This window comes from Malaclemys terrapin, chromosome 4 (assembly GCF_027887155.1).
Source record: "Malaclemys terrapin pileata isolate rMalTer1 chromosome 4, rMalTer1.hap1, whole genome shotgun sequence".
Lineage (NCBI taxonomy): Eukaryota > Metazoa > Chordata > Testudines > Emydidae > Malaclemys > Malaclemys terrapin.
The window spans coordinates 129,421,674-129,998,389 of record NC_071508.1 but is presented as its reverse complement, the minus strand read 5'-3'; the positions used below and the strand labels follow the sequence as shown (position 1 = coordinate 129,998,389).

The following is a 576,716-nucleotide window of genomic DNA, read 5'->3' as shown; positions in this document are numbered from 1 at the left end:
GAAGAATAATACCTTATGCCCTTCATATCTTTTCTTTTTGTTGATTCTGTATGGTCGTTGGGTAGAAAACAATGCCATGTAGTTTCCATTTGTTTGAGCAACAAATGCAGGTTCTCTAGGGTGCAGAGTCAGACTCGGACAGGTATAACGCTCCTAAAAAATAGTTGAGAAGATTGACATTCCTATATTTTTGTTGCCTGAAATACAGACTTGTTCAAATTAATCAGGCAGTCTTTTGTAGATCTAACATATCTGAATGATTAGAAGATGGGTGAGAACTGACATATTTTAGATATGTAACCATGAAGAAATTTAAAAGAAATCCATGCCCAATTTGCTCAACACACTCTCCTGAAAGTTCACATGGGGCAAATATTAAATCTGGTATCTACTCTAATTAGCTGGGCTGAGCAGGAGCTGGGCAAATGCATAGGGAAGGAATATTCCCTTTCACCCCTTTAAAAAGGCAGTTTCAGCCCAAAAGCACTCAAACAGCTTCTGGGGTCCTAAGAAGACTAAAGGTTCCATGTAGCAATGGGTCCTCTAGTCCTACTCCCCACCCCCTTCCATAGTCCCTGTTTAACTCCCTAAACCCTGGCTACCCTTACAGTTCTGTTGCCAGAGAATCTTCTCTGATTACAGAGGCAGGGACAGGATTTACCCCCTAGTACGAAATACCTCTTTACTGCTATTTGTATCATGAAGAAACCAGTTTGCTAATTACAACTGATCTTTCTAATCCTAGTAAGGTCAGAAGTCACAAATGATGTCACTTTTCAATAGGACTATTTTCAGTTCAAAATGTTCAGCTGTAGGAAGAGATGGATACTTTTGGATCCACAATAGCCTTAGGCCAGTGTTTAGAATTGTGAATGATGGTAACTTCATGAGCCAAATCCAAAGCAAAGTGAGAAAAAGGGCTTCCTCCAATTTCAGAAGAAATCCAAAGTCACATGGGCAGGTTTAGATCCAGGGATTCAAATACAAACTTCCCAAACTTTCACAAACTTAGTGAAATTCTAAGGGGGAGGGCAATTGGAATAGAGGTTCTGGTTTTAGCTCATCTCTAGTTCTAATGTACAACTTTATGTTTCAATATAAATCACAGTTTATGCGCAGTAAAAACATCTGAGATTATTGCTTTGGGCAAAAGGAATGCTATGCTCTTTCAAATGTTGGACAGCAAAAAGATAAATAAAAGCTTAAAGGTAAATTTATAAATGAGAAATGATGAAGCATTACCAGCAAGTAGAAGTGGGACAACAGAAAAAAGATTGGGGGGTTGAGGGCTTGTCTACATGGAGATTTAGCGCATGACAAGCCAGGGTATCAATCTACAGTGATTGCTGCACACCAACTGGCCATGTGAACCCTCCTACCACATACTAAAAGTTCCGCAGTTCTGCACTATGGGACTTTCAGTGCACAGTAGCAGGATCCACACAACCAGTTAGTGTATGGCAACCAGGTGCACTATCAATTTAAACCCGCAGAAAGAACAGGAGTACTTGTGGCACCTTAGAGACTAACAAATTTATTAGAGCATAAGCTTTCGTGGACTGCATATGCATCCGAAGAAGTGGGCTGTAGTCCACGAAAGCTTATGCTCTAATAAATTTGTTAGTCTCTAAGGTGCCACAAGTACTCCTGTTCTTTCTGCGGATACAGACTAACACGGCTGCTACTCTGAAATTTAAACCTGGTTTACCACACACATAGACAAACCCTCAGTTAGGTAAAGAGTATTAGACAGAGGAAACACAAAAGAAAGGCACAGAGAGAAAAACTTAAACAATCTTGGGAAATGATAGTAAAACAGGCTAGAACAGGCAGAAAAGATGTAGGAGTGAAAAATGAGAACCCTCCGTTTCCAGTCAAATTTGGGGGGAAGTTTGATCGAAAAGGGTTCAGCTATTTTGCAGAAGAAAGTAAATTAAAAATACATAGTTTGGGCTATTTAATGTGTATTCATGAGTAGTGAGATGATGGGTTTCTCATCTGCATTCTAGCATAGTAGTAAAGTCCAGACACTCCCATCTTAAAGGTTAGAAATTGAATATTACAAAACTAAGAGTACTTATTTCCCAAAATCACTATCAATTTTTTGTTAGTAACATATTAAAGAGTGAAGTAACTGCCCCATTCAGTGATGCTCTATTTCCAAAAGAATTGTCTTGTTTAAACTGCTCAGTACACTGAATATGACTGCTTTGCAGTTTGTTTATTCACTGAAGCGTTTTCTTTCCAGAGCAAATGACTTAACATGCTGTCAAACTGCATACCCAGGACGTGTGCTGCTCCAAAATTGAACGAAGACATAATTGTGGAAGTTAGAGATAGAAGTGTCTTACTAGAACATCCACTCCATCTTGTTGCCAGTACAGTTCTTTCCAGTAAAAACGTAGAACTACCTGAACCCAATTCACTCATGCATTCTTCAACTTACATGAGCGATTAGGCTAGGATTTTCAAAGGAGCCTAAGGGAGCAAGGACTAACTCACTAAGTGTCCTGTGAAGCTGCCAGCCTTTCTTGACAATTCAGCATGTAAATGACTTAGTTGGTTGGACTGCTACATATTGCAAGGAATATTGCACCTGTGTTTGCTAAAGTAATTTTTTTGCCAGCACCATTTTGCCTCTGCTATTATCCTTTGCTATGTATTTACATGCATATACCATGCTATTGCTCAAACATTTTATTGATAAAATCCTTCACCTGTGATCACCCCAAATACATCACTTCTGCTGTCCTGGGAAAGGTACTGGAGAGGGAAACGTGATACCATAACAAATACTTTGATACACAGTTGGCAGGACACACCGACATTTCTACCTGTGTACCTACCTAAACTTAGCTCAAAAGTCAGTGAATAGGCAGTGAAACGGAAATACTTTTCCAAGGAGGGCACTCACAGTTCTCTAGGTCACTTCACAATTATAGTTACAGAGAATAAGACAGGGCTGCTAAAATAGAAAAACAGCTCTTGCTTTTTAGTAAGTAGCAGTTTACACATCACAGTAACATTATAATGGCTTACTTCAAATCATACAGAAGTACTGTGATTTAATATAAGCTGCACTCATCCCTTCTTCCAGCAAAATTGATTAATAACTCACAGCAGTTTAGGAAAAATCAAAAGCTTTTTACTCTGCTCACAATGTAATATACTAAATCAGCATTCAAATAATAATAAGTGTTAACCCTACATGAAAAATCTGATTGGAAATTTTTGCAGCACTGTGGAAATCCCATGCAATGATCGTACGGTCAGCTGAGTCCCGGCTTACTGCATCCGTGCTTGTAAGAAATTCTTTTCCTTCAGGAAGGAAGAGGACATCCAAGGTCTGTTGTACTGCTGCTTTGTAGACTTTTATCACCTATGAAACAAGAACACCCATTATGTTGGGATAGATTATATTTCACAATGTAAATGAGGTCATTTGGAGTGGTGACAAGTGTATCATCATAACAAACTCATGTATTTCATTAAAACAGTGGTCCCCAAACTGTAGGGCACGCCCCCCATGGGGGGGGGGGGGCATTGAGGAATTTTGGGGGGGTACACAGTGGGGCCTGGGCCAGCCCCCCATGAGGGCAGGGTGGGAGCACCACCCAGCCTCACTCTGCCCCCAGCCATAACTCCACTCCATCCCCTGCTCCACCACCAGCCCAGCTCTGCCCTCATTCCCTCTCCACCCCCAGGCCAGCTCCACCTGTAGCCCCACCTCCACCCCATCTCCAATTCTGCCCCCAGCTCCGCCTTCAGCATAAGCAACTCTGTTGAGGAAGCCTTGGCTGTGCAATAATGGAGGGGAAGCATGGACAGATTCCATTACTGGTAGTGGGGGGGCAGGACAGGAAAAGTTTGTGCACCATTGCATTAAAGCCACATTAAGCATATTTTTTAATATAGATAAATGATAATAGAGTAGCACACTGGTATTTTTAAATGAGGCAGTATTACATCTATTTTATCAAAGAAGCATTGTTATAACGTCACACAATATTTATTTAATAACACACAACGGGAAATTAAACAATATATAAAAGGAAATATTACTTCACTATTTTCTTCTTATAAACTTCTATCCAACACCTTAAGAAATTAGCCTCTTTGTCATGGCAACAAGGATACAGGAACACTTGTTAGCACCACTTAATGCACCACTTCTAAATTAACGTTAAATTCCATATCATTAGCTACTGCATCAAAGAGTATTCAGGAGCTGGAGCTGTGGAATCCAACACAAGTCCAGAGGGCCAAGAACCTCTCAAAGCTGGCCCAACCACTCCCTCTTCCAAGAAGCAGTGTCTGTGACTCCACCTACCAACTGCCATATATGGTGGTCAGGGAGTTCACAGCTGGCATAGAAGGAAACAGCGCCTTCCAAGGAACAGGTTTAACTGCTCCCCAAATAAGTGATTTCTGTGGAGACTGATGAGTCCTATGGAGGCAGTGAGGCTGACAGCTGTTAAGAGAAGGAAATAACCCATTGGGATAAAAATACTCTGGGACCCCTACTTCCACCCTTCTCCCTTTTGATTCCCTAGGACCAACTGTTGTGAAGGTCAGTCAGTTCAGTGCAGAGCCAGCATACATGGAAGTGAACAGCTCCCATGACCTTTAGTGCATCTTGACATAGGCCCATGATTTGATCCACAGTATTAAAACAGGAATTATTCTCAATCCATTGGTGGGACATATACTGGTGTCTACCTCACACCAATAATACTGTGTATATATGTAGCTAAATTGTTTTAAATATGTTACATGTGCCCAAAGGCTGCTGCTGCTGCTATGAGAGTGTAATGAATTTCTACACAAGGAAACATCATGGATTGTGTGATCAGAGCACTATTTTGTACTGAAACCGACAGAAAAAACGATTTAAAAAATCCAGTACAACATTATTATTTCCAGAGTTCCTGGATATGGTGCATGAGAGACCTAATTTAAATGAAAATGGATTTATGAGGAACAAAGGGATACCTTTTAAATTGCTCTTGGGAATTTTATGTGCAACTCTGAGGGCAGTGCATTGAAGATTTACCTTAAGCCTTTAACCTCCACTAGTCTCATGCTACTATTCCTTGCTCCTTCCTGAAAGGTATGTGGTAGGCTCTAGATGAATAGTCTCATTGCTTTGGAGTAAGACTTTCACCCAAAGGTCCTCAATCCAATAGCACAGCAGTGTGAAGACTACTTACTTCATAGCAATAAAGGAAATACCTGTATCTTTCAGAACTGCAGCAACTGAACTGAAAAGTAAAGTATATCTTTAAAAAAAAATAATTACAACACTGATTATGTTCTGTGAGGAAAGAAATATATCAAGAGCCATGCTATGCATCTGTGGGATATGGAATTGATTTTCCATTTACAGAAAGATTGTTTTTTCTCACTCCAAGACAAAATATATATCAAAGAAGCCCAATAGTTAGTTATTGCATAATTTTGTTAATCTTCAAATTTGTCAGCGTGGCTTGGCTATCTGGAAACAATTTCTGACAGTAATGACAATCAGTGGGATAGTTTGCCTATGAGGTAGTTAAGGCAAACTCATTAGAGGTGCTCCAGCAGAAATGAGAAGCACAGTAAAGGTATCTAAAAACCTGCCTCCAGCTGCAGGGAAGGTTTGTAGAGTCAGAAACCTACAAAAAACTCCATTACAATGCACTACTCCTATATGACACCTCTCTCTCGCTTTTTCATACCATTACAATGCACTGGTATGAAAAGCAAGAGAGGTGGTATATGGAATTAGCCATCGAGTGTGAAACATTTGGACTCTATGGGACCACAAGTTTGAATCCAGGCAGGGTCTCCTCAACCCCTTCTCCTTCTGGGGCTAAATTGAACACTGTTGTCTAGGCTCTTTCATTGAGGTCTAGGTCTGCTCTTTCTTGACCTTAAAGATATGTGGTACTGTTCACAAGGGTTTGCCCCTGTGTCTTTGCCCAAAATTTCCCTCATTCACTCTTGAACTGGTTGGCTGATTGAAACGAACAATATAAATGTAAATGTATAATTTAAAAACTGAAAAACATAATGTAGAACCCTTCGTGCTAATACTAGGAGTTGGACTAGATGGCCCAGGGAGGCTCCTTCCAATCCTATCAGCTGTGAAAATCTGCTACGACCCATTAACCATATTTATGGCTTATTAAAAACAATTTCAAGAACTACTCTAGAATAATATTAAGGGGCTGACTCATAAAACCAGGGAAATTCAGAATGAAGGATGGAATGGGTCTCAAAACAAAGGATGTATCTTATTTCATTCTTAAATAATCCCACTAAACCTCTGAGTTAAGGATACAGTTAGAAATAAAACAACTAAAGCAATGAAATCCAGATTTTGAGTAAGATCCTTATCATCATCTTAACTTTGAATATTTTTGTAATAATAGACAGCGAAACTACTGCCCTGGCTGCTCAGAGAATGATGCCCCAATTGAAAATTTAGAATGACAGCAGTGATTCAACAAGGACAAGTGCAGAGTCCTGCACTTAGGATGGAAGAATCCCATTCACTGTTACAGACTAGGGACCGAATGGCTAGGAAGCAGTTCTGCAGAAAAGGACGTAGGGGGTACAGTGGACGAGAAGCTGGATATGAGTCAACAGTATGTCCTTGTTGCCAAGAAGGCTAATGGCATTTTGGGCTGTATAAGTAAGGGCACTGCCAGCAGATGGAGGGACGTGATCATTCCCCTCTATTCGACATTCGTGAGGCCTCATCTGGAGTACTGCGTCCAGTTTTGGGCCCCACACTACAAGAAGGATGTGGAAAAATTGGAAAGAGTCCAGCGGAGGGCAACAAAAATGATTAGGGGGCACATGAGTTATGAGGAGAGGCTGAGGGAACTGGGATTGTTTAGTCTGCAGAAGAGAAGAATTAGGGGGATTTGATAGCTGCTTTCAACTACCTGAAAGGGGGTTCCAAAGAGGATGGATCTAGACTGTTCTCAGTGATACCTGATGACAGAACAAGGAGTAATGGTCTCAAGTTGCAGTGGGGGAGGTTTAGGTTGGATATTAGGAAAAACTTTTTCACTAGGAGAGTGGTGAAGCACTGGAATGGGTTACCTAAGGAGGTGGTGGAATCTCCTTCCTTAGAGGTTTTTAAGGTCAGGCTTGACAAAGCCTTGGCTGGGATGATTTAGTTGGGAATTGGTCCTGCTTTGAGCAGGGGGTTGGACTAGATGACCTCCTAAGGTCTCTTCCAACCCTGATATTCTATGATTCTATGACTCAACTGATTAGCTCCTGTATTGCTCCCAGACAGTGTAGGTCAACCAACACACATGCTCGGTTTCCTTTGATATTGAACATCTAAAAACAAGGATTTAAAAATGTTCGAAAATAATGTGATGAGTATCAGTCAAGTCCTCCAACTAAACCATCTCTGACCACATTTTAAACAAACTAGTGAAAATCAAGTATACATAGAATAAAACTGCCTCCACCAGAAAAACTATGAGACTGCCTGGATACTTGTCATCTCATTACATACAGATATGTGAGCAGTTACTCCAGTTTTTCATATGCTTTGCCTGTCTCATCAGTTTGGAAATGTAATGCTTGCACTCAGTTGTAGACCCTTGCTCATGCAGGTAGTGCCCACACATGGTAATAAAATCAACAAGATGTAAGCCTGAAGTCTGCAAAATTTACATAATTTTCAGCAATCCGCTTGCCTTTTTAGATGGCAAAAAAGTAAATGTGTTCCCTTCATACTTAAATTCCTAGGAATCCTGCACAATAGAAAAAGCAATTAGACTTTTTAAAACCCAAAGTGATAATTGTATATATAGCCTTTGCTTTATAATTCTGTGAAAACCATGCATGGATAACTCTGTACAGTGTTACAAAGGAAGGTAAACCGTTAGGAATAAAAAAAAAAATCAGAACTCCTATATACTATAGCTGTCTTTTGAATGAGAAATGATAAAATATAAGGAATCTCAAGGGCTTGCAGCAAAACTGAGAATGATTTAAACTAAGGGAAAATCACGTAACAAAAAAAATCAAGTGGCTATTAATGCAAAAGGGGCGCTCTAACATCCAGATAGAACAGGAAATGGAAGAGATGGTTACCTAGCAACAGGAATCATTAAAAAGGAGTCAAATTCTAACCATGACAGTTGGAAAGATCAGAGGATGGAGATGCACAAAACAGAGACATGGAAGGAGAGAGGCTGCACAGGGACAAAGGCTAACTCAGTAGAGAAGGGGACAATGAGTGAAAATCTTTAATAGCAATCCAAAGAGGTAGTTTTCTATATTTTTAAAAGGCTTAAACTCAAATACATTATTTGGGTCCTCAGCAACATGATGTTTGTTTCAAGCCTTAGTAATGTACATATATACATATTTACACAGAACATAGGTACGGCATGCTCCAGGGGTGCCACATGGAATTTTCTTTACATACATTTTGGGACTCATACAGTAAGATAGCATCACTTTAATGATGAGAAAGGTCAAAAAGTGGGGAAATAATTAAAATGGACATATTTGGAAATCTAGGCAAAAATCAGTTTATACCCCATTAATTAATTGTTAATCAGTTTTTACATGTTCACTGGTGAATGTTAAAAATAGATGCATCTCTGTGTTGCTTAATGACAAATGCAGTTTGATAGCTCCTGTTTTACACGGCTCTTCAAACTGGATTTGTGAAATCAAATCTCTTGCTACAAAGCTAACTTCTTCTCCAGCACTGTAATCTTCTTGGGTATCTGCTTCAGAAAGAAATAGAGCAACTGCCATGTTGCTTTTGTCTGTCAATTTATTCTTAAGTGTACACACATTTGCTATTTAACCCCTTTATCTTTTAATTTCTATTCTATATAAAATGATCCACAAAAGCACTACATTGTGTATCAGCTATGATTGATAAAACATATATAATGGAAAGCTACGAAAGGAAAGAGATGAAAAATTAAGGTATCTAACAATACATACCCGCTCTCTTCCCAGAGACACACATCTCACCACTAAAACAATCACCATAAACCATGTACCACATCCTTAACTGTGCCCTGCTAAAGTTGTCTTTATTTCAGCTCCCTTTCCCCACACTTGCCACGCTACTGCTGCAAACAGACCAGATTTCCCCCTCCTCTCCACACTGTTCTGGAAAATCACACTCACTCATCTTTGGGAACAAATGCTATGCACTAGCAAAATCCATTCCCCATTAACTCTATCCCACTCCTGTAAACTCCCCCCACATGCCCTACACTCGAGACAGGGATTAGTTGGCATAAGAGCAGGCTACATTGCTTTACATCAGCTGGGAGCTTTTCTATGGCAGGGGAATTCTTGGTTGGACAGTCAGGGACAGGTTCAACCATCTTAAATGGCTTGAACAATAGTGGCCAGAAAAGGGGGAGGCAATCTGGATTTACATCTCACTGAGCAACATGTTAGTGCCTCACATCAAAACAATTTCGCTTACTAACACAGAGAAAGGACATTACCCTCTTCACCCAGATTAAAAAATATCAAGCCAAAAAGTGAAATTATGTAATATAGGATATAGTAATATACAAAATATGCATGTAATTTTTTATAATCTAGACTACAAATCCAAAAAATTTAATAAAAAGCTGCTTTTTTACTTTAAGAAGTGTAGTTCAATCCCTAGAACCAATGAAGTAATATTTTGGTTTGTAATTGGGATCAAGGTATATATACTTTTCAATTTCACTTTGCAAAGATCTTTTGCAAAAGTAAATAACTGCAATATCATTGCTATAATAAGAACTGATAATTAAACTTTTGTTCTAATTTAGACCATTAATTTATGACATGCTCAAGGATGCCAGTTTAGGCAAAATGTCAGTTAGCCTACCCTGCTATCTGTCATTTGTTAATGAAGGCTTTTGCTGCTTTTCCATTTGCAGGTTTATTATACACAAGCTTTTGAAAACGTACAGTCCACTAGCACAGTCTCAACATATCCGGACAAAAGAGACCTGCTTTCAAAGATACTCATAATGGCTTCTGACGTCAACAAAATTCAACATAATGATGAAACTCCTTTACTAAGGCAGAGTTCAGGGCTGCAGGCATTCTTCAAGAACAGTAATTTAAGCAAATGAAAGCAGTTTCAAATAAATTCTAATGATATTGGTGATAGGAATAGTATTTAGTAAGGCTGAATTTAAGAGACTTATTTTTGTATTGATGGTCCATAGGATTTCTTTGTATGAAGTATATGCAGTGTATGATATATAGTGATATTTGAGTTTTTTAAAAGCCCAAGCCTCAAGTAAAGTGAACTGCATGCCCCACACCTTGGCCCCAGAGTGGCCACCCCACAGGATATGTGCATTTCACATTCATAAAGTCCCATTACTCAGGATTTATGGAAGCGATGAGGAAGAAGAATGGTTCTGTGATTAAGTCATTGTTCTTACGAGAGATCTGGGTTCAAATCCTAGCACTACCACAGCCTCCTTGTGTGGCCTTGGATGAGTCACTTAATGATTAATCTCTCTGTTCCTCAGTCCCCCTCTTGTAAAAAGGGAAATTAGTTTTTTCAACTCTTTGTTTTGTCCATTAAGACTGTAAGCAGTTTGGGGCAATGACTGTCTTTTACTAAGTGTATGTATAGTGCTCAGTACAATATGGCACTAATCTCAGTTGAGACTTCTAGATGCTACACTCATACAAACAAGAAACTGCATTTCAGCATAAAAGAAAGTTAATTTGCACAGTATGGGCGAGTTTGTGTCAAATGATTAAGTATAAATGAAATGCTACCTCCGCACATTTTAAATGATATATTCTCATAATGTGAAATGTTTCATTTCAATCATATGCTATATCAACATTAAATTTTCCTATGTTTTGGTGTGACTGCAAAATCCTATTTGCCTTATTAACCTTTCATCACATTTAAGACCAGAATGGAGCACTTTATAAGAGCAAATGAACAAATGAGAAATCCACTTATGTTCCTGTTCTCAATCTAACGGCAATTTTAATTACTGAAACAGATGGTAATGTCATGGACAGAAAGGTCAGAAACTCTATAGCTTTATCTTCCACAAAAATATGTTCCTTTGGGTTAGAATACTGTACCATAAACCCAGGATGGGTTTTCCTGTATGCCATTGAAGATACATTATTTTCTCTTTTCTGTTCTGATCAGGCACTCCTTGCTGCTGTTCTTAATTTTCTTCTGTTTTGAAAGACAAAACCTTGACTACTGAGGCATGTTAAAAAATGTGCAGATATTGATAAAATGTTGAATGCTTAATCTGACATTCACAGTGAAATGTTTGTAGGTTACTGAGAAAAAGAAAAAATTGACAAACTTCAAGTTGATTGAGACACTATAAAGATCCTGAAATGGCATTTTTTAAGCATTTTCTTTGGAAAGAATAATGAAACTGGTGGAGAAAGAATATTTTTATTTCCCTGTTTGATGCATTACAGAATGCTGTAACCTTTGGAGGACCCATTAAGCAATATTTCATTACGCATTTTTACAAGTTATATCTTAAGGTGTTAATAACTAAGGGCTTGTCTACACAAGGAGTTATTCAGGAACAGCTATTGAATAACTCCATATGTAGACAAGCCCTAAGATTCTGATCCCGCAAGCTACTCCACCATATTTGCCCTCCCTATTCCTAGTAAACAGTTCAGTGCTGTGCATACACCTTTTGTACCCAATATATACATGTATTTTCATATGCAGAAAGGATCACTGTGTACATTAAGACACTTATACACAAATACTATTATGGATTAGCAAATGCCCCTGCTCCATCTTCCTTTGACTATCTTACCCACAGAATCAATAAGGATTTATATCACTGAAAGAGGAATAATCTTTGTTTCCCCCCCACCCCCAAAGTATCACATAAATAAAAGTAAGTACAAACATCACCACCAGTTTATACAGGCTCCTAACTACACACTTCTTAAAATGAATATGGTTCATCATAAAGCAATTGTACTAGAATGTTTCCAAGGAAACTGCACTGCATTTGCACGTTATAAATGTATTAGCTTTTAACAGTCCTTTAATGAGATTCAAACACTGAGAACTGTAATAACCATATGCTATGAATAATCTCTCTCTCTTGCACATATAGCTATAGATGATTTGACTTAAGCTTCAAAAGTGTAACTATGTATTATTTTATAGAAGCAAAGACTAAAGAAATGAAAAAGAAAAGATCTATTGTTATTCCGTCCATTCCTGTGCAAATGCAGAATTGTTCCCATTGTTCCATAGATTTTCTAGTGTTGTGTTCAGTCTAGTTTTAAAAGTCCCAAACATTACTGCTTTCGCCATCTCTCTAGGGAGACTATTCTACAGCCTAGAACATTTCACCATCAGGAAGAGTTTTTTGGTTATATATTTCAGCCTAAATATTCCCTCTGAATTTCATCCCATTAACGCTAGCTATGCTCCTATATACTGTAAGAACATGAGGATATATACATTATACAAAATGCAGGGCGAGATTATGACTAGTGCTTATGTGGCCATGCAGGGAAGCAGGACTGATAAAGGATTCCACCTTTCGGCTGGAGTTGTGGGAGCATGAAGACTGTATACCAGATATCACCCAGTTACTCCCAGAGGAATGTAAGTAGACAGAGCCAAGGCGCTAACCCACATTCACAGGCTATGTGTACACTTAAGGCAGCATATAGAGTACAGACACTACACGCCACCTAGCATAGGTATAAAGAGCAGTGCAGATGGTGAAGCATGGCTTAGGCAAGTAGAGTAAAGGGATGACATAACCTTTACGCTATGTACCCTGCATGGCTCTCTACACGCCCCAAGCAGTGTAGTGTCCCCACTGCTTCCCCGCTGCTCAGGACTGGCTCTAACTTTTTTGCCACCTCAGGCAAAAAAGAAGAGCACCGCCCCGCCGTACCCCGCCCCGCCGAAATCCCTGCCCCCCCCAGCACCACGGCACCTGAAGCCCTGCCCCCTCCAAGCACCGCGCCCCCCCCCTCTGAGCGACGCGCCGTGCAAAGCCCCTGCCCCCTCCAAGCGCCGTGCTGCCCGAAGCCCCACCCCCCGAGCGCCACGCAAGCCACCGCCCCCCCAGTGCCGCGCCGCCCGAAGCCCTGCCCCCTCCAAGTGTCATGCCGCCCAAAGCCCCCGCCCCCCCTCTGAGCGCCGCACCCCCGCCCCCCCTCTGAGCGACACGCCGTGCCAAGCCCCTGCCCCCCCTCCGAGCGCCCTGCCGCCGAACCTAAATAAATAAATAAAAATCATAGCGCCGCCCCGCTCCAAGGTGCCACCCCAAGCATGTGCTTGGTCGGCTGGTGCCTGGAGCCGGCCCTGCTGCTGCTGGAGCCATTCCTCTCTGCCCCCCCACACTGCCACAGCCTTTCACTGCAATGCATAGCTACATACCACAGTGTAAATTCAGGCTGCTTTTCATTGCAGTGTGTTGATACATGTACCTTATATGCCACCACAAGTGTGGACAATAGGGTTGCCAACTCTGTCTGAAGCTGTTCTGGGAGACTTTTTTTCCTAACATGACAATGTCATTTTCTTAAAATATCCTATTAAAATCTCCTGGATTTCTTTCAATAGTCACCAGGAGATGGATGCTGATTCTGGGAGACTCTAGGCCAATCCTGGAGGGTTGGCAACCCTAGTGGACAAGGCCACACTCTAGGCAGCAGAGTTGGTTGGCATCATTAGGGGGAAATATGCTACACCTTTTAAATGAATGTAACAAATTATTTCACCTCCTATGGAGCCAGGGAGCTCTGAAAGGACTCTGACTTTCTGCCCCCTGGGATGGTGCACTGATGCACCATCGTAATTAGGGAGCCAATGCAAGCTATCCCACAATTGTTAAGTTATTCAACTGACTTATTAACTATAGCAGGTGTCTCACAAATTCACTGAATTTCAGTTTGCTTAAGAGAACTTCAGAATTCTTATAAACGTGCCACTGTTACGCTTCCCGGAGTACCCTGGGTTGTGAGGTACCTCACTATCACTTTCCTTAGCATAAGGAAGCCTTGTCTGTGTCTGCCATGGGTCAGCTTCCCAACTCCTCCGGCCATTGGCAACAGAAGCCTACACAGGCCTTGCTCTCTCTCTCTACAGGCTAGTGATAGGCACACTCCAACCCCTGAGCCCTCCGACCGTCTCCCTGGAGCGTCCAGCCCCAATCCACTGGACACTCACTGCTTCAAAAGCGGCAATACACCCCAGTTTACCAGTTTCACCTCAGATCACCATTCCGCTTGACACATAGCACTTAAATGCAAAAAACTAAACATTTATTTAACAAACTATAGAGATTCAAGTGATAAGAAGTCGAATTGTTGGAAACAAAAGGTTACGTATACAATAAAATCATAACACTCAATCTAGAAACTCAACTTACTTAACTTGATACTTTCATGTCTTATAGAGCAATGCTCACCCAAAGTCCTTCCAGTGTTTTACAGCCAAGCTTAGCTGGGATGTTCTGTTCATGAGACAAGTCACACTGTCAGCTTGCCTCATCAATGAAATATCCTGGATGTCTGTTTGCAATGCCAGATATATCAGAACAAGCTATTGTCCTTATGAGTAAACAGGGCGCCCCCCTGCTGGTTGTTTTTTTTTTTTTTTCCTGTGTACCTCTCTGTAGATTTTGCAATCTCTTAATCAGCATCTGGCTCAGTATGCAAATTGGCATACATTGTGAGGCACACAATACACAATGGCCATACAGGAAGATAAAAATTTCTTAGAATTTAAAGATAAGGAAAAAATTACAGAAAACAAAATAAAGAGACGAGGTAGATGCAAAATATCTTTTACTGGACCAACTTCTGTTGGTAAGTGAGACAAGTCTCTCTCCCCAACAGAAGTTGGTCCAATAAAAGATATTATCTCACCCACCTTGTCTTTCTAATATCCTCGGACCAACACAGCTACAACTACACTGCAGAAAACAAAATACAGTTATTTGATAATGCTTACGAAGATTAAACAAATACACTTACACTTACTTAGGCCCTGTGAAGTTCTTGGAGTGTTGTTTAGGAATTACTTTTTGGGACTAAGAAGTGACTTCCTGACTCTACAACAAGTGTGTAGCTTTTCCTTGGAGGTGGGTAAGGATTTTCCTACCTGACATCATATAAAAGTTATTGTTACTTATCAAGTGAAACCAATGTGTGTAAATAAATTCCTCAACTCAGTCTGACAGTTCACAATGGCTGGTCTCTTGAGATACGTAGAAACTTCAGCTCAGTTGAAAGTAGTATTAGTTGAAAGTGGTATTACAGCTCTAGTCTTGTTCTGATATTATCACTGTGTTCCCTGAGGACCCTAAGAGAAAAAGATTTAACCCAGCTGTGAGAAGTCTGCTGTTGACAATAAAAGGGGCCCTTGGAGCCGAGCCAAAGTATCCAGGTCTCACTCCCTTATTCTATCCAGGTGTTTCCTGCCTGTGAAATGGATCAGTGATGATATCAAGTTTTAGTCAGTGTAAATAGGTGGACCACTGAACATCGAGTATGCTTCCTGCCAGGAGATGAGGCAATCCCACTGGCATGAGAGTTTGGCTTCTTGAATAACCTTTTCATAGCCAAGTAAAGAAACAGGAAGACTAGTGGTTTTATATTTTAAACTCTTTTTGAATTACTGTGTGTTTGGGGGTGGGGGGTTTCAGGCCCTTCTGTTCTGGCAGCTTCAGCTCTGAGGTCTTTGCAAAGCTCCCGTGGGGCCTGTGACAGAATGTTCACCCCACGCTAGCCCAAAAAGGGTTAGTCTGCCTTAGAAGTGGTTAAGTAACCTGACTGGCCACACCTGAAGGAGGATTAGGCTGTTGATTTGAGGGTCCTGAGCTGGAACCTGGAATAATGGGCAGGCCTGGGTTCCCCTACTAGCCACTGGGGAAGTGGCACAATCTAGGCAGTGAATTGGAAGACTGCCAGAGACAGTTTGAACAGAAAGACTCTGATACCCCAGGAAGGGAAAAACTATAGTGACCTGGTTGGACGGCCAAGCAATGAAGAGGGAGTGTCCCACTCCTGAGTCAGGAAGAGAAGGCACTGCCACTCCTGGGGTGTCAGATGGGTCTCACAGTGAAAGAGAGACGAAAAGGGGTGTCAGACCAGGCAGAGCAATTCCCCAGACAGAGCCACAAGGAGGCATACCAGAAGTGAGCAGAGAACCCCGTGACTGGGCCCTTTCATTCAGTGTGGTGTAGTCTCCTTGGCTGACAAAACACAGCTCTGTGTTCCTTCTGACATGGCAGCTCATTTTAAAAATTGCATTTTGAAATGTTCTCGTCTCCGTGTGAAGTCTTTATATGCTCTCCGATGGTTTTATAACCTTATTTAATCAGCCCATTATACAGCAATATAAAGTCATTTGAATAATCGGTGCTACACAGACAAAGCTTGGTTCAACACCAGCAGAATGAAATAGCTGTATATTAAATCTCTAACTTATGCATTAGTACCCCTTAGTTCTTTCTTCACTATATGAGCTTAGATAACTAGCTTGTGCACTTCTGAGGGGTGTGTGTGTATAAGTTACTATTAATCAAGCCGTTAACAAGCTGCTGCCTACAGCCATGCAGTTCTCTATGAAACACTGGTTGGCTTTACATTGAAGATTTTCACTTTATGTTGGCTTTAAAACATTAACTAAATGCCAGATTTTGCCAGCCTTACTCATGTTGAGTAATACCTTACTCTACACTCAAAATCAATAGGATGTCTTTTAGAGAAAGGCACTACTCAGCATACGCAAGAGCAGCAAAATCTGTCCTTCAATGTTTCGTATGGTTTTTGATACAGCATAGATTTGACATTTTTGTTTCTAGTTAGCCAACTTGCTATCTATTGCTCCAGGTTTCAGTGTGTGAAAGACTGCAACAAACCTCCCATTATATATCACTACTTCTAAGACTTAAAATTCCTCTTTTGGTATATATTAATTCTTGGACAGTTAATTAATAATAAATCATATTTACAGCTATTCTCACAAAAAACAATCCCTTTGTCACATTTATTATACATCTATTTAGCTAATATTTTCCTCATAAATTGCTCTTCTTTGAACACCCTCCACTGTGTCAGTATTCTTCCTGTAATATGTTCCCGAGCTCAACACAAAATTCCAGGTGCAGGAGTCAGATAAATTTCAGGTTGTGTAAAGAACATTAAAAATATGATGACTATTTGGCCCTGGAAATGTAAGTTTAAGATGTGCAAATGGAAAAGCCAGCACATTAAACACTAACAGTACACTCTGAAGAATGACCACTTAAACTGAGCTTCCAATGTATAATATGTGTACTCTAGACTACAAGTACTACAGTGACGTAGCTGCAGTTACAATGCTGTAGCGCTGTAGTGTAGACACTTACTACAGCGAAAGAAGAGGTTTTCCTGTTGCTGTCATAAAACTACCTCTCTGAGAGGCAGTGGCTAGGTTGACAGAAGAATTCTTCTCGGAAAGGCTTTCAGGGATGTAATGAAGAAAACATTAAAAAAAAATTCATTTCTTCATCCACACAGCCATCAGCTGCTCCTTGAAGCTGAATGACAATTTGAAACACTTGAAGATACAATTTGAGGCAAAATAGGCAAAGCTGCAGCAAATTTGTAAGACCAAGAATACCATGGAAAGATCTTATAATGAATGAAGATGAAAACACTACACATATCTGCAGGACCTTTGCATCATAATTGTAACTAGGTGGGAAGAGGTCCCAGCCACTTATTTTATTTTAAGAGTAAATGGAACATATTATAGTAGAACAAAAAGTGAAATACTGGACAAGACACTTTATCCAATCTTGAATATGATCATAAGAGTACAAGACAGAAAAGAAAATGAGAGTATGGTTACTGTCTCACATGAATAATAAAGAAGCTAATATATGTGAAAAGGAATCTGTATTGAAATATCAAATGTTATGGGGCAGGATGCATTAAATATTAATAATTCGTGTTTAATCAACACATTGTTTTATGGCAAACTGACACTTTGAAAAGTAACTGGAGGCTTTGCAACAATGATACTTATATTTGTATTTATTAGACATTCGATATTATGCTACAAGTGGAAGCTCATAGCTAAGGCTATAATTTAGTCATGGGTTCTTTAGTAAAAGTCCGTGACCTGTCTGTGACCTGTACTAAATATCCCTGATTAAATTCTAGCTGGAAGGCAGGGGGGTGTGCTGCTCTGGAGGGACGCTGCTGGGGGAAAAGGCCCAGGGGCCAGTGGCACTAGCTGCCAGGAGCCACCAAGCAGTGGCTACTCCGGCCACCCCCCAGGGCCGCCCATCTGCCATTGCTCCCACTGCCCTGGGACCGCTGCTCAGGCAGTCCCTGGAGCCAGCCACACCGGCCACTGCTCAGGGGGTCCCCGGGGCCAGCTGCCTGAAGCTGTCCAAGCACCAGCCAGTGCAGCTGTCCCTGGGGCCACTTCAGCAGCACCGGTGAGGCTGGCTGTGGAGCCGCCCAAGCGGCTGGCTGCGGAGTTGCTCCAGCAGCGGCCAGTGTGGCTGTCCCTGGGGCCAGCTCTTGGGCGGCCCTGGGGTCAGCCACACTGGCCGCGGCAGAAGTCATGGAGGTTGCAGAAAGTCACGGAATCCGCAACTTCCACAATCTCCATGACAGACACGGAGCCCTATTAATTGTCAATCAAAACACAGAACTCGTCCCTGATTTTTCCTCTCTCAGACTGCTCAGGCAGATAAAAGTTTCTGATGTCACCATTCAGTTGTGACTATCCACATATCACCCAGTACATACATTCTTCCCTAATTCAAAACACTACATTTTAAAATCAATAGGAAAGAGAAGAAACTATGATGGTCCACTTTGGAACTATTGCATGGATAGGACTGTAAACTACAGATTGCTGTTTTTTAATCAGTGACAATAAACATAAAGCTTAGGTTTTAAAACAAACATTCCAACAGGAAGCTCAATATCCATTTCCGCGCCACTCCTTACACATTCAACACTGATTAACTGCTGCATGTTCCAAGTTAAAATTAGATATTTTTAACAAATTGCTTATTCGGGTGGTTTCCTGACTGAAGAACTTCCACACATATCTAATTATGTCTCCGAGAACAAAGCAGATAATCATATCTGAAAACGGTGCCTGTTAGGAGCAGGTGTAGACAAGTTTCTTTGTCCTGGTGTGCCTCTGAGCCTAAAACCTGAACACCAATTTTTAAAATGCTTTACAACAGTTAATTTCCCTTTTTTACAATAAACTAACCATTTCTAGGAACTGGATTACTGCCTGTTAACATGGTGGGAAAGTAGTATTATCTCTTAATTACAGTGAGACTACTAAAAAAAGGTGTGCACAAAATCTCTCACAATTATTGTGATTTGCCTTGGGATCAGTCTATGAAGATTACCAATCCTTAGTTCTTCATTGTTCCACGTTACTTAAAATAGCTTTTAAACATGAAACTCCAGTTTTGGGAAAGAAAAAATATGGTCAGCTAATGACACAGAAATACATCATTCAGCTATTGTGAACTTCACGGCATCCTGTACTGTGGGCCGTAAAATGTGCTGCCTGTTAGGAGATCAGCCACTAGTGTGACCAAAGGACTTCAGAACTTGTACTTAGAAACATCACAGTGGGAATATTCTCAGCCTCCAAAGAAAAGCTCATACCTGTACTGCAATGCTCTTGAGCACTCTTGGGTTGTAAGGTGGAATTCAAATGAGAACAGGCAGTGGTCCAGATGCACAGGAACACCTCCTGACCCCACTTGATGATGTCTCACACATTGAGTCCATGTATGGAAGAGTTAAAAGAGCCCCATTGGTTGGGTAGGTAGTGAAAACATAAATATTGCCTGAATCCCACAACAGAGACATCAGAATATAAATTTCAAATGACAGAAAAACTCAACTATTGATCCGTTAGTAATTTACGGTGGTTAATTAAAAATAAATTGTATATATATAAGTAAGAAAAATCAGGTTAACTATAAATAGTTCCCCTAACAGTGTTGCAAAGAGAGTAAAAAAGGTATCATTTAACTTCCAAATGGAGAGTCACTAGAGGTGGGCGAAAGGGACTATATCCCTTTCGTGCTGTACAGAAATGTCAACTTCGGGTACATCCTAAATCCTAGGTGAGACTTGAATGACAATATGACACAGAAAATAGTGTTACGAACTTCATCAAAGATACTGACAAGAATATAGATTTTTGTAAATAATCTCACAACTCAAGAGAAAACAAAACAATTAAAAAAACTTAATAGTTATTACAAGCTATGTTGGAAGCCTTTTCCTACCCATCCACCAATGGTTACTAGTGAAAATGCATTACTCATTAATTTCTGACAGTTCAGCCTTCACACAGTCACTGTATTGTATAGTTCTCAGAACAAAAAAAAACTTTTTTAAAGAAATGCTTTTTAAACATATGTTTTTGCTATAGACAGAGCACGAACACGGACTTATTGTTCCCTTTTAACATACAGCAAGAATGAGTGACAAAAACATGTTCTTATTTTCCAATTATCCCCTCCCCCTCCAAAGCAGTCCTATTAGCTACCCACACTCCCCACCCTTCAGAATGCATCTATATCAGACAAGTTAAAATAATCTGGCGAACAAGAAATGAATCAGATATCTGTTACCTTACAATTCCTTATATCCCAGGCTTTAACTTCTGGGCTGAATCCTCCACAAATAAAAATATTAGGCTCAGAAAGGTGAAACTTCAGTGTGCTGATCCTAAATTCATTTTTGCTGCTAAATACCTGTGTCCCTAAAATACAAAAAAAAAAAGAACAGGGTTAAAATTTGAACATGAATAATACTTTCATTAGACAGAATACTGAATTTTTATGTAGCAAATAAATATTAAAATAAAATGTAGGTTGCCAAAAGTCAATACGTAAATGGTAGCATAAACATGTGGGAGTGTAAAAAATCTGGAATTGAATTAACTTTATTCCATTTAAGTGAAATTCATCCTACTCCTGGCCTGCTACACCATTTGCTGGGCAGTGCCCTTGCACAGACAAGAACAGGGCAGAGTGGATATGCAGAGAGACTTCTGGGTCACTTGCACACTGTGGGTGGGGGTTCCACAATAGTCCCAGTTAGGATGGCATGCAGGAGTTACATATGCAGATCCCATGGATGGGTATTCCTGTGCAGAGGAGCTGTGCTTGTTATTCCAGCAGCTAGAGAAGGGGCTGCATTGAAACCCTGTGGCCTGCATGTATGTTGCAGGGAGTGGAATTCCATCCGATCAGCCACATACCTTTCCTCTTGGATTTTGCTTGCTTGGATTTTGTGGAGGAGGGGTGAATTTTGCCCTTACAACAGAAAATAATTTGCATACCCTCATTCTAAGGCAATATCTGTTCCCATGGATACGCTGTTCTCTAAATTTAATTGTGTATGGTAATCTTCAAAGGATCCTGTGGCTTAATAGTAATTGGCTTGCAAACAGCACTTCCAAATTATATAATTCATAAATTAATACCACAGGAAATTCAGCTACATGAATGTGTAGGATTTATCTCCAGTTCATTGCTGTTATACTTATCAAATTCATGATAATGTACATTCACTGCAATACTATTCTGAAATAGCAACATATCTTAAGCTAAATGCATTTAAGTTTTCACAATTTCACATTTTATATTCTATTGTATTACACATGGTATCTACATTCAAGAATATATAACGACCACATACATCGAGAATATATTAGATGGTGTGCACTAACATAAGAACACAAGAATGGCCATACTGGGTCAGAACTATGGTCCATTCAGCCCAGCATCCTGTCCTATGAGAGTGCCTGGTATTAGATACAACAGGGCAATTATCAAGTGATCCATCTACTGCTGTCCAGTCCCAGCTACTAGCAGTCAGAGTTTTAGGGACACCCAGAGAATGGAGTTGTGTCCCTGACCATCTTGGCTAATAGCCAAGCTATCCTCCATGAACCTATCTAATTCTTTTTTGAACCCAGGTATACTTTTGGTCTTCACAGCATCTCCTAGCAATGAGTTCCACAGGTTGACTCTGCATTATATAAAGAAGTTTCATTGGGTGATCCCTGGAACTTGTGTTACATGAAGGAATAAATAACACTTCCTTATTCACTTTCTCCACACCATTCACGATTTTATAGACCTCTATCATATCCCCCCTTAGTTGTCTCTCTTTCTAAGCTGAACAGTCCTAGTCTTTTTACTCTCTCCTCATATAGAAGCTGTTCCATACCCCCAATCATTTTTGTTGCCCTTCTCTATACTTTCTCCTATTCTAATATATCTTTTTTGAGATGGGGTGACCAGAACTTCACCCAGTATTCAAGGTGTGGGCATACCATGGATTTATATATTGACATTATGGTATTTTCCATCCTCTTATCTATCCCTTTTCTAATGATTCCGAACATTCTGGTAGCTTTTTTGACCGCTGCTGCTCATTGAGCAGATGTTTCCATGATGACTACAAGATCTCTTTCTTGAGCAGTAACAGCTAATTTAGATCCCATCATTGTGTATGTACAGTTGGGTTTATGTCTTCCAATGTGCATTACACTGAATTTCATCTGCCATTTTGTTGCCCAGTCACCCAGTTTTGTGAGATCTCTTTGTAACTCTTCATAGTCAACTTTGGCTTTAACTATACTGAGTAGTTTTGTATTGTCTGTAAACTTTGCCACTTCACTGTTTTCACACTTTTCCAGATCACTGAGTAAGTCAAGGGCCCCTGTGCACCTTAAAATATGATGAGGGCACCTTAAAAATGTGCATCTCACCAGTTGTACAGCAAATCAGACTTTCAGGCCAATTAGCTTTAATAATGTGCAAAAAGAACAGGAGTACTTGTGGCACCACTCCTGTTCTTTTTGCGGATACAGACTAACACGGCTGCTACTCTGAAACCTTTAATAATGTGCGATTTTTTGTTCTATAAAAATTCATGATGTGAACACTTTTTTGCTATTAGGTTGAAAGTAAAAATGTAATAAATTTTCACACTACTTTCTTCACTCTGAGCTGATCTGGTTGGTTTTGACATAGGAATTGATCCTGACTCGATTAACCAATCTTACATGGTAAGGAGGTTTTACAAGAAGCCATTCTGAGTCACTTTCTCAGAAAGAATGAGATTTCATTATGCATGCTCACTCAGAGCCAGAGCAGAAAAGCAGAAAAAAATCAGAACAATACAAAACAAAATGTACTGCTCCCTGCTGAAGCTGGGGGGGTTGGATGGTTGCTTATTGTTGCCTGATAGATTGTCAATCTAAAATGTTTAAGGGCTCCTGTAAACACTGACAGTGAGAGCATCCATCCAACAAAGGTCTTTTTTTTTTTAAAAAGAAAGAATGGGTGGTTAGCAGGCCAGCAGTCCTTCCTTCCAAAGTTACATGCCACCCGTAGTGGCTTTTCCTCCTGGAAACCTGCAATTTCCCTAAGGACAGGAGAAGGAAGAGAGGAGATACTCATAAGTAAGGAGGACAAAGGCAGTACCAACGTAACAGGAGATTACTCTCATCTAGGCCACCATCTTGATCTAATAGCTGCTACATCCCTCAGCTTGATCTTCTACCTTGGAAGGATCTTGATTAGTATGGGATCTTGAGTGCAGAACCTTCCAACACATGGGAAGCAAAATAGCTAGCTAACAACTCCGGTTAAATGTGCTGAATAACAGTGGATCATTGTTACCATAACAAATACACAGTGATTTAATAATCAGATATCTAAAATGTTGTCCGATATAAAGGACAAAGCAAATTATTATGCAACACAAAAAGGAAAATAAGAAATTTTTCTCAAGTGATTAAAAAGTGGGAAAAGTTGAATATGAACTTTTTTGTTAAATAAGAGGAAGCCTGCAAAATATTCACTTTATTAAGTTATTTTTAAAACAAGAAACTAAAACAAAAAGAGTTGGGGTTTTTTATTTAATTCTGTTCCATTTTATATGCAAATTTGTGTACTTTTTGCATAAATACAATAGGCAACTTAACTTTTGTTTTTGGAACATTTAACTCTAATTTTAAGAATAGGTTTTCCATTTGTGGTCAGTTATTTTATGACCTCTAGCAACATCTTGTTAATTATATTTTAGAAGACTATGAAAATATAAAAAGAAGATATATAATATTACAATGAAGGTTTCACATCTCATACCCAAAATGAGCAACTTCAGGCAGAAAAAAGATATATAGTTCATTTCCATTCTTCCCAAGTCCCACTTTTATTAATAAAATAATACACTACTTATATGGAGAAAAGTTGTCCTTTGTTAAACTAAATGCAGAAGGGTTTTTTTAATCTCCTTTGTTGATCCCTAACAAAGATATTTTGTCATTTGTTTCTTAGCTGAACTGAGACACAATTTCTGGTAATGTTCTCTTCCACAGAGAAAACCTACATTCTTCTTTGAGATAAGGGCAAGCTTTATTGAGAATATTTCATCTACCTATACTAAACAGTTCAAAAGTACAATTATTATAATCTTTTTATGACAAAGCAAATGCAGAGTTAGGAAGTCTCCTGCCTTTTTTAAAATAAAAGAAATCTGAGCTGTTATTAAGATGAAGTTTCTTAGATTTAATAAGCAGCAAAATGGCTGTATGTAAAATTCAAAGGGATTCTGCTTCTGAATAAAATGAAATGTAAAGTGTTTTTGTTCAAATATACTTTGAAGTGCAACAGTGGGGAAGATGGGGGAATATTCTGGAATATAGAAGTATTTCTTCCCAACTTTTCTTGTTCAAAATTGAGAGCATTAAAAATGAACTACCAATTTTCCTGCAAGAAATGAAATGTCTACACAGTAAGTAAAAGTAGGCTTTTGCAATAAGGAAATTGTTTCCTCATGTTATATACTGTCACATTGAGACCATGCAATGAATGTGTGTATAAAACTGCCTAGTGAAAGCTTAAAATATCTGTAGTATGTATTTCTGATTTTCCCAATTGATTATACTCTTTTGGGGACTGGAAGGCTCAGGGCATTGGTAAAATGATACAAATGCTTCTAGGTCTCTAATTCAAATCCAGAAAAGAATAGCAGTGACTGAAAGTTGATGCAGCCTGATGATTCTTTGACAAGCTATGTGAAATATGTTCATAGAAAGGCAGTGGTGTAGTCCTACACTGCACTGTCCTCCTGCCAGCCTGGCCCTCTAGCCCTGCCTCCACGCTGTTCTAACTCTACCTCCACACTGCTTCGTATTCACATTAAAAAACAAACACTCCATCACAACTGGCACCCTTCTGGTAGTCTCATCAGAGGAGCCAACAACGGAATAAACCAAGGAAACAAAACTGGCTTCTCTTCCCTAGGGGATCTTCCATGTCAAGGCTGAAGCACGCTAGAAGCTTGTAAGGGAAAAGCTTGCACCACTAAGATTTGCAGGAAAAGGATTTTAGTCTCCAAAACTGTTAAATATTTAACTATTGCTAAAACCAAAAAGTCTTAAAAAGTACTTCTGGGCAAAATATTGGTTGATTCTATTCGAATGCAACAATGAAAACTTGAATTATAATAAACAATAGTGTCCAGAATTTCCAATGAGCTCAGCTCCCATTTTAACAACAAAATAAATGGTCTCATCTAATTTTATGCTTCACTACAAGCTACGGTAGATAGGGTTTCCGCTTAAATTACTGGAATGGAACTGACCTAATTCACATCTTCTTAGACTGCCAAGATCCTCCTTCATGTCTGTAGATCTTAGTCTCAATCTCCATCTGACTTTTTTTCTGTGTCTAGACAGTACCCTTCCCCATTCCCTGTAGGAAACTAAGTCCAATTATTATATTGCTCAATAGTTTATGGGCCAGATTTATAGATTCATAGATTATAAAGTCAGAAGGGATCCCTCTGATCACCTAGTCTGACCTGCTGTATAGCCCAAGCTATAGGACTTCCCTGAATTGATTAAAAAATTTCCAGTGATGGAGAATCCACCACAAAACCTTGGTTGTTGTTCTAATGGTTAATTACCCTCACAGTTTAAAAAATTGTGTCTTATTTCTAGTATGAATTTGTTTAGCTTCAACTTCCGGCCATTGGATTGGATTGTACTTTTGTCTGCCTGCAGAGCCCTTCATTATCAATTTTTTGTTCCCTATGCAGCTCTTTTAGACTGTGATCAAGTCATCTATTCGCCTTCTCTCTCTCTGTTAGACTCAAGGAGCTCTATCGGTTTAGCTTATCACTATAAGGAATATTTTCCTTCTCATGACTCCTCTCCGAACCTTTTCCAATTAATCAACATTCTTCTTGAATTGTGCACACCAGAACTGGACGCAGTATTCCAGCAGTGGTTGCACCAGTGCCACATACAGAGGCAATAGGTGTGAAGTCTCCTAGTGTTTCAAACTGCATTCTCCCAGTCAGTTACAGCATCCAGCAGGCCCTATCCAGGAAAAAACAAAAATCATAGCAGTTCAATTGTTTGGCCTATTAGATGCATTCAATCTCAATGGATTGTAATCCCTGGCCTCATGGCTAGTCTCCCTTGGAGGAAAGGGTGGTGAAATTCTCTGATTCCCTTGATTAATCTAACATGCAATCTTAGAAATCAAGCACATAGATCACATATTGGATAGAGATCAAAAGATGCAATTAATACAGACACTTATGGTCAGATATCAACATAGCCTGACATCTCTCTCTTAAAATGTGTTAGATTTCTGTTTACTCAAATATTTGTCATCTGGGAGTTAAGGAATTTACTGTCCTCCAAAAAATTATTTTTAAAGTATATTTCTCTATATTTTCATACCCAGCTATTAAAGTGATGAATTCTCCTCCAAGCTTCCAATACCCAAGTCCCAGACCTCCTGAAGTCTGAGGAATGGTCAGGACACATCAGTCTGAGAAGCTCAGGTTCTTCAATTAATACTTTCAAATTCACATTATTTTCCTCTCATTCACACTACACAGTTTGTGCCAGCTATGAAGTGACAGTCAATCAAATCTCTCTCTTTGAAAGGCCAGCAAGCAATACTTTGGAGAGGACAACTTTATTATACATATTTCAGTCCACTGTCAGGGAACAGAACAGCAGAAGAGGATGGAACTAGGAAAATAAAAAGACTGCAGGTGAAGGAAGAGGAAAAACACCATTGCTCAGAAGGGGAGACAAGCTTGATAATTGGTTATTACACCCTGACCTTCAAAAAAGCTAGTTTATCAATGGGCTGCTAGGGATGAGTAACCAGATTACATATAATATGAATATGCCTGAACATCAATCCAACCCCGGATCAAAGCCAAATATGAACCTTTCTAACATTTACGTGAGTACCTCCATGTCTCAGTTTCCAAGGTAACTGCACCTGTGACCCCTTCATGGCCTCTTTCAGGGCACCCCACTTAAAGTTTCAGGTCTAGCCATTACCTTTCTTGGGGCAAAGTCCCATGACCTTATCTCTCCAGACTGGGAATTTAAGCTGCAATTTCTCCTGTAATTCACTTTGATCACTTCAGCAGGTCTGACTTTAGTTCAGCACCTACAGAAGGATTGCCAGATTTTTCAAAAACCACAAGCTGAAATGGGTTTCAAAAGCAGCCCTAAATTCTGAAAACAAGTACCCAACCAGCAGTGAGTGCTGAGGACATAATTACACACACACACACAAACACACACACACACCCAGCATCCTCTCCCACAATCATCACCACACTCCCCACATAAGGACGGCCATACTGGATCAGACCAAAGGTCCATCTTGCCCAGTATCCTGTCTTCCAACAGTGGCCAATGCCAGGTGCCCAAGAGGGAATGAACAGGTAATAATCAATTGATCCATTCCCTGTCACTCATTCCCAGCTTCTGGAAAAGAGATATTCAATGATCTAAAAATCAAAAAAGAGTCCTACAAAAAGTGGAAACTAGGTCAACTTACAGAGGACGAATATAAACAAATAACACAAGTATGTAAGGACAAAATTAGAAAGGCCAAGGCACAAAATGAGATCAAACTAGCTAAAGACATAAAGGGTAACAAGAAAACATTCTACAAATACATTAGAAGCAAGAGGAAGATCAAGGACAGGGTACACCCGTTACTCAATGAGAGGGGAAAAATAATAATAGAAAATGTGGAAATGGCGGAGCTGTTTAATGACTTCTTTGTTTCGGTTTTCACCAAGAAGGCTGGTTGTGATTGGACGTCTAACGTAGTGAATACCAGTGAAAATGAGGTAGGATCAAAAGAGGCTAAAATAGGGAAAGAACAAGTTTAATTTGTCCAAGTAATGTTTGATGTCTTCAAGTCAGCAGGGCCTAATGGAATGCATCCTAGAATACTCAAGGAGCTGACTGAGGAGATATCTGAGCCATTAGCGATATCTTTGAGAAGTCACAGAAGACGGGAGTGATTCCAGAGGACTGGAAAAGGGCAAATATAGTGCCCATCTATAAAAAGAAAAATAAGGACAACCCAGGAAATTACAGACCAGTCAGCTTAACTTCTGTACCCGGAAAGATAATGGAGCAAATAATTAAGCAATCAATTTGCAAACATCTAGAAGATAATAAGATGATAAGTAACAGTCAGCATGGATTTGTCAAAAACAAATTGTGTCAAACCAACCTGATAGCTTTCTTTGACAGGGTAACGACTTATGGATGGGGGGAAAGTGGTAGATGTGGTATGTTTTCATAGAATCATAGAATATCAGGGATGGAAGGGACTTCAAGAGGTCATCTAGTCCAATCCCCTGCTCAAAGCAGGACCAATTCCCAACTAAATCATCCCAGCCAGGCTTTGTCAAGCCGGGCCTTAAAAACCTCCAAGGAAGGAGACTCCACCACCTCTCTAGGTAACGCATTCCAGTGCTTCACCACCCTCCTAGTGAAATAGTGTTTCCTAATATCCAACCTGGACCTCCCCCACTGCAACTTGAGACCATTGCTCCTTGTTCTGTCATCTGCCACCACTGAAAACAGCCGAGCTCCATCCTCTTTGGAACCCCCCTTCAGGTAGTTGAAGGCTGCTATCAAATCCCCCCTCATTCTTCTCTTCTGGAGACTAAACAATCCCAGTTCCCTCAGCCTCTCCTCATAAGTCATGTGCTCCAGACCCCTAATCATTTTTGTTGCCCTCCGCTGGACTCTTTCCAATTTTTCCACAGTTTTGATTTTAGTAAAGCTTTTGATACTGTTTCACATGACCTTCTCATAAATAAATTAGAGAAACGCAACCTAGATGGAGCTACTATAAGGTGGGTGCAAAACTGGTTGGAAAAGCATTCCCAGAGAGTAGTTATCAGTGGTTCACAGTCATGCTGGAAGGGCATAATGAGTACGGTCCTGCAGGGATCAGTTCTAGGTCTGTTTCTGTTCATACCTTCATCAATGATTAGATAATGGCATACAGAGTACACTTCTAAAGTTTGCGGATGATACCAAGCTGGGAGGGGTTGCAAGTGCTTTGGAGGATAGTGTGGGGAAATAGAACTGGGGGCCCTTCCTTTTAATAACCTGAGTAACACCGAAGGCCCAAATTCAGACCCCCTGACAGAGGCTCGGTACAGGACTAAGCTGTACAATTCCCTGCCAAACTCGGTCAAGGGTCATGACCAGAGGAAGGAGGGGGGAGGAAGTAACAGTGGTAAAGGCCTCCGCAACCTAATAACCGCAAGTTTATGAAATATAATAACCGCTTGTATGAAGAAATTGGTTTTGCAAATGCCAACTTCTCCTGTGATTCCAGCTATTTGCAAAATTAGCCAATCATGTATCCTCTTTGAGCGTCCTATGTTAACCCCCTTGTGCCCATAACCGTAAAGCCCCGGAAAATAATATGTACCCTGATGAAAAATACACCTAAACTGGTGCCAAGTACCACCCCTGAGGAAAAACCACCAAGCGCCCCTATACCCAAATAAAACACCCAATTCTTGGAAAATAATGAGGAAGGTGCCGGGGAAGGGGGGACTGACCCCAACCCCAATTTCTTAACTCATGACGTATTGTTTGTACTTTGCTTGTGGTTTAATGAAATAAAAGCTGCCTGAGAGCGGTCCTAGGGGTGTCAGTCTTCGGACTGCACCCCAGTGCACTGGTATGTATGTCAATAAACTGGCCTCAGGCTTGAGTCTGTAAACTAAAATCAATGCGTGGGTATCTTTGACCACGACAATAGGATTAAAATTCAAAACGATTTGGACAAACTGGTGAAATGGTCTGAAGTAAATAGGATTAAATTCAATAAGGACAAATGCAAAGTACTCCACTTAGGAAGGAACAATCAGTTGCACACATACAAAATGGGAAATGACTGCCTAGGAAGGAGTACTGTGGAAAGGGATCTGGGGGTCATAGTGGACCACAAGCTAAATATGAGTCAACAGTGTAATGCTGTTGCAAAAAAAGCAAACATCATTCTGGGATGTATTAGCAGGAATGTTGTAAGCAAGACACGAGAAGTAATTCTTCCTCTCTACTCCACTCTGATTAGGCCTCAACTGGAGTACGGTGTCCAGGTCTGAGCGCCACATTTCAGGAAGGATGTGGACAAATTGGAGAAAGTCCAAAGAAGAGCAACAAAAATGATTAACGGTCTAGAAAACATGACCTGTGAGGGAAGATTGAAAAAACTGGGTTTGTTTAGTCTGGAAAAGAGAAGATTGAGAGGGGACATGATAACAGTTTTCAAGTACGTAAAAGGTTGTTACACGAGGAAGGAGACAAAAATGTTTTTCTTAACCTCTGAGGATAGGACAAGAAGCAATGGGCTTAAATGGCAGCAAGGGAGGTTTAGGTTGGACATTAGAATAAAATTCCTAACAGTCAGGGTGGTTAAGCACTGAATAAATTGCCTAAGGAGACTGTGGAATCTCCATCATTGGAGACTTTTAAGAGCAGGTTAGACAAACACCTGTCAGGAATGGTCTAGATAATTAGTCCAGTCCCCACGAGTGCAGGGGACTGGACTAGATGACTTCTCGAGGTCCCTTTGAGTTCTATGATTCTATGAGGGTGTACCATGGATTTATATAGTTGCAATATGATATTTTGTGTCTTATCTATCCCTTTCTTGACTCCCAACATTTTGTTTGCTTTTCTGAGTGCCGCTGCACATTGAGTAGATGTTGTCAGAGAACCATCTACAATGACACCAAGATCTCTTTCTTGAGTGATAACAGTTAATTTAGACCCCATCATTTTATATGTATAGTTGGGATTGTGTTTTCCAATGTGCATTACTTTGCATTTATCAACATTGAATTTCATCTGCCATTTTGCTGCCCAGTCACCGAGTTTTGAGAGATCCTTTTGTAGCAGTTTGGAGTCTGCCTGGGGCTTAACTATCTTGAGTAGTTTTGTATCATCTGCAAATTTTGCCACCTCACTGTTTACCCCTTTTTCCAGCTCATTTACGAATATGTTGAATAGGACATCTTTACGGGAAAGGGGATGTTTCCTTGGGGTAGCAATATCATTGACTCTAAAAGCCCTTACTGAACCTGAAAGAGAGAGAAATATTTTGCTCTTTAAATAACCACACAGACCCAATCAGTGACATTCATACATTTTTTTTAAAGTGAGGGGGAGGGCCAATCATATGCCTTCGCTCACATAAAAAAAAAAATCATTGCAGTATATTGACTGTCCGGCAGAAGTGAGTACCGAGTTAGAGAGCAGCAGGGGCAGGGAGTTGTTCCTCAGTCACACTGGGCACGGGGATGGCTGGATCGGACTTGATTGGAGGACAATAAAAAAAAATAATCCAGAGAAAAAGCAACCTATTAGAATTAAGCACCAAAACCCATAGGCAGCAACTTGTGGGTTGTTTTTTTTAAAGGCTTAAAAAATGTGAGTTCAAAGTCACTTCTCTTTGGCTAACTGCACTTCTCTCAAGGGTAATGACAGGGTTAACCTGCTACCAGCTAGACAAACAAAATACTAATTATTCAAAACAAATGCATTACAGAGAAAATATATCTTGAAAACAGTAAACAGCTTACATGTATGCCTATCTTACCAGATATCACCCATCCAGTGGTGCTGGAACTAAGGGTTCTGGGGGTGCTGCCACAACCCCTGCCTTGAAGTAGTAATAACAAACACCAAATACAGGGTTTTGATCAGCAGCACCCCCACTATAAAAATCGTTCCAGCACCTTTGCAGCCATCAATCCACATCATGACCCTGGAAGGTTTCAAAGTATTTCAGGTCCTCTTGCAGGGCCTGTCCTTCTGGGTCACAGTCTCATGTCAGATGTTCCATCAGGTGAGAGTAACCTCCTTCCCTATACACGGGTGGTCACTTTATATCATTTTCAGTTCTTTCTTTGTCAGGCCTATTGAACCAGGTCCAACTAATACATGCAGTTTCCCCCGGGGGATGAGGCTTCTCCAGATTTGTAACCTGCCTAGGGATTTGCATTAATTACCTTCCCCACCCTCAATGATTTTAGATTCTGCAGAAAACCCTGTAACTCCTTTGTGGAGCCAGAATACAATGTCTAGCGCATGAAGATACATATAACATTTATAAAGTTGATACAATAGTCTCTGAATACTTCATGTGTCCATAATATCTGACACACTCCTTCGATACCAGCGGCGGCTCCAGGCACCAGAGCTCCAAGAATGTGCCTGGGGCGGCAAGCCGCGGGGGGCACCCTGCCGGTCCCTGCGAGGGCGGCAGTCAGGCAGCCTTCGGCGGCATGCCTGCGGGAGGTCTGCCGGTCCTGCGGATTCAGCGGCAATTCGGCGGCAAGTACGCCGAAGCCGCAGGACCGGTGGACGTCCCACAGGCAGGCCGCCGAAGGCAGCCTGCCTGCCGTGCTTGGGGCGGCAAAAAAGCTAGAGCCACCCCTGTTCGCTACCCACTCGAATTAGTTACTACAATCACAGGGTCAAGCAACTGGAGCATGTTGCTACCTCTGAATTCCCAAGTGTGTGTAATATTTGTAATTTGTCAAGGCTGGTAGGCCATTCAACCTTCTCAAATAAAGTTAAGAAGAGAGGCACTGGAAGGCAGAGGTGATGAGTAGGCCAATGGCAAGCTGAGACTACTACTTATCATTGAAAACTTGCTCATTTTCATATTGCCTCATCCCTGTTATACTGCCACTCCCTGTCCACATTAATCTGTTTCCTCCACCGGCTGCATCTTGTTATAATCCTAGACTCTAAAATCTCTAGGACAGGGACTGCCCTCTAGTTGTTTGTACAGCTTTTAGCACAGTGATCTTTGACCCCAGATTGAGGACTATACAGGCTACTTTAATAAAAATAATTACAAAGGAAGGTCAGAGTAACCTGAATTTGATGGGTGAGCTGTGAGGAGCTGTTGAAGGATGGAGGAGTTGGATTGATTACAGTAGCCAAATTCTCTTCTTGAGCCAGTGCAGGGATGTGGGGAGATGTGCGAAGTTAGGAAACTATCGAGGAGAGTTACAGGTGCTTTAAATTACTGCTCTGAAGGACATAGGCTCATGGACACGGAAGGAAACTCCAGTCATAGAAACAAATGATACTTCCTGCTGTATCAGACATACCCTAGTACTGTATTAAGATCGGGGGTGCAACGTTGTTATTTATTGAGTTAAAACCTCCACCTACCACAAAAGCAACGTGTAAACCCACGCAGAAGCTGTTGGCTGAGTACTGTTTTGGGTCAGTGTGTGTGAGGAGGGAAGGCAGAACAGAAAAACTGGGGGGGAGGGGAGAGAGAGAGCCTAAAGGAACAGCTGAAAGCACAGTGGCCGACCCTGGAGAAACCTAAAAAAAGGTTTTGGGGCCAAAAAAGCAGGCTGAAAAGGGTGCTCTTAGTGCTGGGAGCAAAAGAAGCTGTTTTCTGCTGTTTGATACCTTCTGCATTTAGAGACATAGGATTTTGTACATTCTTTATAAATAAACAGAACAGCATCAAAGAAAATACTGAACTCCAGAATTTCTACTTCCAACTAGAACATAGCCAGGGCACTGAAACATTGATTAGTCACTTGGGTCAAAAAGGGGCAACAATATTGGAAAAAATATGGATTCAGACCTTAGTTGTACCAAGGAATCAGAGGTAGCTCTAAGCCATCTTTACAACTCTCCTGACACAATAGATGCTTGTTTGCAGCAACCTTGTAAGAGCAACTGCTGCTTATAAGCAACATTGCCCCTGGGAACACTTTCCCTGCTGTAAATTGTCGACACTCCCCATAACAGCAACAGCCACTTAGGAGCAACATAGGCCTGGTCTACACTGTGGGGGGGCGGGAGAGGGGAGAAATCGATCTAAGTTACGCAACTTCAGCTACGTGAATAGCGTAGCTGAAGTTGACGTACTTAGATCTACTTACCACAGTGTCTTCACTGCGGTAGGTCGACTGCTGACGCTCCCCCATCAACTCTGCCTATGCGTCTTGCTCTGGTGGAGTACCGGAGTCGACAGGAGAGTGCTTGGCCGTTGATTTATCACGTCTTCACTAGATGCAATAAATCGACCCCCGCTGGATCGATCGCTCCGGAGGTAAGTGTAGACATGCCCTTAGTAAAATTGCTACTCATATATTGCTACTAATGAGCATCCACTTACTTGGCAAGACTGGGAGCCATAGTGGACCCCAGCATAATTTAGAGAACTCTAAGTTGTGCTGGGTTAGAGTGATCCCCTAAGGACTGCCCCATGGGCTGAGAATGAAGCATTGCATGGTGCTTGCCACCTCTACTTATCCCACCCCACCTCTTCAACCAACAGGGATGGGGAGAAGGTGGCATAAAGCTAGCTATTAACCATCTGAGGATTCCATAAGAATGGCCATAACTGGGTCAGACCAATGGTCTATCTAACCCAACATCCTGTCTTCCAGCAGTCGCCAATGCCAGATGCTTCAGAGGGAATTAACAGAACAGGGCAATCATTGAGTGATCCATCCCGTCATCCACTCCCAGCTTCTGGCAATAAGTGGCCAGGGACACCCAGAGCATGGGGTTGCATTCCTGACCATCTTGGCTAGTAGCCACTGATGGAACTATCCTCCATGAACTTACCTAATTCTTTTTTGAACCCATTATAATTCTGTCCTTTGCAACATCCTCTGGTATATGAGTTCCACAGATTGCCTGTGTGTTGTGTGAAGAAGTACCTCCTTTTGTTTGTTTTAATCCTATTGCCGATTAATTTCATTGGGTGACCCCTAGTTGTTGTGTCATGTGAAGGAGTAAATAACACTTCCTTATGCACTTTCTCCACATCATTCGTGATTTTATAGACCTCTATCATATCCTCCCTTAGTCATCTTTTTTCCTAGCTGAATAGTCCCAGACTTTACAATCTCTCCTCATATGGAAGCTGTTCCATAACCTTAATTGATTTTGTTGCCTCTCTTTGTACCCTTTTCAACTCTAATATATCTTTTTTTTGAGATGGGGTGACCAGAACTGCATGCAATATTCAAGGTGTGGACATACCATGGATTTATGTATTGGCATTATGATATCTACTGTTTTATTATATATCCCTTTCCTAATGGTTCCTAACATTCTGTTAGCTTTTTTGACTGCCACTTCCCATTGAGCAGATGTTTTCAGAGAACTATCCACAATGACTCCAAGATTTCTTTCATGCTAATTTAGATCCCATCATTTTGTATGTATAGTTGGGATTATGTTTTCCAATGTGCATTACTTTGCATTTATCAACATTAAAGATCATCTGCTATTTTGTTGCCCAGCCACCCAGTTTTGTGAGATGTCTTTGTAACTCTTCACAGTCTATTTTGGATTTAACTACCATGAGTAATTTTGTATTTTCTGCCAATTTTGCCACCTCACTATTTACCAGATCATTGCCCCTACAGCTGTAAGTGCCCTTTGCACTGTTAGAATGTTACAGGAGGTATATGGTAAGGGACAAGGATTTAGGACATTGAACTACTGGAAGAACCATTTTCAGATTAAATGTAAAACTGACCCAACTACAGTAACTCCTCACTTAAAGTCATCCCGGTTAACATTGTTTCATTGTTACGTTGCTGATCAATTAGGGAACATGCTTGTTTAAAGTTGTGCAATGCTCTCTTCTAATGTCATTTGACAGCCGCCTGCTTTGTATACTGCTTGCAGGAAGAGCAGCCCATTGCAGCTAGCTGCTGGGGGCTTGGAACCAGGGTGGACTGGCAGCCCCCCATCAGCTCCCTGCTCCCCTAAGTTCCCTGTACAGCAGCTGCCCAGCAGGCTAGCAATTGCAGATATCCCTCCCCCCACTGCCATGTGCTGCTCCTGCCCTCTGCCTTGGAGCTGCTCCCCAAGACTCCTGCTTGCTGTGCTGGGGGGAGGGAAGGAAGAGGGGGGCTGTCAGGGTGTCCCCCTCCCCCATGCTCCTGCATCCCGCTTACCTAGGGTTACCATACGTCCTCTTTTTCCCAGACATGTCCGGCTTTTCGGCAGTCAAATCCCCGTCCGGGGGGAATTGCCAAAAAGCCGAACATGTCCGGGAAAATGGTGGCTCTGCTCCTCCCCAACTCTTCGGCTCTGTTTAAGAGCCGGGCTGCCCGAGCGCTACCGGCTTCAGGCAGCCCCCGTGCCTCCAGACCCTGCGCCCCCAGCCGGGCACTTCCCCTCCCGGGCTCGCATTTTTCAGGAACATAACTACAACGTTAAGCGAGGAGTTACTGTACTTGTATTCATTAAAGATCCCATGACACTATTTGCTAGAGTATGGGTGTGATACCATGCTGAATTCCAACCAAGCTAATTACATTCTGACCTAACTAAATATTCAGTGTAGTTATTCTTTTCCTTTCCTAAACCAATTTATAGTGTTACTGATGCTACTAAAATTGTATTCCATTATAGAGCTATACCTGATATGTGCTCTCTATTTTACATCGTATTTTATGAACAATATTCATGCTTTTTGATATCAGGAATACTTTCTGAGCAGCCATTTCCCCCCTGATTTCGATCCTATTATAGTCAAGCTTTTATACTTCATCCATCACCACAACAGTGCAATTATATTTTTTGCTATCCATGCTCCCTCACATTAGATTTGGCTTTGGTTTTTGCTAGTCTTGTTGCAGTTTATTTTTCTTTGTCACACTACAGACACCTCAAGCTTACTGTACCTTTTTGAGATGTACATCATGGTGCTATTTTGTGAACACTTTAAATCAGTGGCTCTCAACCTTTCCAGACTATTGTAGCCCTTTCAGGAGTCTGATTTGTCTTGTGTACCCCCAAGTTTCACTTCACTTTAAAAGTGCATGCTTACAAAATCAGAAATAAAAATACAAAAGTGTCACTCACAGCACACTATTATTGAAAAATTGCTTACTTTCTAATTTTTACCATGTAATTTTAAAATAAATCAATTAGAACATAAATATTGTACTTACATTTCAGTGTATATTATATAGAGAAGTATCAACAAGTCATTGTCTATATGAAATTTTAGTTTGCACTGACTTTGCTAGTGCATTTTATATACCCAGTTGTAAAACTAGGCATATATCTAGATGAGTTGACGTACCCCTGGAAGACCTCTGCATACCCCCAAGGGTACATGTACCCCTGGTTGAGAACCACTGCTTTGAATCATCAGAAATTTCCATGCATGCCCATCCAGCATCACAAAGGGCCATCACTTCTGTTACTTATAGCTTTTGATTTTTGTTCAAATATCCCATACCAATACTTCATATGACAGTCAGTCTATATGTTCACCTAAGTCCATTACCCAATAATGGATATACAGGTCTGTCGCATCTTATGCTGGGGTTACGTTCCGCAGTCAGCGCATAAAGCGAAAATAGCATATAGTCAAAATTACATTGAGTGTAATGGCGGGTGGAATCGCCCGCACTACAGGTACAGTATTAAAATTGTTATTTTTCTCTTCTTTTTTTGCCGACTGTGTAAAGCTGAAATCGTGCATGTTAAATGCGCGTAAGATGCGACAGACCTGTAGTGTTAATTGACAGGGAACTATATTGACAGACCCATGTTCAACATATTAACTGTTCAAAACTCACAATAGAAACAGCTAAGAAAGATCATCATAAATGTAATTTGCTGTCAGTCCAGCACTCTAGAAGTAACCATTGATATATTTTCTATGCAAACATTTTATCCACTTTTGTTTACAATTATTAAGCTACTAGTAACATTAAATACACAGTAACATTTTTCCAGGGCCAGATTTAGTGAGGTGCTATTTCTTACTAGCTCTGCAGAGCTCTCCCATCTCACACTGACTTCAATGGGAGTTAAGGTAACTTCACCCTTTAGTTAATAAACCAAAAATTAAAGCTGCTTGTGACATAAAACAGAAAATGCATTTGTTCCAGTGAATGTATATATTCATTGTATTTAAGTTCCTGTTGTCTGTATAACAAAGATTCAGTCCATTCTGAGGCTGTAGGGAACATGAGACTTTTTGATAATTGTAGATCTTTGTTCCTACAAAGATGATGTTTTTCTGAATGGTGAGTTTTGATATCTATTCAGTGAGGCCAAGATTTCACCCAAAATGTTTACTGTATCAATATGCCAGCAGGATCAAATCTTGCTAAACGATTTTACCATAGATATAACTTATTGCTAGAATTAATTTAGCATTAGTTTTTCCGTATTTTGTCCCTTTATTATTGTTGGTTACTTCACCATTATATCCGTATTTTTACAACCCTGTAAAATACAGCCTCATAGTGGGGGGCTTTGTTCTATTATTTTTAAACGAAAACTACAAATTAAAAAGTAGCATTGATGACACAAGACAACTTTTAATTTGCATCAGTTATGATTGATGATTGTCACTCTTTGCACAGAGGACTTTGCAGGCCTCTAGCATGATTCTTAAACATGGTTTGTCCTGGCCAGACACGACAAAATATCCCATTCTCCCATGTGCTGCAGCCCATTTATGCTGTTCTATCTATCTATTTCATAGAACTGGAAGGAACCTTGAAAGGTCATCAAGTCCAGTCCCCTGCCTTCACTAGCAGGATCAATTTTTTGCTCCGGGGGACGGGGCTGCTTTACCTCATTATCTCCGAATTCATGTTACCGCAAGTGGTTCCTCTGTGCCCGCGTTACTTGCTGTGGCCCTCCCCGGGGCCCCCCGCCCCAGCTCACCTCCGTTCCACCTCCTCCCATGAGTGCACCGCAGCTCTGCTTCTCTCCCCTCCCTCCCAGGCTTGCCGCACCAGCAAGCCTGGGAGGGAGGGAGAAGCGGAGCTGCAGCTCGCTTGTGGGAGGAGGCGGAGGCAGAGCGGAGATGAGCTGGGGCAGGGGAGCCACAGCAAGTAACGCGGGCGCAGAGGAACCGTTCCCCGCTCCAGCTCGCCTCCGCTCCGCCGCCGCCTCCTCCTCCTCCCATGAGCACGCCACTCAGCTCCGCTTCTCCTCCCTCCCTGGCTTGCCACGCCAAACAGCTGATTGGCGCGGCAAGCCTGGGAGGGAGGGGACAGAAGCGGAGCTGCGGTGTGCTCGTGGGAGGAGGCGGAACGGAGGTGAGCTGGGGTGGGCGGGGGCCCTGGAGAGGGCCGCAGCAAGTAATGGGAGGTGCAGAGGAACCGCTCCCCACTCCAGCTCATCTCCGCCTCCTCCCCTGAGCGCGCCTCCACCGCTCCGCTTCTCCCCCCCCCCTTCCAGGCTTACCACGCCAATCCTGGAAGGGAGGGAGAAGTGGAGCGGCGCGCTCAGGGAGGAGGCAGAGCGGAGGTGAGCTGGGGCGGGGAGCGGTTCCTCTCCCTACCCCGATGTAACGCAGTCTCACCTATAACACGGTGAGATTTTTTGGCTCCCGAGGACTGCGTTATACCAGGGTAGAGGTGTATTGGATATATTGTATAGGTTTTTCCAGTTGAGGAGCTGCACACCCTTCAGAATAATTCCATGTTAATAAATAATATTTTCATCCTTTTTCTTCTCAAAGCACTTTACACACTTTGTAAACAAAACCAACGAAAGGTGGTCACATCTCAAGTGGAGGGTGACAGATAAACAGTATTCAGCATGTTACTACTCAACAATGGCTGGGAGGAATTTTTTTTCCTCAAGGACACTTAAACAAAACCCTACTACTGAAAATCTTGTGGCTTCATTCTCAAAGGCGCTGAGTACTTTTTCAAAAATCAAGCCACTGTTTCTTGAGGTATCATCTGAAAGATTCCTACACAGTAAACTGCATACTATTCGATCTTCATAATAAAGTTGGAGAGCTACATCATCCCTGCTGGGATTATCACCTGTGACTTCTAAAACTGACTCTCTCACAAATAAAAAATAAATAATAATAAACTATTTCAGCAGGACCACCAAGACAAGAAATCAAACCTATGTCCCCCAATTGGCAGTGCAAAGTATTACTACTGAGGGACTCTACACAGCTTTATAAAATAAAACAAGTAAAAAAAAAAACCATCAAATTTTAAAAACTACTTGAAGTAATCTACAGTTTCCTTTAAAGCTAGATGTAATCTTAGTAGCACAAACCAGGGTATTAAGTGACCCAATGTACTTTTGAGGGAGGTGCATATAAAATTCATGAGCTGTAATGTAATTGCTATGCTAGGCAATTTGAAGTGCACTTAGTAAAATGCTCCTGAACATCCTGGAGCAATGTCTCTGCCATAATATGAAGGACTGAATGGTATCCATGGCATGCAAATAATGTTATCTTTGCTAGAATTCTCCATATGTGATTGCCGCAGTCCTTTCGTGACTTGTGCTAATATATAAATATTCACTAATATATGTATATATATAGCTATGCATAAACACACAGATATAGAAATGTAAAGAAAACAGTATTAGCCTACTAAAATTTGCTGAGCATATGAATTACATCTAAAAATAATGGCCAGTAGTTTAAAAAGTGTATGAGGAGTAAATAACAAGTGATATATAGGAGCAGGCATATACTTTCTGCAAAGTTGTTTTAAAACTTTACTGCTAACTTTCTGGAAACATAATCTTTGATGCAGTCATAGAATATGTGGCTATATCTATGTAAATTATGGATGAACTCAACTGTTAAGGGGAAGAACAAAAAATAGATAGCAGCAAGGAATGATTGAATAACCGGAACATTTTCTCTAACAAATACAGTTTGAACACACACAACTGAGTTTTTAGCATGTGCAAAACCTCAGATGTGAAAAGCAGCAGATAATTTCAGAAACAAATTTTAAAACTGTGAAATACAGTATCTCCATAACTAATAAACTCTCGTGCTTTGGGGAAACAAGTACTATCCTCATTCTCGCCATAAAGGTACACAATAGGCACATATCAATCCCCAAGTGTTTGGAGCATTCCCTGTAGAGTCTAGCCGTTAATCCATTGACCACTCACAGACTTACCTGGCCTGCTGTTCCCAAAGGAACAGTAAACACCAGCTTATTAGTTATATGTTAGAACAAAGTTCTACTAAACACACAGATATATGTATAGTGAAAACAAGAATAAGTTTATTATCAAAGACCAGAGATTCAAGTGATAGTGAGTAAGAATACTGGAAATCAATGGTTATGTATAAATCAAAATCATAACATGATTTATAGAGACTTAACTAACATGTTATCCTCCAGTCTAAAGAAACATATCTCACCCAAGTTGTCTCCAGCATTTTCAACCAAGCCTGGCTGAGACCCCTCTTTCATGAAGCAACTTGCTGTCCATTTACTTCCTGGGTGAAGGATGACAAGGTGTCTTCCTTGTCCCCCAAATATACCAGAACAAACTTTTGATGTGTTCCTCAAGATAGGGTTCCACCCTCCTCCACTGTTTACCTCTTCCTGTTAGTTTCCTTCTTAAGTTCCTGCCAGCTCTTCATTAGCATTTGGTTGCCCATTATGAACCAGACAATACTCAATTTATATATATAGACAAACATCTTGAGTCTTGAAAAGAAAAAGCCTTTTCACCTTTCCTGATGACCAGCTCCCCAGCTGCACATGTTAAGAGCATAATTTTCAGTGTATATATGCATAACACTTTATATAATATCTAATTTCACAATTATACTGATATCCAGAGTGACACTGGCTTTTATTAGAGATCTCACATGACATTCTTTGGAGAACTAGAATATAAATACTAGACCCAGGGATTCTTCTAACCTCTAATCTTTAAAACCACTGCCTGTTGGCATTAAGAGGTCCCACAGTCACAGACAGGTTATTCTAGTATTGTTTATTACAGGTATTCTAACACTTTCCTTTGAAGCATTTGATACCATCCGTTTTCAGTGACAGGACAATCAGCTAGCTGGAGCAAAAGAAAGAAAGAAAAAACATAGAAAGGAGAAGAAAGAGAGAGAGTTCTGCAATTCTGCAAGTGTTACATAGTTTTTATAGCCAGCCCCAAACTGAGTAGCAGCAGAGGTCCATGAAGAAAATAACACACATACACATGGTAATTACTGTGCTTTTATGTACATGGATATCAAATAAACCAAGGCACACACAGCTAGTTAAATGTTTCTGTTGCTTTCTGCATGCATTTAACCAATTTTTGCACCCATTTGTGGAGAATGTACATGCAACTGCATACATGCATATATTTTTGCATCCAGTAGAGGGCATCAGCTTTTTAAAATCTGACCCTAAATTTGCCCATAGTAACATACTACTCCAGTACTGAATTGTGAAATTACCATAAAAGTTTACTTTAGCAACTTTTAGAGATAAAGGTTCTGCATTTGGTAAAGTTATTTGTCTGGGAGGGACATTACAGGATTGTCAACATATTTTTGTGGGTTCTCCATAATCAATAATTGTTTGCCCCATCTCAAAATATTTTTTAAACATCAAATTTGTGTTTCAATAAACTAAAGAATATAATTAATTGCTTTCATTATAAATAGACTAATTTAGATGTCCTTCTAAAGAAGAACTTTGTACTAAATATGAATGCATAGAATTTGGTAGAATGAAGAGAGAAAGAAAAGAAGAATGAGGGGGGATTTGATAGCTGCTGTCAACTACCTGAAAGGGGATTCCAAAAAGGTTGGATCTAGATTGTTCTCAGTGGTAGCAGAGGACAGAATAAGGAGTAATGGTCTCAAGTTGCAGTGGGGGAGATTTAGGTGGGATATTAGGAAAAACTTTATCACTAGGAGGGTGGTGAAGCACTGGAATTGGTTACCTAGGGAGGTGGTGGAATCTCCTTCCTTAGAGGTTTTTAAGGTCAGGCTTAGATGGGATGATTTAGTTGGGGATTGGTCCTGCTTTGAGCAGGGGGTTGGACTAGATGACCTCCTGAGGTCCCTTCCAACCCTGATATTCTATGATTCTATTATTTGAATTTTATATAAAAATTTATAACATTGATTCATTAGATTTTAGGAACACTGAAGTTTTCAAGAAAAGAGCTATAAAAATAAAGGGTAAAAGGATATTAGACCTAAGGAAAAAATAAATAAAATATTTTTAAAAAATCCAAAGAATCAATATAACTTTAATGTACTGTATTTTTTTTAAGCTAGGTCTCTTCTACAGCTTTAAAAAGGATTCTACATGATAAAAGTAATTTGGGGCTATTATACTCCCTTTCTCCAAATCAAGGGTCAGCAACCTGCAGAACGTGGGCTGATTTTTGGTGGCACGCTGAGCCAGCCGGGGTCCTGGCCGCCGGCCCCTTGCCAGCCCGCTGCCAGCCTGGATGGATGGAGCCCAGGCCGGCAGTGGGCTGAGTGGGGCCAGCGGCCAGGACCCTGGCTGGCAGGGGCCGGCAGACAGAACCCCAGAGTGGCAGCGTGATGAGCCGCTCAGCCCACTGCCGGTCTGGGGTTCCGTCTGCTGCCCGCACTGCCGGTCTGGCACGCAAAACCTTTTACTGGCATGCGAAACCTTAAATTAATGAAGACTTGGCACACCATTTCTCAAAGGTTGCCAATCCCTGCTCTAAATAAACATAGCAATTTACACAAAAAAACTGTACTGAAAATGAGGACAAAAGAGATTAGACTTCAGTAAACATAGCCAGAAAAAAGTCGAACGATAAGGACAAAGTGCACAGGGAACAGAGTTTAGGGCTAAGCTACTAATTGCAGATGGCATTATTATTTATATGGCACCCCAGGTGTGCATTCACTATATTTAAATGTAGTGACAGTGAGTTCAGCCTAGCAAGGAAAGATAAGACCAAAAGTCCAAAAAAGAATGAGTCACTTTTATGAAGATATAACTGTAACATCTATCTGAAGTTCATAGAATCATAGAATATCAGGGTTGGAAGGGACCTCAAGAGGTCATCTAGTCCAACCCCCTGCTCAAAGCAGGACCAATTCCCAACTAAATCATCCCAGCCATGGCTTTGTCAAGCCGGGCCTTAAAAACCTCCAAGGAAGGAGACTCCACTACCTCCCTAGGTAACGCATTCCAGTGCTTCACCACCCTCCTAGTGAAATAGTGTTTCCTAATATCCAACCTGGACCTTCGCCACTGCAACTTGAGACCACTGCTCCTTGTTCTGTCATCTGCCACCACTGAGAACAGCCGAGCTCCATCCTCTTTGGAACACCCTTCAGGTAGTTGAAGGCTGCTATCAAATCCCCCCTCATTCTTCTCTTCTGGAGACTCAACTAGGGTTACCATATTTTGTGCCTCCAAATGGAGGACACTCCACGGGGCCCCGGCCCCGCCCCCGCCCCAACTCCGCCCCCTCCCCAAAGTCTCCGCCCCCTCCCCTGCTTCCCGCGAACATTTAATTCGCGGGAAGCCTGAAGCAGGTAAGGGGAGGGGTGGGGGGAGGAGATGCGGCCCAGGCTGGCCCCCCCGGCGGCTCCAGCCTGGGTCGGCTCGGGCCCTGGGGGTGCCGGCCCCGGCCGACCACCCCCGGCCCGCCCAGCACTGCCGGCCCCCGGCGGCCCGGCGCACCCCCCGGCCCCGCGACCCCGGACCGGCTCCCGGCCCGGCCCCCCGGCTCCCGGCCCCGCGGCCCAGCGCACCCCCCTGGCTCCCGGCCCCGCGGCCCAGCGCGCCCCCCGGCTCCCGGCCCCGCGGCCCAGCGCGCCCCCCGGCTCCCGGCCCCGCGGCCCAGCGTGCCCCGCAACCCCAGACCGGCTCCCGGACCGGCTCCCGGCCCCGCGGCCCAGCGCACCCCCCGGCGGCCCGGACCCCGGCCCGGCACCGCGCCCCCGGCTCCCCGCCCGGCCCCGCGCCCAGCCCGGCCCGGCACTGCGCCCCTGGACCCCGGCCCGGCACCGCGCGCCCGGCCCAGCTCCCGGCCCGGCACCATGCCCCCGGCCCCGCGACCCCGGCCCCGCACCGGCCCCGGCCGAGCCCTCCCTCCCTCCCGATTTTCCCGGACATGCCCGGCTTTTGGGGATTTTCCCCCGGACGGGGATTTGAGCCCCCAAAAGCCGGACATGTCCGGGAAAATCCGGACGTATGGTAACCCTAGACTCAACAATCCCAGCAGAGGGTCCTGTGGCACCTTTAAGACTAACAGAAAGGTGCCACAGGACCCTCTGTTGCTTTTTACAGATTCAGACTAACACGGCTACCCTTCTGATACTAAACAATCCCAGTTCCCTCAGCCTCTCCTCATAAGTCATGTGCTCCAGACCCCTAATCATTTTTGTTGCCCTCCACTGGATTCTTTCCAATTTTTCCACATCCTTCTTGTAGTGTGGGGCCCAAAACTGGACACAGTATTCCAGATGAGGCCTCACCAATGTCGAATAAAGGGGAACGATCATGTTCCTCGATCTGCTGGCAATGCCCCTACTTATACAGCCCAAAATGCCGTTAGCCTTCTTGGCAACAAGAGCACACTATTGACTCATATCCAGCTTCTCGTCCACTGTGACCCCTAGGTCCTTTTCCGCAGAACTGCGACTTAGCCATTCGGTCCCTAGTCTGTAGCAGTGCATGGGATTCTTCCATCCTAAGTGCAGGACTCTGCACTTGTCCTTGTTGAACCTCATCAGGTTTTTTTTGGCCCAATCCTCTAATTTGTCTAGGTCCCTCTGTATCCGATCCCTACCCTCTAGTGTATCTACCACGCCTCCCAGTTTAGTGTTAAGTTAATCAAAGATGAAATCATCTCAGCAGTAATGAAGAGTAGGGAGAGGTAAATGGCTCAGTGAACTAATGCAGATTTGATTCTAGTAACTGGCTTCATATTTTCAAATGGAAATGAGGCTTTTTATATCAACCTGATTTGGATTCCATCTGCAAACTACTTGCCCTGTTTCTCTGAAAGAGTTACTGAAAATGTAGGCGAGAAAGAGGGTAACTTTACAAGTTCCAGGAAAACTAGAAGTTTGGGCTGGATGTGCATGGAAGAGGTCATATTACCTGTATTGTTATGGAGGTTTATTAGTCACTTTGGACCTGGTATTTTCAGAAGTTCTGAGTACCGACACTACAGGTCAACAGGAGCTACCCTCCTCTTAAAATGAGGCCATTAAAAGATACCAGAGATGCATAAATCTTAACAGATTAAACATATACTATTTCCACTTAGCATACTGAGCTCTAAATCAGCTTATTTGCCACTCATGCTGCCACAGTCCAAAATGCTGGCAATATTTTATTATTCAAGTTACCCTTAGAGGCAAAGGAAATACTAAAAATAATTAATCCAAGAAAGAATGCTATTTAAATGTTGATTCATGGTAGTTCTGTAAGTCAAGCAGCCAGAAGACATAAAATATTATTATATAATCTTAGAATTATATCTCTTAGGAATTTGTATTGACATTTTATAACGCACAGATTTCATCCATATTGATTTAGAACATTGGAATAAATGTACTTTTTGTCCAATTCCCATTAGCAATAGCAGTCATTGTATGCATAACTTCCTGAGTATTACACCGGAATTTAAGCTCATTAGGTTCAGTCAGAGTTAGTTTCAAATTAGAACGAAAATGAAAATAATGCTGAAATGTGACGGGGGGGAGGGGAGAAGACGACATAATAAAGTCTATTTGAAATGAAAACGGTACATTAACTCCACAGAATGCCATCCAGGCAAACTCATTTATACTAGTGTGAAGCTTGAATACTCAAGAAACGTCACTATTCCAGTGCTAGTTATGCGTTTTACAGTCTCAGCATACAGCAACCCTCTTATAGCCATGACTGAATTTAAAATCACATGGCATGACAAATCTCGGGAAATCGATTCCTACAGTAGGGAAAGGAACTTTCTCTTTAATTATTTGTATGACCAGTTTTCCCAGTCTTGGGCAGCTTCCTAATTCATTAGAAGAGGACCGTTTCATGCTTAATCTGCAGCCACTCTGCTCTCCAAAAGACATCAGACCTCACTTTACAAGGTGATTTTTAATTTTACATCAGGAAAAAAACCTACTAGACAGATGCTATTTTATAAATATAACCTTTTTAAATATAAAATTATATGCTCATAAAATAAATTACTTTGTAAAACAGTTAAATATATTTCAATGTAGATTAAATGGCCAAGATTTATTCAAGTGTATCTCTTCAGCTGGCAAGATGCTATCTTATGCCCCAAACCTGCAATTCCATTGACACAGTTGGATGCCTGTGCTCATGCAGAGCCCACTGAAGTCAACGGGGCTCCATTAAAGTGCAAGGATCAGCTGCATAGATGTCATTACAGGACTGATGAAATAATGTACTAAACAAAGAATGTGGGGAGATCTGGAAGACTCACAAAATATGCCCTTCCAATTGTTGTAGCAGCCTGGGGAAAAAATGGCATTTTAGCAACCAGACCAATGAGGTAACAAAAATGAAGTCCAATCTCAAGTTCATGACTCTACAAATCACTTTTTAATGGGTTTTGGCCAAAATTTTCAAATTTTCAGTCCTAAAGTTAGGAATCTATATCCGTAATTAGGCACCTTTTGAGCAAAGCACATTATCTACTTAATTAACTTTAAGCACCTGCTTAAGTCCATCCCTACTTAGCAAGCCACTTAAGCATATGCTCAATCACATGTGTAAGTCTCACTGATGTCAACTTTAAAGTTAAGCATATGCTTAATGCTCTGCTGAATAAGCATGGACTCATATACTTTATTTCAGTGCTTTGTTGAAACGGAGTCCTAACTACATGAAATAATAGGCTCTAGGTGTTCAATACCTCTGAAAATTAGCACACCTATTTAAGTGTCTTAAACGTGGATATAATTGACTACATTAAAGTACCCATATGAATTTTGGCCTTGATATTTTGAGATTTAACCTCATTTATGGGAGAATAGGGCTAATAGTCTCATGCCACACTATCCAGGCTGAAGTTGGAAAATAGTGTTAAAAAATGTAACTTTAAATTACATTTACCTGTTTCAACGTCTGTTAAATGAAGCATAGAATCAAAGCCTCCACTGAGAATTCTTCTTCCACACAAAGACCACTGAGCAGTTCGAACAGCACAACTGTGACAGGAGTACGTTTTTAAACAACAGCCTGTATCTACAGCATTCCATATCTTAAAAAGAAACACAATGACAATTCTAAATATAAATTTTAAAACATCAGTAATTAAATTATTCAACCTGCTGATAAAGAATTAGAACAAATCAATTAGCCCAGCTGAGAAAGCTTCATATGGTTTAACAGATTTGATTTTGCTATGAGGATGGGATTAAAGTAAAACTGCACTCCCTTAAATTATGAAAATATTTTTAGAGATCATAGAAATGTAGGGTTGGAAGAGACCTCGAAATCAGCTAGTCCAGTCCACTGTGCTGAGGCAGGACCAAGTAAACCTAGACCATCCCTGACATGTTTGTCCAACCTGTTTTTAAAAACCTCCAATTATGGGCATTCCCCAAACACCCAAAAGCCTATTTCATAACTTAACTACCTTTATAGTTGGAAAGTTTTTCCTAATATCCAACCTAAATCTCCCTTGCTGCAGATTAGGCTCATTACTTCTTGTGCTGGACATGGAGAACAACCATCCTCTTAATAACAACCCTTAACAGATTTGAAATGAACATGCCCAGTTTTTTTAACCTTTCCTCATAGGTCAGGTTCCCTAACCCTTTTATCATTTTTGTTGCTCGCCTCTGGACTCTGTCCAAGTTGTCCACATTTTCCTTAAAGTGTGACACAGAAACACAGTACTCCAGCTGAGACCTCATCAATATCGAGTAGAGTGGTACAATTACCTCCCGTGTCTTACATACAACATTTCTGTTAATAAATCCCAGAATTATATTAGCACCACATTGACGACTCATATTCAATTTGTGATCCACTAGAACCCCCAAATTCCTTTCACCAATTCTACTACCTAGCCAGTTATTCCCCATTTTGTAGTTGTGTATTTGATTTTTCCTCTTAAGTGTAGTGTTTTATACTTATCTTTACTGAATTTCATCTTGTTGAATTCAGACAAATTTTCCAATTTGTTAAGGTCATTTTGAATGCTAATCCTATCCACCAAAATGCTTGCAACCCATCCCAACTTGGTGTCATCTGCAAATTTTATAAACAGATTCTCAACTCATTATCCAAGTCAATAATGAAAATATTAAATAGTATCGGACCCAGGACTGACCCCTGTGGGACCCCACTAAATAAATACACACTCCCAGTTTGATAGCAAGCCATTGATAACTACTCTTTGAATATGAACAGGCGTACTTGTGGCACCTTACAGACTAACAAATTTATTTGAGCATAAGCCCACGAAAGCTTATGCTCAAATAAATTTGTTAGTCTCTAAGGTGCCACAAGTACTCCTGTTCTTTTTGCGGATACAGACTAACACGGTTGCTACTCTGAAATCTTTGAATATGGTCTTTCAACCAGTTGTGCACCCCCTTTATAGTAATTTCACCTAAATCGCATTTCCCTAGTTTGCTTATAAGAATGTGACATGGGACGGTGTCAAAAGCCTTATTAGCAAAAGAATAAAGACAATAAGAATTTTTGTGACAGGCATAATTTCCTGAGAATTCATAAACTGTTCTCAGTGGCAGCTCTTATCAGACCTTCCCACTGCCATTCTCTCGTCTCCTTCCATGGTGAGAAACAACCCCAACAACTCCTGTTTGTTCCCTCTTGTTTCTCTCCTACATACTTCACCTGTAATCAACCCCATTTGGTAGTGAACAGGAACCCTGGCAGACTACAGATCTGAGATCTGCCTATATGTTGGCTAGGCCTGATTCTTCAATCTTGCAAATACTAATTTCAGGCAGCATTTTGCCACTCTCAAACTTTGCTTAAGAACTAGATATGAATATTGTCATAGAGACTTGGGTAGGGTTCTCTAAAGTGCTCAGCACTGGCCTAATTCTAGCTTCAATTGAAGCAAAGTTAGGCCAATCTGAGCACTTCTGAAAATCCCACCTCTACTGATTACCTTAAATCTTTAAAGCATTAGGAAAAACAAAAGAGTATTCAATCTTTAACTTTTCTGGAATGTTGTATTCTAGTTCACATTTTAAAAACAAAAACAATAACAATTATTTGATAAAGGAAAAAGTAATGATTTTCTGAATCAAAGTAGCTGTCACAAGGTATTTATAGCAACTATTAACTATTTTTAATTATTATTTGGGTTATCAAATATGCAGTACACCTCATTAATCAAAAACACACACTCTATATGCAGAGTTTATCATATATTATGACAATCAAAATTTATCAAATTATATGTGAAAAATAATATCTAGCAAATTCAGATTTGAGATTAGGTTAACCATTGATTTTTTTTATTATTAATATCTTGCTGCAAACAACACTAGTTTATTCAATCTGACTATATCACTTATTGCTATATCTATTATTTGTCTCAGGCAAAACAATTTTTTCCAATTATTTGGCTTCCAGCCAAATATTACAATTAGCTGCTAAGTGAACCCCAATGTGTTTTCACTGCCAGTATTAGTAGTGCAAGAAGATCAAGGTTTTAATGGTGCTAGATAACAATTTTATTGTACTTACAGTTGAAAATTGAAAACCAGATGGTATATGGCTTAAAGTTATAACAGAAATACTAACAATCTTTGTGGTTTGTCACTATATTTCCATCATACTAAGGCCTTGTACTACAGTCAGCTTTTGTCGATAAAACAGTGGAGGCGTACACACTGAAATGCTCCTCCTGCCGATATAATATATGCTATGCCAACATAATAAAATCACCTCAACAAGAGGCATAGGGCTTATTTCAGTATAGTTAGGGTGACGTGTCTGTGTAGACACTGGGGTCCTTACATCAGCTGTTGGCTGTTATCCATTGGAGCCATGAAATTGTCAAGAAAGCTGGCTCCCAGGTCCTGAGCCAGGTTGCTTAGAGGTCTCCGCTCCAAGCCAGGCTGCCACCCAGGCTCCTGGCTTCGGCTGCTGCCTGGGCTCCCAACTCCTGAGGTCCTGAGTCTCCTGAGGTCCCGGCTTCCTGCCAGGAGCATGGCAGCCGACTGGACTCCAGGTGTGGATCTTCGTGACGGAGGAGAGAAGCCCTGGGTGGCTTTCCCCCCCCCCCACTCCTAGCTCCCCCACACAGCCCCTCTTCAGTAAGTGGAAGAACTCCTGGTGAGGACATGCACCACCAACAGAACTAGGGTAGTGTGAACATGTGGCGGCTGTAACTCGAGCTAAAACAGGTTGATTTAAGATTGTAGTGTAGACAGCCTAAATCTTGCTGCATATTTCAAACAAAAGTTTCCTGTAAGCTCACCAAAGACAGTGTTTATTCTTTCTATCCTAATTAACTACTCATTTTTAAAGCCTTGATCTGTATTATTATTTATATCATGGTTGAAATGTGCTAGGCAATTTACAGAACATAGAAAAGACACAGTCCCTGCTTCCAAGAGCTTATCTAAGAAACACAAGGGCCAAATTCTGCCCTCATTTGCAGCCAAGTAACTCCACTGAATTCAATTATTAATTAGTAAGATACAGTTGATTATGGTTCTATATTTAAAACAATTAAATGTGTATTAAAGGCAAAATGAATGCTGTCAATGTCAACACGTGACTGGTTGTCTTTTCCATTGTAATAACAGCATAGATCAGGAACACTAAGCTGTAAGAAGAAAACAGCAAAAGAAAAATATTTTGTATTTATTTTTACCTCCATCATCATTTTTTTCTTTTTACTGGACTAGATAGGGTTATATCTGGGAAGGATTTGTTGATAGCTTTATCTGTATAACAGACCACTCTTCACAGACAAGATTCTGTCTTATGACACGGCTTCGAAGTATCCCCATAACACGTACTGAATATCATTTTACTCTGATAAGCAACCAATTCTTGTTAGTTCCTTCACTGGTCATTTAAGCAGGCTTCACAAAGTTGTATCCTAACTATTCTACTCTAACTATGAGCAGGGAAATCAAGAAAAAAATATTAAAATACTTTTGGAAATAAGGTTCTATCATCTTTTAATGACTTTTAACAATCATTTCAGACATTACTATATAAAAAAAGGAGTTAATTATGTCCAGGAGCTATTTTAGCATGAGGAAGCTACTGAATGAATCAAGATGAAAGGAAAAACCGGTGGTAAATGCTTCAAAAAAATTTCCCTACCATGTTTTAATGATTAAATATGAAAAAGCAATTTCCCCAAGAAAGGAAAAATAAAACAAGCTTTAACAGCATTGCATGGTTTTGGTTTAAGAATAGAACATCTGTATAATAGAGAAAAATGTGTAACAGATCGTGCTTTATGTTCTTCTCCATTTTATGGAAGGGAGCAAACATTTTGCACCTGTGGATGTAAACCATTAGAGACTGAGTGGAAGGGAAAAGTCACTAAATGGCATCCTTTCCATTTCCACCCTATAAGTGTCCATCAATTGCTTTCAACTATATAATGTTTGATGTGGAACATGTGTCTTTTAGGGGTGAGGTGGCCAGTTACGAGAAGTGGAGTTGGAATGCAGTTGCTCTGGAGGCATGACCCTATGCAAATTAACCTGATTCTGCAGAAGATGTTGCTGTTAGTTAATGCTAATAGGTTCAGCATCTACTGTGGCTTCACACCCTACTTTAGGAGACACTCGAAAAATGTAGCGATCGCACAATAAAAGCAAAGCAACACAATAAATGCAAGGCTACACAATAAAAGTTGTCAATATTATGTGCAGGGCAATGATCAGGGGCTCAGAAAGGGACATTCCATGTCAAACAAAATTCCTTAAGGTTTGCTCCAGAGTTTCCTACAAATCTCTGGCCTACGTGGTTTTGGCTAGACACAGCTCAGTGATATAGACACAGCTCTCTGCCCTGCTGTGGGAAGGATAGCATGCTGCATTTTTTCCAAAAGAACTCACCAGTTTTAAATGTAAGTATGCCTTTGCCTGTGGAAGACGAAAAATATGGCCTATTGTTTACAAGACTCTGAGGCTACCAAAGAGACCAGTGATATCACAGGGAGCCCCTAAAACACCAGTTATAATGATGTAGTCATACATATGAAAAACAATACTAAGATAAGCCATTGACTGAGAAGGACATCAAGGAACAAGCTTGGTGTTCAAGAGTCAAGGCAAGATTGTCCAAGGAAACTAGTTGTGCACTTTCCATGCGAATAGTAAACTATTCAGAGGTTGAAAGTCATGCATGACCAACTGTGATAGAATGGGATATATCTGAGTTAAATTATTAACTCTATCTTGTTCTCTGTATGAAGTGTTGGATACTGTGACTGCACAAGTCTGGATATGTCCAAATACAACCTATCAAATTGCATTCTGGACAGCTGTCCTACCTGGGAAAGGTGCTTGACACCTCGTTGAAGGACTATCACCAAGAAACCATCAACTTTGATTGGGATGGGATGGTTATTGAGAGATAATGAGAAAATGGACTTTCTACTAAACAGCCCATATTGGGGGCTAGGGTAAGCATGCCTGGAAGGGGGTTGCAGCTTCCCCATGAAGCACATGGCAGAGAAAGAGAAGCTTAATTAAAGAACAGGGTTCTGCTTTGTACAGAGGGATCAACCCTCGCCACACATAAGACTTGCAGGAGGGTGTTAGCAGGAGGTAGTCTGACTATCCTGAAAAGTTGACAAACATTAGATTCACAAGAAGGGGTGAGATCAGACCAGGGAAATCTGTGTCTCAGGCAGGCTGTCCTTACCCATACGCAGCTGCGTAGGGCACCAGGAAATTTGGGACACCAAAATTTCCTGGTGCCCTACGTAGCTGTGTGCCACTCCAGCGCCTGCTCCACCTCTTCGCCATGTCCCCTGCCCCTGCTCTGCCCCTTCCCACCCCTGCTCTGCCCCAGCCCCGCCCCCATTCCATCCCTTCCCCAAAGTCCCCACCCCTGCTCCTCCCTAGCCCCGCCCCCACTTCACTCCTTCCCCTGAGGACTGCAGCAGGGGTCAGGCCTGCACTCACCAGGCAGCGGTAAGCGGAGCAACCCAGCCCCAGCCCGCTCTGTGCCGCCAGCTCCCAGTCATGCCACCGGTGAGTGCTGGGGGGCAGTTTCCCCCTTCCCCCGAAGCTCCAAGGGTCACTCCACTTCCCGCCGCCCTGCGAGTGCGGAGTCGGGCCTGCCCTGCACTCACCGGGTGGCAGGAAGTGGAGTGACCCAGTCCCAACCCACTCCGCTGGCTCCTTTTAGGGGTAAAGTTTCTTTGGTTACGAAATTCCTTTGCTAAGGCTGTGTTCCTTCCTTTCCCACTATGTTTTCTTCAAAGGGGCTTAACTAGAAGTTTGGAGTGCCCACAGCTTAGCTGGAGCTCTGGGGGAGTGTGTGTGCTAGGGACCGGTAGGACTCTGGGGGTCTCAGACACTGATTTTGGGGTCTAGAATGGCAGTGACACCCAAGGAAGGGCATCAGAGCCAGGTCTGAGCCTGGGAGTCTGTCCTAGAGTCTCAGAGCTAGAAACAGTGACTAAACTCTACCCAGATTCAGTCGGCTTGGAAGCATGTGGGACCTGATTGGGTCCACTGAGAAAAGACTGGTTTCAGAGTGGTAGCCGTGTTAGTCTGTATCAGCAAAAAGAACGAGGAGTACTTGTGGTACCTTAGAGACTAACAAATGTATTTGAGCATAAGCTTTCATGGGCTAAAACCTGGTGACCATATAGGGAGGTACAGGGCAAGGATGTAACACAAACCACTGATTTTCAATGCCAGGAGACAGAACATTCTTGGTGGCAGGTCCAAAACTGTGGAATGAATTCTCCCACAATGAAGGGCCATCACAAACCATAGCACTTACTGCTCCAGTGCAAGGTGCATTTCATTAATATCAATACACAGTATTTTTTTAAAAAAACTATCAAAACAAGACACTCCAATGAATGCATGGGGAGAGGATGAGAGAACAAACATGACATGACAGATGTTAGTCGTGTTGTTTAATACACTGCTGGAAGGCACTAAGATACTACAATGATGAGCACAGCATAAGAACCTATACAGAACAGAATTGAGGCAAGGGGATAGAACAAAGCATAATTCATAAATATCCAAAAGTGAAGCTCTTTGGAGATGCATTACATGAATTCATGTCGAAAACTTTCAATCTGAATCTGCATTTTTCAGGTAAAAGGTTTTGGGAGAAAAGTTTTATCTGGCTATATATGGAGCATGAATTTACATATTAAATCTATAAAAAGAACAACAATCGGGGGCATATAAGGACTTCATTAAAAATATAGACTGAGATATTCATACTCCTTGATACATCTATATTAATACCTATTTAGCCTTATGGGATTCCAGGCAATCATGCAAATCTCAGATATAAAGTTGGAAAGAATTTATCTTTATTCCTTTTACCTAGACATAGAAAGCTATTTTTAAAGTAGGTGTCACAAGCCACATTCTTTCAAAACTCTAAATCTTTTAACATGCTCAGCATTATCACTGGATGAAACACAAAAACATCTTTGCATTTTTCTTTTCTTTTTACTTAGTTCGCTCTTTTATCCCATGACAGTGGATTGGATTTTCAATTGCTTAGCAAACAAGTTAAACTCACACACTTCAATGTGCTACTTCGAAAATATTACTTTAAAATGTGACAGTACATGATTTCAATTATGAACAATAATCTTTTTATCCCTTCCGTTCATAAAGTTTGTTTATTCGTTTTTTTTTTTTTTTCTCAAGAAAGAATATGGCTCTCTTTTTAATCCTGTGGCATTGTTCCTACCTCTGTGGTTATAATGAAATGTTGACACAACAGTAAAAAAAACACCTCTTCTCAGGCATTTAAAGAAATATACTGTTTTAGTTCTTTCAATCAAGAAACCAAACTTGTCTACAGATTAGTCTGTAATAACTCAATATTTTGAGGCAGCACAATGCCAAGATTCAGATGAAATTCAAAAAATGTTTCTACTTGAATGAACTGAACTTTTAGTTTTTGGAATTTTTCCAGTCCAGTAAGTTTATACCATATTTCTGCCATTGCCAATCAGTTTTACTGTACATATGCATTCCCCAAATTTAAAACTATGATTTCTGGGCCAGTATGGTGCCAGTAGAATTTCTTTAGTTTTACATTGCCTGATCCTCTCTGTTGCTCTCTATTAGCATAGGTGCTGGAACTAGGGATACTGGTGGTTGCTGCCGCACACCCTGGCTTGAAATTGTTTCCATTATATACAGGTTTACAATTTGGTTCAATGGCTCTCAGCACCCCCACTATACAAATTGTTCCAACACCCCGGTCTATTAGGCTTTGTCTACACTACGCACCTTTTAGCGACACTACTGTGCCGCTACAGCCGTGCTGCAAAAAGGCACGCAGCATAGCCGCTGTTTGTCAGCAAGAGAGAGCTCTCCCATCAAGAAAAAACTTCCACCCCCAACAGGCAGCGGTAGCGAGAGTGCTCCTGCCGACAAAGCACTGTTCACACCGGCGCTTGTTGTCGGCAAAACTTTTGCCTTTTGGAGGGGTGGGGTTGGGGTCAGACCTCTGAACGACAAAACATTTGCCAGTGTAGACACTATTATCCTCTTCAAATACAATAAAAAAGAGAATCTGACAGATATAACTAAAAGTACCGTACTGGTACCACAATGGCCCAAGTCATGGTTTTTCCATCTAGAGGATTTGGCCAGAATACAGTTCTGGATCTGGATCCAACTTTCATTTTGTAATATGGAAAATTATTTCATACCATCAACAACTCAAAGCATCGGACTGTGTGGCACACCAGCTATTACATATGCTGCTGAAGGATCACTCCAGCCCATTAAGAATTTAAGGTAGGTTTAAGTAAGAGGTAGGGTTTTTTTATTTGTTAGGCACAGGAATTGTATACAAAACAATGGAATAAACTGCCCCAGACCCATAGGTTTGTCTATTTAGGATGAAGTTGTGCCTTTAAGAAACATTTTGTGTTGAGGTGATATGGAGCTGCGCTAACTAAGCAAGCACTTGGATAAATATTGTTCCTTAGGGAAATGCATCTATCTTCAGATGGTACAATCTGCTCCCTCCAAGGCACGTTTAGGCTGCCTTGCAGACCAGTGCAAGAAGGAATGGTCATGACCCTCTCCTCCTCTTCATTCCCTAGGGGCAACTCAGAGGGAGGGAAGACCATGTATTCTTATTATAGTAACTTTTAGTCTTGTTGTCAGCTTTCTTATCAGCACATCGAAATAAAGGCAGCATTAGTATCTATCTTAAGTATTTTTACCATATATTGGCAATCACTGTAGTATCTAGGCACTGAATTACATAAATGGCTTATGATAGTTTTATAAATAGTGCATAATTTCTTCAAATAAATGTAGTGATAGGTTTAAAGACAGTCATGAGTTATAGTGATAAGCTTAAAGACGGTTTAAAGCCTCTAACACGGTCATACTGTATTAGCATACATTATTATTTTATGGTAATGCGGGACACCTTGCAGCAATGTCATGATAAAAAGGAATTCTGATTGTCCTAATTGGAAAGAAAATCAACTTAATGCACATGGATTTTGGTGATCTACAAATGTTGACAATATCCTTATAAATGTAAATTAGTATCTTATAAATACTGAGTATCTTACTAATACTGAGACAACTGAAATGTTTGTTTGAAAAACAGATGCTATTTATATCAAGCAGTTTTTCCCAACACTGCTCTCTTTCTATTCCCAAGAATGGGAATTTAGACTTAGAACTCATTGATACATTAATTAAATCAATACAAAATTTATGGAGATTGTAAATGATGCCATTACAAGCTACTGTGAAGTAACCATTTCAATGTAAATCCTGGGGGATCCCATTAAGATGTCATTAAAGGACCATTATGAAGTATAATTTCAACAGTAAACTATTTTCATTATAAGTCATATTATCATTTTAAAAACAAACAAAATGGAACACAAAAGCTACATTAAAATGATTGAATCACAAATTATCGCAAAAGCAAGGTTATTCTACATTAAGACGACCACAGCACCTCATCTTCACCCTTTCACAGACATTTTTAATTTGGGTACATCAGGTTAATCAACTAGAGTTCCTATTTAGACACCTATATTTAAGTGGCCTGATTTTCAGAGGTTCTGTGCACCCACCAGTGTCATTAATGCGAAGGGGAGTTGTGGGTGTCCCATACCTCCGAAAATAAGAGTTTTTATGTTAGATGCCCAAATAGAAACTTAGGTGACTAATTCTAGGCATCCAAGTTTGAAAATGTTGGCTTTTATGTTTAGATAATGCAGTATAAATGGCCCACTATATCACTTCCTTCTACAGATGGCCAAATATTCCTTACACTAATCAGCTTTGCTTGAGTGAATATGTGCTAAGTATTATTACTTGTAAAGAACAACCAGGTACGTGTAATATTTACCATTGCTGAGATCACTGCCTATAATTCTGACCAGTACTGTCCCACTGTTTCCTTGTATTTCCCTGTTTGTCTAACTTGTGTCTTTTGTCCTATAGATTTTAAGCTCTTTGGGGGAAGAAATTGTCTTTTTGTTCTGTGTTTGTACAGTACCTAACTGTAATGCAGTTCTGGTCCATGACTGGGGCTTCTAGCCACTACAAAAATACAAATAAAGAATAATTAAGACTAATACTTTATATTTATTTAGCACGTTTCATCTAAAAAGCTCAAAGTGACTTACAAGTATTATCCCCAGTTACTGATGGAGAAATTTAAGCACCGAGATATTAAATGATTTGTCCATGACCACACGGTGGAGAAGTCAGGAATACAAGGTAGATTCCCAGCCCCATATGCTAACCAGTAGAACACAGTGACTTCCCAAAAATAACACTCATGAGCCCATGCAACTATAATGCATGGGAATCATGGCAAACCTTTGTTTGAAAGCTCCAGTGTGGACCACTATGTTGGTCACTGGTGCAGTAGCAATGCAACATAGGGTCAAGCTGGTAGCATTGAGGAAGCAATGAGTTTAGTCTTCAAAAGGCCTCTCTAGCAACCCCTCTTCCAAATCAAAGGAGAAATACTGATGGGCTCTAAAGGGAGCTGGTTCCAACTTCCCTTCACTGGAGCCTTTCCGACCAACTGCAGGTTGAACAGGGGAGAATTGCACAGGACCCACTGACTCCAAAATATATTTTAATTCTATATAAATCATCCTTAAAATGAAGGACAGTAAAACAATTTACAGCAAAAAAGAGTCCATAGTAGACTGAAGAGTAAAAGAAAGTTTTAAGATGTGATTAAAAGTGAGGAAGTGATTCAGTGGTCTGGATGGAAGAGATCCAGACAAAGGGTACAGCAGAAGTGAAAGTGTGACTCCATGGGGGAAAAGAATCGAGTCAGCCAAGATTTATAAGGGCCAAAGAAAGCAAGCAAATAGATGGAATATAAGAAAAGGAAGGATGTGTCAATATATCACTTTCTTGCTTATTACACATTCATTGATACTTCATCTGTGAAAGTCATGTTCTTCCCTTTAATCTAGGATATATATCCTCTAGAAAACGCAGTGCAGAGGGGTATATTCTCCCCTCATTGTGTGCTTACAACTCTTATCAATGTAAATGGAAGCTGGAAATGAGATCTGAAAGATTCCTAACTCTGATGATATTTCAACCATTGTCTGGGGTACAGGGTATGCAATATTCAGGCTTGGGCCAGCAACAGTTTTAAAGACTGATATCTCTCAATCCTGAAGATTTAGAAATGAGAGCCTATTATGTACAGAAAAAGTTCCCAACAGTGAAATAACATTTAGTCTGAAATTTCTGACCTGGATCACAGAACATAAAAGCATTATTTGACTTTGGGAAGCTGATCACTCACGTCAGCACATTTTACAGAAAAGGGTCAGAGTGCTGACAGCATTAGCTTTTAGCACATAGAACAAGTATAACTTAAATAACCCAGGAACAATATTATTAAAAAATAATTGAAAAACAAGACCTTCTGAAAGTCCACGGTGCAAGACCTATGGATGTCACAGGAACACCAGCAGATTTCAGTTAAGTTACTGATTATTCAGTTTCTCTCCAAACAATACAAAGGTCATAACTATTTAATGTAACATCTTTTTCTATACATTTGTGTTAATTCATTTGCATGTAATGTATGTAACCTTGCACCCGATTTCATATTCTCTGCATTGTCTGAAAATACTCTTGCATGAATTGACATGTTTTAATGCACACTTCCTACAATAGATTGATACTCAACTTTCTACCTGGGCATATTTCTCTTTCCGGGGGTTGGCAACTTATTAAATCTTTCTTCAGAAGGCAAGTATTACTTCAACATGGAAGTGTAAACTGGTTTGAATTTTAACAAAATGTATGAATAAATGTTTTTGTCACACTGTCTGGATTGGTTCACAACTGTGAGTGCCTACCTCAGGGTAGACTGTCAGAAAACATGGCAAAGACACCCCAAACTGGTGCTGTGTTCTATAATTATATTTCACCAGGCCAGTAAGAAATGTGAACTCCTGGATCACTATAACGGTCTTACCATGGAGTCACAGACAGTCCTCTTAGACTCTCCAGTCTATCTTGACACTCAGACAACCTGAACTTTGTGATAAAAGGTCACTTAAACCAAAAATCACACCACATCAGGTTGCTTTCAGTCCCCAGAGACAAGTCACTTACCCCAGATCAACTGCTACTCCAGATCCTACACCAAAGACAACGCTGGCAGACAATTCTATAGTAAACTAACTAAAGGTATATTAGCTAAGAAAACGAAATGAGAGTTATTAAGAGGTTAAAGCAAGTAAAATATATGTACAGATGAGCCATAGTTTGTAATTGCAAATGGTGGCGGTCATGTAATAAACTGCCAGTTTTCCAAAAACCTTTTCAGGGTTCCCAGATTATCTCTGGAGATTTCCGCTTCATATCTGGTCACTTCCCTGTAAGAGTCCAACCTGTCTAGAGATCCAGGATCTTTCCTTGAATCCATGCTTACAGCTTCTTCTCACAGAAAACAAGCTGACAGTGTCACTACCCACGTGGGCTTTTCCTTTGATGATGGTAAGTGACGAATGCACTTTGAGTCTTTGAGCACTTTTCTGCTAAAGTTCTTCATTTGCATTCCACAAGGCTTCTTTTACATTTGAAGGGTTATTTAGTTACAGGGTTATACACAATGTAAATTTATTACATTATAACAGGAGACAGATAAGTGAAAACAATTCAAATAACATCCCATTCGTTTTCATGAAGTTTAAACTAGGGCTGTCAATTAATCACAGTTAATGTATGCGATAAACACAAAACAAATTAACTAGATTAAAAAATTGTTGCGATTAATTACGGTTTTAATCGCACTGTTAAACAATAGTAGAATACCAATTTAAATTTATTATAAATATTTTTGATGTTTTTCTACATTTTCAAATATATTGATTTCAATTACAATACAGAATACAAAGTGTACAATGCTCACTTTATAGTATAATTTTTATTACAGATATTTGCACTATAAAAAAGATAAACAAAAGAAATAGTATTTTTCAATTCATGTCGTACAAGTCCACTCAGTCCTACTTCTTGTTCAGCCAATCGCTAAGAAAAACAAGTTTGTTTACATTAATGGGAGATAATGATGCCCACTTCTTATTTACAATGTCACTTGAAAGTCAGAGCAGGAATTTGCATAGCACTGTTGTAGTCAGTATTGCAAGGTATTTACATGCCAGATATGCTAAACATTTGTATGCCCCTTCATGCTTCGACTTGTAGGTGCTAAAGTTTTACATTGTTTTGTTTTTTAGTGCAGTTATGTTGAAAAAAATATTCTATAATTGTAAGTTGCACTTTCATGATAAAGAGATTGCACTAACATAATTGTATGAGGTGAATTGAAAAATACTATTTCTTTTAACTTTTTTACAATGCAAATCTTTGTAATCAAAAATAAAGTGAGCACTGTACACTTTGTATTCTGTGTTGTAATTGAAATCAGTATATTTGAAAAGGAAGAAAAACATGCAAAATTATTTATAATAAATTTAAATTGGTATTCTATTATTAACAGTGCAATTAAAACTGCAATTAATTGCGACTATTTATTATCTCACGATTACTTGTGATTAAATTTTTAATCGTTTGACAGCCCGTGTTAAAATGCCAAATACACTCTTATACATTTAACAATTGCTTTGATCTATACTACCATACAAGTGAATTGGCCTGGGGCTCTTGCATGAGCTGGCACCTGGTCTGCCAACATAACAGTTTTTGAAAACACAATCAGGAGATATGCGAGGTGAGAGAGATTGGTACAACATCATCCATTATTGTACACTCTTTAGAAAAATATGTGGACACCAGCCAATGTGTTTTTGCAAGATTACTTTTGAAAACGTGTGTTCTGGCAGACACAGCCTAAATGAGAAACTACAGTATATGTGGTTTGCTCTCCTTTTTCTTATACAATCAGCAAATCTCACAATACATTGAAGAACAAAACTTAAATATAATAGGGGATGAGAGGCCAACAGCAAAAGCGAACATATAGCTAGGATCATTAAACTAAAGTTCAGTCCTTCATGTACAAAGCAGGAAAAGAAGTTATGCATAAAATTAAAACCCTGCATTTCATTAGAACCTAAAAACACAAGAATGGCCATACTGGATCAGACCTATGGTCAAACTAGCCCAGTATCCTGACTTCCAATAACAGCCAGGGCCAGATGCTTCAGAGGGAATGAACAGAACAGGGAAATTATCGAGTAATCCATCCCATCGTCCAGTTCCAGTCTCAAGAAGTCAGAGGTTTAGGGACACCTAGAGTATGGGGTTGTGTCCCTGACCATCTTGGCTAATAGCCATTGATGGACCTATCCTCCATGAACTTATCTAATTCTTTTTTTAACCCAGTTATACTTTTAGCCTTCACAACATCCCCTGGTAATGAGTTCCACAGGTTGACTCTACTTTTTGTGAAAAAGTACTTCCTTGTATTTGTTTAAACCTGCCCATTATTCATTTCATTGAGTGACTGCTGGTTCATGTGTTATGTGAAGGGGTAAATAGCACTTCCTTATTCATTTTCCACACACCATTCATTTTTATAGATCTCTATCACATCCCCCCACAATCATCTCTTTTCTAAAATGAACAGTCTCAGAGTTTTAAATCTTTCTTTATATGGAAGCTGTTCCACACCCCCTAATCACTGGACTTTTCCAATTCTAATATATCTTTTTAAGATGGGAGCAACCAAAACTGCGCACAGGATTCAAGGTGTGGGCACACTATGAATTTATAAAGTGGCATTATGATTTTTTTTATCTTATTATCCATTCTCTTCCTCGTGGTTCCCAACATTCTGGTAGTTTTTTTTTGATTGCCACTGCACATTGAGCTGATGTTTTCAGAGAACGATCCAAGAAGACTTCAAGATCTCTTTCTTGTGTGGTAACAGCTAATTTAGACTCCATGTTGTATGTATAATTGGTATTATGTTTTCCAATGTGCATTACTTTGCATTTATCAACACTAAATTTTATCTGCCATTTTCTAGCCCAATCACCCAGTTTAGTGAGATCCCTTTGTAACTTTTTGCAGTGTGCTTTGGACTTAACTATCTTGAGTAATTTTATATCATCTGCAAACTTTGCCACCGCATTGTTTACCCTTTTTCAAGATCATTTATATGTTGAATAGCACAGGTCCCAATAGAGATCCTTGGGGGACTCCACTATTTACCTCTCTCCACTGTGAAAACTGACCATTTATTCCTAACTTTTGTTTCCTATCTTTTAACTAGTTACTGATCCATGGGAAGACCTTCTCTATTCATCCCATGACTGCCTACTTTGCTTAGGAGTCTTTGGTGAGGGGCCTTGTGAAAGGCTTTTTGAAAGTCTAAGTACACTATATCCACTGATCACGCTGGACAAAATGTCTGTTGACCCCCTCAGAGAATTCTAATAGATTGGTGAGGCATGATTTCTCTTTACAAAAGCCTTGTTGACTCTTCCCCAACATATTGTGTTCATCTGTGTGTCTGATCATTCTGTTCTTCACTATACTTTCAACTAATCTGCCCAGTACTGATGTTGGACTTACTAGATTGTAATTGCCAGGATCACTTCTGGAGCCTTTTAAAAAAAATCAGTGTTACATTACTATCCACCAGTTATCTGGTACAGAGGCTGATTTAAGTGATAGGCTACATACCACAGATAGTAATGCTACAAATTTATATCTGAGTTCCTTCAGAAATCTTGGATGAATACCATCTGGTCCTGGTAAAACCAACAAGATGTTTAACAAAAAATCCCAGAGCTCCTTTTATTAAATATATATTACTTTAAATTTGATTTTGAGGGAAGCTAATTACAAAGCATTTTGTTTCAATTAGGGGCTGGAATGGAAGTATTCTGCAGATGGCAATGCAGCTGTATTTTTATCTAAAAATCTTTATGAAAAAAATCTGTGGGCCTTTTAGGAGTCCTAAAACAGTTGACTTCTCATATATGTTTGTTTTTCAGTCCAATGTCCTGGGATTCTAGTTCGCAAATCCACTTTTATCTCAACAACTAATAATGTGAGATGAATATTTTACAGACCTGGACTGGGTTGACAGGCAGTGTGGCATTATCTGGTGGGCCAGTTCCTGGAATGAGCCGCAGGGCCTATCAGCCAGTTGTTCCTCTTGCAGCTCCAGCACAGCAAAGTGACCGGAGAGCTGTACAGCTCCCTCTGTCTATGCTACTGTTACATCTGTTAGGAGTGAGCTGCATGCAGTGTTCACTCTGCATGGGCATCTGTATGTTGTGACACTGCCGCAGTATCTCATGATGCTGCAAAAGTCAGCATCTATCATTACAGGTGGACTCAAACTGCAACATCACAACATAAATAGTTTGTTGCACAAGACACATATAGGCAGAAATCCTAATACTACAAGTAGAAGGCTAAAACCTGAAAGAGGAAACTATTAATTACAAGAGGATTTTGGAGGGACCATAACCACAGATTCTTTATTTTAAAAAATAAAACAACACAATTGAAGCATTAGAGAACTTGATCTTTTCGGTTCCATTGTTCTTAAATAAAATGTTTATATTAATTCCCACCCTGCAACCATGCATTACTGACCTATGGTGTTCCAATATAGAGCTTTCAACATAACTGTAAACTGTCAGATACTACGGGCTTTACTGGAACTGAGAAGACATCCAATTCCAAGCACTATTTGTCATTATTTGGGCCATTTTTTCTAAATCAAAGAAAATTGTAGAAATTTATACTTTATAACAGCTGCCTTCAAAAATAACTCCTGATAAAATTTAAGTCTTCAAAAGTCACTTTATTTTTTTCTTTTGAAATATGTTATTCCTCCACAAATTAAACAAAATGTATTATAGAACTGCTGTAATACATCTTGAGCTATGTGATTATTACTGCACTAGTCTTCACCTACACAGAATTACAGATGAAGATACTCAAAGTAAATTCTCATGTCCAAAATCTTTTTCTACTAAAGAATCTTAATATCAGTTGGAAAAAATATTAACTGTTCAAATATAGGAATTATAGAGAAACGCAGCAGTCTGGATGAGTACAGAATATCCAAGAGAACGGAGCTCTTTTTGTACATTTTCAGAAATGTGTATAGTTTCTTCTGAGCCCTGCATAGGTGAACTCACAACTGAGATTAACAGTCAGAGAAATATGAAAAAATAGTCTGAATACATAAAGTACACCTCTATCTCAATATAACGCTGACCTCGGGAGCCAAAAAATCTTACCGCGCTATAGGTGAAACCGCGTTATAGCGAACGTCCTTTGATAAACCGGAGTGTGCAGCCCCGCCTCTCCGGAGCACTGCTTTACCGCGTTATATCCAAATTCGTATTATATCGGGTCGCGTTATATCAGGGTAGAGGTGTATCAGTTTTCATGAAAATCTAGGCAGGAAAGTTTCTCAGGTACAGGATGGAATTTTTGGAGGAGCGGGGAGAGGAGAGGGAGAGACCCAATCCCAGATTAGCCTATAGTCCTACTCTACCTGATTCGGAACAGATTCTCCCACAACCCAAATGAGTGCCTTAATTACTGGGTGATTGGCTTTTCTGTGGTGCGTGGTTCTCTCTCTCTCTCTCCATTTTTTCCTCAAAAAATTTCCACAGGTTTCATTTTTGTTCTGCATTGGACCAAAAACAAATTTTGAAAACTCAAAATTTTTCATGAAACTGAATTGTTTTCCAGCCAGCCCTTTATGTTTCTATTCCAAACTACACTAAGAAAGGCCCTGATGCTACAAACACTTAGACACATGCATCGATTTAAGCGTACATGTAGATCCAGTGAAATTAGTGGAACTGCTTAAATTAAGCATGTGCATATGTGTTTGCAGGATTAGAGACAATGTTTTTTACAAAATGAAAGTGCTTCACTACATCTTAAAATAACGTATAAATACACACAAAGAAAGCTGAGTTTCTACACAAGTAAAAAGGGTTCCATATGAAACTAGACATGATAATATTATTCAAGGACAATAATTTAATTGTTTTTCATATACATTTTTTAAAATGTGAATGGTGTTTTTGAAGAATGTATGTTGACCTTCCACGACTGCTAAATGTCTATGGCTGAATTTTTGGGTTATTTTTTATTTAAAATTTATAAGTTCAAAAAATGGAGATATTAAACCTTGAAAGTCTTCCTTTAAAACATTTTTGTAGAGACAAATGATCAAACATAAATATGCTGACTCAGCAAAATATTGCTATGACATTCACTTGAGGAATAAAACCCATTTACTGATTCACTATTCTTTACTGTAGCTTGTAAAAAACAAAAAATAAAAATAGAGCTCTGAACCACCATGTGCAGCAGGGACCCTGGAACTCTGAGCCGCCAGCCCCAGAGCTCCAAGCCACTGGCCTCCAGGCCTGTCAGCCACCGCTGGAACCCCCTTCCCCCTCCCCGCCCTGGGGCTCAGGATCTAATCCTTCAAAGTCTTGGGCTTCAGTCATTCCCCCGTCAACTCCCCCCCACCCTTTATTTTTAATTAAAGTTACAGACAGGTCGCACCGTGGGGTTCTGTGATTTTTTGTTTATTGCCTATGACCTGTCCATGACTTTTACTAAAAATAAGTGTGACAAAATCTTAACCTTAACAGTTACATAGGAACTAAATTCTTCATGCCTTCAGGGCTAAAATCAACACAGCACTCGATGCTGGAGATTTGGCATCAAATAAAAAATTGCTTTATGAGATAAGTTTCAGAGTAGCAGCCGTGTTAATCTGTATCCGCAAAAAGAACAGGAGTACTTGTGGCACCTTAGAGACTAACACATTTATTTGAGCATAAGCTTTCGTGGGCTACAGCCCACTTCTTCGGAGTTGCAGAAGTGGGCTGTAGCCAACGAAAGCTTATGCTCAAATAAATTTGTTAGTCTCTAAGGTGCCACAAGTACTCCTGTTCTTTTTATGAGATAAGATATTGATAAGTCCTGAGCCCCTAACAATTAAGAGTTACCACCTGGTGAGCAATAACAGAATTGGAAATGTAATATCACCTGGCACATAATGGTATTACTCATGTGAGCAAAACTGTACATGTGTTGGTGTGTCTGCAGGATTAGGCACTACATTTTTACAAGGCTCGATGTGCATACTTGCACACAACATCTGTTGAAGCCAACTGGCAAGTTCTTTGGGACAGGGACTGTCATTTACTATGTTTAAATAGTGGTTACTACAACAGGGCAATATCCTGCTTGACCTCTAGATGCTACTAAAATATAAATTTTTAAATAAAATAATTTGTGCACACATCTGGGGCAGAATTTGGTTCAATGTTTCTCACAGCAGCATGACATTTACAGAGCAGATGGTCCTAGAATTTCAAAAGCATTACTTCGTCCTAATTGAGTTCACGTTATTTTATGGCTTTGGAACAGCAATATTTAATTTTAAAAGTCAAACAATGTTGCAACTATTTTGAGCTAGTTTTTGTGCATTTGAAAACCACCAATCATCAAAGGATTTTGCAAAACAGTAAAACCTTCTGGACCAGATTTTAGGGAGTGCCCACACTCACAATTCAAGGCAGATTTTCATAAAACTTCAACTCGCCTTTATGCACCGAAATGGAGTTGGTCAGAGTTCAAAAGTGGTCACTGAAAACAATGGAAGATCCTGGCTACTAAGCATTTTGATACATCTGGCCACATATTCAGACACCTAAATGGAAGTTGTTGGTTGCTGAGCACTTTTGAAAAAATCTAGTCCTTTTGATGTAAAGAAGAAATTAATAAAACAGAGTTCTATTCAGTGTCAGTCCATTTATAGTTTCATAAAAAACAAAAATTAGACATACAAAAGCCCTATTTGTCCTTCTACGCCACTCTTTCTAATACAGAATTGTTTCCTACACTATAAACTCCTGTGCTTTTTCAAGCCCATTTTTCAAATTACTTGAAGGAAATGAGGCCTTCCACCACTCTCTTTGAAGACTGACAAAACTCACTGTTTGGAAGCTCTTCCCGATACAATACTTAGCACTTCTGCTGTGCTTTTCATCTACTAAATTGAAGACTATTCCACAATCTGATTGATCTAATGATTCCAATTTCCTATTACTCATCTTAAATTTCATTGCTCATTCCCATAGTTATAACCTCTTGTATCATCCTAAACAATGCTCTCTCTCCTTGATGTTATACTTTCAAATACCTATCTATAGTTACTATTGCTCCCATTAATTGCAATTGTACTAAGCATACATAATTAGTTCTATTCATCTTCAGTCTCGCCAATCATTTAATAATTTTTCTTGCTCCCCTCTGAATTTATTTTTTCCAATTCCCAAACATTATTAATTTAATCATGCATTTCATGTGCTGCAGATATAATCTGAGCTAAAAGGTTTACTGTAAATGTTAGTCAATTCATATATTTAAAAAGATAAGCTGATTATGAAAACATAAATTGTACAGGGAATGTATTGTTGCTAAGACTTCAATGGAAATTACTTGTTCATGCAGGTAATGCAGAACCCCTCCTCCCCTCCCAAGGCGGAAAGAACAGCCAGACTGTATATTTCAGTCCAATTAACAATTTTTTAGCTTAAGGCTTACGGTTAGTTATTTTAAACCTTTTCCAACCTTTTTTTTTTTTTTTGGGCGGGGTGGGGGGGGAGGCAACAACTAAATCATATAGGCCTAGACTTGATCTATTATGGACTTTTTTGTGGCACTCAACACTATAGTTTTATTTGAGCATGTCACATATATTAATTTATCCACAATATCCAAGAGCAACAAGGAAGTATTATCCTTATTTTACAAAAGGGTAAACCTGAGGCAACAAAAGGTTAGTGACCTGGGTGATGCAGGAAGCGTCTTGTAGAATCAGGTAGAAAACACTGACCTTCAACTCACAAGACAATGCCTTAACCAAAATACCATAATGGTCCTATATCAGTGTACAGAGCACAGGAGGGAAAGAGTACAAGAAACCTTTCCCATTGCCCTGTGCAAGAAGCGAGCCATAATCTTGACCTTATGTTCCTTTAGCTCAGGGACACTGGATCTCCTGTGATGGCAGCATCATTAAAACCCCCAAAAGAGAGTAGGTGTGATGGAATCATTGTCCTGTGCAGGTGAGCTGCCTTCTTGAAGCTGAGGAGCATCTCAGTGGCCACATTCCCCCAGAGTTCCAGCTGGGAAATATGCCTCCACAACAGCACTTTGAGTTGTATCCACAATTTAGCTCAGACCTCCCAGCCCTAGAGGTTGAGTATAAAATTTCTAGTGGCTTGACTCTGAATGAGTGAATGTCTCAAAGCTGCTGAAGTAGCTGTGCTACTTGAATTTTACACGAGAAAATAGTTATAAACTATGGGATTTAGCCATTAAAAGTGTTGGCTATCTGAAAGAGAGAAGGCAAAGTAAAATGTTACGATTTATTAACTATTGTGATTATCTGTGCAAGGAAACCAAAGATGAAATGCTCAGAGACTAAGCAACAGAAGCACTTTAATAATGGGTTAAAAATTCTAGATTTTAAATGACTAAATTTGTACATGCAAAAAATGTTTTGCTCAGTGGGTAAGAAATTCCAGAAACATAACCACTGCCTTTAGTAATTATTGTTAATTAACTAGCAATGTGGCTCTATTTCCAAATGTGACATTTAAAGCACATAATGTGACTGTGCATATTCACAAAGATAATTACATTCATCTGCTGCAAGGCCTTGATTCCAGCATATCTGAAAACACCTCTTAAACTATCATTAGACCTGTAATCAAGTATTTTGTTGCTTTGTAAAATGAGATGCCTTTGCTTACCTGCTCTTATAGAGATATGTATAGAAGCTTACGTGAGAAGTTTCAGCAACGAAATTCCCCTTAATGCCAAAGGTAACTGTGTAGAGAGACTCCTACTCATTGAATAGAGAAAACGGTCCTTAATTTTTCTGATTGCTCCTGTTCAATTCCACCTCTTCCAGCAGCCCCCACTGGCCTGGAACGGCGAACCGCGGCCAGTGGGAGCTGCGATCGGCCTAACCTGCGGACGCTGCAGGTAAACAAACCGGCCCGGCCCGCCAGCAGATTTCCCTGACGGGCTGCATGCCAAAGGTTGCCAATCCTTGCTATAGACAATGTGGTAGGCATAAGTCAGGGGCTGGGAAAACTGGTTATACGCTCATTATGAACATTGCTCTTTCATTCTTGATCTCTTGCAGGGTTTTCAAACTTGAAAGTTGGCAAAAAGATAACCCTGGGGACATAGCAACAAGACAACATCAAAAGCCTTTACATTTTCACCTTTTTGTCTTTTAAAGAATGTTTTCTCTGGAAATTAAGAGACTCATCACTGGAACAACTTATGCACTGAATAGAAGATGGCAGACTGATATGTTTAAGCTCCATTTGGTAGGTCCTAAGGTGCATCTGCTGAGCCAGCTATATCGTACTCTGATCAGAAAAACATAAGAATGGCCACACTGGTCATCTAGCTTAGTATTGTGTCTTCCACTGAGTCCCAGTTTCTGGTAGTTAAGAGGTTTAAGGACACCTGGACCTAGGGTTGCGTCTCTGACCATCTTAGCTAATAGTCATTGATGGGCCTATCCTCCAGGAACTTACCTAATTCTTTTTTGAACCCAGTTATACTTTGGCCTTCACAACATCCCCTGGCAATGAGTTCCACAGGTTGACTGCTTTGTGTGAAAAAGTACTTCCTTATGTTTGTTTTAAACCTGCTGCCTATTAATTTTATTGGGTGACCCCTGGTTCTTGTGGTATGTGAAAAGGTAAATAACACTTCCTTAGTTACTTTCTTCACACCATTAATTATTTTATAGACCTTTATCAAAACATATCTCCCCTCAGGCATCTCTTTTCTAAGATGAACAGTCACAGTCTAATTATAATTGTTCCCTTCTCTGTACTTTTTCCAATTCTAATATATCTTTTCTGAGATGGGGCAACGAGAACTGCATGTACTAGTCATGCTGTGGGCATACCATGAATATCTATAGGGGCATTAAGATATTTTCTGCTTATTATCTCTCCCCTTCTGAATGGTTCCTATCATTCTGGTAGCTTTTTGACTGCCGCCGCACATTGAGCAAATGTTCTCAGAGAACACTCCAAGATCTCTTTCTTGAGTGGTAACACTCATTTAGATTCCATCATGTTGTATGTATAGTTGGGATTATGTTCACCAATGTGCATTACTTTGCATTTATTAACACAATTGCATCTGCGATTTCCTTGTCCAGTAATCCAGCTTTGTGAGATCCCTTTGTAATTCTTGACAGTCAGTTTTGGACTTAATCTTGAGTAATTTTGTATCATCTACAAACTTTGCCACCTCGCTGTTTACCTCTTTTTCCAGATCATTTATGAATATGTTGAACAGCATTGGTCCCTATAAAGATTCTCATGAGACCTCATTATTTACTTCTCTCCACTGCGAAAACTGACCATTTATTCCTACACTTTGTTCCCTATCTTTTTACCAATGATCCATAAGACAACCTTCTCTCTTACCCCATGACTGCCTACTTTACTTAAGAGCTTGTGGCTTGGGACCCTGTCAAAGACTTCCTGAAATTCCGAGTACACTATATCAACTGGATCACCCATGCTTGTTGATCCCATTCAAGAATTCTAATAGATTGGTGAGGCATGATTTCCTTTTACAAAAGCTGTTGACTCTTCCCCAACATATCGTTTTCATCTGTGTGTCTGATCATTCTGTTCTTTTCTATAGTTTCAGCCAATTTGCCTGGTACTGAAGTTAGATCTACCAGCCTGTGGACCCTTTTTTAAAAACAGCATGACATTAGCTATCCACCAGTCATGTGGTACAGAGGCTGATTTAAGTGATAGGCTACATACCACAGTTAGCAGTTCTTCAATTTCATATTTGAGTTCCTTTAGCTTCCTTGGCACCTAGGGTTTTTGTGGTTCTAAACCAGTGGTTCTCAACCTGTGGCCCGCGGCCCACTTGCGGCCCAATCAGCACAGAGCTGCAGCCCCTGTGACATCCTCCTGGCCATACAGGTAGTATTGGACACGGCCCATATAACATATTGTAAAAAGATTGAGAACCACTGCTCCAGACAATAGGCATTTGGCTTTTTGAAGAGAACGCATGACGTGATGCTTCCTGTCCTGTTTACATAGATCATGGACATAGTGTTGTACCTCATAAATGTACACGTTATTCATTTAGGATGTTTATAACCTGAAGAACAAAGCAGCATAGGAAATATAATATTGTATCAAGCCAGTGGGCCACTGAGTCCAGTATCCTCTCTCTAACAGTGGCCAGAATACTTTAGGACAAGAAATAAAGAGAGTCCTCCACGGAAGTTTAATTAGTTCCTGTGACAAAGTCAGACTTGACAGTTCTGAAAAGGTTATAGAATATCTTTTGTAAAATAATTAAAGCCCTTTTTCCTATAAACTGAAAGAGGTTACCTCAAGTTAATTATGGACAATTAAAGGCAGCCTGTGACCTTTAAAAATCTCTTCCAGGAGACAGAGGAGGGATGGGAAGAAAGCTGCTGGTGGTCAGTGTACAGCAAAGGGAAAAGTCTTCTCCTCGGTAAAGAACTGTTTTTTCTATAAGGGAAGCCTTTTGTTTATTTCTATTTGGGGAGGGAACCTTGGTTCCCATCAAAGCCAGTCCCAGAGTGCCCTCAATCCTCATTGAGTAGTTGGTAATATTATTGGATATGCACCTTGAAGGAGGTATTCACACCTTGCAGAATCTAGCCACTAACTACTACCAAAAGTAGTCTACTCAGTACTTTATGCAGAGCATAGTTGCAATCTTAGCATCTATGTTCTGCTTCCTAAAGAATATACACCTCTACCCCAATATAACGCTGTCCTTGGGAGCCAAAAAATCTTACCGCATTATATCAAACTTGCTTTGATCCGCCAGAGCACACAGCCCCGCCCCCCTGGAGCGCTGCTTTACCACGTTATATCCGAATTTGTGATATATCGGGTCGCGTTATATCGGGGTAGAGGTGTAGTCTTAGCCATTTTCAAGTGGAAGAACAACTATATATATTGCCTTAGTTTTCTCCTTTTGTTTTCATGGGATGGGGGGAAAGGTGCTATCTAATTATGCGTACTATATATAGCAGCTTTTTAGCTTTGGTGGCACACTGGATATTGAATAGTACTTTTGCAGGTCAGTATATTGTGCTTGTAGAATAGCACCATGGCTAGTGACTCTGCCAGCTCACCAGTGGGCTCTACCTCAAATACCTCCACTGATCACAGCTGACATAGCACTGCTGTTGGTGTATTGCAGCACTCTCTCTATTCATTGTGTGTTATTACCTGTTTTTATTGTTAAACTTAATAAAGAAATAAGAACAAACAAAAAACAAAAACGGATAAGAATTGTTTTAGACCTCTTATTCCTGGATCTTACTATCCACTGAGGGAGTCTGCAAAAGGGTTGAAGAAATCTATGGAAAAGCTCTGCCAATCCAGCTATCACACGAGTGGCAGCTGTACCAAAGCATTATATGCTGCACCTGCTTGCAATGTGTTTAGCTATTATCAGCATATATACAGTAACTCAGGGAGTAATACACTGGTACAATACAGTTCTAAATATACCTAATGGCAATTAACTTTATTGCTCTAAATTAAGACTTCCTGCTGTGGTGAAAGAATGATTATGGTTAAATCCCCCTATCTGGGGATTCCTTGTCACCCACAATGTTAGATCCTGGAAATGCCACTGGTTGACTCTTTAAAAAAACATAACCAGTGTGTCCTAATGGCCCAAATTAATTTGAAATATCACTTAAACATGGGAGACAGGGTAGTCTAGTGATTAAAGCTATGGTCTTGAGCCAGGAGTCCTGTGCTTTATTTATAATTTTGCTACTCACTCACTGTGTGACCCTGAGCAAATAGCAGATCTGTGCATCAATATTCACTCTTTCATTAAACTGGGAATACTACTGCTTATTTGTCTCACAAGAGTGTTGACAGGCTTAATTGTTCGTAAAGGCCTTAGGTGAAAGGCACTATATAAACTCTACAGTATATAGACCCAATCCAATTGAAGTTAATGACTACTAACTCCACACACATGTCCTTCCCCTTCAATATATATATTTTACTTATTCCCCCACCCCATATCGAAATCAGACTGCCCATTAAGATGAATGAACAAGATCTCATTTTTACAAACTATAGGATTACTATATGTCCCTGTTTTCAGGCCTGTCCCTTGTTCCTATTAAAGGAAACTGTTTTGTCCTTTTTTCTGAAAATCTTGGCAGACTGGACTCCTCACGTAGCTCACAGCCAGCTGAGCTGGTGAATCTGACAGTAGACTGACTGAGCACAGCTAGATTTCAGGGACCATCTCCAGGTTTGTCATAGATCCTAGGCAGTACAGTAAGCAATGAGCCTAGAAACAGCTCAACTGCACCAATTCCATATGCTGGTGGCAAATGAACCATGCTGGATACTTCTGCTAACCTTCCTTGTGCCACAGGCAAGCACAGGATCAAATTAAGTTTTTCCAATGACAACAGTCTGTATTACTGTGGCAAGACTTTGTACTGTAGCTTCTTTTTCAACTCCTACTCAAAGTCAGAATGAATAGGCATTTTCTCTATCATAGTAGCAAGGAAACTAAATAATCTATGATCTTTAGAAAAAATCAGGAACAAGATTTCAACTCTAATGCTTGGTTTGTATTCCGAAGGCTAACTTCACAAGGGGCTAGAATTTTTTTAAATGAATGTGGAAATTTTTCATTGCATTTCTTGTTCCCCTAAATTAGGGGGACCCGCAGACAACAGCTCTCCAAAGCCTCAAAGGCTAGCTCTGCCTTAATGACATTTAAACATATTTTTGTGTGATAATACTGCTTACACTAAAGTTGATACAAAGAAACCAATGTTAACTAAAGATCTTCACTATATTCCCATAGACTCTGATCTTCACTATGTAGTTATTTTATGCTCTGCTCGAAACAAAATCTGCTTCTAATAAAAAATAAGTAAGTACATGAACACATTAGAAAGAATAGAAATGTAATGCAAATTTGTTTCTGTTACTAACACTGGGATAGAAATAATCTCTCTTTTTCTATGGAATCTAAAAAAGTAGAGCAAAGCTTCTCACAGATTTGGGTTTCCTTGACAACATCACTGACAAAGAGAGGTAAAGAAACAAGTGGAAAATACAATGCACCTTTCTTAGCAGATTTTATAAATGTGCATATATATACACACACGTGTGTGTGTGTGTGTGTGTGTGTACACTGCATATCCATGAAGCTATGCTCCTGAAAAAGAATACTAATTTAATTTTATTTAAATTCTTTATACTATAAATAAATTTAAAAAGCCTTTGGACATTTTTCAACTGTTGTAAAAGATTTTAAGTAAGGCATTCTTGAAATGTATTACTTTACATTCGGAAGAGAAAAAAAGTGACCGACTTTTCTGTAACTGTTGTTCAAGATGTGCTGCTTATGCCCATTTTACATTAGGTGTGTGCTCATCCTCGTGATCAGTTATCAGAATTTTTTTTCCCCCTCAATGGCATCCACTGGGGTTGCTCGAGCTCCCTCTGCTGGCCAGGCCACTGCATGCTGGAAAAAGAGGGCAGGGCCAACCCCCCTCAGTTCCTTTGTACTGTATAGATGCAGATAGAGAGGGGAAGGTGGGCAGGTTATGGAATGGACATGTACAACAGATCTCGAAGAACAACCGTTACAGAAAGGTAAGTAACTTTTTTAATTCTTCAACTTTTAATTCTTACACACAAGCAAAACATGCAAGGACATGGGTTTGGAATCTACTTGAATAGTGATTATAACACAACCCGTCCAAAGCTAGCATTATCTCTAGAAATGGCATAATGTGAAGCAAAAGCATGTACTGATGACCAAGACAAATTTAAGGTGCTACACTTAGGGAAGAAAAAATAAATGCATAAATACAGAATGGAGCACTGCTGAGAAGGATCTGGGAGTTGTGGTGGATCACAACCTCAACATGAGTAAATAATGTGACGCTGTTGCAGAAAAAGCAAATTCAATTTTGGGTTGCATTAACAGAGACACAGCATGCAAGTCACAGTAGGTGAACAGTACCGCTCTACTCAGAGCTGGTTAGGCCTCGGAGTATTGTGTCCAATTTTGGTCACCACTGCATAGAAAGGATGTAGAGAAACTGGAAAATCCAGAAGCAAGTGACAAAGATGATCAAAAGGATGGAATGCAAGCCATATGTGCAAAGGCTGAAGGATGTTTAGTTTGGAAAAATTGAGATTAAGGGGGGGGCCATGATAGTGGTCTTCAAATACTTGAAAGGCTGCCATAAAAAAGACAGAGAAACATTGTTCTCTCTTGCTACAGAGGGCAAGACTAGAGACAATGGGTTCAAACTACAGCATAGCAGATTTAGACTAAATCTGAGGAAAAGCTTCCTAACTGTAAAAACAGAAGGACAATTAAACAAACTGCCTAGGGAAGTTATGGAAGCTCCTTCACTGGAGGTTTCAAAAAGAGGCTGTATAGCCATCTGTCTTGGGTGGTTAGACAAAACAAACCCTGCATCTTGGCAAGTGGTTAAACTAGATGACCCTTGTGGTTCCTTCTAACCCTATAGTTCTATGATTTTACATTGCTGCTTTCCAAATACCCATAATAGATACATACACCAAGAAGGCCAGTAAGATTGCTTGCACTCTAATAGAATGCACCAGTGGTGGCGGAGTACCTTCAGCTAACTGATAGCATAACCAATGCACAATAAGATCCAGGACAAGATGCGCTAAGTGGAGACTGAGTAGCCCTTAATCCCATCCGCAACTGCAATGAACAACTGTGTGAAGGCTCTAAAGTGCTAAGTAAAGTCCAGGTAGAAAGCCAAAGCCCTTCTCACATCCAATGAATGAAGCCTCTTCTCGTCTCTATGTGCATGGGGCAAGCAGATTGCCTGGTTGACATGGAATTAGAGACTACCTGGAGAGAAATTTTGAGTGAAGACAGAAACTTTACCCTGGGTGAAACCAGTCCACTTGGGGAGTTTTCCAGCACAGGGAGAAGGATGCCTGATGTCCTTGTCTCTCCTGTTCATTAGCAGCTGCCGCCACCAAGGAATCTGGGGAAGGGTGGAAATACAAATACTCATATCCTTTAGAAGGGACATAATACCTCCTCTCCGCTCGCTTTGCTGCGGGAGGTAAGAAGAATGGTGTCTGCAATAGTGCTTTGACTGGCTCCATGGTGGCTTCATTGATCAGCAGCTCCACCCAGGCAGGGGCTGCCAATACCAAAATGTCCACCAACTTGTGGAATCTTTCATTCAACTCCTCTGCTTGAATATTTAGAACAGAAGCCACCCTTCTCAATAGGTCTTGGTGAGCCCTGTGGTCTTCTGACAGTGGTGAATCACTTAGTGTCCCCATTTCTTCATCTGGAGACAAGGAAGAGGATGCCACAGGATTCTAGGCAGGTGGCTGCTCCATGATGTGTGGTGGGGAAGCTGTCTGAGATGCAGCTGGGTGTTTGGTACTAATGTCAGTACCAGCTAGTGCGGAATGATGTCCTCTGTGCCAGTAACCTCACAGAGGTCTTGATGAGATGGAATGAGGCGGCTTGCGAGGAAGACCAAGTGTGGTAAAGAACACCCCACAGTATCCAGAAAGGCTACTGATAACCCAACCTTGACTGGGCCATTGTCCTTTGAAGGTAGGAGCAGGCCAGTGTTGAGACTGTTGCACTGCCCACATCTGCCAAGTGTCTGTCTAAGGGTACGACTTCTGTCTTGGATAGGACACAGACAAACATACCTCTGAGTCAGAGGATGAAGAGTATGAACCATCAGACATGCGGGAGGGAGCGGGTAGACGGGAACAGCGCACAAAGCCAGTCGGTACCAGGGACAAGTACCTCAAGTCCAGGAAAGGAGGCACCAGAGAAATCATCAGAGGCTTGCACTTAGACTGCATTGACCTTTGAATAGGCTTGATAGGTAACAGTACAGTGATGTCCTGACATGGTGAGATAGGAGCTGCATGCAATGGTACTCAATGCAAACTTCCTTGCACTGCCGGAGATACTGGTACTGAGAGGGTAAGCAGGTCTCTCGGGGATGTGTATACCCCCAGGGAGGATGTACACAGCAGTGGCTGATAGGTCTGCCTCGGAGGCTTTTCTGGAGATGCCTTCAATGGACCTGGCACAGGTTCTGGAGGCAGCGAACTCCTCTTTTTAGCTGGAACTTGCTCCACTGAGAGACTTTCTCCAGCATATTTCTTGGAGTGTCTGTCTGTCTCTACCAGGCTTAGGTACCGACCTGGCCAAGCATGGTCCAAGCCTGAGAAAGCTCTAAGCCTTTTCTTCAGCACTGATGAGTTGGACCAAGAAGGCACAGACATTTCTGGTGTGCTCTGCACCAAAGCCAAAATACTCAGGATGCTTTCCGCATGAGATGATTCTGGCAGAGGCCAAAGTGCTGCCTCCATGAATAAACACTTGAATCTCACCATTCTATTCCTCTTTGTGGATGACACAAAGCTGGGAGGTATTGCCAAGGTCAGTAATAAAAAGTGGGGGATTTAAATACCTTACAGATGTGGCATTTGTCACTGATATGAGATCCTCCCAAGCATTTTAAACTGGTCGGGTGTGAGTCACTGAGCATGGGTTTACTGCAGGACTTAAATCCTGGTTAGCATGGCATACTTTCAATACTGAGCCCACTACCAAGGAACACAAATTTTAGCCGAAAGGACCTAGGATAATTAGCCTATCTACCTTAACTAACTAGAAACAACAACAGATATACTTTATACAAGGAATCATGGAAACACACTAACTTCTGTAAGATCGCTCTGACAATTGTCACTGGCAGTATGAAGTAACTTGGGGGGAGGCTTGGGGGGCAGCCCCACTCTCTTATGCCAACATGCAGTGGTTTATGCCAGCAGAGGGAGCTCAATCTGCCCCAATGGGTACTGCTGAGGGAAAAAGTTCTCCGATAACTGTTCGCAAGGGCAAGCACATACCAACAGTAAACTGGACATATGCAAGCACTCGGGACTGTGTTATTTTTTCAAAGCTTAAAAGTCATTACACTTTCTAAGATGCTCTTATTTAAGTCTCCAGAACAAGGGGAAAAAAAAAAACAATATACTTCCTTCCCCTGGACTGTTCTGCCAATCTGCCCCAGAGGAAAATTCCTTCCCGACCCCAAATATGGCGATCAGCTAAACCCTGAGCATGTGGGCAAGACTCACCAGCCAGACACCCAGGAAAGAATTCTCTGCAGTAACTCAGATCCCACCCCATCTAACATCCCATCACAGACCATTGGGCATATTTACCACTAATAGTCAAAGATCAATTAATTGCCAAAATTAGGCTATCCCATCATACCATCCCCTCCATAAACTTATCAAGCTTCATCTTGAAGCCAGACAGGTCTTTTGCCCCCACTTCTCCCCTTGGAAGGCTGTTCCAGAACTTCATTCCTCTGATGGTTAGAAACCTTTGTCTAATTTTAAGTCTAAACTTTCTGATGGCCAGTTTATATCCATTTGTTCTTGTGTCCACATTGGTACTGAGCTTAAATAATTCCTCTCCCTCCCTGGTATTTATCCCTCTGATATATTTAGAGAGAGCACTTATATCTCCTCTAAGCCTTCTTATGATTAGGCTACACAAGCCAAGTTCTTTGAGTCGCCTTTCATAAGACAGGTTTTCCATTCCTCGGATCATCCTAGTAGCCCTTCTCTGTACCTGTTCCATGTTTAAGAAGGATGAATTCAAACTGGAAGACCAGAACTGCACACAGTATTCCAGATATACAGTGCCTTGTATAACGGTACTAACACCTCTTTATCTCTAATGGAAATACCTCGCCTGATGCACCCTAGACCGCATTAGCTTTTTTCACGGCCAGATCACATTGGCAGCTCATAGTCATCCTGTGATCAACCAATACGCCGAGATCCTTCTCCTCCTCTGTTACTTCCAACTGATGTGTCCCCAGCTTATAACAAAAATTCTTGTTACTAATCCCTAAATGCATGACCTTCCAATTTTCACTATTAAATTTCATCCTATTACTATTACTCCAGTTTACAAGGTCATCCAGATTTTCCTGTGTGATATCCCGGTCCTTCTCTGTATTGGCAATACTTGCCAGCTTTGTCTCATCCGCAAACTTTATTAGCACATTCCCACTTTTTGTGCCAAGGGCAGTAATAAAAAGATTAAATAAGATTGGTCCCAAAACTAATCCCGGAGGAACTCCACTAATAACCTCCCTCCAGCCTGACAGTTCACCTTTCCGTATGACCCATTGTAGTCTCCCCTTTAACCAGTTCCTTATCCACCTTTCAATTTTCATATTGATCTCCATCTTTTCCAATTTAGCTAATAATTCCCCATGTGGAACTGTACCAAATGCCTTGCTGACATCGAGGTAAATTAGATCCACTGCGTTTCCTTTGTCTAACAAATCTGTTACCTTCTCAAAGAAGGAGATCAGGTTAGTCTGGCACGATCTACCTTTTGTAAAACCATGTTGTATTTTGGCCCAATTACCATTGACTTCAATCTCCTTCAAAATTTTTTCCAAGATCTTGCATATTACAGATGTCAAACTAACAGGCCTGTAGTTACCCGGATCATGTTTTTTCCCTTTCTTAAAAATAGGAACTGTGTTAGCAATTCTCCAGTCATATGGTACAACCCTTGAGTTTACAGATTCATTAAAAATTCTTGGTAATGGTCTTGCAATTTCATGTGCCAGTTACTTTAATATTCTTGGATGAAGATTATCTGGCCCCCCCGATTTAGTCCCATTATGCTGTTCGAGTTTGGCTTCTACCTCAGATGTGGTAATATCTACCTCCATATCCTCATTCCCATTTGTCATCCTGCCATTATCCCTAAGCTCCTCATTAGCCTCATTAAAGACTGAGGCAAAGTATTTGTTTAGATATTGGGCCATGCCTAAATTATCCTTAACCTCCACTCCACCCTCAGTGTTTAGCAGTCCCACTTCTTTCTTTGTTTTCTTCTTATTTATATGGCTATAAAACCTTTTACTATTGGTTTTAATTTCCTTTGCAAGGTCCAACTCTTTTGGCCTTTCTCACTTTACCCCTACATATTCTGACATCAATAAGGCAGCTTTCCTTGCTGATCCCTCCCATCTTCCACTCCTTGTAGGCTTTCTGCTTTTTCTTAATCACCTGTCTGAGATGCTTGTTCATGCAGCTTGGTCTACAACTCCTGCCTATGAATTTTCCCCCCTTTCTTGGGATGCAGGCTTCTGATAGTTTCTGCAACTTTGACTTGAAGTAATTCCAGGCCTCCTCCGCCTTTATATCCACAAGTTCTTCAGTCCAATCCAGTTCCCTAACTAATTTTCTTAATTTTTTTAAGTTAACCCTTTTGAAATCAAAAACCCTAGTCACAGATCTATTTTTGTTTATCCTTCCATTTAGTTTGAACTGAATTAGCTCATGATCGCTCGAACCAAGGTTGTCCCCTACAACCATTTTTAATATGAGGTCTTCACTACTTACCAAAACAAAATCTAAAATGGCATCCCCTCTTGTTGGTTAAGCAACTACTTTGGTGAAGGAATCCATCAGCTATCGCATCCAGGAAAATCTGAGCCCTTTTATTATTACTAGCACTTGTCTTCCAGTCTATATCTGGGAAGTTAAAGTCTCCCATGATCACACAATTCCCATTAGGATTTACTTCATTAAAAACATTAAAAAGAGGTCTCTATCTATATCAAAATCAGATCCCGGTGGTCTATAGCACACCCCAAGCACTATCCCAGGGGAGGCTCTAGTAGCTTTCTTCACCAATGTGATTTTTGCCCAAACAGACTCTGTCTTATCCATTCCATCACTCATTTCTTTACAGTCTACCTCATCATTGATATACAATGCTACTCCACCACCTTTGCCTTTATTTCTGTCTTTCCAAAACAGCACATACCCTTCAACACCTGTACTCCAGTCATGACTACTATTCCACCATGTTTCTGTTATCCCTATAATATCTGGTTTCACTTCCTGCACCAGTAACTCTAGTTCCTCCATTTTGTTACCTAGGCTCCTCGCACTGGTGTACAAACATCTTAATTTTTGCTGTTTGGCTTCGCTCACATTCTTTACCCGATTAGGCACAGACATTCTACCGCCAGTATCACCTATTAGACTATGTCCATTTTCCTACCCACGGCTGTATCCTGTCTTACTTTGTTTCCATCCCTCTCAATGTTAAAATCTGCCATGTAGATTACCTGGACCTCTCCCAACCATCTCCCCCAAATTCCTAGTTTAAAGCTCTCTTAATCAGTTGTGCCAGCCTCCATCCTAGAAGTCTATTTCCCTCCCTACTCAGGTGAAGTCCATCCCGAGAGAACAGTGCTCTGTCCATGAATGCCTCCCAGTGGCCATACATCCCAAAGCCCTCCTTATTATAGCACTGCCTGAGCCATCTGTTGATCATCATAATCTTGTCACACTTTTGTTGCCCTTCTCTAGGAACAGGCAGAATCCCATTGACGATCACCTGAGCCTCGATTTCCTTAAGCGTCTTCCCCAGCCTGGCATAGTCTCCCTTGATACCAGCGAGAATCTAGCCGTATCATTTGTTCCCACATCAAGGACAATCAGTGGATTCTTTCCCACTCCCGTCAGGATCCTCTTCAGTCCACATTCCCTATCTTAGCACCTGGCAGACAACACACCCTTGTGTTCTCTACATCAGCTCTGGTTACAGGCCTATCTATTCTTCTCAGTAAGGATTCCCCAATCATGTAGGGGTACTCATATCCAGCTTCTCGTCCACTGTAATCCCCAGGCCCTTTTCTACAGAACTGCTGTTTAGCCTGTCATTCCCCAGCCCGTAGCGGTGCATGGGATTCTTCCTTCCTAAGTGCAGAACTCTGCACTTGTCCTTGTTGAACCTCATCAGATTTCTTTTGGCACAATTCTCCAATTTGTCTAGGTCACTCTAGACCCTATCCCTACTCTCCAGCATATCTACATCTTCCCCCAGCTTAGTGTCATCTGTGAACTTGCTAAGGGTGTAATTAATCCCATCATCCAGATCATTAATAAAGATGTTGAACAAAAATGGCCCCAGGACCGACGCCTGGGGCACTCCGCTTGATACTGGCTGCCAACTAGACATCGAGCCGTTGATCACTACCCGTTCAGCCCGACAATCTAGCCAGCTTTCTATCCACCTTATAGTCCATTCATCCAATCTATACTTTAACTTGCTGGCAAGAATACTGTGGGAAACCGTATCAAAAGCTTTGCTAAAGTCAAGATATATCACATCCACCACTATGCCCATATCCACAGAGCCAGTTATCTCATCATAGAAGGCAATCAGGTTGGTCAGGCATGACTTGCCCTTGGTGAATCCATGTTGACTGTTCCTGATCACCACCTTCTCCTCCATGAAAGCCTGAAAGGTTTTTGCAAAAACTAAAATTTTCCTCTCCTTTCTTTTCAGATCTTGTCAATTTTGATTTTCCTGAAAGAGTCTATAAATGACTGAAGAACTAGTGGGTTTATGACATCACAGATACCAAGGATGTGACATCTGATAAATTAAGAGGGGGAATTATTTTTATACACACTGTTCAATAAGATTTTTTTTGTGTTTCTGTTAACACTCATTTAACTGAGACATCTTGCACACAGCTGGAGGAAAAGCTCTTTCTTCTAGGAAAAGCTTAATACCATCATCCCCTCAAGCAAGTCTGAGATGCAAAGGATGAGAGGGCTCCCAGGGAGACCTCCAATGAAACAAGGAAGATCAAACTTGATATTTTTAATATTTCCAAAGAAAGAAAAACTAGCAAGAAAAAATCTTTAAACCACATACACACTTATTTTCATAACTTTATTATGAATATCATAAAGAAAAAAAAGCATAAATCCAGGTTTTTGGCCCTACCACTCATTTCAGGCCACCTTTAAGAGTATCTCACAGGTATTCCTTTGCATGGATGATGTAGTGAATGTTCTTTGGTATATGAAGTGAAGAATATATTTTTACTCTGTCACATTATTTTCTTGCAATTCTTCACTTCCTAGCTCTTTTATGGGGAGAAAGAGGAAGCACTTCATCAGTGCCCTATGATCCTTTTAAAAAAACAGAAGTACTTGTGGCACCTTAGAGACTAACAAATTTATTTGAGCATAAGCTTTCGTGGGCGACAGCTCACTTCATCGGATGCATAGAATGGAACATACAGAAAGAAGATATTTATACGTACAGAGAACATGAAAAGGTGGGAGTAGCCATATCAATTGTAAGAGTCCAATCAATTGAGATGAGCTATCATCAGCAGGAGAGAGAAAAAAAACCTTTGAAGTGATAATCGAGATGACCCATAGAAAGTATGAGGATATTTTAACATGGGGAAATAGATTCAATTCCTGTAATGACCCAACCATTCCCAGTCTCTGTTCAAACCTAAGTTAATTGTATCTAATTTGTATATTAATTCAAGTTCAGCAGTCTCTCTTTGGAGTCTGTTTTTGAAGTTTTTTTGTTGCAAAATTGCCACCTTCAAGTCTGTCACTGAGTGGTTAGAGAGGTAGAAGTGTTCTCCCACTGGTTTTTGAATGTTATGATTCCTGATGTCAGATTTGTGGTCCATTTATTCTTTTGCGTAGAGACTGTCCATCATCTCAAGCATTGGCACCCTAACAGCAGGATTGTCTGGCTACGTGGACTCTCTCCTCAGGCCCTACGCTACCAGCACTCCTAGCTATCTTCGAGACACCACTGACTTCCTGAGGAAACTACAATCCATCAGTGATCTTCCAGAAAACACCATCCTGGCCACTATGGATGTAGGCTACTCACACCTTTTCATGTTCTCTGCATGTATAAATATCTTCTTTCTGTGTGTTCCATTCTATGCATCCGATGAAGTGGGCTGTAGCCCACGAAAGCTTATGCTCAAATAAATTTGTTAGTCTCTAAGGTGCCACAAGTACTCCTGTTCTTTTTGCGGATACAGACTAACACGGCTGCTACTCTGAAACCTATGATCCTTTTGTGACAGCTATGCCATCAAAAATGGGCCATGAAGCAGCCATACAGCTTCCCAAGGAATATCCCATGTATAGGGATGTTGCTCTACAAACCCCCAGGTGCCCCAATTTTGGAGGCATTACAGAGATGTATCAAGACAGACGAGGATTTCATCACAACAGGGTTGTAAGATGTTAGCATATTCCTAAGCCAGAGAAGGTGCACTGCTTCCCCCCTTGGTCTTTTGTGCTGGGCTGCGTACTGGAACATAGATGAATTTGGCCCCTAGAGTCTAAAACAGCACATGTGTAATATTTGAGCCTTTAAAAAAAGGAATAATGACCTATAACGGAAAGGTCAGGCTGATGCTATTCATAATCAAGGAAACAAACTCATTTCAAAAAGGACCACTTAGAGGAAGAAGAACTTGCCTATTACTTAAATCAGGATAAATACTATGCAAGTCATCTCCAGTCAAGGAATCATAGAAAGTGGAGCAAGGCATTACAAGGATTTCTGTTTCCTTGACAACAGCATTGCCAGAAACAACTGAGAAAATAATTAAAAAATAAATCTTTGTAAGAAAAATCTCAAATAGATTTAAGCAATAACATACGATAGCAGTACGCTGCAGACACCTGTACATTCCAAGTACTTCTGTGACAAGTGGGCCAAAGCCAAGCACCTTCACCACCCAAGAACTACACTTTGCTGACATATGTATTGGCTTTTATAAAATTACTTTTATAAGAACTGACCTATATTATTATCTGGATACCAGTAAAGTCAGAAGTTTTGGTTGTCAAATAAATTCCTTCCTACGCAATGTTCATTTTATATATAGTATAATGAGTATTCAAAAGACTATTTCCCATTTAACAGATTTTAAAATGGCAAAATTTCAAATATATGGACAATATCAGCATTTTCAGTGGTTGGCAAATATGTATTAATACACATTTCTACAAATTAACCTGAATATTACTGTGCCTGTATATTAGTAATTAGCAAGTTAAAAAAAACTAAATAAAAAAATTGATCTATAGGATTCAAGACTGACTACTCTGAACTAGTAAAGTCGACTTCTCTTTAAAGTGTCCTGTCCTTGGCCTTTCTTGCATCCTTACATGCATGGTCATTCCATGAATGTCTAGGTATACTTAGTCCTGCTTCAGCATGGGAAGATAAACAAAAAGATCTCATGAGGTCCCTTTCAGCCTCCGACATGCTGCTTTATTTAACAAAGTGTAATGTACTAATCACTAAATTTTGACAGCCTGTGTGTCAACTCTGAGTGCCATGCAGCAAAATATTTTTATTACCCAAGTAATTACATTCACAAGACCCTTGTAATGCCATCTCTCAGCATAGGCAGCATTCCCCTCCCCTAACAATAGGAATGTAGAGCACTGATATCACAGAGTTGTTCCTACCCTTCTGTTAACAATGCACTACAGGAGGGAAAGAAATAAGGACAGTACTGAGATGCACTTTAATCGGTGCTGAGACGAGTGTGGTAGAACTTGATTTAGAAAGGGGAAGAAATTTGTTCCCCTTCTTAAAAAAAAAAAAAAAAAAAAAAAAGATGTAGGGATACAGAAGACCATTGTTTGTTTGTTTTTACTTTTAGGGATTTTTTTTTTTTTTTAAAGAGCTTGACACTTGTGGGAAAATATTATAGAATTTATGGAGATGAAACCACTAGGGTTCTACAAAAAACACACTAAAAACCTACAGAATTCAGTACAGAATTATGTCTATTCTTTAGGTTTCTTTAATCATCCATCAGAATTCTACAGCACAGCTATCAATCTTTTTTACATTGATTACGGCTTCCCCATAAGGGCAGTTTTCCAAAGAAGAGATTTAAATCCCCACCCTCATGTGTGTTTAATTCTGCTACCCTTACATATGTTGAGCTTCTACTCAGGCAAGTAGCAGGCTCATTGATATTTAAATAGGATTACTTATTGAAGTGCTACTCAGCATTAGGAAGAGATGAAGCCTGCCTCTCTATCACTTGTAAAATTATTCTGAAAGTCTGCTTGCCTGCTACTAGCCTCCCTTTTCCCCACTAGCCTCCCATGCTACTCTGTTATGATGGTAAGGAGATGGTGCTATTTTCACAAGACCAGTAAAACAACACTCCATCAGACACACATCTAATAACAGCATCAGGACTGGTTTTCTACTGGCCCCCTGATGATCACAGAAAAGTAGCACTCAAAGAGGACCTCAGTATGTCATCTAGTTCAGCCCCCTGCAGTGAGGCAGGACGAAGTATTATCTCGACCATCTCTGACAGGTTTTTGTCTAATCTCTTCTTAAAAACCTCCAGTGATGGAGATTCAAAAACTCTCTAGGTAATTTGTTCCAGTGCTTAACTACCCTGACAGCTAGTTTTTCTTAATGTCTAACCTAAATCTCCCTTGCTGCAATTTAAGCCCATTGCTTCTTGTCCTATCCTCAGTGATTAAGGAGAACAATTTATCACCCTCTTCTTTATAACAACCTTTTACACAGTCTTCTCTTCTCCAGACTAAACAATCCCAATTTTTTCAATCTTTCTTCATAGATCATGTTTTCTAGATCTTGTATCATTTTTGTTGCTCTCCCAAAGTGTGGTCTTCAGAACTGCACACATTACCCCAGCTGAGGCCTTATCAGTGCTGAGTAAAGTGGGAGAATTACTTCTCATCTTGCTTACAACACTCCTTCTAATACATCCCAGGAGTGTTGTAAGCAAGACATGATGGATGCAACTTCTTGTTATTTTAGAAATGTGGTATTAAAAATTTACCTTCACAGAGCACAAGGTTGTTGTTTTTTTAGAGTTTTCACATTTACCGTAATAGAAATTTTCTGAGAAAAGGCACATCAAGCATCCATCTTAGAAATATTCTGGCAGCATTTAAAGGAATACTGACAAGACTGTTGGATTTTAAAATGAATCTGCCCCAGGAGACTGGAAGTAGACAGCACAGAGGATTGGCAATGTGATACAGAGGCTCTCACCACTATATCACCAGTTTGAATCTAGCCCAGATCACTAGTGACAAGGTCATACCAATTAACAGCTGTCCATGGACTTATGTGAAATGAGTTGGCAGTCTCAGTTCATTACCTAGTAAACATACATCCATGTCACAAACATATACTCAGATTTATCACCTATATTGACTATTTCATCAGAGACACCAAGCACCGAATTGGCTTCAAGACTGAAATAACTTTAGAAGTGATCCCTAGGACAGGGTGAAATCATAGCATTGAGGAAATTCACATTGCTATTGTCCATGCTACACTCATTATATAGATGAAGAGAAGACTTCAGTTACCTGCGGACGGGGCAGGTAAACAAACCAGCCTGGCCCGCCAGGGGCTTTCCCTACACAAGCAGTGTCCCAAGTTTGGGAAACACTGTCCTACAGGAAGAAACTTCTAGAGATATATGCCCTAGTCTGCTATTTTTGCTCTCCAGTGTTGACAGATAAGGAAAAACAAAGTTTTGAAAATCGGAACACAAATATGGCTTTATATAGTACTTGATGTACTGCAGGCTGTGAAACCTGTACATTAAATCTGGATAGTACAAATAATACGATGTTTTTAATATAGAACCTCTGATCCAGTGATTTCCAAGTGCTTTGCAAATATGAAACCTCACAGTACTTTAGAAGGTTAGCATTATTACACCAGTTCTACAAATAGGTAAACATAGATATGAAGAGTTTAAGTTACTTGTCCAGAGTCACACAGCATCTGAAAAGAAAAGAAAAGACCCAACTCCAAGTCACCAGTTCTAACAAGATTATACACATATAAAATGTGATTGATTTCTGAGAGTTATGGAAAGTCATCAGAAATTAACAGAAATAAAGTCAGTTTATCATATATTCTGTTATTGTTTCACCAGTTTATTTAGTGTATATTTTGAATGGCTTATGTATTGGAGCGTACAGTTCTTGTACTCCTTAGGCTCAGTTCCATATGCAGAGAAATGGGAGAAACCGAAAGGGAATAGTTGTGTTTTGCAACAACTGGAACACGGCTGCTGTCACTGCCAACACTATGAAGTGGAACAGGCTAAATTGATGGAAATGAGAAACAAAGGCCAAAGACTTACAATCAAGGATAGCAAAGACATTAACTTTTAACAATTTAATTTTGTTGATTGAACTATTTTTAAGGAAATACAGAATGTGGGAATATTGGGTTTGTGTGTGTGTGTGTCTGTTTGTTCAACACTTGTTCCAGAAAAAACGTCAGTACAGCATGAGAAACTACCAAAAATGTACCTACTCTTCAATGGTGCTCCATGGTTACGACATTTTCCTACTAACAGACACTGAAGTTTTGGAATTAGAAGCATTTTCAGTACACCTGTTAAAATGGCTCTCTTTCAAGGAACAATTTCCATCTACCCTGGCACCTAAAATAGAGACAATGGCCAAGATTTTCAAAAGTGACTAGTGATTTCGCATTCCATGATTATTGGCTGTTCAACTTGAATCACCTTAATGGGGCCTAATTTTCAGAATATGCTGAGCGTCTGCCCTTTGAAAATCAGGCCTCTTAAAAGCTCTCAAGTTGGACCTCAAAAATGGAGGCATCAAAAATTACTACTCGGTTTTGAAAATCTCAACCACTTTAACTAGGCTTAGAGGATTAAAGCAAAAATACATGGCATTAATATTAAATATATCACACATTCCTAGAATTTACATAAAGCAGCAATTCAACATGAGGGATGTATCAGAATGTTAACATTATCTAAAGAGGAAAAGAAAGGGAGATTTCATACTATAGCAGTTCAGGCAGACAATCCCCACATCCCTGATCCCATACACATACTCCCCAAATTGGACTGAATGAATTGCTTTACAAACTTAGCTGGTTTACTGGAGGTGAAAGTGTTCTGTACTACTATGGGAAAAACTCCCAACACTCCTTCCCCCACCCTGAGATAAACCTCCTGCCCCATCTCTACCCCCATGAATTAGAAATACAGAATTATAAGAACAGCACATGAGCCTGCAGGAAGAATGTGACTCTGACAATCAGGACTGGCTCCTCTAGCCAATTAAGAGAAAACAGTTGTGGACTTTAAAGGAATCGTATCCTTATCATAGCAGTGCAGTAACTCCACCTAAGGTTGAGATGGGACTTCAATACAATCTCATTTTTTAGTCAGACAGAACTTAGACATTAAATTTTGGAATATTACCCTTCTGTTCTAAAATTTGGAATATTTGGACTCATACTAAGAGCAAATTTTTTCCACCCAACTTTATACAGCATAAAACCAAAACAGTAAGTTACAGGGGCTGGCATAAGTATTTACACAATATCATTAATCAAAAGCATTGTTAGCTGCCATATGAAGTTAGTGTATCAATATCACAAATACCATGGTCACATTGAGAATGGTGTCCTAAAATACAAGTGATACACATCCCAATAATCTGGTAGTTATGCAATGCATCTATGCTGATTAAATGGTCTTCCTGATTCATTTCAATCTATTTCTCTTTCCCTCATCACTTTAGTGTTACTAAAGTATGGGCCGTAAGTCCTTTTAAGACATTTATCAGCACTCCCTGCCATTATAAAAGCAGCATGCAATAGCCATTCTTAATTGAAATGCTCCAGAGTGGGGAAATGAGTATACTGATTAAGTTATTTGTAATATACACATTAAAATCACTTTCCTTTGTGAAGTTCTAACCTGCTTCCAGTTCTCTATGAAGGTTTATTAGACTATGTCTAAACTTATGGTAGCGTGTAGAGTACAGGCACTACACATATAGCTACACACTGCAGCGAAAGTCAGGCTGCATCCACTCTTGCACTACAGTGTGTAGCTACATGCTGCAGTGAAAGGTTTGGGCAACCAGGAGGCAGCAGGAAAAGATTCCAGCAGCCAGGGCCGGCTCCAGGCACCAGCTTGGCAAGCTGGTGCTTGGGGCGGCCACTCCGGACAGGGGCGGCAGGTCCAGTTATTCGGCGGCAATTCGGTGGACGTTCCCTCACTCCCGCTAGGAGCGAAGGACCTTCTGCCAAATTGCCGCTGCAGATCGCGATCGCTGCCTTTTTGTGTGTGTGTGTGTGTGTATGTGTGTGTGTGTGTGTGTGTGTCTGCTTGGGGCGGCCAAAACCCTGGAGCCGGCCCTGCCAGCAGCTCCCCACTGCCTGAGACTTTCTGGACTGCCTCCCCCAATGGCAGAGGCTTTCCCACTGCTGAAGCTTTTCACTGTGGTGGGGAAAGGCTCCAGCAGTGTGGCGGCAGCAGAACACTACACAGCTAAAAGCAGCAGGATAGACTTGGGCACATGAAGAGCTTTGTAAAGTATATACCCTGGGGGTTCAGGCATGTAGGCCGGGTCTCACCATCTATGCTGCTATTTATATCAGTGCTAGGTGGGCGTGCAGTATCTGTACTTTACATGACACCATAAATATAGAGGTAACCTTAGACATTTTATTTTTCCTGGAGCTCTTTCTCCCGCCAAAGTGTTTCATGCTTGATCTAGAAAAATGAACAAAAGATTTTTGATTTTGCCTTTTCACATATAAATTGGAGGCAACATTCAAATTTTCTCTTCTTTCACAGAACATTAATTCATGTTTTACTCTTTAAGGTGCTGACTAGCCCCACCTATTGGTAGAAATGATTACAAAAAGGGAACTACTGTATAACCATGAAGTTGTACTGTAATTATCAATGACTGCTTACTACTGAATAAAAGAAAGCAAACACATGTTTACCCACACCAACTACTTTTAATGAAAAACATCCCTTGTTAAATATTCAAAATGTTTATACATTACCCAAAACAGTTCCTCTCTCTGATGCTTTGTTATTTTGTTGTGAGATGCCAATTGAAAACTGCCCTCCTGAACTTTACAAATTTTGTAGTAGGTTCTAACATTGATTTGTAAGGGTGACCTGGATAAGGGCACCATGCATGGCACTTAAATTGGAACAGCATGACATGTGGGCTGTGCTTTGTTCCTGATTAAAGACAGAATGCATATCACATTCCACACATTACTTCAAAAGTAGTAAGTTCCATGTGCATATTATAGGAATATATTCCTATGTGGAATATAATACACAGGACACTTTATTCAATTTTTTTTTCTTCCCATATAAAGCCTGATCTAAAATTTGGAAGTACTATACATGTCTTTTTTTCCTAATAAAATAGATCATTTCCCAAAGCAGCCAAGTAGAACGTTCTTAGTTTGTGATGAAAAACAATTTAAGAAAGTCAGAGTCTTCAAGCGTACATGAAACAAAAAAACAAAACAAAAAAATCAAAGATGTAAAATTGTTTAATTTAGGAAATAATGCAGCAAAGTTATGTGGCTGCAGATTCTCACAAGATACGAAGTTGAAATAGTAGTAGTATTTTATGATTGTATCCCTATTTTCATTTATTCTTTTTAAAAAACCTTCTAAACTATGCGGTATCAGCCATGATCAATCTGATCTGCACAGGCAGGACCCCATGCTAACATGAAGCCTTACTGACTTCAATGGGACAATGCAAACATCAGGATCTGGCTGCGTTGATCAGATTGCATGACTGAAGCCTATGGGTTTAATCCTACACATATTTACTATTAGACAAATTGTCTACTTAGTACCATGAATACTCCCATTGAAAGGACTGAGTCCGCATTGCTAGGATTCAAATCTGTGGTTCTAAGAAGGCTAAATGTTTCAAACCTGAAGCTCAGATTAATAAATCATCCATTCTGGTTGTCTATTCTTCATGTTACATACTCACTGTATCTCCTCTAACAGATCTCAAATGCCTGTTCATATTCACATGCAACCTTTTCATAAGCACTTTACATACTTCTTGATACTTCATAGTTTCAAAGAAAAGTGGCACTGTGAGAAAAATCCACATTTTATAACATAAATCACTATTTTCAATCGCATACTTTTCCAAAAAACTTGTATCTGGAAAAAAAGAAATTCCTTAAAACTTAAGCTGTTCACCATTACCTTATTTCCTAAACTACAAAGTACTCTTTCCACAATGATTGGAGATTCATGGGCCTGTGACAATGAAGCCTTAATACAATTAGTCTCAGATCCCTATAATGCCCATATTTAATCTAACTGTGCCCCCTACTGGCTTGAAGGATGCATACAAGAAAGTATGCAAGTGCTAAAGATGTTACAGATCATAGGGTTGCCAACGATCCGGTTTTCAGCTGGCCTGACCAGTGTTTTTACTCCTTTGCTGATTAAAACATTTAATATGCTGCGGACAGGGGTAGGGCAGTTCCCACCTGGGACATGTTAGAGTGCTCTACAATTCACACCCTGGTAGTCTGGGACTGTGGCACCATGTTAGGATAAGATAGGAAAATGAGAAAACAACATAAAAATACACATATGCCACATGTGTGTGTAAAATGGATTTCAAACATTTTAGTAATAGTTAGCTATAGTTGACACGGGGACACTTTATTGCTAGGGAAATGGCCTGTTTCTGCTGGTGGGGTGGTGTCGGTGGCCAGGCTTTCAACACCTCAGAGGTGGAAACCCTAACACCCTATTAAAAATCTGCATTTACTTTTGAGGAATAACTATGAAATACTTTTTCAGTTATTTTTAATATTAAAGATTGCTGTATGTCTAACAGATTTTTTTAAAATATTTAATATCTAAAATATTTCAGAAGTCTTTCACAACTGGAGTTTTTCTCTTTTAATATTTCATTTGAGAATTATTCTATAATGAACATTTTAATTTTCTTCTCTGGGGCAGGTTTATTTTCAATATTTATAACCTCTTCATAATGTCTTAATTTTATTTTGCATTTGTTATTGCAGAGCTACTAAGAACACCATTTTTTACATTATTGGTCATTAAACGGGTTGTGCAGTGTGGCCCCAATTCAGGAAAGCACCTGAGTACATGATTAAGTCCATCCCTATTCAGTAAAACACTTTTGCACATTTTTTTAAAACATTTAAACATTTTTAATATTCTGTTCTGCATAGTAATTTTATTTCTGCCAAATAATTATTTTGATAATATTTAGCCTGGTATGTTTAAAGGTGCTCAAAGGAGTATGTGGCCATTTTGTACTGAATTTCAATTGGATTTGGACACCTAACTCCCTTAAACTCATTTGAAAATCCCAGCTTAGTGTTTTAAGATTGCTCCCGGTGAAAGATGATTCTGGATTTTTTGTTTGTTTTCTCCATCTGCAGAACTTTAGCCTTTCTTTCTATTAAAAGGACAAGATGGATAACATGACAGATATTGTTAAGACCTTATATTAATAACAATCTTACATGGCTATAACAACTTTCATCCCAAAGTGCTTTACCAAACTTTATATGTACATAATGCATTTTACCCATAATTGAAATGCAACTCTGGGGCAGTATTCAACCACTAAGTACACGGCACAACAGTTAAGGACAAGAGTTCTAATTTAGACCTGTTGAAGTCACTGGAGCTGAAACTGGTTTTATCAGATCTGACTTTAAACTGAAGTGAAGAATACTATGTCCATTTGAAACTGATCAGCATCTCCAGCGTCACAATGACTCATCCCCACTCATACTGGGGCACTGATTTAGTGCTAACTTTACCAAAATAACCAGCAGCACTTCCTGAACCCCTCCGAGGTTTCGAGGTTTCCATTAGAAGTCTTGTCCTTCAAGTACTAACAAGGGCTGACCCTGTTTAGAGTGTTAAAGCTGACTTGCAAAGGGGGGAGGGGGGAGGCATATTGGCTTGTGGCCTCCATTTCATCTTATATAAAGAAGACACAAAAGGATTTTGACAAAAAGACATTTTCAAATTAGAAATTCAAATTTTGTATGCTTGGAAGACTGTGGTGACTAGACAACTAGTGAAATTATTACATCATCAGAGACTCAAAACTGAGCAACTGAAAGGAGAAGCAATTTTTAGGCAGATTGTTTAAAGCTCTCTTTATTTTTGTAAACACCAATGCCTAATGGGCATTTAGAAGAAAACATTTCTTTCTCAAAGATTCAAGACTCCCACGGCTTCACTGAAGGTTTGAGAACTCACAATGCATATCTCATGACATGCCAGAGTCCTCCAGAAAAACTAGGGAAAACCAGACTTGTCATGATGCTTTTAAGACAAAAAACAAGGACAATATAAAAACAAAAAGAAACCCAATGTTTTCAGACCTCCTTTTTGGTTAAGAAAGTAGCTAAAAAGGTCAAAATCCCAATTTTAATAAATCCTATGTAAGTAACTTAACTCTAATGAAAGTAGAACCTCAAATGAAATGGAAATGCAAACTCAGTTTTGGAGTTCCTTTCCTGATTTAGCTTACTAGAAATATGCTAGATAACAGAGTCAGCACTTCCTGTTTTACAATATTCTTCTTTTCAAATGATCCATTACAAAATATTGGCATTTCTTCTTCATTTTGTAAAAGTAACTCACCAAAAACAAGGGCTTGTATTTTAATAGGAACAGTTTTAGAATAACAGTACATGCTACATTACATTGTATGCTCTCTCTCTAGAAGTTTATTTCTCCCATCAAAAATACATTCCTGTGCAAATCCAACCCAGAAGAACATTATCTGAACCCAAAGCCCTGGAAACATTACACTATCACAAGCTAAGAATCATACTAAGAATCAGCTAAGAATCATAAGGAGTGGAATTCCATGACTTCTAGTCTTGCTGGTATCCCTTGTAAGAGTGTTTGAAAATAACAAATATCCACTCAGGATTGCTGTTTAACAGAACTCTATTTCAAGCTGGACTGGACTAAAGGGGGAGTTCTGCATACAAACAATTAATGTGACTGACCAGGGAAAGCATCTAGTGAAAAAGCAGATCACAGGAACAGTGTTCAATGTAGCTGATGTCTCAACACCTCTCACAGAGTCAGAGACCAAGAGCTGTGAAGCATCCCAGTCAGTGAAAGAACTTGGGGTTGACTTGATAGGAGCAGCTATATTAAAACAGCTGCTCTTATAGTATGCTAATGTGTTTTTCAGAAACAATGAAGAGCTTGGGAGATATGAACAGGTGAAACGTCAGATTGAGTTTAAACCAGGCAGCAGTGAAAGAGAAGCTAAATCACTTGCTGGAGCATGGCCTGATAGAACAATCAACATCACTTTGGACATCCCCAATTGTTATTGTGAAAAAGCTCAATGGAGACTTGAGGAGACATTAGAATCATAGGACCATAGGGTTAGAAAGGACTGCAAGGTTTATCTAATCTAAACCCCTGCCACGATAGAGAATTTGTTGTGTCTAAACCAGAGGTGGAGAAACTACAGCCCACGGGCCACATCCGGCCCAAGGGACCATCCTGCCTGGCCCTGGAGCTCCTGGCCGGGGAGACTAGCCCCCGGCCCCTCCCCTGCTGTCCCACTCACCCGCAGCCACGTCACCACACGGGCAGCGCGGCTGGCTCCAGCCGGACGGTGGGGCTGTGAGCTTCTGCTGATCTGAACAGCATGATCAGGGGACAGGGGAGGGTTGGATAAGGGGCAGAGGGTCCCGGGGGGGCAGCAGTCAGGGGACTAGGAGCAGGGAGAGGTTTGACAGGCGTGGGAATCCTGGGGGGGCCTGTCAGGGGCAGGGTGTGGATAGGGGTCGGTGGGTGGGGGGGACAGTCAGGGGACAGGGAGCGCGGGGGTTGGATAGGTCGGGGGCTCTGAGTGAGGCAGTCAGGGGGCGGGGGCCAGGCTGTTTGGGGAGGCACAGCCTTTCCTACCTGACCCACCATACAGTTTCGCACCCTGATGTGGCCCTCGGGGACAAAAATTTTCCCCACCCCTGGTCTAAACCATCCAAGACAGATGGTTATCCAGACTCTTTTTGAAAACCTCCAGGGAAGGAGCTTCCAGGACTTCTGAAGGCAGTCTGTACCATTGTTCTACTGTTCTTAAAATTAGGAAGTTTTTCCTGAGATGTAATCTATGTCTGCTATGCTATAGTTTGAACCCATTGCCCTCTGTGGCAAGAGAGAACAACTTATCTCATAGAACTGGAAGGGACCTTGAAATGTCATCAAGTCCAGTCCCCTGCCTTCACTAGCAGGACCAATTTTTTTGCCCCAGATCCCTAAATGGCCCCCTCAAGGATTGAACTCACAACCCTGGGTTTAGCAGGCCAATGCAGCCTTTCAAGTATTTGAAGACTGCTTTCATGTCCTCCCCTTAATCTCTTCTTTTCCAAATGAAACATACCCAGTTCCTTCAGCCTTTGCTCATATGGCCTGCATTCCATCCCTTTGATCATCTTTGTCACTCACTTCTGGATCCTTTCAGTTTCTCTACATCCTTTCTATACATTGATGACCAAAACTGGATACAGCATGCCAGCTGAGGCCTAACCAGCACCGAGCACAGCAGTACTCTCACCTCCCAGGACTTGCATGCTGTGCCTCTGTTAATGAAGCCCAAAACTGCTTTGGTTTTTTGCAACAGCATCACACTGTTGACTCATGTTGAGGTTGTGATCCACCACAACTCCCAGATCCTTCTCAATGGTGCTGCTTCCAAGCCAATTATCCCCCGTTCTGTATTTATGCATTTGGTTTTTTCTTCCCTAGCACCTTACACTTGTCTTTGAATTTCTGTTTGTCATCTATAGCGCAGTTCTCCAATTTATCAAGATCTGTTTGAATTTTAGCTCTATCCTCCAAAGTGTTTGCAACCCCCACCAGCTTTGTGTCATCTGCAAATTTGATCAATATGCTCTCTATTCTTACATAGAGGTCATTCATAAAGATGTTAAACAACACTGGGTCCAGAATAGATCCCTGTGGAACCCCACTTGAGACCGCCTTCCAATCTGACATCATTCCATTAATAGTTACTCGTTGCTTGTGGTTGTTTAACCAATTATGTAACTGACCCTGCATTTCTCCAGTCTACTTATCAAAATGTCAGGTGGGACGGTGTCAAAAGCCTTGCTAAAAGTCCAGGTATATTATGTCCATCACCTGCCTCCTATCCACCAAACCAGTTACCCTGCCAAAGAAGGAAATCAAGCAGGTTTGGCATGATTTGTTCTTAGTAAATCCATGCTGGCTGCTAGTGATTACCCCTTAATCCTCCAGGTATTTGCAAATTGAATGTTTTATACATTACTCTAGTAACTTCCCAGGTATCGAGGTCAGGCTGACTGGTCTATAGTTCCCAGCTTCTCCTTTTCCCCATTTTTAAAGATGGGTGCTATGTTAGCCCTTTTCCAGTCTTCCAGAACCTCTCCTGTCATCCACAAGTTTGTAAATATTATTGCCAGTGGCGCCGAGATTTCTTCAGCTAATTCCTTCAGTACCCTCAGGTGAATAACATCAGGCCCTGCTGACTTGAATTCAATCAAGTTAGTCCTCTGACATGTTCTTTACTTATCCTGATCTGAATCCCTTTCCCTTTATTGTCTTTGGTAACTTCACTAGTTGTCTGGTCACACTATTTTTTGTGAATAGACTAACGCAAAGAAGGCATTGAGCAGCTCTGCCTTCCTATCATCTTCTGTTACCAGCTCACCTTCTCCATTGAGCAGTGGACCCACACCATCCCTGATCTTTCTTTTTTTTTTTTTTTGTCTGACATATTTATTGAACCATTTTCTTGTTGTTGCCAACATTTAAGCAGTAACTCATTCTTTACCTTGGCTTTCCTGATTTTGTTCCTACATGCTCGCTCTATTCTCATGTATACTTCCTTGGTGACATGCTCCTCCTTCCATTTCCTGTATGTATCCCTTTTGGTTTTTAGATAGCTAAAATGCATCTTGTGCAGCCACATTGGCCACTTGTGGCTCTTCTTATCTTTCCTCTGCATTGGAACTAAGAACTTGCAGGACATACTATGTTTTACTGTAATAGTCTTCCAACAGATATCAGGGAAGTTAAAATCCCCAATAATACTAGCTCATGTGTGTTAACAAAATTAGCTATCTGCTTGTAGAATGCATCTTCCACTGCCTTTTCTTGATTTGGCGATCTATAATAGACCCCCACCATAACATTGTTACCATTCTTTTCTTTTTTTGTCCTCACCCAGAGACTCTCAGTAGGTTTGCCACTCACTTCCTCTTGGACCTCAGAGCAAGCATATACATTATTGACATACAACGCAACACCACCTCCTTTTTCCCCATACCTGTCCTTCCAGAACATGTGATATCCCTCAATGCTGGTACTCCAATCATGGGAGTCGTCCCACATAGTCTCTGTATTGCCAATTAAGTCATAATTTTCTTCATATACCATGAGATCCAGTTCATCCTGCTTGTTCCCCATACTCCTTGCATTGGCATACAGGCATCAAAGACACTTTACAGACTGCCCTGTTTTTCTTCTTGCCTCTTTAATGCAATTGTGGTTTCCAGTCCCTTCTCCAGAATTTAGCCCCTTCCCCTTGTCTTCATTACTTAGCCTGGATGCGCATTGGCCGGATTTTTGTCACCATCCCCCATAAGACCTAGTTTAAAGCTTTCCTTATCAGGTTAGCCAGAAAATGGCCAAAGATGGTCTTCCCAGTATTTGATGGAGAGAACCCAAACCAGCACAGTAATGCTCCTTCCTGGAACATCAGCTTATTGTCGAAGAAGCCAAAACCCTCTCGCCGACACCATCTGACTACAGGATATTTAATTCACAGATGGTAGCTAACTTGAACTCATATCCCGGATAAAATGTCAGGTGCAAAATATTTTATGGTTTCCATTTGGTATCTGGATACCATCTTAAAGAGACTCCTGAAGAGCAATGGAAAAAACTGTCTTGGTGACACTCTGTGGATGATTTACTTTACTTAGATTACTTCATTTGTTTCCAAAAAACATTGGAGAAAAATCTGGTAGGAGTGGAAAAGATTCTAAATCTTTTTAAGGAGTCAGGGTTTAAACCTACAGGAAGCATGTGTCAATTTAAGATTCACATCACCTTCACTGGACATACAGTCAGTAATGATGAGTTGGAACCCCAGCTCCAGAAACTGAATGTTATAAAGGACTGAAGGGCTCCTACAAACCTGGAGGAGGTACTGCAGTTTGTAAGCCTCTATGGAGTCTACAGGAAATTTGTCCCAAATTTCACAGAGCAGGTAGCATCATTACACCAGCTAAGAGTGACTTTGTCCTGACAGAGAAACCACAAAATCTTTTGAGTCACTGAAGGAAGGACTTCTAAACCATACCGTGCTTAAATTCTCAGATCCACCCTATCTATTCACAGTAACCTGTTATGTCTCAAAAGATGCAAAACCTGGATTTGCACTTGAACAAACTGATGAACTCAGCAGGCACAGACCAGCTTCTGGAAGTCACAAATTGAATAAAAAGGAAACCAAGTATTCAGCTGCAAAACTGGAGCATCTGGATACTGTGGAGGCCCTAAGGGCCTTTGTCCATATTTACTAGGTACAGAATTCACAGCATACACAGACCACAGTGCCCTGCAATTCTCCTGGAAGCACAACCTGGAAGGATGCTCAGGAAGACAGATTCATAGAATATCATAAACCTGGAAACCAAAATCTAGTTACAGATGTTTTCAGCCAGTTGAGGGCAATGAGAGTACATGTAGACTGGTCTTGTAAAGATATCTGGCAAGAACTGAAGAGTCTTCATGATAACCAAGCAACTGGCCACCTGGGGTACCCAAGAGATTTTTTTGGCTGGGCATGGCTGCAGATGTTAAGGACTAGGTACTTTCCTGACTTACCTGTAAAGCACCAGAAAGGAGAGGCAGAACTCCTTTAGAGGAAATGCTCCATCCTAGTAAGGCCTGGGAGTTCACACAGGTTGACCTGAAAGGCCCACAGGCAGAAACACCAGCTGGAGATTAGTATTTTATTTTCTGATAGCACATGACATCTCCTCAAACTATGTGGTGCACAGTCTCTGAGAGATTTATTGGAACACTGAAAGTAACTCCAGCACACACAGGCAGGACTTAAACTCCTTCTAGATCATCTCCTCTCTCCCAAAGACAACAACATAATAGTTTAAAATTGTCCTGTTTTGCTAAGTTACAGATACAGCATCACCTATTGGTGAAGTGCCACTTGCACTGATCATTACGACCAGTTAAATAATTGCAAGGTTAATACAAGGCGGCAATTTCTAATGTGAATCATACGAAAGCGATAGTCCCTCTTGTGGGAAGATATTCAATTTCGTTAGTGAAAGTAAAAACAAGACATCACATTGACTAAACTAAACATGAAGTATTCAACTACTAATTTTGAGAAATTAGCAGAGAAATGAGAAGCATGGCACTGTGGGGAGTCTTACACCAGAACCTCATAATTCTTGGCAAGGTCATTACAGTAAACATGTAAAGTGCTTTAATTATAAGGTTCTTGTGAGCAATGGTTTATAATCAATACAGTGAGACAGGCTTTTTACAAAAGGAAAAGAAATCATTGTTATAACAGGCCACAATAGCTGAGGGCCAAATTGATAGTTTCATATCGGTGTGGTTTTTTAAAAAATAGAATTAAAAACAACAAAAAATAAAAAAAAATTTCAGAAATTCAAAGATCAATTGTAAAACTATTTTTTAATTAAGTGTTTTTTGTTTCATTGCCCTTATCATTGAACCTTTTGAGTCATTCACCAATTGTTTTGTCTTTATGAAAACAGAACAGTCAAAGCATTGTGAAGCATTTACATTTATTTCAGATTTATTGAGCAATCCAAAATTTCTCCAAAGATAGTTAGAAATATTACATCTGTACTGTTCTAGTATGTGTTTCAGTGGTAGAAAATTATTAATAAGCACTTAATGTAACTGGATACCATGCAAATCTTCAACTGGACACGGGAATCTCAACCATAAATTGTGCTCCTTGTATACAATCACACGAATTAGCAATGGAAAATTCCTTCTATAATCATGCATTCCTTCTCACTGTCCATGCAGGATTGTTTCCTGAAGTATATTTTATATTGTTCTGCCCACTCTATTAATGCTCTCAATAGATGGCACTTCTACTACTTTCCTGGAAGACGATTCAACATCTCACTGTCTGGAAGTCATTGGGTTATCCTCAGTTTGATTGCTGTTCATAGATTTTAAGGCCATAAGGGACCTAGATCATCTAGACTGACCTCCTGTGCATCACCCATTTGCACCCGAGAACTTGTGTTGAACTAAAGCATAACTTCCAGAAAGTCATCCAGTCTTGACCTGAAGACATCAAGAGAGGAAAATCCACCAATTCCCTTGGTAGAGTAACCATTGGAACAATCACCCTCAGTTAAAAAAAAACCAAAAACTGTGCCTAATTTCTGACATAAATTTATCTGACTTCAGCTTCCTGCTGCTGGTTTTTGTTATGCCTTTCTCCGCTAAACTGAAAAGCCCTTCAGTACACAGGATTTTCTCCCCATGAAAGTTCCCAACAAATATGAAATATCCTTCATGCCGCAGAGTTGTAGGTTTTTGGTTTTTAAACCAAAAATGTGTGTGTGAGAGGCAGGTATCTGGCACCTTTTAACCAGACAGCTCAGGGCAAGTGGAGCTCTTCAGTCCAGGAAGCCAGCCTACCCAGGAAAAGGAAAATTCTGATTTCAAACAGAACAGGAGTACTTGTGGCACCTTAGAGATTAACAAATTTATTAGAGCTTATGCTTATGCTCTTATGCTTATTAGAGCTTATGCTCTAATAAATTTGTTAGTCTCTAAGGTGCCACAAGTACTCCTGTTCTGTTTGAGGATACAGACTAACACGGCTGCTACTCTGAAATCTGATTTCAAACGTCCATCCCTGGGTCAAATGAAGCTTGATATTGGGCAGCTGCAATACCACCTGCTGATGGTCCACCAAATCTACCACAACAATGTGGGAAGAGAGCGGGCATGTACTTAGTTCCACTGGAGAAAGGCCCTCTCACTGTGGTGTATGTCAGGAATACCAAGCGATACACTATACTTTTTTTGGCGCAAGGTAATTATGTTGGTGCAAGCAGTTTCATATTTTGGGAGAGTTGCCAAAGAGCCATAGTAAATACTGGTTGTAAAAAGGGGTGAGGGTAAGACTGGAATGTATGCTTCTCAATCACTGTACTTCTCAGGGACTACTGCTAATGATGGGAGGGCATCTCAGCATCATGCTAGAAGTTTGCACACCTCAAGCCTGGCAGCCCCGGGCCAATAGGATTTCTGGTGGCCAGAGTCTGAGCTATCCTCTAGGATCAGGGGGACTAGTGGTCAGAGCAAAAAGCCAGGTGAAAGGCAGTGACCTGAACAGCCAGAATTTATATATATTTATATATATTATAAATGTAACAACACCAGACGTATCCAGTTTGACTTGTAAAGGAAGTAGCTGATATGATGGAAAGGAAAGGAGAGGTACAGATGTTCTGTGCCTATAGGAAACATGATGGCCAAGGAATGCAGCAAAAGAGTTGAGCTTAGATTGTAAACTCTTCTATGTAAGTGACAAAATGGGGATAATGGAGTTTGGGTGGAAGTGAGAGGAGAACTGAGGAAGTTGGTGATTGATGTTTTTAGAGAAGTGACAGACTGATGGCTGTACGAATCCAGCAGAATGCTCTGTTTGTGTATGCATCTCAATAAGGACATGACAAAGAGTTTACACCAAGACTTGCAGGCACCGTCAGACACAGCAGTGTCAAGGGAGCTGTTAGTGCTGGGTGATATGAATGCACACACAGGCAAAATCCCGAGGGATATGAAATGTGCTTAGGAAATTTAAACCTCAGCCCCATAAATGAGGAAAAGAAAGCATTACTAGACTTGTATTGCACACCAATGGATGGTAGCCAATACATGCTTTCAAAAGAGGATATAAGTCATTGGATCACATACATTACTGGCTGAACAAAAGCCAGATTGACATGATGTTGGCAAAGAAATCTCAGTGGACTCAAGTTATCGACTGCAAAGTGATAACTAAGAAGATGGTAGCACCGCAGCAAAAGCCTCTTGTGGCAAAGATTGTGGTAGACTATTGGACAAGAAGGGAATTAAGCTCAAAAGAAACAAGATTAAAAGTATGGGAAGTCAAGGGGAAGTGCAGCAAAGAAGTTTGTGTAAGTAGTAGAGGACAAGTACCTGGAAACAGATCTGGCATCGACTGAAGAGGAGTGGAACTACCTCAAAATAACGTGGATTGCGGCTGCAGAAAAGGTTTATGGACAATGAAGATGGGGAAAACCAAAGGAGAGAGAATAGTGGTGGTGGACTGATGAAGTGCAGGTAGCAATCCAAAACAAGAAATGGCACCTAAAGAAAAAGAAATTAATCCGAGTGCAAATAAAAGAATGCAAAGCGAGCTGCCAAATGGGCAGTGAGGAAGGCAAAAGAGAATGCCCTAGATGACCTGTACACTGAGTTTGTGAACCACCTACAGCTGGCTGGCAAAAAGATGTACAGCACTGCAAAAAATAAGATGCATAGGGAAGGAGGTTGGTATTGCAACATGATTTGTAAATGATGACATGGGGAGGCTATCAACACCTGAACAAGTGAAGGAGAGGAGGAAACAATACTTTCAGAGTCTCTTAAATGAGGCAAAATCCCAGTTGGCAGAGTTGCCAACATGTGATCCTAATGTGGTGCTGGAGTCTGACATAACAGAGAAGGAGGTGAGAAACAGTACCAAAAAAAATGAAGAATAGTAAAGCACAAAGTCCTGATGAAGTGACAGCGGATGTGGTGGAAGTCTTGAGCAAGAGAGGTATAAAATTGAGGGGCAGAATAGTTAAAGTTAATATTATTAATATTAAATAGTTAATAGCAAGACAAAAGAATCCCCGAATATTGGTGCAAGTCTATCTTGGTCCCAATATATAAGGAGGGAAGCATCCATGAACGTGGAAACTATCCAGTGATAAAGTTACTATATCATGGGATGAAGATACTGGAATGCATCATGGATGCTCAGATTAGGAGAATGGTGGAACCGCTCCTCGAACAAGAATACTTTGACATTAGGAAAGGGTGAAGAACCAAAGATGCCATGTGTGTAATTTGGCAAGTGATACAGAAGCAGCTAGAGTAACAACAGGATATGTGGGGGCCTTTATAGACCTAGAAAAGGTATAAAATAAAGAGGCTAGAAGGATGCTCATGTAAGTGCTAAGGAAATATGGAGTTTCTGAGGATTTAATAACTCTGGTGAATGCACTATACAGATTGCCTAAAACAGTGTTCCGAACATGTTTTGGAACGACAAGCCCTCTGAAGTGAAAGTTGGACTGCATCAGGGATTGGACCTCAGTCCGCTGCAGTTTACCATACAGATGGACTACATCACCAGGAAGATACCAATGGGAAAAGGTGGGGAGCTACTATATGTAGATGACATAGCAAAAAGGGTGTCCTCAAAAGAAGACCTAAGGGAAATAGTAAACCAGTGGTAAGACCTGCTAAGCAGGTATGGGATGCAAATGAGCATGACTAAGACTGAGATCATGAGGGTCAGTAGAGGTGCCACAGGGAAACTGGCTACAGAGATTAATGGAGTGTAGCTAAACCAGAATGACCAGTTTAAATACCTTGGCAGCTGGGTTACAGACAACAGTGACCTTAAATGTGAGATGAATTCCAGACTGGGGAGCACTGAAAGAATGTGGAATATCATCTCAGGTGTCATGCATGATAAGTATATGTCACTGAGAATGAAATCCCATCGGTATAACACAATGGAGCGCACCACAATGCTGTATGGTGTGGAAGCATGGGTCGTAAAGAAATGGCAGGTCCAACGCCTACAGGTGTTCAAGATGCAATGTCTTTGAACTATAAAGATTTCTAAATTAAAGCATTAGGATGAAGACAAAGTCCATGATGTGGCCGACAAAATCCAGGATGTGTGACTTCGCTGGTTTGGGCACATACAGAGGATGAATGAAGAGAAAGCTGGTGAGGACAGCATGGCAAGAGAGGTTAGTAGGAAAGAGACTTAGAGGAAAGCCAAGGAACCTATGGATGGATTGCATCAAAGAAGATAATAAGGAGGTGGACTTTAGTGCTTTCTTAGACCGTTGAAGATGGTAGATGCCCATACAACAGCCCAACCCCAGACAACAGAATAAGAGGAAAAAGATGGTTTATATACACTGTAATCAAGTCACCTCTCACATCTTCTTTTGATCAATTAAACAGATTGAGCTCTTAAAGTCTCTCAGTGTTAGGCATTTTCTCCAGCTCTCAAATCATTTTGGGGCTCTGTGACAGAGGGCTGGGCAACAGCATCTGAGTCAGGACTCTGCTCACTGCAACTCTAATTACATACTCCAGAACAGACCTCATTAAAAAGAGCTGGGCCTAACTGATGGGCTGAGGAGAACTAAGCTGCTAATTAGGCCACTAGGCAGATTATACAAAATGCATAGGAAGGAAGTGGGAAGAGGAGGAAGCAGAAAGAGACAGACTGCTCTTCTCTGCTTGCCTCAGGAGCAGAGGGCTCCCTAGGACAGTAGGGGTGAGGCTATATGGGGTATAAGGGTAGTGGAAACTAATATTGTAAATAAACTGCACTGGGTGTTTTGCCAGCAAAAAGGTCTTTGAGGTGTTTGTAGACTTTAGCAGAGTCAGGAGCAAGCAGGCCCTGCCACAGGCTATTTTCTGACCACTCTCCAATTTTTCAACATCCTTTTAAAATGTGGACACCCAGAACTAGACTCTTACTCTCCTGTTTATACATCTAAGGATCACATTAGCCCTTTTACCAACAGCATGACACTGGAACTCACACTGAGTTACTTGTCCCCTAGAACAATAAAACCTTTTCAGAGTCTCTGCTTTCCAAGATATAGTCCCCCATCCTGGTATGAACTGTATTCCTTGTTCCATGATGAATGACTTTGCATTTGGATGTACTTAAACAGATTTTGTTTCAATGCACCCAAACTTACCAAGCCATCTAAATTGCTCTGTATGACTGCCCTGTCCCCACCATTAACCACTCCACTAATCTTTGTCATCCACAAATTTTATCAGCAGTTATTTTATACTTATTTTCAGATAATTGATGAAAAACACTGAATAGCACTGGGCCTACTGCCAGTCTCTTCGGACCCCCACTAGACTACACCCATTCAGTGATGATTCCCCATTGACAATTACTTTTTGAGATCTATCAGTTAGTCAGTTTAATGTGTGCTCAATTGATATTGTATAATGCTAATTTTTTAATCACAGTGTAGTGCGGAACTAAACAAAATGCCTTACAAAAGTTTAAGTGTAGACTTTGCAGTTACAAAATTAGATTAATAAAGATAATCTCAAGACCTATTTTCCATAAAATCAAGTTGCCTGGCATCAATTATATTCCTATCCAGGGCCGTCCCTAGGGAGTTGCGGGTCCAGGGACAAATCAGCCCCCGCCAGCTTGGGGGCCCTGCACTGCATCGGTGGCTGGGCTGGCGGGATGGATCCAGCCTGGTTCTGGGCCACCTGCTGCTGCTGGCAGTTGCCGGCACCTACCGTGGGGCTATTGTTAGCAATAGTGCCATGGCGCCTCAGGGCTCCAGACAGGGAATTCACTGCACCAAAATGCAGACAGCTGAGCGGGGCGCTGTCTCCGCTAACTACCAACAAGATGGCGGGCCCTGCGGAAGTGATGGATTCGTCTTCCTGCAATGGCGCTGGAACATTTTTAATAGTGGGGGTACTGAAAGCCAGCCCCCTTACCCCATTTCCCCCTCCCCACCAGAGCCGAGACCCCAGGCATGCAGAGCCGGGAGCCCGGTGGTGTTGCAGCACCCCCCGAGCCCCTAGTTCCCATGCCTATGTCTTCTGGGACCAGCTGCACCGGCCAATCGCACCAGTCCGTGGGACCCGGAGCAGTTGCCCTGATTTTCCCTACCCAAGGGACGGCTCTGTTCCTATCATTTAATTCTTTATCCACTGAATCCCATCTCAGCTCTTCCGTTATTTTGCCCAGGAATGCTGTCAGTTTAACAGGACTATAGTTACCTGGGTCATCTGGCTTGCCCTTTTTTAATATTGGCACAACATTAATACTCCTCCAGTCTTCTGGAATTTCCCCAGTATCCCAAGATCTATTAAAAATGAACATCAGAGGACCAGAAATCTCAGCAAATTCTTTTTGGACTGTTGGGTGCAAGTTATCTGAACATGCGGATTGAAAAATATTTATCTCTAGCAGATGTTGTCTAACATCTCCTCAGCTACTAATGTCACATCCTCATATGATACAAGTACACCTCTACCTCGATATAACGCGACCGGATATAACACAAATTCGGCTATAACGCGGTAAAGCAGTGCTCCGGGGGGGCGGGGCTGCGCACTCCGGTGGATCAAATCAAGTTCAATATAACGCAGTTTCACCTATAACGTGGTAAGATTTTTTAGCTCCCGAGGACAGCGTTATATCGAGGTAGAGGTGTACATCATTCTGCTCCTTTCCAAATACAGAACAGAAATCTTTATTGAACATCTCAGCCTTTTACGCATCATTATTAATAATTTTACCACCTCCAACTACTAATGGGCTTATACAATTGCTAGGATTTCTTTTGTTCCTAATATACTTAACCTCCTTATTGTCCTAAACCCTTATCTGCCATGGATGTTTTGCTGCTTAACTTCAATTAGCAATTTTCTGCCTTCATGACTTCTAATTTCTATTGATTGCTATTTCCCCCTTTTTCCTTTTGTTATATATTGCTTTTTCATTTCTAATCCTTTTTGCTCCACTACTAAACCAGATGGTATTTTAACTAAAAAGTTGTCCTCTTTCTTGATTATATTCTGATAGTCAACCTAAAATATTTCCTTCTTTATTTTATCTAATTTCTCTCACTTATATCCCACTGTGCCATACTAAATACTTCCTCTCCATCCTATGTGTTTATATTGTTTGTAAACAGTCATGTTCCTCACTTAACAGTCATATAGCCAATCTAAGGGTCTGTCCATGCACATCCAACCGCAGGAGTGGAAACTTGAACCATGATCTCACAAATAGTTCTGCATGGGTAGACCCCTGACACCATGTGTAGCCCAACTAAAATCAGTGTGACTCCGTTTGGGTACTGGGGTTCAACCGCACAGAGAAGTTTGTAGGATCAAAGCCTTATGCTGAATGCTCTTCAGAGCAAACATAGTCTCTTCCTATGTGTTTGTACTGCTAGTATGATGGGAGTCCCATCCAGACTAGGGTCTTTGGGTGATAGCTCAATGCAAACCATAAAAACAATACGAATAATTAACTGCTGAAAATACAGTGATCTAGTTGAAAATCCCCCCCACAGTAATATGTACTTGAGTATCATATTTTATGTGAGGGTTTCAAAGAGCTTTACAAATCTCAAAGCCTCACAACACCTTCACGAGATGGGGGAGAATTTTTATACTCATTTTATAGACTAGTAAACTCCAACTTACAACATTTAAGTGACTTTCACTTGACACTGTGAATCCATATCAGAGTTGAAAATAAAAGCTGGGGTAACCTATTGTTTTCCCTCCCAACTAGTAAGAACAAGCAACTTCCATTTAAGGAATCCCAACTCCAAGTCCTTTCTAATCATTAAACATTTCCTTCCTTAAACATGTAAGAATTAAATAATAATAATAATAATAATCTATATCCACCCCAGTATTTTTTTTAAATCTCTTTGTGATATTCTCTAGAATACACAGTCATAAGAACAGAAATACTGGGTCAGACCAAAGGCATCTTATCTTCCAACAGTGGCCAAGTGCTTCAGAGGGAATGAACAGAACAGGTAAACATCAAGTGATCCATCCCCTTTCGCCCATTCCCAGCTTCTGGCAACAGTCCTTCATTAATATACTTGAGGATTTAGATGTATTCCTCTACCACAGATATATATATATTGAAAATTACAATAAAAAAAGATTAAAAATCAAATATAAGAGCAATAGAATTCATACAAAATCTGTTCCTTATGTCATACCAAGAGCTACAGGCAGACTTGTATCTGGCTTCTTCAATTAAAAAACAAAAATGATCGTGTGTCTAATATAGAAGCACTGTTCTATAAATTCTAATAAAATTAGTAGGAAGTCCTACAAGCACCATAATCATAGTATATAGATTTTTAAAGTAGCTTATGTTCAATAGCTTAATTGATTTAGAAATATGAATTCTAAATCATCTCCACAAGCTTTTATTTTGGTAATAAGCAAAGGGACGAATCATAGACTCATAGAATCATCGGACTGGAAGAGACCTTCAGAGGTCTTCTAGTCCAGTCCCTTGCACTCAAGATAGGACTAAGTATTATCTAGACCATCCCTGACAGGTGATTGTCTAACCTGTTCTTAAAAACCTCCAATGATGGAGATTCCACAACCTCCCTGCAATTAGGGTTACCATATTTAAAAAATAAAAAAAGAGGACACTCCATGGGGCCCTGGCCCCGCTCCTTTCCCACCCCGGCCCCGCCCCAACTCCGCCCCTTCCCCAAAGTCCCCGCCCTAACTCCGCCCCCTCCCCTGAGCGCCCTGCATTCCCCCTCCTCCCTCCCAGCCACGCGAAAAGGGCTGCCCGAGCGCTACCAGCTTCACGGTTTGCCGGGCAGCCCCCAGACCCTGCGCCCCCGGCCGGCGCTTCCCCAGTGCAGCTGGAGCCTGGGAGGGGAAGCGCCCATCCGGGGGCGCAGGGTCTGGAGGCTGCCCAGCAAACCATGAAGCCGGTAGCGCTCAGGCTTCGGGCAGCCCCCATGCCTTCGGACCCTGCGCCCCTGGCCAGGCACTTCCCCTCCCGGGCTCCGGCGGCTGCTGTGCTCCCTGAACTCCTGGGCTCTGTAAACGCTGAGCTGCCCAAGCACTACCGGCTTCGGGCAGCCCCCATGCCTCTGGACCCTGTGCCCCCAGAGCCCAGGAGGCGAAGTGCCCGGCTGGCGGCTCAGGGTCCGGAGGCATGGGGGCTGCCCGAAGCCGGTAGCGCTCGGCTCTTACAGAGCCCAAGAGTCAGGGAGCACAGCAGACCCCAGCGCCCGCTCTAAGGTAAGCCAGGGAGTATTTTTCCCAGATATGTTCAGCTTTTTGGAAATTCCCCCCGGACGGGGGTTTGATTACCAAAAAGCCGGACATGTCCGGGAAAAACCGGACGTATGGTAAGCTACCTGCAATCCTTAATTACCCACTGGAAAAATGGGACTATGTGCTGAGAAGGCTTGCCATATTGGGGCCTACAAGAGGCTCTCGTCCTGCAAAGGATCTGATCAAGGTCTTAATAGGTACTACATGCATGGGATCAATTATCAAATACAGGCAGACTAAAAAGGCTGAGTGAGGCTTTCAGAAAGTAATAACCATTCCCATCTGTTTTACTATTTAAAGTGAGTGATACGTAATACAAACCATTCCACCATGTAAGTACATTACCTTGAAAGTTTTATCCATGGAAGTGGAAAGAAGCATATGGCTCCATCCTTGTACAGGACACCACTGGACTTTATTAACTGGACCACTGTGTTTGGACATCTGAAACACCAAGTTCCTTGGGATTTCAGTTGATTTGTTCTTAGACCCTAAATATGGCTTAATAAATTCAGAAACCTCTGTGGAAATTTGCTCTCCTGGTGTTGCACAACTCTCTCTCTGTTCTTCGGATTCTTTTTTTTCATACACTTTAGAAGTTTTTTCTTGTCGAAGTCTTTTAGGGATATATGGTCTAATTCCCTTTATGGTAACAATCTTGTCCTGATGTACTCTCTTCTGAGAGAAACTTCCATTTCCAGAAAGTGTTTCAGCCTGGTTAGAATATTCTTTCCAGGGATAAACAGCTGCCAAATCCCGGTTATTAGCCTGTACCTTATATGCAGGAGCACCTTCACAAATAATGCTTGTGCCAGTACTGGCAGTATTCTCAACAGTCTGCATTTTGTATGTAGATTTTGTGCCTAATCCACCGGGTGCAAAATACTGAATAGGATTTATAGCAGAACTTGCAAGTGGTTCTCTGCTAGAAAGATTGAGATTTTCAGCCTTTCCAGTCTCTGTGTCAGAATCTGAATCATCATAAGCAACCAATGATGAATTCATCCTGGTCAGATATGGCAAAGTCCAATAATCTCTGTGCTGAAATCCTCCGAAATGATGAATATCTGCAATTAAAGGAATCAATAATTCAGAAGACATTTCACTATAAAATATTTAAGGTTCTAATCACTTAAAAACATATTTTTTGCAAATATAAATATGCACTTGTATGCATATTTACCCACACAATTTAATCTTTAATTCAACACACCTATACTTGCACTTCTAGAGCATCTTTCATCTCGGGATCTCTAAGCACTTTATAAACATTAGTTACATTTTGCATAGATAACAAGCTGCATTCCACAAAACTGATGCAAAGGATTACAACAAAGAAAGCACAGACTTACCCATGCAGTTATGATAGCACACTTTTAACCTGACCTGCCACCAGGTCTATCCTGACAGGATAATAAGAATTATGCTGTAGCTTGGAGATGTGTAACTTTATGCAGAGAAACAACTACAAATGGAGCCAATATGACAGAGTCTTTCTTCCACCACACTGGTACTGTAAAAGAGCATGAATGTGGCCCAAGTGACAGAAGAAAAAAGAAGCAGCCACAGAATTACTAAATGGATCACAGAATAGGTTAAAAATGCAATCTGTAAATCTAACCACACCCATGTGTTAAATTCAGCATCATCTTCCGTTTTACATAAAAAGCTTAGTTAAGTCATAATGAAATCACTGAGCATGTTGATATCTCTAGAAAATTGAAGCATACATGGCTCAAGATATTTATGATGCTATTATCGAGTGTCCATTTGAAACAAAATAATTGTAAAAAGCAACAGAGAGCAGTAGCGTAGCTAGGGGCGTTCAGGTGAAGCGGCCGCTTCCCCTGGCCACATTCCCCAAAAGTGGCGCCTTTTTAATTTTCATACTTACTCGGCGCCACTTCTGGGTCCTTCTGCTTCCGGGACTCACTCAGCGCCGCTTCCGGGTCCTTCCGCTGTCTCCTCCCTCTTGCTACTGACTTCCTCAACAACAAAAGAAGTCTCCTCCCCCGACTGGAACTTGTCCATCTTTCCTCCAGCTCGGACCACAGCCGCTCACGCCGCCAGCCTGTAGCGAACACCCCGTCCCGTCCCCGTCCTCTGATAACTCCTCCACCATTATCAGGGGATGGGGCGTTCGCTACAGGCTGGCGGCGTGAGCAGCTGCGGTCCGAGCCAGAGGAAAGATGGACGAGTTCCAGTCGGGGGAGGAGACTTCTTTTGTTGTTGATGAAGTGAGTAGCAACAGCAGCGGTGCACTGATCCCCCGCCCACCTGGGCACCGCCCCCTTCCCCCCCCCCCACACCTCCTCGGCTTCTTCCGGGTTTTTCTTTTCCTTTTTTTGCGGGCTGGCCTGCTGGCTCCCGCCTCCCGGCGCTCCGGGCGGCCGGCGGAACGGGGCCACGGGCTGGCTCCCGCCTCTCCGGGTGGCCGCAAACGGGGCCGCAGGCTGGCCTGCTGGCTCCTGGCGCTCTGGACGGCCGGCGGAACGGGGCCGCGGGACTCTGGCCCCAAGAGCGTGGCTGGGGATCTCGGTGCCCCAGACAGCACTCCGGATGGGGAAGCGGGGCGGCACTGCACATGCACCCGCTCCGTCTTTCGGCGGCATTTCGGCACATGCGCAGGGCCACCAAAATGCCACCGAAGGACCGGTGCCTTTTTTCTCCGCCACTCCTCCTCGGCTGCAACCCTGGCTACGCCACTAACAGAGAGTCCTGTGGCACCTTTAAGACTAACAGATGTATTGGAGCATAAGCTTTCGTGGGTGAATACCCAGTTCGTCAGACGCATGTAATGGAAATTTCCAGAGGCAGGTATAAATATGCAGGCAAGAATCAGTCTGGAGATAACGAGATAACAATAAACAATAAAATAATTGTAATTTTGTGTCATAAGAACGGCCCTACGGGGTCCGACCAAAGGTCCATCTAGCCCAGTATCTTCCGACAGTGGCCAGTGCCAGGTGCCCCAGAGGGAATGCGCAGAACAGGGAATCATCAGGTGATCCATCCCCTGTCGTCCATTCCCAACTTCTGGCAAACACATCCCTGCCCATCCTGGCTAATAGCCATTGATGGACCTATCCTCCATGAATTTATCTAGCTCTTTTTTGAACCCTGATATGGTCTTGGCCTTCACAACATCCTCTGGCAAAGAGATCCACAGGTTGACTGTGCGTTACATGAAGAAATACTTCCTTTTATTTGTTTTAAACCTGCTGCCTACTAATTTCATTTGGTGACGCCTAGTTCTTGTGTTATGAGAAGAAGTAAACAATACTTCTATCTACTTTCTCTACACCACTCATGATTTTATAGACCTCTATCATATCTTCCCTTAGTCGCCTCTTCTCCAAGCTGAAAAGTCCCATACGGAAGCCATTCCATACCCCTAATCATTTTTGTTGCCCTTTTCTGAACCTTTTCCAATTCCAATAGATCTTTTTTGAGATGGGGCGACCACATCTGCACACAGTATTCAAGATGTAAGTGTACCATGGATTTATATAGAGGCAATATGATATTTTCTGTCCTATTATCAATCCCTTTCTTGATTATTCCCAGTATTCTGTTCGCTTTTTTGACTGCCGCTACACATTGAGTGGATGTTTTCAGAGAACTATCCACAATGACTCTGAGATCTCTTTCTTGAGCGATAACAGCTAATTATTTTATATGTATAGTTGCGATTATGCTTTCCAATGTGTATTACTTTGCAATTATCAACATTAAATTTCATCTGCGATTTTGTTGCCCAGTCACCCAGTTTTGAGAGATCCTTTTGTTGCTCTTTGCAATCTGCCTGGTCTTAACTATCTTGAGTAATTTTGTATCATCTGCAAATTTTGCCACCTCACTGTTTACTTCTTTTTCCAGATCATTTATGAAAATGTTGAATAGGACTGGTCCCAGAAGAGACCCGTGGGGGACACCACTATTTACCTCTCTCAATTCTGAAAACTGATCATTTATACCTACCCTTTGTTTCCTAGCTTTTAACCAGTTACCAATCCATGAGAGCACCTTCCCTCTTATCCCATGGCAACTTACTTAGATTTTCAGAAAGCCTTGGACAAGGTCCCTCACCAAAGGCTTTTAAGCAAAGTACACTATAGTCACTGGATCCCCTTTGTCCAAATGCTTGTTTACCCCCTCAAAGGATTCTAGTAGATTGGTGAGGCCTGATTTCCCTTTACTAAAACCATGTTGACTCTTCTCCAATAAATTATGTTCATCTGTGTGTCTGACAATTTTGTTCTTTATTATAGTTTCAACCAGTTTGCCCGGTACTAAAATCAGGTTCACAGGCCTGGAATTGCCAGGATTACCTCGGGAACCCTTTTTTAAAAATTGGCGTCACATTAGCTATCCTCCAGTCATCTGGTACAGAAGCTGATTTAAATGATAAGTTACAGACTACAGTTAGTAGTTCTGCAATTTCACATTTGAGTTCCTTCAGAACTCTTGGGTGAATATCATCTGGTTATGGTAACTTATTGCTATTTAGTTTATCAATTCGTTCCAAAACCTCCTCTAATGATACCTCAATCTGGGATAGTTCCTCAGATCTGTCACCTAAAAAGAATCGCTCAGGTTTGGAAATCTCCCTCACATCCTCAGCCGTGAAGACTGTAGTTTGAAATAAAAAGTTTCTTTTAGACACTTACATCTAGTATGAATGGTGACATTTTATCCAGAATAATTAAGGATAAAATTTTGTCACGGAGGTCACAGAAGTCATAGATTCTATGACTTTCAGAGACCCCATGACATTTTCTGCTTCAGCCTCATGTCCCGGGGCAGGGGCCACTGCCAGCCCCAGATCTCCCAGCCGCCAGCGGAAGGAGCCCCAGAGCTGTTAACTGTCACTGCTGCCAGCAGAGGCCCCAGCGCTATTGTCTCTCCCCCCCCAGCAGTCAAACCCATCCCCCTTATTCTTAGGAAAAGTCACAGACGTGTCATGGGCTTCCATGAATTTTTGTTCATTGCCTCCGAATTGTCTGCGACTTTTACTAAAAATAACTGTGACAAAATCCATCTGTGTATTGACACCAGGGATATGCATAGCACTTCACATATATTTGAAGATATGGTCCATGTTCCTTGCAACTTTAGGCCCTTATCCTGCAAACCCTTACATACATGCTTAACTTTATTACTCTGCCAAGTCATATTGAAAAAAAAGTGGAAATGGAACTACTCACAGTAGTAGAGTTAAGCACATACCTAAGTATTTGCAGAATCAGTACCTTATATCCCAGTCCTGCAAACACTTATGCATGTGAGTAGTCCATTAGAATTCAATGTGACTACTTAGTCCTATGAGTAACTTTATGCATCTAAATGTTTGCAGGTTCCAGACCTTAGTATAAATCAGCAGTTTTCTAACTTTTTGAGCTGAGTTCCCTCCCCGCCCCCCGAGTTTCAATTTTTGGTAGTACCCCCCCAATCCAGATAAAAATAGACATAATACCTGCCCCTCCCCTCTCAATTTTCTGAGTGGGGGAAGGCACGTGCGACCATCTCTGAAAGTGGAGCCAGCACTGGGTGCGGAGGGTGCTGGGAGCGCAAATCGGCGCAGCTGCCGCAGATGTTGACACTGACCCACAGACTGGGGGCCTACTGAGGTGAGAGGGGGGAGCCCCATCTGGTGTCACTGCCAAACACTCCTCTGTTCCCCTAGGGGAACACACCTCGCAGTTTGAAAACCTCTGGTATTAAATAGAACAAGTCTCTAATATGCACATTTTATTCCAAGCAACAAGAGATTTACATTGTAGGTTGTGCTTCTATTTTACAATAGGATCCTCAAGCACAAACCCTTACTCCTGAGCAGGGTCCCACTAAAGCAAACAAGGCTCTATCCAGAACTACAGGTTGATTCTTTCAAATCCCTTTGCAGGAGAGTGACCTAAATATTTAGCAGAAATTTGAAAAAGCAGCATAGAGCTAAGTATAAAAATCATTAAATTCTCCCTCTAGAGGGCAACCCATGTCTTTATCCGAAGTTTATCAGAGTATAAAACAGTGGGACTATTTCATAAACAACAAAAACGGATAGCTCAGTGGTTTGAGCATTGGCCTGCTAAACCCAGGGTTGTAAATTCAATCCTTGAGGGGGCTCCTTAGGGAGCTAGGGCAAAATTAGTACTCGGTCCTGCTAGTGAAGGAAGGGGGCTGGACTCGATGACCTTTCAAGGTCCCTTCCAGTTCTAGGAGCTAGGAATATCTCTGTACAAATTGGGATATGGGGCATACACAAAAGGCCAATAACACACATAGTTAGCGACAAGCACTTAATATGTTTGCACATTCTCAGCTTTGATAATTAGGCCCTTCAAAATCTCAGTGCACATTTTAACTAGATAAAATCTCCCCTTGTTCAACTCACCCCAGCCCATAAAAAAGAAAGGCACCTTAGAATCAGAATGACAGTATTAGACACCAGACAGATTAAAACCATCCAGAATGCTCTTCTTCTGAAAGTGCTTAGGGTGGTAGGAGGTATGAATGTTTTTTTTAATTAAATATTTCAGTTAAAGACAAAAAGCAAAATCCTTCATCTCCCCCAACCTCACTTCCCCCAAGCTCACACTGAGATAACATAAATAGTTTCTTAAATGTCAACTACCCGGAATGTTTGTGAACGGGGGGAACCTCCACTTCACTGCAACCTGGGGTCAGCCTCCCAGTGCCTGAGGCCGTGGACAATTCAGTCTATGGGCGCAGCCTCCCCTCAGCCCCCCCGGAGACACGGGGCAGCTCGGTCCGGGGGCAGCCTCCCCTCAGCCCCCCCGGAAACACGGGGCAGCTCGGTCCGGGCGCGGCCTCCCCTCAGCCCCCCCGGAGACACGGGACAGCTCGGTCCGGGGGCGGCCTCCCCTCAGCCCCCCGGAGACACGGGACAGCTCGGTCCGGGGGCGGCCTCCCCTCAGCCCCCCCGGAGACACGGGGCAGCTCGGTCCGGGGGCAGCCTCCCCTCAGCCCCCCGGAGACACGGGACAGCTCGGTCCGGGGGCGGCCTCCCCTCAGCCCCCCGGAGACACGGGGCAGCTCGGTCCGGGGGCGGCCTCCCCTCAGCCCCCCGGAGACACGGGGCAGCTCGGTCCGGGGGCAGCCTGACCCTGCAGCTCCTCCTACAGAGGAGGCCCCTCCTGCGGCCTGGCGAGGGTGGGCCCCACGTGCCCCACCTACGCGGGGAACCCACGTCAGTTACCTGAAGGGAAGAAACCCACCAGGCCCTTTCCCAGGAACACACTCCAAAGCAGCCAGCGGCGGGTCCCTCCCGCAAAGCGAGCCGGGTGGAAACTGGGGCTACTCTGCTAACAGCCCAGCGCGCGGCCGGGGCCACGTGTAAATCCCCCACAGGCCACCCCAGCGCGGTAGTCAAGCGCCCGCAACGACAGACTCCGCATCTGGTCTGGGGAAACGCGCCCGGCCGCCCTGCTTGCGCGGGTAGCGAATGGTTCCGGCCCGGGTGCGCGTTTCCGACCGGGCAGGGTTGAGCAACGCGCCGTGCCGGTTCTGGTCTGGTGCCCGGCGCTGACGGTGGCAGAAGCGCTGAGAAGGGGAGACGGCCACGCCAGGGTAAGGGGACAGGGGCCTGGCCGCGCTCGGGGGGCGGCGGCGGGGTGGCCTTTGGGCGGGAGAGCTCTAGTGTGGGTTCACTCCTGTGGGCGCTCGGGATGTTCATCCATCCGCATCGCCCTGGGGCCTGGGAGAGTAACGCCTCAGAGCGGAGGCCCGCCACTTCCTTCGGTGCGGTCCCCGGCAGGGGAGACATCGGCCTCCATGGCCGCTACAGCCACAGGGGGACCTGGGGGACTGCTCTGGTCCCTGCGCAGTGCGCTGCCACCAGCGGTCGGAGCTGGCCAGCGTTGGCACAGGCTGCCTGGACACGCTGTAGAGCAGTGGTTCTCAACCTTCCCAGACTACCGTAACCCTTTCCGGAGCTGGATTTGTCTTGTGGACTCCTCGAGTTTCACCTCATTTAAAAACTTGCAAAATCAGACCCAAAAATACAAAGTGTCACAGCACACTATTACTGAAAAATCGCTTACTGTTTTATTTTGTCCATATGAAATTTTAGTTTGTACTGACTTCGGTAGTGCTTTGTAAAACTAGGCAAATATCTAGATGAGCTGATGTACCCTGTGGAAGATCTCTGTGTACCCCCGGTTGAGAATGAGAGCTCTATAGGCTGTCACCAGCTGTACAGAGACGGGGGCAGGTGATAGCTTTTATTGGCCCAACTTTTGATGGTGAGAGAGACAAGCTTTCGAGATTACTCTTATTCAAGTCTCTGTGTGAGCTGGAAAGGTTGTCTCTGTCACCAACAGGAGTTGGTCCAATAAAAGAGATTACCTTGTCACTCGAATATCCTGGGACTAACACAGCTGCAATAGCTCTGCATACACAGCTGTACAGTGCAGACATTCTGAAAATATCTGCTCAATGTGCAGTGGCATTCAAAAAAGCTAACGTTAGGAACCATTAGGAAAGGGATAGTTAATACGAAATCTGATAATGCGTCCATATAAATCCATGGTACATCCAGAAAAGATATACTAGCATTGGAAAAGGTGCTAAAAGGGGTAATAAATATTATTGGGGGTATGAAACGGCTTCTATGAGAAGAGAGATTAAAAAGAGTTACAATGTTCAGTTTAGAAAATTGATTAAGGGAGGATATAATAGAGGTCTATAAAATCACAAATGGTGTGGAGAAAGTGAATAGGGAAGTGTCATTTACCCTTCAACATAACACAAGAACTAGGGCTCACCCAATGAAATTAGTAGGGAGCACATTTAAAATAAACAAAAAGAAGTACTTCTTCACACCGTGCAGAGTCAATTTGTGGAACTCATTGCCAGGGATGAAGGCCAAAAGTGTAACTGGGTTAAAAAGAATTAGATAAATGCATGGAGGATAGGTCCATCGGTGACTATTAACAAAGGTGGTCAGAGGTGAAACCCCATGCTCCAGGTGTCCATAAATTTCCAACTGCCAGAAGCTGGAACTGGATGACAGGAGGATGGCTCACTTGAAATTGCTCTGTTTTGTTAATTCCATCTGAAACATCTGGCACTGGTCACTGTCACAGACAGGATACTGAGCTAAATGGACCATTGATCTGACCCCGTATGGCTGTTCTTGTGTTCTGTTCATCGGAGTATAGATAGCAACTGAAGAGGATCAGTCAAACAAAAAAGAGTCCCATTCAGTTACATCACATGAAGACACACAACTAAAATATTGACAAATTTTATAAGTATTTGTATACAAATGCAAGAAGTTTGAATACTAAGATGGGTGAACTTGAGAGTGTCTGGTATTAAATAAGGATGTTGATATAATAGGCATCACAGAAACTTGGTGGAACAATACTAATCAATGAGACACTTAATATCAGGGTACAAAAGATATAGGAATGACAAAGTAGGTTGCGGTGGTGGAGAAGTTGTGCTATATGTGGGGGGAAAAAAAGCATAGAGTCCAATATAGTAAAATCTTAAATGAATCAAACAATACCATAGCATCTCTATGGCTAGAAATTCCATGCTTTTGAATAATAAGAGTACAGCAGCAGGAATATACTACCAACCACCTGATCAGGATGGTGATGGTGACTGAGAGAGATTAGAGGGGCTACAAAAACAGAAAACACAATAATAATGAGGGAATTCAACTATCCCCATATTGACTGGAAAAATGTCCCCTTAGGATGGGATGCAGAGATAAAATTTCTGGACACTATTAATGACTGCTTCTTGGAGCAGCTAGTCCTGGAACCCACAAGGGGAGAGGCCATTCTTGACTTAGTCCTAAGTAGTGTACAGATTCTGATCCACTCAGGAATAGCAACCATAAAGTAATTTAATTTTACATCCTCGTAGGGGGCAATATTCCAAAGAAACGCACCACAGTAGCATTTAACATCAAAAAGGAGAACTACACAAAATGAGGAAGCTAGTTAAAAGGAAATTAAAAGGAACAGTCACAAGAGTGAAATGCCTGCAAGCTGCATGGAAACTTTTAAAAAACATGATAGTAGAAGCTGCAAACGATATGTAAATTCAAAATTAAAAAAACAATAAGAGGTCCAGAAAACTCCCATGTTGGCTAAACAACAGAGCAAAAGAGGTGGTTAAAGAGAAAAAGGCATATTTTAAAAATTGGAAGTCAAATCCTGCTAAGGAAAATAGTAAGGAACTTAAAGTCAAGTCAAATGTAAAAGTATAATTAGGCAGGCCAAAAAAGAATTAGAAGAGCAACTAGTAAAAGATTCAAAAATTAAAAGCAAGCATTTTTTCAAATATATCAGAAGCAGGAAGCCTGCCAAAGAATAAGTGGGGAAACTGGATGATTGAGGTGCTAAAGGAGCACTCAAGGAAGACAAGGCCATTGCAGAGTAGTTAAATGAATTATTTCCATTGGTCTTCAATGCAGATGATGTGAGGGAGATTCCCACACCTGAGCCGTTCATTTTAGGTGACAAATCTGAGAAACTGTCCCATATTTGAGGTGTCAGTAAAAGAGGTTTTGGAACAGATTGATAAATTAAACAGTAATAAATCAGCAGGACCAGATGTTCTGAAGGAAATCAAATATGAAATCACAGAACTACTAAGAACATAAGAATGGCCATACTGGGTTAGACCAAAGGTCCATCCAGCCCAGTATCCAGTCTGCCGACACTGGCCAATGCCAGGTGCCCCAGAGGGAGTGAACCTTTCAGGTAATGATCAAGTGATCTCTCTCCAGCCATCCATCTACTAACTGTGGTATGTAACCTGTCACTTAAATCAGCCTCTGTACTGGTGGATAGCTAATGTGGACATGGGTGATCTAGTAGGTATAGAGTACTTGGACTTTCAGAAAGACTTTCACAAGGTATCTCACCAAAGGCTCTTAAGCAAAGTAAGCGGTCATAGGATAAGAGGGAAGGTCCTCTCATGGATCAGTGACTGCTTAAAAGATAGGAAACAAAGGGTAGGAATAAATGGTCAGTTTTCACAGTGGAGAGAGGTGAATAGTGGAGTCCCCCAAGGACCTGTACTGGGACTAATGCTGTTCAACATATTCATAGATGATCTGTGAATAGGGGTAAAACAGTGAGGTGACAGTTTGCAGACAATACAAAATTACTCAAGATAGTTGAGTCCAAAGCTGACTATAAAGAGTTACAAAGGGATCTCACTAAACTGAGTGACTGGGCTAGAAAATGGCAGACAAAATTCACTGTTGATAATTGCAAGTCGTGCACATTGGAAAACATTGTCCCAACTACACATACAAAATGATGGGGTATAAATTAGCTGCTACCACTCAACAAAGAGATCTTGGAGTCATTGTGGATAGTTCTTTGAAAACATCTGTTCAATTTGCAGCAGCAGTCAAAAAAGTTAATGTTAGGAACCATTAAGAAAGGGATAGATGATAAGACAGAAAATATCATTTTGCCACTATAAAAATCCATGGTACGCCCACACCTTAAATACTGCATGCAGTTCCAGTCACCCCATCTCAAAGAAGATTTATTAAGGAAGTACTTCTTCAGACAACGCATAGTCAATCTGTGGAACTCATTGCCATTGGATGTTGTGAAGGCCAAAAGTATAACTGTTCAAAAAAGAATTACATACGTTCACTGAGGATAGGTCCATCAATGGCTATTAGCCAAGATGGTCAGGGATGCAACTCCATGCTCTGGGTGTCCCTAGGCCTCTGATTGCTAGAGGCTGGGACTGGATGACAGGGGATGGATCACTCAATAAGTTGCCCTGTTTTGTTCACTGCCTCTGAAGTATCTGGCACAGGCCACTGTCAGAGACAGGATGCTGGGCTAACTGGACCATTGGTCTTACCAGGTATGACCATTCTTATGCTGTTATGTATGTCTGTGTAGACGCCTGTACAATGCGGACATGGACAGTATGTCCATGTAGAAGACAGTCTATAGAGTATGTCATCACTTGCACAGATAGACATCTTCTGTATGTCCGTCTATATTCTATATATAGTTATAGTTATGTTCTATATGTCTATGTAGGTTGGCAACTTTGTTGTTGGCAACATTTGTTGTTGGCAACTTCACCCTTTGTTTGGAAAGTGCTTGTGTGAAAGAAAAGGCAATCTGGCTTTACCAAGCTCTGGTAGAGCATGTAGTATTGTATTGTTTTGAGCAGTTTTGCAGACTAGATTGTGCAAATATAGGGAGAGAATAAAAGGTTGATTGTTGTAGATGCTTTCTTAAAAATTTTATTAAGATGATGTTAAAAAAAAATAGTGAACAGAGTTTGAGCATAGAGGTTTCTGGTTATCTGGGAATAACATACAGATAATAGAGGGTGCAAAATTTGGTTTAAGATAAGGTGGCATGAGGAATACATAATCTGCAATATCCTCGATTGGGGGTAAAAGGTTCATGGGTCAAAGTACAGACATTGAGATATGAGGGTATGAAGTTCATAAAGTGGCTATGTTTGGGTGTGGATTATAATGAGTGGATTATAATGAGTGGATATGATGATGAGGATGGATTGACCCTCATTTGGTGAGATTTAATGTTTAGGGAGTTTATGGTTCCAGTTCATATGATCCAACGGAGAAGGTCACTTGGTCCCTTTCTTGTAGTGGGAGAACGATGTCACTCTGTCTCACACCTCCTGGTACTGTCGGTGGCCGGTGATGTGCTCAATGTAGATGTCCCTGGACCATCGGATGGCGTCTGAGACCATGAGGCGCCGCATGAGACGTGCGTAACGTCGACCGATCCCGCAGGTCTGCAGCACACGCTTGTTGCAGGGGTCCCAGGCGCCCAGGGCTCTGACAATCAGGGCGTCCATCTGCACCTCATAGCCCTTCGCTCTCAGGGTGTCAGCCAGGGGGGCGTACTTTTCCAGCTTACGAGCTCGGGCTTCACAAAATGCCGGAGTCCTGTTCTCAAAGGAGACCGTGACGTCGACGAGGATGATCTTTTTCTGGACGTCGTTGGTGACGACCACGTGAGGTCGTAGCTGGCTGTCGGTACCGGCGATGTGCAGTTCACGGAGATCTCCCCCAGGCGTGAACCGCCTGGCTTTCACCAGGCGGTTCTGGATGGCGTGGCGCAGCTGTCAGGCTCTGGAGTGGAGTTTGCAGCTGCACAGGCCGTGGGGCAGGGTTTCATTTGGGTAGCCGCACTTCCTGCAACGCTTGTCTCGGTTCCCGTGGCGGATGGCTCCGTTGAGCGGGACGCAGTTGAGCCGGGCACGGTGGATGAATCGCCAGTCGGCGAAATGGGTGAAGTCGCCCCCGGCGAGGAAGTGGTTGCTGGCGTCCCACTTGCTGGTCAACTCAAAGGCTTTACCCTGGTCCGGTTTACGCTTCAGGGTTTCCACGTACAGCAAGTGGATGGCGGCCTTCTGAGTCCTCTCCAGCAAGCCCCTGGCCGTCGGGGTAACCTTCCGGGTGCCACCTGATGTGCATATTATTTTCCTGAAAACATTCCTAGTTATGGGTATCAGGATGTTTTGAATGTTCTTAGTCACAAAACAAATTCCTATCCTACGCTCTGTTTTGGGACTGTTTATTATTCTTAACACTAGAAATGATTCAAAAGAATGTGTCAGATCAAAATATGAGATAAATCCTGTTCTTTCTTATTAATAATTCAACATAATAGTTCTCCTCAACTTCAGAGCTCAGTGAAGAATGCTGTCCATCTTTGTGGTGGTGGTGTCCTGAATCTCCATTCCATCAACACAGCTGGATGCCATACTCCACTTCATCCTGAGCTCAGGCAACTAGATTTTAGCTTTGGAGAGTTACTCTTTGCAATCTGCAGTCCTCACTGCCTGCATCTTTCACTGCACTGACTGCATTGCCTTTACTTCCCCCAAAAATTCAACCTTCCTTATGCAATGTTCGTTATGTTCTAAACCAGTGGTTCCCAAACTTGTTCCGCCGCTTGTGCAGGGAAAGCCCCTGGTGGGCTGGGCCAGTTTGTGTACTGGCCGCGTCCGCAGGTTCAGCCAATCGCGGCTCCCAGTGGCCATGATTCGCTGCTCTGGGCCAATGGGAGCTGCTGGAAGCGGCATGGGCCGAGGGACATACTGGCCGCCACTTCCAGCAGCTCCCATTGGCCTGGAGCAGCGAACTGCGGCCACTGGGAGCCGTGATCGGCCGAACCTGCGGACGCGGCAGGTAAATAAACTGGCCCGGCCCGCCAGGGGCTTTCCCTGCACAAGCGGCAGAACAAGTTTGGGAACCAATGTTCTAAACAAACACTTTGCCTCCGTCTTTAATGAGGCTAATGAAGAGCTTAGGGATAATGGTAGGATGACAAATGGGAATGAGGATATGGAGGTAGATATTACCACATCCAAGGTAGAAGCCAAACTCGAACAGCTTAATGGGACTAAATTGTGGGGCCCAGATAATCTTCATCCAAGAATATTAAAGGAACTGACACATGAAATTGCAAGACCATTACCAAGAATTTTTAATTAATCTGTAAACTCAGGGGTTGTACCGTATGACTGGAGAATTGCTAACATAGTTCCTATTTTTAAGAAAGGGAAAAAACGTGATCCGGTAACTACAGGCCTGTTAGTTTGACATCTGTAGTATGCAAAGTCTTGGAAAAAATTTTGAAGGAGATTGAAGTCAATGGTAATTGGGCCAAAATACAACATGGTTTTACAAAAGGTAGATCGTGCCAGACTAACCTGATCTCCTTCTTTGAGAAGGTAACAGATTTCTTAGACAAAGGAAATGCAGTGGATCTAATTTACCTCAATTTCAGCAAGGCATTTGGTACAGTTCCACATGGGGAATTATTAGCTAAATTGGAAAAGATGGAGATCAATATGAAAATTAAAAGGTGGATAAGGAACTGGTTAAAGGGGAGACTACAACGGGTCATACTTAAAGGTGAACTGTCAGGCTGGAGGGAGGTTACTAGTGGAGTTCCTCAGGGATCAGTTTTGGGACCAATCTTATTTAATCTTTTTATTACTGCCCTTGGCACAAAAAGTGGGAATGTGCTAATAAAGTTTGTGGATGAGACAAAGCTGGCAAGTATTGCCAATACAGAGAAGGATCGGGATATCACACAGGAAGATCTGGATGACCTTGTAAACTGGAGTAATAGTAATAGGATGAAATTTAATAGTGAAAATTGCAAAGTCATGCATTTAGGGATTAATAACAAGAATTTTTGTTATAAGCTGGGGACACATCAGTTGGAAGTAACAGAGAAGGACCTTGGCGTATTGGTTGATCACAGGATGACTATGAGCTGCCAATGTGATATGGCCGTGAAAAAAGCTAATGCGGTCTAGGGTGCATCAGGTGAGGTATTTCCAGTAGAGATAAAGAGGTGTTAGTACCGTTATACAAGGCACTGGTGACACCTCATCTGGAATACTGTGTGCAGTTCTGGTCTCTCATGTTTAAGAAGGATGAATTCAAATTGGAACAGGTACAGCGAAGGGCTACTAGGATGATCCGAGGAATGGAAAACCTGTTTTATGAAAGGAGACTCAAAGAGCTTGGCTTGTTTAGTCTAACCAAAAGAAGGCTGAGAGGAGATATGAGTGCTCTCTATAAATATATCAGAGGGATAAATACCAGGGAGGGAGAGGAATTATTTAAGCTCAGTACCAATGTGTACACAAGAACAAATGGATATAAACTGTCCATCAGGAAGTTTAGACTTGAAATTAGATGAAGGTTTCTAACCATCAGAGGAATGAAGTTCTGGAACAGCCTTCCAAGGGGAGCACTGGGAGCAAAAGACATATCTGGCTTCAATACTAAGCTCGATAAGTTTATGGAGGGGATGGTATGATGGGATAGTCTAATTTTGGCAATTAATTGATCTTTGACTATTAGCAGTAAATATGCCCAATGGCCTGTGATGTGATGTTAGATGGGGTGGGATCTAAGTTACTACAGAGAATTCTTGCCTCGGTGTCTGGATGGTGAGTCTTGCCTACATGTTTTAGGTTTAGCTGATTGCCATATTTGGGGTCGGGAAGGAATTTTTCTCAAGGGCTGATTGGCAGAGGCCCTGGGGGGGTTTCGCCTTCCTCTGCAGCATGGGGCACGGGTCACTTGCTGGAGGATTCTCTGCACCTTGAAGTCTTTAAACCACGATTTGAGGACTTCAGTAGCTCAGACATAGGTTAGGGGTTTGTTACAGGAGTGGGTGGGTGAGATTCTGTGGCCTGCGTTGTGCAGGAGGTCAGACTAGATGATCATAATGGTCCCATCTGACCTTAAAGTCTATGATTCTATTATTCAATTCTGCTATGCTGAATAGCATAACACTACCTTAGTCCTCTTTCAAGAGTCATCCGATTTTACTTTCCTCAGACGGGAGTGGTCTTCTCTAGTGTACTGCTGAAGCCCATCAGCTTCACACTTTCATTTCAGCCTTTCAGGATGGAGAAGTGCTGCAAATAGGGAGGTAAATACAATAATTAAATTAGATCAAACTATGCATCCATGTTAATGTTGCACACAAAAAACTGATGTTTAACTTCATACATTGTAAAATTTGAAGCCAGATAATAAAACCTTGGTAGCCCCACATAAAGATGCTGTGTTAACCTTCATAAAAGACTATATAAAACCCTTTTATTGGATTTGTGGGTTTAATAATTTCATTTCCTTATCCAACCAAACAATTTTTTTTGCCTCGAAGAAACAAGGAAAATATTAGACTCCAAAATAGAATATGAAAATGAGTTATGTAGGAGTCTATAAAAGAATTTCCCTTTATGGAAGAAACACTGTTAAATGTTAAATCAGTCATAACATAATTAAATGAAATAAGGCTAAATGGCATGTTATTTAAATAACATCTTATTAAAGGGTTACTGAACTAAGCAATCAAAACTAGTGACCATTCAAACTGCATGTACCCTTAATCAGGACAGTTTTATTTAAAATAAGAATTTGATATAGTAGTGGGCTGATAGGAGGATAACATTAGCTGTAGTTGGTGCTCAGCTGTTCCATAACCTGGAAATATTGCAGCTGGTTAAGGAACAGAACCTTGATGGTTAGCTACATTTTAGTTAACCATGGCAACTCCTCGTTATGTTTCCCGAGCAGGCAAAAGGCTAGTAGTATGGTGACAGTCTAAATGTATATTTTGTAAACAAGTTGTGATCAGACTTTTGCAGGATGTAGACTTTGTAGTGTTGAACAGCTAGTGTGAATACTGTGGGCTTGTTTTTGGAACTCTGGAACAGTGAAACCAAGTGGGTCATTTTTTGTAACTTTCTCTTAGGATTAATTAAAGTTAGGTCTTGTAAATCCATTTCTAATTATGCATCATATATAGAATTCTGTCAATAAACTGTTTAGGAATCTGTTTTTTAAGAGTTCTTGAATAGTTAGATGCATTTTAGGATCAATCTTCAAAGCAAATTTGCCCCTCAGTTGCATCAGGGATAATCTTCTAGTCCCTGATCCTGCAACTTGTTCTATGCAGATAGACCTGTATGCCCACGTGTCCCTTTGAAGTGAGTGAGATGCCAAGTGGGCTCCTGGGCCTTAATCTGATAAGGGATACTTAAGGTGTGAGGTGCATCTTTCAAACTGACCACTGATGGTAGCTGTACTGTTATAAGACTAATTTAGTCTTCAATTTGTTGTGTATCCATCACATATGAATGAAGTGCATTTCAAAACAAGCATTCTCTGCTAGAGATCCCTCTCTGTGGCTTGCACTCATGCTGTGTTCATCACAGATGTATGATAGGTCTTTGGGACAATCACAGCTCACCCAGTAAGGTTGCTTTCTCTGAATTATGACATCCCCTCCTCTTCCAACGCACTAATCTTTTTTCTTTGTCGATATGGAGAACTTGTTGTAAATGTAAACATGTTTTTTTTAATCTTCTATTCTTCTGTATCAAATGACAAAATTAAATAAATCCTTGATTGGTGCCTGAATACTAGTATAACCAATGTGCTTGCATTTTTACGCATAACCACCATTACTATTTTAAAAGCGATTCGCATTATATTTTCTGGGAATGGGTGACAGGGGATAGATCACTTGATGATTACCTGTTCCGTTCATTTCCTCTGGAGCACCTGGCATTGGCCACTGTCAGAAGACAGGGTACTGGGCTAGATGGACCTTTAGCCTGACCCAGTATGGCCGTTCTTATGACCTTAACCTATTTTTTGCTTGAGCTTCTGCTTATTGTATTCCTTTCTGATTATTAACAATTCTTTCAGGATCACATAGGGAAAGCTCTATCCCCATAACCCAACCATGTTTTCATTATAATTGGGCTAATGGATAACAGGTTGCCACATTTCTTAGTCATAAGTGCAAACCCTTTATTAGAATAAGCAATCCTGCAGCACCTGTAAAAAGGTTACTCTAATTAAACTGTCTTTAAAGACTAAAACCTGAAAGAGGAGGAAGAAATTCCAGTAGTAGAAGGTAGTGTCAGGATCTGGGGACTGGAACCTGGGTCTGCAGAACCTGGGGTATTGGATATTCCCAGAGTGCCACATGCAGAGGCAAAGCCAGGGAGCACTGTGGAGTGTAGGTACTGCAGGAAGAACCGTCCAAGAGACCAGAGTGACAGTATCCCATGGCCCTCTGATTGGTCTTGTGCCCCTGCTTAACCTCAGGGGTTGGCCCAATAAGTTGTCTGGGCAACCACACAGACTTTGGCCTGCTGCAATACCAGATTTCGCCTCATCTCCTGATCTCCAGTCTCCGACTCCTGACTGACCCAGATTCCTGCCTCTTGATTCTAATCTGGTGCTATCTCTGAAGCTATTCCGGGAGATTTTTTTCCCCCCAACATGACATAATGTCATTTTCTTAAAATATCCTATTAAAATCTCCTGGATTGCTTTCAATAGTCACCGGGAGATCAATGCCTATTCTGGGAGACTCCAGGCCAATCCTAGAGGGCTGGCAACCCTACCTGGTGGGCAGACCTCAGCCCAGCTGTGACTGCTAGGCCAGACCACCTATGGCCCAGTCCCTTACAGGTGGTCCTTTAGACAGAGAACATATAAAACCAAGTGGGAGTTAAGAATTTAATGTATAACCAGTACAACGTGAACTTCTGTTTTGCAAATTGTTAAAGCACCTTCATTGTACTTTTGTGGACTGCCGCTAAATAAGGGGGGAAATAAATATTAAAAGGGACAAAGAACAGATTTAGAAGAAAAAGAAAACTAAAACCTTACCTGATACATGATGAGATCAAGATGTGTTTCATTGTTTTTTGTTTGTTTGTTTTTAAGATTGTGTGTGTTGATGGGAGAATTATAACATACATTGAAACATAAAATGAGCCAGCATAGTTTAGTTAGTGCACGTACGTAGATTTAAAGGAACAGTATTTATGAATCAACCTGTGATTTTATTTCCTCCAGAGCAGTGCCCATCTTCTAGTTCAAACGTCTAAACTCCTGCTATGAAACGATTTCATTGTGCTATGTATCTTTGGTTTCTGAAGAACAGTGCTGAAAAAATGGACTCTCCAAACATATTGCTTACTATGGGTGAAATGAAATAGTATTATTTCAGATGGGTTTGAACAGAAGTCTTTAAAATTACAATAAAATAAAACATATGACCTGGTTATCTCTTTACAGTTCTCCTTCTCCAGTCTGTTGCTGCAGCTATTTTGAATCTGCTGGATAAAATACTTTATATTGTGAATAAAAGGGATAATTTACACTCCTGAAAAAATGGCAGACGTTGAGAACTGTGACTCTTACCCTTCAAGTCCACTTGAGCTGTTTGAAAGAGTGACTGCACAAGGAGAAAAAGTCAGATCACTGAAAGCAGGGAAAGCATCAACGGTAATTTTATTTCATTTGTTGAACTCTTTCCATTTTGCACCTTAGTTCTCTCTTAACACATTGAACAGTTTTGTGGCTTGAGATGCTATTTTATATTCCAGTAATAAAATAATATTTTGTTTTAAAAATGTTTTGTTGTCCATAATACAAACTTTGGAATTATTAATATTACCTCATTCAAAATGACCTAAGTTGTTTTTCCTGGAGCAGGAACTGGGAGGCACTAGGCTTAGGGTCTAATTCTGCCACTGACTTGCTACGTTGCCTTTCTTAAATCAATTAGTCTTGTTGCATTTCAGTTTTCTTACCTTTAAAATGTAGATAGTAATACTGACCTTTCTAAACTATTTTGAGATCCTTGGATGCAAAGCACTGTATAAAAGTATTACCATACCTATTAGGAAATGTGGTTTTCAGTGTATGTGCACTGAGGGCCAACTCCTAGTCTTGTGGAAGTCATTTGGCAATTTTCTGTTAACTTAAGTGGGATCAGCATTTGGCTCTAAATATCTGATCCTGTCATCAGTCTGTGTGTAAATAGAATTAATTTCAGTAGGTGATGTACTTTGGGGTCTGAAGATTTGTTTTTCAAGTGAAACTTGGATAAGAAATCTTAGCAATGGGGAGTGTGTGCATGCATGAGCTGTTACAATAACATTAAATTATATAGAACATAAAATAACTATGTGAGGTGTAAAGAACTAAAAAATGTTAAATATAACTACTACAGGAGTATTTCTAGAGTAACTAATAATTTTATAGCACCTTCTATCTAAGCATATCTACAAACTTTATACTTAAATGAATTAAACCTCACCACTTCCCTGTGAGGCAGGTAAATATCTTTGTCCCTGTTTTACAAATGGAAAAGTGAGGCACAGAGAGTGCCTTGAGTGACTTGCCCAAGTTTACACAATAAATTCTTACGATTTGTGTACAGAGAATGTTAAGAAACTGTCCCACCTGCCACTTCCTTTTCTTTTATCGTGGACATTGAGCCTGCTTAACTTGAAGCACATGAGTAGCCCCATTGAAGTCAATGCATGTGTGTTAGTGTTTGGAGAAGGAAGGCCGTACTAACACACTTTGTCTGAAGCACATTCCATCTTAAAATTGTTTTTCTTTTGTTCAGGATGAAATTGATGCAGCAGTGAAGCTGTTATTGTCATTAAAAGTGACTTATAAAACAGCAACAGGACAAGATTACAAGGCTGGTTCTCCTCCAGTCAATTTCTCACCAGTAAGCAATAATGGTCCAACTACTACACAGGATGAGGATTTTGTAGACCCTTGGACAGTGCAGACATCCAATGCGAAAGGCGTAGACTACGACAAACTTATAGGTATTCTACTCTCTCATTTTAAAAAGCACCATTAGCAAAATGTAACATCTGTAAGATGAGTCTGATTACTCTAATGACTGTAAATATAGCAAATGTTTTACTATATTTTCTCATTTTGAAATAGAGCCTATGTTGCCAGGATGTTTCACTTGTGTCACTTTGATATTGTCACTTACAAGAACCTATTAATGTAGAATATCATAGGGAGAGGTGGTAGGGATCAGTTTCCATTATACTATGTTTTTTCATGCTAGTGTCTTTCTGAAGCATTCGTTTTTTGGACTGAAAACATCCAGGGATTGGTCTCCACTTTGTCAATTTCTGTTTTTAAAATTTGAGCAAAATCTTTCCCATTCATATATTTAATTTCTTTAACACAAGTGCTGTGGTACGTGTTATTTTCCTATTAGAACAATGTAATTATAAAGTGTTTTGAAGAGGTTGCCCTGTTTTGTAATAACTTTCAGAACATGTGGAATGTGCTGTGGCCATGCCTGAGTGTCTTACCTGCCCTCAGTTGACCCCCAACTAGATTCTTGGGACTTGGACAGAGAGGGGCCCATGTAGAATTGTTACTGTGGCTCTGAAATGAGGTCATCATGCTGTTGCATTGTCTGGGTATGTCTACGTTACCTGCCAGATCGGCGGACAGCGATCGATCCAGCGGGGGTCAATTTATCGCGTCTAGTTTAGACGCAATAAATCGATCCCCGAGCGCTCTCCCGTCAACTCCTGTACTCCACTGCCACGAGAGGCGCAGGTGGAGTCGACAGGGGAGTAGCAGCAGTCGACTCACCGCGGTGAAGACACCATGGTAAGTCGATCTAAGTACGTCGACTTCAGCTACGTTATTCACATAGCTGAAGTTGTGTAACTTAGATCGATTTCTTCCTCCCCTTCGTCTCCCACCTCCCCCACCCCCTGTCCCCAGTGTAGACCAGGCCTCAGAGAGTACATGAGCTACGGCCAGGTTAAGTACTGTTGGAATTGAAGGAATGCAGCCCATGTAAAGAATGTGCATCTAATTGAAAGCATTTTACTTTTTATTGTTACGATTTGTAAGATAAGAATAATTGAAAGAGGTTAGAGAAAAAAATATTTATTTATTTTGTGTGTAGTCAAGTTAGTTTCCCTGTTTGTGTGGGTCTGTCACATAGCAACATGAGAGAGAAAAACATTTTAAATAGGAAAATGGGGTTGTGGAAAAACAAAGTCATCTGGGGGCACCCAAGGGTACATGCAATACCTGAAAAGGCTTTTAACTTGCTTTTTGAAACTGATGTTGATGGTGTCCATTTAACATTTTGCATCTCCTTACTTTTTTAACTGTGCAACCTTAACATTGCATTAACCCAGCATTTGTGTGTTAATCATAGAATCTAGAGATTGAAAGACCTTTTATGTCATCTGGTCTGTCTCTAGGTGGTGGTTTTATATTATTTAGCACTTTGCCTGGTCAAGGAGAGGAAACAGAGAAGTGAGGAGGATAAGAGATCTCTACTGTCATAATCCCTTGATGATTTATGGCTATCAGTTAACTGAAATAACAATGAGTGGCATTGAATATATTGTAAATGAGTGATACTAAAGAACAATGGGGCTTAGTATTAGAACAATGTAGCAATGTAGTTAGCTTGCGTTGCTTGGGCTACTTATTGTATACCTACACACTCGTTGATTTTTGGCCTGTCATACTGTAATTGTAGATTGGGAGGGAGTGATTTCCTTTAAGTTTCTTGGAAACGGTGTGGGCTTTTCTTCATGAGAATACTGAGCGCTCCATGAAAAGAAGGTAGTTTGTCAGCAGTACATATTAACTTCCTGCTACTCCTTTCTATACAAATCTTAATGTCCAAGATTCTAATAACAAGCAGTTTCCCTCTTTAGGGCAGAGTGAATTTCTGGTGCTATTTCAAAAGTCTATTGTGACTGGTTGGACCCCCCCTTCCGGGGTGCCACCTGATGTGCTAGGGTCCCACTGAGCCCACCTGGCCCACCAGCCAGGGTCCCTCCCCCCCCCCGTGCTGCTGTGTCAGGTTTTCAAGCCTCCTTCTAGTACACACACAGGTAGGAACACACCCAGCTGTAAAATCACACAGTCTGTGATCAGCTGTCTGTGGAAGGACTCAACTAGGGGATTGCCCAGCACTCCTGTGCCCATACCCTCTGGAGTGCAAACCCAAAATTATATTGTTTTAAGCTCATGAAAATCGCCCCCTCCCTCAGTGTGGAGGAAGATATGCACTGCTTTTTGCCCTGCCCCCTCAGTTATGAATTGCACAAACTGGGTTTTAGAAAACAAAACAAGTTTATTAACTACAAAGGAAACAGAACAAAGCAGACTACTGAGCAAAATAAACAAACATGCAACCTAAGCTTAATTCACTAAAGAAACTGGTTACAAATAGTAATTTCTCACCCTAAATATTGTTTTAGGCAGGTTGCAGAGTTTCTACTACTTAGAGTTCCAGGTATTTCTCTTAACTGGCTAGACCCCTGTCTCAGCCTGGTCCCAGTCCTTTCTCCCCAGATCAGTCTTGGATGTTTACAGCAGTTTTCCTGGGTGGGGATTCAGTGAAGAACCAGTGACCTTGATTAACTCACTCTCCAGCCTTAAATAGAATCTTTTATTTCCCTGTTTGATCTCCATCCCCCTTCTTCAGTGGAAAAGTACCAGCAGTGTCCAAGGTGGTATTTCGTACATCATCAGATGACCTTGCAGTGTTAAAGCAACCATGAGACAAGGTTTATTTGTAACATCCACAGGAGGGAACTCCAGGAAGATGGGAGATCACCATCTTCAAAGACCCATTGTCTTTCCTAATGGCCCATTCAGGTTGATTGCATACTGTCTGGTAAGCGTTCCCCAAGTACACACACAGTTGTAATTGTTACATAGTCGGGTACAGAAATGATACATGCATACAAATTGGATAATTACATTCAGTAAATTATAACCTTTTCAATGATACCTCACATGACCCATCTTGCATGAAACATATCTTAGTTATGCCATATTAATATCATAACAATATTTCTATGAAGAATATAGGGGCATAATGTCACATCTATAAAATAATAATTATAATATATGGAGATATCCTATCTCCTAGAACTGGAAGGGACCCCAAAAGGTCATTGAGTCCAGCCCTCTGCCTTCACTAGCAGGACCAAGTACTGATTTTGCCCCAGATCCCTAAGTGGCCCCCTCAAGGATTGCGCTCACAATCCTGGGTTTAGCAGGCCAATGCTCAAACCACTCCCCCCTAGCACTATTGGAGATAGCCACCAGTCCCGTCATAGAAAGGTAGGGCTGCAAGGGACCTGGAGTAGTAACCTTGTCCTTCCCCTGCACTCTGAAGCAGCACCAAGTAAACTTTAGAGTGACCATCCCTGACAGATGTTTGTCCAACATGTTCTTAAAAACCTCCACTGACAGGAATTCCACAACTTCTTTCCTTGGAAGCCTATTCCAGGGCTTAACTATCCTTAAGATTTAGAAATTCTTCTTGATAGTTAACCTAAATCTTCATTGCCCCAGATAAAGTCAAGTGTGGAGAACAATTGGGGTCTATCCTCTTTATAATAGCCCTTAATATATGTGAAGATTTTTATCAGGTCCCCCCTTAGTTGTCTTTTCTCAGGAGTAAATCTATTCTGTTTTTTTAATCTTTCCTCATTGGTCAGGTTTTCTATGTCTTTGATCATTTTTGTTGCTCTCCTCTGGACTCTCTCCAGTTTATCCACATGCTTGGTAAATTGTGACACCCAAAACTGGACACAATACTCATGTTTACTTTAGACAGAAGAAACCAAAGTGCCAAGAAATAAGGTATAATTCAGTGGAATATCCTTTTTCTCACATAGTTGTCTTGAACATGCACAGACCTGCATAGCCAAACTGTAGAAACTACATGCAGGTTTCAAGGGCACTTACTAGGAAGGAATGAAGATTTTCTTCACTGAAGCACCTTGCAGGAAAGCTTCTGTAGGATTTGTAGTTTAAGGAGGGGAGAACTGTGATGGATGAGCAGGTGCTATATATTAATCTATGAATACTGATATGTAATAATGTCATGAACGCTGTAAGTAATCTGGTCAGTGAGGTAAAGTTACTGTATAAACACGGCGAGTTATTAGACTTTCCTATATGAATGCATTGATCTAACTTAATAAGAGCACTATGGGAGGAGACAGGAAAACCGCACATTAGATCTTGATAAACAGCCTCCAGCACAGTCTTGCAAGAAAATGGGGCTCGCTGTTAGCTTCAAGGAACCTGTATAGTGTCCTCAGTAAATTGTTTTGGCAAAAATGAGGTGCCTGGAAATCAAAAGAACGAAAAACAGCTAAAAGCCCTTCTCAGGGAGCGAAGAGGCAGTCAGTTATCAGAAGCTGTCTAGGGTTGGCACAGAGAGAGACTGCAGGGGGAGTCAGAAAAAGTTGGGCCTTTCTAGATCCAGGGAATGGTAAACTTTAGGGAACACCTAATATGTTTACAGTCTTATCTGACTGTTTTTAAGATCTGTTTTCTTTGAAACACTTTTGTTCTAAATAAATACTTGGCTTAAAGGAGGCTTCTTGGTCACTGTATTAATCATTATCACTGCTTCCAGAGGGAAGAGAACTGTGGGAACTGAGGATAAGTCAGGCCTGCTGAGATAATCATGGTTAGTACCAAGGATTGCAACCAAGGACCTAGTCTTAAAGTAGGAGAATCACACAACTCCACGTGGTGGCTAGAGGTCTGAGACCTAGGAGAGGGTGCACTTGATGTGACCAGGAGAGGTGAGCGGTGCATTCGCCTGCTAACAGTGACAAGAACGAGCAGATGTTTGTATGCTTTACAAGCTACTTAGTTAACCACTACCCAGATTCTTTTTGATCAATGCTTCTGATTTTATATTTCTTTGCCATTGTGCCTAAGCAATATGTTGTGTTTAAATCCATGAGTGGGTTTTAGCTAGCAGTGTATATAATTTGTTGTGCATTTGTTCTTTCAGTTCGATTTGGAAGCAGTAAAATTGATAAAGAGCTAATCAATCGAATAGAGAGAGTTACTGGAAAAACACCTCACCACTTTCTGCGCAGAGGCATCTTTTTTTCTCATAGGTGGGTGAGGTTTTCTTTTTGATCCTCTGGTAATACCCAGAGACAAGTAAACACAAAAATGTATGGATCAGGATACATGCAATTTCCATTAATCTCAGCAAGAGCAGCCTGTGTCCAACAGAGAGCCATATTCTACTCTTATTTACACCAAATCAAAAACCCAGAATAAAGTGCTTGAAATTAATGAAGTTATTCCTGGTTTACAATTTCATCACTGGGAAGCAAAACCTGGCTCCCAAAAAGTAGGGGAAGTTTGGGGAAAAAATGCATGGGGAACCCTTGCTGTTTCATCCTCCTACTCATTCAGCCTTGTATTATGAGAGAAGGCACTTTCTGTGTATGGACTTGTGATTGAATAAATGAATAACATGGAAGATATCAAGTGGAAATACAGTTGTTAAGAGTATGAGTACTCTTTCATCTCACTGATTTAACAAAAGACAGTTTCTTTTGAAATGTGAAGTCTAGGGAGAAATCCTAGAAATTCTGAAGTGTCATAGGTCCTCTTGAAGTTAGGTACTAAAAAGTTAAAAGCTTTCTAAAAAGTAAATTGCATTTTTATTTTAGCATGATTCATGGCCATGATAGGAGTTGATTTTTAAATTATCTTACCTATGCAAAAACTGTTTGCATCCATTTTAGTCATTAAGGAAAATGTGAGCGAGGTCAAAAATGTGCATTTTTTTAAAATTAGACCATGTTAAGTAATCGGGGGGGGGAGGGTGCAGGTTTTGGTTCAAAAGCTGCCAGTATCAAAGTGTCTGATTCAGCGGTTCCCCATGCACTGGCTTCTCATTGACTTCAGTGAGAGTTCCACATATGTAGCAACAACAGAACTGGGTTCAGGAGGAGTATTCTAAACTATCTGGAGAACTAAATCTGCTTGGGCGCCAGCATAACTTTGAAAGAAAGTTTTGTATGGTTGTAGGAAATGAGAGGGGTGGGGAAGGAGTTGGGTTTTTGTTGTGCTGTGTTTTGTTTTGTTTGTTGGTAGGGGAAAAGTTATCATTCCAAGAGTGAACATTTTCAAGTGTTGAATACAGTATAATTTCCAAACATGGCCATACGCTTAGGCCCCAATTCTGTATTGGGATCTGTTGGCATAGACCTCCATGCTCATGCAGAGTCCCTATTGACTTCAATGAGACTCAGCATGGACACATGGGTCCATCATTTGATCTCAATAGACATTTGGGGCCTTAATTTGTTATCATACAGTGCATATACAGGGCCTACATTTTTCTATTACATAATTCTGTTTTGCCTTTTTTTTAACTAAATCTTTTAAATGTGCTCAACCAATACCTTCTCTTTTTAAAATAACTTTTATGAAGTGTACTATATATGAAGACTTTTTAAAGTTACTATATTTGGTTTGTGAATACATTTTGCATTCGAAAGTTTTCACTTTTCTGTTCAAAATTTTTACTGTAGCTTGCCAGCTGTTCCTTGTAGAGCTAATTTATTTACCTACATTGGTCGTCTTTGGTTAAATTCTATAAGTCACACCATGTTTCCTCTGTTTTATTTTCTAGAGATATGAACCAAATTCTTGATGCATATGAAAATAAGAAGCCCTTTTACCTTTATACAGGTAGAGGCCCCTCCTCAGAGGCAATGCATGTTGGTCATCTTATCCCATTTATTTTCACAAAGTAAGTAGCTTCTGCCTCTAAGTTGCTAGTTTATTATTAAACAAATATTTGGTTCTCATCTGAAATATTGAACAGTATTTAGAGCTATAAAAACTGTACATCATACCCACTATCTATGTTACTTCAGCTGCATATAAAATTAAATGCAAAAATCTTGTTAATGAAACTCTTACAGTGGCCTGGTTAAAGCAAGTCTATTGCTGTCCCTTCACCACTGTTACCTCTCCCACATGGCACATACACATTCTTCTCCATTCTTCTTTTTCTTGTTAAATAGGTATCAAAGAGGCAAAAAGTACAGTATGGTCACTAACATAGCATCAGAAACCTTGAGTCTGATTCTCCACTCCTCTGGGTAACCATTTACATCTGTGGCACATGCATGTAAAACACTAGTCCTGAGGCGAGCGACTGAAGAACTCTGATTTGGTAGAATTTTCCATCCATTTTAGATAAGCATATGTACAAAGCAGTGGAGAATCAAGCCCCTTAACTTTATTACTGCCTGAAGTCATTTAAATATTTTGGCTGTGCAACCCATTTGCTTTAACTTGTGCTACAAAATAAAATATTTTTATTTCTATTAGGTGGCTGCAAGAAGTATTTAACGTTCCCTTGGTTATACAGTTGACTGATGATGAGAAATACCTGTGGAAAGATCTGACAATTGAGAAAGCTTATGAATATGCTATAGAAAATGCAAAGGACATCATAGCCTGTGGTTTTGACATCAATAAAACCTTTATCTTTTCTGATCTTGACTACTTGGGGTAAGGTTATAAGAATTCGTAAAACCTCATGATCAAAAGCTTTCAAATAATCTCTGTGATCTTGCAACAGCCAGCAATATAAACACATTGCTATGTATCTAGATCTGAAATCTTCCAGGCAATTTTTGCACTACTTAACACAATACCTTATTGTCCGTGTTTCTAATATATTCTTTGCAATGTATGAACATGTGTGTATTTATAACAACATAAAATATACATCATATTTTATATATTTAATATAAGTATGTAATAAAGAGAATATTATAAAAATAACTGAGAGTACATAGGCCTGGTAACGTCAAGACTGAAGCTTCATTTGTTTAGGATGCTATCAAAACCTCAGATGTCTTTATAGTCTCATGTCATAGCTTTTTTGGGCTGCGTTCTTTTTCTGTTTGGGATAAACAAGTTACTTTCATGTTGATCTATGACTGTAATAGAACTTAAATGGTTCACATTTTAACTTCCAGTAAGGGTGAGCTGCTAATACAAATCCACAAGGAAAAGAAGCAGCCATCATGGTTGCCTGCTTCAAAGGAAGAAACCCCCATAGAAGAGATTGAAACTTTAGAAGTCATGGTCCTGATTCTCCTCTCACTTAAACTGGTGAGAATAAGGAACTTCCATGGAGACCTTGGGACAAGGGAGTATGCTGTAGAGCCAGCACTTCCCTTTTTTGTCCCCCATGGTGTTGGCTCTCACCTCATTAAAGAGGAGAGGAAAACACTGTGCATAATTTGCTCGTACGGGACCCATCCTGCAAATCTTCCTTACCTGAGTAGCTCATACCCATGTGAAAAGGATCCCATTGACTTCAGTGGGACTAGCCATGTGAATAAAAATACTCACTAGAGTATTATTACGAAACCTTTTTTCTATGTAGAGTTTGCAGGAAATAAAACAAGTTTTGAAACAAGGGGCAAAGGAATATATTGTAATAATGGAGCAACTTTAGCTGCTTGCAGAGCCTTTTTTTTTTTTTTATTTATATTTTAAAACTTGTTTTTATAAAACAGAAGAACAAAAATACATATATAGGATCAATGCTTGGAGAGATCCAGGCCAGTTTGGGAGCCTCCAAGTCATAAGACCTCAGGTATTTTATATTGATTTAACATTTTAATGGCAGTAGAAATGGCATCTAGTTATGAGGAAGAACAAAGCAGCTGAGAAGTTCCAAACTCTCCAATCTCAGATTAATTAACAAGATTTTGAAATATCTCTAATAAATTAGTTCATTTCCTCCTGCCTGCCAATTTCAAAAAAATGTATAAGGAGGGATTTTCAAAGCACTCAACTTTGGCCTAGCTCTGCTCCTATTGGTGTTAATGGTACTCCCATTGACTTCAATGGGAGCGGAGTTAGACCAACACCAACTGCATCTGAAAATTCCACCCATACCATATGTACAGACACACTCATGTTGTACAAACATATTGGAGTATATTTGGAGACCTATTTTAGCCTTGAACAGAAATAGCAGCAATCTCTGCTGAGTGGCAGTTGCTGGAGCTGCAGTATTTCTATATATTCTCATGCATCTGCAGCTATTGAGAAATGTTCCCAAGGGTGTAAGGTTATAGCTGAGTGTCCGTTAATCTTCTTTCCAGGGAAAGTGAATTAAAAATTCATAAAGCTTTATCATCAAAGAACAGGTATATTTTGCTTGTAGTGCATTTTGTAAGCTTGTATACTTACTACATTTAAGGGGAAAAATCATACACTCTCAAGAAATTTAGAGTAAATGTTGAAAAGTTTAACATCAAGGCCATATCTATACTACCACTTACGTCGGCAAAAGTTATGCTGCTTAGGGACGTGAAAAAACCACACCCCGAGCAACATAAGTTTTGCCAGCATAAGTGGTATTGTGCACAGCACTATATCGGCAGGAGAACTTCTCCCGTCAACGTAGCTACCACCGCTCATTGAGGTGGATTTATTATGTCGACGGGAGAGTGGCTACACAAGTAATTTTACAGCAGTGCAGCTGCATTGGCACAGCTGTGCCGCTGTGAGCTCACTAGCGAAGTCATGGCCTAACTCTGCCTCCTTGTGCCTATGCATGTAAAATATGGGCTCTCTTCTTAGAATTATTTATAAATACAGCACAAATTTGAATTTCTTACACAAACTTATACACAACAAAGTATGTAATTTTCAAGTGAAACCTGAGGTTTTATGTCTTAATGAGACTTGAAAATCAAGCCAACTTTTAATAAAATTAATTCAGATTATTCAATATAATTACACCTCTACCCCGATATGACACGACCCGATATAACACGAATTTGGATCTAACGCGGTAAAGCAGCGCTCCGGGGGGGCAGGGCTGCGCACTCTAGCAGATCAAAGCAAGTTCGATATAACGCAGTTTCACATATAACGCGGTAAGATTTTTTTGGCTCCCGAGGACAGAGTTATATAGGGGTAGAGGTGTAATATAAAATGTATATAATTAATATAAAATTATTCAGAAGATATATAGATCTTCCAGAAGAGAAGAAGAATGTACTCTTGTATGCTTAGGGAAAGAGTGTCAGTTAGGTGTTCAGATACCATGATAATGACCGACATTTAAAAACTATGATAGTTCAGGGAGGGCTTGGTGACTTGAGGACTGTGTTGGAGGTTTTCACTAGCCTTACCTCCTCCTGTTTCTTTTTTGTTTGTTTCTTTTTTTTTTCATGTAGCAAAAAGAACTTCCAAGCCTGTTCTCGTGAAGAAGGGTTTCTCTGGGTATCTTGCTGCAGTGTCTCATGGAAGTTGTAGTTCAGGTGCGTCAAGCTCCTTTTCCCTATTGGCCAGCCTGACTTGGGATCTCCCATGATACAACACAGTCTTCCTCTTGAAGAGGGAGGAGATGCATCATAGAAGTCCCTGGCCAGGGTGCATCATAGGAGCTTTAGTCTGCCAGGAATCCCAGCCCAGGGAGGAGAACAAGGACAGGATGCATCTGAACCTCAATTCCCATGAGGCACCTCACTAGTATTTCCAAATCAAAATATATTGATTTTTCAGGCATTTGGGGTTTGTTTGTTTTGTTTTGTTTTTACAAAAAAATTAAAATTTTCTACAGAAAGCAAACACTTAATTTTGTTAAAAACCCAATTTTCCATTGAAAACCAGTTTTGGCTGAACATTTTTGACCAGCCCTACTGACCACTTGTATGTAAGCTTGCGAAGAAAAGAATATAAACTTCCAAAATTATTTAAACTTGGTTTTTTAAAAATTATGTTCTAAATGTATTAATAAATACTAGGAAGCAGTGCTTCTAAGGTGGTCTGCCAATCTACCCATGTTGTATAGATGTTATTACAGAAATGTAGTCTACCCTCTTTGACACTAAATTATCTCCCTTTGACTCCCTCCCCCGTTTTTTACAGGATGAGTTCAGGATTCTACAAGAATGTTGTAAAGGTTCAGAAGCATGTTACATTTAACCAAGTGAAGGGAATCTTTGGCTTTACAGACAGTGATTGCATTGGTAAGAGCATGAATATGAGTTACTGGAAAGGACTGCTGTTTGCACTTTGTGTGATACCAAAGGCACCTTGATTGTGTAAACAGACTCGCACCTGCTGCTTATTGGAAAAACTGAGAGGAGAAGCACAAATATTAATGTTTTGAACTGCTCACGTAGGACGTAGTCCTGGAGTCCTTACTCAGGCAAAACACCTTTAGCTATCACTGTAAGTTTTCCCAGTGTAAGGGCTGCTGTTTATGGCCTTGATGGCAATGAAGTATGAAATACAGGAGTTGTTGATGTGCATGCAATGTCCACAGTGCAGAGAGTAATTCTTTGTGTAATTTACTGCTACAACTAATACTTAATAACAACACTTCTATTGCACTTTCTACCTTAAATGCATTTTTTTTTTTTAGGATAAATTCTAGGTATACTATCAATATTTTTCAGATGGGAAAATAAAATCCTAAAGACCTTATTTTCAGAGATGCTGAGCAGCCACAGCTTCTGTTGACACGGTTGTAGGTCCTTAACACCCCTCACAATAAGGCTCAAAATGCTTTGGGGCTCAAATATGAGATCAGAACTCAGGAGTTCCTGGCTCCCAGCCTTGTTCTTGAATTACTAGGTCAGGCCTCTCTTGTAGCTTCTCAGAATATGTTGTTACATTCTGGGATGCGATTCCCACATATTGGCTGGGATCTGGATAGAAAAAAACATGTTTGTTACAAACAGCCACTGTTATTTATGCTTTGTGAGGACATTGAGCACTCTTTTCCAGTTTGGGGAAATCTACCATTGCCCTTCTTTGATTTGGGCCATGAATCTCATGGGGGATGGGCAAGGAGGTCATACACCCCATCTCCTGTGCCTCTCCTGAAGAGGGCAAAAGGCATCTTTGGAAAAGTCTGAAGCATGAGATTCGATGATAGTTACTGTCTTAATGTAGAATGAGCATATTGATGGCAGTGCAGAGCTTTCTGTTCTCCCCATGGCCTGTGAAAGAAGGGAATGAACAGGGCGATTTCACAGATTTCAAAGCCAGAAGGGGCCAGCCTAACGCCTCATCCTCACACAGGCTGCAGAATTGCTCACAGAAGGTGGATTAAAACATACCTTTTAGAAAGACAGCTGTTCTCATCTTGCTGAACCAAATAATTCACTTTTCTATGTGGTGATAGACTAAATACATCTCTATAATACAGTTCTTAATTATCTTACTGTAGTGTTAAAGATGCGTGTGTTGGATGTAATTGAACTGGAAAGGGGGAAATAAAAATGTTCTAAAATGTGTTCTTTTCTAGGAAAGATCAGTTTTCCTGCTATCCAAGCTGCTCCATCCTTTAGCTCATCATTTCCACAAATCTTCAAGGACAAGAAGGACATTCAGTGTCTTATCCCATGTGCCATTGATCAGGTTAGAAATTATTGTATTTTATTTTGGGATTTTTAAAATGCACCCATCAGACTTTTGTTAAGTGACTAAAAAAATAGAAAACATCCTTCTCACAGGCAATCTCCTCAGGCAGAAGCCTGAGGATATTGTTAGGTCTTATACTGTGTCCTGATAGGAATAATACAGGCTGTCTCAGCCCAGTAGGGACTTTACTAATTTCATACTGATTCCCATTAAGTCTTGAACCTGTCATGATATCAGACTAGTCCCTAGTGTGCAAGTGTACATGAATGTACAATGGCCACATGTGGCTCTTACAGATCTCAAAGCACTACAAAGTCAGTATCATTATCCCTGTTTTACAGATGGGAAAACTGAGCTACAGGAAAGAGAAGTGACTTCCCCAAGATCACCTAGCATGTCAGTGGCAGAGCCTGGAATAGAACTTATGTCTCCTGAGTTGTAGTCTGGTGGTCTTTCCACTAGACCACACTATATATTACTCATGGGTGGGAATTCCACAGCACTGCACATGTGCAGAATTCATGTCCCCCTGCAGATTTCTTTGCTTCCCTGCAGAAAAATGCCTTCTGATGGGGAAGCAAAGGGAATCCACAAGAATGATCATGCCCCCCCAACTGCTCCTCCCCAGCAGCATGGGCATGTCAGTTCGGGTGCCCGGGGCAGCCAGCGGAGATGTAAATCACCCCTGGGGCTGGGCTGGTATGCGTGCATGGGGAGATGTCAATCACGCCGGGAGGGGGGAGAGGGGGTATATGCGGGGGAACAAGAGAGGCTCTGTCCCTCTTGCTTGCTATTACAGCATGCCCGGCGTGGGTGGCAAGGCTTCAGGATGTTTCTGAGGAGGTAGGCATGGGACAGGCTCAGTCCCCTCAGGCAGAGCAGAATGTAGCAGACTGCGTAAAAGTTTTAAGGCTCCTTTACATTGCCAGAGTGGGCTAAAGGACAGAATGACCTTATAAATGCTTATAGTCTAAATTTAGAACTGGTCTAAATTTTTGGACTGAAAAATGTTCCAATCAAAATATGCTCTATGAACTGTTTACTCCTGACCTTTCTGGAGATGGTTAGTAGCCAATATAAATTGTGAGTTTGATACCCCAGCACTCACTTGCTCCTCAGTTGCCTATGATGTAATACTGAGTGCATATATTTGTTGACTAATAACTAGAAATAAAGAGTCAAACCTAGCTACATTACCATTAGACAAAAGAGGTTTCGGGATATCCTCCAATGCTCCCCATTCCCGTTCTCCATCCATTGTAGTTTAGTTTAAATAAATTACCAAAATAATTGAAACTGGCATGATTATATTGTGTTATTTTGACAAATAAAATATGCAGAATTTTAAAATATTGTGTGCAGAATTTAAAAAAATTTGGTGCAGAATTCCCCCAGAAGTGATATACATGTACAGGCATCATGGTTGTCTCTGCCCATGCCTTCAGCACCAAAAGCATAGGCTTCCCTGAGCCACTTAGCCATAAGGCTCTCGTAGGGCTTGTCTACATGACACGACAATGTGTACTAGAAGGGTCTGATTTCTAAAATGCACTAATGTACTGAGCATGAACTGGCCTGTGTTCACCCTACTTGCATGCACTAAAAGCTCCCTAGTGCGCACAAACATAGTGTTGTGCGCGCTGGGTCAACTCGGTCCAGTTAGTGCACAGCATTCATGCATTCCAGAAAAAACACCCCTTTGGTGCACATGGCTGTGCCATGTAGACAAGCCCATAGTCATTGGAGACAGCTGCTAGAAGATGATTACATGCACCAAGCTATTGCATTTACATCCTGTGACCGGGGCCCCAGGGGGCCACACTGTGATTGCTCAATTAGGGCAAACTGCAAAGTATAGGGCAGACAGTCCCCAAAACTGGTGGTTATTCTATACTTAGATTCACCAAACCAGCAACAAAACAGCTTCTACAATACAAAAACACAGTTCCTGTAAAGCAACCCAGCCTGAAACTCCCACCCAGACAGCCAAGTCAAATATGAGGAGGATTACTGAAAATCTTGTGGCATCATATAAAAAGTTTTACTAATCCAAAGAATGAGACACATTACCCACCAGGTTAATGAATATTTCAGATCTTACCCAAATACACGCTTACAGACAATTTTATTAACTAAACTAAGATTTATTTAAAAAGAAAAGAGAGAGTATTGGTTAAAAGAGCATTACATATACAGGTATGAATTCTTAGGTCAGTTTCTAGTGTAGATCGTGAGCTTTAGAGTTGCAAAGAGTCCTTTCCAGAATCAGTTCATCAGGTTATAGTCCAATGTCCAATATCAGAGTGATCTAGAATGGAACTGGAGACCTCAGTCTTGTGACTCAAACTTCCCCTGATGAAGCTTAAGCAGATCTGAGATGAAACGGTCAGGGCCCAAGAGTTTTTGTAGATCCCTTGACAGCAGGTGTTCCTTGGGTGAAGAATGGTGTCTTTTAAGTAACCGCCTATTGCCTAAGCACCACCAGTAATTAACTACATAGATTAATATAAGGTAATTACCCATCTTCAGCCATTTACAGGTAGTTTACTACAAACTTCAAAGAGAAATAAGTACGATGATATTACTACATTCACAGCTTATTTGTCTCCTTTTGCTCTCCAAATCAACAGAATACAGCGAAAGACAGGAACCATTTCTTTACATTGTCAACTTCTAACAATATATATGTAAACACACAAAAAATACAAACATTATTTCCTAATATGTCTCTAAAGTTTGAATCTGGGTCAATTAGCCTGCTAGTTGTGCAAGCCTTTCTGGCCCTGTGTCACACATCCACATTGTAAAACCACTGCTATTGGTTCCCTTGTTGAAAGTCTTGTTAGAGATCAAGAAACTAACAGGCATGAAGGCAGCACTACCTACTCCATCCTGGAGGAGGTTTCTCTAATTTACAAGCTGTGTATGTTGCCAGGGTACTTTTGATAAGAAGCTTACACTGCTCTTGCCCAGAATTTAAGAGTCCTGTTGATAAATGGCAGACTTCTGTCTCCTGGGCAGTCAAACTTCATTTTCATAAGTGCCAAGTACACAGTTTCTTCTTAAATAAACTGCACAGTTTGTTATGAAAGGATGGGCTCTAAAAAGAAACTGGAGATATCAGAAGGGATTTTTCAAAGGGGATTGGAAATGGGCTATGAGACATTTTGTCACTGGTTGGAACCTGAACCAGATGAGTTGTAATCAAACAGTTCTGAACTATGTATATTCAATTTTATTCAAGGCTTTTATTGGTGGTTGTTCTAGGATCCTTATTTTAGAATGACAAGGGATGTAGCTCCGAGGATTGGATATCTTAAACCAGCCTTATTGCATTCGATCTTCTTCCCAGCGCTGCAAGGAGCACAGACAAAAATGAGTGCTAGTGACCCCAACTCCTCCATCTTCCTCACTGACACACCCAAGCAGATCAAGACAAAGGTAAGAACCTACACAATATGAAAATATATACAGTACTATATTCAGTGGAGTAATTTGCTTGAGTGTTACAATAAGCCCTCCTTTTTTGTTTTGTTTTGTTGACCATTTTTTTAAACATATCCACATCCTTTTTCCTTTTGTAATTTATTCTAATGTACCTTTGGAGATCGACCAAGTGAGACAAACATAACTAACCTAGTCTGATATTTTGCCCTGTCAGCTATACTACCAGAATAATATTTAATGTACTAAACATCCTGTTTGTTCACCTGGTGTCTGCAGAGCTTTGCCATGACAATAAGTCTGTCAGTGTCCTGTCTCTACAAATACACAGCAGGTTTCTGTAATTTTAAAGACTGGCAACCTGTGATGTAAATCAAACGAAGAGCTCTTGTTCTCTGTTGACTACTCCATGGCACCAAATACCACCGTGTTACACAGTGACAGTTGCTAGGCAGGCGAAGCTTTCACTGCGGCTCAGTGGATCTGCTGCTACCATGCACTTCTCCAGCTAATTAGTCTGCGAACAGAAATATTACATTAACCTTCTCTTTGGTTTTAAAAAGAGTATCTATCTCCTCTCCAGTACATCCCCATAACTACTCTTAATCCTAAAGAAAATCAGGCATTCATAATTACTAGACTAAATTAGACTAGGTTTGTTGCATGTGACATAGTGCTCTGTGGAATTTGCAATAAGAATGAGTCATCTTTAGAATATTCTGAAAAAGTTACAAAGTTAGACAAGAGGAACCCTGACTTTTAGGCATACGATACCCTTGATTTAGGGGTTGAGTATCTACAAGTAGGTAAACCTCCTTGTACATAGAAAGTTAAGTGTTCAGAAAAGGCGTGTTCAGCCCATGTATTGATTGGTGGAGGTCACTGTAGGTCAAAGCAGGGGAAAGATTTGTTGTAGCTTCTAGCTGGTTAGGCAGCATTCCTAATATGTTTGACAAACTGTCACAGAATGTAGCAGCTAAGATCTTTGGCATGGTTTTTTTTCTGTGAACAATTAGTGTCCTGCATATGAACTGCTAGGTGTGTCTTGAGGAAGCAGTATTTGTTTAAGAATTATAATTACGACTTCAGCATTGTGTCCTCTTGCATTTGTGTTTGAAGAATTCCACAATTATGCAGAGTTTTGTTTTAAGTAGGTAGATTAACTCTTCTATTTTATTGGGGGAGGAAAAAAACTAATCCCTGGCTTTAAAATAGTGATATTCATTTAAATACAATATTGGTAGTTTACCTCCAGTCTCTTGGAGGATATCAAATATACTCTAGGGGCAATCCAAGGTATTGTAAGCCAATAAATCCTATTTCTGCACCCAGTAAACTGGTTGAAACAATAATTAAAGGTAGAATTATAAACACCAGATTACAATATGATAGGCATTTCTTCTACAAAAGAAAATTATGGCTTAGAATAGAATTTTTTAAACATGTCAGTAAAATTTTGTATAAAGGAAAACTAATTAATATTCATTTAAACTTTCAAAGGCCTTTGAAAAAGTCCATTCCAAGAGGCAATTAAGAAGTCATGGAGAGAAAGGCAAAGTACTGTCTGTTGATCAAAAACTGGCTAAGAGACAAAACAGAGTAGGCAAATGGCAAATTTCCATCATGGCAAAATATTAACAGCAGGATACCACAAGATTCTGTACTAGAACTGATTTTTAATAACTTTATTAATGATCTGGAAAAGGGTATTAGCAGTGAGGTGGTAAAACTTGCAGATGGAACAAGCTAATTAGGTTAGTCAAGACTGGAAGACTGAGAAGCTTGAGAGGGACCTAACCAAGCTGGGTGAATGGGCAACACTGTGGTACATGAAATTCATTGCTGATGCATATAAAGCATAATAATCTCAACTACTTGTACCTCTAACTGGATTTTAAATTAACTTCATCAGCTCAGGAAAAAGACCATCATTGTGGACAGCTCAATGAAACCCTATGCTCAATGTGCAGAAGCAGTCAAAAAAACAAACGATGTTTGCACGCTTAAGGAATGAGGGCAAGAATTATATACACTATATCAGTATATGTAACAATGGTATGCCCTCAGCTGGAATTCTGCTTTCAGTACTAGTCATCCCTTCTCAGCAAGTATATTGCACAATTAGATGAGATTCAGAGATTGGAAACATGAACGATTCAGAGCATGAGAAAATTCTCATTTGAAGAGTCAAAAGACTGGAATTGTTTGCCTTACTGTGGAGGTGCAGAGGAGTGGAGACTTGATAAAGTATATAAAATAATGAGTGTTCTAGAAAAGGCACATTGTGAGCTGCTGTTCAGGCTGTCTCATACACAAGAACAAGGGGACGGTCGATGAAATTGGAAGGTGGCAAATTCAAAATTGATTTTAAAAAAATGTTTACATTTTCAGACAATGAATAATTAGCCCATGAAACTCATTGCCCCAAGATATCATTTAAGATCCAGCTCTTAGCAAGATTCAAATAATGACTAAGAATTCCGAGTTATAGCAAATACAGTAAATCCCAAACAGGATTTTGTCTGTAAACAGAAGAAAATGAAAAAGGGCAAATAGCAAAAATGAAGGTGCTGGACACTATCTCTTTCCAGCCTTGGCCATTGTTATCTTCAGCTCCTGTCTTCTCCGTCTCTTGTCGCTCTTGATACTTGCTAAATCCTACCAGTTTTATTCTCTCTCTAACCTCCCTAAAATCTGTCCGCTCCACTCCATTCTCCTTCAAAGTTAATTTCTCAGTGAGGTGAATATAGGATATACCTAACAGTGTTGCTTTTGTTTGTATGAAGATAGTTTTGTGCAATAATAATAATAATAATACATAGCCTTCCTTACAAATAGTGACAACTGCCGCAGAAAGGACTAGGTGTTCTTAATGAAAATCTGGGTAAATTCTTGATGCGACTTAATTAGACCTAAGGGACCAGTTTATGGGTTGATTGTGTGTATCATCATCTTGTCCTGCTGCTCACAGCTTGTCACTCCCCTAGTCATGTCCTCCCATTACCTTCTGCATCAGAATCAGGCTACTTCCCTCGCCTTTAAGGCTCTGCACAAATCTGCTCCTGCTTGCAGCTCAACTAGTCTTTGAGGTAGATTTTTTTTTTTTTTTTTGTATGTATGTAATGTTGATAAAAGTGCTTATGGCCCTTCCATATCAACTGTTTATAGTGTAATCCCCATTTGACAGAAGTTATACCATCAAATAATTATGTTGTTCTAGATCAACAAGCATGCCTTCTCTGGAGGTAAAGATACTATTGAAGAACACAGGAAGTATGGGGGTAACTGTGAGGTTGATGTCTCTTACATGTATCTCACCTTCTTCCTTGAAGATGATGACAAACTTGAAAAAATGAAGCAGGTAAGGAGCCAACTTAAAGATCATTACTATTCGTCTTTTCATGAGGAGGAACCCGGCTACAATCAAGACCTCCTATTTGAACCTCCTCATGGAAGATATCCAGGGTATAATGCTATATCCTCCCTTTTTATGGGTTTCTCTATCCTAGTTCAACCCTGCAAATGATCAAGATTTGTGTGTGATGGTTGTGGCATTCTCTCCACACGTGTATCACTTTCTTTTTTTTTTTTAAAAGTGGGAAACGACAAACCCCATATATTTTCATGGGGTCTTGTGTAGGAGGATCTCTTCCCTCCCTCTACCCCTTTTTAAACGATGCTACTTTGTTTGGCTTTTTTTATATGTTTTCATAAAGTTTTAAGAATATTGTGCATATTAACCCTACTTACGTAGTGTGCAATGTCTCTAAACCCTTTGTAGCTTATAAAGCTAGTAACAAGTTTATTTCAGATGCTGATAGTCCTTATGGACGAACACAACTTTTGACATGTTTATATTTATATTAGGGCTGTCGATTAATCGCAGTTAACTCACATGATTAACTCAAAAAAATTAACTGCGATTAAAAAATTAATCGCACTGTTAAACAATAGAATACCAATTGAAATGTATTAAATACTTTTGGATGTTTTTCTACATTTTCAAATATATTGATTTCTATTACAACACATAATACAAAGTGTAAAGTGCTCACTTTATACTATTTTTATTACAAATATTTGCACTGTAAAAATGAAAAACAAAAGAAATTGTATTTTTCAATTCACCTCATACAAGTACTCTGTCTCTATCGTGAAAGTGTAACTTACAAATGTAGATTTTTATTTTTTTGTTACATAACTGCACACAAAAACAAATCAATGTAAAACCTACAAAGTCCACTCAGTCCTACTTCTTGTTCAGCCAATTGCTAGACAAACAAGTTTACAGGAGATACTGCTGTCTGCTTCTTATATACAATGTCACCTGAAAGTGAGAACAGGTGTTCACATGGCACTTTTGTGGCCAGTGTTGCAAGGTATTTACGTGCCAGATATGCTAAACTTTTGTATGCCCCTTCATGCTTTAGCCACCATTCCGGAGGACATGCTTCCATGCTGATGATGTTGGTTAAAAAAATAATGCGTTAATTAAATTTGTGACTGAACTCCTTGGGGGAGAATTGTATGTCCCCTGCTCTGTTTTACCCACATTCTGCCATATATTTCATGTTTTAGCAGTCTCTGATGATCACCCAGCACATGTCGTTTGATTTACGAACACTGTCACTGCAGATTTGACAAAATGCAAAGAAGGTACCAACGTGAGATTTCTAAAAATAGCTACAGCACTTGATCCAAGGTTTAAGAATCTGTAGTGCTGTCCAAAATCTGAGAGGGATGAGGTGTGGAGCATGCTTTCAGAAGTCTTAAAAGAGCAACACTCGGATGCGGAAACTACAGAACCCGAACAACCAAAAAAGAATATCAACCTTCTGCTGGTGGCATCTGACTCAGATGATGAAAATGAACATGCATTGGTCCACTCTGCTTTGGATCGTTATCGAGCAGAACCCATCATCAGCATGGATGCATATCCTCTGGAATGGTGGTTGAAGCATGAAGGGACATATGAATCTTTAGCACATCTGGCATGTAAATATCTTGCGACACCAGTTACAACAGTGCCATGCAAATGCCTGTTCTTTCTTTCAGGTGACATTGTAAACAAGAAGTGGGCAGCATTATCTTCTACAAATGTAACCGAACTTATTTGTCTGAGCGATTGGCTGAAGTAGGACTGAGTGGACGTGTAGGCTCTAAAGTTTTATATTGTTTTATTTTTGAATACAGTTATTTTTTTGTACATAATTTGACATTTTAAGTTCAACTTTCATGATAAAGAGATTGCACTACTGTACTTATATTAGGTGAATTGAAAATACTATTTCTTTTGTTTTTTACAGTGCAAATATTTGTAATCAAAAATAAATATAAAGTGAGCACCATACATTTTGTATTCTGTGTTATAATTGAAATCAATATATTTGAAAATTTAGAAAACATCCAAAAATATTTAAATCAATGGTATTCTATTATTGTTTAACAGTGCGGTTAATTGCACGGTTAATTTTATTTACTCGCTTGACAGCCCTAATTTATGTACAATGAAGTTCACACTAAAGACCTCACTAGTATAAGTAGTTTCCCTCTAAAACCTACCTCGCAAGAACTCCTCATCCTGGGATTGGTGGCAGGGCCCACTCACCCCTCTAGCTGTAAGGATCATTGATGGGTCTAAGCAGCGCATGTGTTCTTTGGAAAGCAGTACTTTCACTCACTACTGAAAGCAACTATACCAAGACTAATTTGTTGACTTTCCCCACTCAGAATAGCTGTAAGAAAGTCTAGGAGCTACCAGTTTCTCTTTAGCTCTCCCCACACAACTTTCCCTGAACAGGGAAGGAAGCAGAGTTGAAGAAGTCGTTGATCCCCTGGGAATACTGCAGCCAAGTCCTTGTGTGTTCCAGGAGCACAGTGGGACACGCTGTCCGAGTGGTTGTCTGAAAATCTCCTAGTATTGCATCAGCAACAGCACAGCTCTCCCAGTGCTAGTGCACATGTAGACCTTTTGCCAGGATTTTTGCCACCATGCTGTCTCAGAGCAAGGTTAGAAAACATGATGGCAAAAATACTTCAGCCAGCCTAGCACTAATAGAACTGCACCAGTTGTAGTGAGATAGTGGGAGGCTTTCAAAAAATGGTCATTGTAGCTGCAGCTTCCTAGCTGAGTGAAACATCATTAAAAGATTAAAAGTCCACTGAAATGCATTGGAATAATTACATTTTGTCCTTAAGGAGTGTAGTCATTGGGTGTTGGCAACAGCTGCAGCTTGAACAGATACCAAGAAATGGCTTAAGGGAAGATGAGACCAAACTCTTCATTACCACTTCAAAACCAGCGCTGAGCGCCCCTAAGCCACAGCCGCAGTTTCTAACACAGGAACAGTTTGGTCCTGTTTACATTTGCAGCTAAGCCATTTAGCAGCGGTGCAGTTGAATGAACTGCCAGCAAAGCATATGTTTCCTAGTGTGGACAGAGACTTTCAGTGCCATTCAGTATAAACAGGATCCACTATCCATGTATAGATTCTCTATTAAACCCTGTGAAAGAAAAATAATGGTTTGTATATGCTGTTGTGAAATACAAGATGGCTACTAATACTTTTTTTTTAAACTGATATCCTTGGGAGGAAAAAATGGTTTCCTGTGGCGAATACAGTAAAAGCTGTTTTATCCAGCACTTCACCAACCAGAAAGCTCTATAAACCAGCATTTCTCATCTTCATTGAAATTCAGGTTTATAGTCCGGTTGGCACGGGGCCGACGGGGTTGGGGCGCGAGCTCTGGGGGGGTGGGGTTAGGTATGGGGCTGGGGGTTGTGGCGTGGGAGGGAGTATGGGGCGCGGGAGTGCAGGTGCAGGAGGGGGCTTGGGGCAGCAGGTTGGGGCGCGGGAGGAGGTGCGGGGTGCCAGATCTCCCCTCAAGCGGTGACCTGTCCCAGCTGCTCCTAGACAGAGGCGTGGCAGGCAGCTCTGTGCACTGCCCCCCTCCCCCCCCGAGCACTAGCTCCACAGCTCCCATTGGCTGGGAACCACAACCAATGGGAGCTGTGGGGGCAGCGCCTGCAAGCAGAGGCAGCACGCAGATCCGCCTTCCACACCTCTGCCTAGGAGGAGCCGGGACGGGTCGCCACTTGCAGGAAGACACTTGATGTGAGCGCCCCCCGGATCCAGCACCCTGCACCCTCTCCCATGCTCCAACCCGCTGCACTGAGCCCTCTCCTGCATCCAAACTCCCTCCCAGAGCCCGCACCCCACACCCTCTCTCGCGCCTCAGCCCCCAGCCCCTTCTGCACCCAAATTCCCTCCCAGAGCCCATGCTCCTCACCCTCTTCTGCACCCAAACTCCCTCCCTCTTAGTTAACCGGCATTTTTCACTTACTGACACTCCCCTCCATTCCCCCAACATGCTGGATAAAACAGCTTTTACTGTAACTGGATTTTCAAGTTAAAACTCTGCTCACTTAGTTTACTCACAGAAGCATGTTAAATAAAAAAACTTGCTGTACTGTGTTGCTAAACCCTTTAAAAATCAGTGAGTGATGTTGCAGATTACACTACCAGTGTGATATCAGGTGATCTTCTGACGTACATAATTTTAATATACATGCAAATCTTTATTTGCCAGTTGTGCTTTTAAAGAGATTCTGCTCAACATTGAGGCTCTTTTCCATATTACCGGAGTAGTTTTTAACAACTGACACTTTCTTGGCAGGCTTACACAAGCGGAGCACTGCTCACAGGAGAGCTAAAGAAGGTGCTTATTGAAACACTACAGCCCTTGGTAGCAGCTCATCAGCAGAGACGCAAACAGATCACAGATGAAATGGTGAAACAATTTATGACTCCACGGAAACTGGCATTCGATTTTTAATGATGTAGATGTAATTTATCAATAGGTAGGAAATAGACTGAATTTGTTTTCTGTTGTGTGTCATCACTCCTTAATTATGCAAAGGCTGCAATCAGTGCTTTATAAATGTTGCTCTTAACAAGTTATTTGCAGTGTACGATCAGTGACTATTTGGAAGAATTGTTAAGACATTATTCATATATGTATTTAAAAAAACCAAAACTTGTTAGGTGAGGTATCAATTTCATTGTAACACAAATGATAGCTGCCAGATTCTTTGGCGAACCATGTTAGTTAGCAGAGGACCCTATTACTGTACTTAAGTTGAAAATACTAAAATATAATAATAAAATTTCTATTGTAATGCCAAAGTCTAACTTGTTCTAGATATGCTAGTAAGAGTCCATAGCTCAAAAAGAAATGAAGTTCTTAGTAGATCCAACTTTTTTTATCCTGTGTTTCTCAGCTTAATGGACTGGGTTATAATGGTGGCTGCTCAGGGACATATTGCACATACGCAGTAGGTGAGTTTTTCAGGGTACATTGTACAGGAATATGTTCCCTATGTTAAATGGATATGGAGTATACGCATCTCTGTTGCTAAAGCAGAGAACTGGGAGTCATGCTGACTCTGCCACAGCCTTTTGGCAAGTCACAGAACCTTCTCTCCCTTCATTTCCACATCTGTAACAGTGGAGTGATAATACTGACCTCCCCAGACACTGGGCCAAGTTCACTAATGCTTGTAAAGTTTTTATCCTCAGATGGAACACACTATAGAAATGCAAATTACTTTTTCATTACCGGGATCTAAAATGCCTCAGATTATGCTGAGAAACCCCTTATGACTGAGGTATTCCTTTTAAGTTGTTCATTTGTTAGAAAATCTACTTCCTTGAAATACCCCATAAAATATTTCCATGTCCAATTTCTTTAAGCAACAGACCCTTACAATCTTTAGTGCAATACATGCAATAGCAATACAAACAATCAACTGACATTTTTTGATAGTGCTGAAAACAGTATTCATTAGACTGGATCTAAAGTATAACAATTTATGTGTATTTATAACTCAGACCTGTCTGGATGATAGAATTGGAAATACAGTTGAGCACTGAAAACAGAGTTATATTGTAATATTTGACGGTCATTTAAAATGAAATGAAAGTAGCTAGGACTGTTTGTAAGATTCCATCCATTAGAGGTTGATTCAGTAAACTATGTATGTGGTATGAAAGGTGATAGGTAGTTTGAACCCCCTGAAAAAGCAATTTGTCAGGACTTCCATACTGTAGAACCTGGACACATGCATACCAAAGTCTGTGGTGTTTGTACAATGAACAGTGCCCTAGTAGTCCTTTACCTATATAAAGGTACACTCCCAACTTTTTTCATACCTTACTAGATAGAGGGTGTGACATTCTGTACCTTGGGGGAGCAGCCTGTAACCCCCCCATATTCCTCATCTGTATATAATTATATAATTTACATATAAAGCATGCCTTGTAAGGTATCAGGGGAAAGGTTATGATCTGCTGAAAGTCATTTCTCTGTCCACATATGTATATTATGAATGCATGTGAAGTTATGAGAGTTGTGTTGTATGGTTGTCACTAAAACATGCTGTAAATTGGGGAATCAGCCAGATATTAGCTCTCCAGAGGCAACAACAAGGAAAGTAACTGACAACCCGCCCGAGCGTTGAACAACCCATCAACAGCCATTGTCCAGCAAGGGAGCTACAATTCAATGACTCACCTGCATGAGGCCACACCAAGGGGATTGCTCAACTTTGCCTGGAGACTCAGCAATGCCCCCCAGGCATGCCTGGACTTATGTTCTACAAGCACATGGACTGAGGGTATAAAACTGAACCCAGGGGGCCCAGGCTTGGCCTTTCTCTTTCACCCACCTATGCTGCAAGCAACAAGGACACTCTGAAGACTCCAACTGAGGGGACTGGCCCAGATTTCAAGGGTGAAATCTATATATTATGGACAGCAATATCCAGTGGGGTGAGAAAAACTGCTTAATCTAAATGTTGCCCAATCTAATAGGGTTGAGAGTTTAGACTGGGGGGTAATATTTTCTTTTCTTTTGGTAACTAACTCTGACTTTTTGCCTATCACTTAATAGCACTTAAAATCTATCTTTTGTAGTCAGTAAACTACTTTTACTGTTTACCTTTACCAGTGAGTTTGTGGCAAATCTGCTCAGGTTTGCAAAGGCTGGTGTATATTCACTTTCCATTGATGAAGTAGTGAACCAATTAATAAATTTGCACTGCTCGTCTTGAGCAGTGCAAGATGATATTTTCCTGAGGTACAGTACTAGGAGCTGGGGGGATTCGGCTCTGGTGCCTTTCTCTGTCTGGTTCATGAGTGTCTCTGGGAGCATTCATGCAATCTAGCTGGGTGTGGGGTCTCCACATGCGGTTGTGCTGAGTGATAACAGCACCTGGAGGGGTTTGTTGCTGGTCACTAGCCAGGCATTGTGAGAGACAGCCCAGGCTGAAGAGAGTTCAGGGGGCACAGCGGTCCCACAGCCCCAGGCTGCACCTCAGGGATCCCATCACAGAGGTTTATTGTGGGAAAGGAGGGAGATGTTTAATGGGTTAACTTAAAGTCTGATCCAAAGCCCACTGCAGTCAATGGAAGCTCTTCCATTAAGTTCAATAGGTCAGGCCCTTAATGCATGAGAACATGAAGGACTAATACAGTAGTCCTGCTTAGAGCTAGCAGACAATGCACAATTTCTCCCTTCCCATCCTCAAAATTCTGCCAATGCACTCGGGTCCTGCGGTCTCACAATTTGGCACAACTGGCAGCTGCTGCTCAGGAGTATGTTGAGTGGTTTTTTAGTATGATGTGGACATGCGTCCACCTGGGACCAGGAGGTAACTATGAAACTTGTTAAAGTTGGGATCTTGCTACCACTTGTTTAAACTTCATTATTTATGTGCTGAAAACTACCGCTCACCCCTGACCTGATCTTGGGAGGTTTATGCCTAAAATCAAACTATAATCTATATGTTAGGAAAAGTTAAGAAGCTTAAAGATGTTGAAAATAAAAATAAATAAAGCTGTAATGCAAGTAGGGGAAATCAAATGTGTAAGTATTTGTAACAGACTTTTCTAAAAGTATGAGGTGTAATCAGTTAGCATCAAGCCTAAATAATTAACCTAAGTGCTTGATTTAGGGTTATAAGAGTTAGCAAAACAGGCTACAAAACAAAGTGCTTAGTTTTTTCTCCTAAAATATGGTGGCCTGATGTCACAGATAAAAATCTCACTGGGTTTAGTACACTGAAGTCAACTTTACCAACAGCTACCCATTTATATAGGCCATCACATCACCATAGTATCCGAGCACCTCCAAGTATTTAAAAATTAAAATAATTTCTATCTATCGTCCTTCCCAGCCTGTAGGCAAACTAACTTGATTTCCATCCTGTCATACTTGAAGAGGGTATGGCCCCTGTATTAGAAAGGTGAAACACTATGTCTCCGTATGTGAGAAGTTAACTGTTTGATTAATGTGGACTTTTTAATGGTGACCTTTCTAGTTTCCCACAATCCAACTTTAACCCTGTTTGATCCACACTCTCAATATTGTAGAGTATTATGGGATTATGGATATTTTTCTCATTTCTTTGAAGAACTTCCAATGCAAATTTCTTGTGTTTGTGCAGATTTCCCAAGCAGTGCAGCACTATATGTCCTAATTTGTTTCAATAAACTTGCATTACTACAGGAGAAAGGGGAACAGAGTGTGCAATTCTGTAACTTTTAACTCAGATGTACAGAATTATTTTGTATTTAAGCTGGCGAGCACTAGAAGAATGTGAAAACAGAATGAATTAAACATGTTTGCTGATATAACGCTTTAATAAAGTACTGCAGTGATTGCTTACAAAAAGTATGTTTCTGAAAACTGAAGTTTACATATAGCAACAGCATGATTAATATTTCCCAATGGAGACTGACAAACTCAAATTTCCACGGGAAAATGTCACTCAACAAATCCCAGAGGTTGGGGAGAACAGAGTCTTCAGAAGCCTCAGTGAAATCCTTGAGAGCTTTTGTCAGATAATGATCAGCTGAAAACTTTACCTTGACTTACTGGTATTTTGTTCATCTCCGTATAATAAAAATATGGATTGAGTTGACATAAGTCTGTGTTTAATTTCTTCATTTCCGCTCCCGGTACTTAATGAGGGCATCTACTTTCATTTCACACTTTTCTTTTAGCCCCTTTCCCTGTTCTTGTGAAGATTGGATCAGTCACTCGCAGATACTGCTTGTCCAAAGTCTGCAAGGCCTGAAGTTGCCCCCAAGTTTGGTTCCTCTGTAGTTTCTGTGAATTAAGGATTCCCCCAAGAGGTTCTGTTCACCGCGTACTGCCAGGTGGTCCTGAGCTCAGAGTCAGTCTCCAGCGCCCCATAACAGGGCAGTAAAGCTGGAGAGTTATCTACAGATGAACTATATGGGGGAAGTTAAGGTTATGAAAGCTATTGCTGCAGTGTCTCAGAAGGTTTGGCATGACAAGAGGAACTCAAAAAATGGAAATATGGCTCTCTAGAATGAAGGGTGGCTGAGAATGACAAATACTCCTTGTGACTAGCCTCGCTAAATTGCCTCACTTCTTAGTGTGATGCATCCTGGAAACCACATGGCAATAGTTGAGAACATTGCCTCAGAAACAGGAAGTAAATGGCAAGACAAAAATATACGCAGCAGACTGGCCCCTCTGCCGCAACACTGCTTTAAGTGTAAGGCCATTAACTTCACATTATAAAAGAGACTTGTTTACACAGAAAGCCGCAGTTTCTGGCAAAATATGTTTGGTAATCAGCATGGCAAATGTGTTGTCTTCCTTGTGCTGACTGGCCTTCAGCCTGGATAATTTATCAGAAGAAATAGTTCTCTGATAATTAAAGTTACAATTAATAGCTCATGGTCAAGGCAACGTTAAGCAAAACAGAACAGTCAGTTCCTGGATCCCAGCATTCACACATCAAAAACACTTTGCTTGGTATATTTGCAATTTACCTGTATCTGTGGTACATACACAGTGTACAGTGTTAGACTTACAGCAAAAGTGGGCTTGTTTGTTTTATTAATCACGCATGTGGAGTGAAGACCAGTTTTTATTTTGCTAGGCAACAGCGAGGGGAGAGGGCGAGAGGAGAGACACTCAGCGTCCAGGGCCCCTGTTGGCCAGGGGAGGACAGCAGGGTGCCTGCTGGCAGGAGGGGCAGTGTCTGAGAGCAAGGAGGGGGGGGCAGAGTCAAATGATTGGCAAGTGCAACCTCAGGAAGAATAACTAGCTGGACCAATAGGAAGGGAGATGACTGCCCCAGGAGCCCTGGAGGGGGGAGGAGCTACGTTGGAGCAGTCTGGAGCCAGACACAAAAAGGACAGGATTGGCAGTGTGAGGAGCTGGTGCGTCCCGGGCCTGTATGCAGGGTTCCCCCTGAGAACTGGTCTCTGGATGCAAAATCCCTCAGCTTGGCCCTTTCTTCGAGGCAACTCCCAGTTTAGAGGGCTTTGCTGGGAAAAATCCTGCCTATTAACCTGTGGAGGGGCTTACCGCCTTATCCCAAGTGAGAGGCTGTTGGGCTGCACTAAGCCAAGTCAGTCAAGTTGCTAATTGCTGCTCAGACAATATTGTGGTCAAGGGCCCCTACAAAGTGCGCACACCAACGGGACACTAATTTTACATTTGCTATATCAGATCACATGACTGGGGAAATTGACGGATAATATCAGTGTGGGCACCGGTGACCCTGAGAGTAGTGTTTTACCCTGTGATATTTACTTCCTGTTTAATATAGTTACTGTGTTTGTATGTTTGTGTTATTTCTTGGGAGTTGGCAAGTAAGTGGGGGTTACCTATAGTTAGAATTTTACTTCCAAGCTGCCCTGGTGACCCTGCCCTGCCACGAAGGAGCAAGAGGAGTGGAGGCACCGCCAAATAAATTCATATGGGAATACAGAAGTTACACCCTACTGAGCTGAGGCAGGATCCAGAAAAACCCACGCCTGTCCGTCAAAGCCTGTAAAGATATTTCCGCTAAAACAGGTAACCAAGTGGAGAGAGGTGCTACACAAGTTAGATCAAGTTTATTCAAAAGTAGGAGACAACTTGACAAGACAACTAAATGGACACAATGTAGTAGTCATCAGCCACTTCTCTCCAATTCTGCATTTCACTCCCCCATAAGTCTACTGATTTCACCCAAGACCTCTGTTGGTGGACTGTTGTTTGAGTGTTCTGTTATATGAAAAGTCTTCTCAAAGGAAGCAGCCACCTTAGAACCGAGTGATGTAACATGCTTTTACTTCATAAGATGTTCTGCAACTCTCATTACGCCTTCGTATGTTACAAACACCACCATGTTCACTGGAAAAGCCCGAATGCAGTTTAATCCAAGTCCTTTGAAAAGAACTCTTATTCCTTCTTCTTTCACGCTGACTCGGATGCAGTGTATGAGTCCTCTGTACTTGCGCTGGCCCAAGTTATCTACTTGCAGCCGTGATTTAATTACATCCATAGGAGTAGCTACGGCCCACCCAAACACTCCAGCAGAGCCACCAGAAATAAGCACAGTCAGTATGTCTGCAAAAAGAGAACCAATAGTAGTAGTTAACCAGAGTGTGGTAATGATAGCGCGGTAAGCATTTCCAGAGAGACTTTTTCCAGCTACTTGTTCAAATATAACACTGTGAACAGTTTTAGGAGAAGAGGAAAAACTGCAGAAAGAGACTGTTTTACTAAAAATTAGTTTTGTACAGCGTGACATCCTCACAACAGTCCAAATCAGAAGAACTCCACTGATGTCAATAGAATTACAACCATATAAATGAGATCAGAGTTTCTTCATGCAGACTTTCCACTGACTTCAGCTAGAGTTCTAGCAACCTCAGCCAGTCCACTGGATTTATCTTGCCATATCAGATCATTCTAGGCTGTCTAGGGGGTTATATTTTTCCCATCACTACAGTATGCAAGTCCATTTATACTGTATAACCATTCAAACAGCACTGTTGATACACCATCAAGTTTCAGATGCTGCCTCCAGTTGTGACCAGTGCTTGACCTGATGCTGAAATAAAGTGAAACGACTCTACAATGAACCTGACCATTTATGCAATTTGGGAAGGAGAAAAAGGAATTCCTTCCTGCCCAAAGACAAAGTTGTGTTCTTAACAAAACTGTGCCTTGTAACTTCTTACTCTAGATAGCAAGCCTACTATCCTGTATTGCCTGTAGTTGTAAATTCGGCAGGATATCTAGCACATGTATATTATATATAGTTCCAATGTTTCCAATATTTTAAATGTGCTACCTTTTAATTTCACAGCATATTCATTTTTTCATGTAGCAGCAAGTCAGATAGCTCGGGGCACCTTACCTAGTTTAAGGTAGTATTTGGTTTTGGGCTGGATGAATGGACTGTAAGGTGGATAGAAAGCTGTCTAGATCGTCGGGCTCAAAGGGTAGTGATCAATGGCTCCATGTCTAGTTGGCAGACGGTTTCAAGCGGAGTGCCCCAAGGGTTGGTCCTGGGGCTGGTTTTGTTTAATATCTTTATTAATGATCTGGAGGATGGTGTGGACTGCACTCTCAGCAAGTTTGCAGATGACACTAAACTATAGTTAAGACTGACCTGGAGCCTGCCACTCCAAGGTGTTCAGTGCCTCTGCAGCTGGAGTCCACCACCTGTTTCCAATTGCTTATATAACTGTCTCACCAAGAATAATCTTCTTTGCTGAAACTTCTCACAGATTGGCTTAGCCCAGAGGGGGGAGGCATTTTGTAGTCATCTTGGGGTTATTTGCCTCCTAGGAAACTTAAGACATTTTTTGTTTCTGTGTCTGGGATAGTTCAAAGGCCTTTGTTTTCAAACTTCAGCCTGGGCATGTAGCACATGCAGTGCTGCGGGCTGTAGAATGCTTGTTTTGTCTCATTTGCTGGAATTCCTCCCCATCGCTATCTGAAGAGGAGGTGCATGGCTTGAGAACTAAGCATTCCGAGTGTACGGAAGAGATTGCTACACTTGGAATAATTACAGTCTAATGAAGTTGATCTGATTGCACAATCCAAGCAGAATTGAGTGCGACACAACCCAGATAGGAGATTGCTTAAGGAAGACTCACAGCCTGCAAGAAGTTGTGGATATGATGCACTAGCTGGCCCTCCTCTCTCTAAAACCCCAAGCCTTAAAGGGACTGAGGACCTGCCACTCTCTCTGATTGAATTAAATCCTTTGTTAAAGGGTTTATTCAAATGAGGCCACTTGGCACTCCTTAGTACAGAACCAGTACCCCATGTATTACTGCAGGATACTGTGCTACCATAAATTGGATGGTTCCAATCCCTAGCAGTCATTAAAAACTGCATAGCACATCATCTAAGAGTAGGGGTGTTATCCCCAACATGTTTAGTCAAATTTTAGTTCCATTCTTCTTATGGTAAATATTTAGAAAAACTGGACGTGCACAAGTCCATGAGGCTGGATGTGCTGCATCCGAGGGTGCTAAAGGAGTTGGCGGATGAGATTGCAGAGCCATTAGCCATTATTTTTGAAAACGCATGGCGATCGGGGGAGGTCCCAGATGACTGGAAAAAGGCTAATGTAGTGCCCATCTTTAAAAAAGGGAAGAAGGAGGATCCGGGGAACTACAGGCCAGTCAGCCTCACCTCAGTCCCTGGAAAAATCATGGAGCAGGTCCTCAAGGAATCAATTATGAAACACTTAGAGGAGAGGAAAGTGATCAGGAACAGTCAGCATAGATTCACCAAGGGCAAGTCGTGCCTAACTAACCTAATTGCCTTGTATGATGAGATAACTGGCTCTGTGGATGAGGGGAAAGCAGTGGATGTGTTATTCCTTGACTTTAGCAAAGCTTTTGATACGGTCTCCCACAGTATTCTTGCCGCCAAGTTAAAGACGTATGGGCTGGATGAATGGACTGTAAGGTGGATAGAAAGCTGGCTAGATCATCGGGCTCAAAGGGTAGTGATCAATGGCTCCATGTCTAGTTGGCAGACGGTTTCAAGCGGAGTGCCCCAAGGGTTGGTCCTGGGGCTGGTTTTGTTTAATATCTTTATTAATGATCTGGAGGATGGTGTGGACTGCACTCTCAGCAAGTTTGCAGATGACACTAAACTAGGAGGCGTGGTAGATACACTAGAGGGTAGGGATCGGATACAGAGGGACCTAGACAAATTAGAGGATTGGGCCAAAAAAAACCTGAGGAGGTTCAACAAGGACAAGTGCAAAGTCCTGCACTTAGGACGGAAGAATCCCATGCACTGCTACAGACTAGGGACCGAATGGCTAGGTCGCAGTTCTGCAGAAAAGAACCTAGGGATCACAGTAGACGAGAAGCTGGATATGAGTCAACAGTGTGCTCTTGTTGCCAAGAAGGCTAACGGCATTTTGGGCTGTATAAGTAGGGACATTGCCAGCAGATCGAAGAACGTGATCGTTCCCCTTTATTCGACATTGGTGAGGCCTCATCTGGAATACTGTGTCCAGTTTTGGGCCCCACACTACAAGAAGGATGTGGAAAAATTGGAAAGAGTCCAGCGGAGGGCAACAAAAATGATTAGGGATCTGGAGCACATGACTTATGAGGAGAGGCTGAGGGAACTGGGATTGTTTAGTCTCCAGAAGAGAAGAATGAGGGGGGATTTGATAGCAGCCTTCAACTACCTGAAGGGGGGTTCCAAAGAGGATGGAGCTCGGCTGTTCTCCATGGTGGCAGATGACAGAACAAGGAGCAATGGTCTCAAGTTGCAGTGGGGGAGGTCCAGGTTGGATATTAGGAAACACTATTTCACTAGGAGGGTGGTGAAGCACTGGAATGTGTTACCTAGGGAGGTGGTGGAGTCTCCTTCCTTGGAGGTTTTTAAGGCCCGGCTTGACAAAGCCCTGGCTGGGATGATTTAGTTGGGAATTGGTCCTGCTTTGAGCAGGGGGTTGGACTAGATGACCTCTTGAGGTCCCTTCCAACCCTGATATTCTATGATTCTATGAAATAGCCTCCACATCTTCAAATAAATATGACAATCTTTGCTTCTTATCCTAAATGACTCTAATTAGATTGTTTTGCATTTTTAAATCTGTGTCCTGTTTCATCCCAGACGTAGCTGCATTTATTCTTAAGCAATGTGATTCCTATTGACTGGGAAGCCTGTTTTGGGTAACCACTACATGTCACTTATTCAAGGAATCCCACAGTACTTTACTTAGCTTGCAGGGTCTAATTAAAGGGTGATCAAAACTATACTGAAAGACTTGTTGATACTTTAAAATAGTCACCTCATACAGATTTCACTATATATAGTTTGTACATTCGGTAAGTAAATCATTTTGGGAGCCGCTTGGATGAATGGTACTATATAAATGCAATAATTGTAAGCTTTGTGGTTGAAAACCAATGCACAACAGGAGATAGGTAAAAAGAATGTATACTCAAAATATGCCTCCCCTGTTAATGCAATATAAACGAACCTATTTTTGTAAGCAATCCTGAACTGTTTTCTCCACATACCTGGTTTATTTTTTCCAGCTGGAGTAAACCAATCACACAGGATATTATAGGTTAGGAAATATGTTGCAAATGAGTGGCAGTCCCTGCACAGTAATGCAGAACAACCTTTGTATAGACCCCCCAAACCTTCCTCCTTTGCTATCATCCTCAGACAATGCACAGGTCCTTGATACTTTGGCTTGGAGAGGTGAGAAGCTGTAACTGAGTAATGTGATTGCTTCTGAGTTTGCATTCGAACTTTAGCTGTTTCGGTAGGCGATATTAGCACCACCTGGAAAATTAAAAGAACGTATAACTTTTAAACTTCCACGGTGTTTGGATTAACATCATTATCCTTCTTGAGCCAATGAATCAATCACACTTGACTTTTCTAGGCAACAGTAGCAGTTTTACAGCCTAAAGCTAGCCAAGCCCATCCTTCTCCAATTCAAGTGGGCACGCTCTAAATCATCATAGAGCAACTGCAAGACTAAAGTTTGGAGCTGCCTAAGCATGAGTTAGGAGCACACAATGTAATGAGAGGCAGGCAAAAGTGGTGCACTGGGGCATAGCGCAGTATTGAAGAATAGGAACAAGCAGTCAGGCCATTAGGGAAGAAAGGAGGGAATCCTAAGCTAACAGTACATTATACGAGTCCTAGTATATGTGTCAGTGGGCTGGAACCACTGTCATAAACAATGCTAGAAATTAAACTGAGATGAGAAATCTTTGCTATTTGATTTCCCTGACTTAAGCTGGCATTAAGTTGCTCTATACAATGTGATCTGCTATGAAAAATTATCTACTGAATGGTCCACTACATGGGGCAAGAAAACATATACATGTAATTTGTGATGTGTTTTTTAAATACTTTGTTTTTATTTTAGAAAAGAAGATTAATGTCAGACACCCAGCAAGACTGAGCCAAACCAAACCAGCATGTGGGCACAACAGAGGAAGAGTAGAACTTCTTTTTTTTTTTTTTTTTAATTCTGTTGCAAGATTCCAAAGGGTTATTATAAACAGTGGGGTTCCAATGACCTTCATATAAGGACTGAACAAAAGCTATTCACTATCTTTCCAGCCTCACATATATAGAACTGGGACCTTTCTTTGTGGTCTTTTTTGTGATTTACCTACCCGAACAGCACCAGTAGCACATCCAGCAACAGAAATATCCACCTTTGATGGCTTCACGTCTGAAGTGCCATATCTTAATCTGCAGATGTTATAAAGGAAGTTTCTGTATGCCCCAAATGAAAAAGAAGAAACAAGCGACACTGTGGAGACTGACAGTGACATGCCTTTGTAAAATCCCCATGCCTAGTTTGAAAGAGAGAGAGAAAGAATCGATTAGAAAGGAAATAGCTTGTACTTATGCAAATGCCCTATCCAGTCTGCTCTAATACGCAATCCATTCGCTGTAGAGTCACCCTCAGCCTGCAGTTAGCTTTCTTAACAATTTAACAATAAAATAAAACAACCTAAATCTTCTCCCCAAGGCTGGCTGTTTGTACAGTCAGGTTCTCTTTGATTACTTCTGAGATCTCTCCTCCCTTCTATCTAGAGTGGAATTGATGGGCTTCTTGCAATATGAATCAGCATGACACACTTAGCAGCTCAGCACCTGCTAACAAGTGGGTACACAGGATCATTGTTCCGGTTGTTACACTCGCTTTTATGATAAATGTAATGTATTAAACTAGATGTACTTAGTATCAGAGGGGTAACCGTGTTAGTCTGGATCTATAAAAAGCGACAAAGAGTCCTGTGGCACCTTATAGACTAACAGAAGTATTGGAGTATAAACTTTCAAGGGTGAATACCCACTTCATCAGACGCATGTACTTACTTTCTCTGCTTTGTATGTTTCTCGAATGCAGTGCCAAATTCCATTATAGCTCCTCTCCGTCTGAATTCTCACCTGTAAGCAAAGGACATCATATTCAGAAAATATTAACGAATACATTAATGCCACACCGTTTTATTTGCAGCAGAATCTTGTTCTCAAGCAGACAGCAGATACTATCAGATATTAATTATAGAACGCTTTTGTATAAAGAATTTGAAAGAAAAATTTACAGCATTCAGTTATATCACTGATTTACCAAATGGAGAAGACCAGGCAAGAGCAAAAAGTTAAGTTTTAGAAGTAAAGTTAAAACAAATACCTTTACTGTATCCAGTGGATAACCCACAGCAACACTTAAGCCACCTGAAACAGATATTTTATTAAACAAGGTTAAGAATGTACATAATTACAGGACCAATTTCCTAATGCAAAGGAAGTCATTAAATGAATTTCAGTGAAAGTCAGTTCCAGAAAGACAAGTTATGTTTGATACCATATCTCTAATTTGTAGGTAACCAGAAAGTTTAAGTCAAAGATCAAGATGCAAAAAAAGAGAGGCTGAGACAAATTAAAAGAAAGCTTTGGAATGGCAAAGGGAACATCCCAGAGGTAACAGCAGCATAGTGCAAGCCAGGATTGTAAACGAAAAAGTAACAAATGTTGCTAGAAATATGCTATGCACAGTGCTAATGTCATGGGCTGCGGGCTGCCATGTTGACACTGGACTTTAGTTGTGTCGGGAGTTTTAACAGGAGATGTCAAGGAAATAGTTGATCGTTTCCTAGTCCCCTGTCTTTTTGCATGTCCTTTCTCTTCTTAGAGTGTAAGCTTTCTGGAGCAAGACCAAGCCTTCCTACGCAGGACACTGTGGCTTCCGCTCCCTTGGCAACACGTAGGCCTCTAGATGTTACTGAATGACCCCTACTGGAGCCTCTAGATGCTACTGTACCAGAAGTAGTAAGTAATAAAGAATGAAGCCACTCAGATATTAACTGAGGTTTACAGGCTACAGGTTCCAGCCAGCAAGACTCCATCTTGATCTAAGCGGAGGTAGCCAGTGATTTCATTCTATGACTTCATAGGGCAAAGTTGGAACACATTATGGGCAGTCTTCAAGAGCCACATATGAAGCCCCAGACTAAACTACTCAATGGGAGTTAAAGGCACCCAGCACCTTCCACGAGCCCATAAAGCAATAGTGTGTTTTACATGTGCAGTGAACAGATACACGACAGTGCAAAGAAAGATGAACAAAAACAAAGGACTAATGCTTAACCAGGAAACAGCCCTTGAAAAGGAGCCAAGCTGATTTTAGAACTGTGATGTGATGCAATGTCAGGGCAGTAACACTGTGTACAACATACAGCACAAGCCCAATGGCTGCTTTGCAAATCAGCGTGGCAGAGCTGACCTTAGGCTAAACTGCCCTTGCTGTTTCAGCTTTGGCAAGCTTCAAGTGTCACCCCACTGTGACAGTGCTGAGGAGGACTCATGATGGGGTATGCACAAAGTCAGGCTGGTCAACAGAGCTTGTCTGGATACCAGCTGACCTTTATTACCATGGTGTGACAGCAAAGACATCGCTTTTAACATTCAACAGGGATTTGTCTGCCCCAAATATAGAAACCCAGGAACATTTCTAGAGCTTAAAATAATCACTAGAGATGGAAGCTCAATCATTCTAGGAGGAAAAGTTGCTGTCACAATTTGGGCGGGTGGGCAGAGACAAGACACATAGTTTTCATGTAGGTTTCTTTACTTAACAAAAACAAATAGAATTTCATTACTGCCATTATGTCCACCATATTTCTCAGCCAATGGTTCTAAATGTCTCACTCCTCTGTTGATTGACACTACATCAATGCAAAGTATTTTTTGACGTTACAGCCGACTGACTAGCTAACTTCTGGTTAATACATGAACTGCACGTGACCTCAAAGGAAATCCGTCTCAGTGACAATGGAGCCATTTCAATGGAACATTGATAGTGGCCAGTCCTTTTGTTTTGAAAACAGATTTAGTTGTCTTAATGTATTGTATAAGCCCTTTCAGGGAGCTGGGAAATTACACTGATCTGTTTCATGGAGGTTCACCAGTTAAGAGGAATTTGTAATTCAGCTCATTTACAAAGTTAGCGTTGGGTGGTGTAGTCATTGCACAAGCCACATTTCACCTGAAATAACAAGGCCATCTTGCAGGGCAGGCACCAGCCCTCCAAGCATGTGCTTGGGGCAGCACCTGGAGGGGGTGGTGTTCACCCGGGGATAGCGGGGCCGCTGCCAGGCTGGCCGCCCTCCCTGGGCTCCGGCCGGCCGGGGAGATCAGGGCTGCGGCCAGGCTCGCCGCCCTCCCCCCGGTGCTCCGGCCGGCCAGGAAGAGCGGGACCGCCCTCCCCCGGCGCTCTGGCCGGCCGGGGAGAACGGGGCCACAGCCAGGCTCACCACCCTCCCCCCAGCGCTCCAGCCGCTGGGGAGAGCGGAGCCGCGGCGGGCTCGCCACCCTCCCCTGCCGCGCTCCCCACTGGGGGGCAGCGGGAGGCTTTTTTGCCTTGGGCGGCAAAACAGCCAGAGCCGGCCCTGCCATCTTGGTAACTGAGTAGCACTGCTACATGGTGAAGTACACTGTATTTGCTTGAGTGAGTCACCAAGGTCCCAACAGCTAATCCTGTAGTGCATGGCACCTTAGACAATCCTGGACAAGATTTACATGATCCTTGCTCACTTACCAAAAAAAACAAACAAACCCTTTATTTTAATTTCTGTGCATGGTGCATGGTCCACCCAGCCTCTCCATCAAATCTGTGCAGTAGGAAAGCTCAATAGGCAGTAACAAATAGGTCAGAAAACAACTTTTTATATGTAAAGTACATTGTGGGAAGGGGAAGGACTATCTAGAAAAGAAAAATACACAGGCAAAAGATGGAGTTTAAAAAAAGAGGAGCGTATTCAGTCTAGCTAGTGGAGCGTGCAGAGAATGAAAACATGCCCCATCCAGCCTGGCTCTCCTGCTCACTGACAGATCCTCCAGCCTAAGCCTCTTGCAAATGTACCCAGGGCAGATCACTAAATTGGGGAGGAGGGTTTCCTGGAAAGCAAGGGCATAGCAGCGAGTAAGTTACTGTGCCCTTCTGCTGTGCAGATCTCACCCACACCCAGTGTTCCCTCCGTGCATGAGCATGTCCTCAAACGAGGACAGGATTTGGCTTTACGTGAGTTGCAAGCTTCTCAGTGGTTTAAGGTGGCACTTTTGGCTCTTGGAAGACCTTTTAAGAAAGGGCTCTTTTGTGCATGGCAGAGCTAAAAACGTAGTCTTCTGGCTGCCCCTACTGCGTTCAAGAAGGAAGAACTCCCTGCTACTTTGTGATACATGCTTGGCTCACAGGCAGGGACCAGTGCATTCCTTCCTTCCTTTTGGATTTGGGTTAATACTGGGTGTATTTAGTATCTTGATAGGGATTAATCAGCCTTGTCACACATTAAAATAGGCAGAATGCAAAAACAGACACATAGGCCCTCTTACAGGGCTGTTACTGTCACCTGTCCCTCTGGATAAAACAGCTTGAGAGACTGAGAGAGGAAGTGGCCTGCAAATGAGCTAGGGATATACAAGAGACAGCTCTGTTTAACTCCACCTCCATCCCACAGCAGTCCCTCATGCTGTTCCAAGGCCATGGAACATTCATAAACTCTCTGCTGTTTCGCTCCTCTGAGTAACAGCAGCAATGGCAAATAAATTGTGAATTAGGCTGAAGTTTAGGTACACATTGTGTTGATCCCTGACTCCTTCTGCCCTGGGCTAGAATAAGACATAGATACTATTAGCCTGAGAGCTCTTGGCGTTCTGTAATTACATCAGAATCTAGGCTTTCATTTAAAAAAAAAAGTATTTTCTAGCCCTCAGGGTTGGGAAGAAAAGCTTGAAAATGTGCCCTGACATATAACCAATGCAGTGATATCTACCTGAGTCTGCAGACAGCCTTAACAATAAACAATAGATACCTCTGAGCGGGGCTGTGACCTGCCCGAAGCGTCTCAGTGAGGTGTTCTCTCCACAACCCATTGCCAGACCTGGTTCAAGGTTTGTGTTTGTTTGCACAAAAAGGGTAGAAGGAAATGTCGGGAGGGAGAGGGTTGTTTGTTTTGGTTTGGTTTGTTCAACATTTTCTACCTTTTTCATCGCACAAAGAAATAATCCAAAATGAAATTTCTCAAAACTAAACAAAAAAGTTCTTGCAAACTTTGTGTGTTCTCCCCGCACCCCAATTTTGTTTTGTTTTTATTACTTTCCCTCCCCCGCCTTCCTAATGGAAAAAAAGGGGAGGAATATGAGAGAAAGTAGGGGGAAAACAAATACTTTCACTTTTTAATTCATTTAATAGGAAACGGAGAGGCAGAGGAAGTTTAAAAATCAGGAAAAAGTGTTACCACAGTGGTAACAGTGTTTTGGGGTTGTTTGTTAAAAAAAATCTCACTGAGCAAAACTTTGACCAGCCTGGCTCACTGCTCTGAGGGCCCCACCAACACCACCTCCACCAGGGGCCACATAGGGCAGGAGAAGAGTACAGCGAACCCGGCCGATACACCCCACTTCCTAAAGTCATTACTGTAGGGCCCTGCTGCTACCCCGTTTTTCTCTCCAGGAAGGAGAGAGTCACTGCTTCTCTTGCTCTTCCTGAGAAGGGGTCCAGGCAGCCATCCCTTCCTCCACCATCCCAAGTGTGCAGCAGGAGAGGGGACACCATGAAGGGGGCCATAGAAGGCCCTATTTCTTCATGTGCCTAGGGCCCTTGGTTGATGTCATGTCCGACAGGTCCCATTTTGAGCTGAGCTCCATCACGGAGGCGACGTGGGAGCGGGAGGCTGCCCCACCACTGCACCCCAGTATTGACAACCCCAATTCCTGTGCCCAGGAGCCGCCCTGTTGTCACAGGAGGTGAGGAGAGAGTGGAAATGCCTGCATTGCTGGGCTCTTTCTGCTTCCTCCCTTCCTGAGAGAATGGTGTCAGCTGGAGGCAGGGAGGGGGATCTACTTCTGCCCCAGGAGGCCAGCAAATGGGGAAAGGAGTCAGTAAAGGGATTCACCACATCCCTGGGCAGGGTTGAAATCTGAGCAAGGCCGGGAGCTTTTCCTCAATGCCAGACTGACTGCTGCTCTGGCTAGACTCCCCTGACTGGGGAAGACGTCAGAGGAGTTAGCCACACGGATACCCCTCCTTGGCATTTTTCACTTTGGCTCCTCTCTGCACCACGAGCCCCAAAGTCTACCAAATTCCAGGTGTGCTTTTTAGTCTCCTGAGAAGGGACTAAGCACCCAAGGCATGAAGCTTTTACACATCAGAGGTGTCCAGTCAGGTTTATCAAAGGCTGTGGAAAGCTGCAATGCTGTGAACTCCGTCACTTTATATAAATAGCCCTGGACAGTGATAGCATGAGCTGGCTGTACTGTTTACACAGCAGAACCAAACAAGAGCAGCTCTGTATAGAACACATAAGGGAGGCAGAACCTATAGAAAGACTCTGTTCAATAAAGTGGTGCCTGGCTCCTGTAGGTTGGATAGAAAATAAACAGTGAAATCAAGTTAAGGACCTATCTGGGTTTTAATAATACCTAGCTCTTATATAGAGCTTTTCATCAGTAGATCTCGAAGCACTTTACAAAGGAGACCAGTATCACTATGCTCATTTTACATATGGGGAAACGGAGTCACAGAGCAGTGAAGTGACTTGCCTAATGTCACCCAGTGGCTAAGCCAGGTATAGAACCCAGGTCTTCTGAGTCCCTGTCTTTGTGCCCAATTTGGCTGGGATTTTTTTTTTTTTTTTGGATGTACACAGTTATCACAGCAACTTGTGTTCCCCTGCGCCACCAGTTCCTGATATGTAACATAGCCAGGGGTCCTGTGAGGATATGGATCGAGAAGAAGCAAACTGTGCAGTTGATCTTCAACGAAAAAATAACATAGAGGAAGACAAATTATATTAACACAACTGACTGCAATAGCTATACGTGAAATCCTGGCCTTGCTAGCACAAGGCACAGGGAGAAGCCACCACCCTAGCTCATGCGTGCTGGGGCAGGAAGATAAGCTCTGAAGACCTCCTTATGGCTGCTCTGCAAAGGAGCAGTAGAGCACAGAAATTGCTATACCAGGTCAGACCCCTGGTTCATCTGATCCAGTGTATTGTCCCCTTAATGGACAATTATAGAATAACCTGCCCATAAGGGAAGTTTTTCTAACCCTGCGCAGCGTGTGGTTGGTTTATAAAGCACTAGCTATTGATGGTAGCAGTTGGCAGTGGAGCCAGGACATGTCCACAGCTGACTGGTCACACTTCCCTGAAGGCTACAGAGCAATGCCGGACATACCTTGCCTTCTGCCTAAGAGAACACTAGGTCTCTATGCTTCAGGCAGAAAAGAGCCCTTTCGGTCATCTCCACCCTGGCCTGGGCACCCTGCACTATGCAGGCCAGAAAGCAGAGGTGGACCCAGTTATATATGAAGGAAGGGATAAGCTTTCTAGCACCTCCAGCCCATGTCCTGATTACTGAAGATCTTTCTGAGCAGTGGACATGTTTACATTGGTGTCATGTTGCCAACATGTGGTGTCACAAGCGCAGGCACTGTGCATCCTCTGATTTCTCTCAGGCACATCTCATACTGTGTCACTGTGCACTCAAACCGTCCCTTGATTCTGAGCTAGTTCGATACACTCCGAAGCAACAGCAGTGGGAGGAGCTGTGCAGTAGGTTGTGTGTGCGTGCACGTGCACGTGTGAGGAACTGCACAACAGTTCTGGGCATGTTTGTGCTTGTAGATAACTTATCACCTTGAATATTTTCACCATAGACATCAGCCAGGATTTTAAGGGGGCTGTGCCTCTTTGCTATTCTCCAGTAGGAGCCAGGCTTTTCCAAAAAGCGAAAACACATCAAGGTCTTAGGAGTGCAGTTAATTAAACAGAAACCCTGTGTTGCCATTTTAGTTGTTTGATGCAAATCATCTGGGTTTGCAACATATTTGGAAATGTGAAAATACACAAGATGAGCCTGCTTCAACTCTCTAACATTTGTCAGAATCAAACATAAGCCATACACCAACTCCAAGGCTCAGAGAAAGTCAGCCACAAATGTCTGTTCTCCAAGAAATCTTTGATCTGGAAAACACCCCTCAAAGAGATAATGGCATCTCCCACATGGTAATGATTGGCATTGGGCCAGTCCCTGACGTCCTTGCACAGACAAAATTTCCACTGACTTACATTCAAATTCTCTAGGTACTGGACAAAATATCTCAGAGGAGCTTGCTTTCTATAGGCATTGCACATCATAGAAAAGCAGCCAGTTTGCCTTAGGTAGCAGCTAGGAGGATTCTGTATTCATAGCAATGTGGTGCATTTAAAATAAGCAAAAGTATTTCTGATTACAACCCCAGAGGGATGTCCCTCTCCCCTGATGCATCTGAGTAGAGCAGGATCCAACAAGTACTGAGTGCCTCCCATTCCCATTCCCAAAAATGCACTTACTGCACAGCTGCTGCCCAATGTGGCAGTCAGTACCAAAGTTTAAAGAATCTCTTTCATAGCCTTGCCCCAACTTCTCATTGTCAACCATATCCCTCCAGTTCCCAGGCTCCCAAAACTCCCACACAGTCTGAGATGACTGAGTACAGAGAAGGGAAGGGAACCAGAATGAAGGGACGAAATCCATCTCTCCTGCTCCTGCAGTCATTCTGGATCCCACAAGGCTCACTATACCTCCCAATTATTACATAAAGGGAGAGTTAAGTATGTTCTCCTATTTAAATCTCTACATGGACAATGAGCCTCTCCTGAACTGACCAGCAAAGGGCTGCCAAAGTTCAGAGGATCTGGAAGCCTGGTTGGAATTGTTTGTAGCATGTCTCAGCCATATGCCAAATTTGTCTGACCCTCTCTAGCAAAGATGACACTGCATTTCTCCAGTTCTGATCAATCTTAGCCATTTAATGCTTTTCTCTTTCAAAATCTCCCAGGTAATTAGACCATACTCTTTGCTGATCACTTGCCAAATTTCACTGTTTAAAACAAAACTAACTTTCATATGTACAAGAACCCCGAAAAAATCTAAAACTAAGCGGTACCTTTTTTAAAAATTGGAAAATATTTGCTCCCAGATCAACTTCTGCTATGCAACAAGTCTGTGTAGAATTAACCCATGAAACTGCAAATAAAGATCAACCTAAGGTTATCCAAATGTCACTCCTCCAAACCTCCTTGTTAACTGAAACAGTCATTTCTCTGCACTATTAATTGTACTGGAAATGACCTCAGTTCTTCCTACTCTGACTGCCTAGGATATCAGATAACTGAGGCTGTACCATACCAGCAGTGTCTGCCAGTATCTGCATTCAATTTGTTCCATCTTATTGTCTCCTGCTGCCACGTGTGGGTTTTCATGTTGTTTTGCTTAATACTTTTGGAATTAGACCTGGCGTTGCAGAGCAATAACCTTAGCTAACCTATGTTTAACTATATTAATTTAACAGCTCTGTACGTTTGCTGATTCTTTAAAGTAACAATACTTTTTAAAAAAAGAGATTTCTCAATAAATCACGGAAAGACCCTCAACTATAGCATTGCCATTTGTGGCATTAGGATCTGCCTTTAAATTAATAGGAAACACAGCTTTCATCATACACCATTTTACTTATTTATTTACCTCCAATGGCTCCAGCAATGAAATCCATCTGCACAGAGTCTGCTGCTTTGACTGGCCTAATCAAACGTTGGGATTGTAGAGGAGGCAAAGAGGAAAATTCAGCCTTTCCGTGCACAAGCCAACTTAAGTCCTTTGGAAATGATATAGTTCATAATATATTAAAGCTAACCCTGCTAACTCCACCTTCCTCCAGAGGTTATGTACTCTGGGGAAACTTGATGAACTATGCATGTGCAGGGAGAGACAAAGATTGAATTGGTTCCAAGAATATTGTGAATAAATAATCCCATGAAGAAATGAACCAGAACATTGACCTGAAACTTCTATTCCAGTGCCTTTTACCCTGCAAATCCCTGGGTGCCCGGCCTTATAAAACAACAATGATGTAGAACATGGAGCAGCCACATCATCCCTGTTGTATTAATTAACTGCAGGAGATGGTCTTTTCCATAACTCGCCCAGGTACATTCACACACACACACAGAGGAGTGGAGAGTCCCCCACAAGCACTATTTCAAAGTAGACTCCCTTCCCAATCAAAGGCAAAGCATGCCACCCCCTCTTACCTTGCCATTCACCCTGACCTTCCTACTTACGGTCCTGGTTCTTCAGCCTTGCACAGCACTCAACTCATCCTTGCCAAGTCTTAAAAGCAGAGGTGGATACAGTTATATATGAAGGGATTGGCCATGGCTGAGTGGTGCTCATAAACACCAGGAAACTCAACCTCTGAACAGGGGAGCACTCTGGAGCTCCAGGAGGTGACCTCTCGCGTGGGAGCTCTATGGGAGAAGGAATGGGAAGGAGGCCCTTCCAGGGAAGCAGTTCCTGAGCTCCACAGGTGCCAACCTCCCACCCACAAACCTGCCCACCCTGTTGGGGAGCAGGGAGCCCCATCTGCAGGACAACTTTTTGAAGGTTGGCCATGCAGAACACATGTCCTTCCTCTCCCTGCAAGGGTGCTCTTACTTCCCACAGCATTCATAGGGTAGCATTCTGCAGCACCTCTAGTCAGTTACTGCACAGGGGGCTACAAAAAGCCTCAGTCTAGTGGGCACTCTGGGAGGGCACAGAAAAAAACAACAGTCGAGGATGGGATTAGAGTAAACTGTATGTGTTTATACGTTCGGCTGGGGGTGGCGGGGAATGCTGCAGCTGAGGGGGCTCTGGAGAAGAGCTTTCCTGCTCACTGCAGTGGTCATGACTCTAGCGGGGCACCAACTGTGTCAGACCCGAAGCGCTAAAGGAGCTCCGCAGTCAGCATGTATTCTCCTGCAGGAACAGTGTTTTTGACAGTGCCATTTTGGCATATCCACATGCAGTTGGAACTCAATAATGCCCTGATTAGCAGGTCGTTTTGTGTGTGTGAGTAAAAATGTGCCCCTTTTTGCCCCACCAAAAAAATTCAAAATAATTTTTTCCAGCCAGCTCTAATGTCCAGCTCTGTTGTTGGAAACTGGTGCTTTGAGTTAATTTGTGCGCATGTGCACACGCACAGCACTACATCACAGCATCCAATTCTGGTGTCCACAATGCAAAAAGGCTGTTGATAAACTGGAGCGGGTTCAGAGAAGAACTATGATAATTAAAGAATTGGAAAACCTGCCTTATAGTGATAGACTAAAGGAACTCAATATATTTAGCTTAACAAAGCAAAGTCTAAGGGGTGACTCGATCACAGACCATAAGCACCTATAGTGGGCTCTTCAGTCTAGCAGACAAAGCAAGGCATAACAAGATCCAATGACTGGAAGCTGAAGCTAGACCTAATTCAAAGAGGAAATAAAGCACAGTTTTTTAACGGTGAGGGTAATTAACTATCGGAACAGTTTACCAAGGGGTGTGGTAGATTCTCCATCACTGGCAATTTTAAAATCAAGACTGGATGCTTTTCTAAAAATTATGCTCTAGCTCAAACAGGGATTAATTCAGAGAAGTTCTATGGGCAGTATTATGCAGGTCGAACTAGATGATTACAGTGGTCTCGTCTGGACTTATAAACTATGCATCTGCAGATCATAGGATGGGGTTTAGAGGATCAGTGGTTTAGAGGATCAGCAACTACAACACTGGTAGATCCAGACCACGTTGGGGAGAAACTGATTAAGTTTGCATTGGTTTGGGTGGATCTGTGCTAAGGAACTTGGGTCAACCTCATTCCAAGTATAATTCATCAAAAGTCAGTGGAGTTACATTAGAGATAAATGTGGCTCCTTATCACAAGGTTGCAATCAGCTTGTAACCAGTGCTTGTAAAATATCCTATCATTTATAAGCACAGGGCATTGCAAGTGCATTGAAGCTTAAGGCATTCCAATCAGTGTTATTTTGGAGACCTTTTCACGTAGGCTAGGACCACAATGTAAACTGTGCTGTGATCTCACTCCCTGTTGACCCTCAGCTTAGTACACTCCACAACATCTCCACCAAATATGCCTGTTTTGTCTGTTCTCTGCTTCCCAAATCACATCCCTTATGATTGGTCTGTCCAGAGAGACTGGTGCATTGACATTTCCATATGTAAAACTTATGCTTGAATTTAGGCTAGCCGGCTAAGAGATCTGTTACACAATGTTTGACCACAGGCAACCTCACCAGAGCAGGACCAATTGTGCATGTCCATCAAAAGGAATTCCCTATGGGGAAAGTGATAGGGAGCAGTCCAAGTGATACCACAGGAATTTTAAATGAGACGTCAGTGGAGGTTTTAATGGGGGATGTCTTCTTATTGCAAAAGCATATTGTAACATGATCTCAAAAACCTCAGAGATTTGGTACGATTGGCTGTCGAGTAACCAGAAAGGTCACCACAGGGGTGGATTCTGTGATTAATGAGGAAACAGGAGAAGCAACAGAGGCCACCCTCTGCATATCCACTATTCCTCCTATCACTTCACTGCTCTGCTCAGACCGGGGCTAGGAGGAACCATCTCTAGGACTCTAGAGTGTCGGTTGCCCATCCTCCATTCCTTTGCCTTTCTGCTGAAAGGGCCAGCGCAGGTGGCAATGCTGGTGGGTTCTACTGTGACAGGCACACCTGTCCAGTAGGAACTGGATTGAGACCACCAGTTCTTTTCATATAGGCCCCTGAGCCATCAGGTAACAGGAACTGCCAGTCGTTTCCTATCTCGACAACATTCATGTTTATGACTTAGAGGGGGTTAGTTTTGTATCTCATTTCTGATCCCGAGTCATCTAGTCCTCCAAACCAACAAACATAACCCAAATTAAACCTGGACTGTTTTGGCTGATCAAATAGACTGTATCAAAGGTAACAACACTGATATCAGCTGCTTAATCAGGAAAAACACTGGAGCTTTGCTCCAGTGCCCCTTCTGAACTAGAAAATGCAAACTGAATTTTACCATCAGTTCATTGTTTATCAATGTTGACACTTTCAATATTTTCTGGGGTTTGGGTTGGTTTGTTTTCCAATTATTTTAATTTGGGGGGAGAGAGAGGAGTGGCTTTAATATAGGTGGGTGCTGGTGCCAGTAATTTTTCTGTGCTCAGACACTGTGGGGCCAAGGGAACTAATCTCTGAAAATTTAGCCATAGCTAGCAAAGTTCAGTGAGATAAGAGAAGCCAACACTAAACATTGTCAATGTAAACGGTTCAATAAGGTTAGTTGGGAGTGGAAAAGTAACAGACCATGAATGGATGGTGACTGTTCTGTGCTGTACATGGAAGACTGACCTCAGGCCTACAGAAGGGGTAAGGGGAAACCAAAGTGGGAGGGGGTCAGCTCATGTTTCGCACAGTAGAACTACACCAGTTCTGATGCCCAGGTGGCATCCATATCTGTGGAGGAGTGGGCTGGATTTCCTCTGAATGAGCATGGAAATCAAAGTCCTGATTCTGCAAAGTACTTAAGCATGTGCTGTGTCAACATGTACTTATGGGCTTTGTTGGATCAAGACCTGAATCACACATTTCTAGCAGAGATTACACCAGGTCACATAGGGTTGCCAACACTCTATTTCAAAAATAAGGGACTGTTTTCTTAGCATCCCTATTATCAATAAATAAATAAATGAATAAATAAATAAATATTCACCTACATTTGCCAGGGGTATTTCTTGATGCTTTTTGCAGCACTCAACTACTCCCGATCTTGCTGTACAGAAATGAAAAAATAAGGGACTGTTGGCAACCCAGCCCGAAGGGATAATTGCACTGCCCTCCCTCTGGCATACCTGGTTCACTGGTAAGCTGAGGGCTTTAGTCCCCAGTGCTGTGGCCCTCATCCTTTTCACAAGCACCAAATTCACTTCAAAGAACATAGTTCGGATGAATATACTTATCAATGTCCCCTTGTAGAATTATAGCATCATAGGTTACAGCAAGTGGGGAGTGGATGGGAACTAAAGATTATTCAAAGGATTTATATCAAATTTTAATTTTTGTTAAGATGGGCCATTATTTTCCAACCTGAAAAGAACTTTTACTCCACAATATAGTATCATGTGAGTACAGCATGAACGCAAAGAGAAAAGTAAAATATTACCTAGGGAAGTAGCAATGTAACTGCTACACACGTGCTGAGTTATTCAGTAGCCATCCCTTGTTATATTTAGTAACCCTACATGATTTATTAACAGTGCTTCACCCACAGTCCATGTGATTAATCAAACATTTCCAAGTATGGCAAAGGGTATCTTCATTTGCATTCCTTCCATCATTCTTTCGCAAGCAGCTGCCTGGGGCAAGTGAAAAAATCCACTCTATTCCTGCTATCAAAGAGCTCTCACTTACCTCCTGCCACCATTTTGAAAGCAGTATCAGCATCTAGAAATACCAAAGAGAGAGAGAATATTATCTAATGGAATTTTCTGACTCACAGATATAAAGTCATCAATATTAGGTCTAACAAATATGTCACCCTTGAATTGTACAAGCCTAATCAAGGATTTTTACCTTTATTAACTGTGAATAGAGATGGTCAAAATGTGATTTTTCCCTCTCAGGAAAACAGAAGAACATAAAACATAAGAACGGCCACACTGGGTCAGACCAATGGTCCATCTAGCCCAGTATCCTGTCTTCCGACAGGTGCCCCAGAGGGAATGAACGGAACAGGTTATCATCAAGTGATCCATCCCCTGTCACCCATTCCCAGCTTCTGGCAAACAGAGGCTAGGGACACCATCCCTGTCCATCCTGGCTAATAGCCATTGATGGACCTATCCGCCATGAATTTATCAAGTTCTTTTTTGACCCCTGTTATAGTCTTGGCCTTCACAACATCCTCTGGCAAAGAAAAATATTGAAGCTGTTCTCATTTCACAGGGTGAAAAATGGGCCTTTTTGTCATGATATTTTTGCAATCATTTTCATCAAAATGTTTATTGAAACTAGGGCTAGAACAAATGAAAGAATGTTGATAACCATTTTGATAGTGGTTTTCTATCATCATTTTGAGAAAACAAATATCATGAGAAAAGAACATTTTTATAAAGTCGTCAATTTTCCACCAAAAAAAAAAAAAATTCAGTTAAGAAAAAAAGCCATTTTTAGAGAAAATTACTTTAGTGTTTGAAAAATGTCAACAAGTTCTGTGAATGGCTACCCAACAAGAAGCTCTTTCTGGGGGACAGACTGCAGATATTTGTACTGGCATAGCTATATCAAAGCTTGCCGGTGCAAACTCCAAGTGTATACACACTGAACTGGTGTAAACTGGAGCTGCAACAGTGCAGCTTATTCTTGAATCATATAGATTCTAAGGCCAGAAGGGACCATTAGGATCAAGATGACTGGTGCCTCCCCATACTGGAATGTGACTGCCCCTCCCCTTGGTTGCCAGGGACAGGGGCTGAGCATGCCAGGTGGGTGACAGGGGGCTCCGGCTCGCTCAACTCCTGTCCCCAGCAGCAGAGCCCTGGCAGGGAGCGGGCCGCTGCTGCCTTCCAACAAGGCTCTCTCAGGCAGAAGTGGCTCCATCCCGCTCCCTGCCCGGCTGCCAGGGAGAGCGGCTGAATGTGAGGGAGGAGAGGTGCAGGGAGAGAAGGACAGAGCTCCTCTCCTTCCCCACTCCCGGCAGGCCAATCGGGTGCACTTGACCCTGCATGCCTCCCCTACACATCGCCTCTGATTAGGATCGTCTACTCTGACCTCCGGTATAACAGAGGCCGTAGGACTTCCCCAAATTAATTTCTAGAGCAGAGCTTTTAGAAAAGAGAAGGTTACTCATCCTGTGCAGTAACTGAGGTTCTTCAGGTGTGTTTCTCAATGGGTGCTCCACTGTAGGTGCGGCAGCACCCCCTGCACCTGGGATCGGAGATCAGCAGCAGCAGTGGCCATCAGACTGCACATGCGCACCTCCCCCATCTCACGTCATGAGCAGGACATATATATATAGTGCTTGGCAGGCTGACCACCCCACCCACCCCCAGTTTCTTCCTGCCGCAGAGTTTATGTTTCAGCTCCGAAGCAGAGGGGAGGAGGACAGGTAGTAGAGCACCCATAGGGACACACATCTAAAAGAACCTCAGTTACTGCACAGGGTGAGTAACCTTCTCTTCTTCGAATGAGGGCCCTATGAGTGCTCGACTGTAGGTGACTAGGAAGCAGTGCCCCTAATAGGAAGGCTGGGCCTTCGGAGCAGCATTTACTGCCAATGATAGGACAGCATGCCCTAGGATAGTATCTGCTGTGGTATAATGATGGGCAAAAGTGCCCACTCATGTCCATGTGGCCAGTTTGTAAATGTCAGCAGTAAGGACATTATTGAGAAAAGCAATGGAGGTGGTAAGTGGAATGTGCTCTAGTTCCAGGAGGAGATTGTCCATTGTGTAGGTGGTAGGATAGATGTATACACTGCAAGATCCACTTGGAAAGGCATTGCTTAGAGATGGCTACGCCCTGGATCTTTCGGCCATTGAAAGGAGTAAGTGTGGCAATTTTCAGAAAGGTAGAAAGCTAATGCTCATCTGACATCCTAGTGTGCAGCGCTGCCTCCTGTTGGTTGCTATGAGGCTTTGGAAAGAAGCAAGTCAGGTAGATAGATTGATTAAGATGGAAAGAGGATGGTACTTTGGGTAAAAAATTTGGGGTGTGGACATAACATAACTTTGTCTTTATAAAAAAGTGTATACGGGGGGTATGCCATAAGTGCTCCAATTTCATCAGCCCACTGGACACAGGTAATAGCAACAAGAAATGCTGTTTTCATAGATAAGTGAAATAGGAGCACATTGCCATTGGTTCAAACACAAGACAAGGCCAGAGTCCCTGGCCAGGGTTGAATCTTGTATGTGAGGGTAAAGATTTTGGAGACCCTCCAGGAAACTTTTTGTGAGTGGGTGTATGAAGACAAAGTGGCTGTCTATGTGGCAATGGATGGTTGTGATGGCAGCCAAATGCCCACAGATGGAGCTAGTGGATAATCCCAATTGTTTAAGGTGTAAAATATAGTCCAGGATAAGTAGTAATGGAGCACTCATTGCGTTGACATGATGGGAGACGCACCAGCATTGGAATCTAGTCCATTTTTGGACGTTAGTGCATCTAGTCATGTCACGTCTGCTATTCAAGGGTACCTGTTTAACTGCTTCCAAACAGGTTATTTCCGAATCCCAGAATCATAAAGGAACCAGGCTTTCAGGTGGAGCAATTGTGGATCGTGATGGAGGATACGACCCGCATCCTGTGAAAGGAGTCACGGACTCAGATGGCAAGAGATCGGAGGGCACATCGTCATGTGAAGGAGGTAAGTATACCAGATGTGTTGTGGCCATGTCCGAGCTATAAGGATGACAAGGGCTCAGTGCTTGTGTATCTTGTGGAGCACTTGAAAGAGCAGGGGGAAGGGAGGGAAGGCATAGAGTAGTGGCGCATCCCATGTGATGAGGAATGTGTCTCCCAGAGATCCATGTCTGAGTCCCACCCTGGAGCAGAATTGAGGGCAGTGGGCATTTTGCGGTGTGGCAAAAAGATCTATGGTGAGGAATCCCCAGCGGTGGAAGATAAACTGAAGGATTTGCATATCCAGTTCCCACTCATGATTGTGGAAGAATCTCCTGCTCAATGAGTCTGCAGTGTTGTTTCCTGGTGTCCAGGGACGTATGTGGCTGAGATGGTAATGTCGTGTTGGATACACCAGTTCCATAATTTCAGTGCATCCAAAAAAAGTGGGACTTCACTCCTCCTTGTCTGTTGATATAAAACATGCAGATGATTTGTCCATCCGTCATGACTCTGATGGTCCAATGTGAGATCAGTGGGAGAAAATGTTGGCAGGCATTGCGGAGAGATCATAGCTCTAGAAGGTTGATGTGTAGGGTGGGTTCAGCTAAGGACCATCTGCCCTGCACTGTATGAGTGTGAAGGTGCACTCCCCAACCGATTAAGGAGGCTTTGGTTGTTAGAATCATGGTCGGCGGGTGCTGGTTGAAGGAAAGGAATCCCTACACAGACGTTCTTGGGCTGTGTCCACCATAATAGCGAGTCCTTTATCTTGGCACAGATAAGAGTTTGTGCAGTCTGTGTCTGTGAGGGACATATATTGTACGTAGCCCCACCTGAAGACACCACATGTGTAACCGTATAACCATAAGTCATCAGCAGCAGTAGGAGGCAGAGAATGAGAGCCTCATCAGGGGAAGAAGAGGAGAAATGTAATGGAGCTTCTTCCTCCTGTTCTTCCTCTTCATCTGTTACCAGGGGAGGCCTGGTCTCTGGTGGAAGAGAAATTGGTGGAGAAGGCAAAGGTGTAAGTCTCGGGATTTTGCACCGGGGTGGCTTCCTGAACTGGGCTCTGTACCTGGTCCAGGGGAATCGGCATGGCCAATGTGGAGGGAGCGGAACGTTTGGGGTTGCATCCACAGTGGTCCATACCAGGGTTCTGGTCCAGGAGTGGATTGTGAATAGTGAGGACATGTAGAGGAAGTCGTTTGCACCTGTCTTGAACAAGAGGGTGTGATGGAACACTCCTCCTCCTCTTCTTCCTCCTTGTCACTGGGGAAAGGGGTTGTGGTCCTCAAAGAGAAAAGGGAAGAATGTCATGAGCCCAGAGAGGAGGGTGGAAGTGGTGGGAGGTCATGTTTGAGCAGTGGTGACTCAGGCACGTCAGATACAAGTAGCTCTTTAGGGTATCTGAACTCCAGGGGAGGAGGTAGGAACATCATCTGCACGGGTGCATGAATCGGTGCAGAGGAAGAGATACAGTCTCTTGAGCAGCCAGCAGGTGGAGCTGAAGATTTGCTCGGTGCCGACAGCTTCATCAGTGCCAACAGTTTTGTTGGTACCTTAGGGCCCAAAGTTGGTCTTTCTTGGTCTCCAGAGCTGAGAGATGGTGTCAAGGGCTGTAGGTCTGCCCAGTTAGGGTCTTTAGACTGTTGTTTTGTTCCTGTACTAGAGCTATTCAAACAGGCCCTGGAGCTATGTCCCATGTCCAATGATGTCGAGGTGACTGACCTCGCAGGGGATGGTGTTCTAGCAGGCAGTGCCTCAGGGAGTGATGAGGGAGCCCATTTCTTCTCGTCAAAGCAGGAAAGTCACATATGGGGAGAGTCCAGGCCCTGGTCTGATGCTGGATACAGTTATTTCTCCATGAAGAGAAGTTGTAACCAAATGTCCCGGTCTTTTCTAACTCTGGCAGTCAAGTCATGGCAGTGGGAACACTTTTGTGAGACATGTCCTTCTGCTAGACAGCGAATATACTGTGGGTAGCCATCTGTTATCGGGAAGGTGAGTTAGCAAGAGACGCACCTCTTAATCCGGGCATAAGAGTGAGAAAAAAGCTTCCCAATCGGGAAGGGTGGGAAGCCAGGAAACGAAAACCTAACCTATGAAGTAGTGAGTAGGGTAAAGCAAAACAAAATTTTTAACACAGAGGAAAGAAGAAGGAGGAAGTACTAACTACCCTAAAACTAACAGTAAAGGCTCTATCTAGTCAAAAAGGAGAAGTGGGCTCTGCTGCAGATTCTATGTCAGACCAAAGGCTGTAGAGAAGGAACTGGGGGCCAGTCGGACTACACAATGCTATATATATATGTCCCCTTCACGTCTTGAGATGGGAGAGGTGCACATGTGTGGTTCGATGGGCACTGCTACTAAAGATCTCTGATCGCAGGCACAGGGGCGCTGCCGCACCTACAGTGGAGGATCCATGGGGACATCACTTAAAGAAGAAACATCCAATCTTGATTTAAAAATTGTCAGTGATGGAGAATCCATCACAACTCTTGGGAAAGTGTTCCCGTGGTTAATTATTCTCACTGTTAAAAATGTACACCTTATTTCCAGTCTGAATTTGTCTAGCTTCAACTTCCAGCCATTGGATCGTGTTATACTTTTCTCTGCTACATTGAAGAGCCCATTATTAAATATTTATTCCCCCTGTAGATACTTCTTTAATTGTGGACACTAAAACGGGACACAGTATTACTGCAGTGGTCATACTAGTGCCAAATACAGAGATAAAATGCAAATACAGAGATAAAACAGGGGATGCTCCTACTGGAGCATCCCCTGTTTATGCATTACCAGATCACATTAGCTCTTTTGTTTGCAGAGTCACACTGGGAGCTTATGTTCAGCTGATTATCCAGCATGACTCCCACATTTTTTTCAGAGACACTGCTTCCCAGGATAGAGTCCCCTGTCCTGTAAGTATGGCATACATTATTTGTTCTTAGATGTATACCTTTACATTTAGCAATATTGAAACACGTACTGTTTCCTTGCATCCAGTTTACCAAGCAATCCAGATCTCTCTGTATCAGTGATCTGTCCTTTTTCTTATTTACCCCTTCCTCAGTTTTGGGGTCATCTGCAAACTTTATTAGTGATTATTTTAAGTTTTCTTCCAGGTCATTGATAAAAATGTTAAATAGTAGAGGGCCAAGAACCACTCCCTGCATGACCCCACTGGAGATTCCCCATTTACAGTTATATTTTGAGACCTATCACTTAGCCAGTTTATAATCCACTTAATGTGTGCCATGTTAATTTTATGCCATTCTAGTTTTTTGATCAAAATGTCATGCAGTATAAGTCAAATGCCTTACAAAAGTGTAAGTATATTGTGTCAACACTATTGCCTTTATCAGCCAAACTTGTAATCTCACCACAAAGAAAAAAGAGATCAGGTTAGTTTGACAAGATCCATTTTCCAAAAACCCATGTTGATTTGCATTAATTACATCATTCTTCTTTAATTCTTTATTAATTGAGTCCCATATCAGCCACTCCATTATCTTGCCCGGGATCGATGTCAGACTGACAGGCCTATAATCACCTGGGTCATCCCGTTTACCCTTTTTAAATACTGGCACAATATTAATTTTTTTCCAATCTTCTTGAACTTCCACAGTGGACAGAGACCTATTGAAAATCAACATTAACAATCCAGCAAGCTCCTCAGCCAGCTCTTGTAAAACTCTTGGATGTAATTTATCTGGACCTGCTGATTTAAAAATGTGTAACTTTAATTGCTTCTGTTTAACATCCCCCAGAGATACTAGTGGAATGGAAAGCATGTTATCATCACCATATGGTGGGACTATATAATCTGTTTTTTCCCAAATATGGTATAGAAATATTTATTGAACACTTCTGCCTTTTCTGCATTATTAATAAGAATTATACCATTTCTATCTAATGGACCAATATTACTGTTAGGATTCTTTTTGTTCCTAATATATTTTTAAAAACATTTCCTTATTGCCCTTTAGTCTGCTGGGCATAGAGTTGTATCCCTTGGCTTCCCTTATCAATTTTCTACAATTCCTAACTTCTGATTTATATTCATTACTATTAACTTTCCCTTTCTTCCATTTGTTACATATTATTTATTTGTATTTATTTATTTTTACAGCTACCTTCACTTCTCCTCTAAACCAGTCAGGTTTTTAACCAGCATGGCCTTCTTCCTTGATTGTGGCTTTTGGGCATGTAGTATGGTTTTCTTAATGATTCCCAATTATCATTCACATTTTTCTGTTTAAATTTTTCCTCCCAGCTGATTTGGCTCATAATTGTTTTTGCTTTGTGATATATATATATATATATATATGACTGCTCTGGACTTTATTCTGCTTGCACATAATAAATGTGAACAAGTCAGACTTGTACCTAAGCTACCATTAATTTTTAGTTCTATGATCAGTCCCTCTTTATCTGTCAAGACAAGCTGTAATACAGAATTCCCCTGTGTTGGCTGCAAAATGTTTTAAGTTAGAAAATTGTCATCTATTATGTTTAGAAATTCCAAGTATGTTTTAGTATTGGCCACATGAAACCTCCATAGCATAGATCACTCAAATTGAAGTCCCCCATGATCACATACCCTTTTTTCCCACCCCACACTTTGTAGATAGGTGCATCCTGTTTCCTAGTGGGATTTCATGGGCTGTAGAACATGCCAACTAGTACCCCATCTTGTGCCTTATCTTAGCACATTGATCTACAAGCATTCAAGATCACTTTCTTCAGAGTTACTGGTGACTTGGAAACAGACAATGCCATTTCTGACAGAGTGCCAGTCCCTCTGCCCCTTTTCCACATGTGCCTTTCTAAATAGGTTATAATAATTGCTTTTAACATTCCATTGTGTGAATCATCCCACCAGATTTCAGTAACACTAAGTTAATCAAATGGATACAGTGTAGCTATACTGCCACAGATACCCAATATAAATAGGTCCCAAAGGAGAAAAAGGTCATGATCCAATGACTCAGCCTCTCCCAGGGGTCATAACAAAAATTTCCGAAGCATGGAGTCATTGTAAGACCTGAGCTCCCTCTCACGCACACACAGTCCTCTTGGTCATATTCTCTGTTCTTTGGGGCTTCAAATAGTTATGAGTCTGAGGCATCATCCCATTAGAAACATCTCAGAAATCCAGCCCCTCCCTGCCCTACACTATAAAATAAACAAACACAGAAGTTTCAAAATTGTGGGACGATTTTCAAGCTTGTCCTGCAGTTGATCAAACTTTAAAAACTTCATTCCATACATGGTATGTAAAGACTATGTACTAAGGATAGCTACGATTGTTCCTTATGATTCTGGCAGAGGAGAGGAGCAGCTCAAGTCTATGCAATGAATAGCTGTAGTGCTCAAACACCTTCAGTTCTGATGTTAATCCTGCCTGTCTACCACAGGCGCCGACTTTGTGATTTCCTCAAGGGTGCTGGATCTGCCCTAGGCCTCACCCGCACTCCACCCCTTCCCCCAAACTCCCACCCCGCCTCTTCCCGCCCCTGCTCTGCCCACACCCTGACTCTTCCCACCCTTGCTCCACCCCTGCCCTGCCTCTTCTCACCCCATTCCGCTCCCTCCCCCACCTCTTTCTGCCCCCACTCCTTCCCCACAGTGCCTCCTGCATGCCGCTGAACAGCTGATTGTGGAGAGTGGGCAGTGCTAGGAGGGAGGGGGAGGAGCCGATCATCAGGGGCCACCAGCGGGCGGGAGGCGCTGGGGGTGGGGGGAGCTGATCCATGGGGCTTCCAGTGGGTGCTGAGCACCCACTACTTTTTTTCCATGGGTGCTCCAGCCCCGGAGCACCCACGGAGTCGGCGCCTATGCTGTCTACTGATTTAGTAAAATTCTGTTCAGTGAAATCTGACACACGGAATTTATATGCTGAGCCTGCTCTAGGGAGATTATTTCATTAGAAACAACAACTCATTTTACAGTAAATTCCATCAGTCAATTTTTTTTAAAGTGTTTTGCTTGGAAGAGGTGGGTTTTAAGGAGGAGAGGGCAAGGTGATAGAATTTACAAAGCCAACAGTGGGAAAAAGAGACACAGGCCCCAATCCTGCATTGGATATGAAAGATAGACTGCTGCACTAATTTCAACAGTGTGAGCGTGTGGGTGCAGCACACCATGCATATGGATAATAATGCAGTATCAGAGGCCAAAGACAGCAGTATGGTGAGAAGATTAGGAAGAGCATATAGAGCAATAGGAAAAGGGGTGAGAATAAAGAGACACTAGAGCAGCTGGAGGTTGGGCAGGATAATGTAGATGGGTGAGAGGCACTTGAGTGCACCAGGTTCTTCCAGGAGTGAAGAACCCCACGCCCAGGACACTATACCAGCACCATTCCCCCCTGCAAAGAGAAAGAACATCAGGCATGTTTTAGTCTCTGATCTCTCTCTGCTTTATCTGCTGGGTCTTCAAGGCCAGCTTCACTGGGAAAACTTTCCCATGTCCCGTTTTCTATGGCCTTTGTGTCTGATAAAATCAGATGCATACACAGACCAGTTTAATTTTTGTCTACTTTATTTTGGAAGATCCTTGATTAAAGAGACATATCAGACAACAAGCCCAGTAGTATGTCATTATGCTGTTTGCAAGTTGCAGAACAGGAGAGAGTTACAGCAATGCTATAAAGTTGGCAAGGCCAGGCCCACCGACCGCAGGGAGGGGAAGGGGGCAATTGCCCAGGGGCCCGGGCGATTTAAAAGAAGGACCCCGGCTGCCACCGCTGCTGTGGTAAAGGCAGCAGTGGCCAGGAGCCCGATGCCCTTTTAGATTGCCCGAGCAGGCCGCAGGGCTCCTAGGTGCATGCAGGGTGGTACCAGCAGCGGCAGAGGCCGCCGGGCAGGCAAGTGGAAGCCCCATTGACCATAGGCACCGACTGCGTGGTTGCTCCGGGGCTGGGACACCCACAGGGAAAAATTAGCAGGTGGTCTGCACCCATCGACAGCCAAGCTCCCTCTGCCCCTCCCGCCTCCTCCTACCTCCCCCAAGTGCGTCACATCCCTGCTCCTCCCCCTCCCTCCCAGTGCTTCCCGCCCCCCCCCCGCCGCTGCCTAACAGCTGTTTGGCGGCAATTAGGACTTTCCGGGAGGGAGGGGGAGAAGCAGGGACGCAGCGCACTCAGGGGAGGAGGCGGAGAAGAGGCGGGGCAGGGGCGGGGACTATGGGGAAGGGGTGGAATGGGGGCAGGGCGAGGGCGGGGCAGGGGTGGGAAGAAGCGGTGCAGGGGCGGGGGCAGAGGCGGGTCGACCACCACTGGGCAGAGGGTAAGTCGACGCCTATGCCATTGAGTGTTCCACCCTGGGGCCCAGAATTGCTGTCAGCAAGCTTGGGCAAGGCCTAAAACTTGGCCTGGAGCTGGATGGATGGACTGGGGGTGGAATCTCTTTACTAAATCCATGCAATGGTTTTTCAAAACAAAAAGCTTAATTTCTCCTTTAATTAAGTAATAAAAACCAACAAACATAATAAGGTAGGAGCCCAGATATTGACAATCCAGCCCTACAATGACAAACCTATGAGCCTGTATGCCAGGACAAACAAAGAAAAAGATGACTCTCTGCTCTATTAACATCAGTTTTACCCTGATGTTATGCCACTGATTTCACACTTCAAGGGGAGGAAGCATGGTGATAGAAAGTTTCAAGAGATGAGGGGATCTGTTCCTAGCTCCAGCACAGACTTCTTGGGTGACTTAGAGCAAGTCACTTAACCTCTGTGTGCCTCAATTGTCCACCTGTTAAAATGGGGGTGACAGATTCATTCTCGCAGCAGCCAATAATGTTTGTGAAACACATTCAGATCTTCAGATGGAAGGTGGTATGGGAGTACAGAGTATTATAGAGAAACAGCAAGAAAAGGTATTTTAAAAAATATGAAAATGCCTTGCTTATGTCATTTGCATGGTTTATTTCAAACTTCCTTCAAATCCTGCTACCATTTTTAATCTCGGCATCTGTTGTACTGAGATTTAAAAAACAGAAGGGAAATGGATGCTGGAGCACCTCAATTAACTCTTTCTAAGGAGTCTTGATTTTATGTTACTGACACTTTGAAAGGGAGTGAAGTATCAGAGGGGTAGCCGTGTTAGTCTGAATCTGTAAAAAGCAACAGAGGGTCCTGTGGCACCTTTGAGACTAACAGAAGTACTGGGAGCATAAGCTTTCGTGGGTAAGAACCTCACTTCTTGCATCTGAAGAAGTGAGGTTCTTACCCACGAAAGCTTATGCTCCCAGTACTTCTGTTAGTCTCAAAGGTGCCACAGGACCCTCTGTTGCTTTTTGAAAGGGAGTGATGGCTGCCTTGCAGAGAAGGACCGTCAGGATCATTATCTGATAGTACAATAATTGGGCAGTTTTCCAGCATTTCTACACTCCGTGGGAAGCATACGCCTGGTCTAGTGATCTGAGCACAGGATTTGGGAGGCAAGAATTTTTACATTCTACTTTGACACTGACTCCCTCTGGCCAAGACCTTCACCCTTGTGGCTCAGTTTCCCCATCTGGTGAGGATACATACTGTATCTGCCTTTCAGGATGTCAATATAGTGCCCTCGCCCCCAGGTGAGCAACTGGGATAGAATCCAGGATGTTCAGCTCCAAACTCAGGCTTTCCCTACCAGCTGAGCTAAAAAAGCAGCAGCTCCATTAGCAGGTAGCAAAGATGCTCTTTTAATGCTTTAACCCCATTGTTTTCCCCTTCTAGTCACTCCAATAACTCTCTGTCTCCTCCTGCAGCATACTCAAACTCAAATGATTCTGTGTACCTGCTCCGCCCACTGAAAAATCTCCTGAGCTCATGCCTGAAATCAGATAATTCTGATGACTATACCTGACTGTCTTCGCACTTTAACTGTTGGTGTGTTAACCATCAACTTGAGATCCCCTTGAAGCTTTGTGACAAAGTGGGAATTTTTTGTAATTTTTTATTAATCTTATGTGTGGCTCAGTTTCCCCCATGCTTTGCAATGCTACCTGGGAGAGGTGGGGAGGGAAGGATTAAGTTTGCTCTCAGAGCAGGCTAAGAGACCTAGGAGTGTGTTTCACCACACTGTCTGGGTGGAATGAATAGAGTCATTAAGAAGCTGGCCGAGGCCCACCCATACGGAAAATCCGAGAAGACAGTGGAAAAACCAGTCACCAAGTCACTGATACCTAGCAACTAAAGACCCAGCGGGAGAAGGATTTACCCACCTCTCAGCAGGGACTGGGTGGTGTGAGGTGAGGAGGGGGGATAAACATGGGCTGTGGAAGAAGTTTGGGCTCTCTCTCTCACCTGGGAACTGACTAGGGAGGAAGTCAGAGAGAGACACACAGAGCCTGAAAATGGAGTTCACCACAGCTTGGCTGGTGAACTGCTCTGGAGCTGACCCGAATGGACTATGTTTTAATCTTTATTGCTTTATGCTAACCTGAGGACTATGCTATGCTCCAGTTGATCAATAAACCTGACTGTTTTGAAAACGCTGCTTGAGTGTCTGACTCTCCATAAACCAGCTCTCCATAGTAACCGAACAACCAGCGCACAGGTCTAGAAGCTGGTGATCTCTCTTGAGGCTGTAGGCGGTGCTGCAGCTTCGCACTTTCCCATTCTCCGGATTATTCGAATTTTTTATTACCTGAGCTGGCCTCGGTCCCAATTAGATCGGCTAAACAGCGTTCTGCTGTGTGTGTGTGTGTGTATTATATATATATATTGGGGGGGGAGGGTGTGTGTGTGTGTGTGTGTGTGTGTGTGTGTGTGTGTGTATTCTGCTCCCATTCATGTCAATGGGAAAAATTCCCAGTAACTTTAAAAGCACAGATTCAAACCCTTATTGAGTACGTGTGCACACACATATTCAATGCACACGCACACATATTCAATAAGGGTTTGAGCCTGTGCTTTTTAAAGTTACTGGGAATTTTTCCCATTGACGTGAATGGGATCAGAATTAAGCCCTATGATTTTTTCTGGTTTTAAGATAAAATTGGAAGCCGAGATGAACCCCCGACATGATGCTGTCTTTATGAAACCTGACACATGAAACAGTCAAAGATACTGACTTACACCTTTTATGTATGTAAGTAACTCTTAAATGCTAAACATTGCTAGATGGTAATCCCACTTCCTGTTTTCATGGTGTGTTGCTTAATTAATGATGACTAAGGCTACGATTTAGTCATGGGTATTTTGTTACACTATTTTGAACCAGAATCTCTATACACTGACTGTGTCCCTCCTGGTTTCTGTTCTTCCTCCCCCTTATGTCACAGGCAGTAAACAAAAAATTCATGGCAAATGGCCTGTCCATGACTTGTACTACATACCCCTGACTAAATCTTGGGGACAGGGGAAGGGGACACATTCATTCCTATATGTTAATCATTTGGACTTGACCAGAATGAAGAATCTGTATTGATGTCACATCAGCAAATAAAAAGAGGGATTTTGAACCAGAATTTCTATACACTGACTATGTCCCTCCAGGTTTCTGTTCTTTTCCCCTTATTCACTCTATTTTTTTTCCTTTTCCTGTCTTCTTCCCTTTGTTTTTCAGCTTTCCCCTTAACATTAACTCCCTTCTGTTCTCCTCCACTCTCTTCATTTCCCCCTCCATTTGCCACTTTCCATCCTTCCCTATACATTCCCATCTGGGCTCACATTCTCCTAAGTCACTCCTTCCAATCCCACTATGGAGTGCCAGAAGGGGAGTGGGAATTGAAGGTCGATTTGTTGCCCTTGGGGTGGCGGGGAAGCAGCATCTCCTCTTCTATTTCCCCCCTCCTTAGTCATCAACAAGGAAGCTCTTTCTTCCCCTCTTCCCTAGAGGGAAGACATAACTGATGAGGGAACAGGATCTTTAAGCAAGGAGACTTTCTGCCCCTCCCTCCCATCAGGTGGTATTACTGTTACTGCTCTACCTACAGGATGGGCTGGGAACCACAGAAATTTCCCAGACGCACCAGCTCCTTCCACTTCAATTCTTACCTGCTGTGTCCTCATTCCTAGCCAGAGAAAGCTACTACTGCCTATCTACACGCTGGTCCCAGTTTGTTATAGATTATGTTTGGAACTGGTTTAGCAGAATGGAGACGAACATGTTCAGGTTAGGCCTGAATAAAGACTGGGAGTGGTTGGGTCATTACAAAACCTAAACCTAATTTCCCCAATACTAATTTTCCCCTACTGTTACTCACACCTTCTTGTCAACTGTTGAAATGAGCCAATCTCATTACCACTTCAAAAGTTATTTTTCTTCCCTTGGTATCCTGCTGTTAATTGAATTGTCTCGTTAGACTGACCTCTCACTTGGTAAGACAACTCACATCTTTTCATGTATTTATACCTGCTCCTATATTTTCCACTCCATGCATCTGATGAAGTGGGTTCTAGCCCACGAAAGCTTATGCCCAAATACATGTGTTAGTCTCTAAGGTGCCACAGGACTCTTTGTTGCTGTTTACTCTGAAACATGTTCAACAAGTGTTATTCCTTCAGCTGAATAACTATAAAGAACCTGAAAGATACAAGAATTAGCACATCCCTTTTGATTCACACTCCATTGCACCCTTACGCTTCACCAAACAGAGGGGGTGTATGGGAAGGGGAATGAGATATACCAGCATAGGCCCTTTTAAATCGTATAACTGCATCTGCATTGGTGGTTTGAAGAAAGGCTTTCCCCAGCCATAATTCAGAGATGAATCAGCTTTTCTCAGCCATAGTCAAACAGAACAGTTTGAACCAATATTAACACAGGATAAGATTAGGTTTTGTTTCAGCATGAGACTATACCCATATATGGCGTTGCCTGTTTTACACAGTAAGGCTACAGACTAAACCGGTTTCACTACAATATCACTCTTCCTACCAATCACCTTTCACCTTTTTTCCATGCTGTTTTATACCCCACCCCCACGAGAGACTCAGGGCAAGGTCCAAATACCCAGGGTCCATCTTAAAACAAAGATCACTGGCTTATGTCCACACCCAGAATTTCTGGGCTCCCTAAATACTTTCCCTGGGTTATCTTAACAGGCAATACTTCCCTTCCCACAAGCACTGTGTGTGTATGAAACAAGGAAAACTTTTAGGGAGAAAAAGAAACAGGATCCGTTTGGGAAAACACAGCAGCACTATCTATATGAAGGGAACAAAAATACTGCCACACAGTAACTTGGGCAGTAGCCCATTACCTGAGATCAGTACCTGCTAGAGTGAACATCCTATACTAGACACATGTCCCTTTATCACATCACTTCTCTCTTCCCCAACTGCTAAACCCTACTCACAGTTTGATGTCAATGAGTAGCATAGTCCCAGAGTTCTCAGGTGCATTCAAGCAAGCCTGTCTCCAGTCCTTTGGGAAGTGCTGCCCGTTCCTATCCTGAGGCTCCACCAGCTAAACTAGCTATGGGGAATTCAACTTAATTTAGAGGCTGGATAGGAGGGGGCCTCACCGGAGTTCATTCAGCTCTGCTGCCATCCTCCGTGGCTTCAGCCATGCACCCTGTTGATGAGCCATCGCTCAGTCAGTTTCCAAGAGCCATTCCTGCCTCATCTCCCATTGAAGAATCCACCTAATGGCACAGAATCTTGGGGGAAGGGAGGGGAGAGAAAGGAAAGAAGACAGATAGGGGACGCATACAGGATCTTTCCACAGAGTTTTTGCTACCAGAGATGCATTTTGTGCTACAAGGTGTTGTCAGTTGGCGTGTGTATGTTTTCTCTCTGTGTGCTGTCTCAGCTCTGTGCAGCTATGCCTAGCAGATCATGACAGCACTACCCAGAAAGACCACAGACTCAGATCAGTGGCAAAGGCGCTTGGCCAGGTTTATAGTCGATGAATTGTGGTACTAGCTTGCTGGCTCCTTGTCTACAAATACGCTAACACATGTATGCTTCTCACAATGGTACCAGCTCAGTCAGCATCAGGGCTTTTTGCTGCCCCCTCGGCTGGAGAAAGGTACCCCTCCTCTGATTTTTTTTTTATATATATTGATACAAACAAGTTATGTATTACATTTCTGATGTGGTTAACTACCAACCCTACACCTCGTACCTGATGGATCCAACAAAAACATCTCTATCCATCATCCTGTCCTCCCATCCTTGTCTTCCTCGGGGTTGGAGTGCTCTTGTACCATCTCCCAGAGTTGTGTTTATGCCATAACTTTATGTTGGGGTTTACTTGTTGTGACATACCCCTGGGGAACAACCTGGGACTGTGGGACCACTGTGCTCCCTTAACTCTCCTCTCTGGGCTCTCCCTTACAATGTCATGCTAGTTACAAGCAGCAAACCCCACCCGGTGCTGTGATCTCTCAGTCAACATGCAGAGACACATCCAGCTAATTGGCATGAATACTCTGTAAGCCACTTAGGAACTATACATAAGAGAGACACCAGCAAATACCCCCAGCTCCAAGCCTTGCACCCCAGAAATGTACCATCTTGCACTGCTCAAGACCTTCTTTTGAACAATGCAAGCTCATTAATTAGTTTGCCACTTCATCAAAGGATAGTGAACATGTCCGGCCTTTATAATCTCAGCAGATTCCCCAAGCACTTTAGACAAACTCACTGGTAAGGATAAAACATTAAAATAAGTTTATTAACTAAAGAAAGATAGATTTTAAGTGATTATAATTGTTAGGCATAGAGGTCAAAGTTGGTTGCATAAGAAATAAAAATAAAATCACAATCTAAATTCTAAACTTTATAAGACTAAGCAAGATTTGAATCAAACATCTTTTCTCACCCCACTGGATGTTGCAGGTGGCAAAGGCTGAATTCTTTGCTCAGCCAGGAATCTCCTCAGTTCAAAGTCTTTTCTTCCAAACATTCTTGTTGCCTTCAGAGTAGGTGGGGGAGGAGAGAGGCCAGGAGCTGATGTCACAGACTCCAGTTTATACATTCCAATCCATGTGCATGGAAAGATATTGTTTCAAACAAGTCAGGGATCACATGTTCTGTGTCCCCTGCTGAGTCACTGGGTTAAGCAATCCACATTGTCTACGTGCCTTGGGAAGGTCCCAATGGGAGAATGGATTCTCCTTAATGGGCCATCAACAGATGGCCAGCTAGTTCTGTTGTAAATCTATCTTGAGGGTGTTGGCTTTGTTGCCATCGAAAGGCTAGCTATGGGCGGCTCCCAGACTCAACATATTTCAGTAACACACACATAGCAAAGTTTCATAATTTCAGATACAATAGTAACACATATAATTCAACAGGATAGTAATGTTCAACAGATCATGACTAAGGCTAAGATTTTGTCACAGTTATTTTTAGTAACAGTCATGGACAGGTCACAGGAAATAAACAAAAATTCACGGAGCCCATGACCTCCGTGACTTTACTAAAAGTAACGGGGGGGGGGGGGGAAGAGGGGGAGGCAGGGCTAGGTAAGGGGGAAGAATGGAGTCCCATGGGGAGGGACTGACAGACCGAGACCCCCACCATGGCAGGGGGGTGCAGCCCTGGCTCCAGTGGCAGAGGCCCCCCTGGGGTGTACAGCCCTGCTCCAGATCAAGCCTGGGATGCCATGGGCCAGCAGTCATGCCAGCTGTTGGGAGGGAAGCGGTGGAGGGGAAGGTGCTTGTAAAGGCAACACCAGGGAAAGTCCCAGTGATCATCCACCGCTTCCTGCTGCGGTGGGGCTGGCAGCTGCGCCGCAGGGCTGGGTTGCACGGCCCAGCTGCAGCCCCTGGCGGAAGGTGGCCCCGGCTGCAGCCCTGCCAACCCCAGGACCGCGGGGCTAGGGCACACGGCCCTTGCTGCAGCCCCGCACCTCCCAAGCCCGGGACGCCACGCGGCTGGGGTGCATGGCCCCGGCGGAAGTCGCTGGGTAGGGGCTGCAGGGTCCTCCTGGTTCCAGCTCCAGTTGCAGTGCAGCGGCACACAGTCCCGCCTCCGTCTCCTGAAGCCCTAGAAGTCATGGAGGTCGGGTAAAGTCACGGAATCCGTGACTGCTGTGACCTCCACGACTAAATCGCAGCCTTACTCATGACTTCTCAAATTATACCTCACAAGGCATATTTTGTACAAAACATACCATGATCATATCACAGTGGTGAATGTGGGGGTTCCAGGGTGCTATTTTGAGGTACAGAGTGTCACCCCTATGTTAGCCTTCTGGAACCTGTTTATATTAATATCCAGTACCTAGTACTTCTTAGGAGTGCCTGTGTTTTTGCAACGCTAGCTGTGTTTTTGCCAAGTTCATGTACCGGACAGTGAACTTGTAAGCAAGCATCTGCTTTATGACAGGGTCTGATTTTGGTTCATAGCCTGGTTCTTGCTGACTCAGGCATCAGACCTTGCACCAGACCCGGTGCTCCAGGCTCCCTTCCTTCTATTACACAAGATAGGAGCCCTTCCCCTTATTTCAGTTCAATTCCACTACCCAACCAGTTCTGAGCTGTGTATCTTTATGGTGACTCCTCAAGTGTCACTGAAAGAATTCTTATTCAGAGGAAGCTTTCTGTAGCCATACTTTCCCTCCTGTTCATCAACAGATGGCAGAGAGCAACTTCCCCGTTGGAGTTTCTGTCCACCTGGAATTATAGCTTTATACGGATGAAACAGCGATGTGGCCATTCTTCCCCTGTCCACAAACAAATGGGAACAGAGAGCACCTTACCTCTAGAGCTTCAGAGCACAGGGAATAATACATCAATAGAGCAGATTTCATGGGCAAATGGTTCTTCTGTTAAATGAAAGAAAGATTATATATAACAAGTATTACATGTAAACAGCTGTATGTTTGTTATCAACAGCAGACTACAGGTCCAGTTGAAACTGAGAAATTCCTACAGTTATACTAGGAATTGAGGTTATTTACACTCTAGTGCGTTGCTAATTCCTGTAGACAACAATAGCATAGAAAACACTTTCCTTTTCAGTGATCACTACCAGATAGCTGTAGTGTACACAATAGCACCATCTTCTATCTGTCTTAGGCCTGGTCTACACTACGACTTTAATTCGGATTTATCAGCTTTAATTCGAATTAACCCTGTAACCGTCCACACAACGACGCCATTTAATTCGATGTAAAGGGCCCTTTAAATCGATTTCTGTACGCTCGTTGGGGTGGAGGAGTAGCGCCAAAATCGATTTTAGCAATTCGAATTAGGGTTAGTGTGGCCGCAATTCGATGGTATTGGCCTCCGGGAGCTATCCCACAGTGCATCATTGTGACCGCTCTGGACAGCAATCCGAACTCGGATGCACTGGCCAGGTAGACAGGAAAAGCCCCGCGAACATTTGAACTTCATTTCCTGTTTGCCCAGCGTGGAGAGCACAGGTGACCACAGATACCTCATCAGCACAGGTAACCATGCAGGCTGATAATCGAAAAAGAGCACCAGCATGGACCGTGAGGGAGGTACTGGATCTGATCGCTGTATGGGGAGAGGATTCAGTGCTTGCAGAACTTCGTTCTAAAAGACGAAATGCAAAAACTTTTGAAAAAATTTCCAAGGGCATGATGGAGAGAGGCCACAATAGGGACTCTGAGCAGTGCCGCGTGAAGGTCAAGGAGCTCAGACAAGCCTATCAAAAAACAAAGGAGGCAAACGGTCGCTCCGGGTCAGAGCCGCGGACATGCCGCTACTACGCCGAGCTGCATGCAATTCTAGGGGGGGCTGCCACCACTACCCCACCTTTGTTCGTGGATTCTGGGTCGGGGATAGTCTCGACGCCTGAGGATTCTGCCGATGGGGTAGAGGAGGAGGAGGAGGAGGAGGATGAGCTTGCAGAGAGCACACAGCACTCCATTCTCCCCAACAGCCAGGATCTTTTTATCACCCTGACTGAAGTACCCTCCCAAGCCTCCCAAGCCAGTACCCAAGACTCTGACCCCATGGAAGGGACCTCAGGTGAGTTTACCTTTTAAAATATAAAACTTGTTTTAAAAGCAAACGGTTTTTAATGATTACTTTGCCTGACTTTGCATTCGCGGTCAGTTCAGCTACTGGAAAAGTCTGTAGCTACTGGAAAAGTCTGTTAACGTGTATGGGGATGGAGCGGAAATCCTCCAGGGACATCTCCATGAAGCTCTCCTGGAGATACTCCGAAAGCCTTGCCAGAAGGTTTCTGGGCAGTGCATCCTTATTCCCTCCTCCATGGTAGGACACTTGACCACGCCATGCTTGCAGCAAGTAATCTGGTATCATTGCCTGACAAAGCCTGGCAGCGTATGGTCCCGGTGTTTGCTGGCATTCAAGCAACATCCGTTCTTTATCTTGTTGTGTAATCCTCAGGAGAGAGTGATATCACTCCTGGTAACCTGGTTGAAATACGGGAACTTAATTAAGGGGACAGAGGTGGCCGTTCCTACTGGGCTGTTTGCCTGTGGCAGAAAATAAATCCTTCCCTGCAGTTAGCCAAGCGCAGATGGGAAATTGGCCCTGAAGTTTTCCGCGTTTGGCTAGCAGGGATCTTCCCTGTTACCAGCCACGCGGTGGGGGGAGGGTACCGTGATCATCCCAGAGAATTCATGGCGAGAGGGGGGTCGGCGGCGGGGGGGGGGTAGTTTGGTGCCTGCAGGGATCTTCCCTGATACCAGCCACGCGGTGGGGGGAAGGGTACCGTGATCATCCCAGAGAATTCATGGCGGGGGGGGGGGGTTAGTTTGTTTTCTGGTGCTGCTGAATGTTAATAGAAAAACCGCAGCACTCTACTTGCCTGAAGGGGCCCAGACAAGCCCCCCCACACTGCCCCCCCCCAACTGGCTGAGATTGGCCAGGCTTCTGCAGCACTCTACAGGCTATGCTTGGTATGTGGGAAAGGAGGGTGCAGAAGCTGTAAAACAATGGCTTACCATGGCCGCATGCAAGCCGAATTCTGTTGCCCAGACCTGTGATCTCTAGCAGCAAAGCCACAAGCACTCAGCATTAAGAGGCAAAATGCGACCTTGCACAGAAATCACATGTGCTATGTAATGTGAACAGTGTTGGTCACCGTGAAAGAGTATAAGCATTGTTCTGCAAAATGTAGCTTTTAAAACAATTCTCTCTTTTTTCCCCTCCCTACAGCAGCTGCAAATTCCTCAAGCCTCCCTCCTCCATCCCGAAGGTTATCACAGATAAGGCGTCGTAAGAAGAAGACGCGGGAGGACATGTTTTCTGAAATTATGCAATCCAGCAGGAGTGACAGAGCTCATCTGAATGAGTGGAAGGAAACAGTTTCAAAGTATAGGAAAGAAGTCAGTGAACGTGAAGAGAGGAGGGACCAACGTGAGGAGAGGAGGGACCAACGTGAGGAGAGGAGAGACGATCGAGATGAGAGATGGCGGCAGGAAGACCAGAGGATGAAGGATGCAACGCTGGGGCTGCTCCGGCGTCTGGTGGAGGTTCAGGAACGGCTGCTGGAAAACAGACTGCCGCTTCAGCCCCTGTTCCACCCTCCCCCCTCCCCATGTTCCGTATCCTCCTCACCCAGACGTGTAAGAACGCGGGGGGGGAGGCTCCGTACACCTTCCCATTCCACCCCAGTAGACAGCCCAAGCAAAAGGCTGTCATTTTTTTAACCTTTTCTTTGTGGCTTTTTCCTTCCCAGCAATCCTCCTCCCAAATACCACCCGGGTTCCCTCCCTCTTTTTCTAATCTATTAATAAAGAATAAATGATTTTTAAATGATAGTGACTTTATTTGGTTTGAAAGAAAGATGGGGGAAGGGGCAGGGTGGGTTCCTTACAGAAAATCAGTCAGTAAAGGGGGAGGGTTTTCATGAAGGAGAAACAAACAGATATTTCACACGGTAGCCTGGCCAGCCATGAAACTAGTTTTCAAAGCTTCTCTGATGCACAGCGCTTCATGGTGTGATCTTCTAATCGCCCTGGTGTCTGGCTGCGCGTAATCAGCAGCCAGGCGATTTGCCTCAGCCTCCCACCCCGCCATAAAGGTCTCCCCCTTACTTTCACAGAGATTGTGGAGCACACAGCAAGCAGAAATAACAATGGGGAGATTTCTTTGGCTGAGGTCAGAGCGAGTCAATAATGAACGCCAGCGACCTTTTAAACGGCCAAATGCACATTCTACCACCATTCTGCACTTGCTTAGCCTGTAGTTAAACAGCTCCTGACTCCTGTCCAGGCTGCCTGTGTATGGCTTCATAAGCCATGGCATTAAGGGGTAGGCTGGGTCCCCAAGAATAACTATGGGCATTTCAACATCCCCAACGGTTATTTTCTGGTCCGGAAAGTAAGTCCCTTGCTGCAGCCCTTTAAACAGAGTAGTGTTCCTGAAGACGCGAGCGTCATGAACCCTTCCCGCCCAGCCCGCGTTGATGTTGGTGAAACGTCCCTTGTGATCCACAAGTGCTTGCAGCACCATTGAAAAGTACCCCTTGCGGTTTATGTACTCGGTGGCTTGGTGCTCCGGTGCCAAGATAGGGATATGGGTTCCGTCTATTGCCCCACCACAGTTAGGGAATCCCATTGCAGCAAAACCATCCACTATAGCCTGCACATTTCCCAGAGTCACTAACTTTCGTAGCAGCACCTGAGTGATTGCTTTGGCTACTTGCATCACAGCAGCCCCCACAGTAGATTTGCCCACTCCAAATTGATTCCCGACTGACCGGTAGCTGTCTGGCGTTGCAAGCTTCCACAGGGCTATCGCCACACGCTTCTCAACTGTGAGGGCTGCTCTCATCTTGGTATTCTGGCGTTTCAGGGCAGGAGACAGCAAGTCACAAAGTTCCATGAAAGTGCCCTTACGCATGCGAAAGTTCCGCAGCCACTGGGAATCGTCCCAGACCTGCAACACTATGCGGTCCCACCAGTCTGTGCTTGTTTCCCTTGCCCAGAATCGGCGTTCCATGGATAGAATCTGCCCCATTAACAACATGATCTCCAAAGCACCGGGGCCTGTGGTTTCACTGAATTCTGTGTCCGTGTCCGTGTCCATGTCCTCATCATGCTTGTCGCTGCGCTGCCGCCGCCGCTGCCTCCTCGCCTCGTTTTTCTGGTCCTGGCTGAGCATAAACTCCACGAGAACGCGCGAGGTGTTTGCAATATTCATGAGTGCTGTCTTGACCTCAGCGGGCTCCATGCTTGCCGTGGTATGGAGTCTGCAGTGTTCACCCACCCAGGAAAAAAGGCGCGAAAATGGTTGTCTGCCGTCCGTTGCTTTCATGCAGGGAGGGAGGGAGGGAGGAAGTGAGGCTGTACCCAGAACCACCTGCGACGATGTTTTTTGTCCCATCAGGCACTGGGATCTTAACCCACAATCCCAATGGGCGCGGGAGACTGCGGGAACTATGGGATAGCTATGGAATTGCTACCCACAGTGCAACGGTGCAGAAATCGACGCTAGCCCCGGTACTTGGACGCACACCACCGAATTACTGTGCTAGTGTGGCCGCACTCATTTCGACTTTATACAACCTGTTTCTCAAATCCGAATTATCTAAATTCGGATTAATCCCGTAGTGTAGACATACCCTTAGTACTTAAATTCCCCACTTTCCATGGTATCTTTACACCTTGTTAATGTTTATCCACACAAAACCCCAGTAAGATAGGGAAACAGATAGGATATAGAAAAAGGGTAACATTTTCAGGACCCTAAATCTCATTTTCAAACATGACTAAGGGCTTGTAATGAGCTCTAAATGGGTGTGATTTCTAAAACATACTATGATTGGTTGGCATAGGCTTCTCCGGTGCACTTGAACGTAGTGCAGTTTAAAACAGTACTACATTAAAGAAACACACTAAGGAACTTTTAGTGTGCACCAGCAGAATCGACAAGAACCAACTGATGTGCAACATATTAGTGTGCTTTAGAAATTACCCCTCCATACAGCACATTTTAACCTAAGTCACTTCTATGTAAAATTTCCAGAAGTGCCTAAGTGACTTGACAAGGGCCACACAGGAACTCTAAGACAGAGGATGGAATTGAACCAGGTCTCAATAGTGCCCTTACCTGTAATTGCCTTGTTAAATAGCTATAAAAACAAGGGAAGGGAAGACTGGGATGAACAATATAGGCAGGAAACCTGACCCAGGAACCTATCCTTGCAACAAAGCTCGATGCCAACTCTGTCCACATATCTATTCAAGTAACATCATCATAGGACCTAATCACATCAGCCATGCCATCAGGGGCTTGTTCACCTGTACATCTACCAATGTGATATATGCCATCATGTGCCAGCAATGCCCCTCTGCCATGTACATTGGCCAAACCGGACAGTCTCTACGCAAAAGAATTAATGGACACAAATCTGACATCAGGAATCATAACATTCAAAAACCAGTGGGAGAACACTTTAACCTGACTGGTCACTCAATGACAGACCTGCGGGTGGCAATTTTGCAACAGAAAAGCTTCAAAAACAGATTCCAACGAGAAATTGCTGAGCTTGAATTGATATGCAAACTAGATACAATTAACTTAGGCTTGAATAGAGACTGGGAATGGCTGAGCCATTACAAACATTGAATTTATCTCCCCATGTAAGTATTCTCACACTTCTTATCAAACTGTCTGTACTGGGCTTTTTTCTCTTACTTATTTGGCCTCTCAAAGACAACTCCCACCTTTTCATGCTCTCTGTATGTGTATATCTATATCTCTTCAATATATGTTCCATTCTATGCATCCATGAAAGCCTATGCTCAAATAAATTTGTTAGTCTCTGAGGTGCCACAAGTACTCCTGTTCTTTTTAAGATAGCCAGGCATCAATTTAAAAAAAAAAAAACTCACATTTTGTCTAAAGCTGCACTACCGCATGAACAGACCCCCCCCCCCCATTGACTTCATCGAGGCTCTTCTCTGGCCCCATTTGCAAGTTAAGAGTCCACATTTTGAGGAAGAGGGTAACTGAATACTGACTGTTAGCAGATTTAAAAAAAAATCTGTGCCATCTTAACAGGATTCAGTCTTGTGCAAACATCACTGTGCAGAACTCGAGAGAAATCCTCCTTCTCGACCCAGAAAATCTATATTGACTGGAACCCTAGGAATCTGAATAGGAAACATTTTATAAAAGTGAAAGGAGTGCCACAGAGGCAATTCACAACAGCATATTGCTAATACTGATATATACCTTAGACAAGGGCTGCATAGTGTTTTATAAAGACACACAAATCACATCCTTCATGGTCTCAGACACGAAAATAATCTATTAACGGTTCCAGAGAATCAATGATTCTGCATTAGGCCTAGTCTACACCATTTTTTCTTTAGGGGTGTGATTTTATACAAATCCAGTTAAACTGGTACAGCCCATGTCTAGTGCAGACATGGTGAATGTGATACAAGTATAACAGCATCCCCACTAGGGGGCCGTCCTGCTTTAGCTGTATCAGTTCCTAAACCAATACAAGAGACTTTTAAAAAGTGTGAACCAGTACCAGCCCATAGGTTGTCTAATACCCGCCTCCGTCTGACTCTCCGCTCAATTCGGAGTGGTCATCAGCAAACTGCGTAAGGCTTGAGAACCGCTGCTTCAGCCGACTCAAGAGCAGGCGGGGGGAAGGAGCAGTTGCTGCATTATCATAAGAACTACCAGCCTGAAAAAGCCTTTTGTCGGCCCGGCCTGCATCTGACGGGGCCGGTTCCCGGCTGGCATCTTGCAGGGCCGCGATAGGCTCTGCCCCAGGGCGGCACGCCGGGCCCCAGCCCAGAGAGAAGAGAGCACAAGGCACCCCCCAGCCTCTCGGCTTCTTTGTCTCCACGACTTCCACCCTCCTCCCCAAGCGCTTCAGCCGCCCCCGAGGAGCCGCCAATCGGCAACCAGGCAGAGGGCTCAGCCGGAGGGGTGTTGTCTCGCCCGCTGCCGCTGATTGGAGGCTTCCCCTTCCCCATAAGGCTCTGTCTCCCCCCGCCTCGCACTAGCGGCATCAGAAATAGAAAGGGCGAGAGCGGAGCAGGGTGCGCTGTGCAAGGTGGAACGTGTGCCGGGCGCTGCTGCCATCGCTACCCGGGGGAGGCCTCGTGAGTCCTTGATCTCGACCGATCCCGAGCCGCCGACCCCCGCATCCAGCCCCTGCAATCCCGAGGAAGCCGCCGGAGCAGCAGCGGTGGTGCCCCCGTGCAGCGAGGGGGGAGCAGCAGCAGCACGCACCGGGCCTACAGCAAGGGGCCGCGGAGAGCAGGATGGCGCTGGATTTCCTAGCGGGATGCGTTGGCGGTAAGAGAGGAGCGAGGCTCCCCCGGCGCTGGGGCTCCGCGCGAGTGCCTGGGGATTGCTGCAGTGATCCGGTTACATAAGCGGCTGCCAGCAGCGAGGGGTGGGAGCCGAGCCAGGGCGCTGGGGGCGCACAGCGAAGGGACCATGCGCTGGGGCAGCATGTCCGGCCCCGGGGCGCAGAGCAGGGGCCGCTTTGGAGGCGCACTGACGGTGGGGGATGCACAGGAGATGGGGGTGGGTCAGACTCTCCCCGTGCCGGGGCGGCTGGGGAGAAGGAGTCCAAGCGCTGGCGGGTCCTTCCCCGCCCTGCGGGCTGCTGGCGTGGCAGCTTCGCTCTGCCAGCGCCGGGAGCTTGACGCCTCCGCTCGCTCCGCGCGCCCTGAATGGCTCCGGCTCTTTGTAGGGGCCGGGCTGGGCCCATTGTCTCAGCCCGCGGTTGGAGGCTGGAGCGTGCGCGGAGCTGGTGCAGGAGCAGGGGGTGAGTCAGCGCCCAGGAGTCGGGTTTCTTCGCGGAAACGCGATTTCTGCTGCGTCCGGGGCCGCCAAGAGCAAAGGGGGAGCTCGAACAATAAGCCGCATCTCTGTCCCCTCCCCCCGAACTGAGCATCATACCCTTCTCCACAGCTGCTCCCCAACCCAGTCACCTCCTTTGGCGCACGTCGTGAGTCTCCTCACCTCCCTTTCCCCCCAGAACAGCCACCATTTCCGCCCTCCCTCCCAGCCACCCCACAACCTGCAAACCCCGATGCTGAACGTGCCCCTGCTCGGGGCTTCCGGTTCCTTGTGCGCAATACACAGCCCGTGTAGCTCTTACACTAACTTCCACTGCCTGCCCACACGTACAAAGCACACAGAGGGGACTCTCATTCCTGCTAATCACATTGATGGGAAACGTGCCTAGATGCGGCATTAGCTGCTTTCTTAAGCTTAAGTACTTCCCGTAGCAGGGGATGCCAGGGCAGGTGGGAAGGCCCTGCAAGGGGGTAGGGTATGGCACCCGCTTGACAATCTGTACTTGTGTTTCTTCCGCAATTGTGCGTAGCCTGTAACTTCTGTGTAGGCAAGCAATTCCCTGCCTCTGGCAATAGCTGTGAACTCCAGAGAGCAAGAGATCTTATCTCTGTTAGAAAGAATAGAGGCTTTTTCCATTAACAAGTCAAGACTAAGGATCAGTGGGCCATCTGAATAAAACAATGCAAGTGTAACCTTTAGCTTTCTCCCTTGGAAGAGATGTTAAATGGTTAGCTGACTGATGGCAGTAAAACCTTTACATAGAAGGTAGAGATGGGAGGGGAAAACACTATTGGAATCCACTGCTCTGTAAATGAAGTATATAGTCATCAGGGTGGATTTCAGGAAGACTCAATATAAATCATAGATTTCTACATAAAAGTGCATTCTTGTTGGTTGTTATAACCTTAATACATATTCTTCACAACTCTAGGGCCTGCTGCCATTATAGGTTTTCCCTTCTAGTGAGAGAATGGTATGGTAGATCTCAAATCAATGAAGGCTACACTCAGGATATGTCTACACTACCCACCGGATTGGCTGGCAGCGATCCAGTGGGGATTGATTTATTGCATCTAGTCTAGACGCAATAAATTGACACACACACACACACACCCCGCCCTCTCCCATTGACTCCTGTGCTCCAGCGCCACGAGAGGCGCAGGCAGAGTCGACACAGTGAAGACACCACGGTAAGTCGATCTAAGTTCGTCGACTTCCGTAGCTGAAGTTGCGTAACTTAGATCGATTTTTTTTCCCTCTCTCCCCCCCCCCCCCCCCCCCGCCCCCAGACCAGGGCTCAGAAAGATCTCAAGACTTCTGGAATATGCTGCTCAATCAGTTTCACTTTTGTTTCTACTATCTGCCCCTCCCTTCTCACATTTATCTCCAGAACACTTCTCCTTGTCCAGATCTATTCCGCCCCCAACAATCTTCTATTCATTGAACTTTTTGAAACTTTGCACTTCTAGAGAGAGGGAAGGGATTAAAATCTCTGTACACAAATTTGCAGAGGGACAGTAGGGTTGAGGTCTGTTATTTCTCACCTCTGTATATTTATTTATTTTATTTAAAAACATTTTTGCTGTTAACAAGCATGTTATCTGTGGAGACACAAATCCACAGTTTGAGAACTGCAAAACTAAGCATCTCTGATGGTATCTTCTAGACTTAGCACTGAGTCCCATTGGGTAGATAGATTATTTAGGTTAATCTTTCTATACAGAAGCCCCTGGAACCCCATAAGATTGGGTCCCTAATCTGTGAATTATTGGAACTCGCTTTAAAAAACTTTTTTCTTAAACATTACATGAATATATTGTTTCATACTTTAGAATTTATAATCTCTATTCCATGATGAGAGAGGTTTTTTTCCTCAAAAGGCATTTTATCAAAAAATCTGATTTAAATAAAAAAAATTGATTTTTTATCCATCCTTATAGTTGTGCTGTAGGGGATGTGCTAGATCTTTAACTCCATACATCAGAATTTCATAGAGGATTTAAATATAGTAACTCCTCACTTAACGTTGTAGTTATGTTCCTGAAAAATGTGACTTTAAGCGAATCCAATTTCCCCATAAGAATTAATGTAAAGGGGGCGGGGGGTTAGGTTCCAGGGAAACTTCTTTCACCAGAACTGGTACACAGTGATGATGATTGTGAAGCTTGGTTGAGGTGAAGGAGTCAGAGGGTGGGATATTTCCCAGGGAATGCCTTACTGCTAAATGATGAATTAGCAATTGGCTGAGCCCTCAAGGGTTAACTCTCACACTCTACAAGGCAGCAGGAATGGAGGGAGGGGAGACAGCATTGCAGACAGAGACTGTGTGTGTGTGTTGCACATTTCCCCTTTAAGTACGCTGACCCACTCTTAAGTACGCTGCCTTGTTAATTAGATCAGCTTGCTGAGACTGCAGCTGCTGCTAGCAAGCTCCCCCTGTCCTGAGCCCTGTCCTATGTCCCCCCGCTCTATGGAAGATGGGGTAAGCGGGGTGCAGGAGCAGGGGGGAGGGGGATACCCTGACATTAGCCCCTCCCTTCCTCCCTGCACAACAAGCAGGAGTCTTGGGGAGCAGCTCCAAGGCAGAGGGCAGGAGCAGCACATGGTAGTGTGGGGAGGGACAGCTCAACTGCCAGCAATTGCTAGCCTGCTGGGCAGCTGCTGCACAGGGAACTTAGGGGAGCCGAGAGCTGATAGGGGGGCTGCCGGTCCACCCTGGTTCCAAGCCCCCCACCAGCTAGCTGCAGCAGGCTGCTCTTCCTGCAAGTAATGGACAAAGCAGGCGGCTGCCAAACGACTTAGAAGGGAGCATTGCACAACTTTAAATGAGAATGTTCCTTAATTGATCAGCAACGAAACAACGTTAACTGGGATGACTTTAAGTGAGGAGTTACTGTACTTACGGTTAGATTCGCAAAAGGACTTAAACACCGAACTCCCACAATAAGGCCCCAGTGGGGAGTTCTCTCTCCTTGCTTCTTACTAAAACAGCATAGGCATGTAACACCAAGAGAGGGCATGCAGCTGAGAATCCCAAACAAAGGGAGGTGCCTTGCTGCAGCCTAGAGTTGGGCGCTTATCTCCAAGAAAGGGGCAGAGCTTATCACAGGGCACTTGGCTTCATCTTGGCCCTTAGCTAGGTTAGGTAAGGAGCCACCTAGTATGCTGGCTTTTCATGACTCCTATTCTTAGGCACCAGTTTCTCCCAATTCATTGCATAAGAAGCCTAGGTGCCAAGATCAGGCTTTGTGAATCCCAGTGACTTTTTAGGCACCTGAGAGTTAGGCATGGCAACACTCACTGTCACCACGCCCACGTTCCTTTATCCATCTAGGCCTTAGTAACTGGGGCCAGGTCTCCACTCAGAAGTTAAGCTTATCCATATAGATAAGGCTAGGTCAATGGAAGAATTCTTCTGTCAACCTAGCAAAGGCTTCTCAGGGAGGTGGATTAACTACACTGAAGGGAGAACACTTTGCATCACTGCAGTGAGTGTCTACATTGAAGGGCTAGAATGGCACAGCTGCTCTGCAGTAGCAGATCACGTGTAGGCAAGCCCTTAGTGTAATTAAACAATGTCTAATGGTACATGGATGAGTAACGGTAAAGCCACCAATCATCATTAAAGAACTGTTGTCACTGAGGTTTTTTTTATACTTCATTACCCGAAGACTTTCTTTACAGGCTTCAAAATAGTAGGCAAAGAACCTTACGCCTAGTCCTAACTATGCCATAGTGAGATGATCTCTTCACTCCATTCAGTTAGGACTCGAGCAAATTCTATCAGGAGTACTGTGTTGGGACACTGCTTTCCACCACATCTGGAAAGACTGTTAGCCTATTCCTACAAGAAGCCTTGTTTGTCTCAGTTTTGCTCCTATCCAGTAAAGATCATATATACCTGACAATGATTTCCACTTCAAGGAAATCTGTCACTTCTACATGGACATGCCTGTGATACCACAATACTTGCCTACTGGGGATGACGACGTCCATAGATTTTAAGGCCAGAAGGGATCATTAGATAATCTAGTCTGACTGCCTGAATAACACACCACAGAATTTCACCCTTTCTTTAGCCCAGTGACTTGTTTGACTAAAGCATATTTTCCAGAAAGCTATCTAGTCTTAATTTGAAAACATCAAGAGACGGAGAATCCACCGCTTCCCTTGGTAATTTGTTCCATGTGTGGCCTGCCTGTAACAAAAGTGCACCTTGAGTTACACCTAGAGTTACCAGCTCATTCTAGGACTACTGTAGTGTTGGATTGCTGTAAGGGAAAAAATGCTAGATTGTACAACCATAAAACTGCCATTTATCTTGTTGCAGGTGCTGCTGGGGTGCTAGTAGGACATCCATTCGACACTGTTAAGGTGGGTTGATTTTGAACAGGTTTAACTTCCACACTCTAGGCAGAAAGTAGTGCAAAAGTATTTACAAGGGGAAAAAATATAAACACCGGCATTTCAGAAGCTTAAGCCTGATGGTCCAAAACTTGAAGCAATCCTTTTCAAGTATTCTTCTAGACTTGCTGAAGCCCCAGATCTTTAAAAGCAAATGAAAACCATTTGAATGTAAGATTCAAACCAGTAACAGGACAGAGTTTAAACTTAAGAATTTAGATCCAGGCTTGCTTCCCTGCAGCTGTTTATCACTGACATCTAAAACTGCCTGTACCCTCTCTTGTAATTTAATCTTATTTTGTTATGGGCTGGAATTTTTCTTTTTTTTTTTTAGTTTTCCTATTCACTCTGAAAGCATTGTTATATTGGCCAATAGTTATATCATTAGTGAACAAAAGCAATTAACTGCATGAAGCAGCAGTTTCGCAATTTGACACACTGCTTTGGGCTTCTTTCCTTGAAGAGGAAAAAGAATCTTTTTACCTTTCCTAGCCAGAATTAATTTTTCCTTTGAGATGCTAATGATTATCAGCTGTACGTATTGTATGCAGATAGACTGAGATTTAGGATTCAAGTAGCTAGAAATAGAAGGCATATTAGATAGAAGGGTAGTATTTTCAGAATTGGCTATGTCTCTTGGAAAGTCAATGAGGCTTAGGCTCCTAAGTGTCTAAGTCAAAATGGGATATAGGCACTTTGAGAGTTTTACTCCGTCTAGTCACCTGTAAAGGCAGAATATAGTCTCCCAATAGAAGATGTACCCAGTAATAAATTAATATACTGTACTTGATAACTTTCTCCTCTACAGAGCATGCCATCTCACATTATGCTTATTAAGTTCAGCACAAAGCTGGATATCTAAATGCAATAAATGAGGGAAATATCTGAAGACTACTAAGGGTGTGCATCGCCCTATTACATATTTTAGCCACATGGTTTATTATTGAAAAGACTATCTACTGGGTATTAAGTTCCTATCAGTCCAATGCAAACTGTTTATACTTCAGGATATGTTAACCTTCGCTATTAAACAGTTCGGCTACATTTCACTAAATGCATTCTCATTGATTGTATTACTTGGATTTGCAACTATTTTTAGAGTTGGTGCAGAGGAAAAGTACTAGGGCCCCACACCTGCAAAGATTTAATCCTGCTTAAATGTATGGCTTGTGTCTAGTTTGATTGACTAAAGTGGAACTACTAAAATACATGCTTAACTTCAGGTTTTGGGAGATGTTTAACTCAATGGAACTACTGGGAGGATATAAAAAGCAAGTGCTTAAGTCTGAAGGATTGATACTCTAGTGCTGAATGTTCTAATAGTTGTAATTTTTTTAAATTAAGCATTATTTAATGTGCAGTGAGAGCTGGATTGGCTGTAGACTAACTGTTCAATGGAGTATTGTCAATTTCTGTAATTGTGTTAATAGTTGTTGCTTTATTAAATCCAGGGTAACTTATTTTCGTACTGGTAGAAGGGAATAGTACTTTCCTGCTTTTTCCATACTGGAGAATAAAATACTAACCAGTATTTGTATAATCAGCCAGTATAATCACTATTAAAGTATGGGGAAAACTAAGAATTTGTAACCGGTCTTTAAAAAGAGAGAACCGTTTATAAAATGCTGTATCTTGTGTGTTCTCTTAAGATTAACTCTACAGGACTGATGGCTAATTGGATTGGTGGTGGGTTTTTTTTTTATTTTTTTTTTTAACTATACTAAAGTGTTAATACACTAATTTTAAAAATGAGGAAGCTGCATTAATAGAGCCAGAATTCTGCTTCCTCCTCAACCTTTAAACCTTTTTGCCAGCAATCATGCTTCATAAGGGCAAAAACATGGGGGAGAGGGAAGGTGGGATGGAGGGGAGGAGGGGAGATGGCGGAAACACATAGGATAAAGAATTAATTTCTAAAATCATGCTAAAACCAATCAAACAGATTTTGAGTCTAATCTCAAAAGCGGCAAACTCCCTTTCCCTGGTTTGTTGATGTAATGTGTAAAATTGCTTTGTTGCTTTTAACTGCCTTTACTTTCTGAGCTAGGGGCTGTCTTCATTAACAGCAAAAGTGTTACTTTGTTGTAGATGACAGATAAGCCTCATCACTGGAGAGTTACCTAGTAAGTATAGACCAGGTGAACACTTCTGTTTCTCTCAGTCTTAATTTATTCCAAAATGTATGATTAGTTCAAACAGACAACCTTATATAGTTCTCCCTCCCACCCTTTTTTTTTTTTTTTTTTTTAGTTTTTAAACTGATGTGTCCCATTACTAGTGTTCTGAATTGGAGGGAGTGGGGTATGAGAATCCCTTTTTAATGGGAACATTTTTAAGTCTATAGATGTTCTTCTGAAACTTTCTGGTGTGCATTTCTCACCATGTGCTTAAGGTTGTGCACAAAGTGGTTGTGAAACTGGATCTTGGGCACACTTTCAATTGATCTGTTTCATCCACTTCTTAAATTTGAAATGCATACGTTTAGTTTAGACATATCTAAAATGCACCAAACTTGTGCACACTTAATATTTGCTTTTTTTTTTTTTTTTTTTTTTTTGCTGCTCACTCTTTGATATCTTAAAACAAATTCAGTAATTGTAAAGTGAAGTTACTTTTGGGCCTGCCTGTTTAAATCACCATGAATTGTCAGATGCAGGAAGGAGGAAGATAAGAATTTATCAGTAGATTAATGATATAGTATAATTTTGTAATAAAACCCACCTCTGCGCAGACTCTCATAAGCCAAATTGCATAGCATAAAAGCATCAAACTTCTTTTAATATTTTGAGCAGAAAATAATGTGGCAGTGAGCCATGGATAAATTGCATTTATGAAACATTTACCTCCACTGTGCCAGTTAACACATCTCTGTCCTGACTAGTTCTGACATTGACAATTGACATGTCTTCAAACAGCTGCCATTTAAAAAGCAAACTAAATCCCTCCCATCATATCTAGATTTGGTGTTTTTATGCCCAATTATACTGGCCTAAGGTTTGAGAGATAGTATTCAGTCCTGTCCAAGTGATAGGTTCAAGGTCCAATATTTCAGTTAGGACTAGAAACTGAAGCTTTATTCCAAAGATTCCAATGTGGATACAGAGCACACTTTTGGCATCTTTTATGTGCAAACACTTGCATATAGAAAAGTTATTGGGCAATGAAAGGTCTTAAACTTAAGTTATTTCCTTTACTTCCAAGGCCTATACAGTTTGGGACTCATTGTAAACAAGGTAACTTGGCTTTACAGCCAGGGGATATGAAAAATAGTACCAATAAAATTAAACTGCTCTTTTATTCATGGTAGCGTAGTATTAAATTTATTGGCATTGCTCAGAATGAGCGTCATAGCACACTTAACGGCTCTGCTACTTGTAACAATCCCAAATTAAGGCTGATAAATCCTTCACACCACACTATCACGTATTCAGTAATCTGTAGGAAATTAAGAGGCTATGATCTCTTTAAATCACATTGTAAACTTAGTTTAGTGTGGTTTGTAACCGGTTTAATATCTCACTCTGTACTGCAATATTTTAACAAGGTCTCTTCCCTGGAGTGAGTTGTCTTGCCATATGGCAGGCTAAAAAAGGTGCTCTTCTGCTTAGATAGTTCAAACCATCTTTTGCTTTTAAAAAGTGACCCTTGACATTTAGTTTGCCTATTACATGATCTAGTTCTTACTTTGAGGAAAATACTAATGATATTTAACTTTGAAAGTAAATTTTACTGTCTCTTTAAAAGTGAAAACTAAATATGAAACTTGAACAAAAAACAAACAAAACTGGCCAAAATCCTTTCCTGACCCACATGTTGCCTTCACTATCATAGATATTCTGCTGTTGCTGTATGCATGGGTCTTCCATTGACACCGGTGGGAGCTTTAAGCAGATAGGGAGAACAGTTACTGGGGTCAAGAATCCATCATGCAAATTGGAGAACTACGGTATCTAGAATTAAAACTTCTTTTAAAAAGCATGTTTTGCTTTGAAATTGCAGCATATTGGATGGCTAATAGGTATTCCCTCGCAAAAATGCTCACAACCCTGCACTCTGATAAACAAAGACAAAGTTCTAGCTTTATCATTCTAGCCAGAATCAATGTTAATTACTGGAATATGGCTTTTTACATGTGTGTATCTGAGTTTAAAAATGTTTATAAAGTGCAGGAGACAAATTGGGGAGGGGGGGTCAAATTGAAGTCTTAAAGGAGTGGCCTATAAATACATGAGAATACAGGGCCTTCCTCCCACGCCCTATCCCTTCTCATAGATTCTAGGACTGGAAGGGACCTCGAGAGGTCATGGAGTCCAGTCCCCTGCCCACATGGCCCAAATACTGTCTAGACCATCCCATATAGACATTTATCTAACCTACTCTTAAATATCTCCAGAGATGGAGATTCCACAACCTCCCTAGGCAATTTATTCCAGTGTTTAATCACCCTGACAGTTAGGAACTTTTTCCTAATGTCCAACCTAGACCTCCCTTGCTGCAGTTTAAACCCATTGCTTCTGGCTCTATCCTTAGAGGCTAAGGTGAACAAGTTTTCTCCCTCCTCCTTATGACACCCTTTTAAATACCTGAAAACTGCTATTATGTCCCCTCTCAGTCTTCTCTTTTCCAGACTAAACAAACCCAATTCTTTCAGCCTTCCTTCATAGGTCATGTTCTCAAGACCTTTAATCATTCTTGTTGCTCTTCTCTGGACCCTTTCCAATTTCTCCACATCTTTTTTAAAATGCGGTGCCCAGAACTGGACACAATACTCCAGCTGAGGCCTAACCAGAGCAGAGTAGAGCGGAAGAATGACTTCTCGTGTCTTGCTCACAACACACCTGTTAATACATCCCAGAATCATGTTTGCTTTTTTTGCAACAGCATCATACTGTTGACTCATATTTAGCTTGTGGTCCACTATAAACCCTAGATCCCTTTCTGCCGTACTCCTTCCTAGACAGTCTCCACACACAATTACAGTGGCATCTTTCTGACCAAAAATATACTGTTTCAGTCTAGAAAAACTATGGGTAAAGTGCATGTTGCATAGGGAGTATATATAAATCACAGTAAATAAAGATCACTTGGAGCACTGTAGCTTAGAAATATGCTTTATAAAGCTTATTGAACACTTAAGTTAGCATTCTGCCTTTAAATCCTGGGTCTACTTTTCTTTTTTATTTTGAAAGAGCCTTGTGATTTTTTTTATTTTTTTGGGGGGTGCCCAATTTGAGACACCTTAGCAGTCCCGATTTTTCAAAAAGTGCTGAGCACCTGTGAGAAAAATCAGACCTCATTAAGGTGACTTAAGTTGGGCATCCACAAACACTAGCCATTTTTTTGAAAATCTTGGTCCGGACATTCTAAAATTGTTCATTTGAGGACTGATAGTATGTCACTGGCCACATTTCATGCTTAGTTTGTAGATCAATTATAAAAATTCTCCATTACATCCCAAAGCGTTGACAAATATCATTAACATCTAGGTTAAGAAAGCTTTGGTTTTTAGCGTGGGTGAAACCTATTGCCAGTTTTCACCCTATTGCACTTTCAAAATGGCTAAATATTTCCCATTTTTTATAAAAAGGATTTAGTTTAATGAACGCTCTCCCCCCACACTCCTCCAGGTTTAATCATCATCTCAAAAGCAATCAACTCTGAACATCTCTTTAAAATGATTTTACATTGCCATTTATGGCATTCTGATATCTTTACTGTGTGCTTTGTGTAGACACTACTATAATATATCTCCATATATAGGTACCAAGCACTAGTGTACCAGTTACATCAATATTACCATACAAATAACTTCTTCTCACTAAACTTCTTGTAGGTGCGCCTTCAAGTACAAAGTGTAGAGAAACCTCTCTACCGTGGGACCTACCATTGCTTTCAATCTATCATAAAGCATGAATCAGTAAGTAGCCAATTGCTGTTTTATAAAAGGATAAATAAATGTATTTAATGTGATTAGAAAAACTATGAAATGGTAGTGTTTTACACTGATCTTAATTGAGCTCCAAATGGTGAAACTCACATTTCATCAGGACAGGTTTGTTATCTCTGGATCTTCCAAACAGTTAAGAATTTGCACCAAATCTTTTCAAACCTGGTTGTCAAAGCACTGGAATGACCTGTAATCTAGATGTCAAATGCATAAACAAGATCCAATGGTTGGAAATTGAAGTCAACAAAGTTAACGCTTTGGAAATAAGATGCAATTTTTAAAAAAGGGAATTAACAATTGAACATCTTAAATCTCTGTGGAGGGTTCATCACTTGGAGCAATGGTCCCCAAACTGTAAGGCATGCCCCCTAGGGGAGCATGGAGGAAGTTCAGGGAGGCATGCGGTGGGTCCCGGGTCAGACCCCACAGTGTGGTGGGGAGGGAGCACTGCAGCTCTGCTCCACCCCCAGATGTAGCTACTCTGTTGAGCCAGCTGCAGTAACAGAGGGGATTTAGACAGATTCCATTACTAGTGGGAGGGGAGGGGAGTGACAGGAAAAGTTGGGCACCACTGACTCAAAGTCTTTAAACAAAGACTGAATGTCTTTTTGAAAGATGCTCTAATTCATCCACAAGTTATTGGGCTGGATACAAAAATAGCTGAGTGAAATCTGTGGTATGTATAATACAGGAAATCAGACTATATGATCATAATTGTCCTTGCGACATAGTTATGAGAACTTTAAACATTTAACTAGCAATATTCTTATGCTGAAAGATGCTTTTTGGAGTTCTAGCTGTTGATCTAATTATTGCTTAACGCAGACAGACAATGTTGTACTCCTCTACCCTGATATAACGCAACCCGATAGAACACTAATTCGGATAAAACGCGGTAAAGCAGTGCTCGAGGGGGGGAGGGCTGCACACTCGGGTGGATCAAAGCAAGTTCAATATAACGTGGTTTCACCTATAACGTGGTAACATTTTTGGGGGTGCTCCCGAGGACAGCGTTGTATCGAGGTAGAGGAGTACTTTGTAGGGAATCTCTGCCACCAGCCACCTTGTTGAGAAGTTGGAGCAACAGTTGTACAAGAGCTGAAGAGAAGCTTATTTTCTATGCAGTCTTAGAAAATAATTAACACTATTCTTAAATAGCATTTTGTTTTTAATTTATTTTCTAGGCATTTGGACTTTATAAAGGTATTGGGTCACCAATGATGGGACTTACCTTCATTAATGCACTTGTGTTTGGCGTTCAGGGAAACACAATCCGTGCTCTCGGAAAAGACACTCCTTTAAACCAGTTTCTTGCAGGTTCGGCAGCAGGAGCCATTCAGTGTGTGATCTGCTGCCCTATGGAGTTAGCTAAGACAAGAATGCAACTTCAGGGAACAGGTGAATACAGTCTAAAGTCAAAGAATTACAAGAATTCTCTAGATTGCTTAGTTAAAATCTACCAAAAGGAAGGTTTGAGAGGCATCAACAGGGGCATGGTTTCCACATTCCTAAGAGAGACACCGAGCTTTGGCTTTTACTTCCTGACATACGACTCTTTGACCAGATACCTAGGCTGTGAAGTGGAGGACAGTTACATCATCCCCAAATTGCTGTTGGCTGGAGGCATGTCAGGAATTGTATCCTGGCTGTCTACCTATCCTGTGGATGTGATCAAGTCCCGGCTTCAGGCAGATGGAGTCAGAGGAGTTGTTCAATACAATGGAATTCTGGACTGTGTTAGAAAAAGTTACCGTGAGGAAGGTTGGAGGGTGTTTACAAGGGGTCTTACTTCTACACTTCTCCGAGCTTTCCCCGTCAATGCAGCTACTTTTGCCACTGTCACAGTGTTTCTTATGTATATGAGGTCGGAAGAGAATCTACATGAATGTGAGGCAGGTCCAGCAATCCAGCAGCCTTCAAGCTTGTGAATTCATTGTTCAGTGATCTGACACATCTGTTACATGTTTATTTTCTGGAGTTCATTTTACGGGGCTTATTTTTGTAAACACTTTATCTATAGAAATTGTGTAAATAAATTCTATCTGTATAAAGGCTGTTACTTAGGATTTCATCTCATCACTTCTATAAGCAGCTTATTGCCTTTTATAATGATCAAAATGTGTTAATCCAGGCAATGTAGCGATCTGACTTTAAAAACATACTGTACAGACACTGCTGCTCTATCACTATGTATGGTCTGGAGAATCTTGTAATACCAGAAACCAGGTTTTCTTCCAATCATGTTTTGAATGACCAAGAGGATCATATTGTTTGAATACAAAAAATGCTCTTTTGTATTTGACTGGGACACCTGTAGCCTTTATTAGAAGTCATGGTTTACTATGCTGGAGATGTTACAGAGAACTCTTAAATGTTTAAGGCATGGAGTAGCCTTCAGCTAGCCACATCTTTCTCCTTGGCTTTTGTAAATTTGAGTTTAGTTATTTAAGTAACTTCTCTCACTTCCTTCTATACACAGATGTATTGTTTCATTGTGCTTAAAAGGAGCATTTGAACCCCACCTACATTTGTTTCTTTAAATTGCAGAGTTAAGGAGACTCTAGGCAAGTGAGGTTGATGGCATGATTTGCTTTTATTTTCAACTTTATTCATTTTTGTGTGTGTGCATGGAATGTGTTAACTAGCTTTAGTGCAAGCAGCTTTCGTTCTTCTGGAGAGGTTTATGTAATTGCATGCCACCGCTCACCATTCTCCAAACAGGCAATATGGCAGTCAGTGATGTGTAATACGAAGTCCTTTCTTAGTTACTGCTCAAATTGTTAAACTGGGGGGTCATCACTTATATAAAAAAAAAAAAGTATAGTGGTGAAAATACACAGAGGTGGAGGTTCCATATGCCACTGTGGAATAATGGATAAGGGTGTAATGCTGAAATGCCTAAGAGAGGGGATTAGGGTTTGGTATTACATTAAGTTCTTGTACTACACTGTCCTGACTTTGTGTATTTGGTTACAGTGCATTGGATAAAGTCATACTGAAAAGGGTTCTGGAGAACCTTTTGTAACATTCACCAGCTGTTATATTTATAGCAGTGTGCCCAAAAGGGATTATTTTAATGGCTTTAAACAAAATTATCCAATACTTTGGATAAGAACCACGATTGCTTGGCACAAACAGATAAAGGGGAAGCATGTTAAATGTATCAAGCTTGCTCGGTGAGATAGTGGATGTTGAACATGTTACACTTCTGCTTGGGACAGGTGCAATATGTGTTTACACTTTTTAAAAAACTTTCAGTTCATAGCATTTTGTACTTTAACAAAATATGCTGGAGAAACCTGTAAAACTGGTATGTCTCTATATACCTTGGAGGTATGTTGGATGTTTTGGTGCCTACTTGCACTGAGATTCAAACTGAATGTGAAACATGTCTGCTAAGATGTATATGCACAACAATTCAGAGCAAAGACAATTACACCTTTGTACAGTATTCTGTATTTACTGTAATATAAACTTAAGGAATAAAATTTTTAAAAATTTTGACTTCAGTCCTCTGCTCTTTTTATAAATAGAAGTGACCCTGTGTTAACACTTCTGTATTTAAACACCCTTTTGACTTGACTAATATACCTAGCTTCCAAAAGGATTGAAAGACGCACATTTTCTTTGCCTAAAGGAATTTATTTTCTACACATACTCCTGATAGCAAAAGGTATAGCAATGGGCTATTTTCAGCATGAGTGTAAAAGCTGAACTAAACTGATCTCTTTAAAACAGCAATGCTTTAAGGTAGGTTTCAAGCTGCTTACTAATAATGCTTTTTCTTTCTTTATGGCCAGAAGAATAGGATGACCAGACATCCTGAAATTAAGGGCTTTGTCTTCTATATATCCAGCTACACTGTCTGTCTGTCTCTCTCTCTTCCTCTCCCCCCCCCCCCCCCATTGATTTTTTCACTTTTGCTAACTAGCTGCCCAACAGAAGTGTGACTGGGTACATAGTACCTCTTACACAACAGCTCTGGGCCTACTGTGTTATTTTATTGATGACTTCCTTATTGTTAGAATTATGCAGGCTTGCTGATCAGCAGAGTTAAGTTCTGACTGCAGATTCAATTAGTGGTATTGATGCTTGAGCCAGAAATAATAAGTTTGCTTTCCAGATTCATGTGTGACTGTGCATGGCTTGTTGCTTTTTTGTGGGGAAGCTTTTCCAGTAAAGTGAAGCAAACTCATGGAAGAAACACTGAGAACTCAGTAATGCCACTTTCAGAAGTATGATTGTGCTTTTAAAAGGGATGTATAGTTAGATCATGCTGTTACTGGGATTCCTCCCAACACTTACTTGTATAATATTTAAAATGCCTCAGCATGGCTTCTTTACATTCCAGCTAAAGGAAAAATAGATCTGGTTACAGGCTAAAAACCTGACTGACTACATGCTGCACTTCATGGAAATTAAAAAGGAATGATGTTGTAGGATAAGAAATTCACTTGGGATGAGCAGGCTTCTGATGTGTTATGCGACCTATAAAAGGAACATGATCACTCCATTGCTGGTAGGAATTAGATCTCCATGACTGTTCACATTTCCTTATATTTAGTGATGCTCGGCAAAAGGAGGCTCACTTTTGGCTTGGCAGAATTCATCTGTGGTTGGCACTTTCCCCAGCCACATAGAAGACCAGTACTGAAAAGGAACAGTTAGCAACCAGTTTGACTAGAATTGCTCCTTCTTTTCCTTTACTGTTCTAGGAACCAGCCATGATCTTGCAACCATTGCCCAGGCTGCCATACTGCTTCAGTTATCACAGCAGTGGCACCTTGGAAGAACTGCAGGGAGGAAGCAAGAGGCATGGAATGAGTTCATGCAGCCTCCTCAGAGCAGGAGAACTTCCTTCCCAGAGGAAGGAGGGTTGTGACTGTAGAAGGGGTTATATATAGCCACACTTTGAAGGGACAGCACACCACTCTGCTCAAACCACACACTTGCAAAGTCCGCTAGGAATAAAAACTGAAATAAAACTCAACCCTCCCCCCAAAGTTTAATACTGCTACTACCATGGTGGCAAAGGCAGCCATCTTGCTCCAATATTGTAAGTGAGCTCCACAGAAGAGGCTGTAAGCCAGTTGCCAATTCATCTTGCATGCCAGTTAACTGACAGACAAGGTGGATGAGGTAATACCTTATTATTGTGCCAATTTCTGTTGGTGAGAGAGCTGTTTTCAAACTTGCACAGCTTTTCTTCAGCTCTGTGGAAGTTCAAAAGCTTGTCTCTCACCAGCTGAAATTTGTCCAATACAAGGTGGCTGAGGTAATATCTTTTTATCTCAAATATCCTGGGACTATCAGGGTTACAACAATGGCAGTTATTTGACACACATTTGTGCTGCTGCTAACTATTAAAGCAAGTTAGGCAACAGCTTAAATCCTCTCATTGGGATTCAGTGTTTGTGTCTCAGATGATTTCATTTTCCTGTAAGATGTTCAAATACCAAGCAGTAAATCAGGATTATCAGACAATTGGGCACACATCTCAGCTATAGCATGCTGTATGCCTTTATCCAGCTGAGATGGAGGAGACATGCACCAGCAGTTAACAGCAAGTCAATTCAGGGTCTATATCAGAATATAGCTCATTGCTCTCAAATTATGTTTAAAAAAACCTAAACAGTTCTTGGAATTGTTGGAGGGAGCATGTTCAGCTATCTCTTCTATTTTTATTAGCTTTCCCTTGTAGCCTTGTGTAACAAAATGGGTGAGAGGGAGGACAGAGAAATTCCATTTAAACTAGGGTTTAGGTTTCGGCCCCTAAAGCAAATACCACAACCTACCTCTTATAAAGTTTCAGCTGTAGCTCTCAAAGTGCTTTACAGAGGAGATAAGTAGCATTAGCACCTCACCTACCCTCTTTATTTAGAAAGAAATGGATCAATTTAAGCAGGAGTTTAGAGTACAGCCCTGAACAGGAAACTGAATTAAAAGGAAACTCTATGCTCTTATTGCATGGGAAGGCAACTGTTGGAATTATTTCCTTTCTTTCACCCATTTAACAATGTGCAGATAGCAAGACCCAGTGGTGGACATCAAAAAGACCAAGCAGGCCCCCTCAGAACATTGTTATAGACACAGGTGTGCTCTCAACTCCCATTTTTACTTACTTCGCAAAATACAGTGGAACATTTAATGTCTTATGACTTATTGTTGGAATACTTTTTAAAAGGAAATACAAATGTCAGACCTTATTCCTTGCAAAGGCAGCTTTTAGAAGAGGTAGACGAGAACACAGGTGTTGGGGCAGTACTTTCTAACATTTCTTCTTCAAAAGTTTCTCTATCTCAGTAAAATCTCTCAAACTGGGTTTCTGGGTATACTGCTGTGTAGACTGGTAGCCTTAGATGAAAGCTGCTCTAAAAGACTTCACATCATACTGCAGGCTTATAGGTAGGTAATTATCCCTGTTTTACAGAGGGAAGGGGAGAAGCAGAGACCATTTCACTTCTGTGTCAAGATCCCACTGCAGTCAAACAGCAGTAGAAATAAAACCCAGGAATCACCTCCCAGTCCTCTCCAACCCCCAGAGAACAGTTCCTTGATACTATTGTTTTGATGGAATACAGCAGCAGCAATCTACAATTAATGCAAGGGACAAAGACAATAACCTAAAGTGATGGTGGGACTAAGACAGGTCTGACCAGAGACCTCAACAGATTTTGTATCTTTTAAACCAGTTTAATTTGAAATTGTACATAACACTGATAGAACCCTAAAGTACTATTTTTCACAAAGCATTTGAGGTGAGCTGTGGAAAGTCCTATACTGTTTGAAGTCTACTCACCAGATTTCATCAAAATATGGATTCACTACTGCTCTATAGCCATTATCTCATCTTTAAGATTGTACTCTTACAGGTATTTTGTACAGCTCATGTTGAAAATACAAGAAGATAAATTCATACATATGCATGAAAATAAAAGTAGTGTGTACTTAATACAAAAGTGGTGTTCACCTAATACAAGTAAGGTAACAGACTGGGCAGAACCAGGAAGGGATTCCTTTTATAGTAAAAATGATTGAGGATAGTACAACTAGTACAAGACTGGTTTTCAACATAGTACATATCCTCCTCTAAGATAAATATTTATAACCATGCATAGGTCAGCACTTACTGCCATGGTGGTATTGTGCCATATGCAAGGGCTGGGTTATGAACACTAAATAGATGGGTTTTAAGTTTCCCATTCTATCCCATACTAAGTTTCACATCAGTATATCACACAGTTAAGTTTGGTGAACTAGTATTGCAAAGTCATCTTATTTCAATCTAGTTTGGGACCAGAAGTGGAGATGGAGAGTTCTCTATAAGTAGCCAACCTAATCTCCCCAACCCCGTTTGGAAAACTTGTCTGTTCTTAAGTTCAGGACAATGCACAATATGTTACATCTAAACCTAAATCTGCACTAGAATGTCAGAGTGGCCAAATAATTGAGGGACACATTAGCCAGAAATATTATAGGTATGCAGATACTATTTAAATTCTCCAGGAATAGAAAACAAAATATGGGTGAACTGAAGCAAGTGACAGTTCTTTAGTTCTAAGCTCCATTAAACACTTCCACGTAAGGCCAAATTTTATACATTAATTCTCCCCCTTCACTTTCCCCCTTTAAAGTTAACTCTATTGAATAGGCCTAAAACAAACTTCATGAGCACATCATTGTGCCCATCACCCCTAGGGTCAAAGAGCTCACTGTGCCAGCACAGACTGTCCCAGAGAGTTCAGGGAGCACTTGTTTTCCTCAGCAATAACAGTTTAATCCCAGATGCAGTTAAACAATCTAGTGTTTAAGAAACAGAAATGCACAACAGCCAAAGGGAAACCAGTTAGGGGACAACTACAAAAAGCCTTACTAGCAGTCAGGGGATCAGTTTGTAACCTCTTCAGGGCAAGGATTGGCTCTTACTATATATTTGTACAGCACCTAGCACAAAAGGGGCTCTGGGCAATCCTGGTGACAAATTAAATATTAATTTATGCAACTGGGCCAGTCCTAAGAATTGGACACTTCCTGGCATGTGCCCATGGTCTTTTCTTTACCTAGAAAGTGTGGCAAAAAAGGGGATTAACAATTTCTAGATAGTATCTATGTGGCAAGCCTCAAGCTGACCAAATAAATTTAACTACACTCATATAGTGTAGCCCCCAAGGAGATTACCTAGATTCCTGGGGCTCTGTCTGCTGGCAGCTCAGGGAGCGGGAGCCAAGGCAAACTCAGAGTCTGTTCCTCCCAGGGAGTTCAGGAAAGGGGAGAAGCCATTTTGGAGTCAGTGTGGAGCCAGCCAGGGCAAGAGCAGGACTGGGCGTGTAGGGAGTTAGTAAGTCCCAGGCCTGCTTGCAGAGTTCCCCCTGAGAACTAGGGACCTGAAAACAAGATCCCCCAGCTGGGTTTTTCCTTTTCCACTGGTGATTCCCAGTTTGTAGAGTTTTGCTGGGAAACTTCCCCAGCCAGGCTGAGTTAGCCCTCCAGCTTCCTCAAGGAGACCAGTCACCACATGGTCAGCTCTGCTCTGGCTGCTAGTCCAGGGCTGCTGTCTGCTCTGTGTGTGTGTCCAGACACTGGGCTAGGAGACTACAGTTTGGATTTTAGTATACCTTGAGCCCTGCACCCCTTTGTGGTGAGGGGAAATCCTGGGACCAAAGCAGCCTGATTCTTGCCTGAAGAAGATCCCTGCCAGCAGAGATCAGCCCCTCTGCAGTGACTGAGGAGTCCAGAGTCATCTCTGAACCTGAGAATCATTCATTTTATTAAAGTTAATGTTAAAAAAATTATATAATACATCGGTTGAGAAAAGAGTGTCTGTACATCTGCATATAGTGCTTAGATTATCCACAAATACAAAGTTTGTTTTAAAGTCATAAGATACATAGTGCATAATCAGTTTAGATATTTAGCATCCATGCATTCAGGTACATTACTCATGAAAAAAGTTATACAGAGAGTTTGTAGCAGAAAGCAAAATATATCAATGAGTGAAAATTGTCCCCCAGTAATTGAGAATTTAGGATAGGTTTTCCATTTAGAGAAAAAACAGTCCATCGGGAAAGTATTTGAGTTACTTTCCCAACTGCACTTCTCATTGGCATGCCAGCTCATTCCTCCTGATATTGCCAATGTCCGGTGATGTGTTCTATGGAGATGTCCCTCGACCACCTGATGGCGTCCGACACCATGAGTTGCTGCATCAGCCGAGCGTAGCGTTGACCAACTCCACATTCTCTCAGCACTCATTCATTACCGGGGTCTCATGCGCCCATGGCTCCAACGATCAGTGCGTGAGTTTGGACCTTGTTGCCCGTAGCTATCAGGGTGTCGGCCAGAGGGGTATATTTCTCCAGCTTTTGAGATCGGGCGTCATGGAAAGCCGGGGTCCTGTTTTCAAAGGGCACTGTGACTTTAATATTACTTTTTCAGTTGAGCAATTGCTAACATTGACACAGGGAAGTGGAGAGAAGGCTGGCTGTGGGATTGCGAATTGTTTATGAGACACTGAAAATACTGAAATGTAATCCTCCAATAAGAAAATGCTTGATAAACTGCATGTAGTAAGACTGCAGTCTCATGAAACTGAAATTCACACATTTCGACATTTTAGATCCTTAGCCTCAGGGCCTTAATCTGTACTGCTTTACAGAACGCCTTTTTGTTAAAGGGCTGGACAGTGGCTTGTGACAGGGTGGCAGTATTTGCCCCCCACTAGTAAGCATCGATAATGCTGGGAAAGAGTTAAGTGGGTCCTGATGACTCATTGGGTCCTGTCTAGATTCTAAAAAGGGGTCGTGTATTTAGTAAACATTAGCTAACATGTTAACCAAATAAGTTAAACACTTGTCTACACTATGTGTTAATCACACCACTTAACAAGTGTTGTTAGCTAACATGTTTGGTAAACACACACCTCATTCTTCTAGATATAGAGGCAGGAAGCCTCAATGGTATGCAAGGGAGATGGGAGTGGCTTAGTCTCTAGGTGAGATTTTTGCAGGAGTTTTAGGAGAGCCAAGCCTGGGGAAAATGCTTGAGGTGATTTTTTTTTTTTTAAATCCATACATGTTTTTGTTAATAAAGCCAATGCCCATCAAGCGGAGGACCTAGAAGCTTTCTGTCCCCTAACCCTGTGGGCAGGGGCAGAGACAAGCTGGGGCACAGCCCCCTTCCCCCAATCAGCAGGGGCACAGAACTCCTCCAGCCCTGGGGCTGCAGGGGGAGAGTGAGCTCCTCAGGCCCTGGAGGGGAGCTGACAGCTCCTTCAACCCTGGAGTGAGGGACACCTGTCCCCCAATTTTCATACCGGAGGTCTGCTCACAGTGCACGCTTAAGCATGACCTGTTAGCTGCAGCGCTGGGCAGCCAAATCCTTTCCTCCAGGAGCCAGTGTTTTCTGGAGCTCACCAACCCCACCCCTTCTCTGCCTCCACCAATCAGCAGCTGACATGAGAGAGACACAGACAATCATCCTAACCAATAGTAGTGGGGCAGTGAGCAGAGCCTCTGGGTGTGGGGCAGACAAAGAAGGGATCAGTTGAGGGGAAGGTGGTGGGGGGAGCAGAGTACCCCATGGCAGGGGTAGGTAGGAGGGAGAAGCACAAGTGCACCAATGGGGCCCCAGATGGGGAGTGAGCTCCTCAGACCCCAGGGGAGTACAGAATGTGCTCCCCCAAAGGGGTCATTTTTATTTCTGCACACCCCTGCCCTGTGCAATAGGAGAACGTCTCCGTTTGTGACCTTTACTCCGCTTAGAGGGATGACAAGCGGAAGGAGGCAGCCTAAGAGTCAGGAGAGGAACATCTATGCTCTTCCGCTCAGGGGTCTCTAAGATGGCTGCTGAAAAGACAGGCCAGAAGCGTGTTCTAAAATAGTTTCCTGGCTGCAGCACATGAGCTCCTGACACCAAAATGGCTGCCGTGACCTCGCTACAAAAGGAGGAAGGGGCAGAGGCAGGAAACTGATTTCTCTGTGCCGCCAACAGTTTGGGACTCCTAAGAAACTGAGGGGGTGTCCTGGCCACAGCATACCCGCTGGCAGGAAGAGAGGGGGTCCTAAAAAACACACGTATTGCCCCATCATGATGCTTTGGCAGATGGAAGGAAGGAAGGTGACTGGGGCCCTAGTGTTTTACCACAAGCTGGTTCTGTTGATTGGAGCCTCTTTCGTGCACCTTCCTGGGATGCAATACCCAGCAATGGGGGCCTGGTCTGCATCAGTGGCTATGGATGGCACCCTGTTCTCCCGCTCTTCCTTGAGCAGCTTGACTTACTGGGTCCCTTGTTTGCTGGCAGCTGCCAAGGTGCAGTCCTAGGGGGCAGGCTGCTACTTTTGGCTGTGCTACGGCCTACATTCTAGCTGTGATAGGACCAAGGTTGAGGGAGCGAAAGGAACATTTTTCTCCTTTGATGCATTTGGCCAAGAGTGTTGAGCACAAGGTACAGACCTGGCCTTCCCCTTCTTTTATACTTTCTCAGCCATTATCAGGGCTAATTGGAGGGGATCACTTGATTTAAGCCCTCACAATTGCGCAGAGCTCTGTGAGGTAATTTTAACAGACGTTAAAAAACCAGTAACCCCCACGGAAAAGAGGAGATCACTTGATTTAAGCCCTCACAATTGCGCAGAGCTCTGTGAGGTAATTTTAACAGACCTTAAAAAACCAGTAACCCCCACGCAAAAGAGGAGTGCTGAGTTAAAAAAAACTCAAAAAAAAAGTCACAAAATTAACCAGGTTATGCACAGAGGACCTGACTCTTAAGTCTGCTGCGCCTTTGGAGGCAGAGAAAATTCTGGAGGAGCTCTTCAGTGCGAGGAGTTATCTGGTGAGCTAGCCCAGCCAACCAAAACACCTGCCTCTTACAGCATAAAGACTGAAGATCCCATCACTATTGAATTTATGGACCCATCCCCCAGCACGAGAACCTCCTTGTTTGGCCAGTACTAGGGAGTACAAGAGCCGCAACCGGTTAGAGGGAAATGGAGAGACTTCTTGTGCCCTCTCTTCCCCTACTTTAGCACCTGTGAGGGGCTAATCACAACCTAGGAGAGAATGCATCATCTGTGAATGGAATTTTAAGAAATATTCATGATTCACAAAAAGAAGAACAGGAGTACTTGTGGCACCTTAGAGACTAACAAATTTATTAGAGCATAAGCTTTCGTGGACTACAGCCCACTTCTTCGGATGCATATAGAATGGAACATATATTGAGGAGATATATATACACACATACAGAGAGCATAAACAGGTGGGAGTTGTCTTACTAACTCTGAGAGGCCAATTAATTAAGAGAAAAAAAAAAAAAAAAAAAAAACAAAAAACAAAAAAAACTTTTGAAGTGATAATCAAGCTAGCCGAGTACAGACAGTGTGATAAGAAGTGTGAGAATACTTACAAGGGGAGATAGTCAACGTTTGTAATGGCTCAGCCATTCCCAGTCCTTATTCAAACCGGAGTTAATTGTGTCTAGTTTGCATATCAATTCTAGCTCTGCAGTCTCTCTTTGGAGTCTGTTTTTGAAGTTTTTCTGTTGTAATATAGCCACCCGCAGGTCTGTCACTGAATGACCAGACAGGTTAAAGTGTTCTCCCACTGGTTTTTGAGTATTTTGATTCCTGATGTCAGATTTGTGTCCATTAATTCTTTTGCGTAGAGACTGTCCGGTTTGGCCAATGTACATGGCAGAGGGGCATTGCTGGCACATGATGGCATAGATCACATTGGTAGATGGATCAGCCATACCATCAGGGGCTCGTTCACCTGCACATCTACCAATGTGATCTATGCCATCATGTGCCAGCAATGCCCCTCTGCCATGTACATTGGCCAAACCGGACAGTCTCTACGCAAAAGAATTAATGGACACAAATCTGACATCAGGAATCAAAATACTCAAAAACCAGTGGGAGAACACTTTAACCTGTCTGGTCATTCAGTGACAGACCTGCGGGTGGCTATATTACAACAGAAAAACTTCAAAAACAGACTCCAAAGAGAGACTGCAGAGCTAGAATTGATATGCAAACTAGACACAATTAACTCCGGTTTGAATAAGGACTGGGAATGGCTGAGCCATTACAAACGTTGACTATCTCCCCTTGTAAGTATTCTCACACTTCTTATCACACTGTCTGTACTCGGCTAGCTTGATTATCACTTCAAAAGTTTTTTTTGTTTTTTGTTTTTTTTTTTTTTTTTTTTTTTCTCTTAATTAATTGGCCTCTCAGAGTTAGTAAGACAACTCCCACCTGTTTATGCTCTCTGTATGTGTGTATATATATCTCCTCAATATATGTTCCATTCTATATGCATCCGAAGAAGTGGGCTGTAGTCCACGAAAGCTTATGCTCTAATAAATTTGTTAGTCTCTAAGGTGCCACAAGTACTCCTGTTCTTCTTTTTGCGGATACAGACTAACACGGCTGTTACTCTGAAACTTGTCATGATTCACACTGTCTTCAGCACCTAGAAATTCAGGTGGTGTGATTTGTAAGTAGATTAGCTAAGACTTCAGTCTCAAAGTCAAATTATGAGAGACACAAGGTGGGTGGGATAATATCTTATTGGACCAACTTCTGTCGATGAAAGAAGTTTGTGAGACAAGCTTTTGAGCTTACAGAGAAAGAGCTGGCCTATTATACCCGCCACCTAGGCACAGCAGTGAGTCTGAACCCAGAACAACTGACTCTAGCTTGCACTATGGGGCTAAAAATAGCACTGTAGACGTTCCCACATGGTCACAGAGCCTGAGCTCCTGCCCAAGCGGGAATGTCAACACTGCCACTATTAGCCTCATAGCATGAGCCCAAGTCAGTTAACCTGGGCTCTGAGACTCGCTGCTGTGTGGACCCTGGGTTGGTTCATTCCCTTCTGATTCCCCTTAAAAGGCCACTGTGACAGTGCCCACAGTCCACACAGCTTAACTTCTAATCAGGCCTTGTTTCCAGCTCTCTCTCTAAATAATGGGGCTTAATTGCTCCTTCCATTTAGCCTGAAAGAAGGGTGTGTAGCACACCCATGGGATTTAACCAGGTCTGTGATTGTCTAGATCAAAGACCTGCTTGATGACTGTCAACATCTTCCAGCATAACAATATAATAAACATATATGCCACTTTACAGAACAAAGATGTGGTCCTTGCCTAGAAGAGATGACATATTTTGCAGTAAGGCACTAAACTATATTAATGTATCCATAACTAACAGCAAAAGGTATGGAACATCAATTTTTGAGACATCGAATGCCTAATTGTACATTGTTGTAAGCAGTATTCTTGTAGCCATGTCGGTCTCCAATATCCTGAGAGACAAGGTGGGTGGGGTAATATCTTATTGGACCAACTTCTGTTGGTGAGAGAGACCACCTTTTGAGCTTACACAGAGCTCTTTCTCTGTAAGCTCAAAAGCTTGTCTCACAAACTTCTCTCTCATCAATATATTTGAAAATGTAGAAAACATCCAAAATTATTTAAATAACTGGTATTGTTATTCTTTAACAATGCAATTAATCATGATTTTTTTTTTTTTTTTTTTTTTTTTTTTTAATTCCTTGACAGCCCTACTAGGAACAGGACTAAGTTTGAAACTGAGTCATGTTTTAAGGGGTTTTTTAGTCCCTTTCTCAGATATTATACAAGATATTACTCTCCATATATGGGGTGCAATACCTCAATTATATAGCACTCCCAAAAGTTCTATGATAAGCCTCTACCTAGACCAAGTGGACTACCCTATAATCTCACCACCTTAAAAAAAAAAATACTCTCTCTAGTGACCTATACAGGAAATATCTAGTAATTTGCCACTGAGAAAGCTGCCTGTAAGTTTCCACCTGAGGAAGACTGATAGAGAACATCCACAAGTAAGCTTCATAGTGTGTTTGAAGACCTAAAGAGTTCATATCTATTATTAGACACCACTTAAGGAAGAGAGAGGTCAAAATAAGCTTCCTTACCTTAATTTTATTTTCTCCAAATGGGAACTGCTGCTCAGTCAGGCCAGTACCAATGGGCTATTCACCTTCATAGCACGTTTTGGAAATATATGTGACATCCCTCTTGTCTTTTGGCCCCTCAAGTGTGCTGCCATCCCCCATTTTGGCATAATTGAGGTAATGGAGACTTAACCCAGGCACAATGCCATAGCTGAGGAGACTAAGAACTGTGCTAGAAAACTATTCCCAGAAAGATAAAGTTGTCCAATCAGGAGAAAGAGAAACTTTTTCTAATAAACTAAAATACCTACCAGACTGTTCTCTCCCCCTGGCCATCCAGTTCCAAACAAGGAATGTTATTCACATGCCCTTTCAAAACTGAGGGACTTGACCCATTAGATTAATCCCCTTGGGAAGGAAAAAAGGGGGAGGGATTGGCTCTCTTTAAAAACAACAAAAATTCAGGATTATTAAAGTATCCTGTTTTTCCAGGAATTGCAGGAGCACTTGCACCTGAGCTAGAATCCACAATTTTAGGGACTGATGTAGCTTCCTTTTCTAGATGGCTAGTCCTTTGAAAGCTATGTTTCTTGATGTTTGGATTTGCCCCCACTTTAGGCAGAGTCACCTTTCAAAAAGTCTTACACTACACACCGCATCACTAGAGGATCACATACATTTAGGCTCCTTGTAAGAGTAATTCCTAAGGGGTAGCTTGGATTCAAGCCCCGATATGCTTGTCTCCCTTAAAGATTTGACTGCTGTGGGGGTGGGGAGAAAGTCCAGGACAGACTGGGGCCAATGTCCACTGGGAAGAAGCAGTATCACCAACAGACTGCTTGTATGACCACTCTAACACATAGAACACAGCATCCTCAGGGACCACAACTTATTGGGACAGAATAAGCTAGGTCAAAACTAGGTGGTTGAAGAGGGGCCCTGGCAGGGAGAAATAAATAGCTCTTTGTCATTGTTCTGTTATAAAACCACATTCACCATGTTAGGATTGAAGGGGGTGGAAAACAGATTTGTCAGGCGTTGTCTACACTACAAGGGAAATTCGATCCAAGCTACACTATTCACGTAACTCAAATCAACGTAGCTTGGGGTCCACACTACATGATGTTGACGGGAGACACTCTCCCATTGACTCCCGTACTCTTCTCAAACCGGTGGAGTACAGGAGACAGGAGAGCAATCTGCAGTCGATTTAGTGACTTCACTAGACCCACTAAATCAACCACCGATGCATCGATTACTGCTCATTGATCCCCCAGTAAGTGTAGATAAGCCCTCTGGGTCTTTTCTTTCAGACAGAAGGGCTCTCTAAATGGAAAGAATGCTGGTGTGAAGTTCCTCCTCTGAGCATGAGGCAAACAGAGCAATTATTGTGACTAACAGTGGGGTTCCCCCTACACCATATGAATTTGCTGATGTTCCGGAGGCAGACAGTGAAAATGGTAGAAAGCTTTTGCAAATTAGCCGGGGCTTTTTTAAAACTATTTTGAGCCCAAAGACATGCAAGCTTTGGGAACCAGAGTCCTAACCCACACACAAGCATAACTAAAGTTCCCCCGCTTCTCTCTGCTGACTATGTGACTGTTAGTTGGAATACAGGGTGTGAAAGAATAACTGGGCTATGAAACGAGCATGATGCATAGGGCACAGACACTAAAGCCCTCCCTGAAACTCCCTGGCAATTACAAATGGTTGCAGTGTGGGGCCCCAGAAAAGTTTCTCTCCTCTTACCTCAACTTGCTTGCAGGCTTGGTGGCATGATGCAGGTTCTTGTGGTAGCAGACAGACAGTGTTGGTTTCCCAAGGTTGACTTCCTCCTGCTTGCAATATCCTCAGATTCCACAATGGGAGCTGCTGAATCAGTGAAGTGAGGAGCTTTAAGAATAAGATGTGCCAATTATATTTTTAAAAGCTATTCAAAGAAGTGAATTTATTTTAATAGCTTCTATAATTAAGATTTATTCAATTTGATTATAGGAATTCCTAATTGTTCACCACCAGAGCTATGTAAGCACAACTGTGAGAAACCTCTTTTTGGTAACAAGAGTCAGCATCTACTCAGGGGATCCAATACTCCGACGAAGCTGCTCAATGGATCTCCGGTTTCTCATACACAGTATATACACTGGCTGACAATGCTGATTTGTGTTTCTAGATAACAAAACAGACCAATACAGAATACAATTAAATAACCTGGCCTCAAATGGCATTCTTGTTCTAATGGCAAAACTAGTTAAAGATGAAGTGCAATACATGCTTCATCCTAAGCCAGCCTCAAAACACAAAAACAAAAAACAAAAACCACACCCACATTGAACAAAATAGATACCACTTCCCACAGAATGGGGAGGGATGAATGGGGGATGGGGGGAGAAAAAGAGGAATATATACTGTATATATTCATTCATTAGCCCGTTCGTTTATAAGCCGACCCCCCAAAATGGATAGGTAAAAATAGCAAAAAAAAAACTGTATGACCCTTTCATAAGCCCACCCTATATTTCAGGAGTTGGAAAACTTTGGCTCCCGGCCTGTCAGGGTAAGCCGCTGGCAGGTTGGAACGTTTTGTTTACTTGGGAGTGTCTGCAGGCATGGAGCCCCTCAGCTCCCTGTGGCCGCAGTTCGCCGTTCCCAGCCAATGGGAGTTGCGACAAGTGGCACTTCCCGCAGCTCCCATTGTCTGGGAACGGCGAACCACGGCCACAGGGAGCTGAGGGGCTCCATGCCTGCAGACACTCCCAAGTAAACAAAAACTACAATGTTTTAGATCAGGGATCGGAAATCTTTGGCTTGCTGCCCGCCAGGGTAAGCACCCTGGCGGGCCGGGCTGGTTTCTTTACCTGCCGTGTCGGCAGGTTCAGCTGATCGCAGCTCCCAGTGGCTGCGGTTCACTGCTCAAGGCCAATGGGGGCGGCAGGAAGCGGTGGCCAGCGTGCCAAAGGTTGCCGATCCCTGTATTAGATATTCAATTCAATGATTCCATACAGTTTAAAATCATCACATTTTGGTGTAGACCCATTTATAAGCCGACCCCGCTCTCTGATGCGTTACTTTTTTACCAAAAATATTCAGCTTATGAACAAGTATATACGGTACCTTCTTTAGTGGAGATGCTCAGAGGCCATGCATTCTGATTTAAAATACAGATAAAATTTGCTTAGATAACACTAGACTAAGTTGTTTTTCTCCCCTTTCAAAAACAAAATGCCACATTTATGCAACTACAATGATGATCAGTTCCTGTAAAGTTGCTAATAGAAGTTTACTATGAACTATTTGCCACTGCCTCCCAAAAATGTAGCCATGTGCGGGGAAAAAAAACAAAAAAACCCAAACTAGTATTGCCTTAGATAGTCCAATGCACATTTTTAAATTACCCAACCACACTACTATCTTCTACCCCTAAAAAGCCTCTGAAGCCAGAGATGCAGGGTCTATTTTAGGAATAAAATTGAATTAGTTGTAGATGAAAATCCTTCCTTGCTATTTGTAAAATGGCCTGTGTGTTGTGCAAGCACTTAACATTACTAGTTGAAACCAAAGTCCAACAACTTGAAAAAAGTTTTGCTACCTAATTTGTATCTTGTAAAGTTTGATGGATTATAGTCTTGTAACAGATGCAGAGAGGGATATCTACAAACATTTTACTATCACTGTTTAGAACAACGTTAAACCTTTTTTGGGACATTCTTTTAAAACAATACCTATGCATTTTTTGTGCATATTCCTGTGTTTGTCACTCTTTCACTGTTTACTACAGTACACAGATTACTCAACGTTTGTAACAAAATGTTAGAAATCACTTCTGATTAGACCATCAAAAGAATATTGTGTACGTTAAAACTTATTGGGAATTTTCATGGTCTTTGTTCCTTGCTCCAAACATGGATCCCCGTTACTGCACCTGGTCCAAAATTGAAGGCTAGCCCAATCAAACAACAAAGGGTTCTCTCAATATTCCGGTGTCACCATTGACCCCACCCACCTTTACCTTGACTAAGCAAAGAAGCAGGCACCCACACACGTCCACTCCACCCGCCCCTTACCTTGATTAAAGAGAGAAGCACAATTTAGACATGGTGTTGTTCCACTGATTGGCTGGCTGTGGGTGCTGAAAAAACTGTTTCCAACTCCATTATTCCAGTTAATAGGAGTCCAAATCATTCCCAAACCCAGGATTACTGTCATCAATTCTGACTAAAATTACCACCTTCGGTATATTATATTTTGCCACAGATGTATTACTTAATCAAAAATCATTGTAATTGAATGCAAAGTAAAGGAAACTTGAGTTTTATTTAAGCTTCCAATTTCTGGGAGGTTCAAGAACTATAATTATTCTGGACAAAAAAAGAAAATAGACTGTGCTTACAGATCATCTTCTGCCATACTCTTTCTTTAGGACCACTGTTTTATTGTTGTCCTTTCTATTACATGGGATGTACATATTATCAGGTGTTAATAAAAGGTCAGTGCCTGTACAATACATTCTACAACTGAGCACCACTTTCCGTAACTGAACAGGCAAAGAGAAATTACACTGAACATCAGCATCTGGCAGTATTTTTCCAAAAAAAGTGACTAAAATGGGTTTAAATTGATTAACACTATTAAATCACATCTAATATTTGATACTACATGATTTCATTACAGCTATACGATACAATTATACAAAAATGTGTTAACATCAAAGAATACAACCAAAATTAAGATAGCAAACAAAACCTATATAACTTTTTTCTTTACAGGAAAATACTTTTGAAGTATGCATGTAACTGCCCATTCTTTTAAAGAAAATCTACTGCAAGCAAAGTTATCAACCTCCAGAAAAATCACACATAGCATTACTAAGCATATCCCCAAAAAGTGTACAATATGCACACTTGGAAAATACAAAATTAAAAAAATTGTAAGCAACAGGTGAGCTTCATATTTATAAGAATGTGAAAAGAAGTCCAATTTTAGCACTGTTGTATAAAGAATTGTCTCTTTTTGATGCAAGTTCATCAATTGTCCCCTCCTGTTGGGAGCACACTTTACAAAACACCGTGTTCTTGAAACTGGATTACAGAGCAAGGTAGAGCATCTTAGTAACGTCATCTTAAAGTTTTTATTTATTTATTTACTACTTTATCAAAACATGTCCTTTAGGTGGGTAGGGTTCTTTTTTTAAAATTCTTTCCTAGAAACAATATACAAAGGGGAGGCATATTTATTCCCATACTCCTGTAAGATGCTTTGAGAGTTCAAGAGCTTTCTTCTCGCTTACTTTCACTGGTTGTTTTTGGCCTTAGCGTGTGTTAAGATGTGAGATTTCAGGTTAGTTGATTGAGCGAACTTCTTATTACAGCCGTCAAACGGGCACACATAGGGCCTGTCGCCAGTGTGAATTCGCACATGTGTGCGTAAATTGAAGTCCAGTGAAAATCGCTTTCCACATCCTTCAAACGTGCACTGTTGAAAGGAAAGGTCATAGATTAAAAACATTCTCAACAGGAGCAACAGACACTTGGTAAATCAGCAAAAGTTTCTTGCTTGAGTTACTGGATTCTCTTTACAAATATTAGGTCCTGATCCTGCAGTCCATTTTCCCTGAAAACTCCCAGTAGAACCAGTGAGAGCTTTGCCTGAGAAATAATTGCAGGTCTTTGCATATCAACATTGCATTCATTACATCTTATTTAACATACGAAGCTGATTTTTTTAGTGAAAGCCTAAAGAGAAAACTGATGGCTGGTATTTTTCTCAAATAGTTGCAATGTACACAGTACACTACTGTGAAGAAAAATTCTGAAGAAAGCAAAGCTCCAAGCTTGCAAAAAGTAAGCACTTTCTCTACACACTCCCTCTTTTACTCCTGGGGGAATTCTGCACCACTGCGCAGTGCAGAATTTTGCAGAAATTAACATTGTGCATGCAGAATTTCCTTTCCCCCCCACAGAAATGGGCTACAGTGCCTGCTAGCTGCCACTGGACCCAGCAAAGCACAGCTCACACACAGACACTGCTGGGGAATGGAGAGGGAGCTAGAGAGTTCCTGGCAGCTACAGTTCCTAGCATGCCTTGAGGGAAGGAGAGGGCAGCACTCAGGAAACTCCATGCAAGCCTGGGACTAAGCATCAGGCGGTTTCTCCCTGGGCTCTGGGAGTGAGTGTCTGGGTTGGGTGGGCCCCACGGCTGGGATGGGAGGGGGTGAGGGCGAGAGAAGAGGGATTGTGGATGTCTGGTCCCCTGGCTGGGTTCGGGGGGGCAGAGCAGAGAAACAGGAACTGGGTTGTCACGGGGGTTTCTTTAACTCTCAGTTAAAGAAGCAGCCCTCAGCTTTAGAATTTGGTACTCCCCCTTCCCTCCTGTTCCAAAAAGCAGCTAGACTCCATTCTACTGCAGGGACTCAGACTAAAATTCCCACCATGTTTTTGGGAAGAGAAGGGCACAGCACAATATGGGTTATTTGTGGGTCAGATGGGCTACTGTTCAGATAAGATATTTATTTATGAGTTGTTGCCATGCAGGGGAGAGATGAGAAGTTAACTCATGCCTTATACAATTGTTCTTAATGTACATAAAGAGCCACAAGAGCCTGGATCAGAGTGTTTTTTTTGCTACAAATAAAAGCAGATAAATGTATGAATAAGAACTCCACAGCCACAGGAATATTTATTTCTAGGGGGGGAAAAAAAAAAAAAAAAAAAAAAAAAACTCCACAACTTACTGAATTCAAGGCATTATCTTCTATGAAAACTATATTAAATGTAATGGCTTTTTTAAAACCAGAAGCAGTGGTAGGTTCGGAGGTTTTCTGTATTAAAGAATCTCATTTTTAGAATATCAGTGTGTCCTGTGACAGATTACTTTCTTGAAGGAACTAAACAAATGAAAGTAAGATACCTTAACTGAACTGATGTGCATCAGTTATTTCTGCATGTTGTATAAGTCAGAGTCTACAGTAATTTTTGAATGATATTTACCATATGAAGAAAGCTGGGGACCTCTGGTGGCAGGAGCTCAAGCGTCTCCTACATTGTCGTAGCATCAGAGGATATTCAGTGAGTAGAGTTCATGGCTTTAATTTTAAGTTGATTAACACTCAACTTGAAAGCTAAGCATTCTGATTAGCCAATGATGCATCAAACAGCACAAGGGGGAAAAAAGTGTCTGCTGACAACATGGGGGACATTAAAAAAAGGAGAGAGAATGAAACAGTTTCTCCCCCCACGGGGAGTATCCGCACTGCAGATTTTAACAAAGATATTCAGGCAGTTTACAAATGTGTTACAAAAACAGCCTCTAAAGAAAACAAAAATCCACACAATTAATATATTGTGATCCAGCTTTGCAGTCTTAATCTGCCAAGCTACATAGTATGACTCTTAATAGTGGACGACATTCCATTTACACAGCCTAATGAGCATAACCTGAGGCCTTGTTTACACTGGTAAAATACATCATGTTGAAAAAGAGGAAGCAATGAGAGTTTCCTCAAATATGGTATTCAAAGTCTAATTTTCTTGCAAGTTTTCCAAAAATCTTAAAGTAGGCTAGAATGATAGTTACATTTAAATGTGCTGATGTGTGTGCTACAATGCACTCCACTTCCAAAATATACCTGGAAATAAACAATCATAATTCTGTCTAAGCATTAATCATTAGCGAACAGAGAACTTATTCTAACTTCTCCAAGGATCTGATCCAAAGCCCTCTAAAGTCAATGGAAAGGCAGATATTAGTATCAGACTTTGGATCATGTCTTGATTTTGCATGTCAAGTCACCACGTGCAATTTTATTTTGAGACAAGCTGCTTCCTTGCCTCAACTGGCCGGGAAGCCAGGTAAGCACAGTCTCTCTTGCACCCCACCCCACCCTCTCTTTTTTTTTTTTTTTTTTTTTTTTTTAAATAAATTAAAACTGGAATACTCCACATGTCTCGAAAGTGGCCATACCTGAAAGGGCTTCTCTCCAGTATGAACTAGCTGATGTCGCTTTAGTTTGGAACTCTCCACAAAGGCTTTGCCACATTCTGCACATACGTGTACTCTAGGACCATGAGTGTGCAGATGCTTCCTCATAGCAGAATTGTCCCTGAACATTTTTGTGCAGCCCTTAAAGAGAATAAAAAAAACTTAGTAAATACATAAACAAGTTCCGATAATAAAATGTCTAGCATTTTAGTAGATGAAAGTTTAGTTACCCACCCCTTCCTCCCTCCCCCTTTTCCCTGGAAAAATACCTTAAAATAGAAGCTGGCCCTGAAAAGACACTCCCTCACATGGATACATATTTTGCTTTGACTTAGGAGGTTAAAAATGAAACACTTTTACAGTAAAATTAATCCCAAACTCTTACTATGGACAGCCAGTAAATATCAATTTAAGAAGTGTGTGTGTGTGGGGGGGTGGGGGGGGAAATCCAACTCCTCTACTCACCCATACAACATTAGTGTACTACATGCAGTCAAGTTTTATTAACACACACTGCATCTTCCCCAGAAGATTATATGCTATTAACAAAGCACAGATGAACAAACTGAACAAAATTTATGGTAGTCCAAGGGCTAGCAAAAGGTAAAATGATGGTAGTCCACCGCTACCTTTGGTGGGCCCCATATTCTTTGTGCAAGTGATGTCTGGCTCTGTCCATCTCCTACTGTCCCTCTTTCTTCTTTCTTTGTCTGTTTCCCGTTCCTGACAGAGAAAGAAGCAAGAGGGTCTCCAAGACACAGCAGCTACAGAAGAAATCTATTCCATAATGCACTGAGAGCAGAATGAATCTGATGAATTGACTAGAATTACAAAGGTAACAGCTGTGTGGTTTCTAGGGAGGGGAAAAATAGATCTGGTGCTGCTGGGTCATGAAGCCTGAAGACCAACACCTGGTAGCTGCATCACAGGAAGGCAGAATACAGATTTCACTCCTGAGCAACAAGACTCTATAACCTCAAGTAATGGGAACTCACCCCCGCTTCTTGAAGATCCCGCCTCTGCAGATTCACTTATTTTTTTGAATATTGCATTTGCAGAGAGACTAAAGACAGACAAAATTAGGCTGAAGTCCTACCTAGACATAACGGTTCTTGATTGAGCTATTCCCTTTCTGCACCCCTAATCTATGAATTTCCCATTCTATCTTTACTGGTTGCTGAGATTTGGAAAATAGAAAATTATGATCATTTTTACAGAATCCTGTTGTCCCAGATATCATTTGTTCAAAATTCATGCTACCTTTAAAATTCCCAACTCTTTCACCATACATTTCTTCTATCCCCTTCCTCACTGATCGACTGTGCTCCATTCCTTCTTTGTTTGCCTGCTGCTTCTGCCATCCCCTAGACATCCTTTTTTAATGGAAGGTTTTCCAATCCCCTTACCAACTTTAAATACCACTAAACACCAACCAATAGACAGACGAGGGACAGAAGTTAATTACTTATAAATATTACCAACTAGCTTTTTCATCAGATCTCAAAGGATTTACCAAAAGTGGTCTATACCCTCCCCATTTTACAGATGGGGAAACAGAGGCAGAGGGGTGAAGTGACGTGCCCAAGGTCACCCAGCAGGCCAGTTACAGAACTAGGAGTAGAGCCAGTGTCTCTTGAATCCCTCCCCTAACACTACCAGGCAGCCTCACTTTCTATACTGCTGAGCAAGCCCAGACTCTGTAATCATTCTGAAAAAGCACCTCTTTACAAATCTAGTCTACAAAAGGACGACGACTAGCTACAATGTTAATAATCTAGAGGCTTCATATTTCATACATAAGCCATTACATCAGAAATAACAAGCCAAATGGATTATGAAAAAGTCCCCTAATACCTCTTTGGCTAACTACCATACATAGGGCCCTATGAAATCCGCATTAATGAGAACATGGACAGAATCAAAACATTAATGCGGAATTCTGCTCTCCCCAGCATTTGGACCGCAGGGGCAGGCAGGTTAAGAGTCAAGCCTTCTGATCTGCTGTGCACAGCCGGCCTAGGGGTTGGGGTGTCTCCTTCCCCCCGCTGGTGTACTCAGTCTCCACTGAGCCACATGGGAGAACAGGGGGGCACCTGTCTGTACACCAGCCTCTGGCTCAGGAGTGATTGCTACAGCTGCCGTCTAAACAAGTGTTCAGGCTGGTGAGTTGCTCTGCTTAAAGAGAGACTGTGCCGAGACTCCCCCAACACAGTTTTGTGGACTTCTTGTGTTACTGTTCAGCAATGTCAGTTTGGTCATATTACCAAATGCTACTTTAAAAAGCAATTTAAAATGTATTACTTTTAGCTTATACTGTATATCTGCCAGATGTTTTGTTTAGACTGTAGAATGATTATATTTTTTTCTGGTAAAAATCAATTTTTCCCATTGCAATCCAATTCTGAACATTTTAATACATTTACAGTAAGGCTACTTAATTGTTGCCAATGTATCAAACAATTTTGATGTAAAAGACCATAAAGGTGGAATTATTTTAAAAATGGAAAAAAACCACAAAATTAAAATAAATCCAAAAATCCATAATAAAACTGATTTCATAGGGCCCTACATACACAGAAGATCCAACCAGATGACTTTTAGTCACTCATACCAAAAAAATTACCTCTACTATCCAGCATAAAGGATGGGGCAATGAATTTGTGGGATCAAAACTGCATTTCATGGTAAAGACAGACACACTTCTTACAAATTCAACCCAGCTAAATTAACTGAGCTACCAGGGCTTCCCGGTTGAATAAACGTAAGATGGGAATACAGATGAACTCAGCTGTCAAAGGTCCCTCAAAGGATGTCAGAAACTTTCATAAATTCTTAAGTTTTGTTAATGAGTTTCAGATCCCATATGAATTTTGAAGTGTACATGAAAATAACTCAGAACTTGTAGTACCATACAACTACATGGAGTACAAGTTTGAAAACCGCAACTGATTGAGTGATCCACCTTCCAATCTGCAAATGTGTAGGCTTCCTCTTTGGGAGTTACTTCTGCCAAAATGGCAATAACTGTATCTGAATAGGTCTTAAATTCTGAAAAACCAAGGAGCCACCACTTCTAAATAAAAAAAGTTTTCCCCACAGGCTTCACAATCCCTTTGACTAACAGGCTTCAAGATTTCCTTGTCTTTATTCAAAAGCTAAACTTCACAAATGGGTGGCATGAAAAAAAACTATTTATATTGATTTTAAAATCCCAACTACTCAGGGGAAAGGAGAAGGGAAGTCTTAAGAGGTATTTCTTGGTTACACAGAAGTAACAAAGTTGTCCTAAGAGTTACCTCTACACCAGTGGTTCCCAAACTTTAACAACCTGTGAACCCCTTTCACTAAAATGTCAAGTCTCACGAACCCCCTCCTAAAAATGAATATTTCCAGGGATTTTCTCCTTTACCCGAGTATAAATTATAAAAGCAGTGATCTTGGAAATATAAAATTTGTTTTTATTACATGCTTATTACACACTATTAATTATGAATTATTATTTATAATTACACTATTATTATTACATTATGAAAATGGCAACACTCTTCCAAGATCTCACTTCCATAGCTTGTATCACTTTGAATAAGCCTGTTATAAGACAAAGCTCCTATGTTTCATCAAGGAGTATCAGATTTGAAACAGCATGAAGGTATTTAAGAAGCCAACTCAAAGAGTTCCTCCTACATAAGCATTCAGGTCTTGAGTAGTCCAGGCAAACAACGCATGATACAACAAAGCTTAAATTTGTTCTTCATAATAATTTTAAAAACAATACTACCTGCCTATTTAATTTTAAAAACAGCAAAAAATATCCACCTTCCTTTTCCATTTCTTATAAGGAGTCTTGAAGTTTAAATCTCCTCGGTATGATAGATATACTTGCTTTGATCTGCTTAGCTCTTGGAAGTCCAAGGGCTTCAGGCTGCTGGCCCCGTGCTGTCTGAAGTCCCTAGGAACAGCTCTGTCCGCCATTAGGGAATTTTTTCCTGAGAACCCCCTGTAACATTTCGTGAACCCCCAGGGGTTCACGAACCCCAGTTTGGGAACCACTGCTCTACACTGATAAAGGAACTTTTGGGGAATGGAAGAGAAGCAATAAGGAAGCATTACTTTTCTTCTCCCACTTAACGTAGACAATATAATGGTTTATCAGAAGTATAAAGTTGTAAAGAACAAACATCTCTCCTCAGAGGAAGAATAATTTAACTCTGGGTCTCCAAGTATAACTTTAAGGAAAGGTGAACCTACATCCTGAAAAATACAGAGCCCCTGAATAGGAGCTCAATGTTCCCAGAGTAGATGCTTGGGCTCAAGGCTAGTAAGGAACAAATCGGTCTATGTTCCTGATCTGTAATGTGCACTATTAAATATCTGCATAGGCAAGTATTCTTAGGCTTACCCTAACTAGAAACCAAGCCCCACAACCTATAATGACTTCATATCAAGGCTGGGTACACCTAGATCTCAGGAATACACTTTGGATAGTTTTCAGAACAGGTTCATGCCATCAAATAAGTATTCTAAATTACCATGGACAAGATATTGCAACAACAGTGTATGGTAGCTACCAAAAGACAACTTACAGAAGTGCTAACCATAAGAGAAGGGACCAGAGTGCTCTCCTTTATTTAAGTAGTGACCGCAGAAAAGATCTGATGATTAAATTGTCTAGGGCAGTGGTTCTCAACCAGGGGTACACGTACATCTGGGGATACTCAGAGGTCTTCCGGGAGTTCATCAACTCATCTAGATATTTGCTTAGTTTTACAACAGGCTACATAAAAAGCACTAGTGAAGTCAGTACAAACTAAAATTTCATAGACAACGATTTGTTTATACTGCTTTGTATACTATACACTGAAATGTAAGTACAATATTAATATTCCAACTGATTTTATATGGTAAAAATGAGAAAGTAAGCAATTTTTCAGTAATAGAGTGCTGTGACACTTGTATTTTTGTGTCTCATTTTGTACCTTTTTAAGTGAGGTGAAACTTGGGGAGTACACAAGACAAATCAAACTCTTGAAAGTGGTACAGTAGTCTGGAAAGGTTGAGCCACTGGTATAGGGGTTTATCTACATTGCAGCTGGGAGCCAGCCGTACAGCTTGGACAGAGACTTGTGCTAGAGGGGCCCACACTAATGTGATAGAAATAGCTGTGTGGACATTGTGGCACTGACAGAGGCTCACACTAGCCAGACAAGCTTGGCGCCAGGGTGGGCTTGAGCTACTCCTGGGGGAATTATGTGCACAATATTTTAAAATTCTGCAGATTTTGTCAAAAACACCACTATATAATCATGCCAGTTTGAATTATTTGGTAATTTATTTCAAAATACATGTCAAAAATTCCTCCACGAGTAGAGTGTTAAAGAAACCCCTACGACAACCCAGTTCTTCTGCACCCTTCCCTCCCAGAGCCGAGCCAGGGGGACAGACACTCACACTCCCCCTCTCCCCCCCACACACACTTCCCCTTTCCAGGCCCCCCCCCCCTCCCCACTCCCCCGAGACCAGAGGGAGAAAAACAGCCTGATGCTGGGTCCAAGACTTGCATGCTGCCACCTCCTTCCTTCAGGGCATGCTGACAACTGCAGCTATTGGGAACCCTCCAGTTCCCTCCTCTTCCCCCTAGCCTTGTGCTGGGTCCAGTGGCCTCTAGTGGCGGCCAACATCTCTGCAGTTCATTTCTATGAGGAAAAAGGGAAATTCTGCGTGCACAACATTAATTTCTGAAAATGTCTGCACTGTGCAGTGGCACAGAATTCCCCTAAGAGAAGCTTGATCTCAGGTACCTAGCCTGAGCCTCTGCCAGTGCCACAATGCCCACGCAGCTATTTCTAGCACAAATCTGCGTACCTGAGCTGGGAGGCTAGTTCCCAGCTGCAACATACACATATCCTTGATCTTTACTGAATGAAGTTCTCCAATGAGCCTCCAAGTTCTCAATATCATGAGCCCAGGTGTGAGACAAAAGCAGTACAGAAATTTAAAGGAATATAGTTCGGGTGGAGTCTAGAGGATTAATGAGGATTTCATGTAATCAGACGGAAAATTACATTACAGGGACAAAGGGTCTTGCCACACTCCTATGATCACCTTACAAGGTTCCCTTTTGTGTTAGGACATTCACAGTTTGTAGGGAGAGTTGAGGAAATCTTTTAGCATCTGGAAAGCACCTAAAGAGGCAACTGTATTTAAAGTAATAGGCCTCTATATTTAGCTTTAATACAAATATTCAGCTTAATCCTTCCCTAACAGAAAAAAAGTGAGCCACCCAAAATTCAGTTCCACAAGTGACTGACCACTGAAATGCTTTAAGTTCTGAGAGTTTCACTTACTTTGTGAGGACATGCTATCGTTCTTGGAGCATCATCTTCTTTAATTTTTCGTGGCTTCATTCTTACAAAAACAAAAGAAAACACTGGTAAGTGTGCAGAAGCAACCTTCCTAAAACTCAGAGTCCTATGGCACCTTTAAGACTAACAGATGTATTGGAGCATAAGCTTTCGTGGGTGAAAGCCCACTTCATCGGAAACTGTTTGCTTTACTATTAAAAAAAAATTCTGCAAGTTACATACACATCGACTGCACTTGGAGTTTAATGTTGTAGGGAGGATATAGATATATATAAAAATACAGTAACAGTATATTTTTGCATTTTGGAAAAGCAGTTTAGTCCATACAACACAAACTTTAAAATCTGAAGATCTTTACATAAAGATCTTTCAGATACAGAACACTGTACATTTAAAGTAAGGCTGTCAATTAATCGCCGTTAACAAGCGACTAACAAAACTAGATTAAAAATAGTTGCTATTAATCGCAGTTTTAAATGCAATGTTAAACAGAATACCGATTTAAATTTATTATAAATATTTTTGGATTTTTTTCTACATTTCCAAATATCCTGATTTCAATTACAACATGAACACGAAGTGTACAATGCTCTATTTTTTATTACAAATATTTGCACTGTAAGAAAGATAAAAAGAAACAGTATGAGGTGAATTGAAAAAATACAAGTACTGTAGTGTAATCTCTATAGTGAAAGTGCAGAGCTGTGGAGAGAGCACAGGACCTGTACTGATAGAGAGATGTTTCCACTAGGAATCCAAAAAGTTTCTTGTGGGTCGGATGAATGGATATCTGAAAATAGGCATCTTGCAGATTGAGAACCACAAAACAGTCTTGAGGGATCTAATGAGGGAACTATAGAGGTCAGAGTCACCATTCTGAACTTGAAACAGTGGATGAAGGGACCACTGAGATTATCTAGCCTGACCATCTGATAACAGGCCACAGAACTTCCCCAACATCATTCCTAGCGCTTATCTTTTAGAAAAACATACAATCATGATTTTAAAAATTGCCAGTGATGGAGAATCCACCACAATTTTTGAGATTGTTAAAAATTTACACCTTCTTTCCAGTCTGAATTGTCTAGCATCAACTTCCAGCCATTAGATCATGTTATACTTTTCTCTGCTAGATTGAAGAGGCCAATATTAAATATTTGTCCCCTTAGATATAGATTTGGGAGACTCCTGCCACTTTGATCTCTCTTGGACCACAGCTTCCAGAAACAACTTTGATACTGAGTGGGAATAAAAGTACTCCAAGTTCTTTGGAAGGGATGTGGAATCTCCTGTCAGCCCCCTTGGATGTGGCCAAAATGGAAGCTAGCACGTCGCAGGTCTTTTGTGGGCTGATCCTCATTTATAAGCAAGACGAGCCTGCCAGCAATGGAAGTGTGTAAAATGTGCAGGAGTTTGAAAGGTTTCTCCTGCACCACTTCCAGAGGTGTATCTCGAGTCTCTGCCATAGATCTGATGAGGTCCTGGAATGCCTTGAAGTCATCAGCTAAAGACAACGTTAATTTACTGCTTCATTCTTCCCCTTGTAGCATTCATCACTTTCCTCCTGATACTTTGAGGCTCTAAGGCTGCACTAGTTGACTTGACTTGTTAGTTTATACTGCCTCTTTGGGCAGCAGTATCTAATCCACAAGGAGGCAGATTACTCAGGCTTGCATGAATACAGCTGCACTCCCATGGGTGTCCAGTCAAGCCAGAGCCGATATGAGTATGGATACTGGATTGAGGGACACATGGGGGTGTGTGCGTGTAAAATCAGGAAGGATATTCCCTATGAGCCCTAGGTCATATACTGCTGTCGATTACAGATCCATTTCTGACTTGCATTGTACAACCCAAAAGTAATGGAAGGAGTCGTCCCTATTGTGCCCCAGTAGGGATGCAGACAAGGAATACATGGCTTCCAAGACAGGGGTCATCCTGTCAGGAGTGCCCTGGGTCTGTTATGCTCTCCCTAAGTGGGCAGTGGGTTAATTCAGTACCAGAGATATCTTCTTGACCTGCTATACCAACAACTTGGTAGCTGATGCTTTTCCTTCTTCTGGTATATGGCTTCTGATGACACAAACAATGAATTAGATTCTAGCATGGGTATGAGATGTAGCCACTCTAAGTGCATCCACCCACCATCAATATGATAAAGAGGGCATTCTTTAACCAAGTAGCACACAGTTCTTGAGCTCCACAGGAGCAGGACAGGAAGCTCAGGAAGACCCAATGATAAAGATGCAAGTAAAACGGACTGTGACCATAATACATCCCATTGTAACAAAGAAGGATCTTTTGGTTCATATGGTTATTCTGAAGGTCTTGAGAGAGCTTATCCTGAGAGCCTAGGAAACATAGATCTGAGTTGTCTAACTGCCAAGAAATACACCACTGCTCCAAAATATAGTCCTGCACTACCTGTTGCCACTGTTCCTTAGAAAGGTTGTCTGATGGGGTCAACTATTTCAGAAAACACTTTAGCAAGTGTTTCTGATATGGATTTTATGAAGTAAGCTGTCTTGATAGTTGGCTGCGCACAGTAATGCGTCCAGGTCCTTGCCTTATGCCCAATTACTGGGGAAGCAATGCCAACTAGGATTGGAATGTTGGAAGCTGGAGTTGTCTGGGTTGTACCATTGATGATATGCAGGACCGAATTGATCACAGATTGTCATTGTCACAATGACAGCTGGAGCCCTAAGATGCTTCACAGCATTAAGCAGGTGCAATCATTAGGGAACTGGTAGCTGTCCATAAGGTAGCAACACTAATGCCCATGGATTTTGCAAGTCTTCTTGATGTGTTGATGAATGGACAGAGCAGTCAAGCTTTACTGCCAAATGTAGGGTATGGCTCAAAAACACTGTCTTGAGTGCATTTATGTCACCACTTCAAAAAGTACTTGGCCAACGTGGATTAGTCATCACCAACTTCAAGCTCTCAAAGAGAGGAGACTGTGGTACTGGGCACACAGATTGGGGGAAAAAAAAAAAAACATCATCACCGGGGTACTGACCCAGTAAGTATCAATCCACTGGACACTCAGGAACACATTTGTGAGGTTACCTGAACAGGAGCCCTGAGTGATAAAGGATTGGTTCCAACAGAGATGCAATCCATAGCTTTAGTGGTTATTGCCAAAACTCTCTTAAAAGTCAGTACCAAGGTGCCAAAGGGACCCCTCTCAGGCTGTTGACTGCTCTTTGATTGTTGAGCTAGAAATGAATCAGACTTATGGGTCAAGGCAAAAGACTTAAGGTATCTATACCTTGGGTCAGCTCTGGAGCACTGCTTCTTCCGAGCCCTCAGAAGCTGGAATGAAGGCAGATGACCACGCCTCTTGGTTGATGAAGCTCAAGAGCTTGGCATGGACTCTGGGCTCACCAGGGAACTCATGCACAGGGAATGACCAGGCAAATGAGGTCTAGCTGTGTCCAAGGGGGCTTGCCTTGAGTGCTTCAAGAGGAACAATTTTAAGTGAGATCCTCAAACTTTTGAGTCCACTTGAAAATGAGCAACATTCAGTACACCACTTAGGAATGTTTGCTCAAACTAAATGGGCACCTAGAGTGTATGACTAAGTGGCACTGAAGCTTCACATTAAGACAGGTTTTACACCATGAAGATTTTGCTTCTATTATTCTTCTAGAGTCCCTGAGGTGGTAGTCTAGCCTAAGAAACAGAACATGCATAAAATAAGGAATCTATATGTGCACGGATTGCACTGGGGCAATAAGACTAACCATCAACACTAAAAACAGCATAGTGCTCAGAGAAGTAGGCAGGCCACTGCTGCGGGTGGTAAGAAGAACTGAGGTTGGGCCTGCTCTGCCCTTTAGGCCCTAAGAAGGGGTGTAAGGACATCTAGGGCACAGACATGTCCCCATCAGACATTGCTGGCCAAAAGAACCTGACCTTGTGTACCTAGAGCATGTGTTCACCAGGAGTGGAATCCTAGTAGACAATTGCTACTGCAAGAAGAACTTAAACTTTATATTTAATTTATTAGAAAAAGGAGATTTGGGTCTTTAAGAAGTCATTTTTAAATTTTGCACCACGAGAGTGGTACAAAGCTGCCCTAATACAATCTATGATCTTTAAAGAGTTTTTAATCCTGGTGTTCTAGTTAGTGTTTTAGCACAGTTGGGTCACAGTAAGGTAGAGCGAGTTGCAATAAAATGGAATAAGAATTTCTCCTTCAATTCAAGGCTCTGGAAAACGCAATTATTTCTGTTGCAAGTAGAGAAAACAATTCATGTTTTGCACTGTGAAGGCCACATTCTCACACAGTTGAGCAGAACAAGGTACCTTATTTTGAAGAGAATGTACAATTGCGCCATTTTTGTGAGGGAAAAACCCCACTCAAGCATAACAATCACAAATGTCTTTAAGGCTATTAACCTAGGAGACTTAGGGCAGGTTTACACTTAAAACTGCATCAGCACAGCTGCACCAATGCAGCTGTGCCACTGTAGCGCTTTCATGAAGACTCTACATCAATGGGAGAGAATTCTCCTGTTAGCGAAGTTAGTCCACCTCCACGAGAAGCAGTAGCTATGTGGTCAAGAGAAGCGCTCCCGCTGACATAGCGCTATCTACAATGGCGCTTAGGTCGCTATAAGTACATCACTCAGAGGTGTGAAAAATTCACACCCCTGATCAATGTAATTGTAGCAAAGTAATTCTGTAGTGTAGGCCTGCCCTCATTCCAGGGATGGAGTGCCCAGAGCACTTCAGTTGGTGGCAGAAGTTGACATGACCAATGGCTAAAATAGTTCCCCCTCCTTTGCTCTATCAATTCTGGGAGATGGGGTCAACTGCAAGGAGAGTTGCCACTACTGGCCCTCATTCAATGAGTGCACTAGGGAGGCGTGAAGGGGATGCAGGAGAGGAAGAGGATTACTGCTTGGACAGCATGCAGAAGTGGAGAAAAGTGTGAATGAAAGAACAGAGGGGCCAAAAGGAAAAAAGGGAGAAGCTAAACAAGGAAGAACGTTATGACTAAGACTCAGGGCTGTGGCAACTTCCCACCCGTTATATTTTCCCCTTTTTCTTTCTTCACATTTTACTTCCTCTTTCTTAGTTTGTACTTTTGTTGTTTCTAAGCAGTTCAGCCACAAACAGTGCTTAGAAAAAAAAAATCAGAGGCCAACTTTTAAAAAGTAAGTTTAAGTAAATGTATTTATTTTTTTAAAGAAAAGGGAAAAATAAGCCACCACTGTTCGTAACTGCCAGAATTACAGCTACTGTGTACTTCCACTAGGTTCTAGTACCAATCATGGAATTTTTATACTTCAACGTAAGTTTCGCTTAACACCAAATTTAGAAAATGCTCCATTTTAGTCTTTCGTTTAAAGGGATTCTCACCATCCCATGCAAAGACATAAAATCTATAGGAGTGTATCTATTAAATAGTAGACCATTTAAAGAGCTTAAAATCATTCACATTTTAAATTTTAAATCCCCAAACACAATTGTTGGCCTGTAATAAGCAAACTGAAAAGAAAAAAAAAAAAATCAGTCACTGTTTGAGGTATATAGTTATTTATATTTTCTGGTCCTGTTTAACACAAATAATGCCAGCACTCTTCATAAACCCTGTATAAAGATTTGGAAGTGACAAGGACAACTAAAGTTTATGCATCCATTCATGTCAGAATATGCCTTAACTGGCTAGTACTACCCAACAGATCACACTATTCTGATGTAACTTGTTATATACATCTCTACTCCGATATAATGCGGTCCCATATAACGTGAATTTGGATATAACGCAGTAAAGCAGCGCTCCAGGAGATGGGGCTGCTTTACCTAGTTATATCCAAATTCGTGTTACAGTAAGCGATTCCTCTGCGCCTGCGTTACTTGCTATGGTTCCCCCCCGCCCCAGCTCACCTCTGCCTCCTCCCATAAGTGCACCGCAGCTCTGCTTCTCCTCCCTCCCAGGCTTGCCGCGCCGAACAGCTAATTGGCACGGCAAACCTGGGAGGGGGCGAAGCGGAGGTGAGCTGGGGCAGGGGGGCTGCAGCAAGTAAGGAGGGGGTGCAGAGGAACTGTGCCCCGCCCCAGCTCACCTCTGCCTCCTCCCCTGAGCATGCCACCACTGCTCTGCTTCTTCCCCTTCCCTCCCCCCGGCTTGCCGGGCCAAAAAGCTGATTGGTGCAGTAAGCCTGGAAGAGAGGGAGAAGTGGAGCGGCGGCGGCGGCGCGCTCAGGGAGGAGGCAGAGCAGAGGTGAGCTGGGGCGGGGAGCGGTTCCTCTCCCTACCCTGATGTAACACTGTCTCACCTATAACACGGTGAGATTTTTCGGCTCCCGAGGACCGCGTTATATCGGGGTAGAGGTGTACAATATTTTCAGCTATTTTAGAAATTATGAACTATTTGCAGGAACTAGTACAGCTATGCCTGAAAGGTTTAAACAAGGGTCCAATATTCCAGCTCCATACATCAGAGACAAAGGAAGAACCATCACCACCACCACAAGCTATAGGGCAAATGCCTTTTAAGGGACCATCTGGCTACTCGCTGTAACAGCAACACATGCTCTCAACAGAGATTAGATTTTGAGAGAGAGAGTGTGAGAGAAATGGCATCTTTAAAAAAAGTGATAGGAGAATGCCCTAAATACTGGAAGTTTGTCTGAAGTGGACTACTAAACATGACTGCAAACCCAACATAAAGGCTTGAGTAGCAGAATGTATTACAGATAAGCATGAAAAAAAATTCTGCTACGTTACCCAAGGGCACCTATAGTGTAAACTGACCCACAGCTGCCTGTGGGTTTGGAAATGAACCTTAGAACTTCGTTCTTGAGGATCAATAAGATGCCTCAATAGTGAGCTTGGTAAGGTGATTTCTACAAATCACTACTGCACATCCTCCTATCAATTTAAGGAACGGAGGCAACCACAGCAGCCCTACATAACATTGTCTAGCCCGTTTTCCCATTTCCCCTTTAAGTTTGTACACAGTAACAAGGAAGAGAAAACGCATTTTTAAAGCTAGTAAAATATGACTGGATTGTTAAACCATGAAAACTGCCAATGGGACTGGGGTAGATTTGGTACCATAAATTACTTCATCAATTCTTTAAACTGACTGGATTTCAAGTTCACTGTTACTTTCAAAGTATTACTAGATGAGTAAAATTTTAGAACTCCTTAAGTCACTATAACTGAGAAACCACACACTAAATATGACCATTTGCTACTGTAGCAAAAACAAGCCGCCAAGCCCTTAATATGCCCTAATCAATTGTCAAATTTCAATTATCTCACTTTTTATTCTCTCCCTGTTCCGTACTCACAGTTCCCTTTCCTTGTACTTGAGTATCTTAATCAAGGTAAAAACTGAATCAGTAGTAAACTTTAACCAAGGGAAAATTAGAGCTTGATCCTGCATCATTCAAGTTGATTTCCGCCCCCACCCTCCATTGACCCAAACACAAACAGGACTAAACAGCAATGTATGGGCATCAGAAGATTAGAACTTATTTACTGTGCCATCCACCATAGTTTTATAAAACTGAATTATACACATTGTCACTAGTTCTCTCTAAAACTGGCCCTATAAACTTTATAGCACAACTGCAAAGGCGGTAACAAAAAGAAGGGATTTCTTGAAAGTGATGCTCTACTGACTGAAAACCTCTAAGCGTTCACTGTTTTAGGAAGGTTTTGTCCATCCTATTCTTCATATACAAACACAATCATACCAGCAGGCGGTGACATGATTGGGTTTTCCTGAATGTGATGAACACATAATGGTTGGTAATTCAAGTTTGAGGCTTGTCAATTTTGACAGCATTCCTAAGGTGTTCAGATACCACAGGAATGGCTCCAGTATAAAAACAGATGGAATAACTGTAAAAAACATAAGTGACTTCAAGGAAAATCTGAATAGCAATTGTGTGCTCAAAAACTTAATTTACCTGTTGATTTATAATGATACTTGCTAAAAATTCTAGGATAGCAAAAAAAAAAAATAATTTGAAAACATTATCAATATTTGCTTAGAAGTCTCTTTCTCTGTAAGGTAACACATGCAGTACATTATTATTTTTTAGTAAAAAGACCCAACAGAAGCCAAGTGCCAGTTAAAGCTAAAAACCTCAAAACTAACCTTGACAGACAATTCATCAGTAAGAGAACAGTTTGAGTAGTCAGACAAGCCACAGCATAGCAACATCCAGTATTTGCAGGAATAATTCACATTAAAAAAAAATTTAGAAGAGCATTAAATAGATTCTGTAGCAGGTAACCACACTCCGTTATAAAGTAGCACAACAAAACCAAACATTTAAATTCATTTTAAAACAAATGAACACCTAGATACTAGCCTGATGGATGCAACCCACAGCAATATGTATATGCGGGATAGCATACAGAACTAAACTTGCTTTGACAAAAATTCTAGATAATGCTGACATAAGTTAAGATCAAAGCAAGTGTTTTTCTTGTAATGTAATCTTATTTTTTGAAATTAGTTTATTAAGACCGATAGCAAATGTAGGAGTATATACACCAATACTTCATAAGTTGTTATGAAATATTATAAGCCACACAGATGAAACCACCTATAGTTAATGTTCAGGCTGAAGTTTTTCATGTCTGCTGCAGGCTGACTTACTGGAATTTTTTTCCCAATAAATAAATAAATAAATCCCACAGTTGAAACATTGCCTAGTCTTAAAAAAAAATGTTTTGCCTAAGAATTTGGCAAGCAGATATTATATTGAAGGGGGTTTATTTACAGTATCGGGAAGACTGACAAGCAGCTTTAAAAATATGGTGCCATAGTGGCCAGTTATATACATTTTATTAATTTATTTGCATTTATTTTGTATTTATAGGGGCAAACATTGTTATAAAGAAAAAACTTTTAACAAAGATAACAGTAGGAACAATACATACTTATAGACCCATTTTGATTACATCAGTTATTTGTGACTACTTTCGGGGCGAAGATCCGGAGTGGGGAGGGGTAGGGATGAGTGCTTATAGAAAGCTGGGGGCTTTGAGGGTGGTCAGTTCATCAGTAAGAAAGAACAATGCTAACTATATCCTTGATTTTTAACAGTTTTTTTGTTTTGTTTTTTTTTTCCTGGCTGAATTTTAACTCCTTCCTGACACTAGCATCAGGACAGGGAAAATATATATTTTTGCCCATATTAAAATTTTTTTACCACCATTTGAGACGCTCCAATACCTCCACACTTTGACTATCATATTTCAAGTCCATGCTCCAATCCTGTCAGCAATGTACCTTTTGCTATCCTTGTGAAAGCCTGCACAAATTTGGCCAACATATAAGAATTTGGGAGGGAGGGAGGGGGAGAAATTGCAGTTTTCATATTTTCGGTAAAGGCTGGTAGAAGCTGGCAGCCTTACAATCAGATTTTATATGCACTGAGCATACTCTATTGCCACACAGTTCCTACAGGCCAGCTGAACGGCACATGGGGCATGCTCAAAATTTGAGGATGATGCACCATGGAGACAAACGTTTTTCCCCCACAGTTGTTCCTCCCAGCTGCTGGGGAGCCACTTTGATACCAGAAACAACAGCAGGAAGACTGTATACGGTTTTCTCAGTGCTACTCTGCTAGCACCTAAGCAACATAAGGGGATGACAACAGCAGAGGTAGACTATGGAAGGGGAACAGAAGCAGAGGGAGCAGAGACAGAAGGGTCTATGTACACTCCCCACCAAAACCTGGAATGGAACCCAGTATTCCCCTGCGGTCTAGCAAACAGCTGTGAATCCCACTGGCAGAAGTTACAGTAGAAACTCAGAGTTATAAACACCTTGGGAACAGAGATTGTTCGTAACTGAACAAAACGTTACGGTTCTTTCAAAAGTTTACAATTGAAATTGACTTAATGCAACTTTGAAGCTTTACTATGCAGAAGAAAAATGCTGCTTTCCATTTTTTTTTTTTAGTAGTTTACGTTTAACAGTACTGTACTTGCTTTTTTTTTTTTTTTGATGGTCTCTGCTGCTGCCTGGTTGTGTACTTCCAGTTCCAAATGAGGTATGTGGTTGACTGGTCAGTTCGTGACGCTGGTGTTTGTAACTTTGAGGTTCTATTGTACATCTCTTCCCCTTCTAGTGGCTGGCCCATACAGAGGTAACAGCTGACTACTGCTACTAATTTCGCTCTTGTCTCAAGTAGTAGAAATCTGGGCTGTGGATCTAATGTTCCCCAAGCCTTGCCGACAAATCATGTGGTACCATACCACATGGGCTAATATTTCAGTTTTAAAAACAAGATTACTCAAATGCTCAAAGTTTAGGAAATGCCAGAATTAAGGATGCCTACACACTCAACCAGTGAGTGATCATGTAATTAGATGCTGTATCATAATGCATATGCACAATGGGCCAAGTTAAGATTGTACAGGCAACCTGAACTGATGTTTCCTAAACTTTTAAAAGTGCTGACTATGCAACTTTTACCATTTTTTTTTTTTACGTTAAGGTTTTTTGCGATAAACAATACAAAAGATATTTTCCATTACTAAGGAAAAAAAAGGATCAGATTGGTTTTGTACAGTTTCTCAACTGTTGAAAACTAAATTTGATATAGTGGAGCAAGTTGTAGAACCCACAAACATTGATGGGGTTGAGGTGGTCAAGAATGAAAATAAAATTAATAACGATCTTCATACTGAGCACTACTGGCCTGTTCTTATTGTACTGGACAACTTTTGAGTGCAGCACGTTTGATTTGTCAAATTTAACAAGGAAGTAGCCACCTCTCACTCAAATGCATTTTTAGTCCCGGGTAATCTTTCAAAACAGCAATAGTAAGGACATGTGTAAAGCTGTAACTTCTCAAGGTATCTGATTCCTGTCTGCCACAAAAACTAAAGAGTAAAAAAATTATCTGGCATTGATAAAAATCAAATATTTAAAAAAAGACTACAGCATTTGGGAAATGGAAACAAAATATTGAGAATACTGTGTTATAAAGACCCAAGTTCCTGTTACTTTTAACTGCTTGTTTCACAGGCTCTTTACGTGAAGTAATATAGGTCACAATGGAACAGCAAAAGTAATTTGACAAATAGTATTCATGTTTTTGAAGGTTTTATTTAAGAAAACAATGGAATGATAGTCATTTTAGATTTAACAGATGCTCTTTTGTGACTTACCTAGCAAATTCAGCTAGCTGCTTGGGGTCTGAAAGGTCAATGCCAGGTATTCCTCCAGGAGGAAGTTTCTTTCCTGTCATGTACTCTGAGTAATCAGGTGGAGAGTTCTCGCCAATGATCTGTTCTTCCACCACTGTTTCATGGTCAATGTCTTTTTTATCATCTGAAATAGATAAAATTACCCTGGATGTTTACATATATTAAATCACACACCATGAATACTATCTTTAGGCATCTTGCATGGCCAATATTTCAATGCAAATTAGCTATTGCTACAAGTAAAATTCTAAAGTTCTCCAACCAATCTCAGTGCACTTCTAGATGCCCATGCTACTTGTAAGGAGTTAACAGGAATCAGCTCCACAAGTTATAAAAAACCACAATACACATTTTCTGAGGCACGGTGAACATATGCACACACTTTTTAATTAGATGTGTATACAGATCTAGTAAAGTACAAGTTATGGGGTATAACTAGGAAAATCCTAGAGATGAAGCATACATTTAACTGGTGGATCTCGGAATGTGCAAAAGTATTTTTTTTTTTAAAAAAGGAAACAGGTATGCCACAATACTCAAATGTCTGGTGACCTAGGTAAAAGCACATTGCACCTCCACAGATCACCTTTGAAGGCAAAATACTGAAGAAGATGTGGTGGAGGATTTTAGTAGCCAGAGCCAATAGATATGTAGATGATCATGGAAGACAAAAAACACATCTACCTCCCTATTCCTGACCTGTTTCCCTGCAGCAAACCCCAATTTGTCTAGCGTAGGACTAGTCTACACCTAAAACTTAGGTCAACCTAGCTACATTGCTCAGGGCTATGAAAAGTTTTGCACCATGTGTAACCTGTTTAGGTTGACCCTATCCCCACAGTAGCTGCAGCTAGATCAACAGAAGACTTCCTCCATCAACCTAGTTATTGCCTCTCAGAGAGGTAGATTATATACAGCTATGGAAAAACCCCTTCCATCAATATAGGAAGCGCCTACGCCATGGGTTCTCAAACTTCATTGCATCAGGACCCTCTTCTGACAACAAAGGTACTATATGACACAGGGGGGTGGGAGGCAGGGAGCCCAAGCCCTGTTGCCTGGGGTGAGGGTGGAGCTCAGGCTTCAGCTTCAGCCCTGAGTCCCAGCAAGTCTAATGCTGGCCTTGGCGACCCCATTAAAATGGGGTCCTGAACGACTTTGGGGTCCCAACCCACAGTTTGAGAACTGCTGGACTATGCTGTGCTGCTGTAGTGTAAACATGGCCTAAACGGGATATCTTTACTGTCTACTTTGGCATCAGTCCTGCCAACTCTAGGGTTTTTTCCTATAAACTACAGTTTTCAGACCTTCATACAGGTACTACAAGGAAAATGCATGGATCAGTGGAGACAACTCTGTTGGCTGCCTTCCTAATCACACAACATGAGAGCAAAGGATAGCCAATGAAATCTCCTGCACATGCTGAGGGGCTTCCTCTTCCAGCATGGACATCAAACTGTGCTCCCACTTCCCTATACCACTGTGTAAACAAAGGACAGGGATCACTCAGACCTTTGATCAGAAAGCTGATTAGGGAGTATTCCTCTCTACCAGCTCTGCAGGTCCTCCTTTCAATTCCCTGTTCCCACCAGGCCTGGGAGCAGGGAGGAGTCCCTGGTGCTGCTGCTCCTCAACACCCACCCCCAAGCCTGCTGAAGTGGTGAAGATACTGGTTTCTCTCTACTGATGTTTTAATGCCCCTGATCCAGCAGGGGGAGCTGGCTAATAGCTCTCTTCAGTGTGGGGAGGCCTTAGGAAGTATTCACCTCAGAGTGTTTCGCTGCTGGGAGAAAGACTCAGAGAGCCATCTCTCCTTCTCCCATCCATAAGGAGCCTTCCAAAAACAAAGTGAGGATCAGAGTAATGAAACATCAGGTATGATGTTAGCAGGTATGGGGCAGCTTTACTCTGTTCATAGTGCGTCTACCACAGCTCACAGTGGCTATGTCTACACTACTGTGGTAAGTCGACCTACACTACGCAACTCCAGCCACATCAATAACGTAGCTGGAGTCGACATACCTTAGGTCGAGTTACTGTGGGGTCTACACTGTGGGGGGTTGATGGGAGAAAATCTCCCGTCGACTTACCTTACTCTTCGGATACGTCCAGACTACCCGCCGTATCAGCAGGTAGCGATCGATTTATCGGGGATCAATACATCGCGTCTCATTAAGACGCGATATATCAATCCCCGAATGCGCTCCCCGTCGACTCCAGAACTCCACCGGAGCGAGTGGCGGTAGAGGAGTCGACAGGGAAGCCACGGCCGTCGATTCCACACCATGAGGACGGGAGGTAAGTCAGAATAAGATATGTCGACTTCAGCTACGGTATCCCCGTAACTAAAGTTACGTATCTTACACAGACACCCCCCCTCACCCCCACCCCAGTGTAGACCAGGCCTTCTTGTTGGGGGTAGAGTACAGGAGTCGACTGGAGAGCGACCTTCAGTCTATTTGGTGGGTCTTTATTAGACCGGCTAAAATCGACCGCCAGTGACTCGATCTCAGAGCATCAATTCCTGCTATAGTGTAGACCTGCCCACTATGTATAGTGTTAGAAATAACCTCCTTGCTAGTATAATCCTACTTCCACTGCCCTGCTTATTTAGGGTAGCTTTGTCAAGCCACTTTTGTCCCATGAGTGAGCTCCAGAGCCACACCAGAAAGATATCAATTCCCACTTTATAATGCAACAGTAAAGAGCGAAGACTCGGCATAAGAGAGGGCAAATACAGCTCCCCCAGTTTTAAGAAAAGGCAAGGCAAAGAAAGTAGAAAGAAAATGTACTAGATGGGGCAGGAGTGGGGAAGGAGGACTACAGTGAACAAGAAGGAAAAAGGAAAAAGAAGATAGAACTAGCCTGGGTTAGTATGCGCTAGTTATTCATGTTACAGAAACACAATAAAATGCAGAAAGTATCAAACTACCATTGTTCAGTAAGGTAGAGAAGAGAAAAGAGTACTAAAAGACCTGCATTGTAGGAAGTTTCTCTTTTATCTGTGTGTTTAAAAATACCAACATGACAACTCTCTCACCAATTTGTAATGCCTGCTTTTAAACTATGCCACTATTTCTAGAATTGTTACTGCTAGTTTGAAGTTTGATCTGATCTACCAACTCAAATAACAGTTCACTTAAATGTTTCATGGTGAAAAATGAAACTTTTCTAACAAAATGAAAATGTGTGTTAAAGAGTTATAAAGAGAAAGCTCTAATATATGTATTGAACGAAATACCTAGAAAGTCTTCCTAGTCTTCATATTACAGATTCTCCATCTTTCTTTCTCTAATAACTGCTGAAAATACTGTTTACATTTAAAAGTGAAAGTACAAAATGTTTAACATATATGTTTTCCAGCACCTACAAAAGAAGCCACCACTCTAATTTAGGAAGGTATTATAAATGCAGAAGCCTCACGCTTAACAATATGTTCTTCCAAATGTTTAGTAGCCTATGAACAGCATTAATTGACATTTATGACAGGTAGAAACATTAAACTTCTAGGAAGTTTATAGTTCTGTATTTCTGAATTAAGTTTTATACCTCCTGAATCCTTGGAGCAGAAGGAGTTTTGATAGCCTCTCTTGTTTAGCTAATTCTATACCCTCTCCCAACTTCCAATCTGAGTTTGGTGATATTTACAAGAGACAGAGGTTAGTTTTCACTTTCAGCCTCATATCATATGAGCTAGTCAATAAGAAAATTGTATACGTATATTCCTAAAGAGTATCCTTTCTCCTAGTAGCAAGAGCCACAGATTCTATAATGCTTACTTCCCCCAAAGCTGTAAGAATTCAGAACTGTCAGAGACTACCTCAATGTTATGCCTCTCCTTCTGAAGAGCCTGCCAACCAAGATCATTTCCCACAAATATGTTGAAAAACCATGTTCTACATGAGTAAATTACTGAGTAAAACACTAGTAACTATGAGAGGCCCTACCACAAAGCATGAAAACTTTGTTTTGGTACCTAGCAAACAGCGATCCCTTCTTTTAGCCACAGGGCTAACAAAAAACAAACCAAAACAAAACAAAAAAACACTATCTGTGGATCTTACCCAAAATTTTCCTTTTGGCAGGTAAGCAGTAAATGTTTTTCAGCACAGTAGTTTCTATAGTTTTTACAATGGAATTTCATCAGCATGTATCCTAGAGTGAGAAAATTTTCCAATGTAAAATTAAAAACTATGCATAAAGCAGTTACTGAGACACTGACTACAGCATTCAATACCCTCCCCAAGACAGCAACAGATCAGGCTTGCACCTCTATTATGAAGTACTTTACAAGTAAATGAACAAGACCACCAGGTAGCTGTTTGGGAGCTTTCTTCTTAGGAAGCATACATTTCCAAAGAGCCAGTTACTGCTGTCAGGGTCTCTCTCTGTCAGCCATGGTTCTTACTCAGATTGCCTCTAACCACAATCCTTTCCACACACACAACTCTTTCACCCAAAGTTACTGGTGCTTTCAACCTTTGCTAGCTGGCTCATGTGGGGCCGTAGGCAAAAGCCCAAGTCAGGCTTTCAGTCTGACAGGTAACTCACCACTTGTAGTAAGAATGCAGGCTAAACTACCTTAACAGGTCATGGAAATGAAGGGTTTTTCCAGAGCCCTGTTATCTGGCTCCATCGATTACAGAGCAGGGAGAATATACTGTAATTCAAATAAATCCCACTTCTGGAAAAACTGGAGAACGTAAGGGATCTGCAGGCAACTCCTAAGAGGACATGAACAGAAAATCGCTGGTTTCTTGGTTCATTAAATGCCAAATTCTTACATCCCTACTTCCCCCACCAATCCCCAGGATGCCACAAATTTTGCAGTCTTTGAATATCCTGATTGAGATGCAGGGCAGCATGCATCTAAGAGTTATTGTTTCAGGCCTTCTGTAAAGTCGGGAAGACAACATTCCATCACCTTATGCTCAATTAACCTTTTCAATGTTATCTTCATAATCACAAAGTTAGAATGTTTGTTTTAAAAAAGTTAAAATTCTGGAATAAAATTCTGTGATAAAGAATGAATTCAGTGGCTGGGGAATACACAGGACCCTCTGCCAATAGTAATGGTCTCTTCAAGCCTTGCCATCAGAATCACAATCTCCTGCAACATGCTGACTTTCTGCATTGTCCTGGACAATGGCAAGAATGGTTAAAAGGCATAGAAGCAGATTTCTGTGGCAGGACTGGTACAGCACATCTGTGTCCATTGCTCACTGATCTCTTCTGGCAAAACGTCGTCTTCGTTATTATGTTTGGAAAAAAGAATTGTTGCTAGCTTGCTAAATTCTCTAGTTATGTGCCAAACCTCTCGTTACAAGTTCCATTCTGCCTCATCTACTGATTACCTAATTGACTGTTTGGTTGTTTAATGTGCATTGCACATATTGTGAACAGGGTTCTTCTATGCCCAGGTCACCCAACCTGATGGTATCAGATCACTAGATGATGCATGAATTGATCAAGTGCTGTACATATTGATCTTGTCATGATTTGACTTCAACATTTATGTGAGGCCACCACGAAACATGACAATGACACTTAGATTACCTCTCCATGTCAACAAACATCCAGTGCAAGGGAGAAGAAAGCTGCAGTGTGAGGATCTTGGAACTGGTTGGTACTGTGACTTCATCCTCCATTAAGGTGGACTACCTATAAGCGATCAAGGTAGTATGCAGTCCACGTTGCACAAAAGTTCTTACACCATGTATAATTATTCCAACACACACGTTGCAGCAGTAGCCAGAAACCTCACTGGTTTGAGGCGACCAGTCTGCTCCTCCCTAGCCAAGCAACAACAGTTCAAACATTTGCCACCTCCAGATAGTGTTTTGTTACACTCCATCTAGGGCTGATCTTGAAGGCCACCTGGTCAGAAAAGTAAATGGGAGGTCAAAAAATGGAGGGAGAGTGGCAATAAAGAGCAGAGCATGTGTGTAAGGCACCAAAAGTAGTATTTCCGTGCACATGTCTATGCTCACACACACCCCTTGTAACAGAGTAAAAGCACCAAGATTTTATTTTAAAGAACTAAGCCAATAAAGTAGCATTAAGCAAAGCAGAACAACTTCAGCTACTAAGCAAATACTGAAGATGTGTGTTCTTCACCTCATTCACATGCACCATTTATTAATGAGGGATTGAAAATTAACCTTAGACCAGTGTGAGATTTCCTATACTAAGTCCTGGATTGGTACCAAAAGAGTACTGCACTTGTCCAAACAATCCACACCAGATTTAAGGCACTTTTTCTCTGTCTGCCAGAGCTAGAAATGAATGCTACCCACCACTGGAAAGATGGGGTGCCCACCTACACAGTGGTAGCCTCAATTCATTTCCAACTGTGGCAGTTGAAAAAATACAAACTTTAACTTAAATCATTCTAATCAACTTCGTGCCTTAGCTCCCCATCTCCATTCCAACCCAATTTTAATAACTGCTACCTCAAGCACGGAGATGGCACAAAGCTTTTTAAAGCTACTTGAAGCTTAAGAAGAACTCCAATTTCCAATGGAAAATGGCAAAAACAAAAACAAAAAACATTTTTTTCTGTATTTCACTGGGTTGCTTAACCTCTTCCTGACCATAGAAACAGCAACTCCTCACAACATATACAGCCTATGGGATCCTAACCTTTCAGCACTGTGCAGGATGCTGCAACCACAAAGGTATAAATATGAAAAGGAACCATCTATAAAGGATTTTTTAAGCTAGATTTGTATCTGATTCTTTATGATGTATGCAGGAGTTCTGAAAAGTTCTCTCCCCTTTGAAAGATCAGGAACGTGAAGTCTGATCTTTTGTTTTGCTAGAGGACTTATGGGGTGTGTGCTCTCATTTTAATCGCAAGGCACAAATCTTTAACTGAATCCTTAACAAAAACACACACTTTCTCCTATATGTTAATTATGCATTAGTTAGTTATTTTAATCATCTATTTAAAACTAAAAAAAGTTGACTAAAAACTGAAAGACTAGGACTCTAGTTTAGAAACAACCAAGTGAGAAGCAACTTGATAGGTATTTAAAATAATGTTACAAATGTGAGATTTACCCTCACCATTGAAAGACATTACATTTAAAACAGGGGAAAGAAAATATTTACAGTGTACAGTTAGCCTGTGAAACTGTCACAAATTCAACAGCAGATTAATACTTAAAGATTCCCCAAAAGATCCATGTTTTATGAATTAGGATTAAAAAAGGTTATTGTTCTCTGCTTGAGGGTATAGGCCAATCACTACTTGCTTCAATTGGGAATAAGTTCTCTGATAAGCATCTTATTCCATAGTTGTCCATTACCTGGAGATTTCTGCACCTTCCTAAAGTATGAGTCAGGCACCTTCCTGAATTAGATGTCTGGTCTGGTGAGTATGGCAGTTCCTGTACTCCTAATGACAGACAGCACTAGATGCTGGAAAGGGAAAAACAACCCACAAAAGTCAGAAGTCAAAACCCCCAAATGCTGTGATGTGAGGCTGAGCATAATCTTAAAATGACCTTGAATGACCCACCCCCTAACTTCAGCATAAAATCTCAAAATAAAACTGAGGAAGCTCATTGAGATGGAACCATAAAATTATAAGAATAATAGAATTTTTATAGTTCATGTATTTTGGCCCGCTCAGACTACTACATCTTGGGGGGTATTCTATGACAAAATTAAAAATTCTGCATATTTTATTTGTCAAAAAAATCACACAATATAACCACGCTAGTTTCAATTAGTTTGATAATTTATTTCAAAGTACCTGTCAGCAAGTATGTCTGTAACAATACAGATCACCTCCCCTCCTCCCCCACAAAAAAATCAGGAAATGTTTTTTTTTTTACAAATAGATTCCTAACGAGGCACATTAAATAAATTACTTGAAGTTCTATATTAAACTACAAAACAGTAACGTATTTCCTGCTTTCCTCAGAAGCAAAGGCTTGGGGGACTCAGGGGTAGAGGGATAGGGAAGGAGCCTTTGGAATGAACCTGGAGGGTTGTTGGGTGTGGGTTGGAGAAATATCGTGTTATTTTGGTGGTGGTGGTGGATTGGTAGGGAGTTGGGAAGCCTCGCCCATGCAGATCCTGGCTAACCCCTAGCCTATCCCATTCAGTCAGGCAGATCATCTGCCCCATCCCCCATGTGTCCCTGCAGCCCACTCCCATTCAACTCCTGGCTGAATAGTCACCCCCCCCCAGCTCCTGAGCCCACACCCCAGTCTGTCCCCCCACTAGCCCTTCTGAACCCCAGTCTGTGACACCCCCTCCCCAGCAGCCCCATGTGCCCTGCTCTGTCCCATCTGTGAGGAACGCTGTCTTTCCCTGTTCCTCTCCGCTCACTGGCTGCCATCTCTTCTGGCACCATAGCAACCCCTGGTGGGCGAAAGGTGTAACTGCAGCACCTCTCCAGTAGAATCTATAGGCTGCAGAGGAGAAAAAAAAATAACCGGGGGGGGGGGGGGGGGCATGAATTCTGCACAGGCACAGAATTCTCCCAGGAGTAAAATTTGTGTCAACTCCTGTCTGAGCATGACACTCAAAAGTGTGTTTTTGTTTTTTTAACGCAATGCTCAACAGCTGAAGGGGATGGCTTAGGACTGGTCTACTCACAGAAATTGCACAATTTAACTGAATCAATGCAACTCTTTTGTGGTATTACCAAATTAAGCTAAATCAATTTTAGCCACTCAATCCTGTTTTAAGAGGCCTCACAGAAGTAAGTTACAATTTAGATGCTAATTTAGTTGAATCCATGCAGTGTGCGTAAACCAGGCCCTACTGTTCTAAGCTTAGTGTTTAAAACAACAACTCTTTCTGGAGCCACAATTTCAGTACTGTCTTCCCCAGTTTGCAAAGAGCTCCAGTGCTGCTCAGAGCTTTGACAAGCTTCAGTAAGAGCGCAATCTGACTGAGGTTTTGTAAGTTTTTACTGCTACTATCCAGAACCCAGCACTGGCCTTATTCATCGAAGACAAGGACTCAAATCAAAGCTGGGAGAGTGGTGGCAGAGATAGCTATGACGCTGGGGAGGAGGGAGACATAGAATCTCATTTCCTCAACCCATTCTCCCTACAACCAGGAAGTACCTAGTTATTCCTTCTCCTTGCTACCACTTCAAATTTATCAGGCACCTTTTAGCCAAATGCTAGTATGAAAGACTGCGATCAACCACAGTCCAGAAACAGCACCTTACGGTAGAAATCCTGACATCCTCTCCTTCCACCCAGTGGAGGGAGGACTCCAGATGCAATACCTTGGTGAGAGAGCCCCTGGTCATCTTCTTTATCAGTCTTTGGCTCATAGGTTTAAACCTCTGGCTACAAGGCATCTGATAAAATTCCCAAGCCCTCTAGGTGACTGAGTGAATGGGTGGTAGATGGAAGGAGACTGATCGGATAAACAGCATGGTAGTGGTTAAGTTTTGGAATGAGACAGGAGGATAGGACTAGAGTGGAGAGAAAACAGAATACACATTGCCAGAAAATAAAAGTTGTAAGGTGTCAGGGAAACATCAAGAACACAGAGGGGAAGAGAGAGAGGCAACTTGACTCATTATAGAAAGGAAAAAATAAAACTGTTTGCATAGCCCCTATCATAACAAAGCTCCGATCCAGACTGCGGCCTCTGGGTGCTATTACAGTATATATTTTAAATACAGTGGGGTCTGACGCCAGCAACAGAAAACAGGTATAACAAAAAGCAACAGATCTAGTTATAAAAAACAAGTGTGCATTCTTGTGCCACAAAAATTGCAGAATTTTCCCAATTTATAAGAGAATCAGGGCCTTTTCCTCACTAAAAGTAACAGTACCATTCACCCCACACACGATTTTCTCTGATCATGAATGGCACCCAACGGATACGTTGGAGATAAACTATAGACAGTGCAGAGAGGCTGCTCCGTGTAGGAATACGCTTGAAGAGTTTATAGTAATTTTCAAATATTTGAAGAAATATTTAACAGATCAGAGATCATTGTACATTATACTTCCACATGTATGAAAGGAAGTAAGTCAGAAAGCTTTCCAGATGCAAAGCTGAAGTTAGCTTGAAGAACTGCCATAAAGCATTACTGTTTTCAAACTAACATTTTATTTAAAGCCAACCTTGTGTGTGTCAAGTTCTGATACAGCAGAATACAAAAGGAGACATCAGAGCACTTTTATGGAAAGCCTAAATGGTTACCAACAACATGCTGCAACTGACTTAACCATACAACAAAACTAAATACTCACCTTCTTAGGTACACAGGCTCACATCTAATAGATTACTATACATGCATGGTTTTAGAAGATGTATGGCAATGCTCATTTGAAGGAAAGATATGAGCCCTAAATTTAACAACACTGGTTTATCAGTCACTTTAATAGCACTGGAAAATGGCATGTGCTGTTAATTTATATTGCTCAACAGCAGTGGTCACCAACTGGTCAATTGCGACCAACTGGTCGATCCTGGAGACTCCCAGTTGATCACGATCTCTGGCTGCTAAAAGTCCAGTGGTGTAGTGGGGCTGCCGCTAAGGCAGGCTTCCTGCCTGCCCTGGCCCCACACTGCTTCCACAGGCAGTCAACATGCCTCCCCCCGGCCCCTCCCGGGGGGGGGGGGTCACACAGGGGTCTCTGCACACTGCTCCTGCCTGCAAGCACTGCCCCTGCAGCCCCCATTGGCTGGGAACAGGGAACTGCAGCCAATGGGAGCTGAGGGGGCAGTGCCTGAAGAGAGAAGCAGCACACGGAGCCATATGCACTGCCCCTGGGACATACTGGCCACTTCTGGGAGCATCATGGGGCCGGGAGCCTGCTTTAGCCCCATTGCGCCGCGACTGGGAGCCACCTGAGGTAAGTTTCCCCTGGCGGGAGCCTGCACCCCAACCCCCTCCCAAAGCCAACACCCCATACCATCTCCTGGACCCCAAACCTCTGCCCCAGCTGAGCCCCCTCCCAAAGCCAGCACCCCATACTCCCTCCTGCGCCCTGAACCCCTGTCCCAGCCCTGACCCCCCTCTTGGAGCCACCACCCTGTACTTCCACCTGCACTCCAACACGCTGCCCCAGTCCAGAGCCCCCTCCTGCACCCAAATTCCCTCCCAGAGCCTGCACCCCTTACCCCTCCTGGATCCCACACCCCACCACTCTGCCCCAGCCCAGAGCCCCCTCCTGTACCAAAACTCCCTCCCAGAGCTTGTACCCCAACCCCCTTCCCCAGGCTCAGCCTGGAGCCCCCTCCCACACTCTGAACCCCTTGGCCCCAGGCCAGAGCCCGCACCCCCTCCCGAACCCCAACCCAGTGAAAGTGAGTGGAGGGTGGGGGGGGGGAGCAAGCGACTGGGGGGGGGGGAGCGGGTGTTTGAGTGTAGCGGAAACTCGGGGAAGGGGTGGGTTGCACTTAAATTCAAAAAGTGATCTTGTGCATAAAAAGGTTGGAGACCACTGCTTGACACTCTTTGAAGGCAAAGTGCCCTTGTTCCTCATTGAAAACCCTCAGATGCAAGCCACACAGAATCCATATCTTGACAAACCACTTATTTATTTTTCTCTCTTTGATGAACTTTTTACTAAATTTCTAAGTCAGACATGAAGCCTTACCAGGTAATTAAGGACTTGTTCATGCCATAGTCTGCACAGTTTTAACTTAAGTTGGGTCAACGGTGCAAAACATTTAAAAGCCACTAATTTAAACCTTGTTTAGTTGAAATATGCAATGTCAAACGTCTTATTTTATTATCTTCTGTGAGAACATTATACTACTAACACACTTCTACCCTGTTGAGGGAGGTGGAGTTTTTGCGTATGCTTCTCGTGGAGTTATTCTGGTATCCATTCTGTTTATAATCTGGAACTTCTGAAAACAGACTAACAATTAAGTCTCAGGACTATAGGTCACACAAGGGATGGACTAGCCTACTGAATAGTCTTGGTGGCCCTCACAACAGTAACGACATGTTGCTACAGCCAACTACACTGTACACAAGTACACTATTGTAGCACTTCAGCATAGTAATGTCTACATTGACAGGAGGGGCTCTCCCATCTGTGTAATACACCTCCCTGAGAGGCAGAAGCTAGGTGGACAGACGAATTCTTCCATTGTCCAGCACAGCTATGTATCCGAGGGGTGTGAATTTTTCAGATCCAATGCTCATACCACACCTGAGAGATGCACTTATGCCAGTAAATTCCTAGTGTAGACCAGCTCTAATAAAGAAATTAGCCCTGATTTCTAGCAAAAGACTACTATAATAATTAAAAATAAGCACCCAGCATCATTGGATTACAGTCTAAATATGTGGAGCAGTTAGTTATGCCAGTATAATTCAAAATCTCTGATAAACTGTTACAAACAGGGACAGATTCTCCTCATTAGTATAAGGAACAGAGTCCACTGAAATCAATGGAATTTCTTTCATTTAAACCAGTTTTACATTAGGGTACCAGGCTCATTCATTATATCTATTGTACTTCATTTAAACCAAGTATTAATCTGTATGTATAACAAGCTTTAAGCAAGCACCCTACTGGGCACTTTGAAGTGCAGAATTCAAATGCACACTAGCACTTGCTAACAGATTTTGGCAATCTCCTGTAGCCTATTTACTCAGTTGTCCCCCAGTCATTTGTTTCCAGCTATCTTAACAGTACCTTCAACTGACTACAACTAGATACACGCTATGGCTACACTACACAGCTTACAGTGGCAGATGCGCTAAGATGTATTTTTTGTTCACATTGTCTCTTCTACCTGCTTGACCTCTGTTGCATTCTATGAGTTAAAATTCAGAGGATAAAATTTTGTTAAAGTTTTTATGACACTCAAGGTTAGAAGTAGTTATCAGTGGAAGATGGAATTCCAACCTCTTCCTCGAGACTCATATGACAACCACATTAAAACAGCCAGTTCTTCATGAACAGTGTACACACACACACACACACACACATATATATACATATATATATACATATACACACACACACACACACACACACACACACAGAGTTAATAACTTGATTAAAACCTGCCCTCCAGTAACATTAGTAAATGTGATTCTTACAGAGAAGACACAGCAAGTAAGAATTCTGCACTGATGGACAATAAATTAGGTTGCCTATCTCTTCCAGAAATCCACAAAACACTTCAAAAGTAAGGGGGAGAAAACAATATTTGGAATAAAAGACATGAGCAAAGCCAGAAACAAAATCAGGTTGATTCCTAACCCTGCAGGCACAACCTTCCACCTTCCCTATCATAAAAGGTTAAAATCTTGTATCACGCTGGATTTTACATTTATTTTTTAAGATTTCTTTGACAGGCGTAATTTTTTATTTGCCCCTAAAACAGAGATGAACTGAAAAAGCTTCTGACACAGTTATTATCAAATGGGAAAAGGCAGAGCTGAAACATTTCCAAGCGTAAGGCAGGATCCACAGCCAAACCCTCCCCCACCCTCCAAGATGCTGCCAGGGACCAAGGCTTCTCTGACATAAGATCCACCCCCTTCCTCCAGAGCGGAGGACAGAGATCCAGGCTCCTATCTTGGGTATTTCTAAGGCCCCTAGCACTTTGGTATCTGAGCACCCACTAGATATAGATAGGACACACACACACACACACAAATCTAAGAAAGGTGTTTTCCTCTCTTAGCCTCCACCCCCATGTCAGGCAGAGGATCCACCCACACCCAGCCCCTCTTGCAAAGGGCTTGACTCAGTGCAGAGGCACAGCAGGGCTGGCTCGCCCACAGGGCTCACTTGGAACCAGGGAAGTTATAAGCGCCTCAACGGGGTACAGGCACCCACCCCTCGCCAGGTGGGGCCGGTAACCCTCCCACTATCCCAACGACCAACTTGCAGCGTGAGAGCCGAAGCAGGCGGTGCTCAGGCAGCCATTTATTCCCCTCCGCCCCCCTCATATAACGGTCACGGGCTGAAGTACACGCGTCATCCGGGGCTGCGGCCCATGTTCAGCATTAAAATGCAGCCCAATGGGGCCCCGGGTGTGCGGCGGACCGAAAGGAGGGGAGGGAACCGGCAGGCAGAGCGAGACGGGGCGCTGGTGGAGGCGGCTGTGAGGGAGTCGGCGCGGGCACGGGGAGAAGAGGCGGAGAGCCGACGCGGAGGAGTGGGAGTAGGGCAGAGAGACAGCCGATGGCAAGGGAGAGAGAGCCGGGGAGGAAGAGAAGCGGGGGGGAGGAGATGGAGCCAATGGGGGGCGAGGAAAGGAGGCTGGGTTCACCCCGCACCGTGCCCGCCCGCACACCCCGCCTCCCCCTGCTGCAGAAACTACGCCATTGCGGCCTAGTCCAGGAGCCAGCAGCGCGCTGCCTCCCTCTCGCTCCCCCTCCCCCCGCCGCCATCTTGGCGGCCGCCGCCATCTTTCCTTCCCCCCGCCGGAGCCGGGCAGGAGCAGGAGCAGCAGCAGCGCAGACCCCGCCATCTTTTCGGGGGAGCCGCCATACTTGCCCTGGCGATGAACATGGCGGCGCCCATCACACACATCAAAACATGGCCTCCCTTCAAAACAAAACCGGCCTGGCAGAGCTGGTGGGCGCCCGGCGGGGCCTAGGGCCCGGGGAGGGAGGGGCCCGGCGCGCACTTACCCGAGGCCCACATGGTGACCGAGAACTCCCCCTCCAGGGTCTTGATCTGCACCTGCTTCTGCTCCCATTTCCTGCCTCCGCCGCCTTCGGCCCCACCGCCGCCTCCCCCGCTCAGGTAACTCTTCTTGCTGCTCTTCTTTCCGCTGCCGCCCTTCTTGACGCGGCCTCCGGCCGAGGACGAGCCGCCGCCCCCACCGCTCTTGCTACCGGCGGCGGCCACGGTGACCAGGGTCTGCTCGATATACTCGTCCTCCCCGGCGGGAGCCGGCACCGGGATGAGGATCTGGTCCTCGAAACCGTCGTCTGCCCGCAGCCCGTCCGAGTCGTCTCCCCCCACCACCTCCTCACGGGTCTGCACCAGGATCACCTCCTGGTGATGGTGCAGGTGGAGCTGCCCCCCGCCGCCGCCGCCGCCTGCTCCGCTGGGGTCTCCGTCCGAGACGAGCGGCTGCAGCGCGATCATGGGCTGGTGGTGGTGGTGGTAGTGATGGGGCGGGTGGTGCGGGCCGCACTCCTCGCAGCATTCGTCCTCATCCTCCTCGTCCTCGTCCTCCTCGCCGCCCACCACGGTCGTCTCGATGGTCTCCACCGGGATGGTCTCCACCTCGATCTCGTGCAGCTCCACGATCTCGGCCGGCATCTCCGAGCCGTCCGTGGCGATGTACAGGGTGTCTCCCGAGGCCATGGCGGGGCGAGGGAGGGGACGAGCGGGCGGAGGGTCCGGTCCGCTCCCCTCGGCGGGCAGGCGGCGGGGCTCGGGCTCCTCTCGCTTCCCTTCCTTCTCCTCCTCCCCCTTCCACACAAACACCAGGCAGCTCCTCGCAGCCAGCGAGAGGGAGGCAGCCAGCCGCCAAATCCCGGCTACGCTCCCTCGCGAGACTTCCGCCGCTACCGCCGAGACGGACCTCAGCCCCTGGAGGCTGCTGCCGCCGGGAGTCCCCCCCACACGCTAAGCAGCCTATCATACCGCGCCTAGCACCGGGGACACGCCCCTTCCACCCTGACAGCCTACTGGAGAGCGTCTGGCACCGAGGCCCTGCCCTTTACCATAAACAGCCTATCGCTGGGCCGTAGGGCACGCCCCCTAGCGCCCCAGCCTATCCCTGCTTCTTGCGGAAGACCCGCGCCGACCGCGGGTAGGGAGGAAGCTGTCACTCGCTCCAAGTCCTTTCTCTTGCCCCTGCGGAGCGGAAACGATCTAGGAGGATGTTTGCTGCGCTCGTGACCTCGCGTCCCTCCGGGTGTCTGTCACGGGCCAGGCCGGAGCTGCGAGCGCCCCGGGGAACACGCCCCAGTGCTGAGCCGGGGTGAGTCGCCCCCGTGGAGCTGCTGCGGGGCGCTCGCTCCGTGCGCCCACCGCGTCCCTGGAAACCCGGCCGCACCGGCGGCAGGAGCCGACTGTGGTTCCAGCCTGTTCTTCTACAGAGCCCGAGAGCTCGCACCTCCCGTCCGCGCGCTCCTGCCCTCCGAAAACCTGGCTCGGCACAGCTGGCAGGCGATTGTGGATGTTTCCCTTTGTTATTCCTCATGCTGGGGTCAAGTAGCGCTCTCCAAAGCGAGCCTCATGCTGAGTTTCTGACGCTTTCTAACGAAGTTGCATCTGATTTATAGTGAAGAAAAAGCACGTGCGGCGATACAGTTTTAGTGTAACGCGTTCCTGTGTTACAGGGAACGACCGTTTTAAACCGGATTACTCGCCCTGGCCAAAACAACATACAAGTGTTAACCGGAAGACATGAGACCTTAGCAGGAGGTGGTTGCAACAAGTAAGACGAGAGGGGGAAACTGCAGTACTTTACAAGCTCGGTTAATCACTTTTACCCTGTCACTCCCATTCAGCTGGCTGCTGAAGGAGAAATCCTATACTTGTGTAAAATCAAACAGTTTAGGATCAAAAGTGAAGAACCCCTAGCAAACTGCAAAATAAACTGCTACTTACTAGCTGTTGTCCATTTAAAGGAAAACAGATAGACTGTGTCTGCTAGACTATTCCCCCTCTACCTCATGAAGTGTCTCACTCATCAATGAGTGGAGTGGGAGCACTAGTGTAGACTGACTGCTGGCTAGCCCTTCTGCTCAGAGCAGGTCCAGGCTACAGCAATCAATAACACCAGTAGACAGTGATTTGACTACTCTCCTATCTTTGCTATTATTTAGGTAAATGTACAGTGATAGAAACTGGAGTGTTTTGTTGTTTGTTTTTTAACTTTCGGGCTGGTAGGACAATAATGACTGATAGCTGCATTTAAAGTCATCCTCTCAAAGAGGATAGTTGGGAAAACTCTGTAGACTATTAAACCGTGTCAATTTAAATTTGGTTCAAAGTTTCCAGTTTGTAAGAATTAATTCCTTTTAAACATAAAAGTGTATAAAAATGACTCAACAACTTATTCGGAAATTCCATGGTAAAATTGTTTTAAAACTAAGTTTCCAGTTAATGAAAACATTAAAATGAAACTGACTAAACAAAAGTGAAACTGATTTGATTTTCATTGTCCACCAGTAAAGTGACAGCAAATGGATTTCAAAATATTTCATTTAATATTCTGTTGTTTGTAACAGGTAAGAATTACTGCATGATTATGATGGTTGTTTCCTTTTAATCCTTTCTGTTGCCATAGGCCAAATCTAAAAATAGTGACACCCCCTCCATTCTACTCCACCTAAGTACAAATAACAACCACCCCCACCAACCTGTGTAGGCTGCCTAGTATACTTGTGCCAAGTTCAGCAGATATGAAAAACTTCAAACATGAAACAGAGTTCAAGTGATCAAAGAGCCTTAATGAAATAAGATGAAATCATATCAAAACAAGTAATATGAAAAATCAGCTGTAGCTTTTCAATGTGATATTAAAATATGTAGTAAATGTAGACTGCAACCAACAAGTATCCTTATTTCCTAATCACTTTCTTAACTTTCCCCTCTGATCCTTCCTCCTCTTTTTGACCTGATCTGCAAGCCCTTGATTTTGGTAGGACTACCACACAAGGAAGACTTGTAGAATTGGGCCTTTAGGCCCCAATCCTTCATTGAGATCTGCCAGTGCAGAGTCTTGTACCTACATGAAATCCTAATGAAGCACTTCCTGAAGAAGATCCCTATGCAGGATCAGGGCCTAAGGCCTGGTCTACACTAGTGGGGGGGAACGATCTAAGTTACACACCTTCAGCTACGTGAATAACGGAGCTGAAGTTGATGTGCTTAGATCTACTTACCACGGTATCTTCACTGTGGTAAGTCGACTGCTGATGCTACCCCGTTGACTCCGCCTGCGCCTCCCACTCGGCGGTCGATTTATCGTGTCTTCACTAGACGGGATAAATCGACCCCAGCTGGATCTATTGCTGCGGAGGTAAGTGTAGACATGCTCTTAGATGGTACAGTCTTTGGAGTAGGGGCTGTGTATTATCTCTGAAAACCACCACAAATCCATATGGGGCAGTTTGGATAATGAAGGTCAACTTGAATTTTACAACTGTGTGGCTGCCTGCATAATCAAGAGGGGGGAAAAAGTTGTTTCTGGGAAGACATGTATACAGCACAGTCAGTAAGCTTTTTCAGTAAGCTAACTCATTCAACCATAAACTAAAATTATGCAGTTAAAATACTGCTTGCCAATGAGAATTCTCCATCTTGCTCCTGTGCAGTTGAACAATATTGAAGACAATCTCCTGAATTTGTAGATTTAAAGCAATGCAACCTGTATAATCAAGGGAAATGAACAATAACTTGGTTCGCTGAAATGTAGAATTTAATATGAGTAGTACATTGCAGTTAGTTGTGTACAATTGCTATGTAGAGTGAAATGTTTTCACCCCCTCAGCTCATAGAGAGCTGAGAATACTACATGTACAGTATAATTACCTGCTACTAAAGGTCCATAATTAGTAGAATCAGGTTGGGGAGGGAGGATGGACATGTTAAATGGGGCATTTTCCCATCCCCTAGCCAGGCTTATGCCAGATGGATTTTGCCCCCAGATAGCAACTCCAGGTATGAATGGATATTTTAAGCACTTATTTGTTTTAGCCTTCTTTAACGGCCCTCAAAAAAATCATTGGCTTCCTGCTGTAGTCATTTCACTTTCTTTGATTCTTCCCCCCTCCTCCCAAATTGCTCTAGAACCTTCCAATTCCAGCCCATTTCCTGTTCCAGGGACTTCAGCCCAAACACAGTTTATTGTGTGAATAGCTGCAGAGGGAAAAAATGTCATTCCAAATACTCCGCATTCATGGGGGTGTTTTCTTTATCTTTGCAAATGGGTAAGCATGCGTGCATTTAAATATAAAATTAAACACATAGACATTTGTTGTTTTCCCTGTTGTAATAACTCGAAGTGCTTCCTATTTGCAAAGCAATAGCTATCCCCTAGGCTGAATAAATGCAGAGGTCAAAGTGTTTACAATTAGGCGTGGCCTAGTAGACAGAGCACTGGGCTGGATGGGACTCAGAAGATCTGGATTCTATTCCCAGCTCTGCCACTGGCCTGCTGGGTGACTTTGGGCAAATCATAGAATATTAGGGTTGAAAGAGACCTCAGGAGATCATCTAGTCCAATCCCCTGCTCAAAGCAGGACCAACCCCAACTGCATCATCCCAGCCAGGGCTTTGTCAAGCCGGGCCTTAAAAATCTCTAAGGATGGAGATTCCACTACCTCCCTAGGTAACCCATTCCAGTGCTTCATCACCCTCCTAGTGAAATAGTTTTTCCTAATATCCAACCTAGATTGCCCCCACTGCAACTTGAGACCATTGCTCCTTGTTCTGTTATCTGCCACCACTGAGAACAGCCTAGCTGTTCCTCTCTGTGCCTCTGATTCCGTATCTATAAAATGGGGATACAATACTTACCTTCTTTGAAAAGTGCTGTGAGTTATACTGATGGAAAGTGTTGTAAATAAGTGGTAGGTAGGTATTATTAAATAAACTCAGCTTGGAGGTATTATTGGCCCTGGAAATGTTTAATGAGTAAACAAGCATTCCATTTATAACAAAAACATAATATTCACATGTTAAAGGAAACAAGAAAACAACAAATGGGCAAAAGTGTTGTTAGACTGCTGCTGAAAGCTAGCCTGATTTTAAAATAATTTAACACAGTTCAAGCCCTACCTTTCTGTCATGCTGTCATCTCTACTTCTCTTCCTAATTTCTTCCCTCTTTTCTCCTTTTGATAGCCTCACTCCTTCCCTACCTAGAAATCTCAAGTTTCTTGATCCACAAATAATGTTTTGGTTTTCAATATTTCATGTTGTAGTGGTGTCATGTGATTAAATTCCATTTTTTATGCACCTCTGACAACACCTGCTATCTGACCACTTACTAGTCCATCTATCAAGGACTAGTAAGGACCCTCCACCTGCCCTGGGCAGGGAGCCTGGGGGATGGGGACACAGGCTGGGGGCTGCTCTTGGCGCCCCCCCCCCCACCTCAGGCAGGTGGAGGTCCACAGGGTGGCACCCCATGCTGCCCAGGCTCCTCGGCTGGGCTCCAGCTGCAGTCTGGCCAGGGGTGGGGCGAGGAGGCCCATGGCAAAAAGAGAATGGGCCAGGCCTGTCCACTTTCAAAAAGTGGGAGGGCCATGGAGGGAGGTGACATCACTCCTAAGAATCTGATCCACCCGCAGTGTATCCATTGCGTTGTCAATACATACTGTAACTAACTTTTACAACTGAGCATGGGAGCCCATACCACACTGATAATGGTAGTCCTAGCCGAAAAATTGGCCTACCCCATAATCATAGATCAGAAATGACTTTTTTTCTGGCAAGTTATTAATACAGGAGGCTGGGTAGCAAAGAGAACCTGGGCCAATTATTACCACCAGTTCTCTGGAGCTTGGTAAGGCTTGAGGAAGTCGACAACCTCGAGGAAGGAACATCCCAAGCAACATGGCCAGTGACCCCCACAGGGAAAGAAGAGGCAAGCAGTTGAGACCTGGAAGTCCTCCTATAGGCTGGGAATTTTGTGCAAGAACAGAGGACTGACCCTACACTGAGTCATGCATATGGACATGGCCTTCATAAATGAAGAAGTAACAGAGCCTCGGCATGGTGGGCAGTACCCACACTTCACACTCAAGAAAGAGTGCTTCTACCAAATTGAAAGGAATCAGCAAACCAGAGTTTTGAGGGCCAGCTGCTGGTGCTGCGCAGGTACTGCTGGACTATGTTGCTGTTTGTGCATGATATACTATGCGCTGGCACCTGGGAAGAAACCCGACATTGTCTTGGGTATCAGCCTGCTTCTGTTGGCCCAGGCATGCATCATGAGGTGATTGAATACTGTTGTTCCTACCCAAAGGGTCGGCTAGGCTCCTCTGCCCTTGATTGAGACACCCTTCGAGAGGATCAGAGTGAACGTGGTTGGACCCCTAGAAAAAAATGCATCATGGCATCAGTACATATTAGTGATTGTCGACTACACAACCAGGTACCTGGAGGCTGTTCCTCTTCGCTTTGCAAAAGCCACAAAAATGACTCTTGAAGCTCTTCTCACACATGGGGTTTCCCAGTGAAATATTAACAGATCAAGGGACTAACTTCACCTCTCAGTTGATGTGTGAATTACGCTCCCTTCTGAAGGGAGTCCCTGAAAACCTCAATGTACCACCAGCAGACTGATGGCCTACTAGAGCACTTTAATAAGACGCTGAAGGGAATGTTGAGATGCTTTGTCAGTGACAATCCAACGCAGTGGAACCAGCTACTTCCACCACTTCTGTTTGCCATAAGGGAGGTCCTGCAAGCCTCTATGGGGCTCTTTTCATTTGAGTTGCTTTATGATTGCCAATCGTGGGGGATCCTGGACTTGCTACGAGAAGGTTGGGAGGAACAAGACAAGGGGGGGGGGCCTTCCGTGCAACCCAATATGTCTTACAGTTAAGGGAACAACTCGGGTGTTCACCAGGGAGAATTTGAGGAAAGGCCCAACACACACGGGGAAAAAATTATAATAGAGGGGCTTGACTGTGGACTTGTCACCTGGGTGATCATCTCCTTCTATTACTACCCTCAGCCAAGTCTACATTAATGACCCGATGGCAGGGTCCTTTTGAAGTGGTCAGACAGGTAGGGCCTATGGACTATGATATAAGAGGAGAAAAAACAAGCTCTATCATGTGAATCTTCTCAAACTTTGGAAGACATGGGAGGCCCTGCTGCTAACTCCCTCTCCAAGAGGACCAAAATTAGGACCCCAAGGACTCAGCGGCCAAGAACTGGTGACAGTTCCAGGGAGTGAGGGGGTCTCTCCTGTACAAAGGAGGCAGCTCGTCCCACTGATCGAGGATTTTCTGACTGTATTCTCCACCTGCCCAGGGAGAATGTTCTCAGGGAGATCCTTAAATTGTTGCCACAAAGGATACAGTCTGAGAGGAAGTGCGAGCGATGCTGGAGATGGAGGCGGGAAATGTGAAATCCAAAAGTGAATAGAGGAGCCCCATAGTTCTTGTTTCCAAACCAGATGGGTCGGTTTTGCATTGACTTCAGGAAGGTTAATGCCATCTCGAAATTCAATACCTACCCAATGCCAAGGGTAGATGAGGGGCTGGGACCAGAAGAACACCTGAGCACCACTGAACTAACAAAAGGTTATTGGCAGATTCCCTTCTCCGCATCCTCCCAAAAGCGAACTTTCTCCTCCCCCTTTTGGGTACTTCCAATTTAAGACTAGGCCTTTCAGCATCCACAGAACTGCCACAACTTTCCAATGGCTTATGAACAGGATCCTCAGCCCCCACCATCAATATGCTGCATCTACACATAATCATCTACAGTCCTACCTGGGAAGACCACCTGCAGCACTTAAAGGCAGTGTTAAAAGCCCTGTAGGATGTGGGATTTATAGCCAACCCTGAAAACCGTAAATTAGCTGTAGAGGAAATAAACTATTTGGGATACTGCGGAGGAGATGGCCTTATGAAACCCATGATCAACAAGGTACAGGTCCTCACAGCATATCCCATTCCCCAGATGAAGAGGCAAGTGAGGTATTTTCTCCACCTGGCAGGATATTACTGGAGGTTTATCCCTGGTTTCACCTCAATTGCAGCACCCTCCCCCTATGGACCACATGAAAGGGAGCAACAGTAAGAGGATCCAATGGGATGAGAAATGCGAGGAAGTTTTAGCGAACTGAAAACACGACTATGCCACGTGCTGTTCAGCCCTCATTTTTCCTGGGAGTTTATACTGCACACAGATGCCTCGGATGTCAGACTTGGCGCCATCCTATCGCAAGCTTTTGGGGGAGTAGAGCATCCCATCCTATACCTGTGAAGGAAGCTATTACCTAGAGAAAAGGTGTATTCAATTATTGAGAAGGAGGAATTAGCTGTGGACTCTCTCAGATATTACCTGTTGGGTAGCCCCTTCTCCCTGGTCACAGATCACACACCCCTACGATGGATCCATTCCATGAAAGACACAAACCCATGTATTATGTGTTGGTGTCTTGTGCTACACTATAGTTTCAGAGTACAACATCAGGCAAGAAATACCAATTTCTTTTCACAGGAGATCAGGGATGAAGACAAGCTGCCCCAGAATGGCCTTTCCATCTTCAGGGGTGGGGTAGGTGAAGGGACATGCCTTTCTTCTGAATGTTTGTTTGACTCAAAGAACACCTTGTGTGCTATGAACTCGGGATGAGGAGGAGATTGGACAGAGCAGGGTCTGGAAGGGATCAAGGGAGCCCCTGCCCCCCACAAAAAATAACTCCTTTTTCTGTTACCTTTTTGCAGCCTTATCTTCAGTGAACTTCCCCCCACTCCTTTAAGGGTGTTCTGAGGAACAGCAATAGATAATAAGCAGGGTAGAGGGCCTCCAGAGCCAGTACAGGCAGTGGATGCCCGTGGCTTCCTGCACATCCCCTGTTTGAGAGGAGACCCCAACAGAACAGTTCATGGGGAAACATTTTTGCTATGCCTCCCCACAATTCCTGTGATTTTTCTCAAATGAAAGGGTGATTGGGCTCATAGTTTCCTCCATATCACCTTCAACACAAATCAAGACAAATAATATGGAGTTGACTTGCTAGTTGGAGGTGCACAGGCTGATGGGCAGAATGGAGGAATCAACTTGTTCAAACTTAAGGGACTTTTTGTCCTATGTTCTCTCACCAGTGGTTTTGGGGCTGTCTGCTCAAACTATCAAATACAAGGAGGAAATGGGGGAGGTGGAATAAAAAGTAGGGTGAGGAAGGAAGAGAGGGAAACAAAAAAACATTTTCTATGCATGTTTTTATGAAAAATCATTTTTGTGAAGCCTGCAGAAAGCTATTTCATTAATTTTTTTTTATAATTTTTGATCAGCTCTAATAAACACGTCAAATTTTTAGAAATGATAATTTTTCTGAAATAATTCACCTCCTTCCTTAATATCTGCTAAACTAAATCCTATTCCTAGTCCTAGTTCGTCAGAGCCCATTTCTAAACACTGCTCATCATTTCCTTTTTCTTCACTCCTCTTCCCTGGTACTGCTAAATTCTTTCAGGGCATCAGTTTCAGATATGCATGTGCACATCTTACAGGCAAGAGCAACACTAAATTCCCTCTTGACAAGTCTCTTCTCCCTACCATTTCTCTTGCATGTAACTGGCTGAGTTATCGCTCAGGAATGGATCCTAAGTGCTCTTCTAGGCCCAGATACTGTGTAGACTTATGCATGTGTTTAACTCTGTGTACGGTGAGTGGTCACATGGATTTCAATGGGACGACTCAGTATGTAAAATTAAGTATGTAAAATCACAGATCTGTAAAGACTTACCAGTATTTAATTTTACATACTGAGTCATCCCATTGAAATCCATGTGACCATTCACCGTACACAGAGTTAAATACATGCATAAGTAGGGTTACCCTACGTCCTCTTTTTCCCGGACATGTCCGGCTTTTCGGCAGTCAAACCCCCGTCCGGGGGGAATTGCCAAAAAGCCAAACGTGTCCGGGAAAATGGCGGCTCTGCTCCTCCCCGACTCTTCGGCTCTGTTTAAGAGCCGGGCTGCCCGAGCGCTACCGGCTTCGGGCAGCCCCGTGCCTCCGGACCCTGCGCCGCCGGAGCCCGGGAGGGGAAGTGCCCAGCTGGGGGCGCAGGGTCTGGAGGCACGGGGGCTGCCCGAAGCCGGTAGCGCTCGGGCAGCCCGGCTCTTAAACAGAGCCGAAGAGTCGGGGAGGAGCAGAGCCGCCGCGGCTGGAGGCTCTGCTCCTCTTCGGCTCTGTTTAAGAGCCGGGCTGCCCGAGCGCTACCGGCTTCAGGCAGCCCCCGTGCCTCCAGACCCTGCGCCGCTGGAGCCCGGGAGGGGAAGTGCCCGGCTGGGGGCGCAGGGTCCGGAGGCATAGGGGCTGCCCAAAGCCCGAGCGCTACCGGCTTCACGGTTTGCTGGGCAGCCTCCAGACCCTGCGCCCCCGGCTGGGTGCTTCCGCTCCTGGGCTCCAGCTGCGCTGGGGAAGCGCCGGCTGGGGGCGCAGTGTCTGAGGGCTGCCCGGCAAACCCTGAAGCCAGTAGCACTGGGGCAGCCCTTTCCCCCTGGCTGGGAGTGGAAGGGAGGAGGGGGCGGAGTTAGGGTGGGGAAATGGGCGGGGCCAGGGCCCGTGGAGGGTCCTCTTTTTTTATTTATGAGATATGGTAACCCTATGCATAAGTCTGTGCAGGATATGGGCCTAGAAAAGATATACTGTACTTTGCTGGATCAGGCACCAAATAGCTTGCAGCTGGTGCTCAGCGCACCTTGCAGTTTTGGCCTCTTAACACCACATTTCTCTGTTCCTGGTTTTCCTGTTTTCCTCTGGTGGTCTGTTAGTTGGAAGCATTTGAAATCATAGCCCCTGTAAATGCACCAATCCAGTCTTGTGTGTCACCTCTAATCCTCTCTCACACAAAACACATACTAGCTCTCTCACATGTAAGAAACATATGCCTCATACCTCAATACTAGTAGTAATGGCCCTTAACCTCAATTACATCTAACCAGAACTAGATAACTAGTCCCTTGAAAACAAGAAATCACTCACTAGAAGGAAAATATATTTGAAAGAAAAGGCAGATCAGACAAAAATTTAAACCCTTAAACATCTTCCATCCTGTAAAAGACAGAACCAGGATCAACCCTTTTCTTCCCCCCGAGGGGCTGTTTTTGTTCCTAACTAGTCCTACTAGTGGAGTATTCGTTTCTTTTCTTTTTTTCTTTTTCTTTCTTCAACTTACTTTCAGTTCTCTGATACTCATCCTCTCTCACATACTTTAAGCAGCTTAGCTATCTTTCTCCTCCACAACCACTTCCCATTTTCCTTTCTGTGCTACTTATGTCACTGTGGTGTTTTTTGTTTGTTTGTTTTTTTCCTCTCCTTTCCCAAACTGCCCAAATCCACTGCTTGGGAACTCTCTGCTTCTAATATTCCATCCTTTCTCTTGTTAAAGGTGTATCACCCAGAACATTCTGCCCAATATTTGAATAGCTGTGGAGGAAAAGAAAGATCACTTCCCTTGTAACCCAAACACCTATCTATTATATATTAAAACCAGTGTTTTTGTTTACCACTGGCTTTAAAATATATAAACTAGGCAGTTTTAGAAATAGTTAAGCATTTGTGAATCTCTTATAAATGAGTTCAAATATCAGACATTTACACACTAGAGGAAAATGAAGTCACTGCTTTTAAGACAAGACTCTTCTCTTGGATCACACTCTTAATGGCTATTAGAGGCCCATATACGCTGTTGAATAAATTCTGCTAACTCAGTGTAGCAGGTGTTACCTCTACCTGGAAATGACATTCTACTGATTGAGTTAAGACAAGAGAGGTCTTGGAGGGGGAAACCCTGGCGTAAGCTCAGGGTGGAAATTTAGGTTAGTAAGAACATAAGAATGACCATACTGGGTCAGACCAAAGGTCCATCTAGACCAGTATCCTGTCTTCCGACAGTGGCCAATGCTAGGTGCCCCAGAGGGAATGAAGAGAACAGGTAATCATCAAGTGATCCATCCCCTGTCGCCCATTCCCAGCTTCTTGCCAAGTATCCAGGTACAGATTGAATTATTGTTAAAGCTAAACCATAGGAAGGATGTTGGTCATCTTGAGTCCCTCCATTGACTCTACCTTCACCTCTGCATCAAACAAGTTTTTTGTCTTTAGCATTAAGGCCCTTCACAACTTAGCCAGCCTTTATTCACTACTCATCAACTTCTGTTAAATATCTTTGTACTTTCTCAGATACCACCCTTTACATGTGGTAAAAATCCTGGATATAATCGGTATGCTGCTACTTTATTCTCCTTCAACTCTCCCCTTAAGATTCACCTCTCCCATGATGACTAACAAATTCTATCTACTGATTGTGGCTAGGCAGGTGATGAATTGTGTATACTGTCACTTTTCCTCTGCCTTCCTTTTCTTTCTCACTTACTCTTACTAATTGCCCCATTTCTGCTGTTCTTTACCCTACTTCAAACCCAATTAATAAAAATAAAAGAAAACAAAACACATAACAAAGCTGCACCAATTCTTCACCATATTAATTTGCTTATATGTTACATCCTTCTCCCTCTACCTGTCATGTTCATGTTTTATAGGCTGTAAGTCCTCCAGAGCAAGGATTGTCTTTTATCTTTGCTTGTACCGTACTGAGCACAGTAGGGTCCTGGTTTTTGCAGCCACCTCACATTGCAAACTCATTTCTAATTTGTTGTGCACTATCACCCCTAAATCATTATAATTATGTATAACTCTTCTAGCAACAACACTCATCTGATAAGTTGTACCCTTTATTTCCCTTGTATATAGTTCACACACACACACACACACACACACGGTGTCTACTTGCCTTACTCACACAAGTAGTCCCACTTAAGTCAATGGGTTTGCTATGCCTAACCCTGATTTAGACTGCATTAAAAGATGGGAGAAGAATCGGGCACTAGAGGACTACTTGAGTGAGAAAAGGGAGCATCATTTAACCCCCTATATTTAATGTGTGAAATTATATTTAAACAAAATTATTATTGTTTATTGGATTATGAATCTGAAAGACAAATGCAAATACATTAACTCATTCATGATTTCTCCCTCTTTCTGATGGATGAAGATTTGTAATTGTTCTTTCCTAATTCACCAAACTTCATTTTTCCATTTGGTGTCCAGAATAGATCTGTCCATGTGATAGGTGTGTTGAAGTCTCAAAGAGCCAAATCACAGTTAATGCAGGAGGTCCAAAACACTGAAAAATAATGTGTATCAGCTGGGTGGACAGTCCACACAGGGTGATTTCAAAACTGGGAAGGTGGTGGGGGTCATGACCAGTGTGGTCAGTAAACGTATCCACATATGCAACAGCCTGCAGCAGGTACACATACCTATTGCCTGCAGCAATGGCAGTGCTCCTGAACCCCACACTTGGGCATCTATTTACATGGTTATGCACTCTGGGTCTGATCCTGTAAGCTGCTGATCCATTCACTCCCATTAAAGTCAATGGGAGTTGATTACGTATCAGGGGGTAGCCGTGTTAGTCTGTATCTACAAAAACAACAAGGAGTCTGGTGGCACCTTAAAGACTAACAGATTTATTTGGGCATAAGCTTTCGTGGGTAAAAACCTCACTTCTTCAGATGGGAGTTGATGGCACCCAGCATGAAAGATTAGACCTTGAACCAGCATTTCATCATAAGAGAGAAGAATTACTGACTGAAACTACTAAAATTAATCATTTAGAAAAAACAAAGGTAAGTTAGTGCAGTCCCATGACAGCCCGAGGGCAGCAAAATTTCCTATGCCAAACTAATCATGTTTCTACTATACAATATATACTGTGCCTGTTAACACAAAATGAATACTTAATCCAACAGCTGTCACACGTAATGAAATATGGTATTTTAGCAAATTATCACATCATTCTAAGCATGAAAATTATTTAAATGTAGAAGTGTAGTTTACTTTTCAGTGTGCTGATATTTTTTGTTGAAACACCCATTTAGAAATGCCAACAATTTTCAAGAAACAGCTGTGAGTTATAAACTCTTTGGAGTGGGAAGTGTTTTTTTGTACTGTGCTTATTCAGCACCTAGAACAATGGGGTCCTGGTCCATATAAAAGGATTTTGTAATGCAACATAACCTTTGGAATTCAATGCAGTTTCATATTATTAAGGCAGATAGCTTAGGACTGTATAGTCGTTTTCAAACTGTCATCTGTAGAGCACTTCCAGGTGGAATTGTTTCTGTGATGAAGCATCTATCTGTTTACAAGCAGGGAATTTTTTCTCTAGTTGAAGCTCAGTCCCTGATTTGTGGGGTTTTTTGGACCAGCCAATCTCAAAAACCTAAGCACCTCTCTGCACCTCACATGAGCCCTCTCTTTTCAGAAGTTTGTCCTTCAGATGGGCAGGGCTCTCAGAGATTTTGGTTCTTTCGTTAGTCCAGCCCAAAAAGCAGTGGGTCTTCAACTATAAAGCCCTTTGATGTAGAGTTCATGGCCTGTTTTTTTCCAAGAGCCCACTCATTTTGAGTATCAGAGGGGTAGCCGTGTTAGTCTGAATCTGTAAAAAGCAACAGAGGGTCCTGTGGCACCTTTAAGACTAACAGAAGTATTGGAGCATAAGCTTTCGTGGGTGAATGCCCACTTCATCTCATTTTGAGTGCATTAAGTTTTGGGCACTCACTTTGAGGCACCTGGGATCTGATTTTTAGAGGTGGTCTGCAGCTTTGAAAATTAGATCCTAGGTGTTTCCCACTGAATACTGAAAATTAGTGGATACTTTCGCAAGTGTAGGTCCACCAGGGCCTGATGTGGCCCAGTGGATTCTGCCATACTGTGTGCCAAAGCACTGATGATGTGTAGTGAAGTTACACAGGAAATCCATCATCAATATAAAAAGGGGAAAATCAGAGCTTATCATCCATTGGGGATCCCAGATTTTCTAATCATTTCAGGAGAAATGATTTAGCTGAATAAGCACCATACAGTTCCCTGTGATTGGCAAACATATTTTTGAGTCTGGACTCTCCATAGAATTCTTTATGACAGCTACCCACCTCTATCAGCTGAAACATATGGATACACCTCCAAACAAGGTAGCTGGCTTTTTTGGGGAGTGGGAGAAGATAAGAATTTCTGAGTTCAAATGATTGATGAAATATGTTACTTGGAATCAAGTATTTAAAGGATTGAAAACGTGTGTGTATAGCACAAAATCTGCTAATGTATCACATGAAATCTAACACATCATGAATTAGCAGGGAAACAGAAGCTGGTTGGTACAAACAGGCACTTTTATTGACAGATTATTCCTCACTCTCCAGTTTAGAATAAAACATAATCTGCCAGTACTAATGATGTGGAAAAATATATGAAAACTGCTTCTCCTTTTACTTCTTATTAAATTGGGTTCTTGAGATGGAATCCATAAAGGGAATTCGGCATTGCAGTGCTGCGCATCATGGTGCCTATCTTGTAGGTGCCTAGAAAATAATAGGCACAACCCTGTGATCTACCTAGCTGGGTTAGGCACCTGAGCACCTATACAACGAATGCGGAGAGAGGGGCATCTAAGAATGCAATTGTGATGGGTTCAGCCACAGAGACCCCCTTGGGACTGTCACCTGATGTGCTGAAACTACCTCTGAGCCCATTTTCTCTGGTGGCTTGGGACTCCAGAATCCTGTATTGTTAAGCCAGACACGCAAGCCTGCTGCAATACAGACCCAGGATCTGAACCATGTCCCCAAAGCTGTAGACTTAACTGAAAAGGGCTCAGCAAGTACTCCTGTCTCCAGCACCCAGTTCCCAACGGGATCCAAACCCCAAATAAATCCATTTTACTCTGTGTAAAGCTTATACAGGGTAAACTCATAAATTGTCCACCCTCTAGAACGCTGATAGAGAGATATGCACAGTTGTTTGCTTCCCCAGGTATTAATCATTTACTCTGGATTTACTAATGAACAGAAGTGATTTTATTAAGACTAAAAAGTAAGATTTAAGTGGTTTCAAGTAATAACAGGCAAAACAAAGTAAGTTACCAAACAAAATAAAACAAAAGACCCAAGTCTAAGCCTAATATACTTTTAAGAAACTGAATACAGGTAAATCTCACCCTCAGAGATGTTCCTATAAGCTTCTTTCACAGACTAGACTCCTTCTTAATCTGGGCCCAATCCTTTCCCCTGGTACAGTTCTTGTTAGTTCCAGCTCAGGGGATTTCTCATAACTGGCAGCCCCCTTTGTTTTGTTCCACCCCCTTTTATATCTTTGGCACTAAGGCGGGAATCCTTTGTCTCTTTCTGGGTTCCCACCCTTCTTTCTAAATGGAAAAGCACCAAGTTTAAGATGGATTCCAGTATCATGTGACATGTTCACATGTCCAGTGAGACTTCATTACTCACTGGCTGGCACCCAGGTATACAGGAAGGCTTACAAGAGCCATTTACAACCAATTGTCATAGTTAATGGAAGTCATCAAGATTCCAAGCCACCATTAATGGCCCACACTTTGCATAATTACAATAGGACTTCAGAATAATACTTCATATTTCTAGCTTCAGGTACAAGAATGATACATTCATACAAATAGGATGAACACACTCAGTAGATTATAAGCTTTGTAATGATATCTTACAAGAGACCTTTTGCATAAAGCATATTCAAGTTACATTATATTCACACTCATTAGCATATTTCCATAAAACATATGGAGTGCAATGTCACAACAATTAACAAAAAACAGCATGCGAGGTGGGGAGCCACTTAAGCTAGAAGAAGGAGGTGGTAGTGCCACTGTCCATCTAATAACTTTCAGCACAATGGTTCAACTCAGTTCAATTCCCCCCTCTCTCTGCCAGAGGGAGAAGAAATTATTTGAACAGGGCTCTCCCCATTCTCACTAAAGTTCTCTAACCCCTGAGCTATGGGATATTCTGATATAGGGAGTCCCTCAGTTTCTCCGGTTGAAGCCATTTCACTGTCAATAATGAAAGCGTGACTGGGGCAGGGGGACTGAATCCAGGATCTCCTACATTGGTGCTCTAACTCCTGGACCACAGTGTCAGTCTCACATGTATTTTCTCTCTTGCCCTCTGGCCCAATGACTGTTCCACTGTCATTAAATACTTAAATAGTCATTGGGCCAGAGCAAGCGCGCGAGAGAGAGAGACTGTAGTCTGTGGTTAGGGTACCCACCTGGGAAGTGTGAGACCCTGGGTCAGGTCCAGTCCCCCTATTCCAATCACTCTTTCATTATTTATCTACAATAGAACTGCTTCAACAAGTTACACTGGGGGAGCCCTACAGCACAATATCCCATAGCTCAATAGTTAGAGGATTGTAACACATATGGCAATTTCTTGAAATATGCTTGAATGCCATTATTGTGGTACAGGATTGTATGTAAACTCTCTAGGGAGGACATGTGACAGAGGAGAGACCTAGGAGTTCAAAAGGTTATACTGAAAATGTGCCAGACATATGCAGCTAGAGAGAAGCATCAGTGTGCAAACTTTCGACTCAGGGAGGGTCTATAATTTAGTTACCTAGGGAACTTTTACAGTGGAAAATTAGGTGCCTACTGGGTTAGGCCGCAGCCAAGCAGTTTTTGGGATCGCAGTGGTGCCATGCCAGTGATGCAGGTGCCTAATTCTGGAATGTAGGTGTCTAAATTGCTTTGTGGACTATACCCTCTGTGTTTAAGGACATATATATTTTGGCCTCAAACATAAATATAATACATACACAGAAATAATGTGAAAAACAACCAATTAGACTAGAATAATCTATATGTATATTCATAATTAGGGAATATTAATATATATTTATATATAATCTCGTTGCTTTAGAAGCAAAGAATACTTGTCTGAGGCTTATTAACAGTTTATATTAGAACCCTGGGATCAAAGTAAAACGGTTCCAGAAATCCCAGAATGGCAAAATTGCTCCATGATTACATTCCCTATTCATAGCTCAGTGCTTATAGTACGGAACAGCAAATCTGTCTCACATGACTGAGAAAATAACCACAAATCCTAACATTGAACAAAATAAAATGCTTTACAGAGCCACCCATCTTCAGAAAGGTTGTAATTGTTTTGGATGTGGTAGAGAAAAAGAATGAGATTATAAGATTGGAGTAGTATTTATGTAAAATAAATTATTTCCAATCCCAATACAATACAGATGGCTTTCCTGCTGCCTATGCTTTATGCTGTTAATTGCTATAGTTAATTGCTGTAAAACTGCATTAGATAAAGTTCGGGATAAAGGTCAGGCCAATACATTCTAAAATATTTTAAACAATTCATTGCAAAAAGATCTAAAACTTTTATATGGTAAAGTCAAGCAATTTCTATTATAAACAGGAATTCTTTAGGGAACAGAATTGTCCATTTGGGTGTTCATTTATTCCCTATAATCGTGACTTAACAGAGGCATAGAAAAGAAAGGGTGTTAATTAGCCAATCCAAAAAGAAGTTAAGATTAGTCTTAAAAATTGATTGACTCTGAAAACTGTCCTTTGATGTAGGTTTTACTTTAAAGATTCCACTACTATAATAAAACTATCTAGGCATTGTTATTATGCTCATCACCATGGTAACTAGGTGCTAAAATCAGTCTTTGAGCCAAATTCTGCTGGATGAGAAAAGGTTAAGAATAAAAATGTATCCCTTTTGGAGTATATCATCACATAAGAATCATCATTTTGATATTCACTGGGAATTGAATTGGTACCTCCAGGGCTAAAGCAGAAGCTTCTGTAGCTTGAACTAAAGGATTTGCTCTTCTAGTTGCCCCCTTAACGAACAGATATCATTTGTGGACTGAACAGAGAGTGAATTACAATCACTTGCCTTCACCCTAAATCCAAGCACTGCTGTTTTACAGACATATTTCTCTAATTCTGTGTCTAGATTCTATGGTGATAGAGCGCATTATAGATAGATTAGATAATGGAATTTCTGTTAAAATCTTCAACAGTTAGTGTCAAGGAAGAATTATTCTAATTAGAAGTGCCAAGGAATGCTAATTCAGATCTAGAAAACTAAGGGTATGTCTACACTACAGGATTACTCCGAATTTACAGAATTCGATTTTGGGCAACCAATTGTATAAAGTCGAGTGCATGCGGCCACACTAAGCACATTAATTCAGCAGTGTGCATCCATGTACCGACGCTAGCGTCAACTTCCAGAGCGTTGCACTGTGGGTAGCTCTCCCATAGCTATCCCATAGTTCCCGCAGTCTCCCCCGACCATTGGAATTCTGGGTTGAGATCCCAATGCCTGATAGGGCAAAAAACATTGTCGCTGTTGGTTCTGGGTACAGCCTCACCCCTCCCTCCGTGAAAGCAATGGCAGACAACCGTTTCGCGCCTTTTGTCCTGGGTGAACTGTGCAGACGCCATACCACGGCAAGCATGGAGCCCGCTCAGCTCAAGACAGCAGTCATGAACATTGTAAACACCTCGCGCATTATCGTGAAGTTTATGCTGAACCAGAACCTGAAAAACCAGGCGAGGAGGAGGCTGCGACTGCAGTGCGGTGATGAGAGTGATGAGGACATGGACATGGACGTAGAATTCTCTCAAACCGCGGGCCCCGGCGCTTTGGAGATCATGATGTTAATGGGGCAGGTTATAGCTGTGGAATGCCGATTTTGGGCCCAGGAAACAAGTACAGACTGGTGAGACCGCATACAGGCAGGGCCGGCTCCAAGCACCAGCTTACCAAGCAGGTGCTTGGGGCGGCCACTTCGGAGAGGGGCGGCACGTCCAGCTGTTTGGCGGCAATTCAGCAGACGGTCCCTCACTCCTGCTCGGAGCGAAGGACCTCCCGCCGAATTGCTGCCGCAGATCGTGATTGCGGCTTTTTGTTTGTTTGTTTGTTTGGCTGCTTGGGGCGGCCAAAACCCTGGAGCCGGCCCTGCATACAGGGATGGCTTTAGGCCAATTCAGCCGATTTGGCTGAATTGAGCCCCGCGCCTAAAAGGGCCCTGCAGCTGTCCACACCCCTCCCCCAGCTCACTTCCCCCTCCTCCCCTCCCCTGAACGCTCCGCCCCCTGCTCCTCCCCCTCCCCTGCTTCCCGCGAATCAGATGTTCGTGGGAAGTCTGAAAACAAGCAGGGGCAGGCGGGCAGCAGCAGGTAAGCTCGGGCGGAGGGGGACGCGAGGAGGAGGGCTCTGGGGAGGCGCGGCGTGGCCCAGTCCACCCCTGGCTGAGCAGCTCCCTCCGGCCCTGGCCCGGCCAAGTGGCTCCAGCCCCGGCCTCAGCGGCTCCAGCCCAGCTCGGGCCCTGGGGCACCGGCCCCGGTTCCAGCCGAGCACGCTGGCTGAGCACCCCCAGCAGCTCCGGCCCAGGCCCCAGTGGCTTGGGCCTGGCTCGGGCCCCGGGGCCCCAGTGCCGGCCAAGCACCCCCGGCCCCAGCCCCAGCGGATCCGGCCCGGCTTGGGCCCCAGGGCACCGGTTCCGGTTCCGGCTGAGTGCGCTGGCCCCGGCCCCAGCGGCTGCGGCCCGGCTCGGGTGCCGGCCCCGGTTCCAGCCGAGCGCGCTGGCCCCAGTGGCTCCGGCCCGGCTCAGGCCCCGGTTCCGGCCGAGCGTGCCGGCCTCAGCCCGGCCCCAAGCCCCGCGACCCTGGCCAGAGCTCCAGCCGGAGTGCAGCCCGATTCCTGGGGGTGGGGCTTGCGGCAAGCCCCGCCCCCAGGAATTGGGCCCCGCTCTTGCTAAAGCCGGCCCTGACCGCATAGTGTTGCAGATGTGGGACGATTCCCAATGGCTGCAAAACTTTTGCATGCGTAAGGGCACTTTCATGGAACTTTGTGACTTGCTTTCCCCTGCCCTGAAGCGCCAGAATACCAAGATGAGAGCAGCCCTCACAGTTGAGAAGCGAGTGGCGATAGCCCTGTGGAAGCTTGCAACGCCAGACAGCTACCGGTCAGTCGGGAATCAATTTGGAGTGGGCAAATCTACTGTGGGGGCTGCTGTGATGCAAGTAGCCAAAGCAATCACTGAGCTGCTGCTACCAAAGGTAGTGACTCTGGGAAATGTGCAGGTCATAGTGGATGGCTTTGCTGCAATGGGATTCCCTAACTGTGGTGGGGCGATAGATGGAACCTATATCCCTATCTTGGCACCGGAGCACCAGGGCAGCCAGTACATAAACCGCAAGGGGTACTTTTCAATGGTGCTGCAAGCACTGGTGGATCACAAGGGACGTTTCACCAACATCAATGTGGGATGGCCAGGAAGGGTTCATGACGCTCGCGTCTTCAGGAACACTAATCTGTTTAAATGGCTGCAGCAAGGGATTTACTTTCCAGACCAGAAAATAACCATTGGGGATGTTGAAATGCCTATAGTTATCCTTGGGGATCCAGCCTACCCCTTAATGCCATGGCTCATGAAGCCATACACAGGCAGCCTGGACAGTAGTCAGGAGCTGTTCAACTACAGGCTGAGCAAGTGCAGAATGGTGGTAGAATGTGCATTTGGACGTTTAAAGGGTCGCTGGCGCACGTTACTGACTCACTCAGACCTCAGCCAAACCAATATTCCCATTGTTATTGCTGCTTGCTGTGTGCTCCACAATCTCTGTGAGAGTAAGGGGGAGACCTTTATGGCAGGGTGGGAGGCTGAGGCAAATCACCTGGCCGCTGATTACGCGCAGCCAGACACCAGGGTGATTAGAAGAGCACACCAGGAAGTGCTGCGCATCAGAGAAGCTTTGAAAAACAGTTTCATGACTGGCCAGACTATTGTGTGAAAGTTCTGTTTGTTTCACCTTGATGAAAACCCGCCCCCTTGATTGACTCATTCCCTGTAAGCAACCCACCCTCCCCCTTTGATCACAGCTTGCTTTCAAAGGAAATAAAGTCACTATCATTTAAAAATCATGTATTCTTTATTAATTGATATAAAAAGAGAGAACTGACAAGGTAGCCCGGGTGGGGTTTAGGAGGAGGATAGGAGGGAAGGAAAAGGCCACATCAAAAGTTCAAAATAATGACAGCCTTTTGCTTGGGCTGTCCACTGGGGTGGAGTGGGCAGGTGCACGGAGCCTTCCCCCCCCCCCCCCGCGCTCTTACACGTCTGGGTGAGGAGGCTATGGAATATGGTGAGGAGGGAGAGCAGTTATACAGGGGCTGCAGCGTCACACTGTGATCCTCCTGCCGTTCCTGAAGCTCCACCAGACGCTGGAGCATATCAGTTTGATCACGCAGCAGCCCCAGCATTGCATCCCGCCACCTTTCATCGCGAGCGTCTCTCCTCTCCTCACGTTCGTCCCTCATGGCCTCACGTTCACTGGCAGCTTTCCTGTACTGGGATAGGGTGTCCTTCCATTCATTCAGATGAGTTTTTTCATCGCGGGTCGATTGCATGATTTCTGAGAACATTTAGTCTTGCGTTTTTTTCGCCACCTTATCTGAGATAGCCTTCGGGACGAAGGAGGGAGGCTTGAAAAATTTGCAGTTGTGGGAGGGAAAAAAGGGAGAGAAGTATTTAAAAAGATACATTTTACAGAACAATGCTTATACTCTTTCACGGTGAAAAACACTATTCACATTACATAGCACATGTGATTTCGGTACAAGATCGCATTTTGCATCTTAATATTGAGTGCCTGCAGCTTTGGTGTTAGAGATCACAGACGCAGGTCCGGGCAACAGAATTCGGCTTGCATGCAGCCATGGTAAGCCATTGTCTTTCGGCTTCTGCAACCTTCCTAAAAGCAGCAGGACCTTTGCTTTCCCACATACCAAGCAAAGCCCATTGAGTGCTGTGGTTTTCCTGTTAACGTGCAGCAGCAGAAACCAAACTAACCCCCCCCATCCAATTCTCTGGGATGATTGCTTTTTCCCTCCCCCCACCGCGTGGCTGATATCAGGGAAGATCCCTGCTAGCCAAACGCGAAAAGCTCAGCACCAATGGCCCCCCCGCTTGGCTAACTGCAGGGAAAGGATTTCTTTTCAGCCACAGGCAAACAGCCCAGTAGGAACGGCCACCTCTGTCCCCTTAATTAAATTCCCGTATTTCAACCAGGTTACCATGAACGATATCACTCTCCTGAGGATAACACAGCGAGATAAAGAACGGATGTTGCTTGAATGCCAGCAAACACCAGGACCATACGCTGCCAGGCTTTGTCATGCAATGATACCAGATTACTTGCTACTAGCATGGTGTGGTCAAGTGTCCTACCATGGAGGATGGAATAAGGCTGCACTGCCCAGAAACCTTCTGCAAAGGAGAGCTTCATGGAGATGTCCCTGGAGGATTTCTGCTCCATCCCCAGACATGTTAACAGACTTTTCCAGTAGCTGTACTGGCCGTGAATGCATCCCAAGTCCTCAGGGCAAATTAATCATTAAAAAACGCTTGCTTTTAAACCATGTTTTATATTTACAAAGGTACGCTCACCAGAGGTCCCTTCCATGGCTTCATGGTCTGGGATAACGCCTTGGGAGGGTTGGGAGGGTACTTCAGTCAGGCTGAGAAAAAGATCCTGTCTGTTGGGGAGAACAGAGTGCTGTGTGCTCTCCACAAGCTCGTCATCTTCCTCCTCCTCATCATCATCTTCCCCATCCACACAATCCTCAGGCATGCCTGAGATTACCCCCTCCTCAGAATTCACGGTCAGAGGTGGTGTAGGCCCCCCCTAGAATTGCATGCAGCTCAGCGTGTAAGCGGCATGTCTGCGGCTCTGCCCCGGACATTCCGTTTGCTTCTTTGGTTTTCTAGTAGGCTTGTCTGAGCTCCTTAACTTTCACGCGGCACTGATATGAGTCCCTATTGTGGCCTCTCTCCATCATGCCCTTGGAGATTTTTTCAAATGTTCTGGCATTTGGGCTTTTGGAACGTAGTTCTGCTAGCACAGAATCCTCTCCCCATATAGCGATCAGATCCAGTACCTCCCATACAGTGCATGCTGGTGCTCTTTTTCGATTCTCGGACTGCATGGTTACCTGTGCTGATGAGCTCTGCGTGGTCACCTGTGCTCTCCACGCTGGGCAAACAGGAAATGAAATTCAAAAGTTTGCGGGACTTTTCCTGTCTACCTGGCCAGTGCATCCGAGTTCAGATTGCTGTCCAGAGCGGTCACAATGGTGCACTGTGGGATAGCTCAATACTGTTGAATTGCAGCCACACTAACCCTAATTTGAAATGGCAATGTTGATTTCGGCGCTACTCCCGTCGTCGGGGAGGAGTACAGATATCGATATTAAGAGCCCTTTATGTCGAAGTAAATGGCTTTGTTGTGTGGATGGGTGCAGGGTTAATTCAGTTTAACGCTGCTAAATTCGACCTAAACTCGTAGTGTAGACCAGGCCTAAGTTACTAAATAGTATCTATAGAAAATTCATTTGTGATTAACCTAACTGACCACTAGATGTCAGAATTCCATCAAAAGAGTTTTTTACATAGCAAACAAACAAAAAAAATCCCCTAATGGCCATTTATCTTGCTATCAATTCTTCAGAACTTCCTATTGCAGGGGTTGTCAACCTTTCAGAAGTGGTGTGCTGAGTCTTCATTTATTCACTCTAATTTAAGGTTTTGCGTGCCAGTAATACATTTTAACGTTTTTAGAAATTCTCTTTCTATAAGCCTATAATATATAACTAAACTATTGTTGTATATAAAGTAAATAAGGTTTTTTAAATGTTTAAGAAGCTTCATTTAAAATTAAATTAAAATGCAGGGCCCCCCAGACCGGTGGCCAGGACCCGGGCAGTGTGAGTGCCACTGAAAATCAGCTTGCGTGCCACCTTTGGCACGTGTGCCATAGGTTGCCTACCCCTGTCCTATTGAGTTCAGTGGAGAGTTCCAGGTGCAGATCAGTGGCAAGATGTGGATTAAAGAAGCTAGTTTAAGTGTAAGAAAGAAGTGGAAGTACAGCAGTTATTTAAGTAGAATGAGCAAATTATCTTGTATCACTTACTTGATATAATAAAATCAATAATTTTCATCATGATTTTGCCTCTGTGTCACTGGACTGGGAATCGGGAGAGCTGGGATGAATTTCCAGTTCTGTCAAGTCATTCCCCTCTCCATGCTTCAGTTTCTCCACCTGTAAAATGGGTTTAGAGATACCTACCTGCCTTTGTAAAGTGCTTAGAGATCTATGGATGATAAGTATTATATAAAAGCCAAGAATTAATAAAAGCAAAATAGCCTGATCAGAATAAATATCTGAAACACGATTTTCCATATTTTCCATACACCATAGTCACAAGGTGCATCTTACTTAATAATTTGTGTGCATAAGAGGAAACCACTATGTTCAACACTTTTTCAAATGTGCTGTTTCAACCATCACAAAGCCTTTGGAACACAGTTTCTAATAAAATGAATACACTGATCTTTATTATATTAATGTCAGTTGATCAAAATAGCTGTGCTAATGAAACTCCAAGACACATTCATAACAGAGAGAAACATAAATGCAGATGTGACTGGATAACTCAGTGGATTCTTAATGGGACACAGAGTCTTTTGCTTGTATGGTGCAGGACCAAATTTAGATCACAGGTCAGTAAACTATGCAAGGTTGTTCTATGGTTTATGTGAAATTAGTTGGTGATCACAGAGCAGAAAGTCATTAATAGCTCAGTAATCACCACCTTAATGGACTCTAAAGTTTAGCCTTGTGGACAATGTCAGCAAAGAGACTGAAAAAGCCTGGCAAATACATACATCTCTCACTTCCAAGAGTGGTCCTTTAAGGTGGATATTAAAGCACGTTGATTGGGTAGTCTGGAGAATTTTATCCAACACTATTGCTGCAGCTGTTCTGTACATAAGTATATGACTTAATTCCCCATGACTGTCCAATAGACTCACTGTCATTTTCCTGTAAACCAACTTACACACAGTGGTGTGAATATACCCTTCTCCACAGATGATGACTAAAATTATCTCTATTGTGGTTTATTTACCATGGGCTAAATCCCTCCATGTGAGAGGCACATACAGCTCTCCTTGTCTTCACTGGGAGTTGGGAGTAGGCATCTGTATCTGAAGGTAGGATAGCACCATATATTACTATGTGTATAATTGTGTATAGTAATTTGGGAGTGCTTGTGGATGCCAGTCAGGACAGGGAAATACAGAGGGATCTAGAGAGATTAAAAATATGGACAGAAACCTAACAAAATGAATTTCATCTTGGAAAAATGCAAGCAAATACATCTGCGCAAATAGGGTCCAAAACCTGCATATTTAATAGTAGGGAGTAAGTTGGAAGGCAATATTGTTGAAAGAGGACAGGGTGGACAGTAAGGTAAACAAGAATTTGCAATGGCTAATACTAAGAAAAAAATTAATAAAAATAATTATTATTAGGGCTGTCAAGTGATAAAAAAATCATGTGATTAATCGCACTGTTAAACAATAATACAATACCATTTATTTAAATATTTTTGGATGCTTTCTACATTTTCAACTATATTAATTTCAATTATACAGAATACAAAGTGTACAGTGCTCACTTTATATTTATTTTTATTACAAATATTTGCACTGTAAAAAACAAAAGAAATAATATTTTTCAATTCCCTGATTACAAGTACTGTAGTGCAATCTCTTTATCATGAAAGTTGAATTTACAAATATAGAATTATGTACAAAAATATAACTGCATTCAAAAATAAAACAATGTAAAACTTTAGAGCCTACAAGTCCACTCAGTCCCATTTCTTGTTCAGCCAATCACTCAGATAAACAAGTTTGTTTATATTTGCAGGAGATAATGCTGCCTGCTTCTTGTTTACAATGTCACCTGAAAGTGAGAACAGGCGTTTGCATGGCACTGTTGTAGCCTGTGTCACAAGATATTAACATGCCAGATGAGCTAAAGATTCATATGTCCCTTCATGCTTCAACCACCATTCCAGAGGACGTGTCCATGCTGATGATGGGTTCTGCTCGATAACAATCCAAAGCAGCGCAGACTGACGCATGTTCATTTTCGTCATCTGAGTCAGATGCCACCAGCAGAAGGTTGATTTTCTTTTTTGGTGGTTTGGGTTCTGTAGTTTCTGGATTGGAGTGTTGCTCTTTTAAGACTTCTGAAAACATGCTCCACATGTCATCCCTCTCAGATGTTGGAAAGCACTTCAGCTTCTTAAACCTTGGGTCGAGTGCTGTAGCTATCTTTAGAAATCTCACATTGATACCTTCTTTGTGTTTAGTCAAATCAGCAGTGAAAGTGTTCTTGAACAACATGTGCTGAGTCATCATCCGAGACTACTATAACACGACATATATGGCAGAATGCGGGTAAAATAGAGTCGGAGACATACAATTCTCCCCCAAAGGGTTCAGTCATAATTTAATTAACGCATTTTTTTTAACAAGCGTCATCAGCATGGAAACATGTCCTCTAGAATGGTGGCTGGAGCATGAAGGGGCATACGAATGTTTAGCATATCTGGCACGTAAATACCTTGCAATGCCGGCTACAAAAGTCCCACGTGAATGCCAGTTCTCACTGTCTGGTGACATTGTAAATAGGAAGTGGGAAGCATTATCTCCTATAAATGTAAACAAACTTGTTTGTCTTAGCAGTTGGCCGAACAAGAAGTAGGACTGAGTGGACTTGTAGGCTCTAAAGTTTTGCATTGTTTGAGTGCAGTTATGTAACAAAAAAAAAAAATCTACATTTGTAATTTATAATTTCACGATAAAAAGATTGCACTACAGTACTGGTATGAGGTGAATTGAAAAATACTGATTCTTTTGTTTAACATTTTTACAGTGCAAATGTTTTTAATCAAAAGTAATAATATAAAGTGAGCAGTGTACACTTTGTATTCTGTGTTGTAATTGAAATCAATATATTTGAAAATGTAGAAAAACATCCAAAAATATTTAATAAATTTCAGTTGGTATTCTATTGTTTAACCATGTGATTAATCGTGATTTTATTTTTTTTAGTTAATCGCATGAGTTAATTGCGATTAATCAACAGCCCTAATAATAATTATTATGAATAACAATAATAAATCTAATATAATTTCAGGGCTGCACGTGGAGAGGCATCAAATGATGGAGCAGTGAGGCAATAGTCCTCTGTATGACTCTGATATAACTACCTGGAATACTGAATTCAGTACTGGGAACCTTACTGCCAGAAAGATACTGAAAAACTGGATGGAATTCAGAGAAGATCGACTCAGATATGAGGAGGCTGAAGCCAAGGAACTGATTTATGAAGAAAGATTAGGATGGAGAAATATGCAGTCAAGCTAAGAGAGGACAAAAGATCTGGGACTTAATTATCTACAGCTATTTTAAAAGTGCAAAGAAGGCTAGAGTAAGTTATTTAGGGTGGTACATGGGGTATAACTAAGACTAATGGAATGAGCAGAGCTGACCTTGGGATCCAACAAAACCAGTGGCCAAGGTCTCCTCTGATTTTCTCTGTAAATGTCACACCTAGTCTCAGTTTATGGGACAACAGGTGTATGGACGATTGCAGAATACCCATATCAGAAGAGGTAGAGGATGCTCTTTGGGTGACCTAAGGATGTGGTAAACAGGGGAAGAGAGTTCATGGCATTTATCAAGACAACCCCATTCTTCCTAAAGTATTCCCAAAAGGAGTCATGAGTGGGTACAAATATTTCTCATCAATTCCTCCTGGCATTAGGCTTTTAGGGGGAGGGATTAACATTTTCAATTTAAGATTGGCACCTATATAATCATTGAGATCAGCAAGACCACTAGGGTTAAGAGAAACCTTCTTTGTCTGACTTCATCAAGGGAGCAACAATACTTCCCATTCTTCCTGAAAAGCAGAGTTAGAACAAGGAAACATAAACTAAGGACCCCAGAATTAAGAGATGTAGAGTATAACAAGGATCCCAGAAATTACAAGCAGTGATCAAAGAATAGATTCAGCTCCTAGTTGACCATCTTATTTAAGTATTTCTTGAGGTGTTCAGGAAAAGATGTCTAGACGGAGAGAAATTAATATATAGAATGTCAGATTTTGGCCACGTTACATTTTTTACTTCTCATCTCTAGAATGAGGATCAGTTCAAATATTTGGTGTTCAAATATTTGGATTATACCTTAGTAAGAGCTGGAGCTGCAGCAACAGATTCATCATGGTTTGACTACTCATTGCTACTGAAAATACTGCCTGAAAATGGCAGGAGACTGGAGAAATGTGACATCTTGTCTCTATCGAGAAGAAAGAGGGAAGAGCCAGTTCTCATCCAGGCCAAGCTTTTCCACAGTGCAACACAGGAATGTGTGGGAGGTGAGCATGAGGTATTTATCTACATTACAGGGATTAAGGTTTGTATCATTCTCACTGGACCAGGTTCCTCAAAGGAAGTTCTCCAAAGCTTTGCCTGCATCTGAAACAAGTGCATGGACTTCACTGGGGCAAAGATATTTTCTTTTTCCATGGAGGTGATATTAAATGCTTATGGATCATTTGTCACAATTGGAGTAAAAAAAAGTGCATAGGGGAGAAGATGCTCAAAAATAAGGAAGTGTAAACTGTATCATTATCCTATCAATCAATGTAAATTCCATAACGGACATTCATTTCTAGACAAATCATGCAGAGGCACTGCTCCCCTCCCCACCCCCCACTTAGTAGCATACACCTCACCAAACCACACACATCCCAAAGCATAAGTACGGCCATACTGAGTCAGACCAATGGTCCATCTAGCCCAGTATCCTGTCTTCCAACAGTGGCCAATGCCAGGTGCTTCAGAGGGAATGAACAGAACAGGAAATCATCAAGTGATCCAATCCGTGTCGTCCACTCCCAATGTCTGGCAACAGAGGCTAGGGACACTCAGAGCATGGTATTACATCCCTGCCTATACTGGCTAATAGCCATTGCTGGACATATCCTTAGGAACTTACCTGGTGTTTTTTTCATTATAGACGTAGTATCAATCGGACATTAAAATGATGTCCATGTAATAAAGAAGTAATAGCTAAGTTATGTCAACAGTCCATTCTATAGGTACCCAGAATCCCCCAAGAAGAAATGACCCCACAGAGGCACTTATTTCTTGTTAAATATTTACTACCATAGCCTAGGGAGGAAAGGTCACAATGTCAAGTAGCAAGAACTCCTTCCGCTGAACTTCTACTCTTGACTTTTCTGATAAATTTGTGTTGTGATAAATGAAAGGGGGGCAGGGGTAACTCCCTTTTATGGACACCCAGCCAGACATAAAATAGCTATAAAATCCTTCTTAGAAGTTGTTCTCTACTTGCTTTACCTGTAAAGGTTAAAAAGTCTTCCTGTATAGGTAAAAGAAAGGGAGTGGGCACCTGACCAAAAGAGCCAGGCTAGAACTTTTTAAAATTGGGAAAAAACTTCCCCTATTTTCTGTCTGTTGTTGTTCTCCGGAGAGAGGGAGAAGAGCAGCAATGCTGTAAGAAGCTTTGGGCCAGGTATGAAAAATCATCAGATCATACCTAGAATCTACTCGTTTGAAACCCCAAATATGTAAGTAGATCAGGAAATGTCTAGGAAGACACGATTAGGTTTATTTCTTTTTATTTCTTTATGGCTTGTGGACTCCTCTGTGCTAAACCTAAATGCTTTTGTTTTGCTTGTAACCTTTAAGCTGGACTGCAAGAAGGTCATTCTTGATGCTGAATTTTTGTAAGTGAGTTTTTTAAATCTAGTAATAGCCTGAGTTTTCAAATGTATTTCTTTCTTTTTGTTTTTAATAAAATTTACCTTTTTTAAGAACAGGATTGGATTTTGTGTCCTAAAAGGTTTGTACACATGTTGTTTAATTAGCTAGTGGCAACAGCTGATTTCCTTTGTTTTCTTTCTCAGTTCTTTCCCGGGGTGTGTGTGTGTGTGTGTGAAAGGGCTTGAGGGTATCTCACAGGAAGGAATTCCCAAGTGTGCCTTCCTGGGTTCTCAAAGGGGTTTTTGCACTTGGGTGGTGGCAGCATCTACCCATCCAACGTCAGAGAAAAACAACCTTGGGAGTTTAATACAAGCCTGGAGTGACCAGTATTAATTTTTTAGAATCCTTGTGGGCCCCCACCTTCTGCACTCAAAGTGCCAGAGTGGGGAATCAGCCTTGACATGTGTCATGCACCATTCTTTACACTCTTGCATTAAGTATGTAATAAAAGAACTGAAACTATACTGATTTTCCACTACATGCATCCGAAGAAGTGGGTATTCACCCACAAAAGCGCATGCTCCAATATGTCTGTTAGTCTATAAGTTGCCACAGAACTCTGCTGCTTTTACAGATCCAGACTAACACGGCTACCCCTTTGATACTTGAAACTATACTGTTCATTATAGTGAAGTCTTGTTACAACTCTCCCAGCACAAAATACTTACAAATAATTCCAGAAGCAGTTAATGCTAACCCACTCCAGCCCAGCCCATTGCTTTCTCTTCTAGCTATCTGAACCTCCCCATCCCTGTATAACCCACCCATGCCACCCCATTTGAACCCATCCCATCCTATCCCCAACCCATTCTAACAAAAAACATCCCATTCCATTCCAAATTCTTGTATAGCAACCCACCTATCTCCATATAACCCATTCCAACCTATCCCATTCTAACCCCTTGTACCCTAACCCATATCCATATAACCCTTCCAACCTATCCCATACTAACCCCTTGTACCCTAACCCACCTATGTCCATAGAACACATTCCAACCCAACCCACCTCATTCCAACCCATTGTTTCCCATTCTAACACACACCATCCCATTCCATTCCAACCCCTTGTATTCCAACCCAGTCTACATCCATGTAACCCATTCCAATCCATATAACTCATCCAACCCAACCCAGCCAATTCCAGCCCCCTGTATCCCAACCCAGTTGTGTGTAACCCATTCTAACACAACACATCCCATTCTTCCAGCCCTCTCTAACCCATCCCATCGCATTGCAGGCCATCAGTCCTAAGCAGCCCACCCCACAGCCCATTCTAACCCAGCATAGCCCATTGCAGTCTCACTCCTGCCACTCCAACCCTTCCACCTCATCCCACCCCAGGGTAACCCAATCTCACCCTCACTAGGCTTCCTGACCCATCCCACCTCAGGGTAACCCAGTCTCACCCTCACCAGGCTTCCTGACCCATCCCACCTCATCCCACCCCAGGGTAACCCAGTCTCACCCGCACCTGGCTTCCTGAGCCAGGGTCACCCAGTCTCATCCGCACGAGGCTTCCTGACCCCAGGGTAACCCAGTCTCACCAGCACCAGGCTTCCTGACCTGTCCCATTCGGGTGCAGCCCGGCCCAGGGTAACCTAGTCTGACCCACATCTCACCCCAGTGGCTCCCCCAACCCGGCCTCTCCTCTGAGCCGCGGGGCAGGGCAGGGCTGGGGCAGCTGGGCGGGATGGAGGCGGGCTCAGCCCCACTAGCTGAGCGGGGAGGAAGAGCTGGTCGGAGACGGAGCAGCCAGTCCTGGAACCGGGCTGGGCGGGGAGGCGGGAGCCTGGCCGAGCCCGATCCCGCCCCTCAGATGAGCCCAGGCGATATAAAGCCCGGGGCCGGAGGGTGAGGTGGGGTGCAGAGCTGGGAGCATTGGCTGGGTGAACATGGGTAACAGGGTCACCCGCGGGGACTTCGAGTGGGTTTACACGGAGCAGCCCCACACTCAGCGGCGGCGGGAGATCCTAGGTAGGCGCCGGCAGGGGGCAGCGGGCAGCGGCTGGCGGCAGCCGCCGCGGGGAGGGCGCGGGCGGGCACCTGCCTTCCCTGCTGCCGTGGCTGGGCTGGCCCGCGCAGCGAGACGGCGATGAGCGCCTTTGCCTGTTGTAATCCCGCTCCAGTGCCTGGCACTCCCAGCACTCCCGGGGCTGAGCCGCATCCCTCCGCTTTGCCTCTGGGGTCCCGGTGCTCGCTCGCCCATTCCCGCAGACAGAGCTTCCCCGCCGACACCTGCGTCCCCCGCGCCGCGGAGCCGCTGCAGCGCCCAGAGGGCGGCCCTGCCCTGCCCCTTCGGGGGACGCTGCTATCGTGGGAGCGTCTTTGTCTTCCTCGGTGGCTCTGAATCCCTGTGCATGCGTGAAAATCTTTCTTTGCCCTGTTACAGAGTAGCAGCCGTGTTAGTCTGTATCCGCAAAAAGAAGAACAGGAGTACTTGTGGCACCTTAGAGACTAACAAATGTATTAGAGCATAAGCTTTTGTGGACTACAGCCCACCTCTTTGGATGCATCCGAAGAAGTGGGCTGTAGTCCACGAAAGCTTATGCTCTAATACATTTGTTAGTCTCTAAGGTGCCACAAGTACTCCTGTTCTTCTTTCTTTGCCCTGTTTGTTAAACTGCTGTTTCCTCTTCTCGCTCTCTGGCCCCTTCCCCCCACAAACCCTGGGAGATTCACTCATGAGAGGGAAATCATCAGCAAACTGCTCTGGCCTAAGCCTGGAGGGTTAAACTGTTCAGCTGTGGCACGTTCTGCAGGAGAATTCCTACTTTAGCCTGCAAACTCTTATTACTGGAGCCTCCTGTCCTGCTTGCAAAGGAGGCACTGGCTTATTGCTATATCAGGTTTTCCTATAGCTAAATTACTTTAGACTGGAACTGATCCACCTTCCAAGCTGCTGCTGTTCACTCCAAAAGGGAACAGCAGGCCCATGAGCCATGTCTGGGCATTGTATTGAATTGTAACACAAATGTCAAGAGCTAGGAACTGAGTTGGGGCAAGTATAGATCAGACACTGATCAGGTGCACACTGCTCACTGAACATAAGAATGGCTATACTGTGTCAGACCAAAGGTCCATCCAGCCCAGTTTCCTGTCTACCAACAGTGGCCAATGCCAGGTGCCCCAGAGGGAGTGAACCTAACAAGCAATGATCAAGTGATCTCTCTTCTGCCATTCATCTCCACCCTCTGACAAACAGAGGCTAGCGACACCATTCCTTACCCATCCTGGCTAATACCTATTAATGGACTTAACCTCCATGAATGTATCTAGTTCTCTTTTAAACCCTGTTATAGTACTAGCCTTCACAACCTCCCCAGGCAAGGAGTTCCACAGATTGACTGTGTGCTGTGTGAAGAAAAACTTCCTTTTATTTGTTTTAAACCTGCTGCCCATTAATTTCATTTGGTGGCCCCTAGTTCTTATATTATGGGAACAAGTAAATAACTTTTCCTTATTCACTTTCTCCATACCACTCATGATTTTATATATCTCTATCATATTCCCCCCTAGTCTCCTCTTTTCCAAGCTGAAAAGTCCTAGCCTCTTTAATCTCTCCTCATAGGGGACCTATTCCAACCCCTAATCATTTCAGTTGCCCTTCTCTGAATCTTTTCTAATGCCAGTATATCTTTTTTTTGAGATGAGGAGACCACAGGTACTGCAGGGAAGAGCTGGATACAACTTTTCTGATGGTGTGTAAGAATGGCCTGCCAGGCCAAAGTTTGACAGGTTGGGGCAAAGAGGCCAGAAATTCATAGGACCCATGTCCTAGCTCCAGAAAAAAAAAATCCCATTCCAGTGACTCGCAACATGCCTTGTCATGGGTTAAAGCTGTAAAGATTTATAATAACCAGGGATTGGATCACCAGAAATATAGTACTTCAAAAACATTCAAATCTAGTTAAATCTTTAGTAAAATGAGGTCCTTGGGACACTTCCTCAAAAGTAGACTCATAGGCTTTAAGGTCAGAAGGCACCATCATGATCATCTAGTTCAGCATTTCTCAAATGCAGCCACCAGGGGCTTTTCATGCGGTCACAGCCTTGTGGGTGGTGAGGGGATGGGATGGGATGGGATTGGGGAGGGGGGCGGGAAAGAAAGCTGCCCCCTTCTGGAGCCACAAACACTGTAAGAGCAGGTGATCAGTGGGAGTTCACCACTTTTCTGGGGACAGTGGGACTCTGGCTTCCACCATGTGGAGGTGGGCTCCTTCCCCCAACCACAGGGTTTCAAGCTCTGGCCCCAGGTTCACCCACCACAGCCGTGGCCTCTGCTGCCTCCTCCAGCCCTCCATCTGGACCCCAAATTGTGCCCCCCCACACACACACACCTGCCTCCCCATCCAGGTCTTAATTTTTCTCCCAGCTTGCCGGGGCTGAGTAAGTCTGCTGTGAAAAGTAATATTAACAAATATCGCTTTTCACAGAAACAGACTTACTAGCTAGCAAGTCTAAAAACAACCAAAAAAGCAAAACATGCAAAGCACCTTATTTGTGTTTCTATTCCGTTTAGGTGCAGTAAAGAATAGAGACAACTGTCAATTATTTTGTCTGCAAAAAAAATTCTAAAATAAATTACAATGATTTGGACATGTATATATGCACATTTATTTGTTTTTTCTAAAGTTAATTAAGTATTTTAGGAAAAATTGTCAGAGTGGCCACAGTGAGGCCATCAAAAAATTTCTTCTGAGAACCCCTGATCTAGTTTGATCTCCTGCCCATTGCAGGCCACAGAACCTCACTCACCCAAGACCGCCCCTCTTCTCTCTCTCTCTCTCTCTCTCTCTCTCTCTCTTTTCTCCTCCCCCCTCCTCCCCCCCGGAGCCAGACACCTGTAATCTTTAAAAAACAAAAAAAACACTGTTCTAAGAGTAAAATTTTTATGTGAATGAGGAAAGAGCCTGGCCATTCCATTTATCAAACAGGCATTGAGTAGATTGACTGGGATTCCTAAATAAGCTAAATCTATTGAGTATATTGGTAGACAGCACATAAGAAAGTGTGTTCTGGTGTGTGTTTTCAGGGCTCTAGGCCAAGCCACAAAAATCACTGCTTTCCACTCATGTGTCACAGGGTATATTTCTGATTTGTACAACATGATGTCCACTTCCAGACTGCAATACAGGAATGTGTTTGTTATGGGGGCTACCTCTGAAAAACACTCATCAGCTGCAATTGTTATAGGAGACAGCTGTTGCTAATCTAAGTACTCGTGATATTCTCTCTTCCTGTGAAATGGGGCACAGCTCTTAAATGACTTGTAAAAGACGCAGATTTGTCTTATGGTTAAGACAGTAGAGTGGGACTCAGGAACTGAACCCAGAATTCCTGGCTCAGCCAGCCTTCCTGTAGGACTTCAGACAATTCAGTTAATTTTGCTGCTGTGTCTTAGTTCCCTATCTTTAAAACAGGATAATGCTTCTCTCTCCCACCTTTCATCTGTCCTGGCTAGTTAGATAGTAAGCTCTTCAGGGCAGAGACTCTTTAAGCACTGTACAAACATATAGCTCAGTGGGACCCTCATCTTGGGAGCGGGAGGGCATCTAGGCACTACCTTGAACCAGCTGTTACTGTAGCACAGGAAGCTTGTGATTAGGGCCAGTTCTAGGTGTGGGCAAGCAGAACGGTTGTTCTGAACACTAGCTTCCAGGGGGTGCTCAGTTGCTGTGCCATTTAGCTTTTTTTTTTTTTGCTCTGCTCCAAATGGCTGGCTTTTTGGGGACTCCATTCTGATTGGCTAGTGCCCCAAGGTACCGCCTCAATGAGTGGATGCACAATGTCTTTCTATACTCTGAGATATACTGAATCAGTCTTTTGCTTTTATCCACAGACATGGCCATCCTCTCACTGTCATATTCCTTGTCACCAATGGTTTTTCATTGACTTTTTTTCTGGATTGATGCAAAGGTGGACAATTGAGCAATACACTATGTAATTGGTTAGCCCAGGAGTGATGACCACTCCCTCCTGCTTGAATGGGCTATTACTGAGTCACATGATTCCCTGGTTAATCATTTTTTCACTCCAAGGCCATAATTTTCAACATAGTTACATTATTCTTTGTACACACATCTCACAATGACTGAGTATTGATAAGTTACAAGCTTTCCGTAGAGACTTCATATGCTACCCTTTATGGATAAACACCAAGGAAGCAATGTGTTACATGTATGAGTTTGTCAGGTCTCAGACAGGAGTTGCTTGTAAAGAACAATGTGAACCCTTTGCTAGTTAGCACCTTGGGTCACAGTGGGCCATTACCTGGGAATAGAACTAGTTGAATTTTTTCATTGAAACTTTTCTGATGAAACGTTCTCTCCTGAAATGAGAATTTTAACAGAAAAAATTCGTGGTTTTTAAATGTTTCATTTTTCCTTTGAATTTTGTTGAAAAATTGGAAGTTGTTTTGGTCTCCTCTTTCCCCAACTCCCATTTCCATTTCTCTCCCTTTCTTTTTCCATTTTGTCACTGAAAAAGGATGTTTGGGAGATGGTGATTAGAAAAATAAAAAAAATCAGACTTCAAAATATGTTCACTATTTTCTGACCATCTCGTTTTGTGAGCCAGTAATGTTCACCCTCCACAATTGGTACTAACTGCCCATTGCTGAGAAGGTGAGTTTCAAGATTTTGATTATACAATATAGGTTCTGTCTACCTGATGGATAGACTGTCTATCTTATGTCACAGCAGCAGAGTTCAACAGGATTGGAACTGCTGACTATCCCACGATTTAACTTCATACCTGAACAGGGGCAAAGGAGGAACAGGACTTGTTCCCTTAGCCTGTTTGTGCCCTTCCCGCCCCCCCCCCCCCCCTTCCATCTCTTGCTTTCATTTTTGCCCTCTGTTTGAATTTTATTGCTCTTATTCTCCAATTTTTCTTCATCTTATTCTTTTTTTTTCCTTTTTCCCCTCAGCCTCCTGAGGTTCTGTTCCTACCCATTATTCTCCCCCTGCCCTGTTGTCTTTCTCACTTTCACGCTCCTCCTTATGGTTATCCCATTATTTGAGAGCTGACAAAGTGCCTGGTACTGTATCCCATACAGACTAGAAATATCTTCACTTCTTCCCCCTGCCTTGTAGTGTTAAGGGTAGGGGAAGCCCTTGCTGACTCCTTCTACTTGCTTACTAGTTAATCATTAACCTTTATACTCTGCATAGCATAAGACAGATAATTTATAGAAAAGAGAGAGGGCACAATCAGCCCTGGTCATGCAGGGCTTCATACACGTCAATACTCTACTGTCCCTGATCAGACATGGGCTAGAGGGTATGGTGCAGTGCAGGAGATGTCCTATGTATGCAACCAGGTATAATAAGATTGAAAACAATCCTGGACTCTGAGATGAGTTCCTGTCTGCATCCTGTAAAACTTGCCCATACCGGTATTGCCCTGGCCTCTTCTTATCAGGACGTGCTGTGTCACTGCCTGGCCCATACTTTTCACCCACAGAGGGTGGTGCCAATTCTTAACGGTAAGAGTACATCATTTAAAAATCAATAACTCAAACACAATGAATGTTAGTTTCACTTAGATAAAGGCATCCAGATACCACAATGAGCAGAATATTAAAGCCTAGATAGAATGAGACCTCACTTGCATGCATGATCAAATCTAGTTTATAGAACCATTCTAATAAACTTTACTGGAGAATGGTGTTTTGCTTCACAGAACTTACTTTAAAAGAACAGAGGTGCTTAAATACAGCTGAGCTAAAGACTGAATCAGTTAACCTTGCCTGTGACTGGCTTTGCATGTTATAGCTGAAAGTGATTTACCTTTTAACTTGAAATCTAATTACCAGGTCTCTAGAATGACAAATTAATTTTGTTCCCTGTTAAGGAAAACAGTGTAATTGATGTACAGTCAACCTGTGGAACTCTTTGCCAGGGGGATGTTGTGAAGGCCAAAACTATAATTGTGTTTATATTTAAAAAAAAAAAAATAGAAGTTCATGGTCCATCAATGGCTATTAGCCAGGGTGGTCAGGGATGCATCCCCATGCTATGGGTGTCCCTAAGCCTCTGAATGCCACATGCTGGGACTGAATCACTTGATAATTGCCCTGTTCTGTCCATTCTCTTTGAAGCATCTGGCATTGGTCACTGTTGGAAGACAGGGTATTGGGCTAGATGGAGCATTGATCCGACCCAGTATGACCATTCTTTTGTTCTGACAATACAGGGTAAGTCTTTTGTGAAAGACTTATTCCTATATGTACAGCACTGCAGTGGTGCAGCTGTACCAGTATAACTGTGCTGCTGCAGCATATCTGGTGAAGATGCTCTATGCCAATGGGGTTGAGCTCTTCTGTTGGAATAAAAAAAAAACCCCACCTGCGCAAGCAGCATATGCTATGTCGACAGGAGAACCTCTCCCGCTGACAGTGCTGTGCACACAAGCGCTTATGTTTGTGTAACTTGGGTGTGAATGAGCAAGATAAGTTTTGCTGACATAAGCTGTAGTGTAGACATAGCCTTAGTGAGCAACTGCAAGAAATCACCATTGTTTTCTGGTGTCTGACTTTGTGATTGAATCCATGCCCTAGAGGCTATTTGGCTGCTATGTCTACACTAGCAATTTTATTGGTGTACCTTATGTTGTTCAAGGGTATGTGTGTGTGTGTGTGTGTGTGTGTGGGAAACATGACAAGTTACACCAACAGGAGTGCCAGTGTGGACAGTGCTATGTCGGCGGGAGACACTCTCCTGCTGACATAGCTACAGGCGCTTGATGGGGGTGGTTTAATTAAGTTGACAGCATAGAGAGGCTACACGGAAGATCTTACTGCAGCCCAGCTGCATCGGTACGTGGCCTAAGGCTGTTTTTACTATGTATCCTGCAGTACATTGGGCACCTTACTGTACCTAAAAAGCACTCCCTGTGATGAATAAGTTCAAAATGGCTGCTGTTGACTATCTATTATGCTTCTCTCATGGAGACTTTACACTGTCTTCATTGATTCTTTAAATCTGAAATAAACCATCCCAACTGAAAGCCCAGATATGGTCAGGGAACATCACAACCAACCTCTCATTTAGACTAAATATTTTATATTTTACTTGCTCAAATTAAGACAAACTGAAGTTCAGATTGTAAAAATGTTCCTTACTTTTGTATATTTTGACTCCTTGAGTGACTTTTCAGAAGTATTTAGGCTAGTGTCCTACATTTTTGGTCCTTGGTCTTCTAATAGCAAATACTTTTCTAATTATAATACCCCCAGTAATACTGGCTTTGCTCTATCCCTCAATATCAAACTGTCACTTTTGGGCCAACGTTGAGAATAACACCAAATCACCACAAACATCCCATCATTGCAGTGTCTCTTGTCACTCAACAGCATACCTGGTGGTTAATTAAAAGTTGTATTGAGGGTTTCTGAACGGAATCTATCCAGTCCTCATCTGGTTCTCTCTACAAGGGAATAGAGAAATTAGGAGATCCTTGGCTACCTATGGGGGAATATATTACCTCACCTAGGCCGAGAGGGGGAGAGGGAGTTTAAGGGTTGGTGAGTGTAACATTTCTGTATCTAAAGCCATCTGGTTTATCATGATACATTATGTGGTGCTAGTATCCCCAAGTTAGCTTGCTGGGGGTTGTGGGTGAAGGGAGGGATTAAAACACAAAAAAGGGCTTGTTCATTCTGGTGAGCTGCTGAAAAACACAAAGCCTTTTCATGAGAGAATGGAGTGAAAATATATTTACTTTGATCCTTCTTCCATATAAATGCCAGATCAATTAAAGGGCGCAGCAGTGTGGTAAGGTTAAATATGCTGTGCTTTTTGGTGCCTCTTATTTGTTCTGGCAGGGAGTCACTTCAGAGTGACTTCATGTTTGTTTAACAGGGCACTGTCCTGGAGGCCCAGGTGTCACTGGGTTTTTTCCCCCCTTTGCTTATAAGGCCCTTTGAAAGCCTGGTGTGAAGAGGAATGTCTTTACTTCCATTGCACATGCATGTTGCTATTATTGTCATCTAGTCATGAGTCAAAGTAAAGAGGAGCATGAGGGAATAAAACTTCCCCTCTCTGCTAAACAGAAGTATAGTTCCAACCCCTGGTTCTTTAGAGCTCCCTTTCCTTACTTGGCATACAGCCTCCCTTCTGTCTTTCTCTCTAATATGCTGTGCATAGTTATGCTACTATAAACATTAAATATACGATGTAAGCATCTCATGTCAGCAAGGAGAAATGCCCCCACTGTCCTGCCACTGGCAGCTGCAGGCCTGATGGATCTCCACCTCTTGTTCTGCATGTGAGAAGGGACCACCTGCTCAGCTCTCTCTGAGGCAACACTAGGGGGAGCCCAGAGCAAGAGATCAACTGCCATTCTTGATGCAGAGGGGGAGCCCGGAGCAGTAGCCTCGGACAATATTAGTAGGTTTTATCCCCTACTTTTTTCAACATGGCAAGAAATGATTTCTCCAATTGTAATTGGAAATCTCTATTTGTGTAGTTATAATCCTGCCCTGCACCCATTTGACTGAGGGGTCTTAGATGTGGGAAGACTAATTCCACAGCACCAGTTTAACATATGACATTAATATGCTACAGTATTTTCAAAACCATTTTTGACTGGGGTGACCTCAGTGAGTAACTACTAGTTAGTGACTTGTAGCGTACTAATGCTCCTCATTCTGAACCTTTTCAAGGGATATTTTTAGGGTAAACTTCCTTAATTTTGTTGCTAGTAACTTAGATGATTAAAAGAAATAATTACAAAATGTTTTTTTCCCATACACAAAGAACAGCTATCTACTTTCAATCAGTGACCTTCATTGCATAAGATGAAGGTGGTGGTGCGGGGGGGAACCCTACAAAATAAAAGTAAGGTTTCAGAGTGGTAGCCGTGTTAGTCTGTATCAGCAAAAAGAATGTGGAGTACTTGAGGCACGTCCATGAAAGAGCACAGTGCCTGGAGCAGGCTGCCTTTGAATACAAAATGGCAGGTAGCTCTGCAGGGAGGGGATGTCTCCATTCTAAAAGTGCAGTGGTTGGCACCAGGGGGCTACTACCCCTGAATGGATCTTTAATGGTTCCCATTCGAGCAGATTACTGTCATACCATTGAAAAAGGTCCACAGTAATTATCTTGCATACACTGCAGTTTATTTGAGAAGAAATTACACAAGCGGTAAAGGGTTACACTAAGCAAATAACTCTTATGTTAGACATTAAGAACTATATGTTAAGAGCTATACATTCCTCTTAGCGAGCCTCTCTTTCACAAAGATACACAAACAGGCCCTGTACTAGCCTCACACAGTTCCTGCTTGGCAAACAGAGAAGGTGGTTACCAATTCTATGGACGGCTTCTTCTCTCCAGGTCTGGTCTCCTCAGCCCTCTGGTCTGTCTCGGATTCCCTCGAGGCAAGGCCTTGGCTGCCTGGAGACCCTTCTGGTTCACAGTCCTACTTGAGCCCATGGAGCAGAGTTTTGGCTACTCTGTCTAGCAGCATTAAGCGTTTTAATTAAGGAATCCCTCAACAGTAATTTAATTTGCTTGATTTTTATACTTTATTTCCTCAAAGGAGTCACATGTCTTAAAAACATGCCCAGTGGGCGTGTGGGTACTAATTTTTACCCAATTAATACTTTAGGAGGAGACTGCAGAGTGATGCCAACTGAACATTACCCCACATTCACTCCCTTATCAATCATTCACTTCAGCCCCCTGTGTGATGTACTTCAACGGGGTCGAGATGCCCCGGTCAGCCCAGGCTCCACTCAAGATGTTCTACACGTGTTGTTTGCTTTCAAGTGGACATATTTACTGACTCAAAGATCAGTATTAATCATACACCCAGCATGGAGCCAGTCAGTTTCACCTCTGGCATCCGCCTGATGCTAAGAGAAGGATTCTGTTCCCAGAATTCTCTTTTGCAGTTCAGTTATGTCAAGATATGTTCTCACACCATTCATTCAGTATGGCCACACCAATGTGGCACCATCCCAACACAGTGCAGCCTTCACTTGCTTCCATTGTGCAATGCAAGTAGTCAGTGTTTGTTTAGTCACTTTTCCTAGTCAGGGTCTCAGACTCTAGTCCAATGCTGTAATGTTTGAGCCAAAAATGCTGCAGGGGAACATCCTTGGTGTTAAAAATCTGTTACCTCTGGAACCATTCACAACCTTTCACGCTATACAAGCCCTATTTAAGCAAAAAGCAAATTGAGGTAGGCTCTGCCCAGATTCCCCTTGAGCTACTCTTGCACAGTCTGTACTAATAATACCACCTACCATTCAGGATGCTTTACTAACTTGCAGTGCTGCAACAAAGGGCTGAAATGTCTATTAAAACATGAGTTTTCCTACCTGTAGTGCTGCACAGGCAATTTAAGAAAGTCTCGTATAAGGCTACTTGAAGAAACAATGTTTCTGTTTAGGACCTGCCAAGGGCTGATAGCTATTTTTAGGCCACATAGGCCAAAGAACTTAGGCATCCATGAAAAGTTATGGTAGTATCACAGGCTCTGAATGTGTATTACTTTTTTCAGGTGGAAACATTTGTTCTTTCTTCCTATGCCTTTTGGAATACCTTAGCCTGATTCATAAATAAATGTTGACCTTGTATAAAACACCCACTTTGACATAGCTCTTCTTAGTCAATGGATCTCATTCATCTGCATGTCTTCTTTTAGTTATGGTTAAACTGCAATTATCAATTATGATTGACTATTCTAAGGGATGAAATTTACCCTTTATATTAAAGTTGAGTCTCATTAGCATGTGCCATGATGTTTTGCATATGTCAGAGCAACAAAGTAATGAATACTTTGCATGTGCTGCTCTCATGAACTAGGAGGCCTTTAAGAGCCTTTTTTTTTTTTTTTTCCTGCTGTATGTAAGTACAGCAAGCCTAGCAATCTCAGCGATTCTTTTCAATTCTATTTTCTGGCAGTGCAATAATGGCATAGGAGACTAAAGGGTATGTGAAAAATAGTCAACAAATGTTTGGCAGTATTAACCTAAGGACAATCTTTCTGTGCTACCAACTATTATGCCAGAATTTACCTCGGGGTTTCTTACATACAGTGTTCCTGAAATTAACCAGTCTTGTTCCTGAGCTAAACTTATGCAGATAGTAAGGTACTTGTATTGACTGCAAGCTCTTTTCTGTACTTATTACTGTATCTTTCAATACAATCAGGCATGATCAGAAAATGTTGCTTTCAGATGTGGCTGGTGCCTACATTCTAGTACAAGGTATTGTGTATATTGCACAATCAGTCAACTATTCTATTATCTTTTAAATATGTAGGCAAAAATACTCTAAGCCACTAAATGGCTTTGAAATAATGGACAAACATCTGAATTGTGTAACTATTCAGGAGATGCTTTCCTTTTAATACATGAGTAGACAGACCTCTTTCCTGTGGGTGTTTTTGTTAGGTAGAAATGCACTGTTTGTGGTTTAATGCCTACAGTGGGCAATCTGACCAAAGGACTGCATCCTTCAGGATGAGATGTTATGTGACGGCCTTGTGCCTTAATGCTGCTAGCTGGCTGGGTATTGAGAAATGATCCCATGGCATACTAAAATAAATCTACTAACTTCATCTGAAATAAGAACGTGGCAGTTGTTTAATTATGTATGTTTATACAGCACCTAATCACAGTTGCCAACTTTCACGTGGTAAATGAGCACCCTGATTTTCACAATAAGCCAAAAATCAAGTTAATACCATTTCAAAACAAGCCAATCCCTCAGAACCCCAGCACTCTGACTAGATTCCCCCAGTATGGAGTCTGGGGCTGGTGGGCCCACTGTGCACACCCTTGCTCCTGCTTGCTGAGAGCCGATCAAAAAAAAAAAAGGCTACAAGCCCAACAAGCTACAAGCCAAAAATTAGCCAACCAGCAACTCACAAGCTCATTAAGCCAAAAACAAGCCCAATTTCTGCAGTTTTTTCCCCCACGGGTTTGGCATGTCTGCACCTAATACAACAGGTTCCTGGTCTGTGACTAGGGCTCATACATGCTTTGGTAATAAGAATAAAAAAAGTGATGTTACAAGCTTCTCAGGGCTGGGTGTGCCTTCCTGTGTATTTGTACAGAGCCCAGCACAATGGGGCCTCTAGGAACCTCCACGTTATAAATAATACTGAATTACTGAGATTATGAACGTTCACTTTTCTATTTAATTGAATCCTTTTTTTAGTACAAAACTTCCATATCTTGTATGTGTTACAACTGTCACTGCTGGCAAAGTCACAGGACTTATTTGCATTGCCTCCGATGTTTACAGTATCCACAGCAGCACTGTTCCACACCTTCATAATCTGATCTTGATGAAATAGCAAATGTGATGTAATGGTCAGATGACATTTACTTGTCTAATTATAAAAAATTCACCCATCACCCAGTGTGGACACAAATACAGTTTGCAGCCACAGTTCCCAGATTAAGGAATTGATCCTGTAACTTTCCCCATGTGAGTTATACTTACTAATATGTGTACTGCAGAAATAAAAGGCTCCAAAGATGGGTGATAAGGACATAGAATCTCATGTGAGGAAAAACTGGAAAGGATATAGGATCTTTTAAAAGAGGGGACCTAATAGGAGGCTATAATGAAATGGGGCACAAAAAGTAAATTGCACATTCTTGTGGGTTTTGTTTTTTTTCTCTTGTAAATCAAGTGGGCATTCAACAAAACCAGAAGGGAACATATTTAAGCTGATAAAAGGAAATACATCTTTACATATGTAACTTATGAATTCATTGCTGCATGATATCTTGAAGCAAAGAGCTCCTTGTGGTTCAAGATCAGACTACTTGGCATGGGGGAGAACATCCAATCGAATAAGGATATAAAACCTCATTCCATAATTGCCTTCTTTAGAATTTCTTGCACCTTTCCTTGAAGCATATGGTATTGGCCATAATGAGATGTTACTGGGTTGCAGAGACTGATTCTTACCCTGCATTACTAAATTAACTCCTCTTCATCCTCAATCACAATCTGAACTAATCCCACCCAATCAACCCTCCTGCTCCCAAGCAAGAGCGTGAGTAGAGATGCCAAGATTTCCCCACAGTATATTTAGTCAAATTAATCTGATTTCATTGTAAAGCATAAATCATAATTTATGGAATGTGTAATACTTTCTGGAAGAATCTGAATTCATGATCTTTATGTAAAACATATGGTTTCTTCTTCTTTGACAACATTGTCACTATCAAAGTGCATGATGCTCCATGAATACCCACAGCTCCTGTTATGGGCACTTAAAGTGACAAATTCTCTGCATTTATATAGCACCTTCCTCCAAGGATTTCAGTGTTTCCCAATAGCTAGTATTAACTGGAAATGCTGAGCACTGTTAATATCTTTTACTACACACTAATTCTATCCCATCATGTTGTGTAAATTGAGGGTTAGCGGTTAAAATAGAATTTCTTATAGATACACACCCAACAGAGTAAAGTGCTAAATAGGACACCCTGATCAATTAAAGGAGTATGTTGCCAAATACTTTACATCTTTTATATCGGAAGCATGTTCCTACCATATAACAAATGTCTTGTAATGGATCTCTAATGCTGTAGCTACATATATTGATAACTACTTAAAATTGGATTGGACTTAGCATTTTAGTAAAAGTTCTGTAGGCAGCAATCTTGAACTAGCCTGGGGGATAAATCAGATGTCTTATCTCTTTGCAATATCTTTCCATGGTGCTGTGAAGACCCACAATCAGAACTATATCAGGTTATTATGGATTTTTCTGGGTGGCATTCTTACCTGTCCCTGGTGTGTAACTTTACTAAGGCTAATGAACACAAAGATATGGAAATCTACCACTTATCTTCCTTCCTTTCTCCCGATAATTATAGCATTGGTTTCTCTTATGATGTCAGTGCAAACAAGGACTGGTTCCTGATGTAACCATTGGTGATTTTAAAAAGGTCAGATTAATGAGTAAAATGCTAGTGTTTTTCCCTTATTGGGGCCTGTAAAAAAGAGCACAACAGTACTCTATGGATGTGTCTTGTGTTCAGTATTCTGCCCCCCTGCTAGCTCCCCTGGTTTGTGGGTGTCAAAACACCTCTGTCTACTTTGGAGTCCATTCTGTGGTTCTATCATCAATCTGCTGTTATCCAGAGCAGAGAAATGTCAATCGGATCAGGTTAAGTAGCCAGGGGATTGACTTGCTTGATACAAGGTGCTCCTGCAGTTTTTAATTTAGTGGCTCTTAGGATACAACCACAAATCCCCCATCCCATCAGGGCTGTACACTTGCTCAAGAGAGGCTTGGTGCGGAGTAACAGTGTTTGAAACTATTCTTTCAGTAGGGTTAATGCACACCGCATGGAAGTAATTCTGTACCTGTGCATTACTTTCTGAATGACTAGGCCCCTGTGCATAAACTTTTAATGGAAGAAATTAGAGAGGAATGCCATGTGGTGACCATGCTTACTTTCCTGATACTTAATGAGTTGTTTTGTTTTTTTCCCCCCCCTTCAGCCAAATATCCAACAATTAAATCTTTAATGGGACCAGATCCCCACTTAAAATGGATTGTGTCTGGAATGGTGTTGACACAGCTTCTAGCCTGCTACTTGGTGAAAGCTTTATCTTGGAAATGGATTTTCTTCTGGGCTTATGCTTTTGGGGGCTGCATCAATCACTCAATGGCGCTAGCGATCCATGATATTTCACACAATGTTGCCTTTGGTAACAAGCAGGCTAAGTGGAATAGATGGTTTGCAGTCTTTGCCAACCTGCCATTTGGACTTCCTTACTCTGCCTCCTTCAAGAAATACCACATCGACCATCATCGATACCTTGGTGGAGACACTTTGGATGTGGATGTTCCAACCGACTTCGAAGGCTGGTTCTTTTGCACTCCATTTCGGAAATTTATTTGGCTCATCCTCCAACCATTCTTCTATGGCCTGAGACCTCTTTACGTGAACCCTAAAGCAGTTACTCAGATGGAAATATTTAATGCCCTGGTACAATTCTCTATTGATTTTATAATCTACTACTTATGGGGCCTGAAGCCTGTTATTTATTTAATAGCAGGCACATTACTTTGCATGGGTTTGCATCCTATTGCTGGGCACTTCATAGCAGAACATTACATGTTCTTAAAAGGCTACGAAACCTATTCTTATTATGGACCTCTCAACTGGATCACCTTTAATGCAGGCTACCATATGGAGCACCATGATTTCCCCAGCATTCCTGGATGCAAGCTGCCAATGGTAAGCATATATGTGGATCCTTGTAAAAGTTGCTAGAGTAGCTTAATTTGGAATGGCTTGTATTATAGCAATAGCCATTTTTAACTAAGGCTAAAGCATATCTTTCAAACTGCCAAAAGACCGTTGTGGGAGAAAATAGAGGTCAAAGATCCAAAAATGGGAGTGTGGGGGAGAGTTACACACAGACAGTGCAAGAGGGTTTAACAATATGATAGAAATTTCTTTTGCATGAAAAACATTACCTAAGAGTTCCAATTCTTCAACTTCCTAAGTTCGGCCTCTTCAGCTTATTGTGGCGTACAATAGATGTGCAATGGTGGAAACAGATTAGTAGATTTTATGGGATGGAGGTACATCTAGGTCTAAAATGGTGCCCTCAATATATGGGCAGAGGACTGGAATGGGGGGGGCATGCCCCCCCATTTTCTCAAATGAGAAGGGGGAGTGCAGGGGTGGGGCTTCGGGGGGGGGGGGAGGACACAAACAGTGTGGGAGGGCAGGGCCATGGTTCGGGTGCTCATGCCCCCCCCTCCCCTTTAGAGAGCTTCTGCTGCTCCTGTATATGGGGATAGCTGAGATGGCTGCTGTGTCAGCTGCGTATACTAAGGTCTGGTCTACACTACCCGCCTGAATCAGCGGGTAGAAATCGACCTCTCGGGGATCGATTTATCACGTCCCGTCGGGACGCGACAATCGATCCCCGAATCGGCGCTCTAACTCCACCAGCGGAGGTGGGAGTAAGCGCCGCCGACAAAAAGCGGCAGAAGTCGATTTTGCCGCCGTCCTCACAACGGGGTAAGTCGGCTGCAATACGTCGAATTCAGCTACGCTATTCACGTAGCTGAATTTGCGTATCTTAAATCGACTCCCCCCTGTAGTGTAGATGTAGCCTAAGTCTGCACTGGAACATTCTACTCAGAATACCAGATCCTGGGGTGGCTCAGATTATTTAAATTTTAGTGTAAAAATTCTCTTTGGCTGTTCTTGAACAGGATCTGTGAATAGCTTAAAAATGAGTTGGCTGCTTCTGTGTAAACTAGAAACAGCAGCAATTTATCAAGTGAAACTTGTCCAGTGATCAGCTCACCAGTTGAGTTGTAGAGAAGTGTAATTGCAGACCCTGTTTGGTGCTGAACAGAACACATGGGCTTGGATTCAGCCTCACAGAGTTGACTAACTTGACACAGACAACGGGGCAAGTTAATGGAGTAGCTGATATGGGACTTGGTTGATAAAGAATTAGAGGAGGGTAATGTGATTAATGCAAATCAACATGGGTTTATGGAAAATAGATTCCCTCAAAATGACTTTTTTTATGAGATTACAAGTCTGGTTGAAAAAGGTAATAGTCTTGACATAATATACTTAGGCTTCTGTAAGGCGTTTGATTGGTACTGCATGACATTTTGATTAAAAAGCTAGAATGATCTAAATAATATGGCACACGTTTAAATGGATTTAAAATGGCTAACCCATTCAATTATGATTCCTTTTTTATAGGTTTCAAAATGTATGTTTCTAGTGGGGGGCCTGTAGGGAACAGTTCTTCACCCTATGCTATTTAACACTTTTATCTATCACCTGGAAGAAAATCATCACTGATAAAGCTTGCAGATGACCCAAAAATGGGGGGAGTGGCAAATAAGAGGACAGGTCACTAATTCAGAGCAATCTGAATAGCTTGATAAACTGGGTGCAAACAATACAATATTATTTCAGTATGGCTCAAAGTAAATGTACACATCTAGGAGCAATGAATGTAGGCCACACTTAGATAATGAGGGACTCTGCCCTGGAAAGTAGTAACTCTGTGAAAAAGATTTGGTGGTCATGGGGAATAATCAATTGAACATGAGCTGCCAGTATGATGCTGTGGCCAAAAAGAAGTTAATGCAAACCTGGGGATGCATAAATGGGAATCTTGAGTAGACGTTTTTACCTCCTTATTTGGCAGTGGTGCAACTGCTGGTGAAATAGTGTGTCCAGTTCTGGTGCTCATAGTTCAAGAAGGCTGCTGATAAACTGGAGAGGGTTCAGAGAAAAGCCATGAAGAATGTTTAAAGGATTAGAAACCTGCCTTAGCGTTAAGACTCATGGAGCTCAATTTTTTTTTTAGCTTAACCAAGAGAAGTTTAAGGGGTGACTTGATTAGTCTAGAAGTATTTATGTGGGGAATGAATATTTGATAACTAGCTTTTCAGTCTAGCAGAGAAAGTTTTAACATGATCCATGTAAGGCATGTGTTCCAGACTACTGAGACCTGAAAAAGGGACACTAGCAAAAAAACCAGTAATGTGACCCCTGCTTCTTCATGGCACTCAAACAACCACTGGTGCCTCTTCCCACCTCCTCACTGATGCATCCGGGGGGAGGGAGGAGGATACTGTATAAAATGGGCAGGTGCGGGGGACACGGGAGAATGGCGGAACTAGTTAAGAGTCATGGACTTGTCTGGAAGCATGTTCAATGTGCAGGTCAGTGTGTACAGACTACTCTGGTTTTTGGATCTTGGAGGGAGATACAAAGAGAAGGAAACGAATATGTTGTGATTATGACAAACTTTTAAAGTTATTGCACATTGGAGCTGCGGAAAACTTTCTGAACGTCTTTGACAGAAAATAGCTTTTGGCAAATGTGGAAATTTTTGCAAACTACTTTTTTGGTAGAAATTTTTGACTTTAATCAGAAACATCAAAATTGAACATTTTTTCCCTTCACTCTTCAGTTACCAAAAACCCCAAAATGCTGGAGACCAACTTAGAAGAAAACAGAACTAATTTTTGCAGGGAAAACATTTGTTCAATCAGCTCTATTGCACAAAATTCACAACATTACCAAATACATTTTTATGTTTCTAATTTCTATTTTAACAGCAAGCACCTGACCCACCTGGAGCATCCTTGTCCAAAGGCAGTGGCTAGAGTAACTGTAGTGAGCTTAAACCTAGCTCTTTCAAGGGAATAACTCCTGGCCCTCAAAGTCCTGTGTAATTTTGTGGTCAGGACAACCAATGGAAGGCGCCACTGGAACAGGCCAAATATGTAGGTGATAATATAGTATTGCATATATTTAGAGTGGTTATATTGTACCTGCTTAATATTAATGAGCATTCAGGGCTTTAGACACTACAAAAATCCTTCAGTTCAATAGATCAAGGACTAACAAATGCATGCTGCTACTCCAGGGAGCTGTGATAAAATTATGGGCTATATCACAATGCACAAGTACTGCAACAGTTGGAGGGACCATTTTGTGCACATGCTGCACTGGCTCACTTAAAGGAGACAGGCTAGGATGGAATGAGTGGCCCTCAAAAATACTCTGCTGTATTGATGGTTAAAAAATTGATTGTCGAATAAATTATTTGAATGTGGTAACATTTCTTGAAATAACTTACTTCATTAGGTCTACTTAACTGCAGCGCTTAACCTTGGACTTGTTGAATCCTCTAATATAGTTGGTTCTTTAGATGTAGAACCTTTAGCGTTATCTATCAGCAAGTACGTAATGGGAGCTGTTTGAGTATGATCAGGTCTCACACATAATGGGGAAATGAGGGAATAAATGGACCTTGTACTGCACTTTCATTTGTTTATCAGAAATTGATATTTAGCTTCATTTTCTATCACAGATGGCTCATTCAGAATGTCCCAAGCAACATGTTTGCCATTGGAAAAACATGCATCAGTGTGACCCTCGGATCTCTGAATAGAAACAGGAACCATTAGGCTATGCTGTAACCTAGAAGCTGTTAAAATGTGAGCCTCATATGATGGCAGTAGAACTCCTCTCCTCCTTCAATGAGCTGTGGGATGACTGCTTTTCTTATATACCATGAAATTAGTATCCTGTCCTGAAGTACCAATTTTAAAGAAAAACATGTAATGCTAAAGGCTGGCTAGTCTTTATGTGAATTTTTTCACTGTCAAATGTAATATTGCATTCTCTTCTGACCAGTGGTAGAAAGATCCATTCTACTTATCTGTAGAATTGACACCCTTGTAAAAATGCTCCAAATGATAATGCAAAGCTCTTCCCACCCCCCATCATTAGACAAAAAGATGTATTGTTACACTGGGTATTGCCTGAGGCAAAGGAGTTATTCATTAAACTTCGTGGGGAAAGTACTGGGCAGGGGGTGAAACCAGACTTACTAGACTGACTGCCTCAAAATAACTCTAGTAGCTGTGCTTGTTTGAAGCACAAGTTAACCTGATAGCAGAAGCAGTGGAATTAGCTTATTAACTGTTGTGTATTTTTACACATACCTTGGAATTATCAACTTGCACACAGCTAGCTTAGAACATACTTTTATCACTGTTGTTTTCCCTCCCCTATTCTTTCCTTAGACTTTCAGCACTACTACAGCACTTACTTTGGAAGATGATGAATACAGCTGTAGTAAAGCACTGGAATTGCAGTAGCACCTAGGAGCTCCAGTTGTAGCCCCGTATCCCATGTGCCTGGGTGCTGTAGAAACGGAACAAAAAGTCCCTGCCTTAAAGTGCTTGCAAGCAGTGTAAGAGAAGAGACATCAGATGGCTAAAGGGGGAGCACAAGTAAACAATGAGGCAGTACAGGTCAGGATTAGCCCTGGCTTCAATATACCAGCTGCTTCAGGTTGATGTAATGCCTTCCATCTTAAGGTATCAAAACTCTTTACAAACACTAACAGGTTAAGCCTCACACCAGCCCTGTGAAGAAAGGGAGTATTGGTATCCCCATTTTACAGATGGGGCAGAGATGTAAAGTAACTTGCCCAAGATAATGCAGGAAGCTGGTGGCACAGCCAGGAATAGGATTCAGGTGTTGACTCCCAGTCCTATACTCTAATCACAATGCTCCCATTTTTCTTTGAGATAATGGTACTGTGTTCAAATGAAACGACTACTTGAGGGCAGTAGTCCATAGTAATACTACAGCAGGTGTTGGGTGACTGGAAAGATAAGGACAGGTACCCTATAATAGCTATTAGGCCAAAGTACATTTAGTAGCAATTTAACTTCAGTTTGTTGGTCTATCAGTATTATGGTTTTAAAATAAAACTTGCATTAAAATATTTTCCTTATGTCTAAATCAATGTACATGGTTCACGTTCTGTGATGCTGTTAGCATAGACAACTAAACATACCAGCTGTTTTCATGTTGGATTTCTTTATAGGGGTAGTACATCAACAAACATTACAAAGCAGGACTGTACAGAAATGTCAGTGCTCTTATTTCAGTGCACTTTCCAATATGTCACAATACAGCAAGGGTGGGCAAACTATGGGCCGTGGGCCAGATCTGGCCCGTCAGGGCTTTGGATGTGGTCTGCGGGACTGCCACCCCCATGGGACCATGGGACCACTCACGGAAGCAGCCAGCACTACATCCCTACGCCCCCTGGGAACTGCAGCCAATGGGAGCTTTTGGGGAGGTGCCTACAGGCCAGGGTACTATGTGGAGCCCTCTGCGCCCCCTCTCCCAGGAGGGAGCTGTGGGGCTAGGGCAGGCAGGCAGGGAGGGAGCCTGCATGGGCCCTGGTGCGTGCCACGCCACCCCAGAGCTGCTCCAGGTAAGCAGCACTATGCCGGAGCCCACACTCCTCCTGCACCCTGCCTGCACTACTCCTGCTCCCCAACCCCATGCCCTCAGTCCCTGAGCCTCTTCCTACACTCTGCACCCCAACCCCTTGCCCAGAGCTGCACACTGCACCTCCTCCCACACTCCCTCCTGTCCCCTAATCACCTGCCCCAGCCCTACATTCATAGCCCTGCATGCAATTTCTCCACCCAGATGTGGTCCTGGGGCCAAAATGTTTGCCCATCCCTGCAGTAGAGGCAACAGGCCATCAAACTTAACCCTCAAAATGCTGGTGTCTTCCAGACTCTAGCGAAACAATGTTTAGGACAGGGATCGGCAACCTCTGGCACATGGCTCGCCAGGGTAAGCACCCTGACGGGCAGGGCCAGTTTGTTTACCTGCCGTGTCGGCAGGTTCAACTGATCGTGGCTCCCACTGGCTGTGGTTTGCTGTCCCAGGCCAATGGGGGTGGCGGGAAGCCGTGGCCAGCACATCCCTTGCCTGCACATCTGCAGTCTTTAAGTGCTGGATAAAAAGCAGGGAAGCTGAGTGTCTAGGTACACAGATATCATAAACTTCAATCATTCATTGTAGATAATTCATTAAATCTACTACTACTGTTCAAACAGATACATTTTAAGGTAAGGTTTCCAAAGCTCAGTACTTCATTCTCACTCTCTATTGGTACCAGCCCCAGAACTCTATTGATCTGCTGCTCAGGCCCTGGGGTTGGTTATAGGACTACCATTCCTTACTGAACTGGAATTGCTTTATGCACAACCTGGATCCATGCTAGATCTGGCAATCATGTTGCCATTTTGCTCTACAGCCACAGTGGGGCTGCTCCAAATCATTTTAGTGTGTCCTCTGTGTACCAATCCTGCAGAGCCTGGCTCTGCTCTCAGAAACAGTGGATTCTGGGAGATATAAAGCTTCCTTCCCCATGCACAGTGGGACAATATTGGGAAAACTTTCTGAAGCATTAGTGCTAACATGATTTAGGCTGAAACCGTTTAAACTGGGATCTAACTTTGCTGGAAGCATATTTAACTGAAACTGTATTTGATGTGCTTATAAACTATAGGGCACTCTTACATGAGATATGTTATGAGCATATGAGGGGACCATACAATTCTGGGCACACTCAATTTGTGTAGTGTAGACAGCCTGAGAGCTGCTCTTTAAACTGATGTGAAACAAAGCCAGCTGTGTTCAGCTCCTTTCAAAACATGGGCAGGAGTTTGTCAATATAGCAGGATTCTTAACCGTGGGATTGGAGACCAATACAAGGAGCTTGATGCCTGTTGAATAATTAAACAGCCTGTGCCCATACCCAGGCAGAGAATCCCAGTGCTGTAGGAAGTGGTGGTGATGCTCAACAGATAGCAGTCATTCGTATGGAATCACTGCCTTAGCATTAGGGTAAAGGAGGTGTGGTGAAGAGAAATGTGCTGTTAGCGATGTAGATTCAGATGAGACATAAAAACAAGCTCCTGGTTATCCAGGGCCATTTAAAAAGAAGCCAATGATACTACTGCAAGAGTAAGGGTGTTACTTTGATATCCTGGCCAAATCAGTTTACTAAAAATTCTCTCACAAACTATCATATGCAGTTGCTTTTCTATTCCAGTGGTGGCTGTATTTCAGTGGAGAGGGAGATGATCTAAGAGTTGTAACAGATTTTACACTTCCTGGCAGATCCTAGTGTGCTTTGCTAATGTAACTATTAATTTGTATTGCAGTATTGTTAGCCAAATGGGCTCGTTTCCCCCTGGAGCTGCCCGCCTTGTGTTATCACATAATCTTGCTGCACAGAAGGCTGCAGCGGGTGTTTTGCAGAAACAGTCGTTGCTCCTGATATAACAGCTGGGCTTATAGGCAAATAGTTGACCTTTTGCTCTAACAGTATTGCTTTGAGCTCTGGGCCCCATTTAGTAGATGCTGCATAAACATAATGGTAAGGCTTGCCCCAAGGAGCTTACAATTTAAATGGACAAGACAAGGGGTGGGGGAAAGGAAGGATTATCCCTATTTTATGGAAAGGGGGGGGGGAATTGATGCACAGAGGGAGTATGATTTGAGTTAAGGTCATACAGGGAGTTTGTGGCAGAACCAGAGTCTAAATCCAGCTCGCCAGTACCTTACCCATACAATCATCCTCTTTCCTGAATTGATACATGAATAGTACATATGGGTCACAGTCCCCATTTCTAGGGTGAAATTTAGGAACTGTTCTAATACTACATATCAGCCCTTCATAATAGCATTAAAATAGGCGGTGAAGAATCTTTTCTAATGGAAACAATGGCATTTTATGAGACAGCAGAATGTGATGACCAGAACTGGGTCTTAACCCTGGTGTCCTGGAACACTACCCTATCTCCTGGTGGTGTGTGTATTGTTAGTAAGGCTTGTGGATTGCTTTCAACCCTTGCATTTATATAGCTCTGTTCATCCATGTCCTTATTAACGTAGTAACTTCCTCTTTTCTTGCGTGTTGGGAATGTATTACACAATTCATGCTAAAGGAGACGTATAAAAACAGGTAAATGAATTTACAGTGTGACTAACACTGGTTTACACTTTAACTTTATTTGAGTTTCTTAACCTCTTTCACTGAAGGTCAAAAACTTGCATATAAATGGCTCCATGGGAAGAATGGCTCATAAAAATCCAAGTTTAAAGGGTGGAATTTTTATTGCATTCAACAACCTCGCTGGCTTTTAAATACTGGCTAAATAATGTTCTGGAAGGAAATCTGGTTTCAGCTCTGCTACTTTGCCTGGGACACTATGGCTTTTGGTTTGTCTAAAGGGCTGAGTTCAATTAAAAAAAAAATCTGCCTAGGTAAGAATAATCTTGGCAGGTTTGTACAAATGTACAGCAGCGCCACTGATTGTCGTGTTGCTACGCTCAAGTACGTGCAGAGACAGACTGCTGAGCTGTTTATCAGTAATAACAACTGTATCACCACTATTGCTCGTGCTAAAGTTGCTATAGCCTCCCACTTCCATGAGTTCTTGAAATCTCGTCCTTTTCATGCTGTCCTTACTGCCTGCAAAACCAACTCCCTGCCAAAGCTGCACTTCAGATGTCATCTTGTCCCACTAGAAATCTTTAAAATAACTTGCTCGGATATTGTCACTTGAGTTAATGTTTACAGCCCCCCAAATGAAAACTCAGCTATATGGGAAGCAGGGCCGGCTCTGGCTTTTTTGACTGCCCCAAGCAGAAAGAAAAAAAAAAAAGGGGGGGGGGGGGGCAGCCAGAACGGCAAAGCAAAAAACCAACAACAGTGATCTGTGCGCCGGAGCGCAGGTGCAGGGGGACCGGCTAGCGGGGGGGGAGGGAGCGAGCAGGAGACAGAGAGAAGGGGGGCGGCCAGGGCTACAGCGGGGCGCTGCCACGCGGCCCCTCCCGCCGTGCTGCGCACCGCCTGCCGGGAGGGCTCCACTCCGGCCGGTGGGGAGGGAAGGACGCAGGCTGTCCTGCGGAGCTTGCTGCAGGGTGCTCCCATCCTCCGCGCTGCTGCCCCCTACAGGGCGGCCGGAGCAGAACAAAACAAAAAAAGCATCCATGCCGCCTCGTTCAATCTGCCGCCCCAAGCACCAGCTTGCTCAGCTGGTGCCTGGAGCCAGCCCTGATGGGAAGGGTGCACATACCTACAGCAATAGCGAGAGCACTTCTGAGAGCAGGCAAGGTGAATTTCGGTCAGTCTGAGATCAGGTGTGCAGCTGAAATACCAGCTAGTAATGGCACACAGGGAGAAACAGAACTGTGGCCAAGCAGCACTCAGTGTCTTCTGAACTGGTTTGATCTTTCACTGAATTGTGACACCTGAACATGTTTAAGGGTTCAGGAACAAAAGTGGGTGGCACAAAATGAGTGAATTATGCTGTGGTGGAGTCCTGATAGCTCATAACAAGGCCTTGTTCTCATGATGAATCAGACCAATTCATGTATCCCTTCCCTCCTCATAAAACACTGCTGAAATCCAGTCCTGGGGAACTAAAATACAAAGATCAGAATCAGACCCATTTTTTTTTTCTTCTTCAAATTCTGAGGGCGTGTTAGGACTAAAGGGGTTGGTTCAGTCCATTGGAGATAGAAGCCCATTATGAAGTTTCCAAATGGCTCTAGATACAGATCAGAGTTGTTTTTTTTTTTTTTAAACCAAAGTTCTAGAACCAGAACATCCCTGAATTCTTTATCAGGCCTGTGTCTACAGGAAAATGTAACGGGATGCCAGATTAGTTTGAGACTAAGTTAACAGCAACTATTAAATGGGGAAACAAAGTGGAACAGAATTTAGATGCTACAGCTAAAAAGACTGGTTTCTGTAATATTTTTTATTTCTAGTGCAAGCAAGGCGGTAGCTGGAGTATTTCAGTCATACAAAGTGGACTACTAAACATTGTGTGCAAAAATACTCAGAGGAAAATGTGGAATGCTAGTTCAATGTTTCTTTCCACTAGAAATAGTTGTCAAAAATGCTACATCATTCATAGTCATAGAGCAGAGTGTGACATGGGATGCTTTTCATTGAAAGACTTATTGGTGTGGATCTTAAAAAGTTACATTGGGCAAGATACAATCTCAGCTAGATAGAGAAGAACCTCTGACAATGCAATGCTGGTTAAATGGTCTCTTGTTCTTTTCAGGTGAAGAAGATAGCAGCAGAATATTATGACAACCTTCCGCAGCACCAATCTTGGGTTCGAGTTCTCTGGGATTTTGTTTTTGATGACAGCATTGGTCCTTACTCACGGATTAAGAGAATATGTAAACTAGCAACAGAAAACCAATAGATTTGCTTTAGCATCTTCATTAATAATGTTAAAAAAAATCCAATTTTCGTGAACTTGAGTTTTCAGAGCTATAAATGATCTGAAGTAATATTTCTATGCACTTACCTTTTCTGTAGTACCAAAGGTGATGAAATATTGAAGGAAACCACAGGCACTGTTTTAGAATACTGTAAATTTTATTAAAAGGATTTTTGCTTATGTAACATTGCTCTTTGGCAGGATATCACACATGTATGTTTATAGCAGAGGCTACATAGATGCACCATCCTTTGTATCTGGGTGAAACTGTTACATTTTAAATCCACATTAAACATTTTCCCCCCTTTTCATCAGGACCATGCATGTGTGGCACGAGATTCAGTTTAGACCTGTTCTGTGGTGCAGAATGCTTCTAATCTTTGGAGGAATGGAGACACACACTTCAACAGGTGGTTGGCTTGCCTTAATAGGTCAATGCAAGCAGGAGGCAGCCAGGATTCAAGAGCAAAAACTCAACCCCTTACTTCCTTGGATGGATGAGGGCTAGGGCTGTATTATACATGCTACTTCAAGTACAGTCATCTCTGAGCTACATCTTGGTTTCTGAGCAGATTACAACTGGGTCAACAGCTACTGCAATATTGCTGCCACATCATATGGGTTTGGGAAGGCAGGGATAGACCCAAAATGCAATAGGTGGAAAACCTCCAGGAATCTTATTCCCATGTGCAAACACAATGGTATGGTTTGTCACATCCAGTGAAATTGTGCTCTGGACAGTGACTGTACAAATGAAGATGGAACTTCATTTCCTATTCTCATCTACGTCAGATCAACTTACTCACTGTAGTGGAGAGATTTCTTTTCAGTTTGCCAAGCACACTCCCCTTGAGACGTCAGTCCTGATGCTGCTGAACATGTGAGTCAGAATAAAACCCAGCTCATTCAACTTTCGCTGTCATTAGCGCTGCAGGGCCAACCTCCTGCCTGTAATGTTTGTAAGCATGATTCAATACATATAGAACCATATTCCAAGAGGAGATCAGCCACAGCCTTTCTGGGGCTAATGCACTCAGGGAAAAGCCATAAGCTCCTATTCTGTTGGATGTGCAAGCTGAGAAACAGGATTTCTAATACTATGGGCTGGTCTACACTGGGGGGGGGGGGGAGGGATCGATCCAAGATACGCGAATAGCATAGCTGAAGTCGAAGTATCTTGGATCGAATTACCTGGGGTCCAGACGGCGCGGGATCGATGGCCGTGGCTCCCACGCCGACTGCGCTACCGCCGCTCGCTCTGGTGGAGTTCCGGAGTCGACGGTGAGCACGTTCGGGGATCGATATATCGCATCTTAACAAGACGCGATATATCGATCCCGGATAAATCGATTGCTTCCCGCCGATACGGCGGGTAGTGAAGACGTACCCCTTGAATTAACATTTAACATCTTACAGGACAACTGCACTATGTGCTGAACTGTTTTCATTTCACTTAACAGACTAGCTCAAGACGAAACACTCTTCTACAATGTTACCTTACTATAAAACATCTGTGAATCATTTCATTTGTACAGAAAAACAAACTGTACATAAATGTCTAAACTTCTGCTATTTCTAAACATAGCCCTCCCTCCATTCTGCTTCACTCTGTCGTGCTGTTTTCAATTTACGGTATAAACTAGCCTGGCAGATTTCTTAACCCTACCTGAGAGACTTGTGGAAGATTAATAAACTGGAGTGCTATTAAGTAAACTTCTAACATTACAAGGCACTCTTACCCTCTCCTAATTTCTTGGCCGTCTTTGATTACTATTAATCAAACCATCCTTCCTCTGTTGTACCAGCTGCTACCTCATTACTTGCCTCGATGCTGCTTTTTCTGTTAATTTAGCACGGCTCAAAGAGAGGCTAGAAGACTAAATAAAATACGACATGCTCTTCAGCTTGGGGACCAGCTGATTTGACTTCACTCAAGAAATAAAAAGTTCGCACAATTCAAGAGATCTGGGCTTTTAAAAAGCTGACTGCAGGAGCTACTGCTTCAGTAGCAGCTGTGGATGGAAAATGACAGTTTTAATAAGAAGTGAGCTCAAACTGTTTGATTTCTCTCATGCCATTCAAAATGATCAAGGGCAGGAAGATAGAACAAGGATTGTAAATCTTAAACAGACCTAAGTTAGCAGAAATTCTCAAGCCTATACTAGGCTGAAAGAATGGCCCCTACTTATTGCACAAGTAGTAAGAGCTGAGCAGTCAGGCACTGTTGGACTACAGAAAATAAAGGTCAAGTATCGGGTACCAACGTTGCCTCCAGGACTGCGGTGTGACAACGCAGAGGTTGAAATGCCCAATTTCAATTGAAATGTTGTCTAAAGGCAGCCCCTAGGCTTTGCCTGTAGTAGGGGCATGTGAGCAACCATGGGAAATTTTTAGAACATCAGTAAAGCTGCAGCAGCGGGGCTGAAGTTATTAACTCTGTCACCCACCCTTGCTCTGAGTAGGCTGCAGCCTTCTTAAAAACAAAACAACAAACCCTTTACAAATTAAAAGTCAGGGAATGGGGTTGGGGTTTTTGTAGAGGAGGAGGAGGGAGGCAGGAAGGGAACGAGTGAGAGGGTGGAGGGGTTAGTGGTGGTCTCAGTGGAGCAGTGGGACACTGGGACCAACTACTGGTCAGTAAATGTTACTGATGACAATATGAGCTTGCAGGGCTGTGAGACTCTGGGATGCAGTATTTCCAGATTCTAGTAGCCTGTTTGCAGTCTGGCCCTGGTCAACATAGATGGCGGGCAGAGGTAAGACCCTGTGCCTCAACTACTGCAGGAAGATGGGGCTAGCAGCCAGCTGTTCCCCACCTGGCATTGCACTGCTAAGAGTGGTCAGGGAAAGGGGAGTAGGTAATGAGTTGCCTGCTTGGCCAGATTCTGATGTGCAGGTTAATGCTCCATTGACAGGACTCTCCTGCTTGTTTGATTAAAAATGAATGTTACATGAGATTTCACAACATGCAGGCAGCCTTGCTCTTGTGTTCTCAGCAGAGCCTCCAAAACCAGCAAGAAAACACACCACAGCAACACAGTGGAAATTAAAGTGCAAAGCCAGAGCAACTAATGAACAAAACCAAAAGCAGGGCCATATGGACAATAAACAGTTTATTACCAATATGAACACAGATACTGTGGTGCACTGACGTACCGTTTTAATATTGTGATAACTCTGAGTCAAAGACCTTGGCGGCTGACAACTAACATGTCTCTGTTTCTTCTGGTGATGCCACAATACATTTCTGTTGGCAAAGGGTCTTCATTTACATTGCAGACTACCAGTAAAATTACTTTGAAGTCATCTATTAAAAGCAAATGGTTCACATGTTTTCTTACCTACTACTAAAAAGAAACATAATACATTTAAATAAGCAAATACAAAATACAAAAAAGGCTGACAAATCGGATGTGCTGTGTCAGATGAAATCTAAAAAATCCAGAAATTTAAAATTTAATATTTTCTTTAGATTAAGACTTTTAAAATGAAGCAAATCCAAGGCAGCAGCAAGCTTCAAAGTGTGCTCAGTCTGCTAATAAAAAGGGTTTAAGAACAAAGACAGTGCAGGTGTCCTCTTTCACCATCTTGCGTGACCTTGGTACACTTAGAAATGATCCGATCTTCCTAGCATCCTTAGTACCTCGCAGATGCTGTGCAGTCATTATGTTGTACTGATTCTACTCAACTCCTGCCTTATGGCTGGAAAACCAAACCAAAAGGTTAATTCAGACAACTACTCCCAGTGACAGGCGGTAAATACTCAGAGCCAAAGGCAGAGGTAGTGTAAGTTATACACTGGTAAGAGGATGCGAGTAACTTGCATAGCAAAGGGGGCAGAAGGGTGGGATTGCAGCTGGGGAAAAACAAGAGGACGCAGTAAGGAAGTGTGTGTGGAAGGTTAGAGGGGTGAAAGGGCTGTTCTATTTTGTACCTTCTGGCACACGCCTAATAGTTGCTTTTCCTGTTAAAATTTTCCCCTGGGGCCTCCCAAATTGCACTCCTTGTGTCTGCTCCTGCCGCCATTGAAATCAAAGGCAAACCTCCCACTGATTTCAATGGCACCACAATTAGGCTGCCTTACACCACCATTTATGTTGCCCCGAACCGCAAATCTTAGTCAAATAGTATCAATTTTTTCAATGCCTTTTAACAATACATTATATTGAGGGGAAGGGATAGCTCAGTGGTTTGAGCATTGGCCTGCTAAACCCAGAGTTGAGAGTTCAATCCTTGAGGGGGCCATTTACGGATCTGGGTCAAAAATCTGTCTGGGGATTGGTCCTGCTTTGAGCAGGGGGTTGGACTAGATGACCTCCTGAGGTCCCTTCCAACCCTGATATTCTATGATAATATGACATTTCTATAATACTGTTTAATGCTTTATAAGTTAAGCCTCACACTGCCCTTGTGTGTACATACGTACAGGTCAAGTATTGTAGCATAGGTCATACAGCCAGGTGGGATCAGAGCCAAAGAATTCTGATTCCCTTTCCTCTACCTAACAAGTGGACCACACAGTTCATTCTATGCTAGTGCTGATGTGCATGGAAAAGTCTTACACTTCCTATTGACAGTCGCACTCTATAGAAATTCGTATTCTTTTTATGTAGTTTCAAATCATTCTAGAAAACTGTATTTTGCTAGAATATGGTTAAAAAAACAAGTTTATGAGACAAACACATCTTCTGAGATTTAGATTATGATCATTGCAGCTGTTGGGAAGGGGATTTTGGCCCTCAGTGTGGGGATTTCTCAGAACCATCACCCTGATACACTAATGTTCTGATATGGTACCACTTATAATTAATAATACTCATATAGCAAATTAGGGGATGGAGTTGTAAATACTAAAACAAGATTTCTTCTTGCTTCTTTTCAGTTGCCTTAGCAACAAGTTCAATGACCCCAGCAATTGTGTAATGGAGTGTTTTTATTGCTGTATAAACAATTTCCTTTGGTCTTGGAACAGCACTAGGTTATGGGTGTTTTCTCTGCTAGAACAGCAGCCAGGATTGGAATCTAGTCAGTTTGTTTAAGGTAGGGCAAAATTTACTGAATGAACAAACCCACACACATGTGGAGAAACTCAGTTTTGTTCTACGTGAGGATTTGAAACCCTATTGTATTTACCAAAGGTGAGAATTCATAGCATAGCAGAGTAACTGAAAGACCAAGGACAGCAGAACGTCCTTCTTTCTGGTCTGCATTTAAACCAGTGCTGGCTGAGCTTTGAGCATGAAAGAGGGCAAGCTTTGTATTGCTGGTAAAAATCCCTTACATGAAGCTTTGATGTACACACACAGTTGACTTTGATACCAGGATGTCAGGTAAAAGCTATGCCAGCCCCAAAGGCAAAGCAAAACTGCTGAAAAGATTCAGACTGAATGCCTTGTGTTCAAGCTTCAAAACAGAGCACACACAAGCACGGCATGTAAAAATGCAACTGAGTGATCAAAACTCAGTATGGGTAGATACTGCTGTCTCTTGTGGTTCCACTCCAGCTTCTGAGCAATAGTCATCCATACGTGTCACATCTATTTCATATCTACATATAACTAATACATATTTAACAAAGAGCTGCTTGGAAAGTAGCTGTAAAACTACTTTCTGAGGAACTCGCAGCTTTTATTTTCTTATGTGTTGAATCTGAGTGAAATCTCTCAGGATCAAACTTATCAAAATCAATTATCTTTTATTTCTTACCATCAATTATCTCTTCTTTCACTTTGTGTAACTCTCTTACAACTTCCTCCAATATTTCCTGATGAGACAAAACAAAAGATGTGTGTTCAGAATTCTATGGCCTCCATTACGGGCTGGCCCATATAGATGATCAAAACCCACTACTTCTGCCAGCTAAATAACTTTACTCCTTTAGGACCAGTGGTTCTATGTTCTGGATCTGTGTTCTGACTACCAAAGGGCTTGAGTTCTGTACCTGCTGATGTACCAGGGAAGAGGGGGTGGCATTGCATTTTGATCCAATAACAATGGGACTGTTTCCCTCTGAGCTTCAAGGAATCACTATGATCTACTCTGATCTACTCCATACTAGGAGCGTTGTAAGTTTGGGCAAACAGAAAGGCAAAAAGTGATGTTTCTATCTTAATTTAGCCCAAACAGTTGCCCTTCATGTATGACAAACACAAAGGGGAAAGACAGCTACCCATATCAAATTCCCTACGCTCAAAAACCCCACTCACTCACTTGTTTCATTCGATCAAAATCTAAGGCATCCATAGCCACATCATTGCTGCTGCTCACGGGCTTCATCCTTGAGAAACGGAAACAAAGGATAAAAGCAAATCAATTCTCAGCAATGTTTACTAAGCCATGTGGTGTTTGCTACTGTCATTATGATTAAAGTATGTTAATAGTCACTGGCTGCACAACACCTAGATCAGCAGTTCTCAACCAGGGGTCCGCAGCCCCCTGGGGGGGGCCTCGAGCTGGTTTCAGGGGGCTGGGGGCCCTGCAGCTGAAGTGTGGGGCTGAAACCAGGAGCAGAACCACAGGGGGCCCTGAACCCAGTGTCCCCTAGGGGTCTGTAGCCAGGAATGAAGTCATGGGGGTGAAGCTAGGTGTCTCCAGCCCCAGTTGGGCTGAAGCCCAGTGCCCTCGCAGGGCTGAAGCCGGGAACTGAGCTCTGGGGCTGAAGCCCCGAGCCTTGGTATCCCCTTCGGGGCTGAAGCCAGGAGTGGAGCCACCGTTAGCCCCGAGCCCTGGCGCTCCCCCCAGGGCTAAAGCCCTGAGCCCCAGCGCTGCTCATGGGGCTGAAGCTGGGAGCAGAACCACAGGGCTGAACCCAGAACCCCCTGTGGGTCTCAACCCGGAATCAGAGCTGTGGGGCTGAAGTTGCGAGAACCCCGGTGCTCCCCACAGTCTAAAGCCCTGAGCCCCGGTGCCCACACAGGGCAGAAGCCTCAAGCCTGGAGCCCTGAGCCCCCCGGCCCCGCAGCTGAAGCCCCAGCCTCCCCAACCCCCACCTGGTGGCTGAAGTCCAGAGCCCCAAGCCCCCTCCTGCCACTGGGCCCTGGAGTTTTTATAGCATGTTGGGGGGTGGGGTGGGAATCTCAGAAAGAAAAAGGTTGAGAACCCCTGACCTAGATGAAATCCCAACACACAGCTCTTGAGTAGGTTAACTTTTTTAAACTTCCATTACTCCCTCTTGTGCCATTCAGCAGTATTTTGCAGCCAGCGTATCTTGCGAAGCAAGCAGCATTATACTGCGACAGCAGACTGCAGCTGATCACTACCATCCAGCAAAAGAGCTTGTTTTCTAATCTTAAAATGCAGTGGAGAGGCTGAAGAGTGAATTAAAATGTAACACTTTATCCCAAGAGTTCTGATCAATAATATTAAGTTCTAGATAGCTCTGTGGCTACTTTAGGGTGCAGTCCTCATGGCTGTTAATTATTTACAGTGACAAGGCGGGTGAGGTAATTTTTTTTTATTGGACCAACTTCTGTGGGAGAGAGAGACAGGCTTTTGAGCTTACACAGAGCTGTTCTTCAGATCTGAGAAACGTTCTCAGTGCCCAGACCTGAAGAAGAGCTCTGTGTAGCTCAAAAGCTTGCCTCTCTCACTAATAGAAGTTGGTCCAATAAAAGATATTACCTCACCCACCTTCTCTCTCTAACAGCCTGGGACCAACATGGCCACAACAACACTGTGTAGTTAGTGTAGCAGTGCTGGAGGTTTGCATGATCAAGGTCTGACTCCAACATTTGAAAATTAAGTCTCTCTTCCACACTTGCATTTCCTATAAAATAAACACTGCTTTGACTGCTCAGGACTTAGTGAGCTGTTAAAATAATGGTAAAACCAAAAAAATGATGTTTGCTTAACCTACCCGTGTTAGTGAAGGTAGTCAGCAATCCATCCCATTGCTAAGTCCTGCCTTAGGCAGGCTGAGTGGTAAGGCTGTGCAGCACAAGCTGTGTTTCTTGGCCCAGCGTCCCAAAGACTTCAGATTTGTGTAACTACACCTGATTCCTGTCTCTTTGCTATTGCCAAGGGCACCACAGTGGACATTATTGAGAGTGCTGACCATTAGAGAGGCTTGCTTTGTTAAAATAGCCAATAGAGGTTATGAACCCTTTTTTGAAATTGGTGACTCTTCATGAAGTGTTTTAGAAAAAGATCAAGTGGCCTATGCCTAAGGAGAACATTTCAGCCTTGGCTCTGCTATCATCTTTATGTACAAGTTCTTTCTTAGGCAAGTCTTGCATTGATTCCAGTGGGCCTTTAGCCCAAGAAAAAGCTGCACAACCAAGTCCTTTGTGTTTCCTAAATTCTGACCCTTATGCTGCTCAAATGAGCTATGAGCAAGATTATGAATGGGGTTTTCTGAAGGGACGCAGTGGTGGTCTAACTCTGGTTGTGGTCAAATGCCCACTGACTCTGCTGGAGCAGAGCTGGGCCAACAGGGAGTGCTTTTGAAAATCCCACCCACAAAGTGTATGAGAGAGAGAACAAGCAGAGTAGTTTCTTGTGCTAGAACTAGAACAGAACGTGAATGCACTTCCCACTGAACATCCTCCAAACAGCAGTGGTCTTACAGCAGTCACCGCGTGAGAACTTGGTAACTAGCTTCAGCTCAGCATTTGCAAGGACAGGGAATACTATGATCATCTGTATCAAATGAAAACTGGTACATCTTTAATGGCTGACATTGTATGGTGGATCTGGGATAGACCCAGGCAGCCAAATTTTGCCTTTAGTTACACCTGTGCAACCCCACTGAAGTCAATGAAATGTGGGGCAGGATTTGACCCTGGTCTTTCACACAATACCCACAGACATCTGCCATCACCCACTTATTTTTCTATGTGTTAACAACACTGTAGCACAAAATAACAGTCAAATAAGGGAAAGTGTTTGTTACTGAAATGAATAATTTAAAGCACCTATGTCCCACCTCCAACCCCTGACTTATCCCAACAACGCTCAGAGCTCTATACGATAGCCGCATTGTGGTACTGGCCAAGGACTGGAAGAAAACCTCTTTCTAGCTTTCCAATGTCACACTTTAACCTCGGATCAACGTATCATGCCTGTAATTTGGCCATTTGGACGGATGAGCTTTGTTGGACTCCTCCCTTCGACTCTCCTGCCTACAAAACCAGACGCATCCTGTCTCCTCTTTCCTGGGTGCCCTCTCTGGTGGCTGCTATGCTGCAGTCAGCTTCATTTTCCCTTCCCCACTCCTCACTGCACATGTTCCTTACTGCATGCAAAAATAATTTCTCCTTTCCTGGGTGCAGACCCCCAGACGGATTCTGCTTTTGAGTGTTCTCAGATGCTGGGCAATGAAAGTGTCTCCTGTTAGGAAAGATCACCCTGCAAGATCTGTTGAGGAGGGTTCTTCTGGCTGCTAGGTGGCAAACAGATCCACCAAGCAGGCCCTTGTCTTCCCTGTGACACAGAATACTCCCCATTCACCCAGGAAACAAGAGACAGGGCCCCAATTTAGGAAAGCACATTAGCATCACTTAATCTGAAGCATGTGCTTAAGTCCCATTGACTTCAGTGATACTTAAGCATATGCTTACTTGAATGAGAGCTCAGGGATAGAAATCATATGGCAGTTCATGGCACTACCACTCACTACCTGAGCCGAACTTTCTTTGATATCAGGCCTGGCAAATTCACAACCACTCCGCCCAATTGAGACCAGCCTCTGGCTAGGAGTTAGTAAAGCAGCAGACGAGCAAATCACAACAGGCTGAGGACAGTCATGACAAGGACAAATGAATATTAGTTGCTGCACCAACAATGACATGATTTCCCAAAGGACAAGCTGAGACAGTTAAGAAGCCAGATCATTTTTCAGTACCTAGAAGGTAGTTGGGATTGTGTGGGGCTCTTAGCTTCAAGACTCTTCACTGATGGATTTCTATGGCAATGGAATGAAATAAGACATGAATTGAACACACCTTATGTAGATAGCATGCTTATAGTCCAGACTGTGTCACTATTCTAGAGAGTAACCTGTGCAGCTCACCTAGAGAGTAATGAAGATACAGGCTTTTCAACAGAATTGCTTCTTTCCCATGGCTTCTTCCCAGGGTCTATAAAGTAAGAATGAAGAATTACGATTAATTCTGTTTTTTTCCCTTGCACAGTAAAAACATGAAACTGTTTTTCTTATATATTTATTTATTCAGCTGGGATGGATGCTTTACAGAGATGTATCCACGGGAGCAGATAGGCTAGCAATAAAGAATAATAATGACTGCTGCTTTTAACTGGGACAGTATTAGTAAAAATCTATGCAGAGGAGGGGCAATGAAATTCAATCTCCTTAAGCAAGTGCCAACCACTTAAATGATGTTTAACCTCATACTAAAAAGATGTGGAGTTCTGAGTTTTGCTTTTTTAATACAAAAATCACTCAACTAGTAAAAGAAGAAATATGGAATAAATACTATGAGTATAATTTTAATTCAATTACAATATTTTCATTTATTTTTTCTAGACTTTTTTTTTACATTTAAAAGGGCCTCTTCTCTTAATTGTGACAACTGTTTAATCAAAATGACAGACATGCAGATCTCCAGCTGGGGACTGGCCACTAATGGTCTCCGGATCCTCCCTGGTGGTCTGCAGTATGAAGCATTTTGAGAATAAAGCAGAGAATAAAGGCTACTGGGGAGCTGGGTCTACAAGAGGCTCATGTTTACAAAGTGATCTATAGAACAAAAAAAGGTAGAGGATCCAATTAAGTAGATTCTGCTGCGTGTGTCTAATATCATGAATAAAAATGGGTCCTGTGGCACCTTTGAGACTAACAGAAGTATTGGGAGCATAAGCTTTCGTGGGTAAGAACCTCACTTCTTCAGATGCAAGAAGATGACTTGCATCTGAAGAAGTGAGGTTCTTACCCACGAAAGCTTATGCTCCCAATACTTCTGTTAGTCTCAAAGGTGCCACAGGACCCTCTGTTGCTTTTTACAGATTCAGACTAACACGGCTACCCCTCTGATACATGAATAAAAATGCTACTTACACTTTATAATGTTTAGTTCAAATGTCAATGGGACAACAGAATTGTAAAGTATTCGGATATCTCAGAAGGGATGGCAGCATTACAGCTATGCAAATCACCATGGAGGATTTCATATGGTCCAAGTTACAAAATGCCAAACCCACTGTATATTTTTACAAAACACTCAGCCAAAAATACCTGATTTTTCCTGCCTTGGCATATCTAGGAGGAGTATATAACCTTCTTTCCTGAAGTACCTTACTATGAGCCCAATCTTTCTGATTCACATAGACCGTATGTAAGTGAATAGCCCCACTGAAGTCAATGAGATACAACTTGTGTGTGTGAGGATTTGTAGGAACACATGAGCCCCTCCCAAATACAATTCTTAAGAGTATTACTCAGTTCAAGAGCTTAGAAAGCCCTAAAATCCTACAGCTCATCTGTATACACCCTTTCGATCTGATCCTTCCTCATCGTCACAAGCAAGCAAGCAAACAATGCCTTCTGTGTTCAAAAGTGATGCTGGTCTGAGGGTCCCAAAGGACTGACTAAGGCCTGGTCTACACTAGGAAATTAGATCACTATAACTATGTTGCCCAGAGTGTGTGTGAAAAATTCACATCCCTGAGCAACGCAGTTAAACCGATCTAACCCCCGTGTAGACAGCGCTATGTTGATGGGAGAATTCTCCTGTCAACCTAGCTACTGCCTCCCAGGGAGGTGAAGTAACTACGTGGACGTGGACGTGGACGGGAGAAGTCCTCCTGTGGGCATAGGAAGCATTGTCACTGAAGTGCTACAGCAGCGGAGCTGCCGCTGCTATGTTTTAAATGTAGATAAGCCCTAAGTGCTCATTTTATTGGAAGGGTTTCCCTGTAAGGCTTACAAGGCCCACGACCGTCACCAGGTTGTGTCTGTATGACTTGTAGATGATCTATTATTTAATCTTTTGTTCTCAACTTCATCACTGAAAACCACATTATGTTAAGGGCCCAATTCTGTTAGGTGCTGAGCCTCTAACTTCCTTCGTTTGGCCTGGCACCTTGTGGGTCAGGCCCATTGTGATTAGCAATTGCATTAAGGGCCAGATCCTCAGCTGGTATAAATCAGTGCAGCTCCCATAACAGAAGCGTATGCAGATACAAGCCAACGGGAGATCTGACTATTAGGAACCAAGGTCCATATCTCCAAAGGTATTTAGGGGCCTAACTCTCATTGATTTCAGTGTGTGAGAGAATCTAGGCCCAAACAACTAGATTCACCGTTCTGTCTTTATGCTGATCAGAGAAGAAAATTCACGTTCACCCTTTATTGCTCAAAAGAGATTTTAAAACAAAAACTATTTGTGGATGTTCTGTTAGTAAATCCCCCTTACTCAGAGCTAAGATAATGAACCCAGATTCCAATGGTAAAATGTTTCACTGGATTAAGGAGAAGATGAACAGTGCTAATAATTAGATTTAATACCTGTAGAATTCTGCTGCTGGCTAGGGCCTCGTGTGACTGGTGAAGGCGAGGTGCTAGCATCTTCCTAAAAAAGAAAAATAAGATATTTCCTAAATTTTGACTCAACATTTTTCAAGTGAACAGTCACTGATGAATGTGATGGAGTGTGTTCTCTGTTCATCCACAGCACAGGCAGTGTCAGTGCAAGCTTCTTGCCCATGTGCCTCAACCTTGACATGAGGGGACCACCTCGAAGGTGAGAAGGTAGGTCACTCCCAAGTCCATTTAAACTCTGGTCGCTCCACTAAAACCAGCAAGGAGGAACATTCGGATGGGTGGTGTTTTCTTTTTCTTTTTAATGGGAACACTTTTCTACTAGGAACTCAACTGAAGTCCACCAACTCAGGTCACTGAACAGAGGGCAAACGGTAACAATATCCCATCCCTACCTACCAACTAGGGCTGGACTCATGCTTGTGACTGAAAAGTGTTGGCTGCCGTTGCCCATTCTTTGAGCTAATCAATCCCCAAGTTCAGAAACTGTCTGTACTGCTGGAGAAATACAGGACCAGATTCTGGTCTGTTATCCCCATATAATTCCACTGATTTCAGCTGGATTGCACAGGAGTAAGTGACAACAGGATTTAGACCAATCTCTCCACTAATGATGGTAGTAGCAGTTTCAGTTTATTGAGCTATCCTAACTAGGACATTAAATATTTCTTCATAGAAATTGGGCTGATGTCACTGGGGTTTACATAAGGGTAACAAAGAGCAGAATCCAGACTAATGTATTTGACCTGTAAATATTATTTAAGAGTAGGGTGACCAGACATCCCGATATTATCGGGACAGTCCCGATTTTAGGGGACTTGTCCTGCGTCCCGACCCTACATTGGTTGGGACGACTGGTCACCCTATATGAGGGGGACGGCGGCAAGCCGGTGGGCCCTGGGACAGCACGCAGTGAGCTCCTGGCGCGGCGGCACCAGCCCACGGGGCCCCCCGCCTGGCTGGCAGGAGCCTGCAGAGCACAGCTCTGCCCCTGCCCCGGCACACAGAGAGGCAGCGAGGAGGTCTGGCTCCCCTGCGTGCTGCAGCGGTGCGGGGCCTGTAGACTCCGGCAGCGGTCGCCGGGCAGAGAGCCCCCCCCGCCCCTGCCCCCCTCCCCTCGACCCGACCCTAGGAAGGGGCCAGAGGTACTGGGAGGGACCTGCCTGCTGGATGCTTCCTGGGAGCCGTTCCAGGTAAGCACTGCTGGGCTCACCTGGCCCCCTGGCAGGTCCCTCTGGGGGGCTCCCCTCAGACCCACTGACCTCAGGCCCCACCCTGACCCTGTTCCCTCAGCCTCCCCTACAGTTCCCCCTGTGGTCCCCAACCTCAATTCACTGCCCTCAGCCCCCCGACCCTCTTCCTTCAGCCTCCCCCGCAGTCCCCCCTGTGCCCCCCAACCTCAATCCACTGCCCTCAGCCCCTCTGACCCTGTTCCCTCTGCCTCCCCCACAGTCCCTCCCCTCCCCACAATCATCTCACCCGACCCACTGCCCTCAGCCCCCACCCTGACCCTGTTCCCTCAGCCTCCCCCGCAGTGTCCCCCACCCTCAATCCACTGCCCTCAGTTCCTGCCCCTGTTCCAACAGCCTCCCCCACAGTCTCCCCCCCCCCCCCGATCATCTCGCCCTGCATAGATGTGGAAATCTGTCCCGGATTCCAGGCTGTCGTTAGCCCCGGGGCAAAAGATCAGCAGAGGTTTCCAAAGGGAAGTTTGCAGCCTTTGCTCAGACCCAAACATTTTCACTTAAATAAATAAATAAATAAATGCCCAAACCCATCCTGACACCCATCTGCTCTGTCCAGATTTGCTGTTATCCCTGTTGAGGCCAAAGTGGTTTGAAAAATTAAAAATCCTTGACACCATTGTGTTGCCTTCCCCTGTGTTGCTCGTTAATCTGATGGACCTGCCGATAATGAATAAAGATGAATGCCCCGGGAGCAATGTGTCAGGCAGACAGTTTGTGAAGTAGGAATGTGAATGCTGAAGCCCTCACAAAATGAAGAGGCTTTTCTTAACCTGAGAACTGAAAAAGAGCCAGATACCCTGCATGAGTTTGAAAGTGACAAGAGCCTAGCGACTGACCAGAGCAGCATCAGGTTTGAAGTGAGGAGGAGGGTCTGTGTCATGAAGTCTGCATTTCCACTGAGGACTCTTCCATTGCCAGGATAGCGCTGGCGCAGGTCTGCCGCCCGGCACAGCAATGCTGAGAGGTGCCAGTGTAGACCCGACCCACTGCCCTCAGCCCCCACCCTGACCCTGTTCCCTCAGCCTCCCCCGCAGTTCCCCCTGTACCTCCCACCCCGAACCCACTGCCCTCAGTCCCTGCCCTACCCCAAATCTCTTCTTCCGCCTCTCCCATCATCCCACCCCCATCACTCCCCCTGCTGTCCCACCGCCTCAACTTCCCCCCATTCCAGTCCTGCTCCCCTGTCTCATCTCCTCCAGACCCTGTCCCTCTCCCCAACCCCCCCGACCCTCCCCAGCCCAACCCCATTGTCTCCCCCATCCCGCCCCACTCTACACAGCTCTCTACCCTGTTCCATTCATGCTCCCCTCAGCTCCTACCCTACTCCCACCATCCCAGTCCTGTCCCATCTCCCTCAGCCCCCCCCGACTCCCCCAGTCCCAGTCCTGTCCCCCTCAGTTCCTCCACCCTGCTTCCCCTGGTCCATCCCCACACACCCACCGACTTCCTCGACCTCCCTCCCCCCAATCCCACTGCCTGGACTCACCCCCGTCCCACTCAGGACATGCAGGAAAAAGAAGCAATGGGCTTATATTGTAGCAAGGGAGATTTAGGTTAGACATTAGGAAAAACTTCCTAACTGTAGCACTGGACAAATTACCTAGAGAGGTTATGGAATAGCACTCATTGGAGATTTTTAAGAGGTTAGACAAACACCTGCCAAGGATGGTCTAGTGTTATTACTCAGTCCTGCCTCAGTGGAGGGGTTTGACTAGATGACCTGTTGTTGTCCCTTCCAGTCCTACATTTCTGTGATTCACACTGAATTGCCTTGTGCCACTGTCTAGTAGTAGTGGCACACAGTTCTTTGACATGCAGGTTTATAAAATTGTAGTTAATATACAGTTTAGAGCATAGCAGTTTTAAAGCTCTGCATGTTCAGACCAACTGAGCTGAAAATTGTGATCTATAGTATTCAAAACTATTAAGATGTGGGCTGAAATAAAATCAGCATGAATTGCTCAACAATATCAATGGAATCAGCATTGCGCTGCTATATATTGTAAAACATTACAGTGAAATCTTGCAAGTATTACATAGCACGCCACCTTGCCCAAGTGGTAACTAAGCATAACATCTTCCTGTTTCAACATTCTTAACTTGTATACCATAGCTCCTAAAAGTTGTTTTTTTTCAAACACTGAATACTGCTAAGTTATGAATTTTAACAGGTTTTTTTTTCTTTTAAACCACAGCACTGAATGTTATTCTAAAATTGTTTTCCAAATATTCTTAAACTCCCAGTTTATCCCCTGCTGATGTTCATTGTGAAAAGTATCGCAGGTCTAATAATAATATTTGGCACTATTGTAATTCACTGTCCAACATGTGTTTTGTGCCCTCCTCTGGTGGATTTTTAGAGGATAACTGTATAGCTACCAGCTAAGGGAGTTATATCTTGAACTCAAGTAGTTGAAGCTCATGCTTTTAAGTCTGGATGGCTCAGGTTCAATCTTTGGTGACTAGCTATGATGGAGGTTGCTACACTTATAATCCCCTTAATCAGAGGTTCTGAATATGCTTTGTTGTAGGCAGAGCTAGCCTATAGTTAAGCAACCGAAAATTTATAATGGGAAGTGTTGAAATGTTGGGAAGCCTTATAATTTTGCCAGTCTGGAACGAACATCCCATCTGAGGGATGGGGGCGGGGAGAGAGGAGAGTGAGACAGGACCAGGAAACTGGGACAAGGAATCCAGAGCTGTAGTGGGGGGCAGTTGAAATCAGATGAGGAGCTGGGGCGGGTTAGACAGCAATAGGATAGACATAGACTGGAGGGGACGGGGAAGAAGGGTCTTTGACTACTAGAGACCACTCCATTCAGGAGCCTGGGATAGACTCAGGATTCCTGAGTTTCACAGTTCCTCTTTTGTCAGCAGATATCTGTGAAACCCAGTGGCAAAAAAAGTGTCTCATCCCCCTATAGAGCTGATCTATCACATATAGGATGACAACCTACTGCCTCTGCCATCACTTACTCCATTAGCTCAAGTGGCAGAAGTCTGTGCAGTGGATCTAAAGGTTCATCGGCAGGGTTGGAGCCATGCGAGTTTCACGATGATTCCACATGCCAGAATTTCTGGGGCAGTTCAGTTTTGATTTTTACAAAAAAACCTGGGGAAATGCATACGGAAATAGGGTGCCCAGATGCCTAAATAGGGGAATCTCAAGCAGGAGTAGAGAGGTTATTTTATCTTTGTATTTGGCACTGGTGCAACCACTGCTGGAATACTGTGTCCAGTTCTGGTGTGCACAATTTAAGAAGGATATTGATAAATTGGAGAGTGTTCAGAGAAGAGTCACAAGACTGATTAAAGGATTATAAAACATGCCTTATAATGATCGACTCAAGGACCTCAATCTATTTAGCTTAACAAAAAGAAGGTTAAGAAGTGACTTGGTTATAGACTGTAAGTATCTACATGGGGAACAAATAGTTAATAATGGGCACTTCAGTCTAGCCGAGAAAGATAGAGCATGAGCCAATGGTTGGAAGTTGCAGCTAGACAAATTCAGACTGGATATAAGGCATATCTTTTCAATGGTAAGAGTAATTAACGATTAACAATATACTAAGGGTTATGGTGTTTTTCTAAAAGCTTTTTCTAAAAGCTATCCTCTAGGAATTTTTTTGGGAAAGTTCTAGGTCTGTGCTATACAGGCGGTGAGACCAGGTGATCACCGGATCCCTTCTGGCTTTATAATCTCAGAACTAGGTACCTCAATTCACATGCAAAATTCTCATTGAATTCAATAGGTGTCCTTGCCCTGTGGCTTAAGGTGAGGGCTGCAGCAGGGGCCGTTCAACCCCTCTCGCAGCTTCCTACGGCCCTCTCTCATGGCTCTGTGCACCTGTGTCTGTCATTGTCGTCCTCTCCCCTCCCCCCGCCCCGCTCGCCCAATGTGTCCTGATATTTCACTCCTGCGATCTGGTCACCCTATTTAAGAGCTTCCTATGACAAAGCACTAAACACGTCAGCTAAAATGAAAAAGCAGTCAGTTAGTTTGAATGGCTGCTGGCTTTGCATTAGGCTTGATAGAAGGTACCAAAACAACAATAAAGGCATTGCAAAGTTGTTATTGTTGCACAATCAATGGGTGAATTCCAGAATCATCACACTAAGGAAGGTCTGTTAAAATGTGACTAAACTAAAGCTCTGAGTGGAATATGAGCTAATGGCAAAGCAAATGGCAAAGCAGACAGTAGCATTTAACAGCTGAGGGAGAGCAGCATCTGGATAATTGTGCCTTTCATTTCTAGGTAAATGATTCAAACCCAGGCTTCAGGAAAAGCTGTGAGCAGAGTGGGTGGTCATAGAGGCAGCCTCAGCCCTGCTCACCTAGCTAGGGGTTACACACAATGGCAGCCTTCATACTCACGGAGTGCAAGCACCCTTAGTACTGCAGTTGCAGCAAGCCTCTCCAAATGGGGTGGGAAGCCCTGGGGCCATGCCCTAAAGAGGAGAGGGGAGCAAGTGGTGCTTTGTCTTGGAGGCTGGTGCTCTCTGAAGCTGTAGCGGCAGTGTGCCTGAGGCATGATGCCTCCGGATTTTCCTGCATTGGCAGCAAGCATCCACAGCATGGGGCTCTGCCTTCAAGGCACTACAAGGCCATAAGCCAATAACAGTGCCGATGGGCCCAGTCGCCTCAGCAGAAAGGCAAAGGACTGCATGGGAGTGGTGACTGCACTACTCCTGTCCTCCTAGACACGCTGCCTCTAGGGGATGTCTACACTGCAATCAGAGAGGTGACTGCAGCATAGGTAGAAATACTGGCTAGCTTTGATCTATCTAACTGAAATAACAATGGCAGTGAACCCACAAGCCTGCCTGGGACCCTGGGTATGTACTCACACTGCTAGTCCATGCTGCCACGGCTTTGCTGCTATTGTCATTTGAGCTACCTAGATCAAAGCTAGCTCAGGTATTTCTACACATGCTGAAGTCACCTCTGATTGAAGTGCAGACATACCCTAGGTATGGAGATCAGTGGGGAAGGTCTCCTGGGCTGTAACTGTTCTGTGGATAAACAAAGGACTTCAGTCTACTGGCTGATAATGTGGCTCCTTTCACAAGCACCAAGTTCACTTTAAAATGCAATCAAAACTGAAGGCCTCATTTAATCTTTTAGAGGACAACTAAAACATCCAGCACACGGACAGAACAGTTAAAACAGAAATGCACTGAAACTACTAGCCCCGCCATGAGCCCAAATTTCATGTTGTTTGATCTACCAAACTGAAACAAGTGGACACTTGATGGTATAGAATGCATTTACAAAGATATGTTACAGCTTTTGAACAGCTCTGTGGCTAAACTATTGTCCCCCTCCCCATTAGAAACCGGCTTTAAATGTAATCTGTCATCTGCAGCGAGCTGATTTTTGCTTTACAGAGGGGTTAAAGTAATCTACTTTCCAAAGCCATCGTTTATGATGGATGACACAGGCCAGTTCAGCTGATGTCTGCTGCCCAGGGATGCAACAAGCTTGAACTAAAATATATGGAACAGATCTGAGATGAGATGCTAATAGGATTTACCACACGAGGGGCTTTTCCTTTTGGGTGGCACAAATATTCTTGAGGGATAAATGAGGGGCAGCCTCTTCAACCTTAAAAACACCACTGTGAGCACAGTGCAAAGAGGCAACCACTGATGTGGTTTAGACATATCTGTTCTGTGAATAAATAAGAAGGGATTCTTGTTTCTAAGTAGACTGTAGCAGCTGAATTTAGCTTGGGTTTAGTTGAATGTATGAACATTTGCTAGTCATTTTATTGTGTGCGCAGTGGGCAAGTATAGTGGTTCCAGCCTTCAAGCGATTGCAACTTATCAGCTAGTTTGGGAGATCCCTTTTTGCTTCACAGACACACAATACTGGTGAACGTTTCACTTACGTTTTGGCTTTCCTCTTCCTTTTTGTCAGCTGGCTTGTCTGACTGTGACGCTGCTTTCCTCCTTTGCACAGGGGTAAAAAAGTAGGACAAAGTCAACCCTTTAGAAATGCATTTCCTGCACAAGGCTTCAATCGTCATTTGAAAAGACTGATTTGTGCCTTGGTGAGGATTATCTTTTACTGTTGTGGAATTTCTTTAGCAGAAGACGGAACATGCTGGCTGCACAGGATTTGACCCATGGTTAAGAATCCAAACTAGGCCTCTATGAAGCAGGATCTTCAGGCAGGGGATCAATATTTTGAGTCAAGGTACCATACAGAAGTACAGGGTTGTACAGTATAAAGGAACAGGGGTAAGGAAAATAGACATGGCATTGAGCAACTAAGAGACAATTTCTTGCAAAGTGTAGGGCTGCTTCTATAATAAAAAAAACTGGCACATAGGCTACTAAGGTGGATGTTCTAATACTGGGCCAGATTATTTCCCCCCTAAAATCCATATGCCGAGCGGACTCTCCATGTACAGAACTCGCTCGTTCTGCTGCCCCCACCCCTGACCCAGAGAGCACAATCTGTAGGCCTGAGGATCTGCACGTGGACATGGAGATGTGGGGCTGGGAGAAATGCACATTAACCCCTCCACACACACACTCCCCACCAGCCTCAAAGGGCATCCACAGAGCAGATAGTACAGCCTGGGGACACGTTTACATTTCTGATGTGCCACAATCCCCATTGAGTGTGAACTCCAAGGCAGCAGGGGGTGAGGGAAAGCTCTGGCTGCCTGGAAGCCAGGAGGGGGCCAGAGTCAGTACTCGGGCCTGGGCTTTCACATGGATAGCCCTGTGCCTCTGGTGGATCCTGGGAGATTCTGAATGCCCCAAAGCCAATCCAAAGGCTGTAGAACTGCTAAGCCCTCAGGTTCATGGCACTTGTAGCATTCAGAGGGGTTTGAGAAAGTTAAATGAAGAATATTTGAGCGGAGACCAAGATTCCGTATTCCTTTGTCAGCCTGAGACAGGCTAAAGCATCGCTCTCTGCGTGGCTCAACATGGAAACAAGTTACAAACCGCTGTGATTTATAAGCAGGCTTGGAAGGATTTGATTTTTATCGGTAAATGTGGGTAAACATCAATTTCAATGTACACATAAACCGCTGAAAACGTATGTCCATGCAGAATAACCTAAATGTACAGATAGGCAAAGTAAGAAAAAATGCTGCTTGGGAATTTATTAGAGGTTAATTTAAGGCTATTTACTTTGTATATTTTGACATGTGATGTTGACAACTTGTGATTTAAGGCCTTGGCTACACTGGCGTTGTACAGTGCTGCAACTTGTAGCCAAAGCCTTAGAGTTATAAAGCTTAAACTTTTTGAATCTCAATGTCTGCTCTCACTAAATAATTATTGTCTGTTCTCCGCCCCCCTGCATTATTTTGCACAACTGCAAAAATTGAAATCAACAAACATGTAAAACAATGCTTAAAAGCAAACACTGATATTATCTGTTGAAATTATAAATAAAAACAAAATTGAATTCTGCCAAGCCTATTTATACAGGAACAATCCTGTCCTGGCAGCGGGAGGGACAGTGGCCTAATGCGTCACTTCAATCTATCTTAGTTCCTATGAGGGGCATGGCGCAACTTAAGCATAGAAGGCTAGGAAAGCGGGAGAAGGTGGTTCTTGAAGGCCTGTGGCTGGTCTCCTGCTCTTGCCCTCAGGACATAGACTAGCACTTACATAGCTGGACTCCAAGGGGCTGGAATCGAGGGAGTCACGGCCCTTCCTCCTGGCTAGTAGTGTCAGCACAAGAGGAATTCTGGCTGAACTAGCCAGTGTCCAGGACTGGCTCCAGGGTTTTGGCTGCCCCAAGCAGCCAAAACAAAACAAAACAAAAAACAAAAACAAAAAAAGAAAAAAGCCGCGATCGCGATCTGCGGCGGCAATTCGGCGGGAGGTCCTTCAGTCCCAGGCGGAGTGAGGGACTGTCCGCCGAATTGCCGCTGAATATCTGGACGTGCCGCCCCTCTCCGGAGCGGCCGCCCCAAGCACCTGCTTGAGAAGCTGGTGCCTGGAGCCAGCCCTGACAGTGGCTCTGGGAGTTCTTGCTGTTTAGGAGTTCACCAGCTCTCTCTAGAGAGAGGCTTACAAACCACAATGTAGCTCAGAAGAAAGCAAGTATTGTTCAGTTGCTACTCTCTTTTTCTTTTTTAGTACATTAGTCACAATGATAATGTGATTCCTGAGGAGTGGGAGCATGCACTTTCGATTCTCAAGCTCTGCTTAATGTCTAAAAAGCACTAGAGAAAACATACCACATTTCTATCCTCGGCAAAGCTCAGAGCCAAGGTCAGGGGAAGTGTGGATTGTTGGCAGTTTTCATTTATTCATCCACATAATTCCTCGCACTTACGTAGTGCTTTACATTTTCAAAGTGCTGTGCAAACATCATCTAATTAATCCTAACAAAAACACCCACTCTACTGTTCATACCGTTTTTTATATCAGTTTAACTCTATTGTCATGAACAGTGTCACTCCTGATTTGCACCAGTGTAACTGAAAGCAAACTCAGGCCCACTGCCTCTTCAAAGCATAACTCACACACTATGAATTGACAGTCTAGGTGCATCTGGGATCTTCCTTTTCCCTTATTCTTTACCCCTCACCTCCTTTTACAAGTGTTCACCCTTTTCACTGGGGCACAAATTTCATGACTGCTCTGTTATGTGGCCAGCAGTAGTGAGCCCAAGATGTCTTCATGTGCAACTCAATTTAATGGACTGTTGCAGTGTTCTTGTAGCCCTGTTGGTCCCACAATATTAGAAAGACAAAAACACCATACTACTGGTGTGTGAACACTTTTCACAAAGTGATCACTCCACATCTGATCTCTCAGATCTCATCCTCAAAGGAAACCTGAAAATCACTTTGCTAGACACTAAAACTTCTGGATTTAATAAAGACACTGGATTTATCGTTTATCACAATAATCTGTAACCCGCTTTTTGTCCTATAACTGCAGAGGTGTTAACTATCCACTTCACACTGAATGGTCTCTTACAATATGTGTTAACTACTTATGCTAAACAATCTATTCCACCTGTTTAGCTGTGACACTCTGGGTATCTCTACACTGCAATTAAACACCAGTGGCTGGCTTATGTCAGCTGAGTTGGGCTAAGGCTTCAGGGGTGGGCTATTAAACTGCTGTGTAGACATCCGGGCTCAGGCAGGATCCCAGAGCCTGGACTCCAGCCCGAGCCCGGACATCCACACTGCAGTTTTATAGTCACGTGATCCCAAGTCCTGTGACATGGGCCAGCTGCGGGTGTTTAACTGCAGTGTAGACATACCCACAGAGCACCTTTCCCAGACCCAAAGAAGAGCTCTCAATAAGTTTGAAAGCTTCTCTCTTTCACCAACAGTATCGGGGTCAATACAAGATATTACCTACCCACCATGCCTCTTTGATGGACTGTGTGAGCTCTATGGGAGGGTTGTATTGTGTGAATGCTACTTGGCAGCTGTAGGAAAATCCACCTCATCTGGAGCATAGAATCAGAAAGATTCAGGGATGTTTGATTTCCTACTTTAGATTATTAGGTGCAATGCAACTCCACATGCCACATGGACCTTGGCTGTGATGACTGTAATCCATCAAATACTCCTCCACCTCTAGAAGTCACTTCATTAGATTTTTCTTCCACTAAACTGGCAGCATTTTTATTTAGTTTCTGACTCGGAGGCCAGCAACATCCACCCCACAGAAGAAAAATAAAACCCCACACAACTCTCAAAACCAAATTCCAAACTCCTTAGCAACTGAATAGGAAAGATCTGTGAAGGGATTTTCCTTCTTACTGTTGGCAGGAAAAGCCTCAGAGATTTCAAAAACAGAGGTGGTCCATGTAAATCCTGAAAAAACCATGAAACTAAGATCTACCATGATGTGTGACTGGTGTGTATATGTATTGGAGGTGGGGGACGGGGTCAAGGAAGTGTTTATATAGTTTTAGTAGCATTAATAACTTTACTGTATTTGATATCTCCAAGGAATTACCATAGGCGCTGACTCCCTGGGTGCTCCAGGGCTTAAGCACCCGCTGAAAAAAAAATAGGGGGTGCTCAGCACCTGCCGGGACAGATTAATCTTTTGTGGGCCCTGGCCCCTGCTCCGAAGCCCTGCCCCCGCTTGGCCTCTTCCCCATCGAGGACCCACCCACGCTCGGCCCCACCCACCACTCGCATGGGGAAGGGGGAGTGGGGAAAGCAGCAGAAAGCAGCACCCACTGGCAAAAACGAAAGTCAGTGCCTGGGGAAATGACAATTCCAGTGGTCAGAGGTCTTGGATCTTCTAGATCCTTCTGTGGACCAATGCCAAGAAAAGCACTGCTGGGGTGACAGGCTGATGTTAGATTTAAGTTCTGGTATATTGCAAAAAAATTAATGGGGCTAGAAATGATAGTGGTTTGTGAGACAGCACTTCATTCTCCTTTGTTTCCACTTCAGTTCTGAAATGATTATAGCAGCTGCTATTATAGGAATCACTAAGTCTAGAAAGCAATGCTTTATATCACCTGAAACCTAGCTTCTCAGATACTGTGCCTACCCTGGATACATTCCATCCTTAGCGTGCAGACCTACGCTGAAAAATGGGGATTCTGTTGGTCTCTCAATGACTTTCTTTTTTAAAATGAACTCACACGATACAAAAGATTTTTTTTCTGACTGCCAGCCTGCAAACACAACCTGCAACGCAGGAGTCAAGTTCTCCTGGCACCTCGTACATCATCACCAGTAACAAAGTTCTGCAGGTCACAGGAAGTCCTCACTCACACCTGTGTAACTGCACTTTGTTCAGATGACATTCTCAGTGGACACCTGTGCAATCTTACTGCCTTCAATGGGTTTGCACAGGTGGAATTTAGTAAACAATTCTTCTGACGACTCCCATAGGAGAACAGAACCTGTGGCTCACTCAGTCTCAGCTGTGTTGGTTGTGCAGTGCTAACAGGAGTAAAATGTAGGGAAAGCTTATTTTTGTTACTGGAGTGAGCACATATGACTCTGCATACACCAAAGGTCCAGATCTGTTGGCAAAAATAGATGCCACACTTAATTAGCCTCTTTCTTAGATTAGAGCCACACATTAAAGATGTACATTTTGGGAGGCTTAATACTTCCAAGCATAAGAGAGGGAGTCTTTCCTTATCATCTGGAGTGTGTCTATCCATCTGTTCTGGTTATTTATACAACACTAGTCACTGGGCCTGATTACAACTTCTAATATAACAGTTTTACTCTTCATTCTTTATTTACACCAGCACAAAGTGAGCTCATAATCTGACCCACTGAATCCAGTGAATAACTATTCGAATTCAAATGAACCAGAGATAATTGTACATTTGCCATTTTATATTATTAATAACCAGTTTTACAGGACTGTACATTTACATGGTGCTTTACAACTGCATGTCTTGTGTGTGTAGAACTCTGGTTGAAACCAATAGGAGATGGAGAGCTGTCTGGACTAATTGAATAAGAAACATTTTCTGCCCCAGAGAACATTATTTAGCCATTTCAAATCTGTTTGCTTTGTAATAGTGGATCTGTTCCTATTTATTCCTCTCCTCCTCTTCCTGCATTTTTACTCTTTCCCCGTTTGCACTTTGTAAAACAATAAAAAAAATCCTTTAAGATAAACTCAAAAGCATCTCTGACACTTGTGAGCTACAGGCTGATAAAATGAACATTACAATGGAAGGGGAGGAGGGGGAGAAAAAGCAAAGAAGGGAATCAGAATGATGTGATTTTTAAGGGGTGATATCTCATGTCCTGCCAAGGAATATAAACACTTGTGTGGACTTGCCCAAAGATATTTAGGACCAGTAACATTTCATTGGCACATATAATCAGTAAAAATAATTGTCAACGCCAGGTATTATGTTATTAATAATGGCCAAAGGATAATTCAAAGGTGTAAAGTAGTAGAGAGAATTTTTTAAATCTGTAAAGGATATAATGTTATGAGGCAATTATTTATTGTACAGGTTCTAAGATAGGTGGCAACCTATAGTGAGAGAGGTTTCTAAGGAAAGGGAAAAGGGAGGGGGAAAAAAGAATAAACACAATTAAAATTAAAAATGTAGGCTCTAGTCCTGTAATTGGATCCATGCAGGGGGACCCTTGCACCCATGTGGATCCGACTGCAGGTGAGGCCCATAGAGAATATCCCGCTGGCAGTTACCGCAAACTAACCCTCTGACTTGCATAGGATTGTAGAGGAGTAACTGAGGGCAGCATTTGCTTACGTCTTGACAGACTTCTGGGTGAGATGTGCTTTGCTGGTTAAACTGGCCTGCACACAGAACTGGGCATCTATTTCCACTCAATCTTGTCTATGTTCTCTATGCAACAGGCAGTACATTTTGATTTCCAGCAGCATAGAGAAGCTGCAGTGACACCAAAAAGTCAGATGAATGCATCCTGTACTGCAGTCACTACCCAGTAAATATTCCTATGTCATTACTAATAACAGACGTTAATCCCCCTGCACTGCATTGATTTTGGAAAGTTATTCTTTGGGAATCCAGGGAGCATGACGCACATGTGCTATGGTGGGACTTATCTGCTTTCAATCCTGTGTAGACTCATCAAGGAATCTGCTTAACCTGGCATCCTAGCTGACTTGATGTATTCGCTGGGTAAGAAGTACAGTGACCTTTTATTTCACTACCTCAAAGGCTACCAGTATGCAATCTTGTTATTGCAGTTTTGGATACTTTTTTGGTCCATTCTACTCAATATACCCCACAATAATTATCTTCCTGGGGCTCTGTTAAAACTCATTCCTTTAGAACACAGCAGCTTTGACATAGATTGTAAACCAGTAAAGGCAGAGAGAAAAATCAGTAACTTCTAAGGCTCTCTCCCACAGAATCTGCAGGATCAGCTGGAGCAGTTCAAGCTGGCTTGACACCCTGGCTGGCAACACCTATGCTTTTACTATGTAAAAAAAAATGGGGTCCAGGGAATAGCACCTACACAAGAATAGCAGCGTGTCAGGCTGTTAACCTGATCTCTTGAACTTCCACAATACTATATCCCATGCAAAGTTTTGCCAGTTCCAAAGAGGCATTGGAGCTACCCAATTGCTAGTAGCTACCGAAAGCGTATTGTTCCACAGTCTGCTGGTGCACTTGTTCTAGAGTTTACTTTAGGACAAAGTACAAACCTTTTTGCCAGTAATTTATTCATTTCTTCCATTAGTCCTCCTCCTCCTCCTCCACTACTTGTTCGATTGGCATCGCTCTTAGAGGCCCCACTGGGGCTGGAGCCTCCTGAACCATCTTCTGGCTTAAGACACAAATTGACATTGCAAGTCACCAGAGGAATTTATTGCAAGCACCTGCCCTTTCTGACTAGTTTAGATAATCACTAGGAGCAAAGCACTATGATTGCAGCTTGCAGTCAGAGGCAGAAAGCACAATGGGTCAGAATGGAAGCAAATGTAATTCAGGTCAAACCCAGTGGCTAATTCACATATTAGGATTGGGAAACCCACTGTGGATTTAGTACATGCCTGAGCAAATGATGAAAATGACAACAAAATGATTCTGAATTTCTGGTGAGATTATGCAACCCTTACTCCTCTCAGTGAGCATCTACTCACGCACGGGCTGCACAATCAAGCCTTTATTTGATAACTACTGATCGTCATGGTTGATAGCATAATACTAGTGAGTGTTCTACAGGATACATTGGAGAGAAACCAATTATGTCTTAGTCATATGAGAAATCGATGCAGGCACCTGCTAGTTAATCTTCACTGCGTAGTGAGGATCAAGTGTGAATTACTTTAAAAACAAGTCAGGAAAAAAAAATCAACTCGAAAATTTCCTCCTGAAAATTACAAAACCAAACATAGAAATCTGCTTTAAGGACTGTTTCTAATGGACAAGTGGCCACTTTAAAGGCCCAGCCATATTGCACGTGCAGCTCAGGAAAAGGGGGCGGAGCAAAAGAAGCAGCTGCCCTGGGTCCAGCGATTTAAAAGGGCCTGGGGCTCTGGCTGCCACTGCCGTAGCCCCGGGCCCTTTAAATTGCTGCTGGAGCCCTGGGTGGCATGGGTCAGGCAGCGCAGATGGGCTGGCTGGCGGATGCTGACCCCCAGCCCCGCCCTGCCCCTTCTGCCCCGCCCCTTCCGGGGGAGTGGGGAGGAGCCAGCCCCGTACCAGTAAGAGTTCAATTTTACTTTCACCCCTGTTTCCAGCTCAAATCTTCCTTTTAATAACAGCCTGTACAAGCAACTGACTTTTCACGGTCCATGGAATGGTCACTCAAAACACATTTCACTGGGCTTTGTAGCGAATACTGACTATCCATGAAATAGATTAGCAGAAGGTTAAATAAAACTAGGTCAAGCATTCTGCATTCTCCAGCGAAGGCCAGACTGTGTGAAAACCCCAGTGCCACAATCCTTACCCGTTGTACTCTCCTGAGTTTGGCACCAGCCAGGGCTGCTGCTAGTCCTGACATTGACCCATCGTCAGTGCTACCCCCGTGTCCTCCACCTGCCGGCAGTGGAGGTGGGGGAGGTGGCGCTGCTCCTGTAGGCGGAGGAGGTACTGGCGGGGGTGGCGGAGGTGGGGGCCCACTGGATGAAGCAGGGATTGTGGCAGCAGTGGAAGGATGACCAGGTGGAAGGATGGGACCTGAAACATACAGAAGATTAAATAAAAATAAAGAACATTCTTCCCCATCTCACATACAGCCTGTTCTCTTGTCATTGACAGTTGGGTGAATGAAGGTCTAATGACATACAATCAGAAGAATGATACTTGGTGAGTATGTCAATGGTACAACATCTGCTTTTTAGTTATCATCGGCACCTGTGTCCTTATGCAAAACCCCTGTAACATGTAACCACCACCTATCCCTTCCTCTGGTCAGGCTATTGTTCTGTCTCGACACAGAGTACACTTTCTGGTTTACTGTTGGCAGAGCCGGCTTTAGGAAGTGCGGGGCCCGATTTGAACATTTTGACGGGGCCCCGGCAGGGATGACTGAAAAAAAAAAAAAAAAAACACGTAAAAAAACACGTGGGGCTTGTTCTCACCGGGCGGCACTCATAGTCTTCGGCGGTTTGTCCTTCACTCGCTCCGGGTCTTTGGTGGCACTGAAGGACCTGCTGCCGAAGTGCTGCTGAAGACCCAGAGCGAGTGAAGGACCCGCCACTGAAGTGCCGCCGAAGACCCGGAGCGCTGCCGGGTGAGTAAAAATTAAAAAGGAGCCTCTAGCCAGGGAAGGGATTCTCGGCCACTTGCCACCACCCCGGCGGCCCTGCCACTGGGCGCGGGGCCCTCTTAGGCGCAGGGCCCGATTCGGGGGAATTGGTGGAATTGGCCTAAAGCCGGCCCTGACTGTTGGGATCTCTCTTCTTCATTTTAACTTTTCAGATGCAGATAAATAAAATGTTATCAACTAACTCTGTGAACGTCCACTTTTCAGATAAAATCCTGGGCTTTTGCTATACATTTCCATACAACTTCCATTTAATGAAATTTGTGTGGCTAAATCCTATGTCAGTCTTTGAAAATTAAGGGGCAAGTGTTCAATTTTAGCCACGGTGTATTTCAACAGAAGCTACTGCAAGTAGCAGCGTCCTTCAATGGACAGATTAGAATATACTTCTGGTATATTTCTCCTATTTATAACAGAATGAGTATTCCATCAATGGTACATTACCTAGAATTACTCCACCTCATCAAAGGCTTCTGTTGCTATTCAATTACAAACTCAATTGTGCAACAAACATTAATTTGAAAGAGGCGTTTTTTATTGGTTTAGAGGGAAAATTTAGGAATGATATTCAGACCATACAGCCTGATTTTCTATCTATTTAGTTTTGTTTTTTTAATAACGTCACCCATCATTGTGGTCAGAAATAACCTCTAACATTATGGGCACAACATTACTCCTGCTAATAACTATGCTCACAATGCTGCTCCTGCAACAAACTGTGGTTGTTATTAGCAGCATGTCAGCTATTTCCCTACCTGTTTGGGCCCACAGATGAGATAGCTAGCAATTCATTGCGAGCACAGTGAATTATAGGTGCAAATCTACACCCACAAAATTAGAGGCCAAGCTGAGGCCTGGCTGAAAAATAATTTAGATTATAAATTGACCTCACTCAAAAATAATGGGCAAGATACTTTGTTGGTGTAAACTGGAATAAGCGTGTTGAAGAAAATGGATATATAGTCACCTACACCAGTTGAGGGTCTGACCCAACAGAGGCAGTTGAAATATCTGGAGCAGGAAATTTGTCAGTGGAAGAAATATACAAATGTTTCCTAAGTTCTCTAGGCACATCCATTTAAGCACAATATGGTTATATAGAGAGATGGGTCCAACTTGCAAAACCTGATCTGGATTTTGAACAGGCACAACACAGAGCTGCTCTAATCCAGGCATTTTAACAATACAGGCCATATGCAAAATATAGATCCACACGCAGGGCTAGTCTACACTAGAAAAAGTTTGCTGGTTCAGCTATCCTGGCAAACCCTCCTAGTTTAGATGCAACTTATATGGCTGAAAGAGTGCTTTTGCAAGTCTAGCTTATCCTAGTTCCCCAAATGAAACAAGCCCCACTGGCAAGATCACTTTTTCTGCATCTACACTAGGCCTTTCATCAGTAGAAAAAACGTTGAAAATATTACGCCCTTAACTGTCATTACTACACTTTCAGAAGTTTTGAGAGTAGATCTGGCCTCAGACTTTAAAAATATTATTTCCCCAAAGATTGGAGCATTTGGATATGAGGTTTTGTGTCAAGTCCACCACCAGTTATAGCACTAACCTTCCATACCTTTTCCCTAATTGTCTGAATTATCTGGTGCAGTAGTATTAGCCTTTGATTACCCAAGAGTTTTTCCCACATATTGTCCTAGGGCAGAGCAAATTGGGCTTTATGAACAATCAGGTCAAATCTAAAGCTCTTTTAATGGTTATAACTAATTCAAAACAAGTACTTACTCAAGTGGGAAATGGTTGATGAAGTCATGAAAGGAGGGGTCTTCTTGGACAAATTCACCTCAGATACAGCAGCATAAGCAGGAGGTAATGAAACAAAGTGTGACATGGCCTGGTACAATTGCTTTGGAGGATGAGATGAAGGTTGGGAGGACTGAAAAGAAGCCTGGATGAAGGAACCAGCAGGGCTGGTTATAACTGGTAGCTGAGAGATGGGTACAGTTTCTAAGTATGAGAAGAAAGACCCATCCACGCTTTTTACCTGGGAACTAGAGGAGTTTAAAGGAATTTGTGTGGCTAGAGGTTCATTGGGTTGGCCATTCAGGCCTATCTGAGGTACATTTGCAGAGGCTTCTTGGACTGTTATATCTGTAGATCTCCTGATTCTGCCATTCTGGACAGGAATCACAGGAAGGACCTCTGGAATATGCGGCTGCAGGACAGAAACCTTCTGCACGGGGGATGTAGTTGTTACAGGAGAAGAGGAAGACTGAGGAGAGTGTGAAAGAGAGGAACGTCTAACAGGCTGGTGAGGTGCGAATGGAAAATGGGAAGGAGGCTCAGGCGGTGGGGACAAAGAGATCTGTTTGATGCTTTGTGTTACAGTCCTGTGGTTTGGCCATACTGGAGAGGAGAAGGAACCCGGGGAGGGTGAGAGCTCAGAGGCAGAATGTCTGTGACGAAGCTGTGGGAATTCTCTGGCTCTGTTAGAGGATCTGAAAGAGGTTTTACTACTGGACTCGGGGATGGTGGATGCTGAAGAGATAACGTTGGCATAAGATGGCGGTGGAGGGGCAGCACCAGCGGAAGTAGAAGTACTGTAGTTACTGTAGTCAGGAGGAGGAGACTGGCAGTGGGAGGGGGAAGAAGACACTTTTATCTGAAGGGTAGAAACTAAAAGAACAGAAAAGAAAAGTGAAAAGAATAAAATGGGCATACAGCAAGGAATGAAAACAAGGCAGAGTGGTTAGGAGACAAAGAATTAAAAAGTAAATGAAAGCAGAAAATAATAAATAAAAAAGGATGGTGCAGTCACGATTTTAGTGATGTCCAGATGACCGCAGCAATCGAGAGCTGTTCCTTCCTTTAGTTCAAAGCAGTGACACACACGGCATAGGCTAGAGTTTTTGCTTTGATGTTTGTAAAGCTTCTTCTAACCCCACAAACCATCTTGAGTCAGAATTACACACATTACCTTCGTTCCAAGGACAGTGGCAAGTGGCACTTGGGGGAGGAGGAATAGCTCAGTGGTTTGAGCATTGGCCTGCAAAACCCAGGGTTATGAGTTCAATCCTTGAAGGGGCCATTTAGGGATCTGGGGCAAAAATCTGTCTGGGGAGTGATCCTGCTTTGAGCAGGGGGTTGGACTAGATGATCTCCTGAGGTCCCTTCCAACCCTGATATTCTATGATTCTATGACACTTTGAACATAAAGACAGGCACACAGGTTGTGTACAGCACAGAGATGCCTCCTCACATGCAACAGGGCGCTCAGCTGGAACTGTCACTAGCTCACATATTATGCCTACGTCAAGGTTCCTCACAGAAGCAGAGCCAGGGTTTCATTTGTTTTAACGGACTCAAAATGGCACACAGTTGTGTGCGCCCAAATTAGGAGTTCAAAGCCACCGAGCGTTATTCTGTATGACTGCCACAGGTGACATTTTCTGTGGACACAACTGAGCTGCTTTTAAATAAAAAAAAAGCTGAACAAAAACTAATCTTTTCCCCCAGATTCACAAAAAATTCTGGCATCATTTGCACATATTTTTTCACAGAACCAAAAGCCAGATTCTGCAGCCAGAAACTTCTCTTCCCACCGCACCACTTATCAGGTTGCTAATATATTAGAAAATATTTTCAATCCGTTCAGTAAATACTTTCCCACTAAACTTACACAAGCCCTCTCACCTTATTACCCCAACTAACGGACTCTTACAGTCAGATTCTCTTCTGTACACCTCGTGGAAAGCTGGAAGAGCCAGGCACAGACAGCTGATCTCTGGGTAGAGGGATCCTATAGTGTCATAGAGCCAGTAGAGTGATTCCTATGCCACCCACTCTCCCTGTGGCTGTGTAGAAAATGTGGCTAGGCCTTTTCTGCACCCCAGCAACATCAGCCCCTTGGCACTGTGGAAAACAGCATAATTTAGAGCAGCCTTTACACAGCTCAGTCTTAAGCCGGTCTCATAGCTAGCATGGGACTGGAAGAGCACAAAGCTTTGCTTAAATCCATCTTTACACATCCCATCTGAGTTGCGCTGTGTGCTCTGAAGTTTGGACCTTAAACTTCAGTCAAATCTGTGGAAAAAAATGCAGCCATGTTCCAATATATTAGTTTAAGTCTCTAACTGAAAATGCTTTGAAATCCCACAATGATTATTGCTATATTTAGCAGGCCAGTTATTTCTGTAATAACACATGACAACCACCAACAGCTAGAGGAGACAGGAAGGGAGAGGAATAGATTTGCATTGTTTACAGATACATTGCATTGCATTGTTTGATACATGCCTGTGGTAGAGGTTCTTCTTTCCAGAGATTCCTGGCGCTGTTGCTGCTGCTCCATCACTTGCCTAAAACAATGGTTTTTAAAACATTCCGGTTTTATTTTTTACTCTTTTTAGAAAATGTTCTATACACTGATATGGGCCCAAGCCATAGAGTTTGCATCTGAGGGGCATTAATCAGCCCATTATAGAAATAAGGGCTAGACCGAAAGGGCTGAGGTGAGTTCTGATCTCATTTATACTGGTATAACTCCACTGATTTCAGTGGAGTTTCTCTTGATTTACACCAGAGAAAGTGGGATCAGAACAAGGCCCTGCACTTGGAGCATACTGCAAATACTTGTAACAGAAGCTTGTAATTCATGTGATAATTCTATAATGGATATTCAAATGTGGAATAGCCAATGAACTTAAAGTAAGAGTACTGCAGTGTCTCAGATCCCAATCCAGCACAGCTCTTAAGCATATGCTTAACTTGAAGCAGCTAAGGAGTTCCACTAAAGTCAATGGGATACCTAACATGCTTAAGTTAAGCACATGCTTAAATACTGTGCTGATATGGGGCATAAGGAACGGCAGTATACCGATAAGGATTTAAAGAAACGTGATTTGTGTTTAGTGGTTGATTGTACATAGTCAACTGCTTCACACAGCTGTATAAAACAAAACTCCTTTATCACAACCATAGAGTTTTTCAGGTGAACAAAGTATTGGACACCTGGTTAACAGAATGATCATGTGATACTTTAAATACCACAAGCCAAATTTTGTCCTCAGTTACTCCTGAGGTCAAAAGGACCAATATTTCTTGACTGTCTCAATAAGCAATGACCACAAAATTACTCTGATGAATTTTTAATAGCCTTATGATCATGAGCAAAGTGTTAATTTCAATACTTTCACATGTCAAGGTTTTCAGGATTGGGCTCTTGGTTGGGAATACATAATACAGAGCAACCTATTAGAATACTATCAATGGTTTAATAAAAAGCAACAGAGGGTCCTGTGGCACCTTTGAGACTAACAGAATGGTTTAATAAAACATTCCAAAAATAGTCTCCATTTTACTGAGACATGCACTTCCCCAAATTTCCCACTAGAGGTCCTCTCTTTCACACTAACAATCCTGAAGAAATATTGTAAAAAGCAACAGAGGGTCCTGTGGCACCTTTGAGACTAACAGAAGTACTGGGAGCATAAGCTTTCGTGGGTAAGATGCATCTGAAGAAGTGAGGTTCTTACCCACGAAAGCTTATGCTCCCAGTACTTCTGTTAGTCTCAAAGGTGCCACAGGACCCTCTGTTGCTTTTTACAGATTCAGACTAACACGGCTACCCCTCTGATACCTGAAGAAATATTGTTGTTCACTATAATTGATATAATCTCTGACCTTTCTTTGGTTATTTAAAGAGACGAACAGCTCAAAACTAGAGTAACAGTTAGCTATTTTAGAATCTACATGGATATGAACTATATATTTCAACAACACTTAGATGTGACTCAAATTGTGGAAGGAAATTATATTTATATTATTACACACAGAAAAGAATGTTACATTTGCAAAGTCAGGCACTCAAAAGTCAAAAGCACTTAATTTGGTCCTCTTGTGTATATGCATTATGATACTGTCTGTAATTATATAATCACATAATATAGTTTCCACAGGACCCCAGCCTCATTTTATGTACAATCAAGTAACCTTAACTATAGGGGGTGCTATGAATTAATACGCAGTGGCAGCTTTAAATAGGTTTTCTCTGTTATATTTAATATGCATTGTATTTTAAAATGCACATATATTTGATTTTACTGTGGAACTTATGATTTTTACTATATGTAACAGACATGTCTAGAAAAATGACATTAGAGTATGTACAAATAAAGTTAAATGATTTAATTTGCATGATAGACATTCCTATATTTTAGGCTCCAATTCAAAATTACTGGATTGGCCCATCCATAATTAGGATTATTCATTATGCAGTGATCAATCTTGTACTAGATTCACAATAGAAACCTGGCATGTAACTCCGCCATATAAAGTCACAGGGTATGTGTGTATATATAGATAGATAGATAGATAGATAGAATGGAATGGTGCAATTTTTGGAAAACCAGTAAGGGCACATGGAAATTATACTGTAAGAGGCATCCGGGCAGTGTGTTGCATGTCCCACTGAGATCTCAGTGCTGGGCTGAAGTGAAAAATCTAGCAGAAAGTTCTCTCCCTAACTGTTCCCACTGCTGGAGCGGGAGCTTGGCCCAGCTGGGAACTGCACGTCTGAATATACTCCCAAGGGAGGACCCCAATGCAGACACTTGAATTTCAGGCTGGCCCTGGCTGTCTCCAGCCAGCTGTACCCTACATGTGTTTAAGGGCTCAATCCTACAAACATTTATTTATGTGAGCAGACCTGACACCCATAAATTGTCACATTTATATCAATGGAACTAAGGAAAGATTATTTATGTGAGTAAAGATTTGCAGGAAAGGGCCTTATGTACATACTAAGGGCTACTGATAGGAGTATGGTACTACTCAGTATGAATAGGAGTAGCCAGACTGGGCCCTGTGACTTTAATCTATGTTGTGTTTAAAATAGTCAAATAAAATCTTTTAAACAAATGCATTTTGCGTTGTTTTTCTCATCTTCATTTTCCTGCCCACATGAAAATTTAGGATAAGATTTTCAAAACGGACACGCCTACAGTTAGGCCTTTGGCTGCTCTCACCATGCTGGTATAGTCGAAGCAGGAACTCTCCCCTAGTGTAGACACACTTATAAAAGTGCATCTACTGGCACAGCCAATACTGGTTCAGTAACTGCACTAGGACTTTTACCAGTATAACTATCTTGATTAAAAACACATATCCCTTACTGACATAATTATGCTGGTAAAACTTAAGTGTAGACCAGGTCTAAGTCTATATTTAGGCACCTACATTTGTGGCTTCATTTTCCAAGGTTCTGAGCACCCATCCACTCCCATTGACTTAGACGGTATCTATACAATGAGCTCTTTACTAGTATAGGAATACAGCTGTACTATACTGGCAAAGTGCGCCTAATGTGGATGCAGCTATATCGTCAAAGCTATGCTCTGTATGGTTAAAGTAAAAACACCCCCGTAACAAACACAACAGGGCAATACTACTAAAAGTGCAGCTTTGTTTGTATAGCTGCATCTACAATAGGGATTTCTGCCAGCACAGGGATCACACACCTCTTCCCATCCCTGACCAGCATGGCTATGCTGGCATATGTCTGGAGTGCAGACATAGCCTTCAATAAGAACAGGATTAGGCTCTTATTGTGCATGGCATATTTCAGATAAAGCACTGCAGAAAGCACTCATATTCCCTGCATCTCTCTGAACCACCACCAGCATACTGGTGCACATCAGGGAGTCTCCTCTCTGAACTTTCTGATAGTTGAACAGTCCCAAAAATAAATCTTGACAATCTTGAATGAAATAGTTTCTCCCTCTGTCCTTCTTTAATATTGATGTGGAAACATTCATTAAATCTGAAGTCTTTTCTATGGGCCACATCCCCCACATGGCAAATCCATGGCAGGTAGGATGTTGCAAGGACCAGGAAGAATTGTACTACTTGTGCTTAGTGGAGAGCAGCGACTACTCCCTCCCTATACTGCCAGGGGTGCACAATGTCCCAACGGGGAGAGATTCCTGCGTGCCCACATACCAGCAAACAGAGTACATCAGTGGCATGTAGGGTAGTAAGTGGCACCAAGGCCCAAAGGAACCTGGGGAGATATCCTGACTGAGTTGTCCCTACAAGGCATAGCAGAAGCCCTCTGAGCCCTGAGTGTTTGTGAGGTCATTAAGATTGACTTCTACAATTTCTGCTACTTTGTCTTAGCTGCGTTCTGCAAGTACATTCCACTAAAATCCTTACAAAGCTATTTCTTATTTATTCCAAACTTTAGGTCAATTCTCCTGAAGGTCCGACTCTACCCCTCCTGTGACTCCACTCACTCCAGCAATGAATCTGGCCCACTTGTTTAAAGAAATTTTTGCAACCTTCTAATTTAAAAATAACATCTTGGCAATAAACCTTTCTCTAAATTCTTAAGAGTTCTGTCCTCTGCTGGCAAATATCGGGGTAGCTCCACTGACTGCAGTGCTCCAGAATACACCAGCTGAAGATCTTACCCACTCATTCTTTGTCACCTATATTATGGCAGAATATAACTGCAAGCCTATTTAGTGGTGTTCATTGTATGGAACAGACTGCACGCCTGCATGAGGGCTGGGGAGATGGGACAGACAGCCTTCTCCTCTTGTCCACCTGCCCACGGTGTAACTGGGGAGCACAGGCACTACTACCCACAGTGTCAGCCTCCATAAAATTGGTGGAATGAGGAGAAGGACACAGCCCTGACTCTTCACTCTGGTCAGCAGAGTTGGCCCAGTATGAGCAGCAGGGGGGTGCTCCTGCTCCACTGTGCATTCCCTAATGCCCCAGGAGGAATTCTGGCTGAATCTGCATGTCACATAAAAAAATTAGCATTACAGTTTGGCTGTGGGTGACGTATGCAACAAAATGCAACCTAAGCATAATTTCTTTTGGATGTCAGTATGCAGACATGCATACAGTCAGAGACAAGGCCGAAAACAACAATGGCCTATAAGCCAAGATACTCATCTAGATCAGGACTCTTATTTGGATTCACAACTCCAATTTACAGTTTTATTCAGTTGTCATCCGAGGTCAAGACAAGATCCTAATAAAAGGAACTGTAGACCATTTAGAAAGTAGCACCAGACACTAAGGGTCAAATTCATCACCAGGAATGCATACTGCCAATAGCATGGGCACTATGCTAGGGTTACCATTCGTCCAGATTTACCCGGACATGTCCTCCTTTTTGTGCTAAAAATAGCGTCGGGGGGAATTTGTAAAGCACTCAAAATGTCCGGGATTTCCCCCCTCCCCCGGCAGAGCAGAGCGAGCGGCTGGGAGGGCTGCAGGAAAGTCCCGGGCTGGACTCCGGAGCAGCTGTAGAGGAGCTCCGCCCTGCATTCTGAGCCGGCAGCTCTCCCCTGCAGCCCGGCTCCGGCAGCACTGTGCAGGGCCAGGGACCGGGTTTTGTTGTGCTGGGGAGCGCAGCCACGTGTCCGGCTCGCACAGAGCCCAACACCCTGTTCTGAGCAGCAGGGTAAGGGGGCCAGGGGGCAGGAGAAGGGGCAGGGAGGTTCTGGGGGGGCAGTCAAGAAACGGGGGGGGGGTCGGGAGTTCAGGGGGGGCTTTTTGGGGGGAGTGGAGAAAGTTTTGGGCAGTCAGGGTACAGGTAGGGGGTAGGGTCCTGGGGGGCAGTTGGGGGGAGGTCTTAGGAGGGGGCAGTTAGGGGACAAGGAACAGGGAGTCTTAGGTAGGGGGTGGGGTTCTGGAGGGAAGTTAGGAGCAGGGGTCCCAGGAGGGGGCAGTCAGGGGACAAGGAGCGGGGGGATGGGGGGCTGGGAGTTCTGGGGGGGAGCTGTCAGGGGGCAGGAGTGGGGAGAGGGATCGGAGCAGTCAGGGGACAGGGAGCAGAGGGGTTTAGATGGGTTGGGAGTTCTGGGGGGGGGGCTATCAGGGGGTGGGGAGTGGTTGGATGGGGCGTGGGAGTCCCAGGGGTCTGTCTGGGGGTGGGGGTGTGGATAAGGGTTGGGGCAGTCAGGGGACAAGAGGCAGGGAGTCTTAGATAGGGAGTGGAGTCCTGGGGGGCAGTTAGGGGCAGGGGTCCCAGGAGGGGGCAGTCAGGGGACAAGGAACGGGGGGAGGGTTGGGGGTTCTGGGGGGGCGGGAAGTGGGAGGGGCAGGGGCGGGGCTCCTCCCGTCCTCTTTTTTGCTTGCTGAAATATGGTAACCCTACACTATGAAACATGATTTGCTACTGCTAAGAACTGATACAGGATCATATAAAGCTCTCTTATTAAGCTTAAGAAAAAAGCACACTAAAACATGATGCAAATTTCTTTAAAACTGGTGTTATACGTATCTCTGGATATCAGTATGTCTTATTCTTGCCTTTTAGTTAGAAAAAATATCTGGGGTTTGAGCTCTTTACTAGTTAGTAACTAAAAATCTTTGCAGATAAGCCAGAATCATGCTAGAATTTAGTTGTATAAAACAACTAAAAAGTTAAATATGGAAAAAATGGCATCTATTAGCAAAGGTGTCCTGCTTTTTATATATTGACTGCACATGATTTTATATTTTATTTACGTTAATTCACTAAAACTAAGTAGTTTGAACTCACCAAGTATTTTCAGAATAAGAATATTCAGAGTTCAGAGTAGCAGCTGTGTTAGTCTGTATCCGCAAAAAGAACAGGAGTACTTGTGGCACCTTAGAGACTAACAATTTGTTAGACTAACATTTGTTAGTCTCTAAGGTGCCACAAGTACTCCTGTTCTTTTTGCGGATATTCAGAGTATGAAATTATCATTACTAAGGGAGCCAAGTGCTGGTTAAAGCAGTTTGGCTAGTGATTTTTAAATATAATAATGAGCCGGTAGAAGGTTTCTCCTTTGATGTGTGTGAATGCATGTGTATGTGTGTACATAAATCACACACACAGATGCCCCACCATTGTGGAGTCAGGAATGGTTCTGTCTGGGAATCCAGGGCGTACATGGGACGATGGGGACTCTGCCCATTGGAGATATGCAGCGTTCAATTTGTGTGCTGGAGCCAGAGTATATTTCCTAATTTCAATTTTTTTTGGATAAACCCTTAACAAACAAAAGATGAACTGTGGGACACTACAGAGTGTTAAGTCTGACCAATTACTGGTACCATCAACCTGAATGTGACCAAATCAGGGCCAGATTTTGCAAATGGATTTACACAAGCAGACCTCTCTGCCATGGCAGAGCCCCACGGACTACCACTGCATGATTGGGGCCATAATTAGTATAATTAACATGGGTCATTTCTTTTAAATATAAAATAATTTGAATCTAATACATTCTTTTCAAAATTTATTTCTTACCTTCTCTGCACTTCCATTTCATCCGGAGAGGGTCCATTCTGAACCTGGCGCTGGATAGTTGGACCTATGTAAAATACAACAAATTATAATTAGCAAAGCAAATGCGGTGACATCATTGCTACCATTTCTGAAACACAGCGCTGTCCACAGACTCCTTGCGCACACGTACTAAGAGAGATCAGCACAAAGATTCAAGGAGCGGTTTTCTACCCTTTATTCATTTTAACATACACTGAGTCAGATGCTGAGCTGGTGTAGTAAATCACTTCCGTTCCATTGAGAGAAACTGGCCAAATATCAGCAGATCGGAATGGACCTATCAAGTAATTCATAGGCGTGGGAGATAACATAATTTAATTGTGCTAGAGTGAAGATCTGCAGACCTGCAACATTCGAAAGGATGATGTGGTACAACTGTCAACCATCCTACCAGGCTGCATAGTTTTAGTTTCTACAGAGTTTAAACCAGGCCTAGTTGGATCAGGCTGTTTTCAACCTATCCTTTGCGGCACACACTGTGCAAGTTCTATGTGTGGAACTTCCACGGATATCCGGTATGCAGAATGAGTACAGAAGGGTGATAGATATCAAAGGACAAGAGATCCTCAGCATGGATCGGAGAGGACTGCTCAGCTTCACTTCACTGTTCTCTCATCCACACCATTCATAAATGCAGCCTCAATAGCACTTAGTGATTTATAGAAATCAGAGGACAAATTTAGGAAGTGATGTAAACAGTAGTGTAAATTCCATATTGGTAACTCTGCATAGGTCAGTGTGAGTGAATGTAAGGTGGTGCCTCTGAAGTACGAAGCTGGTAGAAGGGCAGTGTTAAAGCAGGAAAAAGCAACAACCAGGAAGATGTGAGAGTATGCAAGATAAAGCAGGTCTGTTACAGGCTTTGCTTTTCCTTCTCCAATCCTGACTGTCCACTTTCCCAGAAGCAGTTATGCCAACTTAAATCCTCACTCACATACGCTGATTTACCAACATTTAACTTGTGTCCCAATTTAGGTCACATCTCTGCATTTGGTCCTAGCAGTTCAACCTGCTTCTTGGACATCTTTATTAAATTCACTGGTGTTTACATGTTATTTTCTGAGAGGAATAAAAATAAATAACAAACATAATTATTAATAATATATGCTCTATTAAATTCTATGGGTGAAATACTGGCCCCATTGAAATCAATGGGTGATGCTTACAGAACTCTATTCAATGCTACGGGAAGTCTCCTTAGAGGGAACATTTTGAAATAACTTGGCCATAAAGTGCCTAATGCACAGAATCATTATGGACTATGGGCTTGTAAAAGTTCAAATTTAAAGGTTCAGCCTTTCCTGAGTTATCCTCCAAGACAGTCAGAACAAAATGTTTACAATCAGAATATATATATCTATATATAGACTCCTCTCATAACTCAAAAATTGCTGAGATTTCTCTCAAGTTTTCATTTTTAAAAAAAACGTCCCATTGGGCAGAGACAAAGCAATGAAAAGGTGAATATTTTAGAAAGTTGTAAGTGTATGAAAAAAAGAGGGTATAGTGGAAATTGATTAGCAACCTTAACTACAGCGGTCTGTACTACTGACAGCCATAATATACTGTGGATGGCTGGGTGTCCATATCTGCATATTCCAGATATAAACACACACCGAGTTTACATAATGTACATGATGGGGTGATGTGGCATAAGAGTTTTATAGGCCTGAGTTTTTGATGATCACTGACAGGAGGAAAAGCCAGGAGTGAGTTAAACGGGGCATCACAGGTTTTATTGGCACCCATTTAGCCCACCTCACATAATCATGTACTTTCCTATGACACAGTAGATTCTACTGACAAATTATTTTGTAAGGATTTAAAAACTGTTGGTACTATTTTTCTCCGTTTGTAAAGACAGGTTTCCTTAGTGTCATTAACCCAACTGTGCCCGAGGATTCAGAGGGTACGTCTACCTGCGGCTGGCCTGTGCCAACCGACTCGGGCTCGTGGGGCTCAGGCTGCGGAGCTGTTTCACTGCTGTGCAGACTTCTGGGCTCAGGCTGGAGCCCGAGGTCTGGGACCCTCCCACCGCACAGGGTCCTAGAGCCTGGGGTGCAGCCAGAGTCCAGAAGTCTACACAGCAATGAAACAACCCCGCAGCCCGAGTCGGGTGGCATGGGCCAGCGGCTGGTTTTAGTTTGCTGTGTAGACATACCCAGAGGGAGACAAAATCAAAAACTCTTAGCTTTTCTGTAACTCATACTGCTGTGATTTAAAGGGCCAATATCTCACAACTTGCTAGGGCTAGAAACTATGGCAAAGATTTTCAGAAGAGTGGGTGCCTTAAATGTTGATGTCACCGAGACACTTTAAAGGGGCTGGATTTTCAGAGAGTGGGTGCTCAGCACTTTGTGATAAACAGGCTGCTTTAAGGTGTCTCCAATTGGGCAGCCAAAACTGAGGCATACACGAACAATAGTCATTTCTGAAAATCTTTTCCCAGAGCTGCATTAGAAAGCTGGCGGAGAAGGAAGGGGAATTCTTTGTTTCAAATAGGATCAAGTTCTCATTCGTTAAATCTGTTACTAATGCAGGATTGAATACTGCCTGTCCTGGGCCTTTGGCTAATGTAATTTTGTGGGAAATGCCACAATTGGTAGGGAACAAAATAAAAACAATGTGGAAAGGATGTTTTTGGTTCTTAAGAGAGCCTTATGGAAAGCTACTAGGATACTTTGGGTGTTAGAAACAGACCTAATGGAGATGGATTAGTGGGCAGAGCGCATGCGAGGTGTCCAAGGTACAAGATAAATGCAAGTTATCACATGGTTCTACAGGTTAACACATTGATCTCAGCATGGTATTAATGCTAGCAATACACCCAAATAGCAAAGTTGGGATCTGGATCTAAACTTTTGCACAATTTGACCGGGTTTGAATAAAAGATCTGGTACCATCCATAAAGTGTTGTTATGGATCCAAATTTCCCTCTAGCTCAGGGATGCTGGTGATTTGTATCCAGGTTTTGGTTTGGATCCATCTACAATAAATGCATACACTCTCTCTAGATATATACACATCTATTATATGTTTCATTAAACATTAATTTGGCTGCAGACATTCTAGGGGTTATGGTTAGATTTTCAGAGGCCCTGGTATCCTTCATCAATTAACAGGACTCCACCCTGAAAAGCCCTGGTGAGATCTGCAAAACAGAGTTAAGTTCTCAGATAGAAATCCCTGCACTGTAGGATAATGTAGGAAAATCTTTGGAGAGAAAAAGATCCTCCACTGCTTTAAATGTTTTCCAACATAAACTTTTACTCCTTTGGTTCACAGGTTAGTTCTCTTCTGCATAAAAATTTGTGTTTGACCCAATATCCCCCTCAAGCTGCTTTCAATAAAAGGCAGTGCTTTTGCTGTTATTGAATTTTGTAAAAGAATTACATTTTTGCGGTGGTAGCGTGGAACTGACTTGATTACTGGGATGCATAATATGTCACGGTCAGTGAAGGCCAGCAAGGAAGTGTCAGCATGGAATGACTTAATCCCCTATGCTCCTCTGCATGGGTGGGTAGGTAGTAATAAAACCACATAAAACTCCATGGCAAGGCTGTGCACAGAGGAAACGTGATTATGCAAAACTCTGCAGAAATTCCATATATCCCACTAGATGTGTGGCAAGAGAGGGGTATGCTTATGCTTAGCAGTGAAAGATGAAATTGCACTGGGTGGCTTATTTGTCTCCTCTCTCCTGCAAAACAAAAAGACTGCAGAATGATATTAAAATTTGCAGAAAGATAACGCTGCTCGAACCAGCATTAATGCTTGCTGCATACCTCGTCAGAGGGCTCGCCCTAGCCAGGGGCAGCATGGATTCCAGGTCTGCATTACTGCCAAATCTGGAGAGTGGGGTAGGCAGTGGTCTGGACATGAGAGGTGGGGGAAAGTCCCTCAGAGGGGCTATCTTGGGATAACTGGGAATATTGAGCCTCTGAGGCTTTTGCTGCCACGGCATCCCCACCTATGGTGTAGACCATGAAGGGGGAACATACCAACTCAGTTTGTTCCCCTCCACTTCCTCCCTTAAGAGGATTATATACAAGCATCACCAAATAATTCCTTAGACATTACATCTGTGATCTCCTTATATAGACAGAAATGACTGTTTTCTAGGGTAATGAGAAACCTTCATCGCAAAACTGACAAAAATTCATCCAATTTTGTTTAAAACCCAACATTTAGGCCAGGTTTTCTAATAAGTTTACAAACCTGGGCTGAGCTTCTGGTAAACTTGGCGGGATTATCATGGGAAACTGTGGTTCTGGCTGAGTTTTGTTTCAAGTTTGAGTTCCTTGCAAACCCCTGCAAACCAAAGTCTGATTAAAAGTTTGCAAGGGTCTTACAATCCACAATGGTGGAGTCTCACACTGCTCTAGTGCTCTCCTCATCCCTGGGCTTGTTTTTGTTTTCTAATGTGCTCTGCCAAAGCTCACACAAAGAATGCAGGGATTATTTTAACAACAGCCTGATTTCATATATGGATGTGCTGCAGGAGACAGATCACAGACAATAACTTAAATTGAAATATCTGCATTTAACTGCTCCCATTTTCATGTGCTTTTTAAATATGAGCAGACATGAGCAATGAATGCAGCTGGTAACGACATCCCCATATAAACATCCCTCTCAAGTTGCAATGTGATTTACCTCCTACCCTGATAGCTTTTGGGAACACCCCCCGTCGGAGTGACTGAATACAATGATCATAGAATATCAGGGTTGGAAGGGACCTCAGGAGGTCATCTAGTCCAACCCCCTGCTCAAAGCAGGCTCAATCCCCAACTGAATGATCCCAGCCAGAGCTTTGTCAAGCCTGACCTTAAAAACCTCTAAGGAAGGAGATTCCACCACCTCCCTAGGTAACCCATTCCAGTGCTTCGCCACCCTCCTAGTGAATTTTTTCCCCCTAATATCTAACCTAAACCTCCCTGTAGCGAGGCAGTGGGATACCCCACAGCCCCGCGGAGGGACGAGCCTCCCCTAGCACCAATGTGGGCGGAGCCAATGGGTCCTGCGCCCGCCCCCCAGAGGTCACAGTGCAGGACAGGAAGTAGAAAAGCCCTGCTGCAAAGCTCAGTGGAAAGCCAGAAGCTGGAGACGCCAGATGCCTGTGGCCTAGCTCCGGGTTGGGGAATTCCAGTGGTCTGCAGCCGACCCGAGGACTGGATAGGCCAGCCGAGCCTATCCCTCGCCAATTACCCTGAGGAGGAGCCTCGCCTACCCCTCGCCAGCTACCCCGAGGAGCAGCCGAGCCTACCCTTCGCTAGTTATCCGGAGGAACCGATGGTGCTGGAAACCGCCGAGGACACCAGCCAAACCCAGGTACCTTATGAGGGGGAGTCCGGAAGTAGCTCGGGTGCAGCCGACCCTGGCCTGGCCACAGCAGGGCCAGAATCCATGTCAGTGTGTTGCGGTCAGGATCCCCACTGACAGCAGCGAGTCTTCTGCCGCCGCTAGGACCCCAGGCTGGGACGCAGTGGAACGAGTGGGCCTGCGTCCCCCCTGCCAACCCACTCATGGGTGGCAGTCTCCCCCTCACACCAGACGCTCAGAAGCCTGAGCTCCTGACTGTGTGTTTGCTGCCCCGCCCTGACCTAGGGCCAGGGCTCACATAGGCAGGGGCTGAGCCAATAGTCCAAAGGGCTCGAGCTCCTGACTGTTTGTTTACTGGCCTGGCCTGACCCAGGGCTTGGGCCCAGACCCAGGGCTTGGGCCCAGAGCGACCTAGTGCGAGGCGGTGGGATACCCCACAGCCCCGCGGAGGGACGAGCCTCGACCGAGCCCTTCTACGCTCCTCCACTGCAACTTGAGACCATTACTCCTTGTTCTGTCAAAAGGCAATTAGGTTAGTCAGGAACCCTTCAGTTCCTACACTATTTCAGTTTCATAGCTGCTGCAATCTACATTTTTATCAATTAATTCAGGAGATATATTGCTGGTGTCTGATGTTTCCATGCCTCTTTGTTTTATAATAATTTATTGCATTTTATATGAACATCTTGTGATTGAGCTCTAGGCCTATTTTTGGGTGTAGAGACACTGGAAAATTTCCATATTAGTTTTGTTCCCCTTTTTGTTTGAGGACAATTATCCATAATGTTTCCCGACCCAGAAAACATTTGCTGTTTTCACATCAGTTCCTGACACTGGCTGGTTTCTTTCTCATCGGCCTTGGCCTTACATGACATTGATAGTCCCAGCAGCACTGCGTCTGGCCTAGTTATAATCTAACTGAATACAACTTCCTGGTGCTGATGCTGCTCAGTCACCTTTTGTATAGCTTTTTGCCTTTTCCCTGACTGAACTAACAGGGCTTGAATGGGAACTCTCTGCAGTATGATACTGTTACCAAGGTTATTCTGACTGTGGGTCTTACTGTGTATTTTTGCTGGTTTCTATTGAACTTTTGTTGAACTTTGTCAGTAAAACCTCGCTATTTCATTACCACTGCACTTTGCCATTGCAGGGGGAGAGATATTGTTATTGTTTGGACTCAGAAAACTAGTCAGTAAATGAGATCAAAGCTAGATAGCTGTTACTGAGAGAAATTATGTGCTACTGCTTGCATTGACTCTGAATGGAAAGCCTTTGCAGGAAGGAGCCCTCTTATTGTTTTCTGTGGGAACAACCCATAATTTCAAGCAGTGTTTTTCCTAACACAGTTTTTGTATTCTCCTCTTTTGTGTGTGTTTACTGATGCAAGTGCTACCTGACTCTGGACATACTTAAGAAAACAGCAAACCACAATCATTTTTCTGAACATCCATGAACCTGGGTTCAGAGAAACAGGAACTCTCATCTAAGCCAACCATACTTTTGCCTAGAGGATGGTCAGGAAACAGATTTTCTGTCCTCAAAGAATTTCAAGATTTTGGAATTTTATTTGGTCTCAAATCAGGATAAAAAGGCAAAATTTTGATTTTATTTTTTGCAAAACAAAATCCCGCCCCCCCGCCCCAAAAAAACGGTCAACTCAAATGTTTTGTTTCAATAAATTCAAACTGTTTCATTTCTGTTTTGATATTTAATTTTTTAACATAAAATACATTTCAAAACAAAAAGTCATTTCCAGATGAAATAAAATCAAACCTTTTCATTCAGAAAATGGCAAGTTTTAACGTTTTCAAAAATACTTTCCTCTCCCTCCATTTTTTTTTTTCATCCAAATCGATAAAATTTCACAATTTTTTGGCTTTGTCAAAACAGCATTTCCCAAGGAAAAACTGCTTCAATGAGAATTTTCCCAACTGCTAGAGTTTTGACACTGATTTTTGCAAGTCAGCCCAGCAGCCTCACAGTGGGGCCTCCACACCAATCCCGACTAGGCAGGGGATGGATCACTGTGCCAGCAAAACACAGATAGTGTGGAGAGAGTGGTCATAGTGGTGGGCTAATGACAGGGTCATGGGACCCACATATAAATGAATATAGTGGCCCTAGTTCACCACACAAGTGGCACTGGAGGATTGAAGCCAATGGGCTCAAGCAGCAGCTGCAGAGGTGCTATGCTGTAGGCCCATGCCCAGGACCTGGGTTGGGGGCTGGATTTTGTCTCCCCAAGCACAGCCTCTTCACTTCACCTGAGAAGCTGAGAGGAATTACTTCCTGTCTAGGCTCTAAATTAGCCCCTTCACTGTGATATCGGAACACCTCATATACACATCACTTTAGCCAAGGCTAGTTGAGACTGGGACATGGATGAGAGCAAGCTGGCTGAGGGTCAACCAGACAAGACTGAGGTGATGATGATGAGTTGGCGGAAATAGCTGGAGGAGATGGCAGAGGTAAGATCAGTCCCTTTGCCTGAGAGAATACGTCCACTCTTAGTTAGTAGGGTTTACAACACAGGGTTGATTGGGGGGAGGGATAGCTCAGTGGTTTGAGCATTGGCCTGCTAAACCAAGGGTTGTGAGTTCAATCCTTGAGGGGACCACTTAGGGATTTGGGGCAAAATCAGTACTTGGTCCTGCTAGTGAAGGCAGGAGGCTGGACTCAATGACCTTTCAAAGTCCCTTCCAGTTCTAGGAGATAGGATATCTCCATTATAGGATATCTAGTTGGCAGCCGGTTTCAAGCGGAGTGCCCCAAGGGTCGGTCCTGGGGCCGGTTTTGTTTAATATCTTTATTAATGATCTGGAGGATGGTGTGGACTGCACTCTCAGCAAGTTTGCAGATGACACTAAACTAGGAGGCGTGGTAGATACACTAGAGGGTAGGGATCGGATACAGAGGGACCTAGACAAATTAGAAGATTGGGCCAAAAAAAACCTGATGAGGTTCAACAAGGACAAGTGCAGAGTCCTGCACTTAGGACGGAAGAATCCCATGCACTGCTACAGACTAGGGACCGAATGGCTAGGTAGCAGTTCTGCAGAAAAGGACCTAGGGGTCACAGTGGACGAGAAGCTGGATATGAGTCAACAGTGTGCTCTTGTTGCCAAGAAGGCTAACGGCATTTTGGGCTGTATAAGTAGGGGCATTGCCAGCAGATCGAGGGACGTGATTGTTCCCCTTTATTCGACATTGGTGAGGCCTCATCTGGAATACTGTGTCCAGTTTTGGGCCCCACACTACAAGAAGGATGTGGAAAAATTGGAAAGAGTCCAGCGGAGGGCAACAAAAATGATTAGGGGTCTGGAGCACATGACTTATGAGGAGAGGCTGAGGGAACTGGGATTGTTTAGTCTCCAGAAGAGAAGAATGAGGGGGGATTTGATAGCAGCCTTCAACTACCTGAAGGGGGGTTCCAAAGAGGATGGAGCTCGGCTGTTCTCAGTGGTGGCAGACGACAGAACAAGGAGCAATGGTCTCAAGTTGCAGTGGGGGAGGTCCAGGTTGGATATCAGGAAAAACTATTTCACTAGGAGGGTGGTGAAACACTGGAATGCGTTACCTAGGGAGGTGGTGGAGTCTCCTTCCTTGGAGGTTTTTAAGGCCCGGCTTGACAAAGCCCTGGCTGGGATGATTTAGCTGGGAATTGGTCCTGCTTTGAGCAGGGGGGGTTGGACTAGATGACCTCTTGAGGTCCCTTCCAACTCTGATATTCTATGATTCATTAATTTAATTTAATTTAGCTCCAAGCTGCTGTTTGATGAGCATACTACAGCAATGACCTAGTCAGATTTTTACCATCTGCCTCTGTCCAAGAGGTTGGAAACTTTTCTTTCAGATGTGGACTTTGCCATTATTACCCATACATGTGTTCCTTCCAGATTAGATTATTGCAATACACTCTACATGGGACTACTCCTTAAAACCATTTGGAGACTGAAGCCGGTACAGAACACAACAGCTCACTTATTGAGCACTGCATCTTGAGCGAGCACCTGACATCAGTGCTTTGGGGTCAGCACTGGCTTCCCATCAGTCTCTGGGTGGAGGTTAAGGTGTTGGTTATGACCTATTAAGCCCTAAGTGGCCTAGGGACGGCTTACCTGGGGGACAGTCTGGAGACAGCCTTTCTCCCTGTGCCATACTGCTGCAGCTGAGGTCAGCAAGGGCCTGAGCTGGCTCCCCCTCATTATTAAAGAGAGGGGTTGGCTGGCAGGGTGTTCTCTCTGAGGACTCCAGATCCTGTTCCCCATTAGACTGGAAACAGCCCAAATTTGGCGACCTTCCAGACATGCTGCAAAAAGACATCTGTTTGATGGGTTTTTCGGAGACTGCTCTCCAGAATAATGAAAGGAAGCTTTTTTGTAGGTGGCTGGCTGGCAGAGTTCCATTCTGAATTATTTTAATGCTGCTGGGGTTTTGTTGTAATATTAATAATGTCACAGAGTACCTAAGACTTTGTCTAGGTGTCTTCTTTTTATTATGTAAATCAAAGTTATACTTAGACATTAGACAGACAACTTAGATACATTGAAACAAATACTGCATTGACGCTGTGCTTCCCTAATTGCTTTTAAATAACATCGCAGGGTAGAACTTGATTTTACAGAGCACTTTTCATATTGAATAAATACTATAATGTTATCATCTACACATCTATGGCACTTTTCCTCTCAGGATGACAAAGCACTTTACAAGTGTTAAAGTAGCTTCAGCAATCCTGAGAGGCAGAAAAAGTTAAATGACATACTCAATGTTATACTAAGGCCTCATCTACTCAAGAAAGTTTGCCCCCGTTTAATGACAGGTGTGATTTTAAACTCATTTAGTTAAACCAGTACAAAAAGATTGTGTGGATACTCTTATTCTGATTTAAACCAGACTTATTTCAGTTTAGCTTAGGCCAATTAGAAATCAGTTTAAGCTAACTCAAAGCAAGCCCATTTTAAACTGAAATAAGAGTGTCCATAGAGGTGTTTGCATCAATTTAACAACCAGCTTAAAATCTGATTTTCTCATGTAGACAATGCCTAAGGCAGAGACAAAGCTGAGAATACAAAACCTGCAGTCCTATCTGGCAGTTCCCCACTCTAACCACAATATTGCATCCTTTGCAAGTGCAAATGTACACACAAATGTGTGTACAGTTTTATTAAAAAAAAACACAGGCGCACGAAAGGATCCATTGTTTGAAAATATGGCTCCTAATGTGCTAAAAGCTCAAAAAGAGTATTGGGCGCAAGAACAATTCTAGATGTTCAAAAGAGGAGAATCCCACAATAAAGAACTAGTAGTGAACATACCAGCAAGTTATTGGCCTAGCGTGCTCAACTGCCAGAAGAAAGAACGAGGAGTACTTGTGGCACCTTAGAAACTAACCAATTTATTTGGGCTTATGAATTTTAAATCTGTTGTGATAGATACACACACAGTGAGGTAGATACTAAAACAATTATCAGTCATTGCCCTGGCATAGGAATTTCTAGTCTTATATATTAGTGGTTTAATTAATTAGGTAGAAGAGAAAATCATGAGGGAACCTGTGAATTTTGTTTGCTGTGGGCACAAAGATGCTTCTGTGATAAAGTAGATCCTGAAACTAAGCAGATGTAGGTGCCCTGTGGTAAGAGAGACTGTATTCATATTTAATATATTAGGGACACTGGGCAAGCCCATTCATCCTAGCAGCATCTGCCCAGTCAATATGAGGTAGGGTTACCTCTCACATAAGTGTCAAGCTGCTAAAACAGGTCTGCAAAGAATACAGGGGAAGTTTGTGATCTCACCAAACCTGTTACAAATCTAGAGTGCTTCCAGTTCCTGAAGTCAATGGAGTGACTCTGGATATACATCAGTACAACTGAAATCAAAATTTTCCCCACTACAGAAGGCAAATTTTTTGCTGGTTCTGCACCTTTTCCATGTGACACTTGTCTTCATTAACTTCCCCTCCCCAAGAAGAACTAGTATTAGGAAACACAATTTTCCTGTCCATTATACTGAAAAGGACAGTACTAGATTTGTCAATGTATATTACTGGACATGAGAACCACTGTACAGACACAGCCCTTTATGAAACGGGCCATGACCTGATTCTGTGCTCGTACTGTATAAAAGGGGGTAGATCCATTGAAGTAAATGGAGTTATATTGGTGTGTGGTAGCAGAATCAGGCCCCTGGTGTGCATAAGCCGTGAAATAGTGCGGGATTGGTGAGATGAATGCAGAAAACACATTCAGCAGAGTTCATGGAAAGGTGGAACCGGAGCATCCCAGGAGTATTATTTTGCTGTGTAAAGCCCTGAGCCAGAAACAAATAATTCAGCAACTGTTCAATTATGTCCTAATGAAATACAGGCTAATACAGGCTTGCCACCTGTTACTAGAACACTGAGCAGCAGAACAACGGTTAGCAACTCCTTCCTGCTAGGAAGGGAGGCTGAAACTTTGCTACATTTATAGAAATGCCCTTGTTTCCATAGACGGCTTTATGGAACATAAGCACCTCAATCAGTTAAATGTTAAGTTACATTTATGGCAGGACCATCAAAAGATTCCTAAGAGAAGTTTATTAAATCATAGATTGTGAGTGTTTAGCCTACGGAAGACCTTCTCCTTTTAAAAAATAAAGTCACTCTGCTCTGGTTAATTAATTCTGGGGCTAGGGCTCCTTTGGATCTGTCTTCATGAACACAGAAGAAGGTGGCAGCACAAGAAGCCAGTAATATGATTTCTGAACCCTTTATGTTGATAAGTCAGGCCCCACAATCATGAGACTGGCTTAAAACTCATGAGATTTTAAAGCGAGACTATTTTGGTTATTTGTATTTCTCTTCTGGCTTCTAAACCTCTAGGGTTCATGTTTTCAAGCTGTTTTCCTGCAATGAGGAATGCTAGAAATGTTTTTTTTTTTTTTTAAACAAAAGTTGTTTCTCCTGTATTTGCTTTAAGAAAAACAGCAAATGTGCAATAAAATCAAGAGAGCTGGCAACACTCAGAACCTTCCCTTCCCTTCCTCTATATGGAGGACTGTCCCAATCAAGGAGCCCAAGTAAGTCTAGCACAGGGGATCTCCGGATAAATTTTTTGGTGGCCTCAGAGTGTGGCTACCAACTCTGGCTGGTGGCTGCTTTCACACTTTTTCCTAAAATACTTAATTAACTTTAGCAAAATCAAACAAATATGCGCATATACACATCCAAATCATGGTAATTTATTTATTGCTAGCTAGGAAGTCTTTTGTGAAAAGTGATATTAACAAACATACAAATATCAGTTTTCACAGCAGACTTATTCAGCCCTGGCAAGCCTGGGGACAAATTAAGCCCTGGATGGAGGGGTCGGGGGAGGCAGCAGAGGCCAAGAATGATGGGGGTGGTTAGGGGAGGCAGCAGGGGACTGGAGCCTGAAGCCCAAAGCCCTGCAGCCGGAAGATGGAGCCCAGGGACGGAGTCCAAAGCCATGCGGCCGGAGCCTGGGACTGAAGCCCAAAGCATGAGCCCCACCACCCCTGGGAAGGTGAGGAACTCACCAGCTGCTTACTCCTCCAGCTTTGTGCCCCAGGTGTCTTCAGAGAAGGGCAGGGCCCAACCCCTGATGGCAGCCCCAGCAACCAACACCAAGGCAGTGCATCCAGGAAGCAGAAGGGGCCACTCCTCCCCCGCACAACCACCACCCAGGAGGCTGTGGCCACAAGAAAAGCCCCTGGTGGCCTCATTTGAGAAATGCTGGTCTAGTGTGAGACTCTCTGAAGAGGCTGAGGAGCAATGGAAGCCAGTAGCCCACCCCCCACGTGCACTGAGGCCCAAGGAGCCTGCTCCGTGCAGGGGAATGCATATCATTCTCTTCCAGAACCGCAGAGCTGTCTCCCTGAGGCACAACACCTGCAGGAGCGCCAGCCATGGCAGGCACCACCACACTGCCCCCACTGAGGGCTGCACCTTACAGGCAGCACACAGTCCTTAATGTTTTAATTAAATCATTTATTCTGCATTATAATTGCATATACATGGATTTTATTTTAGGGCATACCTGAAGTGTTTATTTTGCTTTGGTAAGAATGGGCCAGACTCATGTATGGTATAACGGTATTAACTTAAGAAGAGCTGCAGCAGGAGTCAATTGGCCTAAAGTGGCTAAGAAAAGATCCTGCAGCCTGATTCTGCAACACTGGCAGCTTTACCACTTGCTTCAATGAGTGCAGGACCAAGCCCTGTGTGACTGACTTCCTCTTGTATAACATAAACGTGATATGTTATGAATGTCAGCTGAAATACAGCGGAGCAAGACAGTGGGCTGGTCTACACTGGGGGGGGGGGGGGGAGGAGAAGCGCAATTGATCTAAGTTACACAACTTCAGCTACATGAATAACATGGCTGAAGTCGACGTACTTAGATCTACTTACCACAGTGTCTCCACTGTGGTGTGTCGATGGAAGACGCTCTCCCGTCGATTCCCCTTGTGCTTCTCGTCGAGGTGGAGTACCGGAGTCGACGCTAGAGCGATCGGCGGTCGATTTATCGCATCTATATTAGACACGATAAAATCGACCCCCACTGGATCGATTGCTGCCCCTCGATCTGGCCAGTAGTGTAGACAAGCCCAGTGCGTGTGTGTAATTCCAGTGAAGCCTATGGAGTTATACCAAGGGCGGGCCTTCAGAATTTATATTTTGCTTAATCTACAGTTTATAAACTCCAGTGATTGATCACCTCTCTAGTTTTGCTTAACATACACTAAGATTTATAACACACGGACAGAGAAAAGCATTGTGCAGTTATATTATCTATCAGAGGCACTGTGGGCTCGTGGATGGGGCATTGGCCTGGGAATCAGGAGACCAACATGCTACTCCTGGCTTACTCACTGGCCTGCCGTGTGACCTTGCGTAAGTCACGCCACTTCTCTGAGCCTCCATTTCCCTTCCCAGATGCTGTTTTGTCTTGTCCATTGAGGCTGTAAACTTTCTAGGGCAGGAATAGTCTTTTAGCATGTACTTGTACACCAGCAATCCCTGCCCCTTCCTTCCCCCAGCTCAATACAAATACAGTACTGCACTACAAATAATTAATAACAAGAGTGCAGTGAAAAAGGAACAGTGGAAAAGACATTGGACAATTTTTGACCAGACTTTAATCGTAATTCTGCATTAGGATCAGCGAGCACTGACGCCTGCCCAGTGTCCTATTGAAGCCAATGGGACCATACTGACAGGTGCAGGGATCTGGAGAACTAGTGCAGGAAAATGGCCTTACATTGATATATATCCAGAGATTACATACGGTTTTTCATGTGTGAAGTTGAGAGTGCCTTGTAAGTGCAACTTGAGCAAATTACTATTCCAAGATAAAAAACAAACTGGCCACCCTTATGAAAAATAATAGGAAAAATGCTAATTTAGGACCTGACCCAGCTCACACTGAAGTCAAAGGCAAAACTTCCATTTGCTTCAATGGGTGCAAGAACTGCCCCCCTCAATCTACATACATTCCTTAAATGGTTTGAATTTCTACAGCCGAAGGGCCCAATCCCTCAACTCCAATGAAGTCAAGAGGAGCGGAGTGTGCGAGGCAGCTTCCAGGAGAAGCTCAGCACTTTGTAGGAGCAGGACATAAAGGATATGTCTCCACTGTGACCCACCCGAGTCCGAACGGCTACACTGCAATTTTATAGCCCGGCAGTTAACCCCTCTTTTATTGCAGTGTAGACTTTCTCATAATAGTTAAAGCTGGTATAAAACACTGTTCTTGATCATACTTTGGTACTGTTAAAACGATACTCTAATTCCATTGGTACATGAGCAGTAGGATATTTTAATGCAGTAAATAAAAGGAAAGAAAGAAACGAACCAACGTGCTGCTAAGAGTAATTATTATACACTGTACACTAATGATTTCTCCTGGTTTAACAGCCCTGCCAATGTAAGGGTCCAGCTGGTTGGATCATTTCCATCAAATATTAACAACTCAGCATTTTAGTACCAATCTACCGAAATTAACAAAACAAAAGACAAGAAAACAATGAAATTCAATGTAAAGCATATAAACTATTTGCCACAAGAATCTGACGGAAGTGCAGAATGTTTCCATTTTAAAATGCGTTCAAAATGTCAAACCTATAAAATTTGCAGAAATACCGCTCCCCCCTCCGGCAGCAGTTCACGTCAGAAAGAGGCATGCAAGGCAAGGTACAGCAGATTAAAAAGATTCCATCACCTACAAGACATTCTGCAAAGGATGATGCAGTCACAGTGGCAGAGGCAGAAGCAATGACAAATCCATTCCCTGCTGACCATAGTACGGCAGCGCCTGCTTTAGAATAATCCTCTATGCAACTTTCTCATGATCAGCACTTACCTACTGTCCCACTACAGGCCAGGTTACACCAAGTGTAATCAATACACCACTGTGCAGGGAAATGGGCCTCTCCATTTAAATATTTAATCAGACCTTCTTCCTAACCTATCACAATGTCTGAATGCTGGACTTCATCATCTGACACATTGTCTGGACAGTGAGAAGAAACACGGCTGAAATAGTATTGCAAAACCAGAAATAAACTGCAGGCACTGGACCACCTTGCTCCCAGCTTTACTGACTTATTCATGTACAATTAGTTTTAATACATTAAGAGCTTGTGAATGACAAGAGAAGCCAATACATACTGGTGAAAATGACTGTGTACATATTGGATCAAATTTCCCTTGGTGTCACTTGGGGTTACGCAAGGGATGAATTTGGACCACTAGGTAACAGCTGACATGCTGGATTTAGAATTAAATATGTATTGTTTAAAATCCCCATCTGCTCTCTCAGTTCTTGTTTTCATCATCCGATCATACCTGTTCTCCTTCTGATCCTCCCCATCATCTCTTTCCTCCCTTTCCACTTTGTCTGCTACTTCTTTCCTATTCAAATGAGGCAGATCCCTCAGAAAGGACTCCTCTAGAAGTTAATGGGTCATTTGTGCGAGAAGACTCTGCAGAATATTTACTCTGAGTGTGGCTACACTGCCCCTGGGAGTGAGCCTCACAGCCTGGGCAGACAGACTCTAGCTCATACACTAAAAATAGCAGTGTGGACGTGGCTACACCAGCAGAGGCTTGGGCTAGTCACCCGAGTTTGAATGTACCCGAGCCTTTGGGTCTGAGCTCGAGTGACTAGCTTGAGTCTCCGCCAGCGCTGCAATAGCCAAATTACTGCTTTTAGTAGTTGCAGTGCACACATACCCCTGTCTTCTTTTCCCTATTATTCTTTCACCCAGCCTCTCTTTTTTTCCTTTCCCCACCAGTCCCTTCTCTGTCTTTTATCCCTTCCTGACTTTTTATTATTCTATCTCCTGTGATTTCACTTGGCCCAATCCTGCATTTGTTACACACTGGGCCAGATCCAAAGCTAGTATAAACTGGTGTAGCTCCATTCACGTCAATGGAACTGCTCTAATTTACACTAGTTAGTGATCTGGCCCCTTGAGTTTAATGGGTCTTTTGCAGGCCATATCTAGGTCTTGGAAGCTGCTGCACAGAGACTGAAAAGCTCTTGGTACAGTTAGAACATGTGAATCACCTGTTTGGAGTCAATTATTTCGCGAACTAGAAATATATCAAACAGAATCACTTTCGTCACTCCTGATACCTATTTAGTACTACTGACATGTGCTCAGTCCCTAAAGAAGCTCCATCCTTTGTACAGTATACGAAATATTCTCAAACCAATTGGGTGACATTTATAGACATTTTTATGATCAAACTGTATAGTTTTTGTTTTCCAGTGTTTATTTCTATTAACTATTTATATCCCATTTTCAGTCTACTCTATTTATACTTCTGTATTGGGCACCGTTAAAAACTAGATAGTTACCACCTGCTGTAGTTAAATTCAAAAACAGCATTTGTGTTATTGCGCAGTTACAGGGAAATTTGCCCATTAGTCAACTTTTTTCACAAGCACCTCTGTGCTTGCTCCTATGGTGCCCTTTCTCCCTGGAAGGAAATCCCTATAAAAACCAGCAGAGCCTCTACCTTATCCTTCTTCAAATTTCTCTGTAAAAATCACCTGTGCCATGATACCTACAAAACCCTTAAAGTTTAGGCAGCTGGTGTGCTACAAAAGCAGCTGCTTATGTGAATCATAATTGCCTCAAGAGGCTCCTGTGCTCCATTGTGTTTGTTGCATCCACTTATCTCTTGTTATATACTTAGGCTGTCAGCTCTTTCGGGCAGGAACTGTCGTTATCTGTTTGTCCAGTGCTTAGCACAATGGTGCCCAGATCCCTGACTGCTGCCTCCATGCAATACTGTAAAATAAATCATGATGACAATAATAATGATAGAAAAAGGCAAAAAAATACTATGATAATGGTAGATGTTGCAGTGCACTACATGCCCAGGGTTTTGCATAATTACACATTCATCATATGAAACATTTCCCTGTAAAATAAATAAAATTGTTCATATTAATATTATTAATAAATACTTTTATAGTATATGTCGCATTAGGACGGGTGCTTCCAAAGGTTTTTCCTGGAAGAAAAGAGCATGTCCTTCAAATCACTGCTCCACTATCCCACAGTTCGAGGCGTTTCCATTTTCTTCTTACTTTTCTTTGTTTCCCTCTGGCACCATGCAATGAAGGAAGCATCTGGCCAATGGAAAATATCAGCACCGATCTCTAAAGCACTGACCTATTCTGCTTTGCCACTGGAACAAGCTGGCTCTCTCAAGAGTAACACAGCACAAAACAAAGGACGGCAATTTACAAAATAATGAGGAAATCTATAAAAAGCAGAAATCCACAACTATACTCCATCATGGATTCCAGACAAAAAAGAAAGCAGTTACTAACTGCCTGTCTGTAGCTTAATTTACCAAGAATGTCTGCTACATGCATGTTTCCTTTGCTGCTGAATTTACCTGCTACACTTTGCGGTTCTATTTGCAAAGGGGTTAAGTGCATCCACAGCTAAAGAAACAGCTGAAAATATCTCTACGTAGCCAAGGCAGAGCCCAGAGAAATCCTGGACTGATGTGATGAGGGATTAGCAAACCACCACATAGCCCCCACTCTCAACCTCCACAATCAGCTTCCACTCCTGAAAGCCTCAACAACTGCTACACAGGGAGTGTGAGGTGTTCTATCCCCATACACCACTGACATGGGACAGATGTGAGTCATGTAGCTTAATACACTCTGAGAAGTCACTCAGATACTAGGGCAATAAGGATGATATAAGAATCTAAACAGAGTAGAATTCAGAGGTCATCTGACCGGAAGTCGGGGGGAGGCACTATGCCCGTACACATTTCTATTCTCTGAGGTTGCTTCCACCAGAGAGAAGCAATCTAACTGAGTCCTGATATAGCATAGTACTTGATCCTGCATCACTGAAGTCAGTGGATGCAAGATCAGCCATACATGGACCAGTATTGCTTATGAATAGAGCATCTCATCCTCACGACCTGTGGAATCTCCTTGCTTCCCCTCAGGAGCCCAAAGTTTGAGAAATCTCCTGAGACAATTTTAGAGATAACTATGTTAAATTGGAGTTAAGGTAGAGAGCACCTATCAGTAATTAGAGAGTAAATTTTTTTCCAGAGAAGTTATGATGCTCCCAAACCAGGCAGTACAACCCCAAAAAACTCAAAGTCAAGGTTACACTTCAATGAAGTTATTTTAGTGTTTGTGATACAAGATTAGATTAAACTGGTTTTTAGACACATTTGCTATTCATTTCCCCCTCCACCCCATGGTGTCACCGCAGGGCAAAATTGTACACAAAGGGTGGTGATTGGTTGAGTTACTTCTGATATCACAATGGCCCCACTTAAGAGTTACCTAAGCTGTCCATCTGTCCACAGTCTAGATAAACATAACAATTAAATACAATTGTTAATAATTTAACTTAATTACCAACTCATTTCTTCAAAGATGGCCTATGCATAAGATTTTCATTAATTTTAACTATTTGGAAAGTTTGAAGAATCTGTGCTGTAACATTATTAAGATCACTATTAAGATCACTATCATTATTAAGAAGGACAAAGAAAAGACTGACGTGCTAAATTTCTTAGAGAACCCAGTTTTAATTAATTTTAACTCAAACTAATTAATAGATTTACTTGTAAATTCTCAGAAAATTCATTCTGTATTTAAAGAGCAAATGCTGTAAATATGGGGAAATTACACTTTATTTTTCACACAAAACAGAGAGGCTGAATCCCAGCTTTAGGTACAAAACAGAACTCCAACTTAACGAAGGAGTCGTGACCAGCACCTCCATTATTCTGGGGCAGGTGCCAGGAAGGGTGACTCAAAATATTGCAGCCTTATGTACCCATAATTGTCTTGGTGATTAGTCAACAAGCTGATCTAGAGCTGGATGCAAAAATTAGTAATTACTGAGGAACAATCACCAGTCAGTATCCTGGTACTGAGAATGCATTATTGGGTGCACTGTTCTCTCCAATATGAAATGGTCTTGTAAAATAATTATGTCATCTGAGTTACACTGAATATTTCATTGGTGAATACATCTCTGACCTGATTCAACTCACTACATAGAGAAATCTCCCATTGACTCCAATGAGACTTTTGTTGGCAGAATCAGACCCTTCCTGTGATGTATGTTGGCTTATCAATCGTTTGGGTTTTGCTATTAAGTTTGCTGATTATTATATTACTCCTCAATACTTTTGAAAGGTGATTTGGTAAACCATTCCGAAAGGTAACTGACAAGGTATATGCACTTCTCCCCCACCAAAGAGAGGGAGGAGCTACTGAACTTCCTGAATGGGAGTTAAAATAGCTGCCATGCCCTGAAGGTGTGCATGAGATACATCCACATTAAAACAAACATACAGAGAAAGTTTTAGCTCAATCACCTGAAATATAGCAATAGTTTTGAACTATATGTTCTCAGTCAAGTTAGGCAACAGCAGTGCAACAGTTAATTTATTACTATTTGAAATTGAAATTGTCTGTTGCTATGTACAGGTTTCTTGTTGTCTAAAATATTCTCAGTTTCTGATTATGCTATCAAATGTTACCTTGCCTAAGAAAACTGCTCCAGGTACCAATCCACCAAGAGAGACATGCTAGCTAAATCATACATATGCACTGGTGACCAAATTTGCCATATGCTGTGATCTATCACTCAGTCTACAAGTTCTCAGTAAAAAGTTTTGAGGAGTCGAAAGCACCTAATCTTTGAAAGTATATTTTGACTAAAACTCCCTGAATCTCTTTAATCTAAGATTTATGTGAAATTGCAACAATGACTGGAGTTCTAAATGGATACATTCATAGAGATTAATTACAGGTTTATAACATTCTGTCCCTTATGGGCACCCGAGGATTTGAAACCCTACCACGGTATTATTAAACAAGAATCACGTGTGTTAGCTTGAACCACCAGATGCTGCTGTAGCAGAGACTCGAGTGAATGTCACAGCGTCTCCCTTGGGAGGGCTGATGATCACATTCTTCAAGTACCTACGCATGGAAGAGACTTCTAACAGTAGGTGACTCTTCAAGATCCAGTGGTTGGAAGCTTAAACTAGACAAATTCAGACTAGAACTCAGGTGCAGTTTTTTTAACTGCAAGGATAATGAACCACTGGAACAATTTACCTAGGAATGTGAATAACTTTCTAAAATACATACTATAGATCAAAGAAAAAGTCATTATGGCCTTGATACAGAAATTACTGGGTGAGATTTCTCTGGCCTGTCTGATGCAGGAGGTCAGACTAGATCATAATGGTCCCCTCTGGCCTTAAAGGGTATGAATCTAGAGGGCTGTCTTCTGGTAGGTGAAGCCTGCCAACAGCACAGAAGCTGAACAGGGGGCCACTGGAGGTTCAGCTTTTCAGCCACAAAGACAAGCTGCCCCCACGATGAGACATAAGGTATTTTATTAAAATTAACAATCTCCATCAAATTGAGACAACAGACCGCCACGGAAGGCCAGGTCCTTTCCCCAATTTTTTTTTTTCAACCAAAGCCCCCCACAGAGACCACCTTCCAGCACCAACATGATCCTCCGCATTGGGACCCCTGTGTGCCGTGTGCTCCCTTCATTATCTACCTGATTCCTGCCCCACGTTTACCAGTTATTGAAGGAAGCAGAGGATTCTCCCTCGGTATGCCCCCACCATAGTGCCAGCATTTCTTTGCCACTCTGGAAACCAAGCCCTCATTTGAATTGAAATAATTTATATTTGAGAAACAGCTGACATGACTAAGCAGAGCTAACAAGGCCTGCAAACAGTGTGTGGTGAAAAGCATTCCGAATGCTATCATCAGTGCTGGGGCAGGCAAGCCATCTAAGACAAACCACAATGTCCTGCACTGTTCTTGCACCAAACATACCTTACACCGAAACACACAAAGCAAGTGCCAGCCTAGCGAAGGAACAGAGCTGAGTTCACCTCCTGAGTCAACCTAACACATGTGAGCTGCTCACAATTTTGTATTGCACTGACGGTGTTCTTAGTCTGTCACCCAGACTGAACCACAAAACACGTCTGCCTGTCCTAGTTACCAAATGACCTGAAATTAAACACAGTCATCTGCCCTAGCAGCTGGCTCATTGATGAGTAGAAGAGCTTCAGTCTGCTTGCTGAACCGCATCTGTGCAGGGAACTGAGCACGGAGCACAGAAAGCCTTTCAGTGCAGAGCTGTCTTGTCAACTTTACTAGCACAGAATGGCCTAAAAATGTCTGATTTTTCCTCCCAATTTTGCTTCCATTCCTCATTGCCCTGCATATTTATTTTTCATGCATAGCTTTTTAAAAAAAAAAATAGATTTTGGAGTTCTGACATTTCAAAGGGGAAATAATAATAAAAGACTGCTTTGTGCAAATCAAAATGAAGCTGGGGCAAGCGCCTGTCATTTTTATTTCTCTTTATCTACAGCGTTGCCTAAATAAATAAATAAATAAATAAATTCCTTTCTTTCTAAGGAAGTGCCCAAATTAACAACACAGGAAAAACCTGTTAAAATCATCTCAAGAGTAACACTTATCATCCCGACACACACAAAGTTAGAGATCTAAATAACTGTGATGGATGTAATGCATTTTTTTAAGCCAACATCTGATCTTCAAACATAGCAGGCACTTCTGAGTTTGCTTTGATGTACACTGAATTGTATCTTTTTTATTGTGTTGAGGAATAACGATCCCCTTAACATACCATACCTTTTTGCTGAATGGAGGTTTAGTTATTATCTTTTGTGGTGAAAGTCAGATAAAGAAGTACTGCAGCAGAAAGGGGACACAGAGTTAAGGCTGGGACTTTGGATTTCGATGGCCTCTCTTGTTTTTTTTTTTCTAGGTAGGAGAAATTTTACAAATCTCCACTCCTGTCATGGGCATCCTCAGCTAGTGAAAATCAGCATCGCTTCTTCGACCCCAGCAGAGCTGATTTACAGCAGCTGAGGATCTGACCCATGAAGTTTTCTTCAACTTGCTCTGTTGGATGGCTGGTGTTTACCCTTGCCCTGTAGGAATGGCAAAGGGTTCAGCCCTGAGATCCCTACATCTGTGCAGTATCAAATATACTGTATCAGCCACAGGCCCTTTGCTCACAAAGGATGCAGTCCTGCAAACAACTCATTTGCTTAACTTTAATGGGACTGTGCACGTACTTACAGTTACTCACATGCATAAGTGTTTGAAGACGCATTGTAGGTAAAGATAAATAAAACACTTCAACGCCGATGTTCTGCCTGCTCATCTATACAACCAAGTTCAAATTCTACTATTTGAGAGATGTACATGGTTAACTTGAACACTTCTGGGGATTTCTGCACACAGGATTGGGGCAACAGAATGTATACCAGAACTCACCCTTTGATTTTCACCGCTGCGTGGATATGGGTCTAGCAACAGCTATGTTATCTACATCTGGGAAACAAGATAAATGTTTACTCCAAATTTGGGGTCTAACATATGCTTTGTTCTTAGTGTTTAACTCACAGAGGGCTTCTGAGTAATTTCTTTACCAGACATAATGTCAACCATCATAGTAAATAGATGTTGTGTGAAGAACAAGCTGTAGGGTCCAAGGAACTTAGTCAACATACGTATGAACGAGAAGGGGGAACAAATATTATGTGTGTATTTGCCACCGTCTCTCATGCCCTAATTCTGAGTACACATTTATAAAAGAAACATGACCCAACAGTAAATGAGGTCTGAGCCAATACACACTGCAAAAATGCTTTTGCTAATCAATTTCATTTGTGACATTTTCTCTCAGATGCTGCTCTGAAATTTTGAAATACACAGACTATTTTCAATGTATACTAGTAATTTATATACAATTATTTTTGGATTATTTATTAAATGGAGAAGAATATTAAAAGGAAGAATATTATCCATGTCACAAATGAAAAACCAGTAACCACTGTAATTGATTCCCTGGTTTTATTATTATTTACTATTTGTTAAGTGCTGACAAAAACAAATATGAAGCCACTCTCTGCTCTAGAGAGATCACAGTCTAGATCAGTAATTCTCAACCTGTTTCATAAAAAGACCCCATTTTCCATACCAGGACCCCCATATCCACCTCCCTTCTAGCTGGGAACCACCTTCCATTTAGCAATATGGGAAGGGCAAAGTGGACAAATATACTGAATGCAATTGTTATGCCTTTGAGAATCTGTCTTGCAGGTGTTTGCCATGCAGAACAAATGAGGGTTGGGTCTACTAGGGATTAAAGGTTCTCCTCAGAAGGAAATATAAACAACCAGTCTCACTTGGAGTAATGTTCACTCCCTGCAAAGAAGGCCAGCACCATTTAAATGCCGTGCTGGCCCTGTGCACTGCTGTGATTTCACCTTAAGTGAGGCATCTTTGTAACCTATCTCACTGTAGGGGTGCAATAATGTGCCGAGTCTGGATGGTTAGTGCCAGAAACTGCTGTGTGGTCTCATTGAAAACAGGGCCCCCTGTCCCACCCTATGCCTGCTTTGCGGTGTAAAGGAAACTCAGAGAAGAACTTGGCACCAGAGTGACCTTTCCCAAAACTTGTCAGAAAAGGCCTGTCTCTTCAATGGACTAGAGCCCCAATTCAACAAAGCCCTTGAGCACGTGCTCAAAGAAAAACAGGCGAGTAGTCCCCAGGGATTATGAAAGTGCTTAATGTTAAGCACACACTAAAATGCTTTTCTGGAGCTGGACTTAGGGGAATAAATAAAATGTAATGTGTTTTCTTGAGATTTTTTTTTTTAACAGCGCTTCGTGCTCTAGCTGTGTACACATTTTACAATTCCATACGGGCTGTTATATTATTTGGGTTTGTTTTTACACTTTAACCATTGAAAAATAATTTTCAGAGTGTGGATGTTTGAAGTATTTTATATTGTTTCTTTACAGACACAATACTTTATGATGCACTCTCCACCTGCCCATGAAACGGTTCTATAAAGGGAAACAAAGGAGAACGAGAGAGGGAGGGAGGAATGGAGAGCAAGAACTTTATATGTTTTAGTCTTCCTCCACTCACAAGGGATAATGTAATAACAAACAAACTTTGTTATACAATAAATAATGCAAATAAAGTGTGTAATTTTTTTTGCAAAAAGAGTGTTTAATGTATCTATATACAGCTATATACATGTTCGTAGCAAAACGAGCCAAATTAATTGTTTTTATTCTCCTCCTATTCTTGTAGTTTTGTAAAAGATGCTGGCCTAACAGCCCTGGAGACCAAAGTACTCTCTTACCCCACCGAAGTAGTACGGTTTGGGCAGTGGCAACATACGCTTCCACCCAGTGACCTGCCAATGTGTCTTAATCTTGTTTTGGAAAAAAAAAAAAAACCCTCTAGAAGTGAGAAGGTAGGTCTGTCTGCAAGAGTGTCAGTCTGTCATGGGCCCCTCTGCTGAGTTAACTAGTAAGTGGCTTTTGGGATGTATACACGGGCCCAGTAAGAATCAGATTGTTTAGGTGCCTATAAGAATTAGGTCTCAGGCAGGGACTGGGCAGATGAAGTCTGATTTTCAAAGGTGCTGAGCGCCCTTAATTCCCAGTGATATCAAAAGACCGGTGGGAGCTCAGCACCTCTGAAATCAGTGCAATAACAATGACTTTTGCCCACTACTGAAATCTGAACCAGACAAGAAGAGCTCCGTATCCCACTTCTAATCCCCTGAACATCCAATTAAATAATAATGCATTACACACTATATATGACAAAGCTCACACTAACTATACTACTTGAAGTATGTTACAGAAATTAATATACATCCTTTGCCTAAAAGGCTTTTCTTTTGGTAGAGTTCAACTCTCAGGAATGCTTGAGGGGAGCAGACTCTACAGAAACTGCTTCCTGGATGGTAAGGAAATATAGACAATATAATTATCCTTTACAAGTTATAATAAATCATGGCTCTGGCTCTATTTTAACTCATTGTACAGGGAATATGTGGCTGTTCCGATTTAGCACAATAAATTACACTTCAGTGGTAAGGTATTCCATCCCCCTGCTAACTGACAGCTTTCAGGAAAGAATGCCTTCCACAAGTGCAAAATAAAATATGTAAAATTACATATCCGTCTTCCATTCCCCTGTGGATTAGTCCGAGAGTGATTCTGTAAAGCTGTTAGGCATATCTATCATAAAAAGGTGGAGGTGACCAAAGGAGTCAGCTGAGTTAAAAGCCAAAGTAAAGCCTCTTGGTGTGACTTTAAAACAGAGGCCCTGCAGGGAGCATGTAGTCCATTTGTGTTAGGGGGGGGGGGGGGGAAATAACTGTGCATGTCACATTTAGATCAAACTGTAGATTTCACGTTATTCCTATTATTCAAGAGGACAATCAATCATATTTTACAATCAAAGCTAGTCTCAAAGGGTCTGCATTCTGCCCTCTTCACACACAGATGTAAAATAAGAATAGTTCCACTAGCCAATGCTGTTACACCACTGTAAAAAGCGATACAAGAGGAACCAGAATCAAGCCATGCAAAAACTGATGCAGACAAGTGAAGAAAATTTTCAAGTTCCAATTAGTACCAAAGAATAACATTCCGTGGCTGCATTTAGCCTTAGTTAATTTCTTCCAACTAATGTGAGATAAATAAACTTTCTATTTTTTTAAAAAGAAAGAATACTAAACATCTGCTTTAACCAAGATTGTAGCAGCTACATAACATATTCCATTTATAATAAGCAGTTTCCTATCTTATAAACAACAATAATTAAAAATAAAACCAACAAAAAACAGTGAAGGCCATATTGCACCGTCAGTTTTTGCGAAGAAGTCCACATTGAAATCAATGACAAGTTCTGCCTGAAACACTTATGCAATGGTATGGCATTGACTGCCTTGAAATCATCTTAATTAACATTAAGATTCTACTTACCATGAATACTCAGGCTGATCGTGGCCCATCTCACTCCTTTGAGATGACCCTACCAAGCTCGACAGACTGGCATTTTAGAGAAATAAAATTACTTCCCAAGTTGCAATACAAAGAGAGACAGTTTAAACAATCCTTTGGACTAATTTCCACATTTGATATAGAGGATAATGTATCCAAATGACACATCAGGAATGACACATCATGAAGAGTTTTGTAGTTACACACCAACTGAATCAATCTCTACCATAATCAGGGAAATCCTGTGTGTAGAGAAACTCCCCAAGGAAAGGGGGAAAAAAAAATTATCTGAAGTACAGTCAAGCACCCTAAGACTCCTTGGGATATTTTGGACCTAAAGTCCTCCAATCAGAAACGTGGTGACAGGAAAAATGAACGCAAGCCCTTCTAGACCATATATGTATTAGATTAGGCAGACTCTGAAGAGACTGAAACAGGAGAGGAGTCTTTGAGATCAGTCCTGGCCTACCCATAACCAGCATTACTTGTCACTTGTCAACATGAAATACAGTAGGGTTAATAGGTCCTGTCTGAGAGGCAGGGTAAGGGGAGAAAGAATATGCGTTAAGCACAAAAGTTGAAACAGCAATGTGAACGTGGGAACACTAACTAGTTTCAATTAAGCAGGACAACGCTAAAATGAAACACTAACTTCAAGGGTTATAACTTATTAAGTCTTCAAATCTAAATATTATTATTTCACATCAGAACTATATAAACCAATACAGAAGAGTTGCCTGAGAATCTCCAGTGAGTCTCTCAGAAAAAATTAGCAGTCTGAAGCTGTTTTGAAGACACACTGTTTTGGACCAGCGCTCTTGTGCACCAACACTTATGTCTCCAGTGAATCGTAATAAATTTAATCACAGTTAACTTCTTTTAGCAAACTGATTCTTAAATTCACCAGTGCATTTAGGGCTATGTTCTGAATACACAGGCTGGATTGGGATTTTTGATTCTTTAGTGACTTGCATTCACTGAAGAGTTATTTAATTTTTACAATTTAGAGTGATACTAAGTGCAAATCACAAAAAAAAAAGGAAACGATAAAATCTGGCATCAATAATAATATAGCCTTTCTAAACTGACACCAGAGTGACAGCAAGGTCACTAGATACTTTTGTATTGTTTTGTAATAACACACAAAGAAAATTAATGCTAAAGCTAGGTAAATAATTTTAAATCCACCATTTAGTCAGCAAATTTTATCTTTTTCTGTGTGCAAACTGTGTTCCAACAGATGATTTTTGATATAACTTGTGTGTTACTGACATTTTTCCACTGAAGGGTTTCTGGAAACAAATGGTCTTTTACCAGTTCTTGCTCTGGAGCTTGTATGTGAATAATTGACTGACAATATCGGATACGAGCTGTTTTGATTAAACACACAGAAATATACCATCTGATCTGTTCCAGGATTAGACGAGCATAATTCTTAGAATGAGGATTCTGATATGAATACTTGTCATTACCAATTCAAAGTTTACTTTCCGCAATATTCAGTTGAAGCACACTCACTTAAACACTTCTGCCAGCAAACTTATTCACTAGACTATATATAGCAGAGAAACACAACCAGGGACGTGACCACAGTTGAAACAAATTCATTTAACAATCTGAAGGAACATTCATGGAATAGCTGTGCACCATTTTCTCAATTCTAATCTAAAGCTTTACTTTCACTGGAAAAACATCAAAACACTAATTAAGAACATGTCAAGTGAATTTTCAGGACTGCATTGCTTAGGGATTGGTAAACAGATACATAGCATTTCATTGCTAGGTCAATGGTTCAAATGGGGCTCAAGTCAGTAGCAGGGTGATAACTATCTCCCATTGTTGTCAGCTCACAACAACAACAAAAGTTCTGACTACAGGTCAATTTGTTTTACAGGTACTCCCTCCCCACCCCCCAGCCATCTTTTGATCAGCAGAATTGTGAGTAAAAGACAATATTGCACTGATTCTATTCTGCTTCCCATCATAAATGTATGTCATTATTATCCAATTAAACTGTTCAGTATCGTAACCATCCTTCTAAAGTAAGAGCTGAATGTTGCGTTTCTTGGCAGTAATTCTGTGTTTCTTAAATACAGTACAAAGATATTTTCATAGATACACAGCAACAGAGGGTCCTGTGGCACCTTTAAGACTAACAGAAGTATTGGAGCATAAGCTTTCGTGGGTGCATGCCCACTTCATCAGACGCAAGATCGCTTGCGTCTGATGAAGTGGGCATTCACCCACGAAAGCTTATGCTCCAATACTTCTGTTAGTCTTAAAGGTGCCACAGGACCCTCTGTTGCTTTTTATAGATTCAGACTAACACGGCTACCCCTCTGATCATAGATACACAGTGACTTTATAGTGCCAGCCTCCCATGTCCTATCATCTTATAAGGGAAATGCCTCAAGAACTTTTCCCTGGTGTTGATGCCTCTAAAGATGTGAATGTGGGGAAGAGGCGACAGAAATAGGGCAAGAGTGGGAGGAAGAATCTATCCTGAGTCAGAGATGGGATTGGCGAGTGGAGGCAGCAAATAAGGGGGAGGAAATCTGGTGTTAGGAGATGGGAGGGAGGCTGTGAGCCAGGGCCTCTCCCACCCTGTGGCCCAGGGAGAGAAGTAGCCAGAGAGGGACGAAAAGGAGTGACCAAAGCTTTGTTCTCTGACTGACCTGAATGAGATGGACTGGGCCTGGGTTTCTTTCATTTGGGTAGGGAAGGAGGGAGTGAGGGAGGGAGAGTTGGCAGCAGATCTCTCTCCTATCTTGACCCAAACAGAGAATCTGACTGGGCTGAACAGGAGGAACTGGGAAAGGAGGAAGGCAGGATTTTCATGCCTATCCAGGATACCATATATTCATGGCTGTTCAGTCCAATCATGTTCATAGGCCTTATTATTTGCTATTTGGGAACATTCACTCCTGTAACATAGATTCTTCAAACCAAGTGTAGTTTGACTCCTGCCGGATCATAACTATTGTCTCCAATGCAAATCACTTCAGTTACCAGCTGCCATTCAAATCTTGGTAACAACATACAGAGGCTGGCTAATGAGACCTAGAATAGTAACAGTCTTGGAGTGGAGGGCTTATTTTAACTGGAGTAGGAGGAAGCAATTCTTAATATATGGAGGGCATTTTCAGAGGTTAAAAAGAAACTTAAAGCCAGGTCATCGTCTGACCCTAATGATTCATGGCAAGACAAGGGGTCTGTTTAGGTGGGCATTCTTAGAGCACATTTTCATTTCTCTAGATGAAGCCCATATCTCTCATTGATTTTCATACCGGAAGCAGAGGCAAACATGGCTTCTGATAAAGCACTGTCAGGCAGTGGGTGGGTGATACACTGGATTCTGAAATCTGGATTGTTTGTGGGTCTAATTTTTGAAAGGCAGTTATCTGAATATGTATGTATATGAATAAGGATCTATATTCCCATTTTGCTTTAAGAATTATAGACTTTTATGTCCAAAGAAGCAGTCTATGTGAAATTGGCATGTGTTCCTTATACACAGCTAGCATGGCATCTATTTCTACATGGATGTTACAAATGTGTAAGGACAGGAGTATATGAGAGGGGACACTTTCATATCAGTTCTTATTGGACATGAGAGGATCTCATATGTAAAATATATGCTAATTATATAGCACTCACATAAATGAACATGTTTATTTCATGTGGGTAAGTATCATGATTTTTTAATACAATCTCTTGGGAATGGATACAAATGAATCGCTAGGCATCTTGGCAAAGGAAAGTTTTGAGGAGGGTAATAAGGTAGCATTGCCGAAGTTTATGGGGTGCTCCTCCCAAGTGTGCGGGGTAGCACCGGAGAAATCATGGCACTTATAGAGGGGGAAGACTTGGCAGATGTCTCCAACATTCTGCCAGATATGTTTCTATGCTGTGTTGTAGCCGTGCTGGGGCCAGGATATTACAGAGACAATGTGGGTGAGGCAACATCTTTTATAGGACCAATTTCTGTTGGTGAGAGAAAATTTTGAGCTCACAGAAAAGCTCTGTGTAAGCTCAAAAGCTTGTCTCTCTTGCCAACAGAAGTTGGTCCAATAAAAGATATTACATCACCCACCTTGTCTCTTTCTAACAGAAGTACAGGAACTTTATGTAAAAGCATTTGACAAACATTTTAATGCTGACGGAAAAGGATTAACTTTCATTTTCTTAAAACAACTGTTAGGACTGTCAACAAAGCAGCTTCTTATCAGGAAGCCAAGGACTGAATGGGCCACATAGCATACAAGGAGTATAATTACCCTTTAAAACATGCTAATATTAATGGGAACTAGGCTGAGGGGAGAAACTGAGTCTTAACCTTCTTTTTGATCTTCACCTAACTTTGATCTGCATGCAGATCTGCTATTGAGTTCAGAAGGAAGGTTAAGGGTGGGTAAGGATAGCACCCAAAGGACATTTTAAAATAATTTAAGAAACCTTAACAGGACAAAATCTCTATTACAAGTAGAAGTTGGCTTAAAAAGCTCCCAAATATTAAACACATTGTAGATGAGGGGAAATACCATTGCAGCGCAAAGAAAACTAAAACAGATAAAACAGCTGATTACCACAACCATTTATAAAGGCTGCTGAGGAAAACAATGGCAGCCAGCCACCATAAATAATGCCTAAATAAGACACGACTCCATGTTTACACCACATTCAATAAACGAATGGAGGCTAAAAGCGGGGAAAGCCCTCGGCACAGTGAGACGTGCATGCCAACATTTGGAACTCTTTCCAAGCCCACAGCTGTTACATGGCAGTGGTGGAGTTTGAGCTCTGGGAACGTGCTGGGAAGAAGGTGGGGGTGGGGGGTGGAGGAAGGCAGAAGTGGAGTTCTGTGCATACAGTTTTTAACTGTTTATGTCCAGGATCCTGCTGATTTTAGAAATGCAATGTTGCAGGTCCCTCCTGAAAACTACAAGATACCCAGGGCTAAATCTGCAGACGGACTTTGGCATGTAAAGTGGCAGTTAGCCACCTAAGACCAACATTTAGACACCACTGACAGCCTCAAAACCCCACTCAGCAGCTGCCTAACCCTGTAGGAAAATAAATTCCCATGGCGACTAAGTTTCTGCAGTGAAGTCCCCATGACACCTAAATTCCTGCTATGGCATGCACAAAACCACCTAAGCCCTGATGCCACCAAGCCGCTCAGCACACGAGTTAATGCTTCAGAGCTGGTGGGATTCACAAACTAGGCATTCCCCCACCTATCTTGCCTGTGGGACCCAATCTGGTAGGAGTGTTTAGTGCATGCCTAACCCACACCAAAGACATCCAGGGACAAGCAAATCGTGTGTGTGTGTGTGTGTGTGACTCCCTGCTCTGCTTAATTTGGAACGGGGACTTGAACCCAGATCTTCCAGCAGCTTATTGGGTATTCGGGGGTGGCTCTTTCTTGTAGAAAAGGGGCATAGACGTGGGTGGGCCTGATCCACCCAAATCTGAGCAGGGGTGTAGTGCTGCCAGAGCGGCCTGGAGTGTCACTCTGGCACCTGAAATGCCAGCCAGCGCTATTCCCACTTCAGAAAGCTAGTGAAGCCCTGTGTCTGGGGGCACCAGGGCTAGGAAGGCGGGGGGGGGGGGAACGTAGCTTTGAGGGAAAGCTGAGCTAGCACAGTCTGTCATTGCCCGTCCACCCAAAAGTCAGGGCCCACCCATATTTCCACTCCTAGCTATACCTCTATTGTAGAAGCTGTTCCACTTTGCATAAACAATTAAATAATCACTGGGCTAGAGAGAGCAAGGGAGGATAACTCTCTAGCCTGGCGGTTAGGGAACTCAGCTAGGAGGTGGGAGAGTCTAGTCTCTGCTCCCATGAATATTTATACAAATTGGAACAGCTTTAACAGGCATGTTTGAGAGACTTGCCTCAGAATATCTAACAGCCTGGTGGGTGGGCTGTGGATCTAGACCCAACTGAAGAAAAGCAACTGAATCCTCATTGTAGATGATAAAAATAAAGTAAATGTCATAGTACTTTAATGTGTCATGAAATACAAGGGAATGCTGGTTTTGATTATGCAGCGTGAAGACTGATATTAATGTGTTTGTTGTGAAAATTCCTATTTATGGAACTGGTGTCATCACATGAGCCCTAATCAAATCTTATCTTTAAAAAGAACCTTTAATAAAACAATGTGAAACCCATTAAAGCAGGATACAGTTATGGCACGAGTCACCAGGTGGCACTGTTACGCAAGTTGTTAAAAGTTTTTTTGTTTGTTTGTTTTTAAGTGTGTGAGCATAGAATCATAGGACTGGAAGGGAGGCCGTCTAGTCCAGCCCCCTGCACTCATGGCAGGACCATAGGTACCGACTTCTACTGGCACCGGTGGGTGCTCAACCCCCCTCCGCCTCTGGCCCCGCCCTGACTCCACCCCTGCCCCGCCCCCATTCCAACCCCTTCCCCAAAGTCCCAGCCAGCTCCACCCCCTTCCTGCCCCTATTCCGACTCCTTCCCCAGATCCCCTCCCTGGCCCCACCTCTTCCCCACCTCCTCCCCTGAGCATGCCATGTTTCCGCTCCTTCCCCTCCCGAAGCTTGCTACAGCTGTTTGGCGGCAGCAAGTGCTGGGAGATAGGCGGAGGAGCGGGAACGTGGCACGCTCAGGGGAGGAGATGGAGGTGAGGTGGGGAGGGCGGGGAGCTTGGCTGCTGGTGGGTGCAGAGCAACCACAGGGATTCTGCTTGTCATCTGCAAGTGTAAGAGGTGGCAGTGAAGAGCTTCCAGGGCCCGCTTCCTACCTTGAATATCCTACTTTGGCCTGTATTTAGGATCACGTCAATGGAAAAAAGTACACAGCAAGCGATTATCAATAAATAACAGGAATTTTAGTTTCCATATGTAACTAGACACACACACATCCCTGAATCATGAATGATGCATCTCCTCTGTAATTTACATGGGCTTGGTATTCATCAACAAGGCTTACTCAGAAAGAGGAATGTAATATTTGTAGGCGAGTCCACAACCTGAACAACTATAAAGGGACCAGGGCATAGGCAGCCTGGCCTAGCGGTCACAGCTAGGCTGGTTTCCACCAGTCAAAGATGGCCACAAGGTGGTAGTCAGTGAGCAGGGATTGGCATAATCACTACAGTCGGGATTGACAAACAAGAGTCAGAGTCAGGCTGGAGTCTGAGATCAGAAATAGCAACCAGGCTGGAATCAGGAGACAAGAGCAAAGACCAGGCTGGGGTCAGACACTGGAGATCACAAAGCTAGGTGCAGTCTGGAGTCACAATAAGGCAAAAGTCCATATGATTGCCCAGACAACTTCCTGGGCCACCCTCCAAGATTAAATAGTGTACTTGACCAATCAAAAGGCTTCAGGGTGCTGTCACTCTGGACCTTTTGGGTGGTACTTCCTGCAGTGCCTAATCTCCACAGTGCTCCTTGGAGATGACACTACCTGGCCTCCTGATGGCAATGTAGGAAGGGCAACTGTCCCAAGCTCTGCAGACCAATGTTATAATCCCATGAACCTTACAGTAGAGGCACAAGCAAAAGGCACAAACACATCTACCAATGCTTGAGTAAATTCTTAAGAAAACAGGAATGTGCAATTAAAACTGGCTACTAAGCAGGTCTTGTGTACATGATCTGCATTGATGTAACAGATAAGTCAAACAAACCGATTGCTGAGGATGCATTTCTACATTGTTGAGTTTTTTATACGCTTTTGTCAGTAAGTTATGTACAAAAATGCTTTCCTTGCACGTCAGGCCTTGCTGGCCAGAAAAAACCCAATGCAGTATAATTCAGTGCACATCTATCTGATGCCTCTGCACATACTTTGCACAGTAAATGCAAAAATGATTTAGAAACACGGTAATGTTGGAACATTTCATCTGCACAAATAGATGAGATAGAAAACAAGAAAAATATACAGCACATCTCTAATCGGTTAACTTCTGAATCTACTAGTAAACCCTGACTTGCAGGGAGAAGGAAGCTCGTGGGCGTGCATTTAAGATGATGACATAATGATAGGCTAATCCACGAAGCAATCTAGTCTGGGAGAAAAGCGTCAATGAGACAGAAAAGCAGCACTCTAGGTTCATGACAAGTGAAATTTTAGTGTAGCGGATAAGAAACAAAGAACCAGTATTAACTAGACTAAAATGGAGTACGGTATGTTCATGTTTATTGGTAATATTTTACATGCCAAGCCCAGTACTCCTGTTCTTCTTTTTGCGGATACAGACTAACACGGCTGTTACTCTGAAACTTACCTAAAGTCTGTGATGACTAAAGTTAGAGGAATTAGAATGGTCATCAAGAGCGGAAATAAAACTGTCAGCAGAAAGCATGGTGTACCTTTTCTTTCATATCATCATGATGAATGCACTGTTTTACCATTCTTCCTTTTATAAACTGCAGGTGAAATCTTGGCTCCACTGAAGTCAGTGGGAATTTTGCCATTAACTTTAACAGGGCCAGGATTTTACCCTGACTCTCTTTATGCCTTTAATGTGAGTGTGCAAATCCAGTTCTTCTGCAGAAGGGGCTTGCACTCCCCCTGGCGTACCCCCACCATATACTCTGCAGAGAGCTGCCTGCATTCTGCTATTTTCATTTGGCACATCACACTGATCTATAACACTCTCCTTTCTTGCAATATTTTGGGTGCTGTTGCTGAGAGCCTTTGCATTAGATGTGCCAGTGATTGATCATTCTTAGTCATAAACAGCACTTAGTAGTTTGGCAGGCTTTAAGGTGCAGAGTCAGATAAGCCAACTAGAAGCCTTCCAACAGCGAAGACCTCAGATTCCAAAGCATCCCTATTCAACAAGCGTACGTCTTTGCTACAGTTAGCCCAGGTTATAGCCCGGGTGTTGCCCCTTAACAACTTCTGTCCACACAGAAAAACCTCTAACATGGGCTTGAGGGTGCTTTAAGCTAGCAGGCATAGCTGTACAGAGAAAGGCTCATTTATTTTCTTCATCATTTGGTTAGTTTTGTTGTTATTGCTGGTTTGAATTGTTTTGTTTTTCACTTAACTGTGCAAAGGAGTTATTGGCCCAGGAGTGACTTATTTTATTTGATTTTTTTTTCTTATTAGAGATGCATCTGAACCTGAGCCCCCAGATTCAAACACTCTAGGATGTTCAAAATACGGTTTCAAATCGAGCCGCTCAGACCCATCTCTAATGCATACAACACTATTGGTTGTTCATGGCCTATGAAAACATAACTGTGCTTTTTAAAAATACTGTAATTAAAGTGCCTGGTTGCTATGGCAATAGCTGTTACAAAAGCAACACAATGAATGAATAAATAAATTGCCTGTTGGGGAACTATGTGTACTAAATACGACAGAGGATTAGCACAGTGATCTAACACTAATTAGAGAAGAGCCCAAAACCTGGATCTAAAATGCTTGACTTTTAGCAGAGTTTGGAATATAAATCCAGATCCCTATTTTTTAAATGCCACCCCCCCTCCTTTTTTAAAAATAATCTACTGACCCAAACCCCCAGATCTGAACCCTTGCTGAACTTTTGGGCCTTTCAAAATACAAGGGAGCCCCTCTTCTCATACTACCAGATCTTTTCAGTCCCTTACTTCTGTGTAGCATCCTGAGTCAGTAGATAGGGAATCAGGAACCACAAATTCTAGTCCTAGCCCTTCCACTGATTTGACCTTGAACAACTCTTTGTGCCCTGGTTTCTTACCCATTTAAAGAACTTTCATATCTTTGGGTGGCAAGTTCTAAATACTTAAGGAAATCAGATAGTAGAGATGACAAAATCTAGAAACAAAGGAAATCAGACTGGTAAATAGTATATCATATTATACATAGAATGTTTTGTATTGCAAATCAAACAAGCACACTTGCCTGAAAAATTATGTAAAAAAGGCGCTACAAACATGGACCCAATCCTGAAAATCATTGAGTGAAGTCAGTGGAAGATGAGGGAACTCAGTGCCCAGCAGGACTGATTTAGGATGAAATCCTGCCTTGCCATTGCCTTCAATGGAGCAGACTGTTTACTTCAATGGGGCCAGAATTTCGCACCTGAACTTGTATAGATTTAAAGGAAAATGTTAAATGCTTATGTCACATTTTTAACTCCTGGTCAATTTACACTAAATTTTGATGTCGGGAACATGGCATTTCTCATGTGGTCTACGAACTCCTATTTAGTAAGCTTAATGGGGTACAAAGATGAGACTAGTCTCGTTTGTAACTACTACCTCCTGAACATGTGCTTACTTGAATGGTTGAAGAAAGTCTGTCTAGGCTCCTTAAACAAGCTATATTTATTTCAGTGTCTAACACCTCCATTTCCTGCTGAGATCAGTAAGCTAGTGAACTGCATTACTAATGTACACATTTATTTCATTAAAATAAACACTATCCAAATACGAGTGCTCCATACACCAATATCCAAAGATACTAGTGAAGATGGGCTGCCACCAGAATACTTGGTGCCCACTGATGGCCCCAGTGTGTCACAGTGTGTGTTGAGTTCTATGCTGTAACATTAGCCCCAAATTATACTGAAAGAAGCCATAGTACCAGCTACGAAACAGGCTGAATGCTGCTCATTCATCCCATCTTAGTGGCTTTCGGAGATGATGTTCCAACACACAACAGTGGAGTAACAATTCCATCTGCTCCACATTTTGGAAAGCTAAGTTCAGATCCAGGATGCAGACCTAACAGCCACGCTCTGTCTCCAGAATGGGCCAAACCAAAGCCCTGGATTTGAACATTTTAGGAAAGTTCAGATCACCATTGGTACAGATCAAGGGAAATGATCCTGAATCCCTCTCTAGCAGCAACCTATCAAACCTGTCTTGGAGCTTTAAAATACCCCTTTGTGTGTGGGAGTGGGGTAGGGGTGGAGGGGGCGATATATGCAATTTCTGAATATGTGCAGTACTACTCTAATTAAAACCCTGACACATCTGCTCCTTCCCACACTCGGCTCCCCACTAGCTATTCAAGTTGCTTTTAAAGGAGAGTGAGATCAGACAACAAATCAAAACATTTAAGCTTGCACTCTCCTCTAGGTCTCCCAATATGTCTGATATGCGCCCATCTTTTAGATGATAAGTTTCTCAGCACAGGGACTGTCTTTATATTTGTATCCTACACTCCAAAATGCATACTGTCCATGCAAGTATTATTCATAATACAATATGTATCTCTTACTGCAAATCATTTAAAATTACTGTTAGCAAATTGCTTGCCAACATGATACCACAAGAGACTATATAAAAGAGAAAAGTTCATCCCCACCAACTGAGTATCACATGATTTTTCAAGTATAGGTAGCATATATAAAATGTCAGGCTCACCTGTCTTGTATTCCCTCCTGCTCCTAACTTGGGAAGCACGTCACCTCCACGTGAGCTACATTTTGATTTTTATACCAGAGCTATTGCTATTTTTTTCTTCCAGCATTTGTTAATGGGGGCTTGTTTTCTGAAAGCATCATTAAGCCAGCTGCTGCGTTTTCTCACAGGAGCTTTCTGCCAGTTTGCAGAATGCCATCAGGGTCCTAAGGTAAGTGAAATCCACCAGTTCCCTTGGTTCTCTCTGTTCTCTCCAGAGCCCTGCACAAAATCAGAGTAAAAGGACTGTGTGCACAGAACTATGCTGGTGGGAAAAGATTCCACTGTCCATCCTGAAGGCTGGGCAGCTACACAGCCTGTTACATTACAGCCCATGTATTGAAATAAGGGCTACAATCTCTATGTGTTCCCTACTTGGCAATTCATGGTTACCGCATTTCTGTGATTACTGATTGAGTGTCACGTCCACACGCCAGCCACATCACGTCCCTCCCTATTGCTGCACTATGTAGGGTTGGCATAGAACCTAGCTCCACCGCATGCAAGAGGTGTGGAGTTCCCCGGCACATGGCTTTGCCCTCTCCTATGCATAACAAAAGCCCAAGTTGTTGCACTGTACTGAGGGTCTATTGAGACCCCTACACTGATGAGTGAATGTCACTCATATTGAGCTCCAAACATTAGCATTCCAATACGTATATTTGGCATTGCTTTTAGCTTAAATAGTTACTTTCACATTGGGCACGCTCAGCATATATGTTTCTCCAGTGGCATCTTTGATTCATGCACTTTTGGCTAAGTCGGGCAAGTTCACCAGGCTTGGTTTTCCAAAGAACAATTACACAGGTGCTTGAAAAAGAACAGCATCTGTCGGTATACTAACTAGGATAAAAGTTACATGCTTCAGAGCATAAATGGATCACCAGCTGAAGGCCGGAGCATATTCCTACTCAGTGTAGAATATTACACAATTTAGGTTCACTGAGGTTCCACACTTTTCTCCTGGGGATCCAATACTGACCACCATTAGAGACAGGATATCAGACCAGATTGATTATTGGAATTTCCATCTATAAAATTTCTTATGTCCTTGCCTCTGCCTAAGAGGCTAAATTGAGACTGCTAACACTGTAAATCTTCTCCAAAGTCGAGCAGGCACTCTATCATTTTACTCAGTTGGTGTTCTGAGTGCTCACAGAGTGAGGAGCAGAACCTACTCCATGAATTGTGGGGCTGTTGGAGTCTACCTAGTCTAGCAGTACTAATTCCACTCTGATACTCTAGTTCCTTCACTAAAGTTGCTTTGTGCACCAGTGGCCAGATCCTCAAACATATAAATCAGCACAACTCATGGAGATGCTGATTTACACCAGCTGAGGAGCTAGCCCTAGAACTCTTTTATTACTCCGTCTTTAGATTCAGCCTATTATAAAATTGGACCAGACTGGCCTGAACTGCTGATTTAAGGACCAGCTCTGCATTCCTTGCCCACCCAACTTTTCTCAAGGACTTCAATGAGAGAGTTTGGGGAGCTTAAAGGGATTCCCAATTGATCCTTAAATGCAAGAAAACATGGGCAATGCATTGTGGTGCATATGTTTGAAAGGTGGGCTTATTTAATCGCTTTATGTCCTCCCTAATAACAATTTGGAGGATGGGCTTGAACCAAAATAAAGCAAAGACAATACAGCAAATAATTATTCTAAGTTTCTTTTCCCTTTAGGGGATGCAGTATGTTTGTATTTCCCCCTTTATTGCTGTGCTCATGATGCAATTTATATCTGGAACTGTATTAGATATTTACAAAGATACACACACAATAATTTTCAGGTGTTAAATTAGTCACAAGGGGGAGCCCAAAAAAGACAAACAGACGTAGAGGAAAACAAGTACAGCTTCTTACATTATATATGGGACTGTGGAGTCCAAACAAACCACATATCTTAGCTCAGACCAAGATCTACAGGTACTCAACAGTTCATGAAAATCAGACTTATGAGCCAAATCCTGAGATTCTGGAATTTTGCCTGGTAAAGACTTCAGGATTGGATACTGTAGGTGAAATCCTGGCCCTACTGAACAGTTTGATGTTCCAGGTTCCAATGGAAGTTTTGCCATTGACTGCATCTTTTGCTGGTTAAAGAAAAGAATATTCCATTTCTGCTTTTGAGTTCCCGGATTTGAGTTCCCCCGAGGATCCTTATCCAAAGCCCAATGAAGCCAAGAAGAGTCATTTCATGGACTTCAATGGGGTTTGGATCAGGTCCAATTTACTGAAAGGATATTTTTGCCAGTGATCATCCATTGGTGAGTATGGCTTTTGTTTTAAAATTATTTTTATTTTTTGGATCTTTAGTGGGTACAAAACTGCATCCTACCAACATGGTATGGAATACATGAATTTATCACTTTGGACGTCAGTATTTAATATAAGTAAATACAATTTAGCAAATTATTTGCTCCAACAAAGTTTTACAGAAGGATTCAAAATATCTAATTTCAAGAGAGTAACTGAGTACAATAATGTTATTTTATGTTGAGCTGTAAACAAAATAATCCGAAGTCCACTTTTGCAAGGGAAATTCTTACTATCTGAATTCTAGCTTGAAAGATTATAATTCTCTGTTGGCCTAATAATGTAAATTGCCTTTCCTAAGGATAGTACAACTTCCAAAGCAAAAAGTCCCTTTGAAAATAAAGAATGGTTATTTCCCCTTATTATTATCTGTTACCTCAGTCTAAATCGGAGACATTTCTGGATACAAGTTTGAATGTATCCAGAAACTGTTCTGCTGCTTCCACCCCACAAAACATGGAATGAAATCCTGTCCATAATGAAGCCAATGGCAACATACCCATTGGCTTCAACACCACCAGCATTTCACTTATGATTTCCTGATATGTGACACTCTTAGCTTTGCTGGGTACAAACTGCGGCTTCCACCCCCTTCTTTTAAGAACATATTTCTCATGGGTATCTGAGCTCTGCTCTTTGTTAACAGAAGCTGAAAACTGAGAAGAAAATAATTTGCTGGAATGTAGATGCTATTTCCTTTGTTCTGATACATGTTTCAGGACTTTTTCTTTACTCTTTCAGTCCAACTATTTAAATCTCTGTAATTTGCCAGACTCTTGTATGCAATTTTAGATGCTCTTAACCATATAGAATTTTTTCTCTCTTTATATAAACTGAATATTTTCATCCACCATTTGTCCATAAACCCATTCAAAATTCCCTTTCCTATGTTTTCATATGATCCCTGTACCAAGACATTATTGTGCACAGGTTTGATTTTCCCAAATCTCAATTTTATATTTAGAGCATTATTTTCTTTTAACAGGTTGTGAATTAAGTTAAACCAGTGATCGCACTAACTATAATGGCCTTGAAAGGCTTTTTCAATCTGTTACATGGTTTTCCATTTCTGCAGTTTGATGTTCCAGGTTATTTAAATATAAGGTTTCTTATCTAGCTTTGTACTGTTGTAACTTTGGGGTGGGATTTTCAAAAGCACATAAATGACTTAGGGGCACTAGTTGCATTGATTTTTCTCCATCTCCCTTATATGTGCCAGCCAGCACAGTTGAGCCATGGCAAAAGCACAAGTAATCTGCCACTGGCAGAGGCCACTAATGGATTACCTCCTTAAACCAAGGGGGAATCAGGAAATTAACTGACTCTCAAAGTCACAATTCATGCCCTGGTCTGCTCGAGGGACAGTGCAGGTATGCAGGCAAGGCCCCTTACTTAGGGCAGCTAGTTAAAATTGCCAGCTAGTACTCAATTATCATTTACACGTGCGTCAATTAACACTCCACTCTTTGGAGGAATTTTCATAACAATTTAACTCTGGTGTAAATCTGGGATGATCTGCATTATGGCATTATATACACTTCCAGCCCCACAGAGTCACTCCCACAGTTATTTGGCAAATTGCGCTTTACAAAGGAGGTCAGTATCGTTATCCCCACTTTACAGATGGAAAAACTGAGGTACGGAGCGGGACATGAGTTGCCCAAGATTACCCAGCAGGCCACTGGCAGAGCTGGGGAACAGAACCAGGTCTCCCAAGTGCCAATCCAGTGCTTTATTGACAATGACACATTACCACAAAAACTCTGATGGCCTGTCAGATTTTAATGTGCACTTCTGCACTGAGGACATTGTGCTTTGAATGTGACTTTGCCATTTGGTGCTCTCAGGCTTGTGGTGATTTGCCAATAGGATCTACTCCTCCTTAAAATAAAAAAAAAATGCAACTGTTAATGAAACTAATTGAATTAGGAACCCTTGAGGAAACACCTTTACCTATACTGCTAATGCATATGTTGAGATGAGCTGCTATTTGCAAATCCACCCAAGTGGGGGAGGCAGTGTCATTAAGTATTTAAGAAGGGTTTTACTTTCAATTTCATCACCCACTTAAGTGCTTCTATCTAAAATGGATGCTGAAGAGGCAGAATTATAACATGTGTCTGTCAGGCAAAAAAGCTCAGTGAATTTTGCTGTTGGTCTACAATTTGCTGGGACTGACAGGAGAAATTAGGGGAGTATTTGCCACAGGAAAATGAGCCTTGTTTTTGGAATGTCATACAGAAGGCAACCCAGGATGCTTGACGTGACGAAGAGTATGAAGATGCATGAGAACACTGAGGGAGTGTTTCTCTCTCTCCATATAGGAAGGCAAATAATAGAATTTTTGTGACTTCTCTATGGGTAACGGCCAGGTGCAGAAATTGCTGTGCAGACGCAGCATATGGTGATTCATTCAGCACAGTTAGAGTAAAACAGGAGATTTTCCTCTCAATTGAGTCTGTTGTAAGAGAGGGCTGCATAGTTGGGCCATAACTCTTCAACTGCATCATTACCTGTGTCATTGGTTGACTCTGTGCTCCCAAACGGGGAGTGTTTTGACTGAGAACACATCTTGTACTGAACTCAAGTATGCTAAAGACGCTGTCTTTTGTCCAGTGGCTAAAGTACCTAATCAAAACAGGGTTAAAGATAGATCAGAACACTATCACTTTTATTCTGATTACATGGCAGAAACATCTCAGGAACAAATTTTCAATAGGCTTCATCAACTTTGTTTTTAAAATTTGCAGGCATCTTTCTTTTGGCAACAAAAAGCAGGCTATTTGCATGTGCAAAGAGCCATCTGCTTGCAGAGATTTGGTAGCCAGAGAAGAAAAAACTTGATGTGTGCACAATGCACCAACACATTTGCGTGTGTACTCACTAACTGTTCCAGGGAATTTGTTGAGGATCATTGAAAATGTGGGCCTGCATATGCCAATGTCCGACTCCCTGATAAAAAACATAGACTTAAGAGAGACCTTGGGTTTATGGCTCATTACAACCCCCCAGACTGCCTGCTAATCCTTAATTGTACACTTTATTTTAAGTGGTCTCCTACAGCATGTGTGAGCCCTTTATGCTTAACAATTTGACCCACCTCTTATTGAGCTTGGACAGTCATCATCTTTTCCATACCTGAGGAAGAGCTCTGTGAAGCTCAAAAGCTTGTCCCTTCCACCAACAAAAGCTTGTCCAATAAAAGATACTACCTCAAAATGCTGTTGGCAACATAGTGAATCTGCGTGCAGTGTGGTTGTAGCTGTGTTGGTCCCAGGATATGAGTGGTCTCTCTCATGAGAGGCCAACATGGTTACAATCACACTGCACGCAAATTCACTATGTTGTCAACAATTTTTTTTATTGTTTTCCTCTCATTTAACCGGTGACAGCAGCGTCACAGAATTGTCTTTTCACATTTTTAGTTTTAAAAGACTTTAAAATACCAATAAAAATAAAAGGGGGAGGGGAACAATGTATCTTTAGGAACAGAATTAAATAAAACACAGTTCCCATTTTGAATGAAAGCACATTTGACAGACCAGAGCCAAAGAAAAAGATAAAAATAAAATGCCTGTCCTGTTAAACTAATTCTTGTGCTTAATGAAATGAGTCACATTCTTCTAGAGCCACCAGAGGATATTGATTATCCAAACACTTAAATAAGGATGGTAGCAAGTGAACATAAAACTGAAAGAGGTTTTAAAAATCAAAACTATTTCAAGGATCAATTTCTCTTTCTCTGAAAGAAATTAGGTGTCCGATAAACAGACAAACATCCCCCAGTCTATTATCACCAAGCCAAAATGGAAGTGCTGAGACTCAACACACCAGATTAAACCCGCTGAGACAGGAAAGAGAAGCCTACAGTTCGCGTCAGGGAAAGTAGTTTGTTTCTTCTATGCTGCAGATTTTTAAAGAGACTTGGGTGAGGATTCCAACCACAATGTAGCAAAGAGCAGAAATGAGATGTATCAGAGAAGCAACTAAATACTGACGCTGAAAGTTTCAGGGGAGCCCAAGGGAAATGGGCAACTAGAGCCAACTAAGTTTTCAATGGTATTTCAGTGCCTGACTCCCCTTGGCTCCTTTGAAGATCCCAGTCTGCATATACCAAATTATTTCTCAACAACAAAAACGACATGATTTTCTCATCAGGGAACATCAGAGTGTCAGCTTAATTTTTCTGCTGTTGAAAGGTGGACGTCATTTACTTGGTTCAATAAGCCGTGGCGGAAAGTTTTCTCCTGTGTACTTGACAACTCTCTATTTTGGGGCAGCAGAGTTCTTTACTGTAACAGAAGTTCAGCCCCTCCTTGCCGCTTTCCACAGGACTCCTGCATTATCGTGCTTTAGACCAGCAGCAGCAGAGCTACTGCAACTCATCTAGAACAAAGGATTTTCTCTGTCTGAAAGAGGACTAGACTGAAGATGGGACTATGTGCCTGCACAAGGGAGTAGGAAGCCTTGCTGAACCCCTTCACCTTGCTATCTGGACCTTGGCCTCAGGCCCACTGGAGGAAGTGGAGCTATTCCCGTTTATGCCCTCCCTGGAGCAAGCAAGCAGCGATTGGGCAGAGTTTTGGCTTCACCCTCCCTACTCACTGACCAGGGTAGCTGAGCAACATTGTGGGACGGTGGAAGTAATTTCCTGATGGAATAGGACAACCCCTCTGTGACACTCTGTACTTCAACATAGCATCCCAGATCCCCTATGTTCACCACTGTCATATGATGACGATGTTTTGTACAATGCATGCCTTGTGAGGTATCATTTTAAAAGTCCGATCTGTTGAACCATAATCTCCTGTTGAATTGTATGTGCTATCATTATATATGAAGATATGAATTGTTGCTATATGTGTTGCTGAAATAAGCTGTGAGGTTGGGAAATATCCACAGTCAGCCTTTCAGTAGGAGCAGCTATCACTGGCCAGACAGGGGTTAATGATCCATCAAGAAGAATCCACTATCCCAGAAGCTTCTCAGAGAGCACGTGTGCACTGAGGACTGCCTGACCCCACGTCACACCCAGGGTCTTTCTAGCAGCTGGAAGAAAGTATAAAAGAGGGACAATGATATCATCACTTGACCTCTCTCCCACACATCTCAACACCTGGAAAACAGTCTGGAAGACAAAGATTTTGAACTAGGGAGATTGGACCAGGCTGGAAATGAATCCAGCCTGTGTATTGAGGAACTGTGAGCTGCCTGTAACATCTGTTAGGGTGATAGACTTCTTGATTCAAATCTTGCTTACTCCGTTAAAGTTAGAATTTAGACTGCGTTTCTATTTTTATTTCTTAGGTAACCAAATTTGATCTCTATGCCTGCTACTTATAATCATTTAAAATCTAGCTATCTTTCCGTTGTTAATAAATCTGTTTTACCTAAAACAGTGTGTTTTTGGTTGAAATGCTTGGGGAATCTCACTTCAGATTACAAAGGCTGGTGCATGTCCACTTTCCTTTGAAGAAGTAGCGAACTTATGAATGAGTTTGCACTGTCCAAGGGACTCCCAAGCAGCGCAAGATAGTATATTTCTGGGGTGCAAGACTGGGAGCTGGGGTGATTTACTGGTGCCTCTCTCTGTATGATTCATGAATGGCTCACAGTATCCATGCAATTTAGCTAGGTGTGTAGCTACACCTGTTGATGGCTGAGTGATCACAGCACCTGGAGAGGTTTTGCTGCTTGTCACTGGTCTAGCTTTGTAAGAGACAACCCAGGCTAGAGAGTTAAGGAGCCACAGTGGTCCCACAGTTCCAGGTTGTAACCTGGGGATCCCATCACACCCTCTCATGCGGAGCAAGGAAGCAGCAGGGGAGGGATTGTGACTCAATGATTCAGAGGAGTGTCTCTGTCTCACAATGCCTCCTGGGCTGAAGGAGCTTCCACATTATCCCTTGCCTGAAGTCATAATCTAGCCCTACATAACAAGATGGCCGATGCTTAATGTAGAACACGTTGATTTATAGGTCAAATTAACCCCAAATGAAGTCATCACTAGTGAGCCTAGAAAGCACATTCGCGAAGGAAACATAGTTTGTAGGTGTCCTCCACTGAATCAGGAACTACAGCCTAGATTAGGTTGCTATTAACAAACAAACACTACATTTCTTAAGGCCTGATGGATAGTCTCCCAAATCCTCATGCTCTTCAAATACTTCTGTCACTTATCGGGACTAGTGGAAAAGCCAGGGGGGAAGCGCCTTTTGTCCCTGAACTCTGGGAATTTCACCAGTTTGTACATCTCTCTGGAATGTGAACAGGGTAGGGGGTGCCAGAGCTGGAGAGTCTCACATGTATCACTCTCCTTTTTCTCTCCACATGCTTCAGTCCCGCTTAGCTCTCTCAACACTTTTTCTTTTTCAGACTCCATTTCCTTCCTAAAGTGTTTTTCACACAGTGCAGCAGATAAGGGACTACAGAGCCGTTAGATTTGTTATGCTCTTCAAAGATGACGGGAAATCCTTTGTTCTAGATGAGTTACAGTAGCTCTGCTGGTCTAAAACACGATAATGCAGGAGTCCTGTGGAAAGCGGCAAGGAGGTGCTGAACTTCTGTTACAGTAAAGAACTCTGCTGCCCCAAAATAGAGAGTTGTCAAATACACAGGAGAAAACTTTCCGCCACAGCTTATTGACCCAAGTAAATGACGCCCACCTTTCAACAGCAGAAAAAATAAGCTGACACTCTGATGTTCCCTGATGAGAAAATACGGATAACATTTAGAGCACTAGAACTCAAAGGATTCTTCAGCTCTAGTTTACCTATTCACTGTTTATACCATTTCTTTACATCCTGCCTTTCACTCCTCTTGAGCCAAGATAACACACACTTTCCCATTTCCCTCTCTGTTTCTCCTGCTCTTGCCAAGTCCTACAAAATTTGGGTTAGCTGCAGATAGAATGTTTAAAGCACAACACCTCTTCCCCCACCTACTCCAAAAATAGTTCACTGATATTTAAAATCAATTTTTATTAATATTAGGTCAAACCATGGGATGAGGGAGACACAGTATGAAGGTCCATATGCAGTGAAAAGGCCATGTATCCACTGACACAGTGAAGAGGGCAATGAAGAGTCCATCCACTTAGAAAGTTTTGCACACTCATGGATGCTGCAAAGGAGCATTGTGACTCTCTGTGCTGCCACAAGGAGGGAGGAATTGGCTCTTTGGGAAGCACGGACAGTGGGCTTGTATGACAGCCATCATCTTGGCCAGCACGCCAGGGATCGAACTGGGGACCTCCAGAGCTAAAAGCATGAATTGCTACAGCTTGAGTTAAAAAGTCGAAACTTTGTAGCTAGTGGGTTTAACAGACATCTATTCTCTACAGACTGGGCACAGGGGGAACTGTAACGCACACTTACCAATGGGTAACACGTACACACAGGGCTAATTCTCAAGGATAATCCCTCTGTTGGCTGAAAGCGGTGGGTGATGTCACTACTAGCTATGACAGGAGTTGGAGCTCAGTTGGTACCCACTGTGCTTCTAGTCCTCTTCTAGGAGGAAGGGGCAAACAAGGAAGAAGGTCCAGTGGAGGGCATGAGGTGGCATACGGCTTCCTAGACATACAGAGGAGAATCCCACTTAGATTACTGAGGCATATCCACCTCTCATAATACGAAAGACCAGCCTCGCACTTATATGATGTCAGTGGGATGATGCGGGACAGGCAACTCTTTTTTCCACAGAGGTTTGCAAACTTGTTAGGGTGCAAGAAATGTCATCAGCTATGAATTTCTCTTAGCTTGCGGCAAATGGGTCTTGGTTCGTAGGTTTACGTTCTGTGGCTGGCACACTCCATTATTGATGCATTACGCAGCACTGTAATGAAGATGAAGTCTTTTGTCTTCCCGCACTATGTGTCTTTTGTCGTAGTGGAAAGTCTTGGGGCAATATTATCTACCACAGCAGTGATGGCACTGGGTAAAGGACTATGCATAGGGCTGACTCTCTAACTTTTCTGTTCTTTAAAATGCAGGCAGTGGCTTTTGCGGTCATTGAAATAGAGGTATTAAGAAATATGCCCAACTACATGGAATAGTTCTAACTGAAAATGATTTGACCTATAACTATTTGAAATACTGCAAAAAATAAAAATCACATGGTCACCGGGCCAGCCATCACCCCAGCTCCAAACTATGCGCTGCCAAGCCCAGTCTCTTGCAAGGAGGTTTATTTTCTTAACAGAAGCCAGCAAACAAATAGAAAAACAGTCTTATCTAACTCCTTGCTTTCAGGTTTCTGCTCCATCCATCTTAGGGACCTTTGGCAGGTTCCCAATCTTGACCAGTTCTACTCCTCCTCTGAAGCAGCAGCCAGGAGACCCACCACAGGACCCTCCACTCTGGTATGGTTTTCCCTCCCCAGGGCACAGCCTGTCTCAAACAATCCCTCATCCAGCTGCCCTTTATAGGCTCAGGTGTAGCCGAGCCCTCTTTAATTGGCTGGATTGGACTCACCTGCACTCATTCAGGGGTATTGGGTTTAGTCTATCTACAGGGACTGGCTACCCTCTAGGTGCATCATGAATGGGAGAGTTTGTGTGTCATAGGCTGCACTTTTGCCAGTATACATGGAACCGGATAGATTAATATCTTATATTGATAGCATGCCTTTCCTTCTTCAGGATCCCAAAGTGCTTTACCAGCTATACTCCTACGTCACCAGTGAAATGCAGCCATTCCTGGAACAGAGTGCAACACCAGAGGAAGAGGAGTCATGCTGAAAGGACGAGGGAGTGAAAGGGATCCTAAATTCCGAAAACTCCCTGGGATCCAGCCTGGGGGAAAGGTGCTGGAGAGGTACCTGTGAAATGACCTACACGGAATGGTGAAAAAGAAAGAGCTGCCAGCAGAGCTTCTAATCGAAAAATAGGAGCGAGGAACATCCCTACTCATTGCCAAAACATGTCCCCCATGCAAAGTTTACTAGTAACCTGAGTTGCAGCCATCTCTGTGCTATGTGCTGATCTGTGCCAGAAGGTAGTCAGTTGAACTCTACACACTTTGTACTGTATATACGGATATATGTGTGTGTGTGTGTGTGTGTGTGTGTGTGTGTGTGTGTGTGTGTGTGTGTGTGTGTGTGTGTGTAAGGCATATATACACAAGAGAAGGAAACTGCTTTCTACAGTGAAAGTCATTCCCTAGTCACTCCCTTTGACCCATTCTCCCATTCTTGTGCCTTCCTCCCGGCAGCCCCCTAGGCTCAAGACAGCCTGACCTTGTATTTCTGTTGACCAATTCTCTCTAGCACACACTCCACCCACGAGGCCCTCCAGCAACATGGCTCAGGTAGAATTTAAATTCAGAAATAGAAATATTTTGTTGATTCTCTAGCTTTGTAAAACAACAGGGACGGGGCACCTATCAGAAAGCTCCAGACACTTGCATCAAAAAGAAAACCGCAATCCCATAACATACAAAAAATACTAAATCATCAGGCAGCACCCAAAATAAACCAGATTCTCCATTTTTCTCCAAATGATACTGAATTATTAAAACCAGAAAGCCCCTCGGCGTTCCCAGTCATAAGGATGTGAAACCACATAGTCACACGGCAGTAAAGCCACACCCTCAATTTCCCCATGCGGCTCCCACAGAATCTACTCTGACTGCGGCTTTGGGGTGTTGTGGGATGGGGAAGAGAGAAAAGACTGCATTCCTAAGAATCCACCTGCAAGCAAACAGATGGGGTGGGTGGGGATGTGTGTGTGTGAAGCCGGGGATGTGCCTGCCCCCACCACCAGCAACTTACTTTTCTCAAGAGCAAGAAAGGAGTAGGGAAGGAAATGTGACTCTCTGATTCCCCTCCTCAGGCAGCGCAGCCATGTGCTGTCCCCTATGCACAGTTGAACCTAAAGGCTTAGCCTCACATTGTGGAAATAACCACTCTTCTCAGGCTAAATTCATCTATGGTTGTAGCACCATTGAAATCTATACAGTTGTGCTAGAGATTAATTTGCCCCCTTTTGCTTGCTGATGTCTTTCCCCCATCACCTACCTGCCCTACCCACTGTCTTCTGCTGCTGGTTTTTGTTGCATGCTTGATCTAATATAGACTGCAATCTCTAAGGGTCAGAGACTTGTCTATTTGTAAGCTCCAGAGACGCCTTTGGCATGATATGTATTAAAGAACCAGGGCAGGGATGATATGAAATACTCCTCATAGGATGTCTGGAGTTGGGTAAGAAGGGGTGCTCCCATCTGCCGACTGAACACCTACGCTCTGAATGAGAAGGAGCAGCCAGGGGCAGTAACTGCACGATGTAACTTGTGCCAGGAAACAAGTTTGACTTCTCTCTATGAAGTGGACGCTCCTGAAAGGCATTCATTTAATGGGAACCCATTTGTCATCTTAATGGCCTTAATAAATGGTGCCACTAACAACATTAAGCCTGGGAGTAGTTATGTGCAAGTCAATGGTATCAGTTGTTCTAACTTTGCTGGATGGCTTAGGACCAGCTTTTTATTTTCTAGCACAAAGTTGAAGGAGAACAGAATAAAGAGAGACATACGGAAATCAAAATAATGAGGCATATAAAAGCATTGACAAGTAAACAATCATAATTCAGATCGACTACAATCAACAATTCTGAAGGCTGGATGGTGTTTGTTAGGAACAGGTGTTGGACAGAATGCTTGTAGCATGCTCCCTACCTTATACAGCTACTGCCGTGAACAGTTAGCTGTAACCCACTGAGCACGCTCAGTTGTACATTTTGAAGGAGTTGAAAGGAAGAGTTAAGCACACAGCTCCCATTATAATACTGTGAATTACATTCACACCCAATACGACATAAGCCTTGGAGTTTGTATCTAAGGATTTGATTTCACCCATTACAGAACTAAGAGCCAGGCACAAAATTCAGATTAGGATTTTTGTCTCAATTTTCCCAGAGTTTGAGGATCTATGGGCTTATCTCAACCTGTAACCCCCCCTTAGCACAGTGTTGATCTTTGTCCCCTTCTAGAGGCTGGTCCACATAAGAGGCTTATGAGTTGGGTACAGGGCGTAGTCATTTAAGTATAGTGGTAGATGCTCATATGTTTAAATCAAGAAGTACCAGATGCAATTCCTGCACATAACCCATCCAGAGGGCTGTTACTAACTGTTACAGAACGAAGAGCCAGGTGCAAGTTTAGGTCTAGATTTTTAACCCAACTGTTGCTTTCTGGGGTTTTGGTTTAGTATTTCCTTATATGCCAGTCTGAAAATGCAACCCACACTGTGTACTTTCTGGACAGCCTGGAGCATTAATAACCCATTTTATCTACGGGAGAGGAGTGTCAGTTTTTTTAAACCAGAAACTCATTGTCATACAATGACATTCACTCTGCACAACAAGGCAAGCCCTGTGGAATTTTAAAGCTCCATCACTGCACAGTCCTGGTGCTTCTCGGAAGATAGCAGCTCCATGGCATGCACAGGTAAAGAGACTGGGGGATTTAATTATATTTTTCCCTTGTAGTTCAGGTTTCTTTATGTATTTGACATTTCTCCTCATTTATTCAAACGTCAGCACCGCATAAGAAGTTTACTTTTATTGCTGAAAAACTCTGACTGCCATAATTGCTTAAACTCTAAATTTAAGATTAATGTGCCACTCAGAGAACACATCATTGCTTTGAGGGCAGACGCTCAGCTTTGTCTTTTCTACAGTTTTACTCCAGTTAAAATAAACTGCCTCTGCATCTGCTAGTGGCATGATATATTCTGTTTTTCTTTACCAGTCTTCATGATTAATTGTAATCTATAGAGGCGGGTGTTTGAGCTAAGAGGGTAGCAGTAGCTGAAGCCAAAACCTCGAACAAACCACAGCGGGCCTTGCAGGCACCAAAACAACAGCGTCACGGAACTGATATATGAAGCAAGCACACATTAAAAATAGCACAGCCATGTCTAGTACAAGCAGCAGGAGGTGCCGATGCACTGTGGTTACGTTTTCCCCATGTGTTAGGTTTAGATTACAATTTCCAGAGAGAACCTCTACTTTGCAGGAAAGATTTTGGGCCTGAATTTCAGTACCTGGCCTCCACCTGTGTGTGTGAAAATTGTGTGTGCACACACTGCACTCCTGCCTCTTACAATCAGAAACCCCTGAATGTACACTTGAACAACATTAAAGCCTATGTTCGCATAACTGTTAGGATTTTGTACTGAAAAATCTATTTCTCCTAATGGCTTTCCCATATGCAAAAATCTAACATTTGTGCAACATGCAGGCGAGAGAGTTTTTAAAAGTGTGTATGCAGGATTTGTGCCTATAAATACACGTGCTCATAATTCTGTGTGTCCACCAGTAGAATTTGTGAAGGCCGGCTAAGAATTTGGTCCGACAGAGTTTTCAAGGTTTCAAAGTTTGATAATGAATACATTTAACAATTTCCTTCCTAAAATATGCACTGCTATTAGAGACACTAATCCTCAGTGAGGACAACTAGCTTAGAACACAATCTTGGAGTTTTTAGTCTGAACTATTTTAAGATATATTAAAGTTAAGTAGCCAAAACCAAAAACCTCTCATTTTTGAAAGTTCCCTATCTCCAAGGCACCTTCTTTGAACAATATCATACTTCGCAAAAACACTGCTCTTTGGCTAGACAACAAGCATAAGACTCTTCAGATGAAAAGTTGAAGAAGTTTTGGAGGGAAACCAGGTTCATCATGGAAAGTCAGCTAAATCCAACGACTTCATCATTACAGTCTTCAATTGCCAAAACACAATCTAATTGGTGGGGATCTTATCATGTGACCTAAAATAATGTTTCAGGCTTTGCCTTTCTTTGAACTGAAGGGCCTCACGTGTGTGCAACGTAAGACCTGGTATTGGAGACATTCAGAGTCAAATTGTGCTGGGTCCTGCAAAGGTGGGCTTGGGTGAGGGGGAAGAAGTGCTGAATCAGCCAGAATTCCTCCTGGAGTCTCCTATGGAAGCAGAGCCTCCTCCCCTCTCCCCACCCCCTGGGCTGAAAAAGGCAGAATGTATGCCTCGATCCTTCCGAGACATAGTATGTGTGGCATTTGGGGCAAATTTTCCTGCTCTCTGTTGATTTTTTTAAAGTTATCAATCTATCTGAAAGATAAAAATTGTGGGGGGAAATATCAGCCACATGGCATATAAAGTAAAAATACATACTTCCAGATGCTCCAGGGGTCATTAGGAGATGAGTGTGACATTGCTCTGAGCTTAAATGGCATTTTAGTGTGTTTTGTGGGAGTCAGAAATTATTAAAATGTTTGAGTTATTACTTCATTTATTTAAGATGGCTGCCACTATTGCCAATGAGGCACTGCACTTGGGTGAGATGGTAACATGAAACTGTAATCTCAGGCTAGGTCTACACTACTCGCCTGAATCGGCGGGTAGAAATCGATCTCTCGGGGATCGAATTATCGCATCTTGTCGGGACGCGACAATCGATCCCCGAATCGACGCTCTTACTCCACCAGCGGAGGTGGGAGTAAGCGCCATCGACGCGGAGGTCGATTTTGCCGCCGTCCTCACAGCGGGGTAAGTCGGCTCCGATAGGTCGAATTCAGCTATGCTATTCGAGTAGCTGAATTTGCGTATCTTAAATCACCCCCCCCCCCCCCCCCATAGTGAAGACCTGCCCTAACACAGATTCCTCAGTGGAGGGTAACTGGAGCTGAAGCACTTCCAGAGGGAAAATGGAGGCCTGAAGCATTTTTTGGCAGGAAAATAAAATAAATGGTATAACAAAGCATTTAGAGTTACATTCTACACTCAGTTAACCCACATGCTTCAGTGTGGTAACAGACACATAACTGAGCGCAGAATTTAACTCAGATACTATAGATCAAAGGCTTTAAGCTTACAGAAGAAACTTAAAACCTCTTGGGTTATGAAAGTGACCTCCACTGGGCAACATGGCCCCTAGTCGGTGTCTTTGGCAAGACACCACCAGTCACCTTTTCAACTCATGAAGCAATTACTTTCCACTATAAGCCTGAACTGCAGTCAATATACTACTTGTAACAGCATAAGCCAAAGCCAAGGTTTAAATCTTTGGCCCTTACTGTGTCCTACAACCAGAAGCCACACACTGTACATATATGTACCCTCTATGCAAGGCAGGTAGGCCAATGTAGCCAATGTTTGTAACTGACAAATAAGACACCCGAAGAAATACAAGCTCCAAGTTCTACATGTAAAGTTTTATGAGATGTGGCAGCTTTGCTCTAGCTTTTGTTTGTTAGATTGAGATTCTACCATTCTTACTCCTATTGAGTTGTACATTACTCCACCAGTGGTATCATATAAATAAATGGAGCTACCTGCCCAGTCAGCTACTATGCAGTGTAAGGATGGCAAAATTTGGCCACTAATCTCTTGGCGTGGACTAGACTGAATGAAAAATGGAAAAAAAGAAGGAAAAGCAAAGCATATAAATACATACAGTGCCTGCCACAGCAACTGTTGGTGCAATTAAAGACCCTCTACAAGGAAACTAAATTACATCTTTCTGCTTATTTGTTTTGGCATGGCACAGATACCAGGCGTACCTGCACCACAGGCTAGCAGAGCGATTAATAAAAGAGCAGAGCAAAGCGATTGCTCATACCTCCATCCTGTGAATTCATGATATTCAGCGCAAACAACATTGCATTGGAGAATGTGGTAGCCTCTTCCTTGCTTGCGAAGTTCAAACCATAGACTTGTCGTGCATCGCGCCACTGATGAAAGGTAGGTGTTGCTTGATTGTACTTCAGTCCTTTCACAATTGAATAATTAATCACTACCTGCAATTTGAAATATAGATGAAGGTTACAAATATTCTACTCTCTCAGAGGAAAGAAAAGGCATGGATCAGTTCAGGTCTGTAATGGCAAAAAAATATATATACACACCTTCCAGAACAAGGTAGGCAAGTGTGAGTTTTGACATTTACAGACACATACCTGCTGAGGAGATTTAGAATTGTTCAATGCGGTGTCGGGGCACATGGGCTCGACCTGAAAAATCTGTTACCTGCTCATGCCTCCCTCAAAAGCTCCACCATACAGCTGTGCACATGTTGCAGACAGGTGTTTGACTTGGTGCCAGCAGCTGCTGGCACCCGTTGGGGAGCAATCATCCACAGTTGTTAGAGAAGGGGAGCAACTGATTCATTGGCACCAATCCTCCCCCACAACAGGTTACATGTTTAAGCAGATGCCAGAGGCCTGACTTGTTCCTTCTGCATACTCCAAGTTACTACCAGTTTCTCAAGTGGGAGAATTGTTTTGTCTAGAATTAGATAGGCACAGATTATACCAGAGGACTCAGAGTGTCCACTTCCACCTGATGTCTTGCTGCAAGTTCTGTAACTGCCATTCATGGCTACAGAAATAAAAAGGCATTTTAATAGCATGGGGACAGAAATGCTTACAATGTTTTTTAATCTTTTTGTTGATTTTCATCTTTCTTCTCCAAAAGATGAAGCTGCCAAGTGCTGTGCTCAGAGACAAATTAAACGATTGGTAACAGTCTAATTAGTAAAGGTTCGTAGTCATAGTATGATGGTCGGCATCTTGGCTGACGCATCGGGGATTCAACTAGGAACCTCCAAAGCTAAAAGCATGAGCTGCTATAGCTTGAGCTAAATAGTGAAGGATTCCTAATTGATGCCGTAATAGCCTCAGGTGCTTTGTGGACTGGGCACAGATGGGGACCTATAATGCACACTCGCCAGCAGGCTACACTGTCACTTTATGACAGGTAACATATAAGGGCCAAAACAAAAATCCCCATCCTGAAGGGCTCACAGTCCAAAGTTACACACAGAGACAGTGCCATTAAAATATCAGTGTGGCCGGCGGAGGTTGTCTCTTTACCAAACAGGTGGGGTTAGGGGAGAGATAAGGCTGAAACTTGGTCCTGGATAAGAACAATTCCAAATGTTCAAGTATTGCAAATCTAGGTCTGAACTTCATAGCTGGCCCCTACAGCTGGGGTTATTTTGAGCCTCGCTTTACAATAGGCCCAAGCAATCTCCAGGCTATAATTCTGATTGAAAGCACACTGAAGTCAATGGGAGTCTTTCTTCAGTGGGGTTTGGATTAGGTCATATGTGAATCAGCTCCCTCACTGAGTGATAAGAAGTGACTCACAGGAGTAGAAGGAGGGGGCTTGCAGCACACTGTCTGGGAGACTATTTTAAGTGCAAGGGGCAGCATACGTGAAAGTGTTTAGACAGGAATGAGAAAAGAAGACCAAAGAAGCAGAAAGCAGAGAAGTTTTGGCAGCCCACTCACCACGAAGGGCTACTGGAAAAATAATACTGAGGTGTCAGATAATTAAATAGCCCCCTGCGTGGCTTGTGTAGCAAGGACGTATACAGAAGGAAACTTTGGGGTAAACCTTTAAGAAGCCTCCCTTCTTACAAGTGTAAGTCAGGGTTCCTGCAATGCTAGCTGCCTGACTTCCACTCATGCTCTGCTCCCGAAGATTTGTGCCAGTGTTGCAATTACACAAAACCAACAAGGAGTCCAGTGGCACCTTAAAAACTAACAGATTTATTTGGGCATAACCTTTCGTTGGTAAAAAAAAAATCTCACTTCTTCAGATGCATGGAGTGAAAATTACAGATACAGGCATTATATAATGACACATTATCTGCTAGTCTTTAAGGTGCCACTGACTCGTTTTTATGGATACAGACTAACATGGCTACCCCCTGATATTTGTTGCAATTACAGGCATGAATTCTGTAGGTGAAAACTTTGCCCACAAAAGGGAAGCTGCCCTTTGAAAACATAGCTCTATTAACCTGAAATATTTAACTTATTAGTGGTTGGCAGGTGAGCGCTGTGTACAGCGGGAGATATCTCATTCTGTTGACTGAGTAAGGGTCAGGATTGGGGCCTGACTGTCCTAGCTACAGGTCACAGAAATGCATTCACCTCAGACCTCCAGAGATTTTAAATCTCTTAACTCCATCTCCAGCCTTATCTACTTTAGTAGTTAACAATATACAGTATATCCAACAAATGGGCAAGCCTACTGATTTGTCTCTTCTGTGTTTACAACTATAATGTCAACTATAAGCAGAAAGGTCTGTTCTAAATCCTTCTTCTGTATCATCTTCTTCTGCAGTGAAAATTCACTCCAGGCTTAACTATAGCACAAACAATGTGAGGCAGACATCCCGCACATCTCAGAGTTTGAAAGAAGTACAGAAGCTTGGAGTTCAGGAGACGCAAACCCAAATAATATTAACAGCAGGATTAATTAGTTAATGATTTACAGTTCTTTGGAGATAGAAAGTGCTATCTTCATATTAGGTATTCTTCTTTATCCTCCTGCATTCTCAGGAACATAGGGCATTCACCAGTTTCTGCCATTTATATCAGCCTTGTGCTGGTCTGTTCAGGCTTCTGAGTGTCATGTTGGTGGATTTGTCTTCTTTCTCTGTTCTGCACAGTGTTTCTCTATGTTGCCCTGTTTTCTCTTCCCGGGTGGTGTCCATGTTCTCACCTGACATGGAAGTTGATGGCATCTTTAAAGGGTATCCTCAATGTAACCATTGTTGTCTTCTTACCAGGTTTGATGCTTTAGGTTAGTTTGCTCTACTCAGAATTTCTGATGTTCAAAAAACTCTTTTTAATGGACTCTGAAGATATTCCACAGGCATTTACTTTGGAATGAGTTGATCTTATCATGAATTTCTGTTGTAGATTTACATAATGCGGCTCCATAAAGGAGGACAGACGTGAAGCTGGTGTTAAAGAATCGTATTTTTGTATCCATGCCAATCGTGCTCTCTTTCCATAATTCCAAGTTTAAGAAAGTTGTTTGCTGCTTTTGCTATTCATCGCTTGACACATAGCATGGTGACACCATTGTTGCACATCTCACTCCCTACATAGGTAAAATGACTGACTTCTTGTGCTTCTCCATCTACTCTGATGGTTGCTTTTGGGACATTGATAGCCATATACTTGGCTTCCCCTTGTTAATAAAATTGTTTTGTTATGTTTGCCAAAAGCTAGATTTTTTTCTTACATTAAGTGATGTGTAGTACTAAGCAGGACAAATGTCATCAGCAAAAATAAGATCATCCAATACACTTGTCCATAAAATTCCTCGGCTGCCTTCTGCCATTACAGTCAATGACCAATGCAAAATAGTGGGGACATAATACACCCTTGCCTTACTGCAGTTGTCACTACAAACCATTGGCTGATGTTGTCACCACCTCTGACTGCACATTCTGCATTATTGTAGAGATCCATGATAATTCTAATTATTTTTGTTGGTATTCCATGATATGCCATAATTTTCCAAAGACTCTGTGTATACTGTCAAAAGCCTTCTGAAAAATCTGTACAGTTTATCACAAGAGTGCATTCCACTTCACACTTTGTTCTATAATATATGTGGGAACAACAATATGGTTTTCATATGATCTCAGTGGTCTCAAACCTGCTTGTTCCTCTCTAAATTGGAGATCTGTTTCTTTATATGTTCTAGGATGACGCACTAAAAGCAATGTGATTCCTCTCCAATTATTGGAATAGGTATGGTCACCCTTCTTTAGCAATTTTTCTATGGCCTCTCTTCCTTTGGGTTAGGGCCTTTTCTTCATTCCATATTCTATCTAAAAACACAAGGAAAGTCTGGAGGGCTGTTTCGTCGCTTGCTTGAGCCATTTCTCCAGCTATGTTATCCTCTCCAGCTGATTTCTCATTTTTGAGTTTACGGATGTCAAGCTCTAATGCAAAGTCTTCATCATGTATTTCAGGAGTTTTGCTTGTTCTTGGTCTATTTAAAACAGCCTAAAAATGTTCTGTCCATCTTTTCCTTTGCTCTTCTTCTGCACTAAGAGTATTTCCATTTGCACAAGGCCTCCAGTGCTGCTAAAGTTTCCTGTTGGCTGTTTAACTGTATTATACAAGGTTATAAGGTCACCTCTTTGGCTAGCATCTTCAGCCTCTTGACATTTTCTGTCAATGTATGCCTTTTCCTCCCTTCTAGCACTCCTCCTTTTTACCTCTTTCTGTAGAGCTCTGTATTCTTCTTGCCACTTGCTTGTCTCTTCACACATCTTAGCATTCATGTGTTTTTTCTTTTTACTACTTCTCTTTTCCATTGTTGCCTAAGCAGCATTCTTCCCCTTTAGATTTTGTTATTATTAGGACTGTCTTTGTGCTTTCTAGACGACACACTCTAATGTTTTCCTACAGAGTATCACGGTCTTGGTTTTCTTTAGCTGATTCCATTAAAACACTTAATCTGTTCTTCGGTTCAAGCTGAAAAGCACTTTTTGTGTTTGGATCTTTCAACTGTGCCGCTGAAGGGCTTTCTTCTTTTTAACCTTCTTTTCAATTTAGCAACACAAAGGTTATGGGTACTACCTTTGTCTATTTCCCTGTACACACGAGCTGCAAATCTTTCTCAAAATGCAGAAATGATCTATCTGGTTCATTGTAAGTATTTGGTATTATTAGAATATTATTATGAACTGTGTAATTAATTAGATTATTAATTATACTTATGTTTAATTAGTTTCTGAATTTTTTTCTCTCCGTTTTGAGTCAAAAATGGTTTTGAGTTTTTAAAAAAAAAAATCAATGTAACAGATGGATGACTCATCGCTCTAAGAACTTTGACATTTCAGTGGATGAAAAAATTTAAATTGGCTGAAGAATATTAGACAAGTAGCGAATGTATAAGCACAGTACCTGCTTTCCACACATTTCCATTACCATTTTTAGGATGGCACAAGCCTGCCAAAATAAATATTTAACAGACATCTGATAATCATATATAGAATTTACATAAAATAAAATGTAAATGTATTTTAATCCAAAGACAGGTATTAGTGGGTAACTAATGATACAATCACTGCTTCCTTAACACTGTTTCCACCATACCCAGATACTGGAAATTAGCCTAAAATGAGAATTTCCTTGTTAACTCTAGACCAGGGGTCTCAAACACGCGGCCCGCAGGGTTGTTTTCTGCGGCCCGCGAGCTCCTCGCGGCCTTCCCCAGTGTTTACCTAGAGCGGCTCCAGCCCGACGTGCACTGGAGGAAGGGCAAGCTCCCTGCCTGCCCTGCCCCCTGCCACTCCGGGAAGCGGCCGGAACCTGGTGAAGGGGGGACACAGGGCTCTGTGTATTGCTCTTGCTTCAGGCAGCATCCTCAGCAGCTCCCATTGGCCGCAGTTCCCCGTTCCCAGCCAATGGGAGCTGCTGGTGGTGGTGCCTGAAGCAACAACACCACACAGACACCTGTGCCCCTCCTCCCCCAGGTTCCAGCCACTTCCCGGAGCGGTGCGGGGACAGACAGGCAGGCAGGGAGCCTGCTCTGCCCCCTGTGCGCATCGGGCCAGAGCCCTGCCCCCCGAACCCTTCCTGCAGCCCAACCCCCTGCTGTACCCCACACCCCTCCTGCACCCCAACCCACTGCCCTGAGCCCCCTGCTGCACCCCTCCTGCACCCCACACCCCAACTCCCTGCCCTGAGCCCCCACACCCTTCCTGCCCTCCCTGGGGGCAGGAAGGGGGCAGAGTTGGGGTGGGGATTTCAGGGAAGGGGTTAGAATGGGGAGGGCCTCATGGAAGCGGTGGAGTGGGGGCAGGGCCAAGGGTGGCAAGGGGAGGTGTCAGTAATGCGACCCTCGGCCAATGTACTAGTCCTCATGTGGCCCTCGTGGTCATTTGAGTTTGAGACCCCTGCTCTAGACCACATCCTTTGTGTTCTATGGACTTGGTGATTAGTGAATGGTTCGAGAACCAATATCAGCTGAAGATCATGATTAAACTTACACTTTAATCGCCATGAGTACAATTCTGATCTCACATTACTTTGTCACCCCAGACTTCACTGGAGAAACTCCTGATTCACAGTTGTGTGAGATCAGAAACAGGACGCATAGCCATTTTGGGTGATGTTTTGGACAGATACCTATGGGTTGTTGTTGTGTTTTTTAAGATTTCATATTTCTCACTACAGATAATGATTTGGCCAGCTAGAGAACTACAGAAAGACCAGAATGAGTGCTGTTACATTAAGAGTACAAGTTAGTGTAACATCAGCACTGTCCCTTTACAATGTGGTGGATCTGGAGCGCTCATAGTAGATATTCTATAATTCTTATCACAGCAGCATTTTCAGACTGGCACAAAGGATTCATCACAGGGATTTTTATTTGAAAAACTCATCTGAATAGAAGCAAAATGGGCAATTATGCCTTGCCTTCTTTTTCTTATTTTTTTTTTGTTAATAAAGTATTTGGGGAAAAAAAGATTCTAAGTGATGTATGCCTTAGAAATATAATGTCATACCTAGATTATTAGCTCTCTGGAGCAGGGATTGTCTTTTTGTTCTGTGTTTGTACAACGCCTAGCACAATGGGGTTCTGGTCAATGACTAGGTTTGTTAAACACTATTGTAATACAAATAAAATAAATAAACAAAAAACCAATAATAATTAAAACAAACAACCCCCACCCTACCCAAATCCCCCTGCTGGTCATTTAGACTGCTCAAAGGATTGGATCTGGGATCCAGAATCTTGCACCTCTGTTCCCCATTCACAACCAACTCATGCGTCTAGTGAATGAAGTCTGTTGCGGTCACAAAGCTGCTCAGTTGACTATGGGATATAAATTAGCAGTATCAGTCCAGTTCTGCAAGACCACAATTACTGCCACTAGATGGCAGACACAGCCCGGGGGGGGAGGGGGCAATGCCTGAATCACACAGAGATGGAACTACTTGCTCATCCTACAGACAATCCCTCTGAGTTTAGGCAAGGGAATATAGGGAAGTTTCCATGGCTAATGCCCATGGTGAAATGGGTCTGCAGAGAGCGATAGGGGTCTTATGTCTGGGCTAACAAGCCAGTATATTCACATTTACCAATTAAAAAAAAATTAAGCTTTTCAACCATCTGTATCTTAAGCCAAGGAGGCAGAGTCAAGGCCTTTGAAGAAATGTTTGGGAAGACTGGAACGTGGCTCTCTCTACTCTGAACAGTCTGTCCCCTTCATCTGGAGAGAGTCTTTGGTTTTCAGGGGCAGGACTGTACAAACCTGAAGAGCACTAAAGGGTGTGGAGCATTTGGTGATTAACATAATTAAAGATAAAAATTGCAAAAAGCCGCTCCAATAAATGATTTACCAATGCAGATACACTCTTCAGTTTGCATATCAGTGTATTTAATCCCTTGTGGACCCAAGAATTCAGAATGCTGCCTTAACTTTGGGGGTTTAACCACTTCACGTGGAAGAGAGATGGAATTCAGACCCTCTCGCTCATATTAACTCTTGGAATACTGCCACTTTTCAGGCTGCCAGCAAAACCAATGTGTAGAACAGGGATGGGCAAACTTTTTGGCCTAAGGGCCACATTGACATTGTGAAACTGTATGGAGGACCGGGAAGGGAAAGCTGTGCCTCCCCAAACAGCCTGGCCCCTGCCCCCTATCGGCCCCCTCCCACTTCCCGCCCCCCTCAAAACTCCCGCCCCATCCAACCCCCACTGCTCCTTGTTCCCTGACCGACTTCTCCCGGGACCCCCGCCCCTAACCACCCCCCAGGATCCCACCCCCCTATCCTACCCAACCCTCCCTGCCCCGACTGCCCCGCCCCCTATCCACACCGCTGCCCCCGACTGCCTCTTGGGACCTCCTGCCCTATATCCAACCCCCTCCCGCCCCGCCCCCTTACCATGCTGCTCAGAGCAGCAGGAGCTCACAGCCCCACCGCCCAGCTGGAGCCAGCCACACCGCCCGCTCTGCCCGGCAGGAGCGGCGGGCCAAAGCACTGGCGGCTCAGCGCGCTGAGGCTGCTGGGGAGGGGCCGGGGGCTAGCCTCCCTGGCCAGGAGCTCAGGGGCCGGGCAGGACGGTCCCATGGGCCAGATGTGGCCCGCAGGCCATAGTTTGCCCACTTCTGGTGTAGAAGAATAAGTATAGAACCTGTCCTCATGCTCCAAAGGGTGGCCTCCTTTAAAAGGAAAAGGAAAGGAAGTGGCATGAGTTTAATTTTGCCTCCTTAGTCAGTAGTTTCATAATAAAGCAAATACAGGACTGCTTTGTTGCTTGATGAAAGAATGAAGGCAGAGTAGCATCCGCTGTAGATGGTGCTTAGATCACAAGGCGAATTGTGAAATGGAAAGTTGGATGCTTCAAAGTAGCAAATAAAATAAATAAATACATAAAAATTTTCCACTGTTCGGAATATAGCTTTTATACAATTTCTAGGGGAAGTTTCCTCTAGAGCGACGTAGGTCAGAACCTAGGATTTGCCACACTGGACGAGACCAGTGGTCCACCTAGAGTACTATTTATCTCCAACAGTGGCCAGCAGCTAGGCATGGTGTAGAAGCCTCTGGCACACCCTATCAATGGCCACTCTGGGTCTGAGGTAGTTTGCCCCTTCTCACAACTCAACCCTCCCATCAAGTTGCTTACAGGGCCCCACCTTTTCCAGGATAATAAAGAGTCCAACAAACAGTCCTAGAAGCTTATGTCAGGTCTTCAGCCCCAACCTGAGCTCAGTAGTCTTTGCCCCCTTACAGTCTTTGCCCTGTCTATGATTGGGATCCGGGCACTACCATGATAATAATTCAGGGACATTTCCTTTCAGCTTGATGTTTGTGGCTCTTGCAACGTTTCCCCAGATTAGCACCAACTGCACATACTCTAAAATTCAGAGGGTTATAGCCTAATAACCTCAGAATGGCTAATACCTCCACAGAGCATGCCAAATTTAGTTCTGCTGCAAGCAGGCCCAGCCCCCCCCAACTTCAATAAAAGAGGTACCCCGCCTACACCGGGAATGAATTTGACCCAACATTTTCAAAAATGTGGCAAATTTATACCACAAGGAAGCTGTCAGGGTACAAGCTCCAATTCTGGCCTAACCTTGCAGTGGTCAATTCTGAAAAGTACCACCTTCTCCAAGGCCCCATTTTTATATTAATTTTCTAGCTCGGGACATTATGTAAATCCTCCAGACTAGTGTGATTCACTTTTGACTTGTCCTGTCTATTTCTTCAGCACAGCCCTGCCACATGCATCCCAATAACTAGATCCTCTTGAGGCTGTATGACTGGATATTAAATTCCTCACTTAAAAATCACTCAATCATCCCTCTGAATTAAACTAAAAGCAGCTGACTTCTGCAGACAAATATTCAAGACGAATGACTAACAAAATGGAAGTGGTTAAAGCGCTGGTGACCACAGCTTGAAAAATGCCTCAGCCTGTACTGCTGCTGCTTTTTTGGGCTTGCTGATCATGTTGGTATGAGTCTACACGGATATGTGCGTCTGTGCAGGGGAAACAGATGACTTCATTTGCACTATGTCGTTAATAAGTACTTAAACATTGCAGCCGAGAAAGAGAGAGAGACACAGTGAAACGTGCGAATGAGACCTATAAAATGGTCTGATGACCACTTCCAGTTGTTAAATTGATGTTGAGTGTGATCGTATATAATCTTAAAAACCACATTAGTGGGAATGAACCTTTTTGGTGAGCTTTTCAGTGGTGACTAACACTGCTCTACAGCCAAAATGCTTCTGAAATAAATGTAGTCAAACTTTACTAATTCTGGGTCACTGAGAACTAAAATGATGCTTAAAATTGTTGATTGGCTCTAGTTTTCAAGATATGCTATTGGGTCAGTATATACGACCCTTGACTTGGGAATGGCGGAGGATAAGTGAGTTATAAAGGGAAGGGATCTCAGTTTAAACCAGAAATGATTAAAATACATCTTTGACTGGATCTATGAATAAATCTATGACTGGGTTTGGACAGTACTTGCTTTTTAGGCAAAACAATGAATGATGCAATCTGAAGCTGGTATTGCGTCATACATGATATGAATTGCATCATATTATTCCTAGAAGTCATGGATGATGCAATCATAACAAAGCTTACATCACTCTGCTGAACAAATTGCCCTATATCAGCTCTAGAAATCATACAGTGTCGTGCTCTCTTATTTGTCAGTGTTTGATTTTGCAAACGGACACATTTCTGTTTAGCCAAAGTGAGCAGAGATGCCTCGTACTTGTGCGAACAGTGCAGATAACTTCTGCTATGTTTGTGGTGAAGTGACTTTTGCATCACAAAAGTGCAGTATAACCACTATGGTTAAGAAAGCCTATCACCTTTATTTTGGCTGCAAAATTGGAGATTGGGACAAGAGGTGGGCCCCACACATATGCTGCAACACTTGTGCAACAAATCTTCGCCCGCCAGTGGTTGAACAGGAAAAGGAAATCTATGCCTTTTGCAGTGCCAATGATTTGGAGAGAGCCAACAGATCATACCAGCAATTGTTACTTCTGCATGGTGCCTCCAGTTGGGAAAGGTGTGTCAAAGAAGAAAAAGTGGACTGTGCATTATCCAAACATTCCATCAGCTATACGCCCGGTACCCCACAGAAAAGGACTGCCGGTTCCTGATGCACCAGAATCACTCTCACTTGAGTCAGACAAGGAAGAGGATGAAACTTCTGGTCCTGAACCATCAATGTCACAGGACCCACATTTTTTCCCATCCTCCTCCTCTGAACCACACCTCATAACACAAGGTGAACTGAATGACCTTGTCAGGGATTTGGAACTACCCAAGAGCAAGGCAGAGCTGTTGGGCTCCAGACTACAGCAGTGGAATCTCCTGGCAGGTGATGTTAGGGTTTCCATATTCCGTGACCGTCAAAAGGATCTTGTCCCATTCTTCTTCATGGAAGATGATCTTGTAGCCTGCAACAACATCGATGGTGTGATGGCAGCCCTCAACATCGTTCACGATCCAGATGAGTGGAGACTGTTCATTGATTCATCGAAGACGAGTCTTAAAGCTGTTTTACTGCATAATGGCAATGTTTCGCCATCAATTCCAGTTGGTCATGCAGTCCATATGAAGGAAACCTATGACAACATGAAACAACTTTTGAGGTGCATAAACTATGACCAACATCAGTGGCAGCTTTGTGGCGATTTGAAGGTTGTTGCTCTCTTGCTTGGTCTGCAGACTGGATACACAAAGTACTGCTGTTTTCTCTGCGAATGGGATAGTCGTGCAAGAGATTCCCACTACATCAAGAAAGATTGGCCACTCCGACAGTCATTGGAGCCTGGGAGGAAAAGTGTTCAGCATCCACCACTTGTTGAATCAAGGAAGATTTTGTTACCACCCTTACACATCAAGCTGGGTCTGATGAAGAACTTCGTCAAGGCCATTGACAAAACACAAGCAGCTTTCAAGTACCTCTGTGGAAAATTTCCAAGGTTAAGTGAAGCTAAGATAAAGGAAGGTGTCTTTGTTGGTCCTCAGATTCGTGAACTTCTTCGAGATGACTCATTTGACTATGCACTGCGTGGCAAGGAAAAGACGGCATGGAAAGCCTTCCAGTTAGTGGCAATAAATTTTCTTGGAAACAACAAGGCAGACAACTACAGGCTGTTGGTGGAAAACCTCCTCAAGGCATACAAAAGCCTTGGTTGCAACATGTCACTAAAGATACATTTTTTGCACTCTCATCTAGATTTTTTTCCACCGAACTGCGGAGCAGTGAGCGACGAGCACGGCGAGTGCTTTCACCAGGACATTGCAACAATGGAGAAACGCTATCAGGGCAAATGGAGCCCATCAATGCTTGCAGACTATTGCTGGACAGTGACAAGAGATGCTCCATTTAATGAATTCAAGAGACAAGCCAAGAAGCGCCGAGTAGACACTGAATAGGACTAAACTATGTACATAACAGTTTTTTGCCTTTTGTTTCATAATAAATTTTATTTATATAACCCTTTTGCTGATTTTTAAAGTGTTACATAAACAGGACAGGTGAAATATTATCATGTAAAGCAACCATAAACACATGAAAAGACCTAGGTTTACAATTTATGATTAAAACTCTACTATCTACACAATATACATAGACATAAAATGTAAAAACAAATATCTTAGAAACAGTAGCCAATCAGTTGTTTTAATTGTCATATTTGAATTCAGCACATCAAAATACATAATAAATAGCACATTTTATCTCTGAAGCAGACGACTTCTCAAAAATTGTAGACCACTGTAATTAGAGAAAAGGACAAACAGAGATAGAAAGGTAAGGAAAATAAGAACTAAGTTATAAATATCATTAAACAAAACCAGGAAAAGGGCCACAAGAAAAAGCAGCTAGAGAAAGACAAGAAAGAGAAAACCTACATGCAGCAGGAGACGCAGCAGGAGACAGAGAATGCAAATTAAAACGAAAGATTCAGAGAGATCTAGAGTAAGGAGAAAATTAAACAGAAGACATTAAAAGCAGACAAAGGTCATGTCATGTAGATTATACTAATCTCTCTCTATCTCATCCTGCCAATCAGTATGCAATACAAGTTTAAATTAACCCTGTGCGGCAGTAGTGTGCTAGGGATTTGGGGCCAGATCCTCAGTTGGTATAAATTAGTATAGCTCCGGTGATTTTATTTTATGCCAATTTATACTAGCTGAGGATCTGGCCATTTTTAGAAAACATGCTTTGCTAGCTAAATAGTTAATTTTAACAAACCCTCACTTTTCAATGGGACTTTACTGAAGTCAGGATGAGTGTGCATGAATTGGTTTGAACAGAGAACAATTTGCACTGGATGTCATTTGTTGTTGTTGTTAAGTGCAACTATTTAGCAAATCTTGGTTGTAGTAATAAACCACTACAGAAGATGTGATATTAGAGCTGGGACTGAAGTGAAGTAGTTTAAATTCTGAACCTGAAAAACTTTGAAATGATCTTTTAAGTACTAGTCTTATCTATACATTTATGCTATGTCCAGTGGATTTTGTGATTATAATACATTTTTTGTAATCATCTTTAAATTAGTATTTTATCTAATACCTTTTTTTTTTCCTGAAGAGATTTTAACCTAGTTTCAGGTAGCTTCACAATTATTTATCATCAAATGCCTGAACACCTCCACTCAGTAGAGACATATGGATTCTATCTTACATATGTTTCCTCCCGAATTCAGATGTTTTCAGTGATGACCTGTGCCTACTTATTTACTTCATGCAAACAATGACATTTGCAATCCAATCCAGTGGCTAAAGCTAATGAACTGACACATTTAAAACACCACTGCCAAGACTTATAATTTAAGTCTCAAATTTGTCCCTACATTTAAATTGTTATAATCTGATTAAGAAAGCCCTCTGGGTTACAAATAAGTAGTTAAAAACAAAAAAAAAAGCCATCACCCAATTGCTGAAAAATTTGTATACCAAAAACAACAGCTGTTATTTATGTTGGGCCCATGTGAAACAAAGATTTGTGCTTCCTTTACTGGGCTAGGTACTAGAAGTTCATTAACGTGCACTATTTCACAACCATCCTGACATCCGTCAATGATACCAAAGCATAAACAAAGATATCTGATCTTGCTACTAATTAAACACAACAACTTTACATATTTCAGCTCTATTCAAAATACAAGAAAAAGATTCAAGTTTTATGTATATTTATAACATCTTTGCTGACCAGAAAAGGATACAAATAGAGATGAACAAGTATTTTAAAAAAATTCAAAAGTACACTGTAAATAGTTGAAAACCAACATACTACATTTTCCAAAAATTATTTGGGTTTCTCTTTGAAAAACAAGGCAGTGGGTGCATCAGATTGTCTAAGTTTAAATACTAATTAGCACACATGTAGCACTTTCCATCCACAGATCACTTTTCAAAGCAGAGTAGTAATATCATTACATTTTACAAAAGGCAGAAACTGAGGCAGAGAAGTTAAGTGACATGCCCTAGAAGCTCACACGAGTGAATGACAGGGCTAGGACTCCTGACTCCCAGGCCCTTGTTCTAAAATGTAAAGTGGGACTAATTCATTGATTTAACAGTTTACAGAATCATGTGATTTGTTCACTTGAAGGTGAATATTACATTTAGAATGCGACATCTATTTATAGCTCCTGGGAACAAATGCTTTCACACTCAACCTGACACACTTGATACTGCTGGTGACAGTGCCCCCATATCATACACACAGCCATTGACTAGGGAGCAGAGTCTGAACTCCGTTTTGATGGTGTAAATCCCACATAGCTCCATTTATGCCATTGTAAATGAGATCAGAATATGTGCTTAGGTTTTTAAAATGCAAAATGAGAACTTAGTTCCTCATCATGAGAAGGCAGGAGTCGCAGGGAGAGTGAATGATCTCTTATTTGGCAGGAACACTAGAAAGTTGTACCATGGATGGAGAAGTAAAGAGCAGTTAGGGAGTAGCAAGGAGCAAAGCCTTCAGTAGAAAATAGGGATAATAAAATGGAGCTGAAAACACACAAAATCTTCCATACCTAATGTTCAATGGGATTTCTTTCTCACGTAAAGGACAAATAACGAGCTATAATAAACAGAGGTACGGTTTTGGATCAAGAAATCACACAGGACATGGCTTTATGGAGCAGAGTATAAATGTACACTTAGTAGGAGTAGGATTAATTATGTAACCGATTGCATCTTTAGAGATCAAAGGATAATGTACAGGACACAAAAGACATAGTTACTCACTTGTTGATCTTGTAGTTTAACTCCAACTACTCTAAAGGTGTTACTGGCAGTGTTGTGGTATATGTTGATTCTGCTGAATCCTTGCTGTCCAGGCTTTATTGGCACCCATTTCTTACTGGTATCATCATAGACCATAACTGAAGCCCGGGCTTGGCAAATACTCTGTTCGCTGGAGAACAAAAGTAACACAACCATAAAATACAGTAAATGTGTGGTTTATTGCAAACTGTTCTGAGGAAAACACAATTCTCAAATACATTTTAACCATATGTTGCGTGTCTGGTCTATTAACCCTCAGAAGGCTGGCATTTTGCATTCTGCCTGCCAAATTAACGTTTTAATAGTTAAGTGTGTGTAAACACACACACACACTTCAGCGAGTTACTTTTCTTTCTTTTTTATTTATTTATTTTTAAATCTTGCACACCAATACTAGGACCTAAGTGGAAACTTAATTCACGAATACTTTAAGAAAGGGAACCAAAAGCATTAATGCTCCATTTAATTTGCACCTGTTGACAAGTGAGGCCTTTCATATCTGCTTTGACATTATTAATATGTTGTAGCTCATTGGCAAATTAATTGGAGTAAAGTTTAGACACACAATTTAAAGCAAGTGGACCCTCAAACCAAAGCTCTGTTAGGTAAACTGAAGAAATCCATTACACTAATCCAGCTAATGTCTGTGATACTCAGAACTTGATGACGCACTTAGAAGTCCCAGAATACACTGTAGAAGATGCACAGGCTCTTTAAAAAAACAAACAAACAAAAAAAACAGTTTTACTTCAGCTTACTAGCAAAGAAGGAAAGATCAAGGGGCTGGGGAGATGCAGTTTAATTACTGAAATAATCACCTTTCAGAAGTAGCCCAAAATGTTAAAAAATACAAGATTGCATTAAAAAAAATCAGAATATCTGGATTCACATATTTCAGTTATTTTCAACCTGAACTAAAGATGTGAAGAACAATTTTAAATAAATGTAGATAATGACAACATGAATTCTGGAGCATTCTGGGGAAACTGTGGTTGGAAGATTTCCCCATCTAAAGAAATATAACAGAGATTGCTTTTTTGCTCAATTTTAAGTTTTTAAATATTTTTTAGTACTAGCAGCGGTGCTGGAACAATTTTTGGGGTGCTGAGAGCCATTGAACCAAACTGTAAACCCCCGTATATGATGGAAACCACTTCAAGCCAAGTAGTGCGGCAGTACCCCTAGTTCTAGCACCTATGAGTACTAGTGCATTTGCAGTTTCAAGCAACAAAAGTATCTTGTTAAAGTACATAATCATTATATGGTAGTTACTGTAAATGCTTATTTTTGTTCTGTAATTTCACATGAATTTATTATTTCCATCCCACTGAAATTTATTCTTGGAATAGAAGCTAAGACAAATGGTGCACTCCTCCAGATTACTGTAAAAAAAATACATCCTTCATATGAAATAGATAGCATTGGGTATATAGCTGAGGTCACACAAACATGGAACATAATACTCAACATCCATCACTGACATTTTTGGACTGTCAACCAGTATTTCAACTATTGCTACCCTGAATACCCAGCAGTTGCAGACACTAGAACTACTCTCACGAGAAATGGGTAAATGCTCAAAATTTCTATGATCCACGCTCTGGGCCCTCATCCTGCACACAACAGTAGGCTTGCATGAGTAAGCAGTACAGGATCAGGCCTATGGTCTTTTAAAAATATAAATTAAATTGTTATGGTTTATGTCCAGCATAAGTCCTGAGCTCATGACAACCCTAATAATTTTATACCTACATACCTCTTCATACCTAGCTCTCTTTCTTAGTTTAGGGTGGGGGGATGGTAAAGCATTTTCAAGTATCCAATGAAAAGCCGTAACACTTAAAGAGCTGTCTCATTAATCTTTAAAAAACCAAGCAAAGAAACAAACAATAACCAGAAAAAACTCCAATCCTCTCTTGTGCCATCAAGGTAAGAAGAGAGAGATTCATTATTGTCATTTCTACCTGTGGGAGATACTCAGACGTACAGTTGATAAGTATGATAGATAGTCAGAGACAGTCAGACAGCACGCCTATGTTGGCAGACAATCCATTAATTATCCTAAAGCTAAGAAATCCAGAATAATAGGCTATTATTACTTCAGAGCATGAAAATCGGTAGGTTGCGTTACTGGAGCATATAGGAGAAGTAGCTTGTACAGTCTGAAATAGTAATGCTAGTATTCTTTATGTATGTAGGTCTTATAAAGGATATGCCCATGTCCATCCACCTGTTGTTGTCTTGTCATATGGGACAGGGAATGACTTTTTATTATTTTTCCATTATAGTACAATGGGGCCGAAATCCTTTAGGGCCTTTAAGCATAACAACTTGGTCAAACCTCTTGGCAGAGTAATCATAAAACATCAGTTGTTTGAAAGGTTTTTCTGAAAAGCCCAATTCAACTTCTGATGTTTATAGGGGCGGATAGTTCATGCTACAAAATGGAGCTCATGGTCCTGCCGCCCCACTTTCTCATTATAATGCATATGTTTGCTTATAAAAAAAAGCCAGCTGTTTGATTAACTACAGGCCAAACTAAGGCAGGGCTGAGCACTGCTGATCATAAGCGACTATCCCTAGAGTCAGTGAAAGTTTAGGACATCAAGAACAGGCTGCAGAGTGAATGAAGTACATCTGCTTTCAGCAGCCAAATGCTGTGTCCTCCATGATGTCTGCTGCACATCTGCACCCTTATTCATATTGATGAGAGCTTGTCAGAGAAATTTTGACCAAACCATATTTTATCCAAATTAAAATGCTTTGCAAAAATCAAGTCTATTTTACTGGAGTTTCCTTTTGGAAGAAAACCAGGGGAAAAAGTTCAGACAATACTGAATGGTCCAGTTTTGATATTTTCAGATTGAAATGTTTTGATTTATTTCTTTTGAATGAGTTTTCATTTTTAAATTTTGTACTATAATATATACTATCATATACTAAATGCAACATTTTAAGAAGTCAAAATCAAAACAAAACATCATGCTCGACGAAAAATGATTTTTAAAAATTTTTTCCTTCACAAAGAATTTATCAATTTTTGGTTTTCATTCTGATTTGGAATGAAGCTAAATTTCAAAATTGCAAAATCCTTCATGAAATGGAACTCCTGCTCCCCCCGCCCCCAGCTCTAATATTGACATTGTGTGACTAAAGAAAACCCCAAAATGTTGCACTATGCTTTTTAAAGGTGGGCAGGTGCATTATAGCAACATTTCCCCAAGTCAGATTTAGTAGCTGAGGCATTTTAATTAACTCTCCTATAAACACAAAATCAGGCGCAATTCCTGTTTCCCCTGAGTCAATGGGAGTTTTTAACCATTAACTTCAATAGGAACAGGATCAGGTCCCTTACTTGGCCTCCAATGAAATAACAGAAAATCACTCTGCAAAGTCCTTCATTATCTTGCAAACCCTACAGTCCCTCCGAGGACCTGATTCTAGCCTACAGCCTATCACCTTGAACTAAGGAACACCTCTATATGCCTATAAAGTGAGAAAATTCTATTTTCTCACTTTACCCCTGCGGCTGCTTTGGTAACTTCCCACCAAATACGTCATAAAGTGTCCGATCCAATGCCCACTGGAGTCTTTCTACTGATCTCAATGGGAATTGGAATGGGTTATTACACTGTTTTATATCTAAACCAGATAATGATATGAGCTACCAGGGAAGTTTCCCCAGCTATTTTTCTGGGCCATAAATCATTGTTAATGCTGTGAGGCAGGGGAATGCATTGCAGGCATACGGTAACATTTTATATCGTATGACTGTGAATAGCTTCTTTCTCTCTCAGAACAGTATGGATCATATCAGCATTTGTATTTAGTCATGGTTTAACAACCACAACTTTGAAATTTATACATCATTTTTTTTTTTAGATGCATCAGGAAATTTATTACTGAGAATAGAGATATTCTGTAGCAGATCCATTACACTATTTCATTACATATAACACTCAAAATGTAATGACAGTAATTTCTATATTGATTTTTTAAACTATATTACATTGCATTAACATGCAAGGTGTCTGTTGCCAGCCTGGATTTCCATTATAGTTGAGTGAACATGAGGAGGCTAAAAACATGGGCCTAAGTTAGGGTTGCCAACTAATTGCACAAAACCAAACACCCTTGCACCGTCCCACCCTGCCCTGAGGCCCCACCTCTGCCCCGTCCCTTCTTTGATGCCACACGCCCCACTCACTCCAGCCCCCCTCCCTCACTCGCTCTCTCCGTGGGAGTGCGGGGTTTGGGGTACAGGAGGGGGCTCTGGGCTGGGGCCAAGGGGTTTGGAGAGCAGGTTCAGGGCTGGGGGTTGGGGTGCGGGAAGAGGTTTGGGGTGTGGGCTCCAGGAGTTTGGATGTGGGATGGCGGGTTGAGGTGCAGGAGGGGGTTTAGGGTGTGGGCTCCGGCCAGGCAGCAGTTACCTCAGGCAGCCCCCGGTCAGTGGCGCAGTGGGGCTAAAGCAGGCTTCCTGCATGGCCTGGCTCTGCGCTGCTCCCGGAAGAGGCCAACATGTCCGGCCCCTAGGCAGAGGCACGGCCAGGCGGCTCTGCACTGTACACGCTGCCCATGCCTGCAGGCACCGCCCCCGCAGTTCCCGTTAGCCACAGTTTCTGGTCAATGGGAGCTGTGGAGCTGGCGCTGGGCCAACTTGTGGTGCTTCCCGATCACCCCTGTGCCTAGGGGCCGCAGGGACATGCCAGCCGCTTCCAGGACCTATGGGGAGCTGGGGCAGGCAGGGAGCCTACCTTAGCCCCGCTGTGCTGCTGACCAGACTTTTAACCGTCTGGTCAGTGGTGCTGATCGGAGTGGCCAGGATCCCTTTTCGACCATTCATTTATCTATCTACTTAGATTCCTCAATGATGTCCACCATTGAGGTCTCTGAGTCTCAGTCTTCTTGATCTACTGCACAGCAGCTTTTCTCCCTCTGCTGGAATTTACCTGCCTACTTGTCAACACTTTTTATTTATTTATTTGCAAGTGAAATGATAAATCTGATGAACAGCAGTAAATTCCATTTATTTACAAAAAAAATTGGTCAATTGCTCTACATCTATGGCTATGTCCTATAGTGTTTGTCACTAAGAACACCCTCCTTTTTGTTTAAAAAAGTTTTTTCATGTGAGTAATTTCATTTTTGTTGTAATGTTAGAACCACATTTGTGACGTGCTATCAGGCTTTCCTGTCTGGTGGGCAGACTGCTCTGGTTAGCTTAATAAAGAGAAGGTTATGGGGTGACTTCGTTACAGTTTGTAAGTATCTACATGGGGAACAAATATTTAGTAATGGGCTCTTCAATCTAGCAGAGAAAGATATAATGTGAAACAATGGTTGGAAGTTGAAGTTAGAGAAATTCAGACTGGAAATAAGGTGTACATTTTTGACAGTGAGGGTAATTAACCATTGGAACAATTTACCGAAGATCATGGTGGATTCTCCATCACTGACAATTTTTATATCAAGTTTGGATGTTTTTCTAAAAGATCTGCTCTAGGAATAATTTTGGGGAAGTTCTATGGCCTGTGTTATACAGGAAGTCAGACTAGATGATCACAATGGTTTCTTCTGGCCTTGGAATCTATGAATCAATGAGTTAAGATATAATTTCTTCCTGGATGGCTTGGCTTCCCTGAAAACTGACACATGTAGTCTGGAACAATTCCAAGATAAATGCTCATTTACCAGCATTGTTAGCATCTTACCTACTGTAGGATATGTGATATGTTTCCAGGGCTGCTGTGGAAGACGAAGGAGTTGTTCTTGAAGGTCCTGATCCTGTTAGGTGCTAACAGCCCTCCACCGCCAGTGATATCAAAGGATACAGAGCCCCTTTGATGAGGTGCTGATCCACAGACAAGCCTTTGGAATGGATCGGAGCTAACCTTCCATATAGGAGTGGGGATATGAAGACATGGATGAGACCCTCCATGCATGGATCTCATTAATTTACTTATTATTAGGGGGCTAGATTTTGATATCTTTACTCACATATAGCAGCTTCTTACTACAATTGGGTTATTTGTTCACTAAGGTTCTATAGTTCACAGTTAAGGGCACCAAAAGTTAATTCAATAAAGTCTCCCACGGACATTGCAGGAAATTGCCACATCTGTCACACTATTCAACATGAGTAAGGGTATCAGAATGTGGCCTAAGTTTATTTAAAATCTGAGTACTTTTGTGTAAGTAAAGCAACCATGGAATATATTTGCAAAGCTACTTTAAAAAAATGTATCTCAGACATATCTATATTTTCAGCGTATTTAAAGTATTGTACCATGGGAAAGAACAAGAGAATTTTAGATCATTCAAGACGTGTAGCTGGGGCAGTAATAAAATTGTTTAAATGGCATGATTGTTTGATTGAGATGTTACATTAATGAAACCCACTGGACAGATTTTATTGATGTCATGGCTTTAATTGTTAATTTGCATTCTGGCTATTGTAGAATTACCCTCCATAATATAAAAAAATGCAATAATTCAGAAAACATTTATGGTTGCATGAATGCATGTGAAATATGTTGCTCTTTTTTATGCAAGCTGAAAAATAAAATGTTCTGTTGATTCACAGGGAAGAACTTGTGAAGGCAAATGAGTTTTTCTGCAATGTACACAATCCTTTAGGGAGAAGTCATCCCACTGAGTTTTGTGTAGCTCTGGCCCTACAGTTGTAGTAGGGGTGTTTGTTTTTTTTAAATGCAGACCTATAATTTACTATGAACTGAGCTGAGACAATCAAATGCATTTCTCTTAAGGCCAATGGCTGGATATAAACACTCCCTTCTGAGAAAAGTACTGAAGTATTCTACTGTAATGGTCTAAAACACTGCAGTTTACAGTAGAGGTACTGCAGTGTATTGGGCCATTACTGTACAATACTGTAGTTTTTTTTTTTTTTAAAGGGACAATCTTAAAAATGAAATAATTTAACCTCTGAATTACTTAGGCCCAGATCACCCTTTTCTATGTAAAAAACAGTAAAAAGGAAAAACTGATCTTCAAATATAAGGTTATATATAAACTACTCTACTATGCTGAACTGATTTTAATAATATTTAATTTTAATATGAAAATATTATTTCAACAGAAGCACTTACAGACACCAATTAAGCTAGTTCAGCTGCACTTTTCATCCACAGATCTCAAAGTAATATAATTATCCTCATTTATACTGGGGGACCTGAGGTACAGGGAGGTGAAGGTCAGTGCCAGGCCAAGGACAGAATCCACCGCCCCCCCCTCCAAGGATTTAAATTAAAAAAAAAAAAAAAAAAAAAAAACCACACACAACAACCTCTCCACCTCGCAAAAAAAAAAAAAAAAAAAGCAGAATATGATATTTGCTGCCAGTGCATTGTTCACTTGTCTGTCTTGTCTACTTAGGCCTTGTCTTTATTGCAGTTAGCTTGAGTTAGCCTAGTTCGATGTCATGAATTAGGGCTTGCAGCTGAGTCTGGAGCCAACTCGCTCCACCTACCTAGTGAGGAACAGAGGACTGAGAGCTGAATAAGAGTTGGCTTGCAGCAGAATCACCTGATTGGCCAGGCCACCCAATTGGCTGGAAGAACCAAGAGGCATGCTCTTAAGCCCAGCAGCAGTATTAGGCCAATGGCAGCTCAAAGTATTCACCGCGGTTCCACTAGTTCCTTTGCCTGCTTGTTCCCAGACTCACTCCAGCCCTGCTCCTGCCTTGTTCCAGCCCCACTCCTGTCCTGGACCCAGCCTTTCCCCTGCTTTGCCACACTCCAGATAACCTGGGTTTAAACCTTGTCTCTGACTTCTGACTTCAGCCCTGACCTGGGCTCCTATTCCTGACTGCCGACTCTTGATCCAATCACTAGGCCCCACTCCCCACGTTCCAGTCAATGACACTTAAGTGAGAACGTTTGCACAGAGTGATTGAATTAACAGCACAAAGAAGCCAAGTTCCCACTGGATTACTAGCTCAACTATCAGCAGCATGGCAGCTGCAACCCCAACCTCCTCTGAGACCAGCTAGCTTGAGTAATAAAGCACCACCTAACTTGAGGTAGAGAACCGTGAAAGGAAGTCGGGTAGGGTAAGCATCTTTGTTCGATGGAAATAATGGAAAACCACAGGAAAAATTAGAGACAATGCTTTATTATAAGGGACATTTTAGGCAAACACCATTTCCCCTAGCACATCATGTACTTTTCTCTTAAGTGTATATTTCTACAGCCCTCAGATATACAATGCAATTATTATAAGCTTCAATTTAATGTTTAAAATGGTACTTACTATCAGTTTTAATACATTTCAATAAATCTTAAAATAAGGGATGGATAGTCACCCTAAGGGACAAATCAAAGAAATAAGGGATGATCCCTTAAAATAAGGGACAAGGGGTCACCCGAGAGTCAAGTTAGAGGCAATACTTAATTTACCTTGAGTTAATACTGCAGTGAAGACAAGCCCTTTGATTGTAAGCTCTTCAGTGTAGAGACTGTCTCTTATTCTATGTTAGTATAGTGTCTAGCACAATGGAGCGCTGTTCTTGGTTGGCGCCTAGAGACTACCATAAGAAAGATGACTAATAACAATCACAACCCATGTCTCTTGACTTCCAGTTCAGTGCCCTATCTAATGGACCATATCCTCTATAGCAGCAGTTAGAACGACGTTCATTATAAAGGTTTCCAAAGATCATGTAAGCCATACTAGAACTGTGACGAAAGAGAATGTAAAATGCTTATGTGGAGAACAAGGGAGATATCTGTATTATTTTTTATGAATATCAGTTGCACTTCAATTTACCTGTTTGATATTTTCCTGCACGACTGCATGGAATTAAAAGAGGCTGTTAGAGAGAAACAAAGAGGAAATGAAATGATGAGAGAGATAAGGTATTTTAAGGAAACAGTAAGTGAGCTACAAAATGGGAAATGCCCATCTGCTGGGCTCCAGCTAGGATAGCAGGTTTACCTTTCCCAGGCTGGAACCTACGATCAAAGGAACACTAAACCATTAAAGACACCAGCATAGAGAGAAAGGGAGGTAAGTAGGCAGCAGATGCTGGAGCTGCATCTTTCTCAGAGACAATGAGAGAATGTTGCAGGGGCTGTCTGTCTCCCCAAGATCAGAAGTAGGACTGTGTGGAACTCATCCGGAGCTTGCAAGCAAAGAATACAGTTAGGTAAGACCAAGTGAATAGACCTTCTGTTGTTTTAGCCCGTCTCTGCTTGCAGTGTACCTTCGGGTTAATAAATAATCCTTTGTTTTGAAGAAGCTGTTTTGAGTCTCTTTAATCGGCAACTGCTCAGAGGCTCTCAGGTGCTAAAGCCAGTTAATCATGCTAACTGCTCCACAGGGGAACTCCAGCCCAGAGATCCAGTCTAAGAACACTGGGGCCACGAAATTCCACCCAGGAGGCGTGCACTTGAGAGCGAGTAAAAGGAGTTTAAGTGCAGCTCACCCTGTAACCATGACAGCTTATCATAGCCTTTATTGGGCCATGGAACTCACTCCCCAAAAGATTACAGTGACCATGGAACTAGCCAATTTCAAACTAAAGGCTGCATCCTGCAGAATGTTGAGCGTGCTCACCCCGATCCAGCAAAGAGCATGTGTGAATAGTACCACTGAAGCCCATACGGGCTCTCAGACTTACACAAAACTCTGTTTCCCTGGAGCAGATCGTCAGCTGTTGTAAACAGCCATAGCTCCACTAACTTGATATTTCACAAAAGCTAAGAATATGCCTCACTTTTTAAAATGAGGATGCTAATAATCACTTAGTTATCTTCATTAACTACGGTGTTTTTGTAAAGTTCTTTGAAGTTGCAAACTGCTAGTTAGTGAACATGTTCCGAAACTTTTGTTTTCATTTTGTTTATCAAAACTTGGTTTGTACTAGTTTTCTTCTCACCAGCCTGATCGTTATTATTGATGTCAGAAGTTATTTGGTTGTTCTACCTTGCAACAAATCCACTTCACAATGAAAAATTACAAAAAACCCCCTACAATATGTTTTTACCATATTTCACTTTTTACAGGAAGTCACATTTGTGTGGTTAAGCCTGCTGTGCAAGTAATAGATGAATTCTATCAGCATATGAACCCAGCAAACATTACCTTTAAAAAACCTATGTCAATAAGAAATTGGATATAACGAGAAGTATGGTTAGTGTGATATATGACCATTAACCTCACAGGTTAACAAGACACAAGGTACAGACCACATTCCTGCAGCAGCCGGGGTCAGCTGCAAACTCTAATGGACTATTCTGCTAAACAGAATTATTTCAATTATTTTCATCACACCAAATGAAGTAATGATTAGGGTGGGTAAAAAATGTTTTTTTAATTTCATGTAATTATTTAAAGAAATGGCCATTTATGGAATGGCACAATATTTGCAGTTTTTGTCCAACCAACTTATTCAAATGGAGCTTAAAAATATCGGTGCTCTACAAACTTCAAGACAAAAAAGCATTCAGTCAAGTTACTACAAGCAAAATACTTCCCATATCTTAGCATTTGTTGCAGGTTGCTAATTTTGTCCTGCCATAGGATCTACCACTCTACTTCCCGTCCGAAGTCAGCATCACTTGTAGAGGATCCTCCAGCACAGGGGAGGGCAAACAGCAGCCTGCAGGCCAGATCCGGCCCATCAGGGCTTTCAATCCGGCCTGCAGGATATGGCGCAGTGGGGCTAAGGCTAGCTCTCTGCCTGCCCTGGCCCACGCTGCTCCCAGAAGCGGCCAACATCACATTCTTGTGGCCCCTGGCGGAGCTGGGGCAGAGGGCACCCCAACCCCCTGCCCTGATTCCCCTCCTGCATCCCAACCCCTTGCCCTGAGCCCCTTCCTGCATACCGCACCCTCTCCCATACCCTGCACTCCCTCCCACACCCCAGCCCTGTGCCCTACATTCATGGCCCTGCATACAATTTCCCCACCCAGATGTGGCTCTTGGGCCAAAAAATTTGCCCACCCCTGCTCTACCAGATACCAAGTGAGGCAGGACTCTGCTTCTGCATTAGAGCAGCAGCGGGAACAAGTGGAAAACTCCCTTGATCCAAACTTTTGTAAAGGTTGAGGGCATTTAGCCACTTGCCCAACTAAGGGGGAGACACAGTCCCTCATTCCCCGCTATCACCCAATGCACAGAAGGATCTGTTCAGGTCACACCACCTTTTACGTTCCCTTCTCGAATGCACTCTGAAGTCTGGTGCACAGGGGGAAGCTATGCACCAGCCTCCTTTCCACTTCCTTTGATGGGACTGTAATTGTGGCTGGCCCTTGGATGAGCTGTCAGAGGGGGGGAAGATCCATCCACACTGTGCACCTGCGAATAGCCATTCACAGCCTGGCCCTTGAATTGCTTCTTTGTTAAAACTCCCATGTCACTATAAAATATCTTAAATCCAAAGATACCAATAACAAAAATTACAATAATCCTGGCTCAGTGGCTCTCAAACTTTTGTACTGGTGACCCCTTTCACATAGGAAGCCTCTGAGTGCGACCCCCCTGCCTTATAAATTAAAAACACTTTTTAATATATTTAACACCATTATAAATGCTGGAGGCAAAGTGGGGCTTGGGGTAGGGGCTGACAGTTCGTAACCCCCCATGTAATAACCTCACGACTCCTGAGGGGTCTCGAGACCCAGTTTGAGAACCCCTGAGTACATATATATAGCATCTTTCATCCATACATCTCAAAAAGGCTTGATGTTGTTAATGAATTAAGCCTCAGAACATGCCTGTCAGATAAGGAAGTAGTTTACAGAGAGCGTTTGCGTGAATAACAAGCACAAGGCCAATTACTATGTGTTTGTTATAAAAGAACAAGGTTTAGAAGTTGCTCTTTATGCTGATGGTGTTCCCCTAAATCGAGTTCTCCTTTCTGAGGTTATTAAAATACTATATTGAGCAATGTGTGAAGACATTCATCCCAGACTCGTGAGCTGGAAACCAAAGAGACAAGTCATAGAGAATCCAGGTTTTACTCTGAGAGTCCAGTCCTGGTAGGCCAGGACTTTGAGGGCTTAGTCACTTCAATGTGAAAATTCATGTAGTACAGACATGCTCAATAAGGCTCACAGTTATTTACCTCACTTCATGTCTCAGTGATTTGAGGCAGCAAGTTACAAGTAACCTGGGATGCAAGTATAACATATGTGAAAAGACACCACAGAGTAACAGATGATTCATAGAGGTCTGATTGTAATCTCCTACCAATTCTAACTTGCTGTACCACTGATGCAAATGAATAAAGAATTCTGATTTGTTAGTGTCTGGTACCCACATATAAATGGCGGATGAGCTGCGAGTCAGAAGCAAATCAGATCAGGGCTGATGGAGTTGCTCTGTATTTACACCAATGAAATTGGGAGCAGAATCTGGCCCCAGCACTTAGCAGTCTAAACTAAGATTTTGGGTAGGAGCTGGTGGATTCATTTGAACTCCTCTGTTTCCTGTTCTGATACATTCTTGCAAAATAGAACAATTAACTTAAGGAAAAAAAGGTTTCAAGGCAAACTCCACTTGGGAGCACGTCAACTCAGCATCTTAAAAAAAAATATAAACAGCTGCTGAACAAAAGGCATCTCATACTCAGCAATTTAGTCATTAAAAAACATCATTCCTGTCAGAATAGTGAGATACATAGGAACATGCCATACTCCCAAGGGAGGAAGCTTTCCCTTGACTTTCAAGCTATTTAAGCAACGTATGCACACCTCCACCTTCTCCAGCACTCCACTGATCCATTAACTCTTTAACGCACTGTTTCTTCCTGTCATAAAGCGTGGTACTTTATAGCATCCCACAAGCCATCTTGCAAACAACCTCCACTACACACACCAAGTTCTTAGAAGTAAATATCTGGATGGTAAGTGTAGGAAAAAAATGACACAGACTTGATTAGTCTATTACATATGCTGAGATATAAAATTGTAATGAAGTATCCTTACAAGATCAGGCTCATTGCTAAACTACTTCCCTTTTTATAGAAATAAGAACAAGAAGTAACTAATTTTGGAAAATACTGAAATAACATGCACAATCAGAAACTATACTGTGAATGGAAAATGCAAATTTTAGACACCAGCTAATGCTTTCAAACACTCTCAAGCCATTGGAGTGTGTTTGAGAACAACATTTTCAAAAATTCAAACATATGCAAATTACAAACACCAAACACTATCAATCAGGACATAGACACATATATAACTGTACACAATACAACAAACCATATAAGGCCTCGATCCTTCCATGGGATCCACACAGGTGAGTTCTTATTCCCGTTCAGTTCTCAATGGGACAAATGAATCTCTGATAACTCCACTGAAATCATTTGACTTGCACCAGAGATGAATTTGGGCCAGTGAATCAAGTTCAGCATTGGAAGCCAGAATCAGAGCAATCTATTATTGCCACAAAAATCTAATTATCTTTTCATAACTGAAACACAAACCTTCTGAAAGTAACAGTTTAAACAGGACACGCTATTCTTTATATTACACCATATGAGTTTTGTTCAACAAAGTCATTATATATTCACAGTAGAGTCCTCAGGTACTTACCAGCTTGCCATTGAGGAAAGGATTTAGCAGAAGATTCAGAAACAACGTATTATCAGTCTGTCACATGTAATTTGTGCTAAATCAGGTATTCTGTTTCTCCAATTTATAGAGCGGAACAAAAACTCAGCAGTAATGTAGTTTGAGAGTGTACGCATAAAGCCTTATAACCAAACAGGAAAACGGAAGTTTTACCAAAAAAAGAGAGCAGGAAATAACAGTAGGTTTTAAAAAAGAAAGAAAGAAAACTTGTTCAGTATAAAAAGAGGAAAAGAAACAATAGTCCAAGACCAAGAATATGGATTAAGATTCGATCAACTGCCATTTTTTTCCACTGGTAAAGTTGATATTAAAAACATTTAATTAGTTTTTCATGTCATGGGTTAAGTGACCAAAAAAAAAAAAAAAATCCAACAGATTTACTATCATTTGTGCCACACAGTCAGTGTACTTGATCCTGTACAAAACACAGAGACCTTGTCTATATTGAGGGCTATCTCTAATTTCAGCAGCCAGCACAGGGGTTCTCAAACTGGGGGGGGGGCGGGACCCCTCAGGGGGTCGCAAGGTTATTACATGGGGGGTCGCAAGCTGTCAGCCTCCACCCCAAACCCCGTGCTTTGCCTCCAGCGTTTATAATGGTGTTAAATATATAAACAAGTGTTTTTAATTTATAAGGGGGGGGTCGCACTCAGAGGCTTGCTATGTGAAAGGGGTCACCAGTACAATAGTTTGAGAACCACTGAGCTAGCATATCAGTGCAAACCCTCAGTGCAGGCAAGGAAAGTCACCATTTTTGGTGGAGCTTATCTGTTCAAAAGAGTTTATACTCAATGCACTCCTTACTCAGGCTGAATAGTACTTATTCAGTTCTGAGTGGGTAACCTGCGGTGGTATAAGTTGCACTAGGGACCAGGCAGGCCCCCAGCCAGGTCACAATTTGGAGAGGGAAAAGGTGGGAGTCAGCCATCTCTTTCTTTTCCCTGCCTGTGCTAAGCCTTCTGCAACATGCAGCAGAGAATCTGGCCTGATGTAAATACTATGCCAGGTTACAAGTTCTGAAGGTTTTAAAAAAATAAAGCTGAAGTGCGAGTGACAAGAGCAAGGACAACAAAGGTGCTTCTAGATGATAGAGAACTATTTTATGACATTTTAATTTGATTTGTATTTATTTTGTCTTTTTTTTTTTTTAATATCACAGAAGTGATTTTAAGAAAAAAAAAAAAAACCTGTTGAACTCGCCCATATTGTGATCGCAGTAAAACATCGCAGAATGTGTGCGTGGGATTCTCAGCAGTCACTGGGTGATAGCAAAATTTCACCAAACTACCTGATAGATTGGGGTGGGCAAGGGCCACATCAGGGAATAGAAATTGTATGGTGGGCTATGAATGCTCACAAAATTGGGGTGGGGTGCGGAGGGGGTGCGGACTCTGGGGTGGGGCTGGGGATGAGGAGTTTGGGGTGTAGGAAGGTGCTCTGGGATGGGACTGAGGGGTTGGGAGGGCGGGAGGGGGATCAGGGCTGTGGCAGGAGTGCGGGAAGGGGTGCAGGTTCTGGCTGGGGGTGCGGGCTCTAGGCTGGGGCTGGGGATGAAGAGTTTGGGGTATAGGAGGGAGCTCCGGGCTGGGATCAAGGGGTCTGGAGAGCGGGAGGGGGATCAGGGCAGGGGCAGGGTATTGGGGTGTGGGGAGTTGCTTGGGGGTGCAGGTTCCAAGCGATGCTTACCTGCAGCAGCTCCTGGAAGCAGTGGCACGTCCCTTCTCCGGCTCCTACGTGGAGGCGCGGCCAGGTGGCTCTGCACACTGCCCCATCCGCAGGCACTGCCCCTACAGCTCCCACTGGAGCGCGTAGAGGCCGAAGCAGGGCCACGCTGGCTTCTGGGAGCCACATGGTGCGGCCCCGACCCAGCGCCCCGGCCGGAGCGGGGCCGAGCCGCATTGTCCGGCCCCAACCCAGCGCCCCAGCCAGAGCGCGGCCGAGCTGCTAGTGCAGCTCTCGGGCCGGCTTAAAATGACTCTGGCCCATGGGCTGTAGTTTGCCCATCTCCATGATAGATTCTCAGAGCTATTCCTGCAAGACACAAAACAACCCACTGGGTCATATTGCTAATGAATTATTCCCCTGCTCTACACAGCCTCATAAAATAAAACCTTACCTCGCCTACATATTCTGATAGTTTCCCCCCTCCTCTGGATAACTCTGGCACTGTGTCAAGACAACCTTATAAACCATTACTACAAACTGCCCGGCTCCAAAGGGCTTTAAAGCTCACTGGGAACACAGCAGTCATGCTTGGCATTATCACTACGGCAGTATGTAACCTCAAGTACAAACAGTACTGGGGAAGGCAGCACTTTGGAGTCTGTGCTAATGAGACTGATCCTAAGGACCCCTTAGGAGACTGCTCATCAGAAGGTGAAATAACTCACCCATTCTACTCAGCCACCTAAGGTGTGCAAACAAACACATTAGCAATTTCATAGCGGGCACAGCAGGGACAGATAGATTTCAACAATGCTCAGTGTAGCAAGAGACATAATTTACTTAGGCCCTGTCTACACTGGAAAGTTTCTGCACAGTAAAGCTGCCCTACAATCCCGAGGTGTACACACTACCTAGCCCCTTAGGGCGCAGAAACTGCACAGCTGTAAAAAAGCTGCCCCAACAAGAGGTGTAGAACTTTCTGTGCTGGGGCTACAGCGCTGCAGTGGCAGTGTAGATACTGTGGTTGAATACAGCGTTGCGACTGGACTCCAGGAGGTGTCGCACAATGCCTGTTCTCAACTCTCTGGTCATCGGTTTGAACTCTACTGCCCTGCCCTCAGGTGACCATCCGTCATCCCCACCCCATAAATTCCTTTGGAATTTTGAAAGTCCCCTTTCTGTTTGCTTGGTGATGCATGCAGTGGTCTCAGCGCATCTTTCCAGGTGGCCATGCCTGCTCCACGCACCAGGCAATCCCGCGCTTGGAGCAATGCCAAGCTGCTGGACCTCATCAGCATTTGGGGAGAGGAGGCTGTCCAATCCCAGCTGCGCTCCAGCCATAGGAATTATGATACCTACAGACAGATTTCACAATGCTGCCAAAAAGGGGCCATGACCGGGACACACTGCAGTGCAGGGTCAAAGTGAAGGAGCTGCAGAACGCCTACCACAAGGTGCGGGAGGCAAACTGCTGCTCTGATGCTGTGCCCACGAGCTGCTGGTTCTACAAAGAGCTGGACATGATACTTGGCAGCGACCCCACCTCCACTGCAAAGAGATACTTCGGTTGGTCACATGCCAGTTGAAAGTGGACTGAACCAGAAGGAGGAAATCTTGGATGAAGATGTGGAGTGGAAGGGGGACCCAGATGCAGAGGATGACTCGGAGGCCAGAGAGGCATGCAGCCAGGAGCTCTTTTCTACCCCAGAGAACGCTAGCCAGTCACAGCTGTTGGATTTTGGCGAAGCGCAAACAGGAAAGGAGACCCCTGGTAAGTGGATTTGATTTTGGGAATCGCTAAAGCAAGTTGTTGGGGGCAGGAGGGTTGCAGAAAGTAGGCTTGTCTCCCACCGCATGCTTAGTTTGAGCAGCAGAACAGGCTGTTGATTGGCTCCCTCGTTTCACAGGAATCTCCCTCAGATCTCCGGGAAACTCCTGGAGATACTGGGCAATCTGCTGCCGCAGCTTCTTCAGCAGAGCTGCTTTGTTTCTTGCCCAATTAATGGTAACTTTCCCATGTCACTGTGATGTCACGGGGGCGGGGTGACCATTGCTGCACACAGGCAAGTGCCATAGGGACCAGGGTGGAAACCGCAGTCTTGGAGAAGACCCTCCCTTGATTCCCTGCTGACCCTCAGCAGCGAGATATCTTAAGAGCCCAGCAAAGCAACATCCAATATGTTAAGCCCACATATTGTATCATCTGCACCAATCATCTCCTACCATTACAAGCACTACACTCCCGAGAACAGCAATAAATATTAGTGGCTTTTAGCTTCAAATTGCTGCCTCAATGCATCCCTGATCCTTATGGCCCTGCGCTGCACCCCTCTAATAGCCCTGGTCTCTGGCTGTTCAAACTCAGCCTCCAGGTGCTGAGCCTCTGCAGTCCAGCCCTGAGTGAAGCTTTCACCCTTCCCTTCGCAAATATTATGGAGCGTACAGCACACGGCTATAAGCATAGGAATGTTGTCATTGGCCAGGTCCAGCTTCCTATAGAGGCAGCACCAGCAGGCTTCTAAACGGCCAAAAGCAAATGCAACAGTCATTCTGCACATGCTCAGCCTGTCATTGAACCGCTCCTTGCTGCTGTCAGGTTGTTCCATGTACGGCTTCATAAGCCACAGCATTAAGGGGTGGGCGGGGTCTCCCAGGATCACAATGGGTATTTCAGCTTCCCCTATGATGATCTTCTGGTCCAAGAAGAAAGTCTCTGCTTGCAGCTTCCTGAACAGGCCAGTGTTCTGAGAGATGAGTGCATCAGGCACCTTTCCGGATCAGCCTGCGTTAATGTCTGTGAAATGCCCATCGTGATTCACAAGCACCTAGAGAATCAATTAACGTACTCAGGGGCTAGGTGATCTAGTGCCAGAACTGGAATATGCTTGCCATCTATCGCCCCTCCGCAGTTAGGGAAGCCCATTTGTGCAAAGCCATCCACAATGTCACGCACGCTGCCCAGAGTCATGGTCTTTTGGAGCAGAATGTGATTAATGGCCCTGCAGACTTCTGTCAACACGAGTTGAACGGTCAACTTTCCCACTCCAAACTGGTTAGCGACCGATTGGTAGCAGTCTGGAGTAGCCAGCTTCCATACTGCAATCGCCACATGCTTCTCCAACGGCAGGGCAGCTCTCATTCTTTTGTCTTTGTGCCACAGGGCTAGGGCGAACTCATCACACAGTCCAATGAATGTGGCTTTCCTCATCCGAAAGTTCTGCAGCCACTGCTCGTCATCCCAGACGCGCATCACGATGTGATCCCACCACTCAGTGCTTGTTTCCTGAGCCCAAAAGCAGTGTTCCACTGTGGTCAGCACCTCCGTGAATGCCACAAGCAATCTCATATCGTAGCTGCTTTCCGTGGCGAGATCAATGTCGCACTCCTCTTGCCTTTGTAGTTTAAGGAATAACTCCACTGCCACTCGGGACGTGTTGGTCAGAGCGAGCAGCATATTGGTCAGCAGTTCAGGATCCATTCCTGCAGCCTGAAGAGGCAGGGCGCGCAATACGCAAACTGTTGAAAGATGGTGCCAAATGCGGATGGAAGCACAGGGATTGCTGGGATGCGAAGCAATGCATCACGGGGCACTTGGACAGGACCCAGGATGCCCCGCGACCCCCTCTGTCTTCCCACAACTCTTAGCAGCAGAAGAGGAAGAGATGCTCTGTGGGATAGCTGCCCAGAGTACACTGCTCCAAATACCGCTGCAAGTGTGAACACGCTATTGCGCAGGCAGCTAACAGTGTGAACACACAACAGCTGTTTCCTTTCAGCGCTCTCTGAGCAGCGCTGTAACTCCCAGCACTGTAACTCTGTCAGTGTAGACATGTCGCGCTCCACAGTTCCAACGACCGTCACAGGCGGTAAGAAGGAACTGAGGGGGCGCTGGGTCAGCTGCAGTATATATTCAGCCATCAAGGCGCCACTCCAGGGGGCTCCATAGCCAACCCACTGGGTGTTGCTAGGGTAGAAAACTTCTCCGACGATCGTGCACGCAGCGCACACACACCTAATTGGAATTGATATGAGCAAGCACTCGAAGAAGAACAGCTGTTTCCCTTCAGCGCTCTCTGAGCAGCGCTGTAACTCTGTCAGTGTAGACATGCCCTTCATGTGTAAATGTCTCACTGCAGCAGGTGTTTCTGTCACCAAGTTCAAGGGGGGGTAGACTTGCACCACTAGATTAATATATGAAGAGAGTGGTTTTTATGGCTTTACCTGGGTCTCTAGTAACAGATTATTACACCCAATTTTTTGACTGGATTTTCTCCTCCCTGAGCTGATTGGCTGTTTGCTCCAACCTCCCCTACCCCTTCCTTCACAGTCTCTTCACCTCAGATTCACACCACACCTGTGCTTCCTACCTTCTTGTCCCTTTCCCCTCCTGTTTCTTTCCATTTAGTTGATCCCCTCTAAGAAAACCCATCCTCCCCCCAAGAATGCTAACATGATGTTGGCTGCCATCACATTGTTCACTCTGCTTGTGTGTTATATCCCTTCCCTCACCTGTGCCCATCTTGTCTATTTAAACTGTAAGCTCTTCAGGGCAGGGATTGTTTACTATTCTGTGTTTGTACAGTGCCTAGCACAATGGGGCTCCATTCTTGCTTGGCCCTTAAGCATTGCCATGAGAAAATGTATAAAATATAGCTTACTTTTCACTATTTATGTTGATTATTTTCTGCATGTCAGTCAATAGGACTATGAAAATAATGTAGCCAGTTTCACGTTTCTTTTCAGTCAATGTCTAATTAGTTTCGTTTTCTGATTCTCATGCAGTATATTAGCACAAGGCTGCAATGTTGGCGTTGTAAACCCTGTAGAGGGATGTTTACATCCTAACAAGATACGCTTTTTTATTGACATTTAAAAATAACTCATGAAAACATTTCTCTTCATATTAACTTTTATAAGAACACTTTTCTGAAGACAGATTTGGCCATAGCCTGTTGACATTGTCCCTTTGTGTCAAAGGTTGTAGGCGGAGTGCAGATCAGTCTAAACTGAAAATCCTGTTTCTCAGAAATTTAAGAACCTTTGTTCAATTTAGGAACAAGTGGATGTTCCTCAAAAGTAAATATAGTTCATACACTGCTCATATCACTGCTATACAATCTGTCACTGCATGAACAGCATTCCACTGTATGTTTTAGGGGCATGGCTTGAAAAATTTCTCTAAATAATTATTGACCCAAATCACAAAATAATTGTGCCAAAGTCACCAAAGTACTGAGCAGAGCACAGCCACAAGTCTGGAGGGGATTGGAGCAAAGGTGGCTCTATGCCACGTTTACATTTCTCTGATCTCACAGGCACAGGTCAGGTCCCTCGCAAAACTATTTTAGGCTAGCTGCCAAATGCCTGGGAGTGGAGGGGAAAGAGGCTCAAACTCGGTCCCCACTTAATTTTCCTGCTAAAAATAAGCAGTTTTGACTCTTAATATACACAATGATTGGGTCCATTGAGTAACAGAAAGCAGTTTTTTCTGACTGTAGCTGTACTTTGAGGGTGTGATTTTCAGAGGTGCTGAGCTAACTTCAACTGGAGTTGTAGGTGTTCAGCTCCTCAAAATACCAGGCCCTGAGCGATTTGCCTAAAGTCACACAGTAAATCAGTGACAGCAAGTGGAATAAAATCCAGTGCCAACTCCAAGTGCCAAATTAATCAGTACTGTATACATTCCAGCAGGAAAAAAAAAAACAATGAGGAGTCCTTGTGACACCTTAGAGACTAACAAATTTATTTGGGCATAAGCTTTCATGGGCTAAAACCCACCTCATCAGATGCATGGAGTGAAAAATACAGTAGGCAGAATATATAGTATAGCACATGAAAAGATGGGAGTTGCCTTACCAACTGGAGGGTCAGTGCTAACGAGCCAATTCAATTAAGGTGGAAGTGGCCTATTCTCAAGTTGACAAGAAGGGGTGAATACCAAGGGAGGGAAAATTACTTTTGTAGTGCTAACGAGGCCACTCCCACATGACACATCCACTCCCAGTCTTTGGCCTTGGCTACACTGGCAATTCACAGCGCTGCACTTGCTGCGCTCAGGGGTGTGAAAAAACACCCTCCCCGAACGCAGCGAGTGCAGCGCTGTAAAGCGCCAGTGTAATCAGGGCCTGCAGCGCTGCACGCTTGCTTGCAGCACTGCAAGCTATTCCCCTCGGAGAAGTGGAGTACTTGCAGCGCTGTGAGAGAGCCCTCGCAGGGCTGGTGGTGCAACTACACTCGCGCACTTCACAACGCTGCCGCGGCAGCGCTGTGAATCCGCAAGTGTAGCCAAGGCCTCAATTCAGGCTTAATTTGATGGTGTTCAGTTTGCAAAATAATTCTAGTTCTGCAGTTTCTCGTTGGAGTCTGTTTTTGAAGGTTTTTTTTGTTGAAGAATTGCCACTATTAAGTCTGTTATTGAGTGTCCACGGAGGTTGAAGTGTTCTCCTACTGGTTTTTGAATGTTACAATTCTTGATGTCTGATTTGTATCCATTTATTCTTTTGTGTAGAGACTGTCTGGTTTAGCCAATGTACATGCCAGCAATACTCCTCTGCCGTGTATGTGGATGGGTCACTACAAAAAGTAATTTTCCCTCTGCTGATACTCACACTTTCTTGTCAACTGTTGGAAATGGGCCACCTTGATTGCATTGGCCTCGTTAGCACTACAAAAGTAATTTTCCCTCCCTTGGTATTCACCCCTTCTTGTCAACTGTTGAGAACAGGCCACTTCCGCCTTAATTGAATTGGCTCGTTAGCACTGACCGCCCCCCCCCCACACACACACACACTTAGTAAGACAACTCCCATCTTTTCATGTGCTATACTATATATTCTGCTTACTATATTTTCCACTCCATGCATCTGATGAAGTGGGTTTTGGCCCACGAAAGCTTATGCCCAAATGAATTGGTTAGTCTAAGGTGCCACAAGGATTCCTTGTTGTTTCTGCTGATACAGACTAACGCGGCTACTGCTCTGAAATCTATTCCAGCAGAAGTATCTCTAATCATTCATTTGCACTGCTAAAATGCCTTGATGGATTTGGACTACAAAGAGAGTACTGTGAAGGAAATATCACCTTGGGACAAAGTACAATAGGATCTAGGTCTATGCGGACCTAACAAGGACTGAACGCTAGATGCACATATGTCTAAAACAATCGGTTTAGATCTCTGCAAGATCAGGATTTCTTGCACGCAAGAGCCTAGCCTTAGCTGCAATGGTATAAATATCACTGGAACCTTTTTAGCAACACGCCTACCGAACATATTAACTGAGGGATACTATTCTAAGGAGGACGAGGTGCTGTATTTGTGTTTCTTTGAGAGAAAGCTGCATCAGCAAGCCACATGATTTTCAGATGAGATGTATGATATGCTATCAGTTCTAGGAGCTATCGATTGAATCTAGATAGATTACTGTCTCAGCCTCAAAATGATACATCATGTCAAGATATGAAAACCATTTAATTCCTTAAGAATGAAGAGAAGCACTTTAAGATGTCCTGGGTTTGAATGCACAACAAGACTCTTATACTCACTCATCCGAAATAAACTCTACTATCTATGAGCTATTTGAAAGAAGACAAGCTGAAAAGACGCTTTTTCCCCAATTAACACAATATTTCAGACCATCTGAATTACTTCTTTATGTGTACGTATTTGTTGTTTCTTATTTAGGTTTTATTATTTATCTTAAAAAGAAACCCATTACAATGAGTAAACAGTAAAAGGAAGTATTTGCATAGACTAACGTCTTTCAGTTAGGGAGAGTATAATTAATGGCATGAGAATTCACTACTAAAATGACACACTAATAAACATTGAAAATCAGTACAAAAAATTGTATGCACAATATATGCATGAATGCTGCATAAAGTATGCACAAATATACATAGACATAGATCCAGTTTTGCAAAACTCATTTCACAGCTGTTAGTCATATATAAATATATAAGACCATTTTTTTCTCATGCTCCCAGATTTGCATCCATTACATGTGCAGATGGGTCAAAAATTCTTTGTCCACTAACCATTAGCCCTGTATGTAAAAAATGCACTACAAGTCTTTCAGGGCTCTAGTCTCCCCACATTCCACAGAACCTTCATTTCACTTCAAAGGGAGCTGTAAAAAAATAAAAAATGAGGGTATAATATGATCTACTTGTTTAGTATTAGGAGGTTTCTAAATATTTAATAAGATGCTAATTGATGATGTTACAGAGAAGCTATTGTGCCTACATAGTATGCCAGCTCCACATTAGTAGTTGTCAGAGGCTATTAAATTAGGGTGAAATCCTGGTCCCACTGAAGTCAATGGGAATTCTTAAACAAGGCCTGGATTTCAACCTTAGTGAGCACCCAAAATAATTACTTAAACATTAGGCAAACATTTGGCAGATAAATCACCCCCAACATCTTTCTAATGAGCTGAATTATGCAGCTTTCGAGGAGGTGTACTTGCTCTTCCTCAGACATCCTCCCCCCTCTTCTGCAATCCTCCCCCCTCCTCTGTGTCCTTTTGCAAGAGAAACCAGAACACTACCAACGATACAATTCATAAGGAGGCTAAGAGGATCAGAATGCAAGGCAATAGATTGAGTTTTCAATGGATTTCATCACTCGTTGGTGTATATATAGGAGTGAGGGAGCTGATGATTTGGCCAAAGCTGGAAGACCGGAAATTCAGGTAAGAATGACAATAGCTGAGGATATTGATGCCCTATCATGGAAAATATTAGCTGACATAAATGGTCAAAAGATAAAAAAAATCCTGTGATTAATATCCAAGCATCTCAGAAAAAACACCTACTATTGTGAGATTGCAGACAGGGCACTCCACAGGAATGCAAATCAACAGAGATATAGCCCATGCTTTTGAATGTAATATTGTAAGGAAAGTGACACTCTTCAGATCTGACACCTTGGCTCAAGCCCTCACAAAGGACTGAATTCATTCTTGAACTTCATGGCCTGGCACGAGTATCAGGGGACAAGACGATAACAACATCATGATGTACGGTTCTGTTGCACAAGTAAGGGCAGGATTGGGAGAGGGAGACAAGGTGTCTTCCATACACTCACGAAGCCCAGCTTCCCAGAGATTCCTTATATGCTAGTGTACGGTGGGGTCTTGGAGGCAAAGCCAGGGAAAGGCAAGTGGCTCTCTGTCCCTGTGTATTGTCTATACCTCAACACTAAATGATGGGACAGGCACAATCAGTGCCCAAAGGCTGCAGTAGAAGCCATGGAGAGCTCCTCCATGCAGCATGGGGACAGGATTGCAACCTCTACCATCCTGGAGGAGCTCTGCAGGGAATAGCTGTGCACTGGGAGAGAAATAAGAGCTTCAGTTACACAGGGGTAGGCAACCTATGGCATGTGTGCCAAAAGTGGCACACAAGCTGATTTTCAGCGGCACTCACACTGCCTGGATCCTGGCCACCGGTCTGGGGGGCTCTGCATTTTAAATGAAGCTTCTTAAACATTTTAAAAACCTTATTTACTTTACATACAACAATAGTTTAGTTATATATTATAGACTTATAGAAAGAGACCTAAAAATGTTAAAATATATTATTGGCACGCGGAACCTTAAATTAGAGTGAATAAATGAAGACTCGACACACCAATTCTGAAAGGTTGCCGACCCCAAGTTACAACTAATATATTGTCAGGAAGGATACGTGAAATGATAAATATAATCTGGAGACTATTAGTACCACTTTTAACAAATGTCTGTCGTTTCACACACAAAAATCCCCATTCCTTCCTCCAACCATACAGCATTATAAGCAACTATGAGGTCAAGTTAAATCATCAGATGCAGTTGCTGTCTGAGGACTATAACCAGCACAGATGTGAATAACTAGTAGGTCGTCTTTTTCTTCTCTAACCACTTCAACATGGGTACCCACTATACATCCCCCAAAAAGTTTTCTAAACCCAATAAGTAAAGACTTCATTAAAGACCTGGCCCAATGCTGCTCCGCTGTATGTCAAACAGCAAAACTCCCATTGGCTTCACAGCAGGAGCAGGCCTCATCTGCTTTCAAAGGGGCAGCCTATTTTGTTTGATGATACAAATAGCTTGTATCATGTTAGCAATTTAAGTACTGTATTAGAGATGCTGAATTACAAGGAATTAACTCTGTGGTTGCCTTAAATTCTCCTCAGCCCTTGTATCACAGCTTATGGGAATGAGCCCAGACCCCACTCTAAGCAGCAATGGAACAATTCATAGACCATAATCTCCCACTTCATGTACAGAATATGTATAATGCCATTTATGTTGTAGTCAGCTAATTGCACAACCACAAATCAGCAATTTCATAACAACTGGAGCACCACGATTTAATTGCAGGTTATTTAATATAATACAGAAAATATTCCCCTTAAAATATGAAAGGACATGGGATTCTGAGTGTCAGACATTTTACAGTCGATATAAAAGGGACATTGCCGTTTACATTTTAGCCCGAAAAGGCCTAATTTTGCAATCTCTTGGCTGTCACAACTGGCATTATAGCTAACAGTGGTTCCAAGTGTGGAGAGCCTGCAAGTTAAGGATGAAACTGTGTAGCTCCATATTTCTATTTAGAAACAACCATGCACTATGGGTCTGATCCAAAACCAACTGAAGTCAACAAAAAGACTCCCTTTCACTTCAATGGGCTTTGGCTCATTTCTAATGTTTTCCTGCCTTTTTGAATTAGATGTTGAGGACTAAGAAGGTACAGAATGTTTTATGTCCAGCTCTGCACTGTCGCTTTTAATTTCTGTAAGAGATTTACTTCATTTTTTCCTGTTAAAACATTTCAGATAAAAGGTAGACAATGATCTAGGTTTCAAGAGCAGCGATTTATGTTCTGGATGTTGGCTAACACTCATTTCTAATGCATACATTGAACCAAATATCAATGAACATCTGGTCTACAGCAGTTACTTTCACTTTTACCCTGTACATTTCCGTTTACCTCAGTAAATAAGGTTATCACAAATAGTTTTAACAACTGTAGACAGCAGGCAAGGTGAGCTGCATGTGTTATTTCCTTCCTTTTATTTAAAGAGATTCTATCTTTTAAAAAATTTAAATAGCTAAGAAGGATATTAATTTTACGATCATGAAAAAACAGAGACTAGGAACCTCTTACAGAAAGTTTTATAGTTGCTCATTTTTAGATTTAACTTATTTCCAATGCTATCCAACACCAGAAGCAAAACTGCTGAGCAGTGTAACCTCTATATCATGTTTTACTTAATCTGTAAGATCCATGTATTGTGGCAAGGGCACCATGACCCAGCCTTCTGGATACTAATGGAAATGCTTTTATCATAAGTACTCTAGAAATGCATGAATAAGTGAGGTATAACAGTTATCAAGTGTGAAGACACGATTAGGTCATGTGAAGTAAGGGGCATTAGACTGAGATGAAAACATGAGAGAGCTGCAAAGGTAATGAGAGAGAATATTCATTGTGGTTTGTATTGTTTTGTTCCCTCCTCCCGCCCCCAGCAGAGGGCTGAAAGGAAAAGGGGTACAATAGGTCAAACTGCCAGAGATTGAGCATGGGTTTGATAAATTTGGAAAGTGCTTTCCCAATGAGTAAGAACCTCTCATTACAAAAAACAGACCCCAAAGTATTATCATAAAAATGAAGGTAATGTTCTGTAGGAGGGCTAAATTATCTTTAATGTTTAAGGAAGGAAGTAGAGTTAGGAAGGAATGTGTCAAGGTTATAAAGGGGATATCGTGTAGGACAGTGCCAATCCCAAATAAATGCCTAGCGTTAGATAAGATTGTTATAGCAATGTATTTTTCAATAGGGATACTTCTCAGAGCACATGGAGGGGCGGGGAATGATTGGCTTGTGGTGGCTAGAAGCTTGCCTCTGTAAGCCACACTTTTTAGGTGGATTGGCAGGTTTGACAGTTTAGTGTCTGAGAGCATTATGGCGAATTGTAATCTAATCCTTTGTTCTTGTTCTATTCATCTGGGGCTAGATTTTCAGTTGGTTTATATGGGTGTAGCTCCAAAGAGGTCAATGGAACTAGACCAATTTATGCCAGCTGAGATTTTGGACCCTCAATTTAGTATACATGATCTTCTTATTTTGGTCTGAATGAGGTAAATGTAAAGGTGTTTGCCTGCATATAGTGGCAGAAGTGTTGGTATGAGCATGTGCCCAAAGCCCATTAGGGTCAACAGAAAGATTTCCACTGGATCGGGTCTAAGAAGAGTTTAAAAAGAGGTTGCTATTTATGGCACTTTTGATTGTGTCCTGGGACAACTTAGCACTGGGAAGGAGGAGATTTCCCCTGGAAACATTTTTTTTTTTAAATGTAATATAATCACATAGCCAAGGTGGAATTCAGTTTTAAGTCAATTTTACAGCTTTGCTGACTGAGGCCTAAGGAGCTATCTAAGATCTCATGGGGAGATCTCTTATTGGTTTAAGCTGATCAGACCTTGATCCCAAAGTCACACAATGAGTTGATAGCTTTGGTTATATGACCAAGTGTGAGAGAGATTAATCTGGATCTCAGTCCTTTGCTTTAACCACTGAATAACACTAGCCCAAAATGTTCATTCCCATGTTTTAATAGTTTTTAAAAATCATGTTCTGTAGGTTATTTACATTTGCTTCTTCATCCAATGCTTCAACAGCCAATTGAAGAAGACCTATTGGAAAAAAACCCACAATCTTATACCTGTCTTCATTCCCCTGGCCTCAAAGAAACAAACAAACAACAAAACCTACCTGACTTCCCACTTCTTTTGATGATTATTGTTCTGACTTTCAGGACACACTTTAAATGGGTTTCTTTTTTGTGCACACGCATAGGTTTGAATGTTCATATCAGATAGACAATTTTTACACACATGTGGGGTTTTGCTTTATGCATGCAAATAATCACATACATCTAGGGTGACCAGATAGCAAATGTGAAAAATAGTGATGGGGTAGAGGGTAATAGGAGCCTATATAAGAAAAAGACCCAAAAATTGGGACTGTCCCTATAAAATCGGGTCATCTGGTCACCCTACATATATCAAATAACTTTAACTCACAGCACAATCGCATGTGGTGAACTTTATAATCGGTCTGTTATCATCTGAGGAATATCTTATTGTTATTTGGTCTGTTTAAGCCAACTCCCCAACGTGCAAACAATACAAATCAGGCAAGACTCTGTATCATCTCTTGGGCAGCATACTCAGTTTAGGTAGTTACAGCTTAATGGATAAAACATTGACCTCTGAGACTCCCTTTCAAATCCAGCTTGCTGTCATGACAGGCAGTGGAACTGGGTTAGGGAGCATTAGTTTCAAACAGCCCTTTTTCTAAAGTAATGTCTGCATTTTTGCCATAAGCCTTTTCTCTCCAATACTTCTGCCCTCCTTGCCTGTTTCATCTCTTTCTATGTTTAGGATGACTGGCTTCTAACACCCAAACAATGGTCCTTATTTACTTAATAATACAACCATAGCTGGAAATCAGACAGTGAATTTTGAGAACACTTTTGTGAAATACATGATAAGTGAAAACAAAACTTCCCCATCTCACACAGAAAATTATCTTGGCCTTGAGTGTGGAATGTTTCCGCTTACAGCTCTGCATTAAGCAGTTCCTGGAATCTGTCATTTTCCCTAGCATATTTTTTGTGGACCTTTTGTACCTTAGATTCAGGTAAGACTTGTAGGTGCAGAACTGCCACCTCAAGTTGTTTCCAAGATTTCTTATGTCCTCCCATCGGCCACCTGTATAGTGCTGTGTACCGGTTCCAATTGATCAATTGACCAGCATAGTTGTTTTAAAAAAAAGTGAGTCTTCAACAATCCCCTCCTACCTAAAAAAACTAAAAACAAAGCTATTCATGTGTATTGCATATGCCCATTGCTCTCGCTTTTATCCCCACTTAGAATTACATTCACACAGTTTTCAAATGAATAAGAATAAAACCTAGTGTTGCTTTGTTAGGTTCTTTGAGACTTTAGACTCATTCTTAGACTCTAAGCTATTTGGGGCAGAGCACATCACGTTCGGTATGTCTGCACAGTGTCTGGCTCCCTGGGGACCTGATTCTGATTAGGGACTCTGGGTGCCACTATAATATTTCATAATAATTATAATCTCAGAAAACGCAGATAAGCCCAAGTGAAAGGGCCCTGCTCACATGCAAATGTATTTCCACAGTGAAGCGGAGGATGAGAATCCCCATCTTAATATGTACTTCATGTCCATGGTGCCAATGGATCACTGTTCCCCTCCTAAATCAGTGTCAAGCCATGTACGCTAGTGGGTTGTGTCTCCCCCTCTCTGCCCAGTCCACAGAGGATATAGGTCCAGCTACAAAGTCTGGCCCTGAAGCTCAGGTAACAAACACTCATGCTTTTAGCTATGGAGGTTCCTCAGTTCAGTCACCGGTGGGTAAGCCACACAAGCTACTGTCCCACTTGGATGTACTGGACCCACCTTCCCTGCTTTGTGATGCCCTCTGGGAGGAAGTCTCATCTGTCTATGGGAGAGTAGCATCCTATTTTCCTGGCAGCCAAAGCAGCACTTAATGTGCACAGTGACAGCTCATCATCCATGTAAATTTGGGGCCTGATATTCCCAGGTAAGTGGACTCAGGATTTGGGTCCTAGCGGTAATATTTCAGACAGCCAATCTCACAACCCCAAACAATCAGTTTCCTTTGGTACAGCAAAGGAAGGATTATAGCTCTTAAACTATCTTCACTACCAGTATTTTAACCATGCGAACACATTATTTACCAGGTAACCATGAGATTCTCAGAACCAGCTGGAGTAATTTACCACCATGGCCAGCAGGCTTTGGCTGGCAGGGGGGCAGTAACAGCAGGACAGGCCTTGAACTACATATCTGGTCAACAGGCCGTGGTGTTGCTGGGGGCCTCTCCATGTTGGCCTGTTAACCAGATGTGCCAGCCACAGTCTGCTCCCCCTGCTTGGCTTTTCACCCAGCCTCCTTGTCCCAGCTCTCAGGCTACCTGTTCCCTTGCCTTTTGTCTACACCTGGCTTCCAATCTGCCTCTTCCCGCCTGCTGCTCCAACCTCACATGCTCTACCCCTGAGCTCTCTGTACTCTGCATGTCACTTCCTTTTCCTTCAGCACAACAGAGATGGACTGGAGGAGCCCATGGAGCACGGTCACCATTATACTTCTGTACTAGAGTGCCCCCAGGGGCTGAGGGCTTGATCTTGCTCCTCTTGATTTCAGTGGCGCTGGAGGTAGCCCTGAGTTAGAAACGTCCAATGTTGAGCCTTCATTGTAACAGCTTAAGGCATTGTGCCTTCCTGCTAGCCTTGGGAAAGTATCCTCCTTCACGTACTAAGTCTGGGAGTGTTTAATGGCAACTCACTGCTAGAGCCTTCAGTGGCCTTGTGCTCTGAGTGCCTCCAGCATTTGCCTCCGAGTCTGCGCTGCACAGAGCATACTATCGGCTATCTCTAGACAGCACTCACACCTGGCAGTGCTGTCGATTACAATGCACATCAAAGCTGTTTCAAATCCAGTGTTCTATGATGAAGGTCTATCTGTATTTATAGAGACAAGGTGGGGGAGGTAATATCGTTTATTACACCAACTTCCACTGGTGAGAGTTGGTCCAATGAAAGATATTAGCTCTCCCACCTTGTCTCTCTAAGATCCAGGGACCAACAGGGCTACAAAAACACTGCATATCAGTATTTATAATGGTACCTAGCTACAGGCACTAGAAGAATTTGAAATGTAATTGCTATAGAAAATTTGCCTCTACTGCGAAGAGCAGAGAAGCAGAATTCCAGCCAGTCTCACTAATCCCCCTAGGCTGGGGCTGTGTTTCCCACAGTAGCTTCACAATAATTCAGAGGGATGGAATGATATAGGGTGGGTGGTCAGGAAGACATGAAAAGAAAACAGTGATGCATATAGCCAGCTGTGCAATTCTATTTTAGTGGGTGGGAACTATTGTACAGTTGACCTACTTATGGTGACTGCGAAACCCTTATTTATACACTCACATGAGTAAATGCTCACCACACTCTGGCCCAGAAAGAAACATTGCCATTTGATGGGATAAATCAAAAAGCTGATTATAATCTTTGCCTCTTGCATACTTCTACATACAAACTGGCACCAAAATAACTAAATCAGTTTTAATTCACATCTTATGTTATTTTGGTGCAAGCCTGTGTATGGACACTCAATCCAAATTAAAAGTGATTTTTGCATTGCCTGAAATTAAATCAAATCATGACACTAATTCTGAAATAAGAGTGTCCAGACACAGGCCTGCAGAGAAATAATGAACGGTCTGAGTTAAACCATATGCAGTTATTTCAGTTCCAGTTGTGTGCAGACAAGCCTTTACTGTTTAGCTGGGATTTTCAAAAAGGCCTATGGGAGTTAGGTGCCCAGACCTCTTTGAAATTCAGTGGGAGTTTGGTGCCTAACACCTCAGGCTTTTTTTGACAATCCCAGACAGAACATACAGCTGCGGTTCACATTGGAAATGAGTGAGGTGGTTTTAATTCCATTCCCGTTGAAGAGTGGCCCCTGGCCACAGATCCGCCACAACTAATTTGGCAGAAACGGCCCATCTTTTTCGAAAAGGGCAACATAAATCTGCAACTACCGTGTATGTCTGGGGGAATCAAGAGCTTTCGTTTTCCATGGAATGACAACCACCCCACAAAGAAAAGAACACAGTAGCAAGCCATGAATCTCTCCTATAAATGGAAAACATCCCTTCATTTGATTTTCAATTTCTACAGAGGCAGCACTGCAGAAAACTGCCGGCTTGGGGGTAGGAGAAGGGAGGGGCAGAAATGAGATTGAGGCAGGAAGGGGAATGAAGATCCCTCTTCTCAGGGCTAGCTCCAGCCACCAGCCGACCAAGCACGTGTTTGGGGCGGCACCTTGTAAGGGGCGGCCAATCTTGGGGTGCTCGGGGTTTTTTTTTTTGGTTTGGCGGGGCAGCGCTCGAGGTGTTTTTGTTGTTTTTGTTTTGGCCAGGCAGCGCTGGGGTGTGTATGGTGTTTTTGTTTCGGCGGCACGGCGCTCAGCGGGGCGGGGCAGCGCGTTTCGGCGGGGTGTTGCGAGGGGGGGGGGGGTGTTACGGTGGGGCGGCACTCTTTTGTTTTGCTTGGGGCGGCAAAAAAGTTAGAGCTGGCCCTGCCTCTTCTGTGGCATTGCTTGTGATTTTAACCATTTCAGCTTCTCATGTTTTAACTTACAAGTAAGAATGTGATATATATCACACACACACACACACACACACACACACAGCTTTGATAGTTTGCAAAAGGATCTAGGACTAATTTTCTCCTCAGCATAACACTGAAATGAACAGTGCATTTAAGTATAAGAAGGGGAGGGGACATAAGGAAGGCAATAAGCAGGCTTAGAGTATATGCACATGAGTCAGAGCGCCCTGAGCTACATGCAGGAGAAGGATACTCAGCTGCAAACAGCTAATACGAATGGGCTAGAACTGGAACAAATAACTGTTATTCTAGGGTTACCATATCTCAAAAATAAAAAAAGAGGACCCTCCACGGGCCCTGGCCCCGCCCATTTCCCCACCCCTAGCCCCGCCCCAACCCTGCCCCTTCCCCACCCTAACTCCGCCCCCTCCTCCCTTCCACTCCCAGCCAGGGGGAAAGGGCTGCCCCAGTGCTACCGGCTTCAGGGTTTGCCGGGCAGCCCCCAGACCCTGCGCCCCCAGCCGGCGCTTCCCCAGCGCAGCTGGAGCCCGGAAGGGGAAGTGCCCAGCCGGGGGCGCAGGGTCTGGAGGCTGCCCAGCAAACCGTGAAGCTGGTAGCGCTCGGGCTTTGGGCAGCCCCTATGCCTCTGGACCCTGCTCCCCCAGCCGGGCACTTCCTCTCCGGGGCTCCGGCGGCGCAGGGTCTGGAGGCACGGGGCTGCCCGAAGCCGGTAGCGCTCGGGCAGCCCGGCTCTTAAACAGAGCCGAAGAGTCGGGGAGGAGCAGAGCTGCCATTTTCCCCGGACATGTTCGGCTTTTTGGCAATTCCCCCCGGACGGGGGTTTGAGTGCCGAAAAGCCGGACATGTCCGGGAAAAAGAGGACGCATGGTAACCCTAGTTATCCACCAAATGCTGCTACCACCCCTTTCTCCTTCCTTCACATTGCACTGAAGCTGCCATTCCCAGGATGGGCACAGAAGCTCCTTAATCAGGCCTAAGTGGAAATGCTACACTTCTACTGCAAGGATGGGTGAGCCACAGAGAGGCCACTCAGTGGCTGCAGGCCTCCCCACACTCTGCATGCCACAGGGCTCTGCTGTCTCTCAAACTGGAGGTGTGCCATGGCGTGGCCAATGGATGCCCCACTACACAGATCTTCAGGCCTAAAGCCTCGGCATCAGAAGCCTCCAGCTGCTCATGAGGTCTTTAATTTGTAGTAGCAGCACAAGCCATTGGATTAGGTGAGAGAATTCTTCTTTCAGCCTTCTTTAGATCACCCTGTGCAAAGCCTGTTTACTCAGATTTACCTGTGGGTATGAGTGAGTGCAAATTTGGCCTTCGATAAATTGAATGTAACCAATCCAATCCATTATATGAAAAGGGAGTAACAGCATACAGCAGGAAGAATCAAGGATGGGTACTCAGGGCTGAGCAATGAAAACAACTGACTGCTAGTGATAATATGATAAAGACCAGAACCATACCCCACAGAACTTCAGCCTTCGTCAGGGCCTATCCAGGACTTGCATGTAGATCCATGGCAAGTTTCTCTTTGAAGAGAAATGATAGACTCAGCATTGGTGAAAGATGAAATCTGCCTGACTGCCTGCTGCTATCCTCCCATCAAAGAAACAACTGCAGTGTACAGGCTTTGATCTGAACATTATATCACTGTTTGTGCACTTGAATATTCCCCACTTCACTGAAAAATGCTGCAATTTTGCACAAAGATGTCCACTGTAAAATTCAACACCTTATACAATGATCAAAAAAAAAAAAAAAAAAAAAAAAAAAAAGTCCTGCCCAGCTGGCTTTAAATAATTTGCATTCCGTTCCCCTAACTTCTCTTGCCATTTCACCTATCAAGACATGCATTGCACAAGAAGCAATTGAAGAAACCATCAGAAAATTAATGGTTTAAACTGTAAACAGCGATCACATCTTTCATACATTCAATATGAGCGCCACTGTTTTCTAAATCTTAAATGGAAAAGCCACAACTGCTAAATTCCACTTAAAAACCCAAAACAACAAATTGATTTCTCCATTAAAGTAAGGAAAGGATAAGATTATGGCAATTTTATTTTGCTTGCAAGTTAACAGAAAATAGTTTGAAACAGCTAGACTATTTATCCTTCAGTAAGTTGAAAGGAAATCATGTTTCTCTCTCTGTATAGGTCTTGGGATCTATAATGCTGCTATTGCTTAAACTGTCATTTTGAATGTACATTTTGCTTTGGAACAAAAATAAATCAATGTTCCTCGCCCATGTAGGTCAAACCTAAGGGCCTGTCATTATCACAGCTAGTCCATACATTATGGTTCATGTTTTCAAAGAGGGGGTAGAGGGTGAAACTGTCTTTTACAGTGCCATCCCCTATAGAAGCCCTTTTTGCTATAATCAGTGATGCCACATTCTGAAATACAACATTTTAAGGATATTACAGGATAAAATGAAAAAAAAAAAATCAACAAAGAAGCTCTCTTTAATGTCGCTAATGGCCCAGGCTCCTATACAGAGAAAGACAGTGGTTGACCTACTGCTCTAATTAGGCTAGTAGCAATTCTGACATTTATGTTGTATAAAGCAGACGTTAATAGCCAGAGGGAAAGTTGTCAGTCCTTCTAAAGATCACAGCATCCCCGCATTGCACACTGGGGCCTTTAAATATTCAAGTGCTCATCGATTCAGAGTTTAATTTATTTTACTGATAACAAAAACCACAGACAGATCATTCAGTAAGACCAACTGGCAATACAGGAACTCATTTTATGCTGCCGAGTGTAGTATTTCCTCCTAGCTTCAATATAGTCCAGTTTTACAGTGGGTTTTGTACGAACAATTCAAAAAAATGACCAGGAATATGTGGGGTATATGGGTTCGTTAGTGCATTCATGTATGTGAGACTCACCTAAGCATGAAACCAGTTACTTCTGGTCATTTATAAATATGCTGCAGGATATATTGTATTGTACTTTATTCTATTCCCTTGATGGATACATTTGCTATTGTATGTTTTAAGCACAGTGAAAGTACCCAGTGACGGACGGGCATTTCGAATTTACAGGTCAAAATTAAATAAATTATTGTAGAATATTCTCTCTTTGTTTCCAGTGCCAATCTACCTCCACTTATTGAATGTGCTCACCATTACACATGGATTTCATGGGTGATAGCCAATCTCCTTTGTTTCAAATATGTGGAGTTTCTGTGGTTGTCTCCTGAGGACCAATCCTGCATTCCTGATGTCATGGGAGCCCCCTAAACTCAAAGAGCTCTGGAAGTCCAACATAGACTTTGTATCTCCAGAATGTCCCTGAACCCCCAGCTGTTCTGCCATGGATTCACTTACACGTGCTTCCTGCACAGCATAGAGAAGGTGTGTGCCACAGTAAATACTGCTCGCTAAGAGTCTCTGAGGTGATGGGTTCAATGCACTGAGAGCAATCCCTCCTAGAGCAGCCTATCAGAACGTTTCAGAGAAGAAAGGGCATGTGATCGTCTGTCCCTGTGAAAAGTTCCTTGCTGCCCCCAGAGAAAACAAATAGATATATGAATATGCAGGGTGATGGGAAAATCTTAAAAGCAGCCATGGGGGAAAAGGCTTGTGCGGTATCCAGGGGGCTTCTAGGGGCTAGCTATGTGGAGGTGACTGGAGGGGTAGCTAGGATTGTTGGGGTGCCCATAGATGGGTAGCTCAGAGAAAAAGCTGTGGAAAGCAGGGTTCATAGGGACATACGAGGGGAAGATAGGGTGGCTAAGGGCTGGGTGGAAGCTGAGATTTCTTCTGGGGTGGGGCCCAGAAAAATCAAATAGATACATGAATATAGAGCATAACGGGAAGATCTTAAAGCTAGGGGGATAAGGGAGCACAGCTGTAGTGTAATGTAACTTTCACTTCCATACAAGGGTGCTAGAACGATTTGTATAGTGGGGGTGCTGAGAGCCATTGAACCAACCTGTAAACCCTGCATATAATGGAAACCACTTCAAGCCAGGGGGGTGCCACAGCACCCCGAGTTCCAGCCCATATGCTTCCATAGAGTGATGAACTGACTAGTCTGTTCCCCACAGCACAGCAACTATGTTACTTTCTATTCACCACCAAAGTAACAGTAAATAGCCCAAAGAATCGTTTGCATCCAAAAGGCTGTATTTTCAGGAGCCAGCATGACAATTACAGTGGCTTCAAAATCAGGGGCCTGATTCTCCTCTCCTATCTGCTTTACACTGGTAAAACTCCATTGACTTTGGAAGAGTCATTCGTGGCTTACACTTGCATGAGAAGTGAATCAGGCCAAACAGCTCTATTCCCCACCCCTTGCAGGATTTATTATTATTTATATTTATCATTTTTATTGCAGGGGAACCTAAGAACTCCAATCAGAGATCAGACTCCATATTGTGCTAAGCACTGTACAAACATAAAAGACAGTCCCTGTCCCAAAGACCTAACAATCTAAGTGTAAGATGGGAGAGAACAGGTGAAAACAACAAACAGACATGATGAGGGAAGGGGGACAGCACAAGAGAGCAATGAGAGGACTATGGATACCGTGCTCGGCTGTGGGCAAAGCATGCCAGTTGCCTAACCGTTGCAACCTCTCCTGGTCTCATAGCTGTAGGTCTCATAGCACAGGACAGTTTAAGGGACTTGAAGGACAAAGTGGTGACTTGGGGAGCTCCTTGCACACGTAAGGGATGGCATGGGAGAAAGCAAAAAGGTGCCTGGAATGCATAGGAGTGCCACTGATTTAACTGGAGTCATTCATATTCTGTGTGTTGAAAGGATGGCCCCAAAGAGTCTAGCTGAGAACACGAAATTGGAGTTGGGGCTGTTTACAGAATGAATTAATATGCATTAGTGTTCCAACAATGTAAGCATTCTGAAGGGAAAGAACGGAGCACTTAACAGCAGAAATGAAGGATGATGTAAACATCTTTTAACAAACAACCGCCTGCTGAAGGTAAGTTAAGAAGTTCACTTTCCCCAATTCCCTGAATAATTTTTAAAGAGCAATCTGTAAGGAGGAGACAAATATTGTCCACATGGTATGATCATGGCACCCGCAGAGATGTGCACAGTACTAGTTAATAGAATTCTTAATTTAAAAGCAACACCCCACAAAAGTGAGGTCACAGCTCGTGCTCTTTCAGGCACGCATTTGCCCTCCAAACACCAAGGTAACAAACAGCTCCAAAATAAAAGTTCTTCCTTTCTAGAGCACAAACACAGACAGAGACCTTGTTCTGAGTTGTCTTGGGGCAGCTTCCTCTCTGCCATAGCCCACAACTGCCTGATGAGCTTCAGCTCCCTCAGTCTCCTAGACCCCTTCCCTGTCCTGCCTGAATCCTGCCAGAAAGCACAGGAGGGAGCGAGGGTTTTCACTCAGACTCTCCTTGGGTGGCAGAACCTCAAAGGTCCAAAGTCCTCTCAAGACACAGGCACAGGTAGAATAAAGAGCAGAATTCCCATTTCAACACACAACTTCAAAGGTATGATAGATTTAGAACATAAATGGCTTGAAAAGGTCTCTGAAAAAAAAAAAATCTGCATCTCACATACTTGACGTTTCTTTTTCTGTTTCCCATCCAGTGCTGTAGTCCAACAGGTCAGAGCAGCCTCACCATGCCACATCTACTGCCAAATAAGGAGCTCCAGCCAGGTCCTTCTTTCAAGTCTGACAATCACCATAGCACTGTGGAGGAAATGCGGCAATACACCAATGGGCTCAAATTTAGCATGGAGGAGAATTATTTTTCATAGGAAGGTTGAAAATCTTGGTGGCTTTACGAAGTTTCATGGCAGAAGAATCTTAGGGCCCCAACTTCTGCTCCTGTACAGCTTGTATTGCCATTTCCACCCTCGCAAAGTGGGTGTAAAAAGCTGATGTGATAGAGTTTTAGATCCACGTCACACAAGGATAAATTACCACTCAAGGTAATGGCGAATAAGGCTATTTAGTGCTACGAGGCCCATATGGATTTAGCAATTTGGGCAGCAAATTTTCTACATTAATTGTTACTAAGGTACATGTTTTATTTCTTTTATTTGCCTCTATACAGTGCACTCTTGTCACAGCCTTTCCAGTGGCTATTATTAAACAATAGCAGAAGTTACTAGATCGCAGGCCTTGGTTCTCATGGGAGACTAATCACCCTGATATCTGCTGGGAGAGCAATACAGTGGTGCACAGACAATGCAGGAAGTTTTTGGAAAGTGTAGGGGACATTTCCTGGTGCAAGTGCTGGAGGAACCAAGTAGGGGCAGAGCTCTTCTTGACCTGCTGCTCACAAACCGGGAAGAATTAGTAGGGGAAGCAAAAGTGGATGAGAACCTGGGGAGGCAGTGACCATGAGATGGTGGAGTTCAGGATCCTGACACAAGGAAGAAAGGAGAGCAGCAGAATACGGACCCTGGACTTTAGAAAAGCAGACTTTGACTCCCTCAGGGAACTGATGGGCAGGATCCCCTGGGAGAATAACATGCGGGGGAAAGGAGCCCAGGAGAGCTGGCTGTATTTTAAAGAATCCTTATTGAGGTCGCAGGAACAAACCATCCCGATGTGTAGAAAGAATAGTAAATATGGCAGGCGACCAGCTTGGCTTAACAGTGAAATCCTTGCTGATCTTAAAACGCAAAAAAGAAGCGAATAAGAAGTGGAAGATTGGACAAATGACCAGGGAGGAGTATAAAAATATTGCTCAGGCATGCAGGAGTGAAAGGCAAATCACACTTGGAGTTGCAGCTAGCAAGAGATGTTAAGAGTAACAAGAAGGGTTTCTTCAGGTATGTTAGCAACAAGAAGAAAGTCAAGGAAAGTATGGGCCCCCTTACTGAATGAGGGAGGCAACCTAGTGACAGAAGATGTGGAAAAAGCTAATGTACTCAATACTTTTTTTGCCTGTCTTCATGAACAAGGTCAGCTCCCAGACTGCTGCACTGGGTAGCACAGCATGGGGAGGAGGAGACCAGATCTCTGTGGAGAAAGAAGTGGTTCGGGACTATTTAGAAAAACTGGATGAGCACAAGTCTATGGGGCTGGTTCGGGACTATTTAGAAAAACTGGATGAGCACAAGTCTATGGGGCCGGATGCGCCGCATCCAAGGGTGCTAAAGGAGTTGGCGGATGTGATTGCAGAGCCATTGGCCATTATCTTTGAAAATTCATGGTGATCGGGGGAGGATGACTGGAAAAAGGCTAATGTAGTGCCAGGGCCGGCTCCAGGCACCAGGCAACCAAGCACATGCTTGGGGCGGCACCTGGTAAGGGGCGGCCAATCTTGGGGTGGCGGGGGGCAGCGCGGCGTGGCATTCTGCAGGGGGGGGCGCTCCGGCGGCGCGGGGATGGCATGGGGCGCGGCGCTCGGGGGGGGGGGTTCTGGCGGCGCGGCGCTCGGGGGGCGCGGGCTCCGGCAGGGCGCTCGGGGGGGGTGTGTTCTGGCGGCGCGGTGCTCGGCGGGGGGGGGGGGGGGGACTTGGCGGGGCGGCGCTTTTTTTTGCTGCTTGGGGCAGCAAAAAATTAGAGCCAGCCCTGTGTAGTGCCCATCTTTAAAAAAGGGAAGGAGGAGGATCCTGAGAACTACAGGCCAGTCAGCCTCACCTCAGTCCCTGGAAAAATCATGGAGCAGGTCCTCAAGGAATCAATTCTGAAGCACTTAGAGGAGAGGAAAGTGATCAGGAACAGTCAGCATGGATTCACCAAGGGCAAGTCATGCCTGACTAACTTAATTACCTTCTATGAGGAGATAACTGGGTCTGTGGATGAGGGGAAAGCAGTGGATGTGTTATTCCTTGACTTTAGCAAAGCTTCTGATACGGTCTCCCACAGTATTCTTGCCGGCAAGTTAAAGAAGTATGGGCTGGATGAACGGACTATAAGGTGGATAGAAAATTGGCTAGATCGTTGGGCTCAACGGGTAGAGATCAATGGCTCCATGTCTAGTTGGCAGCTGGTTTCAAGCGGAGTGCCAAGGGTCAGTCCTGGGGCCGGTTTTGTTCACTATCTTCATTAATGATCTGGAGGATGGCGTGGACTGCACTCTCAGCAAGTTTGCAGATGACACTAAACTGGGAGGATTGGTAGATATCCTGGAGGGTAGAGATAGGATTCAGAGGGACCTAGACAAATTAGAGGATTGGGCCAAAAGAAACCTGATGAGGTTCAACAAGGACAAGTACAGAGTCCTGCACTTAGGACGGAAGAATCCCATTCACTGTTACAGACTAGGGACCGAATGGCTAGGCAGCAGTTCTGCAGAAAAGGACCTAAGGGTTACAGTGGATGAGAAGCTGGATATGAGTCAAATAAATAAAACAGGTATGTATTATATAAATATTTACTCTGGCATTCTGTTGCCCCACACATCCCTTGAAAGGATGTCTGAATGCCCGGAGTCCATAAAATCACTTGCAAGTTTCACAGCTAACGTATTTGGGGTTACGTATTGTGGGGCCATTTTAAATAATACCCATGCCCTAGGAGACTTAAATGTTTCCCATTGGAGGTGCCAGGACCGCCTAATAAGTAACTCCTAGCGCTGGAATAAATGGGTAACCTGGCACCATCAAGTTGCAGGTAATACCCTTACCCTCTATTTAAAGACCCCTGGCTTGTATTTTATCTGTGGCCACAGTGTCTACAAAGCTCTCCCTCCAGGTTGGCAAGGTCGATGTGGTGTGGCCCGGGTGTTACCAAATGTCCAAGTAAACGACACATTGAATTCCAGCCAAATCCTCAACCTGAGCAGCTATTCCCATAAGTTTTTCACCCCCTCCCCCCCATAAGAACTAAAGCAAAACGCGCCAACAATCCCCTAGTAGTCAGGCAAACGGGGTTTCACTCCTTTGTTCGTGCGCTCATTCCTGGGTTAAGGGTAAAAAAAGCAGTAGTAAATATTTCTGCAAAACTAAAAAAAAATAGCTTTCATCAATAAACGCTTTCCAAAAATTAAAACAAAAAATTAATAAAGTAGCAAAAATAGCTTTGCAAAATAAGCGTATATTAAATGCTATAAATGCTGAATTGGGGGGGGCTTGTGCTCGCATTAAAAAAAAATGTTGTTTCTATGTTAATCATTCCGGCTTAATTAAACAAAATTTACAAGCCATTAAAAATGCTGCTGTTGTTTTCCATGCTGTATCTCTTAATCACACCTTTAGTTTTAAGAACCTCCTTCCAGACCTTGGGTCATGGTTTACGGGGCTCTTTCAAACAATTGTTAAATAAATTCTTTTCTTTCTATGTATTATTTAAATAATAATAATACAATGTGCCAAATGCCTATGTAATGCTATAATCAAAAGCTCTGCTGTCCCTAAAAAAACCCAGTATCTGTCCCTCCCGCTTAATCACAAATTGCGTAACAGTCCTGACAATTTTTAAGCTTGTCAGGCCTGAAGGGGGGACTGTAAAAGTTACTAATAACCCCCCTTAACAGCTAGCAGCCGTTATGTCAGCCAACATCCATTAGGGGAAAGCAGACACCTAAAAAACACAGTAGCCTAAACTTTTCAACTGTCTTCCCTTTCAAGGCCTTAAGGTAGTTGGAGCTAGCCCCAAGCCAGTTTTCACTGACCAAATAGCAAAAGCACGGGTCTAACAACCACTAAGCAAGTGTTAACACGGCAAGGGCCTTTGTCTAAATGTGTATAAAAAAAATCTGTAAAATATATGTAAAACAAAGTTCTTGTACCAAAGTGCAAGACTCTCCTTTTTTCTGCAGAATAAAGCAACTCTTCCTTATCCCTGTCTGGCTGTTATTAGCTCTCAGCTAGGTAAACCCAATATTTCAGTGACACTTAGGACAGAAGAATCCCATTCACTGTTACAGACTAGGGACTGAATGCAGTTCCGCAGAAAAGGACGTAGGGGTTACAGTGGATGAGAAGCTGGATACGAGTCAACAGTGTGCCCTTGTTGCCAAGAAGGCTAATGGCATTTTGGGCTGTATATGTAGGGGCACTGCCAGCAGATCGAGGGACGTGATCATTCCCCTCTATTTGACATTGGTGAGGCCTCATCTGGAGTACTGTGTCCAGTTTTGGGCCCCACACTACAAGAAGGATGTGGAAAAACTGCAAAGAGTCTAGTGGAGGGCAACAAAAACGATTAGGGGGCTGGAGCACATGAGTTATGAGGAGAGGCTGAAGGAACTGGGATTGTTTAGTATGCAGAAGAGAAGAATGAGGGGGGGGATTTGATAGCTGCTTTCAACTACCTGAAAGGGGGTTCCAAATAGGATGGATTTAGACTGTTCTCGGTGGTAACAGATGACAGAACAAGGAGCAGTGGTCTCAAGTTGCAGTGGGGGAGGTTTAGGTTGGATATTAGGAAAAACTTTTTCACTAGGAGAGTGGTGAAGCACTGGAATGGGTTACCTAGGGAGGTGGTGGAATCTCCTTCCTTGGAGGTTTTTAAGGTCAGGGTTGACAAAGCCCTGGCTGGGATGATTTAGTTGAGAATTGGTCCTGCTTTGAACAGGGGGCTGGGACTAGATGACCTCCTGAGGTCCCTTTCAACCCTGATATTCTATTATAATTTTTCGCCAGATAATAGGATGGTGGACTAGATGTCTTTGAAGCCAGTGCTGCTTTCAAGTGAAGCTGTTGAAGACTAAGCAGCTGCGCACTGCAGAACCCAGGGCTGCTGTAAATAAATGTAATTACATGTTAATGAATTTATTACTAAACTATTTTTGTGGTTGAAATATCTTTGTTGTGGTTTCTGGAATAATCATGGTGACAGCTCTTTTAAATCACTGTCATACCAAAATCATGGGACTAACAGTTGTTGAACATCTCTGCAAGGTTTATCAGAGAGTTACTGAGCATAGGGGTTAGTGGCTGCATGAGGGCAGTGGAACTGCCTACAGAATCCCAGCATCCTACCAAGGAATCCAGTGTCAGTCCCACAGTTCCCAAGTTCTCCATGTAGCATTCTTTTCCTTCTGAGATGCTCCCCAACCTACCTCTTCCCCCTAGTGGCGTGGCTCACCCAGAAGAATTGATGGGCCTAAACCTCAGATTGAGATTTCAAGTCAATAATCACTATTCACAAAGTTTGCAAGTTTCAGAGTGGTAGCTGTGTTAGTCTGTATCAGCAAAAACAAGGAGTATTTGTGGCACCTTAGAGACTAACAAATTTATTTGGGCATAAGCTTTCGTGGGCTAAAACCCACTTCATCAGATACATGGAGTGGAAAATACAGTAGGAAGATATATATAGCAGTACATGAAAAGATGGGAGTTGCCTTACCAAGTGGGGGGGGGGGTCAAGACAATTCAATTAACGTGGGCTATTATCAACAGGACGAAAAATCACTTTTGTAGTGGTAATCGGCGTGGCTCATTTCAAACAGTTGACAAGAAGGTGTGAGTAACAGTAGGAGGAAATTAGTTTTTAGTTCTTGTAGTGACCCATCCACTCCCAGACTTTATTCTGGCCTAATTTGATGGTATTCAGTTTGCAAATTAATTCCAGTTCTGCAGTTTCTCATTGGAGTCTGTTTCTGAAGGTTTTTGTTGTTGAAGAATTGGCACTTTTAAGTCTGTTCTTGAGTGTCCAGGGAGGTTGAAGTGTTCTCCGACTGTTTTTTGAATGTTATAATTCTTGATGTCTGATTTGTGTCCATTTATTCTTTTGCATAAGAATGTCCAGTTTGGCCAATGTACATGGCAGAGGGGCACTGGTGGCACATGATGGCATATATCACATTGGTAGATGTGCAGATGAAAGAGCCCCTGATGGTGTGGCTGATGTGGTTAGTCCTATGATGGTGTCCCTTGAATAGATATGTGGACAGAGTTGGCAACGGGGTTTGTTGCAGGGATAGATTCCTGGGTTAGTGTCTACACTACAGCGGACATGCTGGCATAAATATATCTGCACTGCTACGCTGGCATAACCCCCTAGTGCAGATGTAGTATGTGTGCACCAACAGAAGGAGCAATCTGGTGGTATCAGAACATCACCTCCTGAATGATGTTAGCTACCAACAGAAGCTGGTATATATTTTAAGTATAGACCAGGCCAGAAACTGACAGGCTCTCTGTAAACTACGTTAACAGAAACATACCAGCGTAATGGGATTAGAGAATAGAAGACCTTCCACATTATTGAGTTAGACAGAGAATTGCTCTGAGTGATTGGGTTCTTGTTCTAGGTTAGGACTTATTTAAATATTCTAGGGTTATCATCAGTCAAGGCTAGAATCTTTTGTGAACTGGGGTTAGTGTTTGAGGAACAAAAGACATTCCGGACCAAAAATTTCAAAAGGCCTCCAAGTTTTACTTATGGACAATACATTTTGCATGTGGTAAACTACCATGCTATTTTCCACCAGTGGGGGATCTGACCATATATGTGTGCAAATGGATACTCTTGTTGCATTATGTCCTTCTACATTTCAGTCCTATCTTGGGCCAAGTTTAGAGATTCAAATGCTCAAGCCTTAACTATTTTCAGAAGGAATGTTGTAGGAAGAACTCTTCTGATTCACCAGCAAAAAAGGAATATGTTATCATCCTGGAAAACACAAGGCATCAATAAAACTTTCCAGCTAGCAAGTCTGGGTACTAGATGAATGCTGTAAGAAAAGTGTTTAATTTCAGATTTGTAAAACAATGCTGAATCCAATTACATTCTGATAAGGTCTTTCTATTACTGATGCTTAAGAGTGGCTTTGTGCTGTCAAATGAAAACCTGTTTGGTTCAGGAACTGACTGAGGTTCCAGTTCCCCGGGCTGTGCTGTAGATGCTCTGTGCATCTGGAAATTGATGCCTGTAATCTCCAAAGGATGCCAGCTGCACCAAAGCACCCCCTGCAACCCAGCATAGGTGGCACTAACAGAAACCAGAAGGATTTTATTGGCACACAATTCAGGGGTGCAATGCGCTGTTACAGAAGAGAGATGAAGAAAGCAAAGAAAGACAATGACTATTCTTATGATAATTCACTGGAAGAAGCGGTGATCTTTGGGCAGCTCTGGCTTTCAAATTGAGGTTACCATAGATGTAGATGTACATTTCCGTTCCTTAATCTACAAGGTTTGGTTTTCTGTTTTTCTAGACTATCAGTTTCAGTTTGGTTTGGTTTTATGCTGCTAAGCTACAGGACAGAAAGGAGAAGTGCTGTGGTGGATCTGACCTTTATTGTAGTAATGAATTCATATCAAGAACAGTTTTTACTGAAATATTAAAGAATGGGAAAATTAAACCTATACAGTGTAAGAGCCGTGTTAATATGTCCTACTTGATACCAGTACTATTCTCATCCCATTGCTACTAAGAGTAAGAAGAATATATAAGAGTGATGGTTATCTGTATGGACCACTGCTTGATATGTTTAGCTGCAAATGCAAGACCACACCGATTTGCCTCACGCTCCCCTCTGCGACGACAGTTCTGGTGGACGAGTGGATTGGTCTCCCTATCCCTGGACTTTCTGGAGGAGACAGAATCAAGGCAACTAACTTCTGCCATGAGTTCTCATTGCTGTCTGCAAGTTTTTTGGCATGTGCAAAGTCACTACACCAGCCCCCTTATATTTCCACACAGTCAGGTGTATGTCATTCCTTACACACATTCTTCAGCTTCCAGATTTCACTGTAGGTTTGGCAATTTTCTACAGTACAAAGGTTATTCAGCACATATAACTGTTTAGTAATCCCTCTGCTATTTATAGCATTACATCTAAAATGCTCTGGACATTTTAGTAATTTTGTTGTAAATACATTAGAGAATATGAAAAAATACCTAATACCGCCCTATCAAATACAAAACCTTATTTTTACAATAATGCTCTTCTAAACTGATTATAAGATTATTCTACCTAAGTGTGTGTGAAAATAAATTAATATTTGAGTTGCGGCCTCCTGTTTTTAATAGGACAATAGCAGTGAGCAAAACTCCTAAGCTTTGGGAATTGAATCAGAGAACACCCCACATTTCTCCTCATTCCTTGCATTCCTGGTAGATTTTATGCCTGTTCTCATGGCACAATCTCTCAATAAATTCCAGCTCTCTTCTATTGTGATCATAGAATTATGGAAGCATAGAACTGGAAGGGACCTCAATAGGTCATCTAATCCAGTCCTCTGCACTCAAGGAGGACTAAATAATAACTAGACCAGTGATACTCAGACTGTGGATGTCGGGCCACAAGTGGCTCTTTAATATGTCTCCTGAGGCTCTTTGCAGCACACAATATTAAAACACTGTGATTTAATTATTAACCAATCTAAGTTCTTAACAGTCCAGATGCTTTTACTGTGTTATTAACCAATTATGTTATCAACTAGACCATTTCTTAGGGGTGTTTGTCTAACCTGTTCTTAAAAACCTCCAACGATGGAGATTCCACAATCTCCCTAGGCAATTTGTTCCAGTACTTAACCACCCTGACAGCTAGGAAGATTTTCATAATGTCCAACCTAAACTGCCCTTGCTACAATTTAATCCCATTGCTTCTTGTCCTATCTTCAGAGGTTAAGGAGAACATTTTTTCACCCTCCTCCTGGTCACATCCTTTTATGTACTTGAAAGGTGTTATGTCCCCCCCTCAGTCATCTCTTCTCCAGACTAAAGAAACCCAATTTTTTCAATCTTCTCTCATAGGCCATGTTTTCTAGACCTTTCATCATTTTTGTTGCTCTCCTAGGGTTACCATATTTCAGCAAGCAAAAAAGAGGACGGGAGGAGCCCCGCCCTAGCCCCACCCCTGCCCCTCCCACTTCCCGCCCCCCCAGAACCCCCAACCCTCCCCCCGTTCCTTGTCCCCTGACTGCCCCCTCCTGGGACCCCTGCCCCTAACTGCCCCCCAGGACTCCACTCCCTATCTAAGCCTCCCTGCCTCTTGTCCCCTGACTGCCCCAACCCTTATCCACCCCGCCACCCCCAGACAGACCCCTGGGACTCCCACGCCCCATCCAACCACTCCCCACCCCCTGACAGCCCCCCCCCCAGAACTCCCAACCCATCTAAACCTCTCTGCTCCCTGTCCCGACTGCTCCGATCCCTCTCCGCACTCCTGCCCCCTGACAGCCCCCCCGAGAACTCCCAACCCATCTAAACCCCTCTGCTCCCTGTCCCCTGACTGCTCCGATCCCTCTCCCCACTCCTGCCCCCTGACAGCCCCCCCTCCCAGAACTCCCAGCTCCCCACCCCCCCGCTCCTTGTCCCCTGACTGCCCCCTCCTGGGACCCCTGCTCCTAACTGCCCTCCAGAACCCCACCCCCTACCTAAGACTCCCTGTTCCTTGTCCCCTAACTGCCCCCTCCTGAGACCCCCCCAACTGCCCCCCAGGACCCTACCCCCTACCTGTACCCTGACTGCCCAAAACTTTCTCCACTCCCCCCAAAAAGCCCCCCCCCCGTTTCTTGACTGCCCCCTCCAGAACCTCCCTGGCCCCCTTACCCTGCTGCTCAGAACAGGGTGTTGGGCTCTGTGCGAGCCGAGCCGGACACATGGCTGCGCTCCCCAGCACAACAAAACCCGGTCCCTGGCCCTGCACAGTGCTGCTGGACCGGGCTGCAGGGGAGAGCTGCTGGCTCAGAATGCAGGGCGGATCCGGCTCCTCTACAGCTGCTCCAGAGTCCAGCCCGGGACTTTCCTGCAGCCCTCCCAGCTGCTCGCTCTGCTCTGCCGGGGGAGGGGGGGAATCCCGGACATTTTGAGTGTTTTACAAATTCCCCCCGGACGCTATTTTTAGAACAAAAAGGAGGACATGTCCGGGTAAATCCGGACGAATGGTAACCCTAGCTCTCCTCTGGATTTTCTGCAATTTCTCCACATCTTCCCTGAAATGCACCCAGAACGGGACACAATACTCCAATTGAGGCCTTATCAGCACAAAGTAGAGTGGAAGAATTACTTCTTGTCTCTTGCTTACGACACTCCTACTAATACATCCTAGAATGATGTTTGCTTTTTTGCAACAGTGTTACACTGTTGACTCTATTTAGCTTGTGATCCACAAGCACCCCCAGAACCTATTCCGCAATCATTTGTCATTCCTACAGTACTCCTTCCTAGCCAGTCATTTCCCATTTGGTATGTATGCAATTGATTATTCCTTCCTAAGTGGAGTACTCTGCATTTGTCCTTATTGAATTTCATCCTATTTACTTCAGACCATTTCTCCAGATCATTTTGAATTTTAATTCTATCCTCCAAAGCACTTGTAACCTCTCCCAGCTTTGTATAATCTGCAAAATTTATAAGTGTACTCTCTATGCCATTATCTAAATCATTTATAAAAATATTGAACAGAACAGAACCCAGAACTCATCCCCGTGGGACCCCACTCGATATGCCCCTCCAGCTTGACTGTGAACCACTGATAACTCTCTGGGAACAGTCGTCCAACTAGTTATGCACCCACCTTACAATAGCTCCATCTAGGTTGTATTTCCCTAGTTTGTTTATGAGAAGGTCATGCGAGACAGTATCAAAAGCCTTACTAAAGTCAAGATATAGCATATCAACTGCTTCCCCCCATCCACAAGGCTTGTTACCCTGTCAAAGAAAGCTATCAGGTTGGGTTGACATGATTTATTCTTGACAAATCCACATTAACTGTTACTTATCACCTTATTATCTTCTAGGTGTTTGCAAACTGATTGCTTGATTATTTGCTCTAGTTAAGCAGACTGGTCTGTAATTCCCCGGGTTGTCCTTACTCCCCTTTTTATAGATGGGCGCTATCTTTGCCCTCTTCCAGTCCTCTGGAACCTCTCCCATCTTCCATTAGTTTTCTAAGATAATTGTTAATGACTCAGATACCTCCTTACTCAGCTCCTTGAGTATTCTAGGATGTATTTCATCAGACTTTATCTACGTAAAGACATATAACTTGTATAAGGGCTGGTCTACACTCAAAATGCTGCATCAGCACAGCTGTATCGATACAGCTATAGTGCTTAAGTGAAGATGCTCCTATGCCGATGACAGAACTCTCCCATCGGCATAGTTAATCCACGTCCCCAAGAGGGGGTAGCTATGTCGACGGGAGAAGCTCTCCCATTGACATAGCATCGTCTACATGGGGAGTTAAGGTCGGTATAACTACATCACTCGGGCGTGGATTTGTCACACCCCTCAGTGACATAGTCATGCCAACGTAGGCCAGGTCTACACTACAGGCCTAAGTAATTTGTATCTTGTTTCCCCCCCCATATTTGAGCTTCAGATCCTACCTCAGTTTCACGGGCATTCACTATGTTAGATGTCCGACCACTACTAACTTTTCTGATGAAAACTGAAACAAAAATGTCATTTAGCACTTCTGCCATTTCCACATTTCTGTTACTGTCTCCCCACCCCCCAATCCTTTGAGTAATGGGTTTACCCTGTCCTTGGTCTTCCTCTTGCTTCTGTTGTATTTCTATAATGTTTTCTTGTTATCCTCTAGGTCTCTAGCTAGTTTAAACTCATCTTGTGCTTGGGCCAACATGTGTGTGTTGATTTTTTATATTCATCCTTTGTAATTTGACCTAGTTTCCACTTTTTGTAGGACTCTTGAGTTTCAGATCATTGAAGAGCTCCTGGTTAAATCAGGGTGGTCTCTTGCCATACATCCTATCTTTCCTATGCAGTAGGATAGTTTGCACTTGTGCCCTTAATAATGTCTCTTTGAAAAACTGCCACCTCTCTCAAACTGTTTTTCCCCTTAGATAAGATCCCATGGGAAGCAAGTCTATCAACTCCCTGAGTTTGCTAAAGTCTTTCTTCTTGAAATCCATTATATTTATTCTGTTGGTTTCCCTCCTGCCATTCCTTAGAATCAAGAACTCTACCATTTCATGATCACTTCCACTGAAGCTGCCTTCATATTCAAAATTCTCATCTAGATTTGATTTTGACAAACAGGAACTGGAACAGCCTCTCCCCTAGTAGATTTCTCCACCTTCTGAAAAAACATGGTCTCCGCTGCATTTCAGGAATTTGTTGGATAATCTGCACCCTGCTGTATTATTTTCCCAAGAGATATCTGGGTAGTTGAAGTCCCCACAACACCACCAAGTCTTGTGCTTTGGATGATTTTTGTTGTTGTTTAAAAACCTAATGACCTCTTCCTCCTGTCTATAGTAGACCCCCGCCTACTATGACATTCACCCCTTTTTATCCTTACCCAGAGTCTTTCAACAAGTCTCCTATTTCCATGTCAACCTCAGTGCAAGTGAGTACATCTCTGATATATAAAGCAACACCTCATCCCTTTTTCCCCTGCCTGTCCTTCCTGAGCAAGCTGTCCCCAAAATTTCAGTCACAGGTGCTGGCTTCCTCTGGGGCCCGGGGGTGCTCAACCCTCCACTCTGCCCCAGACCCCGCTCCCACCCAACCCCTTCCCACAAGTCTCCACTCCCGCCCCTTCTTGCCCCTGTTCCACCCAAGGCCCCTCCTCCACCCCACCTCTTCCCACCCAGTTATGCCCCCTCCCCCAAGCGCGCCCCATTCCCGCTCCCCCAGCACCTCCTGCATGCCTTGGAACAACTGATTGCCGGGGCCGCCATTGGATGGGAGGCACTATCGGGGAGGAGGGAAGCTAGCTGCCGGTGGATGCTAATCACCCACTAATTTTTTTCCGTGGGTGCTCTAGGGCTGGAGCTCCCATGGAGTCAGCACCTAAGATTCCAGTTGCTGTGATGCCAACTATGTCATAGTTGTGATTATTCACTACTATTTCTAGTTCTTCTGGTTTATTCCCCATACTTCTTGCATCAGTATACAGAAATCTAAGATGCTGATTTGATTTCCCCTCATCTCTCCTTTGTCCCTGCTATAATTGCCCATGCTCCCCCCAGATTCTGAACCTTCACCCAGGTCTCCATTGCTTTGACTTGTCTGTGGGCTTTTGTCTCCGGCCCCCACCGAAATTTAAAGCCTGCCTCGCTCTGTTAACCAGTCGGTAACCCGAAGATACTCTTCTCCTTCCTCGACAGGTGGACCCCATCTGCACTCAGCAGTCCTTCTTCCTGGAACACCATCCTATGATCAAGGAAGCCAAAGCCCTCCTGGCAACACCATTACTCCTTGACATAGTCATATCCCATTTCTTCTTCAACCCCCAGTGGAGCAGGCAGAGAGAGGGATGGGGATACGTACCGCACTGTATGTGCAACACACCTAGCATCTTGGAGTTTCTGGTTAATTAGAGCTTGGGGCCTGGGATTTTAGGTGTTGAAATACAACTTGCTTTACTGGGATAATAGATTTGTTTTACAGTATCAAAGGGGGATTTTAAAAAGTGTCAGAGAAAATGGAGGGTTTTCAACCTTAACAAGTTTCACCATAACAGCAGGTGACCATTCTCTGGCACTAATAAATTCTGATGGTGAGCTCTATGCTGACTAGGACATCCATCCTGAATCTGTGGCATGACTGTAGGCATATACCATCTCCCTTGATAAGCCCATTGCTAAGAACACCCACTCTTCTCTTTCTCCATTGAGGGCAGAGATTCTTTTGCTTCCTGGGATGTTAGTTCCACATCTATATCATCACATTAACATCCAATCCAATGCCTGGACCTCATCTCACCCCAATTGATGATGGAAAGACTCCCACTAATTCCACTGGGAGTTGTATAAGACCTGATAGTTCCAGGTAAACAAACTTTTATTTAAAAAAGTAACTTGAGAAGAAACAGACAAAAAGTGTCCAGTGTAAATCTCATCTAGTCTTAATTCATGAAAAGTTGTTGTAGTACAGGCTATGAAACCTAATCATAAAGGATAAAGGGAAACCCTTACAACACTCTACAGATAAGTTTACAATGAGGAAATACTAGTGAGGTGTTTAGTTAATTTCCCTGAAATCAGGTTTGACTGTCATTCTTCTCCTAGGTGTGGTGTTCTGTTTGTACTTCGCTGCAGCTTTGTTTCAAGGTTTTCACATTGCCTCTAATTCAGTGGTTCTCCAACTTTTTTTTTCCATAGACCACTTGAAAATTGGGGAGGGTCTCAGCGGACCACTTAACGATCTTTCCAAATGTTGTTTGTACCGTTAGCTAACTATCGTAAAGCGCTTTGGATAAAAGCGTTTTATACATTAAAAACCCCCAAAAACTACAAACTTGTTTTTGTTCTACAAATTAAAATAAAATAAAATAAAATAAAAAAATAAATAAAAAAAGACACCGCTCATTTTAATATCAGTAGTCTTACCTTTCTAATGTGATGGATGTGCCCTCTCTCCCCCCCGCCGCAGCAGCCCCCCGAGCTGGGGCTGGGAAGGAGGGGGGGTCTCTCCCCAGCAGCCACAGCCCTGGAGCTGGGGAAAGTCACCTCTTTCTCTGGCTGCCACAGCCCTGCATGTCCCAAGTTCTCCCCACCCCCTCTACTCATCCCACTGCCCCCTCCCACCTATCCCCTATTGCCCCCAAGGCCACCACCTCACCTTACATGTGCGTCTTGTCCAGGCACCTAATTAGTAGAGCTATGTCTGTGCAGCTCCACTAATTAGGTGGGTGGCCCTTCATTCTCTCATGTGTGGCCGCCCAGGCATGCACTTTAGAGGGAACTATCCGTGGACCATCTGAATGGAGCTCGCGGACCACAGTTGAGAACCTCTGCTCTAATTCATACACAATCATTGTATTATTCAATTCACCACATTCCCAGCTGAGCTCAGTATCCCATGCTATACAAGCTTTCCATTTCCTTCTCCATATATGGTCTTTTCTAAGGCCTTCCTAAATTTCAGAGTGTATCCCTTGAGGCTGCAGAAGGTGGGTTTTCCCCTCACCCACGAGGCAACCCGTGTTCGTTTTTCTCATCTATTCTGTTTAGATTATTAAACAATGGTCATCACTGTGGTATCCAAGGATGAAAGCAATAAAACAGAAATACCAACATCTATCAAGTGGGACTTTTCTGTATTCCTGTCCTGCATGTGCCTGTGCTTGATTGTTTTTAATTAAATGGTTTCTTCACTGTTGTGCTAGGTGTTCTTATCTGCGGCAGCCAGGTCAAGAAAACGTGCTTTGCATGTGGACAGGAAACTGCTGAAGTTTGTGGAAGTTCTTTGTTCTTGGTTTAAGCCAGCTCTTAAACTATTCTAATGAGTTCTCCCCCTAGCAAGCGTTCCTATACACAGAACCCAACCTTTCCTTATACAGAGATGTTAGACTATGCAGCCTTTATTGGACTTTATGGCAATCACAGTTATTTCTCCCCCGCTACAGCCAAAACTTATCTGTTTTCCTAGAAGCAACAAAACTGTCTTTTTGTTGGGTGTGTGTACAGTGCTTAGCCCAAACAAGCCCTGCTCCCAGAATGAGGTCTCTAGGTGCTACTGCAATACAAATATTAAATGTTATTTTAATAAATTAAATCTTCTATTCAATACATTATTTGTATCATAGTAGTGCCTGGAAGATCCATTCTGCTAGGTACTGTACAAACATATAGTAATTGAAATCCTTAGGTTAGGGTTAAGTTTAGGGTGGGAGGGGAAACAGAGGCACATTGCGATAAAGCAACTTGCCCAGGTGAGCAGCGGAGCTGAGACAAGAACTCAGATGCCCAGGCCAGTGGCCAAAGAAAAAATTGCTACCTAGTCCTTCAGTTAATTCAAGCCTAGCTTTCAAATAATAATCCAACAAAGGTGCTTATAAACAACCCAGCCTAAATAGAAGTCTCATGCAGGGTAAGATCCTATTGCATTTTTCATTATTACAGCAGTACGTCACTTCCTACTCGAAATGCAAACAGTTGTTCAGATGGAGATTTAGGAGGAGGAGGAAAAAAATTAACTCTTTAAGTCACTCCAAGTGGAACTTTCCATTAAGGCGGTCTATTATTTGGACGGATGCTATTAAGCAAATTCACAATGAGCACAATTCTTCTTCAAAACAACATACAAACTCCATAACCCACGGGGAGCTAAGGAAGAGTGTAGGGGACTACACCACTAGATTTCCATATGTCAAGTGGTGGGTGTGACACGGGCAGGCCAGATGCCAGCTCTTGCCAAGACTGCAGGCATTAGTGAAGAACTGAAACTCATAGCTGGAGACCAGACAAGTTCACCTGTATGTTAGGTCATGTCTACACTACCACTTATGTCGTCAAAACTTATGTCGCTCCCAGGTGTGAAAAAAATACCCCCGAGTGACGTAAGGTACACCGGCGTAAGTGGTAGTCTACACAGCGCTATGTCGGTGGGAGAGCTTCTCCCACCATCATAGCCACCGCTGCTCATTGGGGGTGGTTTAATTATGTCTACAGGAGAGCTCTCTCCTATCAGCATAGAAGAGCAGCTACACTAGAGATCGTACAGCAGCACAGCTGCATTGGTACAGCTGTGCTGCTGTAAACTTTAATGTAGACGTAGAAGTTTTGCTCAGAATAGGTATTAGTCTTATAAGAAAGTATTTAGTGTTTAGACTATGAAATGCTTGTAAGTTGCTGCATGCATTAATCTCACTTGTAATGTCTGTATTCCATGCTATAAGAAAATATTAGTGAGACAAGGTGGGTGAGGTAATATCTTTTATTGGACCAACTTCTGTTGGTGAGAGAGACAAGCTTTTGAGCCACACAGGGGTCCTCTTCAGGCCTGGGAAAGGAATTCCCAGAATCAGAGCTAAATGCAAGGTGGAATGGATTGTTTAGTTAAGTAGTTAGCACATACTGTAAGGGACCATTCAAGGTAGAGTGGCCCATTACAATATGTGCCCTTATTGTAACAGGCCACTCTACCTTGAATGGTCCCTTACAGTATGTGCTAACTACTTAACTAAAGGTAGAGTGGCCCGTTACAATTTATGCTAAACAATCTGTTCCACCTTGTATTTTGCTGTGATGCTAGGAGTTCCTTTCCCAGACCCGAAGAGCTGTGTGGCTTTATTTATTTAGCGTGTGCATAGTCATCTAGCCAAGCGATGGCATCTTCAGTGGCGTGATGCAGTTCTTCTAGGCCACCGATGTACCTAGTCAGCAGGCATTCATCGACAATATGCGTTGTCATCTGTGTTGTGCCACAGCTGCACAAAGGGCTGTCACAAAGACCCCAGCTATACTGGTTAGGCTCGAAAACTTGTCTCTCTCACCAACAGAAGTGGTCCAATAAAAGATATTACATCACCCACCTTGTCTCTCGAATATCCTGGGACCCATATGGTTACAACAATACTGCATACATAAGAAAATATAAGTTTTGCTTTTTAACCTAGAAAATGTTTGCTCTGAATTTGTGATCCCAGGCACAGGAATTGTCCTCCCCCCTATTCCTGGAGGACTATCAAAATATAAGTGGGCCATTATAAAAGATGCAAGCTTTGTTAATTGTCGCATCCACTCATGGAGAAGTATGTGCAGAGGGCCTTGTCCCATTCCTCTGGATGCTAGAAGAGGGAAATAAAAACAGCTGATGTGAAGATTTTTCATCTCTTTACTGTTTGAACTCTCACAGGGCCAGGCACCAAACTGAAGCCAGAGATCCCCAGGAGGCAGCCTCTTGGGTCCGCACTGAAAGACACTTTGGATTGATAGATCTCTACAACTCTGTTACTCTTAGGATTACATGGCAACTCATTTTTACATATGTTTGCTTGCTTTAACTTGTAAATAACTCTTATTTCTCTTTCCTAGTTAATAAACCTTTAGATAGTTTATTGTAGGATTGGCTACAGGCCTTTTCTTTGGTGTAGGGTCTAGCATACCAATAGATCTGGGATAAGTGACTGGTCTCTTGGGAATGGAAGCAACCTAAATGTGGTGTGATTTTTGGTGTAAGTGACCATTTATCACTAAGTCCAGTTTGCCTGGGTGGCAAGATACAATGGATGGAGTCACAGACATCCAGTCTAAGACTGGTATAGTGATCCAGGAGTTTACATTTGTTACTATCTTGGTAAAATCTAACCAGAGAACATACCACCAGTTTGAGGTGTCTGCCCTGTTTTTGACAGTCTGCCCCTAAGGTAAAAAGAACAGGAGTACTTGTGGCACCTTAGAGACTAACAAATTTATTAGCCCATGAAAGCTTATGCTCTAATAAATTTGTTAGTCTCTAAGGTGCCACAAGTACTCCTGTTCTTTTTGCGGATACAGACTAACACGGCTGCTACTCTGAAACCTGCCCCTAAGATAGGCACTCACGCTCAGGAGCCACTCCAGACAGCGTGACAGTGAGTATAAATACTGTGCTGGGTCACAAGTAAAATGTGCTGATTGTTCTCAAGAATGTACATCCGTCCACACCAGAAAACTCTCTCAAGCCATACCGGACCCAAATGAGTTTAAACTGCATCAAAGAGAGGGTCTGGATGATGATTTAACAACCTGATTCGTTTGTCTGCACTGCAGGGATTAAACCTGGGGCACTGAAAATAACAACGAGCCCCAACTGCTTGAGCTAATGCACAAGGAGACATCAGCTTGGAGACAGTAGTGTATTCATAAACTTCTTACATATTCTAGCCACTAGAGAGGAACAAAGATCAAATTCATCCAGTATGTTACATAAACATCCTGCCCAAGAAGGACTCTAAAGTTCTAAAGGAGTGGTCCATGCTACCATTACACTAAATGGTCTTGAGTTATTAAGGACTAGCCTAGAACATGGGAACTTGTGGCTCTACCAAATTGTTTGGCACTTCACTCTTTGTATTTGCCTGAACTTGTTTTCTTTAATTAAATAAAAAGTTCCTGCCTGAAATCATTTTATGGAATCAAAAAACCTCATAAGTACAGCTGTAGGAACTCTGCAGACTTCACTACCTGACTCCTGGTATTGTAACTGGTATTGTAACTGAATTTACGCCCCCTCCTTTGGAGAGTTACTCATGGGGCCAAGATCATGCAAAACCTGGTCTTCTCATAGCTTGGGTCCTAAACAGTGCAAATATCTAGAGGATCTTGATTGTGCCTGCAAAAATGAGTATGTACACCTCTGTGCATGCAGAAACAGCAACAGGTGTCTGCAAATCATGGAACTGGGTACTCAGTTTGCATCACAAATTCGGTGTGTGTACACAGAATGCTGCATACTCTTTTACAGAAATAATCAGTTATGTACACAACAGTGGATATACAAAGTCAGTGGTAGCAGCTGGACGTATGGTTCTTGGACTATTAGGCCAACAAAACAGGCAAAGCTTTCATTTAAATCACAACATCTGAAAACCAAAATAAACAAACAAGCCAACCACCCCAAACTCAGACATTTTCAGTCTTGAGTGAAATTTCTCCCCACAGAGCCTTAGCAATAGCACTGCCAACATTCTATTCGAATCGCACATTCAATATCTTCTTGTTTCAAGCTCAGTTTCAGAATGAGTCCTGTACGTTAATTTCATTTCTCAAAAAGAACAGGAGTACTTGTGACACCTTAGAGACTAACAAATTTATTAGAGCATAAGCTTTCGTGGATTACAGCCCACTTCTTCGGATGCATATAGAGTGGAATAAATATTGAGGAGATATACACACACACACACACACACACACACACACACACACACACACACACACACAGAGAGAGAGCGCGCATAAACAGGCGGGAGTTGTCTTAACAACTCTGAGAGGCCAATTAAGTAAGAGGGAAAAAAAACTTTTGAAGTGATAATCAAGATAGCCCAGTACAGACAGTTTGATAAGAAGTGTGAGAACACTTACAAGGGGAGATAGATTCAATGTTTGTAATGGCTCAGCCATTCCCAGTCCTTATTCAATCCTGAGTTGATTGTGTCTAGTTTGCATATCAATTCCAGCTCAGCAGTCTCTCCTTGGAGTCTGTTTTTGAGGTTTTTCTGTTGTAAGATAGCCACCCGCAGGTCTGACATTGAATGACCAAGGAGAGACTGCTGAGCTGGAATTGATATGCAAACTAGACACAATCAACTCAGGATTGAATAAGGACTGGGAATGGCTGAGCCATTACAAACATTGAATCTATCTCCCCTTGTAAGTGTTCTCACACTTCTTATCAAACTGTCTGTACTGGGCTAAGTTTTTTTTTTCCTCTTACTTAATTGGCCTCTCAGAGTTGGTAAGACAACTCCCACCTGTTTATGCTCTCTGTATGTGTGTGTGTATGTATATATCTATCTATCCATCCTCAATATTTATTCCACTCTATATGCATCCAAAGAAGTGGGCTGTAGTCCACGAAAGCTTATGCTCTAATAAATTTGTTAGTCTCTAAGGTGCCACAAGTACTCCTGTTCTTTTTGCGGATACAGACTAACACGGCTGCTACTCTGAAAAATTTCATTTCTATAATTCACATTTACAGAGCTGCTGGTTTCTAGCTTCCACTTCCCTGTTCATTCATGATTTCCCAGCTGCTGACAAAAACTCAAATAAAAAGCCTTTTCCATGATCTATGCTGTTCAGCCATGAAATGTGGATCTGCAACTAGTCCAACAACATTTCACAGGGGGAAAACTAAAATTACTTGCATCATCCACCTCTCTCAAACTGGTAACAGGAACAATGCTTAGAACAAGCAGGGACAGGAGTCAAATCAACAATTTCGATAAAGGTTTCACTGATGGAATGTGAATGGCTTAATTACAAAAGGAAGAAATTAAAAGTTGGCAGAACATGGACACATTGTGGATATGCTGTTTCCAGACTCCATGGTTCCAGTGCTACTTGCACCTTTCGATCAAACCACCCTTCCTTGTGGAATGGAGATTTTTAACCAGGATCCACACTCATGGAAAGATCAGACGTACATGGGCCACAGCCAACTCACATCCAAAACCATTTAATCATTGTTTAAAAATACAAATATTCTTTTTCTTAAATCCTGTAAGATAATGCCATCAATTTCAGGGGCATAAATTCTAGCTATCCAAACAGGAATATCCTTGAGAAGTACCTTGAATGCTGACTCAAAGGAAGGAAAGATGCCATTTCCCTGTACTGTATATTCAGGTAGAAGAAGTTGTAACCCACTGGCTGTTTTGTGTCTTCTGTCTTCAGATGATACCATTCAGATGGTATGAGATGCTGCTCCCATCTGCACACAGACCCCAGTAGAAACAATCTCAGGAATACTTAAAGGACAGAATCTTTTCTGCTAAAAGGTCTTGCAGGCACATCACATGGGAACAGACTAATGATGATCTTTGGCTCTGCTCTTCTAGCACCTGTTTGTTACCCTGCAGTTTGTGTTTCAAACTAGAAAGCTCTCTCATGCTTAGCACAGGGTAACAGTGCCATGAACCTAGAGGTGCTCGTCTCCATTTTAATGAAGCCGCAACGATAGCAGCATCAGAATGGATAAGAATCGCCACAATGTGCTATTCGCTGGAGTCTATTCTAAGCCCTAATTTAAAAAAATATATATATATTTTCTCTTTTCTACTTTTTTTTTTACTCTAAAATGTTTGTTTCTTTTTATCTATTTAAAAACATTATTGAGAAAGATCTTTTTTTTTTTAAGCTCCTTAAGACAAGCTAGTAAGGCATTCAGATCGCCTCACAGCAGAAGTCTCACATCCAATGCCTCAGGAGGTACCCTAATTTGGATGGTACGTTAGATTGGATATATAATATACGTCTTATTACTCAGCTGCGCTACTGCGAGTCTTTAGGGCTTCTCCGTTATTACTTCTAGGCTCAGATTCCATTCTGCACCTCCAGTAGGCACAGCCCAGGGAGAGGGGTTGGCCAAGGTAACTTTAGCCAAAGAACAGGTGCTACAGCAGCAAATTAAGCTTCCCTCCCTTATTGTTCTATGTTTAGCTAGAGAGGACCAGTCTCCAGAAGAAGGGAGCCTACAGCAGAGAGGCCTGCAAATGCAAGGGAAAGAGAAACTCAAAGGACACAAACTGGAGAGGTTTTGAACAATCAAAGATGCAGAGAGGATAGAAGACTCTGGATGCAAAGAGATGAGAAAATGCTGGGAGCCGAGAGCCATGGCTCAACAGTAATGTACAAAGATGATTATGGCACATTTTGTTTGGCCAAGAGTCAATGGTCCTAAAATACCAATGAAGATTATTAATCCCAGAGAGAACATTAGATAAGACACCGCATGAAATGTGTTATTACGACATAAAACGCCATATAAACGGGCACTCCATACCTTCACCATTTGGGACATAACATTATCACTATGCTCAAATAGACTGTTTTGATCTAATATACTTGGCAAATCCAATCAAAAGTAACTAATACTGAAGAAAACACTGCAATTGCATTAGATATAGCCCTTTATAGTCCATTTGCCAAGTGCATCAGTTTCATATTACCTTCCCAGATCGAAGTGCCTAGTTGAAATTCCATATGGGGACACAGGCTCTATTCCCATCATAAGCCATATTAGCTTTATATTTCTGCAAGAACAAACCCTGGGGATTTGCAGTCCTAGGGAGGGTGGGCAGGAGGAGGATGAATGGGAAGGTGTTGCAACAGCTCTGTTGCAACACCTTCCCATTCATCCTCCTTCTGCCCATCCTCCCTAGGACTGGAAATCCCCAGGGTTCGTTCTTGCTTACAAACCTGGAACTATTGCAGCTTTTGAAGTTAAATCAAAATACTTGAGACTGTGGATATTTAAATATGTCTGTCTAGTATCTAAATATGGTTATCTACGCTCATAATTATGGTAGATTACAGAAGTTAGAGTAGCATTCTCTGAATTTTCTGTCTTGGATAATCGGAAATCAAGTCATATTCCAGTTTTATTTATTTGAGATAAAAGGCCCTCAGTTAACAAAACACTCAAGCACATCCCTAACTTTAAACATTTGGGTAAATCCCCAATCCGGCAAATCACTTAGGCCCCAGATTTTTAAAGTAAGCAGGCATTGCTGAGCAAAGTGTCACAACATCTAACTAATTTATGAACCTAAATCTCATTTTCAAAGGAGATTTAGGCACTTAGGAGCCTACATCCAAATGACTGTTGGTACTAAATGCCTAAATCCCTTCTGAAAATTAGATTTAAGCTTCTTAATCAGTTAGGCGATGCAACGCTGAGCGCTGCAATGCCAAAAATCTGGGCCTTAGCCCCGGCCTAAATCCCAACCAAGTTAATGAGAATTAAGCACACGCTTAAAGTTAAGCACATCATGATTGCTTTGCTGAAATGGGCCTTGCATTAGAGATTTCCTCCTCTGAATTGAACTGTAGAGATGGGGCCAGATCCTGCTTGCTTTTCTTACATTATTAGTGACTTCAGTTAGGTAACTTCTGAGAGTAAGACTAGACCTGTCTGCAAAATGGGGACTTTGCACTGTGGATAAATTCATTAGTGTGTGCGAGCTGCTCAGACATTAAAGGTGATGGTGGTCACGTAAAAGCCTATAAATAAACAAACAACAATTGTAGCTAACAGGATGTGGTGGGCAATACACATTTCTCTGGCTCAGCTGATGGTGAGCTATAAAAGTTGCATCAGCAGATCTGCAATAGTCAAAAGTTAGTATCAGTTGCACTATTACTTTTAAGAAGAAAGATACATGGAGAATAGTGGACAGCAGTTTACACATGAAATGCAACATGAGCTGGAGTCAATGGGAGTCTTTCCTAAGAATGAACTTAGAAGCCTTTACACACCAGTTTATGAAAATCTTAAGTCTATTAATTCATGATCCTGTGACTAGATGTGGATCCAACAGAGACTAAAGGATCTAAACAGAAGGAGAATGTGTTTTCCTGGATCAAAATATCTGGAGATGCTTTTTATTTTAATTCTTATATAGCTGTCATTATCTTATCCTAATCCTGGCAGTGCAGAATACAGTAGATTGATTAAAATTAGGTTTGCAAACATCCGTGGAGAGAAACAAGGCTTCATATGACTCATCTACTTCCCTATCCATCAGGCCTCGGAGGAGACTAATAGGACCCTCAACAAGAATGATCATTTTCTAAGACAGAAGATTTAAAGCAAGTACCTTAGGAGCAACAAGCAGATACTGCATTTGCCTTGAGGGCATGTAATGTTTCAAGATATCTAGGAATAGAAAACTTTTTACCTCAAGAAAGCAGTGTTAAGTATTTTCCTGCCAATCAGGCTAAATATGAATAAATGTTTTAGCTACAGAGCCTTCCACTTGCCACCACAGAAGAGCTATTTTGGGAAGTCAGATACTGAATCAATAGAGTATATTAATGTAAGAGAAAAACAGTTTGTGAGATGCCTTCTGAATGAACAACATTGGGGTTCATATGGGAGCAGCTTTTACCACCACCACCTACCTCATCTATAGCACTTTTCATCAGTAGATCTCAAAGCACTTTACAAAGGGTGGCAGTATAATTATCCCCATTTTACAGACGGGGAATGTGAGATACAGAGAGGTGAAGTGACCTGCCCAGTGGCAGAGCCAGAACTAGATCCCAGGTCTTCTAAGTGCCAATTTACACATCACACTACACCGCCTCCCTTTTAGAATTTGTCCATATTCTACATCTCAGGAAAGAGGATAAAATTAGGATGCTCCTCACATTGTTCTAACTGGAGTGTGAAAGATCATCGTCCAAATCAATATTTCTTTACCTAGATTCCTCCAGCTGAGGGAAAAGTTCCTGCTGAGAATCATGCCTTGCTCTCTCCAAAGGCCTGGGCAAGCTAACTAACTGCTAAAACAGGGATCTTCCTCAAAGTCAGTCAGTTTCCTCATGGCCATATAAGTAGGCAGATAGATTAGAAATCAGCTAATGGTTAAGGAACAACTAGGATCTCACCTACTGGAAAGTTTTTTGTGCTTTCTGATCAAGACTCACTAATAAATCATCACAACCCTTTGTCACACACACACCCCCATCATCTCTGTTTTACAGATAGGGAAACTAAGGCAGAAAGACTACAGTGACTTAAGCCTCAGACCACAAGTCACTCGATATGCCCTCTTTTTATTAAAAAGAAGAACAGAAGTACTTGTGGCACCTTAGAGACTAACAAATTTATTAGAGCATAAGCTTTTTATTAGTGTAGTTCGCCTCCCACACAAAAATAGACACCAAAGAGATCCAAACTTTCAATACTAGAAATCACTTTCCATTTTCCAGCCTCTCTCTGCAAACAATGAAGGCTGAGATTAGTCTCAACATTTGTAGGTTCCCAAAACCAGCAGGGCCTGAGGCCATGGGCTTTGCAGACCCCAAAAGCCAGCTCTAAGAGAAACATATTGTGATGATAATGCATAGATCTGCCTCTTTATCTGGGGTAAAGAGATAAAGACTAACAATTTTCACACTTTGCTGGGCACAAATTCACGCCACTGTATTTAAAATACAGGAGAAATATTGAATAACTAAGAACCTGATGCTGCAATGGGATCAGCTCACATGGGAACGTGCTGAATTCAACTGCACACCATGCTAGTATAAGGATTTATCTGCACAGATCCTCTGACAGGAGAAGGTGTGCGTGTGTCTTATTCTTCATCTCTTTGCATCACTTTTCAGCCATCCCTGCTCCGTGAATGAATATGCTTTTCTAGATACCTGTAAAAAACACTTTCAAGTGGCTGACATTTCACCTGTACGATCCAAACAGCAGTTTCACCACAGAGAATCTAGATCTGCTAATTCAATATGTACCTTTTCTTCCATGGAAATTAGAATGCTGCAGAACACTGTTCAGTATCTCTAGTACATTTATTTCTAGAAGCAAAATATCTGCCATTTAAGGTACGGTATGCCACTAGATAAATATTTCTTTAGTGGCCATTTATTTTAAATGGAGAGGTTTTTTGCTGCTGTATGCTGTTTTACTACTGGATTAACCTCCACCAAAACATCTGCTTACTTAGCCAGCTGCTTTAAGCAAGTGCCTTCTTTAAAACTAGGTCAAATAGATGATGGCTTTTACAATAAGCCAAATTTCTTTGTGTAGTTAATTTTCTCATTTGTCTAAGCTGACAGGAGGAAAGCTATCAGTACATATTCAAGTGAAAGCAGTTCTCTTGCTGAGGGGATGGCAACTAGCATTTTATAATTGCAATGAAGATGTCAGCACAGTAACATTAAGAATGAGCTTAATATACAGCTAGTGAGTTCTGGCCCATGCCAGCTGACTTAGTTTGTGGGGCTGTTTCGTTGCTGTGTAGACTTCTGAGCTGGGGGTGGGCTCTAGGACCCAGAGGGTGGGCTTGGAAGTCTACACAACAATGAAACAGTCCTACAGTCCAAGCCCCGACAGCCCAAGTCAGCTGGCATGGGCCAGCTGTGGGTAGCTAGTTGCTGTGTAGACATACCCAGAGTGTATCAGCTAAATACAAGGTGGAACAAATTGTTTAGCATAAGTAGTTAACATACATTGTAATGGATCATTCAAGACTAAGTGAATGCAGTCATAGGACAAAATTCATAACTTTTCTAGACACTAAAAATCATGGTTTTAATAAAGACATTGGCTATATGGCTCATTACAACAATCTGTAACCCGCAGCTAATCCCCTTTTTGTCCTATGACTGCAGGGGTGTTAATGGGTTACTTCACCTGGAATGGTCCCTTAGAATGTGTGTTAATTACCTTTGCTAAACAATCTGTTCCACCTTTTATTTAGCTGTGGCACTCTGTACCTTTCCTAAACCTGAAGAAGAGCTCTGTGTAACTTGAAAGCTTGTTTCTTTCAGCAACAGAAGTTGGTCCAGTAAAAGATATTACCTCATCCACTCTCTCTAATATCCTGGGACTAACATGGCTACAACACTGCAAAGCACAAGGACAGCAGAGATGCAGCTCCTGGGCAGAGGTAGCCCTCAGTTTAACAGATTAGGTTGCTGTAAATATTACTTTAGAAATATTAATGCAGCACTTCCCATAGTGTGGGATGCACTACCATAGAGAGTAGGACACAAAGAATGAATTTGGGATGGGGAGGGGCATGGACTCAATTGTTCTCCAGAGCACTTGATAACTGCCTGAGTTTGCAGAGAACAAGAAACAAGTTGCGAACAGTCCCATTATTTCCATGGATACTAACTCAGCTGCCAATGATATTTTAAATGTCAACATTGTTAATTTGTTAATGATTTCACTGCTCACTGAAGCATATAAGAAAGGAAAACATAAGAACGGCCGTACTGGGTCAGACCAAAGGTCCATCTAGCCCAGTATCCTGTCTACCGACAGTGGCCAATGCCAGGTGCCCCAGAGGGAGTGAACCTAACAGGTAATGATCAAGTGATCTCTCTCCTGCCATCCATCTTCACCCTCTGACAAACAGAGGCTAGGGACACCATTCCTTACCCTTCCTGGCTAATAGCGATTAACGGACTTAACCTCCATGAATTTATTTAGTTCTCTTTTAAATGCTTTTAAACGTATAGTCCACGAAAGCTTATGCTCTAATAAATTTGTTAGTCTCTAAGGTGCCACAAGTACTCCTGTTCTTTTAAACACTGTTATAGTCCTAGCCTTCACAACCTCCTCAGGCAAGGAGTTCCACAAGTTGACTGTATCATACCATGAAGATCCATACAAGGAATACTCATTTAGGGCTAGGCCTTTAACACAAGGAGGGGTTGATTGGGGGCACAACTTCTTTCATTTTCCTGAAAGGGGGGGGGGGGGACACCTCAGTTTTCAAAAGTTTGAAAACAAAAACCTATCAGTGAACAGTCTGGTCCAGAAATTAGTAGGCCTGAAATAACAAGAGAACCAGAACACTGAAAACCTCTCTCTCTTCCACATGAACGAAGAAAGGAAAGGAAAAAAGAAAGTCTCTCTCCTATTTGTTCTGTGGCTTACTGTTAATGGAACTCATTGATAGGAAAATGTCTTGGGGACACAAGGACACTTCCCTATCATTCTCATTCATATATAAGGATGGTTTCAAGAAACTGCAGACTACATATGCACTACAGGAACCACATTATAAACATACCTCAAGGAAGAATTTAAGGTAAGCTTACAACACTCCAGAGAACTGCTTTGGTGTCAGAGAAACAGAGTAGAACTGTTAAGTGCTCATTCCAAGTGGGCAATAGATCAGCATGTTTGATGGGGTGCAGTAGCAGCTGTGTAAAATACCTTTAAAATGTTGAAATCATTTAACATTCTTTTGCTTTTACCCAGATCACAGGTGAATTCTGTCTTGACTTACAATAAAGAAACATAGTCAAGCAATAAACATACAAAGCTGTGATATCACTCAAATCAGAAAGATTTAGCATTCACATGTTTAAAACTTAAAACTGAAGTTAGATATGAAGGATCTTCAAAATATAGAGGCTTTTTATAAGTTAAGGTGAATATGAAAAGAAGAGGTTAGAAAACAGACATGGTAGTAGCAGAATTTTAAGCTCTCTAGAACACATGCAAGCCTTAAAGAAAGGCACTGCACATTCACCACCTGTTAATATTTGACCCAGAAAAAAACCCCATTCCCCGGTGGTGTCCATTAATCTTTGGGGTAGCCGTGTTAGTCTGGATCTGTAAAAAGCGACAAAGAGTCCTGTGGCACCTTATAGACTAACAGACGTTTTGGAGCATAAGCTTTCGTGGGCGAATACACATTTCATCAGACGCATGATACGACAAAGTGGGTATTCAACCACAAGAGCTTATGCTCCAATACGTCTGTTAGTCTATAAGGTGCCACAGGACTCTCTGTTGCTTTTCATTAATCTTTGGTTACAGCTCAAGGACCAGAAGGTGCTGGTTTGGGTTAAAATTCCAGGCCACCTTCTAAAAAAGTCTGCCTGAAAGTTCATAAGCAGCCTCAACATCTGGGGTCAGAACAAGAATCCTAACTACAAGTCTCCTCGCATCCCTTTCTTCAGGGCTTGACTTATTTCCAAAAACCAGAAAAAAAAAAAAAAAAAAAAAATCAGCTCAAACTACTGGGCAGTAACTATGCAAGGCCTTTCCAGCAGGGAGTGGCAAGGGCACACCCTTTCCCTCTGGTAGTTTCCTTTGCATCAGTTTCCCCTTTCTTTAAATCAGTGGTTCTCAACCAGGGGTCCGGGGCCCGGGGATCTGCCAAGCAGGGCTAGCATTAACTTGCTGGGGCCCAGGGCAGAAAGCTGAAGCCCCACCCCTGGGGCTGAAGTTTGGGGCACCAAGTCCCGCCACCCGGGGCTGAAGCCGAAATCTGAGCAACTTAGCTTCACGGGGCCCCCTGTGGTGTGGGACCTCAGGCAATTGCCCTGCTTGCTACCCCCTAATGCTTTCCCTGGTTTTTATATGCAGAAAAACAATTGCTGTGGCACAGGTGGGCCATGGAATTTTTATAGCATGTTGGGGGGCCTCAGAAAGAAAAAGGTTAGAACCCCTGCTTTAAATAACATCATGCACCTCAGCCATGTGATAGGCAGGAACTCACTAATCCCTTACATGCTGGAGCACCTTTACCCTTTGTCTGAGACATACACCTTAGGCCTTGTCTATACTGAAGAGCTGTCCTGATATAAGCCATTAGTAGTCAGCAACCAGTAGAGCTGCAATGGTGCAAACTCCTATTGTAGACAGGATAAACTCCAGAGTGCGCAGCCCCCTCCCCCCCGGAGCACTGCTTTACCGCGTTATATCCGAATTTGTGTTATATCAGGTCGCATTATATCGAGGTAGAGGTGTACTTGTATCATATGAGGATGTGACATTAGTAGCTGAGGAGATGTTAGACAACATCTGCTAGAGATAAACATTTTTCAATCATCATGTTCAGATAACTTGCACCCAAGAGTCCAAAAATAATTTGCTGAGATTTCTGGTCCTCTGACATTCATTTTTAGGGGGAGGGATAGCTCAGTGGTTTGAGCATTGGCCTGCTAAACCCAGGATTGTGAGTTCAATCCTTGAGGGGGCCACCTAGAGATCTGGGGCAAAAATCAGTACTTGGTCCTGCTAGTGAAGGCAGGGGGCTGGACTCAATGACCTTTCAAGGTCCCTTCCAGCTCTAGGAGATAGGATATCTCCATTAATTTATTTTTTTTTATTTTTTTTTAAACTGCTATAAGTCACGATTTACACGAGTGCATTTTACAATAGGTTTCCCAGTTCACACGAGAGCTCTGGCTAGCCATTTTTTGGCTGAAATTGGAGCCAATCGCCAGTGTAGACAATCCCTAGGGTATCCTGCTTTCCTAGAAAGTTGGCCTGAAATTTTAACCCAAGCCAGGACATTACAATCCAGGTGTTAGAGAGGGGGTATAGTTTAGTGGTTGGAGGAGTCAGGAGATATGATTTGTAGCACTCCCACTAACTTGGCATCTTGGGCTAGTCATTTAACCTCATTTTTTTCCATTAAATGTGAAGTAGCGATAACAATCCCACATGGATTATTGCATCCCACACTATGGGGTGCTGTGAGTCTTAATTCATTAACGTCCTTAAAGTGCTCTGGGATTCTTGGTTGGGAGGAGCTAATGAAGTCCAAAGAGCTATTAACTATGATGTATACAGAATTATTATCCATTGTATTTACAGGAACAGCCCTTCTTGTCATTTTTCTTTCATGTAGACTGGAATAAATAGTGATATGCTACTACTCTGGATAACTCATCCTTAACAATATTCCTGTCCATATTTATTCAGGGTTTCAAATCTTCTTTTCAGATGCTTTGCAAACTGACCAGGATCCCATCTTTATAGTTGCTCACACTAAAGCATGGATGAATGCAAGGCACTTTCATTTATTTCTTACTGTCTGCTGAAAAGTGATGAGATATTTAGTTTAAATTAAAAAAAAAAAAAAAAACCACACGCATTCTGCCAGTAAGTATACCAGACAAATAGATCTGAATTTCAGCAACATAAGCAAATCTGTAGGCCTCTGCCAAGTCTAATGGACTGACACACTAATAATTCCGGTCTAGAAACCGCACTTGTCACTTTATTCAGCAACTTGGACTGGAAAAACAAAACAAAATCTAACTGTCTTCATCTTACACCTTTGGAACCTCACCAACCTATAAACAAAATGTGTCCTCTCTCTCAGAAGATGGTCACATTGCAACATTCTGTATCCTGAGCTAGGAGGGAAATGGTTTCACTTACAGCAGTGGATAGAAATGTAGATATAAATATATAGTCAGACAAGAATACAACGGGTGTCACTCAGAGCTTGGCCTGTTGATGGTTTTTTTCCTAATAAAAGCTGTCAGCAGCTACTACAAGTACTACTAAGTAGGACTTAAGTTGAGACAAAATTGAAGGACACTGGATCTCTGAGATAACTGAGGCTGGGGAACATGATGATAATCATGGAGATAATACTGTATTATCAGGCGTACGTATCCCTGTCAATGCATGAGTGTACCTCCTGGAGGCAATACAATCCAAGGGGCTAGGGCAGTGGCTCTCAACCTTTCCAGACTACTGCCCCCCTTTCAGGAGTCTGATTTGTCTTACATACCCCAAGTTTCACCTCACTTCAAAACTACTTGCTTACAAAATCAGATCTAAAAATACTGAAGTGTTACAAGACACTATTACAGAAAAATTGCTTACTTTCTCATTTTTACCATATAATTATAAAATAAATCAATTGGAATATAAATATTGTACTTACATTTCAGTGTGTAATACAGAGAGCAGTATAAACAAGTCACGGTCTGTATGAAATTTTAGTTTGTACTGAGTAGGGTTACCATATCTAACAAATAAAAAAAGAGGACCCTCCACGGGCCCTGGCCCCGCCCATTTCCCCACCCCAGCCCTGCCCTAACTCCGCCCCTCCCCCTCCCACTCTCAGCCACGCGAAAAGGGCTGCCCGAGCGCTACAGGCTTCACGGTTTGCCGGGCAGCCCCCAGACCCTGCGCCCCCGGCCGGCACTTCCCGAGTGCAGCTGGAGCCCGGGAGGGGAAGCGCCCTGCCAGGGGCGCAGGGTCTGGAGACTGCCCGGCAAACCGTGAAGCTGGTAGCGCTTGGGCTTCGGGCAGCCCCCTTGCCTCCGGACCCCGCGCCCCCAGCCGGGCACTTCCCCTCCCGGGCTCCGGCGGCACAGGGTCCAGAGGCATGGGGGCTGCCCGAAGCCGGTAGCGCTCGGGCAGCCCGGCTCTTAAACAGAGCCGAAGAGTCAGGGGAGGAGCAGAGCTGCCATTTTCCCCGGACATGTTCGGCTTTTTGGCAATTCCCCCCGGACGGGGGTTTGAGTGCCGAAAAGCTGGACATGTCCGGGAAAAAGAGGACGTATGGTAACCCTAGTACTAACTTCACTAGTGCTTTTTATGTAGCCTGTTGTAAAACTAGGCAAATATCTAGATGAGCTGATGTACCCCCTGGAAGACCTTTGCGTGCCCCCAAGGGTACACATACTCCTGGTTGAGAACCACTGGGCTAGGGGACGTGGGTTGAAATTCTGGCCACCATTAAAGTCAATGGGAGTTTTGCCACTGACTTCAGAGGAGCCAGGATTTCACACCTCAGTTCTCTTCCTAGCACTGGCAGTGACTTAAGTCACGCTCTCGGTCTCCATTTCTCCATCTTTGAAATACGGATAATGATACCCTCCCCTCCTTTGTAAACTGCTTTGAGGCCTAGGAATGAAAAGCTCTGGGTAAATGCTATTATTGTGTACCATTCTGTCTCAGTGCACTGAAAAAAAAAAACTGTGGGCCTGATACTGCAAGATACTGAGCATCTCTCATGAGGCGATGGGTTCTCTCAACAACTCTCCCATGGACCCTCACTCATTTCACTCAGCGTTCAAGGTGCTCAGCATCTCACACAGGCGCTCCACACTGCATAGGATTGGGCCGTGTATCCCATAGTCACTTAGAGAGAAAGATCAAAGTGTATTACTCTTGCAGAGCCTCTAGCATCTGGTATTGCAGCTTCAGAAGAGGCAGTGTTCTCTCGGCCCAAGGGTAAAAGTGCAGCTGTTGCTAGAAAGAGGGGGGTGGGGATGAGAATTATCAGGGGGGCAAATGGAATCGCAGTAGAGAGAGCGAGTGAAATCTTTAGGTGAATGAAATACGCTGAGTCATTGCCACAGAGAACTTACTTGACCGCACACAGCTATGCAAGCAGAGCAGAGGCTACCTGCCATTATAAAAAAATATTCCACTGAAAGCTACAAAGGCTGGTTTTGATTAGCCAATCCAATTCCATATATATAGTGTGACATGTAGATTCTACTCTGCTCCCCAGCTGCCAGGATCATTTCACAATCCTTGATCTTTATGGACACCCTCACACACCATGATAAGGACTTGTACCCCTAACTCAGACGTGCAAATATTCTACTAATCCACATCCACTGCAATACACTTTTGAGTAAGCAAGGACAACTGACCAACTGCTACCTAGCTTGAGTGCTTGTGTTTTGAAGGACAAGGGTCACTGTTAGCGTGTGGTCGCTCCAACATTATGTCTGGTAATGTTTGCAAATAATCTTGGCATCCAAGACAAATTCTCAGTCTCCTGCCCCAAGCATCTCTTATATTTACCCCACTGTCAAGGGAAACGTGTCTCTCGAGTCTGTAGACTAAACACAATCTGACTAGAACTTTGGAATGTGACCATACCTTAAACAGATGTTGCATTAACCAAGGTTTTTCTGGTCTAGAATAAATGATAATTATTCTGGGCCAGAACTTCCGCACATGTAATGGTGGTAGCTCCAGCAAAGGCACAGGTCCGTAGATGGACCTGTGCCTATTCCCAGCAGCGAAGGCTCTGGCCTTCCATCTTTACTGCTGCCTCTCTCTGTTTGCTCTAACACAGATGTAGGACCTGAGGAGACAAACAGCACCTCTTCCCACAGATATTTTCCAAATCTAGCCACATCTAATCTTTGCTTTATTGACTGGTTTGAAGTCTAGTAATGGTTTTACTGAGCAGTCTTAGTAGAATTTCTATCTTTTTTTACTTTAATGCTTCTGTAGCGGAGCTTATCATGCAGCTGAAGAAATCTCTGGTTAATCTGCTGGATAGAGAGAGCTTTGGAGTACAGCTTTCCTGCTCATCATCATCTAGCTAGCAAGAGTGCCTAGCTGCAGTATGTATGTGACCTTCTGTACTGCAGCACAGCAATGGAGGGATTTTTGCCTCTTTGTCAGCTTTTCTGAACAGCTTTTTTCCACCAGGTTGAGCATGCAGTACTTGGGACTTGAGCATGCTTACCTGAAATCCCCGGGTCCGTTTATGCTGTAGGGATCTTCTTCCCTCAAGGGAGAAGGGAGATCATGCCCTTTTGCATTGTTGTAGTACACAGGTATAGATTGGATTCCGATTTCATAACTTGTTTTCTTTCATGAGCAATTCCATGGTAGTTTCAAGACAATCACAGATCTTAAATCCTCAGAAGTGCTGGGCACCCACAACACTCACTAGGCCTCATTTTGCAATATTCCTTCCCTCTACTGGATGCAGTATAGGAGCAGGGAAACCTGACTTGAAGCCACCCTTTGCAACTCCCCAGTTTTTGCCCCATTACAATTTAAAGCAGCCTCAGGGATGCTCTAACTTGTGTTGGCTTGCAGTGGTCCTCTATGAGCAGTTATGCCAACAGAGATTAGCTAACACTCCTTCCATGTGCCGCCTCCTCCTCTGACATACCCCCTATGCTAGGGATAGGGAATTGGGGCTGGCATAGGGGCGGGGCCATTACCCTGGTTCTATGCTGGCTCAAGAGAATCCCTGTGTTTGGTTATTCTGTAGATGGCTGCAATCAACATCCTCTTTATGCCACTGGAGCAGCATAAGAGGCCACATCGTAAAGGGCAATTGCAACCACTGACTTCAGTGGGTGCTTAGTCTCACTCTGAATCAGGCTACAAGTTTCAGTTCTTTCCCCTTCAGTACAGCATGATCTATAATATATACTGGACCAGACTGTCAGTTGGTGTAAACAAGGCCAGCTCCAGCTTTTTTGCCACTCCAAGCGGCGGAAAAACAAAAAAAAAAACAAACACAAAAACGATTGACCTGCCGCCAAGGAGGAATACAGGGATTACAGGACCCGCCGCCAAGGACTGCGGACCGATTGAGCTGCTGCTGAAGTGCCGCCCCAACAACGGATGGACTGCCGCCCTTTCTATTGGCCGCCCCAGGCACCTGCTTCCTTCGCTGGTGCCTGGAGCCGGCCCTGGGTGTAAACCATCAGAGCGCCACTGAAGGACTGAAATGATGGAGCTATATCAATTTACACCAGCCAAGAATCTGGCCCACAGTATTATTTGTTGGTTGAATTCCTCCTCCCCCTCATCTTCTCTCCCCCACTACCCCGCATCTCCACCCACATGCAGTCTCTCTGTACGCATCTTGCTCTCTCCTAGCTCTCTGCAGCACCTTTTGCCCTATTTTTTTCATTTGAGTTTTTCTTCTGCTCCTTTTTACACTACTCCTCATAAACAGATTATTAAACAAATGTGTAAATTGGGATTATGAGCTTCTGGTGTCTAAGTGTATTAAGAATCAGGTGCAATGGGTCAGATCCTTAGCTGATGAAAATTGGAATAGATAAAGTGACTTCAGTGGAGCTACTCTGATTTACAACAGCCAAGAATCTGGTTCAGGAAATTTATTACCTAGTGCTAGTGGCAGCAATATATAGAACAGGCAAGAAAAATCTTTGATGTTTCATCTTTATGTTTTGACACATCTTTTTCCAGTCTGAGAATAGGTTTTTCCCTCCCTGAGGCACTGAATATATCTATATTATACACTGTCCTTCTTGCAATCAGACTGCTCCCTGTCCATATGGGGATGTGTCCAATGGTGCTATACTGCATTTTTACATATCATAAGGTTTCAGCACTCATTTGGCTTGGAGGGTTTGTTTCCCTTGCTCCTGTGTAGGATTATAGTTGGGCTGTATGCTTTGTTTTCAAAGCACATATATTGATGCTGCAATCACTTGGCATAACTGGGACATGCATTTATTTATTCCCAAGAAGTGCTGTAACTGTTGTTTACATGCAAATTTAGATATAGATGCTATTGCCTGAAGCTTTTCATGATGACAAGGTCACACACTGGGTACATTTCATTCACCTGAAGCTAATTTTTCTATGGGTTAAGCTGGACCTTCTTGACATTAGCCCTGCCTTGTTTGATCAGAAAATGCTTTTGTCCACCATTCACTACCATCATGATGTTATCACTGAAGACAAGAAATATCAAAAAACATATCTTTAAACTAAAAAAAAAAAAAAAACCCAAACAAATCCCAAACCCCCAAACATTTTGCTCACCTTGTGTGAAAAATCATCTGCAGGGACCTGTAAGGTCTGCATGCCGAATTAAGTGTGCACTTATGAGAGAACACTTTTTCTAATCGGTCAGGTTACAGGTTATTTACTTGTAAATAAGATTAGATAATCAGAGGCAAGAAAACGCCAGATTCTACAATTTTAGGTGCTTTCTACATTTTTTCTGCAATCTAAGATTTTATCTAACCTCGTCCTTTTAGACACGTTTAGAGCCCAATTAGAAAGAAAAGAAAGAAAGTTCAGCACCCACAATTGGGCCACATTTTCAAAAGAACTCGACCATTCAACTCCAAATCAGGCACTAAATATGATAACTAGTTTTCTAGAGTGCCCAGCTACTGAGAACAATGGCAGGAGCTAGGTGCAGGGCACTTTTGAAAAATCTGGCCTAAACTGAAGTGTTAGGTGGACTTCTGGTCCTTAGATTCCCCCCCACCCCCACATATGTTAAAAAACAAAACAAAACCCTCTTACTTGAATCCCAGATAACATGGTAACGAAGGCCAAATAGGAACCTGGACAGAAAGATGGATACTCTTGAACCTGAACTCAATGTTCATTGAGACTCTGCCGCCCTGCTAACTCAGCCTTGTAAAAACAGTCTCCAGCCAAACAGCAGCAAGGGAGCAATTGCTAGAGCTAGGTCAGAACAATTCTGCCTAAATTAAAGTTAGTCGAAATATTCTGTTTTCTCAAAGCTGACAGTTGAAACTGATCCTTCACCATGAAACCTAAGAGAGGAGGACTTTCTCACAGCCTAGCGCCTGTTGGCTAGGGCATGGACATGGGAGACCCTGGTTCATCCTTGTTCTGTCTGATTCAGAGTGATCTGGGCTAAAAAACTCTGCTTGGAATCAGGCAGAGCAAGGACTGAACTTTGGTCTCCCACAGGCCAGTGCCCTACCCACCAAGCTACTCCCCCCACCCACCCTCGGCGAAAAGCTCAGGTTTGGATCTGAAAATGGACACACAATCCCATTTTTGTGAAAACATTCAAGAGGATTCAAAAGAGAATCATCATCCTCTGGTCAGCTCTAGTGATCGCCCTCATTAGGCTGTCATCTTCCTGGCATCCTAGGTACCCCCTTTAAACGTTAACACTACTCAGCAAAGCAGTCTGAGAAACACTCAATCCGGAGGCTTTTGAAAGGTACTTTGGAAAGGTTGTTCTCCATGTTCCTTCCTCCTCATCTCCCAAAGAGGAGTTCTTTGCTTCCTTTTTCTTCTGCAGAGCAAGACTTTGCTCTCATTGTTGCCTAGACCTGAAGGAAATGGGGGTATTTTTACAGCCCCTTCATCCTGGGAATTCTTCCTCTTTACCGCCCAGCTGTACCTCCTCTCCAGCAAGTACAATGAGGATGGCAAATGTGTCTGTGTTTTAAACGGCTGTATATATCACATGGTATGGGTGCTATGTATACCTGGATATTTATCTGACAACTTTGCAATATCCAGTGGGTCACATTTTGCTACCCCCATTGTGTGAAGAGTAGAGCCAAATTCAGCCCTGCCACTAGCAGGCACAACTCCCCTTGACTTCAGGAGGAGACATGCCCTGTTACATGAGAGTGCAGTTTAGATCTAATAAGCTTGAACTCTCTAAGCCTACTGTGGCTGAAGTCCTTCAGCTGCTGTTTAGCTGTTCAGATCTTCACCACTCTGTAGTTGTACATGTCCTTTTAAAGAGACAGTAATCCCATAATCACCCCCTGATACTTGATAATCACTAACTGTCTCTCAGTGGCCATCACAAAGTGTTAAAATCAGGAGGGTCACAGATTTTTCTTTTTTTTGTTTGGTTTTAACTGTGATTTTCCACTGCTCCTACCAGCTCCTCACCTCACTTCATGAAATGTAATATTTTAATCAAATAACAATCCACTTACTCTCCAAAGTACCTTGTTTCTGTGTCTCTCAAAGCTCTTTACAAACATTAATGAAGCATCTCAATAACCCTGTAAAACAGGTATCATTAGACCTTTCTGAGAGCTGGGAGAACTCAGGCATGAGAGGTCAAGGTCATACAGGAAGTGAGTGGTAGCTTTGGGAACAGAACCCAAGAGCCTTAACTCCCAGTCCCATCTGCTACAATAACTAGACCACACTGCCTCCCTGTGCTGGGATTTGTTAGAGCACACAGTTTAGTAACATCTCGTGTTTAAAGGAGAGGGATGAGAGGCAGGTGATCTGGATTCTGTTCTGGGTTCTGCCACAGGCTTGTGTGAGAGACTTGGGTTAAGTCCCTCCCTGAACCTCTGTGTTCCCACAAAGATAACACCAGTCTCATAGGCATATTGCACGGCTTAATTTATTAATGTTTGTAAAGCACGATGAGGCCTTCATATGGAAGGTGCTATAGCAATACACAGAATATTATTATTCTTGTTATTCCCTTTTGTCCCTAACGACCATGTTTTTCTCCCTTCTCCTAGTCCATTAATGCAGTGCTCATGGGGCCTGGTTTTTCCAGGCAGGAATGTCTTTCAAATTCAGTCTCTCATGGAGCCAAATTGTGAGGCCCCTATTCAGTTTTTGTTCAGGCAAATGCAAAAAACACACAATCACTCTTGTTATGAGAAGGGAGGAAAGCATGGATCTCCCATGCTCTGGCTCTGGATTGGGCTCCATATTCCTGTTCTTTCTCCCACTGAAGTCAACAGGAGTCTAACATTGACTGTACTGAGAACAAAATGAGGACTATGGAACCCAATCCAACACCCATTGAAGTGAGTAGAAATATTTTCAGATCAGGCCATTAGGGAGAAAGTTGTAGGGAATCTACAAAGTACAATATAGATGTTTTACAGGTATGGTAAACAGCAGATCCTGCAGCAGGTGTACTTGGCACACACTGTACTGGTACAGGTGAGTGGGTAACTGGCCTCCCTTGAAAATGAATGGCTGGAGTTGGGGGTGGAGGGAGAGAAATTGACTACCTCTTGAAGAGGACACTATGCTGTGGAAACCAGCACTCCATCCAAATGAAGACATCACTACAAGTGAAAAGCAATGGGTAGTGGTTGTGTGTAGGGAAGTATCTTAAATCAAACCTTTATTGAATTTTGGTTCAAGGATGTGCAAAGGCAGATCAGGCTAAGGCTGGCTCATCCTTCCCTACTGGATACAGATGGTTTTATTAAAAAATAAAAAAAATCACTGCATTGTGTAGATTAAGTTGCTTCATTCCTTTCAAGAAAGATATTAGGATTCAGGGTCTTCTTAGAAAAAACACAACTCCTTTTCTTCAAGTATCTAATTGCTAAGCCAATGAAACATGGGGCCAACTGTGGTATCAGTTCGAGAAAATATAATGTATGTAGCTGAAAACTTTCATTGATACAATAATCAGCTGTTTGAAGAAGGGAATTTAACATTCCCATGAGGAATTAACATTCTCTCAGCAGCTATAGGTTGGTAGCATGATTGAATAACTATTGGCTGTCCAAAAGAAAGGTTTTTCATATTTTTAAAATACAAAACGCTTAACGGCCACATTTTGTGGGCCTTACTCAAGCAAAATTCATATGAATCTTTAGCGCATCTGGCACGTAAACATCTTGCAACACCAGCTACAACAGTGCCATGCGAATGCCTGTTCTCACTTTCAGGTGACACTAATTAAGAAGCGGGCAGCATTATCTCCCATAAATGTAAACAAACTTGTTTCTCTTAACGATTGGCTTCAACTTTCTGACTGCAATGAGAGTTTTGCTTCAGGAGAGCTCTCAGAATTTGGCTTTAAATTAGTCGTAACATTAAAATTGAGATTTTAATCTCAGAAGATGCAAGAGTGTCAGTGGAATGGTTCTCACAGCAACCATAAGTTGGCCTGTTTGTGCCCATGCGCCATTTTTTCTTACTGCCTTAGGAGATGCATAATGTGGCGGAGTTGCATTTGCTGTGGGAATTATAACTGGATTTTCCGACTCCGGTGGTTCAATTAAAATCTTCAACCTGGACATTAAATGCAAAAATTGGCATAAATGTAATTTCCCTATTTGTAAAGAAGGAATAAAAAGAAGGTCACTGGTTGGTCTGTTGGAAGGTTTAAGCCACTAAGGACTCAAAATGAACGCACCATCTCAACTATACCTGGATTGGATTTACTGACATTGAAATGTCGGTTTTAAACTCCTGCTTACAAAAATTCTTAATTGCTATTGGTTAAGTATCTCACAAATGTTTTGTTCATGATGCTGCAACTGCAGTAAATTCAGTGCTGCAGGTTACATCAGTTTGAGACACTGTCTGCCAAATGCTGCTCAAAAATAGCATCTGAATCTGCAAAACCCTTGACACCCTGTTTTAAACATTCTCTCCTGCCTCTTCTGCTTTAACACCATTTAACTTAAGCAGCTTTACTTCCTTAACTTCCTTCTCTTCTTGTCAGAAGAGAACAACTACCCCACTTTGTACATTTTTTTCACTAGTCACTTCATCTTACCTGTGAAGTCACAATCCCTTGGATTCAGAACAATAAGTAGCTTTTGCTTTCCTTAACCATTATACCACCAGTGCCACTCACAAAACTAGATTCTGGCAAAGGCTGAAATGTTCCTTGAACTTCTCCTTTCCTCTCCCTTGATCATTAATATTGTCATTTTCTCTAGCAAGAAAAAGGTTAGGATCTAACTCTACAAAAAGTAACTAAAGGATTTTAGTACTCCTGAATTTGAGGCCTAATTTAAGAGACCTTAAAAAGGGGCCTGATTTTCCACAGATGATGGTTGGTTCAGTACTTCTGAAAATTAGGCCCCTTTAAGATGCCCCACCCAAAAATTGATGCATCCACAGTAACTAGTCATTTTTGGAAAGTTAAGCCCTCATCCACCTAGAGCACTTGGCTTTATCTGGTCTGAAGATCTTTGTGCTATTCCTTTCTGAAGATTTATCTATCTGCCTCCACTTCAAATTTCAGTATCATTTCCATCTTCATAGAGTAGGATGGAAGACACACAACTTTCTTTTATTTATTCTTTATTAAACTTATCCCACTGGTGCTCCCAACCAGAGGAACCTGAAATGCTGGTAATAGCATGGGGAAAACTGCAGCCAACAAGTAAATCTAGGATTGTTTACCACTGGAATTTGCTTTAGTCAAACAGTACTCAAAATGGTGAATTCTTTTCTACTTTGAGGTATTTATATTTTTTATTTGGCAGTGGTTAAAGCAGAAGACTAGGAATCAGGACTCCTGGGTTCTATTCCAACTTTGCAACAAAACTCATGTGTGTAGCCTTCAGCAAGTCACTTAATTGCTCTGTGCCTCAGTTGACCCATCTATAGCAGTGGCATCATAATATCTTCTTCAGAGATTTATTATTAGGCTTTATTAATGTTCCTGAGTACTTGATATCCTCAGATGAGAGGTGCTATATGCACACAAAATATAAATAGTCTATTTCTGTTTTGAAATGCATTATATCAATTTCTGAAAAAAAACTATTTGCCGTATTCACAAACGGTTGACTTTGAAGAGACTAAAATTTCCCTTTTTTGTATTGTTACTAGTTTTGCTTAGTGCATAGGGGAATAGAAAGTCAAAAACATTGAGATGTGATGGTGAAGGTGCACTAGAAAGACAGACACTAGTTCATTAGGGAGTATGCTAAGTAATACCCCAGGCTAATATACCTAAGGCAGCAAGAGGAAAAATCTACACTTGGTTTAACAAAGCTTTCTGTTGCTACAAAGACTGATCTTGACTGGACGTAACAAGAGTACTTTGGCTTCTTGGCCAAAAGCACAGCAATCTTAACATTATGAACAACCTATCAGTGAGAGGTTGAGAAAATCCAGCTTGTGAGAAAATTCACTTCATTTTACATATAAAATACATGTTAAGCTATTGAAATACTACAAAAAGAATTAGTAAAGACAAGGGACCACATCCTCAGCTGATGTCACGAGGCAAAGGTCCAATGACCTCACAAACTGAGGACCTGGTCGTGTAAGTTTCTGTAACCCTCAGTTAAAAAAAACAACAACAAAAACAACAACAAAAAAACAAAATAAAGTTTGCCTTAGGGTTAATTCCCTGTCCCACTGTCAGGAAAAAAGACGGTCCTTGGCTAGAACATGGAATTATGAAATTCCCAATGGATTTTAGTTCCTTTGTTTTCTCTGAGGTTCAACTCTTGGCTCATCATCCACATTAGTTATATTTATCAAGTGCCTTTCATCCCAAAAAGAACAGGAGTACTTGTGGCACCTTAGAGACTAACAAATTTATTAGAGCATAAGCTTTCGTGGACTACAGCCCACTTCTTCGGATGCATAATTTCCAAAGAAGTGGGCTGTAGTCCACAAAAGCTTATGCTCTAATAAATTTGTTAGTCTCTAAGGTGCCACAAGTACTCCTGTTCTTTTTGCGGATATAGACTAACACGGCTGCTACTCTGAAACCTTTCATCCCAAAGTGCTTTACAAATAAGTGTTTTATAAAGAGCATACCAGGGTTGCTTTCTTCATCCAGTCCTGAAGTGAGATGCTTCTGCAAAGAAGTCCAGCAGCTGTTTAACAGTACCCAGCACTACCCAAACATTCGCCAGGAAGTGACGGTCACTATATCAAATTGAAACTGCAGAGGGAACTTGGGTAGACAGAACGTAATCACTCTTCAGTATCTGGAATTTGTCTAAGACTGGCTGTGCACCTCTTTCTGAGAGATTTTTATGGGTTCCTTAGCGCCAATATGTAGTCAGAAAGTAGATGTAAACTTGCACATGCACAAATGAAACTGTATTTTGCATGTGCTGAATTATATATGCATGGACAAATGGAAGCTGTGCTCGCACTTGGCTAGACAGACACCGATCTAGACTTGTATACAGACAAATCTGAGATTTAAACTGGATGTATGTTTTTGTACATGGAAGTGAACACCTACTTTGTAAATGGAAGTCAGGCCCTGAGTGAGCACAAGTGGCCATGACTTCAGTTCTATATTTTTTCCAAAAAGATGGCATCTCCAACAGCATAGTGCCTTTAACACCATGTTGAGTCTTTAGTTCAGGGAACAGCACTACCTACTGAATCATCATCAACTCCATATCTTATAGGCATAGGTCTTCCATCCAAATACTGAACTAGGCCAATCCTTTTTAGTTTGTGAGATACACAGTGGTCCCTTCACAAGTAAATACAGCTATAGAAATAAGAGCGAATAATAATCCCATAAAGAAGAACAACATCATCCAGATACACCCTCAACAGAATACCACTGAAATGCCAAATGTCATTCTAAATGTTATTAATGTTACTACACAGATGCCACAGTCCCGCCAGCTTGGAGGATTTTAGAATGCACTAGTAGTTCATGCATGTAAAGTTCAACGTAATTTTCAAAGCAAGCCAAAGAGGGGAAGGCTAGTACATTCACAAGCCTGAGGAGGGGTATAGACCAGAATCTAAACCTCTCTGCTGCAGAACTATGTAAATGTCTTCCTTGTCTTCCCATGAATGGGGCCTCCACTGGAAATTAGCTAGAGCTTTTGAAGTACACTTTTCAAATTACCGTAATTTGTTTTCTAGTGACAAAACTGGTCGGAATATTGCTGTATTAATAATATGTTTTAAACACTTGGGTGCAATATAAATAACTACTAAATCAAATAATGACATAGTAGGCTGTGTGCCTGTTTGCAATTTAACTTACTGCCAACAATTGGCTACATCAAGATTTGTGAGCACCTCTTGACAATCCTATGACAATTGCAGTTACACAGCATCACAAAGTGTTCCAGTAAAATCTTTTCACTGAGGCAGTATCCTACAGCATTTCATAAGCAATAGAAGTTCTAGTCACTGTTAGCCTATATTTCTTCATCATTTATGGCTGGATTCTAGACATATGGTTTTTTTTAATTATTATTTTTCAAGTTGCTCATTTCTACTACTTGTCAGCATCAAGATGTGTACTCACACACACGTACGTCATCTGGCAAAGCACAGATTAACAAAATGTAATCCATATTTTGTCTGACTTTAAAAAAAGTTTAATAGAAAAAAATCAGGTACTGAATGTGCATTGTGAATGCAAAGCCAATCTCCTTCACGTCTAGTTACATACTTAAACAATCTTTTTCTACATCTAAATAAATCACAGGGATTTTTTTCATATTATATTATAGCAATGGCACATAGAACAGAAAATATACCAAGAGATTACCCCAATGTTGTCATGATAAAAATGGTGATACTATCTGGCCAATATTATAACATGACCTACAAGAAACAGTGAATAAACCTAAAACAAAAAGTGAAAGACCCACTGAAGATCAGAAATTTTCATAGAGTACAATTTCAATGCAGGTGAAAACATCAATCATGTTACAATGTCTATTCATTTTGTTTCAGCTATCTTCAAAAACTCGTCATGGTTTAAATAGACCTTGAATCTGCATAGGGAGAGTTCTATTGGGGGGGAGGGGGGAAGGATGGAGGACGAGCCAGTATTGAGCAGCACTAATATTAAATAAAAAGATGCTAATTTTGTAGTTTAACAAGCACAGCTGTTCAAATGTTTGCAAACAAAAACCCAACCCAACCCCAATCTAACCATATGAATCACATTTAGAAATATCATATGAAATTCTACAGCTACAGGATTATGAAAAACAGGCATGTAGACTGTGCTGCAGCACAAAAATCTAATCGTAGCTATGATCTAAGCATCAATATTTTTTCCCTTAATTATCATAATCAGTATTCTTTAGAGAAGAAGCATCTGTCAGGTCTCAGGAACCAAAAATAGCAAAGACCCTTTTCAGCAGAACACTTTCTGTTTTATAACTCTATACTGTACTCGCAGCTTCTGGCTACACGACTATAAAATTTGTGCAAGAGATAATCAATTATCCAGCTTTACTCTCCGTCATGCAGTTAGCGATCGTTTACCTGAAGCTCATTCTTCCACACACTTCTCCCAATACACAGGGTAGATATTTTAAAATGCAAGAAACATTTACATTTTGGAGAACTAACTGTAGAGCCGTCTGACATTACACAGCAAAAACCTGGTGAGAACAAAAACCAAGCACACTGATGTATATAAAATAGAGAGCCTACCTGAATTCTTCAAATGCATACATGGCCTAGTAACTAGACAAATTCTCTGAAATTTAAAATAATCTTCTTAACATGCAGGAGAACCATTTAGTTTGTCAAACTGCAGCAAAATGCATAATTAAGAGGCAGTATATTTGAAATATTCTGAAGAGAAAGGGTATGCAGATACTGGCCTGCAGCCGACAGCTCAGCCAGCTGCTGACAAGCAGCAGCTAACAGGGAAAGGCACAGAGTACCATGTGATCATTCCAGCAAGTCTGATTAATGCAGTATACTCCAAGAATACCAGGCTGATATCTTTATTATTCAAGCCAAATAAGTCAAATACTATACATGACAGACTCAGTGGTTAAATTATAGTTCATATTTTACATCAAAAATAAATTCAGGGAGAGGATAAGGAGGAAACAGACCAGAAATATGGTATTAATGTTGCAATCTTAAACTGACTTTCTTACCTTGCAGTGATACTTTAATATCATGTAGTGTTTTTATTCACATGAACTGTCAACGTTGCAACAGATTACAACCACAATCCACCCCTTTCATGGAAGCCAAAACACATTAAGTAGTTTATCTACAAGAAATCACCTACTGTAGACTAATCCTGACCAATGTAACTCCTTTACTCCTAATTTTTTGCTATCACATTCAATCTGCCCCAATACATGTGGCTCTCAGAAATTCAGGGGGTAAATGCTAATAAATCATATCAGTGCAACTGAATGAAGAGGGATGAAAGCCAAAAAGTCACATTTCAAAATAAAAGAAAGAAAATGAGATAACTTAAGAATTTCACAAATTGTGGCATGTAACTGAAGATGCTTCAGCTGCCTAGCAACAGAGCAACACAATCTCCGAAGCAACATGAAAAGTTCTAAGGCAAAGGAGACGGGTTCGACCAAATGGGAATCTTCTTTAAAATGTGAATAAAACGGGTTTCCTTGCACGCCTCGTGATTAAAACGTGGCTCAAAAAGCACAAGGGTAGGAAGTTGCCAAAGTATAAGTGGTATATGACAAGAACCACAACACAACAGAAGATACCTCAAGCTCAGGTTACAAAGGCCAAAAAAGTTACATGTACTGTATGTAGATAAGGAAAAAACTATCAGAATGCTGGAGTAAGACAGACACCAGAGCAACATTCCTAGAATACTCCAAAAGGCAAAGCATATGTTCTTCCAAAACAATCTGGAGAGGCTTTAGAGACCTTGTGTTTTATAAACATGGCAGAAAAAAACACACCCCGAGAGAGAGAAATCCATAGAAGTCTGTGTTCCCTGAACACCAAGCCTCAATGGGCATTTTGGGTATGCAAGAAATGCAGGATCGGGCCCCACAATAGCTATTTGTTTAGGTAAAGCATACACCTTGTTCTCAAGGATGTTTCATGAGGATTCCAACAATCCGAACTCTGAACCCAGGAAGTGTGCTTGAGAGCAGAGAGGCTGGAGTGAGAGGAAAAGACACAAGAGAAAGAAATGACACTAGAGACTTGTAGAAAAGCTGAACTGATTTAATTTGGAGCAAGAACATTTTTTGCAGAGTAAGAACACTGGATTTCGTTTGCATTGCTTCATTTGTTTAAATCAGGGATCGGCAACCTTTGGCACGCGGCCTGTAAGGCCCCTGGCGGGCCGGGCCGGTTTGTTTACCAGCTGCGATCAGCCGAACCTCCGGACATGGCAGGTAAACAAATTGGCCTGGCCCGCCAGGGGGCTTACCCTGGCGGGCTGCGTGCCAAAGGTTGCCGATCCCTGGTTTAAAAAGGAAATAAGTTATTAAAATGGGAATAAATGTATATTGTAGTAACAGAAAAACATACCTGGCCAAATTTTGCCCTTGGTTTCACCATCTGATGTAAATGAAGGGTGAATTTTGGTCCTGCTAGTGAAGGCAGGGTGCTGGACTCAATGACCTTTCAGGGTCCCTTCCAGTTCTATGAGATAATATACCTATTATTATTATTATTAAATTTGGCCAAAGTATTTCTTATCCTCAAAAATAAACATTAAAATGGAGAGGTGAAATGAAAAGTAGCTGTTTATGAGTATCCTACTTAGAAAAAAAAAAAGAAGAGCTCCACGTTATCAGAGGAAAGAGGAACAAAGCCATCAGAAAACCACCTTGCTTCTTCAGGGTAGGGTCCAGAGAAAGTATATGAGATTCCTAGACACTGAGGGGGAAATCCTGACCCCAGTGAAGATAATGGACGTTTTGCCATTGACTTCACTAAGACCAGGATTTCACCTTGAAAGTCAGGATTAAGATTGGAGATCCCACAGTGATTAAGGAAGAAAAAGTGAAGTACTCTCTTCTATCCTCCTTTTGGCCCAACCCTGATCTGACTGAAGACTGGCTAAGCTCCCCCAGAGTTGGCCTCTGTGTGCAACATTGGGATTTCTAATGCCAGCTTTAAAATATATTAAAATATTAATAAAATACTGTTTAAAAACAAATCCATTCACCTTGCGTTTGAATTCACTAAATCACTGCTTTGGTTTCTGATTGTTGCAACGCCTTATGAACTAAAGAAACAGTCTACTGTTCAAACTCTGACACCCTCATCAATAGCCACTCTGTGAAGGCTGGAGAAAGCCTCAAAGAAGGTAAACACACTACAGAAGGCTTTTACATTTAATAAAGGTCAATTGCTGAAAGTTCTTATTGAGATAAAAATTAAGTTTTTAAAAGTTTATCCAGTGTTTTCTCAGCTGCTTGTAGTGTCACATACCTCTCAAGCATGGTTCTCAGCCTACGAGGGAATTAACAGTGTAATTTCTTGATATTAATTATTAAGACTCCCACTAGATTGGACAATCTAGAGCATAATGTCGTAGTGTCCACATGAATGAAGATTAGCATATGATTTCCTGACAGAACTTGTATGACTTAAGTGTCTAATGAAGACATAAGGGGGCAAAGAAATGCCAAAGCCTTATTGATCTACTGCCATCATTGCCATACAGCATTTTAAACCTGAATGGAATAATCCTGCCGGAGGGCTTCTAATTAAATCGGAAGACCCTGCAAAGTCACGTAGCATGTCAAAGATGGAATAAAGAAGCAAAACACTGCAACTTCTCACATACTGAGTATGGGCGTTAACACTGGCTTTAACAGGTCAAAAAGGAGACAGACAATTAGAGTCCTGTACATCAGAATCAGCAAAAGACACAAAGAATCACTGAATGACAAGGTCATTCATTCTCTGCTTGGATGCCCAGCTCAATCACTTGAGGAAAAAGACCCACCTTGCACCAAAAATTGCTATTATGTTATGGAACAGAAACATATAAACTAGAACGTAAGTATAGGTCTGTCAAGGCTGGATCCCCACTTTGAACTTTAGGGTACAAATGTAGGGGCCTGCATGAAAACTTCTAAGCTTAACTACCAGCTTAGCTCTGGTTCTGCTGCCACCATTTCAATGGATTCCATTCCTGGGAAACCTTGAAAAAACCTTCACCAAATCCCTGGTGAAAACAGATCCAAACCCCTTGGATCTTAAAACAAGGGGAAATCAATCAGGTTCTTAAAAAGAAGGCTTTAATTAAAGAAAAAGGTAAAAATCATCTCTGTAAAATCAGTATGGAAATTAACCTTACAGGGTAATCAAACTTAAAGAGCTCAGAGGACTCCCCTCTAGTCTCAGGTTCAAAGTACAGCAAACAAAGATAAACACTCTGGTAAAAGGTACATTTACAAGTTGAGAAAACAAAGGAAAACTAACACGCCTTGCCTGGCTATTTACTTACAAGTTTGAAATAGGAGAGACTTGTTTAGAAAGATGTGGAGAACCTGGATTGATGTCTGGTCCCTCTCAGTCCCGAGAACGAACACACTCCCAAACAAAGAACACAAACAAAAGCCTTCCCCCCCCCAAGATTTGAAAGTATCTTGTCCCCTTATTGGTCCTTTAGGTCAGATGCCAGCCAGGTTACCTGAGCTTCTTAACCCTTTACAGGGAAAAGGATTTTGGAGTCTCTGGCCAGGAGGGGTTTTATAGTACTGTACACAGGATAGCTATTACCCTTCCCTTTATAGTTATGACAAGGTCAGTGACTGGACAGTAAAGTAACAGGAAACCCAGCCTTTCAGTTTCCACCTTCCAATCTGACCCATGTTAAAGCCGTACTCATTACTATAATTTATTAACATTTGACAGCAGTTCAGTGGCTTATATAAGACGAGTTGGTGGTTTCAGTCTAGTTCCTACTAGACAAGTGTCCATGTGACAAAAACTATCATCCTTGTTGGAAATCTTAGCAGAGGAGAAAATGATTGAAGGGGCTTTGAAATAGGACAATCCAGAACAGGGTTGAGGCATGTTGCCAGAGGCTGTGGGGGAAATTCTCCCCAAGTGCTTAAATCGGACACAAAGTTGTATATAGACTTTATGTTAACCTTCTACACAGAGCTCAGTTTCACTTCGTGTAAGAGTATGCACTATCTCGGCCTGTGCAGCACTCATTGTTGACTCAAGTTTTCAGTGCTCCCCATCCATTCAGGTGCTCATTGGTACCATCTGATCACACAAGATTGAAACATTTGAATAAAGTGCTTGTTTATTTCGGCAAGGGGAAAGATATCCACTATGTTTGCATCTGTCATTGGACCGTGTTATAATTTGGGTGATGTGGATTTGACCACATTGAAAAAGGAACTCAATGGAATGATCCAGCATTAATTTCAATTGGAGAGGAGGCAAAAACAGAGTGGAAACGGAGAAGGAAAATAAAGACAAGGCAGCACATTGAGCAGTATTGATACATTTGATCAGCGCTATCTTTTCTGCACAGGGGTAGGCATGGAGATCATGGAGAGCAGCCAAGTATATTGCTTAAAGATCTTCTTCAGTAGGGTTTTCTTTGAGTTCCACGGTCTTTACTGGGTTTAGCAAAATAAGATTTGAAAGTGTTTAGTGGAGTGGGGGAGGGAAAGGTTACCTTAGATTATTCTAGTATTGGGAGAATCCCTGAAACAATTCCAATAGCCCAAGAGACTTTATTGAACAAAGGCATTTATGGCATCTGTGGTGACAATATTGACTCAACAGCATGGTACTAGTAGCAACACCACTGGCAATCATCAAACCTCCAGATACCAAAGTGGGGGGGTGGAGGGGATGGAATGAATCACATGTCCCATTTTCAGCTATGGTACTTATAACATGTTTTGTCATGAGATAGTGACATGGTGTGATAAGACGAGAAAACTATATTCTTGTTCATTTCAATAACTCTCTTGCCTGAGAAATTTCTCACTTCCTTCACTCTGTGGTCTTTATTTTGACCAGCATGGAGGTTATTCTGGCAAAAGAAGCTTGGATCTGTGTGTGGGGAGAAAAATACTCTGATGGCAAAAGGTTACAAACACACAGGACCCAAGTCCACCACCTGCACAATCCCACGGGGGGTTCCATGAGTATGTCTGGCAACAGATTTCCCCCCCACGTACTCTTTAATACTGTTAATATTCAATGTAAATACAATTAGTTTGTGAAAAAGCTAGTATAGCAGTAATGCATTAATGAGCATGCTTCCCCTTCCTCCAGCTCGCCTGTCCCATAGAGGCACTTCTGATGACGCTTTAAAAGTATGCCAGAACAGGCACAATTGCACAACAAAAATCTGCCCTCACCCCTCTCTGATTTTGTCTGAACATCAACTGCTTCACTCCCTGCAATCCATCTAGTGCCTATGGGAGTGGACGTCCTGAGATCAGTCCCAAGCCTGTGCTCCCTCTGAGGCCAGTCTTGCTGCTTGGACAGCACACCCATTTTCTGTAATAGGTGCTCTGTACAGGATCCAAGGTGCTGATGAACACATAGCAGCAACTCATCACAGCATTGAAATGGAAATGCTTTCAACACAACCATTTGCTTCGCTTTAATACTTCAAGGAGGGTGGGGAGACCAAGTAGAGTGGACACAGTTCTGAACGTCTTTCTAATCACTGGGTTAAGTGGTATCAGATTCTGCAATAATACAGAACTGATTCAATTCTAATTAAACAATCAATTAAAACTTAAAGTTGACTACAAAACAATTACATTCTTCATCATTTACATTAGGGTCATGCTCAAAGAACCAAGTGGGGTTTTGGAGGCCCATTGTGTTGGGTGCTGTATAAATATATAGCAGACATGGTTCCTGCCCCAAAGAGCCAACAGTTTAAATAGACAAGACATGGCAAAACAGTGAGAGAGAAAGCATTTGCTCTGAATGTCAAAAGTAATGAGGAAACCAATGCATTCACATTATTGCCTAACCAAAAATTAACAAGATTCATGGTTTTCAGATATGTTGTTTGAAACACTACTGTATATGATCAAAATCTTCAAAATGTATATCTGACCTAGATTTTTGCCTGCATACAGAAAATGATTAATGTACTACTATAAAATCCGTACCAAGGAAAGGTACAGGACAGCATGAATTTGAAATCAAAGGCAATAATGTATTATTTATTCCTAGATTTAAAAAAAAAAACAAAAAAAAAGGGGGGGGGGGTAAACCACAGCTTTTTTTAAATGCAGCAAAGTTTAATTTGACTCATACAGCATAAAAGTTGTCCTAGCAATTAAGAATTATACCACATGAACATTCACAAGAAAACACCCATAATATCTTATATTAGTTACACCTCTTCTGATTAGTATCCTAATAACCTATTTGAAAACTGAACAGCAGACAGGGACGGCCCTACATGAGTAAATAAAATGAACTACAGATGTCAAGTTTCCATAGAAATGTCCCTCAAACTGGCCATCATTAGATAAGCCAGCTTTTTTGGGTGGGAGGGGGTGTTGGTATTACAATATAATCACCACCAAATGAATATATTCAGCACAAATTAAAACAATATATAATAGATACCCCCAGTAGCCATGCAGTTTCAGTGGACCTTTTGGCTTTCAAAATGCACTTGTAAAAGGTGGGTAAATATTAGATATATATTTGAATGCTGTTATATGAATACAAAGAAGAATATTCACATGCCACCAAAAATACTCTGGATATCTGCAGTAGTTTTCAAGTATCCAAATGGCCCAGAGGATCTTCTAAAGCATTTAATTACATGGTAGAGTGTTTGCAGTCAAAAGTTGCAGTCAACATAAACTAAGCAGCTTCCCACACACAGCTGAGCATATTCATGCCTATTAAATCTCTGTGTCATTATCAAGCATGTTGTCAGGACACAGGTAAGTCTTACCCTGTGAAAATATTACCATATATTCCTTGGCATCTAACCTGAAGAACAAACCTTCCTAACATTTAGTAGTGAACTCCTTAATGACCTGGTAGGATCCAGCATAGAGAATTAAGACTTTAAAAGCTCACTTTTCAACTACAACGTAATATCTTCTGAGGGCCTAATTCTGCTTTCATTTACAGTGCTGCAATTCCACTGCAGTCAACGAGATTGCACAGGTGTAAATGACAGTGCAATTTGATCGGTTAGGTGAAGTTTCTCTACCACAAGGCCTATGCGCCAGTTACGTCCCAGGTAAGCCCTATTTTGAGGCTCTAAGTGGAACTGGTATGGGGCATATACTTTAGACTGGCTCTGTGAAAGAGGGTGAATTTCACCCACTATGTATATAGTAATTGTCCATCATAAACCACTGGCAGTATATAACTTTCCAATATAAAGTTTGATACTATTTTTCCATCCAAGTGGTCTGGAATCACTAACTATTGGGTTTTGGGGTGGTTTTGCCCTTCAACAGGATGTCCCAGTGCTTTAGTTAAGGTATCTACATCCTCACTTCCAGGGCTCTGTATATTTAGAACAAAAATAAAAATAATTTTTACCTGATAACGGACACAAAAGGTGTCAGAGCCATTGCCTGGCAGGAATACACTGTGGAATTATTTTATTAGAAATCAACAACACAACCCAATGTCTTGGAGATTTCAGACCAGTATTCATTCACTTTTAATCAGCAAAATATTTAGGGGGGGAAAGTTAATGGAAGTTTTAATTTCAGTTAGTCCTCCTAACAGATAAGTGTCTTTGAGCACGGTGTATGGGTCAGATAACTTTGTGGGAAGACAAGCGAAATCAGTGCTCTCATGCCACTAGAAATATGCCTCCATTAAAGGATCTCTGAAAGTTTAGGGACACGTCATGCTGTTTAGGTTTTGGCCTGCATTATGTAGCTGCACCACCCTATAGACACTGTATCTTCCAGAGTTCCCCAATGAACAGGAAGAGATCATAAGCTGCACCATCAGTTGGAAGTGACAGAAGAGGAGAAAGTCCTGGGTGTATTGGTTGATCACTGGATGACTATGAGCCGCCAATGTGATGCCGCCATGAAAAAGGCTAATGCAGTCCTAGGATGCATCAGGCAAGGCACTTTCACTAGAGACTGGGAAGTGTTAGTACCATTATACAAGGCAGTGGTGAGACCTAATCTGGAATACTATGTGCAATTCTGGTCTCCCATGTTTAAGGAAGATGAATTCAAATTGGAACAGGTGCAGAAAGGTCTATTAGGATGATACGAGTAATGGAAAACCTACCTTATGAGAGGAGGCCCAAAGAGCTGGTCTTATTTAGCCTAAACAAAAGAAGGATGAAGGGAGATATGATTATCCCTCTGATGTATTTATAGAGAGCAAATACATGGAGAAAACAGCAGCTGTGCTCCCTGAGTGGCATGAGAGCACAAGGATGCGGGGGGGAAGTTCTGTACCTACCCTCCTGTCTATACACACCCACCCACCCCCAAAATCTGGCCCTTAGAATTTTCTACCTGCCACAGTGCACATGTGCAAAGGGCACTCTACAGCTCAGAGAAAGGCAGAAGAATTTCAGTGTTATTAGGATACAACATTGAGACTTCATCCTTCTCTCCTACAAAAGAACTTCTGGGTCACTGATGGCCATGATTATAATTTTAAGATACCGGAGGTAGCTCAGGAATTTGTTTTCCTGAATATCCATGGATCAGGAGCACACGCTCTGAAAGAGGTCACCAGAGGAAATGGATGTGGGGTTTTGCCAGCACTATAAACTTCTTTGCAGCGCTTCAGCAAGGGCCTCTGCTTTCAGAGTCAGGTATCAAAAACAGTGGCAGCAGCCCCATGACATCATATGACAAATAAAACTGATGTACAACTATGGAGTGACCTACAAATGGTTTCTTTTAAAATTGCGTTGGTTTTCCTTTTTGATTCTTTTTTTTTTCTTTTCTTTTTTTTTAAATATAAAACCTTATACATAGCAGGATTTCCAAGTCTGCTCTGTCCTGGTGTTCTTTGAAAGGAAAGATGGAAGTCTGCTTTCAGACTATCATCAATTCACACACTTTAGGTAAGAGAGGCATCAAGTCTCAGAGCTGCACATTAGGCCTTGGAGTTAAATGCATGCTAAAACAACCACCCACTGCTCAGCTTTCAGTGTCAGTAGGTATGTAGTCAACACAGACAAGACCTGATTTTCAAATATATTAAACAAGCAGAGAAACAGGTTGTCTTCACATATCATCAAGCAACTGAAAAGGACACAAGCCCATTTTTTTCCCCCACTTTGCAGTTCACCTTAGCCCTTGTATATATGCTTGCATTCCATCTCCAAAGCACTGAATCAAAATTAATTATTTAACTCCTATAACATCTATGTGAGGCAGATATTACTACATGTTCTTAAACAGATGGAGAAACCAAGTCAGAGAGATGACAATCTGCCCAAGACAATCTGCGGCAAATTAGAGAGAGCCAAGATCAGGATTTGCTGACTCCAATCCTTGCACTCATTGCTTTAGTCCAGTGGTTGTGGATCATGACCTCCAGGAGGTCACAAAAGACAATCGGGGGGGTGGGAGGGAAGGGGGGAAAAAAAGGTCATGAGGTGATGAAAACCTCTTCTAAACCTTCTAAAGCAAAGAAAAATTTTGCTCCCCCACTCTCCACACCCCTTTACCATTCAAGGTCAAGTATTCGCTGTCAACATCTTGTAACACACACACAAAGAAATGATATATACCGTACTTAGTGTTCTCATTGATACATTTTTTATCATTTTATAATAAATGTAAATGGGTTGTAAACATTTTTGAATTTGAACAAGATGTCACCAATCTGAACAGCCTGAAAAACTTTGATCTAGACAACCATGCTGCCTCTCAAAAGGTTATCATAACATTCCAGCATGTAACAATTTTCTCTGGGTTCCACTGGCACATGTTTTCCTGGTTATTCGTTTATTTTAATCTACTACCTGACCCCAGGGTCAATTATTAGACAATGATAAACAAATTGCTTTAGTAGCCATAGAAGTGTAAGGTCAATGATGTGCAATGATGGACGAAAGCCATCAGAGAAAGGTAACTATAACTGCCAGTGATGTCATTTCTCAACCACAGGCCACCATTCTCACACACTATCTAAAGCGCATCTACCTAGGTTTTACTATTGGGATTGTCCATGTATAGCACTAGTGGTAGCACTTTCACATCTGAGTAAGGGGCTGTGGAGTCTGTTTCCACACAATACCATGACTTAGCTTCAGTACAACAACTGCTTTCCACATTAAATTGACCATGTCATCTCCATCACTTAAACTAGACTTCCTAAGCAATCTGCCTGGAAAACCTCAAGGGTTTCCCTGTTGGCATAGTACAATGGGATAAGTATCAGGGGGTAGCCGTGTTAGTCTGTATCTACAAAAACAACAAGGAGTCTGGTGGCACCTTAAAGACTAACAGATTTATTTGGGCATAAGCTTTCGTGAGTAAAAACCTCACTTCTTCGGATGCATGAAGAAGTGAGGTTTTTACTCACGAAAGCTTATGCCCAAATAAATCTGTTAGTCTTTAAGGTGCCACCAGACTCCTTGTTGTTTTTGTACAATGGGATAGTTTCTATCCACCCTGGAGCAGCATAGAGGGTGCAATAAGCCACTAGAGAATTCTGCCATGTATGGGGCAGCACAGGCCCCCTTTCTCGTGGGCACCATCCAGCATGAGGGGTGGGAGAGGAAATGGCCAGGGAGCTCTGCACTCAGATTAGTCTAGCCACACAGTCTCTCCACTATCTCTACTCAAGTCATTCCAAAATGCTGCTGCTAATGCCATCGTCCTCTTCTCTCACTCATCACGCTCCTCTCTATTTCAGTCCTTCCATTCTTGTCACTCTCTTCAGCCTGCTACTGGCCTCTAAGGCTGCCTCTTCACTGCGCAATTAAGCTGAGTGATCAGCACCTGGGTCTGAGCACCTGGATTAGCCTAGACCAAGTGCAAGCACTCCCACAGCACAGCCCTACTCAAGTTGTTGAGTCCTCAGTCTCTGCACGCACCCGTGTGTGTCTGGGGGCATCTCCCATAATTCTTTGTGCTGAGACACTTGAAGATTCTTGCCCAGTCATATGAGGGATAACTTGGGGGGGAGAGGGGGGAATTGTGGGAAGGCACTGATGGACTGGACTGTCAGCACTTGAATGATTTAGCCTGCATGCTCACTGCAAAGTGAGCTGATTCTAGGCCAGTGATCCCCAAACTTTTTATGTCATGCCCCCTCTTACCTGTAATGTAATCTGTCCGAGCACCCGGCCCCACCCCGGGAGCCTGGGCCAGGAGCGGTGCAGCAGTCAGCATACAAGGCCCAGGCCTCAGCTGGGAGCAGGGCTGGGGCTGGAACAGAGCTGAGGGCAGAGCAGGACTGGGTGGCACTCACTCCCTGCCCACCGTGGGGTCTGGCCCATGCCCCCCTGCAGGTTTCTCTGCAGCCGCCTAGAGAGGCACACCCCACAGTTTGGGGACCACTGGTCTAGGCCCAGTGAAAGACAGACATGGTTGTAATCCATACTTCCAGGCTTACAGCATCTCCAAACCAGAGGTTTGGCTGTGTGGACGATAGTGTTGGGACTAAAACCCAGGTTAACTGGGCAGTGAAGACATACCATATTATACTTGCCTCTCCTATTTTTTCTCGCCCCCCTTCCCCACTGTAACTTTTCCCAATGAGCCAGTTTGCAATGGGGGGGAAATTAGAAATATATATGATCAGATCTCTGTCCCCATCCTAGAGTGGCATCTACAGAATCCTGCTAAACAGCTACAAATCTAGAAGCACTCAACAAAACGATGAGCAAACAGATCTACAGAACTCAACGTGCTAAAAAAAAAAAAAAAAAAAAATCTGCCTTGAAACGGGCCACTTTTAAAAGTCAGATAAGATTTACACATAATTTCTGGCCAAACAAAATTTGTTTCTATTTTTGACCTACTTATTGCATTCCATCCTCTCTTCTTCATACAAAAATAATCTTATACAACAGTCCCATCTCTTGTTAACCATCGCTATCCAAACAATGGAGATTCTTTACTGAAGAGCCATGCCAAAGGAAATTGTCCCAGAGCCAAAAATATTCTCTGGTGACAGCCAAGTTTGGAGCAACTCTCCATATAAGGTGATAATTTTAAACAGCACATCTTTTCAAAGTCTTATTAATCATCGTCGCTTAATGAAGAATCATATTGTTTATAAACGTCTGGTTTGCTGATATTACAATAGGGGTGAGATGGGTAGAGTTCAAAGGCTGGTTTCAAATCAAATTGGGGTGGAAGTCCCAGAAGATTTCTGGAACCTCCTAACTGGTGAGACCAGCCTTTTGTGCAGTATTTTGGCATTTCTTCCAGTCCAAGTTGATACCAGGAAGTGTATAGGTACATAAAATTAAAACCAAAAGATAACCATTTCCTCTCTCTAGGGCACTGGTCTCCAAACTGTGGGGCACGCTGTGACGGGCTGGATCACAGAAACCCCCTTGGGAGCTGCCACCTGATGTGCAAAGACTACCTCTGCTCCTGTTTTCCCTGCCAGCTCAGGACTCCAGCACCCTGTCTTGCTGAGCCAGACACTCCCATCTGCTCCAACACAGACCCAGGGTCTGAATCACTTGCCCCCAAGTTGCAAGTTTACCTGAAACAGCTCACAGAAGTGTGCTTGTCTTTAGCACTCAGATGCCCAACTCCCAATGGGATCTAAACCCAGATAAATCTGTTTTACCCTGTAAAAAGCTTATGCAGGGTAAACTCATAAATTGTTCGCCCACTATAACACTGATAGAGAGAGATGCACAGTTGTTTGCTCCCCCAGGTATTAATACATACTCTGAGTAAATTACTAAACAAAAAGTGATTTTATTAAATACAGACAGTAGGATTTAAGTGGTTCCAAGTAGTAACAGACAGAACAAAGTAAGTCACCAAGTAAAATAAAATGTGCAATCTATGTCTAATCAAACTAAATACAGATAAGTTCCTCACCAGTTCCAGAATGCTCCCTTTTACAGGCTAATCTCCTTTCAGCCTGGGTCCAGCAATCACTCACACCCCCTGTAGTTACTGTCATTTGTTCTAGTTGCCTTCAAGTATCCTGGGGGGATGGAGAGGCTCCTTCTTTAGCCAGCTGAAGACCAAATGGAGGGGTCTCCCCCGGGTTTAAATAGACTCTCTTGTGGGTGGAGACCCCCCCTTCTCCCTCCTATGCAAAGTCCAGTTCCAAGCTAGAGTCCTGGAGTCACCTGGGCAAGTCACATGCCCCTGCATGACTCAGACTTTACAGGCCAAAGCCATTGTCCACATGGTATCTTGCATGTCTCCAGGAAGACTTTTTATGTGGATTGGAGCATTCCAAGATGCATTGTTCCCCAAGTGTTTCCTGATCAGGTACTTAACCTGGTGAATTCCTTCCTAAAGAAGCTGACCAAATGCCTCACAAAGCTTACTTAGGCCTGGTCTACACTACGACTTTAATTCGGATTTATCAGCTTTAATTCGAATTAACCCTGTAACCGTCCACACAACGACGCCATTTAATTCGATGTAAAGGGCCCTTTAAATCTATTTCTGTACTCCACCCCAACGAGCAGAGTAGCGCCAAAATCGATTTTAGCAATTCGAATTAGGGTTAGTGTGGCCGCAATTCGATGGTATTGGCCTCCGGGAGCTATCCCACAGTGCATCATTGTGACCGCTCTGGACAGCAATCCGAACTCGGATGCACTGGCCAGGTAGACAGGAAAAGCCCCGCGAACATTTGAACTTCATTTCCTGTTTGCCCAGCGTGGAGAGCACAGGTGACCACAGATACCTCATCAGCACAGGTAACCATGCAGGCTGATAATCGAAAAAGAGCACCAGCATGGACCGTGAGGGAGGTACTGGATCTGATTGCTGTATGGGGAGAGGATTCAGTGCTTGCAGAACTTCGTTCTAAAAGACGAAATGCAAAAACTTTTGAAAAAATTTCCAAGGGCATGATGGAGAGAGGCCACAATAGGGACTCTGAGCAGTGCCGCGTGAAGGTCAAGGAGCTCAGACAAGCCTATCAAAAAACAAAGGAGGCAAACGGTCGCTCCGGGTCAGAGCCGCGGACATGCCGCTACTACGCCGAGCTGCATGCAATTCTAGGGGGGGCTGCCACCACTACCCCACCTTTGTTCGTGGATTCTGGGTCGGGGATAGTCTCGACGCCTGAGGATTCTGCCGATGGGGTAGAGGAGGAGGAGGAGGAGGAGGATGAGCTTGCAGAGAGCACACAGCACTCCATTCTCCCCAACAGCCAGGATCTTTTTATCACCCTGACTGAAGTACCCTCCCAAGCCTCCCAAGCCAGTACCCAAGACTCTGACCCCATGGAAGGGACCTCAGGTGAGTTTACCTTTTAAAATATAAAACTTGTTTTAAAAGCAAACGGTTTTTAATGATTACTTTGCCTGACTTTGCATTCGCGGTCAGTTCAGCTACTGGAAAAGTCTGTAGCTACTGGAAAAGTCTGTTAACGTGTATGGGGATGGAGCGGAAATCCTCCAGGGACATCTCCATGAAGCTCTCCTGGAGGTACTCCGAAAGCCTTGCCAGAAGGTTTCTGGGCAGTGCATCCTTATTCCCTCCTCCATGGTAGGACACTTGACCACGCCATGCTTGCAGCAAGTAATCTGGTATCATTGCCTGACAAAGCCTGGCAGCGTATGGTCCCGGTGTTTGCTGGCATTCAAGCAACATCCGTTCTTTATCTTGTTGTGTAATCCTCAGGAGAGAGTGATATCACTCCTGGTAACCTGGTTGAAATACGGGAACTTAATTAAGGGGACAGAGGTGGCCGTTCCTACTGGGCTGTTTGCCTGTGGCGGAAAATAAATCCTTCCCTGCAGTTAGCCAAGCGCAGATGGGAAATTGGCCCTGAAGTTTTCCGCGTTTGGCTAGCAGGGATCTTCCCTGTTACCAGCCACGCGGTGGGGGGAGGGTACCGTGATCATCCCAGAGAATTCATGGCGAGGGGGGGGGTCGGCAGTTTGGTGCCTGCAGGGATCTTCCCTGATACCAGCCACGCGGTGGGGGGAGGGGTACCGTGATCATCCCAGAGAATTCATGGCGGGGGGGGGGGGGGGGGTTAGTTTGTTTTCTGGTGCTGCTGAATGTTAACAGAAAAACCGCAGCACTCTACTTGCCTGAAGGGGCCCAGACAAGCCCCCCCACACTGCCCCCCCCCCCAACTGGCTGAGATTGGCCAGGCTTCTGCAGCACTCTACAGGCTACAGGGTGCAGAAGCTGTAAAACAATGGCTTACCATGGCCGCATGCAAGCCGAATTCTGTTGCCCAGACCTGTGATCTCTAGCAGCAAAGCCACAAGCACTCACCATTAAGAGGCAAAATGCGACCTTGCACAGAAATCACGTGCTATGTAATGTGAACAGTGTTGGTCACCGTGAAAGAGTATAAGCATTGTTCTGCAAAATGTAGCTTTTAAAACAATTCTCTCTTTTTTCCCCTCCCTACAGCAGCTGCAAATTCCTCAAGCCTCCCTCCTCCATCCCGAAGGTTATCACAGATAAGGCGTCGTAAGAAGACGACGCGGGAGGACATGTTTTCTGAAATTATGCAATCCAGCAGGAGTGACAGAGCTCATCTGAATGAGTGGAAGGAAACAGTTTCAAAGTATAGGAAAGAAGTCAGTGAACGTGAGGAGAGGAGGGACCAACGTGAGGAGAGGAGGGACGATCGAGATGAGAGATGGCGGCAGGAAGACCAGAGGATGAAGGATGCAACGCTGGGGCTGCTCCGGCGTCTGGTGGAGGTTCAGGAACGGCTGCTGGAAAACAGACTGCCGCTTCAGCCCCTGTTCCACCCTCCCCATGTTCCGTATCCTCCTCACCCAGACGTGTAAGAACGCGGGGGGGGGAGGCTCCGTACACCTTCCCATTCCACCCCAGTAGACAGCCCAAGCAAAAGGCTGTCATTTTTTTAACCTTTTCTTTGTGGCTTTTTCCTTCCCAGCAATCCTCCTCCCAAATACCACCCGGGTTCCCTCCCTCTTTTTCTAATCTATTAATAAAGAATAAATGATTTTTAAATGATAGTGACTTTATTTGGTTTGAAAGAAAGATGGGGGAAGGGGCAGGGTGGGTTCCTTACAGAAAATCAGTCAGTAAAGGGGGAGGGTTTTCATGAAGGAGAAACAAACAGATATTTCACACGGTAGCCTGGCCAGCCATGAAACTGGTTTTCAAAGCTTCTCTGATGCACAGCGCTTCATGGTGTGATCTTCTAATCGCCCTGGTGTCTGGCTGCGCGTAATCAGCAGCCAGGCGATTTGCCTCAGCCTCCCACCCCGCCATAAAGGTCTCCCCCTTACTTTCACAGAGATTGTGGAGCACACAGCAAGCAGAAATAACAATGGGGAGATTTCTTTGGCTGAGGTCAGAGCGAGTCAATAATGAACGCCAGCGACCTTTTAAACGGCCAAATGCACATTCTACCACCATTCTGCACTTGCTTAGCCTGTAGTTAAACAGCTCCTGACTCCTGTCCAGGCTGCCTGTGTATGGCTTCATAAGCCATGGCATTAAGGGGTAGGCTGGGTCCCCAAGAATAACTATTGGCATTTCAACATCCCCAACGGTTATTTTCTGGTCCGGAAAGTAAGTCCCTTGCTGCAGCCCTTCAAACAGAGTAGTGTTCCTGAAGACGCGAGCGTCATGAACCCTTCCCGCCCAGCCCGCGTTGATGTTGGTGAAACGTCCCTTGTGATCCACAAGTGCTTGCAGCACCATTGAAAAGTACCCCTTGCGGTTTATGTACTCGGTGGCTTGGTGCTCCGGTGCCAAGATAGGGATATGGGTTCCGTCTATTGCCCCACCACAGTTAGGGAATCCCATTGCAGCAAAACCATCCACTATAGCCTGCACATTTCCCAGAGTCACTAACTTTCGTAGCAGCACCTGAGTGATTGCTTTGGCTACTTGCATCACAGCAGCCCCCACAGTAGATTTGCCCACTCCAAATTGATTTCCGACTGACCGGTAGCTGTCTGGCGTTGCAAGCTTCCACAGGGCTATCGCCACGCGCTTCTCAACTGTGAGGGCTGCTCTCATCTTGGTATTCTGGCGTTTCAGGGCAGGGGACAGCAAGTCACAAAGTTCCATGAAAGTGCCCTTACGCATGCGAAAGTTCCGCAGCCACTGGGAATCGTCCCAGACCTGCAACACTATGCGGTCCCACCAGTCTGTGCTTGTTTCCCTTGCCCAGAATCTGCGTTCCATGGATAGAATCTGCCCCATTAACAACATGATCTCCAAAGCACCGGGGCCTGTGGTTTCACTGAATTCTGTGTCCGTGTCCATGTCCTCATCATGCTTGTCGCTGCGCTGCCGCCGCCGCTGCCTCCTCGCCTCGTTTTTCTGGTCCTGGCTGAGCATAAACTCCACGAGAACGCGCGAGGTGTTTGCAATATTCATGAGTGCTGTCTTGACCTCAGCGGGCTCCATGCTTGCCGTGGTATGGAGTCTGCAGTGTTCACCCACCCAGGAAAAAAGGCGCGAAAATGGTTGTCTGCCGTCCGTTGCTTTCATGCAGGGAGGGAGGGAGGGAGGGAGGAAGTGAGGCTGTACCCAGAACCACCTGTGACGATGTTTTTTGTCCCATCAGGCACTGGGATCTTAACCCACAATCCCAATGGGCGCGGGAGACTGCGGGAACTATGGGATAGCTATGGAATTGCTACCCACAGTGCAACGGTGCAGAAATCGACGCTAGCCCCGGTACTTGGACGCACACCACCGAATTACTGTGCTAGTGTGGCCGCACTCATTTCGACTTTATACAACCTGTTTCTCAAATCCGAATTATCTAAATTCAGATTAATCCCGTAGTGTAGACATATTAGAAAAAAAGCAAGCATACAGCCCATATTCTTAACCTCAAGTAGAAAATGATATATATGTACAAATAGGATGAATAGATATAGTAGACTATAACCTTTGCGGAGATATGTTACATGGCACAGGCAGCACAAAACATATTCCAGTTATATCATACATACATTTATAAACACCCCCCATAAAGCCTTATGGGGTACACTGTCACGCACGCCTCCCCTAAAACATTCGAGGGGGCACGCAGTGGGGCTTCAGTCAGCCCCCATGGGGAGTGGGAAGGCAGCGCCACCCAGCCCAGCTCCGCCCCCTGTTCTACCCCCAGCCCAGCTCTGCCCTCATTCCATCTCCGCTCCCAGGTCAACTCTGCCTCTAGTCCTAGCTCCTCCCCCATACCCAGTTCGGCCCACTTCAGCCCAAGCTCCTCTGCTGCGCCAACTGTGTAGTAAATGGGGCGGGGGGGGGGGTGTCAGACAGATTTCATTACTGGTAAGGGTTGGGTGTGACAGGAAAAGTTCAGATACCACTGCTCTAGGGAGAGATTTTCAAAGGGATTTAGGAGCACTATGCTAAATTTTGGGCTAAGTTTCAGGTAAGTTCTTTATTTACTCAACATTGGCTCACCCATCTCTAATAACACCATGACTGCTGTGTCATTTTGATCATTTATAAATACAATTTAAACTCATCTTTAAGATGTTATTGAGAAGTCCCTCGTATGCAAAAGTACAGAGCTGCTTTCTAGATAACAGAACTAACACATACTCTGTCCCAGTGTCCCACAGAACCTATGATAACTATACTTCAAAGATAAGCACAGAAGTTTGATTTTAACAAATGTCTCATCCCTGATTTTAAAAGGTGAAGCTCCACCAATTCCATTCATTTACTCCTGAAATACGCCAGTTTGAGATCAAAATAAAGCTCCATGTCTATGGCCCTGATCCTGCAAAAACTTCATCACAGATGCAATTTTACTCAGGCGAGTAGTGACCAACTGGACTACTCATTTAAATTTATGCAGGTGCATAAATATTTACAGGGTCAAGGCTAATGTTTCTATAATTTTCTTCATATTTGTAAAGGCCTTAACTAAATCATAGGTACAATTTATGTTACCACAATTGTACAGATTGAGTCTTTCAAAATTATACTTTTGGATAAAATTCTATCATTTAACAGTTTTCTATTAAAATGTTATTAAATATTTTAAGAAAATTTATTGTAATTTTTCACATTTGCATATTCTACATATATATTACACACACACACACACACACACACACACACACACACTTTTTTAATAGCAATTTTCCTTAATATTGATAAAATCATAAAGGGGAAAATAAATGGCACTGCATTTTCTTGGTGCTATTCGATTAGAAAAATCTTCCATTTCTATACTTTAAAATTATCCATGTTCAATAAGTAACCACTCTTGGGGGGCATGGGGAGGGGGAAAAATCTGCCATTTTCAGATTTATCTTTGCATTCATCCATATAGTATACATAAGGCCAAATCACCAGTTCATCATAGAGGATAAAAGGAAGTTAAAGGGGAAAAGGTAGGAAAAACAACATGAAAACTAGCTAAGGAAGCCTGTGGTATTGGGTGGAGCGGACCAAAACAGTGCTGCTGGTGGCTATTCAGAAGGTATATGCACTTAAATTTCATGGCTAGGGATTATACATCAAGGAAAAGCAATACAATACAGAATCAGGCCATGAGTAATGCATGGAAATCACAGCTAAGAGTAAATTAATTAGTTTAATGCACTTAATTAAATTAATGTAAGTTAATTAGGATTATTAATTGATGCATTGATTTTAAAAGGGCAGAAGGAATCATTATGTTTATCTACCTGGTTTGACCTCCTGCACAACAGACAATATAGAATTTCACCCAGTAATTCCTGCATCAAGCCCATAACTTGTGTCTGAACTAGTTCCTATCTTTTAGAAAGCTATCCAGGCTTGTTTTTAAAGATTTCAAGTGATGGAGACTCCACCACATCCCTTGGTAAAGTGTTTCAATGGTTAACTACCCTTATGGTTAAATATTGCACTTTATTTCCAGTTTGAATTCATCTAGCTTCAACTTCCAGACATTGGATCTGGTTACACTTTTTTCTGTTAGACAGAAAAACCCTTCAGTATCAGACATCATCTTCCTGTACGGGTACTTATGGACCATGAAGTCACCTCTAAACCTTCTCTTTGGCTTGGCTTACACAGTTTTAATTAAATCTGTTAGAAACAGATATAGTTCAAATGGCACAACTCCTTAGCGTGGATCTCTAGCATGTGTTAATATAAGTGCTTATATCGGTAGAGTTTAGTCTTCTAAATGTAGCCATTTGTTAAGATAAACAGATTGAGCTCTCATTGTAATGCGTGTTTTCCAGACCTTGAAAAAAAGTAACCATAAAGGGTGCACTTCCTACAGAGAAGTGTGAAAGTCACTTTTCATATTTATTCAGTTTCTAACCTAATTCTCACCTTATTTACCCTCTACTGACTTTCACAGCGTCACTTCCAATTCTCAGTGGTGCAAATTCAGAAGCGGGTTCTCCTAATGTACTTTACACGTTTGTCCTATGGTACTCGGTTTCATTAAGATTGTCCTGCATGCAAAAATATGGACACAAAATAAAATGCACTACATTATATTTAGGGCATGAATCTCTAAAATTTCCTTCCTATGCAGGTGCCATCTGTGGGAGTCGAACTGCAATTCAGATCCATCACATTTCTTCGCTCTGGCCTCAGGGAACTCAAATTTGACCCAACACTCCAACCCCACCTCACTGACATGGAGGCGTAGGCCATGCTTCCAAGAGAGAGTCACATTTGGACTATGACCTCTAGTAGCTAATGACATCCGATGAAGTGGGTTTTAGCCCACAAAAGCTTATGTTAGTCTCTAAGGTGCCACAAGTACTCCTCATTCTTTTATCTCTAAGCAGCTTTTTCAGGGAATCTTCTGCTCTCATTTGCTTGTATAGTCAAAGCAGGATCCTCGCACTTTGAGTTAGCAGGACTGGGCTCTTCCCATACCATCCCCGTGTGAGGAATGACCACGGCAGTGAATGGAAGTTCTGCTCACAGAAAGTTCACAGAATCAGGCCTTAATTGGATCTGCAGCCACACACTTTGGCCAACAAGAGATGGAGACTGAAAGAACAGACTCATATCAAGGACAAGATGCCCAAGCGGCTATGGAGAGTGTACAATAAATTTTAAAAAAGGACATTGTTTTAGCACCTGAGCTTGGAGGTCTTGTATGTCTATACATCTGACCCCCTTCATATTAGTTAATCGATCTGATCGCTGAATTAAATTAGGAATTAAATAAATATTGACCACATATGCCAGAGTTTGACCTTACTGCTAGAGTGTTTCTATAAAGCATCTGGGACATATTTGTATATAGAATCTACAATGACTGGCTTTTCTCACTGGTGCCCATACAAGCAATGGCAGAAAGGTTTCCAATCACCTGATGAAACATCAGCAGAATACATTGCCTGGGAGTGGAGCCAAGATCTGTGGCTTTCCAGCAATTATTACAAAGGACTTTATCTACTCAAAACAATCTGTGACCTGTCTCAAGTGGGCACCTAAAAATTGATGTTACCCAAAAATCACTAGCTCCCTTTGAAAATTTAGGCCTTGAGCCCTAAGCACTAGGAACAATTCATTCCATGTTCCCTCCTTCCAGAATGGAAGCAGTGTTAAAAATCCATCAGTAACACAACCAGCATTCAACACAGATTTCAGACTGAGTTACTGACTAACTGCATGATGCGAAACTGAAAAATAATATTCATATTGCAGACCTTTCAACATAGGTGCTTCATCGTTTGAGGCATGTCACAATATGCATTTATTCCCTTTGTGAACTTGTTTCCATCTTCTCCAGTTCAATGTCTAGTTCTGAAACTTTCTCCTGTGCTATTTCTGTAACGCTCACAAGCTTTCACATTATACAATTTCTAAACAATGGGTTGCTGGATTTTTTCTTCTTTTTTTGGGTCTCCAGCAAAGACTTGTAATTATATTTGGTTTTACAATTCTGCCAATAGTTTTTGTTTATCAGCTCAGGACAGAAAAACAAGCAAGTCTTATTTACATTGAGTGGATGGAAATTGTAAAGTTTAGATCTGAACTTTTAATTAAATCAAAAGCAAAGGACCCTGCCTCATTCTTGTCAAAAAAGTTTAATCTACTAATCTGCATTTTTTTAAATTACTGGTGTGTCACTCCACTAATTCAGAGACAATGGGTCAAGTTTTGCCCTGACTTATATCCTGAAGTCAATGGGATTTCATAGGGTGTAAGGTCAGAAAATGGTCCTCTGTGCCCTTCCATATCATAAATGATTCAGAAAAGCACTGACTTTCTGTGGTTAGGCTGGAAGACCATTAATTAGGAGAAATTCAATCCCTTTGGCTTTTGCCCTTTTAGTATCTTAAGAGAGCCAGTGTGAAGAGAAATATAGCAGAGTCAAAAAACACAGATTATATTTTTATGTCTCATGACTGCACCACTGAAATCAATACACCAAAAATAAGAAACTTTAGGACAGGGGTAGTCAATAGGCGGACCACAAGACGCTTTTGAATGGACCCTTAAAATCTTTTTATTTACTTATTTTTTCTGGAGTCTGGACCTTGACTATGCTTTGAGTAAGAAATTTCAACCTTGATAAAAATAATTGACTACCCCTGCTTTAGGACAAGGGAAAGGCCACCTGGCTCAACACAAGCAACCTATTTTGGTGTCTCTTAATTCCACCTTCCTGTTTTTCATGACACATTTCAAGCACTTCTTTGTCAAGAAACAAATCTAGGTGACTTGAACTTAGGACAGATCCATGACCCCAGCTGTGCTTCTCATCCTCAGCCAGTGAAACAGCTCCCCTATAGCTGGGGTAACTTGGAGCGGTCTTGAAGCTGGCCCAGAATCAGGCCATTCTCCCCCCCCCCCTTTCCCTGCCCCCACCCTACTCCTCCTCAGTTGTGTTGGTCTGGCTTTGTACAGGGTTCTTTGGAGCTATACGCTCCAACTTGCCACCCAGTGACCTGCTAACTGTCATCAGAATAGGCGCTGAACTCTGACAGAGGACCCCAGTCCTGGAAACTGATTGGCAGAATGCTGGGCGTCGGGATGGGTTTAGAAGCTGTGAACCAAGCACAGGCACCAGAAGCTGTCCATGCAACTGGGTTCTCCCTACTTTGGGCTATTCCCCCTGAGATACCGGCTCCTGCCTGCTGCTGATCTCCTGGTAACCTGACCCTGCCTGCCTCCTGACACCTGACCTTGTTTACCCTCTGGCCTGTCTTGGACTCTGACCTCCTGCTATGGGACCTGGCCTGACTCCTGCTGAGACCACTAGGTCAGATCGCCCATTGCCTGGTCCTGACACCCCTCCTCGTTCACTTCTGTCAGGCCTAGTGACTCTCAGTCTCCACTGTACCACAATTAGTTCCTTCCTTAAATCTATATTATATATTTTAAAAGCAACTAATTAGAAATCCACGATGCAACCTTTTGTTTCTTATTCACTGCAAGAAACATCTCGCAAGGGACATATCCAGCTCCTTTCATTTACTGCTCCTGATATTTTGTCCCTTTGTTATGATTTTGCTCTAATTCCAGATTGTAATCCTCTCAGAACACCTTGCAAAGCACCACACATACCCAAGATGCAGTATAAACAACAATTACATTCCAAGGACCTTGGGACAGAAGTAGTCACATATACCCCTGAGGTTGACTTTGGGCAGCAATGTCCTGGATGTACAAGAAACAAGGTGTACGTGCAGGGTATATGTTTATCTGATTGTGAAATTAGTTCAGATACTGGCGTATGGCCAGGACCTAAGAACAACATGAAAATATAATTCAGAGTGAGTCCTGTATATTAGCTGAGAGAACTGCTGCACACAAAGAAGGAATAGAATAAATGTTGTGTTCTTTTCTTTAGAGTATAGGATTTTCCTTACTGTGTCATGTTCTTTAAAATTCAGAGGGAAAATATTTGTTACTGTTTTGTTTTTTAATCCAGGTACATTAAGATCAGGACAGTATTTTCAGCTCCTGTATTAGGCCCCAGCCTTGCAAACACTTAAGCATGCGCTGAACTCATTGACTTCAATGAAATATCCCACATTAGTAAGCATAAGCGTGTGTGTAGGTGTTCACAGAATCAGGGACTTAATGCCTGGTCAGCCAGCCTCATTGCTGCCTCCAATCTTCTACCTTGTTGGGGCAGCAGTTAAGACCAGCAAGGATGGTCAGGAGGCTCCAGACTCCACCAGAACCCAAATCTGGCAAGGTCTTGAGAGGAGAGAAAGATGTGGTTTGGTTTGGCTGCTGGCGATTCGATGTCTTATATACTATCATGGTGTCTCTGTACCGCCCCTCATAGGTACTTTCGCAGTATTTGTACGTTTAATATTCTATATTCCAGCACTCAGTCAGGGTGACAGATGCGGCTAGAGTCCAGCAAGCAATTCAGACTCCAGAAATCCTCTTCACTCTCCCATTTGGCTGAGTACATATTGCTCTTGAATCCAGTACATATGCTTAATCCCTTTTGACTTCAATGGGAGTTTTATACACATATCCTAGGGCACAGCTTGGCTCTTAATCTGTATCTGACACTCATCTCCACTCTGCTATAGCTACCTGCACCCATCTCTGCTCTCCAAACTCTCTGGATGACAGAATTTCCTCTTCCCCCCCCCCTTTTTTTAATTAAAAGGATTGTTTTAAATGCTGCCTTAAGAGGTTTCCTCCATATGAAAAAGTTTCATGTGGGAAGCGAGGGAAGTTTGCCATGCTGATAATCTTCTACTCACAAACAGGTGTGATCAAGAAAAAAAAGTTTCAAGCTGTGAATCAAAAAGGAGTGAACCATTCGACTTAGAACAGCTGATTTTTGTACCTTGCTTTCCTCAGCCTGAATGCAAAACCATTAGTTTGAAAATAGCCAGTGCATTGGTTTAAAAGTTTGCTTTCAGTCCATTGCAAGAGGAGAAAAAAGGGAAAATACTTACTGTTATACAAAGTTACTAAGGCAGGGTTAGGGCTATTTCTGTAACAGCCTACAAAACAGCATTTCAGATACAGTAATGATCCTAAAGTACTATACTTAAGAGAAGCTACACAACTCTCCAATCCATTTATTCAAGAACAGACAGTTCTTATTTTGGGGGAAATGCAACAGTAACAAATATGGCAAAAAGAAAGTGACTCTGTATCCAGGCCACTGTATAAAACGCTAAATAAAAAGTAAATATATACCATTTGGTGCATTTGTGACAGGCCAAGTCCTGTTTGCTTTACTTACTTGACTGGGTTACTGTTGCTACAATGAGATTAGCTGAATGAGGAAAGCAAGCACGGCTTTATTAAGTGGCCCATCAACTGTTTCTTAAGAAAATGTTTGCTGAGATCAGAAGTTCATCTGAATCAACCCAGCAGATGCCATCAGTCAGAGATTAGCATATAAACAAATTGCAACTTTCAACTTTCATGATACAGTAAAATTACAGTAGGTTACTAAAATTACTCCATTACATTATTAGATAACTTTAGCACAGACTAAAACTCTTACTTACTGAAACATATTAACCAACTGAACAAAAACCCCACTTATTACTGTATCAGATACAGTATTTGCACTTTTATTTATACTGTATTTTGTGGCAGCTCCCAAAGGTCCCCATCAGGATCGAGGCCCAATTGTCCTAGTTGCTATACACACATGCACACACAGGGAGCGCTGTTATTGCCCAACTATTAAAAAAAGGGAAGAGGGAAAAGGGGAGAGCACGCCATTAAAAGGTATTTAAGGCAACCTGTGCTAGCTCTGCTCCTATTAGCATGCTTAAAAAAAAAAAAAAAAAAAAAGTAGGGTAGCCCGAGCAGCAGCTCGGACTAGCCACCTATGTATCCAGGGGTCCAGGTGGGTACTTATTCTGGGGGCTAGCCTGAGCCACCTCCTTGGCTACCCTACTATTTTTAGGGCACTAGTACCCACGCTAACTCTGGTTAAGCTACTATTTTTAACACGCTAATAAGAGCTAGCACAGGTATGTCTGTGTGAGCTGGGAATCACATCTCCCAGCTCAAGTGTAAATATACCCTGAGTTTCCTTTCATTCTCTATTATGTTCATTATTGGAGCAGCAGTGGGGTAGTTAACAGATGCATGAGAGTCAGGGAAAGAGAGGAATAGATGAGCACATGGGAGAAGGAAGGATACATAGGGAGAGAGGTGCATGGAGTACAGGGAATACATATTAGAATATGTAGCATTTGTAGCTTTTCATCCTTAAAAGTGCTTCACAAATACTGAGGTTCTGCTCTAGCAAAGCAAATAAACACTTCAATGGGATTACTCGTGTGCTTGAAATTAAACACATGCTTAAATACTTTGTTGGATTGGGACCGAACTAATATCTTAACACCTCATCAGGTAGATACTATCATCCTCATTCTGCAAATAGGGTAGTGGAGCCGAAGTAGTTAAATGATTAAATTGCTGCAGAACACCATGAGTCTGTATGTCTTCACTACAAAGTTAATCCAGGTGATCAGCATTCAGGTCTGAATGCCTGGGTTAGCCTAGCCTGGGTGTGAACAGTCACAATGGAAAGCCATACCCAAGTTACGGTGTCCTCACAGCTGCTGCACTCCCCTGGGTGTGTTGCTAGGATTTCTGGGGGCGTATCCCATGGTTCTGGGTGCTGCAACAAGCGGAGCAGCATTATTTCCAAATAAATGGTGGGAAAGTACTGGAAGTCTATCAACATTCAAGTGATTTAGCTTACGTCTTCACGGCATAGTGGGTGGCCCGCGTGAAAGCAGCAGCTGAACTCTAACCAATACTCCCAGCTGGGCCAGCTAGCCCTGGTGTAAAGCACCACTATACTTAGGGTAGAGGGCTGTGAGAGTGGACAAGAGAAGGGTTTGGGCCGGCATCCAAGCAACAGAAGTGAAGACAGACTGTGTAGTGAACACATACAGTCAGCGTCAGGACTGGGAACAGAACTCATGAGCTCCTGGCTCCCCAGCCTCGTCTCAGATCAGGGTTGCATGAAATATTCAATGAAATTTGAAAGCTTTGCAATTTGTTATGATTTCAGTCAACCACAGTGGAACATTGACCCATTGACTTTTTTGCTTGTGGGGTCATTTTGCTGGCAGGGGGTTTGCAGGGTTATTTTGACGCAGGGTTTGCCTCTTCATCCCTCTTTGGAAAAGCTTTACTGTTTTCCTAATTTTGAATTTCAAAATTTCATATGGGTCAAGATCGATTTTTGAGACTCAATCTATAAAAATCTGAATGTTTGCATTTTGATGTGAACACTCCATTGTGAAAAATCTGGGTGGCGGCAAAATTGTCTCATAAAAAACTGAAATGTTTGCAATTTTACACAGCCCGACTCAGATCACTAGGTCATGCCTCTGTTCCTATGAGAGCTGCACTTTTATTAGTATGCAACTCTCTAAAACTTCAGCAAGGGAGCGGAGGAGGGGAGCTTTGTCAATGAATAGCTTAGACGTCTCTGTAGAGCTCTGAATTACAGTGGAGATAGCAACTACCCTCATTATTACGCATTAGATCAGAAGAGCAGACGAAATGGAAGCCTTGGATTTCCGCTGATGAAATCTGCCTAGGGGTAAGAGTAAGGACAAGAAGTATTTATTTACCCAACTGTGTCAGCCCACAACAAGAAGTTAGGGCAGTTACTTCGACCTTACCTCAGTACCCTTGAGATCCAAGGTTTGGGGTGGATAAGAGAGAAGATTTATGGATCACTGGCAGCTCTGAAATGATTGCAAAGAAGATATAGGACATCTTTTAAAACTCAAACTACTTCTACAGGAATAAAGCCAATGCTTAAATGAGTGGAGACTATGGAAATCAGATCTACATCCATGAAGACTGACACCGAGGTACAAACTAAATTTTCTAGAGCTCTGATCAAAGGAAATAAAACAGCAGATTGGAGAGCTGAATATTTATCTTCAGGTCCCGATTCAGGAAGGAAACATGACGTCGTTACTAGGATTGCCTCAGATACAAGAAATCGATACTTGAGTTAATTAATTTAATTTGTGGGCTCAACAATAAGGAAAATTCATTTAATTTGGAAGGAGCTTAATAAATTCCTTCAATACTTCAACCCTAAAACAAAAAGGAGGTTCAATACGGTTTATCACACGCAATGGCCAGCGCACAGAAAGAGTACCAAGCGCAGCAAGCAAGGTAGTAAGAAATGGCAAGATTCAAGAGGTTATTTGAGCCAAACAAATATCCTTTCAACAATGGAAATCTAACCCTAATGAAGAGAATAGAAAGGAGCATCAGCTACGATGGGCAAGGTGCAAGATGGAAATTTGGAGAGCCAAGGCAGAAATTGAAGAAAAAATAGTCAAAGATACAAGGACAAACAATGAGAAATCCCTTAAGTCGATCAGAAGCAGGAAACCTGCAAAAGAATCAGTCTGCTGGACCACCAGGGAGTGATTCTAGTAATGACAAAACAAGTGAAACCTATTTCACTAGCCAGAAAACCAGTTGAAGCAATAAGTTAAAAATAGAATTATAATACACCTAGGTGATCATGATGGGATACGGACTAAATCAGCAGAGTTTCTGCAAAGGAGAACCATGTCTCTCTAGGCTACTAGAATTCTTTGAGCAGGTCAACTAAGTAGGGAATAATGGAGAGCGAGTTGATTAAATTTACTTTCCCTTGACAAGGTCCCTCACAAGAGGCTATTAAGGAAAATTAAATATCACTAAGGGTACGTCTTCACTACCTGCTGTATCGGCGGGTAGCAATCGATTTATCCAGGATCGATATATCGTGTCTCGTTAAGACGCGATATATCTATCCCCGAACACGCTCACTGTCGACTCCGGAACTCCGCCAGAGCGAGCAGCGGTAGCGCAGTTGATGGGGGAGCCGCGGCCGTCGATCCCGCACCGTGTGGACCCCAGGTAATTCGATCCAAGATACTTAGACTTCAGCTACGCTATTCACATAGCTGAAGTTGTGTGTCTTGGATCGATCCCCCATTAGCGTAGACCAGCCCTAAGGGAGAGAGAGGTACTGTAAAGTCATGGAACAGAAACTAAAAGGCAGAAAACCACATAAGAGAAGTAAATAGTCACATTTCATTATGGCGCACTATTAACTGTGAGGTGTGCCAAGATTCTGTGCCAGGGCCAGTGTTTCACATGTTCATTCATGATCTGGAAAAGGTTATAGCAGGGAAGTGGCAAATTCTGCACAACATTATTTAAGTTAGAACTGGAAAAAAACCTGTGAGGAACTCCAGAGGGACCGAATAAAGCCAGGTCAACAGGTAACATCATGATGGGAGAGCAATGAACAATGGAAGGAATAATTTTAACCACTGATACAATCTATATTAACTAACAACTCTGAATAAGCCATGGGCAGCTCTATTAAAACCACTGCACAGTAAGCAGCAGCAGTCAAAAAAAAAAACCACCCCCACAAACAAAATGCTACAGTGTGTAAGAATGGAATGAAATGTGATAATGGCAGCATGTACATCAGTGGTATACCCTCACTTGGATGGGTGTTCAGTTCTGGATATGCCATCTCAAAAAAGGATATAGCAGAAATAGGATTTCAGAGACAAGTGATGTAAATAATTAGCAGTATGGGGGGAGAACAACTCCATGTGAAGAGAGATTAAATACTTCCAGTCTTTTCAGTTTAGAGAAGAGATGAAAAAGAAGAATCAGTATAGAAAAGGCATAACAGACACTTTTGCTCATCCTAACTCTTAATAAGAAAACATTCCATTAAACTGTAAGGCAGCAAATCTAAAACTAATAAAAAGGAAATTCTACTGCTTCCCACCCGCTCTCCCTCATAATTAGCCTGTGGAACTCATTTATCAAAAGGTATCATTGAAGCAAAAACCTTAGCAGGACTAAAAAACAAAGGGACATTTATATAGACAATGAGAACACCACAGTTACAGTAGATAGGATTAAAACAAAGTTTGGAAAGGCTAAAAACTCCTGCTTCAGGGGTTAAGTCAATTACTAACCAATAGGGACAGAAGAAACTTCCTCTACAGGCAGGTTGTTACACGATTACCCACTTGGGGTTTTTTTTGCTCCTTCCTCTGAAGCACATGGTACTAGCCACTGACAGAGACAAGATACTGGACTAGATGGACCTGTTGGTCTGATCAAATAAGGCTATTAAAAACGAGATGATATACAAAAACCAGCACACTCCTTTTCTGTGATTATAATCCTGATTGTTATGTGGGCAAAACAAAGGAATCTACAGCAAATAAATAAAGCAAACATTAAAACTAAGCTGCATATACAGCTCTCTTTACAGCAAACTAAAAGCGCTGGCAACTATACATATGCTACCACATGAACTGCTAAATGAGTAGAAATGAGAGGGCAATAAGAGAATTGAAATGCCGGGTTTATTGCAACCATGTCAAGACTTCATTCAGGTAAGTCTTCAATCAAAACTATTGGATTAAAAAGCTCATGATGCACACTTACTACTGTACATGGTTACTATATGCATATTTGGTTCTGTTTGTCCCAGGGCAGTAGGTTGGTTTCATCTTTTCAGATTAGGGATGCACATAGATAGAGCCCTGTGATTTTTTGGGGGGAGGGGTAATTTTGTTTTATTTTTAGGAATTTCATGTTATTGTTTTCTCTTTTTCATCATGGGGGCGGAGGGGCTGGGTTCTGCCCCAGAGCACAGGATGTCCTGGGGAAGGAGGAGAGGGAAGGGTTGGATCTTGCCCTTGGCAGGGGTGGGAGAACCAGGGGTGGGGAGGGAGTGAGACTTCAGTCATCAGGTTGCAATGCCACTCAAATTTGGCCCCGCTGCCCCTCCATCAGGACAAGGGGGTGGCCAGGACACATGTGAATGGCCCTGTGACTGGAGCCATCACTGCAGGGTGAGTTTTTGTTTTGTACGCCGATTTGTTTTATTTTGTGTTATTTCACTTTGGTGAAAAACACAAAGCTCTATACCTAGATATGGCATCTTCCTGGGATTTTTTTTAGTAGGCAACTACGCACAAGCCAGCACCACTTCTGCAACAGAAGTCTAGAGAGATTCATAAATTTTAAGGCCAGAAGAGACCCATTAGATCATCTAGTCTGACCTCCTGTCTAATACAGGCGATAGAATTTCACCCAGTTACCTCTGTATAGAAGCTAATATACTTTAGTCAAGCACACGTTGTCTTCCAGAAAGGCATCCAGTCTTGTTCTGAGGACTTTGAGAGATGTAAAGATTACCACTTCCCCCAGTAGTTTGTTCCAATGGCTAAATCACCCTCACTGTTAATAAGGAGGTGCAGCTCCTCAGTACCCATTTTTGGATAAAACCCAATTACATAGGTTGAGGTCTAGCCCTCTCAACTGGTGTATAGCATGTAGCCGTGTGTACAGTGGTATGATCGAGGTGGACATAAGTTAGCTACTTGGGTGGGCAAAGGTGAGAAATTGTTCCACAGACCCACCCCAAAATACTATGGCCGGCTCCAGGTATTTCTATTGTGGCTGCCTCTCAAACACAAGGAGGTGTTTTATAAGCCATACTGAAGATTAACGAATAGGGAAGAAACTATACAAAGATTGCCAGAACATGAAAAGATTATGTTTATAGATGTATTTCTGTAAAAATGATAGAACTGCATGATGCTTGCAAAAGTAAATAAAATCTGCTATTAAAAAACTAGCAATATTCATTGTAGAGTGGGAGGTAATATTTCTGCATGTTTAAGTACTGAATAAGTAATAATAATACTTTGCACTTATATAGCATCTATCTTTGGAGGATTTCAAAGCACTTTTATCAGACAGTGAGAAAACAAGTTATAATAGGTAAGCCATGATGTATGCATGTTCACTATTCATATATTACGTTCTAGCTCATGTCTTTGGAATGAGACAAAACTGAGGACACAAAGGAAAAATTAAAATATACAGTCAAGTTTTTACTTCAAACTGAGAAACATTACAATACCTTTATTTGCACTGAAATGAAATCTATTCACCACTGAAAAGCAATATAAATAAAAATACACATATAGAAAAATTCTTGAAGGTTTTTATTAAATGATTGCACAGTCTGCCAGGATCTCTTGGAGTAATACAACCTACATTTATAGGAGGAGAATTTTATACTTAAATACATTTTAAGTGGGTTTTCTCTGCCTTCTGAGCAGGGAAGAACAAAGTAAGTTAAATAGAACCTGCCAGTAAATGTGTATATACACACCTCTACCCCGATATAACGCTGTCCTCGGGAGCCAAAAAAAAAAAAAAAAAAAAATCTTACCGTGTTATAGGTGAAACCGCGTTATAACGAACTTGCTTTGATCCGCCGGAGCGCTGCTTTACTGCGTTATATCCGAATTCATGTTATATCGGGTTGCATTATATCAGGGTAGAGGTGTATCTGATTTAACCAATTCAGTATTTATACTAATCTCCATGGTAGGTATTAAAATATGATTGTATCCAAAAGAGTCAACAATGGACACCTTTCAAAATACAAACAAACTTACCCACTTAAGAAAGCAAAACAAATTTCTCTCCAAAGAAAAAAAAATATATAGTTTTAAAGAGACTATTTGAAGCATGACATAGCTGCATATAATGAGTGCCCTATGGGGAAAGATTTTAGCATTCTATTGTCTTTTTAATGAGCAATACAAAAGTCACCAAAGACACAGAACAGAAGACAATTTGGTCTTTGTGATTGCCATTCCTGAGGCAAGCCAGAGTGCTTTATTAAACAGAGGAGATGATGAAGCAGAAGGAATCAACAGTATTATACCATGGGATGGGGAAAACAGTGGAAGACACATTGCTTTGAGACATTTACAAGGAGACTGAACTCCTGCACTGCTGGGGGGGGAGGGAGGAATTACGGTCTAGAAATAGATGACCTCCTCTTCCTTCCAGCTCTGTTCTGATTACATGAAATCTATGTTCTCTGCTCCAGATAGCCCAACTGCCCTGGAAAAACCTACAGCAATCTGGCCAGCTCCCACTGCTAAAGGAAGGTCTCTGCATGATCAAGAAGGATCTACGCTGGAGTCTTTCAAGGGTGCACTTGCTCTGCTTCCCTGAAACTCTTTTACAATCTTACACGCTGGCCTGCAACCCAGAGGGTAAGGGAAGATGAGACTCGGCAGAAGCTGGAGTGTGCTACCCAAACATCAGCGTTGGAGATTCCCGGCTCTGTGCTGCTGCACTATTTTCAAACCCGCCTGCAGCCTTTTATAACCACTGACATAATCTGTCCTACGGATTTAAAGTAATGACAGTCAAACATGCCAAAGATGTCACCACCCACTAGTATTATCCATCCGGGGAAGGACAAGGAGGCGCAGCGCTGCTTAACCTCCTCCCCCTCGTTTCCCCCAAAGGGCAGCAAGTTACACCAGTCCTTGAGAGACAGCTAACAAACAAACAAAGTCGCCCACTGCAAATCCCCCCCAAATTCGGCGGAGGGGGTGGTCTCAAGGGGTCCCCAGGGGTCCCCTCCCCCTGCACAAATACTGAGCCAAGTAAGTGCAGTGCGAGTGAGAGCAACTGTGTTACACCCTGGGGTGGCGGTGGCGGAGTGAGGATGGGGAGGATCCAGGATCCCCCCTCCACATTATTCTTTTCCTGCTCCAAGCGCCCCAGCACACAGATCCAGCCTCCACCCCGGCAACCTCGCCAACCACCCGCTTTCATAAATCACAGGCGAATGAATGACCCGCGTGGATCCGGCAGCACGTCTGTCCCCACCCCTGAGCCGACAGCGAGCCAGGTGCGTGTCCGGGGGCGGGGAACGGAGCTCGCAGCCTGGCGAGCCCGGGCAGGGCAAGGGGCGGCGCGGGGGGCCGAGCCCAGGCGAGCCCCCCTGGGGATACGCGCGCAACCCAGCCAGGTGGGAGGAACCAGGCGGCAGCAGCCATGGCAGCGGGGCCGGGGAGACGCGGCCCCCGGGAAACACACGCCTGGCAACCGAGCTGGGGGGAGCTACCCGAGCAGCCACCCAGCCGGGCAGAGGCGGGGCTGCAGCCGGGTGCACGGGTTCTCCCCCCGGCCGCCCGTGGGAGGATCGGACGCCAGATGGGACGCTCCTGCCATGTCGATCAGCCGCCCCCGAGCTGCCTCCCCAAGCCAGCCCGCTGCTGCTGCTGAGTCCCGCGGGGTGGGTGGGGGGGATCCGTCGCCTCCCCCCGGCCCCACTCACCTCATCTTCCCTGCAGGTCCGGGGACTCGCGCTGTCCGTCCCCGGGGAAGCTGGTCTGCGAGTCCGGCTCGGCGAGCTGCGGCCGGGTGATTAATGTCGGACCCCCCCGAACGCGGTGCACGCCAGGGAAGCGCGGAGGCTGCTGCATCTGCTGCGAGAAGCGGGGCTGGGGCTCCCTGCCGCTCCGGGGCTCACTCGCCTCGCTGGGCTCCTGCTCTCACCCCGCGGCCCCTGCAATCGCATCTTCCAGCGTCAATGGCGCTAGCTGTGGAGCTGGTCCTCGGCGGCTGACAGCTGTTCCCGAGGCCCTGCCATCTTCCCCGCTCCCTGGGCGCGTGTGAGAGAGGAAACAAACACAAAGCCAGCGGAGCTCTGCTGCCCACTGCTGCTGACAAACACTTCCGCCAGCCTGCAGCCAGCCCCGCTCCTGCTGCTGCCGCTGGGAGCTCGGCTTTTCCCACGGCAGCCAGCCCACGACATGCACTACCAGCCAACCCAGACACACACGCAGTGCACACACATGCAGCTAACGCGCACGGAGCACACAGTCATGCACATGTGCACACAGGCGTACACCGTGTGTTTATGCACCTCCCACATAATGCAGAGCACATGCACAGACATGCATACAACACAGTATACATACAGGCACAACACACACACACACACACACCATCCATACACACACACGCAGGAGGATACTGAGCACAGCACATGCACCCACAGAACAAACATATACACACCTAACACACCCTAAGTGGTATAGAAATACATCATCATAATGCTGGATACATTTTAGACTGGTTCTGGGGCTTTTATGCACTCATTTCTGGTCATTGCTATTTTCAGTTTTCATTCAGATGCTCAGAGGTTAATAAGGCACCCTATGAACAAACAGTATGGGTTAAGGGCCTGTGGACCAGTTTTTTAATAAATAGGAAACCATTAGAAATGGCCAATAGTCCTATTTATTTGTTCCAAAGTAAACTTTACATTCACACACATTTTTCATAAATATGAAAAACTTGATTTAGTAATACTTGGAAAGTGAGAATTATCTTCTCTGGATTGTTTACATACATCTGGCCCAGATTGTCCAAGCGTCATGTTTACTTGCATGAAGGAACAGAAGAGTCTGTCAGAAAGCAGGCATGAGACTCAAGGTGTGCCATCAGTTACATTCAGCTGCATAAACTCATCCAAATCACCTCTGATGGGGTTACTGGGAGGTACGTTTATCGAGAAATAATGAGAAAAAAATAAAACCCATTTTCTTTGGCTTATCTGTGAGGAACCCTTCAAAGCATGGGTCACTAACCAACCCATATGCCATATGGCAGATTGCCCTTGTTCTCTTATTAACCTATGGAGTTTCATGACAATTTTAATTGCATCTGAACTATGAATAAAAGTGAGCATGTTGATTTTTATTTAAAACCAAAATCATTTCTTAAAACTAAAGTCCATGATGACAAATTACAGTATCAAATGGGCAGGAAGGAAGGGGAACAGGGATCAGAACATGTGTAAATATGGTTAAGATCGAAAACCGGAGTAGGCAAGAAAATCTGATGTAAGGCTGCAACATATATTCAGACATCTTAGGCCTCAGCTGCACCATACAGAGTCACCGGATATTATACAGAATCTTTGTGGGTCTTTAGAAATAGAGTATACTACAAAAGATGCCTGCCATAGTAATGATACATTTATTCACATACAGTTGTGCATGAGGAGGGGCTGTAGGCCATTGGTTAGAGTCAATGATTGGGTGTCAGGATTCCCAGCTTCTAATCCTAGCTCTTATTAGATATTACCCTCAGGTACATTACAACCGCTCAGTGCCTCAGTTTCCCCTGCTGTAAAATGTGTATAATAACAATCTCTTTAAGGTGATGTGAGGCTTAACTATTTGTAACATGATTTGAGACACTAGGATGAAAGGTGATATAAAAGTGCAGTTATCTAGCACAACAGCCAAATATTTTCCAAATGATATATTCTTGTATTAAAGAAAAAAAAAGAGAGAGCATTTCACATATTGCCATAAAAGCACAACCTACCTTTTAGGCTTCTCAGGCTGCAGACTACAAATTAGCATCTTGCATTACAAGTCAAATTCTGGTCCCACTGGAAACCACAAAGCTTCTCTGTGGACTGCAGTGGCCCTAGCATTTGATCATAATGACACCACCCCCTCAGCTGTCTTCACTTGGATCCACCACTTACAAAGTACCTTTTTCAAGGAGTTCAATCTCGTATTTTGGGCCCAGCCTACATGAAAAGGCTTGGTGCAGGGTTTTCTCTTAGAAGCCCTGTAGATTGGATGGAATCTTCTTTCATAAGGTGCAGAGCACCAGTGACCCCTTCCACCACTACTACTCTATCCTTAGATTGCAATGTTAGCCATTCACCTGCTCCTTCTCTGGAATGGTATGGTCAGTGAAAAACTGCATGCAGTCCTTCTAGGCAAACCCTCCATTGCCTGAGATGTCACATCAATAGTTGGATGGTGGTTACTGAGCTGTTCCCATCAGAGAGACACTTAGAAACTTGGATGTAGGAAGTGTCCCATTAAGAGATTTTTTGCTACTTGATTTGTCCATCTTCTCAATTTTCTCCTGAAACATGATGGGGAGTTTACCCCCACACAACCCCTGAAAAGGCTAACGTGGCTCAGAATAGTCCAATCAATCTTAAAAGATGCACCTGTGGGAGAGTCCGGCTTGAATGATAAGCACTAATTGAAGACAAAGCCCAGCTGGGCAGTAGCAGGAGCGCCTTGTATAAAGCCAGCAAGTTAGAGCAGCTGGGGGCTAAGTATGCCCTACAGTTGACAATGCTGATGTAATCCAAGGCCCTGAGAGGAAGAGTGAAATGACTATTTAGAATTCTAACAGGGCACTGTGGATTAAATAGTACTTTAGTTCTAATTAACATGCATAAAAATGGATTATGTCTAACATTTAAGGTCCAGAAAATGATAAATCCTATCCTTTGGGATTGCAAAGGCTATACCCGTGAAAGGAGATGTTTATATAGAAAACTCAGAGTAACAAAATTTTCTTTGCAACTTCTATCAAGAATACAAGGAAAATGGGGGCCAATTTTTTTAAAAAAAGCTCTTCTGCATTTCTTTACGAATACTGGGGAAGGTGTGAAACTCTAAGTCATGACAAAGGTACAAGATACAATGTATGGTGGTCATAGGCTGAGGAAGCAAGTCTGCTACACCACAAAACTGAAGAAGGGGCCTGAAGGCTGAGAGTCTGCAGTCACTCTAGGCACAGAGAGGTGGGTAGGAGGAAACCGGCGGGGAGCAAAAGCCCTGAGATCCTAGCCCTCCAGAAAGGGTTTATCCAGAGGAGTTGCAGGGAAGAAAGTTTGTGGAAGGCAAAGTAGTAAGAAGCCATGGGAAAGAGCTTTGAGTGTTGAGATTGTGTAGATCTTGGTTGCTGCTGACAGAGTGCCTGGGCTGGAACCCGGAGTAGGGGACCTGGGTTTCCCTACCAGCCACTGGGAAAGCGGCACAGCCCAGGACTTACAGAAGACTGCCTGAGATAGCACATGGGCAGGTTGGCCGGTACAATTTGGCTACCCCAGAAGGGGAACACTGCATAGTGACCTGGCCGGAGGGCCAAGCCAGGAAGAGGAAGCACTGTGACTCCTAGTGAGCAAGTGGGGCCGTGGCATATCAGACCAGGCAGAGCTAATCCCCAGAGACAGCCACAAGGGGCATCCCCACAGTGAGTAAACCCCGTGACATGAAGCTTCCATGCTTTCCTTAGGTTCATACTCTTGTATAAAGCCTGATGCTATTCAGAGATGTCAGATTTTCCCATCATCTGGATTTATGTACTTCCTCTGAAGGATTTTTCCAAAGTGTGTAGAACATTACTTCATTAAAGTACCTCTTCAGAAGAACTCCTTACAGCAAGGAGATGGCTTAGCATGTGCTGGGAAGATGTGGCAGTGCTCCAAGTCATTTTTATATATTTAGTTCTAAAAGATGGTCTACTTAATGGCAAAGTTTGACTCTAAACTTCCCCAAATCTGAGGGGGATATCAAGTGCAGGGTTTTGCCTTGGCTCATTGTAGAGTGGAGTAGCCACAAAGTCATATCCAAGCTTCCCTCAAATGTAGTGGTGTTTAGATGTGGGGATTGGGTTTGGGCCCATCCATCACCATAGATTTATGCTGGGCTTGCTGTACCACCAACAGCAGCAGCATCCTCACTGATAGCTGTAGAATTATCTCATGGCAATAGCCTAGGTCCTGCCCTTGCCTTTTTATGATAGTCCAGAAGATTTGACCGATGAGAAATGGGGGGGCCTACAGGCTAGTGCTGGAGTTAGCAACACACTGAGCATAGTGCAGACCCACAAGTAGACCTGTGCTGCAGTAAGATGGGATGGGGCAGGAACTGTAGCAGGAGAGAAAAATGGAAGTGTGTGTTTGAACAAGGCTTGATTTCTGCGATGGGGTATATAGATGATTGGGGGCCCTTTGGCAGGGGCCTGCATCTCTGCTGTCTCCTAAGGAGGAGTCAACTGAGCCAAATAGTCTCATGGTTTGTTTGTTTTTTTTAATTAAATTGTAGCAGTGCTTTTCAGAATCCCAGCTAGAAGGTCAAGTGCAGCTGAACCTGGCTGGGGATGTGACGAACCATGTGGGGAAAAAACAGGTTTTCCAATCAGAAGCCAGTCTAAGACTGTGTTGGATACCGAGGAGGTGCTGTGTTTGTTTCGTGGCAGAGAGTTTGGAACGTACAGACTGTTAAACTTCATGTGGCCAGATCCTTTGCTAAACAGGAACTGGAAATGAACTGGAAATGCCAGAGCGAGTTTGTAACTTAAACTGAGCTTCCTCTCACTTTCTCTCCAGCTACTCAGACTGTGGCCCAGCCAGAGTCTCTTAGCGCACACCTTATGCTCTTTTTAGATGCCATCGTGAGGCCATAGTGCTTGAATGTGTGACATAACAATCATTTCTATGGCAACACACTGACATCATAAATACAGGATTAAGATTTCACTGAACGCTGTAGCTGGAGGAGAGGTTGGGCAGGGAAGGAAGGAGACCTTATTAAAAACATTGACATCTGTCTTGACAAAAAAGGGAACACTGAGCGAACAGCCAAGTAAATTGCTCGTGTCAGCGCACTCTCTTCAGGTTACTGCCAGAATGAAAGTCCATGTTTAAGATGTCTGAGCAGTGAGAGAGCAATGCGGAGGACAGATAGATTACAGTAATCTAACACAGCTGGGAAACAGAGCCAACATTTTAATTCTGCCATCTAACAATAATGTCCAACAGCCTGGAGGGGACTCCTTCAGCCAACAGTCTGAAACCTGGAACAATGCAGCTTGTGTAGTCCTGACAGTTAAACCCCACAGAACAATAGCGGTTGTTTCCTCCTGAAATGACTATATATTTTATTCTAGATAAACCTGTAAGAGTCAGATTTTCAAAAAAAGTTCAGCTCCCAGTTAGGTACCTAAATCAGTGGCTAGATTTTCAAAATTGCTCAGCACCCAGCAGTTCCCACTGAAAATCTGGCTACTTCTAACGGTGCCTAAGTGTGAGGGAGCTCTTCTGAAAATCAGGCCCTAAGTGCTTCAGGCTAACAAAACTTCTACTGAAAACTGACATCTAGAGCTGAGATTTTCAATGGACTCGGTCTACACTGCAATTAGACACCTGCGTCTGGCCTGTGCCCAGCTGATTCTTGCAGAGCTCGGGCTAAGGGGCCGTTTAATTGCAGTGTAGACATTCCGGCTCGGGCTGCACCTCACAATTAAATAACCCTGCAAGCCCAAGTCAGCTGGCACGGGCCAGCTGCAGATGTCTAATTGCAGTGTAGACATGCCTTAAGAGCTAGGCAACCAAGTCCCACTGAAATACAATAGGAATTGGACAGCTAACTGTTGGAAATCTCTCTCTAGAATAGTGCAAATAGGATCCCAATATGAGCAGGAATGCCCAATTTGTTCTTCAAACCTCTGCTCTGATTAATAGCCTGAATTGAGGTGCCATAGTTATTAATAATACATACAGATCTCTGTACAGAATAAACAGTGAAAACAGAGACCCTGCTAGAAGAAAGGGCCTGCTTATTGGAATTTTTCTTTTTTAATATGTTCTTCTCTTTGTCTTCAGTGCTCATGAAATGCACTGAGTTGAAAGAACTCTGCTGTTTGTTCAGAGCAGGGTCAGAATGGTGAGCAGCACACAATGTTCTACCAGTTCTCATTCTACTCTGCCTGCTGGCATGTGCTTCAACCCTAACCATCCCACGGGGGAGTCTTCATGACCTATTCCATCACTGACCATTATGTCAAGACTGCCGACAAGACTCACAATTAGACGTCAGTCTTTGTAATGTTGACACATATCCATAGAGAATTCAACTGGGGTCACTAACCTCATTTCATACAGGTTACCCACAGTGTGGTAACAACTGACATGGGCTGGACTAACCGGCAACCTAGAGGTGAAGAACCCACTTCCCACAAGACTTCAAGCTATACTTAAAAGACATGAAATATAGGAGCCAAAAGGAGACCACGCTGAAACAATAACAATACACAATCCTCATCCATTTACAACGAGGGAGATTGTACAATCTTGCACCCACATCACAACCATGATGCCAGCAAAAACTTCTATGTTGCTATGAATCGTCCTCTGACTGTCAAGGTTCCTGAGGCCAATTTTCATAGAAAATTATAACTCACCCTCACGATACGATCAGGGTTCCAAATGAGCAGAGAAGCACTATTGGACTCAGTTCTAAGTGCCAAGTTTGTCCTGGACATTCTTCAGTGGCTCTTCATTTTCTACATTTAAAATATCCAGGGGTCAACCTCCACTTTTTTCTGTGATGTGTAGTTTAAATTTAGTCTCTATCACTTGCCTTTTTGTTGTTTTATTAAGAAACCAAGTTCAATCCCCCTCTGTTGATTTAAATGGCAGAAAATGAGTCTCTAAGTTTGGGAGCTACTGGTTGGAAGTTTTCTCTCCTTCTCTCTAACTGGAACATACACACGTTTCTATGCCCTGTTCTTAGGGTTTGGAAGGATCCCTGTCTCCAAAACAACAAAAAGTGCCCCTTCCTGTCATGTGCCATCACTAACTCCACTGTAAAACTGCCTCCTTAATGCTTTCGCTAACATTTTGTCTTCAAAGAAATTAAGATCAAATTTACTTGAGAAAATGTTAGCCACTTACTAGCACTCTTCCCAACTCCACCAGAGAGATCCTTTGGGGCCATCTGCCTGTCCCAAGTCAGGATAAAGGAGGAGGGTTGGGCATGGGGCTAGCAACTCCACCCCATAAAAATCAACTTGCTACAGAAACGCCAAAAATAGAGATAACAGAGACTTTTAGCCTGGAAAAAGAAGGGTCTTCAACTCGAAGACGCATGACGCTGGATGGTGAAAGTCGTGAGGAAGCCACAAAGCCGATTACCCTTCTTGCAACCAGGAGGATTACCATCGGTATATGGAACGTGAGGACCATGTACGAGTTAAGAAAGACGGCGCAGGTCGCAGCAGAGATGAGGACCAACAACCTGACCCTACTAGGCATTAGCAAGACAAGATGGACGCAAGCTGGACAGAGACGACTGTTGACAGGACAGTTGTTGCTGTATTCCGGACATGAAGAGAGCGACGCACTCCACACACAGGGAGTAGGCTTCATGTTGTCCAAGCAGGCACAGAGAGCACTGATTGGTTGGGAGGCACATGGTTCCAGGATCATCACAGCATCCTTCAGAACTAAAATGAAGAGGATTAAGATGAATGCTGTACAGTGCTATGCTCCAACCAATGACAGTGAAGAGGAGGACAAAGACTATTTTTACAACAGACTTAAATTGGACCTGACAACACAGGATATGAACAAGTCATGGGGACCCACGCTCTGGGAGAGATGAGTGAGAATGGAGAGAGATTTGTGGATCTGTGTGCACTTAATAACCTGGTCATAGGAGGTAGCATCTTTCCTCACAAGCAGATCCACAAGAGTACCTGGGTATTGCCAGCAGGCACGATAGAAAACCATATCGATCATGTCTGTATTAGTAAGAAGTTTAGAAGATCTTTGCAGGACGTTAGAGTTAGAAAAGGAGCAGACGTAGCGTCCGACCATCACTTAGTGGTGGCCAGATTGAAGCTGAAGTTGAAGAAGAACTGGATAGACACGTCAGATAGAAGAGTGAAGTACAATGTCAGCCTTTTGAAGGATCATAAGATCAAGGAAGATTTTGGACTGACGCTGAAGAATAAGTTTTCAGTACTACAGGATCGGTCTGAGGAAGAGGAAGACAGTGTATCCAACAGATGGCAGAAAGTGAGAGACACACTTAGATCAGCATGCCAGGAAGTGCTTGGAATCAAGAAATACCAGCAGAAAGAGTGGATCACAGCAGAGACCTTGACTAAGATAGAAGATGGAAAGAAGAAGAAGGCAGTAGTTAATAACAGCAGGACTAGAGCAGCAAAGGCTAAAGCGCAAAAAGAGTATGCTGAAGCCCATAGAGCAGTGAAGAGGAATATTAGGAAGGATAAGAGAGATAATGTGGATGGACTGGCAGCAGAAGCGGAGCAGGCAGCATACAACGGTAATATGAAACAGCTGTATGACATCACCAAGCGACAGTCTGGAAAGTTCAGCAAGCCAGAACATCCTGTCAAAGACAAGCAGGGAAAGTCTATAACAGAAATAGAACAACAGATGAATAGATGGGCGGAGCATTTTGAGGAACTCCTGACTAGACCAGCACCACTAAATCCACCAGACATTGACCCAGCCAACGAAGACCTTCCAATCAATTGTGACAGACCAACCAGAGATGAGATCAGAAAAGCCATCACTATGATGAAGAACAGGAAGGCGGCTGGACCTGATGATATCCCAGCAGAAGCCCTGAAAGTAGATCTGGATGCTTCAGTGGAAATGCTGTACCCCCTCTTTGAGAAGATATGGGAAGAAGAAGTGATTCTGACAGACTGGAAAGAGGGATACCTTATTAAAATCCCCAAGCAATTGTGCCAACTACAGAGGAATCACACTTCTGTTAGTGCCAGGGAAGGTGTTCAACTGAGTCCTCTTAGAGAGAATGAAGGATGCCGTCGATCCACGGCTACGAGATGAGCAGGCAGGTTTCCGGCAAAATAGATCATGCACGGACCAGATAGCAACACTCCGCATCATAGTCGAGCAGTCTATGGAGTGGAACTCCTCATTGTACATCAACTTTGTTGACTATGAGAAAGCATTCGATAGCGTGGATCGAGAGACTCTCTGGAAGCTCCTTCGGCACTATGGCATCCCAGTTAAGAGCAAATGGCCCAGGATACAGGATTCTGGAGATCTGTGGTTGGCGGCCCATACCCCGATTGGGGTGACGGGCATGAGTGAGTGAGTGAGCACTCTTCCCTCCCCCCCGCATAACATCCCGATAACACAGTAGTTCTCAAAGTTTTGTACTGGTGACCCCTTTCACACAGCAAGACTCTGTGTGCAACCCCCCTTATAAATTAAAAACATGTTTACATTTACATTTAACACTATTATAAATGTTGGAGGTGAAGGGGACTTTGGGGCTGGAGGCTGACAGCTCACAACCCTCATGTAATAAACTTGTGAACCCTTAAGGGGGTCATAACCCCCCGTTTGAGAACCCCCGATGATATTCTTACACTTAGGCAACCTCCCTACATGGGAATAAACAGGAAGAACTAGAAATACTAGTGAATAATCACAACTTTGACATACTTGGCATCACAGAGACATGGTGGAATAATACGTACGACTGGAATATTGGTATAGAAGGGTGCAGCTTGCTCAGGAAGGACAGACAGGGCCGGATTAACTCTCCTGTGTGCCTGGGGCTATTAGATTTTGTGGGGCCCCTGTATACAAGTCTTTTTTCCTGGGAGGGAGTTTGGTGCAAGAGGGGGCTGGGGCAGGGGATTGGGGTGCAGGAGGGGGCTGGGGCTGGGGGTTGGGGTGGAGAAGGGGGTGAGAGGTGCAGACTCTGGCCGGGAGGTGCTTGTCACAGGCGGCTCCTGGCCACTGCATGCTGTGGCCCCACGCTGCTCCCGGAAACAGCTGGCTGCTAGCAGGTCTCTGCGGCCCCTACGGGAGGGGGACAGCATGTCTGTGTGTGCTGCCCGCGCCCGTTTTCCCATAGCTCCTATTGGCCGGTTCCTGGCCAATGGGAGCTGCAGGGATGGTGCGGGGGGCAGGGGCAGTGCACAGAGCCGCCACCTCCCCGCCAGGGGCCGCAGAGACGTGCTAGCAGCCGTCTGCTTCTGGAAGTGGTTGGGGCCATGGCATGCAGGCAGCCTGCCTGAGTGGCCCGCTCCTCAGTGGGATTTTTAGCGGCCCGGAGTTGGAGATCATAGTCTGTGATTTATTTTTGCGGGCCCCCCCTTGAGCCGGGGCCCTGGGCTGCAGCCCCTAACGCCCCTGCCTTAATCCGGCCCTGAGGACAGGCCGAGAGAAAAGGGAGGAGGTGTTGCCTTGAATATCAGAGATGAATTCACATGTACTGAGATTGAGATGCAAATAGAAGAGAGATTTGTTGAAAGTCTCTGGGTAAGGAGAAAAGGGGTAAAAACCCAGGGTGATGTCATAGTAGAGGTCTCCTATAGATCACCGAACCAGGAAGAAGAGGTGAATGAGGCTTCTTTTAAACGACTAACAAAATCATCCAAAGCGCAGGATTTAGTGGTGCTGGGGAATGTCAACTACCCAGTCATCTGTTCGGAAAATAATATAGCAGGGCACAGATTATCCAACAAATTCCTGAAATGCATCTGAAACCATTTTTTTTTTAGAAGTTGGAGAAAGCTACTAGAGGACAGGCTGTTCTAGTTTTGATTTAGACAAATAGGGAGGAACTGTTTGATAATTTGAAAGTAGAAGGTAGCTTGGGTGAAAGTGATCATGAAATTATAAGAGTTCATGATTCTAAGGAATGGTAGGAAAGAAAAACAGCTGCTGGAAGCGGCACGGGCCGAGGGATGTACTGGCCACCACTTCCAGCAGCTCCCATTGGCCTGGAGCAGCGAAGCGCGGCCACTGGGAGCCGCGATCGGCCGAACCTGCGGACGCGGCAGGTAAACAAACCGGCCTGGCCCGCAGGGGCTTTCCCTGCACAAGTGGCGGAACAAGTTTGGGAACCACTGATTTAGATAATGGTATAGAGAGTACACTTATAAAGTTTGTGGACAATACCAAGCTGGGAGGGTGCAACTGCTTTGGAGGATAGGATTAAAATTCAAAATGATCTGGACAAACTGGAGAAACAGTCTGAAGTAAATAGGATGAACTTCAATAAGGACAAATGCTCCAATTAGGAAGGAACACTCAGTTGCACACATACAAAATGGGAAATGACTGCCTAGAAAGGAATACTGCAAAAAGGGATCTGGGAGTCCTTGTGGATCACAAAATAAATATGAGTCAACAGTGTAACACTTTTGCAAAAAAAAAAAAGCAACCATCATTCTGGGATGTATCAGTAAGAGTGCTGTAAGCAAGACATGAGAAGTAACTATTCTGCTCTACTGAGCACTGATAAGGCCTCAACTGGAATATTGTGTCCAGTTCTGGATGTCACATTTCATGAAAGATGTGGACAAACTGGAGAAAGTCAAGAGGAGAGCAACAAAAATGATTAAAGATCTTGACAACAAGATCTGTGAGGAAGGATTGAAAAACCGGTTTGTTTAGTCTGGAGAAGAGAAAATGGAGGGGGGACATAACAGCTTTCAAGTGCATAAAAAGTTGTTACAAGGAGGAGGACTTAAATTGCAGCAAGGGAGGTTTAGGTTGGACGTTTAGGAAAATCTTTCTGTCAGGGTAGTTACGCACTGGAACAAATTGCCTAGGGAGGTTGTGGAATTTCCTTCATTGGAGGTTTTTGAGAACAGGTTAGACAAATACCTGTCAGAAATGGTCTAGTTATTAAATAGTCCTGCCTTGAGTGCAGGGAACTGGACTAGATGACCTACTGAGGTCCCTTCCAGTCCTACTCTTCTATGATTCTATGTCACCAAGCTCTCCCTTGTTTAGGGTTACCATATTCTGTGCCTCCAAATGGAGGACACTCCACGGCCCACGGCCCCGCCCCCCAGCCCCGCCCATACCCCCACCCCAACCCCGCCCCCTCCCCAAAGTCTCCGCCCCCTCCCCTGCTTCCCGCGAACATTTGAGTCGCGGGAAGCCTGAAGCAGGTAAGGGGGGTGTGGGGGGAGGAGGCGCGGCCCAGGCTGGCCCCCGGCGGCTCCAGCCTGGGTCGGCTCGGGCCCTGGGGTGCCGGCCCCGGCCGACCACCCCCGGCCCGCCCAGCACTGCCGGCCCCCGGCGGCCCGGCGCACCCCCCGGCTCCCCGCGGGCCCGGCTGACCGGCTCCCCGCCGGCCCGGCTCCCCGGCTCCCCGCGGGCCCGGCTCCCCGGCTCCCCGCGGGCCCGGCTCCCCGGCTCCCCAGCTCCCCGCCGGCCCGGCTCCCCGCCGGCCCGGCTCCCCGGCTCCCCGCCGGCCCGGCTCCCCGGCTCCCCGCCGGCCCGGCTCCCCGCGGGCCCGGCTCCCCGGCTCCCCGCCGGCCCGGCTCCCCGCCGGCCCGGCTCCCCGGCTCCCCGCGGGCCCGGCTCCCCGGCTCCCCGCCGGCCCGGCTGACCGGCTCCCCGCGGGCCCGGCTGACCGGCTCCCAGCCCGGACCCCGGCCCGGCCCCGCGCCCCTGGTTCCCGGCCCTGCGCCCCTGGTTCCCGGCCCCGCACCGCCGGCCCCGGCCGAGCACCACCCAGCCCTCCCGATTTTCCCGGACATGCCCGGCTTTTGGGGATTTCCCCCCGGACGGGGATTTGAGCCCCCAAAAGCCGGACATGTCCGGGAAAATCCGGACGTATGGTAACCCTATCCTTGTTTGAGAACATCACGCAGAGCAGATTAAACTAAAAAATACATTAGGGCAAGCAGAATTTTCTTTTGGACCTGCAACCTTCTGTTATAACAGACAAGTCATTTGCTTTCAGCAAAAAGCGATATTACCAGAACATGTCTAAAGCTCATGGCAGACATGGAGGGAGGGATAGTGGTTTGAGCATTGGCCTATTAAACCCAGGGTTATGAGTTCAGTCCTTGAGGGGGCCACTTAGGGATCTGGGGCAAAATCAGTCTTTGGTCCTCCTAGTAAAGACAGGGGGCTGGACTCAATGACCTTTCAAGGTCCCTTCCAGTTCTAGGAGACAGGATATCTCCATTAATTTATGATGACATGAACCCAGGGGCCAATCCTGCAAGCTGATGGATGCCTCAACTGTACTTCGCTCCCTTGTACTTCAATGGGAATTGGGGGCACTGAAGATCTCTGACACAGTTTACTGTATGTTTGGAGTGTCTGTGCATATTCAAGCACAATTAGACCTTTCAATTTCCACATGGCAGCATTGCTGTGAGCTACAAAAGCATTCTGGGAGTTAGCATGCAAATTAGCTCTGTAAGCATATGCTTTGCTTAAGAACGCCCATCTCTGGTGCTGATATATGAAGTGGCTTTTTACCCAAGGTAAGTGTCCCACTATGAACTGTTAGTGTCTACAAATGGAGTAGCACACAATTTCCAGCTTGCCAAACTGCATTTTGTGAAATAGATTATAAAGCTTTTCACGCAACTTTAATTATACCTGAAAGGACAGAAAATTTTTAACAAGAAATGAGCTAACAGAGAGTTTAGTCACTGAAGGATTGATCTGATCCTGCTGTTACATCTGATTTACACAAATGCAAGTGTCTCCCCAACCTAGTCAGAGAGGGTTAGACATGCGTAAGTGAATCAGGTTCAGAACCTCTGTTTCTGACCCAGAACTCTCTCCCTAAGGGACCAGGGGAGATCAAGTAAAGGAGGATGAAGGGATACAGCAATACAGAGGTGTGAGGAGGCCTCTAGTTTAATGAGGAATAGCATGAGTTCCTTCTTTCAACAAGCTAATACTGTTTTGTTGGAAGCCTGTGAAAATAAAATTTGAGCAGTTAAGGTGAGAATGGAATTCAGAACCCTGAGCTAGGTTGTGTCCTATAGGAGGAGAGTCTGTCTACAGGCTAGGACACTTCAGGTTTCAGTTCTTGTAGGAAACTCCATGTCAGCCCATTTGGACTGGGGAGCTGTAACACAGCCTGCCAGACCAGGGGAGACCCTGAGATTGGTGAGGGCACTATTAAGATTTTGCTAAGACTCCAGAGGATTGGAACAATTATGCCTGGACTCCGCACCACTACCTTCCTCCTTAAAGTCATGGGAGGGAGTTGCTTTCCCATCCATGCACGCCTCTGAGCTCTGCCAGACTGACCTTCCAGAGCGGGAGCCATGAAAGAAAATGCCAGTATGGATGCCATTATCTTATATGGGGAAGCCCCCAGAGGTTTGATGGGGGATGATAGCATGGAGAGCTGCCATTCACCTGATCTTGCCCAGCTACAAATGCAGCTCCATCCGAGTATGAAAGAGGGATTTCTACTTGTTAGGCTTCTCATAAGAACTGGACCTTGTCAGAGGCAGTTAAAGGATTTTTCCCATTAGCTGTGGTATGTTCAAGGATTTGATCTAGCCCTCTCTGAAGGGCTCCAGTTCTAGGCAAAAATTTTACATCTCAAAACAGTACTAGATAAAATGGAAATTAACATTTTAGAGAGGTTAGTTATTTTTCCAATGAATTGGTATCACATGGTGCAAGGAGATGTTAAGAAAAAGCCAATATATTTTCTACATTAATGTGTTTTGGAGAACTGATGAATATCAGTCATGCTTTCCTGAGATCACATGGGAAATTGTATTAATTAGGATTGGTCAAATACGATTTGATTAAAAATGGCTTTTAGAATTATAAGAATTTTTTTGTGACCATTGTCATATTGGTTGAAGTTTTCCATTTTTTTAACAATTTGAACCAATTTTTTTATGTAGGTTGAATGAAACTGAAAAAAAAAATTCTCCTCCTTCCTTCCCACCCAACTTTTTTTTAAATGACTTGGTCTCAATAAAGCTACAACACTGTAACAGATGAGAATTTGGCCTTTCGAGTTATGAAAATACAAAAAAGAAAATGTCATTTGAAGTTGTTTGACATTTTGTGACTATTGTAGGGTGTCAGTAACCTCAGGGAAATTATGTGTTTATACACACACACCCTTCCTCCCTGAAGCTTCGGTTTAGCGACTGATGGTCTAGGGACTATCTGCTAGGATAACCTCTCACGTTTTAACTCCCTGTTAAAACTCAATTTGCCATGTTGCCTTTAGAGAGACAAGGCGGGTGACATAATAGTTTACTGGACCAACCGCTACTGGTGAGAGAGACACAGAGCTCTGTGTAAGCTCAAAAGTTTGTCTTTC

The 576,716-nt window shown here is 42.9% G+C and overlaps 7 protein-coding genes and 4 long non-coding RNA genes across 19 annotated transcripts in view; 5 read left to right on the top strand and 6 right to left on the bottom strand.

Moving 5' to 3' along the window:
* WDR25 (WD repeat domain 25) overlaps positions 1 to 119,207 on the bottom strand; it is a 120,582-nt gene extending 1,375 nt beyond the window's left edge. Inside the window, exons 1-6 of the mRNA XM_054025763.1 lie at positions 119,132 to 119,207; positions 112,258 to 112,979; positions 48,259 to 48,406; positions 20,652 to 20,782; positions 3,209 to 3,379; positions 13 to 153 (exon numbers count right to left, since the gene is read on the bottom strand). Coding sequence (XP_053881738.1) covers positions 13 to 153; positions 3,209 to 3,379; positions 20,652 to 20,782; positions 48,259 to 48,406; positions 112,258 to 112,917 — 1,251 coding nt within the window. The 5' untranslated portion in view covers positions 112,918 to 112,979; positions 119,132 to 119,207. The remainder of the gene's footprint in view (positions 1 to 12; positions 154 to 3,208; positions 3,380 to 20,651; positions 20,783 to 48,258; positions 48,407 to 112,257; positions 112,980 to 119,131) is intronic.
* A 223-nt stretch (positions 119,208 to 119,430) lies between these two features.
* Positions 119,431 to 160,960, top strand: WARS1 (tryptophanyl-tRNA synthetase 1). The gene is made up of 11 exons (XM_054025765.1): positions 119,431 to 119,502; positions 131,546 to 131,755; positions 132,888 to 133,098; positions 138,102 to 138,210; positions 139,746 to 139,865; positions 140,453 to 140,635; positions 144,026 to 144,126; positions 145,413 to 145,525; positions 148,796 to 148,969; positions 152,193 to 152,333; positions 156,650 to 160,960. Exons 2-11 carry the CDS (start codon positions 131,642 to 131,644, stop codon positions 156,806 to 156,808), a joined length of 1,425 nt encoding a protein of 474 aa, XP_053881740.1. The 5' UTR covers positions 119,431 to 119,502; positions 131,546 to 131,641; the 3' UTR covers positions 156,809 to 160,960.
* Positions 160,961 to 162,893: 1,933 nt separating this feature from the next.
* SLC25A47 (solute carrier family 25 member 47) lies at positions 162,894 to 178,089 on the bottom strand. Its single transcript, XM_054025769.1, has 6 exons — positions 177,881 to 178,089; positions 169,503 to 169,546; positions 169,184 to 169,255; positions 168,472 to 168,654; positions 167,353 to 167,623; positions 162,894 to 163,408 (listed from the first exon to the last, which is right to left on the bottom strand). The coding sequence occupies exons 1-6, from the start codon at positions 177,906 to 177,908 to the stop codon at positions 163,128 to 163,130; spliced, it is 879 nt and encodes a 292-aa protein (XP_053881744.1). The 5' UTR covers positions 177,909 to 178,089; the 3' UTR covers positions 162,894 to 163,127.
* Positions 178,090 to 185,557: 7,468 nt separating this feature from the next.
* LOC128835891 (uncharacterized) lies at positions 185,558 to 194,415 on the top strand. Its single transcript, XR_008444710.1, has 3 exons — positions 185,558 to 185,591; positions 188,457 to 188,490; positions 194,332 to 194,415. It is a non-coding gene; the product is annotated as an uncharacterized LOC128835891 (long non-coding RNA).
* A 13,619-nt stretch (positions 194,416 to 208,034) lies between these two features.
* SLC25A29 (solute carrier family 25 member 29) lies at positions 208,035 to 223,099 on the top strand. 3 transcript variants are annotated; one of them, XM_054025768.1, is made up of 6 exons: positions 208,686 to 208,731; positions 213,575 to 213,618; positions 215,737 to 215,771; positions 217,480 to 217,594; positions 219,482 to 219,565; positions 220,780 to 223,099. In XM_054025768.1, exon 6 carries the CDS (start codon positions 220,813 to 220,815, stop codon positions 221,521 to 221,523), a length of 711 nt encoding a protein of 236 aa, XP_053881743.1. In that variant the 5' UTR covers positions 208,686 to 208,731; positions 213,575 to 213,618; positions 215,737 to 215,771; positions 217,480 to 217,594; positions 219,482 to 219,565; positions 220,780 to 220,812; the 3' UTR covers positions 221,524 to 223,099. The 3 variants fall into 3 exon arrangements, with proteins under 3 accessions (XP_053881741.1, XP_053881743.1, XP_053881742.1); XM_054025767.1 differs by lacking the exon at positions 217,480 to 217,594; XM_054025766.1 differs by lacking the exons at positions 215,737 to 215,771; positions 217,480 to 217,594 and having other exon boundaries at positions 208,035 to 208,731.
* A 15,731-nt stretch (positions 223,100 to 238,830) lies between these two features.
* On the bottom strand, positions 238,831 to 277,496 carry YY1 (YY1 transcription factor). 2 transcript variants are annotated; one of them, XM_054025093.1, is made up of 5 exons: positions 274,673 to 277,482; positions 260,038 to 260,200; positions 248,857 to 248,917; positions 242,495 to 242,653; positions 238,831 to 240,007 (listed from the first exon to the last, which is right to left on the bottom strand). In XM_054025093.1, the coding sequence occupies exons 1-5, from the start codon at positions 275,355 to 275,357 to the stop codon at positions 239,825 to 239,827; spliced, it is 1,251 nt and encodes a 416-aa protein (XP_053881068.1). In that variant the 5' UTR covers positions 275,358 to 277,482; the 3' UTR covers positions 238,831 to 239,824. The 2 variants fall into 2 exon arrangements, with proteins under 2 accessions (XP_053881068.1, XP_053881069.1); XM_054025094.1 differs by lacking the exons at positions 238,831 to 240,007; positions 242,495 to 242,653 and adding an exon at positions 242,685 to 243,235 and having other exon boundaries at positions 274,673 to 277,496.
* LOC128835558 (uncharacterized) lies at positions 263,371 to 267,708 on the bottom strand. The gene is made up of 3 exons (XR_008444673.1): positions 267,387 to 267,708; positions 265,633 to 265,953; positions 263,371 to 264,231 (listed from the first exon to the last, which is right to left on the bottom strand). It is a non-coding gene; the product is annotated as an uncharacterized LOC128835558 (long non-coding RNA).
* Positions 277,497 to 279,616: 2,120 nt separating the features above from the next.
* On the bottom strand, positions 279,617 to 316,823 carry LOC128835557 (uncharacterized). The gene is made up of 3 exons (XR_008444672.1): positions 316,645 to 316,823; positions 299,595 to 299,723; positions 279,617 to 281,049 (listed from the first exon to the last, which is right to left on the bottom strand). It is a non-coding gene; the product is annotated as an uncharacterized LOC128835557 (long non-coding RNA).
* On the top strand, positions 302,545 to 333,263 carry DEGS2 (delta 4-desaturase, sphingolipid 2). Its single transcript, XM_054025095.1, has 3 exons — positions 302,545 to 307,308; positions 321,819 to 322,561; positions 332,788 to 333,263. Exons 1-3 carry the CDS (start codon positions 307,227 to 307,229, stop codon positions 332,932 to 332,934), a joined length of 972 nt encoding a protein of 323 aa, XP_053881070.1. The 5' UTR covers positions 302,545 to 307,226; the 3' UTR covers positions 332,935 to 333,263.
* Positions 333,264 to 336,050: 2,787 nt separating this feature from the next.
* EVL (Enah/Vasp-like) lies at positions 336,051 to 561,396 on the bottom strand. 6 transcript variants are annotated; one of them, XM_054025090.1, is made up of 14 exons: positions 561,311 to 561,396; positions 443,167 to 443,335; positions 428,208 to 428,385; positions 373,147 to 373,210; positions 366,150 to 366,211; positions 361,080 to 361,309; positions 359,830 to 359,951; positions 352,590 to 352,650; positions 345,416 to 345,479; positions 342,962 to 343,028; positions 342,794 to 342,853; positions 339,163 to 339,229; positions 338,659 to 338,716; positions 336,051 to 336,654 (listed from the first exon to the last, which is right to left on the bottom strand). In XM_054025090.1, the coding sequence occupies exons 1-14, from the start codon at positions 561,313 to 561,315 to the stop codon at positions 336,617 to 336,619; spliced, it is 1,245 nt and encodes a 414-aa protein (XP_053881065.1). In that variant the 5' UTR covers positions 561,316 to 561,396; the 3' UTR covers positions 336,051 to 336,616. The 6 variants fall into 6 exon arrangements, with proteins under 6 accessions (XP_053881065.1, XP_053881063.1, XP_053881064.1 ...); XM_054025088.1 differs by lacking the exon at positions 561,311 to 561,396 and adding an exon at positions 526,835 to 527,030; XM_054025089.1 differs by lacking the exon at positions 561,311 to 561,396 and adding an exon at positions 456,768 to 456,886.
* LOC128835559 (uncharacterized) lies at positions 560,596 to 562,740 on the top strand. The gene is made up of 2 exons (XR_008444674.1): positions 560,596 to 560,881; positions 561,327 to 562,740. It is a non-coding gene; the product is annotated as an uncharacterized LOC128835559 (long non-coding RNA).
* The last annotated feature ends 13,976 nt before the right edge of the window (positions 562,741 to 576,716 follow it).

What these genes read in the sequence shown, in the direction of transcription:
- SLC25A29 (XM_054025766.1), top strand. Translation starts at nt 208,698, where the DNA reads ATGGCGCTGGATTTCCTAGCGGGATGCGTTGGCG. An exon ending in CCTAGCGGGATGCGTTGGCG is followed by an intron (nt 208,732 to 213,574) that starts GTAAGAGAGGAG and finishes ATCTTGTTGCAG; the next exon opens with GTGCTGCTGGGGTGCTAGTA. An exon ending in CTATCATAAAGCATGAATCA is followed by an intron (nt 219,566 to 220,779) that starts GTAAGTAGCCAA and finishes TTTATTTTCTAG; the next exon opens with GCATTTGGACTTTATAAAGG.
- DEGS2 (XM_054025095.1), top strand. Translation starts at nt 307,227, where the DNA reads ATGGGTAACAGGGTCACCCGCGGGGACTTCGAGTGGGTTTACACGGAG. An exon ending in GCGGCGGCGGGAGATCCTAG is followed by an intron (nt 307,309 to 321,818) that starts GTAGGCGCCGGC and finishes CCCCCCCTTCAG; the next exon opens with CCAAATATCCAACAATTAAA. An exon ending in CTGGATGCAAGCTGCCAATG is followed by an intron (nt 322,562 to 332,787) that starts GTAAGCATATAT and finishes TGTTCTTTTCAG; the next exon opens with GTGAAGAAGATAGCAGCAGA.
- EVL (XM_054025086.1), bottom strand. Translation starts at nt 364,572, where the DNA reads ATGCCCATTTTATTCTTTTCACTTTTCTTTTCTGTTCTTTTAGTTTCT. An exon ending in AATAAATTACTGGCAAAAAG is followed by an intron (nt 352,651 to 359,829) that starts GTTTGTACTTTG and finishes CCCTGTGCAAAG; the next exon opens with GAGGAAAGCAGCGTCACAGT. An exon ending in GAAAGAAGAGATAATTGATG is followed by an intron (nt 336,655 to 338,658) that starts GTAAGAAATAAA and finishes TTGGTTTTCCAG; the next exon opens with CCATAAGGCAGGAGTTGAGT.
- YY1 (XM_054025093.1), bottom strand. Translation starts at nt 275,357, where the DNA reads ATGGCCTCGGGAGACACCCTGTACATCGCCACGGACGGCTCGGAGATG. An exon ending in CGATAGCATGTCCTCACAAA is followed by an intron (nt 242,654 to 248,856) that starts GTAAGTGAAACT and finishes ATTCTCTTTAAG; the next exon opens with GGCTGCACAAAAATGTTCAG. An exon ending in CTGGAGAGAAGCCCTTTCAG is followed by an intron (nt 240,008 to 242,494) that starts GTATGGCCACTT and finishes TCCTTTCAACAG; the next exon opens with TGCACGTTTGAAGGATGTGG.
- SLC25A47 (XM_054025769.1), bottom strand. Translation starts at nt 177,908, where the DNA reads ATGGATTTCATTGCTGGAGCCATTGGAG. An exon ending in ATCCACTGGATACAGTAAAG is followed by an intron (nt 169,256 to 169,502) that starts GTATTTGTTTTA and finishes CTTTGCTTACAG; the next exon opens with GTGAGAATTCAGACGGAGAG. An exon ending in AAACATACAAAGCAGAGAAA is followed by an intron (nt 168,655 to 169,183) that starts GTAAGTACATGC and finishes CTTTCAAACTAG; the next exon opens with GCATGGGGATTTTACAAAGG.
- WARS1 (XM_054025765.1), top strand. Translation starts at nt 131,642, where the DNA reads ATGGCAGACGTTGAGAACTGTGACTCTTACCCTTCAAGTCCACTTGAG. An exon ending in TCTGATCTTGACTACTTGGG is followed by an intron (nt 140,636 to 144,025) that starts GTAAGGTTATAA and finishes CGTTTTTTACAG; the next exon opens with GATGAGTTCAGGATTCTACA. An exon ending in TACAGACAGTGATTGCATTG is followed by an intron (nt 144,127 to 145,412) that starts GTAAGAGCATGA and finishes GTTCTTTTCTAG; the next exon opens with GAAAGATCAGTTTTCCTGCT.